This window comes from Nyctereutes procyonoides, unplaced genomic scaffold (genome assembly GCF_905146905.1).
Source record: "Nyctereutes procyonoides isolate TBG_1078 unplaced genomic scaffold, NYPRO_anot_genome, whole genome shotgun sequence".
In the NCBI taxonomy this organism is placed as follows: Eukaryota; Metazoa; Chordata; class Mammalia; order Carnivora; family Canidae; genus Nyctereutes; species Nyctereutes procyonoides.
This window is the reverse complement of record NW_026575121.1, coordinates 48,242,606-48,789,971: the sequence shown is the minus strand read 5'-3', so window position 1 is coordinate 48,789,971 and position 547,366 is coordinate 48,242,606. Positions and strand designations below refer to the sequence as shown.

At 44.3% G+C, this 547,366-nt stretch overlaps 2 protein-coding genes and 1 pseudogene across 9 annotated transcripts; 1 reads left to right on the top strand and 2 right to left on the bottom strand.

Annotated features, from left to right (window-relative positions):
• The first annotated feature begins 78,490 nt into the window (after positions 1-78,490).
• On the top strand, positions 78,491-200,314 carry STK24 (serine/threonine kinase 24). Of its 3 annotated transcripts, none has more exons than XM_055335904.1 (11): positions 78,491-78,678; positions 127,390-127,620; positions 164,769-164,825; positions 175,335-175,443; positions 175,741-175,898; positions 185,945-186,130; positions 188,891-189,036; positions 190,891-191,020; positions 192,518-192,586; positions 195,298-195,434; positions 199,251-200,314. In XM_055335904.1, the coding sequence occupies exons 1-11, from the start codon at positions 78,637-78,639 to the stop codon at positions 199,285-199,287; spliced, it is 1,302 nt and encodes a 433-aa protein (XP_055191879.1). In that variant the 5' UTR covers positions 78,491-78,636; the 3' UTR covers positions 199,288-200,314. The 3 variants fall into 3 exon arrangements, with proteins under 3 accessions (XP_055191879.1, XP_055191880.1, XP_055191878.1); XM_055335905.1 differs by lacking the exon at positions 78,491-78,678 and adding an exon at positions 113,461-113,479; XM_055335903.1 differs by lacking the exon at positions 78,491-78,678 and adding an exon at positions 125,793-125,885.
• Positions 101,464-101,873, bottom strand: LOC129516499 (60S acidic ribosomal protein P2-like; annotated as a pseudogene).
• A 3,053-nt stretch (positions 200,315-203,367) lies between the features above and the next one.
• Positions 203,368-489,513, bottom strand: FARP1 (FERM, ARH/RhoGEF and pleckstrin domain protein 1). 6 transcript variants are annotated; one of them, XM_055335963.1, is made up of 28 exons: positions 489,372-489,497; positions 436,904-437,134; positions 428,363-428,557; positions 304,885-304,989; positions 286,641-286,683; positions 283,980-284,058; positions 276,373-276,470; positions 273,893-274,007; positions 272,881-273,028; positions 269,847-269,942; positions 268,263-268,426; positions 267,259-267,327; positions 264,897-264,972; positions 263,537-263,777; positions 250,368-250,555; positions 249,072-249,161; positions 247,888-248,021; positions 227,212-227,293; positions 221,249-221,486; positions 218,307-218,437; positions 213,184-213,252; positions 212,879-212,968; positions 212,132-212,214; positions 211,941-212,053; positions 210,596-210,762; positions 206,914-207,021; positions 206,611-206,762; positions 203,368-204,885 (listed from the first exon to the last, which is right to left on the bottom strand). In XM_055335963.1, exons 3-28 carry the CDS (start codon positions 428,531-428,533, stop codon positions 204,804-204,806), a joined length of 3,132 nt encoding a protein of 1,043 aa, XP_055191938.1. In that variant the 5' UTR covers positions 428,534-428,557; positions 436,904-437,134; positions 489,372-489,497; the 3' UTR covers positions 203,368-204,803. The 6 variants fall into 6 exon arrangements, with proteins under 6 accessions (XP_055191938.1, XP_055191937.1, XP_055191942.1 ...); XM_055335962.1 differs by lacking the exon at positions 489,372-489,497 and adding an exon at positions 437,644-437,767; XM_055335967.1 differs by lacking the exon at positions 436,904-437,134 and having other exon boundaries at positions 206,611-206,757; positions 489,372-489,513.
• Positions 489,514-547,366: the final 57,853 nt, after the last annotated feature.

Below are 547,366 nucleotides of genomic sequence, written 5' to 3'. Positions count from 1 at the left end.
AGGAGGAAGGGCCCATGGTGGACTTCCAAGATGCTTCATGCGCAAGCTCATCATCACATTGTGGAGACTGAATGAAGGGGAGGCTCAAAACCCAGAGTGAAAAATACAATGTAGTCTCCAACCTTGCTGAAGACCTTTCCTACCTTTAGGATCAGGCCTGATTCTCCACTGAGGCCCCTGAGGCTTTTTGAGTACACACCTTTCTCTCTGCTCACACAGATCCAACCAACACTGACTCTCTTCCAGAATGCATCAAGTTCTCATTTCCAAGTCAGAAGAAAAATCAGGTCCTTACACACATATTCCCTACCTGCCCTTTGCCCACTCACTCTGCCTGGCTGGGTCCTCTTCATCTTCAGGCTTCAAGCCACTTCCCTGGGGAGTTTCCCATCCCCCAGCCTGGCTGTCTTCCCTGTGTGCTGTCTCACACCCCATGGCCTGGTGTGTTCTTACTGTCCAGCTCTGCCTACACTGAAAGCTCTATGTTTGTGTCTTTTTCTCTCGCACATGGTGGGCCTCGACATGTTACACGAACACTTTAAACCTCAGGCTAGGAGGCGCATGATAGAAGACCAGAATGAGCCTAATGAATCAAGTCCAGCGCGCAAGAGTAGCTACAAGAAACTACTAATTTTGCCTGTCCGATCACTCTGCCATTTGACTTACTTATTGTGCCTCTGACGGGGCAAACTAGTAGCTACTGTGACGAGCCCTTGGTGGTCATTATCTGCTCCTGCCAATAACTGAAAGAGAACTAATCCAAAATCCTCTAAAGATATTCTAGTCCTACCTGCCCTTACAGCTGCTGGGTAACACTGGGCATGTCTCGATCTTTTCAGTTTCATTTCTCCAACAAAGCAAAGAATACCACACAATCTGAGGTTTTAAAAATCCTTTGTTTTAGGGTGGCTGGAACACAATAGGCTCCCAAATATTTGAATGAACTCCCTGCATTACTCTGATATTAACACTGTAGTATGCTTTGTGTATGAATGGAAATAATTCCTACATGATCTTTGTTGGCCTTGGAAAGACATGAGGAGAGCATGAAGACAAACAGGTGCACTGTGCTGATCGGGGCTGAGTTTTTAGAGTCATCCTCCCTCTAGCTATCATTTGACTACTTCTTCCAAATCTAATCAAGACTGACAGGGGTCAGCAGGGGTGTTCTAGATGTAAGGCATTGGACAGTAGCAAATGTCATGGGGAGGGGATGCCAGAGGGGAGACAGGTGGCTGAATCAATAACCTGAGGTCTTTTGGGCTCTCAGGTTTTCAGGTTTTATGAAAGCATATTTTCATGCTCTAAGTTCCGGGCTGATCATTGTACAACCAAAATAGTACACTGACTTGGTCACTGACTGACTCTTAAATACATGGGTTGAGCATGGGTTGGGGAGAGCACCTGGAATGGAAATGCTGGCATTGGAAACAGTAGGACTTACTTCATCACTAATACAGGTTCCTATACCCCACACACACACCGCTATCTAAAAGTGGGGTGTGAGTGCTCTTATGAGACTTCTGTTAGTCTAAATGGTGGGAAGCCAAGAAGCAATTAGCATTAATTTATATGAAAAAATCCTAGCGCTCCTCGACCCCCAAAATTACCTTTCCTACACTTTTCTGATACCTACAGACACATCTTGCTAACAGGGACACAATATAAATGGAGATAAAGCCCAGATGCTCACAGGGACAGTTCAAAGCTCTGGTAGCTGGATGCTGTGAAGCTGAGTATGGTCCTCAGGGAAGGAGCTTAGGCTGCGTGGCTCTTGCTGCTTGGGGTGCTTGTGGCCTCTGTAACAGCTCGCTGCAAAACCAACACTGAATGTTATTTTTGCTTTTCACCTTTTTTTTTTTTGTAAAAGTGAAAGTCCTCTTGGGATTTCTGTCTGCTAGCAAAAACAGTTACTAATGTAGGTCTTCTTTTTTTGTTTTTTTTTTTAAATATTTTATTTATTTATTCATGAGAGAGAGGCAGAGACACAGGCAGAGGGAGAAGCAGGCTCCATGCAGGGAGCCTGACGTGGGACTCGATCCTGGCTCTCCAGGATCACGCCCTGGGCTGAAGGCGGCGCTAAACTGCTGAGCCACCCAGCCTGCCCTAATGTAGGTCTTCTATACAAGTCAAGTGGTATAATGCAAACTTTCAGAAAGCAGAGAATACCTGTACCTAAAAGCCAAACTATTTTGAGAAATTTTTATAATATGTATGAATCTTTTTCATATTGGCCTATTCTTGTTCTGTTTCCATATTTCTCTTGCTATTTTTTAATAAAAATTTTGTGGATGTTCTTTCTTTAGGGGTACTAAAATATATATCTTACAGTCTATTTTAGACCTTATGCAATTACTTTACTAAATGTCTGTCCAAGTTTGGTTTTTGCTGACCACTTTGCATAAATTTTGTCATACATGATGGAGGATTTTTTGCAGGCTCATTTTTTTATATGGCAAACGATAGTAGTCAACATTTATTGGACACTATGTACAGAGCATTAAGCATGCTATCACATGAAGTTTATAAGCATTAATCCTTGCAACAGCCCTATAATATAGATTACTGTTGTTATTCCCATTCCACAGAAGAGAAAACAGCCACAGAGAAACCAAGTAGTCTGCCTACAGTCACATCCATAGTCTGGCTCCAGAGCCCAGACGGCCGGCCACTCCACAAACTTGCCTCTCACTGCCAACGTTTCATGGACAGTTTGGATTAACTCCATTTAATTCTTATGATAATACCAAAGAAGGTCTTATTTCCCCCATTTCACAGATGAGAAAACTGAGGAATAGCCAGTAAGTTACTTGCCCCAGGGTATATACCCAGTAGAGGTAGGATTGGGGAGCTGAGTCAGGGTTTGAAGCAAAGTAAGTGGAAACAGAAGGATCTGCCTCTTAACCACTGGGTTATTCTGTCTCCATTCACGTAGCAAAGTGCAAACACATGATGGTGAGGGCATTGTGAAGGGGGACCCAGAAAGCCTCAGAGATGCAGCAGTTCCCTTGAATCCCAGGATGGACAGCCCAGGGCTGGGCTAGATGGGCAGAGAGGCCATATGTTCAGATGAGGCCAAGTGTTGCTTGTTCTGTATCTCAGGCCCAAAAAGATGAGTTAATTCTTGAAGGAAATGACATTGAACTTGTATTGAACTCAGCTGCTTTGATCCAGCAAGCCACAACTGTTAAAAACAAGAATATCAGAAAATTTTTGGATGGTATCTATGTTTCTGAAAAAGGAACAATTCAGGCTCATGAATAAGCTTGGAATTATCCAGCTACAGAAACAGCAAGATGCCAGATGATTTTTCAGACTTAATTTGTGATATTTTAAAGATGCAATAAAAGCTATGCTGATTTGGAAATAAAAAAAAAAGAGAGAGAGAGGCCATAGGTAGGGAGGAGAGAGCCTTAAACAGAAAAGATTAAACACATTGCCATCTTAGAAGGAGCCAGTGCCTCCGCTAAGGACCTTGTGATTTTTTTTTTAAGATTTTATTTATTTATTCATGAGAGACACAGAGACAGAAGAGGCAGAGACACAGGCAGAGGGAGAAGCAGGCTCCATGCAGGAAGCCCGACGTGGGACTCGATCCGGGGACTCCAGGATCACACCCTGTGCCAAAGGCAGGTGCTAAACAGCTCAGCCACCCAGGGATCCCTCTTGTGATGTTCTGAAAACAATGGAAACTTCTCCTGGGGATCTGAGTTTTGTGTGCCGCACTTGCCCGTGGGAGTCCCAGCAGTGGCCCCTCTGGGCGTGATTGGGGGGGGCGCAGTGGCTGGGGCAGGGGGGGGAGGGCAGAGGCCGGAGCCACAGGGTTGGTGACCGGTCCTGGACAGGGCTGGAGAGAAAAGGAAACAAGAAAGTCACAGCAGGTAGAGGATGGCGGAGGATGTGCAAGCTGTCCTGTTTTTTGTTTTTTTTTTTTTTTTTTGAATTGTGGAAAGATACATATGAGAAGACTTACCATTTAGCCATTTTTAAATGTACGGTTCAGTGGCATGAGGAGCACTCACGTTGCTCAAGCAAATCTTCACACTCACTAAATAGTAACTCCCCAATGCCCGGTCCTCCCAGAGGCCTCCAGAAAAATAAAAAGTAATTCTCATTCCACTTGCCTTCATCCTATGATATGCGAGGGCCTGGCCTGCAGGCTTTCTAGAGATAGACCCAGGCACCGCAGCATGGGGGCGTCTGCCTCTCACCTGATCAAAGGCAGTAAAGAGGGGCGAGGGTGCCCGGGCCTGGGGCTCTGAGGTCCGTCTGCAGGGACACAGCCCCCCTCCATCCCCGCAGTGTGAGCGGAATGGCCTTCAGTCTTGCTTTCTTTCCCTCGTCCTGCTAACCTCTGGCAAGTCAGAGCCAGTGGAGTTTTTACTTGACGGAGCATCTGGCTGGGCCCTGGGATAAAGAGCCAAGCACTTCTCGGAGCTGACGGTTCCGGAGGCAAGTGCGAGCACTTTCAGGGAGCGTGGTAGTCAGGGGACCGGCCCGGGCAGCAAGCCCTCGTGCCTGGGGACAGTCCTGTCCTCAGACTTTCCCTCAACGGTCTCCATTTCGTGAAGCTCCTCACTCATACTCTGCCCCCCTCGCCACAGAAGAGAGAGAAGAGAGGTTCAGGCCACCTGCCCCAAAGCTCGGTCTGACCACGTTCCCTGCCTTGCCGTCACCAGCAAAGGATGCCAAGACCCCTTCCCTACACCCTACTTTGGGGCAGAGATGGCATTGCCAGCTGCCCCCTGCTGTTCAGCCCGGATTTTAGTCACTGGTAAGACTATACCCTTCGTTGAATCCTTAGACTTACTGGTCCTTGGGAGGAATTCTTATCAGGTCCCACTCAGCTGCCAAAAGTCATACCCATGTGTGTCCAATAAGTGTTAAGGACCTACAGCAGGTATCCTGGGAGCAAGTGAGCCCTCGGGATGGAGGTAGTGTCCTCGTAAGAAGAGGAAGCATGAGGTGAGGCCTCTCTCCTCTCCTTCCCTCCCCTCCCTTCCTCTCTGTACCCCAAGCAAAAAGGTAGCTGTCAGGGCACCTGCGTGGTTCAGTCAGTTAAGCATCTGCCTTCAGATCAGGTCATGACCTCAGGGTCCTTGTATCCAGCCCTGAGTCGAGCTCCTTGCTCAGTGGGGAATCTGCTTCTCCCTCTTCCCCTCTTGCTCTCCTACTCTCTCAAATAAATACATAAAATCTAAAAAAAAAAAAAAAAAAAAAAAAAAAAGGGCTTTCTGTAAGCCAGGAAGAGTAGCCTCACCCAAAGCCAAAGCCAACCCTGATGGGATCTTAATCCTGGATTCCTAGCCTCCAAAACTGTGAAAAATGATTTCTGTTGTCTAAGCCACCAGGTGTGTGATATTGGTAACGGCAGCTCACACGGACTAATTCGGGGACTCATTGTCCCTGTTTGTCAGGGGCCATCCTGGGAATATCGACACATGACTTATGAGACTGTATGGAAAGTGCTTGGGCTTCAAACAGTGTGTGGCATATAGTAAGTGCTCTATAAATGCTAGTGATTATTATTTTATCCCTTTGACAACTATCTTTAGTTGCACACCTGCTCCATGCCAAACATGCACTAATATACTGGCGGTACAAAATAGGCCAAAGATAAACTTGCGAAGTTGACAAACCTTTACTGGGTACCTGCACCAAATCAAAGGGGTCCAGTTGTGACTGGGTTCATAGTGGAGGCCGTGTCAGAAAAGGAGGACAAAGTTAGGCAAGGTTAGTCTCTGGGGGAGTGGCCCATAGACACTTCTCCCAGTTGTCCCCCAGCCAAAGCCACCAAACCAAGAAGTCACCTCCATCGCTTCCTGTTCCTAGCAAATGGGAGCCTAAGACGATTGGCACCACCTGGGCCTGGTCAAGTGTCCACAGGTGTTTTGCCCAAAGGCTCTGGCTAAGCCCGGCTGCCAGAATTTCCTTTTGACAAAGCCAAGTCAGGACACAAAGTTTGTCTGGAATTCCCGAGCATGGCCACAAGATGGCGGACAAGAACGTGCTTGGCAATTTGTGGCGCCAACAAAAGGCTTTTGTACATGTCAGAAATGCTTATTATGAATTTCTCATGCATTCATATCAGAAGGCCTCATCAGATACAGAGTGTTTATTTCTAGAAGCTTCTTTCTTGGGACTGGCGTTAATGGACTTCCATTCTGTCTGGGACTCAGGTATAAATTCCAGTTGGGCCCGCTGTTCCTCAGGATGGCAGGAGGCAGTATGAGGAAGCAACTGGGGTTTTGTGAGTCAGGGAAAAAACTGTTATTGAGCTTTTCCTTCATGCCCAACTTTGCATTATTGTACATATTTCCTCTCCACTCACTTATTCATTCAACAAATATTTATTAAGCTTGTACTGTTTTCCAGGCACTGATATAAGCCAGATAAGTAAATATATAACATAATGGCAGATGTTGATAAGTGCTATGAAGTAAGGGGACGCAGACTGGTGAAGGCTGGTATTTTAAATGGAGTGGCCAAGGAGGGCCTCTCTGAGGAGGTGACATTTGAGCAGAGACCTGAATGGAATATGGAAGCAAGTCTGTCAAACGTCTAGCAAAAGAACATGCCAGAAGGGGCCCTAACATGAGCATGTCCTGAGATGGGAATATGGTTGGTGTGTTTGAGAACAGCAAAGAGGTCCCTGTGTCTGGAGTGTGGTGAGCAAGGGACGAGGGAGGGGTGACCCAGATTGGTCATGTGGGCCTTGTGGGCCACCCTGGGGACATAGGCCTATGTCAGGAAGCCGTCAGAACAGTAGTTTCTCAATACTGGCTGCCTTTTAGAATCACCTGAGAATTAAACCTTTTTAAAAAAAGATTTATTTATTCATGAGAGACACACAGAGAGAGAGAGAGATTGAGAGAGAGAGAGAGAGAGAGAGAGAGAGGCAGAGGGAGAAGCAGGCTCCATGCAGGAAGCCCGACGTGGGACTTGATCCCCGGTCTCCAGGATCAGGCCCTGGGCTGAAGATGGCGCTAAATCACTGAGCCACCTGGGCTGCCCTCAGTTTTAAGTTTCTATGTGAACTTCCTACTGTAGAGAAGGAGAATGCCATTCCCACCAGCTACACATGCACACTCGAGGGGAGGATGATGTCTCCATCCTCCTGGCACAGCCATGTTGTGATTTTGGTTAAAGCAATGATCACTGTTACAGGATTGTGCTCATGTGAATGGGATTTTCATATAAGCCACACCAGAGGCTGTGATTCATTTTCCCTTCCATCCCCCATACTATAGTTTGTTCACCCTGGGGTTAATCATTCCTTTCCAAATTTGCTTATTTTCCTGCAGGTTGTTTCCAAATTCAACCTCTCTCGGCTTAGTAAGCCTCCTCTCAATATGACCAAATATACTACCTGTCCTACCAGTTTCATCATCTTCAAGGGTTTCTTCTAGAACCTCCTGAAAGCTTTGTTAAACAAGAAAACACAGGCCCAAGACAGGGTCACTTGCCCCCAGGACAGCAAACCAAGACTTAAATGCTATTTTAACCTCTGCAGGAGTGGAATTTGAATCCAATTAATCTGCAATTTTCTGGTTAGTGCCTGTGAGCTGATCTGTGCCTGGGCCCCTCTGCCATCCCCCAAAAGATGAGGGATCAGACCTCATCTGCATGATCAGACCCCCTTCCCTTCCTGCAAAGGAAGTCCACCTTGCCAAAAACAATCCTTTCCTTTCCTGAGCTAATAACTTCTTGCCGCCCTCCCTTTCCTATACAAACCTTCCATTTTGTATGCCCCCTTGGGGCACCCCACCCCCTCTTACTGCCTTATTCTGAATCACTTCAAGCCAATTAGATCTTCAAATTTACTCAGTTAAATTTTGGGTTTGTTTGTTTTTTTTTTTAACAGATTCCAACCTGGAGGCCAACAAGATCCTTGTAAAAAACTCTTAAAATCCCCATCATCTCTTGACTTTGTTACCTCCCCTAGAGTGTATTTCATGCCCTCTTCTCCCTTACTTATTCCAGTTTTTGGTAGGGGACATTTCTACAGTTGATTCCTGAGAAGTGGACATGGGGAGTAAATTTTTCTAGGGTTTTGCATGTCTGAGAGGTTTTTATTCTAGCCTCCCATTTGCTTTACATTGGGCCAGGTGTAGAGTTCCACTTGGGAGGTTTTTTCCCCAGGAGTTCTAAGACCATCCTCATCGTCTCTAAGCTTTTCAGTGTCTCTTTTGAAAAGTCCAACCCGTTCTGATTATCATCTTTCGTAAGAAAACTTTTTTTTCTCTAGAAGCTTGTAGGATTTTCTCTTGGCTTCTGGGAGTTTGAATTTCATGGTGACATATGTTGGTGTGAGTTATTTTTTAAAAAATTTAATTCCAGTCAGTTAACATACCATGTTATATTGGTTTCAGGTGTACAAGACAGTGAGTGATTCAGCACTTCTATACATTACTCAGTACTCATCTTGACAAATGCATTCCTTAATCCCCATCACCTAGTTCAGCCATCTGCCCAGGTGTGGGTCTATTTTTTATCTGTTGTGCTATATGTTTTGTGGGCCCTTCCGATCAAGGAACTCCTCTCCTTTGATTTGGGGACATTTTCATGAATTTTTTAAAAAGTCCTCAGGTCCTGGGTTGGCTCAGTTGGTTAAGCGTCTGCCTTTGGTTCAGGCCGTGATCTCGGGGTCTTTGGGATTGAGCCTCAGGTCAGGCTTCCTGCTCTGTGGGAGTCTGTTTCCCCCTCTCCCTCTGTCCCTCCTCCCCACTCCTCAGCCCCCACCCCCCCCCACTAGTGCTCCCTCTTTCTCTTTCTCTCAAATAAGATCTTTTAAAAAAATGTTTTAAAGATTTTATTTATTTATTCATGAAAGACACAGAGGCAGGCAGAGACACAGTCTCCATGCTGGGAGCCTGATGAGGGATTCGATCCCTGGTCTCCAGGATCACGCCCCGGTCTGAAGGTGGCGCTAAACCGCTAAGCCACCGGGGCTGCCCCCGCCCGCCCCGCCCTTTTTTTTTTTTTTTTTTTTTTTTGCCCTGGGCCAAAGGCAGGCACTCAACCGGGGAGCCACCCAGGCGTCCCTAAAAATTTTTTTAATTAAAAAATAAAAATAAAAAATAATTTTCCCTCCATTTCCTCTGCTCTCTTTAGAACTCCTATTATTTAGATATTCCTCCTCTTTGACCAGACCCAAATTGGTTTATCCTTTCTCTCCTTTTTTTTTGCTTGTTTTATGTTTGAGAAATCCTCGATTTATTTTCCAGATTCTCATGTATTTTTCTTAAATTTCTGTCATTATGTCTTTAATCCAAAGAGTCTAATTACCTGACTCATTATTTATGATCACATCCAGCTTGTATTTCATGATGGCTGCTCTTCTCTCCTAACTTCTAGACTACCACTATGGGTATTTTGAAGTCTTCTTCCCCTGTGTTGTCTCTATTTCCTCTCAGCTGCTTTTTTTCTGAGCTGCTTGTTTCTTAGTCTGTTCTTCAAATGGCACATTTCCTCAAATATCTTATGATTCTTGGCTGTCTGCTCAGATTTAAGAGGAGAGGTCTAAAGAGCCGGTTGGGAGCTCTATGCACAAGACCGTGGTTTACATATAGGGAGATCTGGATGAACCATTTTATTGCAGAAACCCAGAAGGTGGCATCCTTAGATTTTTTTTCCCTTTCAGCTGATCCAGACCAGAGTGTGGAAGTGCAAAGAGGAGGAGGGAGGAGGAAGAGGAGGAGCTTACGTTCAGTGTGTAAACCTTCCTTCATGCCCTCCTGTTGTTTGTTATCTAGCACATTATCCCCAGGTGCTAGATATTCCTGGTGTCTCCTGAGCCTGTAACCCTTGGTTTTACCCTTGGCAGAGATAAAGCTGCCACTGAGGTAGTGGGGCAGAAGCACCCAGGGGTGCAGGAGGAGGGCTTAATGATCAAAATCTGACCTGATTGATGCTCCACCTTCACTCCTACTTCCTAAGGTACTACGGCTGCTGATTCCTCAGAGCTGTGTGTACGTATGCGTGCAATCTTAGTTGTCCTGTAGCTTCCCTGCTACTGGCTTTGGATCCAGCTTTCTGAAGACGGCTAAGTTACCATTCATCTATCTGCTGTTCAGCTTCCAAAATTGTCAATATTGTCTTCTCTCCAATTCTTGTGAGTTTATGCACTTAAAAATATATATTTCACCATCTTTACTGTCATTTAGTGAGTGTAAGGAGGGAGTAGATATAAATATTTGTATTCAGTCCTGTCTCTATCCAGAAGTCCTAATTGCAGCCTTCTTTGTCATGAATATGTTTTCTGTCTCTACTCTTTCCAACGGTCTGTCCCCAGTACTCAGGAAAGCTGCCCGCTCCCCCAGGTGTGTTTCCCTGACCTGTTTTTCCCAAACCCAAAGCCGTGTCTGCCAGACCCTCAGAGGCCGGCTTGCCACGAGCTCTCCTTCCACGGGACTTCCAGCCACGGGACTTCCTGCCATGAGCAAAACACTCAGGACAGACCTGATGGGATCTGGGAAGAGTGGAAGTGTTCCCATCGACATCCTGACACTGAGAATCAGGCAGCTTCAAATTCTGGTCTGGCCATCTTGCATCTGAAAAAGCTGTTTTCTGATTTGTTTTGTTTTTAATTTTTTTCCATCTGCTTAGTCATTTAGAAACAAGAAACAAAACAAAACAAAACCCTGGTGGTGCAATTGCCTTCAGCTGCAAGTAACAGAAACCCCAACCTAAACCAACTTAGGTAATGTGGGCATAGTTAGGCTTCTATGATTGGAAGTCTGAGATGGGCCAGCCTTCAGGGCTCATTGACCCAGCTGTTCTATGATGTCATGAGTGCCCAAGTTTTTTCATTTTGTTTCCCATCTACATTATTCTTGTCTCATTATGAAACTAGTTCATCTTATGGTTAGAGGAAGGCTATGCCAGTAGCAGATCTTCCACTGTCATGGTCAATGTGAGTGCGCATGCATGAGAGGGAGGGAAAGGGAAGGCAGGGGGGCAAAAGAGACTTTACCCCCAAATTCCTTTCCTTCATGATTGTGTGAACATATGTCACATGCCACACATTTTAACAGGGAATGCCATGCACAGTGGGCTCTGGTCTGGGAGATGGGGAAGTCAGGAGACCAGAACAGGGCAAAGAAAATGAATGCCTTAAAACTGGAGTGGTGGCTGGGATGCCTGGCTGGCTCAGTCAGTAGAGCATGTGACTCTTGATCTCAGGATTGGGAGTTCAAGCCCTAATGTGGGTATAGAGATTACTTCCAAATAAAATAAAATCTTGGGGTGCCTGGTGGCTCAGTCAGTTAAGTATCTGACTTTTTAAAAAAAGATTTTATTTATTCATGAGACAGAGAGAGAGGCAGAGACATAGGCAGAGAGAGAAGCAGGCTCCTTGCAGGCAGGCTGATGCAGGATTGGATCCTGGGACCCTAGGATCACGCCCTGGGCCGAAGGCAAGTGCTCAATTGCTGAGCCACCTAGGCGTCCCAGCATCTGACTCTTGATCTCAGCTCAGGTCTTGCTCTCAGGGTCATGAGTTCAAGCCCCATGTTGGGCTTCACTTAAAAAGTAAAAAAATAAAATCTAAAAAAAACAAACAAACAAACATTGGACTGGTAGCAATGGGACCAGGACAGAAAGAAGAGTTTTGGGGTGGATAGTGTTTGAGGTAATTGGGAAATCAAGTAGGAGAGCAACTTGAAGAAAATGAACCCAGAAGGAGGACTAGTGAAGGATCCCAGGGGCATGAGAGCCTGGAGGGAGAGAAAAACCCACTTGAGGCACCATATCAGTCGGGCCCTGTTGTGGGTTGAGCTTACTTTCCAGAAACATGTTGAAATCCTAACCCTTTGTACCTTTGTACCCGTACAAATGCTAACCATTTGTACCAATATGACTGGTGTCCATATAAGAAGAGACAGAGACACACAGAGATGTGCCGTGCAGTCCTGTGACGGGGATGCGGGGATTAGAGCAGTGCATCTGCAAGCCAAGGACTGATGGCAAAACCAGAAGCTGAGAGAAATGCCTGGAGGAGTCTCTCTAGAGCCTCCAGAGAGGGCACGGCCCTATGGGCAGCCAACATCTTGATTTTACAGTACTAAACTCCAGATTCTAAGAGAACAAATTTCTGTTCTTTTCAGCAGCTGTCATGAATATTTGTTACAGGGCCCTAGGGAACTAGCACAGGCCCCCGCAAAAAACAGATGGCACACTCAAACAGGGAAGATAAGAAGGGTCTCTAGGAACCATAGCAGGTGCGGGTAAAGCTGGTGGACCCAACATAGCACCATTAAGCACCTGAGGCTAGTAAAAACCTCACCAGTGCCAGACTTCAGGAGCAAGAGAAGGAGCCATCCCTGAAAGCTAGAGAGAGCACGCAGCTGTAGGAGTTGCAGCCAACCGAGGCAATCTGGAAGGGGGAATTCTGGACTTCCTTCTCCTTGTACCTTTCCTTGGCTGAACCCAACCAGTAGCCAGAGCATGGGAGATGTTGATGCTGTTCCTATAGACCAGCGTCCTGCGACGGAGAGCAGAGAAGAGATGGGTGGAGACCGGACCTGGAAGGGCCTGTGGAAAATATCCCTGGAAGAAACAGGAAATGTGGTTTCAGCTAGAATGTTCTTAGCCAGTCCATATGCTTGAAGCTTTTTTCAAAGGTAAGGTGTCTCAGAAAGAGAGCCAACGAGCGTGACAACAGGGATGTTAGCCACATTTCCGTGTGTCTATTTATGCAGGATTCTTCAGATTACAACAGTGCTGGTTCTCTAAACTATCAAAAGACTGGGAGGAGGGACACTGAGGCAAAGAGAGGATTGAAACCAGAGCTCTCAGGAGGGCTGACTTTGATGTTAGTGCCTCTCTCCCACCTGGTCTCCATAACTCATCAGCCACTTTTCTTCCGAAGAAATGTGCTCATCAGGTTTTCTCAGCCCTGTTAACCAGCTGATGGTAATTTGCTTCTTGGTTTCCCCAGTTGGAATGGGTCTTAGGGAGCCATGAGAATAGGGTGGGTGTGGTTTGGGGCTGAGAGACCAGTGCCTCAGACCCCACCTGGCCTTGCCTGGGTTTTGTTCCTTCCCCTGGAAAAGGTTAGTACTATGCCACCAGTAGCTTGTTCTTAAGAACTCAAGGCTCCGGGCAGCCCCGGTGGCACAGCGGTTTAGCGCCGCCTGCAGCCCAGGGCGTGATCCTGGAGACCCTGGATCGAGTCCCACGTCAGGGTCTCTGCATGGAGCCTGCTTCTCCCTCTGCCTGTATCTCTGCCTCTCTCTGTGTGTGTCTCTATGAATAAATAAAATCTTAAAAAAACAAAAACTCAGGACTCCTTTACGTTTCAGATTTAGGCTAAGTTGTTATGGAAATCATTCAGGCACTGTATTATGTCATAAAAGGCAGATCTTTTAATATCTAAATGAAATAAGAATTGAGAAATATACCTTAGAATAAAGCAAATAACCAAAACCCATTTAAAAACTAGATTGTTGTGCCTTCAATCAGTTTAAATCTATGAACCAAACATTTCCAAGGACAGAGGACTCAGAATTATCATAATGGTTCTGATACAGAACCAAACCATCCATTACTATCTCTTCTTGCATAAGCAGAGCTTTCATCCTCATTAAATTGTAAAAATGATGAAGCAGTGGCTTCCATGAGAAATGTAAAATGTTTTCAATTAAAAGATACTTTTAGGGAGAGGATTTTATTTATAGATATCATTACCATATTAATCAAATTAATGTATCCATGTCAGATAGGTACCCAATAAATCATATTTCCATATTATAAGAATTATTTTGAGCTTCCTCGCCATACAGATTTGCACATATGGAAATGGCTAGAACTGGGATTTTTCTGACCATCTGAGATGAAAGATCACTGCTACAAAAAAAGAAATAATTATAATAACAATCACTACCATATATTGAGTTCTTCCCATGCTTGACCCACATGCATGAATTCATTTAATCTTCAGGAAAGCCCTACAGGGTGTGTTCTATTTTAATGACAGGCCATGTTTTGGCTACTATGCTTTCATCCTAAGGTTTAAGAGCATTTTCTTTTCATTCAGATTTAAATTTAAATCTAAATGAAAACAATTTAGATATTTAAAAACAAATCCAAGATTTGATTTTAAGAAGTCCTGTAGTTCAAGTGTAATTGATAAAGACCTGGATTAAAAGATAGACCGTGAGAACATGGAAAAGAGAAATGCTCACCAGTGAAGCTACAGATGCTCTTGACATTTATTTATGAAATTAACACGCTCCATATAAAATATACAGTTTTTGTTTGATTGATTGACTTTGAGAATTCAATCTAGTTTAATTCTAGGGGGTAACATGGACAAATAAACATGCAGGAATACCAGGAAAACTCTAACCAAAAGGAGCATTGAGGGAAGGACTCCTCCATGAAGTGATGCAAACTGGGAAGGGTCAGAGATTTTATCCCACCTCCTAACAAGTTAGGTTCCCACAGGTTCATGATATAGTAGAAGACACGAGACACATAACTAAAGCGAAGTGTCAGCAATATCAACATTATCAAGGGTGAGTTTCTAAGCCCTAATTCCCACAGGTGACACAAAGAGGGCCAGGTGGGTTGTATGACAGAGGAGAAGCCCTGAACTTAGGCAACCCAGATGTTTTATAATGCAGAGAAGAATGCCTGCCCTTTGCTTCCAGGAAACATCATCTCTGTCTTCCAAGGCTGCTTGCTATACTTATATCCTAAAACATAGCCCAGAACAAAGGCATCTTCAGCTCAAAAGATGTGCAAAAATGCAAGAAACCCAGAGACAGTTGTCTCCCAACAGATAGCACAACATATTATGGAAACTTTATAATTAAAACAGGGACAATGGGCCATGAAAAGACAAACAAATTGAATAAAATATAAAGATTAAAATGGACCCAAATTACATGGGAATTCAGAATTTGATGAAGCTGTCATATCAAATCATTGGGAGAAAACATGGACTTTCAACGAATGGTGATAAGAAAATAAGGTCATTATCTGGGAAAAAATTCAGTTGGCTCCATATGTCACAATGTTATCAGAATAAGTTCCAGATGAAGCAAAGATTTAAATACTTAAAAAATGAAACTAGGTGGAATTGATGGCGCAACATTGCATCAAAATAATAATTATATACCATACCTCTGGGAAACAGTGGAAGGACTTAGCTTTATCTGCAATTTTCTGGGTTGTTTTAAAGGGTTAATAAATGTAGAAGGAATTATAGACATTGCATTTTGAACCATCATTGTAATGATTGACTAAAGCTAAAATTATCAGATGCTTAAACCATTGGATAAAAGTGTGAGGAGTGTGATGGTTACTTGTATGCATCAATTAATCTTATTATAGATAAGATTAACATTCAAATCTGTAGACTTTGACTAAAGCAGACTGTCCTCCATAATGAGCCTCATCCAACCAGTTGAAGATCATAAGAGAAAAAGTCTGAAGTTCTCCAAAGAAGTGGGAATTCTGTCTTCAGCCTTCCACCCTGCCAATTTTAGACTCGATTACCTCCATTTTGTTTGAGCCAACTTCTTAAAATTAAATCTCCCCTCCCCTGCCCCATACATAGAGATGTACATCCTATCAGTTTTATTTCTTCAGAGAACCCTGACAAACACAACGAATTACAGGCTATTTACATATCTTAAAGTATACTCCCATGATTAACCTTTTTTTTTAATTTTATTTTTTTCATGAGACACACACACACACACACACACACACACAAGCAGAGACACAGGCAGAGGGAGGAGCAGGCTCCATGCAGGGAGCCCAACCTGGGACTCGATCCCGGGTCTCCAGGATCACGCCCTGGGCCAAAGGCAGGCGCCAAATCACTGAGCTACCCAGGCGTCCCACCATGATTAACTTATTAATTGCAACAGGAAAAAAGGGAACTTTGTAGTGGAGATACCTGGAGGGTACTACTTTACCTGAGTGATATCAATAACGGGATGAGCAACATCACATGCCCCCTGATGTGATGCACTGAGGACGATCCAGTATTACTGATATAGAAGCCCAGCCAAAAATGAACCACCTGATTCTAATCAAGAGGAAAGCTTATTGTAAGCATGAAGAAACAATCACGTCTAAAATGGAGGAACATCGTACAAAGCAAATGACCTGTACTCTTTAAAACAAAATGTCAATGTCATTGAAGACCAAAAAGAAGAAGGAAAAGGAGAAGGAGAAAAGGAGGAGCTGGCCTTGAATAAAGGAAAGTAAAGAAAGACGTGACACCTAAATGTGATATACAATCCTGGATTAGATCCTGAGCCAGGAAAATTTGCTTATAAAGGATATTACAGGACAAATGGCTAGATAATAGAATCGAATTATGAAATCCCCTGACTTGGACTAATGGTACCGTAGTTAGGTACGAGAACGTCTTTGTGATGTTCTTATGAGATGATTTGAGATACTTTGAGTGAGAGAGAGGGAGGGAGGGAGGGAGGGAGGAAGGAAGGAGAGGAAGGGAGAGAAAGGAGAGAATGAGAGCAAGAAAGCAATGAGTAAAAATGACTAAGATCAGTGAACTCAGGTGAAGGGTATATAGAGTTTCTTGTCATTGTAGTCTTGTAACTTCCCTGATGTCTGAGGGTTTTATTCAGAATAAAAAGTTAAAATTTAAAAAAGAAAACATAAGCATTGGAAATGGTTTTTTTTTAAAGATTTTATTTATTTATTTGAGAGAGAGAGAGAGAGAGAGAATGAGAATGAGAGTAGAGAGAGGGAGGGGCAAAAGGAGAGAGAGAATCTCAAGCAGATTCTATGCTGAGTGTGGAGCCCAACATGGAGCTTGAGCTCACAACCCTGAGATCATGACCTGAGCCAAAATCACGAGTTGGATGCTCAATATTCTGAGCCACCCAGGAGCCCCAAGCATTGGAAATGTTTAAATCAAATATTAACAAGCGTGTTTTGGAAAGACAAATGTGGAAGAATTTCCAATTCATGTAATTATATGACACATTTTTTTGGACATCTCCACTGTTTTAGACTTATGATCATGATGAAGTGAGATATTGCTTCCCCTCCCCCATTATCTGGTATGATTCCTCCTGGGTCCTCACTCCCTGTTAACTTGTAAAATCAGTACCCTTTCAAAGCCAGGTATTATTTGGCTTAGTACAAGAGCTGCTTTTTGTTTTTGTTTTTGTTTTTGTTTTTTTTTTAATGTCTGTGCCTATGACATATTTTTCTTTCTTTACCTGTTTATTCCAAAGATTTCTTAAATTCCAGTCTATTTCCTCTTAATGCTCCGATTAAGCACATTTCTATATTTAATAGTGTGGCAGCTGTGCCACTGTTATGGGGCTTCAGCTCAGGTCAGGCCAGGAGCAGAACCAGCCCGCGCTGGACAGTTGATGCTCAGCAGGAGGGGGCATGCAGTAGAGTCTCGGGTTAGGCTCTGGGAGATGGAACCTGGCAATGAGCAGGAGGGGTGCAGCTACAAGCTTGGAGTTTCAAAAGTAGGCTATCCCAGTCCTGGAGAAACCAAGGCTTTTGGACAAAAGAACTCAGTCAGAGTGGGGACAAGATGGGAGTTCAGGTGCTAAAATGCTCATACCAAACTGGGTGTTGTTCTCAAAAAAGAAATGCAAACATCTCTTTCCTGAGGGGGGGAGTCAGTATAGGGAGATCCATGTTATCACATACAAGCTCTTGAGCTCACAACTCCTTGAGCTGTTTTGGTTACCTTTAATTTTTGCCTTCACTGTCCTTCATTCACCACCCACCCCGACCCATAGACCAGTCAGTCATTCAGAACTGTGTAGATTCAGCTTAAAGGGGGGTCATCTGTGACTACAGGTGCATTGAATGTTTGTTTTATTTTATTTTTAAAGATTTTATTTGTTTGAAAGAGAGAAACAGAGAGACTGAGAGCACAACTAGGGTGGAGGGGCAGAGGGAGAAGCAGACTCCCCATCAGGCAGGGATTCCCCACACAGGGCTCAATCCCAGGACCGTGAGATCATGACCTGAACCCAAGGCAAAGACTCAACCAACTGAGCCACCCTGGTGCCCCTAGAACTCAATTTTTAATTGAACATTTCGATATACAGATGATTTCTCTTGTGATCACTAAACCACTTTATGATATTGGTCACTCGCTGTCACCTGAACTCAGTAGGGAAGTGAGATTTTTTTGGGCTTAGCCTCGCAAGGGCAAGGACTGATGACATTGCAAATGTTGTCGCGGGGGGGGGGGGGGGGGGGGCGTGTCCCAATCAGATGGGGCGGCCACCAAATGTGAGGTGACCCAATCAGATGGAGGCCAGGGGGCAAGGGCAATGAAAGAATTCACCCAAGGCAGAACAAAGGAGATCAAACTTTGTTGTCTACACCACAAGGGAGTATGGGCAGGACAGCAACAGAGAGAGGTTATCTGCTCCAAGGTGGTGGTGGTGGGGGGCAGTTGTATTTAAGGGGGAAGGTGAAGAGGGAAGGGATCCTAAGAAATTTTCACTATTTGGTACCTGGATCCCAGTGTAAGAAACCCATTTGTTAGCCAGGGCTTATGGATATTTTGAGGTGGGTCATGTAATGGACCTGTTTGTATTCAGCCAGAGGGTGAAGGCGGTTCCCGGGAGCCTTCCTACCTTACTCGGATTTCCATTATCCAAGCTGGTTGCCTAAAAGTGGCCTCTATAGTCTCCACGTTATGAAGCTTCTCTTCCCCTCCAGTGGCAAGTGACAAAGGTGAAGCTTTATCTATTCTTTATTTCACTTAAAGACTGATCAGTGGTAATAATGCAAGTTCACTGAAGCAATCTTGCAAACTAAGACCTGTGCCATGCTCTCAAACATGCTTCCTGAGAGTTTTTTATTATACATCGATGTTTGTTCATATTGAAAGTAAGTACTCTGATATAAGGATAAATGCAAACAGCATTCCTTATATCACTGGCATTGCTACACTGATCAGAGTTCATGGTAACCTAGGTGCTCGGGTAGGGGTGGAGTGGGAAGGCATGCCCGAAAAGACGAAGAAGTTGGCTCCCTGACCTTGCACAGGCACACCTGGCTGCGCAGCTGCATCATGGATTTGGGCCAAAAGCTGAGCCCACAACTAAGCGTCCTTGCAGCCTTATCTGCTACCAGGTATTTTTCGAGAAAGGTTTCCTGGTCTTTCTGCTGGACGTGTTTTGGGAAAGTTGAGGCCACCGTCTAGGCCCTTCCACCAACTTAGTAGTCTTTAAGTTTTAGCAAGCAGCTTTAGCCCGAGTGAGGAATTCACTAAACCTTTCTTTATCTCTAGATCATGCATTGTTTCCTAGAAAGACTCAGAACCCAGCCGTCTTGCACAACCTCCCCTCCCCTGCCCCCAGGCACCAATACGACACCGCTGGCACCACTGGGTCTGCACACAATCCAGTGTTATATAGACCACAGTGCTTCCCCTTTACTGATTAACTGCCCTAAAATTCCTTTAAAAATCATCGGGCCAGGCGGAAACCTCAGAGTTGGTTTTTGGACAAGAGTCTGCCTTTTCGCCCAGGTGGCCGGCCTCCTGAATAAAGCTCATATTCCTTTCCAACCAAAACCTGTCGCTTTAGGCGCCTGGGTGGCTCAGAGGTTGAGCAGCTGCCTTCAGCTCAGGGCGTGATCCCAGGGCCCCGGGATCGAGTCCCACATGGGGCTCCCCGCACGGAGCCGGCTTCTCCCTCGGCCTGTGTCTCTCATGAATAAATTAAAAAACAAAATTCATCCCTTGAGTATTGGCTTTACCAGGGACAGGCAGCCAAGCCGGGGTTCCCGGTAGCAAGGTGAGGAACAACAGGGTTCAGACCCCATGCCAGGCGACACAGCTGGGCTCAGTTCTCTGGGGGGATGCAGGGCGCTGACCCTTTGCTCTCGCTGGAGGGACGGGCAGGGGCACAATCTGTCCTGTGTCCCCGCGATGCGGGAGCAACACCCGACACAAAGCTGGCCACCCATCCATTTTCGTTGAAGAGGCGGATGAGCCGACAAAGGAAGGCGCAGGAGGCTGTAGCAGTATCAGCGTCTTATTTAAGATCAGATCCGCAGTTATCTGCCCTGAGGACGTTAGGTCAGGACCTGTCTGGAGGCAGAGGGTTTGACCTGATGGTTTAATTAAGATATTTTTCAACCTCTGAGGGCTTTGCTAAAACCCGTGGTAGGTGCCCGGGCCTCCTAGGGAATGTCTCAGAAACTGAATTCGTGTGTGTGTGCACGTGTGTGTGATATGTGTGTGTATGTGTGCATGGTGTGTGTGGTGTGTGTGTGTATGTGCGTGTGGTGTGCATGTGATGTGCGTGGTATGTGTCTGGTGTGTGTGCGCGTGTGTGCATAGCGTGTGTGTGGTATGTACGTGTGTGTGTTGTGTGTGGTGTGCGTGCTGTGTGTGTGGTGTGTGTGTTTTTACGTGGTGTGTGCATAGTGTGTGTGTGTGTGTGTGGTGTGTGTGTAGGGGGTGTGCATGTGTGTGGTGTGTGTGTGCATGTGTGTGCTGGGGGTGTGGTACGTGTGTGGTGTATGCGTGGTGTGTGGTGTGCGTGTGTGTGGGTGTGGGTGTGTGTGAGGGGGTGTGGGGTGTGGGGTGTATGTGCGTGTGGTGCGTGTGTGCGCGTGAGCTCGCGCGCGTGCAGGCGGTAGGGGTAAGGCCCGCGAGGCTGGGCAGGTGGAGCTCCGCGCGCTCGCAGCCCCGCCGGGCTCTTCAATTGCGGCTGGAAGGGCTCGGCCTCCCCACCTGACTCCTTTTTGCTCTTATTTTTCCGGTATCGAAACCTTATCTTGTGTGTCAAGATCAGAGATAACAACGTGAGAGTGTAAGCGGAGGGGGCAGGGAGGGGGTTGGGCTGTGTGGGGAGAAGAAAAGGGGGCCGGAGCCCCTACACGTGCCCCCCTGGCCGGGAGGGTGTCTCCAGCCAGGAATGCGGAGCCCTGGTCCCCCGGGGGCTGCTGGCGGCCCAGGGAAGACAAAACTCATCTGAACGGGGGCCTGCCCCCCACCCCGCGCCATCCCACGGCTTGATGGCTACAGGGTTCTGGCTCAGTCCCCTGCACCAGCTCCCGACTCCCTCACTCCTGACTTTGGTGGGGGGGGGCTTTGTCGGGGCAAATATAAATTAAGAATAAGAAGCTTAATTCTCCCAGTTGGAAGGAAGGGAAAGAAACCCCCCCCACCTTCCCCTGCTCTGTCAGAAGTCCTTTCTCCATCCTTCTCAAATGCTCATAAATCTTTTTTATTGGCCACACAAGCCACTTGCCAGTCTGACGACTCAGGATTGTGTCCTTAGAGACCTGGGGGTCATCTCTCCATGTATCATCACGGAGGAAGGTAACAACCCACCTCCCAGTGTCCCCAGGGGGAGATGCACCTAAATTTCACCTGACTCCACATTGTGAAACTTGCCTAACGTAAAGGATTTATCCACTTAGCTCCCTAAGAGAGACGCTTTCTGCCTTTGCAACCCTTCTAGCTGGTTGCCTGAGAAGCTCATCACATTCTGGTTTAATGTTGTTCAGTAACAGGGACTCCTGGCTGGTTCAGCGGTTGAGCATCTGCCTTCAGCTCAGGGTGTGATCCTGGGGTCCCAGGATTGAGCCCCGCGTCGGGCTCCCTTCATGGAGCCTGCTTCTCCCTCTGCCTCTCTCTCTCTGTGTGTCTCTCATGAATGCATAAATCTTTTTTAAAAAGTGTTGTTCAGTGATAAACCTGTTTTCTTTCTCATCTACCTTTGTGGAGAGGTTTGGGGGTCGGGAGTCAATTTTGTTTTTAATTCTATTCCCCGCACTTTGTCCAACATGATTTTCACATCAAGGACACATGGGGACACACAAAATCCTGTCTATTGACGCAGCAAGCGGGGTCCTGACCAGCCCTCTAGAGGTAACTTCTCTCCCAGATTCCCAGCCACTGCTTTTCCCCCTTGTGGGCTTTTAACTGTGGGCAGAATGTACTCCATGAACCTCAGAATTTTGAACCCTAAGCTATGGGGACAGAATTTCCTAAGTGACCTGAGAGAGCTGCTGATACTCCATATGGACCAATTCCATCTCCAACCCCAGAGGTCAGGGGAAAATCCAGCATGGTGACAGTCCTCTGAATTACATCACTCCAGGATGGCATCACATTCCTGTTCACTCCTGGTTTGGGGCCCTGCCCTGGGGTGTGGCTGTCCTCTCAACAATTAGAGAGGCCCTCCCGCAGCGCAGGACATAATTACCTGCTTCAAGACACTCCTCTCTGGGATTGCTGTGGATCTTTTCTCTGAATCACACCCCAGAACTTGCATAAACTGGAGCTGCATTATCTTTAACCAGCATCTCCTTTAGAGACGCAGAGTCATCTGGGAAGACTCTGCAGCTATACTCACACCTCGATCGGTTCGCTTTTTGCAGGCGTCCACCAAGATCTCCCACTTTAAGATGGAGTTTTAGAAGGAGAAGTTGAGGGCTGAGGAAAGATTGATTAAGGAAGAAGTTATTTTAGGGCTGGGCATGTAAGCAGAGTGCATCAGCAGAGAGAGGCATCTCGGGACATTTATGGAGGGCTCAGAAGCCAGCCTGCAGTACGAGTCGGTTCTAGAGGCGGTCAGACCACCCTACCTCTGCACCCAGATCAGAGAGCTGGACAACAACCACTTGAGCAGTTGGGCAAAAAATGGCCACGACCTGACAAAGAGCTGCAAGCTTCCCTAATTTTGGACCCGGTTTCAACTTAGCATCGATCAGAGAAAACCAAATGTGTAGCCTAATCCATCACCTAGGACACCCTGATTGTCGTTAGCCCACCTCCTGCCTCCCCGGGCCAGCAGCCTCCAATCAGGGCACCCCTGGGGCCTTCCCCTTCCCTCTGTGAAGCCCTCCCAGGGATCCTCTGCTTGCTTCCCAGTCTCTGCCAACCCCAAGTGATGGTGTCCAACTCCCTTGTTCCAGCATCTCTGAATAAGTAGCCTCTGCTTTTCTCATTTGGTTGATCTTCATTTATTTCCACAGAGGGAAGACCATGTTCTCTTGTCTCGGAAGAGAGAAGGCGCTGTCCAGGTTGGCGGATGGGTGGGGGAGTGACAGGGCGATATCCTCCCCTCCTGCCAAGGTGAGCCTGTATGACATGTCCAGGGGGCCAGGGATGATTTTTGGGACGGAGCAGAGTTAGTGGTCACCCCAGGCAGAGGTGTATGAAAGATGTCACACCACGTACCAGCATGAAGCATGAAAGCCCTCATCCTTCCAGAATCTCTGCATTGTGTTACATCACACAGGTTTCACAATGTGGAGTCGGGTGAAATTTAGGTGCATTACATGTCACCTCATCCCAGCCCTCCCTCCCTAAGGAGGAGAGGATCAGATAGGAGCCTGAGGTGGTTTTCACATATTCTAGATACACCTCCCCCTCACGATATTCCTGTTACTCCAGCATCAGACCTGGGAGGATCATTTCGGAGCTTCATGGGAAGTGACCCTCTGGCCGGTGTCCTTTGGGAAGCAAACCGAAGTCCCACCAGAGGTCATATGGGCAGAGCTGTCAGCAGTGTGGCAAGTGGCAGCATGGACTGGAAGCAGGGAGAAACCACCATGGGACACCCTAACAGAATCAGCAGGACTCTGCTTGGCACCCCCTTTGGGTAATCTGATGCCTGGTGAGAGGGATGATCGGGTACAAAACACAGGCAGCCTCTTCTCTCCCACCCCAACCCCCTCCTTCGGCGGAAGACCGAGTCAGCTTCCCAACAGAAACAGTGACTCAGACCTGGCAGGATAGAGTTTCACGCACTTTCTCCAGCACTTCCTTCATGAGATGGAATAACTTTCCATGAAAATATTCAGGGGAGGTGGCCCTTGCCTTTGTCCTTTATGCTAAAGTCTTCAGGAAAAACCTCCCATGTCATTAAAAGTGATTCGCCCACATTTTGAGAGAGTGTTAACTCAGCCCTGTGGGATGTTCCGGGGATTATAAAGAAACATACAAGACCAGGCCCCCAAATGTCTGTACCTCTCAGACATTAGATTGGACCAGACGTCCTGGCTAACTCCAGTATTGTTCTTCTTTTGTTTGTTTTTGTTGCTGTCCACAAAAGTCCTGTAGGCCTTACAGAATTAAGGCCCCGGTTGAAAAGAAAGACACCCACAAAACAAATGCCAACAAGCATCTATGTGGCTGAAACCGCTGCGTACCAGGGATGTTTCGATTTCATCTTGTCATCAAAATGTAGCCAAAAATGGATAGAGGGCTGTCCCGGTTGGCTGGTGACAGCAGTAATGTCTGATTGGTCTGAGAACGTTCTCAAAACGACCCCCGCGTGAATACTTAACCTGGCGAATGCACTGAATTCCACTTTGTGGACCTTTTTTTGACTTAGGAGAAACGCTTTCCAAGCTCCCTCCGAGGAGACGTGCGGAGCATTATCATCAAACTCCCCGTCTCTCTCATTCTGTTCCAAGCCCCTTTTAGTACAAGTACAATGTGGAAGCTATTATGGGCCTGGGGAGACTTTCTCAGCCTCCCTCATTTGTAACTGTCTGTCACCACACTGGGGTTCTTTCACTTGCTGTTCGTGCACTAGCGCATCTTCGGGCTTCCTATCTATCACTGCACCGTATTTTAGCCAATGTGGTTTGCAGTGGAATTAAAACTCCACCAGGAAGAAAATATGCATGAGAGACGACACTAAAGCATGCACGCCAGTGGAGAGAGCTAAGCATCCAGATCCTGGGGTTCTGTTAGAGGCTCTCAGGCGAGGGGTGAGCCTCCCCTGACCCTGATACCAGAGTCTCTGAGGCCCGAGTCAGTCTAATGATGCTAACATGCTCCCAAAAGGACAATTTACCAGCTGAAGGGCAGTTAGCTGAAAAAAAAAAAAATATATATATATATATTTATATATACATATATATTTTTTATTGTGATGAAGCAGTGTGCAGCATTTTCTTAAGAAAAAATGGTAGCTCCTAGGCTAGGTTGCATTCTTTCCTCATTTAAGGTGGGGTGTTCTCATTCGGTCTGGAAATGTCAAGGAGAGCCTGAGTGATTAATGGAAGAGCTCAGGAGAGGCTCAGGGCTCTGCCAGCATTTCCCTGTATCTACAGGGAGACAGTTAACCACTCGTGACCTCAGCTTTGCCCTGTTGCTTGCTCTTAATCATTTTGCAGAAGAATACCTTGCTATTTCCAGGCGAATGAAGGTGATGCTTCTGGGGTTGAGGCAGAATCAGCAAAATACAAAGCAGTGGCCAGTTCTAGATCAATCCAAGAGAGAGCTGAACGCTGTCTACCCTGCACAAAAGCCATCGACGTCAGACTTTTCTACCAAAACGCTTTCTCAAGATCAATTTCTTACATCACTAAGCATCATGTGAGAAATTCTTTTGAGGCTTCCCACAGCAACAAGTATGTGTCCATACATGGATACTTTGACATGGCTCTGCCAGAGTTCCTTCCTGGGACTCTGGGCTCCTCTGCCTCAGCTCCAGTCAGGAGCACAGCACACCCCTGTTCTCCTAACTCTGCCTTCAATTTTACTTCTTCCCCTATGAGCACAAGGCAATGCTTGCCTCTCTGCTGCCCTTGCACCCAAAGCATAAAGCATGCGGAATATCACGTCCTTCTGCTCGAGGATCAGTTTTGATGGTGGTATCCCCATTCATCAGTGTCACAATCACTAACTATGTAGTCCCCCGGACCTTGTCTGCCACTATTTATAAGACTTTCTTGGTGTTTGAGCTCTGCACTTCTCCTTGGATTTTGATATCACTGTGACTACTAGCACATAGGACTTTCTTAGCCACAGAACATCCCCATGCAGCCTTGGGTATCACCTGACCCAATACATCGGAGTTCCTAAACTCCTGGTTCTTATCTGCCCAACATCATTGCCTCCTATGCCTCCCCCTGGGGCTTCTGGCCTCAGCGTGACCAAGGGGAAGAGGAGCTCCTGGGCTAGTCAAGGCATGAGGTTGCAGTGGAATTAAAACTCCCTCAGGAGGGGCACCTAGATGGCTCAGTGGTTGAGCCTACTTTCAGCCCAGGGCCTGATCCTGGAGACCTGGGATCGAGTCCCATGTCAGGCTCCCTGCATGCAGCCTGCTTCTCCCTCTACCTGTCTCTGCCTCTCTCTGTGTGTCTCTCATGAATGAACAGATAAAAATCTTTAAAAAAGAAAACAAAACAAAACTCCATCAGGAAGTTGCCTCAGAGCTATTGTTGGAATCTCTAAGAGGTGGCCTCACAAAGCCAGACAATCACGACAACTGTCTCTCTAGCTCGGTGGTTCTCAAAGTGTGGTCCTTGGATCAGCAGCAGCAGCAGTAACTGAGGAGTTCCAAATGCACAGCTGTACTCAATCAGACTCTGGGCATGAGGCCACAAATGGGTGCTTTCACAAGCCCTGCAGGTGATTCTGATGCACACAGGTCAAGTGGGCAGGGGGTAGGTGAGGGTGTTTCAGGGAAGACTACTAGGACATATTATGCCCTTTACACACCACCTTGTGATCCAGACAGTCACCTGGAGGGTTCATAGTCCTTGGCTGGCCCACTGGGCTGACAGGCCATGCAAGACCTTAGCCCCAGATTTCTGGACTGCTTCAGGAAGTCATCCCAGATACCTAGATAACCAAGGACAACAGGCCAAGATTTCCTGAAATGAGCTCCATGCAGACAAAGGGGATACAGCCCAGGCTGCCTTGCGTCACCACCACTTCCCAGCATCCCCACCCTGGCTGGAAGGCTAGTGTCCAGGAAATGGACAGTGTTGTAGTGGCCCCAGAGGATCACCCAAGGCAGACTGTGGCTGAGCAAAGTTGACCTGAAAAATCCAGGATTGGCAGTTAAGTCCCCAATTTTGAATTTTAGGCATCCAGTAATCACTGATGAGGAACACGTTGCCTTGACCTTAAAAAAAAAAAATATGTGAGCACTCCAAGACCTCTGGGAAGATGTAGGTTAAAATAAATCTCTGTGTCAAGTGAATAATTAAGTATTTTACATTTATCACCTTAGGTACCAAGCATAGTACTGGGAATTTCTTGGCTGATCCTTGGAACAACTGTGAAAAACATATATTGCTAGAGAGATGTCAGGCATGGAGAGAATTGTGCTGGTGTCTGAACACTTGGGTTTGGGTCTTGGTTCTGCCACTGATGACAAACAGCGTGAAATAGAGGAGAAGTGGTGCTGGATTCCTGGGTCTTTTCGGATCGGTATGTGAGGAAATGCCTAACAGGTGCTCAAGAAATAAATTTGTGTTATAAATAGCTACTCCCATTTTACATATAAGGAATGCAAAGTTTGGAGAGAGTCTCAATGCTGGCTGCACAGTGGAATCACCCACAGGGCTTTTAAAAAACCCAGTGATCCACAAGCACAGCCAGCATAGCAGGCAGACTGAAGCCAGTGGGTGAAGTGAGTTGCCCGAAGCCCTGCAGCGGGCAGGTGGCAGGCCCAGGCCTAGAGCCCAGGGATGCTGATACAGTCCATACCTTGAGTCACAGGGCAGATGTGGCGTGAGGATGCTGGCTTCTGCTGGACTTCCCTGTGACAACACTTAATGTGTCACAGGAGGGCTGGTATTTTGCCCGCAGAGCCAGTTTGGAGTCTGTCTTAGGCAGTGCTGATCTCAGAGAAAACGACCCTCTGGCAACAGAGTGGACAAGAGCATAGAGACGAGGTAAAGGTTTCCTTCAGATTAAAGGGAATTACTCTGCCACTAAGGAAAAAGCCAAAACAAAATAGCTGTCTCACGTCAGGTAGAGCTGTAAGCTTCCCAAAGCACGGTCACACTTACTTCCCAGCTCTGTCACTTCCCAGCTGAGTGTCTTTGGGCAACTTACTTAACCTCTCTGTCTCTCATTTTCCTCATCTGCTAGCTGGGATGATAACTGTACCTATCCTAGCATTTTTCTGTGATGATTGGATGAGATAATACAGGTAAAGTGCTGAGAACAGGGATGGCATGATGTCAGCACATAATTGAATTTGGGGTTCACAAAAACCTGAGACTCAGCATCCTACCCCAAGTTCATGGTTGGTAGTGCAGAACCAGCATCCAACCCAAGTGTTCTAAGTCTGGATCTCAGGTTCCTCTCCTTCTATAGCTGCCCAGGGCAGGACCTGTCTTCATCAGGGCTGCCTGCCCACACCCCTGTGTCCGGGTCCTTCTCCATCCAACTCCTCCTTCCTCCTTTTTATTTATATTTTTTTAAAGATTTTTTATATTTATTCATGAGAAGCACACAGAGAGAGAGAAAGAGAGAGAGATAGGCAGAGGGAGGGAGCCTGACGCGGGACTCGATCCCAGGACCCCATGATCACACTCTGAGCTGAAGGCAGATGCTCAACCACTGAGCCACCCACATACCCCTATTTACATGTTTAAATTTTTTTATCTGTTTTATTTGTTTCTCTATTTATGTATCTTATTTTTCTTATTTTACAAGAAAAAAATAGTTTACTTCTCACTGTAAAGGCAAAATGACAGCAGCAAAAAGCGTGAGGTAAGAAAGATCCACCAATGACCCCACAAATCTGATGCAGCTCTTTGCTACACGGTTCTGTCCTAAGCTTACCGTCCTTTCCACCATGGTGCTCACTCTTTAAAGTCCATAAGAACCCCAAGGAAACTTGGTTCACGGTCAGGTTCCTGGATTCTAGCCTCCAATGTCGTGATTCAGCAGAACTAGGACCAGACCCCCAGGTACTTGTGACAGTGTGGGCTCTGAGAAACATTTTTGTGGCGTCATGCATATTCCTATGCGATTTCATGGACAGCCTTCACCACAAGCACCCCTCCCTGGCTTCACAGTTATCACGTGTCCCCCTCAGGGCTTCCAGCGGCCTTCAGGTGTGCGTGTCACAGTACAGGTTGTATTTTCCTCCCAACACAGCTCAGTCTTTGTTGCATTGAGCTCAGATTAAGCACCTGCTGGAAGGAATGTGACATTCAGTCATTTACCTCTGCTAGAACCTGTACACTGACTCCCTTCAAGCTGTCCAGGCAGGTCTGGGTGTGATTAAGCCAAGTAGGGAATCCAGACAAGAGAAGCAGACCCAGAATCTGAGCTGGCTCTATCCACCGGGCAAAGTCAAAGTCTGGAGCAGGAGGTCTGAAACTATAGAAGTTCCAGAAGCTGGTGGTCGGAGCAGCTGGAAGAAGGCCTAAACTACCAGCAGAGGGACCAGGGGGAGCCCGGGCCCGGGGCTCAGAATGTCTCAGAATGTCAGGGGGCATTTCCCCGCACAACCCAGAGAGAGAATGCCTCACCCGGTCCCTGCTTGGTTAACCACTCTCGCCTTGCCAACTGCTCACAAGATTCCACCGAGTTCTACATTAGAAAAACCTCTCCTGCCTACTGACCTGCTCAGGTTCACCCATCTGTTTCAGTCCTCTGGATGTAAAAGCCTCTCCTTTTTCCTTGCTTTTCCTTTTGTCTTGGTTCATTAATAAGATTATGTGCTCAGCCGGACTGATGGGTGTGCAAAATCCTTCCATGGAAGAGGAAGAGCCAAATGACCTGGCAGTACACAGGCTTTATTTTCTATCTTCCCTACACTATGCTGTCAACCACTAGGGACTGACAAGGACCTTGGTGTCAGGCTTTGTGCCAATCTGTGCACAGAGAACCACTCAGCTGAAAGGCATTCTTAATACCCTAAGACTGAAGGACTTGCCCCAGAAGCAAGATGACTACCCCTCTGGTTGCCATGAGCAAAGCCAGAGGCCTCCAGCTCTGTTTCCCGAAGTCCCAGCACTGCTGCTCCTGCAGTTCAGACTCTCCCAAGGGTGAGTGGGTGGGACTCAAAATCGAAGTCTTCATTTATTAATTTGCAACAAAAGCAGTCATGTCTTCATTTTATCTGGTCAACTGAAAAGCAAGACCTCAAAAACAAACAAAAAAAACAAAACACACCGAGGTCAGAATTATATAGTAAATACAAAATTAAACTGAAAGGAGCCAGCTGGTGGGGCTCCTGGCTGGTTCAATCGGAAGACACGTGACTCTTGACCTCAGGGTGGGGAGTTTGAGCTCCACGTTGGGTGTACAGTTTACTAAAAAAAAAAAAAAAAAAAAAAAAAAAAAACAAAACCCAGTCAGATGGTGTAAGATGCACTTTCACCAAGCAGTGGTCAGGTAATCAGTTCCCTTTCTCAGTTTTCGAGACATGGACATTATTTTATCCAGGCCGTGAGCCCTTTCTTCTCTGATCCCATGGTCTCTGCTTCCTCTTCATCTTTCCTTTCTCTGAGAGACAAGCCAGCTCTCAAGAGTGAACTCATGGAACGGTGGTGTCCTCGCAGTCCTTTGGGTGGGGTTTATGCCAGGTTTCGTTGCATTTCCTCATTATGGCTTGATTGTTTTATGAGCATTTCTGATAGCTTCTCTCAGCTGATTTCCACTCACCTAGTGCTAGACCTGCCTGCATGCCCTCCGGGGCCATTGAGTTCACAGGGTCAAGGAAGGGAGATTTTGAAGGGGCAGGGCTGTGCTGCCCAGCTTGAGAAACTGGTTTTGCAGGAAGCTCGCCATGGTGAGAAACAGGTGTTCGAGAAAGAGCGACTGGCATGAAGAAGCAGGAATGTATGTCACAGGCACTTTTATCGGGCAAAGTCCAGCTCCCTGTGTCCACCGGGGAGCAGACTCCAGCGAGGTCAGTCTTCATCTGGGGAAAGGTTCAGGAAAGGTTTCTGGGAGCTGATGATGTCACTTGGGTGAAACTGCAGGACTGGCTCATGACCCTTTGCTTACTTCCTGTGCCCTTTGCAAATGACAGCCTGCCACAGGGGACTAGGGCCAGAAGCTCACATCCTATCTTCACTTCTCTTACCCCTAAATCACAGTGTCTCAACCTCAGCATTGACATTTTGGAGCTGGATCATTCTTTCCTGTGGGGAGCTGTCCTGTGCATTGTTTATGACAACTCAGAATGTCTCCAGATGTTGATAAATATCCCTTGGGCTGGGACGGGAGGGGCCAGCCACCCCTGGCTGAGAACCACAGGTGTAAAAGCTACCCTGTGCTTTCAGAATCACAGAGCAGAGGCTGGGCAGGGAGAGCAGCTGACACTAACTGCATCTAATGTCAGGGGATTGCAGAGAGAGAGAATGAGATTGGAATGAGGGAAGTGTTGGAATAAGTGGGTATCTCCTCAAAACAGAAAGCTCAGATGCTCCCTTGCTGCTACATCTCAAAAACATGTTTATGCAGCAAATTGTTTAAGTACACTCTGTGCAGAAATGTTCCCAACTGTAGATTCTGGCCAATTTCAGAGACCCACCATGAAGGCTCCCATATCTATTACATTTACCCACTCAGACTCAAAATAATCAGAATTTCAAAAATATTTTTTAAAAAAAGAGAATAAGATTCTGCTTTTTAAAGGATGCCTGAATGGCTCAGTCTGTTAACCATCTGCCTTTAGCTCAGGTCATGATCCCAGGGTCCTGGGATTGAGCCCTATGTCAGGCTCCCTGCTCAGTGGGGAGCCCACTTCTCTCTCCCCCACCTCTCCTTCTGCTGCTCCCCCTGCTTGTACGTGCTTTCTCTCTCTGTATCAAATAGATTAAAAAAATTTTTAAAGACTTTACTTTTTTATTTTTTTAAAGATTTATTTATTTATTTATATTTATTTATTTATTTATTTATTATAGACACAGAGAGAGAGAGAGGCAGAGACACAGGAGGAGGGAGGAGCAGGCTCCATGCCAGGAGCCTAACGCGGGACTCGATCCCAGGACTCCAGGATCGCGCCCTGGGCCAAAGGCAGGCGCCAAACCACTGAGCCACCCAGGTATCCTCCAGACTTTACTTTTTTAAAGTCCTCACAGAAAAGTTCTCAAAGCCAGAAGTTACCACTAGCATCTTAGGAAGAATTATTATGGTTGTTGTTGGCATTGCATAAACAACATTGAGGGTAATTTAAAGAAAAGAAAAATTCTACTCATGACTTCTCCCAAATCCCACAGCTTTCATATTTTCATTTTTCTTCTAATCCTTTTTTAAAGATTTATTTATTTATTTATTTTAGAGATACAGATAGAAAGGACAAGTGGGAGAGGGACAGGGAGAGAGAATCTCAAGCAGACTCTGCACAGACCCTGAGATCATGACCTGAACTGCAACCAAGAGAAGGACACTTACTGGGCCATGCCACCCAGACACCTCTTATCTAATCTTTAACCACACAAATACATGCTTTTGTTAAACTGAGTGGGAAGTTGAGTAGACCCAACTTCAAATTCTCAATGCCCCCTTCTATTGAACATTCATGGGATATGCACATGAGTCGTTCTTTTCATATCTGAAGATATTTTGAAAGAAAGTGTGCACAAATGTATATATGTTTGCAACCATTAATTCAGCTGTGGCATAATATTTAGTAAAGGTGTCTGGGAAGACCATTTCAGGCTTGATTACCCAGATGTGTCCTCATCATTCTACTTAATGATAGTTTAAGCAAGAAGTGACCTTCTGGAATCATCCAGGGTTCTCATTTTACAGGTAAGTTGTCACCCCAATATATTGACTGTTCTGCCAAGATAACATAAGGAGTAAATGACAAGACAGGTAAGAATTCCTGATTCCCTGACCAACGTTGATGACTTGTTACCACATCCTCTCCCATACTGCATGCCCATGAAAGTTTACTGAGGGAAGGACAAGTCAGAATGAACAATGATATTGTAATGTCTAATGAGATTATACAACTGATTTTCACAGAGGGTTTTTTTTTAATGTTTTTTTTTAAGATTTTATTTTATTTATTCATGAGAGACACACACAGAGAGAGAGGCAGAGACACAGGCAGAGGGAGGAACAGGCTCCATGCTGGAGCCCGATGTGGGACTCGATCCCCGGTCCCCAGGATCACTCCCTGGGCTGAAGGCAGGCACTAAACCGCTGAGCCACCCAGGGATCCCCTTACCAGAGGGTTTTAATTCAGTTTCTCAAACTGCAAAGATTAGGGTTCCAAGTCTATGACATTTGTTAGAAATTGTCCAAGACCAAAAGTTAGAAAATATGGGCTTAATCTGGACTCTACCATTTGTGAGGGCTAACGCCCTAGCTGAACTGCTTCACTTTTCTGAGCCTTGGCTTCTTAATTTGAAAAATGTCAGTAATAAGTCCTATCGAGTACATAATAAGAATCTAAAAAGCATTTTATCCTGTGAACCAATAATCTCCCACTTCAGTATTTCTGTCATTTAAGAAAAATTCTGGTACATAGAAATAGCACTCTGTGATCTCCCATCACCACCCTTTTGTAGTTACTGTTGGTTGAACATGCCATGTGAGAGTGCTGTCGTGCTAGCTCACTCATGTAATCGTCTCTGATCTTCATGACAAATCGGAGAGATGGGTATTGCAGTGTTTATTAAACAAATGAGGAAATGGAAGGCCAGAGGGGAGAAATTCTTTGCCCCAAATCACACAGGTGGTGAGTAGTTAAGACTGGAAGTCAAAGTCATGCCTGCCTCTCTTGCTGCCCATTTCCTTTCTACCATGGCTTGTTAGTCTCTGTAATGATAAACAGTACCCAATAACAGTGATTGATTTAAAAATTATAGAATGGAATTTTTTTTCCACCATTAAAATATTGGTTTTTCTAAGATTTTTAATCATTTAAAAAATATTTCATTTATTTGACAGGACGCCTGAGTAGCTCAGCAGTTGACTGTCTGCCTTTGGCTCAGGGTGTGATCCTGGGACCCGGGATCAAGTCCCACACTGGGCTCCCTGAGGGGAGCCTGCTTTTCCCTCTGCCTATGTCTCTGTCTCTCTTTCTGTGTGTCTTTCATGAATAAATAAATAAATATTTTTTATAAATAAATCTTTTTTAAAAAATATTTTATTATTTGAGAGAGAGAGCATGAGCAGGGGAAGAGGCAGAAGGAGGGGGACAAGCAGACTCTCTGCTGAGTGGAGAGCCCAACTCAAGGCATGATCCTATGACCCTGGGATCATGACCTGAGCTGTAGTGGGACATTTAACCGACTGCATCACTCAGGTGCCCCCAAGGTTTTTAATCACTTTTAATAAAAATGTTTAGTAGACTCTTCTACATAATAGAGTTAGGGAGGGACTAGGGTAGAAGGAAAGGTTGTCCATGCCCAGCACCTGGATGAGGATGAGAGCAGATAGGCTTGGGTGGAGGAGTTGGCAGCAGGGTTGGGCATCAGACTCCCTTGTATGATAAGGCATTCACAAAGACACCAGGCCAGTGGATCGAAGATCAGAGTGAGCATAAAGTCCATGAGAACTGAGTATAAATTTGCCAGAAGATGGGTTGTTAGGATTTAGGTTTGGCTTCTTTAGCAGAGAAACATTTATTTAACTGGATGGAAGTCTGATTTTCTTGCAAAGAAACCCAGGCATGTTATCTGGAACTGCCAGAACCAGAAACCCAGCTTCCTTCTATTCTGTGGTTGTGCCATCCTAGACACGGCTTCCATCTCATAGGCCAAGATGACTGTTCTGGTTCCCGTATTCTAATCAAGCAGTACGAGGGGAAGGGATGCCTGGGTGTCTCATTGGTTGAGAGTTGGCCTTTCTGCCTTCAGCTCTGGGCGTGATCCTGGAGACCCGGGATCGAGTCCCCCATCAGGCTCCCTGCATGGAGCCTGCTTCTCCCTCTTCCTGTGTGTGTCTCTCATGAAAAAATAAATAAATCTTGAAGAAAAAAGAAAGTATGAGGGTGGAAGAAAAGGAAACACCACAATCTAGAAGTCACAGGCATTAGTTTAACACATACCCTATTGGCTAGAATGTGGTCTCAAGGCCTCATCAAATGCAAGGGAGTCTGGGAAATGTAGTCTTTAGAAGAGCCACCATAGCCGAATTGATAATCCCATTTATATCAAATTAGGAGAGAATGGATATTAACGGACAGTTAACACAGAAGGCTAAGGAAAGGCAAACAAGAGAAGGGTTGTTATCCCTTTACCATCTGTAGAGACTGTGAGGGAAGCCACAATCATGAAAACAAAAAACGTCCAGAACCAATTTTAAACTGCTCTAACTTTCCTTGAAGTTCTCATTGAAACTGCTTCGATTTTCTCCCATCACCAAATGCTTCAGTGACATCGAGGAAGTCCTACCTTATATGTGTTTTTGTTGGAAAGAACTCCCTTCTGTGACTGATCAGGACAGGATAAGGCCTTTTTATTACTTTCAGTTTAAGAACCAGGACACAAATTTGCATACAAAGTCAAATTACAACTTTGATTCTTAAAGTCACAGGAAAAAAGTTTTTGGGGAAAAAACAGCAATATGTGAGTGCTTTTTTTTTTTTTGGTGTTAGGATTATAAATTTTTTCACTTTAAAAAATTTTTTTCTATATATATATTTTAAAGATTTTATTTATTTATTTATTCATTTATTCATTTATTCATTTATTTATTTATGATAGACTAGAGAGAGAGAGAGAGGCAGAGACACAGGCAGAGGAAGAAGCAGGCTCCATGCAGGGAGCCTGACATGGGACTCCATCCGGGGACTCCAGGATTGCGCCCTGGGCCAAAGGCAGGCGCTAAACTGCTGAGCCACCCAGGGATCCCCCTGTTTTTTTCACTTTTTTAAAAAACGATTTTTATTTATTCATGAGAGACACACACAGAGAGAGAGAGAGAGAGAGAGAGAGAGAGGCAGAGACACAGGCAGAGGGAGAAGCAGGCTCCATGCAGGGAGCCCGACATGGGACTCGATCCTGGGTCTCCAGGATCAGGCCCTGGGCCGAAGGTGGCATTAAACTGCTGAGCCACCTGGGCTGCCCACTTTTTTTTTTAGAGAGAAAAAGCAGGAGCATGTTTGAGGGTAGCTGGGGGCAGAGGGAGAGGGAGAAGCTTAAGCAGGCTCCACACCCAGGGCAGGGCTCAATCCGACCTGAGATCTTGACCTCAGCTGAAATCAAGAGTCAGATGTTTAACTGAGCCACCCAGGTATCCCATAAGTTTTTCCACTTTTTATTTTTTTTAATTTTTTTAAGATTTTATTTATTTATTCATGAGAGACACAGAGAGAGAGGCAGAGACACAGGCAGAGGGAGAAGCAAGCTCCATGCAGGGAGCCTGACGTAGGACTCGATCCTGGGACTCCGGGAATCTCGCCCTAAGCCAAAGGCAGACGCTCAGCCACTGAGCCACCCAAGCACCCCCTTTTCACTTTTTAAAAAATTGTTTTGCAGCTGTCTAAAGTATCTTCAGGGATCCCTGGGTGGCTCAGCGGCTTGTCACCTGCCTTTGGCCCAGGGCATGATCCTGGAGTCCCAGGATCAAGTCCCACGTCAGGCTCCCTGCATGGAGCCTGCTTCTCCCTCTGCCTGTGTCTCTGCCTGTCTCTCACTTTATGTCTCATGAATAAATAAATAAAATCTTAAAAAAAAAATAAAGTATCTTCAATGAGCATCTTGTGAATTTTATATTCAGAAAAAAATTTAAATGTTTATTTATAAACCACTGTCTTCCTGTCAATTCTTACGTAAAACAAATGAATACAGTATACGTGAAGTTGCTTTGGAAACTATAAGGAAAATTAGAAAAGCAAAGTTTTTAGTATGTGTCGTAACTGGTTATTTTTCAGGGAAAAGACACCAGCAATGCAGTGGATTCAGGTGCTACCAATTCTTCTACCAAGGCAGATCAGTTGTGTTTCAAAAGATAGCTTTTCTTTTTTTTTTTTTGAAAGATATCTTTTCTATATTAAAGTTCATTAGCATACTACCTCATGTTTACTGAGCACTTACTATCTACTAGTCAGAAATTTTTCACACATGAAGGAGGTTCTATCGTTATCTCCTTTTTTTCAAACCGAGAAACTGAGGCTTCTGGTGATGAGGTAACTAGACTAAGATAACACAGTAAGTGATCTAATGTATAATTTTCAGAAAAATACTACTTATCAAAATTAACCTAATTACCAGTAAAGAAATAGAGGAAGTAAAGAGCTGTCTTCAAACATACCCCAAGTTCCAGGGCACCTGGCTGGCTGGCTGGATAGAGCATGTGGCTCTTGATCTCAGGGTGGTAAGTTCAAGTCCCATGTTGTATGTACTGATTGCTTATATAAACTTAAAAAAAAAAATCTTCAAAAAAAAAAAAAAAAAGGAATGCCTGGGTGGCTCAGTGGTTTGGCGCCTGCCTTCAGCCCAGGGCATGATCCTGGAGACCTGGGATCGAGTCCTGCATGGGGCCCCCTGCATGGAGCCTGCTTCTGTGTCTCTGCCTCTCTATCTCTCTCATGAATAAATAAATAAAATCTTTTTTAAAAAATCTTTAAAAAACCCACCCCAAGTCCAGATTTGACTGGACTATCCACCTTTAAAGATCAGGTAGGGGAACCTGGGTGGCTGAGTGGTTGAGTGTCAGGGCATGATCCCAGGGTCCTGGGATCAAGTCCCACATCGGGCTTCCTGCAGGGAGCCTGCTTCTCCCTCTGCCTGTGTCTCTGCCTCTCTCTCTCTGTGTCTCTCATGAATAAATAAATAAATAAAATGAAAGAAAAAGAAAGAAAGAGAAAGAAAGAAAGAAAGAAAGAAAGAAAGAAAGAAAGAAAGAAAGAAAGAAAGAAAGAAAGGACTCAGGTAGTCCCAATGCTATTTTAACATAGTCCAGAGCATGGAAATAGAAGGAAAACTGCCAAGCTGATTTTATGAAACAAGTGTTCTATTGATCCCAGTCCTTGATAAAGATGGACTAAGAAAGAAAACTACAGGCCAATTTCATTTATGACTAACAATCTAGAAATCTTAAATAAAACATTAGCAAACAGAAACCAACAGCACTTTAATGGTAATGCATCATGTAGCTGGACTTTGATGCCAGTTGTGTCTTATTTCACCTGTTAGCTACCATACCCACTAAATAAAAACACACTGATTTTTTTTTTTTAATGTAGGCTCCATGGCCAATGTAGGGCTTGAACTCACGACCTTGACAATAAGAGTCACATGCTCTACTAACTGAGCTAGCCAGGTGCTCCAAAATACACTCAATTTTTAAAACTGTGTTAAATACATACAGAAATGTGTACAATTGGTAGATTTTCACAAATTGGATATACCCATGCAGTAGCACTCATGTCAAGAAACAGAACATTATCAGAATCCCATAAGCCCTTTCATGTCCTTCACACTTGACCCCTCAAAGGTATCTACCATCTTGATTCTTAGTACCATAGGTCTACTGTGCTTATTTTTGAACTTTATTTAAATGAACTCATTCAGTATGTATTCTTTTGTGTCCCGCTTCTTTCGCTTGACATTATGTTGGTGAGATTCACCTATATTATTGTATGTGGTTAAAGTTGATTCATTCTCATTGAATATAGTAAATATGCCATAATTTCTTTGTCCATTCTACTGTGGATGGAGAATTGGAGAACTTCCAATTAAGGACTATTCCAGTAGTGCTGCTATGAATATTCTTATACATGTCTTTTGTCAAACATGTGTATGCATTTATTTTGGACATCTACCTAAGGACTATAACTGGTGGGTCCCAAGGTATATGTTTGGTGGCTATTACCAATTTTTCAAAGTGATTGTACCAATTTACACTCCCAACAGCAGTGTATGAATTCTGGTTATTCCATATCCTGACTAATCCTCAGTATATTTTGGTCTTTTTCTAGGTTAGCCATTGTGTTGAGCATGTAAGTGTCACATTATAGCTTTAATAGCCCTCATGATGTCTAATGAGAATCTTATGTGTATTGATAATTCTTGAAATTACACTTAAATTTGTCAGGCCACTTTAATTTTATCTCATATTCCATCAGTAAACAGACTCATGTGTTAAAATTGAATGTGGTGGGGCAGCTCAGGTGGCTCAGCAGTTTAACGTCGCCTTTGGCCCAGGGCGTGATCCTAGAGACCCAGGATGGAGTCCCACATTGGGCTCCCTGCATGGAGCCTGCTTCTCCCTCTGCCTGTGTCTTTGCCTCTCTCTGTGTGTCTCTCATGAACAAATGAATAAAATCTTTTTTTAAAAAAATTGAATATGGTGGATACCTTTTGCATCTTCTGTAACCTGGCACTTAAAGAGCTCTCATACCCAAAATCCAGTCTCAGAGTGGGGTGTGTGATTAAAGAAAAGAGTCCATCAAATAAAAAATTAATTTCAGGGGCACCTGGGTGATTCAGTTGCTTGATCATGACCTTTGGCTCAGGTCATGATCACTGGGTCCCTGCTCAGTGGGAAGTCTGCTTCTCCCTTTTCTTCTACCCTCCCCCTGCTTGTGCTCACTCTCTCTCAAATAAATAAATAAAATCTTTAAAAATATTAATTTCAAAATAGTTTGAATTCTTGTAATATAATTCTCAGACATCATGAGAAAAATGCATAGACTGCAGCAATGCCTCTTTAAACCTTTTCTCCTCTTATCTAGGCTTCACAAAAATTGGTGCACTAGCAGTTTCCAAGAAGCATTCAAAAGGAGAATTATAAAATAATTTTTAGGGGGAAAGTCTTCTCTTTCATTACCCAAAATCCAAATTTTATATAAGACTAATAAAAATATTGTCCAAAACATCATGCAAAGGGACACCTGGGTGGCTCAGCAATTGAGCGTCTGCCTTGGGCTGAGGGCAAGATCTCTGAGTCCCAGGATCAAGTCCCACATCAGGCTCCTTTCATGGAGCCTGCTTCTCCCTCTGCCTGTGTCTCTGCCTCCCTTTCTCTCTGTCTCTCATGAATAAATAAATAAAATATTTTTAAAAATCATGCAAAAACCCCACACAAAGTCTTCTGCTTCTGACTTGACAGTTTGCTGAAAGTCCTTGCCAGAGCAAGAAGACAAGACCTAGAAATACAGAGTGTACATATTGGAAAGAGATCCAGGTAGTTTCTAGGCACCGATGAGATGATGATGGTCTACATAGCAAATCCCGAGGGATTGACAAAAAGCCTCCTAGATATAACTAGTGGGTTTAAGAGGTTGTGGAATACATAAAAATCAATCCTATTCCTACATACCAGCAATAAAACATGTACTGAAATTAACACACTACCTACAGTAGCTTACTCAAAATGAAACAATTACGTATAAATCATTAAATATGTATAAAATCTGTATGCTGAAAACTACAAAACTTTAATGCTAAAAACAATGAAAGAATTAATAAATTCAACAAAGTAAAGATGTCAGTTCTCCCCAGTTGATCTACAGATTTAACATAATTCTAATCAAAACTGCAGCAGGATTTTTTTTTTTTTTGGTAAATATAGGTACCTTGGTAGATACTTACTACTACTTGGTAGATACTTTTTTTTTTTTTTTTGGTAGATAGATACTTTGGTAGATATACGAGCTGCTTTTTTTTTTTTTAAGATTTTATTTATTTATTTATGAGAGACAGAGAGAGAGAGAGGCAGAGACACAGGCAGAGGGAGAAGCAGGCTCCATGCAGGGAGCCTGATGTGGGGCTTGATCCCAGGACTCCAGGATCACGCCGTGGGCCAAAGGCAGGCGCTAAACCACTGAGCCACCCAAGGATCCCCGACGAGCTGCTTCTTAAATGTATATGGAGAGGCAAAGAAACTAGAATACTCAAAATGTTTTGAAAAAAGAAAAATAAATTCATAGGAATCCTATTTATCCATTTTAAAACTTATTCTAAAGTGACAGTAATTAAGACAGTGTGCTATGGCAAGGGATAGGCATTCTGATCAATGGAACAGAATAGAGAGGCCAGAAATAAACCCAGATGAATATGGCCAATTGATTTTGGATAAATATGCAAAAGGCAAGACAATGGAGAAAGGACAACATTTTTTTTATAAGTTGTATTGGAGCAACTGAATACCAACACACACACAAAATGAGCCTGTCCTATTCTCACATCTTCTAGAAAAATGAAGTCAAAATGGACCATGGGGCACCCGGAGGGGCTCAGTTGGTTAAGTGTCTGCCTTCAGCTTAGGCCTTGATCCCAGGGTCCTGGGATAGAGCCCAATATCAGGCTCCCTGCCAAGTGGGGAGCCTGCTTCTCCTTCTCCTTCTGCCTCTACCCCCTGCTCATGCTCTTTCTTTCACTGTACTCTCTCTCTCTCTCAAATAATTTTTTTAAAGGACCATAGATCTAAGTGTAAAATAATGTATCCAGGAGAAAATCTTCATGAACTTGGGTATAAACACTGTTCTTGGGCAGGATGCCCAAAGCATGATCAATAAAAGAAAAAAATGATTAATTAGACTTCATCAAAATTATGCAACTTTGTGTAATGCACACCAAATTTTGATCTGAAAGATACTGCTAAGAGAATGAAAAGATAAGTGACACAATGAGACAAAATAGTTTCAAATCACATATCTGACAGAGGACTTACACATGCAGTATCTGAAGAATTCTCTAAACCGAACAGTAAGAAAACAACCTAATTTAAAAATGGGCAAACGGCTTGAACAGATACTTTGCTATAAAGGGATCATCAGCAAATAGGCACGTGAAAATATGTTTAGTATCATAACCAATAGGCAAATGCAAATTGAAACCACAATGAGATATGTTAAACACCTATTAAAATGACTGAAATAAAAACAAATACTGTCAACACCAATTGCTGGGGAGGATGGAAAGCAATTTTGCTGGTAGGAATGCAAGATAATGTAGCCACTCTAGAAAATATTTTGCAGCTCCCTATAAAGTCAAACATACAACCCAGAAACCCCACTCCACTGTATTCACCATTATATTCACACAAAAACCTATACATGAATGTTTATACAGTTCTATTCATACTTGCCAAAAACTGGAAACCACCTTCAATGGGTAAATGGATAAACCAACTGTGGTATATCCTGTACAATGGACTACTACTACTCAGCAGTTGAAAGGCACAAGCAGGGGTATCAGGGGGTTCAGTCGATTAACTGTCTACCTTTGGTTCAGGTCATGATCCCAGGCTCCTGGGATGGAGTCCCACATCCCATCATCATTAGCATCACCATCCAGCTCTGTGCTCAGTGGGGAGTCTGCTTGTTCCACTTCCTCTGCCCCTCCTCCTTCTCATGCTCTTTATCTTTGTCTTTCTCAATTAAGTAAATAAAATCTTTTTTTTTTTAAGATTTTATTTATTTATTCATGAAAGACACAGAGGAGAGAAAGAGGCAGAGACACAGGCAGAGGGAGAAGCAGGTTCCATGCAGGGAGCCTGATGTGGGACTCGATCCTGGGACTCCAGGATCATGCCCCTGGGCCGAAGGCAGGCGCTAAACCACTGAGCCACCCAGGGACTCCCAGTAAATAAAATCTTTTTTTTAAAAAAAGAAAGGAACAAACTGATGTTTGTTGGATGAACAACACCTTGGATGAACACCTTGGATGAATCTCATTAAGCTCATAAAGGCATTATGCTGCACTAAGGCAGTCTCAAAAGGTTACATACTGTATGATTCCCTTTATAAAATATTCTTGAAAAGAAAAAACTATATATAGAGAGAACATATCAGTGGTTTCTAGAGGAACTGTTCTACAAACAGGTAGAACAAGGAGTTTTTTGGGGTGATGGCACTGCTCTGTATCCTGATTGTGGTGGTGATTCCATGAATCTATACATGCATAGATGTGTACACCAAAAAGTCTATTGTACTTTAAAAAAGAAAATTATATTTTGCATGGCAAAAAGCATCATAAGCACATTCAAAAGACAAATGTCATAGAAAAAATATCCATATGACTCATACCACAGAGTACTGCTGTCCTTAATGTATAAAAATCTCTTCGATGTCAATAACAAGGCCAAAACACTCCCTGAAAGAACAAATAATATGAACAAATAGTTAACATTTAAAGGAAACATAAATGACTTAAAATATAAATAGGGGTGCTTGGGTGCTCATTGATTAGGCGTCTGACTCTTGATTTCAACTCAGGTCATGATTATGGGATCAAGAGATTGAGCCCCGCGTCAGTAGGGAGTCTGCTTCATTCTCTCTCCTACCACCAACCCTCCCCTCTGCTCATGCTCTTTCTCTCTAAAATAAATAAATCTTTAAAAAAATAAAATATGAATAGACAGTCCCTCTTATACATAAGCAAAATGCACATTAAAGCTACAGTAATCTACTACCGTTTATCTATGAGATTGGCAAAAATCTTGAAGTTCAGCAACACAAACTGTTGACCAAGCACGCTCATTCACTACTGGGGAATGAATATTAATGGATATTAGAAGATTTGGCACAATCTATCAAATATTTTATTTGACTCAGGCATATTTATGCTGTATGTGCAAAATGAGGTACATTCAAGGTTATTCCTTGCAGCATTTTTTGTAATAGTCAAAGAATGGAAACTATCCAAATTCTGTCACTAGGGAACAAGCTAAATAAATCATGGAATATATCCATTCATTGAACTACTCTGCAGCTATAAAAAAGAATGAGGGAACTTTCCATGCCCTGATAATGGATGATTTCCAGCATTATTATTGTTAAGGGAAAAAAAGCAAGGTGCAGAATGGTGTATGCAGAGTGCAATTCTCTGTAGAAGAGGCAAGGAGTATAAGCATTGACATTGGTACTCGTATCACACAAAGAAACTCTGGAAAAATAAGCAAGAAAATAAAAGTGGCTTTTGGTGGGAAAGGGACGAGAGGGACAGGATGATGGAGAATAAAAGTAGAAACACACTGTTCATTGTCTTACTGTATATTTAATTTTTGAGCCATTTATATAAACTACTTGGACAAAAAAAGTGTTTTCAAATAAAGAAGATATGTTTTCAGCGATCAATCATCCATCAGTTCCATGGGACATAGAAGAGGCGGAAGAGAATGGGAAGGATGAAACAGGAAACCAGAAGAAACACTTGCGTTGCACACAGCTTAAAATGCAGAAGGAAGTAGTAGAGCTGGTGAAACCCTGGGTTTGTCAGAGAAATGGGAGCCAAGGAGTAAGGGAGTGGAAGGAAGAAACACTGTTATGGCTGTGGAAGACTTGAATTTAAGTCCTCTTTAAGCTAAATGGAGGGGCTAGGGGTAAGTGTTTTTTTTTTTTTTTTTAAAGTTTACCCTTTTTAATGGTGGTGGAAACCATTTTTTTTTTTTTTTAGATTTTTATTTATGATAGTCACACACACAGAGAGAGAGAGGCAGAGACACAGGCAGAGGGAGAAGCAGGCTCCATGCACCGGGAGCCTGATGTGGGATTCGATCCCCGGTCTCCAGGATCGCGCCCTGGGCCAAAGGCAGGCGCCAAACCGCTGCGCCACCCAGGGATCCCTAGGGGTAAGTGTTTTAAGTTCTCCAAGCGTGTTTTCTCTTCTGTAAGATGGAAATAACAAAAGTGATCTCACAAGTTTAAATAAGGTAAAGGCTGAATGAAAGAAAAATGTGAAAGCGCCCTGGAACAGGGACAGGGCTGTGTGCACATCAGGAAACAAGAGATATTGGTGAGGACATGGAGAAAGGGGAACCCTCTTGCACTGCTGGTGGGAATGCAAGCTGGTGCAGCCACCCTGGAGAACAGTATGGAGGTTCCTCAAAAGTTTAAAAATAGAGCTACTCTATGACTCAGCAATTGCACTACTATGTATTTATCCAAAGGATACAAAAATAGTGAATTAAAGGGGCACCTGCACCCCAACGTTTATAGCAGCAATGTCCACAATAGTCAGACTATGGAAAGAGCCCAGATGTCTATCGACAGATGAATGGATAAAGAAAAGGTGGTATATATATATGCAATGGAATACTACTCAGCCACTAAAAAAATGAAGTCTTACCATTTGCAATGACATGGATAGAGCTAGAGGGCATTACACTAAGCAAAATAAGTCAGAAAAAGACAAATACCATATGATTAAACTTGTATGTGGAATTCAAGAAACAAGAAGATGAACATAGGAGAAGAGAAGGAAAAATAAAATAAAAACAGAGAGGGAGGCAAATCATAAGAGACTCTTAACTCTAGGAAACAAACTGAAGGTTGCTGGAGGGGAGGAAGGAAAGGGTATAGGGGGATGGGGAAGAGGGGTTGCGGGGGGAAGGGAGTAACTGGGGGATGGACACTAAGGAGGGCACATGATGTAATGAGCCCTGGGTGTTAGATGCAACTGATGAATCACTAAATTCTATCTCTGAAACTAATAATATACCATATGTTAACTAAGTTGAATTTAAATAAAATGTTTTTTTAAAAAGAAAAGGGACGGGCAGCTCGGGTAGCTCAGCGGTTTAGCACCGCCTTCAGCCCAGGGCCTGATCCTGGATCTTGGAGACCTGTGATCGAATCCCACGTCGGGCTCCTTGCATGAAGCCTGCTTCTCCCTCTGCTTATGCCTCTGCTGCTCTATCTCTTGTGAATAAATAAATAAAATATTTTTAAAAAGAAAATTAAAAAAAGAAAAGGAAAACAGAAGAGCATCCTACATCTTCCTGATGCCTCTTTTCTCTGGAGACCTGGAGCCTTGCACCAAGAAAGCTGGAAAGAGCAGGCCTGGAAAGGTTGGATCTGCCTGGGATGATGGGGAGACAGGGATGGAGAGGCACAGTCACAATCTCTGCCCCCACCATAGGCAGGGGGGAGAAGAAGAGGTCAGCCTGTTACAAAGGACTCTATCTCCAGATGAATTCATCCTGAGTTTACTCATTTGGTCTCCTCACGGCCGACCATGTGAGGGAGCTTCTGCATCCTGAGAGCAAGAGCAAGCCATTGTTGGGGGCTTTAAGTAGGGTGGGGAGAGCACAGTGCTCAAACCTGTTGTGGGCAGAGAGTGGGCAAGGGGGTCACAGGAAGGCAAGTCTCAGGGCCAGGACGGTGTTGCCCCTGTCAGAGGCAACATTCCAGGGGAGAGAGGACGGTGGCCAGAACTGATGAGAAGGACAGAAGGACAGGGATAGAGCTGAGAGACGCTGATGTGGGGAACCAGGAGGGTATCAAAGATACACACAGCTGGCTGTCAGGTACAGCAGTGGACACAGACCTTACTTGGTGACCACAGATAGGGAGGACACTGCCAAGCTCCTTTCCCATCTAAGCAGAGGTGACTGGGCATTTTAAAGGGAGAAGGAGGAAGGAGTGAGGGGAACAGAGGTTCTAAAACAGTCAGGGACATGAGAAATTGCAAAAAACAGGAAGGCAGGGTTGGTCCCTGTGAAACCAGAGGTCAGGAGTCAGGGGCCCCGCTGTGGGGTGTTGGCTGGGCCAGTCAGTTCTCTGGGTGGGCTTGGGTTTTCTCAGGCAGGCACAGAATTCTGGTGAGAAGGGAGGTTCAGGTCATCCAAAGGACATGGCCATGAGCTGTGAGTGTTTGTGCAAGTCTTCAGAGGCCACGATTGAGGCCTAGTCTAGAGAGGGCTCATGGGAGGCTGGCCAGGGTTTGGTCAAGGAGAGAATCCCTATCAAGAATTTGGTAAGTGTCTGATGGTCGATTGTGGGCCAGGTAGGAAGAAGCAATGAGGGTGACTGACTCCTGGTTTTGCTTGTGGGTGAGATTTTGTTCAGAGACAGAGAAAGTGGAATGAAACCAAGATTCATAAAGAAAAGATGGTGGTCAGTTCTGGCCATGGTGAACTTTAGTGCCTAGAGAGTGCAAGTGGTGAATATTAGGGTCCGGACTTAGCAGAGGTGCCAGGGCTAGAGACATCTACCTTCAAATACTCCCTGAGGGTGTGTAAGCCAGGGCCAGGCAGTAGATGCAGAACAGTAGAGAAGGCCCCAAGACAGAACACTCGAGACTATCAAGTAACCTTCCAAATCCCACCTGGGGTTAGGAAAGTAGGTGCGATTATTCCCATCTGTCAGAGAACCACACTGGATTAGAGGCTGAGAGTGTGACCAAAGTCATCCAGTTACTCCAGAATCATAGCCCTTAATGAATTATTGATCCATTAATTAATTATTAATTAATCCCACCAAATACATTTTTGCTCTCAAATATTTCAAGAAATGAAATGACTAGACAATTGTGTATTTTCTCTTTATGGATTTTGATTATTTTAATATTTTTTAAAAAATTTACCCACAAAAAACAATTTGGCCACAAGGAGATAAAGACAACCAAAAAATAGGAAAAAAAGAGGTGCCTTACTCAGTGATCCCGGGGTCCTGGGATTGAATCCTGCATCAAGCTCCCCACAGGGAGCCTGCTTCTCCCTCTGCCTGTGTCTCTCATGAATAAATAAATAAATAATTTTTTAAAATAAAAAAATTTAAAAATAGGAAAAGAGGTAGAAACAGTCACGTGTTCAACCAGGTCTAATAAATACTTTACTTCATTACGTGCAATATCTTAAACCCGCTCTCTTTCTCTCAGTGACATTAACCCAACCAAAGCCATCTGTAATCTCTGCAAGGTCACGAGGTGTCAGAGCATACACCCAAGGGAGGAAAGATCTGAAACTTCTCAACGTCCACTAAAATCAGCACCCCAGCTCCATATGCCTGTCAAAGTGTTCCTGAAGTGGATGTGGACACAAAAGCTGGAATAATTAGCTTTTCTTACCACATCTTCATCGTCGTTACCTCTTATGTCTAGAAACATACTTGATAGATCCAGAGAGATAATTAGCTCACCAGTGCCTTTCTCTTGGCCTTCACCTGCTAAAGTACTTTTTATTTTTAAAAAAATTTTAAAGAATATTTTATTTATTTATTCATGAGAGAGAGAGAGAGAGAGAGAGAGATTGGCAGAGACACAGGCAGAGGGAGAAGCAGGCTCCATGCAGGGAGTCCGACATGGGACTTGATCCCGGCACTCAGGGATCATGCCCAGGGCTGAAGGCAGGCGCTCAACTGCTGAGCCACCCAGGCATCCGCTAAAGTACTTTTTAAAAATAGTTTTGCCATTTACTATTTTAAACTCATGATATGCTGCATTTAAAATAAATTTGCATTATCAATCAGCTCAGTTAGTTCAACACTGTTTTATTCCATAACGGACAACAATTCAACCATGAATATGAGGAAAACCTTAGTGATTTCCTTCATTTAACCTACATTGTTACTCACTCAAATTCAGAGTTATACATAGGAGCCTATCTTTAGGAAATTTGATTTCTAAGAACTAGGCTGTTTAATCCCACTCTGCCTATGGGAAAGCGTCTTCCCCACAGGACAGGATTGAATAGAATCCCTCCTACCTTCAAATTCTTATCCTTCCTGGGGCCTCAGAATATGACCTTATTTGGAAATAGGGTCTTTGCAAAGTAATTAGTTAAGATGATGTCATACTCATATCCACTAGGATGGCTATTGTGGAGAAAATACAAGCCAGCAAGTTGGTGAGGAAGTGGAAAAATGGGAACCCTTGTGTATTGCTGGTGGGAATGTAAAATGGTATAGCCACTGTGGCAAACAGTTTGGCAGTTCCTCAAAAATTACACATAGAATCACCATGTGATTCAGCAATTCTGACTCTATACACTTAGAAGAATTGAAAGCAGGAACTCAGTTACTTGTGCACTGATATGCATAGCAGCATTGTTCATAATCACTAAAGGATGGAAATAACCCAAATACCCATTATCAGATGAATGGATAAACAAAAATGCAGTGTACACATTACAATGGAATATTATTCAGCCTTAAAAAGATTGAGAGTCTGACACCTGCTATGACATGGATGAACCTTGATGATGTGCTATGGTATAATAAGACAGCACAAAAAGATAAAGGTTGTATGACTCCACTTATCGGAAGTACCTAGGAATAGACAAATTCATAGAGACAGAAAGTAGAACAATGGTCACCAGGAGTTGAGAGGAGGAAACCTGGGGAGTTATTACTTAACTGATTCAGAGTTTCAGTTTGGGATGATGAAAACATTCTGGAAATGGATGTTGGAGATGATTGTACAACAGTGCAAATGTACTTAATGCTACTGAGTTGTATATTTAAAAGTGTGGCTGGTGTCCTAGAAAAGAGAAGAGACTGGAGGGGAGAAGTCCTCATGAAGATAAGATGGGCATGGCAGCGACATCTCCACGAGCTGACGGCCTCCAAGGATGGATGGCAAGCATCAGACACTGGGAGAAGAGAGAAAGGATCCTCCCCCAGAGTCTTCAGGGTGAACATGGCCCTGCTGACACCATGAATTTGGATTTCTAGCCTCCAAAACTGTGAGAGAATCAATTTTTGTTGTTTTAAGCCATCCAGATTGTGGTACTTTGTTACATCAGCCCTGGGGGACTAACACAGCATATTTCAGATAGTTAAATATAAAAAAAGAAGCCTTTGATTTGGGAGGTTGGGGAAGGACAGGAAGGGAGGGACTCAAGGGGACACTTAGAAAACTATTTTCCATCAGCTCATCTTAAAAAAACCACCTACGTTTGAATCTTGTCTGATGAAATTCCATTGTCTTATCACATGTACAGTAAACCCTATCTGAATGGTATTCCTACTTTATAGGAGTTCAGGTGTTAAAAAAAAGACAATATTTTTTGAAAATGACAATATATATGCATGATGGAATACTATATTTTAGGTGTTTAATATATGGAAAGGTATTTATGAAATATACTAAAGTTCAGAGAAAAGGTTACAAAGCAACCTGACCCGAAACTTGAAGACGCATGTATGTCAGTGCATTAACAGTGCCTATTTTCTCAGGAATGTTTCCAAAATTTTTTGCAGGGGAGCCTGAGTGGCACGGTTTGGTTAAAGGACCAACTCTTGATTTCACCTCAGGTCATAATCTCAGAGTCATAAGGTTGAGCCCCACGCACTCAGCACAGAGCCTGCTTGGGATTCTCTCTCTCTCTCTCTCCTACCCCTACCTCCTGCCCTTTCTCTCTAAAAGAAATGAATAAATCTTTTTTTTTAAGATTGTATTTATCTATTCATGAGAGACACACACAGATAGGCAGAGACACAGACAGAGAAAGAAGCAGCTCCATGCAGGGAGCCCAATGTGGGACTTAATTCTGGGACTCCAGGATCACGCCCTGGTCTGAAGACACACACTCAACCACTGAGCCACCCAGGCATCCCAAGAAATGAATAGATCTTTAAAAAAATTTTTTTTTTGGCATGAGTTACTTTAGTGATCAGAAAAAAAGATCAATGTTATTACAAGCATTTAACATTCAAAATCAAATAACTGAATTGATGGGTTGAAGTTAGCCTCTTCAAGCCAGGGATGCAAGAGCATGCTGCTGTCCATGAACCCAAGCCCTTGATAGCTGGTTGACATTCCTGCACTCCCCACTCAGTGATCTGGAGAGGAGGTTATCACAGGAGTGATCTGGAGAGTATAGTCCTCCCAAGTTCCCCAGTTATCCTTGGGCTCAGAGCTTTGGAAGCAATGAGGCTCTGAGTTTTTCTCCCACAAGAATGATGTTTCCATGTTTAGAGACATTCTCTACATATTTGATTTTTTTCTCACTGAGAATAACAGTTTAGTTATCTAAACAGTTTAGTTTATATTGACAAATATTTATTTTACCCGGGACCGTGCTAAGTGTTGTGGTGGGGGGACGAGAGGGGGGAGGCGTCAGGAGGGGGTAGTTTTGTGATCAGAACTGTGAGATCTAGAATCCAACCGACTGGGATTTGAATCCTGACTCTAATGTCCTCACACTGTGGAATGGGCAAATTACTTTTAACTGCTTCTTCCATATGCAAAATGGAGATAATACACTTAATCGAATCTAAGGTGCTTTGATTAGAGGCACCCGTTATTTACTCCTAAGAAAGACAAATGTTACCAATTAAACTTCAACATGTTGCCAGGAACAGTAGCCCTGTACAGTGTATGAATTGGTCACACCACCCAGTCCTGGCTCTGAAATTTCTTTCACCTATGCCAGAAACCCAGCAATATCTTCTGCCTCCTATCACATCGTCTGGCATGTGATGGGCAGTGCCTTTGTGCGGCTGGGCAGCCCCGGTGGCTCAGTGGTTTAGCGCCGCCTTCAGCCTGGGGTGTGATCCTGGAGACCCCGGATCGAGTCCCACGTTGGGCTCCCTGCATGGAGCCGGCTTCTCCCTCTGCCTGTGTCTCTGCCTCTCTCTCTCTGTCATGATTAAATAAATAAAAAATCTTAAAAAAAAAAAACAGCGAAAACCGACTAAGTTTAACAAAACAAAACAAAACAAAAAAAACACAGCTTCATCTACCTGGAAGGAAGTCTCATGGCCTTAACGTCTGTGAAGCCCTTGGTCACAGCTTTGCAGGAAAATATAGAAGTGCTATCACTTCTCTACCAGCACATTTCCAGTTCTATTTCAATGATTTTTGGGCTCACATAGTCCCAACAATGCACATAACGCAGTTGAAGTCCCGACTGTAACAGCGATGACCAGGTCTGGGTCCATAGGAGCAAAGACAGCTACTTATTGGCTGCTGTCCTGCCAATAGTGATTGTAGAACTCCACCAATTGTAAGGTGCATCAGGATTCTGAGATGTTAGTGAAAGAGTAAAAATGTTTAATATGTTAGAATTAATGAAATCGGTGGTACCGCCTTCTTGGAAGGTTGTGATAGTTACACACATGATTATGACACAATACCAGCCATTCTATAGGGCATAGGTTTTGAGACTTAGATCTAAAATGGACTTCAAAAGAACTAATACCTGTGATTGTTAAGTAAGTGGAACCCTGGGGCCTTCCTTTCCTTTCCACATCTGCTCTGTTTCCTTCATCCCACCACTTAGCAAGCACATACTGACACTGCATAATTGATGCTATGCAAAGGGCTCTCCAGGCTCGTGGGCAGCATTCAACAAAACCAAATTCAGCGATCTGTGGCATGAAAGTGTTTGCAGGCCCTAAGCATTGCTCATGTTAGGTGGAACAGGAAGGTGATCGGGATGTCAAAAGAATAGCTGAAAAAGAAGCAGCTTTTGGAGAAAGTGGAAAAGTCTGAGGCCTTAAAGATGAAGGGAAAAATAAAAATTGGGGGCACCTGGCTTGCTCAGTCAGTGGAGCATGCAGCTCTTAATCTTGGGGTTATGGTTTCAAGCCCCACATTGGGTTACAGATCATTTAAAAATAAAAGAAGGAAGGAAGGAAGGAAGAGAAAGAAAAAGAAAGAAGGAAGGAAGGAAGGAAGGAAGGAAGGAAGGAAGGAAAGAAAGAAGAAAGAAAGAAAGAAAGAAAGAAAGAAAGAAAGAAAGAAAGAAAGAAAGAAAGAAAGAAGAAAGAATCCTTGAATAAGGAATGAGAACTAATTTCTGGTCCTTGCTTCTCCAAGTCAGACATTTCCTTTCCATGTCTCCCTTCTAAGCATTATAAGAATCATCAGGGTCCTTCATGTCCATTTCATGAGGTGACCTGAGGGAGACTTGACTTCTGGCAGGTCCATGGTGCATTCCCTCCCTTCCTCCTGTATTTATTTCCTATACTTATTAATTGTTGTATAATATGTTCTCAGTACAATGGAAGCACATTTATTGACAGGGATGTCTGGTTTTTTTTTAAGATTTATTTATTTATTTATTTATTTAAGATTTATTTATTTATCTGAGAGTGCACATGCACAAGTGGGGGGGGGGTGGAGGGAGAGAATCTCAAGCTGAGCACAGAGCCCAACGTGGGGCTCAATCCCATGGCCTGTGAGATCATGACCTGAGCCCAAATCAAGAGCTGGCCACTCAACCAACTGAGCCACTCAGCCCACCCACCCCCCCCCCCGACAGAGATGTCTGTTAAGCAATATTGCTTTCATCACAGCCAGGGAGGAACTTGATAACTTACAAGTAAAGAATTCCTTAGCATTTGGGAAAGAAGCAAAAAAAAAAAAAAAAAAAAGAAAGAAAATAAAAGAAATTCTATATCAACAACAAAAATATCTTTGTTAGGCAGGCTATAGTAAAAGAAACACAAAAACACCAAATAAGGAGAATGAGTTTGTGGGTTTTTTTTCCCCTATAAATAGACTTTTGGTTAAAGGGCCAAAAGACATAAACTTTCCACTAAAATAATACTTTAAAAGCTGTTAATTATAATAAAAATTTTGTTTTTAGACCAGAGTGACACTTACATATATATATACAGTATATAAAATTTATATTTTGTAATAAATGCATGTATTTATTGCTTAAAGGTCTAAAAATAAGTATAAAAGCATAAACATGGTCAAACATAGCAGCAATGAGTGACTTAAAGGTCTAGAATTCTTCCAGAAGCCCCTTTCCAATAAAAGCAGAGTCTCTGATAAATTCAAAACTTGCCTTGGTGATAATTCCATCTCCCAGATACTGAGCAACTGGAAAAAAAGAATCAATCCCAGTGAAAGTCTGGGAACTTTGGAGGACAGTGACTCTGTCAGTAAAGAGGGAATGCTGGGTGCTCACGTAGGATTTTAGGGTTAATAGGTCAGAGACCCTGGCTGGTTCAAGCTTAACCCCAAAGGAGAAGTGAGTTGAAGATTCAGGATCAGGCCACAGCACCCTCAGATGGGGAAAGCTTGGGGCTTCACGAGGTCATGAACCAGGACCTAATCTCTCAGGCACAAGGCTTTTCTGGTTTGTTTCCCTGGACTGCATGGTTCCCATCTGCTCTGTGAGGTTTTTCCAAACACCAAGGATAAGGATTAGGGTGTAAGTGAGGTTCTCTGAGGGGAATTTCCCAAGGGCTGGGGAATGGGGAGTTCAGGAGTGTAAATTAGACCTCAGAGCTTGTTCTGCCTCAAGCAAATGAGCTGGACTTCTGTATTTGCTCCAATCAGTTGATGATTATAGCCTAGGTGGGGTGCAGCAGGAGCCAGGAGCTCATGCAGTTAGAATAGAAACTCCCAGGGGCTCCAGACTCTCTAGATGGATGGTGTGGCTCCAGCGCCCAAGGGTACTCTTCAGGTCATTGCTTGCAGAGGCTGGCAATGGGCATGCACAACACTGGTAAAAGGAACCCAAGGGGGTCTGGGCAGGGCAACAGCTGTGTCTGCTGTAGTCTTTCTGCTTTCTTCCATGTGCCTGCTTTGTTCTCTCTCTCTCTCTCTGCAAATCAGCTTTTCTCTGCCATCTACATGGGTTTGGGCCAAGTATGGCTGCTCCAGGCTCTGTTTCCTCTCACTTCCTGTGCAAGTGCCTGGAAGAGACCAATAGTCTCTGCATCCCTGTTCCATCTCCCCAGGACAGAGACTCTCTGGGCTTAAATTGAACCAGGTGTCTCCACCTAGTCCAACTAACTGTGGTCAAAGAGCCAGGAATGGTCCATAGGTCAACCAGAGTGCAGGGTTTTAACCTGTGTATGTGTGTCTGTAATGTTGGGGTGGACAGATTAACAAGTTCTCAGGAAAAAGCTCAGGATGGACCTGGTCAACTCCACTTTGATCCCTTGGTCTAGGCTCACTCAATTACACACCCTAGATTTTAGGAAAGCAGATGTCAAAAATATCCAGAGTGAAGAAATATATCTGACTTCAAGGCCAGAGGCCCTAAAAGCTTAGTTGGCTCAAGAGGGCTGGGGACTTAACAAAAGCAAAATTCTGAACAATCAATTACAAACGATGCTCTTTTTTGAGGAAGAAATGGGACGGTATCTAAAAGAAGTAAGGTGGTAATATGGGTGACACCAACACGGACAGGCTCTACACGATTATGTACAACACAGAAAACTGTATGTAGAGCCAAGTCAATGAAAGTTATAGAACTAAAGTAACTGGTAGAAGGAATTCAGAGAACAAAATATTCAGGAGCTTTAAAAAATAGATATGATTGAAATAGGATTAACAAAGAGAGAGCTCACTGCTTGAGACTGGGGTGAAAGGATAAATGACCAGCGTGAAAACACAGGTCTTTTCAAGACAGGTTGTTTGAGTGGAGAAAGCAAGTTTGAAACAGATAGCCAGTGGCATCATTGGTAAATATAGAATTAGGCTGGTATGCATGCAAAGAAAATGAGAGCCATTTGGGTATTGAATTTATGGGTACTTTCTTCTTCTTTTTCCCTCTATTTTGTAAACTATAAACTTCCATGGTTTATATAACAGGAATACACTTAAGAGAGAAAAAAGTAGAACTACTTAATTTCAATCTAGTTTTTTCTTTTTTTTCTTTTTAATAAATTTTTCAAATGGAATGGGAAGAGCACAGTCCTCAAGAGGGTACAAAGGCCTGGATAGTAGTGGAATTCTGTTCTCTGACTTCATGTTAGTCCAATCTTATAGTATGGATCCTTTGGTTCCCACCTTCTCTTGGTTAGCGTTGTGTTCATACAAGTGACACCCTTCTCATTCCATGTATCTGTGTTCCAGGATCTTGTCGCTAAGTAGGATTTCACTGGATAATTATGCCACATTTAAAAAATATATTTTTATTTATTTATTTTTGAGAGACAGAGAGTGAGAGCAAGAGCAAGCACAAGCATGAGCAGAGGGAAGAGCATGCGGAGAAGCAGACTCCTCGCTGAGCAGGAAACCCAACATGAGGCTCAATCCCAGGACCCTGAGACCATGACCTGAGCCATAGGTAGACACTTAACTGAATGAGCCATCCAGGTGCCCAAATATGACACCTTTTGTTTATCCATTCTTCTAATGATGGACCAGCTTTTGCATTTTTTCTATTTTTTGGCTATTGTATATAAAGCTGCTATGAGCATTCTTACTTTTCATTTGTTTTTGTTTTGTTTTGTTTTTTTGAGAGAGCAAGTGGTAGAGGAGGGGCAGAGGGAGAGGGAGAAGAGAATCTCAGATTTTGCTCAAACTGTGGAGCCTGATGCAGGGCTCGACCTTGTGACCCCAACATCATGACCTGAGCCAAAATCAAGAGTTGGATGCTTAATGGACTCAGCCCACCTAGGCACTCTATCTATGGTCATTCTTATTAAAAAAGAGAAAAAAAATAGCAGTTGTATGGGATACTTTTGTCCCACTGTCCCCTCCTCCCTGCCCACCTCTTTCTCCAGCCATTGCTCTGAGCAGGTGTGATTTGACACCACCTCGCCCCAGCTGCCCTGCACATGTGGACTTCTCTAGCATGCAGTGTGGCACTCAAGTGTGTGGAAGATGACATGGGTGGAGAAACCTCTCCCTTCTATCTGTGGGTAGACAGTTCTGAGGCATGTTCTACATAGCTCCTCAGGAGGCCCCCAGGTGCACACAGTGGTGACAGTCATTGTATTGGCTCTTCCTCTCCCAAGAACTCTGCCCAGCCACTCATTCCTGCTCCCTGGGATCAGACCCCAGCTTCTGTCCATACAGAAGCCCAGGCCCTGCACTGGGGAGGAAGGCATCACAAGACAGCAACTTCAGCATTTTACTTATAACTGTACGGGCAAAGAGCAGAGGTGAAAACTAAAAGCGTTCGAGGCTTAACTACATTGCAGTGCTCTCTAACTCAGAGACAGGCGAGTTTCTTCTCACTCTCCATCTGTCTCTCTCATCACCTATAAGATGAGAGAGATGCATTTCAATTTCAGAAGCATTGAGAAATAAGAGATCATGCATCTTCTGTGCAAGCCTGTAGGGTGGTTGCAGGTCGTTTCCTTTGTGTCTGCCTCACTCACGCTTGTGACTTTCCAGGGCGGAGATGGAGTCTGACGTAAACACGTAAAGACATAGCAGGTGCTCAGCAAACATTTGTGAATAAGCGAATGATGGACAGCAGGGAAAAGGGAAGCTGAGAACGTTGAAGTCAGTTTTGGAAGATCTCCGAGAGGCAGATACTCAGTAAAAGACTTGAAGAGGAAAAAAACAAAAACAAAAACAAAACAAAACAAACAAAAAAGACTTGAAGAGGAAAGGCTCAGGAGCCTGAGCAAATCAATGAGGATGTGTGAGGAGGACGGTTTCCCCTGAAGCTGCCCCTTCACTAGAAGGTGACAGACAAGAGTCTAATAGCCTCAGCAGAACATAATGCTGTTGCCACATTATGCTGTCCCCTTCCCAGCATTTCAGAGAAAAATGGACTCAAAAAAGATTATTTTAATAAGCCCGCTTCCTAAACTAGCTTACAGCAACTTTTCTGTAATTTCTCCCGGTTCTGCTTCTGTAATCCACGAAGCCAATTCTTATCTCAATTCCAGGTGACATTACTTCCTAGATAATGTACTTGGATTTTACAGATTAAGATGTTTACTGTGGATGAACAGAATACTAACTAGATCAAGAATGTCACGCTAATTAAGGACAGAGCCATTTGCAAATAAAAAGATACAGATAGTATATAAGACATCCAAAGGATGGCCTCAGTACATGTGTCTCAGTGTCTCATTGGAGAATCTTGTTTGGGCCCCAAGTAGGCCCCCAAGAAGGCTGCAAATGCTTGTGTAATAAACCAGAGAAGGCTTGTAGCTATGGAGACTAGTTTAGGAAAATGAGCAGGTATTTCCCCCTTTTCTTCATTAAGGAAATCGGAGCTGGATTTGCTTTAGGGGAGTTTAAACTGGGCAAAAAAATAGTCTACTATCCTCATCCCATGTATAGGACAACGCAGGGACTTCTGTTCATTGGGATGAAAGAAATCTTCATTGGAGAGCATTATATGTTTAGCAGGTAAAGGCTGAGTTGTTTCTATGGTTGATGTTTCAAGTGGAGGCTTAACCTTTCTAGCCCTTCCAGAAAACTATAGATAATAGATATTAGGCTTGTGTGCTTAGGTAACAGACTAGTTGGGGACCAATCGGATTTATTGGTTCAGGAATCTCACCACCTCTGACATCCTGTGGTACAATAGGGAGCCACTGGAGGCTTTGAAGCAGAGGAGTGGCATGATCCAACCTTTAACTGTATCATTCTGTTGAAAATAGATCAAGGGGTCATGGGTGGAAGTGGGAAAGCCAACCAAGAGGCCATTGCAGTCATTCAAGACAGAAGTCATGGTGACTTGGAGCAGTGTGGGTATGGTAGAGGTTGTGAGGAGGTGTCAGATTCCAGTTATATTTTGAGGGAGAGTCTAATGGATTTGCTAATAATCAGATATAGGATGGCAGAGTAAGAGTGAAGTCAAAGGTGTCTCTGGGGTTTTTGACTTGCACAACTGGCAAAATGGCTCTGGCATTTACTGAGATGGGAAAGGCAGAGAGAAGCAGGGTTTGGAGGGGGAGCTAGAGCTGTTTTAGACAATTTAAGTTTGAGATGCGTATCAGATATTATAGACGTTCAGTAAGCATTTGGATATGCTCCAGACTCCAGGACGAACTTTGTTGGAGATAATTCATTTGAGAGTCATCAATGCTGAATATTGATCTTTCCAAAAATTACAATACAGCTATAATGGGAGGGGGAGGAAAAAGTGTATGTGTGCATGGGGGAGGGGTATATGAGGAGCGGAATCTTTATGCTGTATATAGCAGGAACTCAGTGGTAGATAGCTAGCTAATGGGGAAAAAATCAAGAAAGAGCTGTATAAGCATCATAAGAAGCAATCATCCCTATTACTTCTGCTCAATAGCTCTACATTTTTCTTCCTCATCTTTTTTAAGGAGGAGTATTTTTAAAAAGATTTTGATTTATTTATTTGAGAGAGAGAGAGAGAGCCAGTATGAGCAGGGCAAGGGGCAGAAGGAGAGGGAGAAGCAGACTCCCCACTGAGCAGGGAGCCCAACACTGGGTGGCTCAATCCCAGGACCCTTCGATCATGACCTGAGCCGAAGGCAGACGCTTAATCGACTGTCACCCAAGCACCCTTAGAAGGAGTATTTTTAAGAGTTCATTTTTATTTCCTTTTTTTAATCACTTTTTTCTACCACATGGAGGCATTGAACTCATGTGGTTTTTTTACAGTAATCTCTACACCCAAGGTGGGACTTGAACTCACAACCCAGAGCCAAGCCAGCCAGCACCTCTATTTTAATTTCTTTTTTTTTCTAAAGATTTTATTCATTTATTTATGAGAGACACAGAGAAAGAGGCAGAGACACAGGCAGAGGGGAGAAGCAGGCTCCATGCAGGGAGCTGGATGTGGGTCTTGATCCCGGGTCTCCAGGACCACGCCGTGGGCCGAAGGCAGGCGCTAAACCGCTGAGCCACCCAGGCGTCCCTCCATTTTAATTTCTTTAACAGCTTTCTCGCAATCTGATTCACCAACTATACAATTCACCCATTTAAAGTGTACAATTCAGTACCTTTTAGTATATTCACAGAGTTGTGCAACCATCGCTACAAGCAATTGTGGAATCTTCTTATATGCCAGGAAGAAATCCTGCACCCCTTAGCTGTCAACCCTCAATCCCCTGTCCCTCTCCCCTAGGTTAGGCAAGCAATAATCTACTTTATGTCTCTATGGACTGGCCTATTCTGAATATTTCACATAAGTAGAATCTTACAGTATGTTGTTCACTTTGCTGGTTTGAGGTTTTTTGACTCTCCTCTTCCTTTCTCCCATGTTCTGTCTTTTCAAGCTCTCCCTACCCCCACCACCAAGTTTTGGGTTCTTTGGTCCCAACTTTGCAGAAGCCTCTGTCATCACTCTTGAATTCAGTTGTCCTTAGAAAACCCTGCCCTTCTTTGGCCTTCCCTGTTAAGAAGACAGACACTTCCTTACAACCCCACCTTTGACTGTCATTCAGTGCTGTAAATGAATCAGAAATGTTCCAGAGTATCTTGGACTGTGCTACCTGACAGCAGGGCTGCCTGATGATGTCAGCCAATATTCCAGGCAGCCTAATTAGAGTTTACCAGCAGTACCCCTTTACCTTGGAAATTATAAGGGGTAGAAAGCTTTTGAGGGGAATCTATGTTCCAGTGCATATTTTGGATTGGATTCCACAGCCCTATGAAATATTTCTATCACAAACTCCTCTTTTATACTTAAACAAGTCAAAGGGGGTAGCCAGGGTCGCTCAGCGGTTTGGCGCCGCCTTCAGCCCAGGGCGTGATCCTGGAGACCCAGGATGGAGATCCACGTCAGGCTTCCTGCATGGAGCCTGCTTCTCCCTCTGCCTGTGTCTCTGCCTCTCTCTCTCTCTCTCTCTGTCTCTCATGAATAAATCAAATCTTTTTTTAAAAAAAGTGAAAGGGATATTTTTAAAATTGAATTTTATAGACTTGACAATAATGCTTTTGCTTTTAAAGCTCCATGGGGGTGTCTGGATGGTTGAATCAGTTAAATGTCTGCCTTCAGCTCAGGTCATGATCTCAGGGTCCTGGGATCGAGCCCCACATTGGGCTCCCTGCTCAGCTGAAAGTCTGCTTCTCCCTCTCCCTCTGTTCCCCACCTCCTTCCTGCTCTCTCTCTCTCTCTCTCTCTCATAAATAAATTTAATTTAATTTAAAAATCTCCATGGGTTACCTGTGACAACCAACCTTTTCCCACACTGGTATTTGACTGGGGAATTGAAACAGTGCAGAACCTGTTTGCAATATAAGTGGGTATATCAGAGGATATTCTCTGGATTTGTTCAAGAGTCCATCATGTCCAGAATACTGTCTTCCTCATAAAAAAAATAAAATTAGAGTTTTATTTTCCGTGCATCCAAAGGGGTTTCTCTCAAGCTTTCGGAGCATAATTTATGGCATTTTGCAAAGAAAAGCACTTCTTCAATACTTGAGGGCTTTTTATATGCATTTATTATGTGAATTAATGAACTACAGGAACTGAGAAATAGTCCTATTTACAATGCAAATATAACATTCGAACCAAAAGAAGGTACAAAATTAAATAAAACATTTCTTGATTAAAGGTATTTTAAAACACTAAAGCTGTCAAATATTTTTTGTGTTAAAAGAGATACAATAAAGATGTAAATTAGACAAAGGACAAGAGTATCTTGAATCTCAGCAAATAAAAGGAAAAGTATACAGAATATACTTTATTCTAAGGAAAATAGGAGGCTATTGAAAGGCTTTTAGTACACAAGTGACATGATTTGGTTTGCTGTGGGGAGAATCCATTGGAAGGGGCCAGAGTAGAATCAGGGAGCCCTGATGGGGAATTTACACTGGTTTGGAGAGATGCTTCTCAAGCTTCCATGTACACGCAAATCACCAGGGGTTCTTAGTGAATCCCCAGGTGAATATGATGCTCCTGATGATCATGAGCCACACTTGAGTAGCAAGGTTCAGAGTAGGGCAGTAATAGCACTGATGGAAAAAATGGATGGATACCCAAGGAATTTAGAGGACAGGTTTATAGGACTAGCTGATTAATGAGGAGGAGATGGAAGGGTCAAGGATGAGTCTCATGTATTTGAGCAAGTGGCTTTGTGTGGTTTAATTATTTGGTGTTAAGAACACTGGAAGAGGACCAAGTCTATGGGGGCAGATCTTGACCTTGGAAAACAAACAAATGGAGATGGCAGGATTTACAAGTCTTGAGCTCAAAAGAGAAGGCTAGAGATATAACTTTGGGAGTAATCAGGATACCTAGATAGTATAATGGACCCAAAGGAGTAAAGAGGAGTAAGGATGAGGAGGCCTGGAGCTTCTAGTATTTAAAGGTTTGTTGAAGTAGACTGAGCCTGTTGGGAAGAGGAAGACAGAGAACCCTAAAATGTGAGAGGAAACCAGGAGTGTGTGATGCAGATGCCAATAGAAGAAAATGCTGCAAGAAGGCAGCATAGTCAACCACAGCAGCTGCATTTTATTTTTTATTTAATTTATTTTTTTAAAGGTTTTATTTATTCGTGAGAGACAGGGAGAGAGAGAGAGAGAGAGAGAGAGAGAGAGAGAGAGAGAGAGGGAGAGGGAGAGGCAGAGAGAGGAACAGGCTCCATGCAGGGAGCCTGATGTGGGACTCGATCCCGGGACTCCAGGATCATGCATTGGGCTGAAGGTAGGCGCTAAACCGCTGAGCCACCCAGGGATCCCAGCTGCATTTTATTTTATGAAAAATAAAAGGCTGCAAATTGCCCATGAGCTACACATGCCTCCCTAGGTCACTGGTGAATTTAGCGCAGTCTGCAGAGTTGAGGGGGTACATCAGATTGGAGGGATGTGAGAGGGGAGAATAAAGCAAGGAAAGAAGACACACTTTCATCAAGATTGTGGAGGGAAAGAGATGGTTGGAAAGGTAGCAGGGCAATGTGTGGTAATGAGGGAAGCTTGTCTTTTATCCTTCAAAATAGAAAAGACAAACATGTTTAAATGTTGATGGGAAAGACCGAGTCAAAAGGGGAGACCAAAGATCCAGAAATGGTGGTGACGCAGAAGCAGCATGAGGTCCTTGAAAACAGAGGTGGGTTGGAGGAAATGGATTTAGATGCAAGGAAGGACCTGTGCTTTTGCATTGTATTGCCTTGTATTGTAGCAAGAAGAGAGGATCAGGGCCAAAGTTAACAGGTTTGTAGACGTGGAGGTGAGATATTAGACATCTCTCATCCCATAGGTCCTGTTCTTGGCAAAGCAGGAGAGAGGGTCAACTGCTAAGGGCAATAGGGCAGAAGTAGGGTGCTGGGCTGTAAGGACAATGGGAAGGATGACCATTCAGGTGATCTTCCAGCTGAAGACCTAAACGAGACAGGTGATCTTACATCTACAGCTGGTCTGCCCCAGTGTTATTTCGAACAGGTGCTCAGCTTCTCAGGTATAAGAAAGCAGGTGGGCATTTGGTCCATGAAGCGTTGGCCATTTGCTGAGTCAATGTGTAAGAAAAGTCCAAACAGAAGTAGAGTTTGGTTAAAGCTAGTGAAAAGAAAGTTCTCTAGGCAATAGTGTCTGGCACTCAGTAGGTTTACAAGAATTGTACTCATTATTACAGGAGAAGAGAGTTCCCAGCCTCCCCGCAGCCCTCCCCCCTCCTACAAGACCACCCCCACTTACATTTTTCCCCCAAGATATTTGTACAAAATATGGAGATGCTTTTGGAAGTAGGTGTGATATTTATTTTATATAGTTATGTATATATAGTTATATATATTTATATACAGTTTATATAGTTATAGTTTTCAGTTATTTTATGTGTCCCCACTGCATTATTATCTAGGTGAGAATGTAGAGTCTCAGAAATTAGGTTCTTTGTTCAGTTGTTCAGCTTACCACTGGAATAACATTCAGTGTAGCTAATTCTGAGTTTCAACAAATGATACCACTTAAGGAAAGTAATCATCTGATGAGCCACAGTATGTAATTTATTATAATCATAATAATTTTTTAAGATTCCTTATTGAGAAAATCACATTTTTCTAAATATAGTGGCACTTAAGGTCTATTTTCCCTTTAAAGTGGTTTATTACTGTTACTAGTCTGTAAGGCTTGCATTTGGTCTGCTAGCTGAAAATTAAAAGTTTCTACGGAAGAAGTAGATTTCAACACAAAGGTCCCATTAGGAATAAGTAGTGACAAAATCAGAAACATGTTTCAGTATAAAGAATTAGGAAGTTGGACAAATAATGCTGCTTCTTTTAAGAATGAGTTTATTCATCTGTAAAGCAAGGAAATTAGAAAATATGATTCCTAATAGTCTATGATTGTACTATCCAAATGGAAGCAACTACCCACATGTGGTTACTTAAATTTAAATTCATTAAATTAAATAAAAATTCAGCTTCTTGGTCACACTTGCCACATTTCAAGTATTCAATAGCCATATGCAGCTAGTAGCTACTCTTCTAGACAGCATGGATATAGAACATTTTCATCACTGCAGAAAGTTCTCTTGGACAATTCTGGTCTATAATTCCAGTTTTAGTATAGTTGCTACAGAGGGAAAATGTTAAGATGCTTCCATAAGTCATCTTGTTGTAATTTTGCACTTAATCATAGTAGACAACATTTTTAGAATATACCTACATCTCACCAGGCCCAATGGATCAGGGGTAAACTAAGGAAAGGTGCACTTAGTGCAATGAAATATTCTCCAGGTAATGGAGAGAAAATACATTCTAGATCTCTCTAGGCTTCCTTCCCTCCCTGCCCTTCTTCCTTCCTTTCCCATATTGTTTAGTAAGTGCCAAGACTTGAGCCGGCTATTGGGTATTGAGAGATAATTGAATCTGTCCTTTTGATCAGGGAGAAAAATAGTTGCTGACAATTCAATGTATTTGGTAAGAAATATGATAGAATAATCTTTGGGGTTCTCTGGAAGTCCATGGGAAGAGTACCTAACCCTAATTGAAGAGGCAAGGGAAAGCTTTCCAGGAAAGGTGATACTTAAGATTGGTGGTAAAAGATATGTATGAGTTACAATGGTTCCCAGGCATAAATATTTTGGTTTGCCATTAATTATGACCCTGTTGAAATGCAACAATTGAAAGAAAGAGCAATTTGAACAAAATAAGAAATAGTTCGTGAAATTAGTAGCATTACAAACTCTCTGGTATGCATAATTTGCAAAGTCACTGTCAAAATGTGAGAATGGTTCTTTTTATCCATTCTGAAGGGTTACTTGCCTCAATCTTTTTAGTTGCTTCTGCCTTTGACTGAAAAGAACTGTGAGCTGCTTCTGCTAATGTGGTCCTATATCCCTCCTCAACCGTATTTCTCGAGACTACCACCATTTCAAAAAATGTTGCTTCTCAAATCTCTTAGTTTCTCAGAGCAAAATCTTTGGAGTTATTCTTGATTGTTCTATTTTCCCTCACATTTCACATCTCTTCCTTCAGAATCCATTGATCTTTGTCTTCAGAATATATTCAGAATTCTATCCCTTTTCCTAGGTCCCCTAATACCTCTGTGGTCCAACCCACCATCACTTCCTGAGTAGAGAAGAGCAAGAGATTTCTCATGGTCTTTTTCTAAGGTTGTCTTTTTACTATCAATTCTCCACACAGGGGACACCCGGGTGGCTCAGGGGTTTGGCGCCTGCCTTCGGCTCAGGGCATGATCCCGGAGACCCGGGATCGAGTCCCACATCAGGCTCCCTGCATGGAGCCTGCTTCTCTCTCTCTCCCTCTCCCTCTGCCTGTGTCTCTGCCTCTCTCTCTCTCATGAATAAATAAATAAAATCTTTTAAAAAAAAATTCTCCACACAGCAGCCAGAGTAAAACATTTAGAATTTGTCAGATTACATCATGCCTCTGTTCAAATTATTCAAAGCTTCCCATTTCAGAAAGATAAAGTTGAAAGTCCTCATCATGAACCACAAGTCCTAGATGATCTGCTCCAAGCTGCTTCATCCCTTATCGTTCTCTTGCCCACTGAGACTGCTCCAGCCACACTGCTTCCCTTGCTACTTCAGGGATGATCCAACCATACTCAGTCTTCTTGGAACTGCTCAGGTTGGAAAAACACACAGATCATTTCCTCACTTCCTTCGGGTGACTGTAAAAATGTCCCCAAACACAGAGGCTTTCCTTGTCTCTCCTATCTAAAATAGCTCACTCTGGGGGTGTCTGGCTGGCCCAGTTGGTAGAACATGTGACTCTTGATCTCAGGATTGTAAATTTGAGCTAGTGTTGGGTGTGGAGATTACTTTAAAATAGAATCTTTAAAACTGCTCACTCTGTACAACCATCTCCACGATCATTCTTTATCCTTACTCTGCTTTGTTTTTCTTCAATGTACTTATCACCACTTGATGTGTTATATGCTTGTTTGTTTACTAGAGTATAAACTCTATGAGAGCATGGATTTTGTTATGCTTACTGCAATACCTCAGCCCCTTGATCAGAGTCTAACTGAGGCATGTGCAGTTCATAACCATTAATAAGTGAATAAAATTCACATTTTATCTATAATTATATGACCTCCATAGACTGTGAGTTCCTAATGATATGATTACATATTATTTCCAGCCACCAGCTCACTACCTAGAAGGTAAACTCACTATAAATGAAGTTCCTTAAATACACCTCCCTCATGTTGAAACTATAGGACCATAGACCCAAAGTGAATCTTAAGAGGTACTCTGGCTTATAGCCATGCCTTCAGAAGCTGAATACTTATTCTATTTTGAAAGGCCACCTGGGAAGAAGAATCCATTGTTTTCTCTGTTTAACAACTTTAGTTCCAGAACATTCTTTCTTAAAACAAATCTAAATCCCATTTGCTTTTATTCTGGGATTAGAAGAATTTTCATAAATAAAACTGGTCAGTTATATGTCAATTATATCTCAATTTTAAACAAAAACAACTGGTCAGTATTTCTTTGTTCTTCTTTTTCTCTCTTTTGTTTCCTTTTTCATGAGGAATCTATGATCATTGTAGAAAAGAAAAGAAAAACATTATCCATACTATAGTGCTCAAAGATAACCTATATAAATAGCCTTTCATATTTACATGTGTGTATACACATGTTAATAAATATTTTATTGACATATATGTGGGAAAAAGTACACAGATCAAACCCAGCTTGACAAATAATTCAAAGTATAACACTAGTGTAACCACAATTCAGGTCAAGAAATAGCCCCCTCTTTCCCACAACTAATTATTATTCCTTTTATCCTCTCAAATTTAACCACTTTGGATGTCTATCGCTGTAGATTAATTCCATTTGTTTTTAAATTTCACATAAGTGGAATCATACAGTACTCCATACATGCAGTGTTCTTTTAATCTGCCTTCTTTTATTCAATTTCATGTTTTGAGCTTCAGTTTGTACACACACTGTACAAACACTGTGTTTGATCAGCTCTTAAACTCATCAAATTTTTAAGAATTTCAATTATAGGGGATCCCTGGGTGGCGCAGCGGTTTGGCGCCTGCCTTTGGCCCAGGACACGATCCTGGAGACCTGGGATGGAGTCCCACATCGGGCTCCCGGTGCATGGAGCCTGCTTCTCCCTCTGCCTGTGTCTCTGTCTCTCTCTCTGTGACTATCATAAAGTAAAAAAAAAAAATTTCAATTATAATTTTTATGTCTAGGATTTTCATTTGATTCCTTTTTAATATATTAATTTATTTCTATTTGTTTATTTTTATTTTATTTTATTTTTTTTTTTTAGAGAGAAACAGAGAGCATGTGCATGCAAGTGGGATGGGGAAGAGCAGAAGGAGAGGGAAAGAGAATGTTAAGCAGGCTCCATGCCCAGCACTGAGATTGATGTGGGCCTCTATCTCAGGACCCTGAGATCATGACCTGAGCCAAAAATCAAGAATCAGATGCTTAACCTACTGAGCCACCCAGGCGCCCCCATTTGATTCTTTTTTATAATTGCCATTTTTTCTGGAAAATTCTCAGTCTTGTCATTTAATTTCTTGAATATATCAGTCATATTTATTTTAATGTTCCTTCTGATTACTTAGATATCTCCTATGATCATGTTTGTATCATATAATTTTTCTATTGGTCTTCCATCCTGTCTTGCCTTCCTGTATGCCTGGTTATATTTTGTAAGTTCTATTTCACTATGCCTGATTGTTTTTTATTGAGCACCATACATTGCTTATGAAAAAATGTTCAGATGGTTTGAGACTCTAGATGATGGTATCTTCCTCCAGAAAGGATTAAGATTTACTTCTGGCATAGCACTAGGCTAGGACAGATTGTCTTAATCTAATTTATTGAGCTGATTTGAAGCTAGATTTACTCCTTGAGACTTAGTCTATTTATTTTTTATTTATTTAAAGTAGGCTCCATGCCCATTTGGAGCCCAATGCAGGGCTTGAACTTACGACCCTGAGATCAAGACCTGAGCTGAGATCAAGAGTCACACACTTAACTGACTAAGCTACCCAGGAGCCCTGAAAGTTAGTCTATTTCTGATTCACCTTCATTTTTAGTATTATAGTGCTTTGTGTTCCCAATCAAAAGTCTGGGTTATTTGTCAGAACTTCTCTTCCTTAGCACTGAAATCCCAACTTTGCTTACCTGGGCCTGTGGAAGCACCAACCCTCTGTTTCATTCTTTTGCCACTCAATGGTCTCTTTCAAATTAGCAATTACCTCAAGGAGGAGAGCAGCTCCCCATGCCAAGTCCACCTCTTGTGGCTTCCCTCTCTTCTGGATCTTGGCTCCACAAATTTCCTTGCTAACTCTCTGATAACTTCAAACACACATTTTTTTTAATTTATTAATTTGTCTATTAATTTATCTACCTTATCTGGCCATACTTAATGGCAATATTCTGAAATAATCTAGGTCAGAATTCAGCCATTGCCAGAAGCAAAAATTTACATATACTCTAATGAAATATATTATTGCAATATACATGCATTCCTATAACTTGCTTTTCTCACCCTTATGTGAACCATGAATATCTTTAATAAGTATGTCATTATTAATTTGCACAATAATTAAGATGGTACTTAGAAGTTATACAATTCTATGAGTGAATCATAATCTTTTAGCCAAACCCTTATAATTGGATACTTCAACTGCTTTTATTTTTTTCTTTGTTATAAACAGCAATATGATGCTCATCTTCATATTACCTTTCTAAGTAGTTGTACTTATTTCTTCAGTATAACACCTTGAAATAAAAATATAATAGAAAAAAGTATGAATGTTTTAAGGTTTTTGTTACATTACTAAAGTTCCCTCTAAGAAATTTATACCAACTTACATTTCCACCAGCAATGTGTAAGCCCATTTCCTTATATTTTTAAGCACTTTCTGAATAATAGAATTCTAATTTTTAAACTTACCTGTTTCTGACATGCATAAGCAAATTATTATGTGATTCATCCATGGCTCCATATCAGAGACACTCTTGGGATCACAAGGAAAAAAACTAAACTTGGATCCTGATCTTAAGGAGTTCATGATTCTTCATAGGTTTTTTTTTTTTTTAATGATTTTATTTTTAAGTAATCTCTATACCCAGTGTGGGCTTGAACTCACAACCTCAAGATCAAGCGTTGCACGCTCCACCAACTGAGCCAGCCAGGTGCCCTTTTTCACAATTTTCATTGTAAAGGTCCATTGGTAATGTTCCCAGAAAGCCTGAATCTTCCATATAGAAACTTGCTTCCTTGTGTTCTCATCAATTATATTATGTATTTTGGACCCTGCCTTATCTTTAATTACAATTATATACTAAAGACTTATTTACAATACATGGTCCTTGGTCTCTTTCTGTCAGCTCTATGTGTCCACATAGTGTGACCACATTTTATTTTTCCTCCTTCGTGTACTTCCTAAACTTGTCCTGCTTGAGCTCTATTCAGTGGTCTGACCACTCACCCAACTTACCAAGGTCACTCATCTAGATCAGGGTTCAACAAACTACTGGGCAGGGTGCCAATCTGGCTTACCAGCTGTGTTGGTAAGCAAAGTTTCTGCTCTGCTCACTTGAATGCATATTGTCTGTGACTACTTTGTTGATACAGCGGTGACGTTGAGTAGCTGTGATAGAGATCACGTGTTCCACAAACCTAAAATATTGACTCTCCTTCCTTTCCTGGGAAAAGTTTGCCAGTCCCTGATCCTTACAACTCTATAAGATCCTGAACTTAATAAGAAAGGTTTCTCCACTGCCCAAGTAAGCAGCTACTCTGAATAAACCTCCAATCCCCCAACACCAGTGGGCATAGGGCCCAGCCTGCTCAGGGTGACTTTATTTAGAGTACCACCACTCACAGAAAAACTGTCCTCTGTCTCAGGATTCTGATGGGATGATTTTGTCCCTCCCACTGCTCCAGCTAATCAGAATCCTCCCTATGAATTCTGTCAGAGGTATCCTGAGTATGCTCCCTTTTACCTGGGCTCCTAAGCCAATGAGATGACGGAGGCCTAAGGCTGACATAATCATCCTGCTCTCCTAGAAAAGAGCCTATCTGGCAGGTAATGCAAGCAGGAGCCAATGTACCCAAATATCAAGATACACAGAGTCCTAATTACCTTTTTTGAATCCCCAAATTGAGTTGCCAGTAGCTAGCTTCACCTTTTACAATTTTACTTTTTAAACTTGACATGACTAGCTTATAAATACTGGATTTCCCAGTTAAATGAGAGAGAAATTACTCTTTTTGTTTAAGTTCATTTTAACTGGGTTTCTGTTGTGTGAAACCAACAGAACCCAGACAAATATAAAACTGGATCCAGGAATGGAAGGTGCAAATGAAAAATTGTCATGGGTAAGACAAATTGGAAGGCAGTGGGAATTCTTTTTTTGTTTGTTTTTAAAAATATTTTAGGGATCCCTGGGTGGCTCAGCGGTTTAGCGCCTGCCTTTGGCCCAGGGTGCAATCCTGGAGTCCCGGGATCGAGTCCCACGTTGGGCTCCCAGCATGGAGCCTGCTTCTCCCTCAGCCTGTGTCTCTGCCTCTTTCTCTCTCTCTCTATGTCTGTCATAAATAAATAAATAAATAAATAAATAAATAAATAAATAAATAAATCTTTAAAAAAATATTTTATTTATTTATTCATGAGAGACACACAGAGAGAGGCAGAGGGAAAAGCAGGCTCCTATGGGAAGCCGGATCCAGGGCTCGATCCTGGGACCCCAGGATCACACCCTGAGCCGAAGGCAGACGCTCAACCACTAAGCTACCCAGGCGTCCTGGCAGTGGGAGTTCTTGTACTGGTGAAGCTGGTGACCCCTACCTGATTGATGCTTGATTTGAAGTTGGCTGAATTACTACTTATTTGTACTTAGGACAGGGATCATTTGTAGACCTTGGACATTATAGATACTGAGGGTGAATATTCATGACATCCACATCTCCACAAAGAAGCCTAATGTTTATAAGGCACACCAATCTGAACAGAAGAGGATGCTCCCAGCCAAAGGACACTGGCCTGGGGTTCTGGATATCTTGGCACTGCCCAATTGTCGGGGATCATGACATGAACTTTTGCCATAGTGGCATGCCACAGCCCAACACTCAGGAGGCTCTTGGTATAAAAAGTCCAGAAAATGCAATGAAAAGGGTCAGATTCAACAGGTTTGTGGCTTTCGTCTCCTATTCAGTTTTCAAGGGAATTATATCATTAGGGAAAACACAACCTGTGATTAAATTTGCTAAAATCATGGTTCCCAAACTCTGTCCCAAGGTGCCCTGAGTACTGCAGAGCATTCACAGGGGTACCACAGGATAGTTTACATTTTCTAGAAATACAGCAGTATTAAGCATCTGTCGGCCACCACACTGACAGGTGGTCCACAGTTTCAACATTAGATCATGCCACATTCTTTTCAATGATGTCATATATCAGCAGAGCAACTGCTTATATTTTGGCAGCTGCTATGATAAAAAATCAATGTGTAACAAGAATTGAAGAATTGAAGAAATATGTCCAATCTTATTCTAAGGCTTGATAAGTTGTACAGTGTCCAACAGGAACCTATGCATGTAACTTAGCATGTAACTGTGATTACTTAAGAATTAAATTAATAATTTTCTTGTTTTTGATTAAAACATTTTTTTAAGAGAGAGAGAGCACAAGCAGGAAGGGAAAGAGGAGGAGAGAGAATCTTAGGCTCCATACTCAACATGGAGCCCAACTCAGTCAAGGCTTGATCTGATGACCCTGAGATCATGACCTGAGTTGAAATCAAGAGTCGGATGCTTAACTGACTGAGCCACCCAGACACCCCTAGACTATTTTCTAATTTGCAGTGTTATTTTTTCAAAGGGCTACTAAGTTATTCAGACAGAAATGCTTATTAAGTTGCTTGTACCTAGCTTCTTAGTTAATTGGACTGTTAAGTATTTCTTTTGGCTCAGAGTTGCTATGGAAAGTCACTGAGGTACTAAAGGTGCTGGGAATGAGAAAGTTTAGTATTTCTGTGCTTAAGATCATTCCCAGGACTTCAAATCCTCACCAGTAGGTGGGCTGCTAAAACAGTACACCCTCCAGAAGGGTCATGCTCCTCTCCAGTATGGCTGCAGAAGGCCACAGAATATGGAGAACCTTTCAAAGAACAGAGGCAAGTACTGTCCCAGTGGCTAACTCAGGCCCTCTCATCAAACCGCCTCACTTTCCGGGAAGGTATCATGTATATCATGGACTGATGATGACACCTGCTTATTTCCCCCCACCTTCTTTTCAGATGAGAGTTTTTAAGTTGGTTATCAGAATTTTTTTCCCACATTAAACACAATAAGGGTGCTAACATTTACCAGGTAGCTATACAGCAGGTTGCTGACCTGGGAAAAGCTTACATCCAGACTTGACAAAGAGGAATACATATTATCAAGCCTCCACTTGAACTTGCCTTGCTTTGGAGAAGGGATAAGTACATGAATGGTTATGCATGGGCTGGCTGTATTATGTTGGGGGGGGGTGCACCAACAAATTATAAATGGAAAAAGAGAACGTGTGTACATGCGTGTGTGTGTGTCGGTATATGTGAGCATGCACACATGCTGGGCAGCCAAGGGGGTGGAATGTATCAATCTGAACTAGACTGTTCCATCCCTGTGTCTTCTCGCCCTCTGGTCACAAGAACGTACATACACAAATTTGAATCCCTCTGCTAGCTTTGGTATATGACATTGGCTAAGATGAAGTTACTCTCTTCTCTCTGGGATTACAAAGACATGTAGAGAGATTCTTAACGCCTCACCTAGAAAGCCCACATGAGGTGAGGGTAAGTAGAGGCTAGCAGGGAAGGCAGGAAGAGGAAGGCAGAGTTCTGATTTTATCACTGAACACATCCTCCTGGATTTATCCAAGCTTCATTCAGGAGGCTTGGATTTCCATCACTGAGCTAAAATTTCCCTTTTGTGGTTGTAAAGATTTGAGCTAGGTTTCCATCACTTGTTGTTCAAAGACCATGGACTAATAGTATCACATAACATAGTTTCGTAGGAAAACAAATAAAACTGGGCTGTAAAATCAAGGTATGAAACTTCATGCTTATCTTTTTTTCAGGTGAAACTTTGATGATAGGGTTGTGTGAGGTCAGTATTTTCTTTTTTTTTTAAAGACTATTTATTCATGAGACACACACACACACACACACACAGAGAGAGAGAGAGAGAGAGAGAGAGAGAGAGAGGCAGAGACACAGGCAGAGGGAGAAGCAGGCTCCATGCAGGGAGCCCGATGTGGGACTCGATGCGGGACTCGATTCCGGGACTCCAGGATCACGCCTCTGGCCAAAGGCCGGCGCTAAACCCCTGAGCCACCCAGGGATCCCTGAGGTCAGTATTTTAATGAGGATTCTGAGCATAGGTGGTTGTGTGCCTTCTGGAACCAAAGTCTGCAACTCACAGGCACATTTTACCTTTGTGTGGTTGGTTATACAATGTTCCTTAAGCATGTAATTCCCTAGATCTCCTTGAAGGGAAAATTGAAATCACTTTCTACAATTTGTCTTCCTTGTCAGAAAACAGGGCCAAGGGCTTTTAAGAAGTGGAGCTACAGTTCTGAGACTGTGGGATGGATGACATCACCCTTCTGGAGATGATTTCATTTATGCCCTTTCTGGATAGGTCTGAAAGCAAAGCCAGCCTCAGGAGGGAGGGAAATCTACACACACAGCTCCATGAGTCTTTGTGTACTGAAGCCTTTATGAGCTGATTGGCAGGGTCAAGTGGCCACTATTCAGAGGGTGACAAGCTCTGTTAATTGGCTTTTTGCCAGGCAAAATTGCATATGAGAATTTTTCTAGTGAGCCTGTTCTAACACACCCTCCTAAACAGCCCACGCTTCCCTGGTGGGAGCCCCTAGTACTACCCTGCCAGGAATGTATAACAAAAAGCCCCTGCCTGGTGCAGTCTCAGCCCCCCTCCTCCCTGCCCCCCCCTTCACCCCCCCCCCACCAATCCTGGTAAATTGCACATCCAAGTACAGTGATACTCAGAGGCAGGGGAGACACTAGAGAGAAAGAAAGACTTTATTAAAGTATAACCTTTTGGCTAAAATGAGTATTTATTACTTTTGAAGTACTCCCTGGAAAATACTCTGAACTCTTTTCTGGCAGATTCCACCACGTATTTCACGTAATTTCTCCTAATTGGAAATGGTTTACCAAGTGACTACATGCTTCTGTTCCCTACTTCTCCCCTCTGATGTCCATTGGTCAGAGACTAATTCTAGTTGCTACATGAGAAAAACTTTAGGGACTATGCCCCCGGAAATATAAAGCCATGCCTATTAGCAGAAATGTGAAATGTGAAGTGTGTAGAGTGGTCCACAGGCCTTGGGAGAGGAGAAAGGAAGCTCTCACTCGCAGAGTTGAGCCTGCAGGAACCAGATAAAGCAGGTCCCCAGAACTGCCTGCACAATGAAATGGGTGTGTTAAGGGCTGACTGGTACCCCACCCCCCATTACTGTGTTGAAATCTTGACCCTCAGCTTGTGACTGCTGTTGCAGACAGGGTCTATAAAGAGGTAATTAAATTAAAATGAAGCCATTAGGGTGAGCCCTAATCAAATATGGCAGATGTCCTAAAAAGAAATCAGGGCACACATGTATGTACACGCAGGAAAGATGATGTCCAGGTACAGGGAGAAGATGGCCATCCGCAAGCCAAGGAGAGAGGCCTTGGAAGAATCAACCTTGCCAACACCTTGATCTCGGACTTCCAGCTTCCGTCGTGGTGAAGAAATAAGTTTCTGTTAAGCCACCCAGCCCATGGTACTTCATGGCAGGCCTGGCAGACAAATGCAGGGTACCGTCAGTCGCTGTGAGAGCTTGCTCTCTGAGCTCAGTACCCACAGAATGAAACTTCCTTTGCACCAATGTAGCCGGATCTCTTCCTGGGGCTCTAGCGTAGATTTTCTTGCTGTCATGTCATCCAACTGGCATGACTAGCCATGCTTCTTGTTACCAGTCTTAATAATCTGTCTTCCTCTTTTGTGTCTTCACCTGCTGAACATGTGTGGAAATTTGTCAAGCCTTCTGTTAGTTACTTATCCAAGCTACTCATATTTCTCTCTTTAAAGTTCACCATCTAAGTCCCTTTCTTTAATCTGTAAATTTAAATTGCTAATGTGCTACTTGTCTAGCTGCTCTTTAGAAAGTGGCATTTGGGGGTGTTTATCTTTTCAACTCAGAAGGAGAAGTGAAGGGACTGATTGTTGAATTCTTGTTTTCGGCTGCGCTCTTTGAGCTCTGCTGAGACTACTTACTGGCTTAGGGGGAGTCAATAACCAAAGGCTCTGTATTTTGAACGGCTCTATATAGGGGCATGGAAATGTCCTTTGTAGTCCTGAATATGTGTCAGAGCACAATTCATCGCCCAATTGTCATCCTTAAGTCAACACAAAAGACAAAGAGGGCCAGGGGATGAAAATAATTCCATGGGTTAGTAAGTATCTCCATGGAGACCAGCAAATGCATAATCTCTATGGAGACCCTCAAAATCTCTCCTTCTGAAATTACAATAGTATATGATCTCTTGTAATTATATGTTGAGGGTGGAGAGGAAGTGACAAGAGGAAGAGGATGAAAGGATAATCCTCTTCTTTCCTTAGTGGAAATTCAAGCTGTTCCAACTCTAAATTTAATTAATCATGTTACTGTAAGATTCTGACATTAGGATTCTGGGAGATTGTTTCTCTAGGATGGGATAAGAGGCACCTGAGGAGTGCCAGTGTTTGTGGGCTCAACACTGACCCAGATGTCTGACATGTAGTTGGCATTCGAAGAATGTGTTAATGGATGAGTGGAGGCAATGAGCAATTGGGCAGGATCTTATCCTGGGCTCAGGCTGTGTCAATCATCTGCTCTGCTGAAACAAAGAGACAGAGGGCCACTGCCCCGGGAATACTAGGTAATGTCTGTATATGACCGAGTGAAACCAGGAACTCCTATTCTGCTCCTCCTTCTCTTGCAAGGAGAACTGTGCTCAGTGGTATAAATATGGTCAAAGAAGGAAATGAAGTTCGGTCACGGTGAGGCGATAAATAGGGAAAATAATAGAGAAAAACGAACAGGGAAAGAGACCAGCTAATGAATGCAAGTCACTATTTCCAGATAAAGTTGCATCCCATTATAATCTACATGTTCTTGGCCTCAAAAGATTCTGGATATGAAGTGGAATTCTGGTTACTTTTTTTTTTTTTTAAAGATTTTATTTATTTATTCATGAGAGACACAGAGAGAGGGAGAAGACATAGAGACTAGAGACCATAGGCAGAGGGAGAAGCAGGCTCCCTTTGGGGAGCCTCATATGGGGCTTGATCCCTGGGATCACGACCTGAGCCAAAGGCAGACACTCAACCATTGAGCCACCCAGGTGCCCCTCTGGTTACTTTTTATAGGAGATTTTTATGGTCCAAGGCCAGCCTCTCCCACTCCCCTGGCTTATTAGTTGGAAATAAGTTCATGCAATGTGGGCCCCATGAGTTTCCAAGGGTAATGCCTTACATCAGTGCCCAAATATTTCTGCCTACTTGTCTTGTTTCTTCCCCCTTTATCTTGCTGCCATGTTACTGCCCTGACAGCTAACCCTAAAGAGTTTTATTATTCAAAAAAATTTTTTTTAATTTTTATTTATTTATGATAGTCACAGAGAGAGAGAGGCAGAGACACAGGCAGAGGGAGAAGCAGGCTCCATGCACCGGGAGCCCGATGTGGGATTCGATCCCGGGTCTCCAGGATCGCGCCCTGGGCCAAAGGCAGGCGCCAAACTGCTGCGCCACCCAGGGATCCCTAAAATTTTTTTCCTAAAGAATTTTAGTATGATGATCTCTATTGGTTGATTACAGACTGAGAAAAAAATCATCTTTAATTCCAGGAATGGCCACTGCTAAATCTTGATATATATACTTCCAGGTTTTGCTCTGGCTATGCATATACGTACATTATTTAAACATGCAAATTATATATTTAAATATAACTTCATATATATGAAGTGGCTTGAGGTCAGGCTACATACTTTTGTTTTGCACAGTGTTTTCTTCCTTAACAATGTGTAGTGAAAATCCTTTCCCGTGTTACTAAAGATTGTAATGCATCATCATTTTTAATGACTACGTAGTACTCGCTGTATAAATGTACTGTCATTTACTTAACAAGCTGTTAAGTTCTTAATCTGCTCCTGGCTTTCCCACAATTATGGCTATCTCCGAACGGCTTCTTTTTGTATACATCCTTGAGAGCTTCTTAGTTGTGACCTTAGCAGACCCTACTGCAAGGAGACTTTCTGGGTCGAAGATTATGAACATTCTAAAGATTCATACTCTTGCTTGCTTTGCTGTTCATGTCTTCATGTACCCATTTCTTAGGGACGCAACACTGACACGAGATGGTGGGCTCTGAGGTATCGGGGTTCATGCTTTTCTTGACTCTTCACAGCGCTTGGGGAGGCAGGGCTTCACGACTGAGTGAAGATACTGTGCCAGCGTCGGTCCATAAAGGTATCTGAGGGCATCCGGGACTTTGAAGAAAAACACTGCACATTTCCAAAGGGGAAAAGGGGACTAATCTCAGCACCCCACTCCTCATCTGATCTTGGGCACCAGGGCGAACAGAAATTCTCAGGACACAGGGACATCTCAGAGTAGAGACACTCCTTACCTCGCTGGAGGACTTTCAGAGTCTCCGCCAATTGTCTATCATCCCTGGGGGGCTCCCTTTCCGAATGTCCGACCTCGTGCAGCAGAGGTGCGATCCGGGCCTTCACGCTCTTGAGTGAACGTCTGCTCCCAACAACCTGCCTGCGGGGCAGCAGGTCAGTGGCTGCCAGTGTCCAGGTAGAGTCAAATACATTCTGGAGCTTCTTTCCTTCGTAGGTGGGAGTAGAGGCGACCACGGAAGTAGAGGCAGTCCCGGTGCCCAGAGGGGGCCTGGCGAGAGAGGGCCGGGAGGAGTCTAGACATGGTTTCCTTCGATTGTCTCGTCTCGCCTTCCTCCGGGCCCAACACCCCCCGCCCCACCCCAGTTTTTCTTTCCTTTCGGGGGGACGCTCCCGCCAGGGCCTGCAGCCCGGAGATGGTGGGGTTCAGCCCCCTCGCCGCTCAGGTCAGTTTCAGCGCCTCGCAATCCAAGGGGGGCTGTGTCCACGCAGCGAAGCCCTGGGGTTTCGGAGCCCCGAGCCCTCCCGTCCGGCCTCCTCCTGGGGTTGGCTGTGGCCTCACCCCACGCCCAGCAGCTCCGCCCCGGGAGTTTTGAACGGGGCCCGGACGGAGGCCCCCCGCCGGGTACTGTCCCTCCCGAGGTCTCCCTGCCCCAGGCTCTGCCCTCGGGGGGTCGCCCGGGCCCCAAGCCCCCGGGCACGGATGGAGTGGGGGGTCCAGGGGGGTCCAGGGGGGTCCAGGAGGAAGGTGGGAGCGCGCCCTCGGCGCCCGGGCCCCTGCGCGCCCACCCCGGGCGGGGAGTTGGGGGTGGGGGTGGGGTGGGGGTGGGGTGGGGCGGGGTGGCGGGATGGGGGGCTGGGCAGGCGGCGGACCCCAGCGCCGGCTCGGTCCCCGGGGCGGAGGCCCCCTGCCCGCGCTCGGGCGGCCCCGGGAGGCGCTGCGACCCCCGCCGGGCCCCCCGCGCCCCGCGCCCCGCGCCCGGCGCCCGCGGCGGCGCAGGCAGCTGTGGCCTAGGGCGCCGGGCGGCCGCCAGCCTCCTCCCCCTCCCGGAAGCGCGGGGCGGGGTCCCCGGCCGGGCCGCGGGGGCGGGGGCGGGGGCGGGGGCGGGGGCCGGGCCGGGGCGGGGCGGGGCGCGCGGGGCTCGGCGCTCGCGGGCTCGGCGGACTGTGCGCGCCCACTCCGGCTCCAGGCGGCCAGCGCGCGGGCCCAGGCCCAGGCCCAGGCCCCCGGCTCCCGGCCCCCGGCTCCCGGCTCCCGGCTCCAGCCGAGCGGCGGCGGCGGCGGCGGCGGCGGCGGCGGCAGCTCGCGGCGAGTCCCCGCGCTCCTCGCAGCTCCTCCCCGCGCCCCTCGCAGCTCCTCCCCGCGCCCCTCGCAGCTCCTCCCGGCGCCGTGCATGGCGGCGCGGCCCTTCGCCCGCCTCTGAGCCCGCCGCCCGGCCCGGGACCTGCCGGGGCTGGGGTGGCCGCAGACTCCGGCCGGCCCCGCGCAAGCCGGACTCGGGCTCGGCCGGCCGCCCCCGCCGCCCCAGGGCTGCGCGCGGCCCGCGGGCCTCGTCGCCCGCGCGGATCGCCGCGGCCCGGCCGTCCCGTCCCAGGAAGTGGCCGTCCCGACCGCCATGGCTCACTCCCCGGTGCAGTCGGGCCTGCCCGGCATGCAGGTAGGCAGGAGCCGGGCCGCGAGGCGGGGAGGGATGCGCGGGCCGGGGCGGAAGCGGGCAACTTGGCGGTGTAAACACGGCCCCCCCGCCGCGCCTTCCGGGGTCGCGCCGGCCTCCAGCGCGGGGCGCGGGGCGCGGGGCCTCGGGGCCGGGGCGCGGGGCCGGGGCCTGGGGGCGCCGCGGTGGTCCGGCTGCGCTGGGGGAGCCGCCGCCGCGCCGCGCCCCGCCCGCCCGCCCGCCCGCCCGCCGCCTGGGCGCCGCAGGCCCCGCCGGGTCCCCGGGAGAAGGGACGGGGCCGGTGCCCTCGGAGGCCCGGCCGCGGCCCTGGGCCCTGGGCCCTGCGTGCGTGCGGGCGGGCGGGCGGGCGGCGCAGTCGAGGGGCTGGAGGGGGGCCCCGGGCGCGGCCCGGCGCGGAGGCAGGGCGGGGTGCGGCCAGGTGCCCCCGCCGGCCCCCTCCCGGCGCCTCGGCCCGCGCCGAGCCTCCTGCCGCCGCCGACGGGAGAGCGCGAGCCGGAGACCCCCGGGCACGGGGACACGGGGACCCCCGGACGGCCCAGCTCCCGCGCGCGGGCCTGGGGACTGGACCCGAGACCTCCCCGCCCTCCCCGCCCCTCCCCGCCCCTCCCCGCCCCTCCCCGCCCTCCCCGCCCCTCCCCGCCCTCCCCCCGTGCTCTGCGGCCTCTGGGCCGGCCGGTGACTTGTTTTTGGACGAGGGGAAAGTTCAAAGGAACGCGCTAGCCTTCAAGTTTTTTTCGCCTTTGGGGGCTGTTTTTTTTTTTTTTCTTTTCTTTTCTTTTTTTTTTTTTAGCCCTTTGGAAAACAAAACCACTGGGCTCTGCTTAAGCTGTCATATTTGTAAGCGCATAAATGGTGGCAAAATCATCAGGGTTAAAAATCTCACGATACGATTAGAGTATGTCTTTAAAGTTTTGCTGTCCCAGTTTAGTTTAGCGAGTGAACATAAAGAGCTTAAAAAAAAAAAAAAGCCAACCACGGTATCCAAGTGGATAATTGGTGATTTTACAGACATCAGCGGGCCGCTTTTTTTTTTTTTTTTTTTTTTTTTTGACTTCTTCCCTTTGCTCTTTAGGACTGAGAAGTGCAGTGTTTGGACCTGGCATCTCAGGGGCTGAGACTTGAATCTGCCCTCTTCCTGGGCAGATCATACCCCCCACCCCTTTTTTAAAAATTTTTAATGAAGGTTTTATTTACTTATTTATTCATGAGAGAGAGAGGCAGAGACACAGGCAGAGGGAGAAGTAGGCTCCACGCAGGGAGCCCCATGTGGGACTCGATCCCGGGACTCTGGGATCACGCCCTGGGCCGAAGGCAGATGCTCAACCACTGAGCCACCCAGGGATCCCCATTACCCCCCTTACCCCTTTAACCATAAAAAGAAAGCTGGATTTCATTATTCAGGTTTGAAATCTAGAAAAGTAGGAACACAAAGCTGCCAGAATTTAAACAGGTTTTTTTTTTTTTTTTTTTTTTTTTAAGGAGTAACAAAGTTCATATCTTAAGAGTGTACTTGAAGAAAACTGTCCTTGAGCTTTTAAACTCCACAGACATTTAAAATCTAAGCTTCTGCGGACTGCTAGGTAAAAATTAGATGTGGTTTCTCGGTATTTCCTAAAGTTTGTGCTTCACTTTGGTTTGAATCAAGAGGCAGGAAGGCAGGGTGAACTGGGTGAAGAATTAGTCCTGACCAGTAGAGCAAGAAGGACCTCTCGAGTTAACATTTTTTTTTTTTTTCATCAGTATTTCCTTTAGACTGACTTATCCTGTGTTAATCAGGTTGTAATCTAGTACAGATGCCTCACTTAAGAGTTTGTGGTGGAGGTATCAGGCCTTTGTGGAAAGCGAATCAGTTTGAAGAGGTACTTTAAAGCCCTGCTGGCTGGTGCCCTGAAGTCAGTATCAGATGGTTACCCGGTGGGGTCTGTTCTCAACATTTTTTTGTCCTCACTTTTTTTTTTTTTTTGCTGTTGTTGTTGTCAAAAGAGTGGGCCAAAGTCTTGGGAAGAGAAGGTAAGTTTCTGTTTCAAGGGAACTGTTTTTGTTTGGTTGAGAGCACCAGATTTTCAGCTGTCACCGTGTTGGGTGTGTGTGCAAAAGGTGGCTTTGACCACTCCTGTATTTAAGTGCATCTACAGACTGTGTAATTGTTTTTAATGTGCCATTTGGGGAAGAACGTTCCTTTCCTCTCCCTTCTCCCAAAAAGAAAAACAAGCATATTTATTTTTCTACTTTGAATTAGCAGTTGCTGCTGCCCCAGGAAGCTTTCCTCAAAGTCGTTGTGGATTAAATGAAAGGCACACCTGCTTTTGACTGTTCTCTAGGATAGAACAAGAGAGAAGCGCTAACCCTTCTGTATCCTGTCCTGATACCTCTCCCCCCTCGTTCTCCCCCTTTTCCCATCTCTCATCTTCTGAACAGGGTTTATAAGGAATTGGATTAAAAAATTCAGGAAGAGTGGATTCAGACAGCCTGAATTTAAGTATCAAAGATACTTGAAGTAAACCTGGAAGGACATTTTAGTATAAACACTATTTTTTGTTGTCTTGCAAATCATTTTTATCTCTAGATTTTTATTGATGCCTCTGGAGGCATAGGTGTTAATTATGCCGTCTTCTAGATGTGGAAGCCAGCAGAGACTAATTGAAACTGACCAAGGAGAGAGAGTGAGCTGGCAAGTGTGATATGAAACCAGAAATTTCCTGTCTCCCAGACTATACTTCTACTCATCATGCTGTACTGTTGCTTTATTATTAACTTTGCACACGTTAAAGGTTTTTTTTTTTTTTTTTCATTCCAGTTTGGGTTTGCTGAAGAAATACGAGAAATTAGGAATATGAAATTATTCAGTCAGGAACTGTTACTGAACACTTATGGCCCGTCCTAGGTGAGGAGTTGAGGACTACATCCAAATGAGTTAATATTTGTGATGAATGTTTAAAGGAGGTTGCCAGGGGTTCTTTCCCTTTTTACCTCCCATATCCCAGTTTCCTATTAGCATGGGGGAGAAAATAAAAAAAATCACAAACTGAATGTAGTAACTACAAATAGACATAAAGAAGTTAGGTTGGTTTGTGGATGTATGTACTCCCTGTCCTTGAACATTTGTTGTTTCAATCAGTTTAATTCAGATTTGAAGAAAAGTAAGCTTCATTTGGTGGTAGGAATACTGGCCAGCTTTCAGTTTGTGTAAGTTGTAACTTAGATTTTGGTTTCTAAGTTTCTTGCCGATTTTTATCAGTCATGTCTAAGCTTCAAGCTTTTTTGGTATGTGACCCATGTAAGGAGTATATTTTACATCAGGATACGAAACCAAAGTTTTGGGAGACAGCCCTCGTCCTTACTACTTGTGATGTCTTGCCATTGTGTGATGCAGTTTATTAAAAAAAAAAAAAAAAAAAAAAAAAAAAAAAGCTAGTTACAACACTAAATTTATTTTCATGGCTGATTGGTTTGCCCCGAGTTTGAAAAATACTGAATATGGTGTGTCACATGTGTTGGATAGCAGAGTTAACTTAGCACGTTTTGAGGATGTTGTTAATTTAGGATATTTTTCTATTTGAAAGTACAGACGGTTTACAGGAATAGCTGGAGAGTTTAGTTTCTACTTGGTAACGTCATCCTGGCGCCCCCCCCCCCCCCATTGTTGTAGTTGGTTGGAGAGAAACCTTTGCTGAGAATGCTCCTTTAAGTTGGGGTAGCGGGAAGGACATTGAACAGTCAGTTTGGACCTGTTGGGAGCTTTCCTCAAGTGCTCCTGGTTACCCTGGGTGTGCACTGGAAATCTGGGAAATGAAGGCAAACAGAAGGACAGCTGCATTTAATTGTGGCTTCAGTGCTCTTGCATTTTTTTTTTCTAGTTAATGTGACATTTGCATAGTTTTCCCCCGTTTCCATGGAAGAGGCCTCTGCTGGTTCAGCCTCTTGCCATCTGCACTGTTGGGGAAAGGCTGGTATGTTACAGTGTGTGGACAGTCAGGGTGTTAGTGAGATTGGGGTTCTGAGGGCACCTCAAGGGAAATGCTAGAGTGTGGAATGTGGGTGAGGGTCTCAGAACATTGGACGGGATGGGGAGCTCACATTCACACAACACGTTTTCACTGCAGAGTGTGGTGCCAGGACATGGAGAGGGCTGGCGGAGAACCTCCTCTGGCCTTGTGCTCAGGAAGTCAGCAGCCCGCCTGGGAGCCCATCTGGGTGGTCTGCCCACAAAGGTTCCAATGGCTGGAGTGCACAACAGAGGTGTGGGGTTGGCAAACGGGTTCAGCATCCCAGAGCTGGAGAGGCAGGGGGGTCTGGGGAAGGGAGTCTGCACTCTGGCTGCTGGGGTGTGGGTGCTGTGTGTCGTGTGAGCTTCAGGAATCCTGCTTCCCTGATGCAGGTAGAAGGAGTTGGATTCTGGGGGCATGCTGGCTGCCACTTGGAAGGCAGTGAGAGGAACCTCAGGCTGGGGAGAGTCGGTGTGTGCCAGACTGAGTGGTTGGAGGTTCAGGTGTCAGGATAATCAAGGTGGACTTTTTTTTTTTAAAGACTTTTTTTTATTTTTAAGTAATTTCTACCCAGCGTGGGGCTCCAGCTCAACTCCAAGATCGAGAGTTGCATGCTCCACCGCCTGAGCCAGCCAGGCCCCCCTCAAGGTAGACTTTTTATAGCAAGATTGACTTCAAAACTTGGTAATTTGAACTCTCTGTTAACATTTAATAGTATTTTTTTTACAGTCTCCCATCACCCCTGCTTTTGACCCTTTTTGCTATTCTATGCTAAGAGTAATAAGGAAAATAAAGGCATGGTGTACTTTTAGTTGCCTAACTATGTCTTTTAAATGTCCATTTCAGTATTTCATATTCCCTCTTTTCCTCTGTCACCAAAATTTATGTTAATAATTTGTTTGGCTTAAAAACAGATTTGGGAGGGGGGCAGTATTGTAAGAAGATCTTTAAAAATTAAAAATATAACATGGAGGAGTCTAGGATATTTTGGTTGTAATCTCAGGTATGGGAACATTCCTGGCAGTATTTCAGGTAGAGCCAAATGACCTTCCAGTAGAAATTCGTCAGGTTAGATTTTTCTCAGCTGCTGACATAGCAGTGTCCCATCAGAGTAGTTAAGGGCAAGTGGCAGCCATCCTTGCCTTCTTGTTCCTGTATGTAATGTAACTTTTGTGTTCCTCTTGGAGCTGTTGTAATGCGCAGAGCTGAGCTTGCTTACTGGATGCGGGTTGACATTGCCTTTCAGTTGAATGGTATTTCTAGGACCTTGGTCCAAGATGTAGTGTAGGGAGGGAGGGAGTAACTGAAGAAATGAGCCTTTTGGCACTTGCTGCTTCTTTCTAGAGTATTTTTACAGACTCGCTGAGGCCAGGGTCAAGGAGCCAGAGGATCTCTTGAGAAGCATGCCACTTGGCGCTCCGTGGGTGCCATTTCCCAGTGATTCAGAGCTGCCTGTTTGGGAATTCTGTACCTGCAGGAAACAGACCACACCCAACACAACCCTTTTGTGGCTTTTTTTATGCTTTAGTTCAACACTGTTATCATTAATGGAACCTCGCAGCAGGAGTGAGTGCAGGAAGTAGAGGTTGCACTCTGTTACCCTTCTGTGGCTGTTGAGGGTCAGCTGCTGTCCTTGGATTCCCATAATTCATGTTTTTTGCGGTACAGTGTTTAAAACTCCTAGTGCTGGGGACCCCTGGATGGCTCAGCGGTTTAGTGCCTGCCTTCGGCCCGGGGCGTGGTCCTGTAGTCCCGGGATCGAGTCCCACATCAGGCTCCCTGCGTGGAGCCTGCTTCACCCTCTGCCTGTGTCTCTGCCTCTCTCTGTCTCTGTCTCTCATGAATAAATAAATAAAATCTTAAAAAAAAATTAAACTCCTAGTGCCAGGTGCTTTGAGAAAAAGAAAAACATGGCCAATATAACACCTGGCTCCTGGAGTGAGTATGGAGTCTCCTAATCCTAAATGGCTCCCTGGTTTCCAAGGTTCAGATTAATAAAAAATAAAACAAGTTGTACCTTTGCTTGCCACAAAGTATACAAACAGCCCAGATTGTGGATTACAAAGGCACCATTTTGTGCATACCGCTGGGAACAGCATTGTTGACTTTAGAGACCTTCCATTATGTTTTCTTGAGGGTGGTTATGTTTTCTTGAGGGTTCATGGTCAGTACAAGGGACCTTATCTGTGCAGCGCTCATTGGTATCTGAATAAATTGTGGGAACATTTTGAGTTTTATATTAATGGTTACGAAATATGTAGTGGGTGTTTATCTTCCTATTATTTTAAGCTTCTTCCTATTTTTAAAAAGATTTTTAGGCCCTGAGATTTGAAAGGACCATATAGGTCCAGATTCTTTGTTTTACTTTTAATTATTTAGGATTTTTGTTTAGTTTTTATTTAAAAGTTGTTTTTATTTAAACACATGATTTAAAGAGTCATATGGCCTTGTAAGGTTTGTTTGGAAGGATAGCAGTGACTTGCCCTTTGCCTCTTATGTCCTCCCCAAAGGCAGCTCCTTTGGTCTCTCTAAGCTGATTGTTGTTATTTCCACTTTGTTTTTGAAGAAAATATAAAAATGGCTACTTTTTTTTTTTTCTAGTTTGAGGCATTATTTGTGGACTTTGAACTCTGAAGATGGGGATTTAGTTCTTGCCTCCTCCAGGCACATGGATCTCTCTTCTCTCTCCCCAGTAGAGTTGCATTGTAACTTTGGTTAGATTTAGGGTGACTAAAACCAGTATGCCTAGCCCACCCTTTAGCAAACCCGGATTACTTTTCAAATTTTTTCTGAAAAAATTTTTTAAAAAAATAATGTAATTATTGGGGCGCCTGGGTGGCTCAGTGGTTGAGTGTCTGCCTTTGGCTCAGGGTGTGATCCCAGGGTCTGAAATTGAGTCCCACATTGGGCTCCTGCAGAGAGCCTGCTTTTCCCTCTGCCTGTGTCTCTGCCTCTCTCTCTGTGTGTCTCATGAATAAATAAATAAAATGTTTAAAAAAATTAATGTAATTGTTGGAGCACCTGGGTGGCTCAGTTAAGCATCTGCCTTCAGCTCATGTCATGATCTCTGGTCCTGGGATTGAGCCCTGTATTGGGCTCCCTGCTCAGTGGGGAGTATGCTTCTCCCTCTCTCTCTGCTGCTCCTCTGCTTGTGCTCTCTGGTGCGTGCTCTCTGGCGCTCTCTCTCTCTCTCTCTCTCTCTCTCTCAAATAAATAAATAAAATCTTAAAAAAAATAATGTAATTGTCTTAGTTTGGGCTGCATAACAACATACCATACATAGACTGGGGGCTTAAACAATAAACATTTATTTCTCACAGTTCTGGAGCCTGGGAAGTCCAAGATCAAGGCTCTGGAAGATTCTGTGCCTGCTGAGGATACTCTTTCTGGGTCGTGGATGGTCTGCTTCTGGCTGTGTCTTCACCTGGCAGAGGGGTGAGGGAGTACTCTCTAGGCTTTCTAAGGGCACTTGTCCCGATCCTGAGGGCTCCACCTTCATGATCTAATCACCCCAAAGGCCTCATCTCCTAATACTATCCCTTAGGGGACTGGGTCTCAACGTACGAATTTGGGGAGGACATGGACATTCAGGCTGTATACAGCAATATTTATAGCTTATTCAACCACAAATTTGCCCAAGCTGTTGAAACCTTTTTGGGAGTTCAGGTAGAAGCAGACAGGCTATCCACATCACCTTTCTGGAGAAGTCTTCCTGCGAGCCTTCTGACCTGCTCCTGCGTGAACTGATAGTCTTCCTTATTTGGTGCTCTGCTCACAGCCTCTCTCATCTTTTGCCCTCATCCGTGGGATTCCTTGTGCTGCTCTGGCCCACCTGTTTTCATATTTCCCATCATTGTCTGGGTTCACACTGTCATGTTGGTGGAATATATCTTGCAGCGCCTTCCTATGAATAAGGTACACGGGAGATAGATTTTTTGAGGTCTTGATATCTGAAAATTTTCTCTTCTTTTCCTCTTGATTAATATTTTGGCATGGGATATAGTTACCAGGTGGAACTTATTTTCCTCTAGGGTTTTGAAGGCATTTCTCCACTGCGTTTTAGCTTTCATTGTCGCCGTTGAAGACTGCCACACCAGCACTGGATTCTGTGTGCATGAGCTGTTTTGTTCTTCCTGAACCTAGTAGGATATGAATTTTTTTAGTGATCTCTGTTTTCACAATGACCTGTCTTGATGCAGGTCTGTTGTTTGCGATAGGTACTCAGTAAGCTCTTTTCATCAGGCGGCTGAGGTCTTTTGTATGTTCATTCTTATATTATTATTTGGATGTCAGACCTTCTATTGAGGACTGGTCCTCAAATAGTTTTACGCTTTTAAATCTATTTTCGATTTTTTTTGGTCATTTTTTACTTGGCTTTCTGGAAGACTGGCCCAGTTTTTTTATTCCAGCTCTTCTAATGAGTATTTCTGCTCTTATTTTTTAAATTCTAAGAGCTCTTTTTGGTTCTCTGAATGTTCTTTTATTGTTTCAGTTGAAATATTTGCTCTTAACTCCCTGGGCATGTTAATTGCAATTATGTTCACTTCCTTCAGAATAGATTCCCTTCCTCCCAGACCCTGACTCCCCTTTTGCTGGTCATGGTCTCTGTTTCTAATGGTAGAGGCCACCCTTGAATGTCAGCTCGTATTTTAGAGTGGGGGACAACCAAGCTGTTTGGAACTCTGGGCCCTTGAAGGAAGCTTTTTAAACCTCCGTGATACCAGGTGCTTCTACCAGATGGGGGAGAGAGGAATGGCTGATGGCCATTTCTTGCAGCTTCTTATACATTTCCCCTCCTGGAGTGGCCCCTGAGCTGCTCTGGTGTGGACCACTTACTGTCCACAGCTGGTGTTCCCTGGCACTAAGCCTCCTCCCTTCTGTGGCCTGAAGCCTGATGCCCACGGAGCGCTGGATGGAGGACTGTGTGTGGGCGCCGCATCTCGTGCAGCTTGGTTCCCTCTGTCTTGTGCGCCACCATCGTCCTCTGCTGTGTCTGCTGCCCCCTCCAGAAACCCTCAGCCTCTTCTCCACGCACTATGCTTTCGGGAGTTTCCTTGATAGGGAAGGCGATCTGGGTGTCTGATCACCTTGTTAATTGACTTTCAATTCTTATTTTAGATGCTGCGAGTTTCCTGGGTTGTGGGGGTTCAGCGTTGCGCGTGGGCTTGGTCCTCTGCTTCCTCCATCTCCAGCTAAGCAGGTTTCCTTTCTCCTGTATTTCTTCCCACTTCTGGAATTTCATTGCTTCTGGTCTCCTCTCTTCTGGTAGGCAGAGGTGTGACCTTTTAAGAGATCTCTCTTTATTATGGTTTTGGTGAGATTTCAGGATTGTCCAGAGTAGATGCTTCTGCTCAGTATGCTTTCTACCGAGAAGTCCCTTTCTTCCGTCGTTACCAGTGAATGAGTGGAACGAGTACAATTTCAATTCCAAGGTCAGGACTTTCCAGTGCCCTAGCATGGTGGACTCCTGAGGCCCAGGCCCCCTCAGGAGATTGTACCTTCTCTTTTCTCTCCATGAGTCAGGGGCAATGTAAATACATGCCTGTTTTTCCATATCTCTAACAGTGACCTCCACTTCCCTAACTTGAGCTAAGAACCTACTTTTCTCCATTCCGTGTTTCATTTTCTAGTCTCAGGATCGTGTTGGCACAGAATCATTTCCTGGAGCCTCATAGAATCTCTTTGGAGAAATGTTTTCTTCAGTTGATGGATGTTTTGGGGGCCCGGCCCATGGTCTGGAATTGAGTGTGTGCTTCTCCGGAGGGTGGGGGTAGCGTCGGTCATGGCCACAGGTTCTGTGAGGTCAGCACAGGACTTGGGTGCACATGCTCAGCAGATGTTGAATAGCTTGCCAGGGTGTTGGGATGGACATGTGGCAAAACTGATTCGCCACGTGTTAGGGGATTGCACGCGGGGGGCTGAGGACCGTGGAATGGGTTTCTCTGCACGTCCTGTGCCATGCACAGCCTTGGTGCGTGGCCCAGCGCTGCTCTGTAAATACTCGGCGTTTCTGAACAGGTGCATATCTGAAGAAGTAAGGCTGCTTTTTGGGATATATTACCTTAAAATGATTTCCTGTTTAAGAACAAAGTACCACTGAGGGGGACGCTTGATGGGATGAGCACTGGGTGTTTTGATATATGTTGGCAAATTGAACTCCAATTAAAAACAACAACAAAAAAAAACAAAGTACTTTTTTGGGTTGAAATGGACAGTGATAAATCATTGAGTGAAAATGAAAAGTAATCCAGAACTTGGGGGACTGGGCTTTGGTTAGCAGTTCTTTTAAGCATTGTTTTATAGGATAACTTTAAAGTTATGTGCAATGTGGTTACAGTTGTTAAATTGCTACCTGGACTCCTGAGAACTGACACCCACTTGGAAGACAGGTATTGTTTGAACATTCCACAAGCTTCCTTGTATTTGATGCATTTTCATTGTACCAAACCTTTCCTGAGAGGTACTTAGAAAAGAAAAAGATTATGTTAGTGCAAAGAGGTATTCACTTCCTCAGTGGTTCCTCATGATAGGTGGGTTTACCTTTTCCTTCTCCTCTGTGTTACCAGAATAGGTAAGTGGAAGAAGTAAAGGGGCCTTTGGCTTTGCTGTATTGCTCAGTTGAGAAAATAAATATTTGGTATTGCTCTTGGCAGAAGGAAGCTTTGAAGGGGTAGGACAAACTTTTATTGCCTTCTTCCCAAGGGCAAGGCTCTGGTGGGCTGCTTCTGCCCTTGGGCAGTCCTCAAGGCCTCTGCTGCTGGGTGGGAGGGCTCTTATCCTGAATTTACGGATGAGAAAATGGAGGTTTAGGAAGCTTCAGCGAGGCCCCTCAGCTAGTAAACAGCCCCTTTGGGGTTAGGGCCCTGACCTCTGATGTCAGTACACCAGAATGTGTCCCAGTGACCTTTTCAGATCCTGCCCTTGCCCTGTGGGGCTCCTGGGCCCTGAGGGTCCTACTACTCACAGCCATTATGAAACCAGTCCAGGCCTGGTACAAGATGGCATTTCAGGCACTTTTATTCCTGCCTCTTTTTTTTTTTTTTTTTTTGACTTTTAAAGATTTTTGTTCCTGCTCTGGTATTATTTTTAAGTGGTTTCCTAGAAATTAGGATTGTGGCTATGGGGGGGTGGAGAGGGTGGGAGGTGATAGTGGGGTATTCAGATGTTTCCTCAGTCCCTCTACTGAGCCCTTAGGCCCTCCCCTAGGATGGGATTGGGGCCTTGGCTGGCCTCTGTTTATTGCCTTCTAGTTGTTGCCCAGATGAGCTGAAAAAATATCTGTAATCAAACCAGTGGTTTTTAAATTTTAGCATTTCTCATCATCTGGAGAGCTTGATGAAGTGTAGGATGCTAGGCTATTGGTCTAGGATGGAAACAAGTTTTTCAAGTGCGTGGCTGTCTCAGGGACCACAATTTGAAAACCACTAAACTGGAGAATTAAAAATCCTTACGTTCCTATTGCCTTTCACCTGGGGGCACCCCATAGCGATGCCCATTTGAAAGCTCAATTGAAAATCAGTACTGGGGTGCCTGGCTGGCCCAGTCAGTAGAGCATGCAACTCTTTTTTTTGGGGGGGGGGAATTCACCAGTTCAAATTTTAGTTTTTATTATTTATTTTATTTTTTAAAAAGATTTTTTTTTATTTATTCATGAGACACACACACAGAGAGAGAGAGGCAGAGACACAGGTAGAGGGAGAAGCAGGCTCCATGCAGGGAGCCTGACGCGGGACTCGATCCTGGGTTTCCAGGATCACGCCCCGGGCCGAAGGTGGCCCTAAACCACTGAGCCACCGGGCTGCCCTATTTATTTTATTTTTATTTAAATTCAAATTAGTTAACATATAGTGTAGTATTGGTTTCAAGAGTAGAATTTGTAGAAGTTAGTGATCCATCACTTTTGTACAGTTCCCAGTGCTCATTACATCATGTGCCCTCCTTAATGTCCATCATCCAGTTAGTTACCCAATCCCTCCACCCTCCTCCCCTCCAGCGACACTCAGTTCCCTATATTTAAAAAAATCTCTTATGGTTTGTCTCCCTCTCTGTTTTTATCTTCATTTTTTTTCCCTTCCTTTTCCCTGTGTTCATGTGTTGTTTCTTAAATTCCACATGAGTGAATTCATTTGGTATTTGTCTTTCTCTGGTTTATTTCACTTAGCATAATACTGTAGCTCCGTCTGCATTGTTGCAAATGGCCAGATTTCATTCTTTTTGGTGGCTGAATAATACTTCATGTGTGTATATACCACATCTTTTTTTTTTTTTTTTTTGAAGATTTTTTTATTTACTTATTCATGACAGAGAGAGAAGAGGCAGAGAGAGGCAGGGGAGAAGCAGGCTCCATGCAGGGAGCCCCATGTGGGACACGATCCCGGGTCTCCAGGACCACACCCCGGGCTGAAGGCAGCGCTAAACCTCTGAGCCACCCTGGCTGCCCTGTATACCACATCTCTATCCATTTATCAGTTGATGGACATTTGGGCTCTTTCCATAATTTGGGTATTGTTGATAGTTGAGAGCATGTGACGCTTGATCTCGGGGTTCTGAGTTCAAGCCCCACATTGGGTATAGAGGTGGCTAGAAAGAAAATCTTGGGCAGCCCCTGTGGCCCAGCGGTTTGGCGCCACCTGCAACCTGGGGTGTGATCCTGGAGACCCTGAATCGAGAACCACATCAGGCTCCCTGCATGGAGCCTGCTTCTCCCTCTGCCTGTGTCTCTGCCTCTCTCTCTCTCTCTCTCTCTCTCTCTCTCTCTCTGTCTCTCATGAATAAATAAATAAAATCTTTAAAAAAATCTTAAAGAAAAATAAGACAAGTCTTGCGACTTATGACTTGTATTCAGATGACTTTGGAACTGCTCTGGTCTAACTTTGGGAATTGAATAGGCTTCTGTGAGACTTGTTAGAGTCTTTACTGTTCTATTTTAAAAAAGATTTTATTTATTTATTTGAGAGAGAAAGCATGCACAAACAGTGGGAGCTGCAGAAGGAGAGGGGAAAGCAAACTCCCCACTGAGCAGGGAGCCTGATGTGGGGCTTGAGTCCAGGCCCCCGAGATCAGGACCCGAGCTGAAGACAGATGTGTAACTGAGCCACCCATGCACCCTAAGCTTTTACTATTTTAGCATATATTATAAACCTGTTGAGGAATAGAGGAAGATGCATGTTCTATATCTTTTTGACATCAGAAGCTTTTGCAAGGACTGCAGCTCTCAGAACTAGCATTCCATGGTTCTTTTGGAAAACACTGAACCAGAACAGAAGTCCTGAACTTGATGATCTTCCACAGGGTTGTGAAGATAACTTCTTTTAACTGTTGTTTTTATCAAGTCATTCCCTGCTCGAGAACCTTTGGCTGCTTCCTGACCAAACACCTTTTACTACTTTTTAGTCCTTCTCCCTCACCAGCTCACTGCTCCTTCTGCCTCTGCAAACCTGCTCACCTGGCAGGATATCCTCTGGTTCCTTTGCCTGGTAAGCCCTGGTGAGCTGTTATTATTTATGTCATGTTGCCTTCTTTTTTCTTAATTGGATTGAAGGGAAGACCTGCACTGTCCAGCCAGCTCCCTGAGAGTGTGGGGGACACAGGTCCCCATAATGAGCACCTGCTGGGAAGGGAGGGAAGGGACAGTTAGGAAATGAATGAGCAAAACTGACTTTATTTTCTTGCAGTTGCTCTGTTTAATACTTAAGAGGTACATATATCTTTGAACTGGGAAAAATATTCCAGAGCAGTATACTTTTTATTTTTAATTTTTAAAAATTTATTTATTTATTTATTTGACAGAAGGAGAAGCAGGCTCCCCGCTGAGCAGGGAGCCCCATGTGGGGCTCCATCCCAGGACTCTGGGATCATGACCTGAGCTGAAGGCAGATGCTTAACTGACTGAGCCACCCAGGCACCCCTCCAGTAGATTTTTTTAATGTCTGGGATGTCAGAGGTTTTATGCTTTTATGTATAAATAATTGTTTTGACTTTTAATTCAAAAAAATGTGTATTTCTGTAAACACAGTGTTTTGTTAGAATGTACTGTGCTTTGTTAGATATTGGTCTTACCAGCCTTGCATATTGGAGGTGGTTTTTGGGGGGAAGGGAGAGGTTTTGATTTTTTTTTTTTTTTGAAGTGCTTTGTAGTTTTTCTGAGGTTTGTTTTATGACTTTTTCCAGTATAAGGGTGAACATGATATTAAGCATATTTAGGAGATGGACGGGGTCGGGAAGAGTAGTTGTAAGGTTTGGGTTCCTCTCTTTTGTTTGTCAATGAAGGATTTGAAGTCTATCTAAAAATAGACTTTGTGTCATTCAGAGGGCTTCCCTCTATATTGTCTGCTTCAAGAAACAATGAGGCGCTGATGTGAAGTGAAACTGGGTGCATTTCCTGGCCAATTGGAATTACGCAGGCTGCTTGTACTTGGCCCCAAGTGGGTGAGGGTGTGGCCTGAGGGGCAGCTTGATGATGGGGGAGGTCTCAGGTCACACTCCCAAATGGGGCTAGTGGTCTTGTAGCTCCAGCAGTCCGGGGGTGTGACTGTAAATATTGGGGGATGGAATTTCATTTCCGCTTAGGTTCCGCAAGAGATCCTATAGTTAGTTTAAAACAGTTTTGTTTTGAAAAGCAGTTCTGCCAAGATCTGCTTGATGCCTCCCTACTGGATGGGTTACTGTGTATGTGAAGTAAATGGTTTCTCAGCACATAAATATAAGTATAAATATAAATGTGTGTTATGTTTACCTATGTGTGGGCATATCTGTTAATTTATCTTTTTTTCATTGTGATCTATCAGTAAATAGTATTTAAAAAGCTTGTGTTGTAACACTCTAGGTCAAAAGTAGGTTTTCCTCTTTGTAGCTCCCAAAAGAACAAAGTTTCTGTTTTCTTTTTAGTCACAAAAGGCACAGACCCCTCAACATCCTGAAAGAGAGAGTGAAAAGTTACTTAAAGTGATAAAATATTGATGACTCACTAAATTCTACTCCTGAAACCAGTATCACACTATATGTTAACTCGCTTGGCTTTAAACAAAAATTTGGAGGAAAAAAAAGGTGTAAAAAAATATTTTAAACCCTTTTAAATGGTAATATTTTCAGCATTTAAAAAATATTTATTATTTGAGAGAGAGTGAGAGACCACAAGCAAGCAGGAGAGGCAGAGGGAGGAGCAGGTTTCCTGCTGAACAGAGAACCCAATTCTGGACTGGATCCCAGGACCCTGGGATCATGACCTGAGCCAAAGGCAGACGCTTAACTGAGTGAGCCACCCAGGTGCTCCCTCAGCATTTTTATACATGGTTTGTTGCACATATTATTGCTTAGTATGTTAGCCATAGCGATCAAGACTGGTCTGAAATTCTGCGAAAATGATTCTACCGTGTGTCCTTTTGTGTCAGGGTGGTGATAATTCTGTTCATTTCTGTTGGGGAATCTGTGGTCTTAAGACTCTGAAAACCAGTGGAAGGGCCTTCATTTGCTTATGTTCTTCGGTGTCAGAACCCCACCTCCTACTCTGGCCATGCGACCTGTGTGTATTCTACTAAAAGTAAAGTGAAGTGGAGGATTGAGGATGGGCACAGAAATGGGAACCCCCTACTGGGAAAACACTTTCCTGTCCCCCATTAAGTTATTTTTAAAGCAAAAGCATTTATGTTCCTACTACTTGTGTGTAACTATTTATTTTGCTTATTTTCCAGTTGTTTCTGTATGTACATATCTTTAAGAAATTGCAGTCCTACATAGATGCTCATTTTATATTGTTTTCCATTCAGACGTGGATCATAAATATTGTCCCCCATTTCCACATGATTGTGTTTTTAACATCTTAACTGACTTACCCTTGCCTCCTTCACATAAGGCATGCGTCTTCCTTGGGACATGGAGCTGTAGCCAGAAGCACTGTCCTGTTTGGTTCTGCTGGTTAGAGTAACCTTGCCACTTTCTTTTGCCTTTGGAGAAAGAAACGGTTGTTCGTCATTCCTCCTCCTCCAAAGGTATTATGGGATTGCACTGTTAATGTTGTTACTGAGTTTCTGTGGTTAATTGCTTTGCTTACATCGATAAGCTAGACCACTCACCCAGTGGGATTGCAAATGCATGCTGGGCTCCTCGTTGCTTGCTGAGTTGTATCCCAATCAGAGGACACTGCATGTGGACTGGGGCCTGCAAAGACTGTGTGCACGTGTGTGTGTGTGAATGTGCGCACATGTATGTATGTGCTGGTGTGAACAGTAAGTCAACAGCAACTCTAGCCTGTGAAGCAAAGTGTAGGGACCCGAGGAGGATGAACAGCAGGAAATCAGCCTGGCTGAGTTGTATTCTTAATTAGTTGTTCTTCTGATGCATACTTTATATATGTGATAAGTATTCTAGTTTTTTTTTTTTTTTTTTTTTTTTTTTTTAGTATTCTAGTTTTAAAATAGCTTTTGTATCGTGTGGTTCTCTTCAATGCTTTGCTTTGATGCAAAGTTGTAGTAGGTGATCTGTAAACTGGCAGGACTCTGAGGGGTGCAGATATCGTGAGCTAAGATTACTGCTCTGAATGAACATTCAGTCCCGAATAGGACCATGCAAGGTGCACGCGTGAGTGAGGGCCTGCTGGCAGTGGTGGGGCCAGTGTTGAAGTCAGGATGCCTAGCCAGCTGCATAGCGTGGCCTGTGGGGCTGGAGCAGCCAGGTGAGTCTGTTAGCACTAAGACTGTGACTCACCCCACAGCACTTCACATTGTCCTGCTAGGCGGTTTCAGATCAGTTTAGATCTTTCCTCCAAAGGAGTTAGGAAAAACTTGTTTTTTTGTTTTTGTTTTTTAAGAGACTTGGGGGTTTTGGAACTTTGGTGAAGGTACATGGACCTATACTACTGCTCTTCTACTATACTTGTGTTTTTAATGAATAGAAAAATTTGAGAAATACAAGGCAGTGATAGAATTTAGCATTACTGAATTCTGCTGGAACCTCTTGGTACACAGGAGGCAGTACATACCAAGGGGTAGCACTCTGAAAGTCGATAAAGTGATGCATGAGCTCTGTTCTAGAAGATATATTTTTAAAATATTTATTTGAGAGAATGAGTGAGAGGGTATGAGCTGGGGGAGAGGCAGAGGGAGAAGCAGGCTCCCCACTGAGTGGGGAGTCTGATGTGGGACCCTGGGATCATGACCTGAGCTGAAGGCAGGCTCTTAGCTGACTGAGCCACCAGGCACCCCCTAGAAGGTTTTTTAAGGGGAGAAAGAATCTAGACGGAGTGTTCAAAAGCATAAGAGTTTTTAAATAGCATCAAGTGTTTGGAAAAGTGCTAGGAATTCAGTTTTGTTCGACTTGAAAGGGAAAGGAAAGAGGACAAGAGATAGGAGTTGAAGAGGTAGTCAGGGATCAGGTCATAAAGGACCATGCTGAGGGGTGTGGGCGGCACCCTATGAGGTGAAGCAGAATTCCCAGGAAAGTTTGCAGCTGCAGCCTGAGACCACTTTCGGATTTTAACAGTTTGGCTGGTCTCTAGGCTAGGAGATGGGAGGACTGGACTGAGGTATCAGTGCTGGGTGGGGATACGGGGAGAGATTCCTGAGGGAGCAGTAGGTGGAATGGGCTGGATTTGGTGGGGGTGGAATGGAGGAAGAGAGGAGTCTGGGGGGCCCTGTAGGGCTCTGGCTTGGGTGTGTGGCTTGGTGTGTGTGGCTTGGGTGTGTGGATGAATGGAGGGGCCACCGATCTGCATAGGCCATCAGCCTGTGGAGGTGAGATCTATTTCAGGTCTGTATCTGGAGGTCTGTATCTATTTCAGATACATGGAGTGTAGGTGGAGAAAAGGAATAGGTGGTTTCATATCTGGGTCTGGAGCTTGGGGGAAAAGTCCAGATGAGGGACTGAAGCTGTGACTTTAAAAAAAAAAATTATGTTTTTAAGGTTTCATTTATTTATACGAGAGAGAGAGAGAGAGAGAGAGAGAGAGAGAGAGAGAGAGAGAGAGAGGAAACGAGTGGGAGGGCAGGGGAAAGGCAGAGGAAGAGGGAGAAGCAGGCTCCCCGCTGAGCAAGGGGCCTGACATGGGATCCCAGGATCCTGGGATCATGACCTGAGCCAGAGGCAGACACTTAACCAGCTGAGCCACTCAGGATTCCCTGAAGCTGTGACTTATTAATTAGGTCATCGGTGGTTAGCAGTACCATGTGAGCAATTGAAGACAGTGTTGAAAAGCTAGGAGGCTGTGTCTGATCTCACAGGCTCCTGGATGCTCCACCTACTTGCTCTTCCCAGTGAGTGCTTCTGCTCTGAACTCTGCAGTCCTAACATCAGGGTGTTGCCCCCCCAAGGCCCAGGGTGGATGGATGTGTGTTAGTCCATTGCCAGTGGGCATAGTTCATGCGAGCTGGTGATTGCTTTGAAGTCCAGAGCAGCGTGTAGTTTCTTAGGCAGAAGACAAACCTTTTGACAAAAGTTTTATTAAACTAAATCCTATGCCAGAGCTCCCGAGTACCTAGTACTTAAAATGTGCTTAATTTTGACCCTAAGTCTCTTTCATGGTGGTTGGTTCAATGCATGTGACTCCTGAAGTGGGTCAGAAAGCAATCCAGTGAGCTGGATAGCAGAATTTAACAAGGATGTTTAAACACTTAGTCTTTGGTTACACCTGCAAAAATCAAAGTGGAAGCCTCTAGATTAACGAAACCAAATGAACTTTAGTTTTAGCCAGAGGGATGAAGCGGAGGTCCCTGCGGGGGCTTCGTACTCCACTTGGTTCAACCTGGGAGGAAGTCGGGAGGAATCAAAGTGTGTCAGGGGGTGTTTTGGGTGATTGTGTTGTTGGAATCATTTTCTTCAATACACGTACAATTTAAGCATGCTAAAATGCCAGTTTCTGACAAGAGTTGGATCTTGGGATTGTATCTAGTTGGTTTACTTTTAGTTAATCTCTTAAGAGGCATGATGTTTTCAATAACTTGGGAGTCTGGAGAGGACAATTCATAAAACTTGATGGGGTAAATCAGAACTCCTCAGTTTTATTACTCTTTTAGCCAGAGCTGAGTTTAATTAAAGTGAAATGGCTCATTTTGCAGTTCTGTAAAGAGCAGTGGGCGTTAAGTGTTTTGGGGGGAAGCATGGGCTCTTTGGGGACAGTACCTGGAACAATGAAGATACTCATGTTCACAGTGCAATTGAGCAGAATATACACAGATTTTCCCATATACTCTCTGCTCCCCTCCCACTGTCAGTATCCTGCACCAGATTACATTGGTTGTGACTGGTGAATCTGCATTGACGCATCATTATCACCCAGGGTTCATTGTCCATGTTACGGTTCACCCCTGTGGCACATTCTGTGGGTTTTAACAACAACGTAATGACATGTATCCACCCTTACAGTGTGTAGAATAGTTTCACTGCCCTGAAAATCAGTGAGGATATTTTAAGAACACAATCTTTTTGGTTCTACTGGAATGTTTTTTATCTGTACACTATTTCCCCCTCATCAGTTCTTTTACTTTCTGACTTGACCAGAGTAGTTTCTCTGCATGTGGAGGAGCCTGGGTTGCCCTTGGCCTCTGTCATCATGAACACTGTGTGCCTTTGGGGTTCTCAAGGTGCGTGCATTCAAAATTACCTTGAGAGGTTAGCAGCTCTTGGCAGCCATCGTGGAAGTGGACGAGAGAAGATTCTAACAGGACAGTTCCCCGCAGTTCCTTGCTGGTTCTCTGCCCCCTCTGGTTGTTTTTGCAGCTGTTCAAGTTAAAAAAACATGTATCCACTCCGAAAATAGGTACCTAGTAACTTCTTCTCTAAGCAGATCTCCATTTTTATTTCAACTCCCTAAAATTTCCCTCATCCCATCCTTTCCCAGCTGGGGCAGGTGGAAGCTCTCAGCCCAGGGATGAAATAGGTGCTCTTGGGCTTTGCAGGTGTTTTGCTTCTGAGCCTCTCCCAACTCCACCGATTCCACCTATGTCCTCACCCCTGCATGTCCTGAGGCCCTGCCAAGCTGCCCCTACACTGTTGACCTGTCCTTAGCGACTCACATGTTTCTGACCTCAGTTTGGTCCTTAGGGTCTAAACCCCTTTCCATAACCCAGTTCCTGTGGAAGGCTGTTGGGAAATGTAAGGAGGGAAAAATTAATTCTGCGTGGTTTCCCCCTCCCCAAACTAAAGATCCCTTTTTAAAAAATTGAGCTATTACAAATTTTAATTTATTTAAAATATTATAGAAGTAATACATGATTAACTGCAAAAAAACCCAAACCAAAACAAAACCCAGTACAGAATTGTATGGCTTTATCCCCGGGGGTAGCTACTGTTGAGGGTAAGGATTCTGTGGCTGCCTTAATTGCAAGGGATTTTTCACTCTTCTACATTTAGAATTGAAGGGGAAGGCTGGGAATTCCATTTATTTTTTTCTTATCATGGCAGTTCAATCGGAAATGTCACTAGTTTCTGACCAAGACCCCTTAAGCAGTCTGGTTTCTGCCAGCACTTAAGTGCTTTTCATACTCCTGATGAGACATGATACTCATTCGTCAACAGGGATTTATTGGATGTCTTCTATGTTTGAAACACCATCTAGAGGCTGGGGAAGTAGATGAGCTGTGCCTGTAATGCGTTAACACAGCCCATTGTCCAGCAGACATTCCGGCATGCACAACAAATGCTGGGAATACAGGGTGATACTAATCAAAGTGGGTGAAAAGAAGGAAGCCTTCCTGGAGGAGGTGGCACTTGAGCATATGTCTGAGTAGTTCTTTAAGGTACTGCTGGGTAAAGAGCATTCCAGGAAGATGGGGTCTTTTCATAGAATTGGCTGTAGTTTGGGATAACTGATATAGATGAGTTACATTAATGTTTTTCATTCTTCCCTACTTGAGAAAATGAGAATGTAAAGGTTTTGGAAAGATTTCACTTTGGATATGGTATATGTACACAATGGAATATTACTCAGCCATTAGAAACGACAAATACCCACCATTTGCTTCGACGTGAATGGAACTGGAGGGTATTATGCTGAGTGAAGTAAGTCAGTCGGAGAAGGACAAACATTATATGGTCTCATTCATATGGGGAATATAAATAATAGTGAAAGGGAATAGAGGGGAAGGGAGAAGAAATGGGTGGGAAATATCAGAAAGGGAGACAGAACATGAAGACTCCTAACTCTGGGAAACCAACTAGGGGTAGTGGAAGGGGAGGTGGGTGGGGGGTGGGGGTGACTGGGTGACGGGCACTGAGGGGGGCACTTGATGGTATGAGCACTGGGTGTTATTCTATATGTTGGCAAATTGAACACCAATAAAAAATAAATTAAAAAAAAGAAAGATTTCACTTTGGAGTAGGGTAAAAGCACTAAAAAAGAAAAGGGGTTTCAAGTCAGGTGATACTTCCTTAATGGATTGGATAATCCAGATTATCCAGAAGTGGCCTAAAGTGGCTTTGGTGGCTTCTCACTTTATTTCTGATTTGCTTGATGAACAGATAGCAAGAAGAGATTGGAAACCTAGGTAGGTCTTGATTTCTATAGGCCGGTCCCAGTATATTACACAGTATACTTTTTTAAAAGTTGCACTTAGTCTTCATTCCTGATTCAGAAGGGTGTTTTTTTTTTGTTTTTGTGTTTGTTTTTAGTTGGGCTTCATACACAGTGAAGCACAGAAGGCTATTTAGATGGTTTCACTTTATTTTGCATACTTAGAGTTGGGCGTTTGGAAGTAAGCAAAAATACCATGCAAATGGGCCAAGAGCTTTGGGCTGCTTTCACCTGGGAGAAGGCTGGCTTGTGTCCCTGAGCTTTCCCAGGAGGCCAGTATGTGAGGAAGCACCAGTGGGTTTCAGTGATGGTTACCTGTGCTTGAAGAGACACTAGTATGGGAAGGAGCCAGACCCTATTTAATAGAAAGCATTAGAAACAAGGAAGCTTTCCCCTTCTCTGAGGAGTCCCCTCAGTTGGCAGTGACCATCAGCATTAGTGATGTGTCATTACTTAGGGTGAAAACCCCTTTGTGGATGGTGGAGGTTGGCTGCTGAGGGGGAACCTGCGGCATTAGAGCTATAGCTATATCACATGGAATGTATCAGTGAGCTGAATGAGTGAGATTCCTGTAGAAAAGTCAGGATTGTTCAAGAGTTGTAAGATGTCACTTCCTACCCTGTGAGGTTAGTTGGGTTTAGCAGGGAAGAGTGGGTGGCATTAGGCTAATACAGGAAGTTGATAGTCTTAGTTTGTGATTAGCTGAAGATATTTCAGATGGTTGAAGTGAAGAAAACCCTTTGTATGTCACAGGATGTGTTGTCTATACTGTCTCAGGGTGGTGTTGCCAGTGGAATTGCGTTAGCCCAGTTGCAGAGGTCCCTGCTTCGTGACCACTGTGGTGCCAACTGGGGCTAAGGATGGAGGCTTCTGTGTTCATCATTACTTAGGTCTTCCCTGAGAGATCCAGATGTATCTTGAAGGTCATATAGTAGATCGAATAGTTGACTAGATTAAATAGATAATTAATTTTTCGTAGAGAAAGATGTGGTGTGAGGGGGAGTAGTGGCATGTGTACATGGCTGGTGTGTGATTTGAGGATAAACCCTTGGGACAGGTCAGCTCCTTGACACTTGCAAGATTTATCTTCTCCTATCCAGCCATTAGTTGAAATTTACTACATGCCAGTCATCTGTGTTTCAACTACTACTGCGTGTAATTTGAACATTTGTGACTCAGAAGAAAAACACAACTAAGACTTCAGGTCAAACTACGATGGGAACACGAGAACATTGGTTATATACCAGTTTGTTTTTTTTTTTCTTTTTTCACATAAAGGGTTTTATTTGCCAGTGTGTGGGGGTGGGCAGGACCCTAATCAAATAAGCCGAATCCTGTGTCGTCGTCTGACTCCTCGGACTCCTCTTTCTTCTCGTCTTTCTTTTCCTCCACTGCGGCTGGGGCAGCACCAGCAGCAGGAGCTGCAGACCCTGGGGCGGCAGACACGGCCACAGCCCCACCAGCAGGCACACTGGCCAACTTGCCAATACCCTGAGCGATCACGTCCTCGATGGTTTCCCGTTGAGCTCGGTGATGACCTTGTTGAGCCGGTCATCATCCGCCTTGATGCCCACGCTGTCCAGGATCTTCTTGACATCCTTGGCGCTGGGGGAGGTGTTGCCCCTGAGGGTGGCCAGCAGGTAGGAGGCGACGTAGCGCATCTCGGCGGTGGTGAAGCCTCACGCGTGCGACCTCGGTGGCGTCAGGGATGGAAAAAAAGCTATATACCAGTTTTTTTTTTTGCTATATACCAGTTTAAAAAATTTTTCATTTATTATTCTCAGGAAAACTATAGTATGTATGCATTTGTCTCTTCTTTTGCAGGTGAGTAAACCTAGGCCTATAGAAACAAGTAACTAGTAAGAAATGGAGATGGATTTGAAGCCACATGCATCTGGCCATGGGTGCCATATTTTTCATGCTATGCCAGGTTCTCTAGTGGATTTGCCTACTGGACTGCAGAGTTGGGGTTTTCAGTTGAATTCTCCAGGAAGAAATTGGTGATCCAGCTCTGTAAATGGCATCATCAGAGGGCTTAGCAGCAGATTGTTCTGTATGGAGAATAATTACATACAGAATTGGGATGGATTTATTGGAGTATTTGATTGGATAGGTGATTGAGGCTGTGATATTGAGATATATAGAAAAGGTTACTTGTATGTGTTAATGCACTTTTTTCAGTTTGCTCAGTTGGTCAGAAGGAGTTGGTAATAAGGCCAAGGTTTCTGGGTTGATAGCTGAATACATCTAGGGGCCTTGTAGAGAAAACAATGAATTGCAATTAAAGGTTACACCTCCTCCTCTTGCCTCCCCCACTGCCATGGCCTACCTGTGCAGGAATCAGTGGAGAGGTGTCTCAGTACAAATACTGGGAAAACAACACACAGTACTCTGTTTAATAACAAAATTGTTTTTCAAAGGTGTAGAAAGAAGGGGAGCTGAGATGTTAGAGGGCCTCAGAGATCAAGGTGGGAATAACTCTATAAGTGTTTAAGTGGCAGTGTGAAGAGTTAATGTGTTATGTCCATTTCCAGTTGAGGAAAATCCATCTTATGGCTTTTTTGAGCCTGCTGTTGATTTTCTCTCTTGACACCATTTTGGAAGTGAGAAATAGGAACTTGACTTTCTGTGATGGAGGGTGTGCCATCCTCATTTGTAGAATTAGAGATAGGAAGCCCTGTTGTGGGTGATAATTAGGGAAAGGAGCAACCAGCCTGCTTATCTTTGGGTTGGTTGAAAGGAGGCCAAGGAGAGGGACAGCAGGTAGTCAGGGTGAGGCCTTTGCTGTCCGTGAGGCCTTGAGTTGGCCACTGAATAGAAGAAAGCCTCTGTTTGCCATATTCTTGGTAAAATTGTCTCCTTATGACAATATCATCCATAGTTCAAGCTTTTTGACAGGTCTGATAATTTTCATCATTAAAAGAAAGTAGAACCAAAAATATCAAGAAGTCTTTTTGTAAAATGAATTACTCCAGGGTTTGGCTTTTGTAACGTTTAGTGGAAAGAAGGTCAGTAGGCCATCTGTTTGGGCCATCTGAGATCTTCCGCATATCTGGTGGGAGACCCCAGTGTTGTGGGACAAGGTGATCAGTGCGGACCCGCCCTTTATCATGTGTCCGTTGTGAAAGGGGCATCGTACTCATCACTTGGGCCCTGCTACCGATGTTTTCTTGCCATACCTTATTGTCTGAAAGTGAGGATCCATGTGTAATTATAAACATGCTGTCCTTTAAACTGAATGATTTTGTATGTTGAAACTATTTCTCTCATTTTTCAATGAAGTCTAGAATGACAAAGATTTTTTTAAGGGTATTGAGTAACATCTATATCTTCAGAAATTCCTATGATTTTCCAATTTCTTTAAGCTTTGGTGTTTCTTTTTTAGCTTCAGAAGAAAAATTTAAATGGGCTTAAAAAATAAACGCAAATATAGCAGAATTTTTTTTCCCAGATGATTTATCTTTTTTATCTTTTATTTATCTTTTTTAGTATTTTGGTTTTGTTTATTGGTTTTTTTTACGGAGAGAATTGTTTAACAGAAATGCAGTAGTTACAGTGTTGTATAATACAATTCAGGATGTTTACTCTATTATAGAAGCACATTTGCTGTTTTTAGCTTCTTGATTATTGTCCAGATTGATTTAGGGTAATGGATTAGAGATGTCTGAAAACTGACCTTTTGCAACCAGAATGGTTTGAGCCAAGAATTTGGGACCACAAACTTAAAATCTTCCTGAAGTGTGAAGTCTAGCCTTTAAAAAAAAAAACAAACCAAAAAAACCTTTCAGCGTATGTATGTGTTTATATGTGCTCATTAAAAATGAGAGTCTTAATAGCACTGCTTTTTCTTAGTATAAATTTGTAAAATAAGCTCATTGGTAACAATTGGGGTTATGTAGAAAACCATCGATAAATCCATAAATAAACACTTGTTAATATTTTGGTGTACACCCTTCTGAAGCTGTTTCCTGTGAATGTGTGTTACCCACTTGCCCCTTCCACGCACGACAAAAATGGAGCCCTTGTAACATGTACTACTGCTCAGTAATGTGCTTTTTCCTGTTAAACGTTGGAATATTTCTCCATGTCAGTAAATCATCATTATTTTGAGTTGCTGCTTGGTATTTCATTGTATGGCTGCAGAATAATTCCTGAAACTGATCCTACATTGATACCTGGTTAGACAGTTTGCAACTTAAAAAAAAAAAAAAAAAAAGAATGCCAGTGACTCTGAATCTCTCCACTTACCTAGTTATTCCTTAGGATACACTAGAAGTGGGACTTATTTCCTTCCTTTTGTTTTTAGATACTGTTCATGTATGTATTTGGAGTCTTTGTTGCTTCCTGAGCTAGCTGCTTCTCTGGTCACTTGTATCTTTTTTAGTCCTTCATTTTCAGATGATGTTTGTTCTCCCTCTCCTTGTTTGTGGCAGTTTTTCTGCTTTTAACGTGATGTTTATTTGGGTGATGGCTTCAACTGTAGTGACTAGTCTTTTTTTTTTTTTTTTTTTTTTGAGAATAAAAAATTAGGGTGTCCTGATTTTATTTAGTTTCTTTTTAAAAAATTTAACTTAATTTTAAATTCCAGTTAGTTAACATACAGTGTTAGATTGGTTTAAGTGATTCTGCACTTCCATATGTCACCCCTTCAGCTTCTTTGAGTTAAGAGCAGTATTTGTAACTTTTCCTCCTCTTCCTTGGGAAGTTCTAAGGATGAGATGGCATTTTCCTTCAGCCCTTTGCTTGTTGTATTGTTTTGTTCCACTGCCTTTTCCTTTAGTAGAATTTCTGCATGGGTGCCTTCGACTCAGGAGGCACCTCCAAAGGGCGAGTTCTGTCCGGACCTGTGGTCTGTGGTCAGGTGTAGGGACGCAAGAGCTGCCCTGGAGCACCTGCCATCTCAGGTCTACCTGGCCAGGGGCGTGCTCCTTCCTGCCTTCACTTGTTCTTCCTTGGGATGACTTGATCCCCAGATTCCCACAGCAGCTGCCTTGGGTCAGCAGTACAAAGCTGGCTTATCTTCCTGGTTAGGTTAGTGGGGATGACCCTGGTCAGCTGGACCTCCTGCACAGCACCCCAGAATCCTGCCTAACAGCCTCTGCCTCTGCCATTCCTAGAAAATAGCTTCTTTCATTTTCAGAGAAGCTGCTTCTTGCCCAGGGCCTAGCCAGTTGAGGATTGGGTCCCTGCTTTTCCTGCAGCTTGGCTCAGGTGTCACTGTATTTGGCAGGCAGTCTTTAGGGCTGTGGCTGTTTCCTAATTTGATTGTAGTTGGACTTTTCTTCTCATTTCATTCTTTTATTACCTTCAGTGTAGATCGGAGGAGGAGGAGGGAGGGCATAAATGTGCCTTTCATTTGCCTTCTGTCTCTGGGAATCTTCTTACAGTTACTAAGCCCGGCTTCCATCTGCATGATCGACTGCGACTTAGCGCCCGAGTATTCACACTTGGCCAGTCTGCCTCATGTGCTGTTCTCCTTGAGCATAGGACCAAGAAGGACTCAGAAGGAGAACGAAGCTTTTGTAGTGCTTGTGGTTGATCTGGAATAGATAGATGCACGGGTGACTGAGTCTACCAAATACCCAGTAGTAAATGGTTCATTGTTTTGTTGAAATCCTTTAAAGATGTGTCTGTTAGGTTAAGCTTCCTTCCACAGTGTGTACTGATGACTTTCCCTTTCTTGCTGGTGGGAGGTCAAGGTGTGTCACCATCATTGGCCAAGGCCGTGATGTTCATGATGTTCCCGGCTCCTCCCAACCCAGCCCAACCCCACTTGTCACCCAGTATGCGACAGGAGCATGATAGCCTCCTTATGCAGGGGACCTTCCTTATGGAGGTTCCCCCCCCCCCACCAATTTGGAGAAATGAATACTGAAAAGAGGATAATTTTAAGGAGAAACTTATCATTGGTGCAGGGGCTGGAATCTTTTTGTATCAGAAGCAGATCCTTTTTTGGGCATTCTCTTTATTATTTTAGCAGGGTATTTTCAGACTTCACCCCAGAGGGGATGGCTGGCATTTCCTGGCACATTTGGGAGGTGCGAAAGTCAGTGGTGTCCTTGGGCGCTACCTTGGGAACGGGGGAGTGGTGGCTTTCTGCATGTTCCTCCCTTCCACTGCCACCAGAGCCACTCCGGGGCGTTGCCCGCCTTTGCCCCAGCTGCTACTTCTCATCTGCTGTGGGTCAGGGCCCTTTCTTAGAGTGTGTGTTGATAGTGGACCAGAATGTTCTGAGGGCCTGAGGTCCCCTCCTGTGCAGAGCAGTGCCTGCGAATCCAGGGCTTAGGATTCGTGACCGCTCTTTCTGTTCTTGGAGGCCTTTTTGTGCTTGGAAGCAGAAGGCTTCCTGCTTCCGGAGGGTTGAGGTTTCAAAAATCTGACCTCTGAATCAAAGTTGAGTTACTATACTGGGACGATTGTGTGAGCTTCCTTTAAATCTATGGCACTTCACACTGCAGTTCAGCCCGCGGTTGTGGGGGTGGGGTAGGGGTTGGGGGGGCAACTTTATTGCATTATTCATTTGATTTGCCCTTCAATTGTTTAGTTCTCTTTTTTGGGAATGCAGCAGCTCTGAAAGTATCCTTTGAGTTGGGAAGGGTTTCACTGAGGCCGTAATCTTTGGGAGGGTAGCATGACTGGCTGTTTCTTCTTACTCAGCCCAGGAGCATATAGCCTGGACGCCATCTCCCCTCTTCCTTTTACCTTGCTGGCATTTCAGGTGAGGTGGCTCTCCCTGACACATGGGTGTTTGCCCTCCTCAGACAGGATTTGATACACAGTGGTGCTGGGGACATGAGCCTGGAAACCTGGGTATTTATTAATCTCAGGCGGTGTGAGATTTGATGTGTCTGTTTCCTAATTGGAATTAGGTGAACTATTTTGTATGCTGTTTCTGGGGTCTCAAGTCATCTGTATGAGGGGTGTGAGGGATGACTGTGTTCTAGTTGAATTGAGCCCAGGATCTGTGAGGTCGGCTCGGTTGTAGTTACCATCAGTAAAACACAGGGCTGGGAGGAAGTTGGAACCAACCCACTTACAGATAGAGACGGTTTTTTGAATGTGCAAAGGATAAATGTGGTGTTTTTGTCAGACTCGTTGCACTAACCTAATAGACAAGAGGGAGTTGGCTGGAATGATCCTTGCTCAGCAGTATTTATTTTGATTCACACACCTTCCCAAAGGTTGCTCATTTAAGTCCCCATTTATAATACTTGAAAATAGCTGACATAACCAGTCTACACTGGAGTTGGAGGAATGTGGTGCCAGAAATTATGACATCCTGAGAGTTGATTACCGTGTCCAGAAAAAAATGCAGTTTTGTGAACACCTCAGTCTTCAAGGTGTGGGGTAAATGGCCTACGATTAGAGGAAATTAAATGATTTAATCTTTACCTCCTCCAAAAGATACAGAAACCACAACACAAAGGTTAGGTGAATTGCCCAAGATCATTAAGCAAATATGTGGTGGAGGCAAGATTTGAACCAGTTTGTCTCAAAAGCCTGCACCCTTAACCACTCCACTTCACACTTATACCATGAGGAAGTGTATTTTATTTCTCTGTTTAATGACAGATACTGGTTATTACTTAAACTGGGGATGGTAGGACATACATATGTGAAGTGCAAACAGTGTGGAATATGGTAAGCAATATGTTTTTACTCCTGCATTATTTTTGCTACAATACTGGTTGAGAAAATAAAACCTTGCATTTCAAAGCAAGCTTAGTGTAGTTCTCTTCCTTAATAATTATGATCTGTTGAAACGTCCTCTTCTGGAGTTCTGTTCAGTAGGCAGACAAAATGGCGCAGAACACAAGTGAGTCCAAGCTTACCGCTTTGCTTGCTGTGCTTAATCCTCTTGGGACAGTATCTGGTATGTTTATTAAATGGGCTGCTTCTAAGTTAAAAATAAATCTTCCCTGAAAGAAGTTAAGAATTTGTTTTAAATTAGAATGTGATTTCACTGAGCCTTCACCTTTTTTGAATCTGATACTAAAATCATGCTCATCTCTACTCACAACCCCAGAAGTTTTCATAATAATGCCACAATGAAAACCTAAGAAAACCACTTTTGCTTTTGAAACTCTGAATGGAGACCAACACTGCCCTTCATAAATAGTTGGTCAGGACACATTGAGAGGCGTTGGGAGTCACTTTTGGGTGGTGTGAAGCTTCATGGATACTCTTGCCTTGTGGTCTGCCCTGGCCTTAGTGTTTGGGGGCAGATGGGCTGGAAGAATGGTCAGGGAGGTGAAGTTTTGGCAAATCAGAATGCTTTGGAAAAACGCGAAAACATTTTTGTTTTGTTCCCCCCCCCCCCCAAATCACTCATTCTCTGGACATTCTAGCTCTCCCTATATGCCAGGTTTTCAGTGAGGTGATGAGATAAGATGAACTGAGTGAAGTCTTTGTCCTTGTAGACCTCACAGGCATTTGGGGGACACAGATAGATGAATACAAGTATGCAGTGTATTTGAAACGGTTTTATGGTATATTACATGCTACAAAAGGTACTCCCTAGGGTGTGTAATTCAGTGATAATTTTAAGTACTTTACCAAGAGGTGCAGACCTCACTGTGAGTTTAGAACATGTACATACCCGCAGTGGGATGCCTCCTCTGTTTCCGCCAGCCCCCCGGCCCCCTGGTTTCCATCACATTGCCTTTTCTGGACACTTCATATAAATGAATTCAGTCTGTGGTGTCTTGTGACTGTTTCCTTTCACTTAACATGTTTTTGAGGTTCGTGATGTGGCATGTGTCCATAGCGTGGTCCCTTTCATTGCCAAATAGTATCCCATTGTATGGATGGGCCTCATTTTGTCTGTCCATCACCAGCTGACCAACATCCACGCTGTTTCCAGCGTCTGGCTCTTATGAATAATACTGCTGTGAACATTCGCATGTGTGTCTTTGTGCGAACTCCTGGGGTTCCAGTCCTCTTGGAAGTGGAGCTGCTGGGGCATATGGTGGTCTAATGTTTTAAGTTTTGGAGAAACTGCCAAACTCCTTTCTGAAGTGGCTGCGTCGTTTTATCTCCCTCTAGCAATTTACTGCAGGAAGGGGCAATGCAGTTTTAATAGATTTAATAGATTGATCACTACTTCCAGTTTGATGTTCATACTGTTCCGTCAATATGGCAGAATGGAGAAAAACAATCTGACAACAACAGAAGTTGTTATGTTACTTAGCCTCTGGAGGCATATTAGGCTCTTAGCCGTCTTAACCCACCCACCCAAGAGGTGTGTGCATCATGATTAGAGTGAACAGGATGGAAATGGAGAACAGTGTGCCGAGTGGACCTGAGGATGAGTTAATAGAAACTTGTCCTTTCTGTTCTGTTTGGTGGATGTCAGGGCCTGTGGGAATATAACTGTGTCAGCGTCAGTTCTGAAAGCCTTCCTTTCAGTCATTCCCCAGCCCCGGACCGCTGCGTCTCCTCACTTGATTTTCCTTCTGGTAGAGTCCAGAAGCCGAGACAGCCTTCGGGTACCTGTCCTGTGGTTTTCTTCTGTAACGAGGATGTTTTTTCTGCCTCACTTTGGACCAGAAGGAAGGGTGGGCAGGGGCTGCGTGGGAGCTGAGGTGGCAGGTGGGCCACTCCTGGAGCATAGGGAATATTGCTGTCACACGTGAGTGTGTGTGTGTGTGTGTGTGTGTGTGTGTGTGTGTAAGACACAGGATAGGAGGAGGTGGAGGACGGTCCACAGAGAGGGCAGAAAATGAATAAAATGAGTTAACATCTCTCTAGAGCCGAAGGTCAACTTGAGGTACATGCACATAAAGCGACAAAGGGATGACAAATGTCACCTGAGCAAATGCTTTGTGTTAGGGCCCAACACTTTTTTCTTTTGTTAAAACCTGGTGGCTGGTGTGGTCCTCAGGGAGGAGGTTCTGGAAGTGACGAAAATCTGTGGAGTCCCTGTGGATTCGTGACACTGATGACGGGTGACAGAACACAAGTGTCCGCTGTGATGCCAGCAGGCAGGACGCAGGCCGCTGGCCACCAGTGAAATCTGCAGGGTGGGGTCTGCTGGCGCCGAAACCTGAGCAGAACTTTGAACCAGATAGTGGAGGGATGATAATGCGGGCTCACACAGCTGGGTGCCCAGGCCCTTGGCACTGGTGAACTCACTTTGCCTCCCACCACCTTCAGTGCAGGTGCTTTGATTGTCCTCCTTGACAGAAGAGGAAACTGAGGTCCCCAGCACCTCGGTAGCTTGTCCAGGGTCCATCATCAGAGCTGAGATCTGATCCAGGCAGTCGGGCTCCATGCAGGGTCTGTTAACCACTGACAGGGTGAGAGGCGGTGGCACTGTACCCAAACGAGGACCAGAAATAATACTGCTCCTTCTTGCTTCCTGTTTAATATTCCCACCAGGGAGCGCAGAGCTTCCCTCTTGAAAGCCACTGTCTCAGCAGTGGGCAGCAAGCCAGATGCGAGCCACTGTCTCATAGCTGGTGAGGCCAAGTCCACTGGCTCTTTAATCTCGTAGGGCCTGTGGCTTTAGCCTCCAGGCCTCCAGGCTCTACATTGCTTTACCCATTTGATTCATGCAGTGGACATTTACAGAGGGTCTCCTACATGCCAGGTACTGGGCTGTCTAACCTGCGCTCCTTCAGGGCAGTGGGGGAGGCTGATATAAGCATGGCTTTGTTCAAGGCAGACCAGAGAGTGTTTGAAGACAAGTGGTTCTTCCCCCTTCTAGACAGGTGGACCTGAGGGGACTGGCTGACTGGAACCCTGCCCTAGGGGGCCCGGGCCCAAGGAGATTTCCATCACTAGCACTAACTATAAAAATAAATATCCTCGGGGCACCTGAGTAGCTCAGTGGTTGAGCATTTGTCTGTGGCTCGGGGCCTGATCCCATGGTCCCAGGATGGAGTCCGGAGTCCTGAGTCCAGCGTCGGGCTCCCTGCAGGGAGCCTACTCCTCCCTCTGCCTGTGTCTCTGCCTCTTCTCCTGTGTCTCATGAATAAATAAATAAAATCTTAAAAAAATTTCCTTAACAGGTAGCCTGTCCATTTGAGATGGGGTTTTAGGGGTCACAGTGTAGAGTAATAGAACTTTGGCTTTAGAGCTGAACACCGCTTCTGGCTCTGTGTCCCCGGGTGAGTAACACAGACTTTTTGCGCTCTGTTTTCTCACTTGTAGAAGTATTTTCTTCTGAGGGTTGGGTGAGGAGATGAGGAGACTGGTCCTTTCTCTTTGGGAAGCTGGAGGACCGGTGTTGGGGCATGGCAGTGAGGATGAGGGGGAAGGAGTATGCTTCTAGGTTCTGTTGAGGGATGCACGGCACTGATTTCTGAAGTCCTGGGCAGCTCCTGTCCTGTGCTGGGAGCTGGTACTGGGTTCCTTCGCTGGGACCAGGCAGCGGGCAGCCTAACCAGTATGGTGGGCAGTAGACCAGGGCTAATGTATTTACCCTGGGCGGTCTAGTGTGGGGGTGGGCAACCTACAGCTGTCCTTGGCCCATTTTTGTCAGCTCATGAGCTAAGATGGTTTTTCCATTTGTAAAGAGTTGTTTAAAGAAAGAGGGAAAAGAAGAATACGCAGCAGAGACTATTTGGCCCACAAAGCTGGGGTGTTGACTGTGTGCTCCCAGAAAAGGTGTGCTGCCCCTGCTCTAGCACACCACTGTGGAGGCTTTAACCCATTCAAGCGTCATACAGGACAGCTGACTTGATGGTTGTCTTACTGACTGAGTCGGAGCAGTTGGACTTCTGAGAAATGTGAGATGCCAACACTGCGTGCATGCGCTCTTGTCCTTGCCACCCCTCCTAGGGATAGAAAAAGACCTTGTGATATCTTTGGTCTCCCTGGTGGGCAAGATGCATGTATTCCCACTTAGGCCAAATCAACCTTGCTCATTGCCTTGGCATTTTTATTTCATCTGTTTTCTCCTTAATGCCTCTAAAAGCTGAGAATTTTCAGGTAAAGGAAATGTGATTATTGATTGAATTATAATTATACCAAAACTATTGGGTCTAATTTTTAGACTAGTCTGAGTTCCCTGATGCTCGTGACTTTTTCAAGCTTATACAAAATACAGGAAAGGTGAGTTCACCTGTGGGGAATTGGGGGGTGGCATCAGATTGCACTCCTTCTGCTGATTGTAGCATTCCACTGTGATAACCCAAGGGCACACCTTGCCAGGTTCCTCTCAGCCAGGCATCCTGCCAAGCTTGCAGCTTGCAAGCACTTTCTCACACGGAGGATGACCCTGGATGCACACATAGTGGGGTTTAAACCCCTGACTAGCTGCGGGGGACCGCGTGCATGTGACCCACCTTTAGCGCCCAAGTGCCCTCGGCTGTGGCGTGAGGATATATTCTCTCTCCTGGGGTGGTGGTGAGGTCTGGAAAGGCCTGGTTAGGAAGACCGCTTAGCACAGAGCCTTCGTGTGGAGGAGTTTTGGAAGTGGGAGTGGCTGGTATTTGTCGGTGCTTATTATAGTAGGGTACAGTCAGAATCTTTGCCACGGCCTGTTTGTGTTGGTTTTAATGAAGGAGGTGCCCACATTCATTTCTCAATGAGCTGTACAATTTATTTGGAATGCTTTGTGTGTTTTTCAACAAGTGCTTGCCCAACAGCACTGGCCGGATTTCAGTCTCTGCCTCGGTGTCTGGGCCTGCTCATCATCCCAGAGAAACCCCAGGCCTTCATCTGTCAGCAGGGAGCCTTTCATGGAAGAAAAGTGGACCCAGCAACCCCTAGGGGAGGGGGCGGTCAGAGGTTTGCTCTGTGGGGCACAGAAGCTCAGTTGGCTGGGGGACCCGCACTAAGATTTGTGACTGTGGGTAAGCTGGAGCCGCAGGCCCCGGTGTCCTCGCCTCCTGCTGCTGTCATTCCCCTGTGCTCCATGGGGCTTGTGGGTGAGCCTTGGACACTAGGCAAGCAGTCAGAGCCTTCAAACATTTTGCTCAGTCTGCACTGAGAAAGAGCTTGAAACCAGTGAGGGTTCTTCCAGCCTGGACCCTCTGCCTCCCTGGCACAGGGGTCTGAACCTGCTCTCCCTCCCTCTCTGGAGTGGCTTCTCTTGAGCTCTGAGCTCACAGAGCTTCAGACCGTGGTTCCTAAGGTAGTGGACACGTGTGTGTGTCTGGGGATTTATCAGATACTGAGGCCAAAACAGTAGATTCAACCAGGTGGAGCGGTCATTTTTTCTTATTTTTTTTTTTTTTAAACTTGTATTTGTGTTTTTAAAATGTACTCAGGCAGTGTCTACCTTAAATAAACGTTTAGTTAAAGATACTCGAGTAGACACTAGTTCGAGGATTCCTGAAATCTCCTGATGGTATGTAGATCTACACGTCAATATTCATGGGGTTTAACATCTCTTTTTCTCAATTTTCTTTGTGCCAAATGCCGTAGAATGTTTACTCTGTTTCTTCTCGGTTGTAGGGCTGGGCTGTTGCAGGGTTGAAATGAAGCGTGCAGTTTGGGAGAAATGCATTTACCATGCCAGATTGTGAGGTAGTGGCTTTGGAATGGCTTCGGAGGGCTCAGGTGGGGAAAGCCAGGGCTACCACTGGGAGGAGGAAATGCTCTGTTCCTGGACCCGGGCTCTGAATGTCTTCTCCTGGGCTGTTGGTGAGTGGATTTATTGTAATGTGGAAGGAGTAGATTTCTGCACAAACGCACGACCTAGACCTCCAGTTACAAAATGGTCTATCAGTTAGCTAGGAATGAGACTTTCTTTTAAGGACTGGAAAAATCTGTCCATTCTTTGAGCTGATTGAAACCATTTGCTATTTAAAAATCTTTGTGTGGTAAAGCAAGGTTTTTATTTTGGAGACCTTAAATTAGCCAGTTCATACACAAAACACCCTTTGGGGCTAGAGGCTGAGATGAGCTAGTTACTAGGAGGCCAAAGTCAGTGGAGGCTGAGGGGGAATGGGGTGAAGACTGAAAAGCTGAGGCTTGGGGAGATGCCGCAGCCCTGAGGACATCCCTTGTCACTGATGGGATTCCTTCCCAGGTGGAGAAAAGCAGGTGAGCAGGAGAAAAGGTCCTCCAGGTGTTCCTGCTGAATCTGTAACGTCCTGCTGTGCTTGGAGCCATCTTATGGACCAGACCACTGGTTTTCAACCTCGGCTGCACGGTGGATCCTTCTGGGGAGCTTGAAATAATAATTGGGATTTCATGGTCCAAGGAGATTCTGGTGGGCAGCCCCTGTGGGGAGTCACTCCCCACATACAGCGAGGAGGGCTGCCCTGTAGGCCGCTGCCTGTGACTCCCGGGGGTGGCACAGCAGGTGGAGCTGCTGGTCATCATGGCACCCTTCCCCATAGCTTCTCCCGGCCCCATGTGCTGGTTGGTGTGTGGCTTTTGTTCACTTCTGAAGGAGGCTGAGGCTGTCTTGGAGATGGCACACTCCACTGTGTGTCTGCTCCTTCCGGCACAACTCATCACTCTGCGCTTTGAGGGGTGCAGGCTGGCCAAGTAGGAAACCGTTCTGCAAATTTGTCCCTCCCGAAGAGGAGCCCTCGTGTCCCGAATCGGTGTTTGGTGTGAAACCAAAGTCCTGACCTTAGACTTTGTTGCTGAGTCAAAATGAGGCGCTCAGGGTTCCCCTGTTCTGTTTGGGTCATAAAGTGTCTAGGGTTGGCTACAGGGGAAACCCCAGCGATCTGATTGGGGGAGATGTGCTAAATTGTGATGATTCAGTTCTCTGAAAGCAGGACATCCTTCCCAGAAGTATGTGAGGGGCTTTCCAGGCAAGGGAGGAGGCCTGGGTGCATGGCAAGCTTTCTTTGCTGCGTCCACTCCCAGAATTGAGGGGGTTTCAACATGGCAAAGGTTTCTGGTTGTAGGATTCCTGGGAAAATACTCAAGAAAAGATGTTCGGCTTTTCTGGAGTGTTCTGAGGGGATGGTTTTGAAGTGGGAGAGCTAGGTTCTTGTCTCTTGAAGCTGAAGAATGAATCTCACAGACAGAGGAGAGTGAGTAAAGCGATAGAAGTTTATTAAGCAAGGATACAGAGAAAGCTCTAAGGAGTGAGACGGATCCTGACAGAGTTGCCAACGTGGGCCTCCTCCATGGACAGTCTTTTATTTAGAACTGACCAGGGAGCTTGTGGCCTTATCAGTCTTGTGGCATTACTTGGTTTGAGTAAGGACTAGTGATAACATCTTTAATGGCTTACTTCTTTGGGGTCTGGTTATTTTTTGTTGGTCACAGATGGCTGTCATAAAAAAAAAAAAAATCTTTTCCACCCATACCCAGGGCAGGGTGGTCTTGTTTGTTCCCTTATCTCTGATTTCCTTACATCTCAGCATTTTTGGGATTTTGTTTTGTGAGCCTGATTCCATGGCCCCTTACCTATCTCTCCCTGCCTAGCCTTGCCTGTCCCTGATGCAGTTTATAGACATTATTGTGGCTTTGTATGTAGATATTCCATTTAAGGGGCAGCTTTTTTTTTTTTTTTTTTCGCATGGAGACATGGGAGAGATCCCAATAAAGAGTGAGCTTTAAACTTGTTAGAATGGGAGAAAACCTTAATAGGGTAATAATCTTGATTAGACAGATTCCCCCATCTTACCTTGTAGAATGCCTCTTGAAATGTAACAGATCAATTTGATGAGACAGGTGTGCAGGCCATTTTATTTGCTGGTAATTACCTATTAGATGTCTTATTTATGAGAATAATAATTTGTACTAAGAAATAAGAATATGGGGCACCTCGGTGGCTCAGAGGGCTAAGCAGCTGACTTGATTTCAGCTCAGGTCATGATCTCAGGGGCCTGGGATGGAGCCCCATGTTGGGCTCCACACTCAGTGCAGAGTCTGTAAGATTCTTTCTCTCCCCCTCTCTCTGCTGCTCCCCATCTCTTTAAAATAAATAAATAAGTCTTAAAAAAAATAGGAGCATAAAGTTAAGCCATACTTGAGAATGACAGTAGTCTTTAAATCTCTCTTTGGGACCATGTTGCATTGTGTTATAAATGGTATGTTTTCAGTAAGTGTTTTGGCCAGTGTTTCAGTGATTTCTAAAAATGTCTCCCAAACTGAGTGCTATTTTAAAGATGACCTCACTTGTTCTTAGATGTGCTTGCTGAAGTCCATGCCAGCTCTAGCAAAGGTAACAAGTCAACCACTGGTGCGCCTTACTTTTTCTCTCTCACTTAGGCTAATTTGATCCTCTGACACCCCTGTGAGGTAAATGAATACTTAAAGCATCATTGTTCTGTCTTATTGAGAAGTTAAGGACTTGCTCAAAGTCATGCAGTAGTGTTGCTGTAGGAGGACAATTCGGGTTTTTTGATTCTTCATTTTTTGTTCTCGTATTTTGCTTTGGAGCTTGGGAGGCGAGGATGGACCTGCTCAAAAAAAAAAAAAATTTTTTTTTTTAAATGTAGGCTCCATGCCCAGTGTGGAGCCCAACATGGGGCTTGAACAGCATGACCCTGATGAGATCAGCACCTGAGCTGAGATCAAGAGTCGGAAGCTTAACTAGCTGTGACCTGCTTGAACTTTGGAAGCCAAGTGGCCATGTGTTCCAGTTTAGGGCGTGTCGCATACCTGTGTCATTGGACTGATCACACAACTGCTGCAAATGGGAAGGGATCCCTCCTTCAGAGTGGGCACTCTGTCATTTTTCTTAGGGCTTCATTCTGCCCAGGACACATCCAAGACCAGAGAGTTTCACAGCCTCCAACTGCAGCTTTCCACTAACTTGTGAAATGGGGAAGGCCACGAGTTCTGGGACTCTGGCTCCTCTACGGGTGTCAGAATGTAGCTTTCTTCTCTCTTCCAGCCTTCAGCTTGTTTTGCAAAAGATAAAATCATCAGTTCAAGTTTTCTGCTTAGGAATTTTTAGTGGGATGTGTCTTTCACAAACTGTCTAAAACTATGGGTGTTAAGATTTATTTATTTATTTTAGAGAAAGAAAGCATGTGAGCAGGGGTGGGGGAGGTGGGGGGTGAGAAGGAGAGAATCCCAAGTGGACTCCTCCTGAGCTCAGAGCCCGACATGGGTCTTGATCCCACAACCCCAAGACCATGACCTGAGCTGAAACTGAGTTGGATGCTCAACTGACTGAGCCACCTAGGTGTTTTAGGGACACCTAAATGTGGGAACCACACGAGCCCCTTGGCAAGTTGCTTGGGCGCATTGTGTCATGTGCCCCCCTTTCCCACAATACCTTTGCATCTTTCCTTCTTTGCTATCTCATTCTTCTTTTCCATTTATTTATTTATTTTTAAGATTTTATTTATTCATGAGAGAGAGAGAGAGAGGCAGAGACACAGGTAGAGGGAGAAGCAGGCTCTCCCAGGGGAGCCCAATGTGGGATGCGATCCTGGGACCACAGAATCATGCCCTGAGTTGAAGGTAGATTCTCAGCCTGAACCACCCAGGCGTCTCCTCCTCTTCCATGTAAAGTTGCTTGTGCTCCTCTAACTTTGAATCTCTTCTGAGACTGCCTGTGGAGCCAAGCCTGCTTTCCATGTCTGGTTTATGGGGTAGAATAGCCACTGTTACAGGAAACTGAAGGTCTTCAGAAAGTTTTCATTGTTGATAGTTCCTAGCATTGTTTCTTAGGCCTCAGAGCCATTCATTCATTCATTCATTCATTCATTTATTAAGGATTTTATTTATTTATTCATGAGAGACACAGAGGCAGAGACACAGGCAGAGGGAGAAGCAGGCTCCATGCAGGGAGCCCAACGTGGGACTCGATCCCGGGACTCCAGGATCACGCCCTGGGCCAAAGGCAGGCGCCAAACTGCTGAGCCACCCAGGGATCCCCAAAAGAGCATATCTGATGTTCACTCCAGCTTTTTTTTTTTTTAAGATTTTATTTATTTATTTATGAGAGACACACACAGAGAGAGAGGCAGAGACGCAGGCAGAGGGAGAAGCCGGCTCCATACTGGGAGCCAATGTGGGACTTGATCCTCCCATCTCTGGGATCCGCCCCTGGGCCAAAGGCAGTGCTAAACCGCTGAGCCACTGGGGCTCCTCAGAGCCTTTTAATTTGAGGTGGGGATGTTCTGTCTGTGGCTCAGTGCTCTCTCTGGAAGCTTCATGCTGGAACACCACTCAGGTGGCCTGGCCCTCTGGCTCCCTCATTGGTGGTGGTTCATTGACCTCCACCACTGGTGGCCTCTACCACACGTGGCTTCCAGAGGGCTGGCGTCCACAGCCCTTAGCAGATGTTTACTTCTCTCTTTCTGACGATGCTCTCTTAGGCCTCCTAGAATTTCCCTTATCCGTTTCCTAAAGGAAGAAAGGCCTCCTTATTTTAGTTAATTTTAGGAGAGTGCAGTGGACTGTGCACTGGTTTTTGCATTAGGTGATTTTGGGCTTTATTTCTGTCTCCAGTTCAAGTGAAAGGCTTTTAAGAAACTGCGCAGTCATGACCAAGCATTGTCAGAAAGGGCAGCTAAGTATTAACACCAAAAATAACTACAACAAAAGCAGTTTTCCTTATGCTCTTTTATCTTTTCAGCATCCTAGAAAGTGTACTATTAGCCCATTTTACAGATGTGGAAACAGACTTGAGTGGTTCAGTAACTTCCTGGTGATTTGGCAGAGCAGAGAGCTGAACACATGTGTTTGGACCCAAGTGCTCAGGGTCCCCTAGAAACCATAGTTTGACAGGTAACCTAAGCAATGAGAAGGACAATATTGAATAACTGCTCAGTAGTTTATTTTGGGTCTTCTCTCTCCAGATCTTACATAGCCACTGCCCCAAATGAGAGACTGTGCAAAATGAGAGCAGAGCAGCAGCTGGGTGCACCCTGGGTCTCTTTTTAGGCCATGCCTACATTTTCCTGGCCTTCTCTCTGTCATGCTCTGGATTTGGGATGGGTTTTTGTTCTCGATTGTTTGAATATGTCTGTGACTGCTTTCTAAGGAAGTTTGGATCTTGTCTTGCTGCTTACTTCTTTGCTGGGTTAGGTTGGTGAGATGATAAGGTACATTCTTTAGTGGTTGATCAGAATCTTGAATGGGGGGGAGGGGGGAACAACCTGTAAAATGTTAATATACTTTTCCACCCACTGCATAAAAAAATGTGCTCCGGGAACTAGGAGACTGGAGCCGCTGCCTTTGCTCAAGGGAGTGGTCAGGTTTGTGTAGCATGAAGCAGTAAATGGGGATTTCCCACCTAGAGCCTTGGAATAATGGTGGCCTCTTTAGGTTCCAGAAGAAAGAAGGTGTCTAGAAGGACACAAAGTTGAGGTTGGGCGCCTTTTTTCCCCCCTCAATATTTTAAGAATTTTTTTTAAAAAAGATTTTATTTATTTATTCATGAAAGACACACAGAGGGGCAGAGACTCAGGCAGAGGGAGAAGCAGGCTCCATGCAGGGAGCCCAGTGCAGGACTCGATACTAGGACCCCGGGATCATGACCTAATCCAAAGGCAGATGCTCAACCGCTGAGCCACCCAGGAGTCCCAATTGTAGGAATTTTTACTAAGTTTATTCTTAAATAGTTTAAGACTTGCCAGAACTTGCAACAAACACTGTGTCGCTCCCATGTACCCTTCCCCTAGCTCTCCCCAGTGACAGTATCTCACACTGTATAAACCAGGAAATGGATGTTGGCACAATGCTGTTAACTCACATGCAGGCCTAATTCATCAGTTTTTGCATGTACTTTTATTTGGTGGGGAGTTCTGTGAAATTTTATCATAGTCGGGATGCAGGACTGTCCCATCGCCACAGAGAATCTGCCTGTCACCTCTTACCCGGCATCCCTTCCCCCAGCAACCCCGCAGCTGTTCTCCATCACTCTTAATTCTGTCACTTTAAGAATGTTCTATAAATGGAATCATACTCTGTGCAACCCTTGGTGCTTTTGTAGACAGTGTTGAGAAAGGTGGGTGATGGGAGGGTCAGTGGCAGAGGTGTCAGAAGTGGGATTAGGAAGGAGCCCTGGGGTTTAGATTCACAGTGAGTGGGACTTCAGTCTCCAGTTGATGCATTGTCGCCAGCTGTTCTGAGCAATGAAGGAAGACCATGAGCTTTGAGGAAGCTGCCATCTGCCCCCAGGGTTTAGGTAGGTTGGCAGTGGGTCAGTTGGAGGTGCAGCTTCTGTGGAGTCAGGTGGGGGACCAAACAGAGACATTTCAGAAGAATGATGGACACAGTTTGCAGGTTGGGATAGGAGAGGAATTAGGGTGCTGGAATTTGCAGCTTTGGAAACGGGAGACAGTAACCTTAGTAGCATTGGAGCATAGGGTGGGAAAGTCAGGCAGATGTGGAAGGATAAGGAATGGTGAGCATCTGGGGGAGAGGTGTGTTGGTGGTGGGACTGTGCCTGGCTGGCACATAGGTTCCAGCTGTGTACCTGTCCACTGTATTGGTGGTGGCTGCGGGGAGGGGGTTGATGGTAGGGAGGGATTCTGAGGCCAAGCTCAGCTCCAGGAGGACAGATCTGTGATGCATTGGTAGATGCTAGCCCGATTCAGAGGTGGGGATGGGGCACACTTGCCACTAACTCCTCCTCATCCATCATTTTCTCCGTTGCAGCAGGGACAGTCATGTGATCAGTAGCAAGTGTTAGAACATATCAAACTTGGCGGCTCCTTCTTCTCAGAGAGAAACAAAGCGCAAAGCTTGGCTTTAACCCAGAGCGGCGTAGTATGGCGTGGCTGTGCAAGTGGTACATCTGAAGCCAAGGAGCTTTGAAAGTTGATTAGTAATGCCAAGTGCATTTTTCATTGCCAGAAACGATCCAAAGAAAACAGTGATAGCTATTCAGGTTTAAAAATATAAAATACTTGTCATCATAGAACTAATTTAATGAATTCTCTCAAGGGATTATGAAATACGATGAATTGTTGCAGAAGCTGGAGCTCCAGAAGGACATGGCTGAGTATTGGAGTAGGGAGTAGAATGCTGCACACCTGGATTTTCCTTCCAAAGGGATCCTGAAGGTGCAGGCCAGCCTGCCCTTGCTGTGCCGTGTTGCATCGTGACACTACTCCTGCTGTGTGCATGTCTGTTCATTTCCTGTGGCCGGGGCTTCTAGGATATCCCAGGTTTTAGGGTAGCTGGTTACCTAAAACTTCCATATCTTAATCAGTGAGAAACTTCTTTGCAGCTGTTAGTTCTGGATTCACCTGAGCACTTTTCTTGGCTTTACAGCTCTTCGTACAGTCCTTGAGCCCCTAAGGTTTTCCAGGCTTGTGGGGTTGGAGTTTGGGAGCTTTTTCAGAGTCCAGACGTGTGCCCCACCCTTGCATCTGAGGGAATGCATCTTCCACTTAGATTGGTCAGTTCTTAGGGATCTCTACCTTAATATGATTAAGTATAACAGATGCGCTGGTTTCCCTGGATCTTGTAATTAAAAATAAAGAAGACAAGGTGTGAGTGCATAGGAAGGTCCAGAATGTAGCCAAGGTTTAATGAGCCAGACAGCCTGGTGGTGGTAGGAGAAAAGGGTGATGAACATGAGAATAAAGCAACCGGAAATGGATCCAGGTGTCATTTCCTGGACTGTTTCTGGACATAGAACAGTGGCGATGTGACCAGAGAAGCACTGCAACGTTGGAGGGCCTTCGGGGCGGACAGTGGGCTATGCAGGTGTTACATGGCACCATACACAGGCGCTCGGGCCTGCTCCTTAGTGCTTTTCTCTGGAGACACCATTATTTCTGTTGTTCTCTATCCCCTTGACCCTTCTGTCGGAGGAGAGATTTCTAGATGTCAAGTAGCCACTGGGGTCATATAGTTTAGTAAACACATAAGTGAAATTCCTGGCTCTTCCATCATGAGAAGCCACCTCTTCCTCCTTTGCCTCAGAACGAGGATCTCTCTGGGTCAGCTGTGTGGATGGACATTTGCACTGGGTGCACTGGATCAGCATTTCCAAGTGAGGAGTCCAGCACCCGAAGGGCTGGATGTTTATGTGTAGGCAGCACCCACCCTGGGCTACCGGCCCCCTGGGCCTTGTTGATCCAGGGAAGGCAGATGATGGTGGGAGGGTGCTGACCTTCCGCTGCCTCAGAGGAGGCTGAGCCGCTGTGTGTCCTGACTCCTGCCTGGGATCTGGCCGGGGCTCCAGCAGTGGGGCCCTGCTGCCCATGAGGCAGGAGGAGGCACCATGATAGGTGGAGTGAGGCGCCAGCAGGCCCTTCTCATCCGGGATGATGACCAGTGCTTTAGTTCAACATAAACCTTTCCTTTTCTTTTTTCTTTGTTTTTTGAGGTGGGGGAGGGGAGAGGGAGAGAGACTTTTAAGCAGGCTCACACCCAGCGCAGAGCCCAACATGGGACTTGATCCCACAACCCTGAGATTGAGACCTGAGCTGAAATCAAGAGCCAGACACTTTACCAAAACTGTGCCACCCAGGTGCCCCAGCATAAACTGAAATTCCTCAGGATGGTTGCAGAATGGCACCTGTTGTACCAGGAGATCTACTCTGCTCATGGAATAGATTCTGGCAGCAGAATGCTGAAGTTCCTTTCTGAACTTCAGGTCATGATTGGCACTGATTTTCTTATGGCTGTGGGGCTATACGGTGTGACAGTGAATTGCCAAAGGGCCAGGGACTCTGCTTGTTTAGTCCCCCACTGTCAGCGCATCAGCAGATGTCTCCCTTGGCGCCAGGGACCATGTGTAGCCGGGTTTGCAGCTGCTAACATAGTGGCATATAGTGACGTACCACACTCAAGCAGATGTGATACAGAGCAGCTGCTGCCAACCTGATGGGTACAGACTTCAGGAAGGAGCTTTGGGGAAGATGGGCAAAGCAGTAGTGTGAACAGCTGTGTCTTTGGTCAGGCCAAAGGAAAATCTGGCAGTTTAGTAAAATGAAATGCTCCTCCAGAGTGTAGAACGTCCATCTGCACCTGTCCCCTCTCCCACAAGTTGGACACGTTTCTCCTGCAGTGATGTGTGTGTTGAATTTGTCTCCTATTCTTGCATAACATGTCTCCAGAACTTTGTGGCCTGAAAGAGTGAAGATTGAGTATTTCTCAGGATTTCTGGGGGTTGCCTGGGAGCTTTTCCCGCAGGTCTCGCCTGGGCTTCTTTATGCACCTGTGGTCAGTTGGAGAATTGTTGGCTGTCTGCAGTTGACCTCAAGAGATGTGGCTCGTGTCTGGCTCCTCTCCATGTGACCTCTCCAGTAGGCTAGCCCAGGCCTAGTTTTGTGCTGATGGACACATTCCAAGAGGTCAGAGGCAGATGCTGCTGGGAGTCTTAAGGTGTAACCTTGGAAATAGCACAACATCACAGGAAATCCCAAGGCAAGCCCTGATTCAGGCTACCTCTTGGTGGGAGCAAAGGGCATAGTGGCTTTGGGGTGTGGACATAGGGGGATGGAGTTGTTACTATAATAATCTGCCAGCTTGCCTCTGTCCTAGAGAATCCGTGTCCCTTACACCTGCAGGATATACTCATCTCCTGTTTTTGCCCTGCTCCCCTGGCACAGCATCGGCCGTGAAATCTGTGCTCTGCCTGCCTCAGGCAAGGATGGCCAAGGTGGGGCCACCAGGTTGCAGCTCCTTAAGTCTGGCTTCTCTTGATTCAGAGGGCTGTGAATTGAAAAGACAATGTCCCGGCACCATGCTCCTTCTAGGCACAATTGTGGTGTCAGTTGGTGGTGGTGAATAACCAGCCCACCCAAACCTGGTGGTTTAAGACAACAGATTTATTAAATCTCATGATTCTGTGGATGACCAGGCAGTTTGGCCTTTGCTGGGTGCTGTCAAGTGGTTGCAGTGAGCTAATGGTGGTACTGAGGCTGGATGAGCTGGGGTGCTTGCAGACGCCGAGTGGGTCCCTCCCACATACGTTTATTCCCAGCCTCACCAACCAGCCCTTTGGGGTCTGAGTTTAGAAGTCCCCACATTTCTGTTGGCCAGACCAGTGTCAAGACCTGCGCAGATTCAGGGGATGGGGACATAGACTCTTGGAAGGAGGGCCAGTCACCTTGCAAAGCGGTATGGTCATAGAGAGATGTGATTAATTGACAGTTCTCTTGGTAGCAAGCTCCCACGCTATTCTCTCCAATATTGTAGGAGTTAGGATACATTTTTGTTGGCTTCGTTTTCTATTCTTAAAAAGGAAATGCCACAGTTTTTCTTAGTATGGGGGGTGGGACAGTTAACAGAGAGATGTCAGGTTAGATAACCTAAAACAAGCTATGCCTTGGTGGCATGTCAGCTTGTCAAGGCTGCTTTGCTTCTCTCCCCAGCTCTCCTGAGCTGTGGTTCTCAAAGTGTGGTCTCTGGACCAGTGGCGTCTGCATTACTTGGGTGCTCTCTGATTCTTGGGCCTCACCCCACCTTTACTGAACCAGAAATTCTGAGGGTGGGGTCAGGCAGTCTGTGCTCTTAACAAGCCTGCCAGGTGGTTCTGATGCCCCTAAGACTTGAGAGTCACTGTTCCTGCATATTCCAAATGGCCCTTCCTACTGCTTCCTTATGCTTTCAAGCTGGAGATGGTACCATCCTCACTCCCCCTTTCCCGGTCTCTCTGTCCCTCTGAATTTGGATATTCTTTGTAGTATGTAGTCTGGATGGTGTTTGTGTCAGTGTAAGGTTGGGGCTTTCTTGCTGCTCAGGGACACTTATTGGCCATCGGTCATTGTGCCCAGGGACATGGGTATCGAAGTGAGTAAGACACAGTCCCCGAGTTTCCTCAGCTTTTAGTTGAGTGAGATTGTGTGCTCTAGGAGAATGGCCAGTTCAGGGAAATGACAGATGCAGTTCATGTAGGTTGAGCTTGAGATGTCCACGTAGAAATATATATTTAGCAAGTAATTGATCTGAGGAGTTAAAATTCAAAAAGAAAAATAAAATAGAATTCAAAAAGCAGGGCTGGAGTTAGCAATTTGAAAGTTACCATATACATGATGATTTAAAACCGTTTTTCCTGGCTATTCATCAGAATCAATTGGAGTCTTTATTTTTAAAGATTTTATTTATTTAGTTAGAGTGAGAGAACACGAGCAGGGGGAGGGAGAAGCAGACTTCCCACTGAGCAAGGAGCCCAATTTGGGGCTCTGTCCCAGGACCCTGAGATCATGACCTGAGCCACCCAGGTGCCCCTATTTGGGGTGTCTAACAATATGGATTATGCACCCCTGCCCCATGTATGACAGAGAGTGATTTGGGATCTCCCACATGTTCCAGGTGATTCTGAGCAGCTAGGTTTGGGGAACACAATCCCAAACAGTGGAAACTGAGGAGAATAAGTAGAGAACGGGTGGGCAGCCAGCATGGAGCCCCCAGGGGGCATGCCTGTGATGCAGCCGCCAGGGTGGAGTCTGTGCAGGAAGATCCTCTGGGGCTGGAGGGGGATGGGGAGTAGACAAGTGGAGAGCAGGGTTTAGATGCCAGGACTGGAAAGTTACCAGAGGGAGGGCTTCTTGGAGGAGGATCAGATTAGGCACTGCAGCGGTGGCCTCAGCTGGAGCCAGACTCGCGGTGACCAGCGAGGGGCAGGGCGCCTGGCTGGTCTTGGTGACTTGCAGGGAACTCTCAAGGAAGGAAGGAGAGCGTGAAGGAGAGAGGTGACCAGGGAAGCCCAGTGTTTCTGTTTTTCTCAATGGGAGAAAACTGAGCAGGCTGCCAGGAGTGGTGGGTCTGTAGAGAGGGCTGAATGGAAGAGCCTCTGGTGTAGGGGGCTGATGCTGCTGAAGCTCTATCCTGGGGACAGAAGGATGGACTCAAAAGCTCAGCGCTCAGGACTGGCCTTGAAGAAGAGGAGGGCCACCCCCCCTCATCCTGGAGGGATGGAGGTGAGGGAAGGGGTTGGGAGATGGGAGTTTCTAGCTGCTGTATGTGGACGTCTCTCTCTCTCTCTCGTGTCCCTTTTTCCTGGCAACCCCGGGATGCACTCCTTGCTTACTTTGTTCATTTTAAATGATGGGGTTAGTGTAGTCTCAAAAACAGGGCCTCTGGGGTCTGTGAGACCACCCATGACTTAGTGTGTGCGTGTGTTCCTGGGGTGTGCTATTTCCGCGGGGTTCACGCTGCAGCACAGCAGCATCTCCACGTTGGCAGTGGGTGGGCTGGGTTTCAGCACTTCTCTGGAGGCACTGCTTGGAACTCCCTGTGTTTCACCTTGAAAGCAAGTTAATGGCTCATGCCTGGTTAGCCCCTAGGGCTCACCTAGCTAATGGTGCTGCCGACCTTGCTGTAATTCTCTGTCGATCCCCTCTTCACTCCCCTTCCCAGAAGCCCCCTCCCCCCACCATGCCTGTTATACTCTCTCCCTTTTCAGCCCTCCTCCTTCCCCATCTTCCTTCCTTTTCCATGTTTCAGTTTCTTAGAAGGACTGGTAGACATGGAGGGTGGGCCTGGCATCCTCTTGTTCATGAGCAGCATTTTTGAGGGAAGGTGTGTGAGGTGGTGGCTCCCAGGGTCCTGTCTTACTCTGTGAGGTTTCAAGTGGTGCCAGCAGTATTTGTGCTGAGCTAGGCAGTGTCCCCAAGTCTTCTTGCCGAATGTCAGTTTCACCCCTCAGTTTGTGACTGACATCCCCCGGGGATGACAGGCTGCTCCCTGTTGAGAGAACTCAGCTGCTCACACACCTTTCTGGTCTGGGAGCTGTGAGGATGGGTGTTGGAGTCCCTATGTCTGGACCCCTTGGAGATGTACACTGTGTGTGTGTGTGTGTGGTTCACCTAATGAGCTAGTGATTGAGAGCTTTCAGAAGCTTTTCCAAGGGCATGATGTTTACAAGACAAAAGAAAACGGGTTCTTATTGTTTCCCAGGATTGGGTTAAAATGTTGAGGCCAAGGTAGTAGACAAAGGTGAAGATGCATAGGACTGCATTTGCTGGACTTTAAACATGGCCTGTTACGAAATGATTGAGTACTAGTTAACTAGTTGCAGTAAATGCCTACCTAAACTTAGAAAATTTGTCGGGGAGCGGGGGACAAAGGGAGAGAGTGGAATATTTGCTTAACAAGAGTGTTTTTCAATAAATTCATATATCCTAACACTTTCACATAAGTGTCTTGGTTTTTACTTAATTATGCAAATACTGGAGCCTTTCCCAGTTTTTATAATCAGGGTTATTGTCCTTGCTTGCATACTTGCTATGTTTCATAGAGGTGAGGCTTAGAAATCCCTGTGACCTAAGTGTGAGGAGCTGTGGTCACAACCAGCCTGACCCTCAGATGAAGAAAATAGATCAGTTCTTGGAAGACTGTGTTCTGTGTATTTTTAAGTATGCGGGAAAATCTGTCCCTGTCTTGTGAGTTACTGAGGTCTCTTCTTTTCCTTTTCCCCTACAGAACCTGAAAGCAGATCCAGAAGAGCTTTTTACAAAACTGGAGAAAATTGGAAAGGGCTCATTTGGTGAAGTGTTCAAGGGCATTGACCTTCGGACTCAGAAAGTGGTTGCCATAAAAATCATTGACCTGGAAGAAGCTGAAGATGAGATAGAGGACATACAGCAAGAAATCACAGTGCTGAGTCAGTGTGACAGTCCCTACGTAACCAAATATTATGGCTCCTATCTGAAGGTAAGGCTTGATAGTAAGAATGCGGTTTTCCATGGTGTAGTACTTGACCGAGTCAGAGCAGGGCGTGGAGAGGATGTCAGAGGAGGGAGAAATGTTCCTTTGATTCCAAAGGCACCTGGCTCTGATAGTCTTATCTTCAATGTCACCTATAGAAATATCTTTTGGTTAAAATGTTTGTTGAAGTTCCTTTCCAAGAAAAAAGCATGTCTGATTGGAACTTGGTCATCAGAGACACATTTCTTATGAAGGTATTACAACAACAACTGTGGGCTTGCTTACCTAACCTTAGCATGGTTTTTTGTAAAACCTTGTGCCGACCTGAGAATCTTAGCCTTTTGATATTTTCAGTTATCAAATGTAGTGTAATTTAATGTTAAAAAAAAAACTGCTGGAACTGATAATGTTGCTTAGTGAACTAGTTTATCTACGTTTGACTTTGAAGAATTCTAGGTAAGTAAACAGTGACTCAAGATTACAATACAACACCACAAATTGTCCTGGATTTCACCTGATTCTGTGAGTAGGAAAAAAGAGCACAGCAAATGGTTTTCCAGTCCATAATGGGACCATTTTAGATGCTGTGTAGGGCACTCTAATCACACCACTAAGAGAGCGGAAGTCTGTCCCTTGTGTTTACGTCCTTTGACATATGCCTGTTTTACTGACCTTAGCAATATAGTATCTTCCAAGGTGGTGTTTTGGAAATCTTAAAAATCAGTGAACAAAAATTCTAAAATGATTCTTGTGGAAACGAAAACTTCATAGGTAGAAAGTATTGCTTCCTGAGAGAGGCAGTAGTAAGCCTAGAGAACAGACGGTGTGGCTTCCCCTATCCGGGGTTTATCCTCTAAATTCTTCTGTTGTAGCTTGCACTCTATTCTGTCGTCAGAAGGGACAGTGCAGGCTTTGATTTTGTGGAAATATGATAATATGTAAGCGGAAGGATGGACATTTTGAGAGCCATCGATTCACTTAAAATGAATATTTAAAGAAATAAAAATTGAGTGGTAATCCAATCTTTTTTTGGCACTAGGACATAGGTTCAAATGGCAAAGGATGGCAATCTGTCATGGGTCCAACACAGCATTTTGAAATGGGAAGAATGCATTTTGGAGTCCTGATGTCTTAGATTTGATTCTTGCTTGTCTTGGCATGTGGCTTTGAGCAAGTTTGTTTATTTTTTAAGAAATTTCCCCACTTCATTTGTAAAATGGAAAATTATGGTGTATATCTCACTGTTGCAAAGATTAAATGGTATCAAGTATGTAAAAATAGCTGGTATGTAGTAGGTACTTAATAAGTGTTAATTTCCTTCCTTAATTGAACGTATTCATACCCCATCTCTGAAATTACCTTGCAGTGAAGGACGTAATCACTGAGGTCAAAGCAAGGAGGAGGAAGTGCGCCAGTGATAACAATGGATGTTGTGGTGGGGTGCATCCATTTTGGGTTTTGACAGGGCAGAAAGGGAAGCACTGTATGTATTGATTCTTCTGGTCCAAGAGAACACGTGTGACTTCCATATGGGAAAGCAAAGGTCTTCCTGATGTTAAATTTCTATTGAGGAGAAAACAAACAGCCCAAGAAACTCGACTTGAACTCTGTCTGCTATATCACTTAACATCCGTTGTGAAATGACTTTGACAGTAGTTTTCTAGTAAACTCAGAGTTGCTTTTCACATGGTATGTTGATGTATTTTAATACCAACTATGGTACCTTTGGCAAAGAAGGGTGGAAGATTCTCACAAATTTTTGGTGATTTTATACCAGCTAATAGTTAACTATGGAAATAAAGGATCAGTGGTTCAGAAGTATCTTTTCAACCCAATTCTCCAGCAAAATTTTTATTGCATGCTGGAACAGATTGCTTTCTTGTGGCCAAACATGGTCTTGACTATACATATTTAGAGATTTCCATCTGGTATGTCATGTTCTTGCCTGAGTCACTAATTCTAGAACATATATTACAAGTCAACCTAACCTTGATCTAGAGTTGCCCAGTAAATTTATTTGGTTAGCATAATGTCAGGTGCTAGAATATCCCCCCCCCGCCCCCCCATTTATAATAGCTCACATATGATACAAGCTTATTTCTTGCTTGCTGGTAGTCCTGATTTCTGGGAAATTTTCCTCCAGAGAGTGACTGGGGAATCCTAGTTCCTTCGGTCTTGTTCTTCCTTCCACCTTCTATTCATGGCTGTATTCGTGTGCCTTTAAGTCACCGTGAGAGCCTGTGAGAAGTGTCCACACCCCCAGGCCTAGATGCAGAACACCATATTTCTGCCCACATTCCCCTGGCCAATCCTGGGTCGTATCACCACACTTGACTCTGGAGAGGCTGAGAAAACGTCCCATCATGTGCCTCATGGAACAGGCAATGGGCTGGGTGCTCAGTGAGCTGTCTCTTTCCAGAAGTTTTGATAAGTTTGTCTAGAACGTTCTATGTTTTACTGGGCAGATTGTCTTTTAGAGACTATAACCGCCTCAAGAATGCCAAAAATAAGATCACCGTTGTGAAAATTTGACTTCTTAAACCATGCTAAAGTTGATTCTGTTTAATTTGCTTAAAAACCAGGAACTTCTCTTCTTAAACAATATTAGCTGTTAGAAGTTGATCAGGAAAAAAAAAAAAAAGAAAGAAAGAAAAAAGGAAAAAAAAAAAGTTGATCAGGACAAGAATCCAGACCTGTGACTCTGTCTGCTGGTTCTTGTATGACAGTTTCATGAAGTGATGAGCCAGAGGCTCTTTTATCATCTTGGTAGGCATGAAGTTTAAGTTTATATAATCCTCTTGGGTAAGATATAAAATAAATTGACAAATAATGGGTCAATAGATCTTTGACACGAAGTTGAAAATTACTGTGCTTTGTGTGGTTTTTGTTGCCTTTGTGAAAACTACCCCCATAGCATTCAGAGGTAATATTCTTAGTTCTTTAAGGGGTGATGGGAGAGAGGAGCCTTCAGTTTCGCCTGATGTTAAGGGCTATCACATACCAAGATTGGGCAAAGAAGACATAAGCAGAAACTGGTTTCTTCCTACCAGGTTAACACTTAAAGGTCTCCTTTGTGTCGGTTTCAAACAGCTAGTGTAGAAAAAGGGAATTAAGCACAATAGGTAAGTAGTGGTCTGAATATATCGAATGTTACTGAAGATGAGGAGAGTGGAGTTTTTTTTACTGTGTGGCTGTGAGATCAGATCCCAGAACTGCAGTGTAGCAAGTTTTCCCCTCAGCGTTTGAAAACAAAAACAAGGTCACTTGAAGGGAGGAGAGGGAATAATTCAGCAGTGAGAACTTATGGTTCTGTTGATGAATCTGAAGCCTGAATGGGTTATAAAGGTTACCATGTACGAGAAAAAACTGCATTTGTTGTAGTTCAGGTGTTTAATGTTTGGGAAATTAAACCAGTGAGACTGTTTAATTAACCAGAAGCCTCTGAGTCCCAACCATAAACCGCTGGAATTTCCTGTCACAAAAATACCATCCAAAAGGTCATAATGAAACTCTGTGTGTGCGTGCTTGCATGTGCGTGCTTGCACAGGAGCTGGTTTGGGTGGTGTGCAGGAGGGGAGAGAGAGAATTTTTTGGTTTTTTAGTTAGGCACTAAAGACCTAGTCAGATCATAACAGAGATATGATGTTATGTAGCATGCTAAGCCTGTTTTCTTTTTGTGCAGCGTTCACAAGTGCTCCTCATCCTCTTTAGCTCTACCAATCTCTTAGGTGTTTTCTTTTTTTTTTTTTTTCCTTTTCCTGGAGATAGGCGGATTATTAGGATCTTCACTTTGAGATCCACAGAGTCAAAGCCAGGATTTTGGTCTTGGATCTTAGTGTAGGTATGTAACCGTTTGGGTGTTCTCTAGGCTGCCAAGTTCCTCAGGGAAAAAATGTAGAAACATAAACTTAACTTTGCAGGATTGTTGATCAAAATTGAGAACGTAAAGTGCCTGGCATGTAGGAGATCTTTAGCAAATGATAATTATTATTTTTTTAATACAAGATATCTGTGCCAAATGACTCAATTAGTTTCTTTTTTTAAAGATTTATGTATTTTTTTTAGAAAGAACACGGTGGTGGGGAAGGGGCAGCAGGAGAGAGAGAGAACCTCAAGCAGATTCCCCCACTGAACACAGAACCCGACCCTCCAGGGATGGGGTGGGGATGGTACTCAATCTCATGATCCTGAGATCTTGACCTGAGCCAAATCAAGAGTCAGATGCTTAACCAACTGAGCCACCCAGGTGCCTCACAAAATTCATGTCTTAAAAACAGATTATTAGCACACTAAAAATTAGGTTTATCACTTTCTTTTATAATAAATTAGTACTTTCAGATATCAAGCCAGCTTAACCAAAGCAAATCAAGTGCAAAGCAAAAAAATCCAGGAAGCAGAAAAGCTGTGTTTATCTTAGTTGTTTTTGTTGTAGTATTGATACTAAGGAAACATATCCATGGAGTGAATAGTGGATTCAGATCCCCAACTTAAGACTAAGTTTTTCTTCAGTTCCTAAAAGTTTTCAGGGTAGTTTTACTCATCAGATTCACTAGAAAACTCATAGAGAAAAGAAGTCTCCTAATGAGTTTCAGAGAATTAAGTGCCCTATTTAAATACAAATTAGTCTGGGAAAAGGGTTGTCTGTGTTGTATACATGTATACTTTGTAATAGTTTTTAAAATTATTTTGACTTCTGATGTCTTTTTTCCTTCTTTTTCCAAAGGGAAGATAGTTTCTGATGAAATCGAAAAACCATTTTGCCCTTAGGAAAAGAAGTAAAAGAAAAACATATAAATGGCTAGCATCTTTGTGAATGAGGCTAGGCTGCTGGGTGCGTTACCCTTCACCCACTTTGCTTATACTTCTTGTCCCGCTATGACTAGTGATAGCCTTTCCCTTGATTTACAGAAGCAGCTGAGTTTGGACAATATAATCTGCATGTTTTCTGCTTTATCTCCAGAAAAAAAAAAAAACCCAAAACCAAAACTACAGTCTCTTGCTTCCCCATATTGTATTACATCTCATGATCTGTCTCAGAAACGAAATGTGAGTATTGTGACATGATAATAAACATATCTGTTGGGACACGTCTGAGTTTATCTTCACTCACACTTCTTCCTCAACTGCCTGTGCCATAGCTCCTGCTTTTGTATTGACCTGGTTTCAGACATAGTTAGGACTGTTAGGTGGTTTATTAGTTTTGGGAAGCATTTCAGTTCATGTACATGCATGGTATGTGTATGTAAACTCTCCTGGGCCTCAGGAATACTTACACAAGCACAAGGGTTCCTTCTTGCTCATGTCTTTCTTAGGCCTGAAGGCAGAGAGTCCCAGCATATTCTCACTAATAGAGAAAATGTACTGTTGGTAGAGTACCTGAACGATGATTTGCAGATTAATTGGATTCGAGTCAATAAGGCAGATTTAAAGGGCCAGAGAGAAAAGTCAGGCCTCTCTTAGGAAGGAGTCCCTATGCAGGATGGGACTTTCTGTGGCCTGTGCCACAGGGAAGAGCCTGTGCTCTTGCGGCCCTGCCCAGCCACCTACATGTGGTAATTGTGTGTCTCCGTACCTTCTGCCAGCTGCCCTGTATTGTACCCTCCCACACTGAAGCTACCTGTGGCCACATCTGGAGATATTTTTAGTTGTCACTAAAGGGGTTGGTGCTCCTGGTATGTAGAAGTGGGTAGAGATCAGGGATGCCCTGCAGAGCACAGGACAGCCCCCATGACAAAGACTCACCCAGCCTGAGCATCCCTCATGCTGTGCCCTGGAACGAACACTGTGATCTTTTTGTCCTAGAATACAGGTAGAAGGAACGGTATTTCTAGGGCTGGAATTGAGACTCTTGGAAATATCTCTAGGGGTATATTGGACAATCCTCATAGACCATGATTATGTTCATGTGATTTCTGTGGCCAGACCAAATGTGAGCTTTTTGTGAGCATCATGAGCAGGATGTGTCCAAATTCGGGACAGTGATTTTACACTGTCTGGCTTTGTGTATGCTAGGCTAGACTGAGAAATGCCACACAGTGTTCTGGGGACAGTGGTATCCAAAAGATGCTTTTCTGGGTGACTGAAAATATGAGATAGGACAAAGGCTGTAGGATTTCTCAGAACATTATATGCCAAATAAGCATGTTCATAGACCTAAATATTGTCTATGACCCTTTTGGGTCCATTATAAACTCTGCTTTTTTAGGCAAAGCTCTGGAGAGCAGTGCTGGTCTAGTTTCCCTGGGGATGCCATTCACCAAATGAGAGGGAACATTCCCTCATGGGTGAATGTCTTATGGGAAGCGTGATTCTTCTTTGGGCACTTTGGGCTTACTACAAAGTAGATACCCCAAGGTATTATTTCATACCTGTACGAGTGCTGTATAACTAGAGGCCTTCATCCCCTTAATATTTGGTATGTTTTCTTGACAACCAAATTTAAAAATTAATGTTAATAAATGAAAAAGCAAGTGAAATACTGATACCTTGCTCCCCCCCCCTTTTTTGTGTAAGGTGTTTATTTTTTAATTCCTTTGGTCACTGCCTTTTTTTTCCCCCCTAGATTTTATTTATTCATGAGAGACGCACAGAGAGAGAGAGAGAGAGAGAGAGAGAGAGAGAGAGTTAGAGAGAGAGAGAGAGGCAGACACACAGGCAAAGGGAGAAGCAGGCTCCATGCAGGGAGTCTGATGCGGGACTCAATCCCGGGGCTCCAGGAGCATGCCCTGGGTGGAAGGCAGGCACTAAACTGCTGAGCCACCCAGGGATCCCCTGGTCACTGCCATTTTTACACACATCATTCTTAGTCTTAAAGATCTTCCACTCCAGCCTCCGATTTTTGGGCTAACTGCCTAATCAATAAAATGGCCTATTTCATTACGTTAAAGCAAGCTTTTTTTTTTTTTTTTTTTTTTTTTGCATTTCCACCTTTTCCATTTATGGACATCAGGTGAGGAGAGTGGAGGGTTTTTTTCCTCCTGTTTTTCGGTTTGTGGCACCACCATCATTGATCTTTGTAAGACCCTGGTTTGTTTTCATCAGCTTTATTATATTTCCTCCTTCATCCCCACTGCCTTTTTCTTTTGTAGCATAGGTTTTGATATGTCTTCGGACATGTGTGTCCTCAGTAGATACAATATTTTGTGTACTGTGTATGAGTTTATTTTTCCCTATCACATACTTATTTTTCGAAATTTGTACACAGTAAAATTAACTTTTTTGCATGTATAGTTCTTATAGTTCTGTGCATCTTAACACGCGTATGGATTTTTTTTTTTTAAATTTTTATTTATATGAGAGAGAGCACAAGCCAGGGCAGAGGGAGAGGGAGGAGCAGACTTCCCACTGAGCAGGGAGCCTAACATGGGGCTCAGTCCCAAGACCATAACCTGAGCCGAAGGCAGACGCCTAACAGACTGAGCCACCCAGGCACCCTCACGTATGGATTCTTACAACCACCACTGCACTCGAGGACACTGAACAATCCCAGCTTGGCAAAGAATTCCCAGTTCATCCTCCACCTCACCCCTCTGGCATCCATTCATCTGTTTTGTTGCTCATGGGGTTTTGCATGTTCCAAAGTATCCTCTAAATGAAGTCACACCTTTATTACTTCTTTCAGTTAGCATAGTGTATTTGGGATTCACTCACATTTGTGTATGTATCAGTTATTTGTGCCTTTTTATTGTTGAGAGGTTTACCATTGCCATAATGTACCATATTGACCTATCGAAGGGCAATTGGGTAGTTTCCAGATTTTGACCATTATGAGTAATGTTGCTATAAACATTCTCGTACAGTTTTTGTATGCACGTAAGCTTTCATTTCTCCAGGATAAATACTGGAAGTAGGATTGCTGAGTCATATGGTTAAGTGTATGTTTGATTTTCCACAGTGGCCGTGCCATTTTACGTTGGCATTGTCAGCATTTTTTTATGTCAGCCATTTTTATAGGTGTGTAATGGTATCTCGTTGTGGTTTTATTTGCATTTCTCCAGTGAGTTAGGATTTTGAGTATCTTTTCATATGATGCTTATTATCCTCATCAGCCCTCTGGACTGGATACTTTTAGTTAATACCACCATGTCATTCCAAATAGCTTTACCACCTTACAATCCGAGTTTGATTTTTCTCTCCCTTTTTTCTTTTTAAAAACAGCTTTAAGGAGATAGAATTTACATGCTGTACAGTTTATCCATTTAGAATGCACTCTCTCCAGTGGATTCTGGTGTATTCCCAGGATTGTGCAGCCATCACCATCATGAACTTTAGAACATTGTTATTACCCAGAAAGAAACCTATACCCATGATCGGTCATTCTGCATTTCCTCCCAACTTTCCCAACCCTAGGCAACCACTGATTTACCTTCTGCCTCTGTAGATTTGCCTGTTCTGGGAACTTCATAGAAACCGAATCCTATGATATATGACCTTTTATAACTGGCTTCTTTGACTTAGCATAATTTTTTCAAAGTTCATTATGTAGCATGTGTTGATACTTTTCATGACAAATAGTCCATTGTAGGTATATGCCACATATAGATTTCTGTTTTTTAGTGTTTGATATGTATAGTTTGGTTATTGATTATTTTTAAAAATATATTTTTATTTATTTATTTGACAGAGGATGAGATAGCACAAGCAGGGGGAGCAACAGGCAAAGGGAGAGGGAGAGGAAAGAGCAGACTCCCCGTTGAGCAGGGAGCCTGATGCAGAACCCCAGGATCATGACCTAGGCCAAAGGCAGACGCTTAACCACCTGAGCCACCCAGGTGCCTCTAGGTTATTGACTTTTTAAAGTCCATTTTAGAAATCACAAGTATCTTTTCTGACTCTATTGCATTTTTTTTTAATTTTTAAATTTTATTTATTTATTCCTGAGAGACACAGAGGCAGAGACATAGGCAGAGGGAGGAGAAGCAGGCTCCATGCAGGAGCCCAATGTGGGACTTGATCCCAGAACTTCCTGAGCAGAAGGTAGATGCTCAACTGCTGAGCCACCCAGGTGTCTCTCTATTGCATTTTTAACTGAGAGGTATTCTTTGTTGAAAGAAATCTTTAATTCTAATATGGTTCACTATGTCAGTTTTTCATCTTCTGGTTTGTGCCTTTGGGATCCTATTTGAGGAATCCACTAGTTCCCTAAGGTTATTATAATTTTTTCTTCTCTTAACCTTATATATTTGCTTTTTTATTAGATCTTTAATCTGTCTGGTATATAATGGAAACAGGGATTTTATTTTTCTCCATGTAGTGGGATAGATTACTAGTTTATAAGTGATCTGTTCTTTACCCACTCAGGTATGATACTCTAGCACATGAAAGTCTTCTGTATTTCTAGGCCTATTTCTGGATTTTCTGGGGTTTTTTTTTTTTTTTTGTGATGCCTCTATCATTCGTGTTGTATGTGTGTGATTATTAGCTTGGCTTAAATCTTAATGTAAGGAACGGTTAACCCTCTTCACCTCTCTCACAAAGAAAAGCTTTGTTGCTTGGGTTCTTTGAAGATCTTTATTCTACAATACATGGTTTAGAATGAATTTGTACATGTTCTGTTTAAGATCATACTGAGATTTAAAATTTTATTTTTGAGGAGAATTAACATTTCAAGCCAAACAGAAATGCCTTGTCTTTTGGGTCGTCTTATGTGGACTTTAATAAAGTTAAATTTTCTGCCATAAAAGACCTTGTGGATATATTTTATTTTTTTGCTTTTATTGCTATTTTGTGTGATACATTTTTGGATTGCTTAGTTAAAGGCATTGTGATGATTTTTTTCACATTGTTTTTGGCAATCTTGCCAAATTCTTGTTAGTTTTCTACACATATGCTCACATCTATAAATAATGATAGTCTTCTGTCTTCCTTTCCACCCTCATTAGCATCTTACATCTTAGGTTTTGGCGTGACCTCTAGTACTATGTTGATTACATAGTGATAGGAACGTTATACCTGTCTTATTCTGGAGCTTAAAGAAAATACAGCTTACATTTTTCTGTAATAGGTGTGGTATTTGATAGAGTTCTGGTTGTAGATTTTTTTCTTTTTTAAATAAGGAAGTCAGCCTCTATTCCTAATTGGAGGGCTTTTTAAAAACAAAGTAACAAACCAGAGCACTTGTGCCCCCCCCCGCCCCCCCCCCCCCCGCCGGTAGTTTTAAAGACAGTTATGTGATTTTTCTCTTTCAGTCGTGGTGTAAATAGATGGCAGTTGACTAGATCTGAGGTGTACTCTTTCTGACTTCTGAGAAAGAAAATTGGCTTTACAGAGTAAGGAAGATCTTCTCTAGCTGCTGTAGCGAAGAAGACCAGAGTGTTGGCATCATGAGCTGAGAACCCTTAGGATCTGCTTCTGAGACACTGTCACTTTGGCCTGTAGTTTTGCATAATGCTCCCTGATGGAACAGAGAAGATAGAACCTGACCTTGCCTGGAACAGCAGGCTGCCTCAGGGGCCCCAGCAGTATTTCCTTCTCAGCCTAGTATGTCCTTCCTCGCCATGGCTTAGGAACAGTGCCGAGATGGAGAAGTTTAGCCAACTGCTCAATTGATTACAGAGTGATTTACTCAAACCTCTGTGGGCGGTTACTCTGTATCGTGGCTCCTAAACCTTCTGTGGGCTCCTGGTGTAGAGGAAAAACCTGGCTCAAGGCAACTGAACTGAAAACACTGCACTACTTGTGTGTTGAATTTGGGAAGATGTTTCCAGGTTGTACAAAGTTCTGTATTTGAAACTGGCAAGGAGGCGTGGCTTGTGGGGGCAGTACCTAGATGGAGTGGTCTCTTTCGGAATTGTTCAGGTGGCATCTGGAAGGTCTGGGTGATCATTGTTTCTGTGTATGCACCTCGGAGTTGTTTCTCTCTTTGCTGAGGACTAAGACACACTTGGGAGTATTTTCGGTGGCAGTAAGAGGAGAGAGAGGATGGATCCTTGGTAGTTTGGAACTGCCCTGGTGAGCCACATAGTTCTTTATATTTTTTGAATTTACTGTAATACTAAGTATTCTTCATCAGTTGGTTTTACATTCCACTTTGGTACTTCCTCTGCATGTTGGGCTAGGGTAGGTTTGTGAGATACTGTGGCTCCAGCTTGGTGTGGAATGGAGGCTTGGGGATTGGGAAATACCTGCAGGTGCTAGAGAAGAGACCTAGTCAGAAAAAGAAAGAATGCCTTTACCCATCACCTTTCTCTTTTTTTCTGGCCTTGCTGACCCCAAGCCCTAGAGATCTGGAGTCCTGCCCTGAACGGAACCAGCAAGGTGTAGTCACCTAAACTTGGACCAGTGTCCTCATCTGCCAAATAAATTCCTTTCAGTCTCTGATTTGGCTTAGCTTGCCAATTAAGAAGTCTCTTCTCAGAGAATGAAAGAGAGAGAAAACGCACATGCATATGGTGGGGGGTGAGAGTGGAGAACCCCAGGCAGGCTTCTTACTCCATGTGGAGTCTGACTCTGGCCCTATCTCACAACCCTGAGATCATGACCTGAACCGATGTTAAGAGTCTGATGCTTAACCCACTGCATCACTGAGGCGCCCGTAATAAGCAATTCTTACGCATAATCAGAGAAATTAGAAACATGGATTATCAGAGCAGGAAGGGATTTTGCAGGCTCCTGGCACACTCTTTATTTTCTGGATTAGAAAACCAAGGTACGGATGAGCTGAGTGATTTCCTTTTCTCCCAGTATCACAGTTGAGCTGGGTTCAGGGCCACAGGCTGCTGGTTCCTTGTCCACTGTTAGCTTCCCTGCACCTGGCTGTTGTCCTATTAATACTTCTTTGCCCTTTTCCTTCTTGGATTCCCTCTGTCTGGTGTCTCATCAGTACTTTAGCCCATTTTGCAGGAGCTGAGCCATTCAGTCCTGAGGATCGGGGTCCTCACTGTTGCCTAGTTAGGCACCCACCCTTTTCTCTGCCTGGACTGTGATCCTGCAGGGCTGTGATGTGATGGCATCACCTAGAGAGCTTAAAAACTCCTGAAGCCTGGCTGCACCTGCAGATTCTGATTTCTTTGTTCTCAACTCTGGCCTTGTTGGTGGGAGTTTTAGAAGTTCGCCAGGTGATTCCAACGTGAGGTCACGCGTGAAAGTCGTTAATCTGTAGGGTCACCTTGAGGAGAAAGAGCATCACCAGAGAGCAACACACAGAGGGTAATTACCACTAAGGATGTTTTCAGTGTTGAAGAAAATACAAACTCAGAGGTTTAAACAAGAAGGGTGTGTGTTTCCTAACAGCAGAAATTCCAGAAGAAGGGTAGCTCCAGCTAGTGGTCACCAGTGTCCAAATTCTTTTTTTTTTTTTTTTTCCATATTGCAGTCCTCAGGGTCTTAGCTTGGCCTGTGGGCAGATAAAGGGCCACTGTTTTCTGGAAGAGTGTTCGTTGGGTACAGGAAACCTTTCTCAGAAAGCCTCCCCAGGCCACGTCCTGACATACTTCATTCATCATATCTGAGTCGAAGGCTGATGCCTCCTTAATCAGCCCCTGGCTGGAGGGAGGGGCCACCTCATTGGCTCCCACCAAATTGTTTTACTTCTTCCTTTTTTTTTTTTTAAGTTTACTTATTTTTATTTTTAGTAATCTCTACAGCCAGCATGGGGCTTGAACTCACAACCCTGAGGTCAAGAGTCTCATGCTCCTCGCACTGAGCCAGCCAGGAACCCTTAGGATTTACTTCTTGAGCTGGAGAAGAGTGGGTTTCCCTCTGAGTCATAAAGTCAGAGGAGGGAGAAGGGGGAAGTGTTGGTTGAATATATCAACTAACAGCCTCTGAAAAGGAGTTCTATTAGGTCCTGCCCTCAACATGCCCATTTGGGGAGCTTTCTGCCTTCACTGTTTTGGGAAATCTGGCATTTGCTTACCCGTGAGAACTCCCTTTGCTGATGGCAAAGGTTGAGATTCTACTGGAAGCTTGATCAAATTAGCCAGACACGGGACCTGCAGGTGGCTGGCCCTAGGTCATCTTTTCACAACACCTGCTTGAATCTGAGGCAGAGTTATCATCTTCAGATGTCCTAGTGCTGAATTTTTATTTAGTGCCACCTAATTTCTTGGGTAGTTTAACAAAAGAAATTCTTGTTGGTGTTGACTTTAAAAGTGAAATAGCCAGTTACTTTTTTCCAGTAAATTGGATTTATTTGGGGATAGTAGTGGAATTGCAACTAGGGACTAGCAAGCTATAGCAAAAGCCATAGTCAAGTTCAGAGAACAAAAGAGAGGAAGGCTCTTTTATTTTTGTTAATTTTTTATTTATTAGAGCATGTGTATGAAAGAGCGAGCGAACACGTGCAGAGGGAGAGGGAGAAGCAGACTCTCCGATGATCAGAGAGCCTGACGTGGGGCTCCATTCCAGGATTATGACCTGAGCCGAAGGCAGATGCTTAACCGACTGAGCCACCTAGGTGCCCCGAGAAAGGCTCTTTTATAGAGGAAAGGGGGAGCTGGGCAGGGCTGTTATAACCACAAAGTCCATTGGAGTGAATGGGAATTGGAAGTGTAGTGGCTTCTCATTGAGTGAGCTGTGAGTGTCTCTTCTTGGCTGGGGTGTTGCTGGGGGAGGAGAAGTTTCCTCTTGCTGGAGTGGTAAAGTATAGGCTTCTTTCTGTTTGGGCTGTAAAGGGCTGCAAAGAGTGGTGGGGTGTGAGAGCTGCTCCCTTCCCCTTCTGGCCTCCCAAGTCCATTGTAAATGAGGGTTCCTTTATTCAATTTCACACCTTAAATGATTTATTCATCTTTCAGTGCATAGATGAGCATCATCTCTGTAGCTCATGTGTGTTGAATGAATGAGTGAATGAATTTGAATTTGTTTCGGTAGCTATGGCCTACTTTTACATAGATCTGGAAGCCTAGCCAATACCTAAAAAGTCTTTCCTATGTGGCTAGTAATTGGACTCCTTTGCAATAATGGGGACCTGCTTCAGTTGCCAAAGTTAGCCGTCACATGAGCTATGCAGGGCAGCCCTGTCTCTCCTGCTCATTTACTTATACTCAGTCTCTGCCAGAAATCCTATTTTGGTTTTGTGGTCCTGTAGCTTTCTTTCTTAGTACCTCCTTGCTTCTTCCTCACCTGTGGATGATTCTGTGGTTGCCCATAAAAGTCTGGCAGCGTTTGCATTCCTTCTCCTATGGCCATTCCCGTTGCTTATAGCAGCCTGTCTTTATTTGCCGGGGATAAGTTCTAAGACCCCCAGTGGATGCCTGCAGATTGTACCAAGCCCTACATGTACTATATTTTCTCTTAAACCTACATATGTGATAAAGTTGAATTTATAAATTAAGCACAGTAAGAGATGAACAATAATGATTGTAGTGTAATGATTCAATAATTATTGAACAATAATAAAACAGAACAATTACAATAATATTAATAACAGTTATGTGAATGTGGTCTCTCTCTCTCAAAATATCTTTCTATACTTAGCCTTTTGGTGATGATGTGAGATATAAAATGCCTGCTTGATGAGATGAAGTGAGGTGCATGACATAGGCATTGACCTTTTGGACCATTCATTGGGAGGAAGATCATTTGCTTCCGGACTGTGGGTTTAGTGCTGGGAACTGAAACTGCTAAAAGCAAAACCATGGATAAGCAGGGGATTACTGTCTTAGCAGACTCACTTTCCAGAGAGCCGAGCTCTTCCTGATAACTTGCCTTTGTTTCCTCTTCACCCGAACATTCTAGGGCAGGTCCTTTGTGTAGCATTGCTTTTGTTCTAACATCTCAGATCCTTCGGGCTCTGAAGGATTGAGTGATGGGGGAGTTAGTTCCTGGTCCTTTGGGGGCAGGGGACAAGCGGTTCAGATGCTTGCCTTTTGAGAACCTACCAGACCAAAAGGTTTTATTGGTATGTTTTTTAAGAGTCCTTTTGTTTGTCCCTTTTCTGATGATTCATCTTTAGAGAAGCAAATTAATTTGTAGGTGACTTTTCTCTGTCCCTTTTTTTCCTTTTTTTTTTCCTCTGTCCCTTTTAACTGGATATCTACAACATGTATTTGGAGGAAAAAACACATACTTGAATCAAAATTTTAAAGCACAGAAACATTTTCCCTCAAAACTCTTGATGAGTATATTGTTTTTTTCCTTTCTTTGTATGCTCAATGCACAGATAACTGTAAACAGAATATTCTGATTTCTATTTATTTGCATTGTTGCAGTGGTGAGGATCAAATATCTTAAGGCATTTCTTTGAAGGAAAGGATTTTTTAAAGAAAATTTTGAGGTGATATACAGTAAAACATATGCAAATAGCTTTGCTAGCTGTGCAATTAGTGGGGAAGTATGATTTGGCATTGGGCAGCTATTGGCTTATTGCAGATTGACTTGCTGAAAACAATTTATATAACCTGTTAAGTAGACCAAGCATTGTGAGACACTGGAAAAGGTGCTTAGTTTACTGAATTTTTGTGAATTTTGGTTGACTTAGTATGAGATTGGTTTTCTGATTTTATGCTTTGGCTGGACTTTTCCCTGTCATTATAACTGAAATTGGTAGAGATAGGTCAATGGCAAGGTTGACTATAGACCAGTGCTTATGGAAGATCATCACCTACATTTCTTGTTTATATGCAAGTCTTTTCTTGCTTCTAGCCAAGGCTGGTATAGGGTGGCACATGGATTTTGCAGTCATTATTGCTCATGGATCTTAAACAGGCCTGATGATGTGGAGTTGGCTCGTGTTCAGTAGCATGAAGACTTCTTGCCTTTTCTCTTGTTCCTTTGATGGAGCTTTATTTCTGGACACTTTTCTGAAAGTTGAGATCCATTCAGAGGTAGACAGACTTGTTCCTAGAAGAAAGGGGGCATAAATATGCCAAATGCAAAACCACAATGATTTCTTTGATTGCAGGGACCTTTGGGCCAGCTTGCAGTAAGAACTTGCCTTTAGAAGATCCTTTGGTTCCCATCAGTGTCTCCCTCTCCTCAAAGGGATGGCAACCCGATGGACAGTGGGCACATGACCCTGGCATCGACAGACTTCCACGGAGGTAAGCTGTTCTGTCAATGCTGCCCAGACAGACAGGCACCTTCCTCATCAATCCCGAGCCCTCCTCCATCCACACCTTGTACGCACGTGGTCAGAGGACCTGAGGCTTTTTCTCTTCCTCAGGTGACACATGGCCCTTCTTGCACAGGGATTAGAGATGAATGGAGTGAGAGACAACTGTGGCAGTTTTCTCCTGGTCAAGGACAGGAATTTCCAAGTTGGTGGTCTTGAACTCACGGTCAATCCTTTATTACTTTGTCTGTCTCTCACTGTATATTGGGCTGAACTCTAGTCACTGTGAACAACTGTTGCTATTTGGGAACAAGCCACACAGTCTGTCCCTTCTTGCATCTATTAGGGGAGATACTGTTGATGGAGTTGCTGGTAACCGCTGTGGTGGATACCCTGGCCAGATTCTGGTTCAAGCGTGTGTGATTTCAGAGACCAAGCTTGGAACTTTCTAGAAGGTATTGCTCCAAGTCTTAACCTTAGGAGGGCATGCATGGTGCAGCAGACATTTACCTTTCCTTAGAAAGTGGATTGTAAACCCAGATAAGTGTGATTGTCCTTGGCAGAGATTCTGCTTCCTCCTGCCATATTGCTTTATTCTTAAAGGGCTAGATATATCAGAATAAATCAGTGTGTTTCTTAGCATATTTCTGTTGTTGTTTTAATTATTTTCTGTCTTCAATTAAAAGCTTTAGTTGCAGGGTTGAAATGAGAAATCTTAACTTACCTTCTTGAGAAAAACTGCTGGGAGCGGAGTTTCACTTTTACTGTTTGAATATAAAACTCTGAAGGCTTCCCTATGGTTATTGCAATTGATTTTAACCCCAGTGTGATCTTCTAACCTTCTCAATAGACCTCCCATTTCCCTTTTTGACAGAAACAAGGAGAAGATCGTGTTTGAGTGTGGCAGGACTTGCTGGCCATTGCAGATGTTAAGAAGTCACACTGGTTCTTGCGGGGCTGTGCTCTGTAGATGAGCATAAGAGGTGCTGTGCAGAATGGCTGCGTATTTGCTGCCTCTTAGCTGTGGTCAGTGAGAGTCCTCCCAGTTGACCTGCGAAGTGACCTTACTGAACATTTCCTTTATGACAACTTTTACACATTTTTAAGAAAGGAAGAAACTTCAGTGATAAGCTTTTGGTTTTTTATTCTAACCTCTTAAGGTCACCTTTAGGTCTATTACAAGGATTTCCTTTGTAAGCTCCTGGCACATTCAGGAGCTGTGCTCTTGTAAGGCGCTGGCCGGTGTGGAATGTATTAGTAAGATTATCTCCTGGCTCTTACGTGTTCTTATACTTTTAAGGTCCTCACTATTGTGTTTACCTTCTAAGAGACTCATAAAGCCATCTGCAATCCTTTGCTCTTTCTCTAATGGACTGTGTGAACAAAGCAGCAGCTTTAATGAACAGTAGCAATGCAAAGAGTGAACTTCCATGTGATAGCAGGAGGTTATGAGCTCAAGGTTATTAAATGAATTTAATTCTAGCTTCACTGCTTGGTTTAATAACGTACCAAGGTTGATATTACATTTTCTGATTTTAATCAAGTTTCTGTCTCCATTTTTATATTGGAGAAATGAGAACTAGTCCAGTGGAGTAGCTGTCAACAAAAGCAGCATGTTCTTAGTCTCTGATTTTCTTCTTTCTTTTTGGAGCAGTAATTATTGGATCTCTTAATCCAATGCTGGCTGCACCACAGTGTACAGAGTCTTGTCCATCTTGTTTCAGAAAGCACTGTCCTCGGAGAAAGACAATGATCATATGGTTTCACTCATATGTGGAGTATAAGAAATAGTGCAGAGGACCATAAGGGAAGGAGGGGAAACTGAATGGGAACAAATCAGAGAAGGAAATAAACCATGAGACACTCTTAATCATAGGAAACAAACTAAGGGTCGCTGGAGGGGGGATGGGGGAGTGGGGTAACGGTGATGGACATTAAAGAGGCCATGTGATGGGATGAGCACTGGGTGGTACATGTGTCTCAGGAATTATTGAAAACTGCATTTGAAACTAATGATGTACTGTATGTTGGCTAATTGAATTTAAATAAAAAAAAATAAAAAGCACAGTCTTGGTAAATTGAAATCCCTTACTTGGCAGTTGGGTTTAGCCTGCAGTCCCCAGAGCACATTTAAGAAGTGTCACTGTACCATACTGAAAAACATTTATGGCAGATATTTTCAGTTTGTTCAGTGTGACCTGTGTGAGCCCTTTATACTGGGATCTGGAGCGTCTTTCCCCACAGGTAATCAATCCTCACAGGCGCTTATTTTATAAACATTGTTAATGGGACTTCACTGATATGGAGAAAGTGCTTGGGATAACCAGTGCCACCCTTTTTCTCCAAGAGTATGTTACACCCAGTTGAAATCATTTTCTGTGTTTGCCTCTGAAGTTCATACTGTCCCTTGATCCTAAGGCCTGGTTATTGGGCTCCCAAGGCCTAAGTTTGGGTGCCTTTCTTCCTCCCGCTGCTGTAATCGGCTCCTGTGCTTGCTGAACCCTGCTGCTCTGCCTTGGTCCCCTGTCCCTGGAGCTTGTCTGGTATAGTGAGGGGAAGAGAGACATAGCCAGGCAGGTGTCATCCTGAGGAAGTACTCTGATGGTGGGGGCCCAAGGTTGTGCTCGGAGGACACGGCGGTACCCATCTGGGACAGGAGGGGGTGGTTAGGGTGAGGGCATGGTGGGATGTGGTGCATGGCCTCCAAGATCCGTTTCTTGGAGTTTATGTGGCCCTGATTTAGGACTGGAGCGCCAAGGCTTTGGAGAGCCTGAGAGAAGCCCTGAGGCAGAGGGTGAGAAGGTGCGGGAGATCTAGGAGGGGGGTTGGTTGGCAGGGAAATTTCTTAATAAAGGTGCTGAACTGAAGGAGGGAGAAAGGAAAGTGACCTGGAGCTTTGGGCCCTAGAAAGGAAGCGTCGTCATACTGTGACTGCTCTGCTGTGCTTGTCGCTCTGGGGGGGACTACTACACATGAGTGTTGTGCAGGGTCAGGCAACTGGAATGTGAATCAGGTTTGATCACACCAGTCAGTTCTATACGTGCACCCAATTTCCAGGTAGCATGGTTTTCTGTTCCCAAATTGGAGAAAAAATAAAAGAGAACTTCAGGTGACAAATGAAAGTTTGACAGTCCCTCCTTGCCTCTCTTGGCTCTTGCCAGTGCTCTGCTTGCCCCTGGCTGGCTGAGGGTGAGGAGGGGTTATCAGGGCATGCGAGGATGGAGCTGGGGTTGCAGAGCTCCCTCAGAGACCTTACTGGCCAGCCCCAGTTCCATTCCTGAAACCCGAACTGTTTTTATTCATTTGGTTAATTAATTAGAGACTCAACGCATTTCAAAGCACAGATAGGAAGTGTGAATAATGCTATATAAATAATTGGAACCCTCTGTTGTAGTTTCCCCCCCCCTTTTTTTTTCCTTGTCTTCTGGTTTCAGAGTTTAAGCAGTAACTGGAATGACCAAATTGGTTCCAGAAAGCCTGTCTGTTGGCTAACCTGCCATGGATATGCATGTTTTACTCATCATGTAGAGTAGGGAAAGGTGTGGGCACTTGAGGACACGGAGATGTGAAGCTTTCCAAGTCTAGATGTGTGACTAAAAATGCAAGTAAGCCATTGTTCTCATGAGTATCCCGAATAACAAAATTTGCCACCTGTAGCTCTCACACTGTTATCTTGTTATGTTGGGCCTCTCCAACCTTTGTCTATATGCTGGACCTATTATTTGTGAGTGCATAATTGGGCTTCATGGGGTGGCAGGGGTGGGATGGGTGGGCAGGGAATGGGGTGAGGTGTGAGAAGAGGCAGGTGTTGCATGACGCCCAGACCTCAATCAGCTGCCAGGGTGGGTCCCTGTGTTGGGGCATGGAGTGTAACTGAGTGGGCCATAGGAGTGACCCCCGCCCCCTGGTCTGGGGAGCATCACTGTTTCCTGATCTTGGATGGGAATTTCTACCATCTGTCCACAGTTCTTTACCTTGGCTGCTATTAGTGTTTGGCTCGCTTTTCTGGTTTGTTCTGTGCATACTCCTCTAGCCCAGGCTTTTCAACCCTGCTCAAGCTTTGGAAATCTTCCACTTACAGAAGTGTTGACCAGACGAGTCTCCCGGTATGTTCCATGGGAACTTCACAGTCGACGTGCCCAGAGCAGTGGATTTTTCTCTCCAATGAGCTGGGTCTCCGTGAATGAGGAGTTCCCATGAGGAAGGGATTGATTAGAAGGAGCTTGTCTAAGGCAGATAGAGTAACTTAAAGCAGGAATGTACAGATGCCTCCTCCCACCCCTCAAATAGGGTTTGGGGACCCTGAATGATTCGACTTAAATTTCCAAAGTACAGGATCCCCCTAGGGCCCACACTGAAGACGCCTTAGACATGTGGCCAGTGCTTTATAAGGGTGAACGTGTCAAGAACATTAGGCCTTCATTTGAAGCTGTGTTTTCCCTTCCCCCTCCCCCCTTTGCCGCCTTCTTCTTCCTATCCCTCCCCCTCCTCTTTCCTTTTCGTTTCTTCTTAAGAGCGAGAGACTGAGGGGCAGATGGAGATAGGGAATCTCAAGCAGACTCCATGCTGAGTGTGGAGCCTGACTTGGGGCTCAGTTGCACAACCCTGAGATCATGACCTGAGCTGAAATTGAGGGTCAGATGCTTGGCCAGCTGAGCCACCCAGGCGCCTCTGAAGCTGTGTTTTCCAAGGAACCATGTTGAAGGCCCACATGAAATCCCCAGTGGTCTCTAGGAGACAGAGCTACCAGGATATGTCTCACCAGTGTCTGCCTGGGGTTGCCTGAGGCCCTCCTTTGTCACATTGCCCCTGCGGTGCCTCTAGGACTTTGAAGATGGAAGAACACAGTGGGTGGCTATTTGGAGGAAGGGTGCTGTGGACAGGGGAGCCATGAGCAGCAGGCCTGGCAGGTAAGGAATGCTTCTATTGGGACTTGCTTGCTTCCCTGGCCTGTGCCAGAGTCTGGTTGAAGAACCTGGAATATGCTGGTTGCTTCTAGAAATGCCTGACCCAACATTGTTACACTCAGCCTGAGTAAATTAAAACTTGGAAGAGAGAGTCAAATGTGTGCCAGGAAATGGTATGATTTATCCATTTTATCATTTTGTGATTCCTCTGTGTTGTTTTCTTAGATTTTTGGCTTATTATTTTAAACACAGTTGATTTCAGAGTTACTTCCAAATAAGTATCTGTCCTGGTTCCATGCTTCTTACTTCTCTTTTTGCTATTTGTTGGCTTCAGTTAATCTCCTTCACTCTCTAAAGAAAATGGGTTTGGGGATCATGATTCCGTTTAAGTACATGAATATAATAAGGAGAGTCTCTGAAAAAAAGGAGGAAATTGATGCATATGGTCAGATGCACAACTCTTTAAAGACCTGATTTGAATGGCAGTTTCCCAGATGTTGGCAAATTGGATTTGTTATGTTGTGGAGGAGGACACACAGTGTTCTTGAGAAAGGGCTGGATTGTTGATCCCAACCCGAGGACACAGTGGTGCTGGTCCAGGCGGAGCCCGTCCTGGGATGCAGATGGTGTGAGTCTGCTGGAGCTAGAGTTGTTTTAGGCGTTGTTTCTGGGTTTCTTGTCCCACAGAGAACTGGCTCAGTGGCCTCTTCTACAGGAACCAGTAGCGCTGGGGCAGCTTTTCCCTTGCACGGTAGCAGCCTGCCCTCCCTCTGCCACGAAGTCAGAATGAGGCTTGGAAATCTTACATGCTGAGAGGATGTGAGCTCCCCTTCTTAGGAGCATGCTTGTTGCCCACTCTCCACCCCAACTCCCCATCCCCCAAAGCAGAAACGATGTTCCCCGGCCCTCTGCACCATGGTTCAGCCAAAGGGGGCCCAGCCAAAGGGGCCCTGGGCAGGACAGCAGGGCCCCTCCCCTTTGGTGTGCAGCACATGGTGGAGGAGGCCTCCACGGCCGACCGCTGTGCCATTTGGAAGGCATTAGCCGCATTCGCCCATTGGCCTAGAACAGCTGCAGCTCCCTGGAGAGGGCGCAGCACATCTGTTTTCTCTGAAGTAATTTTCAGTATGCAAGTATCTTTCCTTGCGTTTCTGGTGCATAGAGACATGGTATGTTGAGTCCATGGTATTAGATTCCAGGGTGACCCTGGGCAAAAACAAGACTTTTCTTCTGCGTGGATTGAACAAATCTGAAAGGAAATCTTGCTTTCAAATCACGAGGGAATACATTTCATTTTGCAATCAGTCACGAGGGGAAAAGTTGTAGGCTCAGTGCCAAGGATATTATAAAAGATGTGCTTTGAAATAGTTCTGAGGATGGGGACTGGATCCCTTTCTCTCTCCCGAACACACTGTCCTAGTGTAATTGAAGAAAGTCCCCGAAGACATTTGGCAGCTCCATTTTATGTTTTTCTATCCAGAAAGTTGAATGAATTAAAATTCCAATTAGGCTAAATATTTTATTTCACCAAAAAGAAACTCAACTCTGTTTTTTTGGCTAATGTTACCTATAAATTAAAATAAGTATTAATTGTATTTCCCGTTCTGTCTGTCTCAACATACATGTTCTGCATATTTCAACTTCCATCTGGAGTATCTAAACACAGCTGAGGTATTTAGATAAAGTAATTATGCCATATGCTTTTTTTTCGGAAACATGTATTTCTGAGTAAATTCCTAAAAAATGGTATGATATATGCTATCACAGATCATATTTAGATTATGTAAAGAGGGGCTGCGTGGTATGTAATTAAAGGGAAGACTCATTCCCATGGAAGTAAGTATACTCTTTCCTCGTTCAGTAGTTCATGTAGCACAGGATGACTTTCAGGCATTTGAGTAAACAAAGACATCTGCTTCAAAATAAGGAAGTTGGGCTGTAAGAACCAGTCCTTGCATCCTGTCAGGGAGGAACTTGTTCGCCAGGTGCCAGCTAGAGCATCAAGGCTGGTTGCCTTCTAGGAGTCTGTGATCAAGCTGCGTGGATTTTCATACACTGTCAGGTCTTCCTCAGTGGGGCAGAAACAGAGCTGGGGTGGGTGGTGCTTCACGCCGTGGTGGGATGTGGGGGCGGAAAGCACGAGTCTGTGCCCCAAGCTGTACCCTCTCGGGCTTGACCTCTCAACCCCAGCTGCTGGGTGAGGGAGCCTGGGGTTTGCACATCTGATCCAAGTGCAGCCTGACTGTTTGCAGTAGCTCATCAGTTACAAACAGTATAAATTGAGAACATGTGCATGTATCTGGCTGTTCACTCTGGAATAGAACTGTGCAAAAAAGACCAATTAGTGAAGCAGCCAGAAGGTTGGAAGGAAGAGAGCAGAGGGTGCAGATAGCAGAAAGGTTTCCTTAGTATAATCAAGCACTGGTTTTGCATATTGCATATTGCATGCAGAGTCCTAGACTTCAGAAACCTTTAGGTTAAGCTCCATGAGTAGCAGTAAAAAATATAAATAAGAATTTGTTCCCATGCATTTAAAATACAACATTTGGGGATCCCTGGGTGGTGCAGTGGTTTAGTGCCGGTCTTTGGCCCAGGGCGCGATCCTGGAGACCCGGGATCGAATCCCACGTCAGGCTCCCGGTGCATGGAGCCTGCTTCTCCCTCTGCCTGTGTCTCTGCCTCTCTCTCTCTCTCTCTCTGTGACTGTCATAAATAAATAAAAAAAAAATTAAAAAAAAAATTTAAAAAAAAAAAAATACAACATTTGTTTTTTGTGAATCTACTCATTCCATAAATTGTCTTCTAACACTAAAGGCACTTCTTTAAAAATTTGCAAAATACAGTTTTTATTCTTTCTCAGCTGTATTTACCTTCTGATTTGGTCTTGTCTCTTTGGGCTGGGTCTTTCTCAAAGAATTAATACTAAGTCTTTAATAATAGTAATCACTTATTTTGTTTTTTAGGGTAATAGTAATCACTTATTTTGTTTTTTAGGGCTTTTGATATGGATATTTCTTTTTTTTATTTTTTAAAGATTTTTATTTATTTATTTATGATAGGCACACAGTGAGAGAGAGAGAGAGAGAGAGAGAGAGAGAGAGAGAGAGAGGCAGAGACACAGGCAGAGGGAGAAGCAGGCTCCATGCACCGGGAGCCCGATGTGGGATTTGATCCCGGATCTCCAGGATCGCGCCCTGGGCCAAAGGCAGGTGCTAAACTGCTGCGCCACCCAGGGATCCCTTGATATGGATATTTCTGACATATGACATGTAGTGACCACTAAGATTTTTACCTAGCAGAAGGATCATTTTGTAATTACTAGAAATGTTTCCTTTGCAGCAGGGATTCATTCATAGCAAGATTAAGGCATAGAACTTGTTAAACATAGCAGTTTATGGTTCTTGACAGTGGTGTTGGCTTTTTTATTAGGATAGATGCGAGGGAGGACAGATCCTTCTCTTTTATCTCCCAGGGCATTTTTTTTTCATGCTCTTCTTTTCTCTGACTTAGAATATTTGTGATTTTTACTTCCCTGATTACTTTATGTCTTTTAAGTACAAACAGAGTGGTTTTATTCCTCTGGTAATCTATGAGCACTCACCATGGAAATTTCCCATTAACAAATTTGATATCAAGTTATGTCAGCTTTGTGTCGATGGTGATGGTACTCTGCGGGGAGACTTACCTACTAAAACACACCTGTGTGTGTGTGTGTGTGTGTGTGTGCGCGCGCGTGCGCGCATTCATGCATACACACACACAGTTATAAGACAGCCCTTTTGGAAAGAGACAATCCTGTGACATAAGCCCTAAGATAGCATTTCAGGGACTGTCCAGTGTTATTTCCAGTTTACTTGGAATTCTTAAACTGGGCATGATGGAGTGTGGGGCATGTGAATCCCTCAGATGCAGGCAAATATTTTGTAAATTGATGTATTTTCCCAGTAGCCAGATGAGAATTCACAGGTTCATAAAAGGAAACCAGTTAAACATTATGGACAGTGACATTAGAAGTGTTATGGGTCCCTTTAGAAATTGCTGAGAGTGTGTGACATCATTACAGTGGTAATGTTTGGGCTCTCATTCAGTCAGAATATTGAATATCTACGTAGGATTCCCCCACTGCTCCCTTTCATTCCCCGCAAGGAGCCTGCTTCTCCCTCTGCTAGATCTCTACCTCTCTGTGTGTCTCTCATGAATGAATGAATGAATGAATGAATGAATGAATGAATGAATAATAACATTTTAAAAAAGTGTTACCTTTATACTGCAGTCTACTAAGTGTGCAATAACAGCACTGTGTCTGAAAAAGAGCAGGAGTTGCTGAAACAGAACAGAAAATGCCGGTCACATCTATTTGATCTTCATCTAGTTTTTTGGACTCACTTCCTCCTTATTTCTCTCTCTCCAGGTTCTTTTAGGCTAAGAATTGAAAACTCTGAGCTTGTAGATGTGTCAACAACCCCACGAGGTCAATGCAAGCAAGGAATTGTCTCTTTTTTCTCTGTCAAGGTGCATACTTTAATTTAAAAATATTGCTGATAAATGCTAACCATCATCTGAGCTTTCAGCAAGCCCTGGTGCTTTTGCTTGTAGGGTCTTGCCTTTATGTTGATGGCTGCTGACTGATCAGGGTGGTGGTTGCTGCACACTGGGGTGGCAGTGGTGGTTTCTTAAAACAACACTGAAGTTTGCTGCATTGATTGACTCTTCCTTTCACGAGCAGTTTCTCTGTAGCATGCCATGCTGTTTGATAGTGTTTTACCCAGTTGGAGCCAGTCCTCTCAAACCTTGCCACTGCTTTATTAAGCGCATGTCATATTCTCAGTCCTTTGCTCTCATTTTGTCAGTCTTCACAGCATCTTCACCAGGAGTAGATCCCATGTCAAGAAACTATATTCTTTGCTCATCCATGAAAAGCAGCTCCTCATCCATTAAATCATGGGATCTCAGCAATTCAGTCCCATCTTTAGACCCCACCACATCTAGTTCTCTTGCTGTTTCCACCACATCTACCGTGACTTTCTCCCCTGAAATCTTGAACCCTTCAGTGTCATCCATGAGGGTTGGAGTCCCTTTTTCCAAACTCTTGTTTATGTTTATAATTTTGACCTTTTCCCATGAATCAGGAATGTTCTTAGTGGCATCTAAGAACGTCTAGACTGGTGAATCCTTTCCAGAAGGTTTTCTATTTTTTAAAGATTTTATTTATTTATTCATGAGAGACACAAAGAAAAAGGCAAAAGCATAGAGGGAGAAGCAGGTTCCCCGTGGGAAGCCTGATATGGGACTCAATCCTAGGACCCTGGGATCACAACCTGAGTCGAAGGCAGACACTCAACCACTGAGCCACCCAGGTACCCTCTAGAAGATTTTCAATTTACTTTCCCCACATCTATCAGAAGAGTCACTACCAAGGCAGCTTCAGCCTTATGAAATGTATTAAATCATGACTTGAAAGTCAGAATGACTCTTTGTCCCATGGGCTGCAGAGTGGATGTTAACACAACATGAAAACACTATGAATCTCATTGCACATCTCCACCAGAGCTCTTGAGTGACCTGGTGCATCATCACTGAGCAGTAATATTTTAAAAGGAATCTTTTGTTGGGAGGAGTACGCCTTGGCAGTGGGGTTAAAATATTAAGTAAACCATATTGTAAACAGTTGTGCTATATCTCAGGCTTGATGGTTTCACGTAGAGAGGACAGGCAGGGTAGATTTGGCATTGACTTCTCCTCTCTAGCTGCGAGGGTCCAGTGTGGCATCTTCTTCCAGGAGAAGGCTGGATTTGGATTAAATTGAAAATCTGTTTAGTGCAGCCACCCTCATTGATGATCTCAGCAAAATGTTGGGAGAACTTGATGCAGCTTCTACATCAGTACTTGCTACTAGATCTTGTATCTTTATTTATGGAGACGACATCTTTATCCTCATGATTTTTTTCCTTTGATCTAAGGATTTGGTCCAATAATTTTTAGTTTGATTTTTTTGTGTGTGTGCTGTTTCCATCACAACCTTATTTTTAGTTGATTTTTGTGTAGAGAGGCCTTTCTCCCACTTGTGCCCAGGACTAGAAGAATATCTTTGCATCAGATCCTTGCTTTTGTCCTCCTCTTAGGGCTTGGAAGAGGAAAGCCTGGATTCTCTTTCCTCTTCCCCTGTCCTCATCAGGGTGACCCTGTAATCCTTCTGGTAGATCATCCTTCCGGTAGATCATCCTTCCCGTAAATGTGGTAAATGGCTCCCCTTCCACCATGGGGCCAGAGATCACTTCAGGTGAGCATGGAGGGGAGTGCTGATGGTGGAATGTGAGGGAGAGAGGCTGAGGTTCCAGCAGGTTCTGCACCTTTCCTAGAGCATGGGCCAGCTATGGGAAGGTTGTGAGGACTGGTGGAAATAATACGTGTCAGACATCTAGTATGGTGCCTGACGCACAAAAGACACATAGCAGTGGTGCTCCTCCAGTCCTGCTCTAGCCAGGCATGTCACAGGCTTTCTGTGCTGTAGTCCACTCCCTGTGCATCTGTCCTGTGACATCTCATGGCTCTTTCTTATTCCCTCTAAGAACACTTCTTCCTGCTGGTCCCTGCGCTCCCCTTCAATCTGGCCAACCTTTTCAGACAATGTTGAGAGCTGTTTACTAAAGAAATTCTATTTTTTATGTTTTTCCAATGTAAGGCCTCTTTCCCTGTTGAAGCAAATTCAAGATGCTGTGCCTGAGTTGGATGTGTTTAAAACACAGAGAAGGGTGAAGGGGATTTCTTGAGAGAGTCCACATAGTTCCCCGGACACTTCCCTGTACCAAGTTGGGTTGGTTTTCATAAGGATCATCTGGGGGCACTGGAGTCTAGAGGCCCCCCCACACCACGTTTGATAAGCGACCCAAGGGATTTTCCTATGATTATAGGATTGTCTTACTAACTAAAGTATGTACTGGGTAGCTTGCCTGGGTTCTGAGTGTCCTTCAGTTAAAAATTAGGCAGTGTATCACTTGTGGGGAAGAATAAATATCCTTCTCTTTTTGACGTGGGACACTGTAAATTTAAGTGAGAAAGGACAAGTTCATAGGAGAAGGTTTATGAATGCATACAGATTAAATGATTGAAGGTAGAGGCTTATTGACCTGACTTCGTAGAACAGGTGAGGGTGGGGAGAGCAGTAGATATATTTAGGAGAGACAAATGAGTGTTTAGAAGAACAAACAGGAGCTAAGAAAGTTTGTGATAATGTTTCTCTGCAGATATGAGTGGTCTTTACCCTTTTTCAGGACCATAGATGGGGTTTATGGTAGGTTAATTCCCCTCTTTGCTCCTGAGAGTAGACCCATTGCAAAGAGGGTGTTTTTTTTTTTTTTTTTTTTTTGGCAGCCTCATTTCTCTGAAATTGCTGCCTTAGTCAGATGAGAGAAACCTGGGAAGATTGCTTTCTGCATCTGTTGGATCTCAGATGTCTTCAGTTTAGAATAGTCTTCAACTCCAGAGCTCCGAGGGGGTCCCCACACACCCCTTTGCACCGACCAGTGAGCCTCTCTCTGTTGGTCTCAGCCTCTGTCCTCCCCTCCAGAACCACATTTCCAGCTGCTGCTCCGTCGTGTCTCCCAGAATTTCCCATCAGTGATGCAGGAGCATAGAGAGCCATCTCTGCTTCCCTTTGCCGTCCACCTCATTGTCCTCTCCCTGACATTCTCATTTGCATTCACAGAGCACTCATTTATGGGGGCTCAGAACAGAGGAACATCTTTGGTTGGGCTCTTGGCAAACCACCATCAGTGCCTTCTAGACTTCTAGAATGTCTGTGTTTCGTCCTAACCTTTGGCTTTGATTTTCTGATTGATCTTCTTACTCTCCATCTCTCCACATTTATTCTACCATGTAGGTAGTTGCTGGTTATTTATTATCCTGTCTAAAAGTTTTGGTGATTTTGCCATCATTTATTAAAGTGAGATGAAACTCCATCAGCTGGCATTTAAGGACGTCGGCCTCATTCCAGGCTGCTTTAGTGGAACACGCTCGCTGTTGTTTCCTGACCGTCTACCCTTCTTCCCTATCTGTGTCTAACAAACACCTGTGTTGTCCCCCTGCCTCGGTGTCATCTGTCACTGTCCTTCAGAGCAGCTCAGGTGCCCTTTCTCTCCTGGAGCCCATCAGAGCCTTGTCTTTGTTCAGAGCAGACAGGCCTCTTCCAAAACCTCACGGCATCTCGTGTGTCTCGTGGTACCACCGTAGGCTGTCTGTATGAGGTTAGTTGCCCATTTGTCTATTACAAAAGTTCCTTAAAGTCAGGGCTCAGGTCTAACTCATTTTATGTCCCCTCGGTGACACCGAGTGCATGGTATGGTGGGTCTATGTCACTTAAGAACTGCTAGCTAGCATCTCTGAGAAGGGGAACAGTTACATGAGCTCTTTGAGGTCAGGAGCCATGTTCTGTACCTTGAGTACAATTGGAAGGTGCCATGAATGTCAGGGAGGTACACTGACCGAAAAGCAAGGTAGGGCTTGGACTCAGGCCAGTTTCACAGCCTCGCCGTGGGTGTGGTCCGAGCAGGGGTACTCTGAAGTTAGTGTGGTAATAATAGCTAAAATGTGTGGGCACAGATTGTACACCAGGCACACCCTTCTGAGACAGATGCACAGATGAGGAAACTGTGGCTCACAGTGGCTGAGGGACAGCACTCAGAGTCATAATGCTGGTAAGGATCAGAGGCAGGATTCAGACCCACACTCGACATTCTGTGCTCATGCATCTTAGCAAAAAGGTGCCTTTGCTTTAGGAACTATATTCTCTCTCTATTTTTAAGATTGATTTATTTTAAAGTGCGCACGTATGTGTGGGGTGGGGAGGGGCAGAGGGAGAGAATCCTCAAGCAGACTCCCCACTGAGCACAGAGCCCAATGCAGGCCTCCATGCCAGGGATCCCCTCTATCCCTGAGATCATGACCTGAACCAAAAATCAAGAGTCAGATGCTCAATTGACCTAGCCACCCCAGCACCCCCCACCCCTCCTCAAAAAAAAAACAAAACAAAACAAAAAAAAAACACCCCATATTTTTAAGTCTCTGAATTGTTTTAATAAAACCTGTTGTGTTGTTACTTCTTGGGTGCTCAGCCTTTGTTATCTGGAGGCCTCTGAATGAAGTGCAGATGCAGAGCAGAATTTCACTATTTTAGAAATCTGCTGTAAAAATCTCATTTGCCTAGTTGTGACCTTTACCTGGATGCCCGTGAAGCCCCCTATGGCTTTCAGCGTGGGTAGTACTGAGTGTGGGACCAGCTTGCTCACCCATCCCAGGCTCTAGACCATTCAGGGCAAGTTTGCCTGTAAGTGATAATCTTATTGATGTGTCAACATCACATTAATTTCTGCAAGGAGAAGCTACTGAAAGCAAAGTCAGAAGCCAGATGAGGAAAATACTGTTTGTGGCTCATATCTTAGGGGACTATTTTCCCTAATATGTTAAAAGTCACTACCTCTAAAAAAGGCCAGTAAGCCAGTAGAGAAATGGGAGAAGGGTATAAATAGATGACGGTTGGCAGAGGAGAAAGTAATCCCGGCTCTTCAGTATCTGAAAGTATTCAGCCCACGGTCACAGAAGGAAACGTCCTGAGATACTTTCTAAAATTTTCCTACTCCCAGATTCTGTCTTCATTTTCTAGAGTGACCTTAACAAAGTATACCACAGTCTCGTGCCTTAAACCGCAGAAATTCATTTCCTCACAGTTCCGGAGGCTGGAAGTCAGATGTCAAGGCACTGCGGGGTTGGTTGGTCCCCTCTGAGGCCCTTCTCCTGGCGGTAGACGCCCAACCTCTCCCTTCTCACACTGTATCTCCTCCTAGAAGGACACCAGGCACGTTGGACCAAGGGCCCACCCCAGTGACTTGAGTTTTAACCTCTCCAAATATATTTGACCCTTTGAATTGCACAGGTCCACTTACAGGTACAGAGTTTATAGTTCAGTAAATGTTTTTTCCTGAATGACCTTGTCTCCAGCCTACTTTATTGTAAGCATGCAGTGTCTAATACATGTGACATACGCGATACCTGACTGTTGCTGTTATCGGTAAGGCTTCTGGTCAGCAGCAGGCTGTGAGTAGTTAAGTTTTTGAGGAGTGGCAAGTTATGTGGGTTTGTGACTGCAGGAGGGGGAGAGAGAGTGTCAGCATCCCTAACCCCAGTTTAGTTCAAGGGTCGACTGTGTGGTCAGATTTTGAGGTACTTGGGGTTAGGACGTCAGCATATGAATTTGGGAAGGGGACTAAATTCAGTTTATGACAGTGGCAAATAAAAGTTTTGTTACCCTGTTGGCAAAGGAAAGGGGGAAATTAGTGTTCATATGTTGCTGGTGGTGGTACAAACCGAGACAGGCTCTTTGAAGAGTAATTTGTCAGTATTTGCTAAGTGGATTCCTTTGACCTAGAAGGTCAACTTCCAGGAACTCCCCAAAATGACAACATTGAGGTTGTTCCTTGATTTTTGGCTCATAATAGCAAAAGACTGGGAGTGGCTCAGTGTTGTCAGTATGGCATGGGTTCATTAAGCTTAAAAAAAAGAGAAATTTCTTTATGAACAAAAACAATGCTCTAAGGAGAAGCAAAGTAGAGAGCAGGGCATAGAATGTTACCATCTGCATAAAAGGGGAAAAAAGAGTTTATAGGTATTTGCATAAAATATATCCCTGAGGTTGTACCAGATGTGTTGGTAATTTGGGGATGGAGGCTGGTTGCGGGGGTGGGGGGGGCAAGGGTGAGGGAAAGTTTTCAACGTATACATTTTGGTACCTTTAAAATTTTGAATCATAAATTTATTAAATAAAGGAACTGTTTTTCTTTCACTTATGAGAAAATTGTATCATAAGATTGTTTATAATTTATGCTTTTTGAAGTGATTTTTAAAAAATGAAATTATTCTGATTAAAATCATTCTTGTTTTAAGAACTCTTCTGATTTATTTTTCTCAGAGTGCCCCACTAAGTCATGACTGGGAAGGTTTTATGAGGAACGTGATTCTACATCTGGGCAATGATACTGCTTGGTCACTTGGTCATCGAGGACAGGTCAAGTGTGCCTCTTGAGTCAGACCATCCTCAGACATTCTTGCCTTGCGGCTTGTAGAGCAATATATATATATATATATATATAATATATATATATATATATATATATATATATATATTCTACTGTGGAATGTGTATGAATCATTGTTGCAGATTTTATTTATTTTGCTCAGCCACTCCTATGCAGAGAAATACTATTTAGTCTTGTTAATTGGGCTGTTTTGGTTTTACCAGGTTATTTTAAGGCATTTGTGGGTGATGTTGATAAAGCTAATAGCACTTCGTGTGTGTTTAGTACCTTGAACTTCGCAAAGTGCTTTCACGTTCGTTATCTCATTATATTGTCAGTTAAACTGTGAAGTTTAGAAACGGAGATTATTACCATCTTTTTATGGATGAGGGATTTGAAGCTTTAGATATCTTGCAGGCAGTAAGTGACAACCGTCTAGCTGGAGGTTTCAGGGTGTGAGGTGGCTCTGCTAAGAAGGAGGAGAGAATTAGCGGTCAGCACTGGTGGTCCAGTAGGGCTTGAAGCTTATGGACATTGGCCATGTAGTTCAGGGGTGTTCAGTGGGGGGTGATTCTGGCCCCCAGAAGACATTGGTGATGTCTGGAGACATTTGTGGTGATCAGGACTGGGGCTGTGTTACTGACAGCTGGTGGAAAGAGGGCAGGGATACTGCCCAGTAACGTCTGATGCAAGGGCAGCCCCTGCAACAGAGGTTCCCCCGGCCCCAGACGTCAGCGGAGCCCAGGATGAGAAAGCCCGATGCAGTGCGAAGGCAGTGCTCTGCCTGTGGCCCTCCAAGCCTGTCCTACACTTTCCCCAGCTCATTGATGAACTCTCTTTTTGAACAATTACTTGAGAATCAGTGGTAGTGGAACTTACTTGGAATCTTGACTGGTTTAGGCCAGTTTAAGAGACCTGCTCTGCCTTGTGTAGTGTGTGTGTCCTGCTTTGGAGGTGTGATGCCACCTACAGGTGTGCTTCCTGACGGGGCACAGGTTGTGTCTGCACCAGACGCTCCTCCAGATCCAACCAAGCCTTGCTCTGTTCCTGGTTTTCATAATATCCGCAGCATCTCTGTCCTCATCGTGTTGGGAGGGAGGCAGAGTTTATTCCTTGCACCCTTCCCTTTTGGTGGGAAAGGGAAACCAGCTGGGGGTTATAGTTTGGTGATTCTGGCCAGCAGAGGGACTAGCAAAGCAGAACAGAACGCAGAGCTTTCAGGGCTCCTGGGGACCACGGGGGAAGAGTCAGCCTCTAGAAAGGGAGAGAATGAGCGAGCACAGTCAGGACTGGCTGCAGAGGAAAATGAGTGTCCAAGGGGAGGTGGCAGTTGGAGTGATGACTAGGGGTCACTGGTGGGAACGGGGTAGGGTGGACAGAGAATACTGTCAGTGGGCTGTTCATGGACAGAGGATGAGACCGACCTCTTTCCCTTAAAAGTTTGGGCCTGGTGGACTGAGCAGGGAGGTGGAAACCTTGGCCACTGGTCCTCAGGGGAGCCGCCCCGTGAGCCGGGACCCCCACCGGGCAGGGTGACCGGGACATCTTGTGACAGAGGAGCCCTCTGCCTCCTTTCCCTGGGGCTCCCTGTCAGTAGATGGCGATGCCCATGTTCCTCTGAGTGAAGGCAAGTCTGGAAATCACCTTGACCTCCCTGTGCACCCCAGGCCCTGTCCCTTCTGCCTCCCCAGCGTCTCCTGATAACACTGCAGCCACTCCACCTGTCCTCCCTGGGCCACTGCAGAAGCCTTTAACTACACTCTGGCTCCTTCTCCATATACACCCAGGGCTTATTCCGAAGTGGGTATCTGCTCTGCTGCCCTTCAGTGACTTGTAGGGCAAGTCTGAAATGTTTGGTGCAGACTACAAGATAGGCCTCTCTGTGTCACACAGAGGTCACTGTCTTATCGGGGCCCCCTGCCCTCCAGGTGCCTTCCCTCCGTGAGGTCCTCAGTGTGTCCCCGACCCCCCATAGCTTCACTTCTGTTGGCCAATCTGCACGTGTCCCCCTTGTCCCTTCCCGCTGCTTCTCCCCCAGCCCCAGTGCCAACTCCTCATTCGGGCTCATCTTTTTTTTTTTTTTTTTTCCATTTGGGCTTATCTCGAAAGACACTTGGTTCTAACTTTGAGGTCTGGTGGGTGCCTGATGTACCCTCTCCTGGCACCCACTCGTGACAGTTACAGTTCGTCACACGGTTGTTGGAGGTCTGTCTTGGGCTCTAGAAGGCGAGCCCCGTGCAGAAAAGGCAGGTGTGCAGCCCCATGCAGAACAACCCTGCTTATTGCAGGGAGAACTATCCCCTGGCCCCCTGACCCCCATGCCCCCGGAGCCAGTGGAGATGATGGCAGAGTGTGCAGGTGCAGAGGAGCCCCTGACCCCACTGCCCGGGCCGCCTCCCCGTGGCTGGAGCGAGTGGCACATTGAGAAGCAAGTTCAGCTGAGAGGTGTCAACCAGCAGAGCCCTTTCCCGATTTGTGGTGTCAGTGGATTGGAGGGAAAGCGCATTAGTTGTAGACCTCGCCACGATATTGAAGAGGTGTGACCTAACGCTGCTTCCTCAGGGCCCTCAGATCCGGTGGACCTTGTGTTCAGACAGCCTTCAGACCCCAGCACGTCTGCTGCCAGGAACAAGCTGGATAAAAGTGGAGGCAGGGCTGCTTTCACTCTCTCCTCCTGAAGGAGGTGAGGACTTTATACAACAGAAGGGTGGGGTTGTAGCCTTTCAACTGGGGAGCAGGTCCTTGGCCCTTTGTGCTGCTGTTGCTCAAATGCCTCCAGGTAATAGGACTGCAAGGGAAAATGGGGCACTTTGTCCCCCTTTAGGGCTCCCTGAAAGGAGAAAAGTAGCATGTTTAGGGGGTTATTTTTCCATTTCCTTGGTAGGTAGTTAACTGCTGGGCTAACCTGGCAGGGATTTAGGAGCATGGAGCTTTGGAATGGCAGATGGATGAGGTGTGGTCACTCATGTCCTGTTGTTGTGGGAAGCAGTGTGGTAAATCACCATCAGCACAGTACTTTCTTGGGGAGTCTGTTCCCAGCTAGCCAAAGATGGGGGATGTGAGGGGACCCCCCCCCCCAGAGATCCCTTCACACCCATGAAATGTGAAAGGGGTCGGAGCTGGGTCAGAAACAGCACCATGAAAAAGGGAATGGGAACAGAAATGTAAAGTTTCAAGTTACTTTATAGAGAAAGAATTTAGATTGCCCATGTTGTCCAAAATGCTGGTGGTTGTTCTCTGGAATAATTTATTTCTGTCAGACAAGATGCTTTTGGAATGCCTGGAAGGAGCAACACAAACACTTCTCCAGGAGCAGGGACTGGGAAGTATACCTGGCAGTGGACTCATTTGCAAAATGGAGAGAGGGTCTTTCTGGTAGGAAATTCTCTTGAAATCAGAACACTAGGGGGTGATGGCACCTATTCAGAGCAGGTGTCCATGACTAGGTTGTGTCTGAGTGAGCAAAATGTATGTATGTAGAAGGTGGATCCCAAACACATCATTTCAGGCTTCTGTGCCCTTTCCAATCTCTGCTGAAGTTGTCTTCATCATCCTAGTAGCCAGGGGCATTTAAAAGCTCAAGAAAGTGTTCTATATACAGTAAAACTTGGACTGTTTAGAATATCATAGAATTGATTCCAGATGTCAGAATTTATTTTACATTTTACAAGGAATTTATTAATTTATTTTACAAATGTGGTGCATGTATCACTGCTTCCTTGAAGCCAATATATGATCCACACGGTTTACCCTTCCCTGGCTACAGCACGCTGTAATTGACATTTCCTGAGCTTAACCATGCCGGGCACTGCCCCTTGGCACTTCTTTTGCTGCTGGTGAGAGACAAGTGAATCTAAAATGAAAATCAGACCAATTACTTATTTGCTAAAGTAAGTTTGAACAGGTGTGGGGAGGGAGGAAGGTGAGGGTTTTCATGACTTCTGCTAATGTGAAAAGGCCTGAGAAACCGCCACACGGCTCCAGAAGAGCAGGCAAGTCAGTGTCTGCGATGTGGGAGAGCCAGGATCATGGAGGGGCTGCTCTATGGGGGCTCGGTTCCACCTTGAAGGTCCCAGAGAGCTCTTTTGATGCATGCAACAGCTACCATAAAGGATTGAGTTAGTAAGGAAGCCTGCTGATGCCAGTGCACCCATGCATACCTCTCAGGTAGTGGACCAGAACCCCGCCAAGGTGTGGTGGGTTGCCCACCCTCAGTATCACTCACAGCTTCCTTGCCACCAATGCCATGACAGGTGTCCACATCACTAGTGGCTGATCTTGCCTGCTTGCTGTGGGTCAGTCACTTAATTAGGTCAGAAGCTTGGAGAGGAAATAACTATCTGAATCCCTCAGGTTAGGAGGAGGAGGGGTCAGGATACCAGCCCTGGTCTGTCTGGCTCATCCATGAGCCCAGGTGCTTCTGACTACCTCAAGGGTGCTCCCTCTCCGAGCGCAATATATGGAGGTCCAAGAGTTTGCTTGTGGGTTTTCAGGAGAGTATCACTTTGGGATTTGTGTTTAAAAAAAGAACTCTGGAAATCATGGGGGCTGAATGGCTTCAGGAGAGACAAAAGAAAAAGACAGAGTGATCACTGGTGAGGACACAGTCACAAGACTTGGGCTGGGACCTGTTGGCTGCCTTTCTGTGAAAAAAAGGGGGTGGATGAAAGGCTGCACTACTGCCCCTGTGTCCCTCTGCTCCTCAGGAGCATCACCTTCCCTCAGCTCAGAGGCTGAGTGCTGCAGGCAGAAGGGCAGTGACCTGCTCTCCTGGATGTGCACTCTGGGTGCATCCTTACTGACGCCCAGGGTGGGACACAGGTGACTGCCACTGGCCCTGATGGGCCTTGGGGAGTGGTCTCACACCCAGCTGTTCCTGGGGATCACTGACTTAAGTTGTTTAAAAGGGGAAGCCCCCTCATCCCCAGCCCACTCCCCTCTTCAGAGATTCTGGTTCAGCAGGTCCAGAACATGCTGCCTACCTGAGTCTGATGCAGGCTGGCACAAACCGCAGAAGCCCCTAATGATGTAGTGAGGGCTTTTCCTCCATGGGACTCACTTGCACAAGCTCTTTTTGCTCTTAACATATTTGTAAAAATTTCCAGTTCCAAAATAACAGTGAAAACCTTGAGATTATTTAAATTATTTTTCTGGTTTTTAAAAAATAATTTCCCTTTTTTGTTTCTATAGGACACTAAATTGTGGATAATAATGGAATACCTTGGTGGAGGCTCCGCACTAGATCTAGTAAGTATCACAACCGATGCCTAAATGCACATTAAAGTTCTCCTTGGTGAATCTTGATTGTGAAGGGAATTGTTTTTATCTATGTCTGTTTCCGTTGTCAGTTGCATGAGAAAAGGACCAAACTATACCTTAGAGTATCTATTTCTACTTCTAATAATATTTATTATTATATAATAGTCTTTTTATTTTTTTAAAAGATTTTATTTATTAGAGAAAGCATGTGTGAGTAGGGGCAGGGGCAGAGGGAGAGAATCTACAGCAGACACCCGCCGAGCGTGGAGCATGACTCTGGGATCCATCTCACAACCCTGACATAGTGACCTGAGCCAAAACCAAGAGTTGGACGCTCAACCAACTGAGCCACCAGGTGCCCCTAGTTCTGCTTTTGAAATCAGTTTTTTTTGCTGTTTCCTGGGAAGCTGGTAAATCCATTCATAGAAGCTGTGAAGGATTCTCCCTATCGTTCTCTTCCTTAAGAACAGTTTGTTAGCTTGTCTTCCAAAATTGGTTTCAACTTTTTTGGAGCTGAGATACCATCCTTATTTCCTGTTTCAGATAGTAGCTTAGCTTCCAAAACATGTGTGTAACATTTTCATTTATAACTAATTAGAATCGGGATTTTTAAAACTTACTTGATTTCAGGAGTAAGACTGTCAGGCAGAGTGTAATGATTGCAGAACGGTGTCCCCCGTCAGAGCTGTGGTCAGGCAGGCAGGCGAGCACAGTTCTGTTTCTGGGATGCATGTGCAGAGGCCTTGATGGTGGAGCCAGATCCATGCCTGTGGTCTTGTCTCCTATCTGGCCTGGACCTACTGTGCCATTAGTCATTAGTGTGTGCCAGCCCACATGCAAGATAGTGGAGACTAGCAGCAATAGGTTGACCTCAGAGTCCAGTCTGCAACTTGCTGTCCTTGGTAAAACATGGCCACATGTTGGCCTCTGACCAGGTGCTTACAAATAACCAGTGAACATAAGGCTTGTGTAAGTTGTCCTAGAAACAGTATATGCAGAACAAATTTTTAAAAACTCCCACAGTTGTTTAGCACTTGTTATCTTGTCCCCACTGCGGGTTTAAATCCAATGAATTCAGTATACTCAGCACTCTTTTCCCACCTGTCCTGTAGTTTCTAGAACAGGCCTCGTCTGTCATATTGTTAGAAGGTGGGTCCTGCCTGGTAGAGACAGTTGTCAGGATGATGGGCCAGCAGTTTTCACTGCTCTCAGAGTGGATGCTGAAAGAAGCCCGTGTGTCTTAGTGGTTATAGTTTTACACAGATCTTATCCACTAAGAGAAGTGCCATGTGATTAAAAGGAGATTTCTTTTCACACTGGGAGTAGCAGTTAGGTTTTTGGGTAGGTGAACCTCTAAAACTTTATTCATCTCTAAAAGTATTATGTACCCAATCTTAAAATATCACATCAAGTTATAAACCATAAAAGCAATTGGTCAAAGTAGTGTTCAAAAGGAAATTTCAAGAAAAAGTTATTTTTATTTTTTATTTTTAAAGATTTTAGTTATTTATTCATAGAGACACACACACAGAGGCAGAGAGAGAGAGAGAGAGAGAGAGGCTCAGAGGCAGAGACACAGGCAGAGGAAGAAGCAGGCTCCATGCAGGGAGCCCGACATGGGACTCGATCCCAGGTCTCCAGGATCACACCCTGGGCTGCAGGCAGCGCTAAACCGCTGTGCCACCGGGGCTGCCCTGAAGAAAAAATTTAATACCATATCAACAATTATATTAAAATGAGAAAAGCAACAGAACAGCCAGATAAATTTCATGACTTGCTTTGCATCTTTTCCATAAATAAACACATGACACAAAGAGCTTTTCATTTTTGATTCTTTTGGGAAATACTGCAAGAACATAGAAAATGATCTCATTTTGTGTAATTAGATTTACTGTTATCCTGGGCACATCTCCTCAGTGGCACGCATGAAATTGTTTGCAGGGACTCTCTCCTTCAACACTAGGCCCTTCAGAGAAGCACTCTAGTCTCTCAATGCTCTGGTTTATTCATTGTTAATGCCACAGTAATTTATTTAGTAGTAACTGTCTTTGGAGCTTTGAAGTCTGTGAAATTGTAGACATTACAATTGGAAAGAGGTGTAGAACTCTCCACTTAAAAAATATCCTATTGTAACAGTCCCAGCAGACAGCCATCCATCCTTCCACATTAATGGTGCTGCTGCTAAGAACCAAGCATCCTCTTTTATTTTTTATTTTATTTAAAGATTTTATTTATTTATTCATGAGAGACACACAGAGAGAGGTAGAGACACAGGCAGAGGGAGAAGCAGGCTTCCTGTGAGGAGCCCAATGGGAGACTCAATCTCAGGACCCCAGGATCACGCCCTGAGCTGAAGGCAGACACTCAACCACTGAGTTACCCTGGTGCCCCGCAGGCATCCTTTTTTAGACATCCCTAATCATCTCATTTTAATTGATGAGCAAACGGAGACTCACAGAGGTTGGGCATCCCAGCTAGCGGATAGGGCTAGACCTTGGACCTTGTGCTCAGCTGTAGAGCCTGTGGCTCACCCTGGTCCTACACTGTCCTTTCCATTTCTCTGATGTTGTTGTATCTTTCTTTGTATCCCCTTGCTGTTGGCCTGTCCCCAAGCTGCAAAGACCAGGATACATTAATAATAGGAGACAAGAATTATTTTTGAATGTTGAAATCAGGATTATTTTGAGAGAGTCAGTTATTTGTTTATAAAAGATTTTAAGAATGAGAATATTGTTGCATATAAAAATTTGGGTACCATGTAGCTGAATATATCGATTTGGGGCATTTCTCTGAAAACTTAACTTTGCTTTTATTAAATGTCTTTCTGGTAAGAGGTATAGCGCTAATATGTGTGTATGTGACTTTGGAGGAGCCCCACACATCTGGGCATGTGGAGGGAAAGGACCAGGTATGCTTTGTTTAAGGGGAGGGCTGTGCCATCCCCCAGAGCATGTAGATTTCACAGGCTCTTTCTTCATCTTTTACTCTTTAGATTCATTTTTTCCTCTTTATGCCCTCAGTAACTGACCTAGTCAGCTTGGGCTTCCATAGCAGATTACCATGGACTGGGGGCTTAAACAACATTTATTTCTCACGGTTCTGGAGGTTGGGAAGCCAAAGGTCAAGGCATGGGCAGATGGGGTGTCTTTTGAGCCCCACTTCCTGGCTAACAGGTGGTGTCTTGTATTTTTGTATGAGCAATCTCCCTGGCCTCGACTTGATGAGGGCACTAATCCTGTTCATGAGGATTCCATACATATAATTCTCATCACGGTCCAGAGGCTCTGCCTTCCTAAAGCCATGACACTTGGTGGTAGGTTTTTAACATTTGAATTTTGAATGGTGGGGTGGGCATGACATTCAGTCCCTAACAGGATGCAAACTAAGGCTTCAGTCTAGTCAGACAGACAGCTGTCTCTCTATAAGCCCTCCCTGTTCTTAGCCATTAGTGTGTTGAAGTATGGAGTGCAGATTTTGTTTTTTTGCCTCTTCACTCTGCATTGTGGTTACCAAGTCTTTTTACTTAGGCTCTCAGACAGTAGTTGAATTCCTTGCATTGAATAGTAATGACACCATAGCCTAGACAGGAAGATGACACTTCCTAGACAGGAAGAGACAGGAAGATGGCCACTCTCTTTCAGCTGAGATTGCCTTTTGACCAGGTCTGGTAGTTAATTTTGGGGGGCTGGCTTTTATTTCTGGAATTGAGGTTCTAACTGGAGGCTGGCTCCAGGTTAGGATGTGGGACAAAGATAGAATTTCCTGGATATTCCCTGGTGGGAAGCAGGGTGTTTTGGACGTTGGTGGGGAGCTGTCTGGGTGTGGGAGAGCTTCCTCAGGTCCATGCCACTGAGCCCTCTGAAGTACCAGTGGTGTCAATTGTCGGAACTTAAGAGAACTGCAAACCTGATCCTCTTTTGCTATTTCATACATTTGGAGGTGGCCTGAGAGAGGAAAGGGACTTTGCCCCAGAGTATAGATGGTTGGCTTCAAGACCAGGTTGAGAATCCTCTCTTGCAGCATGGCATATAAGTCTTGGGCTCCCTGGATAAGACAAACTGAAGGACACAACTGAAAGGTTTCATAACTCCAACTTTGGAATGAACACAGGTTGACTCCTGGTGAATTCCTGAGAGGCTGTCCCAGGCATGAACTTACAGCCCTGTTGCCTGGGTGTGGGCCTCTCTCTATCTGGTGGAAGATAAACTAATGCTGTTGGAGAGTGGAGAGTATGTGTCATTTGGAACTTTCTTTTCCTCTTTCCTGGTGTTGCATCCTTTTAATGTAACTGATACCTTTTACCTGCTATTTGAGCAGCAAAAGATAGTATTTGGCATGAAGAATAGTATTAGACACAATACAGCCTAGTTTTTTTTTTTTTTTAAGATTTTATTTATTTATTCATGAGAGACAGAGAGAGGCAGAGACACAGGCAAGGGAGGAGAAACAGGCTCCATGCTGGGAGCCTGATGTGGGACCCGATCCCGTGACTCCAAGATCACGTGCTGAGCCACCCAGGCATCCTAGTTTTTTTCTTTTTTTAAAAGTTTATTTATTTTTGCTTAGTAATCTCTATACCCAACATGAGGCTCGAACTCATGACCCCAAGACCAAGAGTCTTTTGCATGCTCTTCAACTAAACCATCCAGGCACCCCCCAATATAGCTTAGTTATTAAGAGCCACAAATGATTAGAGTAAAATTGGCATATATTTTGTTTAGAATGCACACGTGTGTTCAATCTGTTGATTTTTTTTAATTGGAAAGTTAATGAATACATGAAATAAAATGTTTGTAGGATCCCCATAGAAGCCCTAGAAGGTGCTGTGATTCCAGTTTGAAAACCACGTGTATAAATAATTTCTCAAGTTCTATCTGCTTCTAAGGTGCCATGACTTAGGCACGTAATAGGTATCATGCAGTTGAATTGAAGACTTGATGACTTACAACATGATAGATTTTAGGTGAATTCATTTTTCATTCAGAAACTAATTGTTGTGTGCTGCATATCAGGCGCTGTTCTAGCCCCTGGAAGTTACTGCATTGAACAAGGCAGAAGGAAATCGCATTGGCATGGAGCATAGTTCTGGTGAGAGAAGACAGTCCATTAAATTGTATGTCAGAAAGTGCTACAAGGGGAAGAAAGCCAGCTGGGGTGGATTGGGAGGATTGGAGTGAGGATTAGCAGCAGGCAGCCAGAGTCAGAAAGATTTGTAGTGACTGGGTCAGCATGCACTGCAGGACAGTGTCGAGGATGAAGGAATGGCCTTGGAATCTAGCTAAGAAGGAGCTGTGAGTGCTCCATGAAGTGGTCACTCATTCAGAGATGTTTGACAAACTTAAAAATGAATATGCAGCATGATTTAAAACAATGAGATGGCACATACATTAATGTTAGGCCAAGCTGCTATTGCAGTGCCTCCTGCACGCCCCACCCCCAAGTGTCTCACACAGAAGAGAGTGTTGAATGTCATAGAGAGAGGTGGTTGACCCTGAAACAACACGGTTTCAACTGCACGCATTCACTTATGCTGCTTTTTTTTCCTATATGAGGCAGTATGTAAATGGATTTTCTCTTCCTTATGATTTTATTAATACCATTTTATTTTGTAAGAATACAGTATATGAAACATGTAACCTACAAAATGTATGTTAAGAGACTGTTTATGTAGTGGTAAGGCTTCCCAGGCAACAGCAGGCTATTAGTAGTTAGGTTTTTGGGAAGTTGTAGGTGGATTTTCAACTACGCAGGGGGCTGGCACCCTTCACCTGACATGACATTGTTCATGGGTCAACTCTGTTTCTGTCCCACGTGGGGGGGGGTCACATGGTCATCAGAGCTCTGCTCTGGAGGGTGGCTCTGTTAACTCTCACCTTTGGTTTCCCATGGGCTTCAGTTAGTGTTTTCAAGGCCAAGGCCAAGGCAGGGGCTGTCACCTCTGTGCATAGTCCATGAGCAAGAATTAGTCACATGGCCAAGCGTGCTACTATAGATGCTGCCCTGTGTGGACTCTTGTTGGGAGGCAGTGTGCCTGGCTAGTAAGTCTCTGTTACAGAGGAGGGAGGGAGAGAGATAATTTTAAGTCACCCAGAGATGAGAGGCAGTCTAAATTATTTTTCCTGGGAGTCTTTTATAAAAATGAAAAAGTCTACAGTCCTCTTAATGTTAGAGACCACCATATTTATACTGCTTAGAAATGTTAATGGTGGAGGATGCTAATATAGGACTCTGAGAACTTAGTTGGGTGTTCCCCACCAGTGAGGAAGTCTGGTGTAGAGAATACCCGAATACCTTTGAGAGTGACTTCTGACACCATGGGGGATCTCCTCTGACTCTTTCTCCCTTTACCCCACTATCCCTCCCATGGCATATAAATCATTGGCGAGTGGTGGTGAGGTCAGATTTAAAAGGGCATAACCATACATATATTAATCAAAGAGCCAGCTCTTAATGATCCAGGGGAAAGTTTTAAAATCATTTTCCCTGCTCTTCTCATTTCCCCTTGGTGGTGACACCAGGCGGCTTTGCTGTTTCTTTCCGGAGACTTGATAACAGAAGGGCGGAGGTGGTTAAATCCAAGTCTAGCCAAATGTTCCTGATTACCCGGTTGGGTAGAAAGCTGCTGGAGGAGGAAATGGAGACTGTACTCTGTGGTAGGATCTGGAACAACTGGATTCTCCTTCTGTATTCTGGTGTGAATAGGAGCACACACCAGCAGCCCTGCCCTCCTTCCTCTGCTCTCCTGGGGTTTCAGAAAAATGCCTTTCCTCTTGAGTATTAAATTGTCTTTGTCCTGTGAACATTCAAAAACTGATGTGGAGAAGACAGACAAGTCAGGATTTTTGGATTGTGTTCTTTGGAACAGTAGTTTTTTTGTTTTATTTAAATTCAACTTGCCAACATATAGTATAACACCCAGTGCTCATCCCATCTAGCGTCCTCCTTAGTGCCCGTCACCCAGCTACTCCAACTCCTCGCCCACCTCCCCTTCCGCAATCCTTTGTTTCCCAGAGTTAAGAGTCTCTCATGGGGGGGAGAAAAAAAGAGTCTCTCATGGTTTGTCTCCCTCTCTAATTTTTCTAAGTTCCCCTATAATCCCTTTCACTATTTCTTATATTCCACGTATGAGTGAAACCATATGATGATTATCCTTCTCTGGTTGACTTACTTCACTCAGCATAATACCCAGTTCCATCCATGTGAAAGCAAATGGTGGGTATTTATCCTTTCTAATGGCTGAGTAATATTCCACTGTATACAGAGACCACATCTTCTTTATCCATTCCTCTTTCGATGGACACTGAGGCTCCTTCCACAGTTTGGCTATTGTGGACATTGCTGGTATAAACACTGGGGTGCAGGTGTCCCGGCGTTTCACTGCATCTGTATCTTTGGGGTAAATCCCCAGCAGTGCAGTAGCTGGGTCGTAGGGCAGATCTGTTTTTAACTCTTTGAGGAACCTCCACACAGTTTTCCAGAGTGGCTGCGCCAGTTCACATTCCCACCAACAGTGTAAGAGGGTTCCCCTTTCTCCACATCCTCTCCAACATTTGTTGTTTCCTGCCTTGTTAATTTTCCCCATTCTCACTGGTGTGAGGTGGAATCTCATTGTGGTTTTGATTTGTATTTCCCTGACGGCAAGTGATGTGGAGCATTTCCACATGTGCTTCTGGCCATGTCTATGTCTTCCTCTGTGAGATTTCTGCTCATGTCTTCTGCCCATTTCATGATTGGATTGTTTGTTTCTTGGGTGTTGAGTTTGATAATGGAACAGTAGTTTTGATGTATGTTGCTTGGAAAGAATACCCTCGGTCAGATAATTTTGGGAAAAATTAGGTTCTGTGGAATAGTGTGTGCAAATGGCTGCCTTCATCTGAGGTAATCTTTAGACAGTATCTTTTTTTTCTTAAAGATTTTTTATTTATTCATTTTAGAGAGCAGGTGAGAGCTGGAGCTGGGGGGAAGGGCAGAGGGAGAGGGAGAGGCAGATTCCCTGCTGAGCAGGGAGCCTTATGACGTGCGGCTCTATCATGACCTGAGCTGAAGGCAGATGCTTGGGCGACCGAGGCAGCCAGGTGCCTCTGGACACTATCTTAATTAGAAGTTGGAATCCTTCGTGGCAGGCTACTGACCCAAGGTTGTGACCATCTGAGCCTCTGGTGTGCGGTAGGACCAGAGGGCCCAGCGCGTTGTCTCGCCCCAGTGTTCTGCTCAGGTGCCTGCTGGGGGACAGCCCGGTCCCAGTGTGCTGCTGCCTGGCGCCAGGGTCCCGGTGAGGCCCGCAGGTTAGGAGAAGCGTCCAGCTTTGAGGAGCCCCTGCCCGCCCCCACCCTCCCCCCTGCACGCACGTCAGAGCAAGTCGGGCCTGCGAGCGACGGCGGCACGGCTCCCTGGAGGCTCCAGAAAGCAGCGCCAGGCACAGGTCCAGTTGTGACAAAGTGACGAGGGGACCCTCGCCTGCCGCCCGCCTCGGGCCCCATTAAACAGCTGTTCTGTTGCCACCATCCCGGCGAAGGCCCTGAGACACACAAGTAGGCCTGTCTGTCTAGGAAGGTGTCCGTGTGTCCGTCAGGATGCTACTGTGGAAAGACTCCTAGTTCTCATCCCTTTTGGTTCAGAGCACATCTTTCTCTTCTCTCCTTTTTGAGTGAAGCCTTAAAGTTCCTTTCCAATTTTGTTTTTGGAGTCGGTCGACACGCGCTGTAACCTGAGTCTCAGGAGCGTGGCATAGCGATCTGACGAGTCCCGTGCGGTGCTGTGCGCGCCGCGAGCGTCGCTGCCGCCTGTCCCCGTCCAGCTCTTACAGTGCTGCTGCCGGATCTCCGTGCGGGGGCTTTCGTCCTCACGTTCCTTCTGTGACTGCAAATCTGTGCCTCCCACTCCCCTTCACCCATTTGCCCAGCACCTCTGGGAACCTCGGCAACCACTGGTTTGTTCTCTGTATTTACGGGTCTGATTCTCTAAAGCTCCGCTGTCTTTGTAAAAGTTACTCAGGGAGGGGCGTCTGGGTGGCACAGTTGCTTGAGCATCTGATGTGTGGTTTAGGCTCAGGTCGTGATTTTCAGGGTCGTGGGATTGAGCCCCGGGTCAGGCTCAGTGCAGAGTCTGCTGCAGATTCTCTCTCCCTCTACTCCTGCTTGGGCTCGCTTGCTCTCTTTCTCTCTCTCTCTAAAATAAATATCAAAAACAAAAAGTTATTTGGAACGTCATAGGGTTGTGGCTTCCTTTGAAGGAAGTGTGAAAATTTGGGTAATGATGGCATTCACAATCGGATCTAAAAACAGAACACCGAGGATAGTCCTACGGATGAAAAATGAGTGTAAATCATGAGAATTCTGGCCTTCTCTCTGACCGTGTCATTATTAGTCCTTTAAGGAGGTTTTGCTGATTTGTGTCATTATTAGTTGTGATTGAATTCTGTGCCCTGCAGCAATGGTGGACTATTAAACTGGTCCGAGCTGAGCTCTAGAACCTTATTTTTCCATTTTAAAAGGGAGGACAGGACACCTGGGTGGCTCAGCGGTTGAGCCTCTGCCTTCAGCCCAGGGCATGATCCTTGGGGTCCCAGGATTGGGTGCCACATCGGGCTCCCTGCATGGAGCCTGCTTCTCCCTCTGCCTGTGTCTCTGCCTCTCTCTCTCTCTCTCTCTCTCTCTCTCTTTGTTTTTCTCTTTCTCTCTCTCTGTGTATCTCTCATGAATAAATAAGTAAAATCTTTTAAAAAAAATTAAAGAAGGGATAGATGCACTTGACATTTCTTTCTTACATCTTTGTACAATTATGATCTTAAGACGTCAGTATTTTGAGTTTCTCACAAATAAGGGTTTTTAAAGGCCATTCTGTATTATTGGGGCAATGTAATATTCTCCTTATGTAACAAAAAAAATCTCCTATCATGAGGGCTTAATCCCCTATCACCCATCTCCCCCCCCCCCCCCAGGTCTTAAAATTCAGATTTGAAAAGATCTTGGGTAGGGGTGGCCTCAGAAGGCAGTCGGCCCCCAGGCCTGTCTTGTTGACCATGGGTGTGGTGGTGACCATGGTGTGGGGAGGACAGTGCCACGCTGCTGTGTGCCTTTCCAGCTGCTGTGTGCCTTTCCAGCTGCTTTGTGCCCTTCCACCTGCTCGGTGCCCTTCCAGCTGCTGTGTGCCCTACCAGCTGCCTGGTGCCCTACCAGCTGCCGGGTGCCCTTCCAGCAAGGACTGCGAGCTGCTGGGCTCAGGTGGTAGGCATGGTGGGCTGCGCACAGGCTCTCTCACTGGCCCAGTTTGCTTTATTCGGCAAAATCTTTTTCTCTGCTGCTTTCTTTACTTTTTTTGGGGGGGGGGTGAAGGGAGGAGTCCTTTCAATATGTTTTAATTATTTAGACAAAATATCTGTTTTGGACTGAAGAAGTTTTTAGACTTGAGTCTTGTCCATTTAACATATGCCTTGTTCTGTCATCTGAAACTACTTCTCAGATGATCATTTAACTTTAATCATTCTTTTCTTATTAGTTAGAACCTGGCCCTTTAGATGAAACTCAGATTGCTACTATATTAAGAGAAATACTGAAAGGACTTGATTATTTGCATTCAGAGAAGAAAATTCACAGAGATATCAAAGGTAAGAAAAGATCTTTTATTCCTTTGAAATCCTAAGGCGGGTGGGATTATGTTGTAGAGTTAAATATGTACTGGTCTCCTTGTTGGAGGTTGTTCTGTGTGTATTTGAGGGGTGCCTTTGACATGCCTGGGGCAGGGGGTGGCTTTGAGGAGGATCTCCCCAAAACTGTACCTTTAGTGCCTGCTCTTGTTGAGCACAGGATGTCCTTGGCGAGAGAACGTGTGCATTCCTGACGTGGTAACGGACAGAGCAGCACAGCACATAATATCAGGAGGCATCTTGGGTTTTATTTTGCAGCTGCCAACGTTCTGCTCTCTGAACACGGAGAGGTGAAGCTGGCTGATTTTGGGGTGGCGGGCCAACTGACAGATACCCAGATAAAAAGGAATACCTTCGTGGGCACCCCCTTCTGGATGGCACCCGAAGTCATTAAACAGTCTGCCTATGACTCAAAGGTAAGGGCTGCCTCTTCACATTCGCTGGCTCTAGAGTCATCCTCGTCTGTGCTTTAGCCTCGCAGCTTTTCCAGGTGGAGTGAAGCAAGTTCCTTGAAGTGTAGGACATAAAGGTAGTTCCCTCAGACCTTGATTAAAAACAGGTTTTATCTCTCTCTCTCCTACATCATTTCATGTCCTTTATTTTTAAAAGATTTTATTTATTCATTTGAGATCGAGAGCATGAGCTGAGAAGCAGGGTGGAGAAGCAGACTCCCCACTGAGCACGGAATCCATGTGGGGCTCCATCCCAGGACCCCGGGATCATGACCTGAACCAAAGGCAGACCCTTAACCGACTGAGCCACCCCACACTCCTCATGTCCTTTATTTATTCAGCCCATGGTTACAGAGTTTTTCGGTTAAACACTGTGTGCTTAATGGTGGTGGGGAACACTTGAGAAGGAGCACGTTGGAAGGTGGGGTGTGGAGGAACAGAGGACCAAGGTGGCCAGAATGGGTTTGGGTGTGGTGGAGACATGGGGGTCCACAGAGGGGTGGGAGGTTATCTGTGTGTAGGGGTGGTACAAACGCCTGAGTGGAGTGGGTGAGGGTAGATGGCCCTCGGTAGAACTCTGAGCCATATTTAAGGGACAGGCAGAGAAAGAGGTCCTACAAAAGAAATGGAGACCTCACAAAAATATAAGACCAGAAACTGTATTGCTACATATTCTTTCTTGTTATTTTTAACTCTCAGTTAGGATTGTTATTCCTAATGTAAGGCAAACCATAATTCCTTTCATCTACCTTTTTATCTGTTATCAGTTGTAACCCCCCAGTTTTTCCTGGGTTATATTTTCCCTGGTGCCTTCAACTAACTTTCTTTATTCTTCTTTCCTTTTCTTCTTCTTTTTCTTTTTTTCCTTTTCTTCTTTTTTTCCTTTTTTCTTCTTTCCTTTTCTTTTTTCCATCTTTCCTGATTGATTGATTGATTTAAAGAGAGAATGTGAGAGGGGAGTGGGGTGAGGAAAGGGAGAGAGAATCCTTAAGCTGACTTCCAGCTGAGCACAGAGCCTGATGTAGGGCTCCATCTCATGACCCTGAGATCCTGACCTGAGCTAAAACCAAGTGTCAGACACTTAACTGAGTGAACCACCCAGGCGTCCCCTTCAACTTTCTTAAACTTCTTATAGACTAAAAAACTTAGGGACCTTGCCTTGAGAATCTCCGATTTAACCCCCATCTCCTCCCAGCTGCTCATTCTCAGATTGTACATAGAGTAATTTTCACATGGTTCACAGAGAATTGTCTCTTCTGACCCAACAGTTTCTAGGTGAACAAATATTTAACTCACATATATTTGTGGGCTGGTCGTTGTTTCCTCTTTTTAAATGAGGATCTTCTCAATATACAGTAGACTTCCCGCCTTGTTCAGCCCAGCCCACAGAATACACAGTAACCTTTCCTCCAGCTTCCAGGGCACCATCATGAGCCAGCTGTTTGAAGGGCCTATGTAGTACCAGAGTTGCAGGTGGACCTGGTGTTAGTATGGTAGAGACGGGCTTGGCTCTCTTACTTTTGGGTTGTAGTCGTGGCCGTCACTGCCATAGACATCCTGGTGGCCTTGGTAGCCAAGGCCACTGTTGAGTTTTCAGTCCCCAGGTGACAGAGCGGTGTCATTGTGCCTAGTGCTTGTTAGCATTTTGCCCTGTGGGAGGGATCACCTCCAGAGTAGTCTCTGCAGCCACTACTGCTGCTGGGGTCATAATCATTTTAGGACTTGACAGGAACGTCTGTGTTCAGTTCTTTCTCTTTATTCTAGGCTGAGGCCCATTTATCAAAGTTCATAGAACTGGATTTTGATGGGCACTAGAATCCAAATTGTTCAACTCCTCTGATTACCCTACACTTATTACTTTCTTCCCTTCCTGGTACATGAGCTGATCAATCACGGTGCTTGTGAATCAGGATTCAGATCTTCTATTTTCAGGATTAAGCACCCATCACTGCTCACTTGATGGGTTATAAGGACTCCTCTGAAGTGTCCTCCTTGCCCAGACCTTCCCCTTCCTGTCTCTCTCCTTCAGGCCACTCTGGATGTGTGTTCAAGATTTGGCTCCTAGCAGTAGAGATTTTGCTGCATCATAAACCTTGGCCACTGTTTTTCTTGGAGTTCTTGACAAGAACAGAACACTCAAACCCTGCTATCTGTAGGTGTTGCAGTATTCTTCTTAGGTAGATTTAAAGATTTGTCTGGGTCATGCCCAACACCTTTTCACTGAAAATCATATGCAAATATCATGTTTATGTCAAGTTTGCTTCCCAGATTTGTTGATCCCCAGGAGGCATGGGAAGTACAGATAAGGCTGATGTCAGTGTTTGAGTCTGGGGCCTTGAGGATAATATGACATTCGTTCTCTCCCATTAGGTGTGGCTCTGGGCTAGTAGCTTTTGTCATGAACAGTACCTGACAAAGGAACTTTTTTCTGCATTTGCTTTGTAGATATCCTTCTAGTGACTGCCCCCATTCTCAGAGGCTTGCCTGACAGGGCAGTTGATGCTCATTTTGGTTACTCTGGTCTCAGGATATACAAACTTATTTGGCTTCTTTCCAATTGCCCCTTCCACTCTTTTCCTAAGGTGTCCATCCAGATGTTTTCCCCAGTGGTCTTTGCATTCCACTAAGGAGCTCACAGCCCCAGGGTGGCAGGATTGTGTTAGCATTGTTAGGACTCCATGCTCCCATCATATTTTGTTTTAGTACACTCACTGATTTTTCAAAGGACAGTCAGGTTGGGGTAAAGCTAGAATGCACCTGCCTCACTGGTTTCTTCATCTTACTGAACCGAAAGGGAGTGTAAACCTTAGTTTTATGTACATCTAGAACCTTGTTTAACATAATGGCCTCTTGAGCCAGTATCTTTGACCCTTTGTCATTTGTCGAGACTCCTGAGATGTCCTGAACATGTTTGCACATATAGGCCATCTTACATTGATCTCAGTTCTTAATCTAAATACAGCCTTTCTTTTTTTTTTTTATTCTTTTTTTTTTAATTTTTATTTATTTATGATAGTTACAGAGAGAGAAAGAGAGAGAGGCAGAGACATAGGCAGAGGGAGAAGCAGGCTCCATGCACCGGGAGCCCGATGTGGGATTCGATCCCGGGTCTCCAGGATCGCGCCCTGGGCCAAAGGCAGGCGCCAAACCGCTGCGCCACCCAGGGATCCCTAAATACAGCCTTTCTAGATCATGATTGCCCATGTCCTAATAGCCTTCATTATTACTATTATTTTTAAGGTGAAGTAGGATAGCTTGGTTTAAGAAGTCCTGAGACTTTGAAGATGGTGCCAAGAGAGATAACTCTGCTTTCCCACAAAGCAGCCTCCACTTTCCACACTTTAGCAGGGTCTTGGGCTGAAGAATGTATTAATCTTTTCTTCCCCCCTCCTCTTTCTTTGTAAGGTTATTATGATGGTATGTTAGCAAATGGACTGGACTTGTATAAAAACATTGTCCCTGTTTGATGTTTCTTTCTTTGTATTCATTCATTTGGTTATTGCTGTAGTTGTGCCCAGTGCTAAATAATTTACATCTTTAAAGAGGGAATGAGTCTAGTACTGGGTGGCTCAAACAGGAAGCAGGGAGTGCAGGGGAGCTGAGTGAGGAATGTCAGAGCCAGCTGGGGAGGGCTTCACAGACATAGGGCTTTTCAGCCCCGCAGAGACGAGGGAGGGATGGATGCTCAGACCCAAGTCTGGTGTGGGAATGGAGTGACATTTGTATTTGGATTGTAGATTGTGGTGAGGAACATAGCAGATGAGGCTGGAGAAATTGACTTGCCTGTTAAGTGAAATATCCTGCAGACACTGAGAAGCCTGTGTCAGGATTCTTTTGTAAATAACTTTTCCCTTTTTTGGTCTCAAAAGCAGTACATAGTCTTTAATCTGGAAAATGCTGGAAAAAATGAGATAAAAAAAGAAAAACATCTGTAGACCTACCATCCCAGCACAAGCTAAGTTATTTTGGTGTCCAGTCATCTCTGAAATAACTGTTTGCAGTCTAACCATGGTGAAGAATAGAAGTAGGTGATATGTTGATGGAAAAAAAATAAAATTATTAAGGATAAGTAAAGACCAGCAGTATGAGCGTGTCAGTTTTTGGAATCTGCGTGGCTAGCCTGTCCACTGTGGCATGTGACTGGCCCTCTCTGTTCCTGGGGCCGAGCCCACTGGTGTCCCCACCCAGTTCCTGTGAAGGATCAGGAATTACCCACAGAGCCTGCTATGAGTGATGAACCCTGGAGGTGGGGGAAGGATGTGAGTAGGAAAAACATGCAGCTAGGAGACTAATGGTAGGCTTTATTTCAGCATGTAGTAATGATTGGGACTTTTCTGATCAACCACGTATTGTTATTTAATGCTAAAATGTTTTTTTCCCTCTGTCTGCTGCCTATAAATGTGTACTGTATTAAGTACTGTATTTAATTAAGTATGTAGTTTCTATCAAATCCATTTTGAGCTGTTTTGACTTGTTATAACTGATTTGGGATTCTTGTTTCTTTCTTTCTTTTTTTTAAAGAAAAGATTTTCTTTTATTAGCTATCTGTAACACTTCCATCTGGATCACTACAGCTTAAAATAGATCACTACCCCTTCCCAGTTATTTAGTATCTAAGAGCAGTGGATGAAATCCATACACTAATTCAGAAAAGTTCACATCAACATCAGTTCAGAACAATTGATTTACCAAGCTTATATATTTAAAAAGAAGCATCAGAAGTTAAACATAACAAATAAGATTTTTTTTTTGTCACCATTAAATGTCTGAATTTTAGACAAGATTCTTGTATTGGTGGCTCCTGTCCATTGGTTCATTCAACTTTAGCACTGGTCTCATCCCCAGTAGGTTTTCCAGAACCTTTGTGGTGAAGGTAGTAACCTTCACCATGAAGCCTCATGAGCTTTCCTAATTCCATCCTGGGCTGCTTTAGCATTTTTACTTTTCTGACAAAGACATCATAGAGTGGATAAGTAGACTGACCAGCCTTTTCTGCGTCTTTTTTGATGCTGTTCGGAATCAATTTATTGACCGCTTCTTTTTTTTTTTTTAATTTTTATTTATTTATGATAGTCACACACAGAGAGAGAGAGGCAGAGATATAGGCAGAGGGAGAAGCAGGCTCCATGCACCGGGAGCCCAACGTGGGACTTGATCCCGGGTCTCCAGGATCGCGCCCTGGGCCAAAGGCAGGCGCTAAACCGCTGCGCCACCCAGGGATCCCCTATTGACCGCTTCTTTGAAGTCATTTGTCTGCATATCTTGTGCCATGATTTTCGTCATCATTTTCCAAATTTGGCAGACCTGTTGATGAGCATAAAAGGTCTTCCAAATCTGTTGTAGTAAAACCAAATAGACAAAGCCAATAACCATTGGTAAGTCTTGACATCTTCCATCATGGTCTGCCATGTTTTGACCATGGAGCACATTTTGTCACAGGTAGTTATATCTGTTACCATGGGAATTAGGTAGTTTTTATCCTGAACGTCCTCAGTAATAGGCTTGAATTTTCTAAATGCACCCTTCATCATTCTGCAGATCAGCAAGGCTCACTTCAAAAATGACCCTGGAGGAATCAGATGTGAGTTTGATTCCTTGAATTCTTATCACTAGTATTTTTCCAGTATTTCTTCTGTTGAACATAGCTGGTGTTTTCACATCATACCAATCTTTCTTAGAAAATGAATCAACCACATCTTGGCTCCCTTTTTGCCACCTTTCCTAAGGCACTTGTTCTTCCCAACAAATTTGGGAGCTGCTCAGGGATCCAAAAGACAGGATTCTTGTCCCCCACCCCCCCCTCTTCCTCTTGATTATAGAGCATTGACTCTGGTTCCTTTTAAAATATTTTCTGCACGTAGATTTTTTTTTTTTACACCACTTACGTTGTGTTGTATCTGCAGACTTATAGCCAGCTAGCTTTTACTTAATAGGATATTGCAAGGATCTAGAATGTTGTCTATTAGTAGCGACCCCACCCCCATCGAGAAGAATTCCTGATCATCAGTACCAGAGAACTCTGTGTTATTACTTAGGAGCATGCTACTAGAACTGTCTATGTAGGGGGAAAAAAGTCTGTTTGTAGATGTACACCTGCCCTTACAACTTTTGCCTTGGGTTTATGTTGAAAATCACTGCTTGTTTTCTCTTAATACCTAATCTCATGAGGGCACCTGGGTGGCTTAGTCACTTAAGCATCTCCCTTTGGCTCAGGTCATGATCTCAGGGTCCTGGGATTGAACCCCACGTCCAGTTCCCTGCTCAGTCCCTGCCGCTTCTCCCTCTGCCACTTACCCCCCAGTTGTCCTCTCACTCTCTATAATAAATAAATAAATAAATAAATAAATAAATAAATAAATAAATAAATAAATAAATAATTTTTTTAAAATTCTAATTTCATGGTTTTCCCAGATGGCAGTAAAACCAGTCTCTTCTTATACCTCAATTTTAGTTGCTTTGGAAAATGACTGCCCTTCCCCCACATAACTTTTATTTTAAAACCTAGACATGTGTTCTCATCTGATGCCGTATTTTGTAAATACAGAAATAGACAAATTCCGTTATATTCATGATTCTCTATGAACATCATTGTTTAGTATGTGGTATTTCAGTAAATGTGTTAGAGCAACTAAATCATTCTTCTAAGGTTTAGTGGAAGTAATGCTGCAATGGAATAGTTTTGGCAGGATTCACCATTTTCTAAATCTAAAATTATTTATTTAGGATAGATTTCTAGAAGTGAAATTCGTTGGTTTTAACAAGCTTGGATGTTTTTATGGCTTTTGATACATAATGCCAAATTGCATCCATCAGGTTTTCCACATTAATCAGCAGGATGGAGATGTCTAGAGAGGGAGTCTTCAGGCAGGAAGATACTTAGGAGCCCCCAGAGAAGCCCCAGGGAGAGAAGATAGCTCTGAACTCAGCCAGGGGTTGGAGAGACAGAGGGGGTGGGGCCAGGTGTCAAGAGGCCAGGAGCTATACACCTGGCACTGGCTGATATAGGAGGATCCAAAGAGGAAGTCAAGAGCTGATGTGACACACAGGCTCTTGGCTTGGCTGCCTGGTGGGATGACACATGTTTTGCCATGACAAGGCTGTACTGGTCGATCCTCCCAAGGGAAGCAGGAGGGCGATGCCTGTGCCTTTTCTCTGAAGTCCTTGGCCATGTCTTGCATGTGGGATTGGGAGAACTATTTCCTCGGTTGGCCATTGGCCCTCACTGGCATGTGGAAGCAGGTGCCAGGTCCTTGAAATCTTGTCACTGTCTGCTTATTGTCCAGTCTGAAGCCTGATCTACAGCCCTTGGAGCTCTGAGGAAAATGAGTATGTGCACATCTCTTTGCTGCCAGCAAAGACCATCATTGGCCTGGCTTTCTAATTATGGAGTTTTTAAGTGGTTGTAGGGTGCTTGGAGGTCAAGAGGTTGTCCATCAGGGGTCAGTGGGACTAAAGCCCTATGTAGGTATGGCTGAGAGGCAGATTAGTGCTAAGTAGCTGGGTTGGTAAAGAGCAGCAGTTCTCATGAGGTGTCCAGGAAGGCTGGAGAAGGACAGCTAGAAGGGAGGGAACCTGTTGTGTAAAGAGCTGTTGGCACACAAGGGCTCTGTGTTCCTCTGTTCTTGTATCCCTCCCTCCCTCTCTGTCCCTGCACTCTTGTCTGCATCCTCCTGCTGCTGCTGGCATGCCCCAGTGATCCACCTTCCTCCTCCTGGGGGCAGGGACTGTGTGGTTGGTCACGTTTTTGCCAATTTGCTAAAGTAATACAAGGTAATCTGAGCTAAAGGAGAGTCCAAGCTGCCAAGGAAAGGAAAATGGGAGCATGATTCCTGATGCTGGTTCTTCTAGTCTCATCCCTTTCATGCAGAGAATTGAAAACAAGACTTGCTGACAGACTCATCTTCACTGAAAACAAAAGAAATAGAGCATGTGATAGGCACCGACCCCGCGGGCTGCTGGGTGGGGACACCGCAGTGAGGGTCTCTCCCCTCACTAGGGTGTGAGAACACAGCAGGTTTCAGAGGTCGGAAACGCCTAGGTCCTGCCATAACCTGAACAGTGTCTCAGGCTTTCCATTTCTTTGCCGTGGAGCCTAATGTGAGGGATCAAGTAGGTTCTGACTTTCAGTAGGCTTCCAGAGCACAGTGACAGAGCAGAACGGGGTGCTAGGTGGGGTTCAGCAGTAGCAGAGGCCACCCTGCACCCATCCCCTGCTTTGCCAGCCTTTTGGTCCTGCTCTGTTTTTACACCTTCCATCTCCTTTGCTGGGGGCTGGTAGCAACTGCCGAGAAAGCCTCCTTACCTAGTTTCTCAAAGACCACCTGCTTTTCTCACTTGCCTCCCATGGTCAAGGGGTTCATAGCCCACTCCTCCCAGCTGACCCACTGTGGCTGCAACATGTATGGGGCAGGAGTAGGCTTGGGCAGCTGGACCCCACATGTGTCCCTTGCTTCCTGCCAGCAGTGAATCCAGCCAAGCCTCTAGATTGAACTAACCTGTCGTGTGATAGGAAATACAGGAGCTTGACAAACATACTGACTCCAGGAAAAAAAAACAGATAAATCCCAAATTTGGGGCCTTTTTCTTCCTCAGGATAATGGCAGTAGGGAGATTGGGGAGCAGACCATTGTTGGTTGAGAGAACCTTAGGTGGCCTAGCAACACATCACAACATATGGGCTTCATGAGGATCCTGATTCCAGTAAACCAACCATGACAATACTTTTTTGAAGAGTTTTGAAAATTAAACCTATTACAACATATTAAATTATTATTAATTTTGGGGCACCTGGGTGGCTCATGGTTGAATGTCTACCTTTGGCTCAGGTTGTGATCCCAGGGTCCTGGGTTCGAGTCCCACATCAGGCTCCCCTCAGGGAGCCTGCTTCTCCTTCTGCCTATGTCTCTGCCTCTCTCTCTGTGTCTCTCATGAATAAATAAATAAAATCTTTTAAAATATTATTAATTTTAAAATTATTATTAATTTTAGGTATTCCTAGGTAGGAAAAAATCTTTACAAACTGAAGTACTCAGGAAAAATGTCACATGTTGTCTTTGATTAACTTTTAAATACACTGTAGCAAAAAATAGACAAAGCCCATATGGCAAATTATTAATAATCATTAACTTCATGTTAATTCTATTAGTAGACTCCACTGTTAATATTCTGTTAATGTTCTCCTGTGTGTGCTTGAACATTTTTGTAAGAAACCCCATTTTAAGTTCTGGGCTCTCTGTAAGCATCTTGCTCAACCACCCTGGTATTACTCCTATTTTACAGATGAGGGAACTAGGCTCACAGGTTAGATTTTTTTTTTTTTTTTAAGATTTTACTTATTTATTTTAGAGAGCATGTGAGAGAGCACAGGGGGTCAGGGGAGGGACAGAGGGAGAGGGAGAGAGACTCTTTAGTAGTCTCCATGCTATGCCTGACATGGGGCTCGATATCACGACCCTGAGACCATGGCCTGAGCTGAAACCAAGAGCTAGATAGGTAACCAACTGAGCCATCCAGTAACCCTGGTTAGGTATTTTGCCTAATGTCATGAGGCTTTGGTTGTAAAACTGGCATTTAAACCCAAATGTCTGAGACCAGCGTGCCTGACCTCAACCCACAGCCGTGCTTCATCGTCAGCTAACTTGATGGGATGAGGTGCAAACATCCCCTGTCCCTCAGACATGTCCTGTCTGCTCACCTCTGGTCACCTGTCCCATCGCTCCAGGGATTGAGATTGACATGGAGGGCCTCATACTTCCAGCATTAAATGGAAGACGAATGATTGTAAAAGCCACCTTTGGCACAGGGCTAGAAGATGATTTTATACTAAATTTTCTCCTTTGTGTTGCCTATTTGGAAATTATACCAAAGCATTATCTTTTTTGTTTTCACTTAAAAATAATTCTCTTTTACAAAGCTTTAGAAGTACATTGAGATTTTTTTTTTTCTTCCCTAAGTGTATATATTGGAATTTATTCCTTCTTGGTATCTCTAAAAATACTTTGTTGTTGCAGGCGGACATCTGGTCCCTGGGCATAACAGCTATCGAGCTTGCAAAGGGGGAGCCCCCTCACTCCGAGCTGCACCCCATGAAGGTTTTATTCCTCATTCCAAAGAATAACCCCCCCACGCTGGAAGGAACCTACAGCAAACCCCTCAAGGAATTTGTTGAAGCCTGTTTGAATAAGGAGCCAAGCTTTGTGAGTCATGCACCCTTAGGGTGGGCATCTCTTTCTGTGTGGGCAGTTGATCTAGATACATCTTATTGGGATTTCTTGAATCAGTCTGGTCATAGTCCCCATTGTCTTCATGATTTCATTTTTTTTTTTTTTTAATGGATATGATGGATTTGAGTTTCAAGATTTTGAGACCTAGAGCACACATGTGCATGTATGCATACAAATAGGGAGAGCGGCAGGGAGAGGGAGAAGCAGACTCCCTGCTGAGCAGGGAGCCTGACATGGGGCTCTATCCTAGGACCCTGAGATCATGACCTGAGCCAAAGGCAGATGCTTAACTGAGCCACCCCGGTGCCCTGAAGATATTTTTACTATTTATCTTTTAAGAAACAGAAGTCTACTTATTTTCTTTCAGATGATTTCTAGCATCTCATACCTCTTTGAGCTTTTGAAGACTGTTATCCTTAATATTACATGTGGAATCATAAATTTGTAATATTTATAGTGAAAGGTCAGTCTATTTTTAGACGCTTTCAGTAATCACAAAGTCTGGCTAGAAAAATAATGGCTAAATGTGTTTTCAAAGTAGATGTTTTCAATTTTTTCTTGGCTTGTGTTAAGAAAAGACAAAAAATATAAATGAACCACGCACCTTGCCCCCTTACCCCTTCCTTTTTATTCTTTTTTTGTGTGTAATTGACTTTGGCAGAGCCATGTGGCAGTAGCTCTTGATAGCTATAGCCGAATTTTCTCTCTGAATTAGGACATATCTTTGAAAGTTATCTTTGTAATGTGGTGTTATGTATAACACCATATGTCGTTGGTTTGTTTCTAAATCTTCTAGCAACGTTGGCTACAGGCCAAGCTGAATCCCCTTTTTAATGAACTCTTATCTAAAAATGGGTGACTAATTCTACAAGAACATCATGGTTTTAAAAAAAAAAAAAGAGGGATCCCTGGGTGGTGCAGCGGTTTGGCGCCTGCCTTTGGCCCAGGGTGCGATCCTGGAGACCCGGGATCGAATCCCACATCGGGCTCCCGGTGCATGGAGCCTGCTTCTCCCTCTGCCTATGTCTCTGTGCCTCTCTCTCTCTCTCTCTCTGTGACTATCATGAATAAATAAAAATTAAAAAAAAAAAAAAAAGAACACCATGGTTTTCTAATATGTCAGTTTTGGTAAAAGAATGAAATGGAGGAATGCAGCATTTTTTATGAACCTCTGGGGAACGCAGCCTGAGATCACCAAGTCAGCGTATTTTATTTTATTTTATTTTATTTTATTATTTTATTTTATTTTATTTATTTTATTATTTTATTTTATTTATTTTATTATTTTATTTATTTTATTTTATTTTATTATTTTATTTTTTTATTTTATTTTATTTTAATTTAATTTTATTTTATTTTTTTAATTTTTTTTATTTTTTAAATATTTTATTTATTTATTCATGAGAGACACAGAGAGAGGCAGAACCAGGCTCCCTGAGGGGAGCCTGATGGGGGACTCGATCCCAGGACCCTGGGATCACACCCTGAGCTGAAGGGAGACACTCAGCCGTTGAGCCACCCAGAGGTCCCAAGTCAGCGTGTTATTAATACATGAGACATCAGGTTGTATGGGCTGTTGTTCTGACCTGTCCATGATGTCCTGAACTTTCTATTGTGATGTGAGTTCCTAGGCACAGTGTGGCAGGACCCAGGAAGATCCACCCACATGTGTACACATCTTCCCATTAAACATAGATTTCTATCATCAGCATACTTGCCCAGTGCACACATCTCTACCCCTACCTTGACCCCAAGCACACTGAGGAAAAAGGATGAGAAGCTGGGAATTTGAGCACTTCTAAGACACTTGGGGTTTCACAGGGAGTGAGACACAACCTGAGGTGACCCAGGATTTCTATGTGTTTGAATCTGAGAAACGTGCCTGGCTCTTGTGAGTAAAGCTTTAGTAATTCAGAGTAAATGGGAACTTAGTCACACTGGTGTACTTTGTGTGTTCTGTTGTTGTCTGCTCTCATTCGGTCTCCTTGGGAGGCATGCTCCTTGTGATTGGGCTTGCCATCCTCAAGGGTAAAGCAGTTGCCAACTCTGGAGTATGCTCTGTGACTGTGGCCACGCTGAGCCCAGGACCTGGTTGAGGTCCTCACCTCAATCCCAAGGAAAGTGCCACACCAGGGAAATGAGCATTTCTAAATTGGGGAAGGTGTTGAGTAAGAGCCTTTGGGTACTCTTTCAGCATCAGCTTCTTTCTAGTTTGCTCTAGATGTATCCCAATTAATATTTATCTTATTATTTCGGGGGGATGGAGCCAAACATTAATATAGAAAGTTAACGAGGTAACTCAGAACATACATTTTCTCTCTCCTCAGCATTTGTAATATAAAATGTTTTGTAAAAACCAGGAGGTATATTCTAGCTGTCTTGAATGATCTCTAAAATTCTCTCTGACACACATTTTCTGTGTCAGTGCACTTTTCTAGGGAAAGGTTTTTTGGTCTCGTTGGATGGTTGCCTGTAGTGTGTTAAGACCACATTAGATACCAGATGTCATGCCCACACACTCTACCTGGATTCCCACCCGTGGATGCTGGATGACTGCTGTTTGAATCATGTTTTTTGTTAGGGAAATAGACTTCGAAGTAGAACTCGATCTTTACGTTTTAGCATGTGTTAACGTTTTGAGGTTACAATCTGTCCTTTGGGGGTAGAATCAGGTAGGACGCAGGGAACTTCATCTCCTGCTTTCTCTGTTTTGTCTGGTGCTTTGTTCCCCAGAGACCCACCGCTAAGGAGTTACTGAAGCACAAGTTTATAATACGCAATGCAAAGAAAACATCCTACTTGACTGAGCTCATCGACAGGTACAAGAGATGGAAGGCCGAGCAGAGCCATGAAGACTCTGGCTCCGAAGACTCAGACACGTAAGTCTGCTCTTCCTGGGTGCGCAGGCTGCGAGTGACTTAGGCCTGCGAGCAGACAGGATGCCCGGGAGTCCTGTGCATGGGTGATGTTCGAGTTCGTTCTTATTGGGTTGGGGTTTTTGGTTATTTGTTCATTTCTTTGTTAATTTGTTTTTAGATAATCCAGTTTGGTGGTGATTCTTGTGTCAGTATGGGACAATTGGGGAGCCTTTTAGCCTATTTTTGTTGCTCGTGGAATCTCCAAGAAAAATTTGTGTGATGGAACCATCCATAATGAACTAGACCTGGTCTCCTTTTCCTTTTCCTGCTCTTAAAGTAGCAGATGAAACTGCATTAAATACATTATTTTAAAGATATAAATGTATGTTTTTGCAATTATCTGTTGTGCTGTAGTATATGTAGTATATGTAAAAGCTCCATACTGGAAGTTACTTATTAAAAACTAGTATCAAGCATCTTGGAATTCCATTAGTTAAAGAGATGGATGAGGTCTCAGAGCTGTTTTGGTGTTTTGGGTGGAGGAAGCTAGATCGCCTGCTCTGACATGAAGGGAGGAGACATTAGCATGGTGTCATGAACAGAAATGTTCTGATCTTTAGCACCTCTTCTGTCCTCCCTCACACCTGGCCAGAAGTCCAAGTTGACTACCAGCCCAGGTCCAAACACCAGGCTGGTTGAATCAGAATTTTTGGGGGTGAGGCCTATATTTTTAGGGTCCCCAGGTGACTCCATTGTAGAGCCAAGAGTGAGAACCACTGACTCTGGACATTGTGAGATCATGATGTTGACAGATTAGGGTGGTAGCAATGGGGATGAAGAGATGAACAGGCAATGTGAACATGGTCCTGGACTTGAGTAAAGGAAGTAGAGGCCATGTAGGCTTCAGCATTGTGGTGGGTGCCATTGAGACGGTGATGCTGGAGAAGAAGCCGGTCAGGGTGGGGAGGAGGCCAAGGCACAGGAAGCTCATTTTGGTGTGGGACATGTTTGAGTTGCTGACAGGACACCCAAGATGCTGTGTCCAGTGTCGAGTGGCATGGATGTTTGGAGTTCAGGTGAGGTATGGGGGCAGCTGTCATGGATTTCAGGTCATTGGAGCCATAAGTATTTACCATGTACCTGGAGTGTATCTGCAGAGTGTGAAGGCTCAGATGCTGAAGGCTGAATGCTAGGAAATGCCAGTGTAGAGGATGAACCTGTGGATGACTGGGGTCGGGGGCGATGAGGGTGCAGAGACTCTGGAGGGTAGGGTGATGAGCAGGAACATGGAGGCTCAGGGTTCAAGCAGGAGATGGACTGAGCAGGAACTCCCTTGTCCAGTGCTGTGCCCGAGATCAGTGGCATTGCTCATGGCATTTGCAGGGACAGGGTCGGTTTTGGGAGTGACGGGAAGGTAAGAAAATGGAGGCAGTAAGTGTAGGTAACACACCCAGGAAATAAGACTGGGAGATGGCTGTAGCTCAAGGGGCCAGTGTGTTGAGGGAGCAAAAGGGATGCATGTTGGAATGTTGATGGGGAGGAGAGGTGACATCCGAGAGAGGGGGTTGTCAGTGCAGCGGAGGATTGTCTTGCAGGAGAGATGCCTGTCTTCACTGGAGGAGGTGGGATGCAGGATGTGGATGCAGCTGGCATTGTGGGAGGTTGGGAGCCTTGCTGTGATGGTCTCTCTTCTCTGAGGCGGGAGGCAGGGTCCTCTGAACACCTGGGAGACACTGGGGGTGGGTTATGGGTGGGAGTCGAGATGGGAGGTAGGTGTGGAGTGTGGGGGTGGCCGGGCGGGGCTGCAGAGTGGGGTCTCCTGGGGCACAGAGCTGTGCACTTGCTCATGGAGTTCGCCTGGATGTCTCTACAAAGGGAAACGGATACGGACAACCAGGCATCTGGGGGCAGCGACTCTGGGGACTGGATCTTCACTATCCGAGAGAAAGATCCAAAGAGTCTTGAGAATGGAGCGCTTCAGCCTTCGGACTTAGAAAGAAATAAGGTAACATTGGCTGGTGCTACAGCGACTAACCCCTGTTGTCAGTCAGCGGGGTCCCCTAGTCCCTTCTGTGTGTGGAGCCGTTGGTGGGCGGGGCTTCCGCGTGGCAACCTGCTGTGGTATTTCACTGTGAGACAGATAGGAGATTTGTCGTCTGACGACCCGGAGAGTGAGGTCTGAGAATTGGCCTCAGGTCTGTTCCACAGGGCTGCTTCCTGCTCCGCAGAGCCTGCTGTGTCCTCCCCGCCCAGGGAGCTGGGGTCTGGGTGGAGGGGCAGGTCTCACCTGTGAAGTGACATTCAGACTCTGTTCTGTATATTGGGGTGACTCATAAAAGGCAACAGAATTTTGGGATTAAGTTTTTGTTTAAGGATCTTAAAAACAAATATAGTGCTTTGGGTACTTATATGGAGCTGTCTTTTGATTAATTGGTTTTATGTCTATTTAAGTTTATGAAGAACTATTTTAGAGTTGCTTTACTTTTTTAAATTTATTTTTATTTTTTGTATATGTTTTTATCGGAGTTCGATTTGCTGACATATATATAGTGTAACACCCAGTGCTCATCCCGTCAAGTGCCCCCCTCAGTGCCTGTCACCCAGTCACTCCATCCCCCCGCCCACCTCCCTTTCCACCACCCCTTGTTCATTTCCCAGAGTTAGGAGTCTCTCATGTTCTGTCTCCCTCTCTGATATTTCCCACTCATTTTCTCTACATTCCCCTATAATCCCTTTCACTATGTTTTATATTCCCTGTGTGAGTGAAACCATGTAATGTTTGTCCTTCTCCAATTGACTTACTTCACTCAGCATAATACCCTCCAGTTCATCCACGTTGAAGTACATGGTGGGTATTGTCCTTTTTACACAGTGGTGTAGTTTCTCTGAGGCAGTGTGGACTATTCCTGTCCCCTGTTGCTCCTACAAGTCTTGCTTTGATGACAGGTGGGAGTCATTACAGAGATTGCAAAAGTAGAAAATAGGTTCCTCCCTCTGACAGACACTTGGAACAGCCAGCTTCGGTCTGATTTCCATTTCCAGAGGTTCAGTACTTAGGTCCTGCTGCACAGATCACACAGTGACGTGATTCAGTGTCACTTGCACCCACACAAATGCCACTTACAGGACTTCTTTCGAGCCTTTCCTTGGAATCCAGGCACTGGTCCACCCAGCTACATTAGTTTTACATTTCACTGCAAATGAAGCATTGCAGTCTAGTGAAAGGTCACAAGACAGTCCCATTCCGTTATCACAGCAAATGGGTGCCTGGATGGCTCAGTCAGTGGATCATCAGCTCTTGATCTTGGGGTTATGAGTTCAAGCTCCACACTGGGTGTGTAGAGGTTACTTTAAAAAAAAAAAATCTTAAAAAAAAAAAGATACCACAGCAAACAGAACATTTCAGACTTCATGCTAACGTGGTGCATGTCTGAAGTTTTCTGAATTCTTGTAATGTGAATATTAAGTCCTTACTTCTGATTACTTTTTTTTCTTCCCTAAGGTGAAAGACATCCCAAAGAGGCCTTTCTCTCAGTGTTTATCTACAATTATTTCTCCTCTGTTTGCAGAGGTAAGATACCCAATTGACTTTGGGGGGACGGGGCATGACTGGGACACAGTTGGGGGCAGAGTCCTCTTTCTGTGACACGTCGCCAGTAGAATTTGGGAGGTTAGACAGGCTGGCATGAGTAGGCGGAGAATCACATTGTGGCCCCGTGAGGCCGGCTGAGATTGGGTACTCACCTCCCGGTGCCCTCCTGCTCTCCCGGCGCTGTCTTCTGCCCAGTGCCTCCCAGGAAATGTCATTGTGTCGCCTCCGTGAATGTACTGGCCTAGCCCAAGTCCATATGCCACCAGGGTGATTTTTAGCTTCAGTTGTAGCACTTTCTACAAAATTTGTTTGGGTGCAGCCTGACTGCTTGGCCTTGGACAAATCTATGGCAATGTAAAAAGTAGAATTTTATTTTAAAGGAGAAATCGGATTCCCTGGAGACTTCATTTGTCCCATTGTGTCTCCGTATTTCACTGTAACCCCAGGGAAGTCCCCTTACCAGTAGGGCCAGGGAGTTCCCAGGTCAGCAGCCCAGGTCACTTCCTCCGTCAGGGACTGATTTCACCCATGTACTGGCCCCCCGTTCCTTCTCAGGGGAGCCCTCCCTACCTCCGGTAGATACCAGTAGGCATACTGCATTTTGAGATGTTTTCAAGAATCAATTTCATGAGAATGAAGACTGTTCTTCATCTGGTTAGTAGGTGATTCGAAAAGAAGTGGGAGATACCCCTTTCTGGTTTTTTTGTTTTTTGTTTTTCTCCTCCCTGAGTTCTCCTCTGGCTCAGGCTCCCTTTAAGGTGAATTCAGAATGGGTCACACTGGTACCTTCTGTTTGTGTGGGGTTCGGAGCTCTCTAGGGGAGAGGCTGTATTGGGGCATCTTCTTGTGGAGGTCTGCGGTCCCTGGTGGAGGTGCCAGACACCCAGGCTTGCTCCCCCTCGCCCCATGAGGCCCGAACCTCAATCACATGGTGTCATCTTGTTGGCAGGACCCCTGCCCTGTGTCTGCCCACCTAAGCTGGCCGCCTGGCCGAAGGGCCCCACCTTCTCTGCTGGCAGGTGGGGGCCCGGCTGCTGGGGCCGAGCTGGAGCTTGGGGGGTGGAGTTGAAACTGAACGTGCAGGTTCCTGAAGGAAAACTAAATGATAGAGGCAAGTAGAGGCCGCTCTGGGTTGCTCTCTGGCTCTGCCCTTGGCTGATTTTTCTGGGAACCTGAGCTCTTCCTCTCATGTCCAGAAGACACCATCTTGATCTTTATTATGTTTGGGAGAAGTGAGAAATGGTCCTTCAGGTTTACTAGATGCTCCCTTGCTTCCTGTGATCCTGGCCCTCCGCTAGGATCAGTGGGCACTTAGGGAAGATGACATAGATAATTCTTATTTGTCTGAAGCCTTGTGTTTTTTTATTGGGCGTATGAAGAAACCATGCTGAATGCATTATTTGGAATTAATGAATTGATCCTCGAGGTAATACCGCTTTGATTTTTTTAGCTAAGCTAAAGGTAAACTCACAGGTGTCTTATGTGTTTCTATCAGTAGTACTCAGTAGCCACATGTGTGAAGTTTTCAGTGTATATCATTTTATATAATTCTGATAAAACTCAATAATGAAGGGGTCATTCATTATCCCTGTGTTTACAAATAGGGATATCCCCTGGCATCAGAGTGTGCGTGTGGGTGGCTCCCTCCCGTCAGGAGCCCACCCAGCAGCAACTTTGGGCAGGGGGACTTTGGGGGGGTCACAGGACAGGGCACGCAGGGGAGGAGGGAAGGCAGAGGTTACACGCTCAGGACCTGTAAATACTGTTCTATTTAGTTGTTGGGTGATCGGGAGTTCTAGATGGACACAGGCGGCCACATCCAGGTCCACTGCGTCACAGTCTGTGACGAGGAGGATAGGAATGGACGCCAGGTTCTGCTCATCTTCCGTGTGTCCCTTTAGCAGGGAGAGAAGGGAGCAGCATGGTCAGGGTGGGGCTGATGCCGTGAGTGATGTGTTTACCACACTGAAAAGCTAAAGCCAAATGTGAAGGATTTCTTAAAGGTGACATAGAGGAGGGGGCTCCTGTTCTGGGAGGCTTGGTTGGGTGTCTGCTACCTGTTGACTGAATGAATGGCTCTCCTTGTCATGCGGCATCTTCTGGTCGTATCCCTCCCAGAGGGACTTCGAGTCATCATCCTTACCTGAGGCGGTGCCCAAGACACCATTTTAAGTTCTCACAGGGGCAGAGGGGTCAAGAGGGATGCTGGATTCCCAGAATTTAGGGCTGCTGCTTGCTTGCAAGGCCAAGAATATTTTGACCACACCCTGGACCAAAAAGACCATTTGCTGGAATCTTAAAGAGCCACTTGTCGTTAGGAGCTAAGCCGTAGGTGGCCCAGAGTGCAGCTTCATTGTGGAAACTAGGGCTGAGTGACTGTGAAATTGTCTTTCTGTTGTAGAGTAAGGTGGAGGTGGAAAAAGAGGGGACAGGTGCCACGAGATCTTGAAAAGCTGCATAGGTGGCTAGTTGTGTTTGAAGGTAGTGAGCGAGGTGTAACGGGTGCCCTCTCTGTACAAAGTGTTCTCACAAAGCCGTCCGTCGGAAGGAGTCAGGTGGCCCACAGCGCAGTCGAAGCTGCGCCAGGGCTCGGGCCCGGGGTGGCATTTAGAGCCTGCACATGGCATCGCTCCTTCAAGTGCTCATTGGTTCCCATGGGTCATGCTCTTCTGCATGCTTGTGTCCTCCAGCTGAAGGAGAAAAGCCAGGCATGTGGAGGAAACATGGGGTCCATAGAAGAACTGCGAGGGGCCATCTACCTGGCGGAAGAGGCCTGCCCCGGGATCTCGGACACCATGGTGGCCCAGCTCGTCCAGCGGCTGCAGAGGTAACTGCCCCTAGTGGCCTGCAGGTTGGGGCCGCGCTGTGTGTGTCCCCGGCTTTCTTTTTTTTTTTTTTTTTAAATTTATTTATGATAGTCACAGAGAGAGAGAGGCAGAGACACAGGCAGAGGGAGAAGCAGGCTCCATGCACCGGGAGCCCGACGTGGGATTCGATCCCGGGTCTCCAGGATCGCGCCCTGGGCCAAAGGCAGGCGCCAAACCGCTGCGCCACCCAGGGATCCCTGTCCCCGGCTTTCTTAGTCCTTCCAAGGAACAGCCTCTCAGTCCTCCTTGTTCCTGGTCCCTTGTTATCTTCCCGGCACATGAAGCAGAATCAAGTTAGAGAAGACTTTAGTTCTAAGTTCTAGAAATCGCTGCAGGAATGACAGGATCCTGGACACCAGTGGGGAGGGCCACAGACTCTGTGCTTGTAGCTCTTGCCATGGAACTAGCCAGTGACCTGAAGACACCTGTCTGCTCTTCATGATGCAGCCTAACTACCAACCAGTGACCTGTTTGTAACTCTGTGTGGTTTTCTACCTTCAGAATTGCGTCCAGAAGGCCAGAAGTCAGGGCTTAGTGAGTTAGGACACGGGCAGGTTCTGTTCCTCACGTGGCTGTGGCAGTTCTCACCTCTGCTTCATGTCGGGAGCCTTGTCTGACAGCAGTGGCTCTGTCTGCGCCAGCCTGCAGGGGCTCCATGTCCCGCCGCTCTGACGTGAGAAGGAAGTTGGGGGGCCATCTGGCCTTCCCCAACCCACTCTCAGGCTTGTTCTAGGAGTCTCCTTGTGGGGGTCACGCTGACTGCCCCTTTCACATAAGGGCAGTCATTTGAGGGTGTTAGAGTGGAGGTGTGCTGTGATGCAAGCTCTGTTCCACAGCCCCAGAACTTCCTCACCTCCCAAAAAGCCAGCCGTTTCATTGCTTTGAAAGTCACCTTCCAGGTGAATTGTCAAAGTCCCTTCCAAAGGGCGGCTGGGCCTTGATGAGTGTAAGGAGCATTTCAGATCTTTCTAGAGACACTGACTTGACAACGTACAAAGAAGTGAGGGGTGTGTGTGTTGGGTTGCTTTTGCCCCTTGGGAAGTGATGGTCCAACGGGCTGCCCTCTAGCCCATGAAGAGTCCTAATAACATGGGACGTGGGGGCAAAGCCTAGTTGTGACAGGTTTGTCCTCCTCACCTCAGGCTCCTTTGTTAACACTGTCCCAACTTTCCAACTTGCTCCCAAGTGCAGGCGGCTGGACAGTAAAGCCTGTCTTCTTGGCTGCCTTTGGTTTTGAGGCAAGTGAAAGAATCCGCTATACTTTTTGGGTTTACCCCCGAACCCCATTGATTCTAACAAATCCCAGGCATAAAAGAAAAAAAGAATCCCAAGTCCCCGGATGCGGGTCCATGTGTGCGCTGCCGTTTCTGACGCAGCACCGTCAGAGCGCTCGCTGCCTTGTCCCGGGGCACACCCTGGTCATCCCGGAGGCCTGCCTCTTGTTACTTAGCGACAACCTCCCTGTGCGTTATTCTCCTTTCTCCAAGCAGCTCGGGAGTCCCTTCGCTCCTCATTCTCTCGCATGTATTTCCTGGTAGAGAGAGCCTCTGAGCCGCACGGAGCTCAACCGCACACTGGCGGTGCTGCGATTCCCTTGTTTGGGGTTTGGGTCTCTGCTTTCCTGGTGCCACTTTCAGGACTGACTGTCCACCCTGTCCCGAGTGGCCAGAGTTGGTCAGCGACGCGCATCCCTGACTCGATTTCCCCGCAGCCCAGGACAGAGGGCATGGCCTGTGAGTGCCCCCAGCTCCCGCCCTTTTGCTGCCGACCCAGCTGGTCTGTACCCACGCTACCTGGCAGCCTGCGTGAGCCACACACATGGTTCAAGGTTTTCTAGTTCCTTCCTGACAAAGTAGTGAAAAAGGAGCAAGTGACACTAGCCTTCATAATATGTTTAAGCCACCGTATCCCAGGGCTTTCTTCAGCGTGTCCTCCGTGTAGACAGTTGTCAGTGGGGACTTTCTTGTACGTGGTAGTACCACGTCTTCGCGATCGGCGTGCGTCGCACACTTGGTGGGAACCAGCCGCCTCCAGGGCCCCCGGCGCCTCCAGTGTGAGTTGGAGCACACAGTGCAGGCGCAGCCGTCGCTGCCCACCGCTGCCCACGGCACGTTTCACGGTGTGCTTCCCAGTGGCGTGGGGGGAGACGCCAGGTCACATTCTTTCCTCTCCTCGTCTCCAGACGCTTCGGTTTTGTTTCTCTTCCCTTTGTGATGTGCAGACACTCCCTCCCCTGCAGCCAGCAGACGATTGGCTCCTGGGCTCCTGGGTCCTTATCGGGTCCCTGTGTTCACCCCTGGGAGGCTCCCTGGCCCTTCCCACGTGCTCTCCACCCAGCCGCCACCAGACCACAGCGGCCACTGCCACTGCTTCCTACCCGTTTGGCGCCAAGAGGCAGAACTTCACTGAACCGGTCACCTAAGAGAAAATAAGAACCGACTTTTGTCAAAAGCATTTCAGAGACGTGTAGATCTTAATTTGAATTAACGTGTAGATCCTCATGTGCAGCATCCACGCCTCCCGTGGCTTTAGGCATCTCTCTTCCTTGGAAAATGAGTCTTCGGATCTGCTTTTCAGGAGGCTCCGTAGTCATTTATTCTCTGGGAGAGTGCCAAGTATTTTAAATGCCTTAAAAGAGCTGCCGTAGGTGGGAATGTTTGAGATTGCTCCCATTTAAACGTCCTCAGCCGTTTCCTGTGACGTGGGGTCAGTTTTAAGGTGACGGAGAGGATGCTGGCCATCAGGGTACCCCCAACCCTATTTTATATTCTGGAGTAAGACAGTACTGCAGTTAGTGGAAACCAGAGGAAAGTGCCCACCCCCGCCCACTGCAGCCCAGTTAGTATTACCATCCGTGTCAGTTCACAGGCTTCCACTGTATATAAATCATAAATTTACCCAACCTGAGATCATGAACCTGAGTCGAAATCAAGTCAGATGCTCAACCGACTGTGCCACCCAGGAGCCCCTATATAATGACAATTTTTAATCTGTTTCTCATTTGGTTTGCTTAATCTGTGTAACCCTGTCTGCTGTGTTTGGACATCAAAGTTACCTAATTTTCACAATTACAAAAACCCCTCAGGGACAGCTTTGTGCAAAAATACATTGCTCCTTCTTTGGACATTTCTGAAACAGTTCTAGGGAGTGGATCACTTGAATGAGCAGCAGTATTTTTGTGGCAATAAGGGTTTCCTGTGCTGATAGAGCTATGTGTGCACCCTAGAACCTCATAGTGTCATCAGGTATTACTGATTCTGTGACTTTTGAAAGTGGACTATAGGGCAGGCCCCGGTGGCTCAGCGGTTTAGCATCGCCCTCAGCCCAGGGTGTGATCCTGGAGACCCGGGATTGAGTCCCATGTCAGTCTCCCTGCATGGAGCCTGCTTCTCCCTCTGCCTGTGTCTCTGCCTCTTTCTGTGTGTCTCATGAATTTTAAAAAAAAAAAAAAGGGATTAAAAGTGGACTCTAAGCACAGCTATGCCATTTATTGCTTTCTGTGCATCTTTTTTCCTCCCTGGAGACCACTCTCCCACTTGTTATACAATTCTAGTTCTTCCACGGACTGAATTTAACGTATCTATGAAAAGTGGCATCAAAATCATTTTTCTTAGTTTTAATTAATTCTTTGTATAATAATTAACCGATTGATATTTGCTCCACTTATTTTTTATGACTCGAGACTGGTAAACCAGGATTTTGCTGGTGGTTTGACTTTCTGCATGGGGGTTACAGAAATGACACTCACTTCCGTTTCTCTCTTTTCTTTCCCCCAGATATTCTCTAAGTGGCGGAGGAACTTCATCCCACTGAAATTCCTTTGGCATTTGGGTTTTTTTTTTTCTTTTTTTCTTCTTCATCCTCTTCCTCTGAAAAAGTCAACGAGAGCCTTTGCCGACGCCGCTGCAGTGGTGTGCCATCTGGGGGCCACCCCCTCCCCGGCTGCGGGTGCCCACTGTCCTGGGGCGCACAGACCCTTCCTCATCGGCCTCCGCCAGAAGGAGCCGCTCGGTGTGGCGGGGAGGGTCAGCTCCTGCAAGCGATCATTTTATTTTCTTGTTCTTGTTTTTTATTTGTAGCCATCGTGCACATATCAAGGAAAGTGTCTTTAAAAACAAAAACAAACCCTGAAATGTATATTTGGGATCATGACAAGGCAACTGAAGAAATGAAATCTCAGGTACCCTGCTGTAAGTGGATGACTCCCCCTCCGTGGGAGACGGAGAATCGCTCTGGTGGGTCAGTGTACAGATTTGTATATAGTGTCATTTTTACGGAACCCCTTTCGGCGTGCATAAGGAATCACTGTGTACAAATTGGCCAAGTGCTTCTGTAGATAATGTCAGTGGAGTAAATATTTGACAGGCCATAACTTGAGTCTCTTGCCTTGCCTTTATTACATGTAAATTTTGAATTCTGTGATCAGTGATTTGGGTTTTATTTTGTATCTGCAGGGTTTGCCATTAATAATAATTACTGCCCCTCTTATGGAACACTCCTCTTTATACCTCCACAGATGCAGACTCCCCTCTTGTTTGCCCAATGACCCTTTTGGTACACGTAGAGATGATTTCCTTTCATTTGATGGTACTGTTTCTTAGTGTTTTAAATTGGAACATATCTTGCCTCATGAAGCTTTAAATTATTATTTTAAGTTTCTCCCTGATGAAGTGCTCTCGTCTTAACATTTGTTTGAAATTGTGCCACTGCCAATCCTACGCCAGCTCTGCCGTCCTTCCCAGTATGATTTTCTCTTGCTCCTTGGAGTGAGACCCGCATATCATCTTGCCCACCTAAAAATGTCTGAATGCTTACACGAATAAATTTTATAACACACTCATTTTGCTTACTCTCCTTGAAACATGACTCTTCAGACGGCAAGTGTACCTGTGAGTGTGTGAGTGTGTGTGTGGGGCGGGGGGAGAGAGAGGGAGGGAGAAGGTGACACTTCAGCACTTCCAGAAAGAAGTGCCCACACTGAAAACGCTGAGCGTTCAATCCAACTCCCTCTGCTGCTTTGAAAAAAGTTGGTCACTGAGAAAATATGGCTGGATATTGATTTGTAAAATTGCACGTTCTTTCCAAGGACCTTGATTGAGAGTGGTTTTGTTTCCTTAATCTAGGCACCCAGGTTTGTTCTTTGTCAGCCAGGAGGGTCTGTGTTTTCCTTGGCTTGTGACAAGGCCTTGCCTGTGCAGGTGGGAGGCAGGATGAATCACTTCTGGGTCTGTGGGGTGAGAGAGAGAGTTCCTAAAGCTGTTCTTGACTAAGTACACGTGGCATTATTTTACATTTGTTGATGTGAATCGTCCTCTCGGAGGGGAAGACAAAGGGTTTTTTTTTAAGATTTTTTTATTTATGAGAGACACAGAGGGAGAAGCAGGCTCCATGTAGGGAGCCTGACGTGGAATAAGATCCTGGGACTCCAGGATCACGCCCTGGGCGGCAGGCAGGTACTCAACCACTGAGCCGCACAGGTGTCCCAAGACAAAGGATTTTTGGAAGAAGGAAGCGACTGGGTCAACTTCGGGATGGAAGGTCTGCTCTCTGCCGCCCCAGTGGCCTGGGTTACGGGGAGAGGATAGAGGCATAGAGCCCGAGAGGTTTGTGTGTGTGCTCATTGTTTCAATTTGTTCATTGAGTGTAGTTTTGAAAAGTCTAAAATGGTCATGATTTTTTTTTAATTAGAAGCTGAATTATTAATTTCTGTAAGGGTACATTTTGATTAGGGGAAATAGAACTGAATTGCTGGTTTTTATTGTGTGTGTTCTTTTGCAGCAGGAACATTAACTTGGATGATGGGACTGGAGAATGTTTCATGTGTCTACTGAGTGTTTTGTGAGTGATTTGTTTCCCTGTGTGAGATGCAAGTCCAAGGTCAGTTTTGTTGATTGCAGGAGAATCACTCAAGGAAATGATGCAGCATTCTCGGGGCGGGGGGGGGGGGGGTGGGGTGCCGCGTGTCTGCTCTTAGCCAGCCAGCAGAGGCAGCGGCTTTCTCCGAGGTCTGCACTTCTGCATATGGGTGGGGGCGCCAAGACTGACGTGCTGGAGCCAGTCTCCCATGCAAGGGACCGTCATGCTGCTGGGGAAACTGGGTTCTGGTTAAGCCTGTGTTGGTGCGAAGGTTAGCACGCAGGGTTCGGGGACCAGACTGTCAGTGCAGCGCCGTCTCCCGGGTAGCGCAGCAGATTCTTCTTCTAGAGCTTATTCGAGCATATGTGGATGAAGCTTCCTGGAGAAGATGTGGTTTGAGTCGGTTTTCAAAGTGGATCTCTTCCCCCATCTCTTCTGGCCTGCTGCTTTCTGTAGACGCGCAAACTGAGGTCTGGTTTCTCGGGGCACCAGGAAGCTGTGTCCCCTTCAGGGGCTACTTATCAAGCCAGGGAGGCTGGTCGTGGTATAGACACTTCGAGTCTTTGTCAGACCCCGTACTGGCGCAGACAACATCAACTCTGCTGCCTGGGAGCCAGACCTGGGAACCCGGCATCTGGAATGGATTTGCTGGTGCTTGGAAGCCTCTAGATGCCAACCCCCCTCAGCTACAGCTGATGTGCTCACTAGATGGCGGTGGTGCACCTGGCATGGGAGATGCTTTCGGGGAGCACAGCTACGGCCTTGTGGAAACAGGCAGTGGGCTGTGTCTGGCTGGCTTTTCATGCCTCCTAGAAATCATGTTTCCTGTGTCCCAGCTGGGTGCGCTAAGTGAGGAGGCCACCAGTGTGCTTTGGATGCCTTGGCCTCATGACTGTCTTGATGTCACCAAATGCCACACACCTTCTGCATCCCGTTTCTGTGTGTCTAGTTTGGTTCCTCATGTAGCATTTTGTACCTTTCTTTTGGCAAAATGTGGCTCATTTATAAGTGTCCTTATATTTCCTTAAATATGGCTTTTATAGTTCTGCTATAAAAGATGGCAGTAAATGGGGAGAGTAGTGCAAGGCGTGTTCATTAGTATAGGATCTGTGTCGTGCAGGGGTCAGTAGAGTTCACAGAAAACTATTTTTGTAATTCTGTCTCTTGTGTAGAGGGAAGAGGCTGGAACCCCTCACACCCCTGTTAAAATCCTAATCCTCCAGTGTGATGGTATTTGGAGGTGGGACCTTGGACCTTTGGGAGGTGATTAGTTCGGGAGAGTGGAGTGCCTGTGATGGAGTTAGTGGCTAAGAGAGGCCCCCGAGACCCTCCTCCCTCCCACCTGTGAGGATACAGTGTGAAGACTGCTGGTGGGGAACCAGGAGGGCTCTCGCCAGATCCCACAGCTGCCGGCATCCTGGATCTTGCACTTGCCCGCCTTGATACATTTGGTATAGTGGCCCAAATGGACTAAGAACCAGGGTGTCTCTGAAACTCCCCATGTGTCCTTGGCAGTGGTCCATGTTGCCTGTGTGATTGGCACTTTGGAGTCACCAGGGATCCCAGAGGGCTAATAAAGCAGCACCCACAGGATCATGGAAACGGTTTGGAATTGCTCAGAGACACGGGGTGCAAGCACCTCATCCCCCAGCCTTGTAGAATCCAGTGACTGGTGATTTGTAGGGGGAGAATTTTTCTCATCCTACCTCTGGGACAGAACAGCTAGTCTCCAGGGGTCCAGGGGCCCCGTTTCACCAAAGAAGCCGAAGGGAGCCCCCCTGCCCTCTGCTTTTATCACTTAGGTTCTCATCCTTCTATAGCCACTGACATGTTCCCAGCAGGGTTCTGCTCCCCCACAAGCACCAGCTGCTTGTTCATTGAGCAGTGAGTCACCTGCTCTCACACCTGCCCTGTGTGACGGGTGACCCGCCACATCCTCCCCAGGGCAGCTCTGGTTCTGCCACCCACCCACCTTGGACGAAAATAAGGACCAGACAAGGTTGGTGATGTTTTGCCTTAAGACTTCAATATGCTGGATTGTGGCGTGAGGTATTTTTATTCCCTTTTGTTAGTACTTCCACCCACCTGGTACACAGCGTAAGGCAAACGACGCACACATCTCGAGTCCCTCGCCCCTGCTACGTTGACATTTCCATGTACACCAGTCCCAGCTCCGCAGCGTCGGGCCAGCCAGCGGTGCTTGCGGTACAGGCACTGGGAGGGCCGGGCCCCCTCTGGACCGTGGTAGAAAGGGGTGAAGAATACCAGGGAATAGCAGCCCCCCCGATCTCCACAGAGAACAGGCAGGCGGATTTTGACTAGTGGGCCCCAGTGGGTGCTTGGAGCCCTGTTCCCTGTGTAGTCCCGACTGTGGACGATGCACAAGGTCATCCTGTTGCTACCCCATGCCTGGGGGGCCGGAGGGAAGGATGAGTATAAAAAGGAGAAAAGAATGTTCTTGAAGACAGGCACAATATATACTACTACTGAATGTGTAGCTCCAAACCACAGTTGCAGGATATAGGTATGATCGTGGGGACCAGGGGACCGCGCACCTTACATCACAGTGCCTCCCACAGCCACTGGAAGCTCCCAAAACACCCTCCGTCACGTAACATATCACAAATGGCCCTGATCACGGACACACAGGTTCTCATGCTTGTGAAACAGACAGCAAACACCACAGCTGAGCATCTTCCCATCGTACACACCACTCCTAGGACAGCGAGAGCACAGACACGGTGCTGGATTTCTGCTGCTCGGAACAGAACACCACCCGCTACGGTCTGTAAAGAGTAATCACTGGAACAATTTGGTCAACTTGTGCCAAGAACAGCGTTTCACTGGAGCGTAAAACCCCAGAGGGGAATGTACGTCGTGTGCTGCAAATTGCTTATTAATCAAAGAAGTAAATCCTACTAACTTGCTATTATTATAAAAGTAGAAAGATTGAAAAAACGAAATCTGAAAATGATCTCATTTAAGACTGTGCCATGTGTATCACAAACATTGGAAAATCTTTTTTTGTTGTTGTTGTTTTAAAATGCACCAGCCTATAAAGCAAAATAAGTTTCTTTAAGAAAAAGAAGAGCACTTGCCCTGTCTTTTGGTTGAACGGATGTGGTTGTACTGCTTTTAAGGTGCAGTTGTAGAAGAGAAAAACGGTCATTTGGCACTATATTAATGACAACGTTTTAATACTGGCACAAGCTAGAAACAGCCCACCGGGAGAATGACAGACGAAGAGCCACCAGCATCAGAGGTGGGAGCGCTGTTCCGTTCAGATGACACATTAACAGCTCGAAAAGACAAGGTTAAAAACGGTTTTGTGGAGACAGAGGAGAGTGGCTGTAAAACCATGTTTCTGTTTTCCAGACAGGTGTTAATTTTACTAGGCTTCATTATACACAGGAGAGGAAGCATCTCCCAGGAAAGCAGCCACCGCTGAGCCAATCAACAAACGTGTCCCGCCGTCAATATACATGAGACTCTTTGTGACTCAGAATGTGGGCGCGGGAGGCCGAGCTGGTCGCGCTGCGGATCACCTCCATCCACCTAAGACCAGAGAATGAGAGGGTAGTCAAGGGCCACTTCCTACAAACCTACACAGGTTTTTTTCTTGTAACAGCTCCATGATACTCGACGGTACCTCATCACTTACAAAAACAGCGTGATGCGCTAGTGGCTGCTTTTGTAATGCACCCTATTTTAGCAGGAGAGTTCTCGAATGAACTCTTCGCACCCCAGTAAACAAAAACAAGGCTAAGCGTTCCTCTCAGTGTTCCTGAGGAAAAGTTTGAGAACCACTGGCCTGGGTGCTCCTTCGGTAGAGCAGGGGAAGCGTCCCGGATGGAGGTGTCTTGCCTGGGTGATGCGGCAGCATGCTCCGTGTAAAGCAGGGGCGGGGGTGGTTTCTTGCTCCCCTGCTCTCCCTCCTAATCTCTGCGGGGCGGCGACGTGCAGCTCATTTTATACATGTGAGTATTTGCAGTATATCGGTGGTTCTCAGAAGCCCCAGTGGACGATGTCTGCAGATGTTTTTGGTCGTCACAACGGAGGGGGTTGGGGTGCTGCTGCACATCCACTAATGCACAGGACGGGGCTCCCCCCTCCCCCCACGGAATCACGTGGTCTCACAGGTCACAGTGCCGAGGGTGAGAAAGCCAAGCTTCCTGCCTCCAAGGAACTAGCAGGGCTTTTTAAAAGAATCACGGGTCTTTTAGGATCTTGCCATCATAAGGCTCAAGGGTCCTTGCTACAACAGCAGGAGCCTAGCTCTTGGAATCGGCCCCGGCTCAAATTTGAGGAGTTATCCCCTGGGCTCACTTTCCAAGCAGTGTGTCTTAGGAAGTGCTGCTTGGGGGAGGCTTTGACCTGGGCTTTCCACCACTGTGCCATTGCCACTCAACCACCATTCATGATAGGGGTGCAGGCCCGACCCTGCGGGCCTCACGGCATTCGTGGGTAGCGAAGGAACACACTCCCATCCTACGGACAGCAGGCCCGGAGAGCCAATCCTCCCTAGTGGGCTGGTGACCGCTGCTCTGGGCTGGTCTGTGGCCTGCAGACCCCCTGCCCCCAAAGATGGTGGCTTAACAGTGATGCCAGCTACAGGCTCCCAGTTCCTGGGGGCCCGCATTTCTACTATAAATTGCAAGAACACTCTGGCCAGGTTTTACTTTGAAGATCACAGCTCCCGGGCCTCATTCTAGCACACAGGAAATCTTAAAAGGTAATCCTGAGAAGCACTAGGATCTGTTCCCTTCCTCGGGTGGTCTTCTGGCTCTCGCACAGCTGGGCATATTCCAGCTAAATCATCCAGAGACGGGGGCGCCTGGGGGGACTCAGCGGGTTGAGTGTGTGCCTTCGGCTCCGGTCATGATCCCAGGGTCCTAGGATCGAGCCCCGCGTGGGCTCCCTGCTTCTCCCCCTAGCCCTCCCCTGCTTGTGACCTCTCTCTTTCATGTTCTAATAAAGGCACACTTGTTAGAGATTTAAAAGCACATCGTGTGTGTACATAGACTCGGCACTACAGGTTAAGGACTGATGTCAGTCAACTGGTGTCGGGTTAGCTGCTTTTGCTTCTCTGAGAACACAGGTGGATACGGGCGTCAGGCCGAGAGGACAGCCTCCCCCGTAAAGGTCAAGGCCACTTTGGAAGTGAGTGCCCAGGCCTATGGATGGCAGTGAGTGGCCGCTCCCAGAGGAGCCTGGTCCTCCAGGCTCACTTGGGAGGAAGGAGTGGCCACCTCCCGCCAGGTCCTGGGCGGACGTCATTACCTTTCAAACGTGTATTCGCTTTCAGCCCTGAAGTAGTACACGTGGGACTTGAAATGCAGCTTGAACACGAAGTCTTTGTGGATGTCCTCGGACTCCGAGGGGATGGTGAGCGAGTAGCCGAGCAGAGGCAGGCTGGCCAGGGGGTGACTGTCCTGGGCGGGGCGACAGGAAGCGGCTTGGCGGAGGTGGCCGCGGTGGCCGCGGGCGGCGGGGCTGGCCCTGAGCCTCGGGCGAAGTGCCCCGCGCGGGTCCAGGCCGCGCACAGGCGGCCCCCCCACCCGAGCGCGGCCGCGCAGTACTGACCTGGTGAGACTTGTAGAAGAAGAGGCAGAAGTTCGTGAACACCACCCACAGCTTCTGCCACCCGTTGCTGTTCTTGAATTTCCTCAGCAGATTCCCAGACAGCTGATTCTGCAAGGCAAGCCTGCCCGTGAGGGGCGCGGCCCGGGGGCTCCCGCTGGGCTCCCTGCATCGCCCGAGGGAGAGGGCCCGGCTCCTGGGGGTGCACGCTCCGGGCCGGAGGGGTCCTCGTCTCCCCTAGGCGGCAACTCCCTCCCCGCCCGGGCTGTCCGTCGGGCCGGCCCGCTGGGAGTGCGGGGCACATCCCGCCTCATCCACCGTACCTGCGGTCCGGCAGGACGCATCCACGGTGCTGCGTCTCCTCCACGGCCCCCCGATTTGATTTCTGGTCCCAGACGGTGACCCGGGAGAGGCTCCGTGGCCCCTGGACACGCGGTTGGGCCCCGAGCGCCATCTAGTGGCCAGAACGCTGGCCTGCGGCGGGATGCTCGGGCCTGGCCCCGCGCTCCGGAGACTCCCCGCACGGGAACAGGAGCCCCCCACCCCCCCCACCCCGACACACGGGCGTCCTGCTTGAACCCCTAGCTCCGGGGGGAGCCCTGAGCGCCAGGGTGGGACCCTGAGAAGGCCCGTCCGCATCGCTGACCAACCTCATTACCAGGGAGACCGGAGGCAGGAAACGAGGACGATGGTGACAGTCCCACAACTTGGTGGTCAAATGCGCAAATTAGTATATAATTAAAAATCTGCCCGAGTCTGCTTTATCCTACCCCTTTGGTCTACTTCCAGGAAGCATGACGTTCCCTACACAAGTGAGGTCCCGGTGGCAGGAGAGCAAGAAGTCTAAAGGTCCCTGCCCTGGAGACGCTCACAGGCTGATGGGCGGACAGAGGCCACCTGTGGGTCGCCGCGAACAGGCGGGCCAGGCACAGCGTCCCCTCCCCCCGAGGCGACCCCCCGTGTGCCACCCACCCTCGGGCAGAAAGGGACAGGACGACGGGTGCTCTGAGTGCCAGGCAGGCGAGGGCAGTGTCCGGGTTCGGGAGCCTCCCACACGGTTACGAGTCCATGAAGGCGCGGAGGGGAACACTCCCCATCCCGGGTCCCCGGGCCCCCGAGAGCCACCCGACGGCTCCACACTGTGCTGGGCACACCGACCCAGGTCCAGGCGGCCTCACAGGAAGGCTCGCGCTCTCGCCCCACCGCCCGTCCTTTCTGGAACACGCCACGTCCAAACTCTCGGAATGGACTGCTCTTTGCTTGCCTCCCCCGTCCCAGCAGGCGCCGGGGTCCCCCCTGCGCTCCAACACCCACTCCCGTTGGCTTCACTCGGGGACAGCTCCGTCCCCTTCCCAGGTCTCAGGGCCCCGAAGCCCTGCCACCTCTCTTTGGGCACGTTCTCAAGAGGCCAAACCCACTGGGCAAAGGCTTAGGTCTGTCTCCAGCACGGGCCAGTCCTGCTGCCCTGACGGGCCACCGCCGGGCTCGCTCCCTTGCACGGCGGCCTCCTCTCCTGGGCTCCCCAACGGACGGCAGGCCTCTGTGCTCTGCCCTCTTGCCGGCTCCCATCGCTGCTCAGTCTTTATTCTGGATCAGACTATGTCCCCCCTCCCAGCCTGCCCCAAGATATGTTCAGATCCAAAGCCCAGGTACCTGGGATTAGCAGAAGTCAAAGAGGAGATCCTGTTGGAGTAGGGTGGCCCTAAGGCATAACCAGTGTCCTGTTAAGAGGACACTTGAACACAGACACACAGGGATCCCTCCAAGGGGTGGACGCAGAGAGTGGGGCGATATGTCTCTAAGGCAAGAAACACCAAAGAGCAGTGGCAAACGTGGGAAGTGAGGGGTGGGGGGTCGGGGTGGAAGGGGAGGGACGGTGTCATGGCAGCCCAGGAAAGGCACAGACACCCCACTGCTATGCCTTCCCCTGGTCCTCACCTGGATCCAGACTCCCCGCCTCTCCCCAGGCCTCTGGCGCCAGCCCCTCTGGTGTAAAACACAGGAAGGCTCCACAGGCCCTCCCAGCACTGGACTCCTGCTCCCCACATCTAATGTGGGCCTCCCCCAACCTCGTGCTCTCAGCTGGCCCACAACCTTTGGGTCACACCCAGCTCATCCTCACACCTTCCCCTAACATCCCCAATCCTCCTCTCCACCCGCAGGAGATAACCAGGGGAAGAGGGTCTATGTGGGGGGCTCAGGGGCAGCGGGGTCTGTGGGGAGGGGCTGCCTCCCTCTCTCCTTCGCCCAGTGGGACCAGAGGGCCTCGGAGACGGGGGATGGCCCATGCCTGGCACCCAAAGGCAGCCCACCACAGACACAAGACCAACACCATGTGCCCAAGGAAGGGGACCTGGCAAGGGCGGGGTCACCGGCCGGGGGATGGACAGCCAATCCCTCGGGTATCTGACCTGCATTATTGCTTCCTTACACCCGCGGGCCGGGCACTCGCTGCCCTGCTCCAAGGGGCTGGAGCCTTCCGGAACGGACTCCGCACGCCAAGCGGCAGAGTTGGGCTCTGAACAACCAGGGTTGGGCTGGCTTGTGGCCGGCCCTGCACACTCACCTGAGGCTGTAGACAAAGGACTGCCGCTGGGCGGGATGGACCCCCACCCCCCGCAGGAGCTGATCTTGCAGTGTCAGGGCCCCTAGGGCCTACCTGACTTAGGGCTTTGCTGCATTCTCGAATGGCCTAAGTGCTTCCAGGGCTAGCTTACTGACCCCCCATGCTTCGGCGGCCCTAACCACGTGCCGCAACAGTCAGTACAGAGTGAAGCAAAGAGCACTTCTCCCTCAGTGACGCCCTTCCTCAGGCTTCATCGGACCAGCTGGACAGGCCAGACCTGATCAGGGGGTCCCTGCCAACCAGACGGCCACTGGTCCTTTCCTGCTTCCTTCATCTGGAAAGATTTGCCCCCGTGCCTCGGAGAAATCTCTAGCTCTAAAGTGTGAAAGGAGGGAGGATGCTGAGTACAGAGGGCTGGGCAGAAGGACAAAGCCTGTCCCTGTGGGCTAGAAGGGAGGGGACAGTCATTGCTGGCCGACAGGGAGGCCTGGTGCAGCCGGGGGAGCCCTAGGCAGCGCACCTGCACCTCTCATATGTGCTCGTGAGATGTTTTCAGAAACAGGCACGGGCTTTAGGTCACTGTGTCCCAGGCAAGCAGTAAAAGCCACGCTGTGGAACCCCAAAGGTCACTTCCAGAGACCAATCTCAGGCAACTCCCATGGACTGGCCATTGACAGATGATTGGCACGTTCCCAACACCACTGTTTCAAAAAGCAAACCAGCCGCCATCCCTGGCTCACAGTCTCCAGTGACATGTTCTGGGCCCATGTAGGAATTCAGAAGTTTTCAGAGTTTAAGAAGATGACCCAGCGCCTCTGCTGGATGTCATCCAGGAGGTGGGGTCGGGGCAGCAGAGTCCAGCACGATCGTGTGGCCGAGACCCAGGAGTTCCTCTGTGAACCACAGGCGACACGATCCCAGCCAGGCCCAGCTTCCCCGCGCCCCTGCCATGCCACCTGCCCCAGCACCTGGGTCCTGCTCGAGGTCACAGCTACCTGCCACCTGCAGCTCTTGCCCACCCGCACAGTGGCCCGTGTCCACACGCCTGTACGCATGGGACACCCTCTGCCCCACGGCCAGCTCCCGGCCAGGAGAGATCACGGTCCCAGTGGCCCGTACCTCCACGGCGACGCTGAAGTCCACCATGGAGACGCTGGTGTTCCGGTGCCAGCACACATGCACCATGGTGTTGCCGCGGTGCGGGGCTTGGCGCTCCAGCGAGGTGCGTGAGGCGCTCAGGTCGTCCTCTGACTCCTGGTCTGCCACCGTGGCCTCATCTGGGGATTCTGCATGATGTGGCAAAAGGTGGTACTTTGGGTCTTTGCCTGCCGGGAAAAGGACCCCTTCCCAGACCCTCCCACGTGCCAAATGGGCCAGGATGGCCGGGGGCACCAACTTGGGCAGCCCCGTGCACCCCCCAAGTGGGAAGTCACGGGTCTGACTTGTCAGGGTCTGACCCCGGGTGGGGGGCATGTCCCGGCAGCCCCTCTGCCAGGGAGCCCCAAACACACCTGGGCACCGGGACCTGTGGTGCTCTCTCAGCACGGATGGCCTTCGTTCCTCTCCCTACTGCTGGCACACTACGTGACAAGTGGCGACGCTGGTCCCTGCTCCCTCACACTCTTCTAAGGGGTGTTTTACTTTTATGGAGTGCAAGTTCCTTGATTTTTAGTTTTATTAACACAAATGTCTATCCACAATGGCCAAACTCTGAAAGAGCCCAGATGTCTACTGATTGATGAATGAATGGATAAAGAAGATGTGGGGGGGGGGGTGTATAGATATATGGTGGACTCAGCTATCAAAAAGAATGGAATCAATGACGTGGATGAACCCAGGGGGTATTATGCTAAAGTGAAAGAAGTCAGGGAAAAAACAAATACCATTATGACCTCACTCATATGTGGAATTCAAGAAACAAAAGAGATGAACATAGGGGAAGGGAGAAAAAAGAGGGAGACAACACTTATGAGAACTGGGATGGGGGGAGGTGGCAGGCATGGGCTCGATAAGGGATGGGCACTCAGGAGGGTGCTGGAGGTTAGCACTGGGTGTCGTATCTAAGTGATGGAACACTGAATTCTACTCCTGAAACCAATACTGCACTGTATGTTAACTAGAAATAAAAATTTGCAAGAAAAAAACACATATGAGGATAAAATAAAAGGACGCATCAAATTGATAACAGCATCTATATTAAAATACTTGGATTATAGTGACTTCTTTTTTCCATTTTGTAAACTTCCACGGACATGATTTTGTATATATGTAATAAAGATTCAGAAATAAAAAAATAAACACAAATGTCAACCACAGATGTGGGGTGTCCCCGGTAGGGCGATTTTTACATGCCACGGGCTGTCTTCCCTCTGTAAGCCAGAGCTGTCCCGCCCCGCCACGGCTGACTCCTGGAGGTGACACGCCTGTGCCGCACCAGCAAGGATCCTTCCCACCCAACACTTACTGTTGTCAGGGGGGCTGCTGGCAAGGAACTCGGGAGTGGGGCCGCTACTTTTCTCTGCCAAATCAATGGCCATTTGTATATCCTCAACCCACTTTTCCATCTCGGACCTAGAGCTGAAGACACGGACGGCAGGTTTTCAGATCACAGCAGGGAAAAGGGTGGACAGGTGAGAGGTCGGGCGTCCGCGTTACCTGGCCGCCACGATGATGGACTGCCGCTGGCCCCGCAGGGTCAGGCAGTGGGGCACGCCCCACTCATCCTCGCTTTCCTCGATCTGTGGGACGAGTGTGCATAACGTTACTGCCAAGGAGCAAGTGAGACACAACAGTGTGTTTTCAAACATTCACTACACTGGCCACGGCTCAGAAGAGCCAGGTAGAAAAATCACAATGAGAAAGCTGAAAGAAGGTCAAAATGCGCTGAAATTTTTTTTTTTCTTTTTGGCAGAGCCTGTAAACTTTCCTCTATCCAGTGACTGAGGAGACAGTGAGTCTAAGCCAGGGAAAAAGATCCCATGCAGCCTGGCATCCTGCCTGCAGTCATGGAGACCTGCCCACTGGGGAGGCATGTCTTGGGGGCCGACAGGTGGCTCCTCGCTCTGGGGATGGGTCCTACCTCTCCATGTGGAAGGTGACAACTGTCTTTCAGGGGTCCTGGGGGCCAGACATGGAGCAGTGAGAGGCAAACTCCTACCTCATGCCACATCAGCTTACTTCCTCACTTGATTTTAGAAGGAAGTTACCCGTACATCTCCTGCACGGGAAGAGCAGTGGCCCGAGCCCCTCTCGGGGTGCCCGAGCAGGGTCGAAGGTGCCTGGTTACGACCTTTCTTCTCTTTCCTCAATGTCACAGACTCCTGCTCCCTTTAGCCTGGTGTGCCAACTGCTGGCTGCCCACAGGGAGGGCCCCCCGACCTGGTGCCCACGGTGTGTACTCACGGTCATGCCATAGAGCGGGAGCTGCCCGTGGACTTTAAACTGATTCGAGGCCGTCAGCCCCCTGCTCGTGTACAGCAAGACGTCGTTGAACTAGAGGGGCAAGGACAAGCGTGGGTGAGATGGACAGGCGCCAGGGACACGACAGGTGCAGAAAGTGTGTATTTAGAATCCTGCATGGCTGCTCATCCATCGATCGCAGCATCTCCAGGCTGAGCCACTCTGGCCGCTCCTCCTGCCCTCTGGGTGCCCTGTGTGACCCCACCGGTCACACCTCACAGGAGAGACCGACAGCTCCCGGCACTCACCAGGAAAAACATGCGCTGCTGGAGCCCCTTGCCGGAGAGCTTGCTGAGGCTGCCCAGGCGGATGAACTCCTGCAGAGGAAGGAGACTGGAGGTTGGTGGGGGGTGCAGGCCTGGGGCACCCTGGAGATGCCGGCGGCCTTGTGCCGGGCTCCCTCTCGGAGTGAGAACCACAGCCTTCCTGGTTTAGTGTCCCCTGAACACTGTGCTCAGCCGCCTCTCAGCTCCTGTCCCTCCCAGGAAGCCGGCGGGGACTCTGAGGACTCTGGTCACCTGTGCTCAGGCCTGGACAGCGTGCCTGGGGCTCCAAGGCCCTGCTGGTTTCCACTGCCAGACAGTGGCAGGACCATGGCCACAGACAGGGCGGCTGCAGGGCCCTGGGATGGGACAAGCCTGTAGTGGGGTACTCGGGATCCAGAGACGCTCCCTGATGCACAGCTCTGGTTCCAGAAACAATTAACTGCTCTAGGACAAAGCAAGAAGCCAACATGTCTAATTCCTCCTCCCAGATTAGCAAACTACTGAGGGCACAGGGCATTCAGGGAATTAACAAAAAACAAAACAAAAACAACTGGGATGCCTGGGTGGCTCAGTGTTGAGCATCTGCCTTAAGCTCAGGGCGTGATCCCGGGGTCCTGGGATAGACGGGCTCCCCATAGGGAGCCTGGTTCTCCCTCTGCCCACGTCTCTGCCGCTCTGTGTCTCTCATGAATAAATACAATCTTTAAAATAAATAAAATTTAAAAAACCCCACAAAACTATCATTTTTAAAAATCATGGTAAAAATGACCATTTGTGGGGATCCCTGGGTGGCTTAGCGGTTTACCACCGCCTTTGGCCCAGGGTGTGATCCTGGAGACCCAGGACCAAGTCCATGTCAGGCTCCCTGCATGGAGCCTGCTTCTCCCTCTGCCTGTGTCTCTGCCTCTCTCTTTGTGTCTCTCATAAATAAATAAAATATTTTTCTTAAAAAAAAAAAAAAAAGACCATTTGTGACCTTTAGTGTATTCAGAGAGTATATGCATTGCGAACTAGCTAGGTCTGGAGATTTTCATCACCGGAAAGGAAACCCCATGCCCATTCAATGGTCACTCCCCACACTCCCCTTTCCCTAAGCACCTGGCCCCCACCAATCTGTTTTCTCTATGGATTTGCCCATTCCGGATATTTCCAATAAATTGAATCTTGTTGAATGTGACCTTTTGTGTCTGGCTTCAGGTTTCATCCACAGCGTGCTATGTATTGGAACTCCCTTCCTTCCCGGGGCTGTTTCACTGTATGGATACAGCACAGTGTGAAAACCCACTCATCTGAGGGTGGACACTTGGGCTTTTCCCCTACTGGCTACTGTGGACAGTGTTGCTATGGACATTCACATTCAAGTTTTTGTTTGAACACTTGTTTTCTGTTCTTCTGGGTATATACAGAGGAGTGCAATTGCTGGGTCCTATGGAAGTTCTATGGTTGACTTATTAAGGAACCACCAAACTTCTCCATCATGCTGCTTCTAAAACAAGGCTGCAAGTTCATTAACATTTTTCACATTCCTCCCGTAGAGATGGGGTCTTCTCTCTCTCTCTGCTTCCTGTGGATGGGGGTGCACGGTGACTGATTTGACCAGTGGAGCGTGGAACTGACACTACAGGACTTCCAAGACTAGGTCACAAAACCACATGTAGCCTCCACTTTGTCCCTGGGAACATGTGCTCTTGGAACCCTGAGTGGCACACAGCAGCAAGACCACCCCGGACCCAGGGCAGCCTCCAGATGTCCCTGCCAGATATCAGTCTTGGACCCTCCAGGCCACCCATCTGGGACTCCTGTCAATGCCACAGGGAGCAGAAGAATCACCCAGCTGAACCCTGCCCCATTCCTGAATTGAACATGACCTATACTGACAAGCTGTTGTCAGCTACCAAGTGTCGTAGTTTGCTACGTTATCAACAGACTTCTAGAAGAGCCGCCACAAGGTTTTTCTGTGCTTGTGGCAGCTACTGAGCCAAGGACTCAGCAATTCACTTGATTTTATAGACTTTTGCGCCTGACTCAACTCTTTGTCTTCTTATGATATGTGGAGCAAAGACTGTTGTCTGCTGGCAATCTCACGGACATGTTTTGGGAACCAACAAAGGAACATACAGTGAATCCTATGCAGGACCTCGGGATGGATGCTATCAGACCTCAACAATGCAATCCGAGGAGATGATGTCCCAGAAGACATCACTGCCAGGCAGCCGAGGATGGGACCGGGACTCTACCCTGCTGCTCTCACCTGGCACAGCTAGAACACATGCGTTTTCTAACAAATCTGAGGGAGCTCAGAACTGCTGACTGTGGGGGAGATGAGGTGCCCTGAGCCACGCACTGCAAGAACACAAGGGAGCACTGCCTGTGTTCTGGGGGGGCTTCCGAGGCAGGGAACGGAAGGGCTGTGGACGCAACCATCAATGTGTGAGGCTGGAGATGAACACATCTTGTGCCTAGATTTTGCTTTTAAAACCACAGAAGAAGAAAAAAAAATAAAACCACAGAAGAGGGGCAGGGAAGGCCCCTAATATCCTAAGAGCAAGCTGCTTCTTTCTGGGGGGAATCTAGCCCACACCTCTTGAGTTTTAACCTAAAGAACCTCACCCACCTCCAGTCCTGCTTCCTTTCTGAATGTGCTCCTATAACAGGAAGGCCAGCCCAGGAAAAGCTCGCCCTCAGTCACACAGTCCTCAGGATCAACAGGGTGAGGGGGGCTGATGCAGGCCAAAGTGTGCAGCGGCCTCTATGCCTCAGGGAGAAATCCTGGCCTCCAGGATGTGATACTATCTCAGACTGACCCGGGCAGGGAAGGTGAGCAGGATCAGGCCATGCTAGGAATTAACACTGCATGTAGCTGAGTGGGCAGCTCCAAAATTATCTGCTTACCTTTCAATCTCAATTTTTAAAATTTCTATATTTCGTCCTACCCATTAGGTTACTTGATAATTTAATTAATGATCATCAATTAGCTTTGGCATATGGAATATCCCATCACAGGACCCGTTCCTCTTAGGGCCGTGATTCCCTCCTTCCCATTTTATTCAGGGTGGGCTTGAGGCTGGTTGATGAACAAAAGAAGATGGAGATAAGGTAGTTAGTAACCAGCACCCCAATTCCTACTTCACTTTTGTAAGTAATAATGACCTCTTTTTATTTAGCACATGGTTTGTGCCTGACATCTGCTGGATGCTTATATTAGCTCCATACGTGAGGCCTGTAAGGTCAGTATTTTCATCCTCATTTTTCAGATAAAGAAACGAAGGAGCAACATGATTTAGACATTTGCCCAAGATCAGTGAGTGGCATAACCCATATTTAGCTAACTGCCTTCCACAATGCTGTGCTATGAGTCACTGACATTATAGTAAGTCGAGACTTAATCCCTTTCAAAGAACTATAGGTGGGGGAAGGAGAAAAAATGTCACATTTGTTGTGTTATTTTTATACATTAAATCTCATTTGATCCTTATGGCCTACAAGGGAGAACATACGATGCCCATGTTACAGAAAGAACTTTCTGGTTGGTCAAACACCCAGCTCCGGTGCAGCCAGAACCTGAACCTAGGGCCTCCTGCTCCAATCTGCTCCTCTTTTTATAGCATCATGGGAACCTTTCCTCAAAATAAGAAATTCTTTACAGATGGTCTGTTTGCCACCTAGCGTAAAAGGCTACACATTTTAGGATATCCAAAGTTAGGAGAAAATCACATTGACGCTGCCGGCCTTTACCAAGGTCTCCGTGTGGAAGGGTAAACGTGGTTATTGTGTGCTGAGGCTTGTCAGAACCTTCTCACCAGCGAAGCTGAAGCAAGCCCCAGCTCTTCATTTCCACCCAGCATTTACCACATAACACCTCTTCTGACAATCTTTTGCAACTAGTTTTCCCGTCAGTCTTGTCATCAGGCTCCCTGTCAGAAAGAACCAAATCTGGGAGACATTCCTTTGTCTTCCCTATGTTACAGGCTTTTAAAAGTTTCCAGGGCAGCTGCCTGGCGGATAAGACAGAAAGCCCCTAGTATACCGGTCACAGCACCTGTCTGAAGATTAGGGAGATGTAAGGGTAGATAGCTCAGATCATGATCTCGAGGTCATGAGATCCAGCCCTGTGTTGGGCTGTGTGCTCAGTGAGGAGTCTCCTTGAGAGCCTCTTTCTCTCCCTCTGCCCCTCCCCCTGTTCACGAGTGTGTGTATATGTTCTCTCTTGCTTGCTCTCTCTCAAAAAACAAAAACAAATAATAACCAAAAAAAAAAAAATCCAGTAACGCAGATATGCAGCAGACCAAAGATGCTAAAATTTTCTTTGAGCCTGGCTGACCTATACTTTGAAATGGGGGGGCTCTAGGGGCAAAAATCTCATAGAAAAAGTTGATGAATTGTATCGCCTAATATTTTTGATCTCTGGACAATGAATGCTTCCAAGGAAAAGAGCTGAAAGCAGCAGGCCACCGTGTGTTTTCACATTCCCCCCTGCCCTGGAAGAAGCGTGTGTGTGCACAGTGAGGCCCTGCTTCACCGTGAGTGACATACATTTCTGAAGCACAGGGTAGGTGAAGGTTAACAGCTTAAGTGAATGTGCATCTCTCCTGGAACCACGTTCTGGCTAAGACGTTCTTTTAATTCTAAGTTAATATCATATCATATATAGAAAATTGCATCCTTCAAATTTTTTTTTTCATATTTACATGGGAATTTATGTACTTTTGGGCACTCATCTTCCTCTGCCTTTATATCATCATTTTACCAAATTGTTTTAAAAAAACTGGCTTCCTTTCCTTGGCTTCCATTTTCATTTACCCAACTTAAAAAATAAAATAAGCTATCTCAAATGCTCCCAGAACACGGGAGAAAAACAGTAAATTAGCAAATCAACTGGTAAGGAGAAAAAGTAGATAGAAGGTCAAAGGCTTGCTTTATCTCCTAACAAAATTTTTGACTCATGCTGTCATGTTCAAGGCATCTTCCCAGTTGCCTCGCAGTTGGAAGGAAGCCACGTCCCTCAGGAGGAAGGGGTCTTAAAACGGGAGAGTCCATATTCAAAAGGTTCAAATTTAAGTCACTTAAACATCGCCTTTCAGGCTTGGCCTCCAGCAGCTGCTTACCCTTCCTGGAATCACAAGATTGTCGATGCCAATCAAGTCTTTCTTGAGTTCATGCAGCTTCTGGAAATTCTCCATCTTGATCATCGTACCGTGAAGCTGTGCCACCATCTCAGTAATTTCTGCCAGAGCAGCTAACGAGAAGAACAGATGCAGAAACTTGCAGCATGAATGGCAGACAAGGGTCTTTCCCCCCCTCCAGGGTCATATCCTCCAGTAGATAAATTGAGTTACGAGCCATCCTCCTAGGGAAAACACTGCTATTCCTAAATAAAAATTTCTCACAAAATTTGCAGTATATGGGGATCCCTGGGTGGCTCAGGGGTTTAGCGCCTTCCTTTGGCTCAGGACACGATCCTGGAGTTCCAGGATCAAATCCTGCATCGGGCTCCCAGCATGGAGCCTGCTTCTCCCTCCTCCTGTGTCTCTGTCTCTGCCCCCCCCCACTCTCTCTCTGTGTCTATCATAAATAAATAAATAAACAAACAAACAAATAAATAAATAATCTTTAAAAAAATTTTTGCAGTATGTACTTCTTTGCTTTCCTTGACTTTCCCAAAACCATTTGCAAAATGTAAATGGCTGCTTCTGTAGCTATGTGGTGGACAGCTGTCCTTCAGCTAGAATCCACTTGTAGGGAAATAAGCAGCAGGGGACCTGGAATTTTGTCCCTGGGGCAGAGGTTCCTACCCACTTCCTGTTACCTGGAAAGAACAGAGCATAGGGAGGCCACAGAAAAATCTGGGGCAAAGGAGGGATCCTTCTGTGGGAGGGTCTCGTTGATCATGTGACACTTTGGGGCACCTGACATTCCAGCCCAGCCCAGTTCTTCCTTCTGCAGAAATCATACTGTTTACCAAGATGACGACAAAGAATAACTGCAAAAGGCAACTTTATTCTGTAGGATGGGCAAATCTCCCCTACACTGTACAAATCTGATATGGAAAAAGACTTGATGCCCAATTAGTACAAGTTTGGGTGACATGTAAATCCACAGCAGCTGAGCATCTAGGTATTTTCATCAGGAAATATTTGTCAACTGGGATGCCTGGGTGGCACAGCTGATTAAGTGTCTGACTTGTGGTTTTGATTCAGGTCATGATGGGCTCCCTGCTCAGCGGGGAGTCTGCTTCCCCCTCTCCTTCTGCCCACTCATGCATGTTCTCTCTCAAATAATTTAAAAAAATATATATATATATATAAAACTATAAGATTTGTCTACATATCCTAGATACCAAAGGAGTGATTTTTCTGCAAAAAAGTTCTACATCATCCCCACTTCCCTCCTTAAAACCCTCCCTGTCTTCTCTTTGTTCTTCCTTATAGTCTTGTGGGTTTATGAGACCCCACGGGATCTGGTCTCTGCTTACTTTGCCAATCTCCTTTCTACTGCTCTCCCTATGTGTTCTACACAGAACTAATGGACTATGGAACTATGGAATGTTCCATAGTCTCTGTCCCCTTTGGACCTCTGTCCGTGCTGTTCCTATCTCTATACTCCATACCCTCCCCTCATCCAGGAAAACTCCTATATTTTATGTTAGATCTAAACTAAAAATAACTTTTCCCTCAGAAAGCTCTCTCCAGGCCCTGAAGGCTGGGTCAGGTCACAGGTCAATCACTGCCCAGGTGTCCTGCCCTCTGTGTCTACTAGTGGGTCCTATGAGTGGGGGCTATATCTGTGTCATTCTGTCTCATACGCTTGGTACATAAGCAGGTCCTCAATGCACACCTGTTGCACGAATGACTGGCCGGGGCCCAGATCATGAAAAGTTTGGACTATAATCTGAGGGAATCAGTTGTCATCCAGGTTTTAAGCAAATAAGTAAGAGGTGCATTTAGAAAAAGAGGACACAGATGGGAAGTGTTTATAGTACTTTAGGAGAGGGGCACCTGGGTGGCTCAGTGGCTGAGCATTTGCCTTCAGCTCAGGGTGTGATCCTGGAGTCCTGGGATCAAGTCCCGCATCAGGCTCCCCACACTGAGCCTGCTTCTCGCTCTGCCTATGTCTCTGCCATTCTCTCTCTCTCTCTCTCTCTCTCTCTCATGAATAAATAAATAAAATCTTTTTTTAAAAAAAGATACTTACTGTTGTTGTAATTGTTGGTTGTTAAAGGAATAAATGTGTTAATATTAGTACGATACCTGGTACAGTACCTGATCTGTTGCTGAGTGAACAGCAGTGGGTAATATCATCATGAAAATAGGACAGGATGGTCAAGAACATGGGTTCTTGCTTCAAGCCTATATACAGGCGTAGGCTCCAAGTTATTTGCCTTCCAACTGTGTGACTCTGGGAATATTTCTCAACCTCTTTGGTCTCAGCGGCCCCTATATGCAAAATGAGCTCTCCCTTGCCTTATAGGCCAGTCATGAATATTAGGAATCAACAGAGGTCAAGTGCTTCTTAAGGTGACGGGCACATTACAAACGCCCAGCAGCAATTAGCAGCAGTACTTATTCGAGGCCATTTTCTGTAGCCAGTCCATGAAGGGAGTGATGAGTTTCAACTGTGTAGGTAGAGGAATGCTTCCTGGAGGGGGCTGATTCTTTTTTCTTTTTCTTTTTTTAAGTTTTTACTTATTTATTCATGAGAGAGACAGAGAGGCAGAGACACAGGCAGAGAGAGAAGCAGCTCCATGCAGGAAGCCCAACGTGGGACTCAATCCCGGGTCTCCAGGATCACGCCCTGGGCTGAAGGCAGCGCCAAACCGCTGAGCCACCCGGGCTGCCCGAAGGGGGCTGATTCTAAGGCTGATTCCACCCAAGATCAAAGGAGAGGAGAGGTCTAATGACCCTCATCACTTCCTTTATGGAAAGACCAAGAGTTAACAGAAGACATGTGACCAGATGCTAAAAAGAACGAAGCCTGCCCCATGTGCCGCCGAGGACCTGGGACCCAGGTCTCAGCCCACCCGCCCCGCCAGGCCCCGACCACGGCTCACCCCGGCAGTCCCTGAAGTCCGGGTGGCTGGGCGGGTGGTGCTTGCACAGCCGCTCTAGGACCTGCTTGTAGTGCATGAGCCGGTGCAGCGGGCGCAGCAGGAAGGTGTTGAGCGGCAGGTAGCACACCTTCTGCAGCTCGAAGTCTCTGCACAAGTTCTCCAGCCGCCGCGAGCTCCTGATGCCCGTCTCCAGCGCCTCCAGAGCCTCGCTGTGCTTCCACAGGTGGGCCGCCAGTTGCTGGGCGGGGGAGGGGGCGAAAGACAAGCGCGCCTGCGTTCCACCCAGTCTGACTCTCCGAAATGAAGATCGCCTTGGCTTTATGGCTTCATTTCATTCTATTTCCTAGTTTCCCATTGCACTCTTTATTTCAGAATTTTAATTAGGTTCTTGGGATGAAAGCAAAAAGCTCTATTAAAGCATTAAGCAGGGCAGCCCTGGTGGCGCAGCGGTTTAGCGCCGCCTGCAGCCTGGGGTATGATCCTGGAGACCCAGGATCGAGTCCCGCATCGGGCTCCCTGAATGGAGCCTGCTTCTCCCTCTGCCTGTGCCTCTGCCTCTCTCTGCGCTTTCTCTGAATGAATAAATAAATAAATCTTTTAAAAAAAAAAAGCATTAAGCAGCTGAAAATACTTAGGGTTTTGGAGCAGGACGTGTATGTATAATATTAGAGGTGAGACTGGCAAACTGAGGGGGTACAGATAAACAGGAGCTCCTACAGGGGGCCTGTGGTCATCTTCTAACTGTCGCCAGATGACAAATAAGTAGACCCGTTCAGTAAATGTCATACAGTTACCACTGTGCATCTGTTTAACTCACCCCTTTTGCTTATCAGTAAATATCCACCTTGAGCTACTGACTCTGCTCCAACCCAAAGCACTGGGTGAGAATTACACACGGACCCTACTCTACTGGGGTCTGACAAAGATGCTTCACTTGACCAACCTTTCTTCAGGTTCCTGAACCTTCTCCTTGATCTGTGAACTTCCTTATTGAAAGACAGTTTTAGTAAAAGCCCTGCTAAGTCAACCTAACCAGAACTGGATGTCTGGTCACCCTTGACACATTGGGTTCCTCATCTCTCATCATCCCCAGATGATGTCAGATCACCCTGTCTTCAGCAAAGAAGGCTGTCAGGCTGGTTCGGCCAGAGCTTGACTTACCCCTGATGTTTCCCTGTCATATGTTTCCACCCTGCCCCCTTGGCTAGAAATCCCCGCTGTCTGCGCTGTATTCAGAGTTGAGCCCAGTCTCTCCCCCACTGAAAACCCCACTGCAGTGGACCCTACCTCAGTCACAATGGCCCTGAATAAAGTCTGCTTTACCCAAGCCATTGAATATTCCTTTCCTGTCACAGCTCATGGTGGAGACTGGTGAGGGTAAAGTGCTTACAAGCAAAGCATTAAAGGAAGAATTCATTCTTGGTGGCAGGTGGGGAAGAATGGCAAGTGAAGGACATTTCCAGACAGATAAAGGTGGTAAGATGGGCACAAGGACATCTAGGATGAGAGAACAGCAGTTGTCCTCAAGAGTTACTTCCCAGGGGTGGGCTAGCTATTACCCCCACATCTGCATTTCCACGCTCTGCAAAGGCTTCATAAAGAGCCCGAGACCCAGTAAGTCCAGGTGGAGATCCCACACTGGGACCACCCTGTGGTTCTCTAACCTCAGGGTGGGTGCCAGTTATTTGGGACAGAAAAACCAAAAGAACATTCCAGGTTCCCTCATTTTTTGAATCCTTTACCAAGTCCTTACAATTCTACCTCCTAAAAATATCAAATCTTTTCCTTTCTCTGCATAGTCACTGCCCCGGTTCTGGCCTTGTGCTGTCTACAACTGTGGTGGTGTCTCTATTGGAGCCTCTGCCTCCACGCTTCACCCCTCCACACCTAAGCCACTGACACGAATCAGCAATGGAGCACAGCTCGTGGCCTCATGGGTGGAACACAACAAGAGCTCACCCCATCTTGGGACAACCTCCAGAGTCTTTGTCAGGGCACACAGGGCCCTTAGGATATAATCCCCCTACCCCTTCATTATGCTTCTTGCCACTCATCTCAGGGCCACCCACTGAACAACCTGCACTTGAATGGGTCAGGCTCTTGCACTCAGAGCCTCTGCACACAACACTCCCCTGTTTGCTATCACATTGCAGTCCCTTATTTGATTTTAAGAGGGCACATCTGTCATATTCCTAGATCTTCAGGGCCTGATACACACAGCAGATACTCAGTAAATGTCTGTTCCCTGCATGCATTAATGAGTAAATGAGGGGAGGCTCAGTAGACAGAGCAGGTGACTCTTGGTCTCAGGATTGTGAATTGGAGCTCCATGTTGGGAGCAGAATGTATGAACCCATGCATGCACCCAGCCAAGGCAGGAGTCTTGCAAGAACCTGAGTGCCTGGAGAGGCCAGTTCATGGCCACTGGAGCACAAAGTGGAATGTGAAAGATTGCAGGAAGGTCCCAGAAAGATCCAAGGCTAGAACATGAAAGTCTTCATCAGCTTTTGGGTTTGGATTGCAATATCCCATCCAGGGAGACACAGGAGGGTTGTGAGCCTAGGCAGCCTAGCTGTAATATAAATGGTGACTGGGAGCTAAGCTTGTGGGGAGGGGGGGAGGCAGCAGAAAGCTGGTCGAGTCATCCAGCAGAGAGCAAACTGAGAACCAGAAGGAGGAATGTGATAGGAGGTTAAGGAGAGGGAGGCAGGAGTTGTACACATGAGGAGACAGCCTGTGTGAAGGCGGATCTCTTTTATTTGTGTGATTCTGAAGTGCCTTTGTGCACCTGGGCAGGCAGGTGTTTCCAAGTGTGAGCTGGTGATCACAATTTGGGTGTGGGACTTTCAGATGGGGGTGGCAGCCCCTGGCCTAGCTGCCTCGATGGGTCATGGTGACAAGTGGAGGCTCTGGGAACCAACATTTCTGCTGCAGCTGCTGACACCACCCCTGCTGAGCCCCTGCAAATGCAGGCCAAAACACAGGGGTTTGGGGGGGGGGTGAGGGGCAGGAAGGACACTGCAAGCTACAGATCACTCTAAGCATTTCGGACAAAAGTGCTAATCCAGGCTCCTGTATCTCTAGAACCTTTAGCGGCCCTCCCTTCATACTTCACAAAAATTCTTTAAACCCAACTGTAACCACGACAAGAAAAAGCAACCCAAACAAATTCTAAAAAAGGCTACCAGTGGCTGTCTGAGCCTCCCCACCTATTTTTATTTTGCTTGCACAGAGCTCCATGCTATAAATGCTCATGGCATCCACACACTAACTCACATGCCAGCACAGCCAGTGAAGCCGACTCAACACGAAAATGCCAACTCACCAGACATGGGAGAAAGAACTGCTAGGAGCATAAACCAGGTATGTTTTAGGAGGTCTCAGGTGCAAGGTGGACACAGAGGAGCCTGGATGCCCACGGCATGTCAGCTCTCTGTGGGTGAGCAACAAAGGACAGCTGGCAAACAGAACACCTCTGGGGACTGTCCCCAAGGGGGCAGGGAACAGGCTGGCAGGTCTCCAACTGCTGGCCGTGGAGGCCATGGTGGAGTTCAAGCCTCCTTAAAGGGAGTGAGGGTAGGTGGGAGCCCCCCTGGGCAGGGTCGTACAGTGGACCCTTGAACAACGCCGGGGTTAGGGGCACTAACTCCCCCACGCAGTTAAAAATCGACATTTAACTTTTAACTGCCTTCAAACCCAACATTTAATAATAGGCTGCAGTTGACTAGAAGCCTTCTGGTTAACAGCGAGAGCTGATTAGTGCACAATGTTATATTTATCATCACAAGGAAGAGAATGTACATTTACAGTACCCTGCTGTATTTACAGAGAAAACTGCATAGAAGTGTCCCCGCGCCACTCAAACCCGTGTTGTTCGAGGGTCAGCTGCCACCTCAGATGAAGGGAGCCCGGAGAGACAAGAGAAAAAGCCCAACTGGGGCCACAAAACAGGCAGAACTTGGGCAAAGGAGGTTCCTATGAGGGAAAGAACTGGAAAAGTATAACAGTAAGGAAGACATGTTATAAAAGAAAGAATTCTCTTAAAGTGAGGAAGTCAGTCTCAAGAGGCTGCACTCTGTGGGATTCCAACGCAGTGACATTCTGGAAAAGGCAGAACTATGGAGACAGGAAGAGATCAGTGGCGAGGGGAGGGGGAAATAGGTAGAGGACGCAGGGTTTTTAGGGCAGTGAAACTGTCCTGTGTCGTCCGTCCTGTCGTGGCAGGTACGGGACATCCTGCACTTGGCAAAGCCCCACAGGATGCACCACTCCAAGGGTGAAGCCTAATGTAAATTATGGATTTAGTGAAGAAAAGTGTGCATCAGTCGTAACAAATATACCACAGCCATGCAAGATGTTAGTACTAGGGGTCATTGTGCATGCGCATGTGTAGGTGGGCAGGATATGGGACCTCTGTGTGAGCTTTCTGCTCCGTTTTTCTGTAAACTTGAAATTGCTTTAAAAAATAAAATATACTGGGATGCCTGGATGGCTCAGTGGTTGAGTGTCTGCCTTTGGCTCAGGGCATGCTCCCGAGGTCCTGGGATCGAGTCCTGCATCGGGCTCCCTGCATGGAGCCTGCTTCTCCCTCTACCTGTGTCCCTGCCTCTCTGTCTCTCATGAATAAATAAACAAAATCTTTAAAGATAATAATAATAATATATATTAATAAAATAACTATGGAAAGTGCAAAGATGTCTTACTGTACATCTGAGTTTTATGCATCAGCCTGACTTAGGGCATTAAAAATACCACAGCTGTAGAACATTTTAGAGAATTCCTTGCTTCTATTGCATAGGACTCTGCAGTCCCACTAGCCTCCATGGCCTCTCTCTTGCCCAGAGAGGAGTGTTGTTTTTTGAACACGGAGAAAAAGTGAGCAATAGCTCAGGGACTCTTAAATAAGATCTTGATCTTTAAGAGAAATAGGAAATCTCTTGAGTAGCTTTAAAGCCTATCTTTTCTGTGTCCCCCCTCCTAACCCCCCCACTGTCACATTGTCCTACCTCATGAGATAGATCATTCTAAAGGGGGGAAAATTAAGCACCGGACAACTTAGCAAGGTTCTTGGAATTAATTCAGACTCCAACAGTAACTTTTATTGTACAAGTGTCTTAGACGTTGTAGGTGCTCAGCTAAACCTAGATGGACAGCTGGCTGGTGGGCTGGTTGGTTTAGAAATGGTGGCAGTATGAACAACCAGCCCTCCTTAGGGGCTGCTTTTAGTTCTCAGTTAAGGTTACTAGAGAGGCTTAGGGGATGTAAGGCAGATGGCTTTAAAATGCAAATATAGATGTATTTGTATGCAAAGGGTAAACTGTGTGAATTAAAACATCCTCTGTTAAAGGGATTAATAGCTGAAAGTGAAAATGTGAAAATGCAAATTTCAGATGTAAGAGATGGGGCAGATTTCAAAAATGAAGTAGAATATTGGTTCAATATGTATTGACTCTTTGGGTGTAATTTCATTCTGTTTCGGTGCAGACCCGGCTCCCTCGTTAGAAATCCTCTTGCCTGCTACAGTGACGTCAAGTCATAGGATTGATGGAATTCCTACATGGCTCAGAATCCAGTATGTTTGTCACACTTACAAGAAGCCAAAAACAACTGACGGAAAGTGAAGCGTTCAGTCAACCAATGTTTTTTCTACATATTTTTAAAAATGAGTTCTGAGTGATTTATTCACAGAAAATACCTGTTGTTTCTATTATAACATAGAGCTTTCAAAGAGAAAGTACTAAAAGTGCTTCCCCTCCCCACACCCCAAGTGACTGCATTTTTCTTTTATGTTTCCAAATAAGATGATCTTGAAAGAGGGATTTACTCTGTTATCTGTAGATCATCAAATCAGCTCACGTGTGCTTATGGACTGCGGTCACAGCCCTTCGGCCGCCTCGCCATTATTTTTCCTAGGGAACTGCCCCCCCCCCCGCACCGCCCCCGGGCATCCCAAAGCAGCTCACCTTCATACCCTGAATGTTCTTCAGCAGGACATCTCCGATTCTTTGGTAATCTCCTCTGATGTGGGCATTTGAGCGGCCTTCCCTGAGAACAGAGGCAAAGGGGTTGGAAACAAAAGCCTAAGCAGTGGACGCGTTACCAGAAACTGTCCCAAGCCCCAGAGAGCACACAACGATGACCTTTATGCCATCCTTTCCAATCCCGTTATTCTGTACCTCTCCCTTCTCTGGGTGTCAGAGAATGCTAGTGCTGGAAGGAGACTTGGAAATGACCCCACTCATTCTGCAGACGGAGCAGTCCACTTGTACTTAGACGGAAGAACTATTCTGTCATTTTAATTTGGTCTCATCTTTTTCCCTCCGCCTCCACACTTGGGTGATTTGGGCGTTATTAGAACTCTTAGCCTGAAGCAGACAAAGAGCCGTGTGGAAAGCCCTTGGAAAGAGAAAAATAGGGCTGAGGAGATACAGGAGACCCACGCATGGAGGTGAGATTGGAGGGAGAAGCAGGCAGGATGGGTGTCCCAGGTACACGGAGGGTCCAGCCTCCCCACCACCACCTTGCTGGGTGGTAAATGACAAAGATGTGGGCACTTTCAGCATTGTTTTGAGTATATATTTATATTTCTTATGGCTCCGGGCTGTAGCCAATGTTGGTAAATCAGGGACTTAAGCAGCAGAGAGGAAAGGAATATTGATAACAGTAGGTAGTTACTTAGCACGGTCCGCTGTGCTGAGCGCATTACAAGCACGAACTGATTCACCCCTCTCGGCAGCCTTATGATGCAGGTGCCATCTACACCACCATTAAACAGCTTTAGAAACTGAGGCACAAAAACTATGTGGCTTGACTAACGTCAGCTATTACGAGATCGTGAGCCTGAACTTGAGTCGAGGGGCTCCAGCCTAACCCCTCCAAGCACAGCGCCAGCATATACCTGTGAATTGATGCACTGATGAGAAAAGAATATTCCAGAGACAAAACACCATTTGCAACAATGAATCTGGCTAGTATCTTCAAACCAACTGTTCAGGAAAAGCTAGAAGCCAACTTAAATGAAAAGGATGTATGAAAAAAGAAAAAAGGTAAAAACCTGGGCATGGGGCCTCCCGTCGGAAGTGAGAGGTGCTCTGAATGGAACAATACCCTGAACCCAAGTCAGGATGTGCCGTGATTCAGCCCCACGGGTGCCTTCGCTCTGTGCCTCCAGCATCCCGAGAGCGACCTTCATTCTCAGCTACAGCAGCGCTGAGCCTGTGGAGCCCTCTTGAACTGTTGACCCCACCTCCAACTCATCACGGGTGTCAGGATGGGCAGAGGAGGGCAGGAGGAAATGCATGCACTTAAGGAAGTAAACCAGAAGCTAGAAAAGCCAGGGCAGATAGAAAGAGGGGCTGGCTCGTCGCCCAGCCCCTGGCTTCCTGCAATAGGCAGTCAACAGCGCTTTTCATTCCACTGGTTCTAACTAAGCAGATACTGTGGATGAAATCACGGGAGAAAGAGCACCCAGGCCCACTGGGTGGTAGTTAAAGCTTCTCTGGAATAAAGGGAGAGAGAGCATCCATTATGCTTCCAGTCTGAGTTGTCAACGGCTTCTGGATGCTTTCTTTAACCTGCTCCTCCTTCCCTTCCACCCCGAGACCGCACTCCTCAATCCTGCTTCCTCTTAGCTGCCAAAACAAACTTTGGCAGATTGCCTTCATTACTACTCACTTCTCTTCCAATTAAGTATGGATTCTATCCCCACCACTCCCAGAAGTGCTTCTGTGAAGGAATCCCATCAACCTCAACCTCCTTGTTCTGCCCCTGTGCAGCCTCTCGGGGTGCCTGAAGCGTGGGGCGCTCTGCTCTCTAGCCTTGGGACGCCTTTCTCTCCAGGCTCCCAGATTCCCCTCAAGGTGAGTTCTCAGTCCTCATGGCCACCTCCTCTTGCTGCAGCCACTCCTAAGAGGTGTGTGTTCTTTGGGAATGCACGGGTCAGGTCACCCTGTTCTCTCTCCACTTCCTATTTCTTCCTGTGTAATTCCTCGATTCCCCAGGGTCTTGATTCACGATGTTACATCTGTACCCAAACGATGCTTGTAGCTACCGACCCAGGGATTGTCTTTCTCATACCACTCAGAAGGTTCTACACCAATGACCCTGCAAGTATCTCAAATTCAAGAGGTTCCAGAGTTAATTATCTTCTTGCCCCAACCCAATCCTCCTCCTATATTAATCCCCTTGTTGATAAAACTGTTCTGCCCCATGCTCGAACCCCAAGATAGGAACCCCAGGTATATCCTCCTTTGTCTCCCATATCCACACCCACTGAATCAAATTCTCCCCAAAATGGGGTCCGTGGAGAATTTTAAGCAACGGACTTAAACCCAGGCCCTGCTTTAGAGACTGTCCTTGGTCCCAGGCTAATCATTGCCTAGTAATCTGCTCCATCGACTGCAGGGTTGAGGCATCTCTGGATTTCTAGCATATGGTTATTAATCCAGTCTCTACTGAGAAGTTGGTCATTTGGCCACTCTGTTGATCCTGATGTGTGCCTGATTTTAGCTATGCATTTACTGATTGTTCTCCTCCTATACTTGGAGCAGAAAGGAGCTCCACCTGAAAAGGAAGCTTTTTGCTTAATAGAACTACTCACCCCCTGCGCCTTCGCCATCACATGACGCTCCTGTAGGAGCTGGAAAGCTCTTCTTCCCTTACCCTACTGCCCCCCAACACCTGAACAAAAAGGAAGACCCAGCTCCTGAGCTAGAATGTCCTGATTTTGACTAAATGCCATACGTTCATAGAAGGAGGCAAGACACAATTGCAACTTGGATTTGTGGGTATGTAGATATTACTTGGAACTTATGTAAGTGATCCCAAACCTCTCAAATGGGCATGCCATTTGACCACACAGCTAAGCAAGGTCTTTACTTAGTTTGAAGGACATAATTTTGATATTTTAACAAGAGTCCTGTGGATTGGGTGGGCAAGGGAAGAAATGGGGTGGGGGCGTCCTCTGGCTTAATATTAATAACAAGCAATTTCCTCCTTCTCACAGATAACACCCTAGCCCGGGGAAAATGAAGTGCTGGAAACGGACACTGGGGGAGGGGCGGAGCACCATGTGGAAGCCAAACTTCATTGACTTCACTTCCTTTCTTCTTCTGCCAACTGTTTCTTAAAAGAAAATGTACTCATGTTGAAGCCCCAAAGTCAAGGGGACGTTTTCCTGCACTGGCTTGCTGGCAGAGCCCTGCTTCTCTGTCTTTGGCATCTTCACTTGCATTTTAGAAACAGCTCTAGGTTCCTACCATCAGTGCCCTGTGCCGTGGGGGCGGGGAAGCGGGGGTGGGGGTGGGGAGACCGGATGTGGATGAATTCAAACAGGGCCAGTTCTAGGTGGTGTGGGGAAAGCAGGCTGGGGCCCAGGAAGTCAATGCAACCAGGTCAGGCAGCTCTGCCCACCTTCTGTACCCTCCCCTCTGCAGCGCACATGGCCAGTCCCAGCCCCACAGGGTTCCAGAAGGGGAGTCAGTCCATGGGAAGAGGACAAAACCCGAAACTCCTGCTGCTGCCTATAGAAACATTGTTCTGTTTTTCCTTCCTGTACATGTTAATACCCCCAAATCTGCAAGTTCAAAGCCTCTGCTTTATTATGAAGAACTAAAAGGTCATTTTATTATTAAGAACATGAAAAAAGTAATTATAACTCTTCCAGAATATCCTCCGGATGTTAACCTCACAAGAAAAGGGTCCTTGTTTAGAAGACAGGGCCACATATTTGTTGTCTGTGTAATTACCGCGCAGCAACAAAGCTGAAAATTCTTTTGACAATTCCACTCTTGAAACTCATGGACTCAGAAGCCTCCTGGATGCAAAATTCTGACCCATGCACCATGATTAACGTACTCTCTAGAGCAACTACGTGTTAGCTCAGCATAGGGGCTGAACACACGTGCACACACACCATGAATCTCCAAGTCTTCCCGACCCTCTGTAAACACTTCATTCACCATTATGTGAGCTGGTCACTAATTTGGCAGCAGGCAGCCCAAGAAGAGGAAGAAAAGGTTATTAGGACCAGTTCCCTGGGGGAGCGCCACTGACCAACAGCAAGGCTGTCTACAAGGGGCAGAGGAGCCCTGCACCGGAGGGCTTTGACTCTAGCCACCAGGGAATCCACAACACTGGCTGTAGGAGCAGGTGGGCAAGGCCAACGGGAGAAATCACCACTCTGCTTCCCCTTCACAGCCCCAGCCCCAGCGTCAACCTAAAATCTACGTGGAGCCCTAAAACAGCATACAGCATGTCCACGACCTCATTGGTGATATAGTCCCCCACTTGAGTATTTTCTGAAAACAGGACATCAGGCCTGGCTTTAGTCAAGTGTCAGAGGAGATTCCTTACCATGAATGAAGGTAGTGACCGATCCACTGGGCTTCTCAAGTAGCCTCCTATTAATCCAAGCATGTTCCCTAAGCACTCAGCCCTCCCCTTTTCCTTGCAACACGGGAAGCATCGTCTCAGAAGGACAAAGCTCACTGTAGCTTGGAGCTGGAGTGTGGACCGGCCACTGGGCTCTGTGTCTGGGTGCTCCCTGACCCCGGGAGATGGACCCAACTTTGTGAGCCTCATTTTTAGGCATTTGCAAATCAAACATCATATCCTTGCTCTTACTAGTCTCTGTGTTTCCATGATTTTAAAAAGGAAAGAATCTATATTCACATGTATCTGTGCATCTATGTATAAGTAGAAGGATAATGTGTAAATAAGTAAATGAATAAAGATATTCTATTACTGTGTGGCTGAAGGGGGGTTGCTGGGTTAAAAAAACAACTTATCCAGAATAGATATTTATTCTATAGTTAATACTTAGATGTTTATATATATTTATAGTACATATTTGTATATTATACATAATACATAGAACATCTAACAAATATTAGCCATATGTAATCTATGTAGATTTCAATATTTGTTGGTGGATTTCATTGTCCTTTGAGATTCCCTGGAGAGGAAAATCCAATTAATTTGAATTTTAATTTACATCCCCTGTTGTGAGAAAGACATCTGTGTAAGAGGCGTCCTTACTGGCCTTGGGGCTTTCGGGTTTCCCTTTGGTGGCTACAGGTAAGGGATTTATCCTTTGGACCAGCATTGTCTAAAGGCAGACATGCTCTGGCAGTGTCATGCTCATCAGTCACAATACTGGGATGCTTAAAGCTCTGGCTTTTCTTCTGAGGTTTAGCACCAGGTCCCATTTATTAAGAGAAGCAAAAGTTACAACCCCACTCACAGGCAGGCTTAATAGCACCCGGATGAGACTTGACACGGTTACCTGGGTTCAGTCCTATTACTGAACCACATGTGAAAATGCAACAGGACAGAAAAGCTGTTTTAAACTCATCAGTGACCTGGAGAGGGCTCTCTCTCAGTGTCTTCCAGCAGAAAACTCACCTGTGGTTCAGACAATTGGAAAAATTGTTTTCACTTTCCTAGGAAAGCAGCCTACTCTCAAAGCACAGTGGGCTATACAGCTAGGAACAAGGCAGATAATCCAGGAAACGAGTTCCCACATATGATGGAGAACATTTCATTTTACTCATGTGTTAAAAGGAAACAATCACCAAAGTTCCTGGAACCCCAGGTGGACAGTGGAGAGCCGGCTGGGACAGAATATAAATGAAATCAGTGTCCTTGTGGTATCTTTCTTGGCTTTGAAACAAACATATAATTTTTAACTTTGAATACATTTATAAAAATAAGTATACAAGTGACCCTCCTGCATAGTATATGGGTAAACCCCACACATCCTTTTTTTTCATTGTTTATGCTAATTTTTCTTCCACTGCTTCTGCTTCTAAGTGGTTTTCTAGGTAGGCCACATTGCCTTGTCTCCAATGAGTTTTACTGCTGTTTACTTGGAGAGCAATGATTTTTAAACCCTTTTCTATGATCCTATTTTTTATTTTTTAGATTTTATTTATTTATTCATGAGAGAGGCAGGGACATAGAGGGAGAAGCAGGCTCCACGCCGGGAGTCCAATGCAGGACTCAATCCCAGGACCCCAGGATCACAACCCGAGCAAAAGGCAGATGCTCAACCACTGAGCCACCCCGATGTCCATGGTCTTATTTTTTAAATCAATGAAAAATATTTGAATAAATGCTCTTGCATACAAGAAGCAGGGCATGTGGGGCTCACAGTATCTCCCTGAGTTGTGCTTTTTGACAGCTAACCTCAAAGATTCTGAATTCCAGGAATTTAGATGGGAAAGGACATAATGTGCTGGGACATTCAGTCATGATGGGAAAGGAAGCCCACATTCTTCTGCCTTCTACTCCAGAGCTCCTTTCGCTCTAAAGCCTCGAGAACCGTGCTCTTCAGTACAGTATCCACATATGGCTATTTAAGTTTTAAGTCTAATTAAAATGAAATTTAAAAATTCATTTCCTCAGTCATACTAGCCCTATTTAAATGCTCAATAGCCACATGTAGCTAGCGGCTAGTGTTGAACAATGCAGATATAGCATATTTCCATCACTGCCAGAAGTTCTACTTGACAGCATCCCTCAAGAGAGAACAGGGAGCAGGTTTACAGCTACTCCCCTGCCCCCAGATTCACAGGCTCCAGGGAAAACAAGATGTTAACCCGACCATCTTGCAGAGCCTCATTTTCCAGAGGGAGGGGAAGGTGGGCAGAATTCTACAGGATTGTTTTGACTGTCAAGTGAGGATATTTAAGGGAAAATGTTTTGAAAGATGTTGCAGAAATGCGAGGTGCTTTCCTGTACAAACACCAACAGTCTTAAAGCTATCATTACATTTAGCACCTCTGGAATATGCACAGTGATTTCTGTTCTGAGGAAAGGTCACATGCCCATTGAGCTCTTGAGCTCTCCCCAGGTGCTCCTTTCAAAACCTATCAGGCTGGTCTGGCTGCCTTCTGGACACAGCAGAGTGAAGGAGGAAACCAGAATGAAGAACAGGGATTGTGCTGGTTTTGTTCACTGAACACTGGGAAGGGTGACATATGGTAGGGATGCAGTAAATATTTGTTGAATAAACGAAAGCTGATCCTGGCCAAGTCTGCTGACAGAGGGATTCGCATGCACACAGCTCAAGGCTCTGAGGTGGAGAGATGGCCCCTGCCCCCAAAGCCCTGGGCGTATCACTGGGAAGGAAAAGGTGTGTCACATCCTTGCCTCATCCATGCATCTGTGTGCCTATGTGTGTGTGTGTGTGTGTGTGTGGCGGGGGTGGGGGGGGCAGGAATGGCCTGAGAAGCATGGGCAACACAGGGTAGCAGGCAGTGACTATTTCAGATCACGCTCAGGGCTGGAGTTTCCTGGGGACCAGAAGCTGTTTTCATGTTACAAGTGAACAGCAATCAGCCTGCTTCTTTGGAGTTCTTTCCCTCTAAATGTTAGGCTTAAAGCTTCTGGTGCTGAAGGCATAGTGAGAGCCACACCAGGTGGTTTCAAAAACCAGGTGTGCCCTTAACTAGCTGTGTGACATCTATCAAGTAACTCACCCTCTCTGTGCCTCATTTCCTCACCTGTGGGGTAAGGAAATAACAATATCTACTTGATGACATTTTTGTAAAAATTAAATGACATGATATATGAATAGTGATTAAGAATCTCCAGAACACAGGAAACATTCAATTCACATTAACCAAAACTCTTACCAACAACATTGGCAAGCAACTTGTTTTTTTTTTTTTTTTAATGAAAGGGATAAAATAAAAGTGCTCCTTAACAGTAATATACAGAAAGAGCCTCATCTCAAACTGTAATGGTTTTAACATTTCTGTTGACCTAAACCAAGGCCAAGCAGATACCACAGGACAATGCTCTCTGCTCTCAGATCCCACAGCTGTGCACCTACCTTGTGCCTGAATCAGCCAGAGGCAAAAAATACCACTGCTCAGGAATTCCCAGACTTCACAGGAAGTAAAGAATACGGACACAAAATAGGGTCCTTAAAAATTCCTAGTTCATCACTTACGTGTTAAAAAGCAAGCAAGCAGGGGCACCTGGGTGGCTCAGTGGTTGCGTGTCTGACTTTGCTTGGGTCGTGATCCCGGGTCCTGGGATCAAGTCCTGCACTGGGTTCCCCAGAGGGAGCCTGCTTCTCCCCCTGCCTATGTCTCTGCCTCTCTCTCTGTGTCTCTCATGAATAAATAAATAAAATCTTTAAAAAAAAAAAAAAAGCAACCAAGCAAAGAGAAAAGCTTCCCTAAGACCCAGAAGAAAGTCGCAGCTAATAGTTTACACCTGTTGAAGAGAATCATGCCCAACAGCCCATGTACTTTGAGAAAAGTTAGTGCATGGAGAGAGGTCTACTTTTCTTCTGCTTCTTGGTCCCTCAGCAAATAGCATGTGATTTGAATCTAAGGTTCTGGCGAAATTTCACAGGGAGAGAGCAGCAAGGCAAATGGAGAGTTGAGGCAGTTAGTTGAGCATGATGTGGAGAGCAGGACTTGGAAACCACGCTGCCTGGGTTCAAGTCCAGTGTTAACTCTGCTACCTGGCCAGGCTACTCATCCTACCAACCGAGGTTCAGCCCCTCTTTCTGATGCACGGCTGAAACAAGGTGTGTAAGGGCTTGAAAGCATACCTGGTAGGTCTTATTATCACTGCTGTTGTTTCTATTGCAATCCCTCGGGCGCAGAGAGGCTCTGAGGACACATGGCCAGGCTAAATTCTACAGGGGTCACCTCTGATAATATCACTATCCCTGGAGTGGCCATTTCACCATTAAAAAGTTTCTTGGTAGATAAGAAAAAAAAATTCAAATCCATATCAGATTTGAGACCTAAAGGTGATACTTCTGCAGACAAAGCCACCCGGGGCCCAGTGTTGACCAGATGCCACCATGTACTTCCCGCCACGTTTGAGAGGAGGACACACACCACAGGGTGGTGTGCAGAGCAGAATGGGCTCTTGGGGAGCAGAGCTGACCTCCCAAAGCCAGGAGCAGAAGAAGGGATGCAGGAGTTGGGGGGGGCTGTTGGTTGTGGGGACACAGGTGCTGGATGGGGCTCTGCGGAGTTCCTGTGTGGCCAGGGCATGCCAATGCACACTCCTTTTCTCCTCTGAAGAACAAGGAATCCATGGCAAGTGCACTCCCAGCGCCTTTCCTTGTGTTTCAACAACACAGCTGCAAAGGCACAAGCTGAAGATCAGATCAGACCTAAGTTCATGTTGTGCTGCTATTGCTTACGGGCTGTGTGAGAGGGCTCTCACCTCTCTGAGCCCCATTTTCCCCACCATACAACAGGAGTAACACCTACACCCAGGGAAGTGTTTTTCAACAAGGGCAACACGCTTTTTTTGGTAAAGGGCCAGACAGTAAATATCTTAGGCTTTGTGGCCCATACAGTCTGTGTCACCAATATTCAACTGGATAAGCGGCCATAGACAATGTGTAAGAGGACGGGCATGCCTGTGTTCCAATGAAACTTTATTAACAAGAACAGGTGGCAAACCAGATCCGGCCATGGGTCATAGTTTGCCAACCTGTTTTTGAAGATCAAATGGGAGAAGCTGGGTGGTCATTTAAATTTTTTTTTTTATGATAGTCACACACACACACACACACACACACACACAGAGAGAGAGAGAGAGAGAGAGAGAGAGAGAGAGAGAGGCAGAGACACAGGCAGAGGGAGAAGCAGGCTCCATGCACCGGGAGCCTGACGTGGGATTCGATCCCGGGTCTCCAGGATCGCGCCCCGGGCCAAAGACAGGCGCCAAACCGCTGCGCCACCCAGGGATCCCCTTAAATTTTTAACAGTAACGCCAACTTTGAGTGGTACGAGGTTCCTGAAGAGTTTGCACATAGTAAATTCTCATTAATGGTAGTTTATTATTAATAGTAATGCCATGAACTTCGCATGTGAGTAAGACTTTATAAAAGCACTGTCCTTCCTCATTTGCCAGGCCCCCTCTGCTTTATAAAAGATCAATCCTTACCCTGGACAAAACCAAGACACTTCATGCATGTTTTGCAGGTATTTTGAGCAACTCTTGTGTCCCAGGCCCTGTGTTTGTTGTAGTAACAAATATTATTTCTTATTCATTTGTTAGCCCAATATTGTCCAACAGATCTTTTCTGTGATGATTTTTTTTTTTTTTAAGATTTAGAGAGAGAGAGCACAAGTGCATGAGAGCAAGCGGAGGAGCAGAGGGAAAGAGAATCTCAAGCAGACTCCACGCTGAGCATGAAGCTTGACATAGGGCTCAAGCCCATGACCCTGAGATCATGACCTGAGACAAAATCAAGAGTTAGACACTTAACCGACTGAGCCACCAGGTGCCCCTAAAATGTGTTTTACAGATTTTATTTATTTGAGAGAAAGAGCATGAGCAGGGGGAGGGGTGGAGGGTGAGGAGGTAGAGAGAGAGAGAGAAGAATCTCTCAAACTGACTTTGCTAAGCATGGGGCTCAAGCCCACAACCCTGAGATCATGAACCGAGCTGAAACCAAGAATCGGATGCTCAGTGGACTGAGCCATCCAGAAGCCCTTAAAATGTGTTTTATATCTTCTATCCAATACAGCAGCCACTAGCCACATGTGGCTAATGAACCCTTGAAACGTGGCTAGTGTTACTGAGAAAATGAATTTTTTTAAACTTTTTCTTTTTTAAGATTTTATTTATTTATTCATGAGAGACACACGCAGAGAGGCAGGCTCCATGCAGGGAGCCCGACATGGGGCTTGATCCCAGGTCTCCAAGATCATACCCTGGGCCAGGCAAGTGCTCAACCACTGAGCCACCCAGGCGTCCTGAGAAAACGAATTTTTATTTGAATGTAGATTTTAAATTTAAATTGCTACAAGTGGCTAGTAGCTGCCATGAGGAACAGTGTGACTTTACAGGTTTCTTTTTCTTAACATTGTTTTCCATTTGTAAACTGTCTCAAGTCTTGGAGGAAGATGAGGCACAAAAGAATTTGAAACCACAATAATAATGAGCCTTACCAAGTTGTGAAGCAATTTAAAGGCAAAAAATCATTCATTTGACCACACCAACCTCATTCCTGAGTTCCAGTCTAGACTAAATGGCACAGGACTAACCAGGTGCCAAGCATGTGCATAAAGAACAGAGATGCCAGGTGGAGAGTGGTCAGTGATACAAGAAGGCTGGTAACAGTCCTGGAAGTTCAGAGATGGAGGACGGTGAAGATTAAGGCCTCTGAACTGTGCTGTTTCATAGACAGAAAAATCAGTGCGGTTAACAGGCTTTGCTGGAATAAAGACTGTCTCAGAATTTCTGACACACAGGGTTGTAACCTAGACTGGCTGCTCACCACCAGATTCATCACTGCTGGAACCCTGGGAGTATTTAAAGCCCGTGAGGCTGCGGGATACAGCACACAAGAATGTTCCACAAGAAAAGGCACCGCAGATAATTTTACTCTAAAAGGAGAAAAACAGTTTTTGTTGTCCTATGGTAAGAAAGGAGACCTCCGCCAGATGGGACCTCGTCTGGGAAAGGTTAGGCAATTGTGAACAAAGTTTGTGGGACAGTAATTATTATTCAATTAAATAATTATAAGTGTCACCTGCAGTCAATTTTACAAATATTTTGATGTTGGCAAACAATATAGAAATTAAACGCTTTCCTTATGCCCATGTGGGGAGCAGCCTACAGAGGTCTACTCTAGGAGGACCAAAGCGTAGGCATCATGTAAGCTGCATGGGCAACGCTAGCCTGGGCTTTCTGTGGGCAGCGACCAGCAGCCCCTGGCGGCCTTTCAACAGTATGGGGCTGAGGGGCCAATCAGTCCTTCTTGATGGTGCATGGCTGAGGCTGGAGGGGCCAACTCTTACAGGGGAGAGGAGGAGGGTAGATGGTGTGTGTGTGTGTACATGTACACACACATACGGAATGTGGCATGTACTCAGGCCCGGTCCAAACACCTGCATCCACTGCCAGAGCAGAGGATGCTGGGAGAAGCTGCTCATGCTCCAGGGAGAGCTACTCTCTGAAGAGTAGAGGAAGGCCTCATCATCCCAGGGCAGGGAGCCCTCAGGAGTCCATGAAAAGGACAGTGTTCCTACCCGCCCTGCTTACAGCAAACTCAGGTGTGCAGTGAGCTCAGGAACACAGGCTGTCCAACCTTTGGGCTCCTTTCTAGCACTTCCCCAACATGGTCCCAAATCCAAATACAGGCCGGAGAAGTAATGAGTTTTAACACCGTGGGTCCCACCTCAGGAGAAAGGTATGGCATCTGGCTATACCTCCTTCTGTGACACTTAAGAAACGTAAAAAGTCTGTTTTCACTTTCCATGGGTTGAGGAGAAAGCCCTGCTGACCTCCCAGAGCAGTGGGGCAATTCAGGGGAGATGAAGGAGCCTCCAGGAATGAGGAACACCGTCAAAAGGGATATGTGTGCACTGTGTGGTCCGCATCCATGTGGAAAGGTAGACTATACCCCACTCTGCATCTGTAAGCAAGTGCGCAGCACACAGCTCAAGTACGATTTTGGCTTAAAGGGATATGCTTGGTTCAGCTTAACCCACCAGAGCCCCGGCTGCGAATGCTCAGGGGCGGGGGTGTGGAGGGGTGGTCAGATGGAGGGCAATCCAACCAGCACCCACACCTGCCTCCTTTGGCTCACCTGCTGCTGCCTGAGGTTCAAACGGGGTAGTCCTGGGATGCACCAGGGCAGCCCACAGAGTGACAACACGGGCAGAGTGCCTCGTGTGCAAGACACCGTTTTGAAGTCGTTTGTCTATTCTGCACTGGACAACTTAGGATTTTTTTCTATTTTAAAAAAATGGTGGTAAAACGTAGATATAATTGATCATCTTTGCCATCTTCTAAGTGTACAATTAGTTCAGTGGCATTAAGTACATTCACACTGTTATGTAACCGCCATCCATTCCCACACTCATCTTCCCCAACAGAAACTCTAAGGTTAGACACTAGCACTCTATTGCCCTAACTCCGGATTCTGGCAACCACCATTTTATTTTCTGTCTCTATAAATCTGATTACTCTAGGGATCGCCCAAGTGGAATCATACAGTATAGGTCTCCTGACCTTTTTTTTTTTTCCTAAAGATTTTATTTATTCAGGAGAGACACACAGAGGGAGGCAGAGACAGAGTTCGGAGAAGCAGGTTCCTTGAGGGGAGCCTGATGCAGGACTCGATCCCAGGACCCCGGGGATCATGCCCTGAGTCAAAGGCAGACGCTGAACCACTAAGCACCCAGGTGGCCCTGTATCCTGGCTTTTATTTCACTTAGCCGGTCTTTATACAGTTCACCTGTGCTATAACAGGTGTCAGAATGTCCTTCCTTTTTTTTTTCATTGTTTATTTTAATTATTTATTTATGGGGTTTTTTTGGTATGTTTTTTTATTGGAGTTCGATTAGCCAACATATAGCATAACACCCAGTGCTCATCCTGTCAAGTGCCCCCCTCAGTGCCCGTCACCTAGTCACCCAATACCCCTGCCCACCTCCCCTTCCACTATCCCTTGTTCGTTTCCCAGAGTTAGGAGTCTCTCATGTTCTGTCTCCCTCTGGTATTTCCCACTCATTTTCTCTCCTTTCTCCTATAATCCCTTTCACTATTTTTTATATTCCCCAAATGAATGGGACCATATAATGTTCGTCCTCCTATTGACTTACTTCACTCAGCATAATACCCTCCAGTTCCATCCACATGGTGGGTATTTGTCATTTCTAATGGCTGAGTGATATTCCACTGTATACATAGACCACAGCTTCTTTATCCATTCATCTTTTGATGGACACATCGTAGCTCCTTCCACGGTTTGGCTATTGTGGACATTGCTGCTATAAACACTGGGGTGCAGGTGTCTCGGTCTTTCAACACATCTGTATCTCTGGGGTAAATCCCCAGTAGAGCAATTGCTGGGTCATAGGGTAGCTCTATTTTGAACTCTTTGAGGAACCTCCACACAGTTTTCCAGAGTGGCTGCACCAGTTCACATTCCCACCAACAGTGCAAGAGGGTTCCCCTTTCTCCACATCCTCTCCAACATTGGTTGTTTCCTGTCTTGTTAATTTTCCCCATTCTCACTGGGGTGAGGTGGTATCTCATTGTGGTTTTGATTTGTATTTCCCTGATGGCAAGTGACGCGGAGCATTTTGTCATGTGCTTGTTGGCCATGTCTTCTTTGGTGAAATTTCTGTTCATGTCTTCTGCCCATTTCATGATTGGATTGTTTGTTTCTTTGCTGTTGAGGTTTTTTTTTTTTTTGTTTTGTTTTAAGATTTTTAAAATTTATTTATTCATGAGAGACAGAGACAGAGAGAGAGAGAGAGGCAGAGATACAGGCAGAGGGAGAAGCAGGCTCCACACAGGGAGCCCAAAGTGGGTCTCCAGGATCACGCCCCAGGCGGAAGGTGGCGCCAAACCACCAAAACCACCCGGGCTGCCCTGCTGTTGAGTTTAAAAAGTTCTTTATATGTCCCTCCTTTTTAAGGATAATAACCCACTGTATGCTGTACCCCATTTTGTTTATTCATTCATGTGTCAGTGGGCATTGGGCTGCTTCCAAACCTTTTTGACTATTGAGGATAATGATGCTGTGAACATGGGCATAGACGTATCTGTCTGGGTCCTTTCAATTCTCTTGAATACATGCCTAGGCATGGAACTTTTGGGTCATGTATTAATTCTATATTTAATTTTTTTAGGAATTCTTATGATTTTCTTTTAATGATGCCCAGCTTCAAAGGGCTGGTAGGATGATATTTTATTCATTTTTGTTTTATAATTGTTCACCGTGAAGCTACTATGAAGATGTTCTACTTTGGTGGTGGTGGGGGGTGCTGCTACAAACCATTCTGATCCTCAGGCAGTCACCCCCACTCCATTTCTGCCATTGGACAGTCCTGGTGAGACAATACTGCTTCATGTGTGACATTTCTGATCACGATCTGCAGAAGTGTCCCACCCCTCACAGACAGGCTTGCTTTCTGCTCTGGATGGACACCTTCCTTGTCTCTCCACTCCATTGGGTCCAAGCCTGCTCCTGCCCCGATCCCTGTCTCATCCTGTTCTGTGTGCCCAGCCATTCTCCAGACATGCTTTCCTCTGGGACCCTCCACTCCTGTGTACCCATTTCCCCCCCAAATCTCTCGTGGCTTCTTCATTTTCCTTTGCTGGTTCTTACTCTGCCATAAGATACATGTTTATGGAAAGTTGCCAAACAGGTGTATTCAGTACGATTCTGTCCCTGGCTCTCCTCCCATCTCACCATTATTCCTTACAGGAGGGGATTCTTCTTGTGGATAGTTTCCAGACCCACACCACTGGTTTCTCTCCCAAGCCAGAGACCTGTGCTTCCAATCATCGGAAGGCCTCCATTTTTGACTCCTCAAAATTGATGTGCCCCAAAGCAAACTCATTTTCTTTCCATCATACTTGCTTCTTCCTGTCTTCTTTCAATTTCTTAAATTCATGAGCATCCTCCCAGGTAACCAGGATCAAAGCTCATAGGGCCTTCCCTTCTCCTTGGTCTCATGAACCCTACTTGTCTGCTCAATGACCTCCAGTCTCTACCTCTCCTAGCTAGACTTCTGCACCTCTTCCCAAATGAATCCTGCAAGTTTCTTCTAATAAATGCAGCTGAACCTTCTTGAGAATGGTGTGCACCCAGAGCCTGTCCCAAGTGCCTCTCTGTAGGATTCTATACCCTGCCCCAGCTCCCAGCAATAAGAGTCTGTGCGGAGCAGAGTCCACTAAGGCACATTGTGTCAGAGCAGGTCTTCATCCGTCTCTGGGGAGTGAGTTGGCTAGTGTGTATTCTATGCCTGCCAGGCATTTCAGCTGGAATTTCAGACTCTGCTCTGAAAGCCAAAGGTTGTAAGTGGCTTTCTCTGAATGCATTTGAACAGCTGCGTAAAACATCTTGGCTCTCAAAAAGAAAAAGCATTCTTCATGTTTTCACAAGTCACCAAATCTGTTTTTTCCTTGTTTTTGAGGAAATAAGGTAGCCTGGGCTTTGGCCAGGATCAGTTGGTCCATCCTCCTCTTGGGTGGGTTTCCTGAGGAAAATGCAGCATTTGGATATAGACAGGTGTGTTTACTGATCAGGGCTTCAGCCTCATGGTTCAGGAATATGTCCTGGTAATCTTTCTGCCCTATGACTTCCCATTGCTGATGGAAGTATAGGACAACTGAATGTAGAATTGCAAAGGAGAAGCACAGTGGCTTTGTTACTTCAGTACCAAATTTGGGGGGATTTTAGGTGCATGGTAGACTTTAGATTTTTTTTCCATTAACAACGTCATTTAAAATAGTATCACTGGGGGCTATTGGTTGCACCTCTTCCCAACTGGGTGGGTCAGTTGGTTAAGCATCTGCCTTCAGCTCAGGTCATGATCTCAGGATCCTTGGATCGAGCCCCACATCGGGCTCCCTGCTCAACGGGAAGTCTGCTTTTCCCTCCCCACCTCCAATTGTGCTGTGTCAAAATCTTAAACAAAACAAAACAAAACAACAACAACAAAAAACGTTCACTGAATAAAGTCTGGAGTTTAGTTGATGGTCACTTAGCCATGTGAGTTTCTTATTTCAGACAGATGCGCGTGGTACAGAAGCAGCTGACGTTGAAGGAAGGGCAGGCATGAAGAGTAATGCAGAAACTCTCCTGTCATGGCAACTTTTCTCTAAATCTAAAATTGCTTCAAAATAAAGTTAATATAAAAAATGATCAGTTCCCCATCCTTCCTTTCTGTGGATGGGGCAGGACAGTAAGCCTTTCACAAATACTGTCTCATTTAGTCCAGGCAACAGCCTTATGAGCTGGAGACCACACTGCACACGTGACAGATGAGGCATGAAGCTCTGCAAGGGCCCCGGGCAGCTAGACAGAGACACCAGGTGGTGGTGCAGCTGCAAGTGTGGACACAGCCAGGACCCAGCCATCCCAATCTGCACCAGCTAGTCCAGGTACCCCTATCACAGACTGAATATACACATATATTCAGACACATATACACCTACTTCTATGTGGCCTGCAGGTCAGGAACTCAGTGTGAACTCCTTTCTTAATATACCTCCCTGTGTTCCCTTCTTCTCCTTAAATATATTCACTCAAGGGCTGCCTCTGCCATGCAGGTATCAATGGCCCAGATGTCCTTTGAGACAGAACTGGCTAGGGATGCCTGGGGCCACATTGGATATGGTCCACTCATCCGCAAGAGGACCTGGCCTCCTCCCTCTGAGGCTGCAAGCCTCCAGAGGGGCAAAGCCTAACACTCGAACACTAGGCTCACTCACTCATTCGCCCACCTGTGCATGCATTTATTCACAGCTTGTAGAAGAAACAAGAGTTACAACCAAAATGCAAATCAAAGAACACAGAATCCTAGGTTTGTCAGGAGAATTAGGTATCAGTGGCTCCAGAAAAGGTCTTCATCATAGTCATCTCAAGAATCACTTTAGAAATGCACATTTCTGGGGATGCCTGGGTGGCTAGCGGTTGGGCAACTACCTTTGGCTCAGGTCGTGATCCTGGAACCTGGGATGGAGTCCTGCATCGGGCTCCTGCGAAGAGCCTGCTTCTCCCTCTGCCTATTGTGCCTGCCTCTCTGTCTCTCATGAATAAGTAAAGAAATCTTAAAAAAAAAAAAAAAAAAGAAATGCACATTCCTGAGGCTCACCCCAATGTTCTGATTCAGGAGGGCTGGATGGGGGCTGGTGATGTGTAAATTTTTCAAAACTCACCCTCCCCCATTCCAAGTGACCTTGATACACTGCCAGGTTTGGGGTTTTGCCCAATAGATAAAAACCTTCTAAAAATAGTCAACCTCTGCTCAAGAAACTCCAAGGTGGAGGGGCTCATTACCTCATAAGGCAGTCTCTCACTGCTGTTAGTGTTAGGAAATCCTTCTCTATATTTAGACACGACGTGCCCATTTGGAAATTTATGGTTTTAAATTTTGTGCTCTGGTATAACTAAAATGACACTCACTCCCCTTTGTACATGACCAGCCTAAAGAGGGTACATATATTCTAAAATCTCTCTTTGAGGACAAAAGTCCATAGTTCCAACATATATTTTTTTTTAAATCAAGTACATTTTCTTATTATCCTATTTCAAATGTGAAACTCAGAATTGGACCTAATGTTCTGAAGGAGCCCTAAGCCTTGAAGGTTTCATTTTTCATGCTCTGGCCTCTTTCACGTCTAGGACAGTCACGACAAGCGTTCTTGACCTTGGCTACACATTGGAATCAGTGGGAAGCTTTATGAATTCCTGGTGCCTACATCCTCCCTCTCAGAGATTCCAGTATTCTAGGGGTTCTGGTCAGTTATCAAGATTTTTTAAAGGTTCCAGGTGATTGGAATGAGCAGCCAATGTTGAGAGCTACGGATACAGGCACCGAGACCTTTCCATGTCATACTATTGCCTCGTACTTACATTCACTCAGCCTTTTTGTCTTGAATCCCTGCCAAGGCAAGTCTTCCTCATCATGCACTTGAGGAAACGATTAGCTGAACTTATGGCAGACTTTTACATTTACTCCTAATAAATGTCATCAATCTGGTTTGGGTCCATTGTTGCAAGAACACGCTGTGTCCTCGAGCTGCATACCAACTATCCACTCTCTCTCTCTAGCTTTGAGTCTTTTGCATGCTTCTGGTATCGTCATGTAAAACATGAATAAAATTATAGATCTCTGAAAGAAACTCTACTAGAAATCCTTTGGGAAATAAATGATAGCAGCTGCTTTTTAGGCAATTGGATATTCCTTCACAGTTAAGGGCCAGATGCTAAAGATTTATGGTCACAGATAAATCCAAGAGCATGGTATTTAATCCTAAATTCTCTGGGGCGGAAGGAGCTAGCTAAAGCCACCAGGCTGGGCTGCCAGGGTCCTGCTGGGGACATTTCATCTGTGTGACCTCCTCTGCATTATTTAGGTCAACTGCCATTATTTAGGTTCATCAAAGCTGCTAGAGTGACCCCAGCTCAAGATGCTCTGAGCCTAATGGGAAGACTTAGAACCATATTAATGCGCATCTCACTGGCCACAAAACAAACTGTGAACCAATTTCTCCCTAGTTTTAAGTTCTCTGACTCCACTATGAAAGCATCATCAAGCTTCGTAGGAATGAGGAGGCAACATAACATGTCAGAACACAACCATAAGCTTCTCAGTAAGCTCTGGGAGGTCAAATAAGAAGTTAGATTTGGTAAAATCTTTTTTCTTTCTTTTTTTTTCATTTTGAAAAGAGGCATTTCTCTTACATTCACAGCACCACCCTAGAATAAGAGTCTGAAATGGGGTTTCCAATCTTTTCCCATCTCAGTCCTGGCTGCACTCCTCAACCTGGGGAGAAACCTCTCACTTCTTTCCATGTGAATGATCCTAAAGCACACACCAAGCTGGACACCTGAGCTCATTACTTCACAACACGAAGGGCAGCCCCACTAACCTGCTTCAACTGACACGTGAATCCTCTGGTCTGGGATCACGTGCAGTGCGACCACCTCATCCATAGCACCTTCAGGCCCCCTGTCACTAAATGCCCCGAGAACACTTTAAAGCAAATTCTCACTTCCACTGAGGGATACATTAAAAACAGCTTCCACCTCTGCCAAAAACACAAAAGCCTTTTGCTATTTTCTCCCAGAGTTTTCCAAATGCATGTTTAGTAAACAGTCAAATCCTCAAATGTCTATGTAGAACGGTCTTAGAAAACAAAAACAAAAACAACCCTAAGAATTTTCTGTAAAGGGATCCCTGGGTGGCGCAGCGGTTTGGCGCTTGCCTTTGGCCCAGGGCGCGATCCTGGAGACCTGGGATCGAATCCCACGTCGGGCTCCCGGTGCATGGAACCTGCTTCTCCCTCTGCCTGTGTCTCTGCCTCTCTCTCTCTCACTGTGTGACTATCATAAATAAATTTTTTAAAAAAATTAAAAACAAAAGAATTTTCTGTAAAGATTCTATTTTATTTTTCTATTTTAGGGAAGGGTACACTGGATTTCGCATCCTGCAGTACACAAAGTGCTTCCTGAATTTTTGCGCCACCCTCTTCCTCCGATTCGTGTTTATTCAGTATTAAATGGACAGACTTAATGTTCTTCTAAACCCCTCTATTCATGGACATTTGGATCATTTGCAATCTTTTAATTCTAGTACAGCTATCTCTTGTCATATGTCATTTCACATTATAAATGTATCCTTATGACCAATTTCTAGAAGTGGGATTCAAGTTACAAGTGTGTGGTACAAAGGGCCCTATGTTTTTCCAAGAACTTCTTCAACACAGTGTAATATAAGTTTGAGAGCTGCATGAGACACAGATACTTCATCAAGGACTAGAAAACAAGCATCAGTGAACTACAACCAAAACCCCCAAAAGTCCTTCCATATGCCTCTATTCTTTCAATATCTTTGTTGGCTTTCCAGAAGAACCTACCATCTTTATTTTGTGATGTTCACTTAATTATGAGAAAACATGTGTTCTGAAGAATTATAAAACAAAGGGAACAAAAATCCAGGATGAGATCTAAATACACACAGAATTGAATGGAAAACCATTTCAAGGTTGGCTTCGCTGAAGTCAGTTTCTTGCCTATATCTTTGGTCATGACAGTTGCTTAGAACGAACAACACAAAAACAACATTATGGGGAAAGAGGAGGGTGTGGGGACAAACCTGATTGTTAAATGTAACTGTACTCACCACAGGGCTAGTCGTTGTTCAGTTTCCTTGAGAAAACTGGTATGGAATTTGTGCAAAGGTTCAAAATTCGGGAAGATGAGACTCTTCAAGGCTTCGGGCATGGCGTCCTCTTTGCTCACTGTGCTCTGAAACCACTGGAATAAAAAGAGGACACACATAGAGTTCAGATGAATGATGGCAATTCTGCAGAAGAAATGCTGCAGCCCAGCATGCTTGGAGAACACAGGAGCATCAGGGGCTCCCAGATCCTACTGTTATTCCTCTCTCCCATTAGATGGGGTGAGAAGCACCCAGCTCATCACGATGGTTTCCCACAACCTGTTACCAGTGGATTGTTAAGGCCAGGAGAAATCTCTGAAATGGGCAGCTACTTCAAATCAAAACTTGCATTCTGGCCAACTCACTGAGTCATTCCTGATGGAGACCACTATAGTATACCCTCTGGTTTGGTCCTTTAGGAGCATCCATTTCTGCTCCTTTGTGAAAATGCTGAGCACCAAGGAAGCTGCACTGGAGAGAGAAAGCCTCTGCCTTCACACTACAGTTACTCATCCTGCTGCAGTGAGACGGGGCTATCTCACAACATTTATCGAGCACCTGGCTTGGGCTGGGGGGTGGGAGGGCAGGTGCCATGCAAGCCCCAGAGTAACAGAAGCCCCGTGATTCCTACTGACCTCCAAAGGCTAGTTCTTTCCCAGAACCCAGGGATCATAAAGATATCTGCAATGCTTTGAATTTGTTTCCAAGACTGAATAGGACTGATTAAAATAATAAAAGGTAGTCTTCTGGTAGGTTTGCTGGCATGGCTTAATTTATTATCAGGGCTAAAACAAGGCTTCTATTCACCTCTGGGGTCTTCCTCAAGCAAAAGTAGCTACATTTGATGACAGGGCAAAACACAAACTGTTCTGCCTTGGTGCAACCCAGACAGTAAAATGTTTAGCTTTCTCCACTTCAGAAGCTTCCTTCCTTTGCACTTAAGAATCACAATAATACAAATTTTTACAGAGCATGGGCCAAATTAAATATACTATGACCGTCTAATTTCTATAACTCAGAACCCAATCCTTTTAATTGGAGTCAGAGAACCCAGCATTTAATTAGATGCAGCTTCTCCCTGAAAGCTACATAGGAGTTGAGATAAGTTATGTAATTGAATACTTTAGGGGAAATGCTATACATACCGAAGTAATGACCTCAAGATCCTTCAGATACGTTCTTTCGGTGGTGGATACTTCCTTAGCAATGAAGTATGCCTTGTCAGTTGGGAACCTCTGCAAAATCCACAGAAGAAACAAGACGTAATAATAACCTAATAACCTTTGAGTACATCTCTCTAAGAAAGTCCTGATTAAAGTGATACGTTGCTAAATTACGATGTTTTGTTAACTGGGCTCAAGGCTAAATAAACTCTTACTTGTTCTCCTTTTTGTGTGAGGAACTAAGAGAAGAGAGTGAATTCCCATGATGAGGAAAGAGCCAGGAATGTTCCCTTCCACAGAAATCTTACCCTCAGTCAAAGGCCTCCAATGAGTATGTTGGCCACCAAGGAGGATTATTCATACAAAATTGGGCATCTGAAAATCTAGCCAACTAGTAAAATATCAGAGCAATGCAATTTTCCAGGAAATAAAAGAAACAGAAATTACAGCGGCCTTTGTCCCGGGACCTGGGGGCCGGTAGGGTTGGTGTGTACAGGAAACGGAAGCTAGGGTGTTTGTGGGAATACACAAGGTGGCTGAGCTAAGGGGACAAAGTGAAAGCAGCCGGGGACAGTGCTGGGACTCCGTTCCCTGGAGCCCGTTGCTTAGGTGAGCAGGCACTTCTCAGCAGTGGGCCAGCCATGGCTTTTGCTTTCTCTTTAAACAGTAAGTAAAAGGAAATCCTTGTTGCTAGCCACCTTGCTTGCTTCCATGAGAGTCTATCCGCTTCCATCTTTGGGGATATACTCAAGAGCACTGAAACCAGAGACCCAGACACCTGTCTGTCCCTGTATCCAGCGGCAGCATTCGAGACAGCCAGAGGGAGTGAGTAACCAAACTGTCCATCAACAGACAGGTGCATAAACATAAGTGTGTTCTATGCATACAACGGGATAGGATTCAGCCTTAAAAAAGAATCCCTTACCCACGCTACACCATGGATGAACCTTGAGGCCATGATGCTAAGTGAAAGTCAGACACAAAAGGACAAACACTGCAGGATTCCTTCTGTAGGAGGTTCCTAACCAGTAGAATCCAGAGACAAAAAGTAGAATGGTGGTTGCCAGGGGCTGGGGAAAGGGGATGGATGGAGATCTGTTAAATGGGGACAGTTTTGGTTTGCAACAATGACAAAGTTCTGGAGAGGGATGGTGACAATGGTTATGCAACACTGAACGTACTTAATGTCACTGAGAAATATGCTTAAAAACGGTTAAAATAGCAAATGTTATGTATACTACTGCAATTAAGGAAGAGTAACGACGCATGTCCCCACACCTTTCTCCGGCCTTCTTCCTCGTCGTCAGTGCGTGGGCATGCCTGGTCATTCAGCAGCGGGCTGACCAAGGGAGAGGACTGCTTGGTGTCGGGGCTCAGGTTGGGAGACAAGATCACGCTGGCAGGCACTGCTCCTCCTTGGGAGTTGATGGACAGCTCTGAAAGGTGAGGGCTACCAGTCAGGGAGCCTATTTGGGGATGAGAAGTATTAAAGAAAAAAAAAAGTAATTCCTTCTGGGACTAGATTGCTACTTACAATTCTCCCCCGTATCAAATCTTTAAACGTTGACTACCATTTTGCACATCGAATGTGCTTCATGATTTTCTACTTTTTCTGGGAGTTGCAGCTGCCTTCATACTAAAGATTCCATAGTGTGAATGAGTCAATGGAGCCAGAGTTCTGTGATTAATGGTAACGCAGAGAACTCTGCTCAGGGAATGGCTACAGGGGTTTAGAAGCATAGTGGATCCCCAAATGGGATCTCTATCTCCTTACTACTGCCTTAGCTTCTACGAATTATTTGAGAAAGATAGTGTCTATACCACCAGGAGACATGAGAGAAAGGACTAGAAAAATAGAGCTATTCTAAAAGGAAACTAAATGACTGACATACCCAGGACAGACTACACCTTGTAACAACGGGCCGCAGTCAAAGAAAGAATGAACAGCTAACTCCCCATTCTACCAAGAACAGAAGCAAGCTTATACCTGGTGATGGCATTCCGTGTCTCTCTCACTGTTTGGGACAGAAACACTTAGCATCACATTTACATGCAAAGCTGGAGGTCATTACATTATCACAATTTCCCTTGATGAGTCAAAAAAGTGACAGGTCATTAATGATTCCTCTGCAAAGGATACATTAAATAATATGAAAACGTATCATTACCCATTATACATCAACCAAAGGAGAGGACGTGTACGTGAAACATTTGCCAACAGAATTCTGCGAGTCTCGAAACCTCAGCCCATTGAAGCTAACCGGAATGTTTCAAAACATACTTCCTACCTGCATGTTTTCACCTGACACATTTATAATTCTAACACAGGTTTGCTAGGACTAGCACGAGGCTAAACAAAAGTTCAAGTAGCCTCCAGTCCCATCTGTTACCATTATAAGGAAAGACGATGTGAATGCTTTATTTTCCAAAACTGCGGTTTCAACTCATGGCTATTCCACACACTGACAAGGATCTTGGAGAGAAAGGTGGAGTGCAGTTTTCTGGGCATACCCCATTTTCTTGACATCTATCCTCTCCCTTTGGATTCATGCATATCCACTTTGAAATTACAAGATGGTATGGCCTAGAATGGAGGGTAGTGATCTTGACACAGTATGAATGAACCAACCATGAAAAACCACCAGCCCCCACCCCGTCCCAGCTAGACCAGCTAGCTGTGTTGTCAATACATGTGGGAAAAGCCGCCGCACCCAGAACAGCAAAAAGCAGACATCCTGCTACTGACTGTTAGTCAGAAAAATGATCTTCGAAGAATGAGATTTGAAAACATGAGAAAGATTTAGAGAAGTTTGAGTTTTACATTGAAATCCTGGCATTTTTAAAAAACATCACTGAAATGAAGTCCTGGTGTTAAAGACCCGTTCAACCCCACACACCACCAGACCCAGCGAAATCCGGAGAAAAAGGCCAGAAATTGCTTCACAAATGTCAATTTTATTGACACTAGTGCACAACTGAATACAATAATTTCGAAAGAATTGGAACTTGTCAAATAGAAATAGTGACAACAATTAGAACTGCAAATGTTTCAAGGTACTACACTAGTCTCTTCTTTAAAAAAAAATCACAAAAAGGAAAGTGTCATCACTACAAATAGGAAATAGAAAAGAGAAATTCTGGCAGTCTAGAGATCAAAACATTCCATGCATTTTCTGAGTTGTCATATCAGAGCCGCTTTTTATTTGTCCACCATAATCTGGCAAACTTTGGGGCTTACCTTCAGCTCTCACACTGTGTGCGAGGTCAGGTGAGGCCATTGGGAGTGAGAGCATGCAGGGCCTTGGTTTTGCAGTGACGTGGAGCAGAAAAAAACACTCACCTCATCAGTGAGAGTTGCAGCCAAGAATAAAAAGCAGTTAGAAGATTGGCTTGTAGGAGAAGTGGGGGGATGGGGTGAGAAACAGTACCAATGAGGCCCTGGACAGCATCCAGCAGCAGATAAAAAACCACCTGCCCCACCGTGAGGGAGAAAATGTGGGTGGCCACCATCAAGCACAAACACTTCCACCCTCCAAAGGTCAAAAGCCACTGGCCTAGGTGAAACCCCCCTGGGGACATTTCTATTAGTAGACTGAAAAGAAGAGAAAATGACCAGGGTTTCCAGGAGACATCTGTCCTGCCAAGAAGGCAGGGCATATTCAAAGAAAATAGCCGTCTAGAAGAATCCACACTGGACCCCATCAGAGACAGGATTCAGAAAACGGGACACTGACAGTGAACTTGATGACAACCCACGTTCCCAGTTGGAGGAAATGACAGCCCCAGGTCAGCCACAGTTTGCTGGGTGACAACCTGCTCATTCACTCATGTAGCCCAAAGATGTGGGTGATCAGCAACTTCACAGGTAGGACACACAGACTTGGAGAATGATCCAAATTAGGGTCGCCAATTTTAGCTACGTCAGCTAGCTTTGTGTCTACTCCTAGGGCCTAAGAAGGGAAGGCTGATGGGTGTATTTAATAACAGAACCAACAAATCAATAAATCCCAAGCAGCCTGGTCTAATATCTGTCCACTACTCTACAGAAGGGGATGGTCCAAACTCTTCAAGTTTGCTCATTTGAGCTGCTTCCACAGAGAATAGCCCTCCTCTCCCCCCTTGCAAGACAAACTACTTGAGACTTTGAAAATTTATAGGTGACATGGTCCAAAAAAACCTGTGTAGCTCATTTACCATTCAGCAATCAATGAGATATGTTGATGAGGGTTGTCAGTAGAATTTGGCAGCTTGATGAGAAATTAAAATGCTCTTTTGATTCTGAGCCAAAGTGCTGTGACAACTGTCTCTACAAAATGGTGTCTATCCTTGGGCAGGTGTGAAGAACTGGGTCTTAAAATCGGTGCCTAAGGTTACAGTTATTAGAATGACATGTAACCGGTTTTCACTGAAGTAGTCCATTCTACAAACAAGCATGGTTGCTCTGTAAGATAGGAGCCCACTTACTATCTACATAGCCTTATCAAGCCTGTTCAAATCATGCAGCTGGTCACCTGCTTTGAAGGCACAGCCCCAAGTAATGAGGAAGCTAACTCAGTAAGCTCATTAATGCCTGTTTTTTTTTTGTTTTGTTTTGTTTTTTGTTTTTTTTTTTAACCATTTTTCCCCCTCTGTGACAAACTGACACAAAGTAATTTCTTCCAGCAGTGGGCTCTAGGTAAATAATTTATGGGGACCTTTTGAGAAAGCACCTAGATATTAAGGCAATAGGTGGAAAGAAGTTTAAATAGAGTAGAAAAAGATCAGTTAGACTCCGAAAGTCTGGAAGAGTCTGATTCTTTTAAAAATTATTTTTTCCTATTTCCAGAAATTGCCCTGCATTTTGTTAAGGTATTCAGTATTCAGTAACTCTCAAATTCTTCACCTCTTCCAAATGGTTTCATGCCCCCCACAATAGCCGCCCCCCCTTCCCTGCCATTAACCCGTATCAAGAGGGCTGAGTTTATGTCACCCCCATGTACTGGAAATGCCATCACGAATACTGCTCTCAAGAGAGGCATTTCTGGTAATTGCTTTTAAAAATCCTTTTACATGTACACATTCTCATGACAAACAATTATGGAACTTCAAATTAGCACGGCTATATTTATGGATTCAATTTATCACCTCACTGAAAAACTGGCTTGGCTTGTCGGTATTTTTAATGTAAAATACATTCATAATTCTTCTCTCCTGGCTGCTCTGGGAAAGCTCTACAGCATCACCCAGACTACAATATTGCCTGACCAGCCCTTGTCAGAGATACGTAAACAGCAGGAACATGGTTTATGACCAGCCAGCCAAACTCAATGCTTTTCTTCCCCCTTTTTGGGATTGGGCACAGCTGCACCGTAACCTCCTGATTGTACTAAGGCCTAAGGACAAATGCACACGAGCCCGGGAAAAGAGAACTTTCTATTTTCCAAGCACCAGAAAATGGCATTTCGAATATTTAATTGTACCTGTCCTGTATTTTAAATTGGTCAATACGTTGGTAATCTGAGTTTTAATTAGCTAAGTTATTTTTCCTGCTAAGTGCTTAGAAAACCTGATCATTTTAAAAACAGTAATCCATAGCAGGTTTGTTATATATTTAGATGCTGACTGCTTTCTCAATTCCTCTTTCCAAAATTTTAGTAAGTACAATTTAAACAGTGTGCTGATTCTTCAGTATCCCCCGCTAAAGAACGTTACCTGGCAAGCTTTTAGATGCCACTCATCTATCATGATTTGTCTCCTGGTATTTGGTTCTAAAATATAGATTTTATCTCTACATACCCAGAATATGTTTCAAAGGCACATGTAGGAAATTCATTACAAGATGTAGGTTTTCATGGATCTTTAAAAAGGCTCTTTTTAAATCCATTATCTCCCTCTAAAAAAGAATACAATAAATTCTCCCTGGAGATTGTCTGTATTTGAAAGGCAGTTATCAAAAGTCAGTATCGAGTGGAAAATGAGTAATCTCTTGAATGGACAGGATTCACTCTAGTGTGATATCTCAGTTGGGTCCCACCCCAATGGAATATGTGTAGAGGGTAATGTGTATATGTGCTTCTTATTCTCAGAACAAAGTCCTTCAAACAAGATTTTATAAGCAGCTAAGCATCCACTTTTGGTGTTCATCATCCAGCAACTCAAAGAGCAACCACAATGCAACTTTCAGAAAAATAAAGAGAAATGCTATCAATGGCGCAAAGAGAGTGAATGTTCTTGTGTGCTCTTACTCATGGGGAAAAGAGAAAGGAGAATTTCCCTTTGTTCATATATGGTGGTGGTGGCAGCAGTGGTGGCAGTGTTTGGGTTGGGGGGACATGGTGCTTCGTACCAATGAAAAAATACCATCTTGTACTCAGGACAAAGCTTCAGCCATCAGTGGAAAAGAACAGTTACAATTGACAGTATTTTTACAGCAAGATACCTGTTAGGACAAGTAAAAGCCTCTTCAGTTTAGATTAACAAAGAGATATTAATATCGTGCATACACTGTTACAAGAGTTTGGCCTTCCATGCTGAAAGAATCACCAAGCTCATTGTTACTGGGAGAAGCCAGCACCCTTCCCCGGTGGTATAAATCCATGCTTTATTGAGATGCTGCACTCTTAGGCCATGGAGAGAAGATGAAACCAGACAGTATCTGTGAGAGCTTACATTTTGGGGACACATCAAAACTAATAATGGCTTATTGGCCGTGAGTAGCCAACTAGGCAGAGCTGGGCGGGGTCTTCTTTACATTTCCAACGTCCTCCTCCCACACAACTAAATTCTCTTATATATACTAACTATGGAAAGTGCTCTACTCCTATTTGAATTGATGCTCCCAACCAACACATGAAGCCAATCCTTTGGTTAGGTGTCTGAGTTCCCCTATGTAAGCTCCTGCCACAGATACGCTCTGTTTCCATGAGACCTCTCCCCTCAATTACAGTGATCCTGCTCACTTCCAAAGACCTCCTTACCCCCATGCACACACCATACAAAGTGTAGGCTTCCTAGAAGATGAAATCCAAAAAGTTAAGCCCTCCATTTGCTTTCTCTTCCCCACCCTCAGGAAATAAGGTACCACCCCAGCATGTCTCTGTGTTAAAGCTTGGTGTTTCATGAACAGGATCACTGTATTCTAGAGGAAACAGGTATTCCAAGTACAAACTGGTATTCAGCAGTGTTAAAAAAAAAAAAAAAAAAGGACATCAGACAGTGCTCCAACAATGCACGGAACAGAAGGTACACCATGCTCTGAGGATAAAGACAGAACATCGGGGGGGGGGGTAGCTTTTTTTCTCCTAGATAGGTACATGCTGACAAACAGTGCATACAATGAAACAACAGAAAAATGTTTTCTCAAATTTATTGAACAAATGACAAAAATGAGAATGAAGTCCCCAGCCTTTTCTAAATTTTAAAATTTGGTGTATTAGATGTTTTTAATAAAATATTTTATCTACAGTATTAAATATACACACAGAAAGAACAGAAGGGAACTGGATTAATAATACAGCCCAAGCTTGTGAAATTTGGTTAGTTAGGTTTTCGCGGGAACTTTCCAGGTAGAAAGGGGGTGAGCGCGAGGGGCTGGATCCATTGGGAATTTAGGTGTGTGTGTGTGGAGAGAACAGCAGGTGTGTGGTCTTCACTAAAGAAGCCACTAAAGAAGGCTTCACTAAAGAAGGCTTTGGTCTTTCTGTACATCACTAGAGGCAGAGTGACAAATTCTTGCTTTCTTATGAAGGAACTTTGAGGCCCAGGAAGAAGGAGCTGTTAGCCTAATTTCATGAGGCAGAAAGCCTGTCCATGAGTCATGACACGTCAGTCACACCCTTGAGGACTCCAAAATGAACCTGTCCTTGTATCTTATTTGAAAGCCAGGTAACAACCCAAATTCCTAAGAAAGCAGAGCACTACCTGCAGACTCCCTGTACCACTACCACGTCCACCTCTTACTCAAAAGGAGAATGAGTGAATCACTGATGCTTTTTACTAAATGTGCATGCACACAGAGTCCTCACTCTGTCCTCTGGTGCCCCTGATTTGTCCCACATTTGGCAATGATCTGTAATTACCCTTCAATATCCTGAGCCCGCTGTGCCCGCCCCGGCAGCCAACTCACCTATCTTCCAGTGCTCACCCCATGATGGCATGAAGAGCACAGACTTGCAGTTAACCTCTTCAACTGGCTCTCAGCTACACCTGAAGATCAGCCATCTCATGTCAACGGCTGATTATTAATTCTCCCTGCTTTAGGTCTATAAAGCCACCCCAGGACATTCTAGAGTAACCCAATCTAGAACCCACACAAAGACACAAAGGAGCTGCCTTCCCCTGGGAGCTACACTCAAATACCAGAGGCCAAGATGCTGAGGGCTGTTCCCAGGTAAAGCAGAGGTGTCTGATTTCAGTCTATCCGGAAATGATCCTCAACAGATCAGTCTATTCAATTCTGAAAGGAAAAGAAGATTTTCTACTTCATTGCCAGCTTCCACCAAGAGATGTTTAATTGCTTCCACTGGAAAAGAAGAAAAAGTTCCTCATGCTATGAGTGTCATTTATGGTTTTTCGAATGATGTACTTTTTTTAGGGGGGGGCGTCAAAGCAAGACTCCCCACCTACCACCTCCCAAACATACCATGGCATACAGGAGCAGTGGTAACTTCTGTTCACAGGGGAATTACTTGGAAATCTCTAGGTTATCCAAGGAAACAATAAGGAGCCCTGTTCAAGGATGGCCAACCAAGGGGCAACCAGATACCCACAACACAAGGCCAAATCATCATGGAGTTTGTTTTTTCTTTTCATTATTATTATTTTTTTAATAAGAAGAGAACTGCTATATTAAGTGGCACGCTTAGCTTGATCTAAAAGACATGGCTTCATTTTAAAAACCAGCAAGTGGTATTAGAGGTATGCATAAATGTACGCTGCAGACCCCATTGCCTTGTATTGTTTTCACTCAACTAAATGGAGGGAGGCGGAATTAAACTAGCAAGGAAAAACCGGTGCCAGTAAATTCTCTAATGTCACCTGAGTCGTTTGTTCATCATTTACTGCTCTAGAAGTTTATGACTAGTACTTCTCCTTCCATATTGCCCTCACGGATGTGGTGAATGTGGCTGAGTGTGCAACGCATCAGAGAGCTACCAGCAGGGGATTATTCTGAAACATTCACTTCTTTCAGGTTCAGAAGAAACTCACTCTATTTCGAGGATGGCAGAGAAAGATTCTTTTGCAGTTTGATTTATAAAATTTGCAATAAAATAGGCCCATCCCATGAAACCACAGGAAGGCCAGCCAGCCTCAGAGTGAAGAACCTCGTAACTAATCAGAGAAGGAGGGTTTACAGCCTACCAGAGGCAAGATCCAGAAAACAGAGCCTTTTTTAGGAATGCAATTCTGAGGGCTCTTTAAATTCTTGCTGATAAAAGTAAGGGCTGAGGCAAAGAGTGATTAAAATAGAATAAATTCAAAATAAACCCAATGATGAAGAGGGCCCCCAAATTTCTTAATTTAAGGCTGGGCAAATCACTGGCTAATGACAACAACTGCACCAAACTTATTCTGTGCTAAATAGAGAATAACATTTTAAGTGGAAAAAGTTGATGGAAAGCATGGAACACTGATTATAGACATGAAAAAAGAAGCTGTACGCATATGCACAAGTTTTAACAAAATTTAAAATGACAGTTTAATCTTATTCATTTTTCCTTTTTTTAGATACTGCTTCACAACACAATCAAAAGGATTCCAGGGCTAATATGCAAGTTGGGTTTCTGATTCAACAGAGGACAGACTGGGTTCTGTATACTTGGTGTAAATTTAAAGAGGCTCAGGCTATATATTTGAGTTTTGTGGGCCTGCTTTTTTTTTTTCTTTTAAAGAACTGCTGGGTTTGAATCTTCAAAGAAATTCTTGGGAATAAAATCAGAATTATTCACATTTTAAAGGCAGGCCACGTGGCACAATTTTGAGCTAAATCTGTGAGAAATCCCCAAATATGAGTCACATATGTGGGGAAGAATCTGGCTCACAGACTTCCTTTAATTAAATTCCTGTCTAATAAAATATCATCAATGACATATAGATGTCTGTCAAAGGAGCGGTGCAGTTCGCTTTAAGTTCCAGAACTCATTAAATGCACTTCTTCATGCTAAAAGAATTTCTTGCATTTTATTTTGCCCTGAATAAACAGCAACAAAAATCAACCACAAAGGGGGCTACAATTTGCATACTTTGAAATACCGTCTAACAAAAGATACTAATGCAAGGTAGCCTGGTGGCTGGAAGATGTGCTTCTAATAGAAGGTTTGTCTTCTATCCAAGGCCTCAAGGTACTGTATTTCATAGAGCAGCTATTACCCGAAGATCTGGGCTCTTTATTGATTCAGGAGACTCTACACTGGCTATTGTCTTCGACAAAGAGATGACAGGTCTTGGGAAACCCTCTGGAAACTGGAATGAATTCACAGGTTACCTATTCTTCACAGCCAACCCCACTGCTGGTCTTGCTGCACACTCTTGGTACAACTTTGTGACCATGCATGTCCTTCTCTGCTACATAGTAAGGCAGGTAAAGACATGGGGAACCAGAGTCTCACAAAAGGCTGGGAGGCTGTGGGCTTTCCCTGACCTCTGCACAGTCAGAGAACATGTCTCCTTTGCGATCTGGCTGCACCGGGCTCAAAGAATGCTTAAATTTACTCCCCCACTCATGCTTAGAATATTAGTACAGGGCAAGCTCCACCAGAGGCAATTAGTGAATATTCTCAGCACTTTAGGCTATGTGGCTTATGAACAAACCATACCCCTTCTCTGTTAAGCACCATTAATCACATCAGGATTGCTGCTTTCATAAATACTGGCCCAGAAGCAGAAATTGAATCACTTGGCTGGTACAAAACCAACCAGAGAAAAAAACTGATGAGCAACCCTAAAAAGGGAGAGTTTGTCAATACAGAACTGAGTACACTACCATTGATCAGCTGTTTTTCGAATACTTCAGATTAAAAAAAAATCACTCCTTTAAGTAAAAAGCAAAACAAAATAATTACTGGAGCATGTTTTGCTTTGGAGGTTTACATTTACTGATTCACATTGTATGCTGGGTAAGGGAATACCCATTGCTCATTCACACTTCATCAGACTGCTGTGTCATTAGAGGTAAAAAGAAAACTCATTTGAACAAATCACCTTCACAAATAGACCACAGGATTCCAAATGTGATTCTGCTTAACTCACATTGGACTCAATTTTTATACAGCAAATCGACATCTTTTTCTAAGTCCAAAACAGAAATATGCAAGGACATGTTATAAGTGCAAAAATCCCACGACAGAAAAAAGCAGTTCTTCCTACGTATTATGGACTGTAACTGCCTAAGTCTACATGATCGCTGGTCTCCACATTTAATTATTAATCTGAACAAGATTCTCCAAAATTAAAGTACTTAATCAAAAACGTCCTATTGCACCAAGATGTCACACAGACCAAAGCTGAAGGGCTAGGGGCCAGGGTTCTAGTTTTAGGTTTGTCATGCAGTAGCTGTATGGACTTAAACAGAACAAGGCTTGTCATCCATAAAATGAAGGTTTCCCCTAGATGATCTCTAAGGTCCCTTCTAATTTTAAAAATTCTGTGACTCTGTTAAATATATTACTCTAAGGCAAGACATCAACACACTGCTTCATTGAACATCTTTCAAACTACCCAATAATCAGTTTGATTCATCAATCATGCACTGAATCAAATGATTAGGAAAATAAAACAACAACAAAAAAAAGGTTGTATAGAAATGGATTACGTGTTTAGTGTCTTCAAAATCAACTTGTCAACACTCATGTGGACAGATAATCATTTGTGAGCCACAAGGTCAGTCAGTACGGCTGTTATATATGGCTGCCAAATTCTCCCCGGCTTCCTCCCCATGCATTACTCTTCCCTTGTGATCATGTCACACAGATAAGTTTAATAAGGCCGTTGGCAAGGTGGCACGCCAGGATGGATCATCGTTAAAACTCTTTTCAATAATCTGGTAGTTACGATCTAAAATTTTGGTTCTACAATTCATCTTTTTAAAAAAAGTACTAAAGACTGAAAAGTATCAAACAACAGGAATTAACAAAAGTACTTCATTTGTGATGCTTTCCTTACTCTGCAAGCAAGCCAGAAATTTAGCTATCAGTTTCAAGATATACCACTAGATTCTAGAAGGCAACTGTGTCAGGCTGAGGAGTGACCCTGGATGCCCAGCAGAACCATCCGGGGAACCCAAGTGGCAACCCCAGATGAATTAGATAAAAATGTCTAGGGCCAGAGCCCAGGCATCACTGATTTTTTTTAAAATGTCTCAGGTGACTCCCTTGCACAGCTGGGGCGGAGAAATGAGCGAGTTAAAACAAGACTCTTTGATTTCAGATGCAGGAATGCTGAGTGAAAGGCACTGGCAGAGGTGGGCCAGTTAAGAAATCAAACCTCTCACTACTTACACCTTTTTCCTGCACACAGAAACATCTGGAAGCCATTGTTCCAAAGAGAAGACACTGTTCACACAAGTGTGAACACTAAGAATGAAAATAACAACCAAACTAGGGGCAGCAATACTGGGATCTTTCTCTAGGCTGCGTGTGATTCAGAGGCAGCCCTTTGGTTTGCCAGCCTGGGAACAACAGTGCCTATTGCGAGGTCTTATTTTACCCCCCATCATCACTCAACAGTATTTCTGAGTTTCAATTAGAAATTCTGACAGCCAGAGCTATAGCTTCTTAAAACATAGCTAACAATTTGACCGACTGATGCAAATCCGAACCAAACCAGTAATCCCTCGTAAATTACAGTTCCACCTGACATCCTTTACATCATTTCCTAAGAAGTCTGGAAAGAAGAAAGACTATTCTTCCCATTAAAATGCTCATTATTCTTGACTAAGATTTCACCAACACTTAATCTCAACCAGCAATCAACTTACAAATGGTCTTGAATTATGTCAATCCCTCACTTTATGAGGCTCCAAAAAAGCAGCACCTCCTCTTAAAGGGGGAAAACGTAAAACCAACACCTTTCCTGGGATCTCACTGTTACGTCAGTCCAAACATTCAGTCAACAGAAGCGTGATCTGCATAGAAACTCAACACACACAGAAGATTTCCACGTAAATACAACACACTATACACATGATCAGATTCAGAATTATGTATTTCTTCCTCGCCTTCAACCAGAAAGATGAACAGGCTCATGGTAACTTGTCATTACATCTTACTATTTATCTTGTCCACGTTTTTTATTTTTGTTTTTTGGAAAGCAAGCCCACTGTGTGAAGTTTCATTTTTCTTAAAGATCTTAGAGCCAGCCATACCCTATCCAAACACGTCTGTCCAAAACTTCCCCTAGTAAATATTGACTAAAGATTAATGAGTCACTAGAACAGATCATCTCCACTGAAACACAAGACTCAGGACTCTAAGGTTCCCAACACTTGAAGCCGGCCCTCCTACTCATCCTCCTCTTCCTCCTCACTCACATGCAGGCCACCCAAGTGCTTCTGACTCCTCAGCATGGAAGGGGAGCTCAGCACTGCTGGGTTGCCAAACATGAGGGGCTGGCTCAAAGAGGCCACCATCTCGGAGTCTGAATCACTGGATTCAGTCCCGCTGCTGGTGGAGCCCTCCGTCACTTGCAGGGGTGCCCGCTGGTCTGCCAAGCCGCTGGCACACCCTGACCGCAGGGGGGGGATCTTTGAGGTCGGAGCCCGAGAGGTGCCCCATTAGCCAGCACTCTACCTTCGGACGCAGCCAGGCTGCCCAGTCTCCCCTTTCCATCAAGCCCATCCAGTGGCTCTGGGGTTGAACTTACTTGGCTGAGGATGAGCGGGTCTGTCTCTGACTTATTGTACCTACTGGGGAGACCCCGTAAGTATGGCCTTTGGAGGACCGGGGAAGGGCTCTCAGGAGGACCAGGAGGACCCTGGCTTGGGAGAGTCTCTTCTCTCATACTTTCCTCTCGTGGGTCATGCCCGTTTTCAGAAACATAGCCTTGAGACCCAGTCCTGTCCCAACTCCTATTTGGACTCGACCGTCTGCTCCTGGGAGACAGTGGGGTGCCGGGGGTACTGTGGCCGTCTGAGGCCCTGAACAGCTCATCTATCAGGGAGCTATGTCTGGGGAGTCTGGGGCTCCCGCTCATATCGAAGGTTAGGTCTGCAGAATCGCCATCGAGGAACTCTCTGGAGGGAGGGCGGGACGACTTCGCGGAGCGGGGGGATGCCCTGAGCCTAGCCTCCGCCTGCCTCTCATCCCGGGAGAGCAGATAAACCCCACTGGTCAAATCACCCTCATAGTTGTCATTTGTTTGGGACCGTGACTGGGACGCTTGCTCCCTGAGCAGGTCGGATTCGCTATCTACGTCACTGCAGTCAATGAAAGGAATGGAAGTGCTGCTGCCTCTGGCAGCCCTGGATGCTGGACCTGTGCTCGGCTGCGGGGGCTGAGCTTTACTCTGCGGGCTCCTGTCCTCGGTGGCGGCGGCCCCGTCCTCCTCCTCCTCTTCGGCGGGCGCCCGCGGGGCTCCGGCCGCCTTCCCGCCGCCCGCGGGGCTCCGGGGCGGCGCGGGGCTCGGCCGTTCTTCGGGGGCGGCGGGGGCGGCTCCCGGGGGGCCGCCCGCGGGCTCCGGGGCTGCTCCGGGGGGAGGGCTGGCTCGCTGCTGCGCCTGCGCGGGCGAGAGGGGGGGGGTCACCGCGGGCCCAAAGCGGGGGAGCGCAGAGCCGGCTCGGGGGCTCCTCTCGGACCCCTGCGGAAGCTCCGGGCCACGTAGCCGCTGCTCCCGGCGATCCGCTCCGCACCGCCACGCGGCTAATCAGCAGGCACCCCCGAGTGCGTGTGGTCGGCACCCAGAAGGTTCTCTGGGGTGGGGGGTGTGGAAGCTCGCCAGGCAGGCCCTCCTGCAGCCCAGGTGGGGCGCTGCGTCTGCTCCCTGGGGCCTGCAGGCCCCTAGGGGGTTGCCAACGTTTCTTAGAGTCCTTGCAACCCGCAGGGGGCTGCCCAAGAAAGGGTGGGCAGGGAGACGTGGAAAAAACATTGTGGACCGGAACCCTCCCCCCACCCCACCCCAACCCCACCCCACCCCTACCCCCCAAGGCGAGTTAACATGGATTTCAGACAAAAGACAAAAGCTTCTTTGTACTTCTCGGGGGAAGAGCAGACAGGTTAGGCACTCTTTTTGGATGCACAAAGGGACTCTGCTTCATGTCCTTCCCCAACAAAGTTGGTATTCTCTCATGGAGAAAACCCCGAAAACACATCCAGAAAATGAGCTCTCACCAACCTCAGGGCAAGAGTGATAATGTCTCTGGTTGCCAGCTGCGGTCACTGCCCTGTAACATGAGTCCTGGGAACTCACCACCCAGTCTGGTGCCAACAAAGGGTTCTGACCTTGGCCGTGAATGGGAGCTACACCCATCAGGTGCAAAGGAGGGCCTGGTGTCTTCACACAACCACCCCCGTGTAGGGGGAGGGTGGACTCCGCTCTATTGGCTCCGTGGGTGGTTCCACTCGTAAGCTGAGTTCAGGCCAACAGAGCAAACTTCATGGCAAACGCATGGGACAGAGGACACAAAGTCAGCTAAAAAAGGACCCACTCTGGGGCTCATGGAGCATAGGCTGGGGTGCTCAAAGCCAGGGCATATAGCTATATTCTCCTCTACAAAAAGAACCCCAGAGATGAAGGGCAAATACCTCAGAAGCATACTATGAAACCCAGTACTTAGCAGAGAAAGTTTGGTAACAACCCTCCCCTGACAATTATAATAGTTGATCAGCATTTACTGACTTGTTTTGGCACTTCTGAATTCGGCTCTGTAGGCGGTGTAGCCAGGCTTCTGATGGACTGAATCTTGCTGTGTTTCCTGGAAGAAATCACAGAAGATAGCCAAAGTTAGGTAAGCTGCTGTTATTGTTTTTTTAAATGAAAAATAACAGCCTTATGCACTTCCTCAATATGAAGGCATCTCAAGTAGTGTGTATGGCTGCTCCCTGAAGAGAGAGTCATTCTCTTTATACTACTTGTAGGGTTCAGGGGTTACTTAAATTCTGAAAAAATTCTCTGCAAGCCCCTAGTCCTGTTCAATGGTACAAGTGGTCAGGAGCTCCAGCCACTGTTCACTATCTTTCTAGTTCTGGAAAAGTCCCTGGGAGGGAGAGGTGACTGGGCCCAAGGATAACACTGAATTGCAAGTTCTGGTCTGACAATACAGTATCAATTCATGTATTGTGGGTGATGATTTCCTAGATCAATTCTAGAATAGACGCAATCCCTACTCATCAGCTAACTCTTTCATAGTGGTGAGTTCAGAGAAGGTCTGCCCCCATGAATGAATTTACAGTCCCAGTAGCAGAAGGAAAATTGTATTTCATGCCACTAGCACCTCTCCATCTTTTCCCTGACTTTACAGTGTCCTCCTCTTCCTCAGTGAACAAGCATTAGAAACTTTTCAGGTACTCAAACAAAATCATATAAATACAGAGAAATTACATGCAAATGTACATTCATTCAGCTTTTCTTCCAAATACTCCAAACAGACAAGGATGGTCACAGCCATAAGTTCATTTCAGCAAAAGCAAAACAAAACACCGAGTACTCTGAATGTTTATCACCAGAGAATCAGATACATAAAATGTAATACTTTCATAATATCCTAAAATACCAACACCAATCCCCAAATCAGGGTAGGGTTTATTTTTATTTTTTTTAAAGGACTTTTTTTTTTTTTAAGATTTTATTTATTTATTCATGAGACACAGAGAAAGAGAGAGAGGGAGAGAGAGAGAGAGGCAGAGAGAGAGGCAGAGTTCTCCGGAGAAGCGGGCTCCACGCAGGGAGCCCGATGTGGGACTCAATCTCGGGTCTCCAGGATCATGCCCTGGGCTGGAGGTAGTGGTTGAGCCAACCAGGCTGCCCCAGGGTAGGGTTTAAAACGCAAGATGCAGAATTATGTACGGTGAGCTACTAGTTAAATGAAAAAGCACACCCCGGAGAAATACTGCACATTTTCTTCAGATGCATAAATATGCACAACAGAAGTAACATGAAGCTGGCAGTGGTTGCCTCTGGGAGGGGAGAGGGAAATAGCAAAGAGGGTTGTTGGTTAAGGGGGGGGGGTGTAGCTACATCTGTCACAAGTAGTTACACACAAAAAAGGGGAAAATAACTCAGAAACAAAAAAAAATGTGGATGTTTGTTGTGTTCTCTGTGTTATATTGTATTTTTAGGATGTATTAAAATGTAAAAAAGAAAAATGTTGAAAAGAAAAAATCCACATGCACTAAACAGCCTGTAGTGCACCATCTCATCATGATCTGTTTACCCTTTTATCTTTGTCCCTAGATTCTCTGCTTCTCCCTTTGGGGCAACAGAGCCATGGTCAGGGCAGGGGGCTTTGGACCCGGTTGACCAGGGGCCACTTGCTAGCTCTGAGATGCTAGTAATTTAATCTCTTTGAGCTGCAGTGCCTCATCTTTTAAAAAAAGCGAATAGGAGAAGGTTGCCTGCATGGCTCAGTGGGTTAAGCGTCTGACTCTTGAGTTCAGGTCATGATCTCAGGGTCCTGGGATGAGGCTGTATGTTCAGTGGGGAGTCTGCTTCTCTCCCTCTCCCCTGGCCCCCATTTGTGGTCTCTCTCTCAAATAAATGCATAAAAATCTTAAAAAAAAAAAAAAAGCAATAGGAGAGCACCAACCTCATGGAGCTGGTATGAAGACTCTGAGTTAATGTATGCAGAGTGTGTGGAAACATAGCAAGAGCTATAAGCATTCACTAACGACAGTAATAAATCCTGCTGCTTCTCATCCAAACTGTATTTAATTAAAAGTTTATAGAAATACTTTCGATTCAAATCCCAAAATACTTAAGGACTCACAGAAGATGATATTTTTACAGTGCTTTATCCTCGCTGCCATCTCCTACTCCTCTTCCTCCTCACCTGGCCCTCCAGGTCAGTTCACATGTCACTTCACCCTTGAGGACATACCCCAGCCCTCCAATGTTTCTGTTCATTAAACTGATCCAGTTTTACTATGAGGCACTAGATTGGTAACTCACCAACCCTGGGTGAAGAGAGATTAAGCAAGAATGCACTGTCACCCAGAGAGAATGACTCTTGTCACATCAGAAGGAGTATCGAAATTTCTCTTACCTTTCAAACTGTACTTTCTTATGTCCTCCTTCTTTCACGTAGTCGAGAACCTGCTTCTGAGTCCGACCGCTAAAAGGGAGAAGATGAGAGGGAAGAGAAGACAGCAAGGCATTCTCATTTAAACACAAGACATCCCATTCTTTACCTCCCCCTCTCCTTCCATGACTGGGAGATTTGTGGGCTTTCTCAGCAAGTCAGGAATTAGAGCAGCTCTAAGAGAAACTCTGTGTGTCCATTTCATCTCTTGGTATTTCCCTTCTAAAACAGCAAGTGTTCAAATGACTATACCACTTAATAATTCTGTGTTTACTTATTAAGCAACCATTGGGAAAGTCTGTATGCTTCGAGGAGGCAGGGATAATTCTGTTTGCTGTGAATCCCCAGCACCTAGACTAGGCCTTGATATGCAGAAGACACTCAAATGTTTGCTAAAAGAAGGAGTGAGGGGTGCCTGGGTGGCTCAGATGGTTAAGCATCTGCCTTCAGCTCAGGTCATGATCTCCAGGTCCTGTGACGGAGTCCCACATAGGGCCCCCTGCTCAGCAGAGAGTCTGCTTCTCCCTCTCCTTCTGCCCCTATGTGTACTCTCTCTCTCAAATGAATAAAAAAATCTTAAAAAAAAAAAAAAAGAGTGAGACAGTGAACTAATGATGTGTAAATCTATGCAGCATTCTCGGAGGCAACACCAAATGTTAATGAGACACTTGCTTCTACAGAGAAGGAAAATCTTTTCTGAATTAGAGAGTCCTGTCAGGAGTATGTTGTGGCCAGGTGGACTGGACTGTCTCTTGGCTGATGTTAGTTCAAACACAAGCGAGGGGTTGCCAGGAGCCTCCCAGACTGATCACGCCATCACCCCAGCAGCCAGAGCTTCTCCTGGAAGTTGGCTTTCCTCTTATCGGCCCACTGTACCATGCAGGAGTGATCACAGGCAGCAGGAAACAGCTGGTCTCAGGACAAATGTTCCCATGGCAAACTGCAGGGGTGTGACATGGAATCCTTACCTGAACCGAAACGATGACCCTCGACTAAAGAGAACAGGCTTTGGCTTTGGTTTGGGCTCTTCAAAAAGTCTAAAAAAGGCATGATGTTCAACACAGATTTTCCAGAAGGACTTGCAAAAATCCCGACTGGCCATCAGAAATTCCAAGGTGTCCTGGTATGAGCTCTAAAAAGAGAAAGTACCACTTTGTGGTTTTTTTTTCCCCCCATTACCCATGGACACTGGGCAAAACAATGTGAAAGGGGACAGAAAATAAATATGTCCAATAAAATTTCAGTTGTGTATTTTATTATCTAGCAGGACCATAAATTCACCTATTTAGTAAAATACAGTTGTTGCTAATGACAAAATACAGTCACCACTCAACCATTCCCTCCCTCCCCCAGAATTCCTTAAAGGAACTAAAGAAAACAGGAATACTTAGAAGTCAGAACACTTCTTTTGACAGAATTCATAAACAGATTTTGTGTATGTGGCCTACATTTCCTTCTTTAAAAAAAAAAAATCCAAATACTACAATCCCTTTTTTACCTCCTGAAAATAACTGAAACATACTTCTATGTTCTCCCTGAAGGTTCATGCCAACTTTGCATATTGGTCTCAGTCTTTTCTCTGTTGAGCAACATATGGCTCAAGCCTCCAGGTGGCCCCAGGGACCACATAAGAAATGAACATTTCTTTTGGTGGAGCATGAAGTGTCACACTCAAGGCTGAAAAAAATCATGTCCGTTGATTCTGGAAAGCTGATAGTGTCATTTTCCTATTCCCTGACCGAATGCTCTCAATGTCAGTGGCCATATTTTATAAACAGGACTCCCCGCAGTCCTGAATGTTCCTAGCCATTCCAACTATTTTGCGGGCTCTCACAGTTCTGGGCAGTCCCAACTTACAAACAAGTGTGCCGCAATTCTATGTTGGTAAGTAGCCTTCTGGAACTCAAAAAGCATTTTCCCACAGAAAAACAACTTGTAGTGGGTGGCTGCTTCCCAGGTCTGGCCATAAAAGCTGATTTAATGTGTTCTGTGGCTGAACGATAAGCCTAGATGGCCATTTGTCATCTTTCATTCCATGGTAAAGAAACGATCTTCAAGTTCTGCTTGGAGACATCAGGATCTATCATCCATGTGCTCCACTGCCAGTTCCAGCAGGGTAAGGAGATGCTCCTTCTTTCCCTGATCTGGTCCTGGGGTGAGCGACATCTTCAAGGAGTTCTGCAGGAAGTGGGTGGTGCTATCAGAGGTTTAGGGACAAGAGTAGGGACATGAAAACTGGGGCCAGCTGGAGGCCCATGTGGGCAAGGGTATGCCCCGGATCTGGTGGATGCTGAGTGGGGTCTTGAGGAGGTGACCTGGAGGCTGGAGCCCTAGCAACTCATGGGTCAGGCTGTCTACCCAAAGGGGCTCTGTTCACCCAGGTGACAGCATGGCTATTGAGCATCTGGGTACGCCTCTGGTACAGACCCTCAGACACCTGCACAGTGCTGGCCGCAGTTCTAGCCTGTGCCCTAGCAGAGCCCCTCCACTCCCCAGGGTCACTGGGTGGTCTGGTCTGGTCTCCAGCCTCCCCACCCCCCCCATCCACTTACGTTCGCATCCGGGCGGAGCTTGATGAGAAAGCGCTTCCTCTTGAAGCTCAGCTTCCGCACTTTGGCCCAGTTGAAGGCGTTGATCTTAGTGAAACCCTGAGAAAGGTATCAGCCAGTGAGTCAGGAAATGCTTAATAAGCAACATGGGGTTTTGGTCTGCCTAGCCTATGGGGACCTGCCATTGGAATGCTCGAGAAGAACGCCTTCTGCTAGAGAATTCTCAGGATTTGCTGCTGCTGTGGCTGATGCCTGTTTCTGGAGCATTATTTTTCACTAATTATATGACTTGGCATTCAAACGAAGTTTGCCTCTAGGGAAAGGAGCAGCTGGCCAAAGGAATGATAAAACGAAATATTAAAAAAAAAAAAAACAACAACAATAAAAACCATGACAACCAGCACAATAATTAGTGACCATCACTTCCAGAGTACCAAGCACTCCATCAGGACTTTACAGGCCTTATCTTATCAAACCTTATACAAAACTCAGTGAGATGAGTTTATTATCTTTCTCTTACAGATGTGGAGACTGCTGCATGGGTAGATTTTAACATGTCCAAAATGACACAGTTCATGTGGTAGGATGAGAATCCCGAGATTCCCTTAACCAGCGGCTAATTGTTAATCCCCGTAAAAGCAACCCAGCAGGTTAGCAATCAACCCCCACTGCGCACACTGGTCTGGCTCCCATGCCCAGCAGGCTGCCAACTACACAAGAAGGATGGGGAGGGGAGGCCTGGCCTATGGTATGTCTTCTAGACCAGAGAACAGTCTCAGGAAAGGACACATCTTCGTCTTTGAAAGACAGGTGTGGAGAGACAGGGTGATGGAGAAGCAAGAGGAAGCTGCCAGTTACTAGCTCCCATCTGTCCTGTCATCTCAACTAAAATTAGAATTCCTCCTGAGTCTGCTCGAACACCAGAACCGTTTATTTAAATTGGTAGGAATGAAACAATTAGGCACTGGCAAGAAGATTAATTCCAAGATACAGCCTCTGTACATGATTAAATAACTGAGCAATTCTCAATATTTAGTTTGTATCACATATAATCAAAGCAAATTAATTCAATTCTAAGGCACTTCCTTTTCCCCCCTTTATGATTTTTAGAAATGTCTAAAGCTTCCGATTTTAAAAATTTCAGGGTAGGACCAAAAACTCTATCTGGCTCATGGTCATTTTACTCATCAAATACTCCTTTTATATATATATATATATATATATATATATATATATATATATTTATTTATTTATTTATTTTTATTTATTTATGATAGTCACAGAGAGAGAGAGAGAGAGAGAGAGAGAGAGAGAGGCAGAGACACAGGCAGAGACACAGGCAGGCTCCATGCACCGGGAGCCCGACGTGGGATTCGATCCCGGGCCTCCAGGATCGCGCCCTGGGCCAAAGGCAGGTGCCAAACCGCTGCGCCACCCAGGGATCCCCCTCATCAAATACTCCTAAGGTTATTTCAGCAGGTCAAACACTGAAGAGCAGTCACCACCTCCAATACCATCCTGCTTTCAAACCTTCCCTTCTTACTTTCCCACATGAAACCCAACCTTGACTCCTCTTGGGACAGGATTCTGTGATAATTCACGTCCGTCGTAAACATCTGATACTGGAGCAGAGAAGCACTGGGACTATTTTGGTAAAACAGGAAGGGGGAGACAGAACCAAACCTGGCAGAGCTTTAAAAAGTATTTTAGATTATGTACATATTTACACCTTCAAAACTGGTGAAAATGACCCTATTTAAAAGGCAGGCACTTTCTCCATATCCCTTTGAACCAAAGCACAATGAAATCAGAGAGGGAGACAAACCATAAGAGAGTCTTAATCATAGGGAACAAACTGAGGGTTGCTGGGGGAGTTGGGGTGGGGGGTCGGGGTAACTGGGTGAGGGGCATGAAAGGAGGGCACATGCCGTGATGAGCACTGAGTTTATATACAACTGATTGGTCACTTAGCTCTACCTCTGAAACTAACAATATGCTATATGTTACCTGACTAAATTTAAATTTTAAAAAAATGATAAAAAAGAAAAATCAAAGCACAGATGACTTGCTTTTGTTTAAAAGAAAAACACTGAGGAAGCTTTTGGGGGGGTGATGAATATGTTCAGGGTCTTGATTTTATTGATGGCTTCAGGACATATATATATATATATATGTATATATATGTATATATATATATACACACACACACACACACATATATATGAACTCAGGAAAATGGATACTTTAAATTTTACTCTACGGTCCACAATACCTCAACAAAGCTGCTAAGAGATAAAAAGCAGCACTGATCAAGAGAACAGTACAACAGCAGTGTGATCAAGAGAGAACACATTTCAGAGTACAGAAAATTATGTCTTTAAGTAAAACACAGGTTAGGATTTAAGTGCAATGTTTTGCTACAGACTTATGATAGCATCTGGCTTTTAGGAGTTTATAAAACCGCTCAATCTTAAAAAATACAAGTTACATTTTTCTTTTTAAGTTATGTATAGCTGAAGTCACAAACCAGCTGACTCAGGGAAAACCTAAATTAGGTTTAAAAATCCCTAAATTTGGTAAAAAACAAAAACAAAAAACAAAAAAACAACTAAAAATCTCAACAGGTTAAAAAAAAAGGCCGGGGGCGGGGGGAGGGAGGAAATGACATGGGTATCACGTGCCAGTATGAAGAAAGTGTTTATTTTGGGGGATCTGAAATCCTGATTTTACCATCCTGTGTTTTGAGCACAGGTCCACTGATAAAGATTTCTGTGATCCTACAGAGTCAATAAACACAAGCGAATCTTGAATTGTGCATTCTCCCAACCAGAGCAAGGGCAAATGAACTAGAATCTGGATGCTCAGGGCCTGGAGAGAATTAGAAACCCTGAGATGAGGTTATAGTCTTTCCCCTGTTCACCTAAAATTAACTATCAGAGGTCTTCACCTGGCCCACCCAACACGGAATCAGAGCTGAAGGGCCAACTCTGATCTTTCCGTCACCAAGAGAACGGAGTTGTGTTCTACACGCTCTTACCTGAAACACTAGAATTCCTGTGTTGGCAACAGCCAGGTTGATCTTGGTGCCTTCCCTGTCCTTAGCTGGGTGCAACCGGATCCCATACATCTCCAGCCTACGGGCGATCTCCAGAAGTTGGAAATCTGATTCTGCTGGTGTTTGTCCACTGACAAAACAAAAAATTAAAGAGAAAGGCCAGGAGATTTGAATTCCCTGTGTCTATTAATTCGAGATTAAGCAACTTCTCTTGGGAAATAAAAAGGCATTTCATCACAAACAATGGAGCTATCTGATCAGATGACACCCAACCTCCTATTCATTATCACCAAAAGTCTAGCAACGAGGACAAAAGCCCTATTGCCTGTGTAACACAAAACCCTAAAAGTCTAGCTCACATTTGCCCAGTTTTTTTGGAATCTCAAAGAGTTCCCTTTAAGGTCACATAAAAGCAAAACACCACTGTGTTAAAACATGTTTTTAGTCACTTACAATGGGCCTACACTTGGAAGCAAGGTTCAAGGCAACACTGGCATACTATCATCAAAGCTCAAGTACCCTCCTTAAACAAAGCAACAAAACAACAGGCACAGAGCATCTTTTGAAAGATTATTTTAGTGATCACAAAAAACAAAACAAAACATAACAAAAAACCACCCAAATGGAGAAGATACAAAGACTCTAGATTTTTGTAACATTCCTACTGGGCCCCTAGCTGACCATTTCACTTTCTAGATTTCCTGTTAATTGATCTTATACACTTTCTTTAATTCCATAGCATGGTGTCCTACACCCAGGCCTACTCCAGTAGGACAGGAAATCAAGAAGGATCATAGAGCTCTGGTCCTAAGTGGATAACCGGGGTCTGAAGAGTCCAAGGTGAGTAACAACACTCCCATGAACCTCTGTGGTCTTCTCTCTCACCCTTTGCATGTTTCGTCCCAATAGCTACTGGGCGTGTGTGTGTACACCCACCTACGCTTGGAGGACAGAAACACCCCAAAGGGAACATGAGGCGCCCAGTGGGACTTACATGTGGTTGTGGTGAAACTCCACGATTTTGTCTTCTAGCGCATCTTGCTGAGGTATGTACTTGTTTTTTGCTAAATGCTCTCTGTCTGATGCTTCATCAAAATCCCCAATCTCGGCTACCAAGAAACAGAAGAAGAAAACCCAGCCACAAATGATTAATACTTCATAATCTATTACATTCCCCATGGAACATTCCCCAGCTAGCAAACCAGAAGGCAGCAGACAAGGTGATCCCAGCCTTGTGTATCGTCAGGGCTGGATGTCAGAAGACATCCTGTGAGGACATATTTAACAACTGTACCAACATGAAAGGATGGTTCCCCCTCTTTGTCATCTCTACCAGCTGGAAATAAAACTTCAGCGTCCATCTATCTTCATCCATCCATGTTCCTTCCTCCCCACCCAACCAGGACTACTTCTGTTCTAGGCAGTGAATTCTAGACATGTGGATTATGACCTTATGACTTCTAAAGAAGTCCCAGAATTTCAAATTTTAAAATATGAACTTTTGAAACTCTTGTATATAATAATTACTAGTGCAAACCCCAAATGCTTTCTCATGTAGAGAAAAGCCGATAGTAAATAGGCATAAATATACATGATGTAATTTGGTAACATAAAACAAAGTTTATTAAGTTTCTTAAAGTCCTAGAGTCAGCAATGACTGGCCAGGCTGCAGATTCTTATTTATTTTTCATCTATGAGGACTAGGAGGTATATTTTTCTCATGTAACCTCTACAGAGTCCCCAAATTGCTGTGATCTGGAAATCTAAAGGACAGACCTTTAAAGTAATAATTGTACCTTAACAACACAAGCTCTGGCTCAGTTTATACCAATTTAATACCCCTGGGACAGCATGTCTTTTTCTTTGAATCATATGGTCTGTGTAACAAGCTTAATAAAAAGTAGCCTAATGACCAGAGCCCAGCTGTTTTGAGTAAAAGCTAGTGAACAGTTGCTAAGAAACCTACCTTTCATTTTGTCCTGTGAAGCAGCTTGTCACACTTTGGGCAATGCACCTCCAGTAATCATGCAGGATATGGCCTATATGTTCCTCTAAATCGCACCCACTGAGAATATTTGCTCTGCACAAAACAGTGCCAACTCATCTGGCTCCAGCTGGGCCAGTGGAAGAATCAATCATTTTCTAAGCCTCCTGCTGCTATGACAAATCAATAATATTACTTCCTAAGTCTAGTAGATCTGCAGTAAGGCCCATATATAAAAGAGAAGATAAGCATGGGCTCAAGGAATACCTCATCATATTAGGTTAAGTCATTTATTAACCACTAGGAGTGACGCTTTCTGCAAACTGCTGGAAATCTTGTTACCTGGGCAGTTATTCAAATGGGCTGATTATATGAGTCTACTCTAGATACAAGAGAAGTTTTTATTTGTTTTTTAAGATTTATTTATTTATTTATTTGTTTATGTATTTATTTATTTATTTGAGAGAGAGAAAGAGAGAGAGAGAGAGAGAGAGGCAGGGACATAGGCAGAGGGAGAAGCAGGCTCCTTGTAGGGAGCCCAATGCGAGACTCGATTCCAGGACTCTGGGATCATGACCTGAGCCGAAGACAGACGCTCAACCACTGAGCCAGCCAGGTGTCCCAAGAGCAATTTTTAAATGATAGGACAGCACAGTTTGTTTTATACTAGTGCTAATGTGTATATTCCACTTCAAGTAACTTCTACCTTAGCAAAGATGGAAAAAAGAAAATGCCCAGCTGAGTTATCAGTAAGCCTTAGAATGATCACTCCTAGATTAAGAAAGTTAAAATATCCAGTTTCAAGCATCACTAGGATTCAGTACAGCTTCATATGTCTTGGCGTTTACTGAACTCTAGAGAATAGAATACGAAAAGTACCATCGTTGACGGTTTTATGTCTTAAGGCTAATGTGTCACATTCAATAATGGGTATTAAGTCCAAGAAAAAAAAAAGTCCAAGAACAGAACAGAACAAATTTAATTTAACTGGACATCATCTGTCCAAGCTTCTCCTCTAAGTCAACTGAGATTATCAACAATTGCATACTAGTCCTTGAAAAGAGGGGCACCTGGGTGGTATAGTCAGCTGAGCATCCAACTCTTGGTTTTGGTTCAGGTCATGACCTCATGGGTTGTACAACTGAGCCCCACGTTAAGCTCTGTGCTGAGCAAGGAGTCTGCTTGAGATTCTCTCTCTCCCTCTTCCTTTGTCCCTCCCCCCCTTCTCTCTCTCTCAAATAGATCTTTAGAAAAGAAAGATAAAAGTAGACACTGAACACAGAATTCACAGGCCAATATTGGGTAGGGGTGGTGGTGGTAGGTAGACCTATTGCATTTGAGGAGTACTGTCTTCAATCCATTGGCACTCAAGCTAACAGCAAAATAACACAAAGATATAATTACTGTGTTCAATAGATGTGGTTAGTCCCCAAAAATCAGATCACTGTTATCTCCAGCAGGACCTCAAAAGAGAAACGGACAGAACTTACACTGTACGATGTGTGAGATCAAGAGAGCTGCGCTCGTGTCGTTGCAGGTCAGCCTGCCTTGAGCCAGATCCTGCTTTACCTGCAGAGCAAACAGGTACCTGCGAACACAAATACAGAGACCAGCGTCACAGACCTATAGTCAAGAGTCCTGCAAAGAGGGCAGGAGGTGTGGGGTCAAAGTCAGGCTCACTTCTGACAACCTGTCCACACTGTGAGGAACTAGAGAAAGGTACACAGACCAAGGAAAACAAAGTCTGCACCGGCCAGGATGAACTCCCAGTGCTACCAACCTCAAGGTCAACGTGCACCGGTTGCCAGAAGGACCCAGAAACATGCTCTAAAACCTTTTCACACAATGAGTAATACATTTTATTCTATGCTCCATCTTTCCATTTAAAAATCTAAGACTAGGGGCACCTGGGTGGCTCAGTTGGTTAACCATCTGCCTTTGGCACAGATCATGATCCTGGGGTCCTGAGATCAAGCCCCGAGCCAGGCTCTCTGCTCAGCAGAGAGTTTGCTGGTCCCTCTGCTGCTCCTGCTCCCCCTACTTGTGCTCACACTCTCAAATAAATAAATAAAATCTTAAAGAAAAAATAAAAACCTAAGACTATATTTTTAGTCTCTCTATATATAACTTTTGCAGGGTGTAACTAACATTTACATTTCTTTTCACAGATCAAATCTACTAAAAAATAACTTTAGGGCTCAGATAATAACAGTAGTTTATTATGGCTAGGGAGAGCTTTTTTGCCGAGGGAATTGGAAAGATGAGATTATCTTTGCGGTATAATATTCACTTAGGTTCTTCCAAAAGCCTCAGTTACCAGATCTGTAAAAAAATTAATTTTAAAGTTATTTTTATATTGCAGAATAAAGCAAGTAAACATATTTGGTGAAAGAGAAAAGAGGCATTTATAAGTCAAAGAAATTAAATAAAAACAGTGCAATGTAAGAATGGGTTTAAAAAAAATCAATATGAACTCCTACATTTTTTAGAAAGATATTTGCTGGGACGCCTGGGTAGCTCAGCGGTTAAATGCGTGTGCCTTCGGCTCAGGGCATGATCCTGGAGTTCCAGGATCGAGTCCCACATCGTGCTCCCTGCATGGAGCCTGCTTCTCCCTCTGCCTCTCTCTCTCTCTCTAATAAATATTAAAATATTAAAAAAATATTTAAAATATTAAAAAAAAAGGGACAGCCCAGGTGGCTCAGGGGTTTAGTGCCGCCTTCAGCCCAGGGTCTGATCCTGGAGACCTGGGATCAAGTCCCATGTCAGGCTCCCTGCATGGAGCCTGCTTCTCCCTCTGCCTGTGTCTCTGCCTCTCTCTCTCTGTCACTCATGAATAAATAAATAAAATCTTTTAAAAAAATAAAAAAAAAAGAAATATAAATGGATTGTATTTAAAAGGCAAAAGAGAGGCACAAGGATGGCTCAGTCAACTGAGCTTGGTTTCAGGTCAGGTTATAGTTATAGTCTCAGGGTCCTGGGATCTAGCCCCACATAGGGGAGTGGTCCACACTCAGCGGGGAGTCTGCTTGAGATTTATCTCCCTCCCTCCCTCCCTCCCTCCCTCCCTCCCTCCCTCCCTCCCTCCCTCCGTCCCTACCCCACCTCATTTCTGTTCATCTCTCAAATAAATAATCTTTTTTTTAAAAGGCAAAAGAGACATCTCAAGGAGGTGTTTACCGCTCAATGCTGTAGCAACTTGAGTATCAACAAGAATAATTAAAGTGAATCCAAAAAAAAAAAAAAAAATTAAAGTGAATCCAAACACATGGAATTAATGAAAATTCATGAGTCCATTTCAGTATTCAAACGAAAAGCAGGAGGGATGCCTGGATGGCTCAGTGGCTGAGCATCTGCCTTTGGCTTAGGGTATGATCCCGGGTCCTAGGATCGAGTTCCACAATGGGCTCCTTGTGAGAAGCCTGCTTCTCCCTCTGCCTAGGTTTCTGCGTCTTTGTGTGTCTCGTGAATAAATAAATAAAATCTTTAAAAACAAAAGAAACAAAGAGAAAGCGGGGAAAACTGAATGCATTACCCTTGGAGGAGACTATTAAAGCAATTCTTGATAACCTGGGGCAAAAAATTGAACATAGACTCTGCCTCTCCAATAGGAGAGGCATTTTAGGATATCCAGAAAACCCAAGTAGATGAGGCAAAGTTCCTTACAGCTAGTAACTAATAACAGCAAGAATCCTCATTCTACAACCTCTAAAGAGATTAGACTCTGGCAAAGACTGTTAACTGGTGTAAAAACCATTCAGGAGACCAAGCGTCTAAATATAGACAAAGTAATGGGACTTGGCTCCACAGTAGCATGATTGGAGCATCACCACCCTAATTCAGTGATGAATATTAGCATCATTAATGAAATGGGAAGCACACAACATCAGTACTGATGGATTCTAGCCCAAAATGTTCAACTTGTATCCATCAAGTCTATAGAATTACCTTCCAGTTTTGTTTTTTTTTTTGAAAGATGACAGAGGAGAGATGACGGAGCTAAATGACACCATGAGGAAGCAATCTGACAAGATTGGGAGGTGGGATATTTTATAGTAAAGCCAGTCCAGTTTCTTCAACCACGTGGGATCATGAAGGAAGAAAAAGGAGGAATTCTGCTAGATTAAAATGAGGTCTCAAGGATATAACCAAGTGCAACTGTGGTCCTACAGCAAATCTCCTAGATGAGCAGATACAAATGATGTTTATCAGACAGACAGGGAAATCTGAGTATGGCCAGGGTGAAATGAAAAGTATATATGGATGCATAGAGAAAAATCAAAGGATAGCACCCTAATGTATTACCTAATGGTCACCCCTGGGCCACAGGAATACAGTATTTTACTTTCTTCTTCTTGCTTATCTGTATGTTCTAACTTTCTACCATGTGCATCTGTTCTTTTTATAATAATGAAAGGTTATTTTTAATTTTAAAAAAGGGGGCCTTTTAATAAGATCAACCACAGAGGTTTCGATAAAAATTAAGTGAAGTAACCCATGGAAAGCTCAGTGACCAAACAAAAATATTCAATAAATGTTAGCAATTTTTCTCTTATAAATGAAAAACTAGGAATGCCTAGCTGGCTCAGTCAGTAGAGCATGTGACTCTTGATCTCAGGATCATGACTTTAAGCCCCACTTTGGGGGGGGGGGCAGGTACACTTACTAAAATTTTTAAAAAGAAAAAAGAAAAATGAATCCCCTTTAAATTACTTAGGAAATTCCATTATTAAGAACTAAAAAACTAGAGACAATTTTGTAACCAGTTCTCCCCCAAAAAAACCCAAAATGAAAAATACCCCCAGATCCACCAGTTGATAACACTTAACCTTTACCCAGCACACCCTCCTCCCACCCCTGACATTTACTCTCATGATCTGTGTCTCTGGGAAGTCAAAGGGAAGAAAAGCAGAGAATAGAAAAGAACCAAAACATCAACATACAGGTTTCCAAGGGAAGAGGCAGCACAAATCATCTTTCTCATTTAGGCAGAGGTGACGATTTTTTGAACCTAATACTTCTCAGTCCTATGGCCTTGAATCCTCTATCTGGTTAATTTTTAAATAAGCAGAAGGCATAAAAGCATTACATTCTGAATTTTTTACCATCCACCAGTTCAAACTCGAGGTCTTGTGTTTGCGGGGAAATGTTCAGGGACGGATGAATGGTCGGAGTCTGACAGGCTTTGGGGACTTTGGTGATGGTCTCATGTGGGCTCCAAGGCAGCATTGGCTTCTGGAAGCTCCTACATTTAGGCATTTTGAAGACTGCAGGATGAATGTGTCACTCCCTCCTCCTGCTGAGTCTTCCTCTTCTGAGGCCCTTGTAATATGAGAATGACCTTCCTGGGTCCTGACTGTTGACTTCTTAACGACAGCTGTAAATCGCACAAGCTAGCTGCAGTGCTAACTTTAGAGATACACCAACACCCTTCACACTCTACACTGCAGTGATCCCAATGAAATCCACAGGAGCTAAAGGCTAGGTTGAACTCAGCAGGTACGAAATAAAATTAAACTGGCAAATGATGAAAATGCAAAATGTTCCAAACAGAGTGGGTCCCTGGCAGAAGGGTGCATGTCTGGAGAAGGGGATGATGGTGGCAGGGCCAATCAACAGGGCTTCTGGCTTCCAGGGACGGCAAGTGTTGCAAAACACACCAACCTGATGTCCTGCTTTAAACGTGTCTATTTTATTTCATTTGGGAGGTCTTGATCTTTCTTTCCTTATTCGACGGAAAGTAATTGACAATTTCTATGGCAGCCTAAGGAGACACTTGAGCAGGCCCTTGAAGATTCAGCAGCAACTTTTGACAGATCTCCCCATCTCTGAGAAGAACACAGCCAAGGAGAAACTGGATCCAACTGAAGACAGGACGCCCAGAGCAAAGCGTGCTGAAACTCGTCAGCTCCGCAAGAGTGGCTTGGAACTCTGCAATAAGAAAACCTGGTAACTTCCCTAAAGTTCCCTCCCCATCACTGTTTCAAACCCACATCTACTTTTCTCTTTCTAGAGGCCTTGGCCCTGGTGGCAACAGGACACAGTGTCCCCAAAACATATGGTTCAATAAATAGAAAGGAATTAGCAGCGAAGTGTGATTTAATCTTCTATCTATATAAATGGGAAGCTGAAACCTATTCCTAAGGCCCCAAGTATTAACTGCAAAACTGGAGTTACTCATAGTCTGCTAACCCGCAGGCCCACCTCCATAGCGACCTTGTCCCTACATCACTCGCCTAAAGTGCCATCCATACAGTTTCTCCCAAGCCCTCCCTCATTCCCTAGCTGCTACAGAAAAGTGCCTGGTATCTCAACGGTCACCTCATTAAATTTCTGCTTACATAGGAATCTGAGAATGAGGGAGGCAACACACTGGATCTGGAAGGTCCCCTTCCCACTATACCTTGTGACAAAGTCAAAAGCAATGGAGAGCTTCCAAATTTCATATTGATTTTATTCACCTTTGTGTCAAATGGATTCTGTCCTTGAAAAAGGCTTTCAAGATGTCAGTTAACACTGGGAGCCAGAAAACAAAGACCAACACCCCAAAGCTGCCACATCCAGCCGAGCCTCTGTCACTGGAGGAATTCATCAGGTCAGACAGAGTAGTTGGCAACATACCAGGGGCACTTGGGTAATGGGCACAAGGTGTATGGAATTTTATAACAAAAACCAGTATGGCAGGAAACTACAAACCTCTAGGATAAGGATTCACAAACACTGAAAAGGTGCAAAACTCAAAGCAAAGTAGAATGGGAAGGGGGAAAACCAAGGATTTCTGCCACCAACTTCCTAAGCAGCAGAAAGGTCCAGTGACGTGCAGCTGGATTTGCCTTTAGATCTACGTCAGTATGCCAAGCTTCGAGCAATGTGCATTCCAACAAGAAACCGAGAGACACGGTAGCCCCAGCAATGACACCACAGGAAGACTCTACTGTCGTTGACTCGTCTAATGTGTGTTGGCTGTAAGCAGCCCAGCTGCCTCTCCTCTTTGTGAACTGTCATAGTAAACTGATGGCTTCGGTAAGTCCCGGCCAATTAATGGCTTCATCGATTTGAGGATTATAAGTGGAGGTAAACAATTAGCACCAACTCATTCAGCAAACACAAAGACCATGGCCTCTGGCCCTCACCTGTTCCTGGAAATGGTGCACCCGGTGCCCTTCCTGACCCCGCCATGTGAAGTCTGGTTGGCATCTCGAATATAAGCTGTCAGAACCCAACTCCCAACTCTCCACCCCTCTGCCATTCTCTGCTTTTCTCTGCTCCTTCCGGGTTTAGTCAAAAACTAAGCATCCCTCCATTGCCTCAGTCTCTGCCACCAGCCCATCACCAGGACAGATGGACCCCATCACCAGCTCAGAGTCCAAATGCAACCACGTTTCCCTGTTTCCACTCCTGCAATCTCTTCTGCTGCCACCATCATGGCACGGATGACAGCACTGGCTTCCTCAGCAGATTCCCAGCTGTCCTCGTCCCACAGCACCCACAAGCAGTTAGACTTTCAACCCTATGAACCCTCTGGCCTCCGTCCCACCTCACTGCACTTCGCCCTCTCTGATCCTGCCATGCCAGCCTTCTCTTATGTACAACACCCTTGAGCAACACAGGGATTGGGGGCACCGACCCCGAGTGCAGCCCAAAATCTGCATGTAAAATTTTTCATTTCCTCTGAAACTTAACTACTGTTGACCGGAAGGCTTACCAGTCACAGAGCTGATCAGTACATATTTTGTAAGTTCTATGTATTATATACTGTATCCTTACAATAAAGTAGGCTGGAGAAAAGAAATGTGATGAAGAAAAGCCACTTGAGAAAATACATTTACAGTCACTCCTATGCTGAATTTATCACTCACACTCACACAATCAGCAATATAAGTGGATGCTTATAGTTCAAACTCGTGTTGTTCAAGGGTCAACGGTATCTGAGCATTGGGAGCCTCTTCGTGTGCGTGCTGCCCAACTGTTCCTTCTACCTAGAAAGCTCTTCCTCCGAAAAGGATGGACAGATTCTCACCATTTCCTCAGACACTCCAGACTAACCCATCTAAAGTCATCACCTGATCATCTTCTCTCATATTCTCCTCCTTAATTAGCATCATCTGATATTTTTTCTTGTTTATTTAATCATTTTGTCCACTTCCATGAGAGTCAGGCTTGTCTTCACCACTGTACTCCCAGGGCCTGGAACAATGCTTGCACACAGTGTCCACCTTGTAAGTAGTGCTGACAGAATGTCTTCATCCCTTTGCCAAATGATGGTCAACCACCCAAGATACTGTGCTCTGTACCAAGAGGGAGGAGAAGGATGGGATAGGCCTTGTCTGACCAGCTACAGCTTGAAAGCCATATGTGGTAAGACTTTGGATGGTCAGACTGGTAGGTCACTCATAAGGACACTCTTAAAAAGGAGACATTTTGTCTTCATTCATTCCCACCAGGCTCTGTTCTCCTTTAGCATACCATGTGCGTCATGTAAGTTAGAAAGTGATGGTGATGTTTATCATTCATAGCATCCTACGGTTCCAGCCACCTTATGTATATCACCACCTTCTCCTCAAACCACCCTGGCTGAGCAACCAGTACAGTTACAATGACAAGGGAATCAGCAGAAACACAGAGGGAACACGTGAATGGGCTATCACACAGGGATCAAAGGCAGGCCCACCTCCATGGTCACACTTCTCTGACTTGGCCAACGTTCAAAGAAACTGATCACTAGCTCACGTCCACCCACCCATGGCAGCAACAAAAAAGAAACAGAGTTCACATTTTGATTTCACAGAGTTTGACTTCCCCAAACCATCCTGTGAAGGAATGGAGAGAAGGAGACATAGGACAGTAAGAGGTTCTGAGACTGTTTCACTTCACAGCATGGCTTTTCAAGAAAACCAGGTTCTGAGGAAAATGTGGTACTTTCTTTCTTGCCATGTTTGTAAGCGTAACTGGGGGCAAAGGGTTACACTGGGAAGCAGAGTGCAGATGCTGGTCAGTTTAGTACTGTGCCAATGTTTCATCAGTCATCTGAGAACATAAACTTTCTCTTGTCCTTGGCACCCCATGGCAATAAATACCCAGTTTCCAAACCACTAACCTTGTGAGCTCTTCTTGGAGTTGTGTGTGGTCAGGTGGAAAGAATTTCACCACAAACTTAACAACAACATGCTTTGGCCCTAAAAGGGGGGGGGGGGAGAAAAAGCAGTAAAGCATTTATTGATTTCAAATGCAATTAAAAAAAAAAAAGACCTCAGAGGATAGATTCTACAGCAACTAAGGAGTCTCATTCCAAGCTGCCAAGAGTACATCTGCCAATGTCCAGGTCACTGAAAAGGTGGTTAAGTTACTCATTTATACTTCCCTGTTGCAGAGACACAGATGCCTGTTATGAAATAATGCTTTGGCAAGGGTATTTCAGGTGATTCAACTTTTTCTCTTAAAGACTGTACCCAGAGCATAAAAACAGGCAGTTGTCTTCAAAAATCAAATTGGCCATTGTTATTTCAGATAACTTGAGGGAAAACTGAACATGTCAATCAGTTTATATGATTTTTATATTTTAAACCATCCACAAGGTACAGCTGTTAATGTGTTCATCAAATATGTATGAGCACCTATGTGCCAGGTGCTCCCCTGAGCTCTGGAGAGAAAAAACAAGACATGGCCCAGCCCCCGGCAGCGAGCCAGAACCTTTATAAACCATCATACAGATGAGTTCAGGCAAAATTGGGAAGCAGATCTAGGATGGGTGGACAGGGAGAGGATCAAGGAGATGGGTAACTTTTCTTTTCAGAATGAAAACAAAACATCAGGGACGCCTGGGTGGCTCAGTGGTTAAAGTGTCTGCCTTCGGCTCAGGGCGTGATCCTGTGGAGTCCCGGATGAGTCCCCCAAGAGGCTCCCTGCAGGGAGCCTGCTTCTCCCTCTGCCTGTGTCTCTGCCTCTCTCTCTCTCTCTCTGTGTGTGTCTCTCATGAATAAATAAATAAAATCTTTTAAAAAAAGAAAATAGAACATCAAATAGATTATAATTTGTAACCTAGATCAGAGCCTGTTTTATGTATCAACACACACACACACACACACACACACACACTCAATACCAGAGCAGTTTTACAGGTTCTGCCATTTAAGAATAACAGCAATGAGTTTGTTCTGTGAAATGGAAGGCACCATAATGAAATCCAAATTTTAACAGCAGTTACATAAAAGCAGAAAGTATCTTTTGCTCTACCTTACACTGTCACAAAAAAAAATAGATGTTCTATTATCAAACAACAGAAGATGAAGATGTAGGCAATATATATAAAATCAGGAGGAAAAACAAGGCAGAGAAATATTGAAGCCCAGAGATGCTGGGCGCCTCTTCCTTGACCATGTTAGCAATTAACAGAACCCCTCACCTGTCAAGACTGGATCATCAAGTAACAACAGCAAAATGGGGAAGACAGGAAAGCCAGCCTATCTCCTCTCTGTGAGGAATCCCAGGAAGCTACTCAGATCTTTCTAAAAACTGAAGCTAGGAAGATGCTACCCCTCAATGTAAAAGGACAGCTTTGTCTCACAGGCAACTAGTCACAGCCAAGGGAGAAGAAGCCCCCCTCGGTGTGGATCCAACAGACACCTCTTCTGTCTGCATTTGGCAATGTGCTCAAAGACACCTTTCCACACTCAGGATTTCCCAGGACTTACTGCAGGGACACACGTCATCATCCTGGACCCTTCCTACCTCCCCCCATCAGGCCTGGGGGCTTGGCTCAGCAATGTGTCCCCCATCTCCCCCATGCCAGCTGCTGGCCAGCCTCCCCGGGGAATATTAAAAAAACGATGGTGGTTTTTCAACATCAATAATTGCTTAATTTAAATGACAGAAGAGCAACATCAATTTCAAATGCAGAAGGGCCCCGAACAGACACCGTGTGCCTATTTATTACACCCAAATAAATTGCTAGAAGTGGCCCAGTGGGGTTTCTTAGACAGACTTAAAACGATCAGGGCAAGGCGTGGTGCTTCCTGTTCAACTAATGGAATGCGATTTTGTTACTATCCTCAGACTCTTGCCCCTGCTGTGGCTGCAGTGAGAGAGCCCTGGGGATGACTTGTTTGACTCTGAACTTGACCTCAAAGTAGAAGGCAGGATGGGGGGGAGGGATTGGGGGGATAGTCCTGGTCTGAGGTGAGTAGAGAGAGAGAAAGCAAGCCTTCTTTCTTACTCCCCTCAATCTTCTCTAGCACACAGCGTAAATGCAAGCCAGGCTCCCTTCACTTCTCTTGCCATTCAGGAACACACACACACACCACACACACACACACACACTTTGGGGCACCTCATTTTTTCCACGCAGCACTTGCACTCTGATTTTCCAGGCTTTGAAGAAGCAGGACAGAACACCTAACACCAATCTTTTGAATACATGGCTCCACCTTCCCCTTCAAAAGTGACAGTAACAAACACCGGCACGGACAAGACAAGCTCAATTAGTCTGGGGATTAACATCATGCTCTAGTTGTTAAAAGAGATTTGATTTTCTAAGCAAGGTTCTGAGTACCAAGTTGTTAAATATTAAAATTGCAGAAGAGACATTTTAATAGCACACAGATTAGTGGATAATGACAGGAAATCATGGGGTAAAAAAAAAAAAAAAAAAGAATCTGTATCACCAGTGCTGGATGCCACAGGGCACATGACGTCTAGAAGAGGAAAAAGTCTGGCTTTATATTTCACATCACTGTTAAATGTGCGTGAGGGCTATACTTACTTCTAATCTGCTTGACAATAGGTTTTAAGAGATCCAGCCACACCTAGAAAACACAAAAGAAAACACAGATTGAGACAAATTCTCAATGAAAGAGCACAAGTATTTGAGACTTGACTGGGAGCTGTTTAAAATAAAAATATTTTTGAATATTTGAGGCCATCTGTTTCTATTTTCTGCAGGATGGTGTATCTTCCATCATGTACCGCTTTCACGGTACAGATCCAAACTTCCTGATAATATCCCTGAGCTTCAAAGTTAAAGTCTCTCCCAGACTCAAATGGTTAACTAAGAGTTTTTCTACTCGTTTGCACTTCTCTTTCATGGTTAGCTATTCAGCAAATACTGATGCATGACCACATGGTCTGGCTACAAGCAGAGTAAAATATGCACGCTCCTTAATGAAACAAAATACATGTGTGTCTACACATTTACAGAACAGCACATCTTTGAGGGATATGGAAATGGAAGGAATATGTAGAGACCATCACCTCTGCACCAGGTACCACCCATAAGCTTTTGACCTCCCAAATCCAGGCCAGAAGGATTCTCGTTGCTCAGAAGAGTAACCAGAGACCTGAAGGGGGCCAATGATCTGTCTAGACTGGCAGAGCCAGGACAGAAACCAGGCCTGTCCAGCGTCAAAGTCCAAACTCTTCAAACACAGGCAGTGTAAGAGGCAAAGATTAAGAGAGAGGGCAACCAGTTGCCCTCCTGGATAAAGCATGACTTAGCCGTATTATTCCATTTCATACATTGCTTTTCTCTCAATTCCTTTTGAATTTGTGGTCATCTGGAAAGGGTTCTATGGAAACTCCTATGTGCACATCTGACAAAGACAAGGTTACTGTGTTTAATGTAAAGAGGGTTTTATAAGCAGATAGGAAATACAGAACACTTCCAAACTATGCAAAGAGGAACAGGTAACTGAGAGAAAAAGTAACAATGGTTAATGGACAAAATGGTCGAATTCTGGGGCAATCTGCACTACGGATGTAAGTCTGAAATATTAAATACCACTTCCACCCACTAAACGTTCACTAGTAGGATGATATGTACACGCATATTCCTATTTTATAATACCCAAATTTAGCAAGGGTGCCAGGCAATGTGTACTGTCTTAACTATCACTGGAAAGATGAATCAGTATGTTCCTGGAGACTACTAAGGGAATAATTATCTAAACCCTTAAAAAAAAAAAAAGGAACCCCACTCCTACACATACTCTTTCATCAGGAATGAAACTCTGGTAAATTATCCATTTATGTACACAAAGTTTACATGATGTGTTTCACATCCTAATCACATGCTGTGATTAGCATTCCTAATGGTGGAAAAATTTTTATAAGAACATTAAATAAATAAGTAATCTATAGGGCACATTACCACATAGGCATTAAAAATTATGTTCTTGCTGAATATTTACATCCATGAGAAAATGTGTTCAAGAGGTTGGAAGATGGGTGATTTCCGGTCTTTTGCTTTACTCCATTATCCAAATTAGCTTAAGTAAGCACTAAGCATTCTCATAATGAAAACACCAAAAATGTTAAGCCTCTACTTATTCAGGTTACTCTTTCCCCATTCACCTTTTCAAAGCAATAAGGTTTCATAATGAAATTCTATTGTATTTCCCATCCCCTACTGCTGTTTTCCTCTAAGAGAAAAACAAACAAGGGTGTTAGGGGCATCTGGCTGGCACAGTTGGAGGAACATAGGACTCCTGATCTCAGGATGGGAGTTCTCAGGATGGTGGGCTCGAGCCCGAGGTTGCATGTAGAGATTACTTACTTAAATAAACTTAAAAAAAATAACGGCATTAGTTGACTTAGGATCATCTCCACTGTGATAATCATAAACCTCAACGTTCAAAAAGGAGAATACAGTCATTCATAACTGCAATCCTCATTTGCGAGATCTATTATTTCCTTTGTAAGATTCTTAACAGATAGGTAAGGTGGCAAATGTTTTTCCATGGGATAAGAAACTGAGATCCAGAGAATCAGGGTGCAGAATTGGAACTTAAATCCTGTTCTTAAATTTTTAAAATTCATTTAACAACAAAAATCACTGTGTTTCTATGCTAGGCTCTGGGAATCCAGTGATGAGAAAAACTTATCATGATCCCTGCTTCATGGAGATGATGGTCTAGTGAGGAAGAGACGAGGACCAAAAACCCTTTCTGACACAAACAGAATGAAGGGAGGCACAGAGGACTCCCAGGGGCTGGGGCAGAGAGGTCTGACCCAGGCATGGGGGTAAGAGGCTCCTGAGACCTGATATGAACATGATATTGTTCAAGGAATGGGTCCCTGAGGATGATGGTGTGTGGAGATCTGAAGGGGAAGAGAAGAAGAATACAGAGGTAAAACCTTTGTCCAGATGCTGGAGGTGCATGGGGAGCACTACAGCTGCAGAACCAGGCTGGTGGGTCGGAAGGGGTCAGACTCCCCCGAGGCCATGCTGAGATTCTCCATCCTTTTCCTCAGAGCAATATAAAGTTAGATTTAAGCACAGGGCTGGGATCCCTGGGTGGCGCAGCGATTTGGCGCCTGCCTTTGGCCCAGGGCGCGATCCTGGAGACCCAGGATCGAATCCCACGTCGGGCTCCTGGTGCATGGAGCCTGCTTCTCCCTCTGCCTGTGTCTCTGCCTCTCTCTCTCTCTGTGACTATCATAAATAAAATTAAAAAAAAAAAAAAGCACAGGGCTGATACGATTAGATGTGCACTTTAAAAAGATTAATCTGGCACTGTGAGAACGGACAGAGGAACCAGAGCAGATGCAGGCTGACCCGTGGCAATTGTTCTAGGTGAGAGAGAATGTGATTTTGGACCAGGGGAGCAGAAGCAGAGTTGAGGCAAAGTGGGTGGACTGAAGAAAATTTCAAGAGGTAAATCGAAAGGGATTTATAGATGGATTGGATATGGTGGCCAAGGGTGTGTGTGTGGAGACAGTGACCAAAATGACAGCAGGATTTCTGCCGAGGGCCTCTGGATAGATACTGGCACCAGTCACAAAGACAGGGGTTCTGGAAGAGGCCAGGATGGAGGTTCTAGACACTGATTTTACAAGGTGCCCTTGGATTTCATGAGTAAGAGACAGTATGGCAATGATGGCCATACTGAGCACTTGTTCAGAGCTCAGAAGTGAAGCCTGGGCAGGACATCCCACATTAGAAGTCGCCTCCAACTCTGACCCCACAGAAGGTAAGATTGCCTCATCGAGTCCAGAGGATGAAATGCACGAGCATAGATGGTGCCCTCCGCCATGGAACAGCCAGGTGGAAGTAGACAAGGACAGAAGGAAAAAAAGGAGAGTTGGATCACAGAAGCCATGGGAGGACAGTGCTTCCAGGAGGAATTATAGCAAAAACTGTTGAAAGGTCAAATAAGACGAGAACTGAAATACTGGCTTCTCAGTTGGCTCAGTGGTGGGGCAGAAAGTGGTGCATGCTGAAGAGGCAGGAAGGATGCTCAGCTTTTCCAAGAAGTTTGGCTGTGAAGCAGGCAGCAAGAGAACAAGGCAATGGGGGTAAGGAATCACATAAGGACATTGTTTAATTGCTTGCTTTTATTTTTATTTCTTTTTTTTTCTAAGAGTAATCTCCACACCCAAGATAGGGCTCAAACTCACAACCCTGAGATCAAAGTCACATGCTCTACTGACCGAGCTGGCCAAGAACCCCTACTTGTTCGTTTTTCACAGGAAACTGGGTACATCTAGGGATGCCTGGGTGGCTCAGTGGTTGAGCATCTGCCTTTGGCTCAGGGCGTGATCACGGGGTTCTGGGATCAAGTCCCCCAGCAGGCTCTCTGCAGGGAGCCTGCTTCTTCCTCTGCCTATGTTTCTGTCATGAATAAATAAATAGAATCTTAAAAAAAAAAGAAAAGAAAAGAAAAGAAACTAGGTGCTTCCAAAAAGCAGAAGGACTGCAAATATGACCAAGAAGGGTTAGTAACCAAAGTCCTAAGGGATGTGAGAAGATAGCCCTAAAACCCAGGGCCATGGCCCAAAATAGAAGGAAGAGCTGTTCCACTGAGGGAGACAGAAAGGCCAACCACACATGTGAGTTTACAGTTCTGGGTCGGGAAGATAGGGAAGTTCCTTGTTGCTGCCTCTGCTTCTCCTATAAAATCAGAGGGAGGCAGGACAGACACAGGTAGAAAGGATCTAAAGTCGTCGTGTTGCCTGGGACAGCACGTTACCTGGAGAACCCTAGTGGGAGCACTGTGAAGGGAGCACTCACGAGCCTGCAGGCCTGTGTGGTCTGGCCACCACAGCCTCGGGGAACCCTCTCTGGGAACCATCACCATCGCCAGTTCTGCCACAGAAGCTTCCTCAACTTCCGCAAACCGCTTGGGACAAAACAACCGCACTCTGGCAACGTAGTTGCCAATTTTATGAATTGTTATAAAACATCTCTCGTCTGTTTTTAGCATTTCTGTGGAAAGCATCAAATACAAGCACCAATTGGAGCCAATTGAGCATGTGGTTTTAGAACAAGTAGGTCCGGGAACATCAGACGGGCCTGAATTCGCCTGTTTGGTACGGCTCTGCTGTAACCACGCTAGTAACCATCGATCACGTCACAGCCAACCCGGCCGGAGAACTCAGGGCCTCTGAGAACCAGGTTACAGTGGTATATGCAGGGCTCAGAGAAAAGAGCTGCACATGCAGAACTTCAGCTACTATATAAACAGATGAGCTAGAAGGAGCAAGAAGAGAAATAAGGTTGCTGCTTGACTAGAGATAAGCACTGAAATTTTGCTCTATAGGAATGGCCATCAAGAAGCATCTGAAGACAATGAGGTCATCGTAGAAAGATCACTTGTTCACTCAACCTAGGCAGAACAGAAACAAGTTCCAGACAAATTAAAAAGGCGACAAAAGCACCATCATCTTTCCTTCCCTGCCAATGGATCTCTAGAGGGTCACAACTGTAAAGATCTATCTCTCACCCTACCACCCACCCCTTCGCCCAAGCCACACATCCCTGCTCTCTCCAAAACCATTCTGCTGGTCTCCAGGGCATGCCTACATGCCCACGTTACTGGACTATAAAGGGATTTGGTTAAAAAGAATGGATTTCCAGAAATGTCACTCCAGTCAGTAAAACTCATTCATCAGATAACTTCCCTGCTAGTAAGAGGTTGCTGGGGCTGCCATGCCAAACCACCACAGACTAGGTGGCTTGGACAACATGCTCTTATTTTCTCACAGCCCTGGAGGCTCATGGGGTCATGGGTTTGGTTTCTCCCTGAGGCCTCCTCGACTTGCAAATGGCTGCCTCCTGGCCATGTTCTCCTGACCCTGCCTCTGTGCACACGCCCCCGGCGTCTCTCAGGTAGCTGCAAATTCTCACTTTGTGAAATGATAACGGTCAGTTGGATTAGGGCCTACTCTCACTTAACTTAACCACCTCTTTTAAAGGCTGTGTCCATAGGATGCCTGGGTGGCTCAGTGGTTGAGCGTCTGCCTTTGGCTCAGGGCCTGATCCCGGACGCCCAGGATGGAGTCCCACATCGGGTTCCCTGCATGGAGCCTGCTTCTCCTCCCTCTGCCTGTGTCTCTCATGAATAAATAAAATCTTTAAAAAAGGAAATAAAGGTTGTGTCCTCAAGTGTGGTCTTATTCTGAGGTACGGGGTGATAGAGCTTCAACATACAAATTTTGGGGAGACACAAGTCAGCCCCTTAAATCTACCTTCCACAATTTGGTTTCAACCCAGCTTTCCAGCCTCACCTTCTTCCCATTTGCCTACATTTCTGTCAGGCTTCCTATTTTCCTCCAATTTTCTGTTAATGTTAGTGTTAGGAGAAACACTTTAATGTTTAGATGTGAAAGGTAAGGCAGGCTGAACCATCATTCCCAAAGTGGTTTCTCTTCTTTCCCTAAACATCTTCAGTCTCTGTTATTTTGGTAAGTGACATTTTAGGGAGATTTTGTAGGCAACTAAAATATTTGAAGTATTTTTGGAAAGATTCTTACTAAAAGAGACTCAGTGACTTGATATCACAACAGGGCACTGGGAATAGACTATTTCTTGAGCATGTCCTGTGTTGCCAGGCACTAGACAGGTGTTTTTGTGTTTTGTTTTGTCTTAGATTTTTAAAGATTTGAGGAAGAGAATGAACAGGGGTAGGCAGAGGGAGAGGAAGAAGCAGATGCCCTGCTGAGCACAGAGTCTGACCTGGGACTCAATGTCAGGACCTGAGGTGAAGGCAGACGTTTAACAGACTGAGCCACCCAGGCACCCCTAGAAAGGTGCTTTATACAGTCTCATTAAATGCTCCTGACGATGTGTTCATTTTACACAGGAAGGAAGCCAACCTCAGAAAGCTTTTTTAAGCTGCCCAAGGTCACACAGCTGGGCTTCAACATCATGTCCATGTAACCCCAAACCTGTGCTTTTTCTGCAACATAATATGCTGTTCCTCTAAAAGCAAACACACTCAACAAAAACTCCTCTTCAGGTTTAAAAACCAAAACTGCATACAACAAAAATATTTTCAACAACTATAACACATAGAAGAACCAGATAAAATGTTACAGAAAATTACCTAGTGTCTAGAATTCATTGCAACCAAGTAGTCTTTCTGCAAGCTGACTTCTATAAGAAATCACTTTACTTTGAATTTTTGTTTCTAATAGTTTCTTTAAATGTAATTTTCCTATTAAGGGTTTTCTTTTTAAACCTATTAGACATTTTTTATTCTGGTCAAAATAGATTAACAGCACCTAGACTTATCTTCTTATATGAAAAAACAAAACAAAACAGAAAACATACTTTAGCCCCAACAGATCTGAAGGCTCAGGAGAAACAAGAAAATAGACTCAGGATCCCTATACTTGCCCTAGCCTTCTGCCTTAGGCTTTAGGTTTTAGGCCATAGTATAGAAGGAAGAAGCTGGCAAAATCCATGAGTTGAAAAGGTAGGGCTGAGAGGTCACAGGGCAATACCAGAGAGTAGAAAGCTCCATCTGGGAAGAGTATTTCGCAGAGTACAGAAGGTTCCTTTTGAGAGAAATCAACTGAATGCTGATCAATATTAGCTTATAAGAAAAGTACCCAAGACTAGGGAGGGAAAAAAAAACAAAAAACAAAAACAAAAACAATGAAAGGACTTAAGGTACCAGGGCCTCATGCTCACAGTGTCAGGATTATCACTAATTCGCACCAGCCAGACCAGATGGCCTCGTGATTCTGGGGCACTGAATAAAGTACTAAAGAGTCATTGCCTTAGCAATAAGGAATAATTAACCCTGGACTATACACTACACCAGTCCCAACAAATAGGTCTTAAAATCCAGATGTGAAAGGACTAAATGGTTTCCAAATAACTTAATTGCATCCCAGAACACTCAATAAAAATTTATAGGAACATAAAAGTATTCAGCATTCAACAAGGTAAAATTCCAAATCTGATATCCAATAAAGAAAATCACCAAACATAAGGAAGCAGGCAAATAGGAGCCATAATCAGACAAACAGCAACAACAACATTAACAACAAAACAACCACACAACTATCAAATCTGACAAGGAACACAGATATTAGAATTTAGTGGAGATGGACATAAAGACAAGTATTACAACTGCATTCTCTATGTTCAAAGTTGACATACAGAATTTATAAAAAGGACCCAGATGAAACCTCTAGAGACAAAAACCACATTGTATTGAGATCAAAACAACAAAAAATATTGAACGAGATTAAAATCAGATTAGACACTGCACAAGAAATACTAATGAACTTATTAAGATGTAGCAATATTAACAATTTAAAATGAAACAGAAAGGTATTACCAAGAAATTGACAGAGCATCAGAGAACTGTAGAACAACTTTGGGCAGCCTAACATGCATGGAATTGGAGCCACAAAGGAGAGGAGATGGCAGGGGAGGGGTAAAAAAAACAGATAAAAGATTAAAAGAAATAATAGCTGAAATTTTTCCAAAATGAAGACTATAAACCCCACAGATCCAAAAAGCTCAGAAAACTCCAAGTATAAGAAATGTGAAGAGGGGGATCCCTGGGTGGCGCAGTGGTTTAGCGCCTGCCTTTGGCCCAGGGCGTGATCCTGGAGACCCGGGATCGAATCCCACGTCGGGCTCCCGGTACATGGAGCCTGCTTCTCCCTCTGCCTGTGTCTCTGCCTCTCTCTCTCTCTCTCTCTCTCTCTCTCTCTCTCATAAATAAACTAAAAAAAAAAAAATTAAAAAAAAAAAAAAAAAAGAAATGTGAAGAGGGCAGCCTGGGTGGCTCAGCGATTTAGCTCCTGCCTTCGGCCTAGGGCGTGATCCTGGAGACCCAGGATCGAGTCCCACGTCGGGCTCCCTGCATGGAGCCTGCTTCTCCCTTTGCTTGTCTCTCTGACTGTCTCTTTCTCTCTGTGTCTCTCATGAATAAATAAATAAAATCTTAAAAAAAAAAAATGTGAAGAAAGGGCACCCAGGTGGCTCAGTCGGTTAGCTGTCTGCCTTCAGCTCAGGTCATGATCCCAGGGCCCTGGAATTGAGCCCCACATTGGGCTCCCTGCTCAGGAGGGAGTCTACTTCTCCCTCTGCTCCTGCTCTCACTCTCGAACTCTCTCTCTCAAAAAAAATAAATTAATTAATTAATTAAAAATCTTGTAAAAAATGTGAAGAGAACTTCATGGAAGCACATCATAATCAAATTGCTCAAAGACCGCAATAAAGAGGCAATCTTAAAATCAGCCAGAGAGACAAAGATTATGTACAAAGGAACAAAGATAAACCGGACAGCAGATTTCTCGTCAGAAACAATGCCAGTGGGAATGCAATGGAGGAAGATTTTTAATATCCTTAAAGGAATAAAACTCCTACTAGAATTTTACACCCAGCAAAAATGTCTTTCAAAAAGGAAGGCAAACTGGGGCGCCTGGGTGGCTCATTCAGTTAAGTGTCTGACTCTTGATTTCAGCTCAGGTCATGATCTCAGGGTCATGAGATCAAGCCCAGCATCAGGCTCTGCACTCAGCAGGGAATTTGCAGGAGATTCTCTCCCTTTCCCTTTGCCTGCCCCATTCACTCACTGTAAAATATAATTTTTTCTAAAAGGAAGGCAAATAATTTCAATTTTTCTGTAAATCTAATGCTTTTTTTAAGTCTATAAATGGGGTGCCTGGGTGGCTCAGTTGGTTAAGCATCTGCCTTCAGCTTAGGTCATGATCCCAGGGTCCTGGGATCAAGCCCCTCACCAGGCTCCCTACTCAGCAGGAAGCCTGCTTCTCCCTCTCCCTCTGCTCCTCCCCCGCTCATGTTCTCTTTCTTTCTGCCTAATAAATGAAAAAAAAATATTTTAAAAAGTCTAGCAATTGAAAAACAAAAACAAAACAAAAAACCCCACCTATATTCCCAGCATAAGAAATGGAAGATCACCCATTGTTTTATCTTTCCAGTGATCCATCCTCCTCCCAGACTCTGCTCAAGGAGAGCTTTGCATCCTCTTGAGAACTGTGCCATTAACACAGCCACTGTTGTATCCAACGCCAGTGCTGCTCTGCATGGTGACAAAGGCACTCCACAATCTGACTTCTGCTTGGATTCCCAAACTTTTGTCTGCCTGTGGCTCTGCAACAGTCTTCATCCTTTACACCCAGCATGTTCCACAGAGAGTCCTTCCTGGTCTTAGATGTCCTCAGATCCCCAAGGAGAAGCAAGGTCAGGAGGCTGTTACTAAGCATACATGAAGGAGGTCTGTCTGACCCCGGTGAGGCTGGGAAACCACCAGCAAGGGATATAGCCATGGTTTCTGTGGCTTCAAGCCCCTAGAAAGCATGCCTGCTGCTATAGACTATACTGCGTCCCTCTAAAATTCCTATGTTGAAACCCTAACCCCCCCCCCAACAATGTGACTGTACCTGGAGATGGGGTCTTTTAAAGGTAATTAAGGTTTAATAAAGTCATAAAAGTGGGGCCCTGATCCAATAGGGACCTGGCCTTATAAGAAAAGATCTGTCTCTCTGCCATGTCACCATGAGAAGGTAACCATCTGCCAGCCAGAAAGACAGTCCTCACCAGAGTCTGACCATGGTGGCTCCCTAATCTCAGACTTCCAGCCCCCAATACTGTCAGACATAACTGTTTGTTGTTCAAGCCACCCAGTCTGTGGTATTTTGTTAGGGCAGCTTGACCGAAGACACCTACTGACAGCAAACTTTTCTCTTGGCATAAAGAAGGATCAAACTGAACGAAAAGAGGCCAATCTTCTTCCTGAGTTTTATCAACATTTATTCGAAATTGGAATTGTCGTATCAGATAGGTAAGTGATGTAATTTTAGTAAAGACTGGTGGGCCAGCTTCACTGGTTTCTGAGCTGAAACACAAGCACAAAACGCCATGGATACCCAAGTACCTGCTATGCACAGGAATCCTGCTGGGCTCATCACTGTAAAGTCTCTGAATTACTCTTTGTGACCATCCTATAAAATCATGATTTACTAATCTCATTTTCCAGATAATGTACAGAATCTACCCAGCTGCTAGAGGATGAAGCAAGTGTTTAAAGAGAGATTTACAGGGCACCAGGGTGGCTCAGTGGTTGAGTATCTCCCTTCGGCTCAGGTCATGATCCTGGGGTACTGGAATAGAGTCCCACATCAGGCTCCCCACAGGGAGCCTGTGTTTCCCTCTGCCTATGTCTCTGCCTCTCTGTGTCTCTTGTGAATAAATAAATGAATAAAATCTTTAAAAAATAAAAATAAAGAGATTTACAAACCACAATGCAGTCTTTTCCCAGCATCCTTGACTGGCTGCTGAGATCTATCTTACACACCTCTCTCCCCTACTAGGTTCACAGGGCTCTGAGAGGGGCCAGTGTGAGGAAAGGCAGTCAAGTGTAGCAAGCAGCTTTGCACTGGCTGAGACAAGCTTGTGTGTAAATTCTGGTTATAAACCTGGTTGTAAGCACTGAACAAGTTACCTCTCTGAATCTGCTCCCTGTAAAATGCACATGATAAAATACCAATCTCACAAAAATACTATAAAGCAAGAGATTCGCAAACTAAGGTCCATGGGCCGAATTCTGACTACCATGTCCTTTTGTAGAGCCTGAATGCAAAGATCGGCTTTTACACTTTTAAGTGGTTGAAAAATAAAAATCGATGTACTGTATTTCACAACATGAGAATTGCGAGATTCAAAATCCATGCCCCCCCCCAAAAAAAGAAATCCATGCCCCTTGATAAAGTTTTACCAGGGTACAACCATGCACATCCATTTACATATTGTCTGTGGCTGCTTTTGTGCCATGAAGGCAGTGTTGGGTGGTTGCCACAGACACAGTACAGCTTTTAAAGCCTAACACCTTTACCTTCTCACTCTGTGTGCCCACCTCTCCTTCGAAGAACAAATGAGATGCACTATGGTGTGTAGCAGAGCCCGGGGCACACAGTAGAAGCTCCAGGACAGTCAGGTCTGTGAGTTCACCCCCATGGCAACTTTCTGGCCTTTCACCAGCCTCCCTGGACTCTAGCTACCAATTAGCTGTCATAGTAAGTACAGAGTCTTGATTCCCAGGATCCCTAGTGTTTCTGCCATGGAAAGACCAATCAATAAAATAGCTGATGAAAACACTTGTCTGCTCCTGTGGGGCAATCTCATGGGAAAGCTGTCTAGACTCAAGGACGAAGGGAGAGCCAAACTCGCATGTGAACACAGCAATCTATTGCCACTCTATTAAGTGGCAAGCCACAGGACAAGTCTCATTATGGGTAGAACATAATTGATTACCAATTGTCACCAGTTTACATCCCATCTTGAGAAACACATCTTAGACCATGGAAAGCACTCCTTTCCCCTTGGTGTTTTTCAAACCCTTCCTGAGCAGCAAGCTCTGACATGGGCTCTTCATGCAATGGAACCCATGAGCCAAGGGACATAAGGTTAAGCTGTGACATGAGCCTCCTGAACCTACCACCCGGTACAAAGGTCCTCAACTCAGATGCCAGGCCCTTGGGGGGCCTCAGTTTCTCATGTAACACACGCAGGTAGGCACATGGGCAAAGCCAGCTGCAATGGCCCACATTTAGACATGTGGAGACCCACCATGCTTCCTCTTGCTTTGGCAGGTGAGGAAGCAGCCTCCCAAACGAAGCTGGTAAAGGTAATAATCACCTTGCATCAAAAAAACTATGCTGGGAAAAAAAAAAAAAAAACTATGCTGGGCAGCCCCAGTGGCTCAGCAGTTTAGCACCTGCCTTCGGCCCAGGGCATGATCCTGGAGACCCAGGATCGAGTCCCATGTCAGCTTCCCTGCATGGAACCTGCTTCTCCCTCTGCCTGTCTGTCTGTCTGTCTCTCTCTCTCTCTCTTGCTCTTGGTCATGAATAAAATCTTAAAAAAAAATATATGCTGATGGCACACTCGTGTTCATGGCAGATTGTTCCCAACCACCGTGTCCCAGTGGATGGACAAAGCATGGCACATTCCTACAACAGAGTATCACTGAGCCTTAAAAAGGCTACACTGTGGATGCATCTTGACATGATGCTCAGTGAAATATGTCACAAAAAGACAAAGGCTATGTGAGTCCACTTAGAGTCATTTCAAGTAGCCCAACTTCTAGAAACAGAAAGTAGAATGGTGGCTGCCAGAGACTGGGAGGGGGGGAAATGAGGAGTTGTATAAGGGGCATGGGATTTCAGTTTTTTAAAGATGAAAACCAGGGGCACCTAGGTGGCTCAGTGGCTGACCATCTGCCTTTGGCTTGGGTCATGGTCCTGGGATCAAGCCCTACATTGGGCTCCCTGCTCAATAGGGAGTCTTCTTATTCCTCTCTCTCTGCCTGCTGTTCCCCCCCTGCTTGTGCATGCACTCTCTGTCAAATGAAGAAATAAAATCTTTTAAAAAATAAAATAAAAAATAAAGATGAAAACAAGAGTCCAGAGAATTCTGGAATTCACACAAATCTAAATTCTCAACTTTACTAAGCACAGAGATGAAAATCCAGCCAGAGTTTACTGTTCTCATAGGTGAGAGGTTCTTCCCCAGTTCAACAAAATCAAGACTCATCCTTGACTCTTCCAAAATAGAGTCTGTCAGGCAGCCTTCGGGCATTTTTTTGTCATTATTTCTACTCCTCTGAGCAGAAATTACTGCACTGCATTTTGGGGATAAACTTTTTAAAGACCGTATTTATTTGAGGGAGAACAAGAGGGAGAAGCAGGCTCCCCACTGAGCAGGGAGCCCGATGCGGGGCTTGATTCCAGGACCCTGGGATCATGACCTGAGCCAAAGGCAGATGCCTAACCAAATGAGTTACAGAGACGTCCCTGGGGGTAAACCTTTATTGACGTTTTATACACATACAAGTGCACACGGGATGAGCATACAATTCACTGAATTTTTACATGCCAATTGCATGCATAGACCTGGCACCCAGATCAACAAACAGAACTGGGCCAAAGGCCCCAGAAGCTCTCCTTGTACCTTTCCCCAGGCACCTCTCCTGCCTCATCTAACATCACCGATCAGTTCTGTTGAAACAACTTATTTTTTTTTAGACATTATGAAATTCGCTCTCAGGTTGGGATTTCCTAATTGACAGAGAACAAAATATGGAAATACGGACAGAATGAAGGGTAATGGAGAACACAAACCTGTGTTTAGACAGAACTGAACCTGAATCACGGCTACCCCTTTTCCTCGCCGTGCACCTTTGTGAAAATGACTTCGCCTCTGGGCCTTTCACTTTCCTCAACAGATAAAAAGAGTATGATGGGTTTTTCTGTAATGAGTGAAATACTGTAGGTAAAACTAATACGATGTCTTGCCCAGAGTTATTCCTCTTCACAGAAGGTGTTGGCAAGCTATGGTTTCCTGTATTACAAATGAAGTTTTATTGGAACGAAGCTACATCTATTCATTTGCATAATGTCCATGACTGCTCCTGCACAAGAGTAGACTTGGGCAGCTGCAGCAGAGACCCCGTGGCCTGCAAAGCCTTTGTGTAGTATTTATTAGCTGACCTTTTATAAAGCGTACTGATCCCTGTTTTAGAACATGGGCCGCGTTAGCTGTCGTGTCCACAAGCAACCAGAACAGTCTGGCACATGGTAAGCACTCATGTGGCATGTGGTGGGTTTTCTGTATTTTGCGGCTGACCACATTCCTAAAGGGTATTATAAGAAGGTACCGAGATCATAAAAATCAAGGCTGATAAAACTTGGAAGAAACCAGCATTGGAGGATCAAGAGATTTGTAAATTCTAGAAGGGCACTGAACATGGGGTCAGAAGAACATGGTTAGAATCCCAACTCCAGCATTGGCTATATGGCTGACCCAGATATGGAACAGTCCTGAGAATCTCAGTCCCCTCACCACTACTAATTTATCATTTAAAAAGGCAACTCCAGCTCTTTCAGAACAGGGCAAGGGTGGAATCAGGGAAGCCATTAGGCCTTTGCTGTAATTCAGGCAAAGTTGTTAGAAATGAGATAATGTATCTTCCAGTGTTTTGAGAATCGTTATTTCGACATAAAATGAATTTATGAAACAATGTTCCACAGACTTTGCTACATTGTATTGTAATTATTTGTCTCTCTTACCAGGCTGTGTACTTTTTTTTTCCTAAGCTGCTCACTTCTAATGAATGGAAACCATAACCACTTCTCATTGTCACTTTATATCACGAGGCTTCTATTGTATAAAAGTTGATGACCGAGACCGTGTAGGCACAAAACAATTGTTGGATGAACAGAATGTAGAGTTAGATTTGGCCCATCTGTGGTCATTTGCCACATCAGAAAAAGGAATGAGAGTCAGGGAGGTTTAGATTTAACTTAAGCATGAGGAAATGCTGAAGAATATTTGGAGACAGAAAAAAGCTGAGAGGGGGATCCCTGGGGTGGCTCAGCGGTTTAGTGCCTGCTTTTGGCTCAGAGCACGATCCTGGAGTCCCGGGATCGAGTCCTGAGTCAGGCTCCCAGCGTGGAGCCTGCTTCTCCCTCCTCCTGTATTTCTGTCTCTGTCTCTCTCTCTCTGTCTATCCTAAATAAATAAATAAATCTGAAAAGAAAGAAAGAGAGAGAGAGAGAGAGAGAGAGAAAGAGAAAGAGAAAGAGAAAGAGAAAGAAGGAAAGAAGGAAAGAAGGAAAGAAGGAAAGAAGGAAAGAAAGGAAAGAAAGGAAAGAAAGGAAAGAAAGGAAAGAAAGGAAAGAAAGGAAAGAAAGGAAAGAAAGGAAAGAAAGGAAAGAAAGGAAAGAAAGGAAAGAAAGGAAAGAAAGGAAAGAAAGGAAAGAAAGGAAAGAAAGGAAAGAAAGGAAAGAAAGGAAAGAAAGGAAAGAAAGGAAAGAAAGGAAAGAAAGGAAAGAAAGGAAAGAAAGGAAAGAAAGGAAAGAAAGGAAAGAAAGAAAGAAAGAAAGAAAGAAAGAAAGAAAGAAAGAAAGAGGGATCCCTGGGTGGCACAGCGGTTTGGCGCCTGCCTTTGGCCCAGGGCCCGATCCTGGAGACCCGGGATCGAATCCCACGTCGGGCTCCTGGTGCATGGAGCTTGCTTCTCCCTCTGCCTGTGTCTCTGCCTCTCTCTCTCTCTCTCTCTGTGACTATCATAAATAAATAAAAAAATAAAAATAAAAAAGAAAGAAAGAAAGAAAGAAAGAAAGAAAGAAAGAAAGAAAGAAAGAAAGAAAGAAAGAAAGGTTGAGAAAACAATATTCACACCCACTTTTAGGTATGTGACAGATTTGCTCATTCGCCACCTACCCACTCACCTCCTGTCTACACCTTTCTTGCAACGCTCTCTTCCCTTGCTCTGTGATGTGTCCCTCCCCTGGTTTTCCTCCTCCCCATCTGCATCTACTCTGAGGGCTCTTCCTTCTCTGGTGCTCCAGGCTACCTCCCTTTCCATGGTCTACCCTCTCATCCAGTTTCAGAGCTTCGATTAATATTTAAAATGGCTCAATGGGTTAGACATCCAACTCTTGATTTCAACTCAGGTTATCTCCCCACTTACGCCCTCACTCACTCACTCTCTTCAAATAAATAAATAGAACCTTTAAAAGAATTTTTTTAAATAAAATAATCCTGGGTTTTGTTAAGTCTACATTTCTGCTCAGATAGTTTTCCTGTGCTCCAGGAGATACACCTACTGGTACTGCCTACTGGACGTCTCCACCAGGGTGTCCACTGATGCCCGAGTCCTCACGTCTGGGGTGGAACTCATTGTCTTTATCTCTTCACACACAAGGCCTTTCTGAGACTTTCATATCCAGTGATTGACGCCACTATCCTCCCCCAGATGGCAAAGCTGGAAAACCCAGCCGCTCGGAGCCTGCTTCCCCTCACAAGCCTATCCATTCAATCATAGCCCCAACCACTTCTCTCCCAAAGCCTCTTAAATTCACCCACCTCCTTCCAGCTCTCCACCTTGTTCTTCCTTAATTCCTTCCAACACTGTCTCCAGCCTGAAACATGGCAAACTCCTAAGGGCTTTCCTGACTCTCTCGTCTTGTCCTATATTCCAGTCTGGTACAGTCCTCTTTCTAAACCATAAATCAGATCATAACATGTTCCCTTTAAAATACATGGGCAGCTTCCCAAACACATTAGCTTGGTACAGAGCTTAGCCATCCAACATGATAGCCACTGGCTACACATGTCCACTGAGCTCTGGAACATAGGTAGCATGAATCAAGAAGGGCTGTGTCATTTAAATAAAATTGCAGACTCGAAGATGCAGCACGAAAAAATGAAATAGCTTATCCCTAGTTTTTGATATTTTTCCTAAGATTTTTTTTTTATTTGAGAGAGAGAGAGCACAAACAGGGGGAAGGGGTAAAGGGAGAAGCAGACTCCCCATTGACCAGGGAGCCCAAGTGGGACTCAATTCCAGAACCCTAGGGTCATGACCTGAGCCAAAGACAGATGCTAACTGATGGAGCCACCCAGGCACCCCATAATTTTTGACATTGATTACATATGTAGTTGAAATGATGTTTTCGGACATATCAAATTAAGTTAAATGTGCTTTTAAGTTAATTTCACTTTTTTTTTAGCATAACTGCTAGAAAATATGAAATTACATATGTGGCTCATATTCTATTCCTACTGGATGGTAACTGTATAAAAAGTTCTTTGAGATGTGGCTCCCTGCCTACCTTCCAGCTTCCTCTTTCTCACCTCCTTCACCTGAGCCCTTCCCCTTTACCTCTCAACTCCTGCCTTATATGCAGGTTCCTGAAGGTTGCTTTCTGCTCTTTAAACGTGAGACTCCCCTCACTGGAACATTCTATTAGGTCAACTCCTACTGACCTCATGGGACTCAGTTTTGCAGTACCTGGGAAGGATTCCCGTAACACCAATGTTTTTTGCTGCCCCCAGTCCCCCAGTGCCCAATGCCCCATGGCACGGGGGGGCATTTGTCACATGTCCTGTGCTGGTCACTGACTAAGCTTGACACCCCACTGTATGTTCCCTGTATCTTACAGTTATTGGGTCCCCAGCACAGTGGCTAACAAAGGTTCTAGGTACTTTGTGTACTGAATGTTAGAATAAATAGAAATACAGTCAATCAATGTATAGTCTCAAAGAGTGTCTAATTAAAGACTCAGGATACAGCCTGAAGAAAGTGCCATTAGCCAAAAGACAAAAGGAACAATAAGCTATGTTCTAACTTTTGGGTTCAAATGGGTGAAACCTTTGTAAAGAACAACATGACATATTCTTCAAACTTTACAATGATCAAAAGTCAGGGGTTAGGCAACTCCAACCCTTTGGATCTCAAGTACTAAAACGCTTGAGCACAGGCTTGTCTAGTATGCTTGCCATAGCTTCATTTGTTGTAAAAGAAAAGGCTGGGAACCTAAATATCCTATGATTTAGAACAGATGTTATAAATTATGGCATGTCCATTCGGCAGAATGGCATAAAGCTGAAAAAAAAGAAGTGGATTCTATGCATGGAAAGGGAAAAGATCCTCACAATACATTAACAGAAGTGGTGGGGAAGATATAGGATGTTGTATGTTGTTTCCCACATTCACGTGTTTCAAAAATATGTGTTTGTATACACACAGACACAGACTTTTATCAGAAGGATACAGAGGCAGCTGGTAACGGTAGTTCCTGGAGGGAGAAGTGAGGGAAAGGGTCAGAGGGAGCCAGTCTTCACCGAGTATTCTCTTTGAACCTGCTAATCCTATGTGCGTAATACTTTCCAAAAAGATTAACAAGGGCTTTCTAGATGGTTTTCTTCTGTTTTAGGGCATACATTTCCCATCACTTACCGTGATCTTTTTGTGGTCAGGAAACTCGAGGCCAAAATAATCCCCTTCCACGAGGTTGAGGTGGTTGCAAACTGCATCCAGCAATACTTTCCCTGGAGCTCTTTGCTGTTAACAGAAACAACAGGAGTTACCCCCTCTGGTGCAGGCAGAGATGAAAACAAGCCATGGCTCCACCCTAGGAAGCCTCTTCATTCCTGAATCTTCCAGCCCTTTTCAGTGTGCCCACCTCCATGAACACTGACCAGACTCCCGGCTGCACACCTTGGAGGCATTTCCAGGCTGTATTCACACTTAGATGCTAATTCTCTGCCAGTTCCCCCCTACCCCCTCCCAGGCACCACACCACCCCTTTTTAAAAATATTTTTTAGAGCGCTTTTATATTTACAGAAAATTGAAGACAACAGAGAGTTCCCATGTACCCCTTCCCACCATACACACAGTACCCCTTATTATTAATCTTGCATTAATGCATTTGTCACAATTGCTGAGCCAACACGGACATGTCATCATCACCCAGAGCCTACAGTTTACATCAGGGTTCACGCTGCACTGTACAGCTCTAAACATCTTGACAAATCTATAATATCATGTACTCACCATTATAGGGTCACAGAGGATAGTTTCTCACCATCCTAAGATTCCACTGTGTGCCACCCATTCAACCCTCATCCCCCTACCTCCCGCACCCCCAACTCCTGACTACCACTGGTCTTTCTGCGGTCTCCACTGTTTTGTCTCTTCCAAAATGCTGTATAGTTGCAATCATATGGCATGTAGCCTTTTCAGATTGGTTTCTTTTGCTCAGTGGTATGCATTTAGGTCTCCAGATGCCTTTTGTGGCTTCTTAGTTTATTTTTTTATTGCTGAATAATATTCCCTTGTATGAATGTACTACAGTTTATTTATCCCTTCATCTATTGAAAGATGTCTTGGTTACCATTCAAATTTTGGCAATTAAGAATAAAGCTGCTACAAATATTTGTGTGCAGGTTTTGTGGGAACATAAGTTTTCAACTCATGATTTTGTGGCCTTTTTGTTGCAGAGGAACCTCTGGCCCTATTCCTTGGCAGGGAGAATTTACGGCTTTCTTCCCCAGGTTCTCCTAGCACTTTGTGTAAACTCTCATCCATACCTCACCTACACTGAATAAAGGCTGCATTTTATTAATCTCTGTATCTGCAGTGCCTAAAGACCAATTTGGAAGTGAATGAACAAAGAATAAAATTTACTCATTCCACCATATTATAAATAGTTAAGTACACACAAGCCTGTCTCTCCACTTAAATTCTGGGCTACTTATCCACCTTTATGTTCTTATTGTCTAGCAAAGCACTTGGCAGTCAATCAAATGCCTGCAGAAATCAATACTCTACATGCATTTTCTTTATACTGAATCTGCGGGGAAAGGAAACCGGCTATAGAAGAACCCAATGTCTACCCTAAACACTAAGAATCATATGCCTTGGTTTCTCTTCACTGTCTGGTGGATTCCTAATGACCCCACTAGTCAAGTGGATCCAATTCCACCACACGGATCAAACATTGGAAGAAAAGATTTCAAAACAAAGTCATTTCCAGTTACTGCTGTTATGCTTTCACCTTCCCTCTGGGAAGAGCAGAGCATTCTAGGAACCAATTAGTAACCCAGGAGACTAACTGAGGTTAAGAACTACAGCCTAACAAGTTCACAGAGGGGCATGTTCACTAGCCTGGCCCAAGACGACCTGAGGAGCTGTCAAAGATGCTTCAGTGTCCAGGGATTAAGCATTTTTTTTTTTTTTGGTAAAAAGATGCCACTTTATCCCATATTCCTCATCACTAAAATCCAGAAGATAATCACAGCTATCTGAAGGCATACAATATTCTCTACGGATATTGTATGGATAATCCCAACCTCACCAAGCTCTTTCAGTGCCTGGTTCAAGGGTCACTGGTAGAATCATCCCACGGGCACTGTGTCAGAACTAATGAGAAAACTTGTAATGTGTAATTAAGAAGGGAAAAGGGCACCTGGGTGGCTCAGGCAGTTGAGCATCTGCCTTTAGCTTGGTCATGATCTCCAGGTCCTAGGATAGAGGCCCATGTCGGGTTTCCTGCTTAGCGGGGCATCTGCTTCACTCTCTCCCTCTGCCCACCCCCACTGCTTGTTCTCTCTCTCTCTCAAATAAATAAAATCTTAAAAAAATAAAAGGAAAAGATTTCGTTCCCATTCTCTAAAGGAAATCATCCCTGCTTTACTTCCTATAGTGGATTTACTCAGTCAGCAACATCATTCTGATGTTGTCTCTGATGAATTTTTTGGAACTTCACAAAGTAATTTTGTTCAAATTCACATCACAGTGTATGTTAACCAACTAGAATTTGAATTCAACACACACACACACACACACACACACAGCAATCACATCATGGAAGGGAGAATGGATGGTGGTGTTGGTTGCACAACATTGTGAATGAATTGTACACTTCATGGCTAAACTGGGAAATTTTAGGTTATACATATTTTGTCACAATGAAAAAATGCAGAAGGAAAAAGAAACAAGAAAAAGTAATGGGGACGGGGTTCACATCTACAAATAGCCAGAGAAGGTGATACACAATAGAATCTGTTTCAACTTTTTTAAGAACCAGAAAATGAGTTCTTCTAAGAAACTGGAGCTTAGGAAAATATTGAGGGGTAAGACTAGCTGGGGTAAGAGTGGCCATGGCCCAATCACATGGGGAGAGTAAGTGAACACCCATGTGTGTGCGCTCAATACTCGCTAAGATTTCTTGGTGCAAAAAGTGCTTTTACGTGTTAGGCATGAAATGAACATTGTTGGAGCAACCACAAAGTTTGCACTTGGGGCAGGCTTTGCACTAGCAGCCAGTGATGAGGTTCAAAAAAGTTATAAATCCACCAGCCCTGTTGCTAAAACCAATCTAGAAATAAGTCAGTGAAGTATGAATGGAGGAAGGAGGTATATCCAACAGCAGGGAGAAAGTGAGCACAAAGCAGAGACCCTAAGAAGACTGACCTGTAAAGGTCTTTTCTCAAAGTGGGGCTCACTTTAAAGATAGACACACATTTCTACTGAATGTTGCAAAAGCTACCAAACACGAGGAAAGGAAACCAAGTGATTTGCACGGCATTTGCAAACCAACATGTTAGAGGGATACCTGGGTGGCTCAGCAGGTGAGCGTCTGCCTTCAGCTCACATCTGGCTCCCTGCAGAGAACCTGCCTCTCCCTCTGCCTATGTCTCTGCCTCTCTCGGTCTCTCATGAATAAATAATATTAAAAAAAAAAAACCTACATGTTAGAAAGTTTAATATGAAAAGGATCTTATGACAAATGAGCTTTTAAATTATCACCAAGTATTAGTACTGGGGCTGAGGAAACTGACCTTAAGCCTCGGCAGCCCGGGTGGCTCAGTGGTTTAGCACCACCTTCAGCCCAGGGCCTGATCCTGGAGCCTGGGGATCGAGTCCCATGTCAGGCTCCCTGTGTGGAGCCTGCTTCGCCCTCTGCCTGTCCCTGCCTCTCTCTCTCTCTCTGTCTCTCAAATAAATAAACTCTTAAAAAAAAAAAAAAGACTCCCACAGCCTCAAAGAAACGGTCAGTCTGGACGACCCTATATTCAGCCAGTCTTGATTAAAATTTTTTTTAAAGATTTTATTTATTTATGCATGAGAGACATAGAGAGACAGAGACAGACACAGGCAGAGGGAGAAGCAGGCTCCATGCAGAGAACCTGACGTGGGACTCGATCCTGGGTCTCCAAGATCACGCCCTGGGCTGAAAGCGGTGCTAAACTGCTGAGCCACCCAGGCTGCTCAAGTCTTGATTAAAATTAACTCTGTGCCTTACAGAAAAGACACTGAATAGTAGTTATATGTTTTATTCTGGAGAACAAATCAGCAATTAGTGAAACTATATAATCACATATTTATCACTTTTTTCTTATTGGCTACTTTGAATGATGCTCCTCCAAAATGCATCTGAATTTTAGCCTAGCTCACAAATAAGTTAGTTGGCTGATTTCAAATTGGGGGCCCCTGTTGATTTTCTGTTCACAGAATACTATAAAATTATCTTTTAGAAGGAGGTTTTGTGTTTTTGGGGAATGTCTGGCCACTCAGTACTGAATAACAAGTAGTATGAACATTCAACTGTGGTCTTAAGCTATTAAAAGTTGTCAAAGTTGCTTTGATTTACCGTACCTTTAAAATATCTCTATGCCTCAGGTTATTTCTATTACATGAAGTTTTATGTGGGAATTTTTTTTTCTCTTTCAAAAGAACAGATAATTCTTTCTGGGGTGGGGGTAGATTTTTCTCCCTCTCCTTAATTCCTCAAAGCATCTGAACAAATGATGTCCCCTACTTGGTACAAGCTAAGGTTCTAACCTTTCAAAAGCAATCTAGTAGACACGAATCTATAAAGATAACGTTTGCCCTGGTTTAAAAAATTTGCATCTGCTGAGGTTTCAGAAAGCTGTTTCTGGAAGTGTTTTGTTTCCTTCCCCCCCCCCTTTAGGATTATCGTTACCATGACAACCAGGGCATGCTCTTATCCAGCAGAGAATGGCTTGTCTCAAAGGCCCTGGTCTCCTTTTTCTTACCTTTAATGTCTATCAGAATATTATTCAAAGTTCTATAACCCACTAACCTTCAACAAGTCTAATCCTAGGGCATTAGAATACTGTAGGTTCTCTCACGGACCTTTGCTACTTTTTGCCTAAGATGTACTAACTCTGCCAGCTTTACAAGCCTGCCTGTGGTATAGACAGCAAGCAAGTAGCCACATGCAGGCACTGGGCTAGGTGCTGAAGAAATAAATCAATACAAGTATCTCTTAAGTCGAGGCTACAACCAAGTAATCAGCTAAACTAGAATGTTATGGTAAGTGCTATGTCAGAGAGAGCTCTCTAGTGTCTCCTCCTGTAAGAACACTAATCCTTCTCAATCAGGGTTTCATTTGACTTTAATTACTTCCTTACTCCAAATATGGCCACAATGAAAGTTAAGGTTTCAATATATGAATTGAGGGCAGAGGAGCACAATTTAGTCCAGAGGACACGGAGTCATGACAGGCCCAGAGACATTATCATCTATCTTGCAGTATCAACATAAAAATTGAAACCACGATTGCAAAGTGGCTAGCAAAGGCCCTGGCACAGAAGAACAAGTTCTCTATTATTGCTGCTTCTACTGTGAAGGGAAAAATGTTAATTTATAGAATCGATGTCAGGGGAATGAGTTGACATTGAGAAGGAAGATCCATTTTCCAACTACTGGAGGCAGTCCTCTGCAATGTTATGGGATAGAAAACCTGGCTGTGGGGATCCCTGGGTGGCTCAGCAGTTTAGCACCTGCCTTTGGTCCAGGGCATGATCCTGCAGTCCCGGGATCGAGTCCCGTGTCAGGATCCTGGCATAGAGCCTGCTTCTCCCTCCTCCTGTGTCTCTGCCTCTCTATCTCTATCATAAATAATAAATAAATAAATATATATATATATATATATATATATATAAAGAAAACCTGGCTGCCACATCAGCATGCTACATGATGATGTCTCCAAGGGCAGAGGCCATCCCAGGATCCCTGCTGGAGGTGACTCAGAGAGCAGCACTTCTGAATTTTGTGCCCATCAATCTTAATAAGATTATAATAAGCTTAATAATAATAATCATATGTAATGTAATATATAATAAGTTTAATAAGCATCAAGTGTTGATTCTGGAGGAATGGGGTGAGGCCTGAGAACCTGCATTTCCAAAGGGTCCCAGGGCGGTGGCTGCTGGTACAAAAACTCCGCTTTGAGTAGCAAGGTGCCAGTCACATCAATCAGTTGTTCCTGAATGACATGTGGATCCTTGAAATGCAGGGCTAGCTGGCTGGCTTTATGGTCTCACTCTGATTTCTGTTTGAGGCGAACATCAAGCTAGAGGCTTAACTGTAGCAAAAAAAAAAAAAAAAGCCAAACCTATGTTTATGAGCTTGTGTCCCTCAAAAAGATGTGAAGCCCTAACTCCCAGTACCTGCAAATGTGACCTTATTTGGAAGCAGGGTCTTCGAGATGTAGTCAAGTAAAGATTAAAGATGAGGCCAATACGTTAGCCCTAACTCAATATGACTGATTCTTTATAAGATGATGTGGAGACGGAGACACTGGGAGAAGGCCACACGATGTCAGAGGCAAGGGGAGTGATGTGACTATTAACCAGGGACTACCAGGGATGGATGAACAGCCTCCCACTGGGAGGTGGAAGAAGCCAAAAAGGATTTACCAGTCTTGGAGGGAGCATGGCCCTGATGACACCTTGATTTTGGATTTGTAGGCTACAGAACTGTGAGAGATTGCATTTGTTGTTTTAAGCCACCCAGTTTGTGGTACTTTGTTATAGCAGCTGTAGCAAATTCATACCCATCTCTTAGCTACATGGGGGCAGAGACAATGCAGTCACATCCAAAATAGTCCCTTTCGAAGAAATGAGATTACAAGGAACTAACAAACCAATAAGCAATTTGGAATAACATAAAAACTCTGGCCTTCAAAATTTCTCTAATTTGACCAAATAAATACACTCAGCAAGTTATATACTAATTACAGAAGGTAATTTATCTTTCCTGCTGTTAAAAGATATTCTCCTTTTTACAGCTATTGCTCTAGATGTGAAAGGTGTTCTAGAATTAAAATCCTTTTTAATTAATATTCTCTTTTGAGACCCTTCCACCTGTGAGATTGGAGAGGCAGGAATTAGCCTTGAATGCACACAACTCACACACATTCCCAACACCCCAGCGATCCCTCCAGGGCTCCCCCCCCTTCCCAGCCCCTCTGCACACCGACAGGAGCTGCCAATGAGGCAGAAGTTCAAGGAGAGTACAATTTCAGAAATTCCACAGGAACCCACCTAACTGTCCATAAATGCATGTTTCTCTTAGAAAATATAGCACAAGGCCACTGCCAGACAGAGCTTAATATAAACAATGAAAAGAATGTCAGTCTGTGGCTAAATACGGCCAACTGAATACATGCATCTCCACTACACCCAGAAACCCTGCTTAAAAAAATAGTAAAGGATAAAGGAAAAAGAGGACTAGATTCACAGAAAACCAAGAAAATGAGACAAGAGACAGCAGATGAGAAATTCCCCCCAAATTGAAGAAGAGGACAGGTGAGAATGCTGAAATCTAATCTCAGAGCAGAGGTGAGAGAGTCTACAGTAGGGAAGCAGCCACCTTACACAGAACCTCCCCCAAAAGGTCAGAAATGGGAGATGCCAGGCACTTCTGATGATGTAGACTACAGGAAAACACTTGTTTTGCTTTATTTTTTAAAAGATTTTATTTATTCATGAGAGTCAGAGAGAGAGAGAGGCAGAGACATAGGTAGAGGGAGAAGCAGGCTCCTCATTAGGGAGCCCGATGCAGGACTCAATTCCAGGACCCCAGGATCACACCCTGAGCCGAAGACAGATTCTCAACCACTGAACCACCCAGGTATTCTGAAAACACTCGTTAAGTATGTACCCCCATATAGCTTGGAGTTCATAACTTTAAAAAAAAAAAAAGGAAAAAAAAAAACAAAACAAAAAACCTAAACAAATCCAGAGGGTTATATAATAAGAAATATTTGTACAGCAATTAAGAGCTCCTTGCAATTAAAAAAAATACCACAAAAATAAAAATTTCACTGGAAGGGATTAAAGATACAGGTGAAAACTCCTAGAAACAAGACATCCTGACCAAGAGATGGCAATGAGACGAGGGTGCAGGGCATTTACGGGCTCAAGAGTCCCAATGTCTGACCAATGTGACTTCTAGAGAGACCTAAGAGCAAAGGAGATTATACAAGCGCAATGCAAGGAAATCTGCAGAGTGGTGGAGTGTAACTTTCTAAGTTGCAAAGGGCCAGAGAGGACCTCACAGAATGAATGAGTACAATCCATTTCAAGGCTAATGTCTGGGTAATTTTGGAACCCAAAGAAAAAGAAGATTCTAAATGTTACAGGAGGAAAAAACAAGGGCTGGTGACTCACAATCAGGGTATTAGACTGCTTGATAGCACAGAACAGAGTCCCTACCATTTTCCCTTCCAGGAGGTCAATAATAATGGCTAGTGGCTTGCCAGAGTCAACAAAGACACTAGAGGCAGATGAGACTGGCCAGGGCTCACCCTGGGGACTTATGGATCCCTTCAGCTGCTGACCTGCGGCTCCACTAGGCTACCTGCCCTGGGGCACTCTGTGCTGGGGGGGTGTGGGGGAGCCACAGACTTGCCAAGATCACACTCTTGCTGCGGAGCTGGGATTCAAACCCAGTTCAGAGAATCTGCTCCTAATCTCTGAGTTCCAGTATCTCCCTCCAGTATTTTCCCTCTTCTCCTTTTCAAGACCTCTACCTGCAATTTTGATGACTCAAATTGTGCTGGAGAAAACTTTCAAAGGAAAGAGGCTGATGCTTTACAAGAGCTATAATGAGAGGCACCAAAGCGGGTTGGTATGCCACATAATATGACACAGGATGAGCAAAATAAGGCACAGCCCCTGCAAGCTAGGGTGAGAGTGACATAAGCCAACCACGGCCTTCCACCACAAAGGCAGGACTCCTTAGGGAACACAGACATGAGACAACTGAAATGTGGGAGATGTTTCTCATGCTGTTTCTCCAAGCCTTTGGGTGATGTAGAGAGGCAGTGTGATGTCATTATAAGGAATATAAACTCTGGGGACACTTGGGTGGCTCAGTTGATTAAGCCTCTGACTCTTGGTTTTGGCTCAGGTCATGATCTCAAGTTGTGAGCTTGAGCCTGCACTGGGCTCTGCACCCACTGGATAGTCTGCGTGAGATTCTCTGCCTCTCCCTCTGCCACCCTCTGCTGCCCTCCTCCCCCACCCCACTCTCTCTGTAAAAGAAAATGATTAAAAAAATTTTTTTTCTTTAAGAAATACAAACTCAGGACACCTGGGTGGCTCAGTTCAGTGTCTCCCTTCAGCTCAGGTCATGATCCCAGAGTCCTGGCACCTAGCCCCACCTAGGGCTCCCTGCTCAGTGGAGAGTCTGCTTCTCCCTCTGCCCTTCCACTCTGCTCATTCATTCTTTCTCTCTCTCTCTCTCTCTCATTCTAACAAATAAATAAAATCTTAAGAAAAAAAATTAATGATAGAATACAAACTCTGAAGACATCTGCCTCCTTGCAAATCCCCTATCTCCTCTCCATGGCAGTGTGACCTTGGGCCAGTTACTCTTTGGGCCTCATCTACCCCTTCCATAGAATGAGCATCATGGCCAAACCACTTCTTTAGAGTTGTGGTGAGGATTGCACGATCTACTGTACTCCAAGCTCTTAAGCCCATATCCAACACTCGACCAGGTAATCCGTGTGATGATGGGGAGGGGAGGGACAAAAAGGACTCCAAGCCCAGCAGGAAATCGGTGGTGGCCTCATCGGCAGACACTGTGATCACTGCTGCCACCGCGAGATACCAACCAGGGCAGGAGCAGGGACGATAACTTCAGCCCCGAAGTCTGGGCACCAGGACAAGGCCCTCATTCTGGGAGGATGCAGCTAAATGTTTCGGCCTGTCCAGCTACTCGCTGCGGCTCCAGGGGTGGCCACGCCGTCTGCGAACACACTGCGCCCCTTGTTCCAGCCGCACTGAGCCCCAGTGATCAGAGCACTCGTTAAACACACTTCAGATTGGATTTCAGAGCCCCGACTCCAGGCCAAGAGGAGAATGGGGGCTTTCAGCTGCTGGGCTGTAATTCTGGCTACATTATAACCACAGTGACATTAAGACAGAAGTCACTCCCCTGCCTGGGCTCCGAGACTGCACGTGCGCATGCACAGCGGAGGCTTTCCACAGCTCCCCGCAAACCCCCCATGCAGTGAGCAAAACAGGAAAAATGTGGATGAAGATGTGCTCATGCCCTAGTGCTGAGTTTCTCTGCTCTTGACCCTGAGCAATTCATTATCCTTGGATCCCTTTCAGAAGTAATGCATAAAAAATTCCAAAGTTTATCGAAATAAGACAATCTTGACTTTTAAAAAAATATTCCTTAGTCAGGGAATAAAATATCACGCCAATAATGAGTAGGGCAAGGACAACCCAGATCACGACTGCTCCGGAAAAGCACTAGATCCTTCCCAGACAAAGAAAAATACTTTCATTTTCCTTATGTCTATTTAGTTTGGGGTTTATCTCCTTGGGCTCAGTGATCTAATTAAACATCAACACTGCATTCAGTGCATGGAGCCTGAACTTTCTGAAAATACACCTGATATCGTGGACTTACTCCAAAATTATTACTCCAAAGTAAGATGGAAAGTAAATATTTTATTGAATTTAGCTTAACATTCTAACAGAAGGGTGAAGACTTTGTAAAACAAAGTACCAAGTATCATGTGATTCCCATTTCTCCTCTCTCTTCTGCAGGCAGATTTTTTTCCTACCGTGCTTTTTAAACACAGCTTTTCCCTGCAAGAACCAATCTCCAAGGTTCTTGGATACCCTCAGGAACACTAAATGAATGAATAAATTATTTTAAATGTTTACAGACACTTTCAACAACACATTTTTCACGTTTTTCAGTTAGTCAGTAGGGAAAATGGGAACGTTTTCTTATCCTGAAAAAGGACTTTCGAATTATTTTTTATGCATAAAGCTTTTGAATTAAGAATATGTAAGCTTTTGGGACAATTTAAGAATTCTCAGCTCTGGAGTCCCCAGAAAACCTCCCAAATAAATACTATTTACTTTTCATTCCTTTTCAAGTACTTTACAGGTTTAATAGCCTATTAAAGCACATAAGAAGATTGAGAGTGCAAGTGAGCCTCGGCCCCAGATTTGCATATCTGCAATGACGTCAGATTCTTAATCTGAGTTAGTACAACTGATCCTTAAAAAACTTCAGTTTGAATTTCATGAGTCCACTTACATGTAGATTCTTCTCATTAAATACCTATCATACTGTAATGGTGTTTTCTTAGTAACTCTTTCCCTCTAGCTTATTCTAAGAATACAGTATATAATGCACATAACATATAAAGTATGTGTCAATCAACTGTTATCTGTAGGGCTTCTGGATCAACAGTAGGCTGGTCAGGTTTTGGGGAAGTCAAAAGTTATACACAGATTTTCAACTAGACAGAAAGGGCTGGTGCCCTTAACCCCTGCATTGTTCAAGGGTCAACTGTACTTCTCCTCCTTCGAAAAACTGGAAAGCTCAGATCAATGTAAGCACAGAGGCTCCAGACACGGTGAAAAGAAACTTACAAGTATATAACAAGGGTAACAAAAAGCATCCAACATAAAGAAGATATGGTCTATATATACAATGGAATATTACTCAGCCATTAGAAACGACAAATACTCACTATTTGCTTTGACGTAGAGGGACCTGGAGGGTATTATGCTGAGTGAAATAAGTCAGAGAAGGACAAACATTATATGGTCTCATCCATTTGGGGAAAAAATAGTGAAAGGGAATAATGGGGGAAGGAGGGAAAATGAGTGGGAAATATCAGAGAGGGTGACAGAACATGAGAGACTCCTAAATCTGGGAAACGAACAAGGGGTGGTGGAAAGGTAGGTGGGCAGGGGGTTGGGGTGACTAGGTGACGGGCACTGAGGGGGGCACTTGATGGGATGAGCACTGGGTGTTATGCTATATGTTGGCAAATTGAACTCCAATAAAAAGAAACTAAAAAAAAAAAAAAAAAAAGGCAGCAACAGAGACCAAAAGTAAACAAAGGGTAGAATGGTGTTTTGCTGGGGGTGGAACAGGGGTGGAGAGTTATTGTTTCAGGGGTACAGAGTCCAGTGTGAAAAGATGAACAAAATTCTGGTGATGGATGGTGGTGATGGTTACACAACAATGTGAATGTACTTCAATGCCACTGAACTGTACGCTTAAAATGCTTAAGATGGTAAATTTTATGTTAGCTGTATATTATAATGGGAAAATATCCAAAAGGACTGATTATCTACTATAGGGATTAGCGAATGGGGGTGGAGAAAAAGTCAAGGGCTATATGGAGTATTTTCATTGTAAACAAAGCATACGTTATAAAGAAAGACAGACACCGAAACTGTGCCTCATTTCCAATGGACAAAGCTATTACTACTAGGTATAAAAATGTGTGAGATTACATTTGGGAGCAGGACAGAATGGAGGAGTGGAGAGGCAAGGTACACTGGCAGAGGTTCCAGAGTCGTTAAGATAGGACTTTGATGCCTGGCTTGTCACTTACTAGCTATATGACCCAGACAAGTTACATGGCCTGCCTGAGCATTGATTTTTCCATCTGAGAAATAGAACAATGATACCCCATAATGAGGTGGGTCTGAGAATTCCATGAGGTTAGCATAAAATGCTGGCTTCATTTGTAGTTGAAGGCTTTCCAAGTTTTTCCACCTTTTTCTATCTATGAAAACTTCCTTGAGTAGCTTTAAGACTTACTACATTTTAACCACTATAAAATAAAACATTATATTCCAGAATCTTCTGAAGAGGGGTTGAAGAATGAGATAATGGGAATAAGGGGCAAGGGTGGACAAGTGTATATGATTCACAAACTAGAAAACCCTAGAAAGCAAGAAGTTCTGCATGTTCACTGTTGATGGATTGTTCCTGCCACCAACTTGCTAGAGAGAAAGACAAAGTCTAAACGTGTAGACTATAGGCTTAGGAAAAAGCTCATAGGTAAGTATACACAGCAAAAGTATACAGAGCATTTCCAAAAATATGGATAGTCCATGAGAAAGACTGAAAGAGTGTGAATTAAACAGTTTTCCTTTAAGTTATCAGGCAACAAGCTCCTTGGGTATTATTAAAACCAGTGCTGGCTGGCTGGTTTATATCACATTCTTTAGGTTCTTACAAACCTAGTACAAAGAAATAAGGATCGAGTCAGGAGCTATTTCTAGGAGCTAATTCCAGGGTAGCAATGATTTCCAGGTTCATCTGGAAAATCAGGTTCACCTGGAAACTTGACACCAGTCACAGCCTCTAAAACATACATATCTAGAGTGTTGCATGCACAAAGAGTTTGAAGAAGTATCCCTCCAACAATTCTGATTTGTGCACACATCCACAGTTCTTCATGACACTCAGAACTTGGAAACCGCACAGCTTACCTTTTATGACATTCTTTTCAAAGTCACTTGTTTCAATACCTTGATGAAATTTTTTTTCAGCTTCCTTGTGTTTCTTTGCTGCATTTGACCTCTGTACTTAAAATTACCATTTGACTGACTACATAAATAGTTCCCAAATAGTTTCTCAGGTCAGTTCTAACAGGAAAAGCCATGTTGTACTAAATCAGGTGTCATTCCTCCTCAAAACTCAGAGTCAGAATCTTTACAATGGAAAAACAAGGCCTCGGGGGGATCTGCTCCTCCCCTGTCATGTGTGAGGCCATATCCAAGCATCCTCCCTCTTGCTCACTCCAGTCTAGCCACACAGGCCTGTTTGCAGATCTCAGCCTATCAGGCACACACCCACCTCAGGGCCTTTGCACCAGTTGCTCCCTCTGCTTGGAACACCCTCTCTTCAGAAATCTTCATGATAATTCCCTCAACCTCTTTCAAATCTCTGTGCAAATGTCATTTCTCAATAGGGCTAACCCAAACCATCCTGTTTAACTGTAAGTTGCTCCCAGACTCCTTACCTCCTTTCCTGATTTTCATTTTTCACTTTATCACTCTCTAGCATACAAAACAGTATTTCTTTATAATGTTTCTTATCCATGGCTGTCCTGCTCTACTAGCATGCAGACTCTGCTAGCACATGGATGTTTGTCTGTCTCTTTTGTTCATTAGATCAGCATGATCCATTGTAAGTGTCTATAAAGATTTGCTGAATGGATACGTGAATGAATTCCTTTTAAAATCATAATTCTCACAGAGAGACCGTAACAGCACAATCTTGTAACAAAAAGAACTATATGCTGGAGCCTAGATTCTAAAGCCAATTTTAGGATATATTTTCATTTCAAGATACTGTTGCTCAAAGAATTCACATCTTGCAAACGCCATAAGGGGAAACCACTCTGGAAAGGCTAATCACAGGGAGAATGCTAAAGGGAAAATAATAAGGGATGGCTCTCTACTGACAAGGAAGCACATCAGGCTTGGCCATAGTGCACAAGAGGACTACTCATATGACCATTATACAGGGAAAGAAACACCTACGGGAAGACCAAAATGACACCGTGAAACCATCATATCACGAGGACTAACTGGCCATGTAGTGTCTCTGCCTTAATCTTCACCTGCTTTTATGAGGAAATGAGATAACAGGAAATAAAAGGAGGGGCTGTGTTTTTTCAAATCTTGTTCAGAGAATATACCACCATGTGGGCTGTTGTTACTGATGGAGAGCTCCAAAGTGTCCAGGCCTTCTGTTCCTTTTTGAACTGGATCCCTAGTTTACTCTTAAGTGATCATTTCAAAATGTGGTAAAGAGGATGACTTGGATTTAGCCCATCCTGTTGTTAAATTGCACAGATTTTCAGTTTGGGGCTCACTTCAAGCCCCATGTAAAACTTTATTTTCAAGTAGGCCATCCTAGTAATTGGCATTTTTAGGGATACTTCATTTTTTATGTAGTGTTACCACAGCTCAGAGTGAGTGGCAGGGCAATGAAAGGCAAGTCTAAGATGTAATAAGAAGCACAAGTAGAGTGTACATCTTTGAAAGAAAATCCTGCCCAGTAGCATGGGCAGCCAACAGTGGCTGGGTATCAGCAATGAGAGAAAAGCCACATTTGAAGATGTTTCCAGAAACAGAAGTTTCTGCAAAGAGCAAAAGCAAGCAATAATAACTGCTTTTAAAAAAACAATCCTCTAGGGGAAGCCTGGGTGGCTCAGTGGTTTAGCATCTGCCTTCTGCCCAGGGCGTGATCCTGGAGAACCGGGATCGAGTCCCATGTCAGGCTCCCTACACGGAGACTGCTTCTCCCTCTGCCTGTGTTTCTGCCTCTCCCTCGCCCTCTCCCCCACCGGCCCGTCTCTCATGAATAAAATCTTAAAAAAAAAAAAAAAATCCTCTGTGACCTCAAAATGTTCATCTGCAGCAGCTACATACACATGGATGCACAAACCAAAACCATCGTGTTCCCCTGGATCCAGAGTCTGGGTTGTTCACAGTGACCATATTCTGTGGATAGTGTGCACTCGTGAAATGCACTTTGTCCCAATTTTTAAGTGTTTACATGAGGGCTACAAAACATGAATTAAAATATAGGAGGGCAAGAAGCACATTTTTGAAACAGACTGTCACCTGTTGAAAATTAAGTATACCTTGATAAAGAAATAGAGTTTACAGGTTTGCCCAGAAATTGGATAGTTAGACTCGACTCTGGAGGAGAAAGGCAGGGAAAAAGATCTGGTTATTAAACTTTATATTGGCCGTTCAGTGTCTCATTTCTTCATCATGCACGACGGCCTTCTCAACAGCCCTGCCATCAAAGCCCCGCACACTGTGGGTATAAGCCAGTGCTCTCTTTTAAAAAACACCTGTGAAAATTACAAATTGGTCTGTCCTCATTAATGGCAAGATTAGCCCAAACTGCACTGAAGCAGGAGAGAAGATTCCAGAATACACAGGCTTGTAAAAAAAAAAAAAGGCAAGGACCAAAATCATAGCAATAGGAAGTAGGATAGTGAGGTGGGGGCAGTGAGGGGGTGCTGGTGGGAGCAGTGGGGTTAATGGGCACAGAGTTTCACTTCTGCAGGATGAAAACGTTCTGGAGATCTGTTTTACAACAACGTGAATATACTTACCACCACTGCACTGCAGACTTAAAAATGGGTGAGAGCAAAGTTTTATGTTTTTAACCACCATTTAAAAAAAAGAAAAAGCAAAGAGGACCAAATCTCTAGGTCTGAGCCTGTGAAAAAGAATCTCCTTGACGCTAGCTATACCACAGGCCAGGCTGGTTTATTAATTTCATGGAACAAAAAATACAGAGCAGCGGGGCGCCTGGGTGGCTCAGTGGTTGAGCATCTGCTTTTGGCTCAGGTCATGATCCCAAGGTCCTGGATCTGCCTAGGTCTCTGCCTCTCTCTGTCTCTACTGAAGAAATAAATAAAAATCTTAAAAAAAAAAAAAAAAAAGAAAATACAAAGCAGAAACAAAGCACAACAGACCGGCAACACATGCACGCACATGTTCTTCTGTTGGGGCTTCATTCATTACTGAGTAGACGGAGCCATTGGTGACTTTATACTTGATTTTCATACTCATTTTTCAAAGCAGTCACCTCCCGATGGACGGCTCAATGGAAAAATTTCAAAACCATTTATTATATCATTAGCCGCTCCTTTTTAACTGCGTGTGCCTGCGAGCCACACAGGCAAACCCGGGAAGGGCAGCGATACAGCAAGCTCTGTTTTCTCTGCTGAAATACCCTGTGGCTGTTTCAAGGCATTAGGAGGAACACAGTCTGGCTTTCAGAGCCTGGTGGTTTCAGGGTTTATTTTTTTTCCTTTCTTCTTTTTTTTTTTTTTAAACATGAGCCATAACTTTAATGAACAGCTGCATTTTGCTAACTCCTCCACCACAAATTCTTTCTATAGGACAGTTCCATCAAGACCACATTGGAAAAGCTACAAATATTAAGATAAATATTCTTGGGAAATCTTCTGAGTAGGTGTTCCAGAAGGGGAAGGTGTTCCAGTTAATCATTGCCTTTTGACACACATGTGTAATTCTGAATTAAGGAACTGAGTTTGAGGTCATAGGTGCAAGATGGATTAGCAAGATACACAGGGCCTCATATTTCTCCTGCATTTCAGTATGTAACCCTCCACCCAGAAGTCAGCAGCAGTTCACCAATGAAGAAGCTGGAAGCATGCTGATAAGACTGCTTACCCCTGCAACCACCAGCCCAGTCTAAATGTCATCAGTAAGTCTCTAATTTTAGGAACAAGGAAAAGAGACCGGAGTACCAGGAACAGCACATAAGAGAGCGCCAGCAACAAAGGTCAACAGTTTTATTAGTTGAATTGGTAGGAAGTTGAATGGAAAGATGGATCCAGTGATGCCGTCAACTAATTATATATATAGCCCTAGGAGTACTGTTTTCAGTACTCATGGGAAGATAGTTGTTGAAACATAAGAAAGAAATAATTTCTCCCATTTCAGCATCAAATGTATAAAAACTCAGTACCACTGGTACAACAGACTAAGTGTGTTTCCTTCCAAAAGTCGCATGCTGGAACCTAATCCCCAATGTGATGATGCTGTTTGGAGGCAGGGCCTTTGGAAGATGATTAGGTCAAGAAAGTGGAGGCCTCATGAATGGGATTAGTGCCCTTATGAGAAGAGATTCCCATGAGCTATCTCATCCCTCCTCCTATGTGGGGACGCAGCAAGATGACAATGACAGCCCTCTATGAATCAGCACTGGGTTCCTGCCAGATGCTGTATCTGCTGGCACCTTGATCTTAGACTCTTCCATTCTCCAGAACTGTGAGAAATAAATTTCTGTTGTTTATAAGCCACCCAGTATATGGTATTCTGTTATAGCAGTTCCAACTGACTAACATGTCTTATGACTATTCTAAAGCAAATTTTACATTCAGTAGGAGAAAAATAGGAAGGGAGCTCTACCCATGTTATTGGGATATCCTACCCCCCACGAAGAGTACATTTGTTACTCTCTTTCTGCAGAGAGCTAACTGCTCCCACCATAGGGAAGGATTTGAGAAGAGGGGGAAGGGAAGATATAGCAGGTAGGAGAAAGAGGAACCAGCCAAGAAAATCTCACATCAGAAAAAGTTCATTAAATCTAGTTGTTCACTTCTTGTGTATGGCCCTGGGACCACACAAAGGACAAGCACTGTGGATGCAACAAACTCCAAGCTGTGGCTAATAATGGAGAATGGTTTTCAGTTTGGTCAGTAGAAACAGGATGAGGGATGCCTGGGTGGCTCAGTTAGGTTAAGGGTCTGCCTTTGGCTCAGGTCATGATCCCAGGACCCTGGGATCGAGCCTCACATTGGGCTTCCTGCTCAGTGGGGAGTCTGCTTCTCCCTTTCCCTCTGCCCTTCCTCCCTGCTCATGTGCTCACTCTTGCAGTCTCTCTCAAATAAATACCTTAAAAAAAAAAAAAAAAAAGGAAACAGGACCAGGCTCGGCCCCAAAGACTAAGGATCCACAGAAAATTATAAGAAAGGAGAGTTTTAGGGACGCCTGGATGGCTCAGCAGTTGAGCATTTTGCCTTTGGCTCAAGGTGTGATCCTGGGGTCCTAGGGTCAAGTCCCACATTGGGGTCCCTGTGAGGAGCTTGATTCTCCCTCTGCCTATGTCTCTGCCTCTCTTTCTCATGAGTAAATAAATGAAATCTTTAAAAAAAGAGTTTTAGCTCTAAGAGGGAATGGACACTCTAAAATAAAAATATTCAACAGTATAACTGTTTGTCTTGGAAATAAATGAGTTGCCACTTCCAACAGGGTCTAAATATAAATGGGATAATTGAGAAGATGCTGGCTTTGGAGAGAAGGTTCCTTTTCCTGCCTCATGGTGCTTTCTTCTCCCCACATCCCACAAGTTCATCCTTCTCCTGCTTTACCTTCTAGCTCTCTTCTTACTTCCTGGGCAGGTCCGTGGTTAGATCATTTTTAAAAGAAAATTAACAGTTCTAAAAAATGAGGCAAGATGTTCTGTACCTAGAGAAGCTCTCAGGTGCCATCAAATACTAACATACTGTGATCCAGCTGGGAAATGGAAAATCCCTTGAAGCAACATGTTACAAATAACTTAGAAGGAATAAAAAAGACCTACAAATTATTGGTGATGTACATGCATGTGTGGGTTTCTAGGTACATGCCCACATATTATTTGCACAACACAATTTATAGGTGACCTAGTTATCTGTATCTTGCATACATAAAAATTTATCTTGTGGGAGACAAGTGGTTTCCTACCACCACCAGTACTGGCTGGCTGTCCAGGGACAGCATTGTGCTGATTTGTTAACCCAGCTTCCAGGACCCGGATCTTTCCACACTTTCTTGCACACACAATCTCCTCTCCCCCAAATAAAACAATGTTACCAGTACTATTTAAAGAATACCTGGAGACGTTCTCCACTTTATGTCGGGGTAGGGGTGGGGTGGGGTGGATTCTACAACAGGTTAAGACCATTTAAATTCGCAAAGTGACAGAATTGAAAACATATTAATAAAGAGACCGCTGAACAAAAACCCTCAAGATTAATAGGATCAGTTACAAAGAAGAAGGGGAATTTGTCATAAACTGGATCCAATTCTGGCCCAGAGAGAAAGGAAAGGAAACTATCAAATGAATTGTTTTTATGAAAAAAAAAATAAATGTCTTCTCTTTCTCCACTGAAGAATAATGTAGTGCAATTAATCACAGTCATTTTTACCAACACCGAAAAGGTGCTCTAAGCTTCTAGTTTGATGAACTCCTCAAGGCATTGCACCCAATTTCAAGTGTTTCGGGTGCTCACAAATGCCGTTACTGAATATAATGGGGTATCCTGCAATTCTATAGTGCATGTTAGGCTGAACCCAAGCTATGTGCCCTGCATACAACATACTGTTACCAGCTTCCTACTAAGCAGGTAGATGTTATTCTTTAGAAGTATTTTAATGTGTCAGAGATAAATACTGCATATATACTGCACAGGGGCTCAGAGTCGGGGAGAGGGGCAGGAGGAAGTTGTTGCTAAATGAATAGTTTCAGTTTTGCAAGATGAAAATATTCTAGAGACTGGCTGTGCAACAATGTGAATACACTTACTACTACATGACCTTCAAAAATGGTTCAGATGGTAAATTTTATGTGTATTATACCGCAATTTCAAAAATTTTAGAGTGTGTTATGAGAAAGACAATACCAAATGTCAGAGAGGATGTAGAACACCCAGCACTGCTAAAGGTGTGCTGGCACCACTCTGAAAAACTGTAGGGATTGCTAAACTGAATATATGTATAGACTTAGCGATCCCATAAACACGCGATGGAAACTCACCCAAAGACATGTGACAACTCCGTTGGAAACAATCCAAATATCCATTATTGGTAGAATGAATAAATTTGTGGTGTTCATCCCAGCAATGAAAATGCATCCACTACTGCCACAGTAATACCACGGATGAAGGTCTCAACATAATGCTGAGTCAAAGAACTTGCAGGGAAGAATATAGATTTGATTCCATTGATCATGAACTCATTTGTCATACTCATCTATGGTCTTAAAAATCAGTACAGTAGGGCACCTGGGTGGCTCAGTGCTTGAGCATCTGCCTTTGGTTCAGGTTGTGATCATGGGGTCCTGGGATGGTGTTCCATATTGCGCTGCTGGTAGGGAGCCTGCTTCTCCCTCTGCCTGTGTCTCTGGCTCTCTCTCTCTCTCTCTCTCTGTCTCTCATGAGTCAATAAACACAATCTTTAAAAAAAATCAGGACAATAGCTATCCTTGGAGAGAGGTGATAACTGGTGTGGGTAGTCGTCTCCAGGGGTTGAGAATCCTCTATTATCGATCTGGGTGATGGATAGTACAGTATATTCATTTCATGCAATCGCATGTATTCATTCACATTCATTGCGATTTGGGCATGTTTCTGTATGATAATTATACTCTAAAAATGTTTTTTTAACAAGTTATTGTTATAACTTGATAGACTTCATTGACTTTCATGATTGACCTAACTCTATGTTCCTGAAATCTGACAAACAACCAAGTCCTGAATTATTAGTCCTCGAGCCAGGTTTTGACGTTAACGAGGACAGTTTTGACAGCAGTCTGCCACTCTGCCGACAAACTGCCTGTGTGAGGCACATATTGTAGATTTCCATAGGCCTGCTGACTCTGCCTGCATGCTCCCCCCAACAAGGCAGCCCCCTCCCTTCCTTCCAGGGTTGGGTCTGCAGGCGAGGAAGAAAACCTAAGCAAGGGATCCCTGGGTGGCACAGCGGTTTAGCGCCTGTCTTTGGCCCAGGGCGGGATCCTGGAGACCCGGGATCGAATCCCACATCGGGCTCCCGGTGCATGGAGCCTGCTTCTCCCTCTGCCTATGTCTCTGCCTCTCTGCCCCTCTCTCTCTCTCTCTCTCTCTCTCTCTCTCTCTCTCTCTCTCATTTAAAAAAAAATTAAAAAAAAATTAAAAAAAAAAAAAGAAAAAGAAAACCTAAGCAAGCAGCCCATGCTCTGTGGGTTTCTGCCAGGATCACTCCTAGGTGGGGGCAGAGAGCAAGAAATGGGCTGGAAAGGAGCTGCTCATTCTGTGCCATGTTATGGAAAGTCCGCCTCCTGGTAAAAGGCACTCTGAAAAGAACCACCCTCCAGTATTGACCTTCTGAAGTATAACTTTCTTGGCAAGCAAAAATAATAAAAATCATGCACTTCAAGGATTTCTAGTACTAAAAGAAACCCCATAACATGATGAGATTTCAAGGTGGTAGCTCATTATCCCATAACAATTTCCACTGTGTAGAGAGCAATCATTCATTTTTTTATTTTCATAAAACTTCCCTACAAATTACTGACTCATCACGCTGGGAAATCCTCATTATCTCCCAATGGTTGACAACAAAGTGCTCTGAATTGCTTTCACTGGTATCTACTTCATATTCTCCATCCAATTTGGCTAAGAAATTTCAATTACCTTGTTAATGCCTCAAAAAAGTGTCAGGCATGGCCAATACACAGAACCTCCCCAAGAGGTACGCAGTGTCCTCCCCGAGAGAGAGGAAGGCAGCCAAGAGTCCTGGGGGTCAAGAGGTAAGCAAGTCTTCATTGGATGGCAAAAAGCAGAAACATAGCATCCTGAGGCCCCTCAGGATGGGACTCGCCCATCAGGGCCTGGCACTTCCAGGGGGTCCTGATCCAAAGGGAAAAAGGAATGAGTTTGGGAGGGTTGGCTGTGAAGATACAGGCCATGGTAGATGCTCAGAAACACATATCAGGTTTAGCCAACAATTTTTTTTTTTTTTAAGATTTATTTACTAATGATACACAGAGAGAGAAAGAGGCAGAGATATAGGTAGAGAGAGAAGCAGGCTCCCTGCGGGGGGGGTGGGGGAGGTGGGGAGCCCAATGCAGGACTTGATCCCGGGATCATGTTCTGAGCCAAAGGCAGATGCTCAACCACTGAGCCACTCAGGTGTCCCTGCCCAACAAATTTTGACCACAGAAAACAGACCAGTGAGGGCTTCACATTTTCTTCTGATGATGGTTTAAAAAAATTTTTTTTTTCTTTAGAAGTTTTTAAGAAAAGAACTCTATAAAGGCAACATATCAAACAAGTAGACTCTTTCCAGAAAATGTCAAATCATTCCATCAAGCTATTCAGATTGGATGAACAAATCATGAATTTCAGCTTCATAACAATTTATAGACAGTTATAAATAAATGTTAACAGTCTGACTACCAAGGTTACCCGCTACAAAATAAATCTTTTAAGGAGCAGCAAGAACTGTACTCTCCTTGTCCCTGTTGCCAAAACACACAAGGTGGATTAGATGTGGCAAGATTTCCTCATGAAAATGGGATTTCCTTCATGAAAGACTGGTGATAAAGTATGAGAGCAACTTGGCTTTATTTTTTTTTTTCTTTCCAAGCCACAAATTAAAAAGAAAACCAAGAGCCACCTGAAATTGAGAAAAACATCTTCAAAATTAGCATGACACAAAAATTCAAATTTATAAGTGAAATAAGTTGAAGTATTGTTTTAACCCTTAAATCACAGACCTTAAGAGCAAATTTTCCTACTACATTGGCTGTATCAATCAAGTAACAACAGATTTATGTACAACTTTTCAGACATATTCAGCTGTGATGCAGCTCAGAATGTATATTAGTTATGAAAACAAAGATGACTGAATCCTATTTTGGATCTTCAGTATTTAATTGCTCTGAAGTTAATTTCCTTAAAGGCTGGAAAAAAAAAAACCCATAACCGTTGACAGTTATGTGATCAAAAGACACAATTACAGAGCTGTGCAAATATTCTCTAAAATATTCTAGAAAAGGAGGGATTTTTTAAAATTCTCTCTCTAAAGACAATAAAATTAACTATAAATCGTAAGAATTTAAGTTTCTCTGTTCTAAACAGCAAAATAAACTAGTTTTAATTTTTTTTATTTGAAGATCTGGTTTTCTAATTTCCTTGAGAAGTAAAAAATTAATAACCAAAGATCTGCCAGTTAGAAAAACCTTTTAAAAATGGCCTTTAAAGGCAGCCCCGGTGGCTTAGTGGTTTAGTGCCGCCATCAGCCCTGGGGTGTGATCCTGGAGACCCGGGATCGAGTCCCACATCGGGCTCCCTGCCTAAAGCCTGCTTCTCCCTCTGCCTGTGTCTCTGCCTCTCTCTCTCTGTGTCTCTCATGAATGAATAAATAAAATATTTTTTTAAATGGCCTTTAAAATGGAGCATTCCAGAAAGAACAGATAAACATAAATCAAAACAAGTACGTAATACGTTCATGTGTTAAGAAGAAGCCAGAAAATATTTAATAGGAATAAATTCAATATATTTATTGTTGATATAATAATAATAGAAGTCTCAAATGGAGAAAAAAAAGCCTATCTTAAATAACCACATCCCAAAGCCAGCAGCACACTCAGCAAGATAAAGAATAACTCATTATGAACCAATAAATTTCTCATTATGGAGGCTATTTGGACCACATTTTAAATAAAGTCTAGTGGCCTTTCTTATTCCACTACCTGGGCAGAGTAGTTTACCCATACTAATGAGAATTGCAACGACAAATCTAAAGCCCTTTATGATATAGATTTAGGGTGACTGCTTCCAAATACCAACCAAAAATCAACCCCTTCTCAAGGTGTTAAAAGAATATGTTGATCATGTTGTTGACTATAAGCAACACACACTTTCACCACAAATTATCACAAATGAAATAAACACACCCAATTCTGGTATAGCAATTCTGTGTGTTGCTAACATTGATGTGTGTGTTACGTATGATGTGTATGCATGTGTTTTCAATTGGTGGGGCATGGCTGCCTCTCGCGCAAGATGGCCACTACGATAAATAAAATTTTAAAGTCATAAATTCCAGAGTACTAGAAATTCCTCAGCTGAGCTAGGATGCTTAGGTACTTCCCTCAGTCACTGTCTTCTTCCTCGTTCCTCATGAGTTTTCTTCTGTTCCCAGTAAGGAACAACCAAGCCACATCCTGCTCCAGGCCACACAGCATTCAGAGAGAACCACATTTGGCTAAGGAGCATAGACAACTAAGGAGAAAGGTAGGACAGTCAGTCCCATGGCTGTTGCCAAATGAGGTGGAGAACAGCCCAATCCCAGGGCTCAAAGGCCATGGGGGCAGGGTCAGAGGCAGGCTGGCATTCATTCTGGAAGTCACTATGTGTCACCGAAGATTCTGCACGTTGGCAGTATTTTTCATCAAGTCCCTCTCCGGGGTTGCTGACCATCTGCTCCACACTGTGACAGGAAGTTTCCAAACCCTGTCTAATCCCCCCTTTACAGAAACCCCACCAGGAAGGACTACAGAAGAAACTCAGGGCAAGGTAAGTAGTCTGCCCCAGGTCACACAGCTCCTAAGAGTATATCTAAGGTTTAAGTTTGGGTTTGCCTGACTCCAAAGCCTTGCCTGGGTAGGTGGAGAAGTCTCATTCCCTCCGGGAAAGAATTACATCAGGCATTCTTCTAGGCCATAAGACTTCCAAAGAGTAATGCTTAAACAAGGTATGGTTTTAATAACTGAGATATGAAGGTTATTTGAGGCAAAGAAAGTTCCCTTAACTGATTTCTTAGGAGGGCCAACGATTACTCATGGTTAATTTTTCTAGTCTTCTCTCTCCACCTTCTGCATTAACATACCTCTTTCCCACAAAAGTGTCATGATCTTTTCCCCCTGGAATTTCATCTGAGTATTTGCTGCTCCAGCCATACCTCCAAAAGCCCATCTGTTCCCTAAAGAGCAAGACCACAAAAACCTTGGAGGAATCGGGTGGTGACTTTTGTTCTTGTCCTAAAGCTGCTTTCCATTCTTAAAACCTTTTTTCAGACCCAACCATTTCTAAGTGTAAGTTTAACATACAATTTAGGTTAATGGTTTGACATGTAACTCAGGTTTGCTTTTATTGTCTGCATTCTTGAGGGTTTGTTTGTTGTTTTTGTATTTTATTTATTTATTCATGAGAGACACAGAGAGAGGCAAAGACACAGGCAGAAGGAGAAGCAGGCTCCATGCAGGGAGCCTGATGCGGAACTCGATCCCAGGACCCCAGGATCAGGACCTGAGCCAAAGGCAGCTGTTCAACTGCTGAGCCACCCAGGTGTCCCTGCACTGATGAGTTTTAATAAGTTAAGCCAAGGGTCAAGGGCTGACAGGAGTGTGCTTCTTGATGACTCTGCAGACAGAAATAGGATCTTCAGCTTCAAGACACAGGGGAAGCAAGCCAACAAGTGTGAAATGATCAAAAAAAAAAAAAAAAAAGAAGGGGGTCTTCTATTTCATGAGGTCTGTGGTGGCAAGTCGGCTTTCCAGACCAGCAGGACTGGAGGGTTTGTCTGAATCAGCCCAAGAGCCGCATGCACATTGGCACATCCCAGCTTTCAACCTTTTGAAAGGAGCCAGTGAGAGGTCACATTCCTCTTACATAATTCAAAGGGCTGCAAGTCCTCAGGCCACAGACATTGAGAGACACCTGCGGGGGGTCCCTACACATTCCCAAATTGGAGGTGCCTCTCAGGGAGTCAGTGTCAGCTCCACTTTGGCATTTAGATTCCCAGACCTTGTACAGAGGACGCAGAGGAGACAAAAAACAAACCCTGAGCACTCCACAGAGCATTAGTGCTTTTGAAAATGGCCATAGTTCTGGTAGCTCCTATCAGCCTGCAGAGTTGATGGCTTTTTAGAAAAGGGGACAAGAAGCACTGTGCCCACATTTCTTGGACAGTCACTGCTGCAGAAGTTCTGAGTACAAAGCCCCTTTAAGACCGATGCATTCACAAGTCCAATTGCAGCAAATCCTGAGGTTTATCTAACCATCTGAGATGTCACCAGGAGAGCAGCTGAGTCTCTTCTTACCCGCCTCAAGAAACTGCCTCAGCAATCCTGGGAGTTGTAGTGCCACAGCTGCCAGGCAAGCCAGAAGTGAAAGGAGAAGAGATTATCTGTTTTCTCCTTTTCATTTCATTCTCTCTCTTCTGCAGAAGATTCTAAAAATTCAGGCTCGCAGGGCTTAGGACAGGCACAGGTGTGGGTCCCAAGTGCTGATGGGTGAGCTGTGCAAAACTACAATCATACAAACATCTGGCAGCAAGAGGGATGCATCTGTATTGTTCGGGGGCCGGGGCCCTGACAGGAGTCCTGAGCACACCTGTGCCAATCAGAGAGCCTCTTCGGGAATCTGGAACCGCAATGGGGAGCATGATTGTACCTCCCCTTGTGGTGGGGCTTGTGATTCTAGGCTCGTGTCTGAGGAGGGGCATCTTCCACCTTCGGGGAGGCCTGGAGAAGCCAGGAATACAGATTTACAGGTGGGCAGAATAAGGCAGGCCCCTGAGGGAAAGTTTGGGTAAGGTCACTGTCCTCAGCTGCAGTCCCACCCTGGTGTCTGAGAATCCACTTCCATTTCCTGTCTATATCGTCTTGCTAGAGTCCTTCCAGGTATAACCTATGCCACCCAAAAGTAACTCAGAAATAACTGTTTTTTCCAACATATTTCAAGGACAGAATGTCTTTTTTTTTTTTTTTGATTTTTCAGTGAATAGGTATCCAGATATCAAAAATAAAGACAAGGCCTGGATGTATACTAAAAATATTCTAGCATATTTTTGTCCTTGAGTGCATTATGTCAACTAAAATAAGCCAGGCAGAGAAAGACAAATACTACGCAGTATCACTTACATATGGAGTCTTTCTTAAAGAGTCTAACTCCTAGAAACAGAGTAGGAAAGTGGTTATCAGGGGTTGGGATGCAGTGGGGAGTAAGTGGGTAAGGAGAGGTAAAGTATGAACTTTCAGTTAGAAGATAAATAAGGCCGGGATGCCTGGGTGGCTCAGCGGTTGAGCATCTGCCTTTGGCTCAGGTCGTGATCTGGGGTCCTGGGATCGAGTCCTTGCAGGGAGCCTGCTTCTCCCTCTGCCTAGGTCTCTGCCTCTCTCTGTATGTCTCTCATGAATAAATAAAATCTTACCAAAAAAAAAAAAAAGAATAAAGATAAATAAAGGCCTAAATAAAAATAAAGGCCTAAAGATCTCACATATATGGTAACTACAGTTAACACTGCATTGTGTAAAACTGAAATTTGTTAAAGGAGTAGGAAATATTCTCATACACACAGAGATAAATATGGGAGGCAATTACAGTATTCAGTATGTGTGTGGGGGGATTCTTTCATAATGTATACATACACCAAATCACCACAATGGACACTTTCAAAATCCTTTCATCTTATATGCTGACTATGCCTCAAAAAACCTGAAATTTTAAAAATATTCTAGAACAATGGATTATAACAAGTTATCTGAGAAAAATAAATAATTTGATCCTACCAACTTGTATTTGAAATTTTTTTTGATTGCTCTACTGTGGGCTTATATATAAATTTATGGGGCAAAACTAGAGAACTACAGGATAACTGTAAATTCATTTCTGATTTTCCAGAACGGACCATATTTCTCCCAAGTATTTTGCTAATTGGTAAAAAGTGAACTTCAAAGGGTGCGAGATGTATACATCTGAAGACATATGAATTTAATCTATTACACAATTGCTTAAATGAAACACACATCCCAGAGAAAAAAGCAAAAGGCGGAAGGCAAGCGATGGCTGCCTGGTCACCTGCTGCCTGAGGTGGAGGGGGGCAGGGGGCTGTCAAGAAGCACTGCAGGCTTCTAGCCTCCAGAACTTGTATTTTTAAGCCGTCCAGTGGCCAGAAACAGAACAGTCACCTTTATAGCTGAAAGCGGTCTTAAACATAAAGGAGGGGAATTTTGTCTCAAGAACAAATTTTCACTCACAAGTACATGTGCGGAGTGGATGCATCCAGTTCTAAGCAATGATGCAGACCATTAAAAAAGAAGTTTTGTTATTAAATCTCTCTTGCTCTCTGGCAGATTTTCCTTTATGCTTAGCTTTGGCCAAAATAAGAAAGAGCCCACCTTTCTGAAGGTGATGGTGGAATGAAGGAGTGGGGACCAGAAGCAGACAGAAGCTTCCCTGCACTGGATGTAGCTGTGCAGCCTCTACCCACTGAAAAGCAAGCAGCTTGTTTTCTGCACATACCCACAGAGCTCCTGCTGCAAAGGCTATAACATTGGGGGTATTTTTAGAATCAGCCTTACAGGGTCTCCTTCCTAGGCTTACCCATCTAGCAAGAACATGTAACATAAATAGGATAGAAAGAACACTTCTATTTGCTTTCCATCTGGTTGCTTCCGAGCTAGAGTTGATTCTTGACAATGAACCTCCTGATCGCACATGCTCAAATGTCAGGCCTAATTTTATCTCTGCCTACATCACATCTGTAGCCACCCAAACGCCACCTGAGGGAACAAGACCCATTCCACCTCCATTTCCCACAACATGATCATTGGGTAAAAATTACAAACATGCTTGAAATGTGGTCTTTTGGAATTCATCTGGTCATCACTGAAATCTCAGCTGTGCTAACAGATAGCTTTGGCACTGTAACAGTCACTAAAAGGGGCTTGCATGGGAAAAGCAGCAAGGATGAGCTTCCACTGGCTGCACCCTTCACGGTGATGATCTTGGGCGGGAACCTCCTTGGGTTGAGACAGCACAGCACCAGGAGCCTCAGTGGTGGGGCAGGGGGTCAGGTACCCTGTGTGGGAGCTCTCTGACCTTGGGAAGTTGTCAACCCCATCTCCGCCTTCAGTTCTCATGGTAAAACTGGGGATGAAAGGAGCACCCACATAGCAGGACAAGATCCTCAGGAAGATTAAATAGAGACTCACATCAAGGAGCTATAGTTAGGTGTTGCTACTCATCACTGGTGTCATGGCTGTTCATTTAGAAAGTCCATCTGTGGGATGCCGGGTGGCTCAGGAGTTGAGCGTCTGCCTTCGGCTCAGGGCATGATCCTGGGGTCCGTGGATCGAATTCCCCATTGGGCTCCCTGTGGGGAGCCTACTTCTCCTTCTGTCTCTACCTCTGTGTCTCTCAGGAATAAACAAACAAAATCTTAAAAAACAAAAAGAAAAAGAAAAAAAGAAAGTCCCTCTGCTTCAGGAGCAAGCAGCATGGCAGCCAGAGGCCAGGTAGAAGAGGCTACGGGAATGTGGGAGAGCTGGTCCAGCCAAGGGGGAAGGCCCTTCTAGGCAGGAATCCAGAATGCCAGAATGAAACCACAGCAAAGCCTTGTCCTACAAAATAGATTAAAAAAAAAAAAAATAGATCCAGGGCCTGAAGGCCTCTAGGCCCCTGGACACAGAAATACCAAGCTCACCCCAGAGAACTGCACAACCCCACATGGGAGACTGTGAGGATGGAGCAGAGATTCTGCATCTCTTGGGTTGCTCCAGGAGCAGTCGAGCCAGTGGCTAGGGACCCTTGCCAGGCTCTGGGTTCCCTGTTCTCTGGGGGGGGGGGGGGGGGGTTTGCTGTTGTGGGGCCTCTGTCTCCGCCCAACGGCTCACTCTGTCACAATTTATCCACCCACACGGGATCTCTATCTAATTCACATGGTGCGCCAGACAGCCTCACCCTCCTGATGCAGGGAGGACACAAATACTGAATGAGAGCCCAGACTCCAGTCACACCCTGCCACAAACAGGAGTTCGATCCCAGCCAGAGAGTCCGCGTAATCGCACTGACATGGTCTGCTGTCACAGCCGCCCCCACACTCCCCAGGCCCATGGCCTGAGATGGCATTTATTTTTATAGTTGGAAAGGGCTGGCTGGTGAGTCCGATCTGTAGGAGGGAGAGGCCTGACTTTGCTGAATATCTGAAACGGTTTAAGATTGCAAATGACAAGAAGATGCTGAAAAATACAAAGCTCTACAAGTGACTTTATTTGAGGATCATAATTATGACTCAGACTTGAAACTGAAATCAGCTTGATGTGTCTTACTCCCCGACTGCTCATCTGCTGAATCGGGACTCACAAAACCATCAGTGACTTCATTCTTTTGATTGTAGAACCACAGACCTTAAGAATAACTCTTCTATCCTTGCTTCTCCACGTCATGAGACGAAGGAAGGGAGAGAGAGCAGGCAGTTATTACTGAGCACTTGTACCGATGCCTGTGTTCATCTTGGCCTGCCAAACACAGACGGATTCTTCTAGAACATGCGGTCCTTTTATACAAGGCCACATTCTCACATTTATCCCCTGAACTTCTTCCAGAGTGGAGAAGGGTTAGGCATAGGTGAGTATCTTGAGCTGTGAAGGTCACAGACTTAAATGCACAAGAACTTGACCTTGCATTACTCATACTAATAGGAGGTATTTGCTGCAAACATCTCATTAATTTGCAATCAATTGTTATTGTGCAACCGTCAGAAGCAGCCTGAAGCAGTCCACGGGGGTGGGGTGGGGGGTCCCTGGGAGAGCCCCATCTGCTGCTCTGCCCTTGGGGCTGGCTCTCTACATCCCTTCCCATCACCCTGGGCCTTTTGCAGACTTCCTGCTCCAACTGGGGGTGGGGGGGGGCAAACCATCTGCTGCCTCTGATCAGAGTCCCTGGGAAAATAAAGTTTCTCTCAACAACAACACACACACACACACAAATATGTAAACTTAGCCTGTTGCTCTCTCTTCTCTAATCTGATCACGTTCATTCCAGAGGTGGCCCGGCCACCCCAAGAAATGCCACCCTCTATTTGAGATTTCATTAAAGCAAACCCTGCTGTCACATCAAACTACATAGGATTCCAAGCAGACTTTTTTTTTTCTTTCATTTTGTTTGAGCTGTCTTGAAATTATAAAACAACAATACTTTGGAGAGCGAAATACTATTCAGCCAGCATGGTCTCTTACCTCATTTGATTTGTAAATTAATGTGAATGGGAGGGGAAAAAACACCCTGGCATTTATTGAGCACCTACTGAATGCTGCAAATTGTACTAGATACCTAATATATATTTCCTTGTTTAATCCTAATAGGATTCTGAGAGGCAGGGATTATTTGGGGGAGATTTTAATTATCATGAGGTCATGTCAGAAGCATTAAAATAAATCGCTTACTTGAAAACGTTAAGTAAAGTAATACATTTTAGTGCCTAGCAGAGCACCAGGTATATAGTATGCTCTCGGATCAACATCCATCCATCCATCCATCCTTCTACTTTCTTGGCAAGGAGCACAGGATGTATTCCAGTGCCTCCAAATCACACTCTAAAGGCTAGAGCTAGGGCTCAGCTCATGTCTTCTTGCTCCCACCTGACCCGACTGGGACCCACACACACGTCCTTCTCACCAACACAGGCTCTCAGACCCAGGTTAGTCCATGTACACATAAGGACATGGGGGCTTGGGGAGGCTCGGTAACTTGCCCAAGGTTGTGGGGACAACAGGTGAAGGAGTAGACATGAGGTGAACCCCCCACTCCACTCCCTTCCCCCAAACAATCCAAAGTACCATCTTTATCTTTTTTTAAGGATTTTATTTTTTTATTCATGAGAGACCCAGAGAGATAGAGGCAGAGACACAGGCAGAGGGAAAAGCAGGCTCTCTCCAGGGAGCCCAATGTGGGACTCAATCCCAGGACCCCAGGATCACAACCGGAGCTCAGACGCTCAACCACTGACCTACCCAGGTGCCCCATCTTTGTTTAGACTGTGGTGACTTTCAGGGTCATTTTTCTCAAGTACATTCTTCTCTAAAAGTGAAATATTACAGGAGCTTTGGTGGGGAGGGGGTGAGCAAAGTATAAGCAGAGAGAAAAGGCAGGTGGATTAGCCTTGGAAGCTGCTGTGACAAAGTAACAGAAACTTGGTGGGGGGGGGGCTTCAAACAGAAACGTGTTGTCACACAGCTTAGGAGGCCTGGAGTCTGAAATCAAGGTGTCGATAGGTTGGTCTCTGAGACAGGAGACTCTGAGGGAGAATCTCTTCCATGCTTCTCCTCCCACTGGTCCCTCTCCACTTCTGGTGGTGGCTGGAAACTCTTGCTTCCCAGCTTATAGATGCATCATCCCTCCAATCTGTGCCTCTGTCCTCCCAGGGCAGTCTCCTCCCTGGGCCTCTCCCCTTCTTATATGGTCACTGGATCAAGGGCCTGCATTGCTCCTTCTGGTGGGGAGCACAATGCAACCATTAACACCTTGTCTTCCTGAGCAGTCATGGAAAATCCTGCACCTTCCTCCTGCTGCCCCCCCTTTACCCAAATTACATTCATGGATGAAGTCCATGACAAGAGTGGAAATATGTCAAGTGAGCTAGTGACACTGGCTGAGAAAGGAGGCAGAGAGCGCCCTGTGTGGGTCAAACTGGAGTTCGCACAAGAATGAAGGTCAATAGCACTCAGCTCTGTTCTGTGTCAAAAGCTACTCTTTTGCTCTTATGCAAGAGATGCTTGTTTTTTCAAATTTTTTTCTTATAAGTAATATCCCTGTCTTCTATCTCCATCCTCCTTGAAAGAAAAAGAAAAAAAAAGAAGAAGAAGAAGAGGAAAAACCCACCCTACCACAGCTGGGTGTACTTATTATTCCAGCATTCTGGCAACCTCTTTTCATATGAAAAGCAGTATTCCAAAATTTATTCACATATCATCAAAATTAGAACTAAAATGCTATAAGAAAACTACTTTTCTCTATCTCAAATGTTGACAACTTGGAAAGCAAATGTGAACCTTGCCAACATAGCAAAGACCATCTTAAAAACAGTGGTAATGGGGTACCTGGGTGGTTCAGTTGGTTAAGTGTCTATCTGACTCGATCCCAGGTCATGATCTCAGAGTAATGGGATCGAGCACCCTGTCAGGCTCTGCACTTAGCAGGAGTCTGCTTGAGATTCTCCCTCTCCCCACTAATGTCCCTACCCCCCTCCCTCTGCAAGCGATCTTTCAAATAAATAAATAAATACATAAATAAATAAACAAACAAACCAACCAAACAACCTTCGGAAAAAAACAAAAACTGGTGCTTAATTTGCAATCAAGGCAAAGCCATAATTATGGTAGGCCAGTCCTGTTCATCAAAGTTTATTTTTTAAAGAACAAGTTTTCTCTGGTTGAGAGGTACACTCAAGGGCTCTTAAAAATTTCTCCAGAAAGAGAAGATTTTTTTTTAAAGATTTTATTTATTTATTCATGAGAGACACATAGAGAGAGAGAGGCAGAGACATAGGCAGAGGGAGAAGCAGGCTCCATGCAAGGAGCCCGATGTGGGACTTGATCCCAGAACTCCAGGATCATGCCCTGGGCTGAAGGCAGGCACTAAACTGCTGAGCCACCCAGGGATCCCCAAGAGAAGATTTTTAAAGTAGAAAATAGGATCACCCACCAAAACATGGAGAATGCATTTAAAAAGCCATTTCACAAACACAGACCTAATTTGCTGTCCATTTTCCTTGCTCTCAGCTGGCAGTAAAAGGTTGAAGGAGCCTGTCTGTCCCAGAACTAAAAGAGGCTACATATTTTCAAAGCTGAAATTCTCTACCCGAACGGAAAAGGAAATGAGGTGGCAGTGGGGGTTTGGGCTCTGCTGGTACTCTGGCAATCCCAATGCTTTCGGAGAAAGTCACTCCTGTGCTATGACCTTAATTAGGCCTTGACCTTTTGGGGTTCCGGTTTCTGGGTCTGTAAAGTAAGGATGACACACACACACCCTTGTAGGTTTGTTGTAAAGGTTAAACCAGCACACGTGAAAGGTACATTGTGGGGCACCAGGCCCACAGTGAAGTTCAATGAATGGTGGTGTTGTTGCTGATTTGTGTTAATGCCTCTGCTGTTTGTATAAATGCCACTGATATTAAGAAGCCAGAACCTAAGGCCAGTCCATTGCTGAGCTTCTGGACTCCCTCCTCCATCACAAATGGAACTGGTTTTACTCCTGGAGAACCCTGACAATTCCTAGGAGTGCCACCCCATGCCCCTTTATGTCTCTTTCTTGGGTCATCAGGAGGAGCAATGCGCTGACCTGTGTCCCCAAGGACGACTGGGACTCCCTTTGCCAATGGGGTGGAATAAGAAGCAGTGTAAATAAACTGAGATTCTTCTCTAAAGGGAAATGTGAAACAAAATCTCAATGAACAGTCTGAGTGTACTTAAAAAAATACTGTATTTCTTGGCAGATAGTTTCTGTTGGGAACAAATGTACATTGTGATCTGTCTCACCACCTCCAGGTAAGCTGCTGGTCTCTTCACACATTCCCTATAGGTCAGGTTTCTTCCCAGCATCTAAAATCTTCAAAGTTTTCCTCCTGGTAGCTAATAACTACCCCACCTCGACATGTCAGATTAGAACTTCCAGGATACAGAACCTATGCAATAAGTAATTTTTTAAATGGCATCAAGAATAGCTTCAAATTTCCCAGTACAATGTGCTCTGACATACATGCAGCTTATTTTTTAAGTAGTCATCAAATAGACTCCAAGAACACTGCTCACCTTGCTCATTCTGGCCGTGTTAGGACTATAGGATGGTGTTGAATCATCGTGAATGCCAAATTACTGATATTCAGACTTATTCTAGTCTATAGCTATAAACCTTAGAAGGAGGGTGTTGTTTTTTGTTTTTGTTTTTTTAGCTAGTGGGCTGTTGGAAATGCTACTAACTGGGCAATCCCTGAAGAGGCACAGAGGCGACTTGCCTCTTCGTAATAAACCCAGTATCCCAGGATCCAGGCTGTCAGTCTAGATGCTGTGGAAATCAGGGCTGCTGTCACCCCAAGAGAGGAAACCCAGGAATTGGGGTGGGTGGAGGGGTGGTGCTAGCATGCTGCATTCTGGAGCTAACATTCTCTATTTCTGGCCTCCAGCATAATTATCTTACATTTAAGCCTACTAAGGAAAACTACTTAATCTATTAAGTGAAACAAGAAAAGTTACATGGAAGGTATATAATGTTTTAATTTGCATAAAACCCATACATAAATCCATACAAATCCAGAAAGAGATCTGAAAGATGATAATATACCAAGGTTTAAGGGGACAGTTTCTCAAGACTAGAATTATGGGTGATGAATAGGTTTTTCTCCTTGTTTGCTGACTTTATTCTCTAATTATGGTGCAGTAAATAGGAATGACTTCATTGGAAGAGAAAAGCAACACAAGTTTTCATCCACTGTTTGGATTCAAGTTGCCCTGTTCTAGATATGGGGCTGCCCATGTAAGCTACGTTCCCTATCACTTCTCTCAACAGAACCTGGCTGTGACTTCTGTCTTCAACTTTTCGCAGTACCCACCAAACATGGGAAACCCCCTTCCTTGCTTTAATTTACACTCTGGTTCTTGAAGCATTTGCCTCTTGCCTCCCTGCTTGTCATCACTGGCCCCTTGGCTCCATACCGCTTCTCTCTAGTCCAGGTGCCCAAGAGAAACAGTGTGAGGCACAAATGAAACTTACGTTTTCTTAATAGCAGGAAAACAAAACGATGAAATTAATCTTAACTTTTTATTTAATCCCATATACTCCAAATATTATCTTAACATATAATCAATACGTTAAAATTTAGTTATCTTAATTTTGGGGGTTTGGGGATGTTAAGTCTTTGAAATTGAGGGTGTATGTTATGCTAACAGCCTATCTCAGGACTGGCCACATTTCAAGTGCTCAGTAGCCACATGTGGCTGGTGGGATTATATTGGACAGTGGGGTTCTTCTAGCCTTTAAGTCTGTTTTCTCTTTATTTTCCACTCTTCCTTCATGATTCATCCAATACACCAGCTAAGTGGGGATGGGATTTGTCAGTCTCTCCAAGTCATAGTTCTCAACTACCAAATCAACAAAGCACATCCTTATAATGTAGTTTGGTAGTTGTAACATAGCCTGAATGGGCACCAGATGGGTAGTGGTCTTGAAATCTATTTGATGACTAAATATTTACCCACTACATGATGAATGCAGGTATGACCATCATGGTCCTCAAAGTCTTCACACAGTCCTTTGAGAAAAGCCACCTAAACAAAGCCAATAGGATACGTACTACATGCAAGGAAAGCACATGTTGGAAACCCCAGAAGGAGAACACATTATGATGAATTCTGTGGGTTTTAGAGCCTGGGAAACCTTCAGAGATGAGTCCAACCAAGGCAAAAGAGAGAGGGTGGTCCGAGCAACAAGAAGATCGCACAAAGGCTGAGAAGCATAAACTTGCAGAGTCTTCCCGAAAAACATGCATACAAGTATGCAAAAAAAAAAAAAAAAGGAAGTCAGGCTGGTGTAAAAGATCTTATTCGACCTGCTGAGCAATTTGAACTTTATCCTGTGAGCAATGAAAAAATAACTGAGTAGTGTTTTTGCAAGAGCCTGATATTATCAAATTTGGGATCTATTAGCTCTGGCAGAGGGTAGGGTAATGGGAGTGTGTGGCAAAAAAAAAAGGGGGGGGAGATGGAAATGATTCCAGTTAGCTGCTGTAAAGAGCTCAACAGAGTGCCAGCACAGAGGCAGGAGAGGAACCCGACGTGAGCACAACGCCCTGGGACATGGTAGGCCCTCAAAGACGACAGTGTGCAGATGAAGGGACACTAGTGTTAAATCCTTCCACATGTATCTGGTGGAAATCTCACAGATGAGAGGCCCATGGCATTAGAACTAGAGGACAGGACAAAACCTCAAAGACACCCACACCATTGAGCATCTAGGGTTGGAAGAGCCAATCAAGAAGGCAGAGGAAGACGAGGTAGAGGAGGGAAGGCCAGGAGAGCTGACAGACCCAGGGCAAGGGATGTGTTTCAGGGGGGAAAGGACATTTCTCATTAGGAATTAGTTCTACAGGGGCACCTGGGTGGCTCAGAGGTTGAGTGTCTGCCTCTGGTTCAGGTCGACATCCCAGGGTTCTGGGATTAAGTCGCGCATCGGGCTTCCAGCGGGGAGCCTATTTCTCCCTCTGCCTATGTCTCTGCCTCTCTATGTCTCTCATGAACAAATAAAATCTTTAAAAAAAAATTACTTCTACAGATTCTTTCCATCCATAACATGACCCACATGTGGTATTCAAATTCAATCTCTGCCAAGTTTTGCAAAGCTCCCAATATCATCCAAAAATCAATTATTTATTAAAGCCCAAACTACCTTTTGAGGAAAAAAGATCAAAGTGTATAAGTAAAAATTGAAACATTTGCCTTTCCGGCTTTCTGATATGAACCACATCTTGAAATGAAGAATTAACCATAGAATAAAAACAACAAAACACAGGTTAGTCATTTAGGGATGACTAGTCCGTCTGTCCTTTGTAAATTCTGTCGACATCAACCAGCCGTGTCACAATGTTAGCCTTGTAGCTTCTCCGACCTTTGTACTGTTCCTTCTTCTGGAACACAGGCATAGTGGAGAAGGGTCCAGAGGTACAGGAATGAAGCAGTATGTGGCCCAAACCCACTATTTAGTAAATGTTGGCTTCTTCTCTTTTCCCATCACAGCATTTGGTTTCATTCCCAAAGAGTGGTATAGTATAAAAGGCAGGGCTTTTGGAGCAAGAAAGACCTAAGTTTGGAATATAAGCGTTCCACTTTTTTTTTCACTTTTTTTTTTTTAAGATTTTATTTATTTATTCATGAGAGACACAGAGAAAGAGAGAGGTAGAGACACAGGCAGAGGAAGAAGCAGGCTCCATGCAGGAAGCCTGACGTGGGATTCGATCCCGGGTCTCTAGGATCAGGCCCTGGGTCGAAGGCAGTGCTAAACTAAACTGCTGAGCCACTGGGGCTGCCCAGCCTTCCACTTTCTAATTGCATTCCAGCAAGTGATGGAAAACTCCTCCATTTTGTTCCCTGTAAAGTCAAACAGGTGAAGCTTCTAGTGTGCGAGATGCCACCAAAGTAGAGAACCTGTTCTTCCCCATCCTCCTCCTTCCTAAGTTAGAGAACTGCAGGGGGTCAAGTTCCTCCTCCTTTCTCACATTTCTAAGAGTACAAAGCTTTGCACAGTTTGGTTAAATAACACCAGTCTCCTGGCAACACAATTCACCTTTCAGTGATCACGGTACATTTCATGGTGAATAACTCGCCACTAGGTGTTCAGGCCACAAAGCTCTCCATGAAGAACAGATGTGCATGGTGTTCACTGACGAGTCACACCACTGCTCTCCCAGTCTCCAAGCCATGGATCACTCACTGCATGTTCACTACTCTGTTCCTGCAGACACCACAGACTGCAGCCATGTGGCCATCTCGTGTCCCAGAGGTAAACCCATGTAACATTTCACATACGTGGACAAATGAAAGAGGGAACTGGCCAACAAAAATGAACATGCAGCAAAGAAGGGAAAAGGCACGAAGGGAAATGCAAATTGAAGGTAAATGGAGTCAGAGAATTAAGAGCCAAGCACAGAATATCAGCATTGCCCACATTTGAGGGACTCTGGGATGTGTAGCCAGAGAAATGCAGTAAAGGCAAATTTATCACCATAAATGCAGAATGTGGCTGTGAACAAAGGATAAAGGTATCCTAGAGGAGGGGAGGCCACAAAGGGCTTGCCAGCAAAGGAAATTCTCAGAGATATTTCATGACATTGAAAACACACAAAGGAGAAAATGTTAGAAGTGGATCCAGACTTCAACAGGATGAAAAGTGACCAAGGCAGAGAAAAACACTCACTCTGTGTCACAAATTACATTGATAATTACTGTTCAAACAGCTTGTGATGAGTTTTAGTGAAACATTCGCAAATGTTTTTGAGGTTTTAAATTATGGGGTATTACATAAGTACTACTTTTACTATTTTCTCCATTTCCCTATGCATATGTTTTTAATGTTTTGAAGAAAAATTTTTAAAGGTCAGGAAAGAATGATAATTTTAAAATTCTGGCTCTGCCTCACTGTGTGACTTTGGTGGAGTTATTCTACCTATTATAACCCAAGTTTGCTCTTCTGTGAAATGGGGACATAATCAACTTCCATCCAGGCCACGGAGAAGGTCAGAATGAGGTGTTTTCATGTTCAAAGCAACTGGCACTCTGCCAGGCATGTGGTCATTCCCCATATAGTGGCCAATACCAAGATTATACTTCTCCCCTATAAAGACAAATAATCCCAACAATATTGGTGGATGAAGAAAGGTTTTATCCTAGGGGGGAAAAAGACATTTAAAAATTCTTACATAGCAACTGCCTTCATTAATTACAAAGAACAGTGAACTTCTTTCTCTTGCTAAAAATGTTACAGTCATGCCTAATCACTATCACTACACAAGATAAAGAATACATTGACCACAGAGAGGCAAGGTTTAAAGAAGCTGAAACCAAATTAGAGAAAGTTTCTTTGTGGCACATGTTCTATTTTTGAAGGTTACACTGAAAGATAAGAATACTGTGTTCTAACTAGTAGACCGAAACACAAACCCGTTGACCTGCTATCCCATGAATTTACAGCCAAGCCAGTTGAGGTCATGACTTTTTAGTGCCTGGATGACAGGCAGGAAGGGGTAAACACTGAAAAGTAAATGCAGGCTTTTGACCTGCAAGATGAAGGTCAGCATCACAAACTATTTCTCAGGTGATCACTTTGGCTGGCAAAGGCCATTTATTTATTTTTTTTTATTTTTTAAAAAAGATTTCATTTGCTTATTCATGAGAGACATAGAGAGAGGCAGAGACATAGGCAGAGGGATAAGCAGGTTCCCTGCAGGAAGCCCGATGCAGGACTTGATCCCAAGACCCTGGGGTCACACCCTGAGCCGAAGGCAGATGCTCAACCACTGAGCCAGCCACCCAGGTGTCCCAAGGGTGATTCCATTTAAAATCATGATGCCCATGGGCCTGAGAGCAGCTTGCACCACCACCTATCACAAACCTACCACATAGGGCTAAGCTTCTTGGTTTCTAGGTCTTGGGGCTCCGGCCCTCTATTATCCTGTAGGCTCCTTACCAACAGCCCAGAGCTATCTCAGGCAAGAACTGTGTCATTCTTCTGGACCCATCACACAGCAAAGCACATGTGTGTTGCCTGAATGAAGGAAGGAAGGAAGGAAACCAAGCCATATAAGTTGCTTCAAAAGCTTTTTTTACAATCTCTGACCTTTTAAAAATAAGTACTCTGGCTACCTGATCCTTAGACAAAAATCATAATCAAAAGGAAAACTTCTGGTGAATATGGGTAAAAACGAGAGGCTTTAATGTGGCAGCTAGAAAGTCCTATCTCATTATCTGTAACGTCGCTGGATTCCATGATCAAACCCAAGATAGAAAGAGAAACTTCTGAAAATGGGGTTGGGCTCTACTAGTTGCACTCCAAGATGAAGCTACTGGTGGGGGTGGTGGGAGTGTAAACTCTGTTTTCACCAGCCTTAAATCAACTTTCAGCAGCCTTGCTAATAATGACAGCATTTCCCAAAATAAACATGAGACTCTGGTTAGGTACAGGGTTTTCAAAACACCAGGGGGAAAGGAGACTCTCAATTAAATTCAGACCACCACCATGGTCAAATAATGAGTGCATTCTGATGACTAGAACTTTCTAATTAAAGGGGCATACATTAACTTTGAGGTCTTTCAATCCACTAGTTAAATATAGTCCAGACACTTTGAATTTCCTAATCATTGTCTGCTATTCTTCACATGTCTGTCCTTCAGCTCTTAACCTTCAAAGTCCTTTCTAACCCTGGGAGTCAATAGGATTTCACTCCTTTTACACAGATAGAGGTTACTAATTTGGGCTAAAGATTTTCCTGTACATATAAATGTATGTCCTGTATAAAAAACTAGGAGTTCCTTTACATTAAATATTTCAGAACATGAAATGATGATTATACATACAAGGTCTACTTACTGAAGCCGTGGGAGCAAGTTCAGAATAGGACTTTGCTTAGAAGCTCCAACTGTTAACCACATCATTCAGAGGCACGTTTCCCCAAACCACAATTAACATAATGGGGCCCAAGTCCATACCATATAAATCTTTCTGTAGATACTCAATCTCTCCCCCTGTACAAGCCCCAAACAACCCAAAGTAAAAATTGAACAGTTTCACCGAAGTGCAATTTACATCCTATAAAATTCAATCATTGTAAGTATTCAACTCAATGACCTTCAGTACATTTGTAGGACTGTGCAAACACCACAACAATACAGTTTTAAAACCGCTCCACTTCCCCTGAACGTCCCCTCAAGCCAGTCTGCAGTTGATTCCTACTTCCCCTTGCAGCCCCAGACAACCATCGGCTTCCCACCCCTATAAGCTCACTTCGTGTAAATAAAAGCGACACCTAGCCATTTGTAGCTGGCTTCCTTCACTTATCAGCATAATGTTTTCTGAGGGTCATCCACATTGTACAGATCCCATCAAGGTAAATTTCATTGATTTTTCAGTGAAGGGCTAGCCTTTCCAATCAAGAGCCAGCTACCCAAAGAACATATCCAAGGGAAATCAAAAATCCCACCCCGGCCAACTGGTCACCTCCAGATGTGGAGCCTATGACCACAGGACCACACTGGCACCTGAAACCTCTTCTCTCTTTTACCAAAGAGGGGTATTTCAGTCACCTTGACTTCAAGGCTGCAAGTCAGACCACTCTTGCCTCCACCTCCATCCTGAGGGATCAATAAGAGCCAGTTATATGGCTCCCTTGTTCTCTCAGTGATTCGGGATGTGCCCTCATAACTGACAACTGTTCAATCTCCACCCTCATGAGATCTTCAAGTTCCTCCTTACTCTTCATCTTACCTTTTGTCTGTCTAGAGACCTGAGTTACAGGGGAAAAACATATGTTTGCCTGAGCACATCCATAAAGGATGAGGTTTGGCCAACCAGACCTGCCTGTGTTTGGGGAGAGGTATAGGTCATGGAAGGCAAAAATGACTATCATGGCCATTCGTGACTTGAGTGGTTAAAAAAAAAAAATGTGTGGGGTGGGGGAAATGCAGTGTAAGAGCATTCTTAGAAGTGAAGGAATAAGCATGAGATGCCTGTCCCTCACAGTAGGGAGGTGGGAGACATGAATTTCTTAAAGTGCACTTGCTTGGGTATTGTGGAGGTGTGATCACAGCTTTCCATCCAACACTAAGGTATAGCTAGCTGACTTTGTGCCAGAATGTGGCAGCTGAACCCAAAGCACAGAAAGTTCCTTCTTGTCCTCCTCTTTCGCAGCAGGGGGGCTCAGGGTGGGTACAGAGAGAGGGTGGGTATATGGAGTCAAAATTGAGGTATGTCTACAGTAAGTAGTTCTTAAACGAAACTGGCTTCCTTGGGGGAAAAGAATGTTTTTCTGTGACTCAGTGGCTATAGCCAGGCTGATGTGTGTTATTTGTGAAATCTCATCACCCTGATTAATGAGGTTGCTCTGGGCACCCTTCCTGCCCTGGCCCCGGCTTTTCACTCAGAGGACAGTTTTCAGTTTCTGCTTTTTAAAGAGGGCCAAGCCATATGCCACTGAGTACATGTGCACTTAAATAAACAATGAAAACATTTGCTCCTTAAGGCAGCAAGTTAGAGTATTCCTCTGTGTGTTTTTAATGTACCATCATTTCTTGGCTTGTTCCCCACCCCACAAAGGCCTTCTGAAAGGTTTATATAGTCACGTTATTTTATTTTATTTTAAAGACTCTTCTTCAGTCATTAGCCCCTAGGAAGATTAAATGATATGCTATAGTCTAGAAAACTCAAAGCTTTCAACAAGAATCCAAGTCCCAGGAATGTACTGGAAATTGGAAAAGTAAACAAATGCCGAGTTTCTAAGTCATTGCCAGGAAAATTCTAAATAAGAGAATAAAATGAGCCACACATCTTTAACGTGGCTCAGAAAACCGACACTCCCCCATCCAAGGTGACTTCAGGCTTCTCATGCTAGCCCACAGGCCCGCACAATAGAAGCTCTGTTTCCTTGAACCAGGCCCATCAGACTTTTCCCAGAAGCCAGCTCTTGCATCTCTTCACCAAGAGAACTTCCAGAGGGTAAACGAGTTCTGAAAGGGACATACAAACCAGAGAGCAAGAAAACCCTGCAAGGCCTAGAGAGAGAGTGTGTTGAGAAGGCCGGGAGCTAGTCACCACAGCTCCTCCAGCATCCTCCACATGGAAGCTTCTCCACCTTGGCACTGTTGACATTTTGGGGGCTAATTCCTTGTTGTGGGAGCCCTCCTGTGTATGGTTGGTTGGTCAGCAGCATCTCTGGCCTATATTTGCTGGATGCCATTAGAAGACAGCCAGCATAATCTGCAGACATTGGCAGATGGTCCCCTGGTCCATACCAACTACAGAATCGATTTCAGGGCTGGAAAGACTCAGGAGATCTTCTAGGCCAAGGCCCATCATTTAGGAGGAGTTCAACAGAGGCCTTTAAAGAGTAACTCTCTAAGGTTACTGAACAGCCTACTTAGTGGCAACAGAGAAGTCAAAAACAATGGTATCCAAGCAGGCCAACACATTTGGAGAAGTCTTTTTCAAAGACTATTAAGAGCATCATACATATTTCAAAACTATTACTTGGCAAATAAAACAGTATTAGTAATGTGGTGTGGTCCTGTGGTCCTACTTTTTTTCTTTTTTAAAGCACAGAGCGAACAGGGGAGAATGGCCCCACTTGGACAAGCAGGAAAGTGGCTTTCCCCAGCTACTGAGGATAACATATCTGCCAAGGCCAACAGGCAGAAAAAGCAAAACTAGTTTACATTTATAGAATATATTTTGTAGATATTTATAAAATTACTATTTTATTGAAGATAAAATTTCCCCTGGAAACCAAGCCTTTCAAAAAGTAAAGTAATGCACACAAATCCTGGGTGCTCTACTAGGAGGGACCTCACGCATCTGTCCATCTCCCTTCAAAGAACAGCCATCCATAGAGGGGCCTATAAAAATAAGATAATGAGGTGGTTTGCATGATTACTACCAAATCCAGAGAGATACAGGGTCCATACATCTGACAGTGGTCCAGGACCCTAAGGAAATGTTCCCAGTGATTGCCAAGTGGCTTAAGGGAAAGCCTGAGCAGTATGGTAGCATGGACCATGCTCTCCTTACTCAGGCACTTGCTAACTGAAGACCTGTTTCCTCTTGGTCTTGATTAAATAAGTATCTTAACATGGATACAGAGGTCTCAGGGTAAGGGTGTGGTCAAAACCTGAGTTTGGTTGGGTTTTGGTATACTCTAGGGACCTAGAAGGAGTTTAACCAATAAATTCTTAGAAGATTATTTAGGGTAACATTAGACACTATCCAAAGGTGACATCAGAGCAAAAGAGCAATTTTCAGCATTCCTGGAACATTTCAGTCCCAAATGATCAGCACTGTAGACAAAACAGCAGATAATCTGGGAAGCAGGAAACAAGAAAAAAGGGATCAGCAAAGAACTACTTGCAAGTAGTAAAGAACTAGAATCAAATGCACTCATCATTAAAGCAGCAGTGATCGGCACACCTCTTCTTTTCTGTACACATGCTCGTGCTTTACAGCCATACCGCTCCAAACAACTTTGCGTTACTATTTTCTTCAACTCTCAAACAGTATTAAAGAATTACATCTCTTGCTAAGGCTATCCACAGAAAGGAGAGGGAAAAAAAAAAAAAAAGCAGGATCGTCAAAGAGTTCTTATAATTTGTGAATTCAGATTTCCAAGCTGATTATGGGAGTTAAAACCTAAAGGCAGTTTTTGGGGGCCCAAAATCTTATCTCTATGAATATTTTTCTTTCTTTAGCAATCATGCCATCTTCAAGGAGAAGAGCCACAAAGCTCAAAGCTTAGGAGTCTCTTGTAGAAGAGGCAAAGAAAAAAATCATTTGAATGCATGATGTCAAAGTTCTCACTGCGGATGGGCAGCCCTATTTTCATGCACTTCACCTGCTGGGATCCACCATTTAAATGGAGCCAGCCAGAGCATGCTTTTATGTCTCTTGGCTAATTCTCAGCACCAGACAAGGCTGGTGTGAAGAGAAAAGGCTGCTTTAAGCAAAGGTCAATATTAATAGGATATTGCAAGCAGAGAAAAATAGGCACCAAAATGTTATAGCAACGGTCAACTATGCAAGGTAGAATTTCTTTGCCTTTTTTTTTCTTTTAACTTTCTTTGGGTTCAATTAAAAAAAAAAAGCGAGAGGAATAGGTATTACTTTCTTAGGCAGAATTAAAATCAATTTTTAAAAAATAAAATACAGGGGTGCCTGGGTGGCTCAGTCTGCTAAGCATCAGCCTTAAGCTCAGGTCATGATCTCCAGGTCCTGAGATCGAGTCCTGTGTCGGGTTCCCTGCTCAGCAGAGAGTCTGCTTCTTCCTCTAACCCTCCCTCCCTGCTTGTGCTCTCTTGCTGTCAGATAAATAAAATCTTTTTAAAAATAATAAAATTAAGTTAAATATAACCGGTATTTTCTGAAGCTGTGAATTGTGGTGGTGGCTGAAATGCCCAGACCTGCTCATGGCACCCCCAACCAAACCCACGCTTTCCCATTCCATCCCTTCAGCCAGATGGCATCCAAGCAGGACGCCTCTGCGTTTGGCAACCCACTCCACTTACAACGTGCTAGTCTCATTGAGCAAAGTCTGAAAACTCTGATATAAGCACACAGCTTACTGTGTGACCAAATCAGTCCCTAAAGCCTGCTCACTATTGTAGTTCCTCCAGATTTCAGCATCATAGCCAGACACGGCACAGCCATTCATTAGCAGGTGGGACCCCCCCCTCACCTGCAGCCCTGCATTATTACACACCCCACGGTGCTCTAACCACAGAACGCTCCTTTCGTATGCTCCATGCTCCTAAAAGGCAGGGGCTGCGCTTAACTCCTCTGTACAGCGCTCAATTCCCAAACACAGAGGATGAGGACAAGACTCCGCGTCAAAGATCCACAGCATCGACACAGGAAAAAAAAAAAGACAAGCAGTTTGCCATATTCCTGGGAACAGCTGGCAGAACCAACCCAAATAATTGAAAACCAGGGGCAAGCAGAAGGAATTAAGCTGATTGCTGTATCCTAATGAGATCTTTCATACAAGATGCAAAGAGAACAGGAGGCACAGTTCCGGAAGAAGCCCTCCTTACTGCTTTAGAACTGCGTTTGCTGAGCTAGCAGTTAAATTTGACAAACATCTCCCAAGCCCCATCTCTGTGCCGGTATGTGCACGGCCCCCCCAGTGCAGTCCCCGTACTGCAAGATGTCTACACATGAGCCACAGTTTCTCGACCTTTCCTTGGTAAAATGGGTAAAGCATGGCCTCTTTTGAAATGCCAGTATGACGGCTAAAAATGAAGGTTTAAACAAAATGCCTCGTATATGACAGGTACTCAAAAATGTAGGCCACAGAGTAACCCAGCTCTGGGGCTGGGGGGCATTTCCATCATAGTCCTGGATGGCCTTACACATACAAATCCTGATCATCCTTTTTCTTACTTAGCATCCTATTTTGTGTGGTTCACTTCATTCTCTACCTCTCTGCCCGTTCTCATCAGAAATGTCAAGGTCAAAATGCAAATACATAGGACAGGATGATGGCAAACAAGACACAGGAGAACAGATAATTTAGAAATGAACTGGCTTCTGATCTACTTTGAAGCCATGGAAAAAAGACAAAATTCATTCAAGACCTATCTTTAACTCCTAGATACTACTGACAACTTCAAAGAAACATAAAACAACATTTAATACTCTTACTTCCCCTGAGGGTAGGGGTTCCGCAGGACCCTTCTGAGAATTTGATGAAAGAAAGAGGCTTTCTTCTCCCAAATATTACATACATCCTGAAATTCTGCTTACGATTCAGACAATTCAGAAACACAAATCCCCACCCTGAGCCCCTCCCGACAGCAGTAATAAGAGAATCAGCCAGACCTTCTTGTGATTAAAATAAGGCACACGCTGACTTTTAAAAATTATTGTACACACAGCTGGCTGCAGTCCCAACAATTCTCTTGCTCTAGGTTGCGTTAAAATTCCGAAGAACAAAATAGCATGAAGCAAGCCTCGGAAGTTTGTGAAGCCCAAAATGCCTGCTGCTTCACCAAATAATCAAGCCATTACTTCATCCTCTATTGCACACCTGCAATATAATTGCTTCACAAAACCAGGCTCACAGATGGCTTTGAGAGAGGTAAGTCCACATAATAAAAGTTCACAGATAGCTTGGCTATTTGGACAAGGTTTTGGAATTACGGAGATGCTGCCCAGGGCAAACACATCATCTCATTAGCTCCAGTTGATTAGCAGAGCTGCACTTTGCAGTGGAAACCTGACATCCCGTCCTTCTTGGGGGGGGGGGGGTGGTGTTACTGTGCCATGCACCCCAAGGGCAACCAGACTGTATTCTAAACAATAAATAAAGCACAGCATCCCACATGCTGACTTGAAGAGTACAGTCTACGGGAAAATGACAATCATTTACTGTTATTTAAGGATCCAAATCAGCAATAATCCCAAACCACTTTGTATTTGTAAAATGGTTTATGGCTTCCAAGCACTGTAACATGGCTCAGAATCTCAGAAGGCGGGTATTACACTGCCAATGCACTCATTAATGAACAAATGCTTTTTGAGCATAGACTGGGCTGGGTGTGGAGAAGTGAAAAGAGGTGGTCCTGGTCTTCCAGCAGCCATGAAAATGAAGAATGCCAAGTCAGCCCCAGGGAGGAAGAGGGTTTTCTCAAGGAAAAGGGCATTGAACTAGAATCTCAGTAATTTTGTGCAGAAAAGTGGGAAGGGAAGAGGCTGGGGAAACAGCAGTGAAGTCAGAAAGAAGAGCCTGTGCAAATACAAAGGCAGAGTCAGAAAAATGGGCAGGATCTCCTGGCTGGATGTGCCTGGCGTCTGGGGAGTAATGGGGGCTGAGGCTGGCAAGAGAGATGGGCCAGCCCAAGATGGCCTGCTGTGGATAACGAGCTTTTATAGAGAAGGGAGTAGAAGAAGACAACGCAAACAACAATGATGCAGAGCTTTAAAAAAATATCATCAACCCAGCAAGTACACTCCTAGGTATTTACCCAAAGGACATAAAAATACAGATCCAAAGGGGCACATGTACCCAGATTTTTTTTTTAAGATTTTTACTTTATTCATGAGAGACACACATTTTTTTTAAGATTTTTACTTTATTCATGAGAGACACACACACAGGCAGAGACATAGGCAAAGGGAGCCTGATGCGGGACTTGATCCCAGGTCCCCAGGATCACGCCCTGAGCCAAAGGCAGATAATCAACCACTGTGCCTCCCAGGTGCCCCTGTAGCCGGATGTTTATAGCAGTATTATCAACAACAGCCAAACTCTGGAAAGAGCCCAAATGTCCACTGACAGATAACTGGATTAAAATGTGATGTATATATGCACTGGAATATCAGCCATCAAAAAGAATGAAACCTTGCCATTTGCAATGACATGGATGGAGCTGGAGTGTGTTGTGCTAAGTGGAGTTAGTCAGAGAAAGCCAAAAACCATAGGATCTCACGTATATGTGGAATTTAAGAAAGAAAACAAATATATGGGAGGGGGAAAAGAAAAAAAGGAGAGAGGGAAACAAACCGTAAGACAATCTTCAGGACAGAGAACAAACTAAGGGTTGATAGAGCGAGGTGGCCGGGGAGGGAGGGATGGGCTAACGGAAGATGGGCATTAAGGAAGACATTTGTTGTTATGAGCACTGGGTGTTAGATGTAAGTGATGAATCACTAAATTCTACTCCTGAAAACAATTATTATACTGTATGTTAACTAGAATTTAAATAAAAATTTGAAAAAAAATATAAAGAATTCCCATTAAAAAAAAAGTGTATCAGTGCTTGAGTCCCACCCCCCAATATTCTGATTCAATGAGCCGGATATGGGAACTGGGCATCAGTGTTCTTTTTAAAAAGCTCGCCAAGGGGATCCCTGGGTGGCGCAGCGGTTTGGCACTTGCCTTTGGCCCAGGGCGCGATCCTGGAGACCCGGGATCGAATTCCACGTCAGGCTCCCGGTGCATGGAGCCTGCTTCTCCCTCTCCCTCTGCCTGTGCCTCTGCCTCTCTCTCTCTCTCTCTATCATAAATAAATAAAAATTAAAAAAAAATAAAATAAAATCTTTAAAAAATAAAAATAAAAAGCTCGCCAGGTGAGATTATTGTGCCCTTGGCATGGACAAGCACTGGGCTAGAGGTCAAGCAGCCACCAGGTCATCCACATTCAGGGCTCTTTCCTGGGCTTTGAATAAGAGCAATTATTTCCACATAATTTTGCATATCAATTTTAAGAACGAAAAAAAAAAGAATGAGGAGAAAAGGGTCTCAGATCAACACATAAAGCACATAGCCTTATCTTTCAGGTACAGCTCTTCACTAGAACAGAGAATTCTAGCAATGGTTCTTTGCTATGATATGCAAATTGATATGCAAAGTAACCTAATTACTGCAGATACTAACAAATCCAAAGTGACCTTGATTTCTGGATTATATGTTTAGACTGGATAGGAAAAAAAAATCTCAAAATTTCCTTATTACATAGTGAGCCCCTGATGCTTTGCTGGACAAGATCAACAAGTAGGCTTCCTAACTGACTCAGCCAGCACGCTGTGTGTGGGTGGGTGTGAGGGGGTGTCCTGAGTGATTACACTTATCTGAAGAGCTTCAATGCATTCAAAAGGTCATCTTATTGACAAATCTCGAGTTTATAAGCAGAACAGGTGAAGCAGAGGTAGTGACCCAGCAAACTTCCAGAAATCTAAATGGCTGGCACTCCCCCAGGTCACAAAGGTCAGGAGACCTGGGTCACAACTACTGTCCGTTCGACCTCCCCATGTCCCACAAGGATACCACTGACGGAGTTGCCTTCTCTCTTGTAACACAGCGCTCTCTCAGCCATCATGAATCAACCAGACTTGGCAATAGAATCAAAACCAATTTATGATTCCTGCCCCATAATTTAACACCACTTTAAAAAGAACCACTCACGGGGACTACTTTGAAAGAGTACCAATTTATACTGAGCAAGAAGCCTAAAACACCGATTCCATTCACTTAAACCAACAATATAGCCTTTTAGGTAAGTAGAAGTTGATTTACAAAAAATGTCTAGGGACATAAATTTGAGTTAAAGAATGAAATGCTTTTCACTCCTGCCAGAAGAGAAAGAAAAAATAAGGGGAAAAAAACCCTCATCTTAAAACAGGCTTTGGTACTAACCTCTGAACATAACATCACAAATTAACCATCATGTCAAGGGCCAGGTTTGTGCCTATTTCATTATGACTTCCCCTACATCTCACACAGAGAGTTGTGAGGGGGCTGCCTTCACCTCACTGGCTGTATTTTTTTTAACATTATATTTATTTATTTGGGAAGGGGTGGGCAGAGAGAGAGAAAGAGAATCTCCACCAGACTCTACACTGAGTGCAGAGCCCGACATCAGGCTCGATCTTACAACCCTAAGATGGTGACCTGAACCAAAATCAAGAGTTGAACATTTAACCGACTATGCCACCCAGGAGAGCCCATTTCTGGTTTGTTTGTTTTTTTTAAGGTTTCATTTATTTTTATTTGAGAGAGAAGGAGAGCACACCGTAGAGGGAGGAGCAGAGGGAGAGGGAGAAGCAGACTCCCAGCTGAGTGGGGAGCCCCATGCAGGGCTCAATCCCAGGACCTTGAGATCATGACATAAGCCGAAGGCAGATGCTTCACTGACTGAGCCATAGAGGCACCCCTGTTTCTGTTTTCTTAATTAAGTAATAGGACATCTAGGAAAACTCAACTGCATGGCATGAGACCAATAAAGTATATAAAAAATATTGTAACTGTATTTACCAATATGTGATCATCACCAACACTGGGTGCATCATGAGTGACAGGTGACTCTGTGGTCGTCTGGTCATCTACCCTTTCAGTCAGGGGCTCTGAAAGTCTGTTGCTTTCCTGGTGCTGGTGATCAGCATCACGTAAGCAACCTGGAGCTGTCTTCCCAGTGTCCCCACCACCACCACTGCCGAGGGAGGGCCTGGCAGTCACACGAGAGTTGAGGGAGGCAACCCTGCAGCCAAATGATGCCACGGGACACAAGCATCTATTCTGTCCTTTTCAGGAAAGGAGAGAGATGATTCGCTTGTTGAGAATGATCAAATCTGGGGAAAAGAGCTCAGGGCTACAGACATTTCATAAGATGGATCTCTATCTGTATTCTTTACAAACTAAATAGGTTTATAAAGTGCAAACCTGTCTTGAAGGATCGTCACATTTACCTCATAGTCCAAACCCATCTGGAAACCTGGTCATGAACAAAAGACCTGCAGACTCAACCGTGATGATGAGCAGAAAGATGTGGATGCACAAAATGGCCATGTTAGTGAAGCCACACTTTATGGCCCCTCGGCCATGGGGACAGGGCTGCACAGACTCTCTGTGGCCAGAGAACCTTCTCCACCGGCTCAGGCTATGCTCTGCCTTCCTCCAGGCCCTTTCCTGGGCCTGTTTGTACTCCCAACAGATCCCTGGATCACTTCAGCACGGGCCCTTGATAAGCTGTGAACTCAGAGAAATTCCAACTACTTCTCCTGACGACATTTCACCTTGTGTGGAATGCCTCCCCTGTGCTGCCTGGAGCCTCTTCCAAACCTGTCTGTGATGAACTGCATTACACCCGAAAAATGTGCCAGGGGCTCCGGGGGCCACCTGAGGCACATCACTCGGCCCCTCAGAGAAGGGTCCCATGTCTTCAGTGGTCTTGATCTGGAAGTCACCATACCTTCCAGCAGGTAGTCTGTGGTCACCTCCTCTGAAGTATAACCACAGGCCTCCTGGGGTGTCTGGCAGCAGGGAGGTGAGGCAGCTCTGCTATGAGGTCACCCACTCCCGAGCACCCCCAACCAAGACCTGCTCTCACAGACCTCGTTGACTTAGTCAATATTTGTCCAGCCTGCCTGGCCTAAGCAAAAGCATGATAACCAACCCCCTGCCTGCTCTTCACACAGAAAAGAAAACAACTGACTCCATTTAAACTTAAGTGATAAGACAATAATATGGTGGCAATCCACAATCAAGTTAAGGAAAGATCCTTCCATCTGGTTAGCCTTTATTTTTTTTTAAGATTTATTTATGTAGGGATGCCTGGGTAGCTCAGCCAGTTAAGCATCGGCCTTTGGCCCAGGTCATGATCTCAGGGTCCTGGGATCCAGCCCCGCATTGGGCTCCACGCATGGTGCAGAGTCCACTTGAGATTCCCTCTCTCCCTCTGCCTCACCGCCCACCCCCCATGCTCTCTTTCTAATATTTTTTAAAAATTAAGAAATAAAAATCAATTATTCACAGCATATAAGGCACAGCAAAGTGGCTGTGGGGACACTTCGAGAGCCACACACTGCAGGGCACACACTGTACTTTGTTAAGGAGCAGGAAATGTCAACAGAGAAGGCGTGACAGGGAGGAGGATTATATTTTGCTTCCAACTCTAGGAAAAGCCTTTTCAGCGTCCACCCACCCAAGTTTGTTTGCTCTCCCTCCAGAGGTTCTCATCCAGAACACAGACGCTATTGTTCACCACCCCCAACCAACAGCTCTCCTCAAACAAGGCTTTGTCTCCAGGCCTTGGGAGACGATCCTTCTCCGAGCAAATGCTGCCACATAATTGGGCCAAAGTGTGTCTCCCTGGTGGTGTTCATGCAGATCCTGGGAGTGGTGGCAGGGTCACCTAGCACTGAACAGGTGAGACTTGGAATCAGGGACAGTCGCCCCCACGGAAGGAGAAGGCAGATGGTGGTTAAAGGGGACTCGCCTTGAGGTGGGAGCGTGGGTCACAGCCTGTCGGAGGCCCAGGAACGCTGCTCAGCATGGGGACTCAGGATGCTGCTGAGTGCAAAGCAACCTCTGAATGGTGTGGAGAGCATCCCTGGGGGCAACTTGCCCGTCGTGACCGTTCCTCTGCGAGCCTGGGATCCACCCACATGGGCCACCCTGAGCGTGACATACAGCGCAACCACAGAACCCTCTAGGTGACGGACAGCTAAGGCCAACTTCATCGACCCCCCCATAATCTCGAAAATTGGGCAACCGTAAGATTTACTTCTAACTCTCAGAGATGTACGACCTTCCAAATTCTAAATTCTTCTGGAATAGAACAGAGAAACAAGAGAGAAGAATCAGAGGCTCATGTCGTTCTCACGCACACTGGTCTTTCGCTTCTCACAACCAGCAACTCCACTTTGCTGGCTGCTCAGGCGGCCCCCCTTGAGTCATCCCTGACTCCTTTTTCTCTCACACCCCAAATCCAATCAGCTCTGTCTTCAAAACCTATCTGGGGGATGCAACAGCTGAGTGCCACCACCAGCTTCTGGGATGACCACAGCAGTAGTGGCCTCCTCACCCAGCCACTGTAGTCCACTCAACTCCGCAGTAGGGATGGTGCTTGTACGGGACCGAGTCAGATTATGTCACTTGGAATAAAATCTAAACTCCTCCTTCTAGCCTACCAGACCCCTTGTTAATTCTCTGGGCACCTCACTCATTTCCTCTCTCACTCATTCTATTCCAGCTACTATGGCTACCCTGCCGTTCCCAAGCACATCAAACACTCTCTCACCTCAGGGTCTTTGCACATCCTCCTCCCTCCTGCTGAAACAACGTTCATCCCAAAATGTAGACTTGCTACACTTCACTTCCCATTGGCCTCTAACCATCACATGATCAGAGCTTCCTTAACACATTTATATAAAATAGGAGCACAAAACATATGCCACACCCATACTCTTTTGTTTTCTGCTTTGCATTTAGTACCACTTGGCATATATTTGGTTCTATTTTTTTCTACTGGAATGTAAGTTCCATGGGGGCATGAGGGCTGTGTCCACTTGATTCTCTGCTCTATCCCCAGGGCCCATCTACCACATAGAAGGTGTTCAATCCATTTATCTGTGGGTTTTTTTGTGGGTTTTTTTGAATATTTAGGTTGGTCTTTCACAAAGCTGAATTCTCTCAAAATGAAATTCATGTGATGTAAACATCATGAGAAAGACTCAAGTTATGGGCCATAAAAAATCACAACCTAATTTATATAAAGCAAATGAATTTAGGACAATATAGTTCTGCATATTCCACTCTGGATTAAAAATCAGGTTCACTTAATTGCTCACTAATTCTTTCTCTGCAGCACTCCCTTGTGTTGCATTAAGGAGAGGTTGCATCTGCCCCACTGAACTGCTCTGATCAGAGGTGGGACTCTAGCTCCCCCTCAATATAATGAGGGGATCCCCTAAAAGGTTTGGAATAAAACCTTGATTGCCCTCTCCCACTTAAAAAAAAACAAAACAGAAATGCCCACCATATACATCTGTATCAGAGAGCTCTATGGTGAAGTGAAAATGAAATGTGTATGCAGGTATGTGAGTGACAAATACTTCACTTCTGTGTCAAGAACTTTATTCAACATGGGGCACCTGGCTGGCTCAGAATGGAGCATGTGACTCTTGATCCTGGGGTCATGAGTCCAAGACCCACGTTTGATATCGAGCTTACTTTAAAAAAAAAAAAGTAGTTTATTCAGCAAACACTGACTGTCCTTCTCCTCTGTCACAAATAAGTAAGCTGTGTGCTTCTCCAGGCCACCTCCCAAACTCAGTCATGCCAGGACATGTACATACCCCACACCCCACAGAGACAGAAGACTTGTCCCTCAGGGTCACCTGTCACATACCCAGGACCTTGCTCGGAGGGCCTCAAACACTGCAGAGGCTCCAGTCAATGTCTGCTGAGTGAATGAAGATGCCAGAGCAGACCAGAGCTTCGGATGGCAGATGACCTGGCCCCAGTAACCCTCTGGTTGAGTGGGCACCATGGCACACTGCCTATCATGCAGGACATGGTTGTTCTTACTTTTTAAAGAAAGTTGACAGGATAGTTAAGTGTTTCCCATTGATTTCCAGGACAAAAGTATGCATTTCATTGACAGTTCCTGTGCTCTTTCTGCACAGGCTCATTTTAATTCCATCTCATCGGGTCCCTTCAGTAATAGAGGTTGACAGTCCCAGATGCCAGGCCCTGGCAAGAGCATCTGCTTATCCTCTCAGGATTAAACTAAACGACTTAGCCTCCAGGACAGTGGGTCTTTCTCTATAGTTTTGCAGAAGAAAGAGCATACAGCGTGGTCTGGGCCAAGAGCCCCATGAAAATCCCTGTGCTCTCAGCATCTATTTAACTGGACAGTTGCTTACTTGAGAGCTGAGATCTTGTTCATTTTAGGTTGTCCCCGGTGCCTCACACAAGACCCATGTGCAGTAAAGTAAAAGCTCAATAAAAGCTCGAAGAAAGTCCCTGGATAGGAAGTACATACCCCTAGAGAACATACAAGGTTTGTACTCAGTAGGGATGAGATAGTTTTCCATTTTATGGGAAACCTCTCAGAATTTCCTATGTTTAAAAAAAAAAAAAAAGAATTTCCTTTGTTGGGCTTAATTTAATTTCAATACTTTGCATGAGCCAAAGTAACATGAAAGTCACTTCTTTCTTTGGAGAAAGAAAGAAGGGACTAGATTTACTTGCCCACACATACAGATCTCAGGCCAAGCATGGGGTTCCCCTCTGCCACTAGCTTCAGCACCTCCCTCGATTCCTAGCATAGGACTAACATGGCAGGAAAGTGTGTTCTAATGGTCCAAGGAATCAATTCCAGTGGTGGCTGTCAGCTGATACTGAATATTTGAGTACATGGGATGACAAACATTAACGAATTATAAAATACAATACCCCATCGAGTCAAATTGTTCATCATCAGAAAAGTAGCACTTAGGGGAGCAACTCCTCCAGCAGAAATAGAATTCATAACATAGGACATTCCCAATTAAGACATCTGGGAACTTGATAAAAATAAATAATTATGTAACAGAAAACAAGCAGTGACAATTTAGAATCAGGAAATTTAGATGCCATGGAGGCCAATATCCCACTGAATAAAGAAATCTCAGTCATCAGATCTCAGACACACTTGTGGAGACCAGGTGTTACTACCTCCACCGAAGCAGTGTTTCCATCTGCAGGCACTTCTCACCTCTAGATTTACCAAGCACCTGTTATACACATGTCCTAGGTCATGCTACAGTCTAAAGACAAAATGGTAGAAGACATCATTTCTGTGTCCAAGGGTCTCAGAACCTATTGGAGAGGAAAATAATAAAAACCACACAGGTGAAATGGCCGGTGATGGGGCACAGAGAGGCTATGGGAATATGCAAAAGAGAAATAGCACACATAAGGAATCAGGAAAGGATCACAAGAAGTGACAGTGTTTGAGCTCCATACTGAAGTTTGCCTAAGAAACAAGGGACCAAGGTACTCCCAAAGCAGCATACACATGAAGACGAGGAAGCATGAGGAGCATGAGGCATCTGTAAGCCTATCGGCAGGTCCCAGTTGATTCTTGAAGAGCCTTGAAAACAGGCTAAGGAGTAAGTTTGGATCTTGTCCCCAAAATGAAGGGACACCACTGAGGAATGACATGCTCAGCTATGCATAAACGTAGCTAGCATCCTGCTCATCATTGTTGATTATGCTTCTGAACACGAGGTTGAATGTCAGTCCTCTCCTACAAAGCTTAAGCTCCAGTAGGGCAAGGTTTGAGTTTCTCCTGTTCACCGGGTTCCCATTATTGAGTAAAGTGCCTGGGACAGAGCAGGTATTGAATAGACAATGAATGAATGAATGAATGAATGAATGAATGAACGAACGAACGAACGACTGAACCCATCTATCAGTGGGCTTGGGCAAGTAGGCTAAAAGGGGGCATCCCAAGGGAGGGGGAAAGACCAGCCAGACACAGGATTCCTCTAAGTCTGCCTCTCAGGTGTGGTCTGGGAGGCTAAGAAGGGACAGTGAGGACAGTGATTTTTAAGAACTCTAAGGACGAGGTGATAGGGATAAGATTCTGAGCTTGGAGAATCTGGTATCTAAGGAGCAGCAAAGGGGAGCTGTCAGATGATACCGGAGTCCGCTTATGTATAGAAAGAGATGTGGCCAGAAATAAATACAGGTGGCCATGAGAAGGCCACTGATGGGACCACGAGGCCACGAGTGAGGGGCTTCAATCCAGAGGCTGTGAAAACTGGATTGGTTTTGTATCACTTCACGACTTCCTTTGAGTTAACTATTAATACCACCAACAATGATCGTAAAGCTACAACTGATCTTCCTGAGCTATTTGCTCTGAGCATTTCATTTTCAGCTCTGAGGACTGCTAATAGCTGAAGCATGAACTAGATTATCTCCACAAAGGAAGACTGCAGTTTAAACGCCGGCTCTTGGTTTAAAAAGCAGTTGAGAACAAATATGCCTAACAAAATTATCCCGACGTCAGATGTAAAAAGGACTGATGCTCATTCTTTTCATTACAACCAGGATCCACTCAGGTCTTGAGTTTCTGTGAGAACAAGGGAGCAGATTATAGGAAAGATAATGAGCGTGTTTTAATGTCTAGCACGCACCTGGCTCGCTCAGACTGAGAGTGACATCACTAAGCAGCCCTGCATCTTCCCAGAGCCTCTTTGAGATGAAGAAAAAGCACTCAGAAAATTCTCAATGAAATCAAATGAATAGCCGATCCAGCAGAAAGAGAAACGTAGCTATCAAAAGAGGCTGGGATTCATGACCAGGAAATCTAAATTGATCTGCTGTGTTCCAGTTTTGTTAACTCCCTACAAGTAAGAGAATCTTCAGATTTGGGGGGTGGGGGAGGAGAATCTCTTCCATATTACAACAAATTCAGGAAAACTTAAAATGCATACATGGTGCATTTTCTTCCCCTCTGAATTAGTAATGGCTTTGGTAAGTCTGATAAGGGGAAATGCACACAGTCACAATCTGGATTACTCACTCTATTGAATGGAGTAATGTCAATGAGAACATTAGCATGATTTTAGGTACTAAAATAATAACACTAGCCTATTTTAGAAAAGTAGTGACATGGAAGCAGCTTTCAAAAGCTTTCATTCTGAAATCAGATCGTAAGACAGGACACAGACCCCCATGTGGCTTTCAGGTCCAGGGGAGCTCGTCTCTGCTCTAGAAATGAAATGTTCTCATCTGTCCAACAGGGGACCAGTACTTCTGAGCATTAGTGATACGTGAGGCCTTCGCTCAAGGGGAGTCGATTGTCAGCAGCTGGCAACGAAAGACAGATTCCTGCACCTGGGTTTAATCTCATGCTTTCTCAAATTACCCTCAGGCATGTGAGTGCCTCTGAATATTAAAAATTAACTTTCTCAACTCATTATGAGCCCAAACTTCACTTGCAAATATAACCGGGAAAAGACATGGAGGGAGGGAGGGAGTCAGCAATCCAGTTAAGTACCTGGAATTGGTCATTGCAAAGTCTGGGAGTCCCTCACACACTTAGGAGAATACTAAAGGCAATCATCCTGTTCAGTCAACCAGTTATTGACATCGTAAAGAGTTATTAGTATTTTTACCAAGTATCCTTGTGTCTGCAGGAGCCAGCTAACCCACCTGGTTTGGGGGGCTCAATTTCTAGCTCTGAGGTTGGTGTGAACATTTCTCATGGAGTGAACTTCACTGCCTAAGTGCTAAGAGGTGATGGCAGGGCTGGAGCAGGGCATAGATAGGAAAAAATATCATATAGGTATCATCTCTGACTTTTTAAGACACTTGTACACAGAGGGGAGGTAGTGGCAACGGTTATTCCAAGTGCTAACAGTTTTCTTCAATGATAGGAATGTTCTAGACATATCTACACTGTCAAATATGGCAGCCACTAGCCAAATGTGGCAATTAAGGAATAGTTAGTTCAATTGCATTTAAATGTAAATAGTCACATGGGGCTGGTAGTTACCACACTGTACAACATATACTTAGAAGACACAACCTAAGGGTGCCTGAGTGGCTCAGTAGGTTAAGGTCTGCCTTTGGCTCAGGACATGATCCCAGGGTTCTGGGATAGAGCCCCAAGTTGTGGGGAGCCTGCTTCTCCCTCTCCTTCTTTCCTTTCCCACTGCTTGGGCTCTCTTGATCACACACACTTTGTCTCTCAAATAAATAATAAAATCTTTAAGAAAAAAAAAAAAAGACACAATGGGATGTCTGGGTGGCTCAGTGGTTGAGCGCCTGCCTTCAGCCGAGGGCATGATCCTGGAGTCCTGGAATGGGGTCCCACGTCGGGCTACGTCGGGCTCCCTGCAGGGAGCCTGCTTCTCCCTCTGCCTGTGTTTCTGCCTCTCTGTGTGTCTTTCATCAATAAATAAAATCTTAAAAAAAAAAAAAAAAAGACACAGGACACAACCTAACTTTTGTCAGCTGCTGATCCAAATACAAAATGCTAACCTTGAAAATGTTAGGATTTGTTTTTAGGATTATTAAGGAGAGTGAACAGCCTCAGCTGTAGTCGGCAAAAATGCATGTGTGAGGTAGTTTGTTGCTAACTCATCAATCTTCATCTTCAGAGATAGACAGAAAAACCACACTGAGCAAGTTTTCAGTTAAAGGTTATAGCAATTATCTAAAAACACAAATCTTTAGTTTTTATTTTTCCAAAGAAAGAATACCTAGAAAAATAGCTGATGAAACCAGAATGTTTTTCAAAACCCTTTTTTTTTTTAAGATTAAAAAAAAAAAAAAACACCAAAAAAAACTTTAGTCCCATGACCAATCTCAGACTTGGCTACTCTCATGCCAAATGACTTGGACTCTGCCCAGGTTGGTGGCCTAGTTCCCTACCATCTTACCTCACTACAAGGTCTTCTGGGTGATTCCACTACCACCACAGTACACTCTGTTGGTTCCTTAGGCACTACCGGGTGTGACATTTTCCAGAAGGAATGCTTACTGTATCCTGTTCTGAAGAGCTTGAGGATAGGTCAAAACCCCATCTACTTTTAGACTTTCTTGATATTCATTTTGCATTGATGGGTTCCTCTCAAACTTCTCTCTGGTTTTCTCCTCATTAAAAAGATGTCCTCATTTTCCTTATGAAAATTTCAAACTAAGTAAAATTACAGGAAAGCCACTTCCCCCCACCAAAGCACATACACAGATTACAGCATTTATGTAGAATTATCCTGTTTAATCAAGCCAAAAATGATCCTTTTAAAGTACTGAAAGAGAAATTCTCTCAAGTGCACACAAAGTTCCTCATTACAGAGAAATATGCATAATACCTCGGTGTACTTATCACCATAATTATTTTAGTGAAATGCATATCCTAAGATAGTAGGTACAATGACATCTTATATTTACAGCAATGTCAAAGAATAAAGCACTCAACAATTTTCTAGAACTTCCCTTTTAAGATCAAATCTCTTAATCCTCTTGATAGAAACCATTTCTAAGTATATTTATAATTCCTTGGGTTCTTAAACAGAGGAGGACTGAATTTTTTAAGTTTTTTATTGAACATCCCTCAAAGCCAGAACATCAGCTATCAATTCTCACAGCCTGCTTTGCCCAGTCTCCTGGTTTATAGTTTCCAATTTTCCATGTACTAGGAGCAATAATTAAGCCTGTGTGGGTTAACTGAGTTAATCATGCTCTGAGTGAGGAACCAAAGAGCAAAGTACATAGCTGTTGGCAAAGGATTTCTGCCAAGCGAAGCATTCAGAGGTTCTCTTCCCACCCCACGCTCCCCAGCATCCCTAGCTATGTTAAAATTTTCCACGTGACAAGGAAGCTTAAGAAGCCAGAAGCAGAGTCTCCAAATAACACCTCAAGTCCAAATTTCAATTAATATAAAATTAACCAGTTAATTTACCATTTGCCAGAATTAAGTTTATTCTAGTAGATAATTCTAGCAATAATATCAGAGCTGCATAGCTAATCAATAAACTTAGCGATGCCTCAGCCGTAAGTTTTCTAACACCAAAATCTTGTCATCTTTCATGGTGACCGCATAGCAAACTTTCTGTCTGCAGGTAGCACCATGTTGTTTTTCCTGCTGAGATTAGCTAGTGCTTAAAGCACCGGGGGATGCTTTTAGGGACTTTCTTGTGCTTCTTTATAGGAAGGTGGGGAGACAAGGAGTGTGGATTGTGTGTAGGACAACACAGAAATACAAGTCAGAGGGCACACAAGTGCATGACACGGAGAACAGTAATGCCTAGACCATGGATGCCATTCAATAGTTGCTCCTCTGAAACCTGTGTAAACAAAAGATGTATTATCAACTCTTAGCAAGAAATGTAAAGGTTCTCTTGCTTCGGTTTTTATTAATTATAATTGTCAAAAAATTTTAGGGCGGTTTACATGGCGTCTTTTAGAAATCTACTCGTTAGCTCTATTTTTACTTTTCTTTATGGGACCCCAGCCATCTCTGGGCTATGAATAAAGTACAACGGGGCATGAGGAGTGGGTCAATAGCACCCAAGCAGGAATAGTGTGCTCTCCTAAAAAGAAAAATATGGAGTTGGTGAAATTGAGCAATGAATGAGCAAGTTTGAGGAATAAAGTCCAGATCGATTTTCTGTAAAAATTCCCTAATTTATCAAACCTGGGGTTTAAGGAACCATATATAAACAGAAAGCACCTGAGGTCCAGGCTTGGTAATTAACTTGTTTCTCTTGCTCATTCACCAAACACAGTCACAGAGTGCAGGATGCATGCTCCATGTCCCGCCAGGGACTGCTCGGCTTTGCTCGGAGAACACAGACACTGCGGTACAAGAGGGACTGGGGGCATGCAGGAAGGCCATCGGACCCCCTTGAAGGATCGGGGACTTCCTGCAATAAGAGGCATCTCAGCAACACAAGGAGTGAGCCTTGGCAGAGCGCATCCAGGGGTCACGCCACGTGTGCGCCAAGGCCCCGGAAATGGCAGGTTAGTCCATTTAGGGTGCCCACTGTGGTAGATCTGGGGCCAAGGTGGGGGAGGGAGCAGAGGAGAAGCTGGAGGGACAACTGATCCTAAGAGCCCCTGAAACATAGCGAGGAGCCTGTTTTCTTGGCAAAGCCATCGACAGTGGTCTAGGTTAAAATTAACAGAAGTGGGGGTAAGACAGGAGACAGAAGAGGAAGTTCAGGCAAGATGACTGAGAGATGGGTGTGGCTGGGCATTGGGGACACTAATGTGACAGTGGTTCTATCCTGTAGGAAAGGAGCCAGGGCAAAGGGAGAGGCCCAGAATATACCTGAGAGAGTCACTCCAGGCATTAGAGCAGGCATCTGAGGAATGGGGGGTAAGGCATGAGATAGGGGGCAGAGTATAGGGCACAGCACGATGAAGAATTTTCTAGAAGAACCCTAGCTCTACCCCCAGAGTCACAGCCTTTGGACTGTGTCCTTTCTTAAGATTATTCATTCCTACCCAAACCCCTATGAGTGCTATAACCAATGCAGGGGTTGGTAGGATTCATGTCACCCATGGGAAGAGAGGCCCCTAACACAGGACATCTGTCACCTGCTTCCCAGCTCAGCCAAATCTCTTCTCAAGCTGTGAAGAGGCTTCACGGACCTGCTCTGCCTACTGAGTAGCTACTAACCACATTGGCCTTTTGCGATTTAATTAAAATGAAGTAATATTAGAAATTCAGTTCCTGGGGTACCTGGGTGGCTCAGTGGTTGAGCATTTGCCTTTGGCTTGGGTCATGATCCCAGGGTCCTGGGATGGAGTACCGCATCGGGCTCCCCACAGGGAGCCTGCTTCTCCCTCTGCCTACATATTCTCTGCCTCTGTGTGTCTCTCACAAATGAATAAATAAGACCTTAAAAAAAAAATTCAGTTCCTCAGATCCAAGAACTACATTCTAAGTGGCTACCACAAGTGACAGACACCAAACATTTCCTTTATCACAGAGGTTTAGGATAGAACTGTGTGGAATTTGCTTCAAGTAGCATATGCAAGAGGTGAAGAAATTTTTTATTAACGAAAAGGTAGAAATTCACTTCATCACAGATTAAAGTTCTCAGTGAAGAGGGGCACCTGGCTGGCTTAGCTCAGTAGAGCCTGCGACTCTGGATCACAGGGTCTTGAGTTGAGGCCATATGTTGAGCCTAGAGTTTATTTTTAAAAAAACAAGAACAATAAAAAAGGTAAAATGCTCAGGGAAGAGGATCAATGTGGAAAACAAAAACACTATTTTGACATTCTCTTGAATACATAAAATATTCAAAGAACTATAATTGAAACGATAAATTTCAAGTGTTGGCATGGTTTGCTAGAATATTTTTCTATTGTACGTATATAAACTTAGTATTTATTTATTATGCTGTCAGTGTGGATAAATAATATGAAAATAGTAAGAAAAACATTGCAGCCTCATCAGAGTAGGTGTCAAAAAGGCTTCAGTATTTTTCACATTTCATGTTTTTAAATTTATGACATATTCCAGGAAACCAAGGGCAGAAAACCATAATCAATGAACTGCTGAAAAGAGCATTTAGGAACTGATCCTGTGGGCCTTCTATACAAGTTTACTGATAAATACTAGTAGTTATGCCAACAAGTGAAAGTTCAATGTTCAAATACCAGCCTAGGGAGGGTAAGCACAGTGTCGGAATAAAGCTCTGGATCCTTGGGGAAGCGCTCACACGTGCACATGTGCACACACACCAGTGACCAGTCCCAGGCCCAGGCCATGCCCATCAAAATGCATGGGGGTAGACAGTAGGGCAAGGGCTTATATTTTTTTAAGGGCTCCCATGAAGTCACTAATATGAAGACAGTTGGAAAGAACTATTATGAATTAGACCAACTATTTTTTTTTTTTAACGATTTTGAGAGAGCGCGACATAGCATAAGCAGGGGGAAGAGCAGAGGGAGAGAGAGAGAGAATCATGAGCAGACTCTATGCTAAGCACAATGTAGGGCTCGATCCCAGGACCGCTAGACCATAACTTGAGCTGAAAACAAAGAGTTGGACGATTAACTGACTAAACCACCCAGACACCCCTAAACCAACTTTTTCCATAGTCTCTATGCTCACAATTAAGATGTCCTTAGGGGACTCACGGGAGAAAACACAGTCCTTTTTAATATTCACAATATTTTCCTTAAACTCAATTTAAAGCATCTTATTATCCACCAAGGCACTGGATTTAACCCTGACTGTAGGCTGGAATCACTTGGAAGGCTCTTTAGAAAAATACTAATGTCCAGGCCCCCTCCAACCTACCGAATTGGAATTTCCGCTAGAACTCAGGCATGTGTGTTTCATAAGATTCCTAGGTGATTCTAGAAGGCAGCCACAATTGAGAACCTTTGCGCTAAATGAAACCGATGCCTTATTTCTTGGGAAATTCAAATAGCAGTCATGTATCCAAAATATAAGCCCCAGGAGATCAGACTAAATCCACTACATCTGTCTCAAGTTTCATCGCAAAGGTGCACCCAGGAGGTGCTCACAGCAGGTCTTCCCTTAACTGCCAGTACCCACCCCCGCCCCACAGTATAAGCCCAGGAATCAGCACTCAAAAATTGCTTGAACAAATGGGAGCAATTTATGTGGTTATGGATAATCTTTCTATAAATGAGTGAATTTAATTTTTTTTTTTAGATTTCAGAGAAAGAGAGAGAGAGGAGAGAGAGAGAGAGAGAGAGAGAGAGAGAGAGAGAGAGAGAAAGCATAAATGCATGGGGGGAGGGGCAGAGGGAGAGAGGATCTGAAGCAGACTCCGTGCTGAGCATGAGCCCTACATGGATCTCGGTCCCAGGCCCCTGAGGTCATGACCTAAGCTAAAACCAAGAGTCCGAAGCTCAACCAACTAGGCCACAGAGGAACCCCTGATGAGTGAATTTAAATGTTTCTTTCTAGAGGAAATCCAAGAGCTCAGATACAGTCTGAAACTATATCCTGACCAGACAAATCAGTTTGAACACAATAAATACTTACAATGTTGAGCCTCTTCTATATCAAGGAGCTTTTGCCAGCAAAACAAATTATCAGAAAATCTTAAAACTAAGAACCAAATAGCAAAATAACCTTCATGTAAACAGCAAGTGGGGGCTGCCCCCTTCTTCCCACGTTTCCTTCTCCCCACCCCATCCCGCAAGCTGGAAATGCACCCATGCCAGCAGTGGGGCAGTTGCGGGAACCCATTCCTCCCCCTCACACAGGATGTGAGGGGTGTCCTCACTCAGGTCTCGGGAAAGGAATGGGGGTTTGCTAAATCCTGTCCAGTTACATCATGGAGTCCAACCATTCCTTAAGCCACCACGCTCTGATTGGAAAATTCTGTCTTGGTATTCTGAGTCCTGGAACTGATTTATTTTAGTTCTTCTGTAAACCAAAATCCAACCGTAAAAACAACATAATAACATTAAGGGCAATGTGCAACAAGAAGAAACGTTAGCTCTGCTCCCTAGACCCTAACGAGATCATTTATAAATGTGTTTAGGTGTTGTGTTTGGTTTACTGGTACAGTATCTTCACATAGCTTTCGTAATCAAGGCTGCCATCTCATCCCATCGCCTGCTTTTCCTCACTCACTGTGATGCTCTAGTAGGTGAATCAACAGCTCTATAAAACAGGCAGAGGGGAACACAGTGTCCAAGGAGGAAGTCTTGTTCTACAGCGCTGCTTATAAATCCTGGACACCCCAGGCAAAATGTGCAGGCTCTGATGCTTCCAAATGTCTTTTTCAGAGACTCTGAAACATCCAATAATCTAGAAACTGATCTCGTCCTTGGCATTTTGGGTGCTCATTCCATCAACTACATTAATAAAAGAAAGGCTGAACACAGAGATCTGGCCTCCAATTATGCTTAACGACACTGGTGACAGGCATGGAGCCATCAGCGCTGGCCAGACCTGCCATCCTGTACGGGCTCAGAACGTTACAGGGAGCTGTCACCATCAAAGGGCAACTCCATCTGCCTCGAGGCCTTGGAAGAAGGAAGCTGACTTTGAGCGGCACATCCATCCTGTCCCCCCACCTCTGTCATTTTACATACAGATGGTACCTTTTGCAGCTTCTCCATGAAAACACTTTTCAAATGCATTAATAAATGCATGCCTGGAAGAGTGTTTTCTGTTTCTCCAGGATGTTTGAACATTATGCAACTCACACTGCTCCAACCCAGAAAGTGACGGAGCGGGTGGGGGGTTAGACATTAGCCAGTCATCAGGCAAAAGCTTTATTCTCTCCTCAGACCAAAGTGACCAGCCACCAAAGGCAACCACTCACATTTTATATGAACTAACAATCATGATAGTTTAGCTCAATCTTTTGCAGATACAAGAAGGGTGTGGGGTGGAGGGGGATTTCCTTTCCAAATGCAAAAATGTCACAAATTACTCTCCTTAGACCAGCATTTTTCCTTCCTAGAAACTTGCTACAGTTTTGCCCTGAGGGAACCAATTAAAGCCATTATTTTTGTTGTTGATTATTTTTAAAACATACCAAATTATCGCCAACCTCCACAATAATCACTCGTGGCCAGTCCTATTTGATATCCCTAACGACACTCACACACATCCATTTTATGTGGCAGCACATCCCAGACACCATTTATTTCATGCATGAATAATCCAGTATGTTAAGTCTACTTTAGAATGACAAGAACCTGAGTTCACTTGCTAGTGTTTATAAAATTCTGTGGCAGGAGAGACAAAGTTAAGGCATGAACTTACTAGAGAACCACATGTAGGAAATTAAAAGGAACCACCCCTTCTGATCCCTCACTGCCCAAGAGTTTGGAGAGAGATTTGCCAGTTGAATGCAGCTGTGCATCACGAGTGACTTCACCAACCCAGCCCAGCACAGCAAGATGAATACAGTTGCATGTGGCTGAAGTTTACTTTATAATAAAATCATGTTACGGAGTGCCTGGGTGGCTCAGTGGTTGGTTGTCTTCTGCCTTTGGTTCAGGTCATGATCCCAGGGTCCTGGGATGGAGTCTTGCATCAGGCCCCCTACAGGAAGCCTGCTTCTCCCTCTGCCTATGTCCTTGCCTCTATGTCTCTCATGAACAAATAAAATCTTTAAAAAAAAAAAAAAAATCATGTTACTTGGAAACCAATTAGCCAAGTATCTATTATTTGACCTGAGTTAAAACCTCAAAAGAGAAATGACTGCTCATATTTATTTGATGTGCAGTTAAAATCCTAACTTTTTCTGTTTTAAAGTAAGCTCTATGCCCAATGTGGGGCTTGAATTCATGAGCCTGAGATCAGGAGTCAGATGCTCTACTGACTGAGCCAGCCAGGTGCCCCAAAATCCTAACATTTTTTTTAGATTTCATTTATTTATTCATATGAGAGAGAGACAGAGACAGAGACACAGGCAGAGGGAGAGGGAGAGGCAGGCTCCCCACAAGGAGCCCAATGCAGTACTCCATTCCGGCCCCTGGGATCATGCCCTGAGCTGAAAGCAGACACCCAACTGCTGAGCCACCCAGGCGTCCCAATCCTAACATTTTTAAGGAGGTTTTTACTTATGTGAATGGTACTAGTACCTTTCTTTTGACACATAAGATTCTGGATGGTCAAGACCAATGTGGGAGCGGATTAGTAATATTTTGCTAGTATTTTCATGTTTAACTGAAATCCTCTCCATGGGATCATCCAGGCCCCTCTGATTTCTTATTTTCAAAGATTTTATGTATTTATTCATGGGAGACAGAGAGAGAGAGAAAGAGAGGCAGAGACACAGGCAGAGGGAGAAGCAGGCTCCATGCAGGGAGCCCGACATGGGACTCGATCCTGGGACTCCAGGATCACGTTCTGGGCCGAAGGCAGACACTAAACTGCTGAGCCACCCAGGGATCCCCCAGCCCCTCTGATTTTATGAAGAAATGGCCAAGGGAGAAGGGAGGAAGGGAGAGAGAGAGAGAAAAACAAAATCTTAAAAAGATGCACTTCTATGAAAATATAATCTAAAACGAAGCAAAGATTTTCAGACAAGCTCATCTCCTATAGGTAGTGAATGAATAAGGACTGGCCCCTTGCTCTCTCACTCAGTCTCTGCTGATCAGGACAGGGAAACCCAAGGTCAGTTAAGAACCCATAAAACTCCCTATTTCAAAGAGAACCTGACCGGCCAGCACTGCATCTTTCAAAGCCAGCATGCTGGTGTGCACACCAAAAGCTCCAGGGAATCTGAGTATCTTGGGGGTATCTTGTGCCTTTTTTTTTTAAATCATTTTTCAGCCTTTCACATTTTTTCCCTCCAGAGATCACCCTGACAAAATAAACAAGCTTAACAGAGGATGCCATCTGAATAAAGTGTGAGGAGGGAAAAAAAAAAAAACCCTGACAATGCAGCAAATCCATGCATATATTAGTGGAGATGGTGTTCACATTGAGGGCATGACTCCCTGGGGGAGGCCAAGGTTAGCAGCCACACTTAGCAAACTCCTTTTCTTCTTTTTGTTTTTAATCCTTGACCACGCAAAACCCTAGGTTTTGCCACTTTTTAAACAAAGGCTGATTATAAAGCAGCTCAAATCTTTCACCAGCTACAGCATTTCCTTTTGTAGTAGAAAGAAGATGGGCTTTACCAGGAGACAAGGGAGGTTCAAATCCCCGCTCTACTGGTCCCTCGGCAGTTTAACCTTGAATTCCTCCCCTGGAAGTCAAAACCATCCGACTTCACAAAGCTTCGTTGTGTGGTCTCTGACTTTCTATTTCCCTACACACAACTTGACGATTCTATTCAACGCTAACAGACAAAACTTCTTGAATGCCTCTGGGGCCAGACACCACTGAGGGCAGGAAGCCGGAGTCCTGGTCCTTGCACAGCTCACAAGAGCGTGGCAGTGGTTCCTCTGGCCCTACGCAAAACTCGAAGTACTTCTTTCTGGTACCTTCTCACGGCCCAGCCCCTGGCTTCTTTCTGCTCTCATGGCTCCAGTCTGTGCTCAGTAATTATCACTAATTATCTCTGAAATGTGAGCTGATATGAGCTCAAATGCAAGAGTAGCAATTGTGGCTTCTCACTGCCCCACAGAGACACCCTTAATCCAGGTCAGCACCCGGGACTCTGAACCCCAACCCCAACTCTTGGACAAGATGCTCCAAGCAGCTCCTCCCAGTTAGACAGCTGGCAAAAGTGCAACCTACTAAGTGCTCTTCTACCCCCCTCTTCACACTTTAATATGGGGCCCCTGAGCACTTAAACAAAGATCCCTTAGGCTCCCAAACACAAAGGTCAAGACAGGAAGTGAGAAGAAAAACGGAGACTGTATTTCACTTGGTCCCCCAAGTGAAAATTTCCTCTTCTCTTTTAGCTTCAACTATTCTCTGTAACTGCTGGGCTTTTCACGGGCGTGCAAAGAGTGGTATCTGTGGTACTTTTAAAATAATATATATTCATTGGTGTAAGACAAGCTAGACTCAGCAGTGAGGCAAGTGTCCAGGAGATCGGCTTGTCAACACTAAGGGAGCCTCTGGCAAATGCTACCAAATGCTTCCTTCCTTGCTCTCTACCTGTATTTGCAAAACTTTAGTCACTTGTGTTACTGTTTGGAGAATGTCTGAAAATTCTTCCAAACTCGGTTCCATGAGTACAGATGCCAGGCCTATTTTGTAAAGCATTGTGTCCCTAACAACCAGTCCTGCATCTAAACCACAGCTGACTCTCAAATATTTATGAACGAAAGAAGTAGGTCCTCCACTTCCTTGAGTAATTGTAAGGCTGGTTTCAACTCTTCTGTCATCCTGACCTGTGAAACTGTGATGCCAACACAAGCATGTACTAATATTCACAGAGAGAGAGCTCCAACAACCGTGATCTGCCTTTTCCTACTTCATGCTTTTGGATTCAAAGGACAACAGAGTGAAACCCTGGGGGAAATTATGGATCATAATTATGTGAAGAGAGTAGCTTTCTGGATTCATACATTGGCCTTCCAATCTTGGGCCACCGCTTGGCTGGGTCCTCACACTATCACTACACACAGTCTCAAAGGAGTGATTCACTAAATTTAAAAAAAGGAAGAAAAAGAAAAATTAACACACGCACACTCAGTTTCAGCTTCTGAGCCACCTCAATTCTCAGACTAAGAAAACTGCTCTCATCACATAAGAAAGTTGGCTACATAACAGATATAAACCATGACAATAGTCACATTTTCTCCTTACTGTTAAGAAACCCATAGGCCCAAGGTGGAGACACTTGCCCCCAGGGCAGCAAACCCAGTCTTAATTGCAGTTTCAACCTCTCCAGAAATAGAATTTTAAGCCAATTTGAAATTTTCTGGTCAACACCAAAGAGATAATCTGTCACACGGGCCCTCTCTGTCCCCTAAAAAAAGAGGAGTTAACCGAGGCAATTAGACCCCCAGCCCTTCCCACAAAAGGAAGGTGATCTTGCCTAGAACAATCCTTTTCTTTTGCTAATAACTGCCTTGACCCATCCTCCTTCCTGCAAAAACCTGTTTTGCATGACTCCTTGGAGCATCCCTCTACGTGCTCGATGGGATGCTGCCCGATTCATGAATCGATTAAATAAAGCCAATTACATCTTCAAATTTACTTGGTTGAATTTTAAGATTCCCCAGTAGGCTTAGGTCATTATGAAGCTGGTATCTGTGAACCCATCAGTTTCACATCTCTACAGCTGTTAATCACAGAGGAACTCTCAAGATCCCACGCACTGCCCAACATCTAGGAGAGGAGTGAACATTTAACAAAATGGATTTTTCCAAGAAAAACATACTGAGACTTTATAAATTACTAATAGTTTAAAAACCAAGACCCAACCAAGCCCATGGACACACACATTTAAAACCAGATGTGCAACCTAGTATTGCCCACATAAAGAATTTAAGACAGCCCGCAAGAGCTTTTGAAAATAAGAGCACTGGATGGTATGCTATAATGTTGGCAAATTGAATTCCAATTTAAAAAAAAATTTAAAAATTAAAAAAAGAACAAAACACATTTTGCCAGATTTATTAGCCATGTGTTATTGAAGATACACTAACAGCTCAGTCTCCACAGAGAACTGTGATAGACCCTGACCAATCGGGAAGGGGTAATGATGGTTTATTACACGTCTTCCTACTGGTCAAATGTGAAATCTACTATTGAACACTGACTCTAAGTTTACCTACGAGTAAGGATTAAAATCACCTGTTCTCAAAGCTTCTCCACTGGATGCAGTATGGCTGGACTTGGTGGTTAAAAGTCTTAAATAACCACTGGTTTTTATTCTTACCTAAAACCAGATTCTTAACAAACCCTCCACCTAGTCACTATGTTCCAAATAACCAAGGTAAAAAAAAAAAAAAAAAACTGTTAGCTAAATTTTCTCCTGACTACTCCCTTAACAAACAGCAACAAGGCAAAGAATCAGTCACTGGACACATCACATTGGCCCATGAGAAGGACAAGATTCCTGCCTCTGAGGGAGGAATTTGTCCCAAGAATTGTCCCGAGAATTTAACATTAAAATTGGATTTCATGGTATGTTAGTTGCAGAAATATTCTTATTTTTTGGAGATGCACTCTAGAGTGTTGAAGAGCTAAAGCTTTGTGAAAACTTGTCAGCTGTACACTTGTCTTTTGTGAGTTTTTTTTGCAAGTATGTTATATGCCTCAATTAAAAGTTTATTTTAAAAGAAGAGTGAAAAAATAAATAAGAGTGAAAGATGTCAAAGGTTCAACAGGGGAGCCTGGGTGGTTCAGTTGGCTGAATATCCAACTCGGTTTCAGCTCAGGTCATGATCTCATGGTTGAGAATCGAGCCCCATATCAGGCTGTGCACTCAGTGTGGTTGGCCTGAGATTCTTTCTCTCTGCCCCTCCTCCTGCTGTCCTCCCCCTAAAATAAATATGTAAAATCTTTTTAAGAATAAATAAAAGGTTCAACAAATAGGTATGATGGAAAATGGATAGATGGAATTCAGGCAAACATTAATTGCTGAATAAAAGGAATGGGTATATAAGGCTCAAGTTTCTGTAGGGTGGTTGTTTTGTTTTGCTTTTTTTTTTTTTTTAGATTTATTTATTTGACAGAGAAAAAAAAGCACAAGCAGAGGTAGCAACAGAGGGAGTGGGAGAAGCAAACTCTCCTCCAAGCAGGGAGCCCAACCATGGGCTTGATCCCAGGACCCTAAGTTCATGACCTGAGCTGATGGCAGACACTCAACTGACTGAGCCACCCAGGAGCCCCTGTAGGTTTTTAATTCTTATAGGAAAATCTAATTGGATTCCCTATGTATTCACACAAATAGTTTAAGCAAATACAGGAAGAGCCCTCATGCACAGACAGCCAGGTCTCTAACCAGAGGTAGTGTAAGCCTGTTGCGATAGAAGAAGACAGGAATGCCCCTAAAGGACCATGGATTATCTAAACTCAAAAGGGCTTAAAACAACCTCCACCTCTTGAAGTGCAAGGACAGAAATAAGATTTGTTTGAATTACACAGAAGCTGGGAACAGGAGAAAAATGGGTAAGAGAAAGAAGAGTAACTGAAGGAGCTGTGACAACCAAGAGGAAAAGATGCACATCGTCCAAATCAAGACAATGGTAACAGTCTCCAGAGAAGGAAAGAGCGTGATCTCCAAGAATATATAAGTGACACACATGTGTCTCCATTCATCATGGTTTTACAAAAGTAGAATTCTTTCTGGAGGAGAACACCTGTATCTGAGCCTTTGGATTCTTGATTTGAATCCCAGTCCTGACTCTCCTAGACTTCCGAGACAAATCCCTTTTGAACCTCAACCACCAAGAGCAGAGATGGGTATCTGCTCCATGTATGCTGGAGCTGAAGCTGTGAAGATGACCCAGGCAATGCTCGGCTTGACAGACAGGAACAACTGGAATCTTCTTGAGGGGGTACCCAGCGCAACATCCGAACTTAGTAAGTGCTGGTGGCTTTTAAATTCAAGCTTATTTTCCTCTTATATTGAAAGACTCCATTAGGACTTTATTGTTTACATCTGGGTTACCCATGTAACTATGTCCCTGTTCACCAGTTAATTAAAGAGTAAAAACAAAAAGTAGCTCAATACATTCACCTGCAAAGATCATCATTAAGAACTGCAAGTGAGAGGGCCCCTGGGTGGTTCAATCAGTTGAGCATCAGACTCTTGATTTAGGCTAAGGTCATGATCTCAAGGTCCCGGGATTGAGCCCCATGTCAGGGCTCCTCGTTCAGCAGGGAGTCAGCTGGAGATTTTCTCTCTCTCTCCCTCTGCCCCTTCCCCACCCCCCTCTCTCTCCAATAGATTAATTAATTTAAAAAGAAAAATAATTGCAAGTGAAGAACATTTACTTCTATGGGGTTGATTCAGACAAAGTAAGGACAGCGTATGTTACCATAATTTTAATATTACAACAAAGCCAATAAACTAGCAAAATTTATTAGATTCTATGGATCCACAATAATGCTATACACAGGGTCCCTTAAATCAATTCTGAGGAGGGGTAAGCAGAACCTGTGTCAACTAGACTTGCTTTGGGGTTGGCAAACATTTCTTGTAAAGAGCCAGACAGTACCTATATTATGGTCCACAATCCACATGGTCTCATTGTAACCACTCAGCTCTATTGCTGCAGCATGAGAAGCTGCCATGAACAGCATGTCAACAATGGGCTCAGGTGTGTTCTAATAAAACTTTATTGATGGCACTGAAATGTAAATTTCATGTCATTTTCACATGTCATGAAATAGTACCCTTCTTACTTTTCAATCATTTAAAAATGCAAATGAAATATAATTTGTTTTATAAGATGAAAAAGTTCTGGCAACTGGTTGCCCACAATATGAATATAATTAACACTGCTGAGCTATATGTTTAAAAATGGTTAACATAGTACGTTTTACGGTATATATATTTTGCTCTAATTAAAAACTGTTAAGTCAAAAAAAAAAAAAAAAAAAAGACCATTCCTGGCTGGTAGGACTATGAGCTGATATAATCTCCTGGTGTTACTCAGAAATAGGATGTGAAATGTACTACTGCTTGTCAACCCAACATGACTAGAAACCTGACATCAGAAATCACTAGATAGCAGTTTCCATCCCAGGCCACAGTGAAGCAGAGTCCTACAGTCCTTTGTGTGAAGGCACAGACATTGCTTGGATTCCTGTCATATTTCTGCAGGCCTCATCTGAGGGCTTGTGAACAGAGCGGCCCGTCCCTCTGGGCTGTGAGTCTACTGAACTGGAATCCTTCCCTGCAGAGGAAAACTGGATTTGAGTAGGGGACCCACACATTGCCTCAGCAGCCATCCACAAGGCCCTTTAGGATGATGCATATCCAAATGTCCTGGCATGCAGAAGGGGCTGGCCACAGCAGAGGGCTCAGGGGGAAAGCCAAGTACAGATGTGACCCAAAAAGTCTGGGGGCCACGAGCCTAGGCTCTGAAAACATTTACGTCACCATCAAAGGAAACATGGCCTGCATTTCCAAACCCCACGCTTCCCATGTCCACACCAATAACCAGATGGAGATAGAGATGCCAAGTTTTTCTCAAAGCAGTGACTGTGACCCAGAAAGACAAATCCCAAGGACAACTGCAGCCGGCCGGGCCTGTGATGCCACAAAACCAAAGGATCAGGTCATTACGTGTGGGGCTCGTTAAGAAAAAATAGTGGCTCTTGTCGCAAAATTGGTCTGTGGCTAAAATTCGTTTACACAAAAACATTTTTTCTCCTATGATGTTAATTTGTTGAATGCCTACATAAAATAATAGCCCTCTTCTCCATGCCTTTAACTCCATCCTTTTACAGTTTTCAATGATGGGTTTTATTAATACTCGAAGAGCATCTTGGGGTGGTTTTTATTCATTAATCTACATGTAATATCTGGAAATTCTGGAAACTGGTTTGAAATCTGGGACTTACAGAAAATTTTCCAAAGGTAGCGGTTCCAAAGAGTGACTCATGACAAACCTAAAACCCTCCCTTTGCCACCAACCAAGCAAATGAGTAAGCTCTGTTAATGACCGAGCTTCATGAATAGGAACTGTGATTAATTTGATGTGGACAGTGTGCTGGGCCCTGGTGCCTTATCTACATTTCCTTCAAAGGACAAAGTTGGTATTTTTATTCCCATTTTGCAGAGAAGGACAATGCGGCCCAGAGACCGCAAACTTGCCCAAAACCACACAGCTAGTAAGTGGTTGGACTGGGACTGGAGCCCAGATCTTTGACACCAAAATTGATGCTTCACCCCCCTCCCTCTCTCTTTCACTGCCTTTCAGATAGATTAAACAGAAAATCAAATAATGTGAAAACCACTGCTAACGTGAGCTGGAAAACGATTTTAAGTAGCAACCTCCTGGTAACTCATTCTCACTAGGTCTCTAGCTCCTTATCTATAAAGGAATGAGTTGGCACAAATGGCAATCTATTAATTTCATGCCTTTGACACCAATTTTTCCCCCATTAGCCAGTCATGCTAGGAAAAATGGAAAAAAGCACTTAAAAGTCATTTAGCTGTTTTTAGTTTATTTTTCCTGTCACACAGAATGATTGACATCACTCCTGGGAATCAAGGGATTATTCTGGCAGGGCAGAGAACCTTATAAGCCGTCACAGAGAAAATCAACTAGTCGCAGTGCACCATTTGATGTTCAGCTTCACACAGAGACTTAGTGACATCATCTACCTCTGCCATAAGACTGACTTCTGAGATGGCATTCCCACCCCCCACAGGATCCAGAGCCTCAAGCAGAACAGAAGCCCAGTATACATTTGTTGTTGAAAATACGGTGGAAATAATCACCTTTACAATGCAGCAGTAGGAGCTGGGTGTAGCCCAGAGAAGCACGATTAAAATCCCCTAACTTTACGTACCTGAACAGCTCAATAGGAATATATATTCACCAGGAGGAAAGTGTGTGCCATGTTGTAACCAACACCACTAATATGAAAAGACTGAATTCTATTGTCCAACACCACCTGGATGCACCCAGGGATTCAAAACACCACACATTCAGATACGTTCAATGATACCACTTTTCCTATGCTTAGCACCCTGCATACTTTTCCAAGTGTCTTCAATTCAGCTGAAGAAAATGTTAAGAAAATCATAAGGAAGATACATTTACAATACATACCATCTTTATCTAAAAAAACAAAAACAAATGCAACACAAATGAGTTAATCCACAGTTCCTCGAACGCTGGTCAAGGGTCACCTGTCCCTTAAGGTGAGGTTCAATAACAAATCACATCTTAGATCAAGAGATGGCACGACTTCCCAAATGAGACGATGTCCCAGCAAGGTTTTGAGGGGGAACAGCTATCCAGGTGGGGATAGGGAAGAGGGGAGAGCATGAAAAAAGCATTCCAGAAGGAGAACACAGTATATACAAAGGTGCTACCTTAGCACACTGAGTAATGTGTTCGGGGAACCAGAGATGGACTACTTTTACTGAAGCGAAAACTTGAGGGAAAGATGGATGCTCCCTAAGTCACCTGTGGGAAATGAGGCAGGTATTTATAGTCTCGTTTCATTGATTAGGAAACCAGAACAGAGGCAGGCAGACCAAGGCCTCTGTGGGAATTGGGCTAATGCCTGCCTTATACTCCACTGGCCCTCCCCATCCAGGGCTTAGGGCTCCATGAATGGTACCTTACTCAAGTATTTTCCCCAAGGTCACTAGTGAATCAATGACTAAGTTAGATCAAGGATATGCCAATGCTTAGAACAAAAGTCACTTTATTTCCAAACTAGGTAGAGATAACCAGTGAAGTTAGGGAAAAGACCTAAAAAGAAATGATGGGTAAAGGACAACCACTAGAGGAATGTCACAGTATAAAAGGTTCAGATTCATAAACATGAGATCAATTCTAAGAAGATAAATATCACATAATGCTTCAGGATGTTTTAGATGATGGATGTGCCATGATTCACTCAATCCCATGCGGCCGCCTAGTCCAGGCAGCTTGATTTTTGCACACAGACTGAGCCATTCCTTAGAAGAAATCCCTTCAAAGAGCAATCACTAGTCAAAAACGCATAAGGTTACGTACTTTTATAGGAGATCATAAGATTTTTTTCTCTATATTGCTCAATATTTTATGACTTTTGAATGGGCATAGATTTTTAGAAAACTGAGAATAGCTTTTAAAACAGAGTCAAGTACAAAGAAAGGTAAAAGTGTATATCCACCACTCAGAAATGACAACACTTTGTCACATTTGGTTCAGGGTTTGTTTGTTTTTTAATAAGTAGAAATAAAACCTCATAAGTAAAACTATTCCCATTCTATCTTCCTATTTGTGTGTTTTTCCAATATGTTTTATATCCACACATGCACACACCCCTACAGAAATACAGAGAGCTCTTTGTAGGTATTATTTTTAAATATGAATTAAACCATTCTCATCATTCAAAAATTATGTTCTTGAGATCTATGTTGATTTATATAACCACAGTTTACTCCTTAAATTCTGGCACACTGCTGGTTTAAATACACCATTCTCTATATATCCAACTCGTTTATGGATATTTAAGTTGTTTCCAATTCTACTCCTAAAGATCAATTCAGTAATAACTACCCTTATATTTATCCTCCTGAGAGACAGAAATTCTCTTTAGATGTGAACACTGTTAACAGGAATAATGTTGAAGATGGCTCTCTATTAGGGAAGTCACATGGTTACACTGTCTGTGACACCTGGAACACCTCTTAAGAATGTCACAACCTATACTATACCATGATAATACCTGCTGCTCCAAAAAAATACCCACTACCTACCTCCTCCTCAACCTAATGAACAGTAATCATATGATTATGGTAACTTCACTTGGGTCTTACAGATTATTGGCTGTATTCTCCTCTGTTCCAATTTTACTTGAATAAATATTCCAATTAAAATTCACATGCAACTAACACGAACAGCTATCACAATGCCATTTTAACACATTACTTCAATCCTGGCCATGCCACCAGGTTACCCCCCAGTGAATACAAAATGCACAGATTCCATGAACGCTATGCCTGGATTGACCAATTCCCATTAAAACTCAAATTCAATCTCTTCATTATAACTGGAGCTTTTTGCTAGTCCTCTCAACAAGCCTCGTTTTCCATGATCTTAAATGGAAAAAACACTTGATCACCTCACCCAACACAAGAGGGAAGTCACAATCATCAGCTGCCCTCCGACTGCCTAAGTGGCCCTAAAATAAGCCAAGTGCATCTTGCATTACACGTCTGGAGCCGGGAGGAAGACAAACAGCTGGCAAGTAAGAATAATGCGGTACTAACCTATAGGAAGCACAACCAGCACAAAAGAAAAAGAGGGCTGCTGAAATCATCCACCCAGACCAATTCAAACCACGTGCTGCTGCTTTTTCCTTCTTCCACTCCCCCCCCCCCCCCCCCCCCCGCCACAAGCATGTTATATATCGGTAAGACAGCATCTTCATTACAAGCTAAACTCCCTTGCCACATACAATTTTCCATGGTCCTCAGCCCATTCAAAACAAAAAAAGCTCCCCAGGCTGGAAGTACACAGTCATGCAGATTTATGGAAGCTGATTTAACTCTGCAAGGAAAGAATGCCACCGGGTCAAAGAAGGGAGGTGGTGAAGAAGAGGGCGTGGAACTAAAGGTTGCATCCATGGCAGGTAGAGACAGGCACTAGGGTTTCTTTCTGAAAGGCAGGAATTCCATCACTGCGCCCTACCCCAGGATGGACCAGTTCATAGCAACTCCCCATCACTGCAGCCACCAGAGGGGACGAGGGGACGGCTAGCACCTCCCCGTGGGACCCTGAGCAATGCATCCTCTCTCCCCTGGGGCTTCCCCTAGAAAACAAAGGTATGAGACCGCACATGTCCCCTTAGCAACACAATACCTTAGGTTGGGGATCTCAGAATCCCATCCTCCCCAGCAACTGCCAACATCTGTCCATCCCTAATTCCAAGAAGCCCTCCTAAAATGCACCCCCCCCCCCCGCCTCCCCACAACAGTGAAGGAATTAAATGCAGACATAAGCCTCCAATCAATCATGCAGATCTCTCCAGAGCCTTCTCCTGTAGCCTGATTAATATTGCGGGCCTTGACTCTCTCCAGCCAGCAGGGCTCTGGGATGGTGCCTGGCCCTTTGCATCCTGTCTGTGGCCTCATTTAACACTCCTCTTGGCCGGATAAATCTGGCAAGCGGCAGATGAGAAGTCACTTCCAAACATTGGTCAGCTTCTTGGCAGAAGAGGGGGATTGAAACAGGAACGTAGTTCCGTGTTAGAACCCCCTGCCTTGGGAGAACATGAAAAACCAACTCCAGGGGGATTCTGAGAATAATTCTAAAAAGGCAGGTGGAGAAGGAAGGCATCCAGTGTTAGTAAGACAAGCACTTATAAGTGAGTTTGAGGTTTACTGGCATTGTTTTGCTTTCACGGGTCCAGAATTGAGCTGGGCTGAGGCCCAGACCTCTAGGTACCATAACTTTGACCTTTCCAATGTTTGCATGGTTTATCTGGGATGCAGGAAATACTTGCAGTGGCTGAACCCATAAAGATGCAGGTGGCTATAATGCCTGAGTCTTGTGTTTTTTAATGGAAGAAGCTGAAAGAGAGCAAAGAAACATTTTAAATGAAGCAATGTCTCACCGATCAACCAGTACTAGGGGACTTCCAACGTGATTAAGAGTATCTTAAAAAAGAAGACCAGCTTTATACATTTCAGACACCAGATGAGCAATGAGTGACCAAAGACACAAAAGTAAGAATGTATTATACCTTCCCGTGGTGTCCAGAACCACTGGGGTCAGCCAGTGTCCAAAGTCACAAATAATCTATTCAGTCAACTAAACTTAGAAGCACAAAAATCCTCAGAGGCCGAAGAGACCAACAATTAAAAGTAGAGTGCTCCCTCCTTACAGCAGACAGGCACTCAGAATGTAAGAGAATCATGAAGTAAAAATTGTGTTAAAGAAGCTGAGTGCTGTTTTTTTGTTTTGTTTTTTAATTGCATTTCCCCAATATAAACACTGGTCATTCTAAACTTTTCCTTGGAACGGACTTCTCATTAGAAGACACAGGAGTTTACTAGTGTAGCCCAGAGGGCTAAAAGTAGGAAAGAGCCTGAAGGATTATTCCAATTCCCCTGTTTTATGAACATTCAAACTGAAGTTCAAAGGCAACTGGCCCCAGGTCGCACAGCTCCTCCCAACATACACACCCCCTCTTCTAGGTATTATTAAACACCCCATTTCTATGGCCCCCCCCCGGACTATTTCCCAGACTCCTCCCCCCTCTCCATCCAACCAAAATCTTTGGCCTGAAGCTTAAGCCAAGCTCCACATGACTCACACCAACAACTCTTTCCCCTCTGAAGTGCGTAAGAGATCAAGTTTCCAAGAAACCATCTTGTTATTGGAACTTTAAATGCTGCCATTTTTATAATCAAACACTGTGAAACTTGCTGAAGAGGGCTGTCTGAACTGCCAGAAGCCAACAGGCCTCGATGACACAAAGCTCCAGTCTCTCTGGCCACATCTAAGGCAGCCCAACACTGGGGGGGGCAGGTGGGTACCGAGAGAGGCTACATGGAAGCCCCTCACCAACCAAATTCTAAGACTAATTATAGACCAGCAGATGTGTACTGATCCAAAAAAAAAAAAAAAAAACCCAGAAATGAACATTTTAAATTCTTGAATTACCAAATAAAATCACATAAATATACATGAATAATCCTACCAGGTGGCAATATTCCTGGGCTGCTTCTACAGAATTTGTCACTTCATCATGAGGGCAAGAAAGGAAGTGTCGGCAGACAGTTTGGTGATGGACTCTGGCTTTCTTCTTTGCTTACCGTCTTTGCAAACACTCTGATTTTTCTACTTAAATCTGTACTCCTGGAAGCTTTACCTTCTCAGGTTGAATGACATCTGTGTAAGGTCACAAATTAATAAGCATGATGCTCAGCAGTCTTATGCACTATCTAGATGTATTGACCCATCCTTCACACAAAACCATACCGGTTGGTGATCTTCACAACTATCATTAGAGTTTTCAGAGGAAAAAGCATATCGAGACAGAGGTATTCACAGCCTGAGCTTATCAAGTCCTACTAATCAGGTAAATACTGAGTAAAATGTCGATTCTTATACAGCGCACATTTTAGCTTGGATATCTTCCAAGCCACAGATAGATTGAAGTTGTTTTTTTCTGTCAATTTTTTTTGTGTGTGGGGGGGGCAGAATGTGTGTGTGTGTGTGTGTGTGTGTGTGTGTGTGTGTGTGTGTGTGTGTGAGAGAGAGAGAGAGAGAGAGAGAGAGAGAGAGAGAGTTTTAAACAGGCTCCATGCTGGGCACACAACCCACTATGGGGCTCAGTATCACAACCTTGAAATCATGACCTGAGCCAAAATCAAGAATCCGATGTTCAACCAAGTGAGCCACCACGTGCCCTTGGAGTTCTTCTTCAAGAAGGATTTGAACAGATACATAAAGAACAAGAAGGCAGAAGGAGAGAATAAGGTAATGAAAATCCAAAATGAGAAGGAAAATATGTGTTTTTAATTTGACATTGATTAGACTGTGTCAAGAAGAAAAATGAACAGGGACGCCTGGGTGGCTCAGCAGTTGAGTGCCTGCCTTCGGCTCAGGGCCTGATCCTAGAGACCCGGGATCAAGTCCCACATCAGGCTTCCTGCATGGAGCCTGCTTCTCTCTCTGCCTATGTCTCTGCCTCTCTCTGTGTGTGTGTCTCTCATGAATAAAGAAGAAGAAGAAGAAAAACGAACAAATCCCATCACACTCTCCCCCTTCGGAAAATCCTACCATATCCAAAAGCTTCCAGAACACATTTCTATCCTATCAGATTACCGACACAGTCAAGGCTGGGGGTGGTCTAAATACACAGATGATTCTATCTCTAAAAAAACTTGAGGAAGTTAAGAACATATATTGTCTTTTCTAATCAAAAGTGATGTTGAAGAATTTTTTATATGTACTTTCAGTTGACAATGGGATAGTGATGGTGTTTAAAAAATATCAGTATTTCAAAAAAAAAATCATTATTTCAAGTGATACACACAAAAAACACTGACAACAGGGCACCGGGTGGCTCAGTGGGTTAAGTGTTGGACTCAGCTCAGGTCATGATCTCATGGGTTTTGAGATTGAGCCCCACATTTTCTCTGTGCTTAGCAGAGACCTCTCTCTCTCTCTCTCCTCCCTTCTCCTCCCAGCTCACAAGCATTCACTCTCTCATGCTGTAACATAATTTAAAAAAATAAAAATGTTTACAGTTAAAAACAAAAGTTTCCATCAGAAAGCAAAACGTTCCAGAACCTGGTGAGAGATGCCAACCTATACATTTTTTTAAATCATTCTTTTTTATTCTATTTCCTTTTTATTTATTTATTCATGAGAGCAACAGAGAGAGGCAGAGACACAAGCAGAGGGAGAAGCAGGCTCCCTGCAGGAAGCCTGATATGGGACTTGATCCCAGGACCCCAGGATCACAGCCAGAGGCAAAAGCAGACTCTCAAACACTGAACCACCCAGGTGCCCCTGTCATATTTCCTTTTTTTGAAAAATGTGTGGTAGAATTACAAACAATGTACCATTTTTAAGGGTACAGTTTGGGGGATTAAGCTCATTCTCATTGTTATGCAACCATCATCACCATCCATCTCCAGAACTTTTTTCCATCTTGCAAACTAGCACCTGTGCACCCATTAAACACCAATTCCCCATTCCCCTTCCCTCTAATTCCTGGCAACCACCACTTTCTGTTCTGTTCTGTCTCTACCACGCATACAATTTGCAGAACTCCTTTGGTCAAACTCAGAATTAATAACAAAATACCAAGAAACTTCCCTCAGATTCCAAATACTGATTTATTAAAATACAGTATAACATATGTATCTAAACTGCAACAAAAATACTTAGCAAGATCTTAATACTTACATCGAATTCTGTGTACAAATAAATTATCATGTAAGTGAATTTATGGTTTTATCATCATCACTTTCATGCAATCGTTCAATGGACTTTTATGTTAGCTCTGTAAGAGCACTCACTAGAAATGAAATGGCTGGGTCAAAGCTAGCACATTTTTAAGATTTTTGACCAGTTGCCAAATTGCCCACCAGAAAGGTTGTTGCTTTAACTTTTAGTGATGCTTCTCAGATTCAAGTAGATTGCTCTGGATTTGGGGGATGGGGAAGGAGAGTAGTCGATAAACAATGACACAGTTCCCACTAAATGTCTGTACTACCTACCCATCCTTTCCTTGAAGTTATAAGAGACCATTTCCACAGGATCTCTGCCTGCCTGACAAAGGGTATAAGAAATCTACAAAGGTCATGAATGGTCATGAGCAAGGAATCAGATTTTCTGAAGCATTTTTTTTCCCCATTAAAACAGCTGAAGATAGAACCCTGAAAGAAATCTGCTACATAGGACTATAAAACACACAATAAACAAAATACAGACTTCTCTCTCATTACTAATATTTTTCAAAAACCAACCCATGAAAGCAAATTCAATTAAAAAGAATATAGTTTCATAATATTTTACATTATCAGCAAATCAGTGTATTTTGTGATTACACAAGCAACCATTTTGCATGTACAAGAAAAACTGCAAAACCAACATGTTCCTACATTTTAATAGAGCCTATTAATGGAGCTTACCCAGGGTGGCCAAAAGGAGCCTAAAAAGAGCCCTTTGCACTAATTTCCCCTAATACAACTCAAAATCTCATTTCTCAAATGAAGCTAAATTCTCTGGTGTTAGAAATTTTAAAAATTTCTCCTAGAAATAAAAATTTCTTCCTTTGCTTCTCAAAGCAAAACCTTTGATTTTAAAAAAGAGGGAGAGGGAAGGAGGGAAAGAGATGGGAGAGGAAAGAGAGAGAGAATGAGGGAGAGAGAGAGAATGCCAAAAAAGAAACTTTGTACTGAATCCAGCTTTTTTTTTTTTTTTTTTGCCCCAGCTGCAGCCAAGCCAGCAACGCTTCCCCATGAAGTGGTTCCTGAAAATTGCCTGGTTACTTTTCCCATCTCCCCACTACCATCGGTTATATGAACATATGTTTTCATTTATAGCATTATGGATATTCTCTAGACAGTCTGTTGAAAAGAAATTAATCCCAGCAGTGAGCTAAGATCCTGAATTCTCAGCAATTTCTTATGAATTCACGGTAAGGCTATTTATGCTGAGGCTGAAGCTGAATGTGTAAACAGCTGACCAGGGCTAAACTATTGTGCATTAGGCTTCTCTGGCTTAAACCTCATTCTGCATTTAGAGCAACACAGGCAGAAAAATACTTTTCTTATTAATACATTCAATACAAACGCAAGAGACAAAATTCCTATGATAGCTTCGTGTCCGTATCAGAGAGCCAATGTCTCCTTTTTACTGAGCACCTACTATGTGCCAAAAATTGCCTACCTTCAAGGGTGCAATCTAGGTCACTTTGCAGGCACTGCTGCCAACTCAAAAGACCTACTGTTGTAAACAGAGACTCACCATAGGTAAGTAGTTTGTTCAGAATCCTAGTTATAAGAGTAGAACTAAGGTCTGAACGCTCATCTCTCACTCCAAACCCAAAATGCTAAGACAACACAAACACCAAGGATGCACACATTTAGTGTTTCATTACAAGACGGCTGTTTGGGGATGAGGAGGAGGGCCCAGTGCTTTTCAGGGATGCTCACACATTACCAATGCCACCCTCCTCTCAGCACTTTGCCCAGAGGCTATGAGTTTCCCAGAACCAGAGGGAGGCTGAGGTGGTCTCAGAACATAAAAAACTGGGGATCCCTGGGTGGCGCAGCGGTTTAGTGCCTGCCTTTGGCCCAGGGCGCGATCCTGGAGACCCGGGATCGAATCCCACATCGGGCTCCCGGTGCATGGAGCCTGCTTCTCCCTCTGCCTGTGTCTCTGCCTCTCTCTCTGTGACTATCATAAATAAAAAAAATAAAAATAAAAAAAAAACATAAAAAACTGGATGATCATGTGGACAACAGAGGCCATTATTGCCAAAGACGTTCAGAACCATCTGATAAGCCCCGTTTTGGGTTACAAAAAAGGAGACAAAAGCACAGATCAATTTGTTCCAAATCCTACTTCCAAAGTGTGCATGCATCCTCTCACCCACACATGCCGAGGGACTCTGCACTCAAACCCAGGAATTCTGCCTCCACCCAGTACTGTACCTGTTAGCCCAAACCAAAACACCACATGGACCAGTTTACACAATAATGTGCTGTGAACAGACCAGGATGCTCCCAACACTCATGTGGAAAAGGGGAAGAACAACACAGAGGTTTAGAAGTAAGCTTGACACGTCCTTGTGGTGTTACCTTGGGTCCCAACAGCAGAAGCCACGGGTCATTATCAATACATCGGCTCAAAAATAAATAAATAGATAGATAGATAGATAGATAGATAGATATAGATAGATAGGCAGGCTCATTTAATCCTCATAACCACATGGGAGAGCGACCCTACCAGCCTCATTTCATGCATGGCAACCCTCAGGTCCCAGCTGAAAAGTGGCAGCAACAGGATTCGAACCCAGTTTTTGCCTAGCATCAAAATCCTGATATCACTGATAAGCCACAACGCTGCCGAGCCAGAGCAGAATATCTGACTCAGAGGGTGGCTACAGTCATTTCCTGAGACAGATGCAAGAAGTACTCTGCAGCAGCACCCAGACAACAGCTACTGTGCTCTCATCACCCTTCATCATCATCGTCATCACCATCTACAGCAGCAGCAGGGCAGCAAGGCCAAGGCTACTGCCAATAAACACGTCACAATATTCTTTCATGCTTCAAATTATTTTCGTCTCCCCAAACACCCTATCAAAGATTAGAAGCTTCACATTTTTCCCTGAAGTTGGCTTGAAAATCACTTTTGTTGCAGCCTAAATCAACACGCAGCTATTAATCCACCACACTCTGCACGTAACCACGTCAGTGCCAACCTTTGGAATTCTACCTACTTGGAACTGAGGAGCTGGTTTTATTTTGATAAAAGCTACTCTGAAATTTTGGGTCTCTGCTTGCCAAAATGAAGTCGAAAAAATGTTGGTGTCAAACAATTTGGAAGTGTTCTAAAACTAATACTCGGAGAATCAGGGGCAGTTGTCTTTTCCTCTGAAGTATAAATTACCACCAAGGCTCCCGGAGATACGGACTTGCCTATGGCAGGGAGCGGGGCGGGGGGGGGGGGGGGGTAAAAGCAAATTTTATTTTTTAAAAAAAATTTTTAAATTTATTTATGAGAGAGAGAGAGAGAGAGAGAGAGAGAGAGAGAGAGAGGCGCAGAGGGAGAAGCAGGCTCCATGCACTGGGAGCCCGACATGGGATTCGATCCCGGGTCTCCAGGATCGCGCCCTGGGCCAAAGGCAGGTACTAAACCGCTGCGCCACCCAGGGATCCCACAAATTTTCTTTAAAGACCAACACCAGATGCTTCCTTTAACACTGACTTACACACAATTTCAGGCCCCTGGAAGGCTTGGTATGAAAGATACAAGTTTTCAAGTGTGTTGCAAAGTATAAAGTACAGAGATGACTATTTTTCTGAGGGCAGCCAGTGACAGCAGAAGTTAAGAGCATTCAGTCATACCCAAGGGGTAAGGCTTGCATGATAGCTCTCTTGCCCATTTGTGGGGTACCACTGGCTTTTCTTTGGGTTCATGTCAGAGTAATAGCAAAATCATCACTCTGTGTGAGTGTCTGTGGGGAGGGGGGGGGGGAGGTAAACCTTCAACTACCAAAACCCAGACCCAACTCTTTGGAAAATACCATCTTTGGATAAATAAAAATTCAGGTAATAAAATCTTATATTGAGTCTACTAAAGACCATGTGGTTATCAACTGGATAAGGACCACACTGCAAGTCTAAAGTTACTGAATGATAACCACATGCCCTTTTAGCCTTGTGATTCTACACCAAATGATCAAGAAGTTGGGATAGACTAAAATGATGTTTCAGAAACTATTTTTGAAAAATGCATCTGACCATATTGTCACTCTAAACTCTATTATACATACAATTATTTAAAAATATATACAATTAACTATCAGGCTATCACACAATCTAGTATCTTTTCTTGGTTGATGAGGGAGCTTTTATCAGAGCACAAAATGTAATGTGTGAATAATAAACTACCTCCTGTAGTTTATCCCACTACTCCCCAGGAGGGACTTTCCATTAAACTGAAGAAAACCATCTCCATCTCTTGATTAAAACCTTGAGAGTGTCCTGTGGCCTCGTTGACAAAATCTTGGACAAGCAGGAAAGAGAGGTCCTGGCCCCATTCTGGCCACCATTAGCTAAATGACCTTGATCAGAACATTTATCTGTTTGAGGCTCACTTTTCTCATTTTGTAAAGGGGATATGGGGATGGTCTCCCAGTTTTAAATGTCATCCAAATTCACTTTCCAAAAATACATTTTCATATTATCTACCTTTCTTTTAGGATTATTCAAATACACATAATGCATCTTAATCATAAATTAGAAACTTAGTTTTATAAGAACAGTTTTTAATTTATTTAATCCATAAACATGCATTAAATCCCTGTTATGTGCCAAGCACTGTGCTTGACACTAGGAACAGACCAAAGACCACACAATTCTCTCCTCTCAGTTAAGTGAAAAGACAGGCACTGAACAAGTTACAGACCAAACACACTATTGTTTAGAGTTACACACGTGTGCCAAAGTATAAAGAGAAACAAGGGAATGATTAACACAAAATTTAGGCCGTGATTACTTCTGTGGGGAGGGAGGGTGAGCAATGAGGAAGGGGCCTGTACTGGGAATATTATGGTTTTTAACTTGGATGTTTGTGTTCTTATTTGTTAAACTATACTTACAAATTTTATAGTCTCTTTTGCAAATATGCCATACCTTAGAATCTCAAGTTTCAACAGATTATGTAAGAAATAAATCATGTACAAACCCAAAAGACTGCCATTGCAAAACATTTCTTTAGAATCCAAAGCATTCAAAACATACACAGATTCAGATTTTAGCATAAGAGCTTTGATGTGATTGGAGGGGGCATGTTAAAGAACAATATTTCAGTTTTTGTTTTAAGCCTCCTTTTCAAAGTACAGAAGTTTTTCCTTTTTTTTTTTTTTCAGAAGTTTTTCCAATTAAGTCAATGAACAGCCCCAACTGGGCGTGTTTGGGAATCATTATCAATCTCATAAATAAATTTACTCTAATGTATTATTTAATATACACAAGTCCCACACTTTTCTCAAATGCATCTCTCTACCTGAAGCTCGAGAGCTTGAAATATCATAAACAATAAAAATTAGGTTTCCAAAAAAGTCAACAGCCTCAACCTCGCTTAATTTTGAAGACTTCCAAAAGACAGGGAAAGGAGCTGTCACACATCACATATGTAAATTGAAAGGACAGACGTGGTTAACCAGAGTGTTCATTTCCCAGTGGAATTTCCTTTTTTAAAAACCACCACTGGCAACTGTCACTAAGAAACAGTATTGCTTCAGGTTTTCCTTTGGTCTTTTTTATTCTATAATGTTCAAAGACAGGTATAAACACAAGGCCCCTGTGATCTTTCTTTCACAGACATTTGTCTGGTTACTTTTCTGCCTCCCCAAGACGCAGCCCTATGTAGCATCAATCATTTCCATAGCCAAAGAATTTATGTGTCATCAGAGGACCAGAATTTGGATGGAGAATGTGGGAGGGAATCGTAAGATCTTTTCTACTAAAATATCACTGTCACCATAAGGAAAAAGTAAGATGGACTCAACTGGAAGTTATTCTGAATGCTACACCCCTTGAGCAAAAATGAAGAATTCTTCCTTAAATAAAGGGGTCAGAGACTGACCCTGGTAAAAGGGGCTTTGTATTATAAATGTTTAAGTCTTACCATATCAAGTAAAAGAAGCACCACAACAACAAAACTATCATTTTCCCCAAAAGTCCCTGAAAGATTAAGAGGGAACAATTATGCTTGTCTATTTCCAAAGGCAGAGTTGTATCATGAAAATCCACCCCCACATCACCTGATCTGTGTCATTTGTGTATAACTTACCCTAAAATTCCTATTTCTCTGCTTAGTGTTACATGAAATATTGTAACACACACACACACAAAAAAAATTATAGCTTAACTTGGGCATTCTTATAAACTGAATCACAGCTGATGCTCATTATTCACTATAATCTGTTCTGTAAAATTGCTGCTTATTTAGCAAATACTGCTCCTAGGAGAAAAACAGGGTTAGGTTCCTACGAGTATCTGGTCACAGCATTTTCATCAACCTATCAACCCAACCCATAACTTCAATGTGTTTCTATTTAAAGACACTTTATTTCACATCTATCGTCAGTTAATTAACATGGACCTCACAGCTAACAGCCCTGTAACTCATGCCTGAATGAAGCTCATGTGACACACGTATTTCTCTCTGTAAGGCACTTACCAGAGTTCTTGTACCTGAGAACACCAGAGAGCACTCCAGCTCACACCTGGGGGCCATGTGAAACTGAAATCACCAATAAAAAGCACAAAAACATGCAAAAGGTGATACTACAGAGACCATGAGGAGGACAGCTGTTTACAACGACAGCTGAAACCAGAGGGCAGTGCCCCTCATTCAGCCTTCACCGCAAACACACACACAGTGGGTAACTCAAAATTCTCACCATGGCTCTGCGCATGTCTGTGAATGATCTCAGAGCAACGCAAGTACTGATTTGGGGTTGGTTACAAATAAAGTTTACAAATGAAGTTGCAAATACCAGAACCTGCAAATAAGGAAGATCAGCTGTAGTTCAACAAATCATAATGACTCAGCACATCACAATTTTAACAAATTAATACCTAAAAATGTTTCTGAAGTTTTGTTATAATTTTAAAAAACATACCAAGTATTTCTTTTCTGGACATTATTCCATCTTATGATGGAACAGCCTAATACTTCTGTGGCCATAACACAACATTTCCTTGCACGAGCCACCTATCCCAAGGCTGTTCACACTGTCAGCTAGGCAGACATTGTGTCACTCCTCCAACCATCCTTCTCCTGGCATCCACTATGGAATCTTCTTCCACCCAAATAAAGCATAAAGAGCTCAAAACTCACAAAATGTTCCAAACACAGAGAACTGTGTTTCCTCTAGGTATATAATCTGCGCTTCGCCCAAGCTAGAAATAGATGTGTAACTGACACATTTCCCCCATTAAAATGCTTATGTCTTGGGTTGGGGTAGGGTGTGCCCATCTGCCTATCTGGAGAAAATGATCCACGGAAATGGCCTCTGTGATACCAAAGGTGTTGAGGGCTTTGGCCATTATGTGATGTTCCCTTTGTAAGGCCCGGTGGAAAGGTGCGATTCTGGTCTCAGGATGAGAAACCTAGGAGTCTTCCGCGAATTGGTTCATTCTTGGCATACAAATCATGGACTAAGTACACAATGTGGGTCGCTCTTCACGATGATTGCTGGAAAGCAAAGGGCCACACTGGTGGCTCACCTTTGGGACTAAGCAGCTTCACTTGGTGAACTGGCCTCCTCCCTGGATCCAGTTTATATCTTGCCCTTGTTCACCCTTTGACTTTTTGGTTTTTAACTTACTTCCATTTTACACTCTCTACACTCTTTTGTAACTACTTTCAATCCTCTGTAAGGCTGGGAGAGCAGGTATAACAATCTGACCTCCTAACTTCCCCCAGAGAGGGTTTCTCTGCTGCTTTTGGTTCCAACAGAAATCCGCACTTACTTTTCCCTGCCATCACCCCTCAAATAGTTCAAACTGCTGCTGCTGGCCATGCATCCTCCCAGGATGCTCTACCCTGCAGGACTGTGGGTAGTGACAGCCCACACCAGCATAAGTGACCTGGCTTGGTCATGTCGGGCCCCCTGTGACCTTCTGAAAGAACAGTTGAGGAAATCATGTGTGGGAACCAAAGTGGGCCGCACCTTGTCAGCTGGGTGTGTGGAAGACTGCATACCAGGAATAAGCCACACACCTGGAGTGGGACACCATGAGCAGATGGCAGGCATACTCATCCAGGTGTGCAAAAGAAAGGCTGTCCCCTTGAAGAAGGCAGGTGCCCAGGACACAAGGAGCCCAGTTCTCCACACTATGTAGAGTACGGGCAGGCAGGATACTTGGGTTCAGTGAACAGCTGGATTCCTTAACCTAATTAACAATTAATGTTCCATTTCAGTGCTCTGGTCTAGGAAAACAATGACAAAGCCTCTATTGACTAAAGTGCTGTGTTCCTTAAGTGATGTCATTCTGTTTGTTTACAGTTCAAGTACCTGGTTAAAATTAAACTTTTCTAAATACCCCCTGTTTCCGTATGTGTGACTAAGGACTTTGAGCTTTTAAAATTATCCCCAAAGACAACATAGCATACACGAACATATACAAACCCCACCTGACTTTTGAGAATTTGCTAACAGAATCATAGTCACTTTTCCTAGACAAAAACAAAAAAACAAAAACAAAAAAAATATTTAAGTTACAAGAATCAGAAGATGGTTAAGTTTATTTTCCTGATCTGCCCATGATAATTAAGAATTTGCTTCTAAAGTTATAAGAACAAGACACATCTCTATTTTTTTGTTGTTTCAAAATTGCTACTGCCAGGTAATCATGTCATACCTTTGTAATTACAAAACAAAAGTTTTGTTTTTGTTTTTGTTTTTGTTTTAAAGAACTGCTCTGTTAGCCCCAAAAGATTTCTCAAGAATTAATACTGGCATAAACATCTGCTATTCTCACTAGCTCAGGCCTAACCATCCACCTTACTCTGGGAAGGAAAGCTGGAGGAGACTTTTTAAAATAAAGCTTTGAGTTGACACAAGTAGAAACTGTCCCACATTGTCACTCTAATCATCGGTTTTAATTAAAGCATTTGCTTCCTATTATAGAGGTATTATGACTCTATCATATATAAAACATTGACTATAGAAGCTGAAAATTTGTTTTTGCATCCAAACTTCTGAAAGCATCCTATAAAATGTTTATCAAGAAATTAGTAAGACAAACAGGAATTAAAATAGATATGGGGGCAACTAGGTGGCTCAATCAGTTGAGTAACTGACTCCTGATCTCAGCTCAGGTCATAATTTCAGGGTCCTAAGATCAAGCCCCAAGCTGGGCTCCATGTTCAGTGGGAGTCTGCTGGAGATTCTCTCCCCCTGTTCCTCTCCCACACCCCCCCCTCACACACTCTCTCAAATAAAATTGTTAAAAAAAAAAAAAAACCCTAGATACTTGGTTTTATTAGTCTAAAAACCTTTATAATTAATAATCCATTATTTGAATTCAAAAACATGAAGAAAAAAATTACCGTGGCGTACTCAGAGCACGGTAGTATACTAAATGAGGTGTTCCTTTTAAATTTAAAACCTTTCAAGAGCTGAACTACAGCAATTCCAATCAACATTTTGAAACTAATTAATCTAATTAAGAGACCACACGGGAAAGAAATGGTTTTTAATTTCAGCACTAAGCAATAAACCAAATTCCTCTCTTTGGTCTAATTTATGTCAGGGGAAAAGAAGTGAATCTTCCCCTAGCATCAAACACCACATAGCAGAATGGTCTTCTTGGCTCCCCTCCAAGTGGTACCCAATCTGGGAGCACTCGGCTCCCAGGAGCAAGCAGGGCATCTTCGCTAACCTGGGAGCACATCTCCATCTATGCCCACCCAGCAGAAAAAGAAAGTACTTACCACCAGAAGGTGTTCACATCCTATTTTAATATAATGCTAGCCATTGCCAATCATTTTCTTCACATGAAGTAATGAAACAGAACTTTGAGTCTTAACTCAGTAGAGCGTAAGCAGCTCTTCAGCGAAAGCTGCTGCCTAACTCTTAACTTCAAATCCAATTTATGGAGGAAACTGAGCCTTTTGTCCAGGAGTGATAAATGCAGTCCTCTCCAAACTCTTCAATTACGTGCAAATGGTGGTGAAGTGCTTAGGCCACAAAATGATCCAAGTGGATCAGGTACTCAGGGGATGGAAAGATAGAGTATCCATGGAAGGGAACAGAGCAAATGTTACTTCTCTTAAAAGGGCATTTGCTGGGAAAGCCATACTGCCAACAATCAATCAGCACAAAGTTGGGGCTGACTGTATTTTCATCACAAATGTTGTACCCAATTCTATTCCGCCTTAAAATTGTGCAAAATTCTCTGGTATTTATGTGAACATACTTAATTAACAAAAGATCTCCCTAAAATTTTAATCAACTTCTAATCGGTCCAAAGGATCATCATCATTGATATTCAAGAGCTTGTTTGAGGTGGATGGAAAAAGACTCTAGAAAGAAGATGCAGGGTTGGGGGACCGACTCACTTCTTTTGTAATCCTTTCCTAATAGGACTATAAGTTTCAAGTACTTTAAAGAAGTTTTTTAGGGATGCCTGGGTGGCTCAATGTAGAGCATCTGCCTTTGGCTCAGGGCGTGATACCAGGGTCTTGGGATCAAGTCTCATATTGGGCTCCCCAAAAGGAGCCTGCCTCTCCCCTCTGCGTAGGTCTCTGCCTCTCTGTGCATGTCTCTCATGAATAAATAAAATCTTAAAAAAGAAAAAGGAAGTTGTTTAAAATTACACTAAAATCCAACATGTGTGCAGGGGTAAAAACATAAGACACTTCTAAAGTAGCCAACACTGAAATCAGTTTTAGGTTGTTTTCATTACAAAAATAACTGATGGTCAACACTGAGGCCTTTTATCAAGCTAGGGGAAAAAAAAATTACCTAAAAGGCCAATGCAAGTTGTATGGATTCTTCTTTCTCAATAGAATACAACAACAAAGTAGCTGATTCTTCATCCTACAGAATTTGCCAATACCACCCTCCAGATGACAGCAGTCAAAACCCAAAGTTCTGCCCACAGAAAATACCTTTTAAAAGTAGATCTAGGGGGCACCTGGGTGGCTCAGTGGTTTAAGTCTGCCTTCGGCTCAAGTCATGATCCCACCCCACTCTCCACTCAGTGAGGAGTCTGCTTCTCCCTCTCCATGTTCTCATTCTAACTCTTTATTAAAAAAAAAAAAAAAAAAAAAGATGTAGAAGCTTTGATTTCACGAAATTCATAAAGATACACAATTGAAAATTTGAATCTCTAAAATCTATGTAATTAAAGACATTAGTCTTTCACAAGGTTTCATACATCAATATAAAATATTCTTAAGTGGTGTTTTTATGTTCTTATTTTTAGATCTTTGGAACAAAGGAGATATGCCCATATTGAATAGGAAGAAAATCTATTTTCTAGAATATATATACATATGTATATATAGCAGCATATGCACTCACTGAACTTATATTCACTAAGTCCAGATTTTTAAGAATCTTCCTTAATATCAAAAATGACTCCCCCAGAAAGGTTTCCTATTCAGCTAGTGAGTGTATACTATTATTCCAGACAAAAGCATTTAGAAAGCCAGTTTCAATGTGGATAGTAGACACTAATTTTCTCTGTTGCCTAAGGGGAGGGAAGAACATTCAAAATATTTATATATTAAAGAAATATGTGTCTTTGAGAGATCCTGCACATAACATTCAGGGTGGTCCATGCAAAACAGGTCCTGTTGAATACAAAAAGACTTTAAGCAGAGCCTGTCAAAGCAAGATGCATGGTTATGGTGCTCACATAAAACAGAAAAAATAAACAAGCTGTATGGCAAAGAACAAAACAGAGGTTTGTATTTTAGGCCAGCCGTATGGAATATGTCCCCACTCAAAGAGGTTTCCCTCCTCTTTACATGGAGTCCAAGCCATCAAACAGAACATGCTGGCGAGTAGGGCCTCACTCATCAAAACTGCTCAACGTCTCTTCACGAGGCATTTCTCCCAAGGGGTCCTTCGGGCCCAGGCCAGCACATGGCATGCATCTCTGGAAGTGGAAGCACGCACACTGGGCACCTTCCTGCCTACACACACGCTGAGCCCCTGGAACTCTGCTCACACTGTGCATAGCTTTTTGTAAAACTTCACCTGGGGCTTATCTGTGGCAGAAACCCATCCTAATCCCCAAACTCCACCCAGCTCTTCAGATTGCCAGATGCTACCTTCCCACCGTGCTCATGAATTTCCCTTATCTCACCCTCTGGTCATTTATATTTGTCCACGTTTTTACACTATAACTGTTCATCCACTGTCTGCATACACACTGGATCAGAATCCTCAGTAGGGCAGATAGCTGGTCTTCTACTTTCTTCCTACCGATTCATCCTCTAGAATCCTGTCATACGGTCTACAACAGTAGATTAATATCCAGTGACTCACAATATGTTAAGGGAGACAACGCAGTGCCTGATTTTAAGGGAATACTGGGTTTCCAGATTATATACCACATTCTTTTCATTCCACCCTTCCCCCAACACCTTTTCCTATCTCCCCCATCCTAAAATTTTCATCATGAACAAACAGGTAACAAACTGGAAAAAACTTTACAAAAGCAACTCTCACACTCTGGGGTAATATCTACCAACATGGTGATTTTGTGTTTAATTAAGATTATCATTCTTTATGGAACCACAGGTAATTTCATCACACAGTGAGAGTTTCATAGCCACAGGCTCACCTCCATTGGACAACTCAGATTTTCCTCCAATCCTTCTTACCAAATGACTTCTTTCCTTTTTACCCAGCTCTAACATTTTCATTTTCCACTAAAAGACCCAGAGTGTCCACTAACAAAAGATTTTGTACAATTACTCATAATTTTGTTAACATGTCAGCCCTAGAAATGCATGGAGGTTCCCTTTTTATTTCCTTGCCCCCCCCCCCCCCCCGTAAGTCCTATACCTTCATCCTCCTCTTAAACAGTTCCAAGAAGGGGCAGCACAACCATGTTTGGACAAACAAGAACCATCCACCACTTTCTCTGGCCAGGCCTCAGAACACCACCCAAGCAGTTGCCATGGAGACTGATTTATGCCAAAGCTTAAGGCTTGAGTTTGGCTCGTCTCTGGCTGACCCTTCTCTGGCTGATGCTTCCTCCCAATAAGGTGTCCTGTCCAGTGAGACTTCAGGCTCACACTCTGGAATGGAGCCAGCAGCCTCGAGCTTGCCCTTCTCTTCTCGTCCCTCCTGGAAGAGCTCTAGCCTAGCACAGACTAGCACCACTGTGCACCCAGGACTCCAGATGGACATCTAGTTTGGAGCTGCAATCCACCACCCTCCTTCCTCCTCGACATTTCTCCTAACTCAAAACCATCTTGTGCTCCTCCTGCATCATCTCCCCGAGCTGCTTCTCTCTAGCCTACCACTGGCCATCCGGCGGCCCAGGCAAGCATGAGAGGCCTGCTCTGTACCCCCTGCACCCCCAGCCCACCCTAGCCCCTTTGCTAGTTCTTGCTGTACCCCACTCCAGCACGGACTCCAGCAGGAATTTCCCAACATTGGTGCCTAACCTTGACCTCCATCCTTTCCACTCTGGAGGATCAGTCCTTTAGCTCTGATTAGGTCTCCTCTCCTGAACTACTTAGTTATCCTGTGGCACAGAAGCCGCTTAAAATAACTGAAAATGCTAGTCAGAACATAAATATCTTTGTCAATGCACTGCTGCCATCAAATATGGACACTCAGGTCGGAGAGCTTGAACTGCAAGTAATAAATGGGCTACAACAGAGACAACTCTTGCCCTCGGAAGCTTTGCTAAGCTTGGGGGAACAGGGCCTCTGGTTTTTATGATGGGAATATGGGGAAGCAACACCCCGAGCGCCTGGCCAGAGCAGGAGTCAAACAGGAGCAACATGCACACATGCTTGGCACAAGGACTTGGGCAAGGACTTGAGATCCTTCCTTAACATGGTAAATTTGTTAAGTGCTTCAATGTACTGAATCCTGGGGTTAATGATTTTCCCACAGCTGCAGGAAGGCATCAAAAATATGTGGAAAACAGTCTGAAGATATATCACCCCATAAGGAAGTACGATCCTCTGTGAGGATTAAAATGTAAGATCTAGTCCGGACCACCGATCCAGCATTCCCAGACAGGAAGTTGGAGTCCCTCCCACTCCAAAAATAACAAAGGCAAAACATGCTTTCTCTATTACCTGCTTCGCAATCCAGGTATTATTTGAGAAATGCACATAGGAAATGTTGGCAACATTTATGCATTTCCTGTTCCAGTTTTATTTGGTCTTTGACTAGATAGGACTAGATTTATGACCCTAAATGGTTTTCTTTTTTTAAGGTTTTATTTCAGAGAGAAAGAGAGAGCGCACGAGCAGGAGGAGGGGCAGAGGGAGAGAGAGAAGCAGACTCCCCTGCTGAGCAGGGAGCCCAAAGTGGAACTCGATCCCGGGACTCTGGGATCATGACCTGAGCAGAAGGCAGACGCTTATGCATGAGCCACCCAGGTGCCCTGGCCCTACGTGGTTTTAATTAAATCTTGTCTGGAAGCAATTTTTCTCCTAAAGTCTTCATACAGGTGACACTAGAAGTCCTGACATCTTAGCAAAGTCAGTTTTTCCTGGCTACAAATTAAGATTTTTGAAGGAAAAAAAAATGCCATTGGGTTGAGGGTTCAACAAACTCTTACCATGTTTTGTTCTTCAGTCATACAGTGAGTTCGTTAACAATTTTTTTTAAGGACTTTTGTGAAGCCAGTTACAAAAGGCCCCATATTATATGATGCCATTTATATGAAATGTGCCAGAACAGGCAACCAACCTGTAGAGCTGAAAGCTGGTTAGTGGTGGCCAGAGGAGGGAGAAGGGTGTAGGCAGTGACTGCTCATAAGTGTGGGGTTTCTTTTCGGGGGGAGGACAGATATGCTCAGAAATTCACGATGGCCACACAACTCTGTAAATATGCTGAGACCCATGGAATCCTATATACTTCAGGTGAACCGTATGGCCTGTGAGTTATAGGAGATTAAGCGGTTTTAAACATGGGCCTGGCAGTGACCAAGGGCTTGGGGAAGGGAAGGGGCGCCGTTCCAGGAACACAGTTGCCCCGTGCAAGACGAAGCGCCACTGGAGCCCGGCTGCACAACGTGAACACACTCAACTGTGCACTTATAAGTGATGAAGATGGTAAATCTGCGTGGTATGGTGTTTTCTTCCCCCCTTTCCTTTTGCTACAATTGGAAATTTCAAAAATTAATTTTAGAGGAGAAGAGGGTGCCTGGAAAAACAGCACCCATTTCAAAGTGGCTGTCACCTGTTCTGTCTCCCGCCAGGACACGGGCACAGCATCTGGGTGGGTGGAGGCGGCTTCCCCCCACCTTTCTCCAGCACCCCTCTGGCTCCCTTTACCACCTCCCCCGGAGTTCCTTCACACTAGAACTTAGCAGGTGTAATCTAAAGGTCATACACAAATTCCTTCAGTGCAATCTCTCCTCAGATGGTATCTTCTCAGGTCATGGGAGGCTTTTTGAGGACTTATTTCCATGAGAATGCTGTACTAGATTCCATGGGGTGGACAACCTGGGCAGTACGAGGAGGCCCGTGTGCCTGTCCCTGTGCCTCTGGGTGGGAGAGGGTACTCCACAGAGAGGACCACAGAAAGTTCTACTAAATTGATGCCGAAATTGGGGCACATGAAATTCTGAGCAGCTATGCAACAGGGCTGCATAAGCCTGAAGGTAGAGGGTGAGGATAGGGACCCCGGGCCCTATCCTTACATCAACACTGGGTGTTAGAGCTCTAATGCAGTAATTCTGGAAGAGACACAACCCAGCCCATAGCATATATATAAGGGTAAACTACCAACTATGGGTTTTGTGTCACACGGTAATCACAAAAATAGTCCAGTCTATGGCCATACATGAGACAACTTTAAACACCTGGTCTAATTCAGAATTTATTTACTCAGATTTCTAACAACATTTGTGTCTTATGTTCCAAAGAATGGATTAAAAGTCGCAAATTAAAAGCTTGAAAATGCATGCTTCTAGGTCCAAAACATAGAAGAGTGACAAGACGGAATAACTACCATCTCTCAGGAATATTTTTTTAAAAACTGACCCATCCACTTGAAAGTAAGAGCAGTATAATTCTGCTTTGGTTTTGTTTTTGTTGTTGTTGTTGTTGTTGTTGTTTGGTTCAGCATGTGTTTAGGTACCTGCTATGGTTGAACTGTGGACCCCAATATTCCTGTGAAGCCCTAACCCCCAAGACCTCAGCATCAGGCCTTATTTGGAAACAGGGTCATTACAGATGTAAGCAGTTAAGATGAGGTTCTCCAGGAGTAGGATCGGCCCCTCATCGAGTAGGACTGGAGTCCTTACAAAAATGGGGAATTTGAACACAGGAGCACACTCAGGGTACTGCTGGGTTTCTGCTGCCATTAGCCAAGAACAACCAGAAGGTGGAGACTGGCCTGGAGGTGTCCTTCCCCAGAGCCTTCAGGGGAGTGAGGCACTGCTCACATCCTGATCTCGGACTTCCAGCCTCCAGAATGGTTTGCAGGTACTTAAACTGCCCAAGAGATTGAATGCCAGGCTTTACTGAAAAAAAGTAATACTCTCAAGTGGAAACCTGTTCATTTGGACTTGGACGGTATGATGGTGACTTTCATGCGTCAACTTGACTGGGCCATGGGGTGCCCAGGTATTTGGTCAAACTTTCAAACATTCCTAGTGTGTAGGTGAAGGTGTTTTAGTAGACTGCTCTCCCCAGTGTGGATGGGCCTCATCCAATCAGTTGAAGGTGGGAGGAGCGCTTTCCCCCAAGAAAGAGGAAATTCTGTGAGCCTGACTGCCTTTCCACTGGCACAGGAAGCTTTTTTCCCGCCATCAGACTCAAACTGAAGCATTGGCATTTCCAGGGTATCAAGCCTACTGCCTTCAGATTAGAACTTATACCATCAGCTCTCCTGACGCTCAGGCCTCCAGACTTAGACTAGAGCTATGCCTTAGCCCTCCTGGGTCTCCAGCTTGCCAATTCACCCCAAACACCTTGGGTCTTGCCAGCCTCCATAATCATGTGAGCCAATTCCTTATAATAAATCTTTCTAGATGCACATATAATATATACATCCTGTTCTTTTTTTTTTAAGATTTTATTTATTTATTCATGAGAGACACACAGAGAGAGGCAGAGGCAGAGGAAGAAGCAGGCTCCATGCAGGGAGCCCATTGTGGGACTCAATCCCAGGACCGGGGTCACACCCTGAGCCAAAGGCAAACAATCACTGAGCCACCCAGGTGTCCCCATCCTACTGGTTCCATTTCTCTGGAGAACCTGACCAACCCAGACAGATCTGGCAACTTACTCAGTGTCCTCATCTATACAATGGGGATACCACTGTCTGTCTTGAAAGTTGTGTGTATAAGAGCCAAAGTAGGCCAAGAGCTAACACGTTTCCGGGCTTGGTCAATGGGAACCGGTGGGGAGCTGCCACTGCTGCCACCATCAAACCCAGGTACTGGCAGGGACCCACTTGCACAGAAGCAAAAGCCATCTTTTAAAAAACCCAAATGGTTATAAATACATTTATTAGCATAAAACAGAGACAACCCAAGAGAAAGAATTACAGAAGCTCCAGACACTAAAAATAGACATTAGAAACCCTAAAAACCCAAGATGTGACAAATCACTACAAATGACAACTTGAAAGACCATTTTGACAGAAATGTTAATATATCAAAAAAAAAAAAAGATGTGAAAGTATGAATAGATGAATTCCAATACTGTTAGGAAACAGGTACTTCAGTACCTTAAGCATAAAGAGAACTTCCTTCTCAGGAGGCCTGACAGTCACTCTACACACCTGTAAGAATACAACAGGTGCGCACCGTATCAGAGTCCACTCTGGCGAACTTTCTACCATTTCCTTGTTGCTGCTATTCCAAAGAAAGGATGAATTTCACTTTCCAGAATACTCCAGGCCAGCCTCCTGGGAAAAAAACCTACCACTGAAGACTGCTAACAATACGAGATGTAATGCCAAAGTGATCTTCGTTGCTGCCTTGCTCAACTGGCAAGGATACAGAGACCCAAAACAGGGAGGATGGGGACCCAAACTGCAGCCAGAGCCGCCAGCGGAACTGGGTCAGCAGCAGGACAGCCCTTGTCTGCACACGGAGGGAGGTCGGAGAAGGAGGGGAGGAGGGAGCACCAGAGTCCAAACCCAGCCATTGCCCCCACCCGCGAGGGGGTCAGGCGCAGAAACTGCTCTGAGTGCCCAAGTACCTGCCGTGTCGTCCCCCCACCCCCATTTCAACATGGAAGATCCAATCTCTAAAATTCTTGGTATTCACCACCCTGGGGTATCCTTAAAAACCAAAGAGCTTAATTAATTAATGGCTTTAAAACGACACTCAGAACCCTGGGCTTAAAATGTTCTGTATCCTCCCAGGAGTAACTACAGAAGACTGGTAGTCAAGTGGTTAAATTCCATGCCTGGCTCTGCCCAATAATAGGGTGCTTCCTCTGCCCCTCCCTCCCCACCCCCAGATGGGGAGATGCCACTATCTCCCCCAGAGATGCAGACCATCCAACTAGACACAATGCCTTCAGACTCAGCACCCCCAACCTCAGCCTTGAAGCACATGGTGTGCCATCACTCCTGTTCCTCGGGTCAGGGGCAGCGCTCTGGCAGGACAGGGACACAAAGGAGGTGGTGGCGTCTTCCACCTTCACTCAAGACAGCCTTCTCTTCCAAGGACTTCCTTTGTTAGAGAAAATGGGAAGGGAGCCCACATCCCAGAAAAGTGAAAAAGAAGAAAGGTTCAAGAAAAACAACTCATTTGGAGTCCATTGCAGCAAAGGATATTTCTCGGGCAATTGACAAAGAATATGCTCAGCTCATAAAGAAGAGCAGAGGCAACGCGGGAGGGCTGGGTGCACAGGTCAGTACAGACAACGTCTGCCAGGAATCGAAGTTAGCAGACACAGAAGAAACTGGTTTTGTGGGTCCCTTGGCCTCTGCAGTGGGGGTTGCTGCTATCTTGAAAGGCACAGGAAGAAGGGCCAGCAGACAAGTGGGTAGAAGGGACCTGGGCCCACATTCTGGGGTGGGCACTGGTAGGTCTGCTGCTGAAAGCGACATGAACACATTTTCCTCTGAAGAAATGAGCGAAAGACCTTGTGGATGCAGAAAACCAAAGATCAAACCAGAATGAGGAGCCCCCTCGTCTGTCTCTTTCTCAGGCAGTGAAGCAAGTACATGTTCTAACTTCTCTTTCCTTCCACACATCCCTCAAGAAACATTCTTTGGGATGCCCACATGGAGTTGGAATTTCACTCATCATGTATAACTCAAAATAAAACTACTTGTTATTTTTAAGGAGCTACGCCAAGTAATTAGTGCTTACACTTTTATATATGGCACAGAATGAGTGCATCTATGTGTATATACACGCACACTTTTGTAAGAGTGTTTTCATTATCCTGATGATTACTGGGCGTAAATAAAAAATATTATCAGATGCGTTCCTCTGCTTCACCTATTACAGAACCAACACTTATCTTTTCCCCAGCCCCCATGAGTGCTCATAGGGCTGGCACGATCATAAATGTCCATTAAGACACTTTAGTGCAAATAAATGCATATCTATTCATTCTCCCTCTCTCATCAGAAAATGTGGTAAGAGGACCAGGATACCTGAGGGGAGGAGAGCGTGGGAGACTACAGCAGCTCTTAAGTCAAAAAGGGCTTTCTCAATATACCATCTACCTCCTGGCTCCAAAGTTTAGCCATAGCTTTGCAATTACTAATGGAATTTCAGGAAATAGAGGATTAACGTAGCAACTTCAATTTCTCTGAGTATCTACAGCATCCTTGGTCAATCATTTTACTGACCCTGAAAGTGGTGCTTTATTAAAAATTTGTAACATGGGAGTAGCCCTGGTGGCTTAGCAGTTTAGCGCCGCTTTCGGCCTGGGGCATGGTCCTGGGGACCCGGGATCAAGACCCACGTCCAGCTCCCTGCATGGAGCCTGCTTCTCCCTCTGCCTGTGTCTCTGCCTCTCTCTGTCTCTCATGAATAAATAAATAAAATCTTTAAAAAAAGGTATAACATGGTGAATTATGACAGATACAAATGGATTAGGCCATATGTGTCCCAGTTACTAGCCAGCCTGGGGTGTGGAGACAGTCAAATTAGGTTGAGGCTGGTGTGCATTTCTGGCAGCAAACTGAATGAATGAATGACTAGGTAGGTATTACTCATCTCTTCCCTCATGGTCTCAGCTTCCTATATAACTGAAGGCTATATAAATAGTTTGCCAAATGTTTTCCTCATGTTTTATTTTTACATTTAGAGCTAGAGTTTTAATCCTCCTCAAAGATTTTTCCTGTATCTGGTAGAAGATGAAAAATCTAAATTTTTCTTTCAAACCGATAGCTAAGCAGGCCAGCACCATTTATTAAGCAAACCATTCTTTTCCCACCCAATTTGAGCGTGCTTTTCCCACATATCATTTCCCACAAGTACTCAGACTCTTGATTCTATTTCTGCGCTAGTACCTGCTATTTTAATTACAGTGATTCTAAGAGTCTAACGTCTGAGAGAGCAAGGCCATTTTACGTATTTCAAAAAAAGTCTTGGTGATTTTCACACACTTATTCTCTCACAGGAACTTAAAAATCAACTTGCCTCTTACTCTATCCTCCCAAGAAATCATAGTGCTCTAATGGGAATAAGACAAACGTGTCAATTCCCATGGAGAGATCTAATATTTGAGGATACAGTCTTCCCACCCTGGAGTCCAGTATATTCCTTTACCACTTGGATCTTGCTTCTAAAAGTTCTTCCATAAAGTTTTACATTGTTCTTCTGTTCCCTCCTAGTAAAATATCTAAGTAGTTTTCACTCTCGGTCACAATTTTAAACTTTGCCCCATTTCTAAGTGGTTATTCCAAGGACAGAAAGAAAAAAAGCCACTAGTTTCTATGTATTTCTTTTTTTTCAGTCATCCAAATTCAGTTAAAAACCGAAGATAATTTTTTTAAGGACATCTGAATTAAGTGTATGATGATGTCCTTTGAAAATAATTTCCCAGTTTCTTACTGTTCTCGTAAGTTACAGCCATTAAGATTAAGCTTATTAGAAAGTAGACGTGTCGTAACTTATTCTTAGAAGTTAAAACCTTCAAAACACTATGAAACAGTGAGAAGACAATCATGCATTTTGATTTTAATGGGAACTGTTTTAGTATTTCACCATGTAATTGAATGTTGTTGGATTTTGGTAATCAGTCTTCATATTCGATTTCTAGCTCTTTCATTCAGATATTAAAAATCATATCTAAAAACAACTACATTTTTAACATCTAGTCACACTTTTTTTTTTTTAAGTATTTTAAGATATCCTAATCTCAAACTATTCTTGAATTCATGGAATAAACCTAAGTCATGCTGACATTTGAAAAAGTACCACACATGGTATTAATTTGTAAATTTAATTGTGTTTTAGTCATACAATTGTTGTATTCATAGTAAAATTGACCTATACTTTCCTTTTCCATATCACTTATATTAGGTTTTGAGGCCATATCATATAATAGTATGTATTATATTTTTATATTTTAGAAAGTATCTATTCTTTCTAGACTGGCTATAAAACTATCTAGGCCTGGGGTTTTTTTGTTTGTTTGTTTTTTAACAGATGAGCTTAGTAATTGACAACCTAGTTGCAAATTCAAACTTTTCCTGATTGGGGAAGAAATCCTCATAGGTAGGTATACATATACACACCAACGGATGGTAACTTTCTCACCCTTCCCATATCAGAAAAGGAAATATGAAGGGAGTCCTTGTGATAGCTGGGGCCTCCCTGAAATATGCAGGAAATTGAGAGCAAAATCCAAGTTAACTCCTGACATTGGAGCACAAGCATAAGATACCAAATGAGTTAATACCCTAACAAATCAGAATTGCATGTCAGTCCTTATCAACAACTTGAATTTTTAAAGGAAGTAAAAATATTCCTTAGCAATTTAAAACTTCTCCATTGAATTGAGTGATGAGGGATTCCCAAAGTTTTCAGTTTCTTCCCCCTAAGAGATCAACTTCTTTACATATACAGAGCCTTCCTACAAGACTTCTAACAACAATTAAAACACCATTACCTTGTAGTGGTTCCTTACATAGGGACCCTGGCTGGCCTCGCTCAGTACCCTTCACTCACGCCTTTCCTGGGGTGAATTTATATCTGTCAGATGGGTGACTTTGGGGGAAGAAGCTGGGAGTGCCAGTGACTGAGTAGGGAGTCTGATTTGGGGCACAGATACCAGCATGGCCAGCCAGCAAGAGGCCTGATGTATATCACTCATTGGCCTAACACTGTGGCCATCCATGGGTAGCATGCTTCTTTCTCAGCTGGCTCTGAACTCAGGAGAAAAAGAGCTTACTTATTACTCATCCTTCTTAAGGCTAAACCATCCCTTTATTTCAACAAGGAACTCTAATGTAAATATAAAATGGGCTGAATGGGATACTTTGCCAGTATCCTCAACCATCTATAGCTTGCTAAGAAAAGCCTACACACTAGGCCAGAGTTAAATCCAAGGCAGCACTACTCATTTAGAAGCACAAAACCTGGGACGCCTGGGTGGCTCAGTAGGTTAAGCATCTGCCTTCGGTTCAGGTCATGTTCCCAGGGTCCTGGGATGGAGCCCCATGGCTGGCTCTCTGCTCAGTGGGGAGCCTGCTTCTCCCTGCTGCTCTGCCTACTTGTGCGCAGTAGGCTGCATGAGTAGGCTCATGCAAATGCTGTCAAATCAGTAAAATCTTAAAAAAAAAAAAAAAAGACACAAAACCTGCAGGCATGGGACATAGGGGGACAGGCAAGCTTCCAAAGAGAAGCCCATAAACATGTGGACCTCCTACATAACAACAAACACCATGAAAGGCCTTCATGGGGTCCTCACTTAACCTTCTGTGGACAGGAAAGCTATTACAGACTTTTTGGGAAAATCAGGCAATACTATCAAAAACATCACTCACTCCAAAGTTTCAAAGTCCTGAATTCTTAATAAACATACATCCAAAATGTAAGATCTTTCCATGCCTTAAGTGAGTCACATTAGTGCCAATTTATGAAATCTACCCTCATAGCATAGAAATCTGAAAACTATTTTTTTTTTAAAGATTTTATTTTATTCATGAGACACACACAGAGAGAGGCAGAGACACAGGCAGAGGGAGAAGCAGGCTCCTTATGGGGAGCCAGATTCGGGACTTAATCCCAGGACCCCAGGATCACGCCCCGAGCTGAAGGCAGATACTCAACCACTGAGCCACCCGGGTGCCCCCTGAATACTATCTCTGATGAACATTCTTTTCCCTACAAACCCTAGCAGTTCTCCTCCAAAGTAACGGTAAATAAAATCTGAAGTTCCTGCACTTCAAACCATGGTTTGCAATCAAAAAGAAAAAAAAAAAAAAGACTTAAGTGAGCAAGCAAAACTGAATGAAAACATCAGGCCCCCCAAAGATTCATGGAGTCACTGGTTAAGCAAAAAAGGCAAATTTCATAGAGGGGAAGAATATACTCCAGTCCCTTTATGAATCCTAAGACTGCAACAGAAATAGGTTACAAAATAGTATCTAAATGGGAAGATCTACAAGTTGCCCTATTAACTGCTTTATTGCTCCTTTCTCTTCCCCTGACTGCCAGTATGGTTTGCTCAGGGTTCTATTCTCCTGGCGTCACCTTCCTATGCTTCCCTGGCTCAGATCTTAAGAACGCATTCTGTCTTCTATCCAAGTAGCAGCCTGGCTCAGGGAGCATCGTGCGGTGTTCTGTGCTCCCAAGCCCATCCTGGTGAACAGCTAAACACTCCCTGCAGGTCAGCTAGAGATAATTTCTCTGTGTGCACTCCCTACCCCCTGAGAGTCCTCCTCTTTGCCAGTCCCTCCACCCCTTACTCGATTTCCCAAGATGGAGAGAATGAGGAACACCCAATCCACACATCTCATTTTATAGAAAGGTATTGGAGAAGACAGAGTGGTTGCCTGGCTCACAATTATTCATGTCCGTGCTATTTGGCCATGGGGAGCTGCCACAGACTTTTCAACAGCCCATTTCTTTACTTACGCTAGGCACAGCCACATCCTGTGGCTTACAACCCAAAGACAACTGCCTGGCAATAGCAGAAAATATCAGTATCTTTGCCTAGTTGATTTTTGACAGTTTTGTGCATTTTTCCCAATTTTCTACAATGAACACAGACTACTTTAGACGTAAGTATTAAGGAGCTTCAAAGGGTTTTAGAGTTAATCTGTGTTTAAAGATCAAATGTTTTGTGCTCACTAAATCCCAGAACCTGTTCAAAGATGCCAAAACCTCTAATGCTCAAAACTATCATGTTAACAAGCAATTATTAAGATGAACTAATAAGGTATCTTTGAGGATAAGGACAATATTTTCAAGATGCCCAAATCTCTTGGCAGGGGGAGGGGCAGATGGGGTGGTATTCAGGTCTTTAAGACAAGTAAAGAAGCAAGGACTCATTAACCCCACAGCCCCTTGGCTCCTAAGCATGACCAGTGACTATGACCAATAAGTAACCTGCTGAAAAACATTAGACTATCACAACTTGGCTTTCTCAGAATGCTTTCTTTCTGAATAATTCTTATAACTCTCATAAACTAGAATTACATATTCTATCACCTTTTTCCATTTCTCTAACCTGTAACAGGCAACACAGTAGAGATAAAGGGAGCCTTATAACTGCAGTGAGATATCCCAAGTTCCACATCCTTCTACCACTGTGCAGACATCTCCCTCCTGGTTTTCATTAATGTCCTGTGACCTTATTCCTCTAACAAAAACTCTTGAGATTATGCTATCATGTCCTGTCACTGCCATAAATTAATATTTGACATTGTCACTCAGAGGCCTCAAGCTGTGAATAAAATTTAAGTAAAGAGGATTTCATACCAGGAAAATTTACCTGAATGTTATACTTTGGGGACACAACTTTAAAATTTGTAAAAAATAAAAATAAAAAAAAAATCTGGCCCACAGGTTTCCAAATGCTACAACACAAGCAGAATAAGTGGGTTTTTTTTGTTTTTGTTTTTTTTTTTTACTTGTTTGATGTTCATGGTCAGAAGAATCTCTGCAAAGGAGGAGAAAATGTGAGAAGGACAAAGAATAGAAAATTTATCATTTGCAGGGAATTAATTAGAATAAGGTCCAAATTGTATGTCTTGGCACCTCTCCGCTTGGAATGTCATACGTTACTCAAAAACAATATTTAATTGCAGATCTGTGTGCCAAGTTCGGCAAGGAGATACCACTTGGCTTGCTTACTTGAAGACAGGTTTTATGCAATATTAAAAGAGAAAATTAAAAGATTAAAAGTTTGTGAGAATCTTATTCAACTGGTCAATTCACATAGAAATTGCTAAAAAATAAAGAACACTTGGCATCTTTGAATGTTAACATCTTTGGTAACTTTAGGATCATTTTTGAAATTGCGTCTTCACAAAGCGTTCTCAGTCATAGGATAACCCAAGACCCAGCCAACACCACACCTGGAGGTGAAGTGAACCTTAGGGAGAAGTGATTTGCCAAAGGTTCCCCAAGTAGATCAATAGGCAAAAAAAAGGTCTATTAGCTATTTACTCCTGGTATGTGCAGGAAACCCACAACTGCCGGTGAAGGTCACTGAGAACCCAGCCCCAGCCTTAAAGGAATTTAACATCTCTGTGGGAGGCAAGAGCCATAAAATAATAACTAATGACACATAATCAAGCGATAAACGCCAACACCAAACGATGCTGTGAATGTTAGCGAAACTTCAAAGTCACCTTGGATGTTTTCAAAGTATCTCCTATCGGTCATCTAGAGTGGAGGTCACATTCTCAGGAGCTAGGATTTTAACTTATGTTTAACAAATCTGTTCCTATCTCCAAACCTTTTCTGCCATGGTTGATCCTATTTCCATAGCCCAAGCCCCAGCTGTTACCCTGTGAGGAGTCACCTGAAACGCAGTAGAAATGAAGGACCAGCCTGTTTCTTAGAGCTGAAATCAGCTGTGGCTGTTTTAACTAGTTTCCTTTTTTGTTAATTGTGGTTAAAAAAAATCCATATAGTGATACTTCTGATTTTTTTTTTTTTTTTTTTTTTTTTTTAAGATTTGAGAGAGAGACAGAGAGAAAGCAGAAGCAGGGGGAGAGGCAGAGGGAGAAGCACTCCCCTGAGCAGGGAGCCTAATGTGACTGGATGCCAGGACCCTGGGATCATGACCTGAGTTGAAGACAGATGTTTAACTGAGCTACCCAGGTGCCCCAGCAATACTTCCCATCTTAATGCTCCTTAAGTGTATACAGTTCACTAGTGTTACATATATTCATGTAGATCTCCAGAATTTTTTCCAATTTACAAAACTGGAACTACATTCTGCTAAAACAGCTCCCTACTTCCCTTCCCAAGCCTCTGGCAACCACTGTTCTACTTTCTGTTTCTATGAATTGGACTACTCTTGGTATCTCATGTAAGTTGGACTCATGCAGTATCTGTCTCTTTGTAGCTTATTTCACTTAACATCCTCAAGGTTCATTCATCCACATTACAGCATGTGACAGCATTTCCTTCCTTTAAGGCTAAGTCTATTCCATTGTATGTATATTCTACATGTCAGCCACTCACCCAACACACATTTGGGTTGCTTCTACCTCCTGGTTACTGTGAAAAATGCTGTAATGAACCTAGTATACCAATAGCTCTTCAAGATTCGGTTTTCAATTCTTTTTTAAATATATACCTAGAGTTAGCATTGCTAGATCGTAGGGTAATTCCAGAGGAACTGCTGTATTTTCCATCGTGGCTGCCATTTTACATTCTCACCAACAGGGCACAAAGGTTTCACTTTCTCCATATTCTCACCCAGTACTTGTTAGATTCTGGTTTTTTGATAGCAACATCCTCATGGGTGGGAAGGGATATCTCACGGTGAATCTGATTTGCATTTCTTGAATGGTAAGTGATGTGTGGCATAACCATTTAAAGACTGAGAGAATACTGGGAGAGCAATAAAGGCTTGTGTTTTCAACCAGGACCAAGACATCAAAGGAACTATTTTCGCCAGAATCAGCGAATGGACAGACGTGAGAAACACAACAGGATGATGTGGGGAGGTGCTCCTCAAGAACTCTCAAGCTAGCACTCTCCCATTACAGATTCATAGAAAAATGCTGGGGGAGGAAGGAAAATTATTCAAAACCAACCTACTCCTGTGGTTCACTTGATTGAAACAGCCAAGATTCCTCATCTAATGCAGTTGCCCATACCACAGGTCTCATTTCAAATATGCAGATGTGTGATTTAAGAGGAACCTTGGGTGCTACAAGTCTACTCCACTTACTAGGAAAAGATCCTATCCTACACAGTGCTCCAAAGGAACCAGAGCAGAAAAGTGGTGCATAAATTGCAAAGCTAGGAGTCACGGCACCAAATGGCCCAACCATTTCTCAAATGATACTTCATAAGGAAGCTGAACAAGGAAAAGTCGCTGTACATAGGCACTGAATGAGATCTCAACAAAACTCACATGTGAGTCCTAATCCCCAGCACCCTATTTGGAAATAGGGTCTTTGCAGATGATCAAGTTAGAATGCCAAAGGCCCTAAATCAGCAGGAGAGAAATAGAGACACACTGAGAGAATACCAAGCAAAGATGAAGGCAGAGACACATTTACAAGCCAAAGAACACCAAAGATCATCAGCAAATCACAAGAAGCTAGGGGAGGGCCCGAGAGAGATTTCTCCCTCAGAGCTGCAGAAGAAACCCAGTCCTGCCAACATCTGGATCTCAGTCGGTTTCCAGAATGGGGAGAGGATACATTTCTGTCATTGAAGCTGCCCTGTCTGTGGTTCCAGGTTGTGGCAGGCCTAGCAAACTAGAACACATTCTGTTTCAACAAGGGTCAGACTGAGTCGTTACGTGGCTGAGGAGCCCAGGAAACAAGACTACCTCTAATGGGTCACCTCGATGTCACAGCAGTTAGTGCTGCCAGCAGGCCTGACACCACAGATGGCCCGGAGGGACCATGTGGGTCCACGGCACCCAGAAAAAGAACTTCAGTCCAGTACCTTGTGTACCACCCAGCAAAGACCAAAAACAAAACCAACTCCCCAGGCCCCTTTGTCAAGCATTTTAGAAGCCAGACAGAGGGCAAAAATAATTTTGGAAGCTAAGCAATGTAGCTCATACCCACATAAAACCTCTCTCAAACAGCCCTGGGTTGGCAGGGCGCCGAACGGCTGCTGGCAGTGTCTGGTTGAACCGGTTTTCTGAAGAAAATCAGAGTTTTCTTTTCTAAGACTGCCATGTACCTCTTAGGAGGTTCAAAAGAGAAGGCAGTGGTGGGCACTAATGGAAAAGCCCACCTTACAAAAATCGCCCTGGGGATGGAAAGGAAGGAGGAGGGGGTAAGAAAAAGACAGACTAGCTTTGTTATCAGCAAGTTCACGGTTAGCAAACACTAAGACTTTGCCTGGAATGAGGGTTTCCTCTTTGTTTTTTTAAAAGATTTTATTTCTTTATTCACGAGAGACACAGAGAGAGAGGCAGAGACACAGGCAGGCAGAGAGAGAAGCATGCTCCACACAGGGGGCCCCATGTGGGACTCGATCCCGGGTCTCCAGGATCACACCCTGGGCCAAAGGGATATGCTCGACCACTGAGCCACTCAGGTGTCCTGGGTTTCCTCTTTAGAGGGGAATAATGGGCAAGAGCTTAAACCAGGAGCAGTCTGGGCAGGGCAGGGGCCCAGACACTTCATCATGCGGTCAGCAAACAGGGACACTAGTTATCCCGATGACATCTACCTAGATGCAGGCAGCTGTTAAATACAACCGAACCCCAGCTAACGAAGGAGAAGAAATACTTCCCAGCATCGTGTTACAAAACCAGATATCCCACGTAACAGCTCCAATAAAATACATCATCTCGGTACTTGCTGAAAGCATTAAATCAGGCCGAGGGATAATCAGATGGCTAATAGGGATATTTAAGTTGTGTTTCTACTCCTATTTGGTATACACTAGAGCCACACACAACTCTGGTTGGCTTTTTTATCTTCATCTTTTGGATTCCACTGATGAAATCACGTGCAAATTAAAGCTTGTCCATGAATCACAGGATTGATATGTGAATAAAGGTATGTGTCGATGTCTGCCAGGTAATGCAAAGTCCAGCGGGAGATGGGACTAAGGATGGAAGGGTCACAGTGTGTAAAGAGAAACCCCTCACCCAAGGCTGAAGTGAAAGCACAAGAAAAGAAACAAGCAGAAGTTTAGAGGTATGAGCTAGAGGAAGCCACACCCGGTGGTCTTAATTTTCTGTGAGGTGGTAGGCTTGCTCAACCCCTAAGATAGCATGTCCTGGCTCTTCCCCATTCCCCCTGCTGACTGGCCAGGACAGCCTGCTGGCCATGGTGCCATCGTTCGTAGTCTTCTAGTTGGGCTCAGCAGGAGGAGACACTGATTGGAGACACGTGGTCAGGAACAGAGGTGGGCTTTTCATCACCCACCTCTCTTCTCCCCTCCTTCCTTCTTGGCCCTGCTAGGGCTCTGGTGATGGCCATCACTCCTGCTGGCCAGTCCATCCTGCACGGCCACACCATGAGCGGCCTAAGAACCAATCCCTCTTGGGGCACCTGGGTGGCTCAGCGGTTGAGCATTTGTCTTCACCTCAGGGCATGATCCCGGAGTCCTGGGATCAAGTCCCACATCAGACTCCCCACACTGAGCCTGCTTCTCCCTCTGCCTATGTCTCTGCCTCTCTCTCACAAATAAATAAAACCTAAAAAGAAAAAAAAAAGTCCATCTTCCTGTCTCTTCAAACCTAAAGATGACAGCGCCCCGTGGGGCCACAGGAGAGTGCACTGCACTGGCCAGAAGGGACTAGACCTGCCACGGCCACACTGGACACAGCAAAGCAATGACTAAGGGCTTGCTATCAGAGGAGCTAGAAAGCTCCAATGACCAGGTAAGATCTGAGGTGGTACATTTGTAGCAGCCACAAGCCTCTGCTATTGTATACTTTTTTCCAACATCCCTTCACTGGCTGGTGTTGCCACAGAGAAGAAAGGAGCTGTGGCTACTGCCAGCATCACAGCAATGCAAGGGACAGACACCCTAACAGAAGTCACTGGGTTCTGAACCATGAGCAGAGCATCAGTGAGGGAGAAGAGGTGGCTACAAGAGTGAAGAGCAGAGGTCATGGGAGGGACAAGATGGAGAGGCAGATCACGTTGGATTCAAAAAGCCAATGTCACCATGGACAGAGGAAGGTTAAAAAAAAAAAAACCCACAGAATGCTGAAAGCATGGGCTTTCATAAAAATGTTGCCAAGTATTTATTATTGGACATCTATCACATTCCAGTGTCTCCTGTACCTTCAGAGCCATCACAAATGCCTTTTATTTCCTATTTCTGTTCCTAGTTTAAGGGGCATATACTCAGAATCAGGAATGGAGGAATGCTTTAGATTATAACTCTTACAATGAGTTTTTAACTGCCTTCCCCTCTACCAAAAATAAATACATAAAAATCTTTCTATTAACTGTTCAGTGAGAACAAAGACTAGAGGGTTTTATTTTTAACAGGTGTGCTAGGGAAAAGGCATCTTGAGCCTCAAGGTGAGACAGACTTTTTTCCTTCATTCTCTTAATGTTAACTATGCATCTGTTATGGGTTGCATTGGGTTACCCAAGACTCATATATTGGAGTCCTAACCCCCAGTACTTTAGAATGGGGCTTTATTTGGAAATAGGACCTTCATGGAGCTCATCTAGTTCAAATGAGGTCATTAGGGCTGGGGCCCTCATCTTGCAGGGCTGGCATTCACATAGAAAGAGAAAATTGGAGACACTTACCCAACACAGGGGGAACGCCATGGAAACGTGGAGGCAGAGGTGGGGGCATCACATCTATAAGCCCAAGAACATGAGACCACCAGCAAACCACCAGGAGCTAGGGGAAAGCTGTGGAATGCATCCTCCCTCACAAGGATCCAACCCTGTGGACACCCTTATCATGGACTTCCAGCCTCCAAATGGAGAGGGAATACACTTCTGTTGTGGAAGCCCCCAGTCTGTAGTATTATATGAATTGCCTAGTCCCAGGAACCCTAGGAAACTAATACAGATTTTAGGTATTTTTTCCACACTCTAATAACTCAACAAATGCTCTTTGGTCTTGCTTTTCAATGTTGTAGACATTCAGCCTTCTATCTAAGCCAAAGGTAATTGAGCATGTGTGTTCTATTTGCAGACAGAAACAGCTTCTGATCACTGGAAGATGACCTAACAGCCTAAGGCACCTTATGCTACACCTGGTAAGTAAACTGCCTCAATGGGACACCTGGGTGGCTCAGCGGTTGAGCATCTGCCTTTGGCTCAGGGTGTGATCCCGGGTCCCTGCAAGGAGTCTGCTTCTCCCTCTGTCTGTGTCTATGCCCCTCTCTCTGTGTCTCTCATGAATAAATATATCTTAAAAAACAAAAAAAAAAGTAAACTGCATCAAAATTAAATGACAAGCTGAGGACCGCTCTCACCCCCCTCCCTTTCTAATGACTTGGAGCCAGGTCCTTTCAAGACCCCGAATTTCAAGGCTCTCCCAGCCTGGCCTTCCCTTCAGCACCAAGTGCTGAAGAGCATAGCTTCTGAATGACAAGGAAATGGAAATGCTAAAACAGAATTTTCCTAATACAAATGGAAACCAAGCAATCAACCTCCATTTGATACTTCCAGTCTGTGCAATTTACATAATCACTATGAATCTTAGAGGTTCATTTACAGAGTCACAGATTCTTCTTCATGATTAAGAATAAGGCAGTGCCTTTTATTAGCAACATCAGCAACGTTCCTTTCCCGTCAATTACAGGAAGACGCGATTTCTAGTACAGCGGTTGTCATGGAAAGCCTGTGCTGGGTGATGTCCTAGTCCTCTGCGACAGCAGGAAGCCACCCAAGTTGTGAACCTAAGGGCTGTATGGTCTCCCACTCTCTAGGTGCTCCCATCCAGTGAGATGCCAAGTCTGATCCACTCTACCTCCTCGATTCCTCCTGGGCCTTCCACCAGAGTCTGTATTGGTAGACACCACAGAGACATGACAATGACCCAAGGCCTCTGGTCACTGGGTGTTCCTCCTGCAGGCTTAGCCCTGTTCAATCCCAGCCCCCCATCCCCAGCCACCTAAGGGCACCGATCACCAGCACGTGCCAGGAGCCAGCATGAGTGACCTGCTGGGTTATCCTCAGGGCTACCCTCAGGGCTACTTCTGGCCCTGGACATTCTAATGATGTGGGAAAAGCAAGGCTTCAATGTAGGGATGCGCAGGGCCAGGACCCAGCTCCCCCCACTTCCCAGCTCTCTGACCTAGACCAAGCCCCTCATGGCCTGCAAGCCTCATTCATGCTCCATTCACTGCTCAGCCACAAATGACAGAAGGACAGACTTATCGGCACAATGTTTGGCACATGGCAAGGGATTTTTTAAAAGGCAGTCATTTTTATTCACTTTCTTATCACTAGCCGCACCTTGCCCTTGTGTGTTCATAAACATTTACACAACTCCTATCGTGTTTTCCAGGTCACTTTCCATAAAATAACACCAGAGCCACAGATTCCACTGTGGGAATCTAGGCTAGCTTCCTGTTTATATAAGTAAGGAAAGAGAAACCCAAAAAGCAGTCACTTATAGTTGTGAAGTGTTATAGTTGCGGAACTGCTCACTTACAGAAGACCCCAAATTCATCAAAATCATTCCATCCCTTTCATAGCAGTTAAAATGTCCAACTCAAATGTTCAAAGAGATGAAGACACTCTTGTAAAAAATAGCAGATAATTAAAAATAAATCAGTGTGACTTATATTCATATTTCACATTAACATTCAAACACAAGAGTACCTCACCAGCTAAGCACTTCCTTCAAAGAACCCACAGAATCCACACCGTGAAGAGCTGTCCTGGAAGTCTTGACAGCCTGCATCTACCTTGAAATCCTTCATCCAGCTTGTGCTAGAATGCACATAAAAATTAAGCTAAAAGAACACTCCTCCATTTCAAAGCTAACGAAGTGGAGGCATAGAGAAACTACAAATACATTAAAAAAAAAAAGAAGTAGTAAATGTGCTTTTCAGAAACAGAATTCATCATAGCTGTCCAAGTGATACTTCATGCTTACAGACCTTCCAAAGTCACCTGGGATACATCTATTTTAGGAAAAACCCTCCAAAGAAAGGTCAAATCAACTGTAAGACTCTGTAGAAAGCTTTGGGGGGGGGTGAATTTTAGGAGGGGGAATTCCACTTGACAGGAGCATGCTATTTTCATTTTATCTTAAAGTGCTTTCACACTTTTCCCCCAATTTCACCTAGCCAAAAACGCTAGCATAATCTCAATTCTGTTCAAGAACAACCCAGGAACTAAATCTTAACAGGATAAGAAAAAAAAAAAAAAAAGACACCTTTAAAAAAAATTATTTATTCATGAGAGACATGCAGAGAGAGGCAGAGGGAGAAGCAGGCTTCCCGTGGGGAGCCCAATGCAGGACTTGATCCCTGGACCTGGGGATCATGCCCTGAGCTGAAGGCAGATGCTCAGCCACTGAGCCACCCAGGTGTCCCAAAAAAGACAAACTTTCTTGAGAAGCGGATTCGAGTCCAGAGCTCTGCAGAGTGTTTTTCCGTCTGACTTCGCCTCAGCCCCACAAGGTAGGCATCCTCCACACTTAGGGAGGAGATAGGCTGAGAATGGTTATCTTACACATCCAGAGCCATGCAGCCAGGGAGTGATGAAGAAGCCAGGATCCAGTGTCCTGGATTTTCCCCTTCTAACCTCCTGTTTCCTGGAATCAGATAATTTATTATCTCCCATTAAGAGGGTGATAGGGGAGCAGCTCTCAAACTCCCTATGTTTTCTCAGCATATTGGCCCATTTTAACATCAGATACAGACATTCTCAATTACAGGTTTGGGGTTTTTTTTGTGTGTGTGTTTTTTTTAATTTATTAGGTTCTGAGAGACTTTCAGGGAGAAAAGAACAAACAGCTGTATGGAATTCCTGCAATCATGTCAGAGCTACAGAGCAGACTTTGATCACAGGCATCTAAATTCAAGTTGAAAGGAATGCACACAAACATTTCGGGCCAACATCTAAATTCTACTCTTGGCTTTCAATGAGCTAGAAAGGAAGGCTAACAGTATTAGGCTGAAATGATTTATGAAGAAAAAGTTTTAATCTATTAAAATGGCCTTTAAATTTAACCTCATGAGCCCAGACCCAGACAGCACCATTGATCATTCCAGTTAAATAAAAACCAGAAAGGACTATGCAAAGCAGAGTGGACATAAAAATACTATTTCAGAAACTCTGCTAATAAGAAGAGCCAAAAGCAACAGAGATAAGGAAAGAAACAGAGACTTATTTTTAAAAAGCTGGGTGAACTGGTGAGATTTCTCCCCCTCATTCTGGTTCAAACTGCAGCTGCTTTAAGAGCTGGGCATACACAGCTCCCTTCGGTTTTAAAATGGCCAATTAAACTTTATTCAGGTCTCACCACCAGCAACCTCCTCCCTTCACCACAGTCCCCTTCCAAGCGCATTTCATGGGGGGGGGGGGGGGTGGAGAAAGAGAGAGAGGTATCAAGTAGTCCTGGAACCCGTCTGCCTTCTAGCGTCACTCTAATCTGATCAACTGGAGGGAACAACCCACCCCACAGCCAGGGATCAGTAATTCCAGGGGAATAAGAAGCCCAACATTTCTAAGAAAGGAAGATCTATCCCCCACACACACACACTAACCCCCGCCCCCTGCCCTGCACAAGACCTTCAGTTAAATATATATTCCATCTCTTTGGGGACAAAAAAGTAAAAGCGACTTTCGGCGGCTTAGGAAAAAAAAAGAAGGCAGAGGGATGAGACACAAAATTCATACAAAATAAAGACAGAGAGAGAAAAGGAACGTGCTTTCCTAAAGACAGTTGCTCTGGGGGAGGCGTCAAGTGGAGGTCCGCAAGGAAGCACGGAGCTTTAAAACCGAACTAGTCTGAGTCCTTTTTCTGAGGTCTAGCTTCTGAAGACAGCTTTAAAATTCTAGGACCATTTAAGACCTCTTGAAGAACCAAAGCACTCAGAGGACAAGCTCTCAAAGGATGTGAAGCCCAGTCCCGGTGAAAATTAGATATTGAGTTTCATTTCAAAAGGTAAGAAAATGATCTTTAATCATTTAAGAACGGACCATAAGAGGGGTACCTGGGTGGCTCAGTCGATTAAGCACCTGCCTTCAGCTCAGGTCATGATCCTGGGATCCTGGAATTGAGCCCCATAGCAGGCTCCCTGCTCAGTGGGGAGTCTGTTTCTCCCTCTGCCTCCCCCCCCCCCATTCATGCTCACTCTCTCAAATAAATAACATCTTTTTTAAAACAAAACAAAGGATGGAGCATCAGAGACACCTAAGTAGTTCTGAGCTAACACAGGCCATTTTGCACCCAGTAATAAAAACCTCTATGGACTCTTATTAGGACATGCCAATTATTTCTTAAAAATTTTAAAGGTCTTCTGTCTCCAACAAACTGATTTCCTATTATTAATGTGTTGTCTAGAAAATAACTGATTTCTTTCATTGTTTTCATTCTTCTATTTTCCACTGTCAACTCAATATAGGTTAGCCTTAGTTCACTGAGATTGAAGCAACCCCCCCACACACACAAATACTGACATTTCCTGATGCTGCATAAATATCATATATAAATCACAGCACACTTGTTCACCCTCCCCACCTTTTTTTTTTTTTTTAAGTACTTAGTAGGTAACAGTAACTTCTGTGTCCAATCAGGTCTGGTTGTTTTAGAGGGTTTTTGTTTTGTTTTGTTTTGTTTTTTTAAAGTTCCTTTTCTCAAAAAGTTTACCATCTTCCTGGGCAATTAACAAATACTAGTCCAGGAAAGTTAAACAATCCATCGACAAAGATGTCAACCCAGAGTCCCAGCTTCCAAAAAAAGGGAGGAAAAAATGCCTTTAACATCATCTTGACCAAACACCTCATTTTGCAGATAAGCAAAAGGGGTCTCAGCAGGGATGTAAAGGACCTAATTAAAGAGAAAGAAAGCTCAGAGTCCGTGGTTCAAAGTCTAATTAGAGGTGCAGAAAACAAGCACTGTAAGGAGAAAGCGCAAGGCCCCTAGGAGGAGCCACATGGGGCCCTGGATGGTTGGTGGGACGGTGATAAAGTGTTGGAAGCGAAGCTAGGTGGCGTTTACAATGAGGAAAGCACCAAATAGCTCAGAGAGGAGAATGTGTACCTCCCCTTGGGAGCCATTGGAAAGGTGGTGATAAGTGCGGGGAAGAGGGGACGGTATTGGGGGTCATGCAGGCTGGGCTTCAAACCCAGGCCTATCTTAAATCTGTGCAAAAAATGGGGGAAGGGATTAAAAGCTCTTCCCAGGGTGCCTGGGTGGCAGAACATTTGCCTTCGGCTCAGGTTGTGATCCCAGGGTCCTGGGATCGAGTCCCGCATCGGGCTCCCCACAGGGAGCCTCTGCCTGTGTCTCAGCCTCTCGCTCTGTGTCTCTCATGAATAAATAAAATCTTTTAAAAATCAGTAAATAAAATAAAAGGTCTTCCCATGGGTGCCCTGACCTTAACAGGAGGGCAGCACAAACCACCTCTCCAGTTGGAGGGTCAGAGGACTGAACGTAGGTGTTGGCAGGCAGGCACACGCGTCAGGTGTCTGCTGGGTCCAGGCACCCCCAAGTGTAGTACTCGACAAGCAGGAACACAAGAGGCTGGCCCTGCCCATCCTACCAGCTCATTCTATACTCTGGAGTCCCAACCAAGCAGGCAACAAGAGCAGGTCTCGCATGCAATGCTAACACAGAAGGTGAACTGGCAAGGACAGGGGTGGAAAATGAGGACACCAGAGCCCCAGCAGCTCAGCGGCCTAGCCCTTGAGCTGGGAGCCTCCCTCCAGCCTCCCCACACTCACAAATCCACTTCATCCTCAGGCATCTGGGAGCTATACACGCTTCTAGGGGAAGTAAAGACAAGACACAAATATACGAAAGGCACAATGATAGGACCCTCTGATAGCTATGGTTGACACGGAGCTCCTCCTGCCACAACTCTCCTCTCGCTGGGCCCCGCTGGGCATGCTTCTGGAAGGCTCCCACACCACTGCCAGCCTGCCTGCACCCAGCCAGCCACTCCTGCCAACTCAACACAGACCAGGTGTCTTCTGCTCCCATGAGCAGCTTTCCCACATGTTTTTATCAGGGCTGCTCCAAAGCAGCAAAAGAAATGGCTCCCTTTTATATCCCCTGCTCTTCTCAACTCTTCCTACAGTGACCTTGCTAATGAAAACACAAACTGAATAAACACTTGGAAGAGAAAACCATCTGCTTCATGCAACCAGCCCAACGTCAGTAGGAACAGTGTTTGTTTACCAGTGGGGTCAGGAAGCCAGGATATATAAAACCTTCTCAGAGATCTTAAGTGGGGGATGGCCCTCGCTGGGGCCAGGGGGGGCAGGGAGAAGTGTCATTAACCCTTACGGATCTGCAGGAGGCACTTCACATTATAACCTCGGGTGGGAAGAGAAAGCTGCATATCACAAACCACAGGGTGAGGCTTATTTGCACAGCATTTTCCACATAAAGATGATAAAATGCCATGTAAGATTTTACTATAAATACTGTGTTTGAACTTTCCACTCTGCAGAGGAAATACCTCAGCCAACTGTCCAAGTTCAAGAGCAAAGGTGGTTGTTAAAACTACCACGTAGAAGAAACTAGAGCTCACCACTGAGGCTTTCCCAAAGGTTAAACCCTTAAATAGCTCTTTAAGAAAGGCTATGAACAATAGAGATGACCATGCAGTCTACAGTTTGGTTATTTGTGGTTGCAAATGTTTAGGGAATTTGTATTTTAAATGACTCCACCTGCTTTCTACCCTAAAACAAAACTAATGAGGAGAGGCCCAGGAAATTCAATCCCCAAGGAAATATAGGGTTGGGAGAAGAATGTTCACAAAGGGAAACCGCCAGGACGGCTGGCCGTGTGCCCTGCTCATCTGTGTGGTGAATGTGAGTGAGGAAGGGGAGGGAGGTCATTCTCTGGAGGTGCCCAATCAAAGGAATGATCACATGTGGGCAAGGGCGACACTTCCAGGGTCAGAAGCTCAGCCTTGTGAATTCACAGCAAAAAGTTGCAGAGCAAGGTTTTCCAGCAGTTATGGGCATATGTGTCACCATGCTCCCATCCTGAGTGCTAAGACTGAGTCACTGTGGCCGGCCTGATGCCTTCCAGCTGTGCGAAGGCCTGGCTGTTTCTCTTCTTAAAGAACACAAGGTAGCAATTTAGAATCAGCTCTGTCAATAAAAATGCTGATAGCTGCCTTTTTACAGGCGGTTACAGAAAACATCTGTTACCCACTGGTTGAGAAGAAACACTCTGGCCAAACTAGAAAAGTTAAAATAGGAATGGATGAGACATGTGGAAAAAAAAAAAATGACATTAATTCAACTTGTAAGATAAACTCATTCTAACGTGCAGTCAGTAAACAATTTAATGAGCACCTAATACATGCCAGGCACTGTGCTAGGTGCTGGATTTGAGACACTAAGGCAAGGTCCCTGTCCAGCAGAGTGGCAAAGGCACCACTCATCTTACTTGTATTAAGTGCTTAGTATGTGCCGAGTTGGTCCAAATAAAGGGTATGGAACAACTTTATTACCCTAGAAGGAGGTAGGGTTTATTATCAGCCTCATTTTACAAAGGAGAAAGGAGTCAGAAAAAAAAAAAATGGAATTTGAACCCAAGCAGTTCAGCTCCACCCTTATAATAGGTGTATAAGCAAAGAGGTCTGAGGGAGGGAAGAAAAGGCCCCAGCCACTGTCTCAAAAATTAGTGTCTGGGTAAAACCATTAGGGTCCTTAAGGGTGCATAGGAGTTTATGGGGGAGGAAAGGAAAAAAAGTTCCTTCCAGACAGAGGGCTTATAAATGCAAAGCACAGACATTCAGCAGTTATCAAGTAAAATAGTCTTAAAAGATGAATACATACTTCCATTCCTATTTCTTAGGGAGATCCCATACAGCTCCTAGCTAAAAAGAACAGCTAGGAACAGTCTTGCATGCTTTGGTTTAGGAAAACTGAAGAAACGCAGTCAAATATAGTTCATGCACCCAACAGCAATATTTGATCACTTCTTAATCCAAACCACACAAGGGAACACCACTTAATGCGTAGCTAGAGACTTGGGCTCAGAAGTCCTTAGCACAGTACCAACAGGAAACCCTGAAACTAAATACCTCACCAAACCAGTCTGGCAACGAAGAGAAGGCAAGGGAAAGGGGGAGGGGGTACATGTTCCAGAAGGCCTAATTCTAACAGGCTGGCAGGTGCACTCATTTATGTTTACAGTTTCAGCAGATTAGCATCAGCCTTGTTCACCAGAATACACAGACATTCCCCAAGTCTTCCCAAATCCTTGAAAGACAGGAATTCCACGACAAGAAAATAAATGTACAATAAATTGGCAGTTTGAAACACAGGTATTCTGAGGTGTATCTTTCCCTGAGACACTTAATGGTAATTCACACTCTCGGAACAATATTAAGATGAATATGATTTAGTGAATCATATTGCATAAGTGATTAAATGATGGGTTACAGACATTTATGTCGGCTATTAAATCCCAATCCCTCTAGCCAACAGGAATAATAGACGGATCGTCAACACTTTAAAAACAGGTTGTGTTCCCAAAGTTGTTTTTAAGTGGCTGTTTAGAATTTAGGAGTTTTTTCTTCTCCATTGACAATGTTAGATGCAGTATATAGTCCCTGAGACAGAACACAGAAAACTAAATCCAAAGTGTGCTGTGAGGTCTATGGACCCCAATCCATGTAAGGGGTACAGATTCCGGATGAAAAGTACAGTCCAAGTTCTAGAGAGCCGGAAATGCTCATCTCACCCTCCCAGCCTTGGGCCCAAGAAATCCGCATCTGCTTGTAATTGGTGCTGGATCCCTTAACTCCAGCAGGAGGAGACTGCAGAGGAGGAGGCAGGGGCTTGGAGGAAAAATAGCAGAACCATAAGGGTAAGGGGGGCGAGAGCCAGGGTACAGGGCTCCCACGGATGAAAGAGGCCAAGGCTCCAGCTTCCTCCTTCTCTGGCTGGCTCCCAGACACCCCAATTCCTCCCCTGGCTGCTGGGATGGTGGACCTCTGCAATTCGAGGGCTGCCACACTGTGGGCCTAGATCAGGGTTTTTCTACACTCCCTCAAACACAGACATCCACTTCCTCTTGACATAAAAACACGCATGCAGGTCTCTGATGGTTTTCTCAGGATTTTTCTAGCCCATACCTTAGAGAAGTGGGGCATACATACACACACACACACACACACACACACACACCAATGTGGGAGGAATACCTGTAGTGAGCTAATCAGAGCTGCATCCACAAGACCCCAATTCCATCCAGTTCAAATATATACATAGGATACATGCCTCTACAGACACATACATACTTGTATAGGAAAGTCTGTATAATTCAAGTGCTCTGCCCCCTAGCATGCACTAGGGAGGCAGTGCACGCATGAACCTAAAAAAAAACTGGGACAGCTCAGAACCTGAACAGGTCAGAGCAGTGTGGTGGGGGTGGAGAGGGAGAGCGGACCCCGTTCCTGCCATCTCCCCCTGGGCACTGACCACTGGGGAGGAGATGAACCTCCCCGTGCTGAAGACTACCCACACACTTGAGTTCACAGATATACCCCAACTTACTGGAACTTCAAATGCCTCCTGGGTGTCATCCAGCATCTGGATTTTGATGGACATGAGTTTTCCAGAAGGTGTTGGGGGCAGCTTCTGTCCATGTTCCAAGGTGCTGACCCCTGAATTTTCCGGGGCCCCCAGTCGAGATCCCGGACTTGGCTTCTGCTCTATTTCTCCCATGGTGAAAGCAGACTACACAATTATCTGCAGAAAGCAATGAGAAAGAAAGATGCATTAGAAGAGGAGACTTGGGGCACCTGGGTGGCTCAGTCAGTTGAGCATCTGCCTTCCGCTCCAGTCAGGATCTCAGGGTCCTGGGATCAGGCTCCTCATCGGGCTCCCTCCTCAGCGGGGGGGGGGGGGGGGGGGGTCGTCTGCTTCTCCCTCTGCCCCTCCCCCTGCTTGTGCTTTCTCTCTCTCAAAAATTTAAAAAAAAAAAGAAAAAAAAGGAGGAGACTCATTTCAAGCATCTAAGGGACATCCATGGTCCCCAACAAGCCTTCCTTGAATCCAAGGATCCGCAGCTTGGTGGGCTCTTGGTCCCCTACACAGGACTCATGTGTGGCGAGGCTTCAGTGCATTCATGAAAAATAAGGACACCTTCAACCAACCAACCAACCAACATATGCAAATAGCTGTGCATATTTTAGCATATTTTCTTTCCTAGTTTTATAGTCAGCTCTTATCATACTCTGAATTCAGCTGTGTTCAACCTATTACTCAGTAAGCTAGGCACAACTTCTTGAACCTGGATGGAAGAAGACAGACAATGCCTAAGCCATACCATTAGCATCCATTAATTATCTCCTATGGACACACTAACCTACTAGGTAACACGGGTATTATAAAGATGAATAGATAAAGCACGTATGGTTACTCACAGAGTAACAATAAAGACATAAGAAAAGCAGAATTTTAGAAAAAGCCCATCTGAAGAGGATCTACCCTACAGGCTGGAGAAAGATGGATGGCGGGAGCTGTGGGGACTGCGGGGAGGTTGGCAGGGGGTGTCTAGTGACAAAGCTACCATGACAATCTGTGCCTGTGGGGAAAACGTGGACAGTGGTGATAGAAAGGAAAATGTGAGGCCATAAAACCCACTTTTATGGAAAAATTTACCCAATGTTATTAACAGTAAGCGACCCAGAGGAGGATATAAAAGTATAGCAATGACTAGAAAGTTTTATATCAGGGCAGACAGGAGAACATGGGTGGGAAGATGGGAGTCTGGGGACTTTCAGGGTTTTGCAGGGGAAGCTGCAGCTGGATTTGGGTGGAGGGTTCAGAGTCCATCTCACTGTACAAGCGAAAGCCACAATGAAAGCAAATGGCAGGGTGGGGGGGGGGGCAAGAAAGCAAAGAGAACCACTGTGCCCAGTCAAGAGGGTGGTCATGGGCTGAATATTGTTTCCACCCAAAAAAAAAAATTTAAAGATTATGGTTGAGAGAGAAAGAAGAGAGTATGAGTTGGGGGAGAGCCAGAGGGCAAGGGAGACTCCCCACTGAGCAGGGAGCCTGACGTGGGGCTCGATCCCAGGATCCTGGGATCATGATCTGAGCCAAAGGCAGAAGCTTAACCAACTGAGCCACCCAGGCATCCCTTCACCACCACCCCCAAATTCTTATATTGAAGTCCCCACCCCTAGTATCTCAGAGTGTGACTTTATCTGGAGAAAGGGTCTTAAGAGAAAGATTACATTGAAATAAGGCTATTAAGATGAGCTGTAATCCAGTCCAAGTGATGTCCTTATAAGAAGGGGAAAGCTGGACACACAGACACCAGGTATGCTGGAACAGAGGAGCAGCCACGTGAGGACACAGGGAGAAGGTGACCGTCTGGCATCCCAGGAGAGAGCCCTCAGGAGAAAACAAGCCTGCGGACACCGCAGTCTGAACCTCCAGCCTCCAGAACTGTAAGGAAACACTTCTGTTGTCTCATCCCTGTCCCCAACCTATGGTGCTTTGTTATGGTGGCCCTGCAAGAAGAGTCCATGCAGAAGATGGGAAAGAGGCACAGAAAGAACCTGGAGACTGAGAAAGTTAGACAAAGGGCACCAGAGGGGTCACCTGTGGCATGAGGAACAGAGCTAAGCACGGTGTCTTATGTATTTGAAATCACCCTTCAGAAGCTTTGTTCAGAAAAAATAATCCAGTTTGCAAATCTCATTTGGTAGATTCTTCTCACCTAACTCCTGGCTTGTCTTTCTCCTGAAAAGCTGGGCTGCCGGAGGTCTCCAACAAAATTCCATCTGGAAGCCCCTCCGGGCTTCCTCTCAGCACTCTCGCTGTGAGGCCAAAGGCTGGCCCTGAGGTCAGCAGAGGGGAGCCTCAATCTGGCCGTTGACTCCAACCACCCTAGCCTAAAAAGATGCACCCTTGGGGTGGATGGAGAAAGGGTCTGACGACCGCCTAGAAACACCACTTACTACATATTTCTCCACAAACTCTTCCACCAAAGCCCATGAGAGAAAATTATTCGTTTCTATAGTCTTTCAAGGTTGGGTTCTGTAGCAAGGCAACGCTAAAGGACCAGCCTTTTTGAAAACTGCACCTCCTTTTTTTTGAACGCCCATCTAGGACTTCACAGATCTGTTATGAAAGGAGCTTCCTAATTTCTGCCCCAAATAAGCATTCTCTAAGAATCTAATTCTAATCTGTCCGCTGTGTGATTTCTGCTTTGCTTAACTCACTGTTCATCTCGAGAGGTGCGACTGGGACCAGGCTCATCTACAATACCGAGCACGGGGTCGTGCAGCAAGTGCCAACAGGTCATCTGCTTGTTGAGTGAATCAGATGTGGGTATACACATCTGATTAGTTATGAAATCAGTTTAAAACTACCTTCGCCAACTAAGCAAAGTTATTTCCCTGTCAGTTTTCTGCTTGGTGTCTCATGGTTAAAAATAAACGCAACCTCCAGAGAAAACGGACATGGGCTCAGTGTGCCAGCCCCGGCCAACTCTGTACTTTTTCCTCATTTAATCTTGATCCCTCCCTGCCTCTCAAAGCATCCCCTGCTGCCTTCCTCCTCCTCCTCCCTGCCCTCCATCAGGATGGATAGGCCTGGCCCCCTGGCCTCTTCTGCTGAGTCAGGGAGATGTGGCTCAGATGCCCACAAGGTGGGGATGGCAGGGAGGAAGGGGCCTGGTCCCCCACATCACTCCCACCTCAAAGGTACTACAGACCGTCCCTACAAAAGCACTTTCACCTTGTCCTGCCTGAGCAAAGGGCAAGGCCCCTCATCTCCTAAACTGAACCCGCTCTCTTCCTCAGGCCCAAGATCTCCAGATGACGATGTATTGTCAATTTTAGCACCTTGGCATTTAGAAATTAAAGTGAGTTAGTTATTAATAGATATTTAGTACCTTAAATTCCTTTCCCTCCAACTTCAAGTGATCTCATGCCTGTATTATTTCTACTTCTGGTTATGGACATTTCAACAATGTAGTCGTCCTTTGTTTTCCTAGCTGCATGCAGACTACTGCTGTACATGGAAACTACTGCTCAACTCAAATATAAATCTAGCTAAGACGTCTGAGTTGAGCATCCTAAGAATGTCACGGGAATATCCGAGGAACGCTGGCCAGTCAAAAATGGGTGACTTAGGGTGATGCTGGGTATCAGAATCTGAGGGTCCAGGAACACAACACAGACTCCTAGGCGAACAGGTCTGACAACCCTAAAAGCCTCCTGCTTATACAGATCAATCCAGGCTCCATTTGGACTTTGCCTCCATAACCACCTCTGACTTCCGAATTCCTTAAGGAATGATCAAAGTAAAGCAAATTAACACTTCTTTCCTTGTGGTACATTTTTACTGACACGACCATTCCAGACCTGAAAGCAAAAAGCTTCTCCTGAAACGACTTTATTCTTTGGTTGTATGAAACAGTAACTACAACAACAACAATTTTTTAACTGGCAGAGAAAAGACGAAAAAGTTAGAAGTGCCCTGTCATAGTATCCTGGCTTCAAGACTTCCTCTTGGGGGCTAACTGGGTGGCTTAGTCAGTTTAAGTGTCTGCCTTCTGCTCAAGTCATGATCTCAGGGTCCCAGGATCGAGTCCTGCATTGGGCTCCCAGCTCAGCAGTCTACTTGCTCCTCCCCTCCCCGGACCCCTCCCTGCCCCTCCCTTCTGCTTGTGCTCTCTCTCTCAAATAAATGAAAAATTAAAGAAAAGAGAAACACTTCCTCCTAGAATGTACGCAAAAGCAACAAAGCACACACACACACACACCCCTCCATCCCTGAAGAAACACATCTATACCTCTAAACCACAAACTGGGGGAAAGAATCACAATCAAGGGCAGATAGAGGAGAAGGAAAATGGCTTGGAAAGGCTGCCCAAGCCTGTAGAGTCATGCTCCCCAAACATGCAAGATACTCTGAGCAACAAAACCAGCAGGAACTTTCTGGGAACAATGGGAATAGATGCAGAGGTTAGTACAAACAGCTTCCCTGGGCGCCCACTAAAGGTAGAGCTTACGGGGTAACAGCACAGGTAGGACACACCAGCAGGACAGTCCATCACCAAGGCCAGATGCAAAAGACAAGAAAGGGCACTGGGAACACTAGCAGTCCAGCAAGCAGAGAAAAACAGAGGCTGAAAGGATTATACACACACACCCTCAGGTCACAACAGTTCCTATGAGCCTGGGATGCGGCCCTGTCTCCTGGCTCTCAGGATGCTCCTACAAATAACCAGTTCATAAAGCACTCACCAAACAACAAAGGGCCTTTACTAAAAAGCTGGAAGGAAAAAAAAAAATGAGGACAAAAGAATTAGAATTTCTCCAAACATATCATTCCAACTTAAACAATGAATAATGGACTCCAAAAAACATGAGAGGATATATAAGAGGGGGGCTTGGGTGGCTCAGTCAGTTAAGCAATCTGCCTGAGGCTCAGATCATGATCCTGGGGTCCTGGGATCAAGCCCTGCATCAGGCTCCCTGATCAGCAGGGAGTCTGCTTCACCCTCTCCCTCTGCCCACCCCCACTCATTCTCTCAAATTTTTTTTTGATATTATATTTATTCACTCATGAGAGACACAGAGAGAGAGGCAGAGACATAGGCAGAGGAAGAAGTAGGCTCCCTGCGGAGAGTCTGTGCAGAACTCGATCCCAGGACCTGGGGATCACACCCCAAGCCAAAGACAAATGTTCAACCACTGAGCCACCCAGGCATCTCTCAAGTAAATAAAATCTTAAAGAGGATTTATAAGAGTTCAGGAAAGCTGTGGGAAAACAAGAAAATAAAGCAGGAAGAAAGACCTCAAGAGAAAACCAGAGTATGAATAAAATCATCATTGCTATAAAATACATGTTCATTTGCCCCCAAATTCGTATGTTGAAACCAAATCCCCACTGATGGTATGTCGGGGGGATGAGGGGTATACTTTGGGACGGGATTATATGGTTGAGGGGGGCCCTCACGAGTGGGATTGGCATCCTTATGCAGAGACCCCAGAGTCCTAGCTCAGCCTCTCCACCACGCGAGGACCTGGAGTGGGGGGGAAGCCTGCAGTCTAGGAAGCAGGTGACTTTCTGTTGGACTTCCAGCCTCCAGAACCATGAGAAAGAAAGTCCTGTCATTTATAAACCACCCAGTCCATAGTACTGTTACAGCAGCCCACAGAGAATAAGATAATCATAAAACGGAAGTGGCTAAAACGAAATACACACAGGTGAAAAGAGGAGGGTCTTGAGGGGAAAGATTGAGAAATAAGAGAAAAAAAATTTTAAACACAGTGAAAAGTGATAGCTATGGAAGACAAACAGGAGATGCAACTCATCAACAACCAGTGACCCTAAAGAAAAAAAAAAATAGAATGGGGGGTGGGGAGTTTAAAGGAAAACATTCCAGAAATAACAGGATTCTCCATCGTAAATGAACATAGGTTCCAGAAACAACTCACACAGTATGATCAACACCAAGACACTTCCTGTATCAACCTTCAAAAATGAAGAAGGAAACAATCGGACTCCCAGGCACCAAGTTCAAAGTACAAGGGGGCAGAAGTCCAGACTCACCCACAGCAATGTTTAATGCTCAAATTGTCGAAACCATCCTCAAAGAAATAAAAGAGGAATCAAAACTTGGAATCCAAATTTTTAGTCAAGTAGAAGAGTCAAATATTTTTCTTTCAAAGATTTTGAGAGAGAGCATGTGCATGCAGGGTGGTGGTCAGAGGGAATATTAGGCTCCCAATGAGCAGGGAGCCGGATGCGGGCCTCAATCCCAAGATCCCAGGATCATGACCTGAGCTGAATGCAGATGCTCAACTGATGACTGAGCCACCCAGGCGCCCCTAAGAGCCAAACATGTTAAATGTTCAAGAACTCAGACTATCGTTGCCCAAGCCTTTCCAAAAGAAACTCCTGGCAGGATAAACCTCAGCAAAACAAGGGGTGAAAGGGGTAAAACACTGGAAAAGGATTACTGGTCAACTTTAAATCCATTTACACCATAAGAGGAAGACAACAATAGCAGTATATAGTTAACTCCAGACAACTAGAAATAATGTAACTGAAAAAAAAAAGGGGGGGGGGCAGAGGACCAGCTGAGATGTTAAGCAGCATGATAAATTAACTGTTAGCAGAGGTTTTAAAACGGACAAAAGAATATTTAAATCTCCAAAGACATCCGCATGGTTAATAAGCACAGGGAAGGATATCCAACATTGTTAGTCCTTCTGAAATGCAAATGACATCCCTAATGAGACAGGTTTTCACACCCACGGTGCTGGGCCAGTAACAAGTGTGTTATTTAGAGTGTGAAACAGCTGGAATTCTCCTACATTGCTGGTAGGAACATAAAAAGGTGCTGATGCTTGGGAGGACATTTTGGGAGTTTCATTAAAATTTAATCATAAATTTTAGCAAATAACCCAGCATTTGGGTTCCCCTAACTGAAGCCTAGGCATCTCCCCAAGGGACACGAAAATACATGTCCACACAAAGGAAGAGGGAACAGGTAGAAAGGAGACAAATGTCCATCACCTGGTGGTATATCCAAAAAAAATTGTAAAAAGGACTACTATTCACCAACAAGAATAAATGAAATGCTGACACATGCTACAGCACGGAAGAACCTCAAAAACACTTTGCTAAGTAAAAGAAGCCAGGTGCAAAAGACTACATAGCAAATGACCCTACTTGTAGGAAATATCCAGAAAAGGCAAATCTACAAAGATGGAAAGTAATTTCCTGGGGCTCAGGAGATGGGGTGGGCAGCAAAGGGTCATAGGGATGGAGATTTTTTTAGGGATGCTGGAAACGTCCTGAAACTAAGTTGTGGCAGTAGTCACACAATTCTGTAAATGTACTAAAAACCCCTGAATTGTACACTTAAAACACATCAAAGTTAGGCTATATAAATTATACCTCAATCAATAGGCTAAAAAATATGTATGCACAACTTGTCGCGATGAGCACCTGGTGATTTAGAGAACTGAATCACTATATTGCACACCTGAAACTACTACCATGCTGTATGTTAACTGGAATTAAAATAACTTTCGAGAGAGAGCGCGCACAGGTGCATGGGGTTGGGGGTGCTGCAGGGCAGAGGGGGAGAGAGAATCCCAAGCAGGCCCTAAGCCTGACCCAGGGCTCAATCTCATGACTCTGAGATCATGGCTTAACCAATTACAGCCAGATGCCCCTAAAATAACTTTTTTTTTTTTTAAGTGCGTGCACCCACACAAATATCCTTATGAACACACAGAACCTTCCTGGAAGGACAAAGAAGTGACTGGCAGGAGAGCTGGCCCCTGGTGAAGGATGGGACCGAGCAGGATATTACCCATTCAGAAATAGACAATTCAAAAAAATTTCATCATCTACTAGGAGGACATATCTTAACGACCTTGATCCCATTGAGAACACAAAACCATTAAAGGAAATGAAACTGCAGTATAGAAAGGTGATCAAGAGGAACATTTGCAAAGAATTTTTTTCCTTCCAGTTTTAAGTATAAGTCATTTAAATCAACATTACACTAGGGTCAACTAGAATTTAAAACTTTAAAAAAAAAAAAACAGGACTTCTGTAAATATACATTTAAAATAAATAAATAAAATAAAATAAAATAAAATAAATACACACACAGATACATGTACATAAATAAATGCCACTGAAAAATTCTGAGTGAAGAAAAACTCACAGAAGACGGTTACTCACAGAAGCCCAGGACGCAGATTTTAGGAAGCTACAGGACTGGGTTCTAGAGCCCCCAAAGCACTTCCGAGCGCCCCAGGCCGAGAGGGAAGGAGCACGCATTAGCCATGTTGTGAGGCCAAAAGGAGCTACACTCAGAAGAGCAAAGGGCGAAGGGTGTGTAACCCCAGCTCTGCTGGGTAACAAAGCCACCTTGTGCTCCTCCCGGAGCGGAGCGGAGGCAGGCAGGGAGGGAGGGGCTGCCCCAGGAAGGCTGGCGGCCAGCAGAACTCAGGAGCACCCAGGCCAAGTTTGTCTTTTCACAGGGACTCAGATAAGGGGTTTTGAGAAAGTTCAAAACCAGCTATCTCTCCGGATAGATTTACTTACTTCAAAAAAACGTCTGGGAGCAAAAGAAACAACTGCAGATCATCTGTGTTGTATCAACCAGAGACTTCAAACAGGCAAGAGACTGCTGGGCCCGTTTGATCACTTGGGAGGAGACCAGGACATTAACTGTCTTGGAGCAGGGGTGCCCCGATTCTCCAGCACAGGCAGGGAGAGGACGAAACCCCCATCAACTTTCATAAACACTATCTTCACGGTCTTTTCTCTCCAACCCTAGTAAAAAAAAAAAAAAAAAAAAAAAAAAAAGTACTAAGTGAATTAAACAGGCTAGCTTAAGTACTCCTAACAAATCTCCAGAAAGTACTTCAAGAAAAACTCAAGAGTGGAAGTTTCCTCAGGTTCGTAGACATGATTTCAAAAGTCTGGTTTTAACTGGATCCCTTTTCTACTCAAAAACCTAATCTGACCGATGTAGCATGTTAAATGTGAAAATTCCTAGCCAGGCATTCCATGGCCTACCCTGATGTCTCTACTTCTGAATAAACAGTCCTAACCCAGCTGGCCACTGCTGTTCTATTTCTTCCTTCTCAAATAGTGCCTTCCTTCCCTGATTCCAATGTCACCTCCTCCAGAAAGCCTTCCCTGATCTACTCTTTCAAGCCTCACTTTATTGTCTCTGAGGTTTTGCTTATTTTCGGCTTGTAACCTCACTTGTTTTCCAGGCCTTTCTCCCCTTTTCCCACCTTGCCAACTACATGACAAGTCCAGAGGGGCTGCGTTACCTGGAAGAGTGACAGGCTCCTCCTGTCTCAGAGCAAGAGACTGCCCTGGCTGGGAGACTGTGAGAACTTCAGGCAGCGTGCACACACAGATGCACATCTCTCTTCTAGATGACCCCTCTCTTCCCTGGAAAAGGCAAAGCCGGCCGGCTCATGCAGGTGGTTTTTAAACCCTGGTTGTAAATGAGCAGCAACAACATCACCTGGGAGCTTGGAAGAAATGCAAATGCTGTCCCAGCATAGGTCCCCGGAACCAGAAAGGCTCAGGGTGCCCTCCGGGAGGTTCTGGACGTTCTGATGCAGGCTCTGGCCTGAGAACCCCTGCTCTACTTCCCAGCCTCCCCGCGAGGATCAGCTAAAATAAGTAAATCCACCTGACAACAGACTGGGCGGTAACTTCACCAAGAAAACCATGTTTCTGTGGACCATGTTTTGCCACGTGCACCTGACACAGTGAGAGCCTGGTTTTTTTTCAAAAGCTCTTGACAAGAAATGGTGGCATTTCTTCTCCAGTCCCATTTTCACATATAGCCCAACCTTGTTCTAAAAATGATTGAATACAATACTTTCATCTGCACGTTCACAGATTTGGTAGAAGCTTCCCTGCACTGAACAGATAGGCAAAGGCAAGAAGCACATAGAATGGAAGTGGAGGTAAAAGGTGTTGGTAAGAGGGCTTTTTTTTAGCCCAGTGGGGTGGTGGTGGGGGGGACAGTCTCCCATTAGTCCCATGTCAGTGATGTCAATTTCCTTTTTCTTTTTTTTTTAAGATTTTATATTTATTCATGATAGACGGGGGGGGGGGGGGGGGGGTAGAGACCCAGGCAGAGGGAGAAGCAGGCTCCATGCAGGGAGCCTGACGCGGGACTGGATCCCGGGACTCCAGGATCACGCCCTGGGCCAAAGGCAGGCGCTAAACTGCTGAGCCACCCAGGGATCCCCACCATTTTTTTTTAAATATTTTATTTATTTATTCATAAGAGACACACGGGGGGCGGGGGCAGAGACACAGGCAGAGAGAAGCAGGCTCCATCCAGGGAGCCCGACGTGGGACTGGATCCTGGGACTCCAGGATCATGCCCTGGGCCGAAGGCAGCACCAAACCGCTGAGCCACCGGCTGCCCTCAGTGATGTCAATTTCTTGATGACTCTGAGGGTACAAAATTAAACGTTAGCTCCTCTCCATTCTGCCTCTAACACAAAGGCCAGGGAAAATAAAATGTCAGGAGAGAGCTGGTCTTCTTGAAGACAAAAACAAAACAAAAAACAAAAAACCCCAGCCTGCGCCCTCCCTCAGTTCCCTTACACAAGGCTGCTGAGTGTCAACTCAGAGGCTGCACTTCGTGGGCTGCTGTCGAGCTCACTCTATTTAAAGCACATCATTCTCGGGGTGCCTGGGTGGCTCAGTCCATTAAGCATCTGTCTTCAGTCTCAGGATCCTGGGATGGAGACCCACATTGGGCTCCCTGCTCAGCTGAGAGCCCATTTCTCCCTTTCCTTGTGTTCTCTCTCTGTGTCAAATAAATAAAATCTTTAAAAATAAATAAATAAAAATAAAGCACATCATTCTCATCCACTTACTAAAGAAAGTCCTCTTCCTTTATCTCCAGATGACACTTGTCAGCCTCTCCACAAATATTTGTGGAAAACACCTAACCCCCCGCCTACCCCCCCAGTGAGGGAGCGGTGGGTTGCTTACTGAGCATCTCCGAAAATAACAGACTGTTTAGACTACTATTTGGGTGTCACAATAATTGGGATCGTGACCATTCACAGGCATTTAGAAGAACCTATTATGTTTCAGCAACTACCCTCAGCCTCATAGGGGACCCAAAACCAAAACATGGCACCATATGGTTTGTCTTTATGGTATGTGTTCTCTATCAGGCAATAGACATCAGGTGCTCAGAGGTAACTGTCCAAGGCAACATGTTTACTTCTAACAACAGGTATTATGTAAATTTTAGAAGCTACAAAAGAACTCAGGAACTGAGAAAATAGGTATTCATTCTTTCATTCAATAAAAGTGTCTGCCAAAAAAATAAAAATAAAAATAAATAAATAAAAGTGTCTGCCAGGGGCACCTGGGTGGCTCAGTCAGTGAAGCGTCTGACTCTTGGTCTCAGCTCCAATCTTGATCTCAGAGTTGTGAGTTCGGTACCCATGCTGGGCTCCACGCTGAATGTGGAGACAACTTCAAAAATAAAAATAAAAAAAGAGTGTCTGCCCTATGCCAGAAGCTATGCCAATAGTGGGTACAAACTAACAGAGGCAAGAAAGTAGTGAAAAGAAAATGAGATGAGTAGGTGAGAGGCAGATTTCAGTGGGCCTGAAATAGGCCAAAGTGTAGGAGGTTCATCTGTGGATCAGAATGAGGCACAGAATGTGGTTTTTAGGATGGGGAAACCATGCAGTTTTAAGAAAATATCTGACAGTGAGGTGGTGGCTCAATCAGGACACCAGTCAGAAAACATCTGTAACACCTCACATAAGAAAGGATGGTAGTGGGGTGCCTGGCCGGCTCAGTCAGTAGAGCCTGCATGGCTCTTGATCTCAGGGTCATGACTGGAGCCCCACGTTGGGTGCAGAGATTACTTTTTTAAAAAATCTTTTGAAAAAGAAGAAAGTCCATTCATGAGATCTGGTATGATCGGATAGTCACGGGTATGGAGTGAAAAGGGATCATTTGAGAAATGGAAGAAGAAGGCAGAGTGACCATTAGTAATTCAGACAGCAAATATATTACTCCAAACTAATCTTTATTAAATAGACTTTATTTCTTAGAGTTTTGTATTTCTGAGAAAATGCAGAGGGCTCCTCATTACCCTCTCTCTCCTCACACACAGTTCCTATTACAAACATCTGCATTAGGGTGAAAAATTTGTTACAACTGATGGAAAGGTGCTTTTTTTTTTTTTTTTAAGATTTTATTTATTCATGAGAGACACCGAGTGAGAGGCAGGGACGTAGGCAGAGAGAGAGAGGCAGGCTCGCAGAGGGGAGCCTGATGTGGGACTCGATCCCACGACCCCGGGACCACAACCTGAGCTGAAGGCAGATGCTCAACCACTGAGCCACCCGGGCATCCCTGATGGACCAATTCTGACACATTATTATTAACTCGAGTCCGACTCAAGTGTACCTTGTGTGGGGTGTAACAAGTGCAAAATGTCATGCATCCACCACTATGATATCACACAGCATCACTTGTCTGCCCTAAAAATATCGTGTTCTTCACCCCACCCCCTTCTCCATCCTATCCCATGACAACCACTGATCTTCTTGTCGTCTATCCTTTTTTTACCTTTTCCAGAAAGTCCTGTGGGTAGAATCATACAGGACATAACCTTTCAGACTATCTTCTTTGACTAAGCAATATGCATTTGAGGTTCCTTCATGGGTTTTTTTTTTTTTTTCACGGCTGACGGCTCGTATCTATCAGAATAATATTGCATCGTCCACAGGTACCACATCTTATTTATCCTTTCACCTAGTGAAGCACATCATGCTTCCAGTTCAAGGCTACTCTGAAATGCCTTTTAAGTTACAGAAATGGAGGGTATAGATGTCACCTCCGAAGGGTGCCAGCTTGGCTTGAGGTGAGAGATGAGACCAAGTCCTGCTGTTCTGTGAGCAGACACTTTGCTGCCAATTTCCAGCTCAGGCAAGCCCACACCTCAGCAGGTAATGCCGCTTATCTCAGAGGTCCTACAAGATAACTCTCTTTACTTTGTGGGAAAATGACAGAACTTAACAAATAACCAAAAAGAAAAGAAAGGAAAAGAAGAGAAAAAAAAGAAAAGAAAGGAAAAGAAGAGAAAAAAAGAAAAGAAAAGAAAAGAAAAGAAAAGAAAAGAAAAGAAAAGAAAAGAAAAGAAAGAGAGAGAGAAAAGAGTGCTAGGTATTTTCTTTAATAAACTACAAGGCATTAAGTTTGTTTTCAGATTAAGTTAGGATATCCCCAACAGCCTCATTATTAAATAAGGAAATTTTTAGTAAAAGACTTAACTGACATTCTATCGTCCTCTGCTAAGTTTCAGACACTCTGGAAATGATGCTTAAGAAATAAATGCCAAGGGCAGCCCAGGTGGCTCAGCAGTTTAGCGCCGCCTTCAGCCCAGGGCCTGATCCTGGAGACCCAGGATCGAGTCCTGCGTCAGGCTCCCTGCGTGGAGCCTGCTTTTCCCTCTGCCTGTGTCTCTGCCTCTCTGTCTCTCTGTCTCTCTCTCTTTCTCTGTGTGTGTGTGTCTCTCATGAATAAATAAAATCTTAAAAAAAAAAAAAAAGAAAGAAAGAAAGAAATGCCAAGGGGCACCTGGGTGGCTCAGTGGTTGAGCATCTGCCTTTGGCTCAGTTTGTGATCCAGGGTCCTGGGATCGAGTCCCACATGGGGCTCCCTGCATGGAGCCTACTTCTCCCTCTGCCTATGTCTCTGCCTCTCTCTGTGTCTCTCATGAGTAAATAAATAAAATCTTAAAAAAAGAAAGAAAGAAAAAGAAATAAATGCCAAGCTGTGTGCCTGAGTGGCTCAGTGGTTACGTGTCTGCCTTTAGCTCGGGTCGTGATCCCAGGGTCCTGGGATTGAGCCCTACGTCGGGCTCCCTGCTCAGCTCCCAGGTCAGGGAGTCTGCTTCTCCTTCTTGGTCTCTCTTTCTCAAATAAATAAATAGAATCTTTAAAAAAAAAAAAAAAAAAAAAAGCAAAGAAATGCCAAAATTTAAATGCATCCTGCATCTTGCGGAAGGAACATTCTCCTGACATCTATGCTAGAGTGAGTAACAGCATGTTTCGCACAACTTTAAGAAAAAAAGAAAGCATTTCCTAAAGCTTACCAAAGCCAATGAATCATAAATGACAGGGCTTCCCTTCAGGGTGGGAAAAGGAAAGCAATTTCTATTAAAGCCATTAAAGAATAGACTGTTAGATTTCTACTCTCACACAGTTTCAATATTATTCAAGAAATAAACTAGGCAGTATTATCACAGGCAAATGACACAATAAAACTCAACAGAATTGCAAAGGGTATCACATCCTGGAACACTTCCCCTAGAATTAATCATTAATTAAAATAGTGAAATGTCAAGGTAAGAAAAGTAAGTAATAAAAAAGCGAAACTCCTTGTAAAAAACAGTAAGTTTAAATGCCAGCCTGGCTGATAAATAAGGTATTTAAATAATACTGTGCATTAAAAAAATAATAATTATGACTAATATTTTTTGCCTTGGACTGCAGAGGGAAAAAAAACAATCTAGATACTATCAGCTTGTTCACCAATTCTAATCCTAATTTTTGACAGGTTTGAATGCATTCTAAAATTAACCTTTTCTAGATTTTAGGCTTCTCATTCAGAGACTGTACGGGGAAAAACATATACAACTATTATTTTAATTTAGCCAACACTTCTATAGCACTTTCTAGGACAGATCATTGTTCTATGAGCTTTATAAACACTAACTTATTTAATCCTCACAACTACCATTAGGTGGACACTATCATTGACCCCTTTTACAGATAAGAAAACTGGGACCAAGGGATTAAGTCAACTTTCCCACGGTCACCCAGTTAGTAAAGTGGCAGATGCAGAACCAGATGGCAGACAGGCTCATCTGTACCACCATCATCACTGGCCCTCCTGGGCAAGATAGCCTCTAAAATTGTTGCCCTCTCGAATACTCAGTGATCTCAGGACTCAGTATTTCAGATGCAATCAGCCTCCCCTGAATACCTTTTCTTGCACAGAAGTGCCAATCAAGCCACCACCAAGCTAATCACTAACATAGGCTACGAAGGATGCCAAAGGGGCAAACCCATTAAATCCTCAAAATGCTTACCAAATTATTACTAGACCTATAAAGAGTATGGCGTAATGTCTTTTTATGGTTCTAAGTTATGAATTGTTTAAATGCCTTAAAACCTCTCTCACTTCTCTGAGCAAGGATTTTTCACAAATGTCTGTTCAGGCAGTAGACAGCACATTCACACAACACCCATGGATTAGCCAAGTTCTTAGAACTGAAGATACTCTGAGCACAGGCCAAGGCACTGCTCTTAGAAGTGCTGCAAAACTGCATCGCTTCTGCCGGGCAAAGTCAAAGAAAGATAACCCGCCCTCTCCCAGGGCAAAGAGTGGGCTCCCATGGAATACAGTGCTGGGTGAAAACAGACATGAAAGCACACATAGAACTTTCTGCAGCCACATGTCACGAGAGAGAAGTGGGTTTCTATTAACAGAAGTCACAACCCAGGGGACCTGGGTAGCTCAGTGGTTAAGCATCTGCCTTTGGCTCAGGACGTCCTGGGATCGAGTCCCACATCGGGCTCCCTGCTGGGAACCCTCTTCTCCCTCTGCCTGTGTCTCTGCATATCTCTGTGTCTCATGAATAAATACATAAAATCTTTAAAAAAAAAAAAAGCACTTCCTTGTGCTATGATGTCATTACTACACAACCACCATATAGGCAGCTCCCTGCAGAAGAAAGGTTCCTGGGGAGAATCTGTGAAAAACTAGTGCGCCAAGAAGGGGAAAACAAGTCCTGGCAAGCTGGTGGTTGAATGGCAGGTGCTGGTCTGTCTGGCCCTCATTAGCTGGGTCTCCTTGTTCCCTACAGCCTGAAAGCAGGTACCACCAGTTCAGTTTCCCAGATGGGGAGCACTCGAGGCTCACTTAGTTCATAGAAGCCAGCATCCCGAAGGCACCAACATTCTATAATCCACTGGAACAAGCCATTAAAGAAATACAAACCCACCCAATAGAAATAAATGAGAGCAGAAAGAACACTACCTGGACAGCAAGAAATGGCACATAAGGAACACATATTTTCCTCTAACTCCAGGTTTTCATAGAACAATTTTGCTGAAATGCAAAATTCACCTGTAACAGAAGCTCAATGGTATTATATATATATATTATATATAATATATATCATATATTCTGAGATCATAAAATATAAAATCAGAAATAAAGAACAAAGTGAATCTTAACCAGTCATTTGCAAGCTTGACTACTCTGTGCCACAGTACGGCAACGGTGAAGACATTTTTCTTAAAGTCCCTAACAACAGTTTCAACATTGAAAATACAAGTAAATAGTATTCTACCAAAGTATCATTGAAAGGAAAATGGATTGTTCCCCACACCAATATAAGCAGGAAGAATGAACAGTCTTTATCTAAAGAATTCTGAAACCGAAAAGAGAATATAAAAACAAACTAAAAGTAAAAATTAAACAAAAAAGTGTATTATATGTTACAGAAAACATTAAAAGACCAAAAAAAAAAAAAAAAAAAAAAAGGAAAACTCAGAGGTGCCTGTCTGGTTCAGTAGGAGAAGCATGCGACTCTTGATCTCAGGGTCATGAGTTTGAGTCCCACACTGGGTGTACAGATTACTTAAATAAAAAGTCAACAAAAAAAGAAGAAGAAGGAAAACTTGGAAAATAATTCTGGAATTTACATCTCCTCCAAGTCTATATATAAAAATAAGCCTGGGAAATTCTCCCAACATTTCACAGATAAATAACCTTTTTTGTTGGTTTTTTTTGTGTGTTTTTTTAAAGACTCCATTTATTTCTTCATGAGAGAGAGGCAGAGACACAGGCAGAGGGAGAAGCAGGCTCTATGCAGGGAGCCCGATGTGGGACTTGATCCCGGATCTCCAGGATCATGCCCTCGGCTGAAGGCAGATGCCAATGCTGAGCACCCAGGCATCCCTTTTTTGTTGTTTTCTTGCAAACTCATTTTAGTTAACCCCAAGCAAAACAACATTTCAAAAGAAAAGTTATATTCAAAAATTCTTAATAAAATCCTACAAAAAAAAATCCTAACTGACAAAAGCGCACACAAGAATATCTACTATGAGTAAGTTAAGACTTAAACTAGGAATTCTGAGATAGACTAGACCATGGAAATAGACCATGTAATTCATTATAACCAGAAATGATAGTAGCATAGAATAACCATGAGATATCAAAAAAACACATTCAAAAACTGAACATATGTTATTTTTTTGTCTAAAGATTTCATTTACTTATTTGAGAGAGAGAACATGAGCGAGGGTGGGGGAGGGCCAGAAGGAGAGAGGGGGGCAGACTCTCCACTGAGCAGGGAGCACAATACGGGGCTCAGTCCCAGGACCCCGGGATCATGACCTGAACCAACAGCAGATGCTTAACCAACTGAGCCACTCAAGCGCCCCAAAAACCAAACATACATTCTTAATATTTGTGTGTATATATATATATAATGTATGTGTGTGTGTATATATATATATATATATAAGCCCTGAAAAGTAACTGGTAGTAACTGGTAGTAGGCACACCAAAACAGATTTTCTTTGGGAGGTAAGATTATAAATGATTTTTCTTTTCTTCTGAGAAGGTCCAAAGGTCAATATGAAATAGATACCCATCTACAGCCAGTGTGGAGGGGCAGGCCCTCTCCAGGACAAATGGCAGGAAACTCTTTTTGGCCAACAAGGAAATGCAGACATACAAGCCTGTGAAGAATTTCCAGAAGAGTTGCCCAGTCATCCTTCAGAGCAGGTGACAGAGTCCCAGAAAGGATCTCATCCCTGCCAGGCATGAGAGCTGGGTAGTCAGGGTGTAAAATCTATCTCAGGGCAGGGGACATGTGACTACCACCTGTAGAGCCTGCCATGAACACAGGATCCTGTGGTTGAGGAAAAGAACCATGGATGTAAGCTCCAACTCCACTGTACTAAGAAACCTAACATCAATTTAACGTCTTAAAGTTGTCACTATTTTGAAACAGAAAAGTAAGCTTAAATATCTGTAAGTCATTCCAATGGCCCCACATCTAAAATTCAGACATTTAGAACTCAGTGTTGGTGCACCTCAGCAAGAAGCAGGGAGCACAGAGATCCCTCCTCTCAAGCCTTTGACTCTCAGACCCAAATGTGTGTGATATGTGGCCAAGTATGTCATATACAGTAAAGGATATTTAAATAAGTGAGAGTAAAGATGAAATGTTCAATGCAAGGTACTGCAACAAATGGGTGGCCATTTGGGGAAAAAAATAAGTTGGACCTACACTTCCTACCAAAATAAATTCGAAATGGATAGACGATTTAAAGGCAAATAATTAAATTAAGGTAGAATTAATATACAGTGGTATATTAGTGGTATAACCAGCTTTACTGTCACCTGGCCCTTAAATTTAAATTAAATTTAAAACCTTTGATTCTCAGACATTCTCAGCTTCCAATGTCCACTTCCACCACACAGGAAGGCTACATATATTCTGTATATCATGCGCCTCAGGTGGCGTCAAGCTGCCTCTGAGTGGCTATCTGACAATGGCCAACTGTATGGAGCTCCACTCGTGATCATCAGCAGGGATTTATCTATATGTGCCCCAGATAACAGAACTTCAACAGTGGTTGAAACAACAGTTTCAAAGCTAAAGATCCTTGCATTCTCGTATTTAGTATGACCATTATAAAAAATTTTACCATTCTGACATGAGCTATTTTATTTCTATTCAATTTTTAAACTGTAATTCATAATGATCTTAATCAATCCTGATAAGCAATTATGGCCAATTAGAAATCTTTACAAAGACTGATTTATTGGGGATCCCTGGGTGGCTCAGCAGTTTAGCACCTGCCTTCAGCCCAGGGACTGATCCTGGAGACCCGGGATCGAGTACCACATCAGACTCCCTGCACGGAGCCTGCTTCTCCCTCTGCCTGTGTCTCTGCCTCTCTCTCTTTCTGTCTCTCATGAATTAAAAAAAAAAGACTAAAAAAAAAAAGACATTTATTTTAGAGAGAGCATAGGGGGAGGGGTAAGGGGACCGTGGAGCCTACTGCAGGACTGGATCTCATGACCTGAGGACCTGAGCCGAAACCGAGTTGGATGCTGAACCAACTGAGCCACCCAGGCGCCCTGGCTAACTAGCAATTTGAAGAAGACAAAGTTAAATGGAGAGAAAAACCCCACTAGGGTTGAGAAGGAACCAACATGGTAGCTAAGAATTCTTTAAATGAATATATAAATTTTCTGCAATACAAAAACCCACGGAGACTATTTATAGAGCATGACAGAGCAACATAAAATCCATCTAGAAAATAAGCAGGCAGTGAAACTAAAAGAATATATTAATTTTATGTAGTTCCATGATTAAAAATACACTGCTAAGGGCCAATCGTCAAAATGGATAGTCATCAGAGGACTAGAAGTGAAGATGGCTTTATTAAGAACAAATCAGGCTGCGATCACCTCATTTCTGTTTTTGTCAGATTTTTACTTGGGGAGCTCAGGAGATCATTAGTGCCGTACAATAGCTGGAATTCAACGAGGTGTTCCAAAGAAGTGTTCGTGACATGGTAGTGCATTAGGAGGAGTAAGGGCCGGGTGACAGTAAAGCTGGTTGCTACTGAACAATGTACCCAAAATGTTTTAAATAATTAAAGAACATCTCCCTAGACTATGAGTCCCCCAAAAAGGCCCAGTCCTTGTAACTTACCAGATATCTTTTGTTAGTTGCTTCAATGAAGGTTTTAATGGCATGCAAATCATATTTATGGATAATGAACCACTAACACAAAGAAATGCCAGGATATTTAATAGAAATGTACCAGCTAATATAACACTGTATATTAATTCTACCTTAATAAAAAAAAAAGATAGGAATGCACCAAACATCCCAACATTACATGTCTTTGTAGTATGATATCTATGATACCACTGCTCTGACAGGTCTCTCTAAATAAAGAAGGCATCTGGCTGCTTCTACTTGAGCACAGATTTTTCTGTGGGGGGAATAAACAAATATAAGAACAGCTTTGTTTTCTGGTGACTCCACAACCATAATTAGCAGAAGATACAGCATGGCATCTTACTGTAAAAGACTGCTGGGCTCCAATCAATCAATCATCGTCCATCCATCCAACCATGCATCTATCCATCCATCCATACCTTGTTGCCTAGGTGAGGAACTGGAAACGCAAACACATCTCATAACATCTATTTTGCTTCACAGAATATCCATTGAAGAATAAAGGGACAAAGTGATTACCAACATGGGCAAAATTCTCTGACTTCCTCATGTTTCTTGTTGGTTTAAAACATCTGCCTATAATCAATGTTTTTCTCTTAAAATGCCAAAGGAATTTTTTGGGAGAATTTTTTCCTGGAAGTAGAATAGCAAGTACAACTCAATGTTGTACACCTGGTGTTGATGGAAATGTGACATGACACTTCTAAAACCAATATGCATTGATACCATCAATAATGTGGACTCCCTAGAATGTGCCATTTTGGAGAATTTATCTTTGAGAAACCATCCCAAGAAATAAAGAGGCATCAAACACCAAGGTGTTCTTTGTATTCTCATTTACATTCATGTCAGCTCAGGATACCCAAAGAATAGTTAACCAAATTACTTTACATCTGCTGCCTGGAATAGCGTACACTCAAAAACTATAAACATAAAGATTATGCAACATAAGAAAATCAACTTGTTATACTGTTAAGGTAAAAAAAAAAAAAAAACCACAAAAATAGGGGCACCTGGCTGGCTCAGGAGGATGAGACTCTTGATCTTGGGGTTGTGAGTTTAAGCCTCATGATGGGCAGAGTTTGCCTGTAGGCATGCATGCATGCATGCATGCATGAATGAATGAATGAATGCAAAATTGCACTTGCACAGTGATTATGGACACCATAGATAGGGTCTCAATGCCACAGGTGAAGAATTTGATTTGTTGGAGCTGCAAGATTGTGTGTATTTTTTCTCTTCGTTTTAAGTCAGAGAATGGTTTTTACTGCTACATTGCAGGAGGGGAAAAAAAGAAATATTAAAAAGAAAAGAAAGGAGTACAGTCTCCTATACTGCCTTCATAACTGAGATGAAATTCATCCTGGTATCTACGGAATATGAACTGGTTATATTCCTAATATTTACTCCCATTTGGATGAATATTTGGAACTCAAGTGTCCACTGTTACACAGTGGAAAAATTCTCCAGCCAACCCTGGAAAGCCTGTTTTACTGCAATGAAGTTTACCAGTAGTATGAACAAGAGCTAACTACTATGTATATGGCTCCACTGCTATTGAAAAGTATATTCTGGGGACGCCTGGGTGGCTCAGTGGTTGTCTACCTTCAGCTCAGGAGTCCCAGGATCTAGTCTCACATCGGGCTCCCCCCAAGGAGCCTGCTTCTCCCTCTGCCTGTGTCTCTGCCTTTCTCTGTGTCTCTCATTAATAAAATAAATAAAATCCTTAAAAAAAAAAAAAAAAAAAGAAAGAAAAGTATATTTTGTAGCCCAAGTCAAGGTCCCCCCAGTGCTCATTTCACCTGTTTCAGAGACTCCTAAGGTTGCTCTATTGGGGGTGGATGGTTGGGGGGGGGGGCAAGTAGTAAAGGAAGGGTCTATGCTGAGAATCCTGGCAGAGGATTCTGGGCTTCTGCAGGTCAAAGCTCTTGGGAGCCCTGTGAGAACACTGCAGGAACCCAGCCGTACAGCAGCATCAGAGGTTAACAGCCAGGGGCAGAACTGGGGGTTCCTATAATGCCTCCAGCAGTGCTGGGCAGGAAGCATCAGGTCGGGGCCATGCTGTGTGTATCAAGTTTCCACTCTTCGGGAAGGGGGAACAGGAGGGCAATAGAAATCAGGAGCTGGTCTAGAGGAGGTGGCAGGAGGCCAGTGTTTGTACATTTAAAGCATTCAAATGGATACTCAGGAGTCAAGGACTACCCATGTTATGTTAAAGTTGGTCTTTAATGCGAAAAAAACAGAAAGCATATGCTATAAACTGAACTGGGAATCCCCGACCCTTCCCCCCATCAAAAAGGAATACGTTGAAGCTCTAACCCCAAATGTGACTGTCTTTGGAGATAGGGCATTAAGGAAACAATTATGGTTAAATGAGGGCACAGGGGCACCTGAGTGGCTCAGCCAGTTAAGCATCTGCCTCCAGCTCAGGTCATGATCCCGGGGTCCTGGGATGGAGCCCAATGCGGGGCTCCTGCATTGGGCTCCCTGCTCAGTGGAAAGTCTGCTTCTCCCTCTACCCCTCCCTCCTGCTTGTGACATCGCTCTCTGTGTCAAATAAATAAATAAAATCTTTTTTAAAATAAAGAAATAAGGTCATAAAGGTGGGGTCCTAATCTGATAGAATTAGTGGCCTTTATAAGGAAGGGAAGAGATGGGCAACTGGGTGGTTCAGTGCTTGAGTGTCTGCCTTTGGGTCAGGGAGTGATCCTGGGTTCTGGGATCAAATCCCTCAGGCTCCCTACAGGGAGCCTGCTTCTCTGTCTGCCTATGTCTCCACCTCTCTCTGTCTCTTATGAATACATAAATAAAATCTTAAAAAAGAACAGGAAGAGAGAAAATCTCCCCTCTCCACACACACTGCTACCAAGGAAAGAGCATGTGAGGACAGTGAGGAGGAGGTCCTCTGCAAGCCAGGAAGAAAAGCCTCACCAGGAATCAAATTAACTGGCACCAAGATCTCGGACATTCCTGAACTGTGGGGAATACATTCGTGTTGTTTTTTGTTTTTTTTTTTTTGGTTGGTTGGTTTTTAAGATTATTTATTTATTTATTCATGAGAGGCAGAGAGAAAAAGAGGCAGAGACACAGGCAGAGGGAGAAGCAGGCTCCATGCAGGGAGCCCGACATGGGACTCGATCCCAGGTCTCCAGGATCACGCCCTGGACTGAAGGCAGCGCTAAACCACTGAGCCACCTGGGCTGCCCCATTCGTGTTGTTTAAGCCACTCAAGTCTACAGTATGCTGTTCTATTTATTCATGAGAGACAGAGAGAGAGGCAGAGACAAGCAGTGGGAGTAGCAGGCTCCCTGCGGGGAACCTGATGCAGGACACGATCCCAGGACCCTGGGATCATGCCCTGAGCCAAAGGCAGGTGCTCGACCACTGAGCCACCCAGGTGTCTATGGTATGCTGTTCTGACACCCAGAGCTGGAACTCTGTGGTTTACAGAGCTACTAGAAGTGTCATCAATTACCTGGCTGGGAAGGAAACAGACCCTGCAAATTTCCTATCAGCCAACCTTAATTTTGCTAGTAATAAGTTTGGACAGGAGAAAACAGTACAAAATAAACATACAGAGTTAAAGACTTCAAGGTAGGATCTTCCTCGAACTTGGATTTATAGTGAAAGTATCCCTAAGAAAGAAGAGATGGAAATGTCTAAGAGAAAGGACATTTTCAAAAAAAAAAAAAAGAGAGAGAGAGAGAAAGGACATTTTCCAGAGTTTCATCAATCATTAAGATGGTCACAGAGGGGGCAGCCCGGGTGGCTCAACGGATTAGCACCTGCCTTCAGCCCAGGGCCTGATCCTAGAGACCCGGGATAGAATCCCACATCAGGCTCCCTGTATGAAGCCTGCTTCTCCCTCTGCCTGCATCTCTGCCGTTCTCTCTCTCTCTCTCTCTCTCTCTCTCTCTCTCTCTCTCTGTCCCTCATGAATAAATAAAATAAAATAAAATAAAATAAAATAAAATAAAATAAAATAAAAATAAAATAAAATAAAATAAAATAAAATAAAATAAAATAAAATAAAATAAAAATAAAATGATGGTCACAGAGGGATGACAAGGGAAGAGCATCCATTTTAAAAGTTTTGCATAGTAACTGTCCATATACCAATACAAAATATCCTCACGGGAAGGAGACTGTTGTGAAATAGTTTTAAAAGAAAATAACACAAGAGGGGTGCCTGGCTAGCTCAGTTGGCGCAGTGTGCAACTCCTGACCTCAGGGTTGCAAGTTGGAGCCCTGCATTGGGCATGGAGCCTACTTAAAATAAAATAAAATAAAATAAATAAAATAAAATAAAATAAAAAAATAAATTAAATTAAATTAAAAAATAAAATAAAATAAAATAATACATTTTTAAAGAAAATAACAAAAGAGTGGAGATCGCTTCAGTTGCCCCACTACAGACATTGCTAAAGTGACAATTCTTCAATAGATGAGCTCAAAAAGAGAAAAGCTAATATATAAAGGCGATTATAGACAGGGTCAAGAAAACCAGAGACGGGGCAAAAGGGAATGATACAGTGGTAACAGGAGAAAGAAAGAAGACAGGAGCAAATCTCAATCACTAAATACAGATACTTTTTGTAAAGAAAATATTGTATCATGGGAAGACAGAGAACTTCAATGAGAAAGAAAAAATAAGCTTTTAAACAAGAATCACCCAAAAGGTTTCTACTAACAGAAATCACCAACTCAGGGCACGTGGGTGGCTCAGTGGCTGAGCATCTACCTTCGGGTGGGATCCTGGGGTCCTGGGATTGAGTCCTGCATCAGGCTCCCCACAGGGACCCTGCTTCTCCCTGTGCCTGTGTCTTTGCTTGTCTCTCATGAATAAATACATAAAATCTTTTAAAAAAAAAAAAAGAAAAGAAAAGAAAAGAAAGAAAGAAAGACATCACCAACCCTGGCTGTGAATAAAATTCGAACTGAAAATAAAAATTTGAAATATATTTCTTATATCACAGGTTCAATCTTACAACCCATGAGGATTATGACCTGCATTTAAACCAAGAGGCCTACACTTAACTGACTTGAGCTACCCAGGCTCCCCATAAACCAGTTTTTAAATTAAAAATTTAGGGACACCTGGGTGGCTCAGTGGTTAAACGCCTGCCTTCATCTCAGGGTGTGATCCTGGAGTCCCAGGATTAAGTCCCACATCAGGCTCCCCGCATGGAGCCTACTTCTCCCTCTGCCTGTCTCTGCCTCTCTCTGTGTGTCTCTCATGAATAAATAAATAAAATCTTTTAAAAAAATTAAAAATTTAACTATACCTCACTTGAGAAGTCTCTGTAATATGCATGGCAATAATAAATAGTGTCTATACTGAATATGTATTTTATTTTCATATTACATTTGGTCGGCTAGGAAATTTCTATTCCTACAATTTACATAATCTGGTGAATTAATTTATCATTTATTCAAATCCTTTTCTGTACTGCTCATTATAATATCAGGTTTCTTAATGGAATCTTTTACTCTCACATGATTGAAAGCAGCTACTATCAACCTGTGATAATTACCAGAGTGGCAAAAAAAAAAAAAAAAGATTTGTGCTTACCAAAAACAAAACAACAACAACAAAACCCAACTTACATTTCTGACAATCACAATCTTAAGCAGCCTGCCTTGGCTGCCAACCTACTTCAAACCCTTCAGAGGGCATTAGTTCATGCACTTGGCCACCCTGTCACCTAAATCTCACTCCCAGCTAAAGAACATTCCTCCATCAGCCAGCACCCAGCAGGCCACCCAGCCTTGTCACTCTCTGGGAGCATAATGGTAAGTGGCTATGCATCCCACAACAGGTGGAAGTGCTCTCTACTGCCCCGGGGAAGGAATGCTGAAAGCAGGTGGAAATCTGACACTCACAGTGCTGGCAAATGTCCATGGGCCACATCATTTTAGGGCCAACCTGGAGTTTTGATCTCAGAAACATCCTGGTGTGAGAAGCCAATACTTTTTCCCCACTACACATTAAGGCCAATGTCAGTTAAAGAAATGACTCTGGGCCCACATGTATAATTTGGATATCCAGGACAAGCACTCCTGTTTAATACCACAAACCACTTCGAAGGAGGACTGCTCAGGAACTCATCTCTAGGAAAGAAGGGCCTTCAAAGGGAATTAACTGTGGTCAGCTTAGCCCTCACCAACCTCATGGCCACAGTGAGGACCATGACAAGCCCTCAGTATACGTGGGCAGTGCACGGCATTACTATAAACCATTAAGAATCTCCCTATCACGTCTCTATCTTGTAACTACATTCATTCAATTCATTCAACATTCAAGACACTTCATTCTTACAGCAACTGCTCCGGACCCCTCCTGGGTGCTGCCAAAACCAGAAAGGTCAGCCTCACCAGAAGAGCCCACACCCTTAAGGATGACCAACAGCCAAATTCAAGTTGATAACATTGCCAACTCATGTTCAGTAGAAAAAACACTGCACCCACTAGGAGGAACTTGAGAGCTTGGAGAGACTCTGTCTTCGCCACTTGAAATACCATGTTTGAACACTTTCCCCCTCATTGTCTTAATGATTTGACTGACCCCATAAGAATGGTCAATGTATATATTATATATCATATTTAATAGACCGATGTAACTAAAAGTAAAAAGGTGACAGACATAATTGAACAAAACTCTGATTGTGGACATTACATCAACAAGAGAAAAATGGGAATGAGAGAACTAACTATTCATTTCCCCATAAGACCTTTCAGCTAGATTATTTCAACAGCCAAATGGCTTTTGCAAATACAGTCTCCAGCTCCACATGGTAATCCATCTGACTGCCCAGATTAAAATGTTTTCAACTCAACTACAATTCTGTTAACTGAATTCCTACTGAAAAGCCTTTCATAGCTCTCTATAACGTACAAAACTGAATACATGATTAAGTCTAACATCCAAGGCCCTTTAAGGTGACCCAAACTTACCTTTCCATACTTTTCTCTTTCTCTCTCTCTCAAGACACATAGCCCCCTTTCCTTACCTCTCTCTGTCTGGATTATCCTTCTCTAAATCTCCACCTGGCAACATTTTGTTCCTTTACCAAAGATTACCTAAAATGCCACATCCTCCTCGAAATTTTTCCTGTTCTTCTCCATTGGAGAGTTCGGAACATACTGTATTTCTCTTCTGGCACTCATCATATTATGCTTTATGTTATGGTACTATCTTTACATTTAATTGGGCTATCACATCACACTTAAGACATTCAAATATATGATGTGTTAAAAGAAAACCATCACAAAAGATAAACTCATAGAAAGACATATCATTTGCACAGGAAGGAGTACAATCAACAAGAATGCAATCATTTTGGAAAGCTATATTGATTTCCAGGTCAAAAAATGATGAATGAGTGGTATAAAATAGTATGGCAATACTTCAAAAACTTAAACATAGAATTGCCATACAATCCAGCAATTCCACTTCTGGGTATATAGCCAAAAGAAGTGAAAGTAGGGCTTTCACCAGATAGTTCTATACCCAGGTTCATAGCAGCATTATTCATGATAGCCAAAATGGAGAGGCAAACCAAAGTCTACCAACAAAGGAGGGGATAAACAAAATGCGGCATATACATGCAATGCAGTATTATTCAGCCTTGGGGCTCCTGGGTGGCTCAGTCAGTTAAGCGTCTCTGGCTCATGGTTTGGGCTCAGTTCATGATCTCGGGGTCATGAGATCAAGCCCTGAATTGGGCTTCGTGCTGGGCATGGAATCTGCTTAAGATTCTCTCTCTTCCCCTAGCCCCTTCCCTGCCCTCTACTCCCCCATGCTCTCTCTCAAAAATAATAATACATATATATGTTTCAGCCTTAAAAAAAGGAAATTCTAAAATACAACATGGATGAACCTTAGAAGATATGATGCTAAGTAAAATAAGATACAAATGAACAAACATTGTCTGATTCCTCTTATATGAAGTATCTAGAAGAGGTAAATGGAGGGAGGCAGAAAGCAGAGTAGAAGTTGCCAGAGGGCTGGGCATGGATAACCAGGGAGCTATTGTTTATGGATGCAGAATTTCAGTAGAGGAAGATGAAAAAGTTCTGGAAATGCATGGTCGTGATGGTTGTACAACAATGTGAGTTAATGCCGCTGAAAGGTAAACTCAAAAATGGTTATAATGGTAAAGTTCATGTTATCTGTAGTTTACCAACACAACAAAAAAAAAGATGAATGAATAAATGTCAGAGAATAAAAATCATCTGGGATGTATTAAAAGACTCCTGAAAGGAATGATATGCCAAGAATAATGTCCACCAAGAAAGGTACAATCCTATTCCAAATGCCAAGAAACTATATAACAAGGAACACAGTATTTGATTATTTTCCATCTTCTACTAGTATCCTGATCTTATGCAGCCTTACACAAAAAAGTTAAGTCACCCCAGGATAAAATTCTAGATCAAAACAGCACCTGAAGAACCAGATTAACCCCAATGCCTGAACGCTTTACTTTTTTTTAAGATATTATTTTTAAGTAATCCCTACACCCAACATGGGGCTCAAACTCACAACCCCCAGATCAAGAGTCACATGCTCTACTGACTGAGCCAGCCAGGCACCCCTTTACTTTCTTTACTCTACTTGTGCTGTCAAGAGTTCTCTGGAGCCAGTTTGAATCAGCTCGTAAGAGCTACTATTAAATTTTGGGAAATTTTTACTGTCCAGTTGTTAAAAAGGCATAATTAAAAAATAAAGTTACATTTAAATTAAAAACAAGATAATAAATATTAAAACATTATCAGTTCCTGATTTTGTGCCTACGTTTTTACTGTCATCTCTAATCAAGGTGATTTTCACCCACTGCATCCGTATAGTGATGATATTATGGAACAATGTTCAATGATGTCACATTGGTAGCCTGAAACTGACCATGGTGGTACTATTTACATCATGGGAATCAGTGAACACTATGAACCGGGGGATTGTTTTGGGCTTTGCTTTTCAAGAGAAGTGTTTATTAAACTGGTTCCTCCCCATTCAAAGTACTCATCATTAAAATTACACACCTTATAAAAAATAGTCATCAGCTTAAAGATGACCAACTATTAGCATTAGCCAAAAATGTAAGAATGAATTTTACTTCAATCAACAAAAACAGAGTAAGTAGTGTAACTGAAATATCCCTTTAGAAGAGAGTTTCTGGGGATTCCTGGGTGCCTCAGCGGTTTAGCGCCTGCCTTTGGCCCAGGGTGTGATCCTATGTCGGGCTCCCTGCATGGACCCTGCTTCTCCCTCTGCCTGTGTCTCTGCCTCTCTCTCTCTGTGTCTCTCATAAATAAATAAAATCAGAAAAGAAAAGAAAAGAAAAGAAAAGAAAAGAAAAGAAAAGAAAAGAAAAGAAAAGAAAAGAAAGAAAAGAAAAGGAGTTTCTCACAAATTCCTGAGATTATTACTGAGATACTCCAAAGGATGCAGAGCCTGCTCCCATTTCACAGAATTCCCACAGGCAAGAATAGAGTAGATTTGAGAAATCTGGGAAACACCATTTCATATTTTTCCCTTCAAATATGTTTTAATGCACAGTTTTTAAAAAGCAAAAAACAGGATCACACTACATATACTGTCTTAAAATTGCTTCCAGATTCTAATAGTATAAACAATGTTCTAATTATCATATCTTCTCCACATCTCTATTATAGCATGTAACTTTAAAATGACATATTAAAATACTTGTCAAAACTGAAGGAAGATTATACTCAAGGTAGAAGAAGTAACAGAAATGGTACAAAAAAAAATAATAAAACAGTGGATGCAATGAACAAGAGTGGATGTTTTGCAATATTCCCCACATAAGCCTTGCAACCTTCAAAATATCCCACACATTAGTGTTTTTAGCAAACAGCTCAGTTTCATCCAAATATGAGTAATTATGGCCTAGGAACCCATGCAGAAGGCAGATAATAATATGCACTGTAAAAATAATCAACAGGAGTAGCTGTAGCTACTGAAAATGCATTTATGAAAATGCAGGGCTCCTTGTTCAAAAATTAAGAATTTCAAGGCAGTGGCCACAGAGCATTAGTCCAAGTGCAGAGCCCTTTTTGAATGTGTAGACAAAAAAATCAAAGGTAACAGATTCAGAGTTCAGAAAAAAATAGCCCTCCATCATTTGAAAAATATTAATGATAAAATGGTCTCTCTAAAAAAGGGCGCTCAAAGACTAGAAGTTTCCAAGATTACTACCATTAATCTAAGAGATTTTCAAATGGGCTGATAGAACAGAAGTAGATTAGGAAAAAATTACAGAATAGGAGCCACACAACAGCAACAATAAACAGGGCAAGCTTCAGAAAACACAAAGAGACAAAGGGAACAAACTTTAAATTAATTAAAATTAATTTACTCAAAATTAAATGGAAAGAAACAAAGATACATAAATGATTACAAGACGACATGCTAGACTTAGATGCTAGATTTGAACAGAACACAACTACATTTCTTGAAAAGTGAAGACTATTTGAACTATGTGCAAAAATATTAACAGATCTAATAGAAGAAAACTTTCCGATGCAAAAACAGACCTGAATGTACAGATACTGTAGATACTGGTACAGAATATCCCAGGAAAGTGACCTAAAACAACCAATGCCCAGAAGGCTAGTAAATAAAGCTCTAAACTCTAGGAAGAATGAAAGATGCTACAGGCATATCTACTGAGAAAAACCAGTCCTGAGTAAGAGAGAAGAAACATTAACCTGGCCTTAGCTTTCTCCTTCAGAAATACCCAATGCTGAAAATGGACAACAATGTCTGGAATTCTGAGAGCAAAAAAGTGTGACCCAAGAACTTGATATTCGGCCAAATTATCCTTCAAATATAAAGGCAAGAAACAGCCACTCTTGAGGCAGTGAAGAACTCAGGGAATGCAGTCCCCACAAGGACTGCTTTAAATAAAACAATCCAACAGTGAGATCCTGCCAACCAAAATGAACTAAAATGAAAAACAAAACCTCAGGAATGGCAAAACCACAGTAAGAAGATGGGTGATAAGTACTAAGAGCTACAAGAAATTATGTTATTAGAGCAGCATATAAATGCTACAATCCTTTGTATTATAAAAATTTGTAATTGATAAAAGTTTGCAGCTAAGGGGAAGAGAGGTAGCATAAGATCAGTGCTAATTTCTTACAAATTACAAAAATTTCTTACAAGTTACAGTAGGTTTTTTTAGCATACATGTTTTCCTTTCTGCAATAAGCATGTATTACTTTTAAATCTTTAAGAAGTCTATGTGTTTTAGAATAATCACTATTGCAGTGGAATGATGCCACTGGAAGCCTTACAGAAACATGTTGGAAATGAGCATTAGGTGAGAAAGTTAAGCCACACACAAAGATGGGTCTTTCAAGAAATTCATCTGAGAGGACAGAACACATCAATAGGAGGAATGGTTTGGGAAAGAAATTTTCTTAACTCATTTTTGTTTTTTAAGATTAGGAAAAACTCAAATCTTGTTCACAGACAAGGAGAAACCAGTTGAAGATTAAAGAGGTATTAGAGCTCTGGTAACCCCGCTTTTGGGTATATTTCCATCTCTCACTTAAAATAGCAACTGAGGGCAGCCCCGATGGCTCAGTGGTTTAGCGCCACCTTCAGCCGGGGGTGTGATCCTGGAGACCAGGGATCAAGTCCCACGTCGGGCTCCCTGGGTGGAGCCTGTTTCTCCCTCTGCCTGTGTCTCTGCCTCTCTCTCTCTGTCTATCATGAATGAATAAATAAAATCTTTAAAATTAATTAATTAATTAAAATAAAATAGCAACGGATTTTCTCCTAAGACAAATACAAACATGCCCACGTAGAGTTCCTCGTAAAAAACTATGTCTTAAAGGCACCTAGGTGGCTCAATCAGTTAAGATTCTCTTGATTTTGACTCAGGTCATAGTCTCAGGGGCTGGAGATAGAGTCCTATATTGGGCTCCCAGCTCAGCAGGGAATCTGCCAGAGGTTCTTTCTGCCCCTGCCCCCACTCATGCTCTCTCTAGCTCTCTCAATAAATAAGTAGATCTTTAAACAACAACAAAAAAATACTATGCCTTATGTAAACTTTCATAGCAACCATATCTCACATCTCAACTCTGGCCTTGAATTCCTTAAAAAAATAGAACCTCGCTGCACCTACTATTTTGAGAACAGCCAACAAGTGCCTCAACAAAGACTGGTTGGTTAGCAAAAAATTAATTAAATCAAGCTGCCCAACACCTGCTACAGAGAGAGCTTCAGCAAAACCCTCAACCTGAATTTAACCATGAACCACCCCCACTAGCCCAGTCAGAGGCAGAGGCATGGTTGAGGTCACAGCCTGGGTTCAAAGCATGCCTCTTATTGATTACAGCTGTGTGACTTTGGACATGCTGCTTGACTTCTGTGTGCCCCAGTTTCCTCAAATGTCATAGTATCTACCTCTTGGTGTTTCGTTGAGAAAGGGATGTGTGTCAACCATGCTTAGAACCACCCCTGACATCTACCAGGTGCTCTGAAAGTGTTCACAATTACTATTCAAGGACAGGGAATGGCAGTCGAATAGAGACAAAGCAGAGAGCTCACGTGCCCCATAGAAGTGAGTCACTTCACAGAGCCTTCTCTAAGAACTGTCTTTGCCAAAGCTAACAACACGATGCCTCTGTCCAATGACCCAGACTGGGCCCACCCCTCAAATCTCTCAGTTTGTCAGTTCTATCAAAGGGCTATTTTATTCACTTTCAAGCCTTCCAAAAACATTTGGAATCTCACAAAAGAAGAAATATGAAACTTGTGGGCAGCGATAAGCAGAAAGTCTAAGCTTCTGCTCCAGGGTTTTCCTTACAGCTCCCACTAGAGTTTCGGCCACAGTGCCTCATGTGTGTTTGAGAACTCCTCAAGTGTGCTGGCCTCACAACCCATGAACTCCGTCAAATGCTCCAAGTCAGCAACCTTTGAGACGGTTCCAATACACACCAAAAATACATAAAGTTCATCCCACTTTAAAGCAACAGAATAGATCTCATTATTGATCATCTGCCAAATGAAGGCGGAAAGGCAATCACTGCAAAGTGTGGCTAAATTTGGCCTATCTGGCAGCTGGCAAACAAAAGTCTTAAACGTTCTGGTCAATTTCCTTCCAGTTTGTGTATTTCTAATATCTGAAACAAACATTCTAGAGTTGGAAAAAAAGAAAGCAGCCAGGACTCCAGTGGAATCCTCCCATACCCCAGCAGTGGAGAACTTTCTGTCACCATTCTCTGAGACTACAAACTGTGGCCGATCCCTGGTTTTTGCTTAAAGAACCTCAAACAGGATGAGAGCACTTCCCCATCAGCATCAGCTTACCAGATAAGTGGGGGGGGGGGGGTGTAGCGAACACAGCACGTGGGGACAGCTGGCCTTCAGCTAACACTGTCATCACTTCTCTCTGGGTCAGGGTCCCTCTCACTAGTCTCCCACCAAACCACTCCCCAACCCCAAACCCTTGATCAAGAAAGAGAACACATGCGCCAGGCTGCAACTACTTCCTTGTCATACTGACATGTGAATGAATGGTCAGTAAGTCCTTGTGATCAGTGGGTGATTGTGTGTTACCATATCCTGGGGAGAAAGACCCAGCCAAACCCAACAACACTGATACTTCTGTTAATTTGCAAGGACTTAATGAGATGGCCTGCCTCCCACTCCCACTCTGTGCCTCCAGGATTGTTGGTTGGCTTTCTGAAATCCTGAAAATATTTCATAGGCCTGCATTCCACGGATGCAAACTCTTAGGATCCCAAAGACTCCAGGTTGAAAGGCAAAAAGCTAGAGTAAATGAAAATCAACATCCAAAGAAATTATACCTGGGTTGATTGAAATCCTGAAATCGACCAAATTCCTCCTTTAGGAACTTTCCTAAGAACCACCTGAAATTTAAGTAAACCATGGAACCATGCATTGACTTTTTACTTATGCCAACTGCCCATAAAAATTCCTCTCCTTCTTTGCAAGGACAGAACTCTCAGGAACAAATGACCTAATTAAACGAGATTTCTTGGCTCACAGCAATGCAGAGGCTAAAACGCGATGAAATGATGCTGAATTTGGAAGGGGCTGTATGCCAAGCTGATTTAGCCAATAGGGTTTGCTTATCTGATATGTATGTCCAACTCTAGAGCTAAAAAAATGAGTGACAGCTGTCCTTAACTACTTTTATTTATGAAGCTGCCAGAATGCATATTTCCCCTTATCTCCTGCATGTTTTTCAAAACGTGATTATGTGGCAATATGAATGCATCTTTTTGGCACAATTTGTCAGCCTGCCTTGGCTACTGGGTCAGTGCCAGCGCACTACAATGGAGTGGATCTGTTGTCTCTCACTTGGGCTTTCAGAAATGTGCTAAATTATCCCATACTTTCACTGGGCTCTAAACCCTCCACCCTATCTGATTTTGCACAGATGTTCAACGAGAAAGAAGTTTTCTTTTTCTTTAAACGAATGTCAAGGGCCTGGCAAAATCCTGTACAAAGAAATGCAAAAGTCAGCACTGTGTTGAAAAGCTGGGTATTAGCTCACTTCCTCCTTGCTCCAGCCTCTCCATTTCCCAAAAGAATAAATAAATAAATAAATAAATAAATAAATAAATAAATAAATAAATAAATAAACAAACAAACAAACAAACAAACATGGAAACCATCACCCTTGCCCGAGGTCTAAAAACCACCCAGAATGTAGGCAAGTTATAGGTTCACAGGTGACTTCCCTCTGCTCCTTTATGCTGAACTTTGAGAAGCTGTTAGATCTGTGGCTACCTATCTTAGGGGAGCTTTGCTAGAGGCAGCCCTGTGCTTCTCATCCTTTTGGCTGCAACCCTTGGGGAGGTGAGGTCATGGGGAAATTCCTAGGGGGTCACATAACTGCTTGGTGGCACTGGTAAAGTAGCCCGTCTGAGCCGAGGCCCATGTCCCGTGCCAACTCCCATGATGCCCTATTTTCAGAGTCTTGTTTATTTTGCCAGTTTCTCCCTCTTCCCATTGCTTCATCCCCATGGTCACCAAGACCTCCCTAAGCAGCCAAAATCTAATCAATAGCCTGGGCATCTGCTGGATTCCTGCTTGGAAATGTCTCATTTGTGGCTCATCAGAACTGGAATTCTCATACTTTTTCCCACCCCACCCAAAGGGAACAGCACAGAGCAGAAAAAGCACAGCAGGCCTTCCAAGGCCCTGGGTTGTCAGTGACATCTTCTCTTTGTTCCATCCAGAAGAGAAGTGCTAGACTGGCGGAGGCCAGCAAACCCCCACAGAGCCGGGGGAAAACAGCTGTGGTCAAGAGATTTTAAAACAAAACAAAATCCAAAAAGCAAAAAAAAAAAAAACAAAACCTCTCAGACAGAGCTTGGTTTTCTGCACACACGTGAGAAAGAAAAATGGGAGTGTGTAGACACATGCAAGGCACTCCTGTGTTTGAACGACAAACCTATCACATAATAAATCATAGCAATTCTCTTAGACTGACCCACACTTACTGGACTAAATCTGCATCCCTAGAAAATGAAAATGTCACGTAATTCTCTCATAACAATTTAGATCTGGTATTATTACTACTTCTACAGCAGATTTTTGCAGCTTGGCAAAATAAACATGATGGATAAACCACATGACTGTATCACGGCTGCCACCAAAGATCCACCAAGACGACAGCAAACACACCTTTTTTGAAAGGACAAAACAATTTCCACAAAGAGGAAAGCAGACAAGACATTCAGCTGACCCTTGGGTGATGAATGAAGAGCAGAGAGAAGTAATTGATGATGGTGCCCTAAGTGATGCTCTGAGGGGTTCCAACAAATAGGCCAATTCCTTGCCAAAGTCCCTGGGAGGCCATGCCAAAGGGGAGGGTGAGGGGCAGGGTGAAACAGAGGGTGCAGGTCACATACAAAAAGGATGGACCTTGGGTCCTCAGGTCCCCTCCCCTACTTGCCCCAATAGCCAATTAAGAGGCTTACTGTCCAATGAAATTGAATGGGGAAGATTAGGAACTCAACGTAGCACCAGGCGCAATGAGAAAGAGAGATGTGATTATGTGCTGAAAATGCAGCAAGAGATGGTGGGAATTAAGGAAAAGTCTACTTACTACCCCCATGGGACCCATTGTCCCCTTCCTCCATCCTGTTTCCAGAATACTCTTAGCTTATCCCAGGCTTATTCCAGGCAAGGCTTGAGAAATCATTGTCTGAAGAATCTGAATGAACACACAAACTGACATTTGAAGGTTTCCGCCAACAAAAAGACTGGTTGCTGCATCATCACTTTAAAGAAATATCAACAATCAACAAGCCCTGTCCACATACACAGAGATTCAAATCTGATTTTTTACCTTATTCTTAATACCTGCTCTTAATAAACAGCCAAGGATCAGCAAACATTTAAGGAAAGCTTAAAAAATGAAAGTGTGGACCAAAATGTAGAGGAAGAAAAAAGTCTTCTGAAAAATGCAGACATTAGATGGAACAGAGGAAAATGTTTTTAAATCTAGAATTAAGATCCCCAGAGAGAACATCATGTCTCAAAATATAGGGAAAGATGCTATAAAAACAGGCCAACAGCTCTTGGAAATTAATAATATGGATAACTGAAATTTTTGTTTCTATAGTTAGCTGAAAGGTTAATCTAAAAAAATTTCATAGAAAGAGCAAAAAAATAGATGGAAATTTAAAAAGATAACTACGGAAGCTGTAAGGCCTAATCCTCAAATAATAGGAGTTACAGAAAGAATTAAAAGAAAGTATTCTTTTTTAATTCAAGACATGTTCCAGACTGATAGACCAAGGTCTCCAAACTAAAAAGAAAAGCAAATGCCCAGAAGTAATTTTAAAAGGACTCTGAGATATATGCCAAATATTGTGAACATATGAAGAATTAGGTGAAGATTCTAAAATGTTTCAGAGAGAAAGATAAAGGAAATAAGTCCCATACAAAGAATCCTAGAAGACAAGGGAGCAACATCTTCAAAATTTCAAAGATCCTATTTTCAATTTTTAATTCCACATGTAGTAAAATTAGCAAGCAAATCTAAGCATAAATTAAAGGCATTTTTCCATGCAAAAATTCTAAAGAAATTTAGCTTCATTGCACCTTTCTGAGAAAGCTACTGGAGTAGGCATCTATCAGAACAATGCAGTAAACTATGAAACTAGAGTATATAGAATACAGAAAAGAATGGGTCCAGGAAAGGAAAACAGTGAAGGAAAGCCTCTCAGTGATGGTTGTGTACCAGGTCTAGAGTACAACCCATTCAGAGAGGAGTGAGATGATAAAAGTGTCGCAGACATTGGGGGAAAAAAAGATGAAGAGGCTGAAATGGTTATATGGAGCAGACTGGGTGGCTCAGCAGTTTAGTGCCGCCTTCAGCCCAGGGCATGATCCTGGAGACCTGGGATCAAGTCCCACGTCGGGCTCCCTGCATGGAGCCTGCTTCTCCTCTCCCTCTGCCTGTGTCTCTGCCTTTCTCTCTCTCTCTCTCTCTCTCTCTCTCTCTCTCTCTCTCTGTGTCTCTCATAAATAAATAAAATCTTTTTTAAAAAATGGAATGGTTATATGATGTGTTCAGAGTTTGGTGAAATTAGTTGAAAGAAAACTGATAGATCTCAGGATGCCTGGTGACTCAGATGGTTAAGTGTTTACCTTCGGTTCAGGTCATGATCCCAGGGTCCTAGGATGGAGCTCTGCATCAGGCTTTCTGCTCAGCAGGGAGTCTGCTTCTCTCTCTGCCCCTCCCCCTTCTCTGCTCATGAGCAATCTGTCTCCAAATAAATAAAATCTTTTTTAAAAAAATTTGGCGATCTGTTGGAATTATTTGGAAGATATTAACAATAGATACGTAGAAAATCAAGCAAATTTTTAAGAAGTAAATTATCTCCAGGTAAACAAAGTTTTTGAAGAAAGCAGTCAAAAGAAAAAAATCTGGCTCAGCAGTGAACACTCTATACAGTGATAATACTGTACATACCAAGTACTGAGTTAACCAAACACATTACTCTAACCATATTGGGAGGGGGAGGGAAGGAGTTCAGAAAGCTAAGTCATTGTCCTAGTAGGAAGTACAGAGGAGGACCTGGAACCTGTACTTCTTGAACAGCCTTCCACCTCATCATCCTGTTTTCAGAGCTTCTTTCAGCCCATGGGGTCTCCCCACACACTGTATGAGGGGATCCACCAAAATGACAAGGGAAAACGTGGAAACGATGAGATAGGCTTCAGGAAACAGATTTCAGGAGGAGAAGCAAGGGGCACTCCCAGGAGAGATCCTTGATGCTGACTAAGCCAGAGATCCTACATCAGGTGCTGGAGACAGAAGGATGTCTGGGGCAACCATGGGGGACATTAAAGGGTGCTGACCAAGCCAGAAAGCAACCTAGCCTAGACCACAGCAGCTCAGAAGAGTTCCAGACAAATCTCCTTGAGGAGAAAACAGACTATCTGGGCATCTAACAAATTCAAATACTCATCAAGGGACTCAGGTAAGAGTGAGAGTTCTGAAATAAATTAGGTAAGTATATGGAAAATGAAGCAAAGAAATGCTAGATAATTATTAACTCCAGGGAAAGTAGAATTGGGCACAAAGGGGAAAAAAAGCCATGTTATAAACATGGGCCATATGGCCAACAGCATGGTGCAGCTGTCAATAGTCACAGCAGAATCTATTACAATAGTATGACCCCCTCCCCAAATGCTAATCTACTGGGAGTTTGGTTTTTATTCTCTTATAGCTACATCTCATTACCACTGACTGTTTTTAGAAAAAAATAAAGTTGGATCCTATGTTACTCTTTAAACCAACATAAATTTTTTTAAAAAACCATAAAGCTCTATAAGAAAATATGAGACTTTTAAAAATGTTCTCAGATTGAAGAAGATCTCTCTAAACATAACCTAGATTCGAGACACTATAGAGGAAATGACCAATAAAGTACAGAGCCAAAAAGGAAACTACAAAGTAGGACAAAATATTTGAAATACATTTGACAAACAGCTAATTTTCTCCATATGCAAAAGAACTCCTGCGAATCAACAAGAAAAATACTGGTGACCCAAGAGAAAAATGGGCAAAGGCAGGAACAGGTAATGGAATGATTGCCAAGAAAATCCAAATGGCTTGTCCACATTTGAAAATATGTCCAATCTCAACTATTTTTTTTAAAGATTTTATTTATTTACTCATGAGAGACACAGAGAGAGAGAGGCGGAGACATGGGCAGAGGAAGAAGCAGGCTCCTCGCAGGTGGGACTTGATCTCCAGACCCTGGGATCACACCCTGAGCTGAAGGCAGATGCTCAACAGCTTAGCCACCCAGGCATCCCCAACCTCAAAAAGAAAAATGCCAAATGAGATTGTCTCTTTGTCCCATCTGTAAAATTGTGATCATGACAGTACCTCTAAGGGTCTCTCTCAGGATTAAACAAATTAATATTTGTTAATATTAATAATAATAAGTTTTTAGCACATGCTAAATACTATGTAAGAATAAAATGAATAAACGAGTATAAACTCTTGGGATGGCAATATGGCCATATATATCTACACTGAAAAAAATATCCCTTTGACACACACCCTACTTCTAGGAATTTATATTTCAGATATACTCACAAAGAGACATCAAGGATCCTCACTGCAGCACTGTCTATAAGACCAAAATCTCTGAAACAACCTAAATGTCTACCAACAGGAAAACTTTACAGATAACTGAAGGCAGTCCTATAAAATGGTTATGATGTGCCAATAAAAAAACAAGAGCGATCTGTACGTATTAATCTGGAACAATCTTCAGAGTGTATTAAGTGAAAAGAACATACAACACAACATATATAGTATATGCTATCATTTATGCTTAATGTCGATGCATGAAGTATTTCTGGATGTTATGCTCTTAAATGATGAGAGATTATCACATAAGAGTCCTACCACCAGGTTTGTTTTAATGGTAAGAATCATGAATGATTCCTTCCCAAGTGTTGGAAAAGTCTCTTCCCTTACAGCGAATAAACTTTCCCCATATGACTTTATTGTCCCTATTCGCTTAACAAATCTTTTCCCCATTGCATTGTTAAAACAAACTTCAGTCTGTCAGAGTTCAGACTGCTGTGAACTCTGAATTACTGGGATTTAAAACTAAGGCATGTTGGGCTATGCGCAGAGTGGCATGCTCTGGGTACCTCTTCATAATTAAATAGTTCTAATCCGCCTTAAAACACTATTTCTCAGAAAATGTTTCATTTCCTTTAATACATAATTGCCAAATTATAGTACAATTTTACAATTTTTTAAAGATATCACAAACTCAAAAATAGGCTCAAGCAAAAGAATTTTAAATCAAACGAAACATCATAGTATTTTGAACATAAATGGTAGAATTAAGCAAAAATCCTATCATTTCACTTCGAGCAGCCCTAACTGCTGAACTTCTTGGCCTGCCAGACTGGCTCTATGTCATAAATCAGAGACTCTCCTCTCACACGAAAATACACGTGAGGTCACAGAGAAGGAAGCTAGAACAACAGCGATGAAGAATGCTATAGACCTCATTCAACAATGAAGAGTACAAGCCTGTTTCACAATAAATAAAAATCTCAGCTCTCTAAAGGACTAATAATGCCACCACTGGATTCACAGTAGTAGGTGTAAATGCCTATAAAGCAAAGGCCACAGATGTGTCGCTCTGTTGTGTTATCAAATACAAATCAAGAATCAAGAGATTCAATTAGGAAAAAAATCAAGAGACCTCAACATAAACCCACCAAGAACACCCCAGACTTTCTGGCTCCTTCAGTCTCGAATTAAAATACTCTTTTCTTCCTTCTCAAAACAAGAGTCCCTGAAATGCTGCCCAGTGGGTGTCAGGTAAACAGAGTCCAGATGTTCAGTGCTCCCTCTCAATGGCCAACAGAGCCTGCAAATCGACAAACATTAATGGAGGCAAAATACCTACATGCCAATTCCCTGATCCTTTTTTTCCCTCCTCTCCCCCATAATCTTCAGGTACAAGGTTCACCCAAAGTAAGACTTGGCATTGGTGCCAACAGCATTGCTCAGAGTCAAGCAACCCAGCAATTTATTTAGAATTCATCGAAAGGGAGGTAGCCAGGAGGATTCAAGTCATCGGCCACTGAAGTAGGATATTATGGTCACTAAGGAAGTTTTTCTTCCCCTAAATGAGCATTTTTCAGCTCTCAAAGCTCCAATTTGAAAGGCACCTCAGGGGGATCCCTGGGTGGCTCAGTGGTTTAGCGCCTGCCTTTGGCCCAAGGCGCAATCCTGGAGTCCCGGGATCGAGTCCCACGTCAGGCTCCCAGCATGGAGCCTGCTTCTCCCTCCTCCTGTGTCTCTGCCCCTCTCTATGTCTATCATAAATAAATAAATCTTTAAAAAAAAAAAAAGAAAGAAAGGCACCTCAGCCATTCATAGAACTTTAAGGATTCTCTAATGTCAAAGGGACTAAATGGGCCCATGCATAGCAGGGACTGAAATGAAGTCCAGAAGCTACAGGATGGGTACTCTGGAGTAGATAAACAGTGTCCAAGGACCAGGGTGATGAATACAGTTAGACTGACTGGAGATTTGTGACTACAAATTCAAGGCTTTGGGGCACCTGGGTGGCTCAGGGGGTTGAGCGTCTGTCTGCCTTCAGCTCAGGTCATGATCGTGGGGTCCTGGAATCGAGCCCCATGCTTGGTCAGGAGCCTGCTTCTCCCTCTCCTGCTGCTGTGCCCCCTGCTTGTGCTCAATCTATCAAATAAGTAAGTGAAATATTTAAAAATTAATTAATTCAAAGCTTTTATAGATGATTTGGGCCAAACAGTGGGTGAGGTCAGTCAGCTCAGGTTTGAGACATTCAAGGTAATTTCACCAAGAAGCCCCAAAAGGGTACCTCAGTTCCCTCATTCAGTTTGATGACCACTCATGACTGTAGGCCAGTCTGTGCTGGGCAGTAGCTACAACAGATGTGAACAAAATAAGCCAGCATCTACAGGTTCACCAGGGAAAAGTGCTTTTTTTCCCCAGCACACATCACTGAGAAGGCAAACATTTCCCCAATTCTCGCGCACGCACCCCCTTGGAAATCCTGCACCACTTTGCAGCCCCCAAGCTGGCAGACAGGCATGCCCCACAGGAGTACTAATTCCCTGAGGCATCCTTCAGAGCTAGGTGTTTCCTTTCACACTCAAGACTGTTCTGGAAACACTCTTGCTACAGTTCTATTTTCTAATGCATGAGAAAGGCTCAACATTTCTAATGAAAAGTGGTTCCCAGACCCCTTCCCCCAAATACCACTGAAGGGAAAAAAAATCCACTGATAAAAAAGACAGGATGGGCAGAGTTCTTCTAGCCCCTGAAAGCCTTCTAAGCACATTCTGGGAAATCTCCACATGATAAATATTCCAAGGGCAAGCCGTCAGGGGACCACCCCCTCCCCACTGTGAGCTCAGCTGCATTCCTCAGAGGAAAGGTCAACAGGAAGTGACCTCACCAGACCTTTCCCCTTAATCACATTAATTTAAGTATTACTGAAGCAAGACTGGGGTGGGGGAGAAATTCATAAAACACATAAAACATCTGTATAATACATATCTGAAGAAAATGAAACATTAAGGAAAATGTAGATGTTGATAATGGGGGACCGGGGGATAAAGAGTAGAGTATATATAGGAACTCTGTACTTTCTCTTCCTTTTTGCTGTGAACCTCAGACTCCTCTAAAACGCAAAGTTGGGTTTTTTTGTTTTTTAATTAAGGCCAAGAAACTATATAAAGCGAAAATAAAGAAGAAAGCAATCTGTGTGTGTTTTGCCAGACTACTTTACTTTTCAATTTCTACCATGACCTATTACTTTTGCAATTAAAAAGGGCACACGCGCAAGAAACAAGGTTATTTTTTAATGTTTTATTAAAAAAAAAAAAGAGAGAGACTCTGAAACACAGCCAATTCCCACGTGAAATGCATGAGGCTGGCCTTGTGATCTACTGAGGCCCTCCACGCAAGCCCTCCTGCAGGCAACCCCAGGGAGACAGAAGGAGCCGTCTGGCCCAGGCTGCAGCCCCATGATGCACATGCCCCGGCAGCAGGCCAAAAGCACCCACCTGCCAGAGGGCTGGAAAGCCTTATTTCACAGTTCCTGTATTATATGGCTTCAGTTTAAAAACCAAACTCCTTCCCACCCCCCAAACATGAGCATCCAGTTACAGAACACCAGGCCATGGTGACTCCAACATGTGGCTTTAGCCACACTTGGGTTTGTAAGTAACCCACAGTATGAACAACCGTGTCTGTCAGAGGCAGAGCAGCATCTTCAAAGGTGAAGCCCAGATCATGTCTTTCTGACTGTGACTCAGCCCCAAAAATTTCTTGAAGGAAAGAAAAAAATAGTATTACAATGCTGGAAAGGATGAGGAAATCCTCTGCTGATGAGACTGTCATCATGCTGTCTCCAGAAGTGCCTGCCACTTGAGACTAGGGAGAGGCAAGGGAGGCACTCGCCTTGGGAGCAAAATTGAAGGGATTGCCAAGACAGCTCCCATCATTAAGAGAATCATTTTTAGCGACTCTTATTAAAAATCAAAAGTAATAAAAAAATATTTCACAATGAACAGCATAACGCAATTTTCAAATAAAAGACAGGACATGACCATGACCTTACGGGATCCATCTGCCCTGACCCCAGTTCTGGGGGGGCTAAGATGCAGCCATACTGTGGGACGATCCCACCCTGAGCTAAAAAGAAGAGGATGGGCTTTAGGACAATCTGATTTCACCTCCATTAGCTAGCTGTGTGACTTTGGGCACATTACCCAGTCATATACTGTTTCGTTTCCTCTTCTGTAAAATGGAGAGGATATCTTCCTCACTGAATAAATGCTCAAGTAAAAAAAAAAACGCAAAGTGCCAAGTACAGGGCCCCAGTAGGAATCCAGGGGTCCTAGGGCCTCACACCAAGTAGCTGGATTCCAAGGAGAAGCCAGAACCTGTTTCCTAGGTGCTGTTAGCTCATGCAGTAGACTTTCAAGCAATTTTCAGGGAATCAGTTGGACAGGTTATGGTGATGGTCCTTACCATCACCTAAAGACAAACTTTTTTTCTTGTCCAATCCCAGTACTGAGTCGGCTGGGGGAAGACAGTGGGGGTGAGGAGGATAGAGACATGGAACAGTGCCCAGGTGCTACCCAAACAGACTGGCGTGGCTAAGAGACAAAACAATCTCTGGGTGTCTCAGGGGTAGTACAGCAAAGCATGGCCATCTTTCAATAAAAGGAATCAAGCCCCCCAGGACTAATTTACCTGCGAGCCTGGTGAAGCAAATGTCTCCACCCCCACTCGCCAGTCACCATCCTGCAGCCACAGGACTGTGGACCTGGTCATGCTGACTGTGGGATTCATGTATGTGACCTCAGGATCATTATTATCACTATTCTCAGGCTCTTAAAGTCTAGAGTCTGAGTTCATCCTTATGAATTATTTTACCTTCAAAACAAAAGCATCCCACGACTTGGAGCACAGACCCCAGGCACTCTTGAACTTCACACCATAAATAAAGAACCACCTTTCTTTCCATCACCATCTCCCCAAGAAGACCACCTCTCACCCAAGTGTCATGAGCACCTATATTCCTTTGTTCTGTGCCGTGGAAACACTAGGACAAAGAAAACAATCAAGTAGATGGTTTCAATAATACAGCAGGGAAAGATTTGCAATGCCTGAAGTATGTCTCACACGACTGTTCACATATGTGAACTGGCTCTGCTTCATGCGCAGAAAAATGTCTTAGGTTTTCCTCTTCTTGTGTCTCTGAAACATAGTTTACTTTTCTTTTTTCTTTTTTTTATAGATTTTATTTATTTATTCATGAGAGAGAGAGAGAGAGAGAGAGAGCGAGCAGAGACACAGGCAGAGGGAGAAGCAGGCTCCTTGCAGGGAGCCTGACATGGGACTTGATCCTGGGACTCCAGGATCACTCCCTGGAACAAAGGCAGGTGCTAAACCATTGAGCCACCCAGGGATCCCCACTTTTCTCTTTTTTAAAAAAAGATTTTATTTATTTATTTGAGAGAAAGTGAGAGAATGAGTGGGGGAGAAACAGACTCCCCACTGAGCAGGGAGCCCGATGTGGGACTCGATCCAAGGACACCAGAATCATGACCTGAGCCCAAGGGAGAGACTCAACCAACTGAGCCATCCCAGGTGCCCCTACTTTTCTCATTTTAAATAACAAGACTGGATAATTACAAAAGCAGTAAAAATTCAATATGGGACATTTAGATAAAGTTCAAAGGAAAAACTAGAGACCACTCATATAAGTCCTCTCTAAAGGAAAAGCATGGGTAAAACCCTTTTCTCAATACACATAAATGTTTATTTTACATAGAACTTTACACACATGTGTTCATCTCAAGTAGCAAGCTAAGTGTATAACCACAAAAGAAGAGGTAGGTGACCAGACACAAGCAGCTCAATGAGTAGCCTAAGAAATAAACTCAAGAATCTCATCATCCTGCAGAAGACCAGGAGGTGGGGGACTACATTTTACAAAGAAATGTAAGAAATTATCTGAGACAAAGTTTACCTTTTAAGACAGTTGTAAGTATCAACAAATATTTATTGAGCACCTCCTAAGCTCCTGGCACTTTGCCAGGCACCAGGAATGCAAACGTATAAAATACTTCAGTAGCAGGGGATCTCAGTAAGTGGAGACAGACTTCCTAAGCTTCTTAAGATTTTATTTACTTACTCTTAAGAGACACAGAGAGAGAGAGGCAGAGACATAGGCAGAGGAAGAAGCAGGCTCCCTCTGGGGAGCCTGATGCAGGACTCAATCCCGGGACCCTGGGATCACGACCAGAGCCAAAGGCAGATGCTCAACCACTGATCCACCCATGTATTCCAACTTCCTAAGCTTCTTCCTGGGCTCTGCCAATTATAAGCTGTATGACCTTTAGCAAGTCATTTAAACTCTCTGTGCCTCGGTTTCCTCATATGCAAAATGGGGAATACAAATCTGGGCAGTGGGGATGATTAAATGAGTCAGTACATCTAAGGCACTTAGTGCTCAGCCTGAGACTCAGAAGTGCTAAGAGTACTCTAATAAGTAAAATGAGTGGTGAGGAGAGAAAACACACTATAGAAACAGGGGGTCCAGATCAGCCCCCAGAAGGAGATGGAAGCCAAGATGCCTGGGTGGCTCAGTGGTTGAGTGTCAGCCTTTGGCTCAGGGTGTGATCCCGCAGTCCAGGGATCGGGTCCCACATTGGGCTGCCTCGAAGAGCCTGCATCTCCCTCTGCCTATATCTCTGCCTTTCTCTGTGTCTCTCATGAATAAATAAATAAAATCTTTTAAAAGGGGGGGGGCAGAGACAGAAGCCTTAGGAAGGCTTCTGGAAGGAGTTGCGCAGGGACTGGGTGAAGAACTGGTAGAAAGCCCTTGCACTCCACGCTGAGGGATGATGAGCTGGTGTGGAGATGGGAAGGTGTGAGACAGGAGGGCTCCTGTGGCTGGTTTTGGGGGCAGCTCAGGGGGAGGATGGAACACAAGAGGTGAAGACAGAAAAGGAGGCCAAGACACCAGATTCCGTGCAGCCGCCTTCTTTTCAGTGACAGCAAAACAGGTAGAGTTACCTCACATCATGATCGCTTTGAACAGGGAAGCTTTCCGGACTATTCCAATTAAGTCAAAGGGTGCTGACTGATGTATTTTTAAATTACGTTTACAAGTAAGCATTTTCTAAAAATTCTACAGAGGCAGAGATGTAATGAGCTGATCCTTCACATATGCTCTCCAGACAGCCCTGAACTCATCACAAAGGTCTCTGAGTCCTTACAGCACACGGCAGACCTAGACTAGCAGAGTTCTCGCTGGGGGTACTGCTACAAACAAGACAGAGAACAAGACAAGATGATGAATTTGGTGTTCACTACTTCACAAAGACTGGAAAAAAAGGAAAGGAAAAAAATGTAGGGACACCTGGATAGCTCAGGGGTTGAGCATCTGCCTTTGGCTCGGTGCATGATCCCAGGGTCCTGGGATGGAGTCCCTCATCGGGCTCCCTGCATGGAGCCTGCTTCTCCCTCTGCCTATGTCTAGGCCTCTGTCTCTGTATCTCTCATGAATAAATAAAATCTTTAAAAAAAATTAAACATACATAGAAAATATGGGGGTGCCCGGCTAACTTAGTGAAGCAAGTGACTCTTGATCTCGGGGTTGGGAGTTCATGCCCCACGGTGGGGATAGAAATTACTGAAATCTTTTTTTTTTTTTTTTAAGATTTTATTTATTAGAGACAGGGAGAGAGAGAGAGAGAAAGGCAGAGGGAGAAGCAGGCTCCAAGCAGGGAGCCTGACATGGGACTCGATCCTGGATCTCCAGGATCACGCCCTGGGCTAAAGGCGGAGCTAAACCGCTAAGCCACGGGGGCTGCCCTACTTAAAATATTTTAAAAATTTTTTAAAAACATTTTTTTAAATACACATGCATCAAAAATAAAAGTGAAAGAAGCCATGACCAATACCTTTGCTAAAAACAAACTTATCTAATGTGTTTGTCTTTGTTGATATGTTCTGCACATATCATAGTTCATAGTTTAATAATATAAATGATACCTACCATGTCATGAGCTTCTTGTAAGTTGCCAGGCAGTCCATTTTTATTTACAGTTGACCGCTAAACAATGCAAGAGCTGGTGGCACTGACTCCCCACATGGACAAAAATCCACGTATAATTTTTGATTCCCTGAAAACTTAACTACTAATCACCCACCACTGACTGGAAGCCTTACGAATAACAGTCAATTATCATATATTTTATAAGTTCTACACTGTATTCCTAGAGTAAACCAGACACAAGAAAATGTTGTTAAGGGGAAAAAAAAGGAGAGGCACCTGGATGGCTCAGTGGATTGAGTGTTTAACTCCTGATTTCAGCTCAGGTCATGATCTCAGGGTCCTGGGATTCAGCCCTGTGCAGAGGCATCCAAACCTTGTGTAGTGCCCTCCCTTGGAATCACAGCTGGCCTGTGTGACCAAAAATGCTGTGGAAGTGACAGTGTATGACTTCCAAACCTAGCTCATAAAAGTCATGGCAGCGTCTACCTTGGACTCCTCAGAAGTCACTCACTCTGAGAGAAGCGAGCCGCCATCTTGTGAGGACACTCAAGCATCCTGCTCAAGGAGAGGCTACAAGGGGGTGGGGATGGGGGCGGGGGGGGGGTGTCCTTGGAAGCAGATCCTACAGCTCCAGCTGACATCTTTACTGCAAACGTGCAGACAGGAACTAAGCCACCCCCAAAGACCTGACCTGCAGAACCTGTTCAAGACAATTAATATTTACTATTGATTTAAGTCAATTTAGGAGTCATTCATCATGCAGCAATAGATAATTAATACATGCCCTGAAGCCTGTGTTTTCTCCATACCTACACTGCCTTTCAGTAATTTCTATCATTGTTTTTTTGAATTATTATCACTATATATTCACGTAGAGAATGAACAAAATAGTTACTGAAATCAAAACTATACACCCTATCAGTTCTCTGAGATAAGCGCAGCCAAGATTAACATATCTCCTTCTTGTTGGCACTATTACACTTTGGGATTTTATATACACAATTGTTCTTTTTGGTCTACACCATCACAAAACAAGCAGCAGACAGGGTTCATTTTTAAAGGTGTGTTTTTGGCACGTTTTGTTTAAAAAATATAAACCACCATGCTGAGATACTGCTACATACCTATTACAATGGCTAGGATGAAAAATGCTCATAATATCAAGAGCTGGTGAGGATTCCACTTCTGGGTATTTGCCCATGAGAATTCAAAACTATGTTCACATCAGAATCTATGTGTGAGGGCCACTTGGATAGCTCGGTCGGTTGGCCATCTGAATTTTGGTTTCAGCTCTGGTCATGATCTCAGGGTCGTGGGATCGAGCCCTGCAAAGGGTTCCACACTAGCGAGGAGTCTGCTTGAGATTCTCTCTCTTTCTCTGTCCCTCTGCCCCTCCCCCGCTCACACTTGCTTGCACTCTCTCTAAATAAATAAAATTTTTAAAATATTAAAAAAAAAAACCCTACCCGTGAAAGTTTACAGCATCTCTACATTTATAGACACTGTATTCATAACTCCTCCTAACTGGGAACAATCCAAATATCCTCCAGCAAGTGAATGGCTACACAAATCCTGGTACGCCCATACAGTGGAATACTGTGAAAGAACCATGGAAGTGAAAGAATCACGAATGCTCCCAACAGCTTAGAAGACCCTTAAAGAGGTCACACTGACTGAAAAGGTCTCAAAAGGCTACATGCTCTACGATTCCATTTATATATTGTTCTGTAAAAGACCAAGCAGCAGTGACAGAGCAAAGACCAGTGTCTACAGAGGCTGGAAAAGCAAGACAGTGACTATAACGCGGGAACAATGTGGAAATTTTTGAGCTATTTGACATAGTTCCATGTCCTGAGTGTGGTACTGTTCGCACAAATCGGTGCACATGGTAAAACTCACAGAACTGTATACAGGAGGAAAAAAGTCACTTTCACTAAATCTTGATTTTTAAAAAAAATAGATGCACAGGTACTTTCCTTTTGAAGCAATTTCAATTCCCTTTTCCCATTAGAGATATATCCTTTTTTAAATCATTCTCAGGGCCAAGGGCCCTCTTGACTTCCAAATCTTAAAAAAAAAAAAAAAAAAAAAACCCTGCTGATCCCAAGGACTTTTACAAGTTAGTTATTGAATCAGTGATTTGTATCTTAAGAGACTACCTTCTTTCAATTACCATTCCTTATTTTCCTCTACGGCTGAGAATGAATCCCCTGGCCCCTGCTTTTTTTTTTTTTTTTTTAAGATTTTATATATTTATTCATGAGAGACACACACACAGAGAGAGGCAGAGACATAGGCAGACGGAGAAGCAGGTTCCATGCAGGGAGCCTGGAGTGGGACTCGATCCTGGATCCCCAGGATCATGCCCTGGGCTGAAGGCGACGCTAAACCGCTGAGCCATCCGGGCTGCCCAGAAATGTCTTCTTTTGGACAAAAAAAAAAATCTATATATGATCCCCTTGAAGACAATGATGTGTGTCTGTTTGGTTCACTGATGTGAATGTCAAGAACAGTACCTACCTTCTGAAAGGGGCTCAACGGATCTTTGTTAAAAAAGTAAGATCAGTTTTATTCTTTGTAACTTGTGAAGACATTAAGAATTTAAAGAGTTGTGATGTCCCCATGCCTATGATCTGTGATAAGATTTTCCTTTAATCTATATCAAAGAGAGGCTCTTTTCTAAGGACCTGGAAGAAAAAAGGGAAGTTGGGCACATGGCCCCTAACCTGACCTCCAGGAACTAATTCTGGTGACAAGGGAGGAATTCCTTACCCATTTGTGTGAAACCAGCTCTGCCCAGCGTGGCACCCCTGCCCTACATCCTCCGCCCTCCCTGTGAGCTCTCGAAGCACTGTGCTATTCCGAAAGGGATGCCAATGGAATTCAGAAATAGGCACTGCTTTAATTGGGAATATGAAAAATAGGCAAGACTTGGATGTGTTACAAATGTTTTGCTGGGGGCGGCGGGGATCAGGGCTGCGAAGATCTAGCACCTTCGCTTCTTAAGTGCTTCCGCCAACAACAGAGAAAAGTCAGCAGGTAAAAATTCTCACGTTATTAGAAAATAAAGCAGTATGCACAGCGCCCATTCTAGCCTACTGGAGGGCTCCTGGCTCTACTTTGGGTCTTTCTCGACCTCCAGATTTATAGGCCAGGTATGCTATAAACATGCCCTGAGCAAGCTCTACCCCTTTTTTTTTCCCACTCTGGAAGATGCATTCGACCATGAGGGAACATCCTTGTGGGGATAATATATTACAAGTGACAAATGACTTATGACACTCCTCATAAGGAATCGTTAGGTTAGAGCTGCTGCTCTTGGAGCACAGACAGCATTAATGTGATGGTGAACTTGCTAAGCTTTGCACGGCCCTGGGAGGAAGTGGGGCAGAGGCCTCGCTTCTATATTTCTGCCAGTCCCTCCCCTGCTGGTCCCTGCCCCAGGAAGGTTTTATTTCCTCCCTATGTTTGCCTATCAATCCTATCCATCTGGAAAGGCTAATGGTGTCTGGGCACTATCTCACGTCTCCCTGGCCCCCTGCCCCAGACACACCCCCACCAGAGGAGTGGTCCCTTTTGCAGCCTAAAAAAGAGGCCTCCTCTGGGAGGTGAGGGGGAGGTTCACACTCCATTAGGTGATCCCACCGTACTTCATCATAGAGGGAGCAATCTGAGCACTTCTCCCAGGGGGAGTGAAAGCGCTCAAATGTGTGATGAATCACTAGGATGGCTAGAGGAATCTTGGATATTAAGGCAGGAGCCATGGATGCTATACGTCCTGCCCTCCCCTACACCTCCACCACCATCACCAAACTGTCCTGACCAAAATGCCAGTGGAGAGGGTAACCCAAAGTGTGAAAGTGGTACCCTGCAAAAATAGTCAAGATACAATGAGAGACACCCCATGGGGGCCAACTCTGAATCTGCGTCTCTATGCTTGAGATCCATCCACCGCTGCCCTTTCTGAGGTTGGTACTAAAAACTAAGAAATACCCCTAATTCTGCATCCTGTGGCTCAGGCTAGGCATCTGTCCCTTGCAACAAGAGACCTAGGGACGCTCGTACCATAGATTTATGTACAGATGGTTCAATACAGCAAAATACTGCAAGCAAAAAAAAATTATTGGTAAAGGGTAATGTTAGTTACATTACATAGAATCACGTAAGAGTAATATCACAAAGGCGTTAAACATTTTCATTTCAAAGAAAACTCAATTCAGGAAACATTCAATGTGAAAGCAGAAAAAGTGGCTTCTCAGTGTACACGCATCATTCTCTCAAATTATGAAAAAGGCATGTTCGCACACACAGGTAAAAAATACTGGAAATATACCAAATGTTGCCAAAAGTCAAATGGAAATAAACCAACTTTTAATTTTCATAATCTTTGAATGGCAGGATTACAAGGGATTTTTGACTTTGTTTTATATGTGAATACTTTCTAATCCTGTTACAGGAACATACTATGAGGAGCGCCTGGGTGGCTTAAGGGGGTTAAGCCTCCATGTCTTGATTTCAGCTCAGGTCACAATCACAGGAGTGATATCGAGCCCCACCTCCAGCGCTGCCAGGAGTCTGCTGGAGAGTCTCCCTCTCCCTCTGCCCTTCCCCCTACTCACACCTGTGCTTTCTCTCTAAAATAAAGAAATCTTTAAAAAAAAAATGCTACAAAGTGAATGTTAAAATAAACAAAAACATACTTCTTTAATTAAAGCTCAGCTCAATTGCTACTCCTTCCAATCAGGATCCACTGTCTTACTATCCTGAAACTTCCACCATTACTATAACTTTTGCAAAGTTGTTGTCATATTTTACCTTTTATTTATAATTACCTCGACAACTCTCCCATCCACCCTGGATGCCATGCTCTGAGAACAAGGACTGAGCTTTATTTTTGTGGAACCAATGGTAGTTAATAATATTCAACACAGATGTTTATAAATATCTGTTGACTTGATAAGCCCTTACATAAACTAGAGTAAAAATAAAACAGCACTGAATATGCAAACTACCCTGGTCAGCTGGCTACTGTGATGGTAATGGGGGAGGGGGGCTGAGGGGGATTTTTTTAAACAACTTTTTAAAAGTTGTATCAATTAAATGGAAATAGAAATATTACTGCTCCATTGTCTGTATTTCACTCACCTGGATATTTTACATTCAATTCATTTGCTTAATATTAAAGTTATTACAAAATCATTTAACTTTTCCTTACATATATTTGTCTAATTTTTTAATTTGGTAAACCTCTGGTTTATCCAAATCCTGACATTTTCAAGTAGCTCACTCCACTAGTAACATTGGCTTCAAATAAGATCTGATGGCGGGGATCCCTGGGTGGCGCAGCGGTTTGGCGCCTGCCTTTGGCCCGGGGCGCGATCCTGGAGACCCGGGATCGAATCCCACGTCGGGCTCCCAGTGCATGGAGCCTGCTTCTCCCTCTGCCTGTGTCTCTGCCTCTCTCTCTCTCTCTCTCTCTGTGTGACTATCATAAATAAATAAAAAAAAAAAATTTAAAAAAAAAATAATAAGATCTGATGGCAGAGAACCAAAACCTCTGATAGTATTGTAAAGGAGACATCAATCTCTGATTAATAATGTCTCCTCAAAAATCTCCTAAATGGGGGTGCCTGGGTAGCTCGGTGGTTGAGCATCTGCCTTCGGCCCAGGGCATGATCCCAGTGCAGGGATCGAGTCCTGCATCAGGCCCCCTGCAGGGAGCCTGCTTCTCCCTCTGCCTGTGTCTCTGCCTCTCTCTCTGTGTCTCTCATAAATAAATAAATAAAATCTTTAAAAAAAATCTCCTAAGCAATATTAAGTATATGTCATTCTAGGTTGACAAAAATGGCAGGTTCTGCCATCATTTTTCTTAAAGAAATGAAGTTATTCTCAAAATATTTCCTGTAATCCAAACTGCCAAATGATCAATTCTAAACAGATGTCCTACAAGGACACCTTAAGAAGGTAAATTCATGTTGATTTAGTTGCAACACTTACACACAATATCAAATGCCTAAAGCCCTTAAAAACAGTTCATCTCTCACAGACATTTGGTAGGACCACTAAGTCACTTCCCACATAATTAATAAAGAGAAACATGTTTTCTCAGAGATAATGGTAAACATCAGAAGAAAGATAAAATCTTCCAACTAATGTATCAGCCAAGATGCTTTGGATGGCAGTAAGAGAACTAGAAAGTAAGTAAAATTATTATTTAGCACATGAAGCCCAGTATTCTTTAGAATACTAAGCTTTAGGGCAGCCTGGGTAGCTCAGCGGTTTAGCGCCGCCTTCAGCCCAGGGCCTGATTCTGGAGACCCAGGATCGAGTCCCACATCGGGCTCCCTGCGTGAAGCCTGCTTCTCCCTCTGCCTCTCTCTGTGTGTCTCTCATGAATAAATAAAATCTTAAAAAAAAAAAAAAAAAGAATACTAAGCTTCAGGTGCAGGAAGATCAATGATTCAGTGACACCCACAAGGACTCTGGTCCCATCTTTCAGCTCCATCATCCTCTTGCCTTCATCCCAAGGCTGACCACAACATAGCTGCTATGGCTCCAGGCATCACATTCAGCCTAGTCCTTGGGTCTCTTTTTAAGGGCACAGAAATATTCCCCAGAAACCCCTTCACACACATCCCAGATGTTGGAGGCTTCTGGGAAGGATCTGGCTTGATGATGAAAGGAGCCTGAAGAAGCCTAGGCTATTACTGACCTGACTGTACCAGGTGTGTGAGAGGATGAAGCTGTAGCAGCCATTAGTCATAATAGCTAATTAGGAGGCAGCAGCCTAATTAACCACTAGGCAACAAGCCCTAGTACGAAACACAACATGCTGGGGATGGCAGGGTGGAAAGAGAGAAAGAACCTGGGTCCTTGATGATACTGTGAGCAGGGACACCAAACTGGGAGCCCCTTACAATTCCTTGAGGCAAGTGAATGTCTGATGATGGCTTAAACTATCAGCCAGACATTCTACAATTTTAAGACAAACGTGCTTTTAAAGGTTCCCCTCAGGTTTCAGAGAAAGAGCACCAGTAACTTGCCCAACATCACAAACATGGACAGCAGAGCCGCCTGCTTCCGGTGCCTACACTCCCAACTCTTGCTACCTCTGATATCACCTTCTACCTCTCACATTCTCAAATGTCATGGGGTGTTCATTACACATATTTTAATTCAGATCAACCAATATTTATTTACCTTCTCTGGGCAGGAGAAACAAAAATTAGGAAAATATACTTCCTGACCAAATAATGTTTATTATCTAGTTCAGAAAATGAGGAGAAAACAGAGACAACAAGAATAACTCCTGCCAAAATAGAAGAACTAAAACCCTCTCATGACTAGCTACATACACCATTCCGCCTTCTTTTTAAAATGTTCCATCTTGGGCCGCCTGGGTGGCTCAGTCGATTGGGCGTCTGACTCTTGGTTTCAGCTCAGGTCATGATCTCAGAGTCATGGGATCAAGCCCTGCATCAGGCTCCTCACTGAGTGGGGAGTCTACTGGAGATTCTCTCTCCTCCTTCCTACCCCTGTGCCCCTCCCCTGATGCATGTGTGCTTTCACTCTCTCTCAAGTAAATAAATAAATCTTAAAAAAGAAATTAAAAATTAAAAAAATTTATATGTTACATCTTGCTTTTCCCTAGGGTTCCATTTTTGTATTGATTTCAAAAATATTTCTTTCCCATAATTCTTCTGTGTGCTAAAAAACAAATACAGCTCTGAATTTTAGAAATTTATCTGATCATAATCTTAAACCCTTGTTTCCTTAGATTTTCAAAATAAGCTGGTATTTTTCTATTGCAAGTTTAAGTCTCTTCAACTAAGTTTTAGTTAGGAAAGAATAAAACTGCTCCATCACCCACAAAGTAAATGGAAGTCAAACTCTTGAAAAGAGCAACACTAGCCTAAGCCTTACACATAAAAATGTGTTATTTTTCCAACGTTGAATAAATTCCCTGGCCTTTAATAAGCTCAATAATTAGATCATGTACAATGTTTTCCTGATAACTTTTGCTTTTCAAAAGATACCATCAAGAAATAAAAAGGTCAAAACAGACCGGTGAAAATATTAACAATACACAGATCTAACAAAGAACTTGTATCTAGAATATATAATCTCCACAACTATAAAATAAAATGACATTAAGGATGTGTAGTTGATCATGTCAATTATCCTCAAAAGCTATGTGAAATGACCAGACAAAAAACAAGTGAAAAGACAAAAGATTTAATAGACAAAAGACGATAAACAAATAGCCAATAAGCACATGAAAAGCAACCATTAGCCATCAGGGAAATATACAATTAAACCACAATGAGACACCAGGACACATCCACCAGAATGGCTAAAATGAAAAAGACACAATTTTCCAGCAGATGCTTACTGGGGATTACAGTAACTGGAATGCTCAGATGTCACTGGCAGAATGGAAAACAGTACAAACACTTGGGACTGTAGCTTCTTATAAAGTTATGCATATACTTGTTGTAAGACCCAGAGATAAAAACAGATCTCCACACAAAGACTTGTTCACAACTGTTCAGACCGCTTCATGCATGATAGCCCAAACCAAACGACCAGAGTGGCCAAAGGTGAAGGAGTGGACAGATGGTGACATGCCCAGGCCCTAAAATGCCACTGGGCGACAGAAAGACATTGGTAAGACGATGGGAGGGAGGAGTAGAGAGAGAAGAGTAGGGAGGAGGTGGGAAGAACAAGTGTAGGAGAGGAAGGGGGTCAAAGTCAAGGAGAACTTTAAAAAGTGGGGAGGGAGGCACCTGGGTGGCTCAGTGGTTGAGCATCTGCCTTCCGTTGAGCATCTGCCTTCGGCTCAGGTCGTGATCCTGGGGTCCTGGGATCAAGTCCTGCATCGGGCTCCCTGCGTGGAGCCTGCTTCTCCTTCTCCCTGTGTCTCTGCCTATCTCTCTCTGTGTCTCTCATGAATAAATAAATAAAATCTAAGAAAAAAACAAAGTCAAGGAGAAAAGAAATTGTACCTTGACATAGTCAAAGGGCAGAACTCCTAAGAACCTTAAAAGCAGCCAGAAAGGCGCTTGGGTGGCTCAGCTGGTTAAGCATCTGGGTCTTGATCTCAGAGTCGTGAGTTCAAGTCCCACACTGAGCTCCACGCTGGGCATAAAGCCTATTTAAAAAAAAAAAAAAAAAAAAAAAGGCAGCCAGAGAGAAAAGACAGACTACTCACATAAAACCATCAGCCTGAGCTGACACTGCAGCAGCAACAATGGAACCAGGAGACAGTCGATTAATACAACAGCAATCCAGAATTGCACACCCAGGGCATTTATCATTCCAGAACAAAGATATTTAAAGGCATACAAACACAGATGCTACCACCAACGGACATTCACTAATAAAACTTCTAGAAAATGTACGTCAGGAAGAAGGAAAATTCTCCCAGAAGCTAGCTTCTCAGAGAAGTTCTACTTTCTTCTTTGTGCTGTTAGGTCTAAGCTTGAATAGTCTCCTTAAAAAAAGATATAGTCTTTTTACAATGTTACCCAGCATTAAAGGTTAATTTTTCTAAAGATTTTATTTATTGATTTGAGAGAGAGAGAAGGCACATGGGGGGGGGGGGGGACAGAGAGAGAAAGAGAAAAGCAAACTCCCCACTGAGTAGGGAGCTCAATGCAGGGCTCCATCCCAGGACCCTGGGATCCAGACCTGAGCCAAAGGCAGATGCTTAACCAACAGAGCCACCCAGGCCCCCCTAAAGGTTAATTTAAATTGTTAAATTAGAATGAAACGGAAACAAAATCAAATATCAAATTTTCAAATTCCCAGAATAGCAACCTTAAAAAACTTTAAATGCTAACTGGAAAAGACATCAAAAACGAGGTTTATATATTCACTGCGAGTATTTCCCAAGGGAGTGTTATGTGCCAGGCCTATACTAGATCCTGAGTTAACAGGATGAGAACAAAAAATGAAACTCCCCATAATACTGGATTGACAAGCTTTCTTTTACAAGATACGTTTACAGGAAGCCAAAGTCTGTGTGCAGAGTTGACATTACTCTTGTGGTAAGAAATATTGTCATAATAGAGTTAAAAGCAATCTGGTTTGGCCGCTGGCTCCTTTGTTTGAAAATGTATGCATAAATATGACAATTTTACACATGAAATTAATTCAGTGCAAATGATGAATTCCCACAACACTTACTTGCCAATCTTCTCGTTTGTCTAGTATTTCCATCCCCCGTTAAAATAAGGAAACCGCCATCCCAAGCTAGGGTCCCAGCCAATGCTGAGCATGTATTCAATTTTAGTCACGGTGTACCTGATGGCTTAGTTCACAAATATCAAAAGCTGAGAGGCACCGTATTTAATATCTATCAAGTGCTCACTTTTGCTTAGCATATCCACTGGGCAAAACATTTTTAACTGCTGGAAAACCAGCACAAGGACAGCCTAAAAAAGCCAGTTTCCCACTTTAAAATCAACATTTGCCAGGGGCTTCCTGATTAAAAACAAAGGCAGCATTTGGCATAAGGAGGCTGGTGAAATCAGTTCTTCGAGCAATTTGAATGGAAACCGTTGGGCTCTGATCTTTCTGGACATGTGGAAGCGGTTAACCTGGAGGAAACGGAGGCAGACGGTGAAACTCTACGCATTCAAAAGCCAGGAAAAGAAGCTGACCTGCAGCTTCCCATTCGATAGCCAGGCTCGGAGAGCCCGCCTTTCAATCACGAGCATCCAGGGACGAGGGAGAGGCAGGCACCGCAACCGAAAAGCCTACCTGGTACATACACCTGTACACCCAGGGTGGAAAGGACTCCAGCCTGCGACTATATTCGGGTATTATAAGGGCCCCTCTCTTTCCTGGAGCTTCTTTAGTTACAGGGGAAGGTGCACTTCTCCAAAACACGAGGCAGTTCGCGAAGATGAGCAAGGCCTGTTACAAATGGTTTTGGTTTCAAATGCCCAGTTCTCAATGCTACCAAATCACTGGCTCGGGACCTACAAATCCGCAAAACTTGCCCCGCTCTCTGGGAAAGTCACAATGTCATCTTTCCTAGAGAGTGTTGAGCACACAAGAAGACGGGGCTCTTGCCTTTTCTCCAGTGGGCTCTAACCTCCCCTAGAATGGAAGAAGGTTTTGCTTCTGATGGTTATCGCAAGCAACCTCCTTAAAAATTTCTATTGTTTTCCAAATGAATTAAACTCTGGTATGCTCAATGAGTATGAGAGGATGAATTCCACCGTTTAAAAAACCAACCTTTTTAATACTGTATTTAATTCTTAAACTTTCCTTGGACAGTTTCTCTAATGAAATACAAAACAAAAACATCGGGCAGCCTGGGTGGCTCAGCGGTTTAGCCCTGCCTTCAGTCCAGAGCGGGATCCTGGAGACCTGGGATCGAGTCCCACGTGGGGCTCCCTGCATGGATCCTGCTTCTCCCTCTGCCTGTGTCTCTGCCTCTCTCTCTCTGTGTCTCTTACAAACAAATAAATATTAAAAAAAAAAAAAAAAAACATCCACCCAGGTTTCCTTCGGGCTCCAAATAATTATGAAATAAGTGCAATACACCAGAAGAAAACTCTCTAGGGTAGATTTTTTTAAATTTCCTTGTGGTAAATTTGGCTACAGAGTAGCATTAGTGTCCTATTATGACCCAAGGAATGAAATCACTTATACAAATTCCAGGAAGAGACTATGAATGTGAGAAGGCACATTATAAACCTAACTGCAGGATTTCCATAGGGACAAACTCCCTAAATGAACAACCATGCACCAATTCACAAGGGGTGGGCTATAGAATCTGTGACCCAATGGGGCACAACATCATCACCAACTATTTCAAGTTTCCTGCCCACATGAAAGAAACAGGAGATTCTGGGAAGGCCTGGGCGAGGGAGGCATCAACTCAGTATCTCCACCAACGCTTTGCCCGGTGAGCCAGTCACTGGCCAATAATGTCTATTTATTTTACCCAGAGGCAGATCTATTAGCCAGACATTCTAAAAACACAAACGTTTTGTTGTGCTTGGAGTAACTCCAATATTGGTGCCTTGCTGCAGAACGATGCTGCAAGAATATAAAGTGAGCCATGTGGATGCTGAACCCACATACCAAGCACATGGTCAGAAACTGTCATACCAGAGGACCAACCCTCTGGAAAGGCTGAGGGTAAACCCCCAGCCAGCAGGCTGTGGAATGAGGGAAGAAAGCCAAAGACAGGAGAGATATCAGAAGGGCCCACCCATCCCATCGAACAATGAGGGCGATTTTTAAGGCAACTCCCTCAAAGCTCTCAGCACCAAGAAGGCCTTTCTTCCTGCACTCCAGTTTAGGGGGAACAAGAGAAGCAAGACAATGCTAAGGGGATGTTCAGAAATGGGCTTGGCAGGTCACCACGTGCAAAACACATTAAACCTAACCCAAGGGGTCTGGCTCTGGGAAGACTGCCTGCTGGGTGGGGAGGTAGTGGCCCAGAAAAGTCCAGGCCCTGGGGGGACAGGGGAAACCGGGGAGAGCTGGCCGAGCAGGTCGAACCTGGGAAGCTAGCAAGAAAGGCACTAACAATAATAAGACGGAACAGCCAGAGGCCACCAAGGTACTCCGAAGGCCCCAGACAGCGCAGACGGCTCCGCTGCTCCAGAGGAGAGGCACTCGGTCCACCCACCTCTCCAGAAGCCCATCTGATAGCAGGGGCCCCGTTCCTTTGTGAGCCCCACCTCCGTCCTTTCTGGGGTCCTGCACCGACCCCAAGGCAGCCGGGCCCCGACGACACACCAAATCCAGAAGGATTACGGGGAAGCATCCCCACCCTCCCAAGTCACACCACACACACACACACACACACACACACACTCAAGGGTCTGGCCGGATCACACAGCTAAAGTTTCCGGAACTTAAATCGTAGAACCACAATCAGAAGTCGCGGTCTCGAAACGCTCACCACAGAAATCTGTGTCTTTTGCTTGAAAAGAAAAGAAAAAAACAAAAAAACCAAGTTTGCTCTCCATAAAGGCAGGCGGTAAGGAGAGGCCAAATCTGACTTGGGCGGAGGGTGTGTTCCTCTTTGTCACCTACCGAGGTGCTCGCGCCGCGCGTGGGCGAGCGGCTGCAGCCGGCGGCGCCCTGGCACCCAAGCCGGGGCCCCCTCCCCCGCCCCCTCCCCGCCCCCTCCCCGGCCCGCGAGCCGCCCCCGGGGCCAACACTGCGGCCGGAGGTCCGGAAGCGGCGCCGGCGCTGTCAGCGCGCCGGGTGGGCTGGGAGGAAGCCGAGGGGGGAAGGGCGCCCCGGGCGGCGCGGGGGCGCGGGGGCGGGGGGCGCGCAGCCCCGCTGCCCGCCCGGGTCCGCGGAGGTGAGCTCAGCGCGGAGGGTGCCCGGGACCCCGAGGCCCCGCGCCCCTGCTATTGTGCCGGGGCTGCCCCGAGCCCGGCGGACGGGAGCCCGACCCCACCGCCGCCCGCCTCCTCCGGGCAGGACCCCGCGGGCACCCCCCCCCCCGCGGGTCGGCTCCGGGCGCCCCGACTCGCACAAGTTGCCGCCGCCGCCCCCGCCCGCCCCGCCCGCCCCGCCGGCCGCGGTCATTGTTCGCCCCGCGCCTCCTACCTCGGCGGCGCCGGCGGCTCCGGCTCCCGCTCGGGCCTCCGCGCTCCGCGGCTCCGAGCGCCCGGCTGCCGAGGGCGCGGCGGCTCCGGGTGCGCGTGCGGCGGGGGCGCTCGGCTATTAATACCCGCGGGCGGCGGCGGCGGCGGCGGCGGCGGCGCGGGAGCGCGAGCGGGGCTGGGGGTGGCCGGCCGAGGTCCGAGCCATCAGAGGTGGCGCGGGGCGGAGGGGAGGGCGGAGCAGGCGGGGTGGGTGGGGAGCGGGCCCAGGGTCGCCATGGCCGCCTCGACGCCGGGCCGAGAGCCGCTCGCGCGGGGAGGAGCGGCGCCAAGCGGGCGGCGGCCGCGTCCCCGCCCCGCGCCCCGCGCCCCGGCCGAGCGCCCGCAGCCCCGCAGCCCCGCGCCGGACCCGCCGCCTCCGAGGCCGGCGAGCGGGAAGCGCCGGCGGTCGCGCCCCTCCCCGGGCCTGGGCCGGCCCCTCGGCGGGGGGAGCTGGGGCCGCCGGGGCCGCGGGGACGGCGAGAGAGCCACAGCCCCCTCCAGCGTCCGGGTCGGCAACCTGCGGGCCGCGCCCCGCCCCGCCCCGCCGCGCCCCGCCCCGCGCGGCCCGGGGGCAGGTGCGCCGGGGGGGGGGGGGGCGGGGGGGGCCGCCGGCCGGAGCGCCCCTCCCGGACCCCGCGAGCCGCCCTCGGATCGCGCCTTACTCGGTCCCGAAGCCAGAGCCCGTGTCTCCGCGCGGCGCCACCGACCCGAGCTCGGGGACGCCGGGGAGCGCCGGGGAGCCGCCAGTCCTGCCGCTGTAAGGAGAGCGGGAGGCGAGCGGCGCACCGGCTCAGCCCGAGAGGCCGCAGGGAGGTCGGTGGCGCCGACTCCGCGGCTCGTGCCGGAGGTCGTGCAGCGGGTGCGCGGGCGCCCACCCAGGGCCCTACGTGGTCGCGCGGGAAGCGGCGCCCCGCGGGGACCCACGAGCACCCCCGCCACCCCCCCCCCCCCCAGCCACACTCGCGGCCTTCCGGCACCACCCTGGGCTGCGAGAGACTTAATCCCGGAGGGGCGGTTCACCTCCCCGCGCCGCGGCCGGGTGTCCTCCACCCCGGCGATTCCCAGGACGCCCCCCACCCCCCACGTGCCCCACCTCCAGGAACCGGAGCAAAGCCCCGGCGGGGAAAGGAAGAGGTTGGAAGCTGGTTTGCGGAATTAATGAAGGGAGCGAGATTCAGGACCTGGGCGGCTGGGACCGCTGGGGGGGGCGGGGGGGCGGGACCCAGTCACTGTCCCCACCCTCCAGCTGGGAGCTCCTGCTTCACCGTCTCCATCCCCCCTTCCTGAGCCCCTGGTGCCCCCTTTTCTCCTCCTCGCTGTAGACTTCCTACTCGGGCAGAAAGGGCGAGCGGCAGCAGGTTAGCACCCCAAGCGACCCTCTGATAGATCCCGAGGCTGTGAGGTTCCCGCCTTGAAGGCCGGCGGCTCCGCAGCCCTGGTTATTTTGCGCCTCGCAGGAGTTCTCGGGCCTCAAGCCAGGTGGAGAGGTTTCAAGGGAGACGCTATAGCTGAACCCCTTGTGGCGGTGTGGGTTGACACAACTGAGCGCATTAGAAGGACGGGGGGGGGGGGGGACCTGGGGCAGCAGGTGTGAGTAGTTTCTAGAAAGGAGCAAAGAGACAAATCTTTAGTATGCGGTACTGACCCGTATTTTTTTGACGCTTGCATTTTTGGTGAAGGTGGAAGTGCAAAAGGGCCGTGTACACGGCCTCAGACCTGAGAAGAAACAGCAGTTGGGCAGTTTGTGGCCAAAGAGAAGAGACAGGCCCTGAGCAGTTGTGTGGCTCTGGACAAACCATAGATCAGAGGGTTTAGGCCAGTGCTTCTCTAAGTGTGGCTCTCACACCTCCAACACCTGGATCCTAAGAAATGTAAATTTTGGGGTGTCACCCCAGACCTACCTTATCGGGTTCTTCAACCTCAGAGGGCATCAGAACGGCCTGCAGGGCTAACTAGTAGATCTTCGGGCCCCATACTCAGAGTTTCTGATCCTGTAGCTCAGGGGTGGGGCTTGAGAATTTGCATTCCCCTAGCCGGTATGCTGGGCCCACACTCAGAGAACTGCTATATTAGCATAATGGTTTGGAGTCACCTAAGATTTTTTTAAAAACTCATTGCCCTGGGGCGCCTGGGTGGCTCAGTGGTTGAGCATCTGCCTTCAGCTCAGGGTGTGATCCCAGAGTCCTGGGATCCAGTCCCACATCGGACTACCTGCATAGAGCCTGCTTCTCTCTCTGCCTGTGTCTCTGCCTCTCTCCCTGTCTCTCATGAATAAATAAATAAAATCTTTAAAAATAAATAAATAAACTCACTGAGCAGGGGCAGCCCAGGTGGCTCAGCGGCTTACCACCGCCTTCAGCCCAGGGCATGATCCTGGAGACCCAGGATCGAGTCCCACATCGGGCTCCCTACGTGGAGCCTGCTTCTTCCTCTGCCTCTCTCTCTCTCTCTGTCTTTCATGAATAAATAGAATTAAAAAAAAAAAAAAAAACTCATTGACCAGGCTTCACCTCAGCCAAGTACATCAAGATTTATGGGGTTGGGATCCAGGCCTCAGTATTTTTAAAGTTCTGCAGGTGATTCCAATGTAAAGCCAGGTTTGAGGACAATTGTTTTAAACTTTAAAGTATATGTGAATCATCTGGGGATCTTGTTAAAAATGCAGATTCTGGTTTAGTAAGTTTGGGACACTATTTCTTTTTTTTAAAGATTTTATTCATTCATTTGAGAGAGAGAGAGAGAGAGCACGAGTGGTGGGGCGGGATGGGGGGAGGCAGGAGAGGGAGAAGCAGGCTCCTGGCTTAGCAGGGCAGTCTATGAAGGGCTCTATCCCAAGACCCCGAGACCATGACCTGAGCCCAAGGCAAACGCTTAACTGATTGAGCCATCCAGTTTGGGACACTTTTTCTAACAAGCTCTCACATGCTATGTATTTTGCTAGGCCAGGGACTGCCCTGAGTGCCACACAAGGCACTCTGTCATATTTCACAACTATAAACAAAAAGCCATAGACATCAGAGAAGTAACATTTACCCAGTCATTCTCTTTGGAAGACACACATTTTCACCACACTATCGTGTTTCTTTCATCTTCTTTCTAGGTCTGGAATAAGGTTTGTGTTGTTTAGCTCTTAGCACATGTATGATCACCATATATCTGATGCTGTTTTATAATCTTAATCTTGCCAGCATTTTTAAGGCAAGGACTTTTAAGGGAGGCCGTCTGAGAGGGTTTGCAGACCAAGGGATAGAGTTAACACAGGAGAGAGAAGAGGGCAGGCCAGGGGCGCTAGCTGGGATCGGTTAGAGAACCTACCTCCACCCCCACCTAGCTTCCAGCTCTCCAGAACATTCTGTGCTTTGTACTTCATCTCATTGAAAGCACTTTTTAAATTCCTCTGCCTGTAAAGCCAGGGATACCTGGTCTGTAAAATCTGCTGCCTGGACAATGAATCCCTAAAAAACGGATGCATTCACTTGTCATTTTTTCATTTGTGCCTTACTTTCAGACCATAAAGGTTTGTAATTAATTAGATCCCCTTTTTTACCCCATGACATGGGGTTATTTAGAAATCTTTCGGAATTAAGTGGCTACACTGTTCTTAACTTTTCCCTTTTTAAATTGTAACTTTGTTATTACAATAAATGTAGTACATGCAGAATTAAATAAGCAGTACAGAAGGTATTAAGTAAAGCATATAAGGGACCCTTCCCTTCATTCCTGGTCCCCTTTCTCAGAGATCAGTTTCCCAGGGGTTCACAGCCCTCAGAAATGTTCTAAGCTTAGAGACACCTTGGGAGGCTCAGTCGGTTAAGCATCTGACTTCCACTCAGGTCATGATCTCAGGGACTGAGCCCCACATCGAGCCCATCATTGGGCTCTGCACTCAGTGGGAATTCTGTTTCTCTCTCTCCCTTCCCCCTGCTTGTGCTCTCTCTGTCTGTCTGTCTCTCTCTCTCTCTCAAATAAATAAAATATATTTTTTGAATGTTCTAAGCAGGATGCCTGCGTGGCTCTGTCTCTCTCTCTCTCTCTCTCTCTCTCTCTCTCTCAAATAAATAAAATATATTTTTTGAACGTTCTAAGCAGGATGCCTGCGTGGCTCAGTGGTTGAGCATCTGTGTTGGGCTCAGGGCATGATCCCCAGTCCCAGGATTGAGTTCCACATCAGATTCCCTGAGAAGGACCTGCTTCTCCCTCTGCCTGTGTCTCTCCCTGTCTGTGTATCTCTCATGAATAAATAAAATCTTAAAAAAAAAACAAATGTTCTAAGCTTTTACAAAAGCATCTCTAAATCTTTTATGCTAAAGCAATCATGTGTCGCAGTGAGAAGAAACCTCTCATTCCGTAGTCACCATCCTCTCTCCAGGAAACATACCACCACCACCACCGCAACCCCACCTTTCTGGGTCAGGGCACTCTGAACATCTGGATGCGAGAATAGCTGGCAGTAACATGAGAACCTACACTAGAACCCAAGTCAAGGAAGAGGGGATTTGCCCATAGCATTTGTGGACTGCCCTGGCAGGGACTCCTAATACTCACATTCACCCTGACTGGAGGCTGGACCTAGTGAGGGCCTCACTGCTATATGGAACATGGAATATGGAATATGGAATATGGAAGTGTGAGGTGATGTCACTTCCATGATTAGCCTACAAAAGACTGAATTCCATCTTGCTGGCCCTCTCTCTTCCCAGCCTTAGGTGAACCCAGCACCGTATTGAGAGGTGTCCCATGAAGGACCCCTGTGCCAAGGAACAGAGGGAGCTGGTAAGGAAACCAGGCCTTAGTCAAGAACCCTTGAGACACTGAATCCTATGACCATCAGAGGAGGGAGCAAGGAGATCCTTCCCAGTCAAGCCTTGAAATGACTGCAGCATTGTGAGGAATCCAGAGCCAGAGGACCCAGTAAGGCCATGCCTAGATCCTTGACCCACAGAAAGTGTGAGATAATAAACATTATTGTTCTAAGCCACTAAGCTTTGGAGTAATTGCATTATGCAGCAATGGGTAAGCAACAAACACAGAATAATATAGTAGGAGTAGTAACATTAGAAAGACACACATCCAAAGTTAATAGGAAAAATATAAATCTAACTGAGAGTAGGTGGGAAATAAGACCTTGGGATTTTGAGCTGTATTTCATTTCATCAGAATGGAGCCCTACCCTTTCTGGAGTCCTGCCACCAGGAGGCCAGCACTCACTCATCACCGCTCCCCTTTAATGGAACCAGCAGATACTGAGTTGCAGAGGAAGCAATTGCCAGGAAAAGCCATGTATAGACTCCAAGAAGGGTTCTAGAGAGAAGGACCTAATTATTTTGCAAAGAAGTTTCTAGATCTAGGGGAGGAAGAGAGAGCAGTGGTGGTGGCAGAAACCAGGTAGAGAAAAGGTTAAGGAGAGATGGGGTTGGGGGGGGAAAGTAGAGACTAGGAGCCAAGGGACTGTCCAGGCAGGACCCTTCTGGCTTAAAAGGTAGTGGCTGCTAATCTTGGTACATATTGCAAAATAACCTTTCCAAGAGATGCTGCCATAACTTACTCCTCCACTGTGGTGGTTTTAAAACACGGCCACAAATTCTTTGATTCTCCTTCTTGGAGAAGTGGGGTCTATGTCTGCTCCCTTTGAATCTGGACAAGCTCGTGACTTGGTAGAGTAGAGGTGATTCAGTGTGACTCAGTCAGAAAAAGCCATGCATCTTCGAGCTTATTCTCTACATACACTTGCTCTTGGAGCCCTGAGCTGCCATGTAAGACATTGCAGCTGCCCTAAGACCACTATAATCAAGAGGCCACTTAGTGGTGCTCCACCGGACAGTCCCAGAGGACCCCATCTTTTACCATCTTAGCTCAGTATCAGGAAGTGAGTAAAGAAGAGAGTGGGTTCTCCCACCCCACTGTACCTATCCCCAGGCTCAATGGCCACCCCAGCCTTTGGGTCATACCAGCTAAGGATACTGTGAAGTGGATAAGATCCATCCCCACTGTGCCCTTTCTAAATTATCCACAAAATCTATGCTAAAATGGCTATTTTATGCCATTAAACTGTGCATGGCTTGCTGTGAAGCAGTAGATGACTGGGACACCCACTAACCATGCTTGAGAATGCTTACTACTTACACCTTAGCCCACTCTTGGTATTGGCAAACTTTTATATTTGCCAATCCTTTTTTTTTTTTTTTAGATTTTATTTATTTATTCATGAGAGACACAGAGAGAGAGAGAGGCAGAGAGAGAACCAGGCTCCATGCAGGGAGCCCGATGTGGGACTCGAACTCGGGTCTCTGGGATCTCGCCCTGGGCTGAAGGTGGTGCTAAACCGCTGAGCCACCCGGGCTGCCCTATTTTTGCCAATCCTATAGGTAAATGGAATCTTCTTTTTTTCATTATCCATTAACATTTCTTCATCCATGAACTGACTTTATATCCTTCACTGGTTTTGCCGTTCAGTTGTCTTTTCTTGTTGACTCATATTATCTTGATTCTTTAAGGAAATTAGTCCTCTGCTATCATATACTGAATGTTCTTTTCTGTTTTTTTTTTCTTTTCTGTTTTTATATTTGTTTATGGTACTTGTTTTTGCAATAAGAAGTTTTTAATTTTGGGACTCCTGGGTACTTCAGTGGTTGAGCATCTGTCTTTGGCTCGGGGTGTGATTCCTGGGTCCTGGGATCAAGAAGTCCTTCATTGGGCTTCCCACAGGGAACCTGCTTCTCCCTCTGCCTATGTATGCCTCTGCCTCTCTGTGTGTGTTTCTCATAAATAAACAAAATCTTTTTAAAAAATCTTAATTTTTGTATTATCAGATTCATCCTTTTCAATTTTTTTTCCTTTTCTTCCTCTTCTTTTTTTTTTTTTTAAGATTTATTTATTCATGAGAGACACAGAGAGAGAGAGAGGAACAGACAAAGGCAGAGAGGGAGAAACAGGCTCCATGCAGGGAGCCTGGAGTGGGACTCATCCCAGGTCTCCAGGATCAGGCCCTGGGCTGAAGGCGGCGCCAAACCGCTGAACCACACGGGCTGCCCCTTCTTTTTCTTTTTAAGGAAACTCTATACCCAACATGGGCTCCAACTCATGATCCTGAGATCAGAAATTGCATGCTCTACCAACTGAACCAGCCTGGCACCCTTGTTTGCTTTTATGATTTCACATTTTTGCATTATGCTTGAAAGGGTTTTCCCTGGCTTTTTGAAAAATCACTGTATTTTCACACTTTAACCATTTATTTTTATATAATTCATCTATCTAGTATTTATTTTAGCATAAGAAATAGGACATGGAACCAACTTTTCCTTTTTTTCCAAAGGGCTAAACACCATTTGAATAATGACAATAGGGACGCCTGGGTGGCTCAACGCTTGAGCATCTGCCTTCCTCTCAGCGTGTGATCCCGGGGTCCCGGATCCAGTCCCACATTCGGCTCCCAACAGGGAGCCTGCTTCTCCCTCTGCCTCTGTCTCTGCCTCTCTCTCTGCAGTCTCTCATGAATAAATAGTATATGTGCTGCCGAAGCGAGCACTCTCATGAATAAATAAATAAAATCTTTTTTTAAAAAAGAATAATGACAATAATTAATAATAATATGGATAGTAATAACCCAGATAGTTATAATAATGCATCTCTTCTACACTTGTTTGAAATGCCAATTTTATCATATAGTAGAGTCCACATTCTTTTCTACTCATCTGCCTATTCTTGTCCCAGTAGCAAAATGTTTGTGTTCATAGTTCCATAACATTTTACTATCTAAAAGAACCTATACCCCATAATTTCGATGTTTTCCTGCCTAGTTTTACAAATATATTTTTCTGGATGAATTTTAGTATCATTTTGCCAAGTTCTAAAAAATAATCATAAGCACCTTGGTAAGAATCACTTTGAAATTTTTACCTTTAACTGTAGGGGTTTTGTTTTTTTCTATCTATAATAGTAATAATAGCCAAAACATATGTCTATTATTACTTCAGTGAATACATTCTTTTTTTTTAAAAAGATTTTATCTATTTAGGGGAATCCCTGGGTGGCTCAGCGGTTTAGCGCCTGCCTTCGGCTCAGGGCACAATCCTGGAGTCCCGGCATCGAGTCCTGCGTCGGGCTCCCGGCATGGAGCCTGCTTCTTCCCCTGCCTGTATCTCTGTCTCTCATGAATGAATAAATAAATAAAATCTTAAAAACCAAACAACCACTAGCATGCTTTGTGTAACCTGCCTTTTTTTCACTCACTATACTATTGTCTATTTTCCATTTAATGTAGACTTACACATTCTACTTTTTATACATACATAGAAGATTTATTTATTTATTTATTTATTTATTTATTTATTTATTTATTTATGAGAGACACACAGAGAGAGAGAGAGGTAGAGACACAGGAGGAGGTAGAAGCAGGCTCCCCAAGAGCAGGGAGACTGGTAAGGAGCTTGATCTCAGGACCCTGGGATCATGATCTGATCTGAAGGCAGATGCTTAACTGACCGAGCCACCCAGGCGCCCCTCCACTTCACCTTCAAAAGGAGAAATTTAGGAGGAAACCATAGGAAGTTCACAGAGTGCAGTGATTTTGAATCTGGCCTGTGATCTTGCCTTTTGATTATCAAAAAACGAAGTGATACATAAGGGGAAAGTATATCATTGTTGATGGTTACTTGAAGCATTTGCAAGAGAAAATTGAGAACTGAAGTAGGAATGGGGTTGGGGAGGGTATCTCTATCTCTATCTCTATCTACTATCTATCTATCATCTATCTATCATCTATCTGCTCATACCCACGTGTATACCCACAATGGAAACAGCAAAGCTCTTTGTCTTATTGATCTCATGTATGAAGGCCCATGCAAAATAACTCTGATACTTAGTAATATATGGTAGGAGTTCCATATGTATTACATAATTATTCTCTCCTTTAAATTGGATCTTCACACATTTTAAAGCAAAAATAGAAAAAAATGTTCATTCCCCCTCCCCGGCCCCAACAATTGCTGCCAAAGATCCTTAAAGCTAATCCACGCTGGAAGATTATCAAACATAAGTTAAAGGAGGCGCCTGAGTAGCTCAGTGGGTTAAGTATCTGACTCTTAATTTTGGCGTAGGTCAGGATCTCAGGGTTGTGAGATCTAGCTCCGTGGTGGGCTCCACGCTCAGTGGGGAGTCTAATTGAGATTCTCTCCCTCTGCCCTTCCTCTTCACTCCCTATACACATGTGCTCTCACTCTCTCTCAAATAAATAAAACTTAAAAGAAAAACAAGCATAAGTTAAAGAAGAAATCATCTACTTGCCCCTACCTGGATAGGATGACAAACAGCCCACATGGACACCTGCATCTCTGAGCTTTTCTGTTCCCTCAGCATAGCTAAGGGCAATTGGTCCTCTTAACCCCCAAATTATCACCAAATCTGTGGGGGAAGTTTCTTGACTAATTGGGCTTTAACATCTTTATCCTCCTGTGTGGGATCACGGCTGCTAAAATACGGTTCTTAATCCTTGAAAAGAAAGTAAATCCTAAACACAACCACACCTTTTTCCTAAGCAGTAGGATATTGCTTTTCTCAGCAAGAGCTCTGTTCTTCAGCTCATTAGTAATGGAGTTGAAGGTGGACACATGTAGCAATAAACTAGTACTTGGTTGAATTATTCCTCTGCCCTTTCATACAAATTAAGAATACAAGGGGAGGGGCGCCTGGGTGGCTCAGTCGATTAAGCATCTGCCATTAGCACAGGTCATGATCTCAGGGTCCTGGATGGATCCTCAGTCTGGCTCCCTGCTCAGCAGGGAGTCAGCTTCTCCTTCTACCATGCCCCCACCACGCTCTCTCTCTTTCCCTCAAACAAATAAATAAAATATTTTTAAAAAAAGAATACAAGGGGAAAGGAAGAATTATTTATGAAGTAATTTCTTTTTTTAAGATTTTATTTATTTATTCATGAGAGACACAAAGAGAGAGGCAGAGATATAGGCAGAGGGAGAAGCAGATTCCCTGCAGGGAACCTGATGCAGGACTCGATCCCAGGACCCTAGGATCACCACCTGAGCCAAAAACAGATGCTCAAGCACTGAGCCACCAGGGGCCCCCCGTGAAGTAATCCTCATTAAACATTCAAGCATAACTTACATAAGTATGCAATGCCTAATCACAAATTATCTCTAAATATTTGTTTTATTTTTTTAAGATTTTATCTTATTTATTCATGAGAGACACACAGAAAGAGGCAGAAACACCAGCAGAGAGAGAAGCAGGCTCCTTGCAGGGAGCCCGATGCAGGACTCGATCCAGGGACTCAAGGATTGCGCCGTGGGCCAAAGGCAGATGCTCAACCGCTGAGCCACCCAGGAGTCCCAAAATATTTCTGTTTTATTTCTTTTTTTTAATTTTTATTTATTTATGATAGTCACACACACACAGAGAGAGAGAGAGGCAGAGACACAGGCAGAGGGAGAAGCAGGCTCCATGCACCGGGAGCCCGACGTGGGATTCGATCCGGGGTCTCCAGAATCACGCCCTGGGCCAAAGGCAGGCGCCAAACCACTGTGCCACCCAAGGATCCCAATATTTCTGTTTTAAATCTGAGTGCAAAGTAACCAAGAGAAATGGACTTAAGTGACAGTAATCTGAAGTCAATTAAGTTCTTGCAGTAAGAATTTATGCCATACCAAAAAGAAAAATGCAAAAAGGAGAGGTAGAAAATTTTCCTCTCTTAGAATTGCTTAAAAATAGAGCAGATTTGTATATTATCAATGGTTCTTCAAGACTGCTCTATAATTCAAGATAGTAAAACTTCATTTTTTTAAAGAGTTTATTTTATTTATTCATAGAGACAGAGAGAGAGAAAGAGAGGCAGAGACACAGGCAGAGGAAGAAGCAGGCACCACACAGAGAGCCTGACATGGGACTCGATCCCGGGTCTCCAGGATCACGCCCCGGGCTGCAGGCGGTGCTAAACCGCTGCGCCACCGGGGCTGCCCAAGATAGTAAAACTTTAAAAAATGGCAAAAGATTTGAACACTTAACAAAAGAGGGTATACAAAGAACCAATGATGAAAGAGCTTTTTATTAGTCTGAAAAACATAGATTAACAACACAGTGAGATGCACTATTCATCCAACAGAATTGCTAAAATTAAAAAGACGACCAACATCAAAATTTGATGAGGAGATAGAGCAACTAAACTCATACATTGCTGATGAAAATGTAAAATGGCACAACCACGGGGGGGGGGGGAGTCTGGCAGTTCTTTATAAAGTTAAACAGTTAAACATATACGCACTGCAAAACCGAGTAATTCCACTCTTATGTATTTGCCCAAGAAAAACAAGAACATATGTCCACAAGAAGACTTGCACAAAAATGTTCACAACAGCTTTGTTCATAAAACTAAAAAAATAAAAAAATAATAAATAAATAAATAAATAAATAAATAAATAAATAAATAAATAGGAAGTGGAGTGAGCAAACAGATGCCCATCAATAGAATGGAAAAGTAGGCTATGGGATACTCATATACAATGGATTTATAATTCAGTAATGAAAAGGAATAAACTAGGGGTGCCTGGGTGGCTCAGTCAGTTAAGCATCTGCCTTCAGCTCAGGTCATGATTTCAGGGTCCTTGTATCAAGTCCTGCATCAGGTTCCCTTCTCAGTGGGGAGTCTGCTTCTCCCTCTTCCTCTCCCTCTCCCTCTGCCCCTCCCCCCTACTCATGCTCACTCTCTCTCTCTCTCTCTCTCAAAATAAATAAAATCATTTTCTAAAAAAAGTAAACTACTGACATTAATGAATCTCAAAAACATTTTACTAAGAAAGGAACTTCACACGTATAAAGTGTACATATTGTCCTTTTCTATTTATGTGATGTTATATGATACACAAACCAAATACACAGAGAAAAGCTGAGAATGGAGGTTGTCTCTGAAGGGCAGAAGGTGGAGATCGCCTGGTGAGGACAACATGAGAAAATCTTCTGGAGTGATTATGATGTACTGATGGAGTTTTGGGTCACGTAGATGACTTTGTGAAAACCTAGTGAGTATAGACTTTGAGATTTATGCATTTCATTATATGTAAACATTACCCCCAAAGAAATGAAACAGAGCAAATATTGAACTCTGGCAAATGCTATTCACTCTGAACTATTGAGGAGGAAGAGTACTTTTGCCATGTACCTTGAAATAGACTTTTTTTAAGGTTTTATTTATTTATTCACAGAGAGAGAGAGGCAGAGACATAGGCAGAGGGAGAAGCAGGCTCCTTGCAGGGAGACCAAGGAAGGACTTGATCCCAGGAGCCTGGGATCATGCACTGAGCTGAAGGCAGATGCTCAACCACTGAGCCACCCAGGCGTCTCACCTTGAAATAGATTTAAAAGGAAGGTCAGTTGATGGATGGTTAGTGAAAGAGAGAGAAATAGAGAGGTGATAAAGGAAGGAGAATAAGATGTTAATTATAGAATGTTGGTTGTGGCTAGAAACATGTTCGCTATAAAAATGTTTTCATCTTGTATGCTTGAAAATTGTATAATAAAATGATGAAGTCCACCTCTAGGTAAATACCCAAGAGAAATGAAAACATATGTTGTTTTTTTTAAGTAGGCTCCACACCCAGTGTGGAGCCCAATGCAGGATTGAACTCATAACCCTGAAGTAAAGACCTGAGCTGAGATCAAGAGTTGGATGCTTAACCAACTGAGCCACTCAGGCACCCCAAAACATATGTCCACACAAAAGCTTACACAAGTATTTATATGAGCATTATTCATAATAGCCACAAAGTGGAAACAACTGGAATATCCATCAGATGGTGAACGGATAAACCAGATGTGACATATCTGTAATGGAAAAGTATTTGGCAGTAAGAAGGAATGAAGTCCTGACATGTGCTACAACATCCATGAACCTTGAAAACATGATGCAGGGTGAAAGAAGCCAGTCCCAACAGATCACAGCTTGTAGGATTGCATTTATGTGAAAGCTCAAGGATAGGCAAATCTACAGAGATGGGAAGGTCAGAGGTTGAAGGGAAGTGGGGACTGACTCTTAAGGGGTGTGGGGTGTCTTTTTGAGATGATGAAATGTCCCAAAGTTGATTGTGGAACTCTGAAAATATATTAACAGCCATTGCATTGGACACTTTAAATGGGTGAATTGGAGGGTGCCAAGGTGGCTCATTCTGTTAAGTGTCCAACTCTTAGTTTTCTGCTCAGGTCATGATCTCAGGATCATGATCTCAGGGTCATGAGATGGAGCCCTGCCTGGAGTTCTGTGCTCTGCTTGGAGTCTGCTTGAGATTCTCTCTCTCCCTCTGCCCCACCTCTCTCTCTCTAAAATAAATAAATAAATCTTTTAAAAAATAGGTGATTAGTATGGTATCTAAAGTTTATTTTTTTTTAATTTTTATTTATTTATGCTAGAGAGAGAGAGAGGCAAAGACACAGGCAGAGGGAGAAGCAGACTCCATGCACCGGGAGCCTGACGTGGGATTCGATCCCGGGTCTCCAGGATCGCGCCCTGGGCCAAAGGCAGGCGCCAAACCGCTGCGCCACCCAGGGATCCCGGTATCTAAAGTTTAACTCAATAAAACTGTTATAAAGAATACAAATCTGGGGATGCCTGGGTTGCTCAGTCTGCTGAACAGCCACCTCCTGATTTCAGCTCAGGTCACAATCTCAGGGTCCTGGGATTAAGCCCTGAGTTGGGCCCCCTTCTCAGCAGGGAGTTTGCTTCTCCTCTCCTTCTGCCCCTGCTTGCTCTCTCTCTCTCTCTCTCTCGCTCGCTCGCTTTCTCTCTCTCTCTCAAATAAAACAAAATCTTTAAAAAGAAAAGAATAAAATACTGGAAGGAACATTATTAGGATCAGTACTATTATCACACAATTAATTCCCTGATTAATTATAGATCTCTTGCTTAACATGAGCAGAAAACATCTTTGTCATATATTCTAATACATATGTTTTAATACATATTTCTTAGGAAGGAATTTCTAAAGTCATGGAACATATGAACCTGGTATTAATCTTTGATTCGTCAAGCTGATTCTAACTGGGGGACTCGAATATTCTAGCAGACATTTTGGAGGTCTGTTTTTTTTTGTTCATTTTTCACAATTTCTAGCGACAGATGTCTTCATTCAAAGTTAGAAATGTCTGAACACACCTTGCTGGTCACCCCAGGTACCTTTGAAGTCCCAGAGGGGCAGAGAGACCCAGGAAATGAATGTGTGAAATGAGGAAGTTGTTTTTTATATAGGCCACCAGTTCTCAAACTTGGGTATATATTGGAATCACTTGGGGGTCTTAAAAAAAAAACAAAACGCTGACACTTCTTATTCCTCCCAGAGATCCTGATGTAATTGGTCTGGGGTGCAGTGTGGGAACAGAATTTTTTAAAGCTCCTCAGGAGATTCTAATGCTCAGTCTGGTTGCAAACCACTGACTCCAGACCTATCCCAAGCTCTGGGAGAGCCAGGTTGGAGCAGAGGCTGAGCTCAGAACCTAAATGCAAATGGTGGGATCTCACCCCCTCCAGGTGGCCCAAAGATACAAGAACCCCCAGCAAGGCTGACTCTGATGCCATCATCCTATTTTAATTTTTCAAAAGAAAACCCATAACATGATTCCAAGGCCAAGTTTCCTCAGCCTGACCCCACCCCCCAGAGAGGCACCACTGCTGATGGTTTCTTCTTTATCTTCTAGGGAATCAAAACCAATTCAGATATATGCTCTTTTTCCTCTTAAAAAAAAAAAGAAAAGAAAATGTAGAACTTTTATGATGCTATTTTTTTTCTGGGAAAAATCTTGGAAATAATTTCATATCAATAATTACAGAGCCTCCTCGGGGACACGGGTGGTTCAGTCAGTTAAGCGTTGGCTCAAGTAGTGATCTCAGGGTCCTAGGATTGAGCCTTGTATGGGGCTCCCTGCTCAACAGGGAGCCTCCTTCTCCCTCTTACTCTCTTTCTGTACTCTCTCTTTCAAATAAAATAAAATCTTTTTAAAAATTGAAAATTAAATAAAGTGCTTCCTCATTTTTTTTACATCTGGTATTCCATTATATCGATGCACCAGAAATTATTTTTATTTTATTTTTATTTTTTTAAAGATTTTATTCATCTATTTGAGAGAGACAGCAAGAGAGACAGAGAGACAGAGAGACAGCAGGAGCAGGGGTGGGGGGCACAGAAGGAGAGGGAGAAGCAGACTCCCTGCAAAGCACAGAGCCTCATGTGATGCTCAACCTCAGGATTCTGGGGTCATAACCCCCGCAGAAGGCAGACACCTTAACCAACTGAGCCACCCAGGTGCTCCGCACCAGAAATTATTTTTAAAATTATTTATTGACAGGCATTTCCTATCCCGTATTATAGCCAGTGCTCCCATGAATCACCCTGTCTGTGCCATTTTGCACAAGCATGAATACAACCACAGGATGAATTCCTAAGATCAGAATTGCACATTTATAATATTGATGGACATTGTGAAATCGCCCTCCAGGGGGTTGTTGCAATTTACACTTAAACCAGCAATATATGAGAGTTCCTTCTTCCCCACTGCCTCACCAGAGCAAGGGGGGGGAGTGTCCCCCATTTAACTTTTTTGCCGGCCTAATAAGTTGAAAATGATATGTCAGTGTATGTTGGTTTGCATGTCTTTCTCCTTACTGGTGAACTTGAATGTCTTTTCCTACATTTAATATTCTTTCATAATTCCTCCCCTATGGTTGTTTACTCATATTCCTTGTGGTCCACTGGCAGCACAGAAGAAATAAAACCCCTCAGAGCCCATGGTTCCACCTGCTGTCCATACAACCCATTAAGTTAGTGATTCTCCTGTGAGGAGCAAGGAGGTGGGCGGATGGATGGACAGAAGTAGAAGCCCTTCACCTTGACAAAAGGAATTCACGCTATTTACATAGCCGAGTGGCCCTTATACATCATCATTCATTCATTGCTATAATATCCACTACAAAGCATAGCCTAAGGACGAAAGTTGAAAGAACAGAGGAATTAGGATGTGTGGCTCAAAATTACTTATAACTATAGATATCTTTCTACCAATATCCCTATGTTTCTTTTTTATGAGTATTGATGTGCAGTTATACAATCATTAGCCATCATTAAACTACCATTTCATGTTCTTCACATTTTCTTGGCATTAAGCTACTCCAAACTGAGCTAATTATCCAAAATTTGAGACCATTTGCAACCTTTATGCTTCCAGCATTTATTCCGCAACATAAAAGTACAAAATTTCCGATTTATGCTTCACTGTTTCCCCAAAGCCTTCTCTGACTTGAGAATTGTATGTGTGTCTATCCCTTTATTTAGTTTGGTTTCCTTTGGTGTAAATTTGAAGACCTAATAAGGACTTTCTAATGGCATCTAGTCAATCCCACAGCCTTCTTGTAGGACAGAGGATACCAATTTCTTATTTTAAAGCATTTCCAAGGAAAGACCTTTCATTTTCTCAAAAATTCTCTATTCCAGTGTTTGTGATCTAGTCATCAAAATAACTTTCCACCATCTAGTGCCTCAAAATGATCTCATTGACCATCTTAATGTAATTTGATGCTGATCACTCCTACATCTTTCTTTAGTTCTCACAAATCAGTCATTGAAGCAGATCCGCACTGTAATTAACTTGCGACTTTGATTTTTTTCAATGGTAGAAACAATTCTATATTTGTTTCCAAATTCAGGTGTGCAAAAAATATCATCTAAATAAATGTCTATTCCAAACTTCATCCCTTCAGGCAGGAAGAAACTCACCCCCAGGTGCGGAGGGATTGGGGGTGAGTGGGTGTGTGCTTACCTCACTCCCTCATCCACACCTCTCACAGGATAAGAGTTTCAGCAGGTCAGGTAGTATCAAGGTGTTAGGGAGACTCTCTGGAGGACACATTCCTGTCCTGGGCTATAGCTCTGCTCTCTCCATGCCCTACTGAGGGGCAGAGGCTCTGTTGGCAAAGCTGAGGACCACAGGTGAAGCAGGGTTCCTGCCACCTATGGGATCACAGGCTCCTCTTTCCTTTTTAGCATGAAAGAAATCCCTTCTCTTCTCTCTTTCCTTTGGAGGCACTACCTCTCTCTCTCTCCTGCTGCTACAGAAAACCCAAATATCTCGGGGCACCTTGGTGGCTCACTGATTGAGTCTTTGGCTCGGTCATGATATCGAGCCCTGTATAAGGCTCCATGCTGGACTTGGAGCCTGCTTAAGATTCTCTCTTTCCCTCTCCCTCTGTCCCTTCCCCCTAAAACAAAACAAAAACAAAAACAAGAGTTAACAAGTGTTAGTGAGGATACGCAGAAAACGGGACCCTTGCACAATGCTTGTGGAAATGGAAACTGGCACAGCCACTTGGGAAAACAGTCTTCCGTTCCTCAAAAAAATTAAAAATAGAACTACCATGTGATCCAGTGATTCCTACTCCTGGGCATAGGATACAAACTGTCAGTTATAAGGTGAATAAAATTCTGGGGATCAAATGTCCAACACGGTGGCTACAGTTAACAACATTGGATTGTATACTTGCAATTTGCTAAGACAAATTCTCACCACACAGAGAAGACAGTAATTATGTGAGGTGATGGATGTGTTAACCTGATTGTGATAATCATTTCACAATGTATGGGGGTACTGAATCACCATGTCGTATATGCTAAATACATATAATTTGTATTTGTCGTGTATATCTCAATAAATCTGGGGGGTGGGAAGGTGTCAGCAAGGCTTACCTTCTCTGAAGGCTCTAGGGGAGAATCTGTTTTCTGCCTTTTATAATCTCAAGAGGATGCTTGCGTTCCTTGGCACATTACCCCAACATCACATGTCCTTGGTCACCTTCTTCTCTCACGCTAACTCTCTTGCCTCCATTTTATAAGGACCTTTAAAAAAAGAGAGCGAGAGAGATTTTATTTGTTTATTCATGAGAGACCAAGTGAGAGAGAGACAGAGACACAGGCAGAGGGAGAAGCAGGCTCCACAAAGGGAGCCTGATGTGGAACTTGATCCTAGGTGCCCCTATAAGGACCTTTGTGATTACATTGGTCCACTAGGATAATCCAGAATAATTTCCTGAGGGCAAGATCCTTAAATTAATCATGTCTGCAAAGTCCCTTTTAGTATGTGACACAATATAATCACAAGTCCTAGAGATCAGGATGTGGACATCTTTGCAGAGGTGGGGGGTGCATTTTTGTATCTACCACACCCACCATCTCCTCACTTTTCCATCCACAGAAGAGAACTAGAGACAGAAAGATATGACTTAGTCAAGGACTGAATATTTATTGAGCACCTACTATGTGCCAACTATTGTTTTAAACACTGGGAATAGAGAATAAAACAGATAAAAATGCTTCACCTCAAGAAGCTTCTATTCTAGGGGCACCTGGGTAGCTCAGTAGTTGAGCATCTGCCTTTGGCTCAGGACGTGATCCTGGGGTCCTGGGATCCAGTCCTGCATCGGGCTCCCCCCGCAGGGAGCCTGCTTCTCCCTCTGCCTGTGTCTCTGCCTCTCTCTGTGTCTCTCATGAATAAATAAATAAAATCTTTTAAATAAAATAAAAGCTTATATTCTAGTGTTGGGGAAGACAGAATATGCATAGTATTTGTACAAAATCTGTAGTGATTGAGATGATAAAGATTTCTAAAGAGAATAAACAGTAATACAGGAGGAAGGGAGTGAGTGCCTTCAGGGCTTGCAATTTTGGATAGGGTGGCCAGGAAGGCCTTATGAGAAGGGAAAAGTCCAGAAAAAAACAAAACAGAAGACAGTGATGGAGAACTACAAGGAATATCCATTTAGGGACACCTGGGTGGCTCAGCGGTTGAGCATCCACCTTCGGCCCAGGGCGTGGTCCTGGAGTCCTGGGATCGAGTTCCGCATCAGTTCCCTGCATGGAGCCTGCTTCTCCCTCTGCCTATGTCTCTGCCTCTCTCTCTCTCTCCCTCATAAATAAATAAAATATTTTTTTAAAAAGAAATATCCATTTATAAGAAATACAAGAACCATCTGTATGGATATTGGGTGAGAGGGAGCAGTATAGGGAGAGGGGAAAGCCACAGAAAGTTCCTGGTATGTCAGCAAGGAAGCTGGTATGTCTGGGGCAGAAAGGCCCAGGGCTGGACTCACAGGGGTTGGGGACACAGAAGTGAAGGAGGAAGAATGAAAGAGAATGACAGGACTTTGGCTTTGACTCGGGGTGAGATGGGCAATGTTTGGAGAGTTTAAACAGAGGAGGGACACCACGTGACTCATGAGAGCAGGAGCTCTCTGGTTGTTGTATCAAGAGTTGACAAAGGGGTGGAAGCAGTAGCCCAGGCAGGAGATGATGGTGGTGTAGATCAAGGAGTAATGATACAGGTGGCAGGAAGTTGCCAGAGTTTGGCAGGGCCAAGAGGATTCACTGACAGACCAGGTGTGGGTGTGAGGGAGACAGGAATAGGGGGCCAAGGATGATTTAAGTTTGTTTGGCAACTGGAAGAGTGGAATTACCATTTATTGAGTTGGAGATGACTAGCGAAAAGAGGTTTGGGGAACAGATAGGTTCTGTGTTGATCATGCTGAGCTTGGGTTGTTCATTCAGTATCTAAGAGGAAATGCCAAGAGACAGCTAGATGTATGGTCTTAGGGGAGAGGTCCAGTCTAGAGTTAACAATTTAGAATTTGTTATGGATTGAATGTTCACATCATATTTTGAACCCCTAATCCCCAATGTGACAATATTTGGAGATGGGGCTCTAGATTAGGGAGGTGATTGAGGAGGTCATGAGGGAGGGCCACCAGAATAGGATTCATGCCTTTGTAAGAAGGGGGAGAGAGAAAGAGAGACAGACAGACAGACAGACAGACCCCCCCCCCATATGCAGGAACCAAGGAAAGGCCATATGAGGACACTGGTAGAAGGTAGCCATCGACAAGCCTGACAGAGAGTCCTCAGCAGGAAACAAATCAGCCAGCATCTCGTCCTTGGGCTTCCAGGAACCAGAATGGTGAGAAATAAATGTCTGCTGTTCAAGTTGTCCAGTCTGTTGTACTTTGTTGTGGCAGCCTGAGCTGACTTAGAAGTTAAAAGCATCTAGGTGACATTTGATACCAAGGACCGAGGAGCTCACCAAGAGAGTGAGTGATGCTAGACATCCAAGGACTGAGGCTGGGGACTCCCAGGACTTGCAGTCAGGAAAATAAGGAATGGGTTTCTCTGCTTTTCACGCTACTGAGTCATCCACAGTAAGTCGTATCTCTGCCATATGGAAGGAAGAATGGATGATGTGACAGAGAGCCAATTTTGCAAACCCCAAATTGCAATGTTTGTTTATTTCTAATTTGATGCTAATTTACCTGCCCTCAAACGTGAGGGTCACCTTTGTGTGTGAGCTTGCTCAGGATGATGTAACAAAGTACCAAAGGCTGGGGGCAGAACAAAAATTAATTTTCTCACAGTCTGGAGCCTGGAAGTCCTTAGACTCAAGGCATTGGCAGGGTTGGTTTCCTCTGAGGCCTCTCTCCTTAATTTGTAGGTGGCCATTTTCTTCCTGTGTCTTCACATCATCTTACCTCTGTGTGTGTCTGTGTCCAAATCTTTTCTTCTTATGAGGACACCAGTGTTACTTGATTAGGGCCCATCCTAATGACTCATTTATACCCAGTCACCTCTTTAAAAGCCCTGTCACTGGGGGATCCCTGGGTGGCTCAGTGGTTTAGCACTTGCGCGATCCTGGAGTCCCAGGATCGAGTCCCACATCGGGCTCCCGGCGTCGGGGTCCCGGCATGGGGCCTGCTTCTCCCTCCCCCTGTGTCTCTGCCTCTCTCTCTATCATGAATAAATAAATAAATAAATAAATAAATAAATAAATAAATCTTTAAAAAAATAAAAAAATAAAAGCTCTGTCACTAAATAGTTGCATTCTGAGGTACTAGGGTTTAGGACTTCAACCTATGAATTTTAGGGGGACACAACCCAATTCATAACACTGCTTCTAGAAGTAAATGATTTTTCCTTTAGTCTTTGTGTCTTTGTGTTCATATAACTTCTCACTTCATCTGTGACTGAAACTGAGGCACCCAGGAGCCTTCAGTGTCTAGTCCTGCCTGGTAAAGAGACCCTGTCTTCTAGGGACACTGCAGAGTCCACTTGAGTGACCACTGGCTTGGCTTGTAGTTTCTTGGGCATATTGTTCAAAGGCTAGCAAACACTAAGTGGACTGAGATGACTCGGAGAAACATCAGATGAGGGTATGACCTGCAGATGTCACCTCCCAGCCTTTCCTCAGTGCCATGGTGGCAAAATCCTGCCACATTTTGGGGTTCTCATTGTGTTCACTTGCCCTGCCTTTGCAGGGGGAGCCATGTTGGGTGAATAAAGACACCGCAGAAGCACTGGTCTAGTGATGAGGACCCTTAAGACAGGTGGGAGAGTTTTAGTAGCTAATAGAGCAGGTTGCTTGATCCCCTTGACCTCATCACCTCTTTGTTGGTAATTGAAGACAATAGCCTTTGTCTTTGGTGTCCCTAAACTGATTTTTTTCCTAAAGCAGAATATTTGGGACCTGGTTTGTGGAGCATAGAGGGATCAAGGCACCAAAACACAGAATAGGGGCCTGTAAAATGGCGACTCTGCTTTGTGTTCAAAACTACACTTGGGATACACACAAAATACTGTATGTTAGGAAATCTGAGAAAACAGTCAAGGAGGATGACATGGGAGCAAAATGGAAATCGCAAAGTAAGTGGTAGAAAAATAAAACAAAATGAAATATAAAATCTGACTTCAACCTAATCTGATTCTCCAATGTACTATAACTTAAAATGTTGATATTTAAAAGAAAGTAGAAATATTCAAAATACATATCCATTAAAACCAGTAGTTCTGAAAGATTAGAACATGAATATTATTTTGTCTTCTTAAAAATATTTTTTAGGGCAGTCTGGGTGGCTCAGCGGTTTAGTGCTGCCTTCAGCCCAGGGTGTGATCCTGGGGACCTGGGACTGAGTCCCACATCAGACTCCCTGAATGGAGCCTGCTTCTCCCTCTGCCTGTGTCTTTGCCTCTCTCTCTCTCTCTCTCTCTCTGTGTGTCTCTCATGAATGAATAAATAAAATTAAAAAAAATTCCTGTATATATACTTGAGTTAGTTTAAAAAATAAAATAAAAAAATTTTAAAAACAAATAATTTAAAATATATATATATATATATATTTTTTTTAGGGATGCCTGGGTGACTCAGTCAGTTAAGCATCTACCTTTGGCTCAGGTCATGATCCTAGGGTCCTGGGATTGAGCCCCGCATCGGGCTCCCTGCTCAGCAGGTGGTGTGCTTCTCCCTCTCCTGCTCCCCCTGCTTCTGCTCTCTCTCTGTCAAATAAATAAATAAGATATTTTTAAAAAATATTTTTATATTATATTGAAAAATCTTATGATAATATATAAAGTCAAATGGGAATATATGAGAAGTAATTCAAGGTATTTATAAAAAAGATATCACATAAAAGCAAATATTGTTCAACAACACTCCCAGAACTTGTAGAGTTTATTTGTAGACCACAGAATTCATGCTGTCCAACTCACCATCATTTGCCAGAATTATGTGCTATATATGTGCTATCTTGGTTCAGTTATGTACTGGCAGTGTAACCCTCAACATCTAACTTCATTTTTCATAGCCTTTGTTTCTGCATTTGTGGAGATGAAAATTGCTTTCTCACATGGCTTTTTGGAGGATTAAGTAAAATCATACAACTAAAGCATTCATGTAAATAAAACACCCTTCTCTTAAAAAGAAAAAAAAAAGTGGTGGTGGGGAGTGGGGCAAAAGAAAATATTCTGCTGGGAAGTGGTGCCTGACCTGGTCATTCGTTTGTGCCTCCTTGGGGTTTTCACACTTCATGGACTGGGCTCCCAGGGATACCCTAGTGGCATGTGGCCTCCTGCCTCTCCTCGATTGAACCTGTGTCTGGCAGACATCTGTTGGATTATTTGACCATCAGACCCCACCTCCTCCACAAATGCAATCCTAACCCATCCCATCAGGCAGCACTCAATGGGCCTGAGATGGGCACTCAATCCAAGAGGACCCTAAGTCCCTTCCCTAAGAATCTGGAGCAGAAGGGAAGAGAACCTAAGTCATCTATCTCTATGGCTGTAGCATGTAAACTCAGAAACTGTTGTTGATGGATGTTTTCTACCATATGAACTAGAAAACAGAGACACTGACTTTGCAGTAGGAAAGAAGACAGACACAAATATTCAGAGGGAAGCAGAGGCGAGAGGCAGAAGGGTGTATTTGTTTCCCAGAGCTGCCATATCCAAATGTCTTAGACTAAGATGGCTTAAAAACAACAGAAGCCTATTGTGTCAGAGTTCTGGAGGTGAGAAGCTGGAAAGCAAATGTCAGCAGCGTGATGTACCCTCTGAAAGATCCAGGGAGAATCTGTTCTATGCCTTTCTCTTCCCTTCCAGTGTGTCACCATCTTCCTGTTCCTTGGTTTGTAAAGACATCGCTCAAGTCTCTGCCTCTGTCTTCACCTGGTATTCTTCCCTCTGTGTCTAGTCATCTCTCCTTCTCCTTTTCTTTCTTTCTTTTTTTTTTTAAGATTTATTTATTTATTCATGAGAGACACACAGAGAGAGGCAGAGACACAGGCATAGGGAGAAGCAGGCTCCATGTAGGCAGCCTGATATGGGACTCGATCCAGGATCCCAGGATCACACCCTGAGCCAAAGGCAGACGCTCAACTGCTGAGCCACCCAGGCGTCCCTCCTTCTCCTTTTCTTATAATGACACCAGCCATATTAGATTGGAGCCCATCCTACTCTAGGATGACCTCCCCTTAGCTTGATTACATCTGCAAAGATCCTCTTTCCAAATAAAGTTCTGTTCACAGTTAGGTGTTCGACAAATCTTTTGGGGGACACAGTTCAGTCCAAAACAGGAATTCTGGGATGCCTGGGTGGCTCAGTGGTTTAGCATCTGCCTTCGGCCCAGGGCCTGATCCTGGAGTCCTGGGATCGAGTCCCGTGTCGGGCTCCCCGCATGGAGCCTGCTTCTCTTTGTGTCTCTGCCTCTCTCTCTCTGTCTGTGTCTCTCATGAATAAATAAACAAAATCTTTAAAAAAAAAAACAAAACAGGAATTCTTGGATTCTCTACTGCCTCCACCCCTGGTTCCATTTCTAAGGCCGGCTGTATCCTGGCTTTTGTATTTCTTGTAATGCCTGAGTAATAAAGCCCATTGTTACAAGAGCTAGCCAGATCTGATTTGTGCTATTTCTTGTCAGAGAGTCCTAATTAATGTGCTAGGCATGTTCCAACGCTGTGATTATTTCCTCTTTCCACACCTGAGACATGCTGCAGTTTTTACATTTTTTTTGCTAAGTGCCAAAAGGGTGGGGGTTGGGGTTGGGGGTCAAAGAGGAAAACCGTGCAACTCACAAAATGCAGATTTCTGATCCAATCACTCTTCTGAGAGTAAAGTCATCCAAAGATAGCATTTTCCAAACCATATTATACAAAACAGGGTATCAGGAAAATGGACAACAAAGATGGTTGTACTTTAAATTTTATTTTTGTAAAGCATTGTATATGAGGAAACAAGACCTGAGAGATTTGCAATTTGCCCAGGGACCCACGGCCAAAGCACCAAATTTGTGACGGAACCGCGGCCCCTCCTTCCCACTGACCATCATATTCAATGTGAAGTCGTGAAGACCAAACACTGCTGTAATGTTTCAGAGTGTCATTTGATGAAATTGTCTGAATTTTCAACTGTCTACAGAGAGCCTTCTGGGTACCAGGTACTAAACTAAATGTTCCAGAGACAGAGACCACCACCAGCACCTACGAAAGTATGTAAATTAAAATCATTATTATCTTTAGAGAAGCAGAAAGCAGATCGTAATTCGGTCCAGGGCCCATTCAGCAAGCTCTGTGCGAGAAACCAGTGAGATCCTTTCTCCCTAATTCTGCATTTCTCATGTTTTTAACAAGACACCGTACATGAAAATTTTGCTTTTGTCCCCCATTCTAATCTGTGCTTCTGAAATGAACATTTTAGTTTAAAACATATGCAATAACTGACTGAACAAAAAATGAAAGGGGACTGCTTTAGATTAACAAAGACTCAAGAGACAGAACAAAAGAACATGTGTGGAATTTGTGTGGATTCTGACTCCAACAAAACAAATGTAGAAAGGCTTTTTAAGACAACCAGGGGATTTTTATTATGGTCTGGGTGTTATGATTCCAAAAATTATTGTTAATTTTGGTAGGTGTGGTAAATGGCCCGTGGTTATGTAAGAAAATGTCCATAATTTTTAGAGATACATGATGAAGTATGTAGGAGTAAAATGGCATGAAATCTGAGATGTGGGATCCCTGGGTGGCGCAGCGGTTTAGCGCCTGCCTTTGGCCCAGGGCACGATCCTGGAGACCCGGGATCGAATCCCACATCGGGCTCCCGGTGCATGGAGCCTGCTTCTCCCTCTGCCTGTGTCTCTGCCTCTCTCTCTCTCATTCTATGTGACTATCATAAATAAATAAAAATTTAAAAAAAAATAAAAAAAATAAAAACCATTGACTGGGTAGCTTTTAAAAAAAAAAAAGAAATCTGAGATGTGCTTGAAAATATCACAATGAAGCAGAAAAAGAGAAAACAAATATGACACAATCTTGGTGATGACTTGCTCCACATTTTGTTTTATAGAAATTTATTATACTATCTTTTCTACTTTTGTTTGAAACTTTTCATGGTAAATTTAGAAAATACATATAAATAAAGTACCTATAAAGTTATCACACGAGAACCTGTCTTTATGATGTAATAAGCGCGTAAAGTCACACAGACATTTTGCATTACATAGTCTCACAAGTGAATTCTTGGTGCTCTTGGTCATGGCAGCGTATCTTTTTTTATTTAATAAAGTTTAAAGCAAATCCCAGACAGACATCATGTTATTTCTCGCAGGCATCCTTTCGGGATGGTTTGCTCAAAATAGGAAGGAAATAAAAAATTACTGCTTTGTGGCAGTTTCATTCTGGTGCAGGCAGTTGGGGGTGGACAGGCAGTCAAGACGGCAGTAAATATAAACATATCAAGTAGTGTTAAGTGCTAACAAGAGAAACAGGTGCAGTGAGGGGCACAGAATGATGGGGCAGGTGCAATGTTACGTGGTGGCAGTCAAGTTGTCCCTGATGCAGGTGTCAGAGCAGAGCCCTGAGCCACATGAGGAAGCCAGTGATGGGGAGAGCCCTCCAGACAGAAGCAGCAGCATGGATTCGTGAGTCTGGGGAAATTAGCAGGGGATGGCAATGGGTGATGAGGTCAGAAAGATGCCTGGGCCAGATGAGGTAGGGCTGTGTTGGGGAGGGGGTCCCCAAGTCTACTCCCAGGTTCAGTGATTCACAGGAGGACCCACAGACCCAGCATGTGGGTTCACAGCTACGATGTATTACACCGAAAGGATCCCAAGCAAAATTACCAAAGGCAAAGGTGCATGGGGCAAAGTCAAGGAAGCCAGGCACAAGCTTCCAGAGTCCTCTGCCTGCAAAGTCATACAAAACATGCTTAATTTCCCCACGCAACATGTTGTGATAACACGTGTAAGGGGTTGTCCATCAGGGAAACTCATTACAGACTCAATGCCCAGGGTTTTTATTGGGGGCCGACTACACAGTGCCCTCTGCCTGACACGTATCTAAATCCCAGGCTTCCAGAAGGAAATCACGTGTTCAGCATAAACCATATCCTTTGTAGAAACAGTTTAGGCCCAGCAAGCCACTCTTACCAGTTAGTGGTGGGAACCTTCCAGAAATTTAGGTTCCCAGATGCCTACCAAGGGCTCACCCTGTAAACAGGCCCACACATGCTTGCAAGAGGTCCCTAGGTGCTTGGGGCCTGTGGGAAGGGGGGGCTTCAGAGACTCTGTGGGCCAGTAGAGGCCCAGGAAGAACCAAATGAGACAGCCACCTGCCAGGGTCCAGGGCCAGGAGCCAATGTGTCATCCCAGAAGGCCAGACGGGGCCAGTCACATTTCAGCAGTTTACCAGCAAAGGGACTAGAAAATGCTAGAAGATCACAGCAGGAAACAGCATAAATCTAGGGGACCGAGCATAATTCTGGGGTCCCTAGCCCATCCTGCCACCGTGAGGTCAGCTAAAATGCTTGCTATGGACCGAATTCCACCCCCTCCCCCAAATCCATATGTTGAAGTCCTGCCCCCCAATGCGATGGTATTTGGAGGTAGGGTCTGTGGGACATAATTAGATTTGGAAGAGGACCTGAGCGCGGGGCCCTCACAATAGGATAAGTGTCCTTATAAGAAGAGTTAGAGCTCTCTCTACCTCGACTGGCCCCCGTGTGAGGACACAGCAAGAAGGTGGCGGTCTCTAAGCCAGGAAGAGGGCGCTCACCAGAGCCTGAGTGTGCCAACACCCTGATCTTGGACTTGTGGCCTCCAGAACTGTGAGAAGGTGAATGGGTGTGAAGTCCCCCTCCCTATCTTCGGTATTCTGTTATGACACCGGAGCTAAGACACCACTTCGACCCCAGATGACATTAAAGGCAGGAAGAAAAGGGAGGAGGCCAATACTGAAGTGACGTAGTTGAAAAATCTAAGCATTTATCCAAAAGAAATCAAGTAATTTAAAAGAAACCTTTCAGGGCACCTGGGTGGCTCAGTGGTTAAGCATCTGCCTTCGGCCCAGGGCATGATCCTGGAGTCCCGGGATTGAGTCCCACATTAGGATCCCCGCAGGGAGCCTGCTTCTCCCTCTGCCTGTGCCTCTGCTTCTCCCTCTGCCTGTGTCTCTGCTTCTCTCTCTGTGTCTCTCATGAGTGAATAAATTAAGTAAATACATATTAAAGCAATAAAAGATATCTTTCTTTTTACAGAAATAGTCTCTATGAAGCATATCAAAAATCTATAAAACCTAATTTTAAAAATCCCCAATTAATAAAAGGGGGGGGCGCCTGGGTGGCTCAGCAGTTGAGCATCTGCCTTCGGTTCAGGGAGTGATCCTGGAGTCCCGGGATCGAGTCCCACGTTGGGCTTCCTGCATGGAGCCTGCTTCTCCCTCTGCCTGTGTCTCTGCCTCTCTCTCTCTCTGTATCTCATGAACAAATAAATAAAATCTTTAAAAAATTAAAAAAAAATAAAAATAAAAAATCCCCAATGGAAGCTTCAATTTTAGTGCTTTTAAAATGTAACATTCTATGTCAACACACAGTTGTTTAGAGCACTTTCCCTAGAAAACCTTAAAATTTAATCAAAATTTTAAAAATGTTTAACAAAGAACATAAGCAGAATTTTCATGTTTCTGTATAAGGTGTATTAGAAAAACATAACTGAAAACCATATGAATTTTATGGGAACTGAAAACCAAATAAACCAAAGAGTGTCTTTTGAAGTCAGTGTACAAGGTTAGAGGTGGCTTCCAAATCATTTTGTTTGGATCTTTTTAAATAATAGTGAAAGGGAATATAAGGGAAGGGAGAAGAAATGTGTCGGAAATATCAGAAAGGGAGACAGAACATAGAGACTCTTAACTCTGGGAAACGAACTAGGGGTGGTGGAAGGGGAGGAGGGCAGAGGTGGGGGTGAATGGGTGACGGGCACCGAGGGGGGCACTTGACGGGATGAGCACTGGGTGTTATTCTGTATGTTGGTAAATTGAACACCAATAAAAAATAAATGTATTATTTAAAAAAAAGAAATAACATTTCTAATGCCCAGTGAAGACAAAGTAGCCAGAAATTATAGAGCCACAAAAAATCCTTAGTCCTGAGTTATAGGAAAAGGGGAAGTACTTTGATTATGCTCTTGCCCCTAGAAACACTTGTTATTTCATATATATTAATTTTTCCCCCTGAAAGAGACTATTTAAACGAGAAGAGGACGACACAGTGAAGTAGAGTTTAATATTTTCCCTTTTACTACTCAGCAGAGTGGAGTGCTCACAGGGAGATCAGCTTGGTTAGTGAATTAAAGAAGCTGCATTTTGTACATCTGAAGGGTGTGCGTAAATTTGCAACCCTGTATGCATTCAACGAATACTTATGAGCACCTGCCACTTGCTAGCGCTGCCGGGAGCTAGGTGTTTGGGAGGGTGAAGGTAAGATAGACTGGATCTCTCCTACCGTGGGAATGAAGTTGTTCACCTCACGAAGTGGAGCTGAATGTGGCATAGGTGGTCAGGGAGGACCTGCCCCAAGATGTGCCCATTAGGCTGAGACCCCACATTAATGCACAGGATTTAATCAAGAATGAGAAGGACAGTTTGTCTGAAGACAGGGTCCAGAACAAAAGCATTCTGGAGCATATGCCCCTCAAAAGCCAGGGCAGCATATCAGTCAGGGTTCTTCAAAGAAACAGGACATGTATGTGTGTTAAGAAATTTGTTTCAAGGAACTGGCTTATGTGATTGCAGGGAATGACAAGTGCAGAATTTGTAGGGCAGGCAAGCAGGCTGGAAATTCTCCCGCTGGAGCTGATGCTGCAATCCTGAGAGAATTTCTTCCTCCTTGGGGAAATTACTTCAACTGATTGGTTGAGGTCCACCCAGATTATCAAGGATAATCTCTGTTTCTCTAAATCAGCCGATTAGAGATGTTGATGAAATCTACAAAATGCTTTCATGGCAACACCTAGGTCAGTAGTTAGTTGACTAACCTAGCGTAGGTTGAATAACCATAGCCTAGTCGAGTTGACACAAATAAGCAACCGTCACAGATGGGACCAACATTATAAGCAAGCCAGAGGAGCTGATCTCCATGTATACCCAGCAGGCCATAAGTGGACTGCGGTAAAACCAACCAAAATTGGGCTGGTCAAGGGCTAAGCCTCAGAGTGCTGTCCAGGTCTGGCCTTTGATCAAAGTCTTCTTTAGATTATTAGGGTTGAGGAAGCCACAGTCCTCCTATGCACCTGTTTTTCACTGGAGGCTTTCCTTCCCCATCTGGTTGCTGCTGAAAGCAAGGCCCTCCCAGAGAACCAGACCTCAGCTGGAGCTAAACCCTAGCCGCCAACATAGAAGGACAGGGCTTTATCTTTACCTTTATTTTAGCTCTGCATTTGTCTACTTGGCAAATATTTATTGAGCTCGTACAGCGTACCAGTGATGTGCTAGATACTAGGTATAAAGAGGTAAATAACAGCTTACATTCTAGCAGGGGGGACAGATGTTATAACAGCAGACAGGTAAATGCCTCAGATAATTTCAGATAAAGAAGTGCCAGGAGGACATGAAACAGTGAAATGTCATAGGGAGTGGCTGGGAATGGGGACAAGTATTGGTCAGGGTGGTCAGGGAGGACCTCTCTGAGGAGGTGACATTTTAATTTTATTTTTTTATTTAATTTTATTTTTTTAAAGCTCTTATTTATTAATTCATGAGAGACACACAGAGAGAGGCAGAGACATAGGCAGAGGGAGAAGCAGACTCCCTGCAGGGATCCTGACATGGGACCTCGATCCCAGAACCCTGGGATCACAACCTGAGCTAAAGGCAGACGCTAAACCACTGAGCCACCCAGGTGCCCCTAGGAGGTGACTTTAAAAAAAAAATTATTTTGGTGGGGAGGGGCAGAGGGAGAAGGAAAGGGAGAGAGAGAATGTCAAGCAGACTCCCCACTGAGTGCAAAGCCCAACACAGGCTCCATCCCATGACTCTGAGATCATGACCTGAGACAAAAGCAAGAGTAAGATGTTTAACTGACTAAGTAACCCAGGGGAATTTTGAATAGGAGGTGAATTTTGAGGTGAATTTTGAGCAGGGACCCAAGTGATGACAAGTTGGTACATGAAGAGCAAATATCATCCTGTTGATTCATTAAACCATTCTCGAACAAAACCAAACCAAACCCTAGTGTTGGTCACATGAATTAAACCCAATCTTCCTATTCTTTCCTCAGCATGAGATTCATGCATTGTATTTATGTAACAACCACATTTTCTTGTTTCCGTATCTGATGCTTTGACATCCTGGGGCCTTGCTGACCCTGGACGGACAACACCTCCCAGAGCTAGCCAATTTCTAGAGAGAAAATTTGCCTGCAAGATCATCTTTTAAATGCCAACCAATCCAGAGCCCACACCCTCAACCACTTCCTCTCTTGGGCTCTCCCTCTCTATGCCCCCATTCCCGTGTCTTAATCACCCCAGAACCACATACCAGACAATCAGGGATGGAACTCCTATACCCTAGAGCCCACTGGGATTAGCAAACTAGCAAATCCTAAACCAGCCCAACATGCCTTGCCTTGTCTTTCCCAAGGAAATCACAACCGGTGGGCTCTTGCTCACATTTTCTCCAACTGACTCTGGTGCTTCCCCATGGAGCTCTGTGTAGTGTGCCATGCCCTCTCTTCCTTCCTTCCTTCCTTCCTTCCTTCCTTCCTTCCTTCCTTCCTTCCTTCTTTCTCTCTTAGGTTTTATTTATTTGAGAGAGAACATGCAGTCGGGAAGAGGCAGAGGGAGAGGGAGAAGCAGCCTCCTGGCTGAGCAGAGAGCCGGATCCAGGGCTCAATCCCAGGACCCTGAGATCATGACCTGAGCCGAAGGCAGACTCTTAACCAACTAAGTCACCCAGGCTCCCCATAGCCCGTTTCTAAGAAAGATTGAGAAGAATAAAAATATATTCCTTTATAACAGTCATTTCTGTGTCTGTATGTCTTATCATACCTAATTAAAACAAGTCCCAGGTACATTTTTTTTTTTAATTTACACTGATCTTCCTTAAATTTCTACCTGTTAGCCTTGGACCAGTGTCCTGAGTCGTCGTCATTATTTGAAACTCCTCGGTTTGTCTTCTCTCACTGTATGTATCCCTCTGCTCTTTATATCATCTGCAGAATTGCTACATGTCTCCTGTATGTTCATGTTCATCTCACATTACACCACTAGGAGAGTCAGGGGCCACATCCTGGGTGTGATATTCCCCTAGGGACCCCCTAAGTCAATGCACTGCCACTGTATAACCCAGGCTTCAGGTCACCTTATTTTATTTTATTATTATTATTTTGTTTTACAATTTTACTTATTTATGAGAGACACAGAGAGGCAGAGACACAGGCAGAAGGTGAAGCACGCTCCTTTTTTTTTTTTTTTTTTGGTGAAGCACACTCCTTAAGGGAAGCCTGATGTGGGACTCGATCTCAGGACTCCAGGATCACGACCTGAGCTGAAGGCAGATGCTCAACCACTGAGCCACCCAGGTGCCCCTGGTCACCTTATTTTAACTTCTCTAAAATCTCCTTATCGCAAGCCTGATGTTTCTCCACCTACAGCACGGTAGCTGATGTTAATTGCGTGCAGAAGTTAGTAACAGCATCACCTTACTTATCAATCCAGAGTCAACTTCAAAAAAAAAGGAGACAGGATGCAATTCTCCACGACTTAGGCTTAGTTGATCTACATGGTCTTCAGTAAAAATGTTATTTTTTAAAATGCTTGGGAGAAATATTTGCCAAACAGTAACCTGTTCTAACATTTCATCTTATCCCCCTTAAAAACAAAACAGGGAGCTCTTTGCTCTAAGAGACAGTCATCCCTTGTTTGCTCGGCAGAAGCTCAAACGTTGCTGATAGAATGTTCGGGAATTGGGGGATGTAGCGTGGCAATGGCACTCATTCATAGCAAAGATATAATTAGTGGTGAGTCATGACATACAATTCCCAAGATGTTAAAATTAGTGGATTCTGGGCACTTATTAGTATGAAAACCATGAATTGCCCATAGTGAGGAAAATGCAGAAGGAAGAAAAATTAAAACCGAGAAATATATAATTAGAAGCAAAACTGTTTTTAAAAAGTTATCTCTATTTTTTTTCAGCCTCTACTCCCACTTCAAACACAGTGGAATATTTTAACATTTCCCATGAACGTTTCTTAAATTAGAATATGGAAAGTATTAAACTAATGCATGTTTTTATTAAAGCAATGAATGCTGCTTTTAAAATAAAATTAGTCTTTGAAAGGACCCGGGAGTTCATTTTTCTTTTTAATTTAAAGGATAGGAACTGGCTACTTTACTTTGATTTAAAAAGAAATGATTATACTCTGTCCATCCCATGCTTTTATGTGGTTTTATTGCATTTGGGGCTCTATTTTTTTTTTCTCAGCACAACAAAGAAATATCAAAAAGGATCCCAAAGCAAGAACTTTTGCATTCTTTCCATTAAAAAAAAATTCTCAAGTTTTGGTTGCTTTTAAAAATTAACAATCTTTTCTCCTGACCCAAAACATGTGCTTTTCTGCTTGTTATTGTAAAATGAGGGGACAGCAGACTCTGGGAGTAGCTGCTGTGGCCTCGGAAGGAAGCCAGAAGAATCACAGGTAGGATTTTGGTGCCAATAATTCACAGGAGCCCCGTGACCAGGTGGAAGGAGAAAGCACAGTTAAAGACTAACTAGGCCAACAGCATGGGCATGAAGAGTACAAGCAAGAATAAAAATCCACCCCTGAAATATAAATGCTGACCTAATTTTGAGGCAGGTTGATCGTACAAATGTTGAATAATAACACCCAAGATATCACACAGTATCTATATTCAAGCGAGCCATGCTGAAAGCATTGGATGTGTTTAAGACCCAGAGAGAAAAAGATTAAATATTTAAGAACCAGATGATATTTATGTGTGCATTGATTCTGCTTCAGTTAATATGTAATGAATTGCTTTTATTTTCTTTTAAAGATTGTATTCATTATTGGAGAAAGAGAGAGAGGGTACAAGCAAGGAGAGAGGCAGGCAAAAGGAGAGGGAGAAGGAGACTCCTGGCTGAGCGGGGAGCCTGATGCAGAACTCGATCCCAGGACCCAGGGATCACAGCCTGAGCTGAAGACAGACACTTAACTGACTGAGCCACTCAGGTGCCCCTATGATGAATTGCTTTTAAAGGTTGGTGTGATTCAAATCAATACAGGTCCTTGTTCTAAGTGACTTAGGAGAATGGGAAAATAGAGGGCAGGTCTTTGCTGCCTCACGCACTCCATGGTATGGCAGAGGTTGTAGGGGAGGAGCTAACCATTGGGGTTGGGATGACTCTGAACAGGGAAGCAGGGGAATCATTCTCGGATGTTGTCCCTTCTGGAGTGAGGAGCAGCGGAGGGCTTGTTTACTCGTGCATTCACTCATTGAGCATTCAGTCTACCTTTCATTATGGAAGATTTCAGCAACCGCAGAAGTAGAAACAATACTATAATGAACTTCCATTGGCCGACTTCAGCATTTCCAACTCTTGACCAATCTTGCTTCATTTATAACCCACACCCCCCACCCAACACCCACCAATCCACACAATCAGGCATTGTTTCAAAGTGAATTCTAGATATCATATCATTTCATCCATAAATGTTTCAGCATGCAGTGCATGCGTGTGTGACTATTTTTAGATATGATCACAGTACCACTACTTTCACTAATAATATTCATGTCCAAATTTCCCCAGTTGTCTCATTAATGCTTCTACATTTGGTTTGTTTGAAGCAGGGTCCAAACAAGGTCTGCACATCACATTTTGTCAACATCTCTTAAATCTCCTTTAGTGTATAGGTTTTCCTGTGTTGTTGTTTTTACCTTTGCAATTTTTTGTTGTTGTTGTTGAAGGAATCAGGTCATTTGCCTTATATAGTTTTCCACATCCTGGATTTTGCTGACAACATCCTTGTGGTATAAATATGTTCCTCTGACGCCAATATATCCTGTAACTGGTAGTTAGATTTAAAGACTTGATCCAGTTGAGTTCCATTTTTTTAAAGGAATACTTTATTTGCAGATATTGTGAACTTCCAACAGGAGGCAGATAATATCTGGTTGTCTCTTTTTATGTGGTTTGTACTCATAGATGATTCTTGCTTAAATTCCTTATTTCATTTGCAAACACTTGGACACTGACTGGGTATTTTTAGAGGCAGTAGTTAAATCATGGTTATGTATTGAAAGCAAGCTTTCATCTTTTAGACATACACACTGAAATATTTACAGATATTCCAGTTCTATCATTCCTTCTTTATTTGTAGAAGCCGAAATGTTCTAGAATGAGAAATGTCTAGAGGACTACAGGTCAGGTTGGAAAGGCAAACCAAAAGAGTCATTCTTTCCTCCTACTAGGTTTTGAAACCATTAGTTAATTCTCCAGGACTCCTTAGGACTAGTGAGTTGGGTTTTTTTAATGGCTGCAATATGAACGAAGGAATTTTAACATATCTGACGTGTGGTGTGGTCTCTTTTATCCAAAAGCTTTAGGACACAGCAACCAGAACTAATACTCAACTCTCAGAGCAACCTCTGATTAAAGAAACAAGGGTGAAGAATAATGGAGTGACAAGGAAAGGGACAGGAAGAAAGGATTTTAAAATGTGACATCAGGGACACCTGGGTGGCTCAGTGGTTGAGCATCTGCCTTCGGCTCAAGTCATGATGCCGGGGTCCTGGGATCAAGTCCCACATCAGGTTCCCTGAAGGGAGCCTGCTTCTTCCTCTGCCTATGTCTCTGCCTCTCTCTGTGTGTCTCCTATGAATAAATCAATAAAATCTTAAAAAATAAATAAATAAAATGCGGCATCATGAGGAAATGCATTAGGGAAAAGCAAGAGGCTTCAGAATGAGAAAATATCATGTTCACTTTCCCAAGGATCGTCTGCAGTGTGGCCGGAAGCCCAGGCAGCACGAGAAAAAGTGATGTGAACTTTGATCCCAGCTGCCACAGGCTCCCGCTGGACTGGATCTTCTCACATGAAGATCTTTCCCCCTACTTTATTCCAGTGGCCACATGTGATAAGAGAACTGAGCCCCACAGCTCCTAAGTCTCTCTGCTAAAAGGTGGGGGGGGGGTTTGCTGAGGAGGAAGGAGGTGGACCCCCATCCTGCCATTCGATGTATATAATGAGCATGAATAATAAGGCAACGGTGAATGTTCTTGGCTGATTTTTCTTTATCTTTCAAGATTTTATTTATTCATGAGAGACACAGAGAGAGGAGCAGAGACACAGGCAGAGGGAGAAGCAGGTTCTGCAGGGATCCTGATGCAGGACTTGATCCCGGAACCCTGGGATCACGACCTGAGCCAAAGGCAGATGCTCAATCTCTGAGCCACCCAGGTGCCCCTTGGCTGATTTTTCTATCACCAGGTACCCCAACAACTGTGATAACTCACCTGGAGCAAGTCATTAGCATTTTCTCTTTCCAGCCAGGGTCACAGAACCTCTCGGCCTCCCACCCTGGGAGTCAAAGCCAGGGGGGGGACCTGCTCCAGCCCAGTACCACATGCACAGCTCTTGAAACCTGTGCACCCAGGGGCCTCAAGAAGCCAGCCCAAAGGCCGCTGCAGAAAGATGAGCAGACTCTTTGTAAGGGGATGATTAATTAGTCCTGAAACCTTGTAGCAAATGGGGTACATTAATAATTCATAGGTAGAGGCTCACAACTCCCCCCCCCACCTCCTGGAAGATAGGCTTCTTGTGTTTTTAGCTTCTTGGGGGAGCCCCTAGTTCAGCAGTTATTAGGGAGAGCTGGGCAGTAGCCCTGAGCCTGGCCGTGGGAAAAGTGCAGAAATCATACATGGCCCATTGGGATTGGACTGGCCTCTTTAATCCCACGAGACAAGCAGGCAGGAAATTGAAGATTCACAAAATACCAAAATGAAGAAAATCTGAGAAAGAGGGAATTGTGGGCAACAGGGGTGTTTTTCCCTTCCCTACAGATGGTAGAGACAGAGACAGCAGAAGAACGGAAGGAAATCTAGGACAGAAGAAGCTACGCTAATAACTAATAGCAACACCTATATTTTTATAAAGACACCTTTACCATTTCCAAAGTGCATTATCCTATTTGATCCTCAAAACATCTCCTTAGGGGAGGTATAAATTCAACTTTTTTTCAGACCTATTTGTTCACCAAAATATTTATTGTATGCAGGCACTGGATGGATTTCAGGAAATGTGGATATCAGAGGCTGTGTCCCAGGGTTTAGGTGTTTTTCTTACAGTTTCTGGTTGTACAAGCCTGAGCTACACAAATAACTAAATGACGGTGGCTAAGGTTGTTGCTACTTGTAGGATACACTGGTTATAAGTAACGTACATGTACTCATGATCATAGCAGCGTTATTCATGGTACTCAACAAGGAGAAGCAATCCAGGTATCCACTGACAGGTGAATGGATAAACACAATGTGGCCCATCCCTATAGTGGAGCATTATTCAACCTTGAAAAAGAAGGTCATCCTGTCACCTGCTACAGCATGGATGAAACTTGAGGACGTTATGCTCAGTGAAATTAGCCAGTCACAAAAAGACCAATAATGTTATGATTCTACTCACACAAGAGATCTAAAGTAGTCCAGCTCGTAGAGACAGAAAGTATAATGGGGGTTGCCAAGGGCTGAGGGGTGGAGGGAGGAAGAATGGGGAGCTATCATCTAATGGGTACAAGAGTTTCAGTTTGGGAAGCTAAGTCTTGGAGATAGGCTGTAACAATGTGAATATACTTCTTACTGAACCATATGCTTAAAAACAGTTATAATCGGGATGCCCAGACAGCTCGGTCAGTTGAGCATCCAACTCTTGATTTTGGCTCAGGTCATGATCTCAGGGATTTGAGATTGAGCCCCAAGGCCCAAGGGTCCGCAGGGAGTCTGCTTGTCCCTCTCCCTCTGCTCCCCCTCCTGCCCTGCTCACTCATGGAGCAGCTCACTCTCTCTCAAATAAATAAACAAACAAATAAAATCTTTAAGAATAGTTACAATAGTACATTTTATGTCTTGTGCATTTTACTATAGTTAAAACAATAATATGCACAATTCATACAACTGAGAGAAAGAGAGTTGTCTGAATGATCATACTTCGAATGATGACAGTTGGCTGGAGCTGTAACTGTTTAAACTGATCTATCCTACCTGTTATCATTTATTATCAATTCTCCTAGGATCTTGAGATGCTGCAGTGGCTTCCTGAGCAATCACCGTGTACCCCACCATCATCAGCACTCTGCAGTGGTGTGGGAACCCCACAGCACCCCGATGCTATAGCCATCATGGTTGTTCACCATGGTGTACAGAGGTGGGGGACAGAAGGAGGAGAGGCCTGAAGCCAGCTGAGTCTGGCTCCAGACTCCTGGCGCTTAACCAATAAACATACTGCCTTTCTTAAGATTAAAATAACTCTTTCTTTTAAAAAAAAAACATTTATTTATTTATTCATGAGAGACATACAGAGAGCGGCAGAGACACAGGCAGAGGCTCCTTGCAGGGAGCTCGATGAGGGACGGGATCCCAGACATGGGATCCCGACCTGAGCCAAAGGCAGATGCTCAAACACTGAACCACCCAGGCATCCCTAAAATGACTCGTTCTTAAAAAAAAGATTTATTAGCTATTTGAGAGGGTGGGAGGAGAGTGCGTATGCAGGGAGCCGGAGGGACAGAGGGAGAGGAAGAGAGAATCTCAAGCAGACTCAGCACTGATCATGGAGCCTGATGTGGGACTCAATCTCTAGACCCTGAGATTATGACCTGAGCTGGAATCAAGAATCAGGCATTTAACCAGTGAGTCACCCAGGCACTCAAGACTAAAATAACTCTCACCTTAAGATATTAACTAATGATAGTAGTACATGAGTACTATGCATAAATAAATAAATGAACATTATTGAGTGCATGTACCTGGACTTTACCGATAGGGTGTCCGCCAGAAAAATTTGGAGTCTAAAACTTATATCTGGGGCATACATATACTTAAACTAAGGCCTTGTTTAACTGGGTATCCTGTATTTCTATTTGCTACATCTAGCAGCTTTATCTCTACTAGACCATCAGACCCTCCAAAGCCAGGATCCCACCTTGTTTCTGATGCTCACTACCTAGTGCAGTAGTTGGCACATTGCATTGGTCTTCAATAAAATTTTGCTAATTAAGATCAGCAAAATATGGGATCCCTGGGTGGCTCAGCGGTTAAGCATCTGCCTTCTGTTCAGCACATGATCCTGGAGTCCCTGGATCAAGTCCCACATTGGGTTCCCAGCATGGAGCCTGCTTCTCCCTCTGCCTGTGTCTCTGCTTCTCTCTGTCTCTCATGAATAAATAAATAAAATCTTAAAAAAAAAAAAGATTGGCAAAATATTGGTCATAATTGAATCTAGGGGGCTGAATCAGCTACATAATTTACAGAGCCCAGTGCAAAATGAAAATGCAGGCCTCCTTCATAGAAATTATGAAGAATTCCCAGACAGCAACAGCAAAGCATTAAACCAAACCTGGGGTCCTCTGAACACAGAGCCCTGTGCGCACAGGTCCTACACACTCACGAAGCTGGCCCTGCAGCAGAGTGAATATACAGGGATCCATTCTACTGTTTTCTCTACTTTGGTATATTTAAAATGTTTTCCATTTAGTCGGGGTGCCTAGATGGCTCAGTTGGTTGAGCATCAACTTTTGGTTTTGGCTCAGGTCATGATCTCAGGGTCATGGGATGGAGCCTTGTGTTGGACTCAGTGCTCAGGGGGGAGTCTGCTTGAGATTCTTTCTCTCCCTCTACCCCTCTACTCTCCCACCCCACGCTCGTCTGCGCATGTACCTTCTCTCTAAAATAAATAAATAAATCTTTAAAAAAAGAAATAAAATGATTTTAAAGTTTGTTGGTTAAAAAAATAAAAAAAATAAAAAATAATAATAATAAAGTTTGTTGGTTGCCTAGGTTTTCCTTGGTAGGCAATGGTATATAATGACAGTTCTCAAAGTGTAATCCCCAGGCTAGTGTTACCGGCATCACCAGCAAACTTGTTAAAAATGCAAATGTCTGAGTCAGCCTCAGGCCCTTCTAGATCAGAGGCTCTGGAGGGTGGGACCCAGCAGGCTGTTATATCAAATCCTCCAGGGGCTTCTGCTGCTGCAGTTTGCAAGCTGCTGGTATATATGTTGCCCAAGGCCATACATTTAGGTATTAGCAGAACCAGGCCTCAAGCCCAGGAGTCAGGCTGTGAGCGCAAATTTTGTCCAAGATTCTATGCAATCATGGGACAGAAGGTAGAGCCAGAGAAGCAATTACCCAGCAAAAGTCTGTGGTGTGGACTAACCTGATCTCACTCCTCACTGAACAAACCAAGCCCTTCAGCCCCTGCGGATCACTGTACAGGTACATCTGCTAAAAGGTACAACCCTGAGGGCCCGTCAACTGCCACTACCAGTGTAGACCGTTTCTTTAAGACATCACTGAATCACAGCCTAGCACACGCACGGATGGTCAGAAGGATAGCTGAGTCATTCAACATCACAGTAACCTTTGTTAAAATTCACTGGGTTAAACTATGTTCCCCAGAAGATATGTCAAATTCCTATCCTCAGGGCCCCGTGAAAATGAGGTCATAGGGTGAGGCCCTAATCTAATAGGGCTGGTATCCTTAAAAGAGGAAGAAGAGACCCGGGAGAGTTCCCTTTCTCTCCAGGTGCATGCAGAGAAAAGGCCACGTGAGGACACAGCAAGAAGGTGGCAAGGAAGAGAGGTCTTGCCAGAAACCAACCCTGATAACACCTTGACTTTGGACCTGGAGCTCTGGAGCTGTGAGAAAATAAACTTCTGTTGCTTAAGCTATCCAGTCTGTGGTATTTTGTTATGCTCACCCTTGCAGACATAAAAAAAAAAAAAAAAAAGCCATCTGAAGATGAAGGCAGAGATCCGAGCGATACATTTATGGGCACAGTCCACAGGACTAAAATCCTTTAGAGTTAGAGCCAAGCTAACAAAGTGCCAAGTCAAATATGTCATAGCCTGCTACCTTGACAAATATTCCTTCATAATAATCTGAAGGCCAGGTTCTAATAAAAGATTCTTGGACTCCCCAGAATATTCCAGACGCTTGGAGGAATTGCCAACTAACTAAAGATACCTCTGCTTGTTAAGAGCTAATTTCTCTCTGGAGAACCTAAAAATGATGATGGATAACTAGCAACAATAAGAATCAGAGGGGCCAAAGGTAGCATTACTTTACTGCTTTCCCTCCATAGAAATAAATGCTGTGCGATTTTCCCTGAAGTGAGGCATAGCAAAAAATTTCTAGTTTCCAATTTAACAAAGGGTTGTGAAGTCCTTTTTAAAATGGTTTAATTATTCCTCTAGGTCAGATCCCCTCTTTCAAAATAATTAGATTATGGTGATACAATGAAACTAGCTTTTTCAATAACATTTTTATTTTGTAAGTTTTAATAGAATTCAATATTTATTACTACCTATTTTTATAATCTAGCTCATTCACCTTATTTATTTATTTATATTTTAAAAAATATTTATTTATTCATGAGAGACATAGAAAGAGAGAGAGGCAGAGACATAGGCAGAGGGAGAAGCATGCATCGACGTGGGACTCAATCCCTGGTGTCCAGGATCAGGCCCACCCCGGCTGCCCCTCATTCACCCAATTTAAATGAAAATGTGAGTAGGCTAATCAGTAGTTAGGGGGCCTTTTAGGAACTTTCAGTGTTTGGGGAATACTTTAACAAATATTCATATCAGAATCATTTTCTGGGGGTCCCTGGGTGGCACAGTCGGTTAAGTGCCCCAGTGTTGGTTTCGGCTCAGGTCATGATCTCAGGGTCGTGAGACCAAGCCCCATGTTGGGCTCCAGGCTCAGCACAGACTCTTCTAAAGTTTCTCCCTTTCCCTCTGCTTCTGCTCCTCCCCTTGCTCACTGGCTCTGTCTCTAAAATAAATACTTTTAAAAAAGAATCCTTTTCTGTTCAGCATATACTTATATAAATAAGTGGAGGACAGAGAAGTAAGCCAGAATTTCCTTTTACTTTGAATTAGTAACCTATAGATGTTACATAAAATCTAATAATTTTGACATGCAGAATAGTGAAAGAATAAACTTCCCCAAGGAATGATATTAGAAATTTGGAACATGTCACTGGTGTTTGTTAAATATTACTTTTACTGAGTGCGTTTATGTTACCTAAGCGAACTCAGTATTTGGCTTGTATTTGTTTGCATGAGTCGTGGCCTGGCTAAACATCACCATCTTTCAGGACTGCCCGTGACACATAATAGTAGTAACTGAATGGTAGACAACTGTCCTTTAAAAAAAAAATTAATGTTATTCAGCGTGGGTCACTTCTTTAGCACTGTGTATCTTTTTTTTTTTTTTTTTTTGCTCATTTTGCCCTGAAGGGCAAAGGATGTGCCCTGGGAAGTGACAGCTTTATGAACTATAGAGAAGAAGGAGAAATGCAACCCAATGATCGTCAACTGCCCCTACTTTTAGAAAAGAAATTTCTTGGAAAGGCTGGACAGGGCCATTTTTGACCGTTTGTTATAATATGAAGGATGAAAGAAGTCCAAGTGACCATTTCCCATCTTTTACATAATTTACAGGAACAGCCCTTTTGTGAGACAACATTGAAACATTTCCAAAAGAGAGACAAGGTAAGGTCATTGGCATAGTCTGAAATAAACTTAGGGAGAGATGGGAGTGGAGTGGAGGGAGCTCTCCCCAGCAGTTTGGATGTACATTGCACATCATCTTGGTACTTTATCAGCATCCAGGATCTTGAATCTGACACTCCATCTTATATATATTAAAACACAATCCTGTCATGTCCCACAGTTGGTCACATTGATGTTGATTAAATTTAGAGGAGACAAATAATATATAACACGGAATGCCCATTTACTAGTTTCTGATGATAACCAGAGTGATCGATCTATTTACCTCCCATTGCTCATGCCCCTGAAAAGTCATACCAACCCGGGTACTCATTTCCAGGCATTTAGGTTCTTGGAAAGCCCAAATCAACCAGAAGGTTGCCTGGTGAGCAGAGAATTAGAGCCAAGAGCAGTGGATGTTTTTTGAGTGTGACTCCATTCACATTATGGTAAGACCCAGAGCAGATGCCTCCTGACCAGAATGCTACTGTCCTCTAGAACCAATATTTAGTAGGTTTTGAAATTCCTTTTTATCTTTTATCATGGCACACCATCATGCCCAGAATGGACTCATATCTACTTGAGATTCAATATACTTACATGAAGTCAAGGCTTTACAGCTGTATCACATAAAGCAAAGTCATATATAGTTAGTTAGTTATATTTGACTCTTCCAAATTTATCCTGGGTAATCACAGATGGAGCAGACAACTCCAAGAAGACATTAAAATGAATGTAACCTTAAATACTTAAATACTTAAGACCCAGAACTTCCGTTGATGGACTGTAATGGATCAGTTTATTCCAAGGAAGGAAAGGAGTCCTCTGATTGACAGCTTATATGTACACAGGCCAGCTCTTTTGCAAAAAGATGAAAATTGTTGGGAGAGGAGAAGGAACCAGAAATCTTGAGAAGATCAGATCAAAGGAAAGCTTAGAGACAAGAAGGGGAGATGGGCAGATATCCATATTGGAAGCAGCAGAGGGGGACACAAAAGCAGTGATAATTAGAATACATCACAGAAGGGAGACAGTGGCAATGGGGAGACCAAAAGAGGAGCCTCGACATCCAGGAACAAGGGACACACCCGACCCCTGCAAGTCCCAAACCATGTGGTACCTCTAGGACATGTCACAGGAGAAAACTTACATTGTTTTATTCGTCCTCTATGTGCTCTCATTTCTTTTGTGTTTAAGCATTCTAAATAATTTTTTTTAAAGATTTTATTTATTTACTCATGGGAGACAGAGAGGCAGAGACACAGGCAGAGGGAGAAGCAGGCTCCCTGTAGGGAGCACGATGTGGGACTTGACCGCAGGGACCCCAGGATCACCCCTTGAGCTGAAGGTAGACACTCAACCTCTGAGCCACCCAGGTGTCCCCCAGTGTGAATGTACTTAACACAACCAAACTGTACACTCAGAAATGGTTAAAATGATAAATTGTTATATATATATATATTATTTTTTTAGAGAGACAGCAGGGGAGGGACGGGGGGAGAGAGAGAATCTTAAGAAGGATCCATGCCCAGCACAGAGCCCAATGTGGGCCCATCTCACGACCCTGAGACCATGTCCTGAGCCCAAATCGAGTCAGAGGCTCAACCAACTGAGCCACCCAGGCTCCCTACTATGTATATTTTATTCCACATTCCTAGCGATTTTACTCTTGATTTTACTTGATTACTGTTTCACATGGTAATGTTTTGTGGGTTTTTAAAAAAGACTTTATTCATTCATTCATCCATCCATTCATTCATTCGAGAAAGAGCTTGCAGAAATGGGGTGGGGGAGGAGAGAGGGACAAGCAAACTCCCTGCGTGTGTGAAGCCCAATGCAGACTCCATCCCGTGACTCTGAGATTGTGACCTGAGCCGAAACCAAAGTTGGACACCCAGTCAACTGAACCACCCAGGTGCCCCGCCATAGGGTAATGTTTTTTCAATAGGATAGTTTGAGTAGGACAACCTTGACAGAACTCCCCTTCACACACCTGAAGGAAAGTTCTTGCTTGTTCCCAGAAACAAACCTTCTTTTTATGTTGTTGTCTCTTAACCTCCTACATGTGGCAAGCAATACCCATTCTAGACCAAATGGTGACTGGACCTGCTGCACATTCTGTCTGCTGTGAATCACCTCATATCTTACGCTGTGGGAGAAGCATCAGTGCTGGGCCTGTGCCTCCTTGGCAGGAGCCATTTGTGAAAATGCTGGCCTGGCTTCCAACTGTCAGTACCTGCAACGCCACCAGGAAGCTCTCTGGCTGTAGCAACTGGCTGTGGTTGTGCGGGGCTGGAGGGACATGTCAGCGAGGCCATGTCCCCAGAAAGCAGCCCTCCGTGGTGAAGCCAGTGAATGAATTTTCCAGCCCTCTTGCCTCTGGGTGGGATAACTGTAGTGCATCTCTGTGCTGTACCCAGCAGGCTTGCGCCCCAGTTACCCACAGTGATAACTGGTTTTAAAAAAGTACTTTTGGGGGCGCCTGGGTGGCTCAGTTGGTTAAAAGACTGACTCTTGACTTTGGCCCAGGTCATGATCTCAGGGTCCAGGATCGAGCCCCACGTTGGGTTCTGCCCTCAGCGGGAAGTCTGCTTGTCCCTCTGCCCCTCCCCTTGCTCGTACTCTCTCTCTCAAATAAATAACATCTTTAAGAAAAAAGAAGCTCTTTTGATTGGCTTCTTTCTCTTTCCTGCCTCACTTTGCTACTCCTTGCCCACCCAGTATTTCTTGTAACTCTCTCCCAAACAAACTTCTTGCACTGATCTTTGTCTAAGGAAGGGCCTTTGACACACTCAGTCTACAACTTTCTAACAGTGACACTAGACTCCGAATGAAAATGTCTTCAGGGACGCCAGGGTGGCTCAGTGGTTGAGCATCTGCCTTTGGCCAGGACATGATCCCAGAATACTGGGATCTAGTCCCACATTGGGCTCTCTGAATGGAGCCTGCTTCTCCTCCCTCTGCCTATGTCTCCATCTCTTGTGAATAAATAAATAAAATATTAAAAAAAAAGAAAATGTCTTCAAAGAGGCTGTAAAGGGATGAATTGTGTCCACCAACACTGAGATGTTGGAGCTCTAACCCCCAGAACCTCAGAATGTAACTGTATTTGGAGATGAATTTTTATTTTTTTATTTTTTTTAAATTTTTATTTATTTATGATAGTCACACACACAGAGAGAGAGGGAGAGAGGCAGAGACATAGGCAGAGGGAGAAGCAGGCTCCATGCACCAGGAGCCCGATGTGGGATTCGATCCCGGGTCTCCAGGATCGCACCCTGGGCCAAAGGCAGGCGCCAAACTGCTACGCCACCCAGGGATCCCTGGAGATGAATTTTTAAAGAGGTAATTAAGTTAAAAGAGGTCATTGGATAGGTGGGCTCTGTTCCAATAGGACATGACTGGTGTCCTGATAAGAGGAGGAAATTTTAACTTAGACATGCCCAGGCACAGAGGGAGGCCACATGGGGACACAGAAGGAAGGTGGCTTTCAACAAGCCAAGAAGAGAGGACTCAGAAGAAACCAACCCTGGGATGCCTGGGTGGCTCAGTGGTTGAGTGTCTGCCTTTGGACTCTGGGATCGAGTCCTGCGTCGGGTTCCCTGCATGGAGCCTGCTTCTCCCTCTGCTTGTGTCTCTGCCTCCCTCTCTCTGTGTCTCTCATGAATGGATAAATAAAATCTTAAAAAATAAAATAAAGAAGAAACCAACCCTGCTGATCCCTTGATCTTGGACTTTGGCCTCCAGAAGTGTGAGAATATAAATTTGTGTCGTGTACTTCTGTGCCTCGTCTGTGGTACTTTGTTATGGCGGCCCCAGCAAAGTGATACAGGAGCCTACACTTTCTAGTACCAATGCATCCCATGTTTGGACTCCTCTAGGGGTAAAAAGGTTCTTCTCCATATGGGGTGAAATATTCCTCCTAAAACTACTTTTATTTCTGCTTGTTAGAGCAACCTGGAAGAAATCGGATTTGACTCATGTGAAAATGCTCAATTATTGACCTAACCAAAGAACTTTAAAGCTAGATAGTACCTGAAAAGCTGTACTAGGGAGGCTCACCAGAGGCTCACATCCTACTGTTGGTGCACAAAGACAGGAGAGTGAGACTCGTGGTTTTTATGTCAACCATCGAAGTATTGAGAGGAAGCTGCTGACACTTAACCATCTGTCTAAAAAAAAAGATAGAATTTTGGTTTCTGACCTATTGTAACCTGGTCCTTTGATAGAGTGATTGGAAGGATTAAGTATTTTTTTAAAGATTTTATTTATTTATTCATGAGAGACACAGAGAGAGAGAGAGAGAGAGGCAGAGACACGGGCGGAGGGAGAAGCAGGCTCCATGCAGGGAGCCTGACGTGGAACTTGATCCCAGGAACCCGGAGTCACACCCTGGGTTGAAGGCAGGCGCTAAACCGCTGAGCCACCCAGGGATCCTGGAAGGATTAAGTATTAAGAAGTTTTTTTTTTTGTTTTTTTTTTTTAGTATTAAGAAGTATTGACCTTGTCCCTCACTTGGGGTTTCTCGGGAAGTCGAAGCCAAGATGGTGTTGAAGAGTGCCAGTAATGCATTGGGGGGAGGTGGGAGCCATGCCTGAGAGATAAGAGATAAGGGGGAGAAATGAGCACTGAGGCTGGGGAAGCCTTCAGACCCCGATGCTAAGCTGACCACTGGGAAAGGAGTTGCGACCAAGCAGGACTGTGCAAGGAGCTCAGACCACGCTGCAGGCTCAGAGCCTTGTCCAATCCAGCCAGGAGCTCAAAGGTTGTACATGAGACGGGTCCTGCTCTAGGCCGAAATGGCAGGGCGTCTGGCTCCCAGTGAGGTCAGTCATGGGCTGGAAGCTCACCAGGCAGAGTGGCCTCAGTCAGAAAGCTGAGCAGAGCCTACAGATGCTGTAGCTTGAGGCTCTAGTCACCTGCATTCCCTGCTGCTGGAAGGCCAGTCATCCTTGAAGGGAGATGCCGGCTGTATAGCCCGTGGCTGCCACATAGGGCCACACTCTGGGCTCTTGTGGTCCCTCCTGAAATAGGGTCTTAGAGTCTTAACATAACATTTGGGTGTGATGCAAAGGAGAGCAAGCCATTACTTGCTTCACCTGCTCTCCACACATCTGGTGATCTGGCTTGAGACTTTGTTGGATTTTCCAGGTTTCATCACTGAGACCCCACAGACCCAAGCTTCCCTCTGTCCTTTTCCTGTGGTTGATTTCAGTACCCCAGTGTAGGCATTTCATATGCTGGCCAAGACTCCTAAATCATGTCCAACTGGCCCCTGATGCACATGTCATGATTTTTACTCAGAGCTGAAACCCTTTATTTTTATTTGTAAAAAAACAAGAATTTCACAAGTACTAAATCCTTTCTGTTCCAAGGTTAAGAGAGTATGCACAGATCTTCAGTTCAGTAGAGATAGATTAGTGAGGACTTAGTAAATTATTATAAATGTGGTAGCAAATCAAGCCCTGCTCCAATCATAAGCTTGATTTTTATAAGCTTGATTTCAACTATAAGCTCAAAGAGAAGAAACAGTTTCTCAATCAAAAATTCTAACAAACCAAGTTTCATATAATAAATATTTAAATTCCAAATTACAAGCGAATATTCCTTAGAACTACTAAAAATAACCCCTTAGTTTATAAGAAAGCCCTTCATCATTCTTTTTTTTTTTTTTAAAGATTTATTTATTTGAGAAAGAGAAATTGAGGGGAGGGACAGAGGAAGAGGGAGAGAGAGTCTTTAAGCAGACTCTGCACTGAGCATAGAGCCTGACATGGGCCTTGCTCTCATGATCCTGAAATCATGACCTGAGCCAAAACCAAGAGTTGGACATTTATCCATTTGTAACACCCAGGTGCCCCAGCCCTTTGTCACCTTAACAAAGAATTTAGAAACACAATGTTAAGGTAACAAGATACATAATAAATACATATTTAACTTAGGTTTTATGGTACAGGCTTGTAAAGATTTGGTAACTTTTCCTTGTTTATTTAAAGAGACTACTGGCTGGCTGACTGCTTATCATCTCAATCTGTATCAGCTGCCCCATTCTTATAATTTTTTTAAAAATTAGGGGTACCTGGCTGGCTTAGTCAGTGGAACATGTGACTTTTAGTCTTAGTGTTGTGAGTTCGAGCCCCATGTTGAATGTAGAGATTACTTAAAAATAAAATCTTTTTTTTTAAAAAAAGATTTTATTTAGTTGAGAGAGAGAAGACAAGTCGTGGGGAACGGCAGAAGGAGAGAGAGAAGCAGACTCCCCACCAAGCAGGGAGCCCAACTCAAGGCTTGATTGATCCCAGGACCTTACTGTGATCATAACCTGAGCCAAAGGCAGATGCTTAGCCAGTTGAGCTACCCAGGTGCCCCTAAAAACAAAATCTTAAAAAAAAAAAAAATTAAACTGCCAAGAGGGCCTATAGTTTCCGACTTCCATTATAATCTCTTATGAAGGAAAGAATATGGGTCTTATAATTTTGTGTCTCCACATGACCAATAACACTAGTTGGATCTCTGTTCAATGTCATCCTGGCATTGAGCTGAAATCCATGCATTGTTTGAGCGGACTGTATCTTTACAGTTTCTGAATCGAGTGAACGATATCTGGGAAGCGGTCACTGTGAAAAGGTATATTCATTTCCTCTCATCTGCTCTTTGTTATTACCCTGGTTTACAAGGGATTTGGCAAAAGCAAACCTGATCTTTTATTTTTGTTTTAATCTCACTTATCTAACTCAATTTCATTCCCACACTTACTCTTACATATGTCATTTATTCTTTGTTGTCTAAACCTTCTCCTACTCAGTATCAGTAACTGTCTTTGAAGTGAGTTCTCTCTGCTGTTTTGTATCTTTCCACTTTTTTCTTAAGTTTCCAAAGTCCTCTGGTTAATTAATATTAAATCTTCACCCTGAATCCTCTTGGCAAGAATCAAAGTTATAAACAACTCTACAATGTTAAATAATAAATACTTAAAAGCCAGACAGCATAACATCTGGAGTCAGAAGAGCTGGTTTTGAGTTTCTACTATTTTTCATCTGGCCTAGGGCAAGTAATAAAAACTCTCCAAACTTCAATTTCCACAATCATAAAATTGCAGTTATTATACCTTTTGAAGATCACATAAAATAACAGTTAATATCTGCCAAGTAATTACTAAATATCAGACTTTGATCTAAAGACTTAAAAGTATTAACTTGTTCAAGCTTTACAACCCCATGAGAGTGCTATTAGTATCATCATTTTGTAGATAAAGAAAATAAGGCACATAGAAGACTTAAAGAAAGAAAACGAGTCCAAGGTCATATAGATAGGAAGTTGTAGAACTGAGGTTTGAAGTGTGAGGAGGAAAACATTTCCTCTACTGTCTTATGCACAAGCACTGGGGCCTGCAAATTAAACTAGCAACAGATAAATTAACAGTAGAAAAGGAAGACAATTTTTTCAAGATTTATTTATCTATTGGAGAGAGAGAGAGTGAGTGGGAGTGGGGGGAGAGAACCCTCAAGCAGATGTGGAGCCCAATGTGGGGCTTGACCCCACAACCCATGACCTGAGCTGAAACCAAGAGCCAGATGGATGCTAAACTGACTAAGCCACCCACGTGTCCCAAGGCATACAATTTTAAATAACTTTTACATACATGAACATTTACAATGGAGAATGAAAACACAAAAAAGCCGACTTAAGTGCTAATATACAATTATAACCAAAGAAAGGAGATTTGGGTTTTGAGGAATGAAAAATCATGGGGAAGGGACTAGGAGACATTTGAAAGAACTGATGGAAGCTAACTACTATTTTTAGTGAGGTTTGTTTACGTAAGATTGTCCCGATGTCAGTTCTCTGTCCCTATTCTTGAAATACATGGGGAACGGACAGTCTTTTTAATAAATGGTGTTGGGAAAATTGGACAGCCACATGCAAAAGAATAAAACTGGATTACTTTCTTATACCATACGCAACAATATAGTCACTGGATTGAAGACCTAAATGTGAGACCTGAAACCATAAACTCCTAAAATAAAATATGGCCAATAATCTCTTGGACATTACCCTTAGCAACATATTTATAGATATATCTCCTCAGGCAAGGGAAACAAAAGTAAAATTAAACTATTGGGAATACACCAAAATGAAAAGCTTTTGCATAGCAAAGGAAATGGTCAACCAGATAAAAAGGCAACCTACTGAATGGGAGAAGATATTTGCAAATGTTAAGGTGTTAATTTTCAAAATATATAAAGAATTTATACAATTCAACACACACACACACACAAATAATCCAATTAAAATGGGCAGAAGCCATGAACAGACATTTCTCCTAAAAAGATATACAGATGGCCAACAGACATATGAAAAGATGCTCAATATCACTCATCCTCAGGGACATGCAAATCAAAACCACAATGAAATATGACCTCACACCTGTCAGAATGGGTGAAATAAAAAACTCAAGAAATAATAAGTGCTGGCGAGGATATGGGGGAAAAGGAATACTCTTGCACTATTGGTGGGAATGAAAACTGGTGCAGCCACTGGAGAAAACAGTGTGGAGATTCCTTTAAAAATTAAAAATAGAATTACTGGGATGCCTGAGTGGCTCAGGGGTTGAGCGCCTGCCTTCGGTCCAGGGCATGATCCTGGAGTCTCGGGATCGAGTTCCACATTGGGCTTCCTGAATGGAGCCTGCTTCTCTTTCTGCCTGTGTCTCTGCCTCTCTCTCTGTGTCTCTCATGAATAAATAAAAAAATTTAAAAAAATTACCAAGTGTCCCAGTGATTCCATTACTGGCTATATACCCAAAGAAAATGAAAACACCAATTCAAAAAGAAATATGTGCCCCTATGTATAGTGGCATTATTTACAATAGCCAAGATGTGGAAGCAGCCCAAGTGTCTATTGATAGATGAATGGACAAAAAATATACAACAGAATATTACTTGGTCATAAAAAAGAATGAGATCTTGGGGACGCTTGGGTGGCTCAGTGGTTGAACATCTGCCTTCAGCTCAGGGTGTGATCCCAGGGTCCCGCCTTGGGCTCCCTGCATGGAACCTACTTCTCCTCCCTCTTCCTATGTCTCTGCCCCTCTCCCTCTGTCAAATAAATAAATAAATTTTTCTCTTTAAAGAAAAGAATGAGATCTTGCCATTTACAAAAACATGGATGGATCAGGAAGGCATTATGCTAAGTGAAATAAGACAGAGAAAGATAAATACCATATGATTTCTCTTACATGTGGAGTTCAAAAAATAAAACAGACAAACATAAAATAGACTCTTAAATACAGAGAACAAACTGGTGGTTGCCAGAGGGGAGGTGGGTGGGAGGATGGGCAAAATAGATAAAAGGGATTAAAGGATACAAATCTCCAGCTACAAAACAGTAAGTCACCGAGACGAGAAGTAGAGCATAGGGAATGTACTCAATAATATTGCAATAACACTGTATGGTGACAGATGGTGACCATATTTACCATGGTGAGCCCTGAGAAATGTAGAGAATTGCCTTGCCCAATCAATATGCTCTAAAGTTGAAACTAAAATAACATTGTTAATTATACCTCAGTAATAAAAGAGTTGTTCTTTTTCCTGAATGTGAATGCTAACAGACCTACCTCCCTTCTTCCCAGGGACATATGGCCCATGACATGGATGGGCCCCATGATATTCACCATCCCCCTACAATAGACATCTCTTCCATAGCTGAGACTCTGCTGTTATAAGCAATGTTGCACCAAGCCTTCCTGCCCATGGGTCCTTTGCCACATGTGCCAGTTTAGGGGGTAAATTCTCAAGGAAGAATCACCGGCTATCTGACACCCACTGATCAAATCAACATCGAATGTTGTTGAGACTGTAAGTAAGTGAGTACAAAATATGCTTTTCAAGCTGCTCTCAGGACTGGGGGGAAATAACTGCAAGATTTGTAATCATCACCTTCTTTCTATGAAAGTAAAATCAGTGAAAAGATGGCATGTAGATGAGACTACCACTTTCTGTGGTAGAAAGGGGAATTTGAATGCTTTAGGAACTTTCTAGAATCCTGCTGGTGGCAATTTCAGGAGACCAATGTTGCAGCCACAGGAAGCCACAAACTCACCAGGGGAGGCATTGCTTGGCAAAGAAAGCCCTCTTGGTCCCAGTCAGTGCATCTGGCACACCCACTCCATCAGGCTGAGGTGGAACAATGCGTCATAGTCTGGGACCAGTTGTGAAGAACAAGACGTCATTAATTACCAGCAGGCCATTCAAGCCAGAGATAGGATCAGGGTTGGTTACTCGGGGGGAGAGGCCTTAGTAGCCATGGAAATTGCAGATGCAGAAACTGAGGCCCAAGAAATGTGGGATTTGCCAAAGTCTTAGAAGGTGTGCTTCCTGACTGCTGTTCTGGCCAACTTTCCACCATGCCACAGCCATCCCATCGTGCCTAAAAGGACACCCCTGAGTAGAGAATCGCAACTGGTGAGGTGTGTATGTGTATGTGTGCGTGCACACGTGTACACAAGTATGAAGTGACAAGGAAGTAAGTCTTGCCACACAGAAAACTTCCTTTAGATTGAGTTAATATTTTAGTCAACATGAGGAGGTATTGGGGAGTGAATATCTGAATAATTTCCAGGCAGCTGACAGCAAGGCAGGACACTTGGATGAGGCTTTCTTACTCCCTTCCTTTAAAAATATTCTACTATTCTACTACTATATAAGCCTATGTAGAGAAGATATGCTTAATAAATGTACATATTGGTCACCATTTAACTTATCAATACTCAGCTACTGTTGGTTTATCTGTATTAGGTGGGGCTTTCATAAGGTATTTCCGAGCCCACTTTTGAAGGGCTTCTCTCTAGCTTAGCTAGTTCATTCCTATAGCACTTGTTCTCTGAGCATTTTGTTGGTGCCTTAGTTAAAATCAAGGCAACTCTGAATTGCAAGAACTAAAACTGTAAAGATATTATCTTTTCAGGAAAATTCTTGATCTGGGGGCATTAGGATTTTACACACACAGGCAATTCACACAATTAATGACACTCATTTCTGATTCTATGGGACGTTTGTTACTACGTGTAGGCATCTTAGTGAATACCATTCCTTGATTTGTTGGCATCTCTTGAATGTGCTGGGGACACAACACACCACTCTTGCCTGAATACAATGCAATATTTCTGGTTCATCTCAGTGCCAAACATCTTTGCCCATCTTCAGTGCAACAAGAGCAAAATGTTAGGTGAGGAAAGGTCGCTTTTTTTGAAATGGTCGCTTTTTTTCTGTTTTTATTTAATAGTTCCAGGCAAGGGACTAAATGACTTCAGACTTTCACACATGACGGCAGATTGAATATGCCTGTTAGTCTCCCAACCTCTAAGTCCTCAGTAAAAAAAAAAAAAAAAAAAAAAATTGTTCTTAACAAAAGCATAAACAATAAGGACCAAGACAATGAAAAAGGAAAAAACAAAACCAACAAAATTTTGGAAGCAGGAAAAAATGGATTAAGCAAATGGACTTGTCTGGGACCAAGAATTCTGAATTGTAAACAGCAGGGGAAAAAGCAGAAAAGCAATCCAGAATGTCCTCAGAGGCTCCTGCAGCAAACGGTCAATTCATCTAGAAGGGTGTGTGAGGAGCTAAACACAGATGATGAGTGGCTGTTTAAGAGCAGTGAAGCCCGGGGTCCCCTTCCCCCTCTGGCTGGCTCCTCTCTAGACTGTGGAGTGCCAGGCAGAGGGCAGATAGGGTTACAGATCACAAACAGAGATGAAGTTCACAGACACAATGTTACAAGTTCCCCCAGCCATTTCCTCCCCAGACCTGCATCTGGCTCCCCAGCCCTTGCGGGGATCATTCCACCCTACATTCAAGGGATTGTAAAGTCCTCAGAGCCATCTGACCTGCCTAAGAGAAAGATGTTTTCAGAGGGGCTGGATATGAGCAAGCCAACTGCCCCCTCCCCCTGGCCTGATGCCAGCTCCTAGCAAGAGCACCCACATACACAGAGCATTCAGTTAGCCTTACTGGGTCCACTATGATCAGAGAGCCAACTCCGCAGCTACTGGAGGAAAGTCCTCAGTGTAGAAGAGAGGGAGCAAAATGAAGAAACAAAAAAACAAAGCATCCTGAGAGAAAGAGACCAAGGAGAAGAGAGGAGGGGGAGGGGCTAGGCTAGCATTACAATCCCTAGACATTTACAAGAAGATACCCAATCCCATGACACAAAGAAAGGATGCTATTTTTTTTTAATTACAAAACACAAAAGAGATCCTAAAAATCAGAAGCAGAAGAGCAGAAATCAAAAACCCAATGGAAAATGTGGAAGACAAATTTGAGGGAACCTCCCAGAAAGCAAAGCAAAAGGACAAAGATGTAGAAAATAAAAATATGGAAATAGAAGTCTAGTCTAGGATTCTCAACAGTCAAGTCACGGTTATTCTGAAAAGAGAGAATGGGGAAGAAAAGAGGTAAGAAAAATCACTGAAGAAATGATCTAAGATTATTTCCCAGAACTGAAGAATCTAAGTTTTCAGAGTAGAAGCTTCTCTCCAGGAAACCAGGACAGTAGAGAAAACTAGACCCACACTAAGCTACATTATCCTGAATTTCCAGTCACTGGAGACAAGAAGATTCTAAAAACTTCCTGGAGGGAAGAGTAAGTTTACTATATGAGAAGAAGGATCAGAAAGAGATCTTCTCAACGGTGATGTTGGAAGTTCAAGACAATAAAGAAATGCCATAGAATCCTAAGGGAAGATGATGTCCTGCTTAGAAACTCATTCTAAGGGATCCCTGGGTGGCGCAGCGGTTTGGCACCTGCCTTTGGCCCAGGGCGCGATCCTGGAGACCCGGGATCGAATCCCACGTCAGGCTCCCGGTGCATGGAGCCTGCTTCTCTCTCTGCCTGTGTCTCTGCCTCTCTCTCTCTCTGTGACTATCATAAATAAAAGAAATAAAAAAAAAAAAAACTCATTCTAAGCCAACTACCAGGCTAGTCCAAGGACAGAATCAAGAATTTTTAGACCTCAAAATAATTTACCTTCATGTACCTTATTTTTTTTAAAGATTTTATTTATTTATTCATAAGAGACACAGAGATAGAGAGAGAGAAAGGCAGAGACACAGGCAGAGGGAGAAGCAGGCTGCATGCGCGGAACCTGAGGTAGGACTCGATCCTGGGTCTCCAGGATCATGCCCTGGGCTAAAGGCAGCACTAAACCCCTGAGTACCCTGGCTGCCTCTTCGTGTACCTTATTTAGGAAGCTATGGAAAGATGTGTTCTACCAAAGCAATAGTTAACCAAAAAATTAAAAACATGAGGATTCCAACTAAGAGAAAAATAAAGGAATTCTCAGGATGATGGTGACAAGAGGTCCTAGGTAGGCAGTTGTGCAGCCAGCCCAGAGATCAGCCAGTCTTGTCCGGAGCATGCTAGGAGGATGCTGGTGAGATTTTTTTTAAAGAAGGAAGAGAGACAGAGAGAAAGAAAAAAAGAAACCTAATGTGTATGAAAATGTTGAGAGGTGATTTACACAAACTAGGGAGAGTTTGGGGATAAAACGTTGGTGAGAATATAGAAAACCCAGGACATTAAAAAAAAACAATCATAATTATCTTCAGAGAAAACAAAAAAGTTGTATAGGAAAAAAAATAACCAGAGCATACTGCATAGCTCACCTGTCAGTGGCATTTGCGTGGCCCTGGGAATGGAACACTGGATACTGTTCTAACCAAAATTACAATATCGCTCTACGAGGGAATGGGAGCACAGTGATGTGAGGAAGAGCTCAATCATCATATTCCATAGCAGGAAGTCAATAGGTACTACCTAATATTGAAAAAGTAAGACATATCAATGTAAATGTGCTATGTAAAGAGATGGAGGGGTGCCTAGGAGGCCCAGTTTTCTAAACATCCAACTCTGTCTCAGCGTAGATCATGATCTCAGGATTGTGGGATTGAGCCCTGCGTTGGGTTCCATCCTTAGTACAGTCAGCTTGAGATTCTCTCTCTGCCTCGTCCCCTGCAGCTTCCCCCACTCACGTGCTCTCTCTCTAAATAAATAAATAAATATTAAAAAAATAAATAGATGGAGAAAAAAATTAGTTAAATGAAATAAAAGTAGTGGGCCATGGCAAAAGAGAAGTTAGTGACGGGATTGGGGGACAACTGTCTTTTTTTCTTTTTTTTTAAGATTTATTTATTTATTTAAGAGAGAGAGAGAGAAGGCCTGTGCCATTGGGTGGGGGGGGGAGAGAGAGAACCTCAAGCAGACTCCCTGCTGAGCATAGAGCCTAACGTGGGGCTTGATCTCACGACCCTGAGATCATGACCTGAGCTGAAATCAAGAGTTGTATGCTTAACCAGCTGAGGCACCCAGGTGCCCCAACTATTGTTTTTCATAACAAGCTTTGTATACTATTCAACTGAAAATTCTGTACATGCATCACTTTAATTAAAATTAAAACTAAGTACAAATAAAACTATTTTGAAAATCGAGGAGTTCACAAATAGATCAGCAAAATGGACATGCCACTCTCGTCCTTCAGGCTTCATTTCCCACAAGTTGCTTAGACTTCAGTTTGTAAACACTTCATGTTGGTATTTGCACAGCTGTCGATGTGTGAACTGCTCTGGGTTTGTGAGTCACAGGTCATGAGGCATAACATGCTAGTAGCGGAGGGTCTTCCACTGGAGGCTCTCAAGTACAGGGACAAGGAGGTGGGAGCCAATGTTCATAGAACATCACTAAAGGGGGCCAGAGAATATCTATGACTGAGAGCAACTGATCAAGTTTTTCAAATGCGTGACGCTAAGTGAAAACAACCAGTCTCAAGAGGCTACAGACTGTGTGAACTCATTAATATGACATTCTAGAAAAAGTAAACTATAGGAATAGAGTACAGATCAGTGGTTTTTAGGGACCAGGAATGGGAAGGGTATGGACTTACAAAGGAACACTGGAGAATTTATGTGGATGATTGGTAGTTCTAGAACTATACAAATTGGTCAAAACTCATAGAAGTAATCACAGAGAATTTACTATATGTAAGTTATTCCTTGGTAAAATGGACTTAAAGATTTAAATAAAAATCAATTGAAAATATCAATGGGTTTATGAAGTGAGGAATAAAAATGTGGTATGACCACAGAATGGAATATTATTCATCTGAAGGAGTACTGACACAAACTACAACACAGAAGAACCTTGAGGATACTTGTGCCACGTAATAAAGCCAGACACAAAAGGCTACATATCATATGATTCAATTTATATGGAATGTCCAGAATAGAAAAATTTATAGAGATAAAAAGTACATTAGTGGTGTTCTAGGGCCATGAAGGGGAGAACGAGAAGTGATTACCAACAGGTATAGAATTTCTTTGGTGGATGTTGAAAATGTTCTAAAATTCAATACTGGTGATGGTAATAAATTTTGTGAATATTCTAATAATCACCAAGTCTTACACTTTGAAAGGATCTTATGTATGTGGATTCTATCTCAATAAAGCTGTTTGAAAATACCAATGTGGAGTGTCACCGGGTGGCTCAGTTAAGCATCAGACTCTTGA

What these genes read in the sequence shown, in the direction of transcription:
- STK24 (XM_055335903.1), top strand. Translation starts at nt 125,808, where the DNA reads ATGGACTCAAAAGCTCAGCGCTCAGGACTGGCCTTGAAGAAGAGGAGG. An exon ending in TTTCTCCTCTGTTTGCAGAG is followed by an intron (nt 192,587 to 195,297) that starts GTAAGATACCCA and finishes TGTGTCCTCCAG; the next exon opens with CTGAAGGAGAAAAGCCAGGC. An exon ending in CTCGTCCAGCGGCTGCAGAG is followed by an intron (nt 195,435 to 199,250) that starts GTAACTGCCCCT and finishes TCTTTCCCCCAG; the next exon opens with ATATTCTCTAAGTGGCGGAG.
- FARP1 (XM_055335961.1), bottom strand. Translation starts at nt 428,533, where the DNA reads ATGGGAGAAATAGAGCAGAAGCCAAGTCCGGGATCTCGACTGGGGGCC. An exon ending in TATTGTCAAGCAGATTAGAA is followed by an intron (nt 284,059 to 286,640) that starts GTAAGTATAGCC and finishes CCCCCCTTTTAG; the next exon opens with GGCCAAAGCATGTTGTTGTT. An exon ending in CAGCAGCCCCCCTGACAACA is followed by an intron (nt 210,763 to 211,940) that starts GTAAGTGTTGGG and finishes CACATCATGCAG; the next exon opens with AATCCCCAGATGAGGCCACG.